At 35.1% G+C, this 464,079-nt stretch overlaps 3 protein-coding genes across 3 annotated transcripts in view; 2 read left to right on the forward strand and 1 right to left on the reverse strand.

Moving 5' to 3' along the window:
- Window positions 1-9,300: 9,300 nt before the first annotated feature.
- LOC148953274 (potassium voltage-gated channel subfamily KQT member 1-like) lies at window positions 9,301-280,609 on the forward strand. The gene is made up of 10 exons (XM_089087598.1): window positions 9,301-9,477; window positions 15,910-16,085; window positions 149,919-150,080; window positions 174,531-174,641; window positions 178,363-178,569; window positions 194,849-194,993; window positions 197,683-197,779; window positions 251,626-251,782; window positions 252,653-252,781; window positions 277,423-280,609. Exons 1-10 carry the CDS (start codon window positions 9,426-9,428, stop codon window positions 277,561-277,563), a joined length of 1,377 nt encoding a protein of 458 aa, XP_088943724.1. The 5' UTR covers window positions 9,301-9,425; the 3' UTR covers window positions 277,564-280,609.
- Window positions 280,610-289,579: 8,970 nt separating this feature from the next.
- On the reverse strand, window positions 289,580-404,649 carry LOC148953275 (histone lysine demethylase PHF8-like). Its single transcript, XM_089087599.1, has 8 exons — window positions 404,546-404,649; window positions 400,841-400,986; window positions 395,014-395,209; window positions 392,743-392,864; window positions 377,415-377,537; window positions 339,841-340,016; window positions 292,842-293,059; window positions 289,580-289,805 (listed from the first exon to the last, which is right to left on the reverse strand). Exons 1-8 carry the CDS (start codon window positions 404,579-404,581, stop codon window positions 289,680-289,682), a joined length of 1,143 nt encoding a protein of 380 aa, XP_088943725.1. The 5' UTR covers window positions 404,582-404,649; the 3' UTR covers window positions 289,580-289,679.
- Window positions 404,650-421,036: 16,387 nt separating this feature from the next.
- LOC148953276 (tyrosine-protein phosphatase Lar-like) overlaps window positions 421,037-464,079 on the forward strand; it is a 50,451-nt gene continuing 7,408 nt past the window's right edge. Inside the window, exons 1-5 of the mRNA XM_089087916.1 lie at window positions 421,037-421,043; window positions 423,086-423,391; window positions 431,877-432,149; window positions 454,306-454,593; window positions 460,906-460,929. Of these exons, the coding sequence (XP_088944042.1) occupies window positions 421,037-421,043; window positions 423,086-423,391; window positions 431,877-432,149; window positions 454,306-454,593; window positions 460,906-460,929 (898 nt within the window). The remainder of the gene's footprint in view (window positions 421,044-423,085; window positions 423,392-431,876; window positions 432,150-454,305; window positions 454,594-460,905; window positions 460,930-464,079) is intronic.

The following is a 464,079-nucleotide window of genomic DNA, read 5'->3' on the forward strand; positions in this document are numbered from 1 at the left end:
GAGGTAGGTGAACACCCGCCCAAACACATAAGCAGAGGAAGTGAGGGAGACAAAAACACATATAAATATAAGGATTCTGACATACAAACCAACAAAGACAGGCACTGAGATAAGCAAATACCCACCCAAACACATAGGCCCAGAGAGTGAGAGAGACAAAAACACATGCAAATATATAGATTCAGACATACAAATCAACAATGACAGGCATTGAGATAGGCAAACACCCGCCAAGACACATAAGCAAAGAAAGTGAGACAGTCAAAAACACATAAATATATAGATTCTGACATAAAAACCGACAAGGACAGGCACTGGGAGAAGCAAACATCCCCCCAGACACATAGGCAAAGAGAGTGGGAGGGATAAAAACACATGCAAATATATAGATTCAAACATACAAACCAACATTGACAGACATTGAGATACGACTATGCATCATTTCGTTGAATTTAGGTTAGATCAATTATAGATGGCAGCACACCCGCTAAGACACACAGTCATAGTGAGAGAGATAGCCAAAAAGTTGGGTTGATCTAGGTTCACTTAGAGTGGTGCGCCACTCTATCCTAGCATATTCACAGGGGATCCTTTGGGACTACACATACGTAGGGGATCTTTCGAGCCTGTGAACAATCTTACACCAGAATAGTTTACAACGATGGTCCTTCATCTAAAACCCTCAAACCTATGAGTCAATCCCACCACCAACTAGGGTGGTTACCTCTTAGCCTTTGCCAATAGTTTTATTTGGCCCATTAAAGCAAAAAAAATTTTTTGTAGTCATTGATGCAAGAAGCAATGTCAAAAGTTTAGCTGGAAAGTCCATCAGTGTAACATTAAAGCCCTTGTTTAGATTTCTAACTGAAATGATTTTACTTCATAAACTACCTTAATTTAATATTTCAGACACAATTAAAGAGCAAGAAACAACAAGAAAGACACGACTTAAGTTTTTTATTGTTTTTAGAAAATAAAGTTGTGAGACAGAGTCAAATTTTAGCGTAAAGAGCGAGGCGTTGAGGAGGGGACAGCCCATTTCATATACAGAATAATTTCTGTTCGTTTTAAGTTTTAATATCGTCCTTACTTTCAGTAAAAAAAAAAAATTATTTAATATCTGAAAGTTTTTGAATTAATGCAGGTTTTGATTTTTGCTCACCGTACAGGAATAATTAAAACAAAATTTTTATATAAATTTTACTTTTTTTTGGCTAAATGGCTTTCTCGAAAGTTGTTTAATTTTATTTAAGAACGTTCTTATTAGTAATAAATACACGTAACATACGAATTAACTTACATAACGAACTTCTATATCCGTATATTCTTATTACGTATATTATGGGGTTCGCCCCCTATTCAATACCTCGCTCTTTACACTAAAGTTCTAAGTTTTTTCCCCCATTCTTTAAGAATGACCACTTAATCACAAAGGCCGTTAATTATAATAAATAGCTCTTATAAAAGTACTAAGAAAACTTTAGCGTAAAGAGTGACGTAAGGGCTAGGGGTTGAACCCAATCATATATATAATAGCTTCTGTTCGTTTTAAGTTATGATGTTGAAAAGTATTCAGTTGAAAAGTTTTTCAGTTGAAAACTTTTCCGATCGTTTTTTTTTTAATAATGCTTTGAAATTCAGCGCCCCCTTTATAGCAACGTCCCGCTCCCATGAAAACTTCCTCCATGGAAAGATTCTCCCACGTATCCCCGGACCCACCCACCCCCACTACCAGAAAAAAACACCCGTGAAAACGTCTGTATACTTCCCAATAACCAATACTATATGCAAACATTGGGCAAAGTTTGTAACTTGCAGCTCTTCCTCGCGGGACTGTGGGGGATAAAGTCATCCTCAAAGACATAGTTATTATATTTTTTGACCATCCTGAACAAAATGGCTATCTAAAAATTTTGATCGGGAGACTTCGGGAAAAAATGAGCGTTAGTTTCCCTCCATATTTTTGATCAATTAAAAAGGCACTAGAACTTTTTCTTTCCATCCGAATGAGCCCTCCTGCGATATTGTAGGACAACTGGATCGATACGATAACCCCTGGAAAAACAAAAAAAAAAATAAACACGCATCCGTCATCTTTCTTCTGGCAAAAAATACAAAATTCCACATTTTTACAGATATGAGCTTTAAACCTCTACAGTAGGGTTCTCTGATACGCTGAATTTGATGGTGTGATTTTCATTAAGGTTCTATGACTTTTAGGGGGTGTTTCCCCCTTTTGTTGAAAATAAGGCAAATTTTCTCAGACACATAACTTTTGATGGGTGAAACTAAACTTGATAAAACGTGCATATTTGAAAAAAACATAAAAATTTAATTTTTTTTATGTCTCTATTGATATCAAAATTTCGTTTTTTAGAGTTTCGGTTAGTATTGAGCCGGGTCTTTCCTTATTTACAGTTCGTTACCACGAACTGTTTGACAAAGAGCAAGAAGACCGTTTCAAAATATATTTCCCTTCTTGTTCTTACACTGCATCATATAGAGTTTTCAATCAAGTGAAAGTCTCACTTCCACTTGAAAACCACAAAAAAGGGGGAATTGACTGCAAATCGAAAACGAATGAAAAAATCTAATGCTGTTTATTTAGTTCTTTTTATTGAACTATCAACAAGTTGCAAAAATGTTGCTGTAAATACAAACCACGCCATATCCTTTTTTATATGGGCTTCCGCGGATAAATGTTAGCAATTATTTATCCGTTTTTGTTTTTTGTTTTTTTTGTTCTTGCACGAGTTAAATTTCGAAAGATAGTTTCAAAATTTGCACACAGTACAGTTTTAAGTAAATAGTAATGCAAAAATATGGCTTCCGTTTTACACAAAAGAGAGAAAGTTGAAAAATGAACTCCAGATAGACCTACTAAAACTAGAACATGAAACGTGGAGTAGAGAAAAAAAAATGCAGAACGAAGTGATGATGCTAATAGCATCGTTAGGGGATATTTCTACTAACAAGGAGCTGTTGATTTATTTATATTTTATGAATATTTCTTTATATGAATTATAGCGAACATAACCTAAATTCTGTGGTGTAAAGCATATGTAAGCATTTTTCTTATCTTCTATCAGTAGATCCTCTAATGATTGCCCTGTCATGATCTTTTTTGCCTTGACAACATTTTGGAAGAACGTCTCCGAATTTCTATTTTTTGCATTGCACAGTATCGAGTGAAAATGACACTTTTCCCTTACAAAAAAGAAAGGAAATACTATATAAGAATGCAGACACCAAAAAATGCATTATGAAATACGAAATAAGGAGGAAGATCAATACAGGAGAATGATAATGCAAAAAAAACTAAATCCTTTATATATATTTCTTCTTTCGAGAGTATTATCTTATGTTCATGAATATCCTTTTGTTCAATTAAAATGAGAAAATTCGCAAACCCAGTGTTGCAAATGCGATGCACAAAATAAAAAATATTTCTTTGTTATTTTACATCCATCAATTCCCGAGTGCTTGTTCTGTCCTGTTTCATTTTATTTCCTAGCGAAGTTTCTAAGGGCTATTTCAAAATGTAGTTCTTTGTACATTGTTAAGTATCGGGTTTTCAGTAAAGCGAAAATGACACTTATCCTGTACAAAAAAAGAAAACATATGATAAATGAACCACAGATACCAAGCAAAATTTATGAAGTATGGAATAGGGATAAAAAAAAAACAGAAGGAAGTATTGATAAAGGCGATGAAAGCACATTAAGCAACATAAAAGCAAATAAATGAGAATTTGACGATACAAAAGGGCGAATAACAAAAGAGAAAAAAAGCACATGAAGATGATGATATCACAAAATCCTTCAGGCATATTTCTTCACTTGGGAAACAGGTAGTTTGTTCTGTCTTGTAGGAATATCTCTTTATTAAATTATAGTGAACAACGTTTCTTTCATAAAGATACATAGCAAACCTAATGTTTCTACTTTCCTGTTCTTTTCTCGCTAAAACATAGTTTCGAAAATCCATGTCAATATTATTTACCCTTTTCATATTGCACGGCATCGATTTTTTCAGTAAAGCGAAAGTGAAACTTTTACTTTGCAAGAAAAGAAGAAAGAATACGGTAAAAGAACTAGACCTCGTCGCCGCGCCGATGAGAGAAGACCGGCGGTGGCGGGGCCAAAAACAGCGCGCCACGCCGCGCCGCCGGTAAGATGTCGGTGACGCGCCGCCAGTATGATTTCGGCGGCGCGCCGCCGGCGCGAACAATGTTTACCGCAAAAAATAAATTTTTCATCAGTCTTTCTCAAATCACACCTTAAATTTACAACAGATTCGAGCCTATTCATGAGTTCAAAAAATTCACAAGTCCCTGGCTGGAAACTGGTCCTCTTCGTTATTCATCAAGAGAAGTAGAAATCTGGTAGAAACGAAATGGCTGTGGCGTTTCAGAACCCTTGCATAATACGAGTAGTTGAAGTATCTATTAGCTATGTATTCTTAACATAAATAATTATCAAAATTAGTAGTTTTTTTCATCGAGCGTTACTGTATACAAAACTTCAAATACCGTATCACAAAATTCGTCAGTTATATGGGTAAAAACTTTGAATATAACTTTGAACCTGGAAGCTTAATTTTGTCATAATGCCCTTTGCCTATATCTATTTCGTCACCTTTAAAACAGTTGAAATGGGCGACTTTGATATTGATTGTTTTGTTGTTTTTTTTTTGCTCTTTTGGATTCTTAAAAAGCATTCTTGTATTAAAAACTGGTTTTTAATAACCACTTAAAAAAAATATATTTAAAGTTTTATTTTGACTCCTTTATAAAATTAAATAAAAAAAACATGTTTTTTAAACTGAAAGTAAGAAGCGACATTAAAACTTAAAATGAACAGTAATGAGTCCGTATATGAAAGAGGCTTTCCCCACTTCAACACCTCGCTCTTAAAACTTAAATTTGACTGTCTCACAAATTTGCTTTTTGAAACAATAAAGACTTTAGCATAAAGAGCGAGGTGTTGAGGAGGGAACAGCCCCTTTCATATACGGAATAATTTCTGTTCATTTTAAGTTTTAATGTTGCTCCTTACTTTCAGTTTAAAAAAACTAGTTTTTTTTAATTTAATTTGTGAACACTTTGGAGTTAAAGCAGATTTTGATCACGGCTCATCATACGTAGACGATTAAAATAAAACATGTAAACTAAGATTACTTTTTTCCGTTAAAAAGTTTTCTGGATACTTCTTTAATTTTATTTATAATCTTTCTTGTTGATAGTAAATACAAATAACTTGTGAATTTACTTGCGTGATGATCTTCTGCACTTGTATATTTTTATTACATATATTAGGGGATTTTTCCCCTAGTCAATACCTTGCTCTTTAAGCTAAAGTTCGAATTTTGTTCCAATTCTTTAAAAATTACCCCTTAATCACAAAGGCCGTTAATTAGAATAAATAGCTCTTATGAAAGTACTAAAAAATCTTTGGCTTAAAGAGCGAGGCATTGACTACAAGTTGAACCCAATCATATAGCTAATATTATTTTGTTTGTTTTAAGTTTTGATGTTGCTCCTTACTTTCAGTTGAAAAACTGGTTTTTTTTATATTTAATCTCTGATTTTTCTTAAAATAATGATGGGAAATCCGGCGCCCCCTTCATAGCAATGTTCCTTCCCCCCATGAAAACTTCCTTCATGAAAAGATCCTCCCATATAACCCCCTACCCACCCCAACCCCCCAATACCAGAAAAAATTCCCCCTGAAAACCTCTGTATACTTCCCAATAACCAATATTATATATTAACATTGTGTAAAGTTCATATCTTTCAGCCCTCTCCCTGGGGGCTTCCAGGGATTAAATTATCCTAAAAGACATAATTACAATATTTTCGATCATGCTGAACAACATGGCTATCTCAAAATTTTGATCAAGTGACTTTAGGGAAAAAATGAGCGTGGGAGGGGGCCTAGTTGCCCTCCATTTTTTTTATCACTTAAAAAGGGCACTAGAACTTTTAATTTCCATTCCAATGAGCCCTCCCACGATATTTTAAGACCGCTGGGTCGATATGATCACCCCTGGGAAAAAGAAAAAAAAACAAATAACCCCGCATTCGTGATCGTTCTTCTGGCTAAAAATGGAAAATTCCACATTTTTGTAGATAGGAGCTTGAAACCTCTACAGTAGGGTTCTCTTATGCGCTGAATATAATGGTGTGATTTTCATTAAGGTTCTATAGCTTTTAGGGGGGTCTTTCCTCCTTTTTCTAAAATCAGTCAAATTTTTTTCAGGTCCGCAACTTTTGATAGGTAAGGCTAAACTTGATGAAATTTATATATTTGAAATCAAAATTAAAATCTGATTCTTTTGATGTATCTATTGGTATCAAAATTCCGTTTTTTAGAGTTTCGGTTACCATTGAGCCGGGTCGCTCCTTACTTACAGTTCGTTACCACGAACTGTTTGATATATGTCATGTAGGCTAAGGCTGAACTGCTGCTTTTTTATTGCTTTTGGCTGCTCTTTTGGATATTATTCATTTTTTTCTTTTGGGGATTCATTCCAAATTATAAACTGAAAAATACCTAATATCAGTCAAAATATAAACTGCATTTGAAAGGAATAAATTTATCAAATTGAAAAATACATGATGAACACTTCACATGAAAACACTTCAATTACAATGAAACAAAAAACACTTAATGGTTTATTCGGTATGAAGAAAATGAAATGCCAGCTATTTTCTTAGGTAAAAAATGAAAAGTTCATCCGTTTTAAATGTAATTAAATAAAATAATAAGCAGACTGAAGTAGCTCCAGGAAGATATTGAGATTTTCATCCTAGTTCGTCACTTTTAAGCCAAGCAAAATGTTAGGACACTTAGTATCAGTTATTGAGTTTAAGCTTTGATTTCCAAATGCTCACAAAAATTACCAAATTTAAGAAAGTCGCAACAATAAGTCACCTGTAGTCAAAATACCTAAAGACTCCTCTTTGATCCCCACCCAGGCTCAAAGCTTCTGCTATGGTCATTTTCATGGAAATCTCCAAAGAGTTTCTTTTTAAAATAGCTTTCAAGTGTAGTTAGGGGTATTTAGCCTTTTTAGCTTTTCTTCAAAGCTTTGTAAAAAGTGTTATAATATTCCAAATGTTATATTTGTTATATTTGTGCGTATTTTTGGTCATCATTTGTGACGTGATCGAATTTTTCAAACCACTATAGCCTAGATATGTAAGGACGTTGCAACATCTAGTACCCTGAGGTAATAAGACTGTCCAAGACTCCTCCCTGAACCTCCCAAATTGAAAGCTTTTATTATGACCTTGCCTTTTAATGTAACTTGGGCACTGGGCCAAGGGCACCATTGTCGCTCGAGCGCAACGTTAGGTGGGGATGTCAATATTGCTTTCGTCACACCAATTCCTTTTAGTGTGAATCTACCTGGTTCATATGAATGAATGCTTTAAAAGTAAACCCGTTTCATCAATAAGAAAAAAAACGGGTTGGACGCATATGTCCCTTTCCCTTTGGACAATAAAACCATGCAAGCGCTGTATCAAGTATAACTTACGAAAATCTTGTTAATTTTTGTCAACTTTTCAACTTTTTGGCATCCCTGCTTTATAAAAAAAAAATATATATAAAAAATCAAGGTATTATAATTTAAATATGATAGCTCGCTACCCCCCCCCCCTCCGGATACCACCTTGATAGGATGCCGTCCCTGCTTTAAATTAAAAAAAATAACATTTTGGGATCCCTGCTTTCAATAAAAAAAAAATTTCGAGATATTATCATTTAAATGTAATACCTCCCTACCCCCTCCCCCTTCTACATACCACCTTGATAGGATACCGTCTCAGCTTTCATTAGAAAAATAATTTACCAGGGAATTTGATATCATTTTCTTCTGTCTCCACTTTAAATGAAAAAAATAATTATTTTTTTTGCATCCCTGCTTTCAAAAACAAATGAGGTATTATCATTTGAAAATGATAGCCCCCTATCCCCCCTATAAGCAATAATTTAAAATTTATTTATGAATGATATTTGTGGGGTAACTTCCGGTTTGATTTTTAATTCCCTAACCTTGTAAATAGCTTATTCTATAGCTAAATTTTTTCTCAATAGAACGGTTGTTTTTTTTTGGGGGGGGGAAGAGAAAAAATGCTTCAAAAAGAAGATTTTATTTTCTATCAGGCGTTCAACAATTGAGTATTAAACATTAATAAAATCTTATCTAAAAACAGCAAAAATCTGCAAACTTACAATTCAGCTGTAGAAGCAATCTGTCGGCTGTCAATTTCAAAATCCAACTGAAGGCTGAAGCTATATAGTAGTGAATGCGTTCTATAATTCTATTCAACTTGAAATAGCGATTGGGAAACTCCATTCGAATGATTTAAACTCATTTCATAAAGACGATACTCTTTTTTTTGTCAACATATGAAGAACTGTGTATATTGTAATATTTGCAATTGCATATTGCATCTGTCTGGTTTTTATGCAAAGTAACAAAAGAGACGAAAACTAATGAACAAGAAAGTAGTGAAGAATTATGGTATGCAAAGTATTATTTGGCAGGGAAAGTCACTGATGATAAATCGCTAGGGGTGGCACCGTGATTGCGTGATTTTCGGGGATTTGGGGAACCAATTTTTTTTTCGGGGAAATACCCAAGCATTCGGGGATAGTGCAAGCCCTGCTTGATCTCTAATCAGAAAAATCGAAATACTAAACCACACGAGAAGTAAAAGCTCCGACTTTGCGGTTGACGCAATAAAGAATTGCCGCAAAATTAATTTAAAGTCGACCGAACGCCGCCACCTCTGTCGGAGGCGGCGTGCTTGCTACGCGCCGGCGGCGTTACGACGCTTCGGCGGCGTTCGACCGGGCCTCTCGTCGGCGGCGTTCGGTCAATCCGCCGGCGCGGCGCCGGGGTCTAAAAAGAACTATGGATACAAAAAAAAATATGGAATATGGGTTAGGGAGAAAAAATAGAAAAAGGGTTGATAAAAGCACACAAAAGCATATACAGCAGCGTTGAAGAATATAAAGGAAATTTGTAATTAAAATAAAGATACAAAAAACATGTAGCATTGGGAAAAGAGATAGGAAGAACAAAATGTCAATGTTACAACATTGTTCAGGCACATTTTTTCTTGTGTGGACCGGTAAACTTACTTTGTACTTTACGAACTTTTCTTTGTTTATTTACAATGAGCAAATCCCCGAATCCAGTACTGTTAAGCACATAAAAGCCTTTCTTCTTATCTTACATCTAGTAATTCTTTAGTGTTTGTCCTGTCATGTTTATTTTCTTGCGTGAGCAAAGTTTCGAAAGACTATTTCAAACTGTTTATCTTTCCCCCATTGCAGGAAATATCTTTAGTGCTTTTCTTCGGTGTTGAATATCTACTTCGTTTATGGTCTGCTGGTTGTCGGTCGAAGTATATGGGTTTCTGGGGAAGAGTGCGTTTTGCACGCAAACCAATATGCATTATAGGTAAGAGTCTTAGACATTCCAAATTATGTCAACGTGAGTTCTTCATCTTTAGCTTACAAACTTTTATAATTATATGATGAATGATTTCCAGCATGCTACTCGTAAATTTACGTTGCAGCTTACGGGAAACCATCAATAAAATTGCATGTGAAAGAAAGATCAAGAAATGTACAAGAAGTAGAAAAGTATACAAATCATGTATGTTGGAAGTATATAGGGTAGCAAATGTCAGATCTATAAATCAAACCTATCAGATATGAGAGGATTGGAATATAGCGCGATTGGCTGGTATTTTTCTCACCAAATTTCGCAAAAGAAATTATACTACTTGTATGATAAACCCACTACCGCACAAGTTGTTCATTCATTGATGCATTATAGAACCTTTTTTTCGTTAGTTTATTTCAGCTTAGCGTGAGACAAGACAAAGAGAAGTGACAGAATAAATGGAAGATATATAAGTTGGGCTATATATTTGCACATGGGGGGGAGGTTGAGCATTTGGACAGTGTGAAATTAGAAAGCAGTTCTTACTACATAACATGCAGAATAATTGTACCTAACACATAAGGCATGCAGACCTGCTATAATATACCCCCCCCCCCCCCTTCAATGTACAAAGATATATTTTTATCTTACTTTGGTATATTTCATTAGGATTGAGCGTCAGAGAAACATATTAGAAGAATATTAGGTATTGGGTATATCATACAAGTACCAAAATTATTTCTAACTGGCGAATTAACTGAAAAGTTAAAGCCACTGGAATAAAAAAGCCGTCTTCAGTAGAACAAGTCCTATAACGAGTAACAGATGGGTTTCCAAAATATTAGTTACTTAAATAAAGTGTTACTAATATTCTCAAAAATAGCCTCGCAAATAGTTAGGTTTCCAAAAATACCTATTACCTAATTCCTTTCACAAATAAAATTTTGGATTAATATTATGCAGCAAAACTGTATTTAAACTTTTGAGCTAAAAATACAAATGCCGTATACGCTCTTCAGGCTACATCCACGTTCAACTTTATATTACTCGTAATTACTGAATTCACGTTCATGCTACTTTTATGCTTGAGGATACTCTAGTAAATTAAATTCAACGTCAAACCTTATTTCTAGGGTCTTAATAATTTGTTCTTTATCTGATTAATTTTATGCCTGTCAGCTGACGGGAAGAAACGTTTAAGATTTTTTATTTATTTCCATTTTATGATTAAATAGATCCTGAAAAATTTAGGGTTACAGCTCTTAAATTTTGTTTTATTCAATGGAGTTGGGTTTTTTTCTGTCATTTTTTGATGCCAGTTTTACCAGGAATATCTTTTACGAATATAAAAGTTCAAATTCAATCAAATGCTAAAACTCAAAAATCTGAAAAAAATAAAAATAAAATAAAGAACGGATAAGTCGATTGAACCTGTGAAAGACTTTATTCGCGTCGACAGTGAAAAACTCATTACCAAGAATTTTACCAAAAAAATGGGATTCTACCTAAATAGTTGTGCGATCGATAAGATACCTATACAGTCGGAGGAACTTAGCTTGATCGGTTACAAATTAAGCATAATTCTAGCCACTTTTGGGGGGAAAATTTCAAATTCAACCCGATCTAAACAATAATTATTAGAGTAAAATTCTCAGTTTTGACAAAGAAACTAATTACCGGCCACAACAGAAAAAATTACCAAATGAAATGCATCGAAATCATGAACATGAAATGAAAACGATTACTACCCAAAACTGTAAGAAAAATAGTACTTAAGCTAAAGTCAAACAACATACTAAGGTCCAAGCAGTTGGGTTGTGTTTCGCAACAGAAAAAAAAATATCACAACCATTCAAAGCAGTTTTCCGCTTGCCTTTCAGAAAAAAATGTGTTGAGAATTTGAAATATTTTCCTAAATGTTTCAGATGTTTACATTTAACCTGAGAAAAATTTGGGGATGGGTGCACTGGCAAACAACGAGTTTTTCCTTACATATATTTGAATATGGCTACCCCATCATTTTCATTTTAATCTTATTTATTAAAGCATTCTTGTCTTTTCAAATCAAGATTTTCTAAGCATGGTGTTACATTATTATCTTTTTTTATCGGTTTCAAAAACATGAAAAGCTAAACGCACCCAATCTATTATTTTTTATTTATTTATAAGAAATTGAAAGAATATAAGATAATCACGTTCAGAGTTTTAGGAGTTTACTGGATTTTCTGTGGTCATATTAGGCATAGACACAGATATAATTGCCCGTAAGAAAAGCAGATAAGTTCGATAAATGATTTCCAGAAAGAATGAATTTTGACAAAGAGATAACGTGCCTAATGATTCAAAGAAGCATAGTTAAATCCTCCCGGCTAGATTCAAGCAGAAACAAAAATAAGACTTAGATTTTAATGGTCCACTGCTGCCACAACATTATCACTTGTGCTGCAATTATTACTGCAATGCCACTGCTGCAGCTAAAAGAACATGAAAATAACAGAGCTGTAATATCTGCCTCAACGCTTTTATATTATTTATTCTTTTTTAAGGTATCTAATATAGTTGGATTGAAATAAAGATATAACGCTCATATTGACTTTGGTTATATATGGGGCTTTTGTATCCGAAAGGATTTAGCGGTAGACAGTGCAGACAAGACTGATTGTAACACTGTCATTAATTATTCATTTCCATTACGTAAACAGTTCCTGAAATTCCAGCCTGTTCCTCTGTCTTTTGTACCCACCCCCTTGTACCGTACTTATTATGTACCCCTACTTATTATGCTTATGATCGTAGTCTGTCATGCCTAAATTTTTACTTATTTTCTGATACCTAATGACTCTGGTACCTAAACGTTTATAATCTGAGGAAAAAGATGAGTGGAAACAGTCTGTAGAACGCCAATATCTTTCTTGACAGTCATCATTATCGTCGACAATTGTCATTAAGTCAAAATTGAGTCTGCATAAAATGGGCCTAGGTTAATTTGAGAAAATCTTCATAGGTTACGTAGCATAATTCGCTTAAAAAAGTAGGCATATTGGACACAAAACTTAGTTTTCTTTACCTCTCCCTACATTTAAAAATACCTGAAAAGACAAGTATGCAACAGTTTAGTTAATGTTATACAAAATACGAATCCCCAAATGCTAGATGGCAGTTGTTATTTCACAAGTCGAGACTAGCACCGGTTGTTATTTCATAAGTTTCCCATACTCTTTGCTTCAGAATTCAAAATTCAAACAGTAGTTTTACCGTTACTTTTTCATCACCTTCGTTACTTAAATTTAATTAAAAAGTTGCGTCAGAGAAATAAGGTAAAATGTTATTTCGGAAACCACTCTATTATCTACTAGAGGGGCAGAATTCAATTCATTTGTGTTAATTTCCGAGGTGACGTAATTCACAACAGCAATCTTGATGTAATCTGAAATAGAATCTTCCATTAAATTGAGTTAGAAATTCTTCTTTAAAAGGAACCAGCCCCAACTCCAAGTAGAAGGATGATGAATATGTATTAACATTTCTTCCAGCCTTGCTGTAGTCAAAAGTCTGGTTGACTTCAAAAGATCCAGATTTACCAATAAAAATCCAAAATATGTAAAAAGGAAACACACTACTTGGAATTTACATAAGGCCAAACAGTATTTATGAAAGTCATAGTGAGTCAGTTATTTAGGCCACAATGTCAATTTTGGCCTTTGTCGTTTTGCAGACCACAGGGGCCAATTTGAGCTGAAGTATTGCCTTGCCTGGGTGGTAGCTCTTCCCTTTGGCACTCGTGAATGAGAGACTACTTTCTTACAGAGTGAATGACAGAAACGAATTGTTGTTAGTTTTTACCCTTGTTTTGAACTTGAAAATAAAACATTTCAGTCGTTATATACATATAACAAATAATGGATGCTAATACTTATAATGATGAGAACGGGATAAAAATGATCTTTTAATTATATAGTATTTAGGACAAAGATACAAGCAAATAATTGGTTACTATTAATTGGCCTCAGGAACACACCCATAGTTTCAAGGTAGCTTGTACACAGTTTCAGGTTTTTTGCTTGAAACAGATAAATGACGTTATTCTATGTACTCCAACATTTTTGGATAAGTGTATATTAATGATTAATAATTATAGTGTAAATATAGTGTAAATATAGTGTAAATATTATAGTGTAAATATAGTGTAAATAATTATAATTATCTGAAATGCTACGTATATAAATTATATTATATTCAATTATATCAAATAGTTCGTGGTAACGAGCTGTAAGTAAGGAGCGACCCGGCTCAATAGTAACCGAAACTCTAAAAAACGAGAGTTTGATACCAATAGATACATCAAAAGAATCAAGTTTTAATACTGATTTCAAATATATAAGTTTTATCAAGTTTAGTTCTACCCATGAAAAGTTACGCGCCTGAGAAAATTTGGCTGGTTTTTGAAAAAAGGGCGGAAGACCCCCTAAAAGCTATAGAACCTTAATGAAAATCACACCATCAGACTCACCGTGTCAGAGAACTCTACTGTAGTGGTTTCAAGCTCCTATCTGCACAAATGTGGAATTTTGTATTTTTTGTCAGAAGAAAGATCACGGATGCGTATTTATTTGTTTTTTTTCCCAGGGGTGATCGAATCGACTCCTAAAATATCGTGGGAGGGCTCATTCGAACGGAAATTAAAAGTTCTAGTGCCCTTTTTAAGTGACCAAAAAAATGGAGGCAACTGGGCCCCCTCCCACGCTCATTTTTTTCCCAGAGTCACCCGATCAAAATTTTGAGATAGCCATTTGCTTCAGCATGGTCGATAATATAATAAATATGTCTTTTAGGATGACTAAATTCCCCAAAGGCCCCGGGGGGTGATCTGAAAGTTATGAACTTTACCCAATGTTTATATATAGTATTGGTTATTGGGAAAACATATAAAAAGGAGAGCCTTGAAAAGTGCGTGAAAACCGAAAGAATTTGGCGGTTTCTAAACCTAGTGAGCCTGGTTATTATACCCTGGCAACTTTCCAATCCAATCTCCGCCTAATTATAGCTTTTTCCATATACAGACGTTTTAAGGGGGATTTTTTTCTGGTAGTAGGGGGGGCGGGGGGTCGAGGGTTATGTGGGAGGATAATTCCAGGGAGGAATTTTTCATGGGGGGAGGGAAATTTCTATGAAGGGGCGCCGGATTTCCCGGCACTAGTTAAAAAGATGATCAGAAATTAAATATAAAAATAAACAAGTTTTTCAATTGAAAGTAAGGAGCAACGTCAAAACTCAAGACGAACATAAATTATTAAGTATATGATCGGGTTTGCCCCCTAGTCAATACCTTGCTCTTTAAGCCAAATATTTTTTAGTACTTTCATAAGAGCTATTTATTCTAATTAACGGCATTTGTGATAAAGGGGTCATTTTTAAAGAATTGGAACAAAATTCAAACTTTACCGTAAAGGGCGAGGTATTGACTAGGGGGTGAACCCCCTAATATAATTATTAAAAATATATGGAAATAGAAGTTCGTTACGTAAGTTAATTCGTAAGTTACGTATATTTATTACTAATAAAAACCTTCGTAAATTAAATTAAACAACTTTCGAGAAAGCAATTTAACCAAATAAAAGTAAAATTAATATGCAATTATCCTTATGACTATTGATGTATGGTGAGCCAAAATCAAAATCTCCATTAATTCAAAAACGTTCAAAAATTAAATAAAAAGAAGCAAGTTTTTTTAACTGAAAGTAAGGAGCAACATTAAAACTTAAAACAAACATAAATTATTACATGTATGAATGGGGCTGTCCCCTTCTCAAAGCCTCGCTCTTTACGCTAAAGTTAGACTCTTTCTCACAACTCTATTTTTTAAAACAATTAACAAACTTTAGCGTAAAGACCGAGGCGTTGAGGAGGGGGCAACCCCTTTCATATACAGAATAATTTCTGGTCGTTTTAAGTTTTAATGTTGCTCCTTACTTTCAGTAAAAAAAACTGTTTTTTCTTATTTAATTAAATATTAAGAGCCGTCCTAGCCGAGTGGTTACCACGCTAGACATGAAATCCTTCTTCTATGAGGACAAGGAATCGAGTCCTTGTGTACTCAATCATTTGCCTTCGAACGGAGGTCAGTGGTGCGACTCTGTAAGCTCAGCCAGAGTCGACTCAGCTCTAAATGGGTACCTGGAGAAATATGGGTAAGCAGGAAGGGTGTTGGAAAGAAGAGGATGGCTGGCCCCCATACCTCCATTGCACTCCCTGGCTGAAGGACCATGAAACGAAGATCAGAACCGCCGGTAAGGACTGTAAAGTCAAGCGCCACACCCTTTACCTTGTAGTAAGTACTATAATTGTATATTATATGAATGTGAATAATTTTAATCATTATTTGTATATTTATTATCTGTAATGATTTATCAGATGTTGTACCCAATTTTCTATTTTTATTTTTAGATCTAATAGTGGTAGTAGCTTCACTTGTAGTTCTTACGGCTGGCTCAAACGGTCAAGTTTTTGCAACTTCAGCAATAAGAGGTATCCGCTTTTTACAAATTTTAAGAATGCTTCATGTAGATCGACAAGGTGGCACTTGGCGTCTTCTTGGGTCCGTCGTTTTTATCCACAGACAGGTGAGTGTTTGATATATTTTGAATCCTGGCTATATTTCTATTGCTAAGAATGGAAAAATCTGCTAATTAAAATAAAGAAAAGACTAATTTTGTGAAATTCATGGATATAGATAGGTCACCATTTCTTTTAACACAACTAGGGATGATCATTCTCTACTCAATTGGATATTGAAGTGGCTTGTGCCCTTTTTAATAGTCGGAAGTGATTGGAAGGTAACTAACACCCCTTCCACACCCACCATTTCCCAAAACACATCCAATCAAAAATTTGAGATAGCCATTTTGTTCAGTGTAGTTGGTTTCCATACAGAAATTATGTTTTTGAGGAAGAAAATCCCCCACAGCCCTCAGGGCAAGGATTGTCAGTTACACCCTGGGGGCATATAAGGTTTTTATAGAAAGCGTTGTCGTAGAAACTTCAAAAAAGGGCTCGTTCGATTGGAAAATCAAAGGGCTAGTGCCTTTTTTAATAGTCGAAAGTGATTGGAGGGAGCTAGACCCCTTCTCATGCCCACCTTTTCCCCAAACACATCCAATCTAAATTCTGAGATAGTCATGTTGTTCAACGTAGTTGAAAGTTCTGGAAATTAGGTATTTGAGGATGAAAACCCTCCCCCCCCCCCACAGCCCTCAGGGCAAGGGTTGTAAGTTATGCCCTGGGGGCATATAAGGTTTTTGATAGAAAGCGTTGTCGTAGAAACTTCAAAAATGGCTCATTTGATTGGAAACTGAAATGGCTAGTGCCCATTTTGATAGTCGAAAAAGATTAGAAGGCAACTAACACCCCTTTCACGCCCACCATGTATCCAAACACATTCAAACAAAATTTTGAAATAGCCATTTTATTCAAAGTAGTTGAAACGTCCAGAAATTACATGTTTGAGGATGATAAGCCCCCCACCGCAGTCAGGGTAAGGGTTGTAAGTTATGCCCTGGGGGCATAGAAAGTTTTCATTAAAAGCTTTGTTGTAAAAACTTGAAAAAGGGCTCATTCGATTGGAGATTCAAAGGGCTGGTGCCCTCTCACGCCCACCTTTTCCCCAAACGCATCCCCAAAAATTTCCCCAAAAACACAATCAACATTTTTTGATAGCCATTTAGAAATTAGGTCTTTCAGGATGATAACCGCCCTTAGAGCCCTCGGGGCAAGGGTTGTAAGTTATGCCCTGGGGGCATATAAGGTTCTTATAGATAGTGATGTTGTAGGAACTTCAAAAAGGGCTCATTTGATTGGAAATTAGAAGGGCTTGTGCCCTTTTTAATAGTTGAAAGTGATTGGAGGATAACTAACACCCCTCTCACACCCACTATTTCCCCAAACACATCCAACCAATCAAAAAAACCATAATCAAAATTATGGTTTTGAGGATGACACTTCCCCCATAGCCCCCAAGGCAAGGGTTGTAATTTATGCCCTTGGGGCATATAAGTTTTTTTTTGTTATAGAAAGCGTTGTAGTAGAAACTTCAAAAAGGAATGATTCGATTGAAAATTGAAACAGCTAGTGCCCTTTTTAATAGTCGAAAGTGATTGGATGGCCCCCCTCTCACACCCACCATTTTCCCAAACACATTCAATCAAACTTTTGAGATAGCCATTTTCCTCGTCGTAGTTGAAAGGTCCGGAAATTATGTCTTTGATGATGACAACCCTCTCACAGCCCTCAGGTCAAGGGTTGTAACTTATGCAATGGGGCATATGCCGTTTTTATAGAAAGCGCTGTCGTAGAAACTTCAAAAAGGGCTCATTCGATTGTAAATTGAAAAGGCTAGTGCCCTTTTTAGTAGTCGGGAGTGCTTGGAGGGCAGCTGACCCCCCTCTCACGCCCAACATTTCCCAAAAGACATCCAATCAAAATTTTGAGATAGCAATTTTCTTCAACGTAGTTGAAAGTTCTGGAAATTAGGTCTTTAAGGATGACACCCCCCCAGCCCTCAGGGCAAGGGTGTAAGTTATGCCCTGTGGGGCATATAAGGTTTTTATTGAAAGGGTTGTCGTAGAAACTTCAAAAGGGCTCTTTTCATTAAAAATTGAAAGGGCTAGTGCCTTTTTTAATAGTTGAAAGGAAATAGAGAGCGATTAACGCTCCTTTTATGCTCACTATCGTACCAAACACTTCAGATTACAATTTTGAAATAGCTATTATTTTTAACATAGAAGAAAGTTCTGGAAATTAGGTCTTAGAGGATGACAACCCCAGCCACAGCCCTCCCTTTGACAACACAGCCCTCAGGGCAAGGGTTGTAATTTATGCTTATAGAAAGGGTTGTCGTAGAAACTCAAAAGGGGCTCATTCGATTGGAAATTAAAAGGCCGAGTGTCCTTTTAATAGTCGAAATTTATTGGAAGTCTTGACATTTTTAGAGTAAACATTGATGTGAGTACAATAAATTACTATTGTTTTCTTTTTTTTTGTTTAGAACAGGGCACTTCGTATCGAATGAGTTGTCTTAGGAGCTACGAAAAGAGCTCATTCGATTGAAAATAGAAAGGGCTAAAAAAAAGAGCTAATAGTAAAAAGTGATTGGAGGGAAAATATTCCCCCTCCCACCTCCACCCTCCCATTTGCCTGTTATGTTTAAAAACTAAATGTTGCCCTGAGTTTAAATCAAAATGCACTGTGATAATGCTAATTCTCAATAAGGCATCTCAGTAATATTCCAAGATCGACTGAGGGTATTATGTTCAAACTTTCGGGGCTACTTCTGCTCTTAAATTTTGACTAAATCAAAATAGCGTAAGTGTATCCAAACTTTCAAAGAAAGTAAACAGATTTTTTTTTTTGAGAATGGTGTCAAGTTTTCCATTTCAGGTCAAGTAGAGGAGGTATGAAACTAAATTAAACACTACTATTTGTGTCCAAATTTTTAAAAGGGTGTGTGTTGCTAAAAATTGCTGAAATTTTTTATCCAGCATACAAATAGCAGGCCAAACTATAAAGTCTTAAAAAAACAAAAAGATTCAAAGAATTATTTTCTTTTTTCCTGAAAAGACTATGTCAATATAAAACGAACAGAAACTAATTAGAAAACTTTTCCCACAAAATAAGTTTTTCAAAGAAAATTAAAGAGCCCCATTAAACCAAAAATTAGCAAAAATTAAATCAAATAATCTACCAAGCATGAAACTACCACAAATCAACATCGATAAATAAATGAAACCCAAAACGAATAGATATTACAATAAATAACTGCATCAAACTCAAAACGAGCAAAAATTAACACGAGTAGGGCTCAAAACCCCTATGCCATCCCAAGGCAAGAACATAATTTGCACTTTACTGAAAAAAATACAAATGAATGTGCATTGTCAGTTTAATATACATATACAGATATTTAGTAATCAAAATGTTAGTATTATTTGATTTATTAAAGTTATAAAATTTAAAAACATTTAAATTTTTTCAGGTAAAAATTAAAAGCATCTGTATTTACACAGATATTATCACAAGGCCGTATACAGGGGGGGGGGGTTACCCGGTTTGAACCCCCCCCCTGAAATTTTTGACCGAGTCAAAAATTAGTCTAAAAAATACCTGGAAAGACAAAACCTTACCAAAAAAAAAATATGCTCCCACACTAAATCCTATTGCATTTTGTGGGTAAACGGTTCTGATCGGCTTACGCAATTAGGTAACCGTAGGTAACCCTATGTTTACCTGACCTTGCATAGTAAATTAGGGTTAATATGCGCTATTATCCTATTGCATTTTGTGGCAAACAAAAATCCTATCGCAATTTTGTGGGTAAACGGTTGTGATCAGCTTACGCAATTAGGTAACCCCATGTTCGCCTTATTATGCAAGGTCAGACCTTGCATAGTAAATTGGGATTAATGGGGGCTCGAGGTAAATGTTATATGAGAGTGCAAGATTGTCAGTTCAGTTCAGTTCAATTTCGGACTTGGATAAGAGAAGAGCGATTTTCAACATGAAGAGGAAGTGTGACATTACGTCGTTTTTCGCGCCCAAGCGGACCAGGGAGGTTTCTGACAGTGTCGCTAGCAGGACGTCTGCAGAGCATTCATCTAAACCTGTGGATTTGATGGGCACTGGAGCCATCGTTGAAGTTTCTGAATCACGCACACTGGAACCAACCACGACGAAACACGCACCTGCACCAACCCAGTCTCTGTCGTTGTTTTTAAATGACATCGGTCGTTTTGTCAACAAATCATCCAGTCTCGATGCAAATTTTAAACTTCGTTTGCTGAAGAGCCCTTGGACTCCAGATATCTCCTACATTTTTCCAGTATCTGAAAAATGGAGGCTGAAGTTTCAGTTAACTTGGCTCGCTCGTTTCAGTTGATTGTCCTACTCTCCGTCTGAGAACGCTACTTTTTGCAGATTTTGCGTTCTGTTCTCGTCAGAGACAGCTGGCAACGGCTGCCACCAGCACTTGGGGAATCTAGTCACCAAACCATTCAGGAACTGGAAGGATGCGATGGAGTGCTTCACAGCTCACTAACAAGCAGAGTTTCATAGAAACTGCATCGTATCGGCTGAAAACTTCATTTCTGTCTCGTAGAAAAGGCAGGACAATATCGTGCACCAACTGGACGTGGCGAGGAAAGCAAAGGTTCAAGAAAACCGCCAGAGGTTGTGACCAATTGTTGAGACGGTGATATTTTGTGGGTGGCAACAGCTTGTCCTTCGTGGTACCAACGATTCCGGTCCTATTTCGGTCTCGGATCCTTAACTATCTCACAATGATGGCAACTTCTGATCAATACTGCGGCTGAGGGCGAGACACGGTGACGATGTTCTGAAGAACCATCTTCTCTCTGTGGCCGGAAATGCCACATATCTTTCTCCCATCATCCAGAATGGTATTATCGCCGCATCCGGGGAGCTTCTTCAGTAGTCTATTGTGGAAAGAGTAAACGCAAGTCCATGCTTTTCAGTGCTTGCCGATAAAACGGCGGACGTTTCGAATACCGAGCAGCTGTCTGTTTGCGTCCGTTACACTTTCAAAGGGAACCTGCGTGAGGACTTCCTTGGTTTTACCCCAGTTTTTGATTTGACTGGGCAAGGTCTGGCTTCATCAATCCTGTTATTTCTCGAAAGCCTTGGTCTTAATCTGAACAAGATGGTTGGTCAGGGATATGAAGGTGCAGCAGCGATGAGTGGGCATCTTAGGGGTGTCCAGGCTGTTATACGTGAAAATTATCCGAAGGTGCTTTACGTTCATTGTAGTACGCACAGGCTCAACTTGGTCATCTCTTCTGTATGCTCTATTCTGGCGTTTAAGCATTTCTTCGGTATCTTGTCACAACTCTGCAGTTTTTACCATACTTCCCCACTCACGAGACAGAATTTAAAAGAGAAGATCAACGAAATACTACCGGATTCAAGGAAACATACTTTAACCGGACTCTGCAAAACGAGATGGGTGGAGCGCCATGATTCAGTTGTGTGTTTTCTTGAGCTGTACCGGCCAATCCTGCGATCCCTGGAAGCTCTTGAAGAGAACGGACATGCAGAAACTTCTGCAAAAGCGGCGCAGTTGCTGGACACGATGAACCAGTCGCAAATTGTTGTGTGTTTCCATGTGGTCAAAGAGCTTTTCTGCCTTACGCTTCCACTGTGCAAGACTCTTCAGTCAGTTGACTGTGATTTGGCAGCTGCCTGCAGGCACGTGGACACTGTCCTTTCAAAAACAAAGGAAATGCGAGGAAATGCTGCTACTGCTTTCACGTCTATTTTTGACGAAGCCTAGCGTTTTGCCAGCGACTTAGGACTGGAGATGACTCGTCCAAGGACGAGAGGTAGCGGGATTATGCATGCAGACGATCCAGACGTTCTCAACCACTATAGAACCTCACTCTTTATTCCTTTCCTGGACCACTTCACTTCCGAACTGAAACAACGATTTGTGCTTCACCAGAAACTGCTGTAAAATCTCAGCATCCTTTCTCCTGCCAAAATTGTTTCTTTCGATCTGAAGGCATTAAACCTGGAGTCATTGGTGGAATTGTACGGCGATATTCTTCCCAAGCCAGACTGTCTGAAGCAAGAAATTGAGCAATGGCACATCAAGTTGGAGAATGTTCCGGTATCAGAGAGGCCTACTTGTGCTGTGTCTTCGCTTCAGGCATGCGACACCCCCTTTTTTCCAAATGTTTTTCTTCTTCTGGCTGTTCCTGCGACGTTACCTGTTAGCACTGCGACTCCGGAAAGAAGTTTCTCAACCCTCAGAAGGCTCAAAACCTGGCTGAGAAATTCAACAGGAGAAGAATGATTGAGTGGCTTGGCCCTCCTTGCAGTCCATAGGGACGTTGACATCTGGCCTGGCAAGGTCATCGACATTTTTACACGGAAGAAAAACCGTCGCCTGGATTTCTTTTTATAGATATTTGCCCTTACTTTTAGCTAAAAAAATAAAAATAAAAAATATATAGACTACTTCTACTATTTGGCTTATTTTTGCGTTAGCTGTTTTTGCTGTTTCAAAAAAAAAAAAAAATAGTTTGTAGTATTTAACTGTATGTAAATACTTGTCTTGTTTTTGCGTTATCAAAAAAAAAAAAAAAAAAAAAAAAAAAAAAAAAAAAAAAAAAAAAAATGCCCCTTATAGATACGAAAGTAAGCCTATTGGACACGTCCTCGTTCACAAGGGATGGACTAACGGTCTCGAGCTAACGTAATGTTGCTCGAGCATGTTAGACAAAGTAAATGAGAAAAAATCGGGTAACCCCCCCCCCGAAAAAAAAAATCCTGGATACGGCCCTGTATTCTCAATTTGTTTTAATTTCATTGAATCTACCATCCTTAGCTATAAAAATTTCAAACGTCAAATAACAAAATAAAAAAAATGTCGTTTTGTACAAGACCGAAATAGAGATCTATTAAGCTGAACTTTAAGCTGAACCACAGTTCGTAGTAACGAATTGTAGGTAAGGAGTGACGCGGCGCAATAGTAACCAAAACTCTAAAAAACGGAATTTTGAAATCAATAGATATATTAACAGAATCGGCTTATTATACTGTTATTATAAAAAAAAATTCTAACTCTTCCCGAACCTTCAAATAGATATAGAATGCGATCTTTGGGGGGGGGGGGCGAGGTAGAAATCAATCTCCAATCTTTCTTCATTTATATCAATATCAATAGATTTTTCAAAAGAATCAAATTATTGTACTGATTCCAAATATATAAGATTTATTAAGTTTAGTGTAGCCCATCAAAGGTTAAGAACCTGACAAAATTTGCGTGATTTTTGAAAAAACAATGGAACACCCCCTAGAAGCCAAAAAATCCAAATGAAAATACCACCATCAGATTCAGCATATCAGAAAACCCTACTGTAGAGATTTCAAGCTCCTGTCTGCAAAAATGTGGAATTTTGTCTTTTCGCCATCAGAAATATCACGGATGCGTGTTAATTTTTTTTTTCAGGGGGGGTCGTATCGAGCCAATGGTCCTAGAATGGAAATAGGACTCATTGGAACGGAAATTAAAAGTTCTAGTGTCCTTTTTATGGGACCAAAAAGATTGGAGGGTAACTAGCCCTCCCCCCACGCCTCTTTTCCCCCAAAATTGTCTGGTCAACATTTTGAGATAGCCATTTTGTTCAACACAGTTGAAAGTTTCAAAAACTATGCCTTTGGAGATAACATGAACCCCCACAGTCCCTGAAGATAGGCCTTCAAATTATAAAATTTGCCCATTGTTTACATATAGTATTTGATATTGGGAAGTATACAGACATTTTTGAAGGAGGTTGTGCTTGGGGTGGGTTTCCACGAGAAGAATTTTCTGTGAAAGTTAAATTTCTGGGGTGAAATTTCCAGAGGAAATTTTATACTGGGGGGATTTGACAGAATTCCTACACGGAATTCTTTTTATTTGTCTCACATTTTCTTTGCAAACTCAATTTTGCACGTGGAGATGTTCTGGGGGAATTATCCAGGAGAAATATTCGGAGGGTTTGGATTTCAAGAAACAAAATTCCACGGAAGGGGAGATTTCCAGATTGATCGAAGAAACAATTAGAAATTAAAGTCTTTATCAAATTAAAGCATGCTAAGGAGAATTGTTTTGGCTGCCTTGTCCCAAGAAATTTTACGGAAGGGGGGGGGATTGTGAGCGAGGATAGAATTGCTAGGAGCGAATTTTACTGGGCGGGATGTATTTTGCGTGGGAGTAACTTTCCAACGATAAATTTTCCGTGACTGGAGGAAAGTTTTCATGGAGGGTGAGCCAGATTTAACAGCATTATTTGAAAAACTATCAGAAATTACCTAAAATAAACAAGTGTTTTCAACTGAAAGTATGGAGCAACATTAAAACTCAAGACGAACAGAAACTCAAGGAGGAACAGAAGGGTTGCCCCCGCCTCAATACCTTGCTCTTTATGCTAAAGCTTGACTATTTGTCCTATTTTTTTAAGAACGACTCCTGGAACACACGGGTCGTTTGATTAGAACAATAAGAAGCTTCTTTAAAAGTGCAAGGTATTGAGGAGGGGGCAACCCTCCTCATATACCTAATAATTTCTGTTCTTTTTAAGTTTTAATGTTGCTCCTTACTTTCAGTTGAATTTTATTTTAAACCATTGGAAAGAACCCTCTCGCAATGTTTTACAACCTGGTTTTATACGTGCATTTCTGAATAAAAAAGGAGATACATGTTCTACCCGTGAAAAATTGGTTATATTTTTGTTCAAGGAGGTGAGGGGGCACTATGAAGCAGGGATACGCTCGATTAAGTAAAAAATTGTAAAACTGCAATTAATTCATTCAAGTTTGCCTGATTTTCAAAAAAGGGAAAAAACACACCCAAGCTGTCAAGTGATCTTATTGAAAATCACGGCAATTGATTTAGAATATTTGAGAACTCTACTGTTGAGGTTTAATATCCTATCTAAAAAATCTTGAATTTTGTATTTTTGCCAGAAGAAAGATCACAGATGCGTGTTTATATATTGTTGTTGTTTTTTTGCTTGATTGTTTTCCCTAGGTGTCATCCTATCGAACCAATGGTCCTGGGAGATCAGGATAGGGATCATTTAAACAAAATTCAAAAGTTCTAGTGCCCTTTTTAATTGACCAAAAGGATTGGAGGGTAAATAACCCCCGTTCCGCGTCTCTTCTCCCCCAAAGATATCCGATTAAAATTTTTAATTAGCAATTCGATTCACCATAGTTAAAATATCCGATAACTATGGCTTTGGGGATGACAAGACCCCAAATAGCCCCTGGGAAAGGACTGTAAGTTACGCAATTTACCCATTGTTCATGTGTAGTATTTCTTATTGGGGAGTGTACGCAAATTTTTTGGGAGGGGATTTTCCATAGGAAGAAAAGTTTCAGGGGAGATGTTTGCACTGGGGGGATTGACGGGGTTTTCATGATATTATTGTAAAAACGGTCAGAACTTAAATTATGAAAAAAAAACAAGTTTTTTCTACTGAAAGAAAGGAGGAACATTAAAACTTAGAATGAAAATGAAGTTTAAAGGTGTCAAATATACTGGCTTTTGGCATTCAAAATTAAATTAAAAATATTGATTTAAATAATTTTTATTGGATTTTCTTTAACGCCGGACACCATCCCAACCACCAAGGACCCCAACCTCCAAGGCCTCAATACTTCCTCAAAGTTAAGGGTCAACCGGTGAGCCTATTCTTATAATCAAAAGTACAAACTGATCTATAAGTGCTTCAGACAAAAAAATACGAGAGGAAAGGGGCATTTAACCCCTCCTTGAATTACCTGTATTAGGGGAACTATCCCTTTCTCAACAATCGCTATCTACTCTAAAGTTTGACTTTTTGTCAAAATTATTTAAGAAAGACTGCTCAAACACAAGGACCCTTGAATTTTCATGAAGAGTGCTTTTAAAGAACTCTAAGACTTTAGCGTAAACAGTGAAGGTTGAGGAAGGGGTAGTTCCCCTCATACACGGATTAATTTGTGTTTGTCTTATGTTTTAATGTTCCTCCTTACTTTCAGTTGAAAACTTATTTTATACAATTTAATCTATGTAATGAGCTGCCCAGTTTCAGAGGCAGTAATGCTGCCCGGTGGTGCATTCTTTCCTAATTCTTACAAAACAAACGGTTAAAATCGACATTTATCTTAAAGCTTTATTTAACCAAGTCGATTCACTTGATGTTTAATAAAATTACGTAGTGATGTATAATTGTGTATCAGTCATAATGGAAAAGTGTTTGTGGGCCATTATTTCGGGGGGGGGGGGCTGATCCTTTGCCTGGTGTCTCATAAATCAGTTTTTGTACCCAAATTTTCCAATTCTTCGCGAACCTTCATATAAGTATAGGATACGTTCTGCGGTAGGAGGTAGAAATCATTCTCCAACCTTTTTATCGTTTTGACTAAGCCTGAATATGGGTGCTACATGGGGATAGCTTTCCTCTGATTGCATAAAAAGGAATTCTTTGTCAAACAGTTCGTGGTAACGAACTGTAAGTAAGGAGCGACCCGGCTCAATAGTAACCGAAACTCTAAAAAATGGCATTTTGATAGCAATAGATACATCAAAAGAATCAGATTTTTATGCTTATTTCAAATATGTAAGTTTCATCAAGTTTAATCTTACTCATCCAAAGTTACGTGCCTGAGATGCTTTGCCTTGTTATCGAAAAAAGGGGAAAACAACCCCTAAAAGTAATGGAACTTTAATGAAAAACACAAAATCAGATTCAGCCTTTCAGAAAACCCTACTCTAGAAGTTTCAAGCTCCTATCTGCAAAAATGTGGAAATTTGTATTTTTTGCCAGAAGAAAGATCACGGATGCGTGTTTATTTTATTTATTTATTTTTTTTATTTCCCCAGGGATGATTGTATTGATCCAGTAGTCCTAGAATATCGTGAGAGGGCTATTTCGAACGGAAATTAAAAGTTCTAGTGCCCTTTTTTTAGTGACCAAAAAAATCGGAGGGCAACTGGGCCCCCTCCCAAGCTCATTTTTTTCCCGAAGTCACCCAATCAAAATTTTGAGATAGCCATTTTGTTCGGCGTAGTCGAAAATATAATTAATATGTCTTTGAGGATGACTTAATCTCCCAGAGTTCCCAGGGGAAGGGCTGTAAGTTATAAACTTTGCCCACTGTTTACATACAGTATTGGTTATTGGGAAGTATAGGCTACAGGCGTTTCCAGGTGAATTTTTTTTCTGGGGGGGGGGTCGGAGTAGGGAGTAAGGGGGAGAATCGGTCCCTGCAGGATGTTTTCTTGGGAGAAGGGACATTTCTATGAAGGGGGCGCCGGTTTTTCCAGTATTATTTTAAAAACAATCAGAAATTAAATAAAAAACAAGTTTTTTCAAATGAACGTAAGGAGCAACATTAAAACTTAAAACGAACAGAAATTATTACGTATGTAGAGTGCTAATATGGAATTTTCGTACGGCCATAGGATTTACCATGCAATTTGCGTACGGCCATAGGAATTCCCATGCTATTTGCTTGAGGCCATAGGAACCACGTTCTATAGAGGTCCTAGGAGCCACTGAAATGTATCAAGTTGAATGAACTTTATCTAGGCCAACCCTTAGAGCACTTTTCACCTTTCAAAGAGATTTGCTTGAGGCCCTAGGAATTCCGATACTATTTGCTTGATGCTCTACACCTTTTCAAAGAGAGTCAGTACTCCCTCTCTTGCTATTCTATAGCGCTATGTTCCTTCCTATGTTATTCTATGGGACCTCTACACGTGATTAAACACGTTTTGAAACTACGTGCTATTTGCTTATGTCCCGTTGGTACCTTTCCAAACGAGCGGGGATTCCCCTCTGGTTCCTACACATTGCAAAAAAAGATAGCAGTATGAGCGGGGATTCTCAATCCCCATTCAGTGGGGATCCTTCTCAATTTGTTGTTTTTGGTAGCTCAGTTTCATTGTGGCAGTGAGAGTGTCAACACATGAAAACATTTTCCATACATGCCCACTATGTATGTGCACACTGGGCAGCTGGTCATCATGTGAGAATTGCACAATGATTGATGAGTATGATGAAAAGTGAAGATTATGCAACCCGTGTAAATTTCATAAGGGATATGCTGTACAAATTAAAGGTTGTAATTCCTGTCATGAAGAGGTGTGTGACTCTCATCCTAGAGGGCACCTATGCTCCGATTGCCACTATGATAAATGTAATCAGTGGGAGAATACATATCCCGGTATAATTGGAAAGAATCCTAAGCGTGATTTTAGTTTATTGCTACGAGATTGGTATCGTCATGGCTTTAGATTGTCCTGGAAGGAGGAACAAGTTCAGCGATTTAACTGTTGAAACAACAAAAGAATTTGGTTTCTACGTCATCGTTGTGAAGACAATGACTACTACGATTATAAGCCCACTGATTTGTGTTTGGCTTTGACGGTATGTTCATTCGCCACTTGAGGACACTATTTGTGACATTACTTCAAATAAGCAAATTGAAACATGTGAATTCTATAGAATGAATGAGAATAGTATCATTGACTATACAAAGAGATATGACAAGAGTGAAGTTACACTCTATTGTAGAAAATGTGACCCTGACATTGCACTACATCAGGATCAGTATACTGTGAATTCGGATAATTTACCTGCATTAAATGTTGTCGACAAATACCTAGTAGAAGATGAAATCTAAAGAGTAGAAAAGTCGTTTTTATCATGTACATAAATTTTTCATTTATTAATAAACAATCTCACAAACATTTTTAGAACATTTTATTAGTAGGGCACAAAAATAAATATTAAACACTCTTGTAAGTATATTTTCCACTAGAAAGTCGTTCAATCGAGGTAAGTCAACGTACATGTCAAGAAACTGCTTTTAGGTATAGCCACGACATTTGAACATGAAAAAGAGTAGTAAATGCAAGCCACTTGTCTTAGTCTTTCAATCCTGTACTCGTCTTTGAATTTGAAGAATAGTTTTCCCACTACTTTCAATAAAGTTGCTGATGTACGGAGTGTAGAATTTATACGATAGGCCAAGAGGATCAAGAAATTCAATATTCTTCGCTGTTTGAAAGATGCATAGCCAATAGCCTGTCTTTAAAGTCGATGGACTGCTATTAACAATGATTAGGGTATTGTTAAAACTTGGAATTTTTTCAACGAAGTCCGATGGTATGCAATAGGACTTGTACTGGGACATGTATGGATCCATACTAAATACGTTGATTATTTGGTTTGTGTTCATGGTGCTAGGTCTAGTAGAACACTGCCGTCGGGTGTGATTTCCCAATAGGTTTCAAATTTACTCAATGATATTAGCGTGATACTCTTGGTCAAAGCATCGGCAAATGTACACTCTAAACGTACATTCCCTGTTCGTACTATGCTCATATCCTGAGTCCCCGACAAGTCAAAAACAATTACACCATGATATTTTGAAAACATTGAATCGGTTATTCCATTTTCAAATAGTTGAGAGTCATGATCTAGGGATTGCATGGTCAACTCCTACAGAGTTCTATAGGATTTTCTGTCAAATGATAGAGTGTACAGTGGAATACCATTCACTTTGCACAGAAGGCTAGATAGACCAAAAAAATTAAAATCATGGGGCGATTCAGTCCAGGATCCAACGGCACTGCAACTCTCCACAAAGGACAAAGCCAATTTTGATGGGATTTCTCCATTGATAAATGATGAATCGGTATAGCTACGAGAGCTGGTGGCAATGTGACGTTGATTGGTGATCGTATGGGGGACAAGAAGTTTAATGTTGTTGCCATTGGCTCTTAGCTTTTCCACTGCCAATGCAACAGAGCTCATAACTTGTTGTTTTCGGACATGGAGAATTGCCGATGTGATAATGACGATTGCATCGGGTGCTGCAGGAAGTGTTTTTCTCAAAATGAAATTCGATGGGGCCAGTTGCAACTTTATGTCAATCTTGACATTTTGGGGTAACCATTGAGATATATTGAATATTTCATTATTTAATTTTCAAACCAGATGACACTCCTAGTTCACCGCAGTAGTCAACTAACTGTCAGTATAAAGACCTAATCAATATTCATTGCCCAATAAGTCTCCTCTCAACTCCATGTACGCCTTTAGTGTTATCATCTGAAATTGTATGTACCTTGCATAGTCTTATAAATTATTGCTAGTGCTCACCAAAGTACCATTAATGAATATATCAATTTGTTTGAATAGATTGCATAAAAAACAGTTCTCAAAGAAGAGACCGTTGACAGCAGTTGGAGTTGTATTATCTGAATTTTTCTTCAATGCAACATTTATATCCATAAATGTTTATGAAAAATCAATGAAATAGTCTTCATTGGAAAATATTTGAAAGTGTATATTTTCCGAGAGGGGTTTTTGGGGATGAAATTGTTCATAATAACCATACTTGACACTGACATCAACATTTTCAGCATTGAACATATTTAATGAGCAACTAATTGATGGAAGTGATTCCTTGTAGGGGAGGTGGGTCGTCTAAAGAGAAGAAATCCTTCTTTGTTCTAACACTCTTTTTCTTCTTTTTCTTCTTATTAGTCTTCCTTGTTTTATTCCTCAAAGTCCTTGTTGATGTCCTTCGCTTCCTGCCTGGGTAGAAACTGATGAGCGAATGACGTGCACGCATCCTTTTCAATCCCTCCCTATTTTGTCGAGATTTTAGTTGCTCACCAACGGCTCTTGCTGAAGATCTAATATTTTCCTTAACACTCTCTTTGAAATTCTTACCCGAGCCCAAGTCCTGTAGTGTTGAGGCAGCAAAATTTGATGCAGCAGGTAAAAGATATTTTCTTGCAAGGGGTAGTGCAGAACGAAATAGCCTAGCAAACCAGCTACCAAGACATTAGCCAGACATTGTAGTACGACCCTTGCAGTAGTCCAATCCATTGCCTATTTGACGTGGACTTAAAGCACCAGCAAAACAAGTGATATTAGGACAGACAAATGGAATTCTTCTATTTTTCATTTTAGGTGATTGTGCTGTCGCCGACAATGGGTTAAAAATGACATGTACTCACTGCTAAACCTTTAGTCATTGTTAGAGGATCGCCCAATTCCCTTCTTAGTGTTAACTGACAAATTTTCAAATATGAAGTGTTTACAGGAACATACTGAAGATGTTTTATATTATATTGATTAACAAGTTCATGAGTTGTTTTTCGTTAAAGAACACGTAGGAGTGGGACATTTGAATTGCCAACTCTCAAAGTTTCCACGAAGGATGCATAGAAAAATATGCAAGAGTCCGAGGCGAAACCAGGTGGATAATCAGCAAAAATGACTTGATCCATCCCGTAAACGGTGCCAGCATTTGTCCCATTGATCTTATTCTGTTTAAAGCCAAGAAGTTCTCTCAGATTATCATTGAGAATAATTATTTCAGTGTCAACAGGTGAGGTAATGTAAATCCTATCGGGTTCCAATGAATAATTAAAATGGAATGAACCATTCCTACGATATGATATTTTTCTATTGATTGTACGACACAAATCTCTTATATTATCATATTCAATATATTTCAAATTGGCATGTGGATATTCGCTAGATCTAAGTGCTTCAACCCATTTATAGTCGAAGAGTAGCGTCCAATAGAATGATATAACCTTGATACTACACACAATCCTTTCAAAAAATGCCATAGGTATTTTTCAAAATACACTTGAAAATAGCCACTTCTAACGCATTGTGAAATTTGATAGCAGGGTAAAGTTTCGTCCAAAAATTACTTGTCTTACTCAACTCATTGTAGAGAGGATCAGACACGTTGGACATAAAAGTTACATAGAAATCATTGGGCATTGTCAATATCTTCAACACTGATCCAAGAATCGAAATCAGAGTTGTATCCTAGCCACCGAACAAGTAACTGTTTCCACCCCTGTGAGTACGAGTCTTTAATATCTTTTCAATTTGATAGATTTCACTATTACCTTTAACTTTTTGTAGTTCATAGTCATAAAAGCCGCCGAGAATCTCTTCATCTTTGGTATCGCACAAACGATAAGTTATGGGTTTGGTGTCTAGGATTTTTGCCACTTTAAAAAGTTCAGTGTACCACAAGTATTTCCCCTTTTTAAAAACATTAGTTGTCCTATTAATTCGAACAGTATCATAAACATTGAATTTTTTCTTCTTGACAATCGTTTCATTGAAATATTGTTTAAGAAAAGTGTCAAATGTATCATGATCAGAATGATGAACTTCCGTTGGGGTTGAATTGGACAATGATCGATGAGGTCGTTGATTATAAATTAGCATGATTTTATGTAGATCATGAATAAAAGCAGATGTATTTTTCAATGTACAATATCTTGAAATTAAAAGTCAAATAATTCTTATCAATCGTTCGGCCAATGCAGCCTTTATAGGGCTATGACTATGATAGAGCAGTTTATTATATTTCGCTAGTACTTTTGCAACATTCGGATTAACAAATTCACTACCGCGATCCGTTTGAATTTTGTTATGTGAGTCCTGTTCGAGAATACGTTCGATAGCCTGAGCAACTTCAACATCCCTCTTCGAGGGCAAGGGAGTGACATATGCATGACGACTATAGATACCAATTACAGTCAAAATGTACTTGTACGGTGGATTGGGTCGTGGTTGAATCGCATCTAGAGTAAAGAGATCTTCTTGCATTATATGCAATGAGAAAAAGGCTTTAGTTTTTCGAGAATGCTTAGCACGAAGCCTATGATTTCTATGCAGGGTGTAACTTGATTCATTTTGTAGATAGTCTTGTACACTATTAGCGTGAACACCAATGACTTTGGAAAGAGTGATGGGGGAACTTAAACTTCCCACTTCAGCAATATTTGCAAAAACAAGCTTCAGAACTTCAACCATTTTGAATGTAAACGCGTAGTGTAACGTCCACTACTCTTTTGTATACTGATGGTTGGTGGTGGTGACGTTGACTTGATACGTCTTCGCTTTTGTCTAGCTATCAGTGGTGTGCTAGTATTTTCCAAAATTGATTTAAAATCTTCTTCTTCTTCATGTCCATATTTTAATGGTGTTGGTGCATGTTCATTAAATTTTTTTAGAATTTGCCTATTGCTAATAAGGCTTTTGGGAAAGTTTAATGTATTTAGAAAGTTGTATAGATGAGTGTCAAATGATAATAGTCCTTTACGATTTGTAACCATATTATAGATTAAATCGAGCAGATTATATCTCTTGCCCTGAATTATAATCTCTTTCCCATTGCCATCAACTTGAATATGATCTTGACCACTTTCCATGAGATAGGTTAGGAGTCGTTTTCATTTTTCACGATATGAGTGGGGCATTATATTTACAATTTTAAATACAATTTAATCCAATTCCTCCTTCTTTAATTGTATTCCAGCAGCAGAATCCTGAGGAGATGATTCGTTATTGTGATCAATGCCAGTGGCCTGCGCATGATAGGGCTTATGTTTGTCTACTCGTCGAAGTACATCTTAAAGTAAAAGTAGTTTTTTATCATCCTCAATATTCTCATTGTAAATGAATTTACTCAGATTGCCCTCAAGTGCTCCATTGGTGAGAGAGCGAGTTCTATTGGAGTCAATTTATAGGGTGTTGCCATCTATAGAAAACTGTTTACAGGTCCTGCAATTATCGGTAGTAAAAGTGTGAAAAAGCTACCGCCTGCCTGAAGAAGTCGTTTCCTTTTAAAATTATTTCCTTTGTTTTTAGAGGCCAATGTACGTACAATGGAACGATGTTGCTTTGCCTGTTGCTTAACTACTTCTGGCAGTTGAACATTGCCCTCAGTTAAATTTAAACTAAGTTCAGATATTATATTAATGAAATCGTTGTCAATGCCATGTTTGAGTATGGCTTTCCTAAGTGGGGGTTTTGAAGTGCTTAGAACTGAAAATAAATGTCTATTTTTATGTAGTTTTTTCAGTGTCATGATGGCAACTAATAGGTCTTTTTAGTGTTCACGGGGAGATATATTGTAATTTCATTGTCAAAAATATCTGTGACTAAACGTAAATCCTTGGGTGTATTTTGATTAAGATCCAATAGGATATAGCCGTAGGGTTTATTAGTTGCCTGATTGTACGCTGAGAGCAGAAATTTTGGGGCGCCTGGATATATTTGCTTATTGAGGGTTATTAGGGAGCTAGAATCACGAAAAACTCTGTAGATAATATAGTAGGTGCAGTTCAATGCAAGTGTTCACATACATTTGCTGTGATGAAAGAAATTCTGTAGAACCAGAGTAATGAAAATTTGTTCATGATGAGAGCGAACGGTGAACAATTGCAGCATTTCCTGGGACCATTGTTCAATAGATTCAGCCAGATCGTCAATAATCAGCCAATAGTTTGCTTCAATAATGTTGAAAACATCAAGTCTCTGTATGAATTATATCTGCACCAGTCCCGTCGTGGTAATTGCTTTTATATTATCGTAGGACTCCTGCTAAATACTGTAACAATAATAGATTTTTTCAGCTTTTCCACAAACATTTTATCACAATTTTTAATTATTTTAGTTAAGATTGTTGTTTAGCCCAACATTGTGGGCCCACACAGAAGCGATCTGAATGGTATTTTAAATTGATACTTGTTCCCTTCCATAGTTCACCTGGACAACTAACTGTAGACTATAGTTGTCTAATGACTAAATAATTTCCCCCTATTACTACTAGTCTGTTCAAGAACAAAATCAATAAGGAATCGTATTTCTTGTATTATAAACAGCACTTTACAGAAAACAAAGAAAAATACGCTTTTTAAATTTATTTATAAAAAAATGCACTAGAAAAAGCACTTAAAATAATTTCACTTTTTCTTTTTAATGCAACATGTATATTTACAAAAGCACAAAAAATCTGCTATAAGTAAAAAAAAGATAACTTTGGTAGTGGCGGTGCGCCCCCCACTGGCGACCGCCCCCCGGGCCGTGAGCCCCCTCCCCCCCTCCCAAGGCCGCGAGGCCCCCCCAAGGTTTTTGGTAAAATTTATTGGACTTTATTCAAACCGAGACTTTTCCTATGGTTAACACATTCGGCCCGGTCAGAAGTTAAATAATGCCCAAGGGGGGGGGGGGGGGGGTCACACCGTCTTGAAAAAAATAGACCTTGTCGGAAATGGTTCTCATGGCAATTTTTTCTACATTTACAGTAAAGTTCCCGTAGTTGTGGGAACGAATTGCCAGAAATTTGGCTCGTGGAATTGTATTTTGAACAATACAGTTCCTATAGATGTCCATGTCGAAATTCTTATCCACATAGTGCGTGGGTACTCCTTTGCAATGTTACTTGATTTCCTCGTCGTGTGTCTGTATAAAGTACACCTTCGGACTTACAAACATACACCAGGAAATCATATCGCATTCAGTTTCTGATATGAAAAATAGAAGGTGATTTGGCGCCCAATGTTCCACTAGCTTCGGGTAAGGCCCACTCTGATTGGTGTAGCCCATCCGCGAGTTGGTAATTTCACCCAATACCAAATCATCAAGTAGGTTTGAGGTTCTTACTTTTAGCCGTAGAGAATCTTTTTCCCCGTAACAGACCTCTACTTGCCCCTTCTCCGGCCACTATACCTTAGCCATATTGTAGTAGAATTCAAACATGAGCTTTTTAGAGATCTCCAAGATCGCACTGCCTCCAGCAATATTTTTATTCAGGACAATGCTTCTTTTTTTCTCTATTCAATAGTACCATGTCCGGGCCAATGATTATTAAGGAAGTGTAATTTGGATCGGCAATAATTCGAGCACATTGTTTGGGATCGGTCACGACGTCAAAACGATTCCTATTGTGAATACTCTCACACATTTTACCGACACCCGAATTCAAAACGAGCTTATAAATTTCTTTTCAGGCTTTCGTTTGCGCTTCAGAACGTTTCTTGACAAAAGTGTCAAAAACTGTTTTTAGATAGGGTTTTTGGCTAAACTGGAGCGCTCTATGAACCTTTGTGACGTTGAAACCGTTGTTGCACATCCATTTTGAAGCCACAAGATGTACAACAATATTTGTTTTCGGCAGAAGGTCAGCAATAAGTTTTTGTTTCGAAGGTGACCAATGCAATCCGTCCACCTTGACTAAAAGCCTATTGCGGGGGCTGAAAGAGTCCCTAGTCACAGGTCTATTGATGCACGGGAAAACAAAATCCTTTTACTGAATCGTGAAACTCAACTGGTATCTCCCCATCAATTTCAAAAAACCATCCAACCGGCCCATTCTCCTCAACACTGTCAATGCTGGGGGAATGGGGAGCTTGAGGGTCATTGAGCCATTTATAGTCATCGCAGGGTAGCGCATAATGGGACTTGGCCGAGGGGTAGAGAGAACTCATATCAAGGAAAACTGCATCCGATTTTGTCCCCGTCTTCTCTCCAGTTGGATCAGTTTCCAAGATACGATCCCAGTGAAAAACTTATCCACCCCTCATTGACCTCTTAATGAACAAGTGCTGATCGATGTCAGTGATTAGCCCAATTTTTTCCCCGCCCATTTTTAGGATGAGGTCCATCACCAGATGAGGAGATGAAAAATAATACCCCAAATCAAGATTAAATTCCCCATAAATTTTGTCCGTATTTTTACATATAATGTCTAACAAAGTTAACACATCACTCGACAAATACAGCTTGCAGAAGTCAAACCCATTTTCACACCCTCCCTCTGCCCAAACTTTTTTATCAAAACTGTATTCATCAGGGGTGCACCTACGATCATGTAGAATGTCGTAAAACGATTCGATCGGGGGAATAGTTTCCTCTTCGAATCTCGACGTGGAACAATAATAATCATAAGGATAGATGCCCTTGACCGTCAACAAATCGTATAAATCATTTGGAAATTGTTGCTTGAGAAGGGGGAAAGCGTGGCAGCCGTCATCGTTTTTCTGCACTTGAATTAATTCGCTCAATGATTTGGGGAAAAAACTGTAGGAATCTAAAAAGCGAATTTTATTCGTGTACTCAACGTCGTCTTCAACAAATCTCCACATAAATTGCAAAACAAGCAACTTTTCCGATGATTTAGGAATGATTTTGTAGGAAATACTGTCTATCACCCATGCATCATCCACTTCACCGTTTCTTTGAAGATGTGCCATTGCTGGTAGCACATACTTCAGATCGTAGTTAGAATTATGTATAAAAACCGGAAGAAAGAGTTGCTGTTTAATTTTTAAATTAGAAGAATTGTGAGCCCACCCCCGAAAGTTAATTTTTCCCGTTGAATCGGGGTCAATAAGATGATTGTGATCCTGGAATGCGTCTTTTGGGGCAGGAACACCCCTGCAAGCCCAACAAATTGTCCCCTTTTCTAGTGCCAGTTACTCCTTATCTGATAATGACATTAGGTAGTTGGTGTGACGCAATCGTGAAATTGTGGCGTTTGCTGTTTTTATAAAAGACACCAATAACTTTTCTATGCTACCCTCCTCATCCATAGCAAAAAAAAACTCTTTCAGCTGCATTTTATTTTTAGAATCGCGACGGGCATGCACATAGGAACATGCAACTAGTTTGTGATTCTTGACTATATTTGGTCTTGATGGGTCTGATATCTCCACCAGTCTTGATTCACAAAATAAAGATACTTTGTAAACCTGTAGCAGGAAATTTTGGAAGTTTTTAAATTGTAAAGTATCTTTGCCTTCTGCCGGCATTTCTATTCTTTGATTGCCATGAATTTTACAATATCTCATGTGATCTGAGAATGTTCGCTCAGATCTAAATGAGGAAAGGCACATGGGGCAATAGTGATATTCTCCTTTCTTCGTGCTTTGGGATAAGAGTCGACTTATTGCCGTAATGTGGAAAAAATGACCATAGGAATTTACATTTTTGTGGGGTTCATAAATAACCCAAACCCAATTTTTAACATTATCTACCGACGGTGTCCTACCTGAATATAAAATCCCTTTTTTATTTGGTTTCTTTCCCCCATTTACAAATTCTGTGTCATACTGGAGAACAACCACCTCTAACCCAAGATTTGCATTTGCTTATTCAAATATGGTTATTTCTTTTAAGGACACCGGATACTTCCCCTCTAAACAATCAAAATTTACTTTAGGGAAATTTTCACCACCGTTCCGTGCAAGTCCGTCGAGATTTTTTATTGTTAACTCATTATTTAATGTTTTATGGGCTGCTGCTAAAAATGTTTATTTAAAGCATTGCAGCCCCGTCTCAAATCTGAAACCCTGAACCATTCCAGTAGCCGACAAATCTGGGTGGCATTTTATTCGTCGACTACCTCTCCCCGCCCCCTTAAAATAAAGTTTTTTTTTAAATCTACTGAGATTCAGATCCATGTGTTCAATGCATAAAATTGTGGACCCGCTTCCCCTCTCGTTAAACGTGTCCAAAGTCGATATTAATTTATTAACCCAGTTTAAAAAGTTACCCTCAAATTCATTTAGACCAGGGTAAAAGGTTTAGTTACCAGTTGAAAAATGAAAATAAAAAATGTCCCCAGATATCCCCTTTTGTAAATAAACTTTTTGATTTACCGATGCTTTAATCCCCCTTGACCCCCCCATTTCTGTCTCTGACTCTCAATAAGTGCTCGAATTCGGTCGATATAGGTATGAAGAAAATTTACAGGGTCTGTTAAAATGACGCTCCCGTCAACCACGTTTTCCTCGGGAGGATTAAAATCTACCCTATGTGTTTGTAAGTAGCCTAGAGCAGATTCCAACAAATAAAATTCACGTAGTTCCGGGGACGTGACGCTATTTTCATGTCCTGCACCTATTTGCACAGGATCCAATTCACTAATTATAAAGTCATCGTCAAAAATATCCCCGGGAACATTAAGTCCAACAATTTGCATAAGGCTATCCATTTCTTCAGTTGTAAATTGAAAATCCAAGGGGATACTAAATGACACACCTTCACTACCATCATCCGGCGAGAGGGGACAATTGCCCATGATATTTTGAAGTCCCGGGCCAGGGAAGGCAGTTGTTTTCGTAGCTTCCCCCTGAAACTAGAAAATGAATGGATCAAGTTTTTTTTCTTTGACGAAAGTTTTATCACAATTATAGCACGCTATTTTTTTTTTCTTAGTTGGATTTATCAAACAATTTTTTTTTAGGAAAGTTTTATTACAATTCTAGTACACTATTTATTTCCTGGTCGGATTTATCAAACAATTTTTTTTTTAATTGGATTCTTATTTATAAAACAAATGCATAATAAATTACGAATTTTTGCTTATAGCATTATTTACAAAACGAATGCATAATAAATTACAAATTTTGTTAATAAAACTGCAAAATTCCACATTTTTGATGATAAAAGCTTGAAAGATTCTCTTTACTAATAGAACAGCACACTCATTTTTCAATTTAAAAATTTTAGGAGCAAATCCCTAAGACAATACAGCTAAAATTTAATTTAAAAGTTAGCTCACGTTTACGGAAAAAAAACTGGTAAAATTTTCCGCTGAAAACTTCACCCCTGGAAACCACCCTTTTTTACAGAAGAAAAAATTAGTCTGCACAAATAATCCCCTCCTCCCTCCCTCCCCCTTACTTTCCATGCGATGAAATAGTTTTTTTTCACATCGTAAAACTCTCTTAATCATAGAATACAATTGAAAATAGAATATCTTTCGTCTAAGTAGGCTAGAATGCAATTTCTCTCTTTGTAAAAACCCGTGTTGCTATTCCATAAAACATGTGGCATTAATCTATGCGATAATAGGTGCGTGCGAAATTTGGTCGCAAAACTAACCCTTCCTTGTAAACACAGAAGCCTCTATTTAAACAGATACAGAAAACACATTTTAATTAGAATGAATGAGGAAACTGACATTTTTGAAGGAAATAATTAAAACTACAGAATTAAGCTCGTAAACAGAGCAGTGGGGGAGGGTTTCTTATTTACATATTGGAAAAAAAGAGCTTACTTTGTGTTTTCTAGCGAGTATACTCATCATATTGTAGGATTTGTATTGATGGAGGGGAGGAGGGCTATGCCCCTGAATTTGAATTTACTAATAAAATGATTTTATTTGTAAATAAATTAAGAAATTTAGTAAACTGTACTCACATTGAAAATTTAAGTATCCATTGCTTTAAAGTTAATAATATATTAAATCGTAAGGTATGGCCATTATATACAAAATCTCAAAGACGAATAAAAAACCAGTCCTTTTATTTTTAACCAATCACCTCTCGAGTTATCGTATATTGAGCAAGCACCGATGTCTCTGATTGGCTCCTAAAAAAAACGGATGTTGGCTAAAAAACCAGACTGGTTGAAAAACATGGAGTTGAAACAAACTTTTGTGGGGAATCCCCCCTCATACTGTTATTTTTTTTGCCATGTGTAGGAACCGGTGGGGAATCCCCACTCGTTTGGAAAGGTATCAAAGGGACAAAAGCAAATTGCATGTAATTTCGTAGCGTGTTTAATCACGTGTAGAGTTCCCTTAGAATAACATAGGAAGGAACACAGTACTATAGAATAGAATGGGAGGGAGTACTGACTCTCTTTGAAAAGGTGTAGAGCATCAAGCAAATAGTATGGGAATTCCTAGGGTCTCAAGTAAATCTCTTTGAAAGGTGAAAAGTGCCCTAAGGGATGGCCTAGATAAAGATCATTCAACTTGATACATTTCAGTGGCTCCTAGGACCTCTATAGAACGTGGTTCCTATGGCCTCAAGCAAATAGCAGGGGAATTCCTATGGCTGTACGCAAATAGCATGGGAATTCCTAGGGCCGTAAGCAAATTCCATATTAGCACTCTACTTACGTATATGAGGGGGTTCACCCCCTAGTCAAGACCTCGCTCTTTACGCTACAGTTTGTTTATTACTTTCAAAAGAGCTATCTATTATAACTAACCGGCCTTTGTGATTCAAGGGCTTGTGATTCTAACAAAATTCGAACTTTAGCGTAAAGAGCGAGGTATTGACTAGGGGGTGAACTCCCTAACTTACATAATAAAAACATATGAATATAAAAATTCATTACAGAAGTTAATTCGTAAGTTACGTCAGAGTAAAATTTCGAGAAAGCCATTTAGCCAAAAAAAGCAAAATTAATATGCGAATTTTGTTTTAATTATTCATTTAGGCTACGGTGAGCCAAAATCAAAGCTGCATTAATTCAAAAACGTTCAGAAATTAAATAAAAAAAACAAGTTTTTTTAACTGAAAGGCCGTATATGAAAGGGACTTTCCCCCCCTCAACGCCTCGCTCTTTACGCTAAAGTTTGACTCTGTCTCACAACTTTTTTTTTTTATAAAAAACTTTAGCGTAAAGAGCGAGGCGTTGAGGAGGGGACAGTCCCTTTCACATACGGAATAATTTCTGTTCGTTTTAAGTTTTAATGTCGCTCCTTACTTTCAGTTAAAAAACTTGTTTTTTTTAAATTTAATAACATTCAAAATTACAGTTCTTTCCCATTACATAGACACCTCGGCTATAGACAGTCGAATGAATGCAGTGATGGAGACTCGTAAAGCGGGTAATTGTCAAACACTTCGAACTGTAACGAACTGTAAGTAAGGAACACAGTTTATATAATTATCCAGTATGATCATTCCCTATCTCACCCATTATAAGAACCCGGACCGGGGTGCGAGTGCTCCGGAGAACATTTTTGCAGATAGAAACATAAGCGGAATCAAATCTTTTCACGGGTAGACAAGTCAGACGCGAAACAATCGGAACAAGTGGAAACCCGCTATTACGAATAATGCAATTTGTAACCATTTCTCATTGATAGACGCAAACACACTGATCCATAACTGTACGAAGAAGTGGGAGGAGCTTTTTGTTCGCACCGAGAACGAAGACCAGAAATGATCTGCGATAAGCTTACTGGATAATTATATAAACTGTGGTAAGGAGCGACCCGGCTCAATGGTAACTGAAACTCTAAAAAACGAAATTTTGATATTAATAGATACATCAAAAGTATCAGATTTTAATACTGATTTCAAATATATAAGTTTCACCAAGTTTAGTCGTACTAATAAAAAGTTACGCGCCTGAGAAAATTTGGCTGATTTTCGAAAAAAGGGGAAAAGACCCCCTAAAAGTTATAGAACATTAATAAAAATCACACCATCATATTAAGCGTATAAGAGAACCCTACTGTAGAGGTTTCGAGCACCTATCTACAAAAATGTGGAATTTTGCATTTTTTGCCAGAAGAAAGATCCCGGATGCGTGTTTATTTGTTTGTTTGTTTTTTTGTTTTTTTCCCCAGGGGTGATCTTATCGACCCAGTGGTCCTAGAATATCGTGGGAGGGCTTATTGGAATGGAAATTAAAAGTTCTAGTGCCCTTTTTAAGTGACCAAAAAAATGGAGGCCACTAGGCCCCCTCCCACACTCAATTTTTCCCAAAGTCACCCGGTAAAAATTTTGAGATAGCCATTTTGTTCAGCATGGTCGAAAATATGATAAATATGTCTTTTAGGATGACTTAATCCACCGAAGTCCCCAGGGGGAGGGCTGAAAGTTATGAACTTTACCCATTGTTAACATATAGTATTGGTTACTGGTAAGTATACAGACGTTTTCAGGGGAGATTTTTTTCTGGTAGGTGGCGGGGGGGGGTTATATGGGATGATCTTTCCATCAAGGAAGTTTTCAAGGGGAAAGGGATATTGCTATGAAGGGGGCGCCGGATTTCCCATCGTTATTAAAGAAAAGGATCAGAAATTAAATAAAAAAAACGTATTTCAACTGAAAGTAAGGAGCGACATCAAAACTTAAAACGAACAGAAAATATTATGTATATGATTTGGTTCACCCTCTAGTCAATATCTCGCTCTTGAAGCCAAATATTTGTAAGTACTTTCATAAGATCTATTTATTCTCATTAACGATCTGTGTGATAAAGTGGGTCATTTTTAAATAATTTGAACAAATCTCGAACTTTAGCTTAAAGAGCAAGGTATTGACTAGGTGGAGAACCCTCTAATATACGCAATAAGAATAAATGAGTAAAGAAGATCGTTACGTATGTTAATTCGTAAATTACGTATATTTGTTACTACTAGAAACGTTCGTAAATAAAATTACACAAGTTTCGAGAAAGCCATTTAACCAAATAAAAGTAAAATTATTATGCAAATTTTGTTTTGATTATTCATGTACGGTGAGCCAAAATCAAAACCTGCATTAATTCAAAACGTTCAAAAATTAAATAAAAAAAAACAAGTTTTTTTAACTGAAAGTAAGTAACGACGTTAAAACTTAAAACGAACAGAAATTATTCCATATAAGAAAGGGGCTGTCCCCTCTTCACCGCCTTGCTCTTTACGCTATAGTTTGACTTTCTCACTCTTTTTTTTTAAACAATAAAAAACTTTAGCGTAAAGAGCGAGGCGTTGAGGAGGGGATAGTCGCTTTCATATATGGAATAATTTCTGTTCGTTTTAAGTTTTAACGTCGTTCTTTACTTTCAGTTAAAAAAAATTTGTTTTTTTTAATTTAATTATCTAAATTGATCGAAGAGTGTGGTTTCTCATTGAATTTACAATATTTAAACTGTTGTGTATTGGGGTTTAGGTCTAGGGGGAGAAAAAGTTACCTAGGTTAGGTTAAGTTAGGTTAGGTTACGTAATTAATATATGCAATGCTTTACTCCCCCGCCCCCTAAGGGATAAATATGTAACCCAAATTTGTTTGTAAACTACTATATATTCATCCTATTTTGTTTTACTTCATTAGCATTAACCAAACTTGACTTTTTATAGATGTCCACATAATGGGAATATCAAAATTACATTCATACGCTGGTCGGCACAAAATGTGGAGATATAGTAGGGGGGAGGGTATCATCAGCACCTTTAAGAATCACAATCATTTTTTACAAGGAAACAATATTCATAGTTACACCCGAGGCCAGGCTAAATGGCATTGTTTTTTGTTGTTGTTGTTTTTTTAGATGAAATAAGGAACAAATTAGTCGTTACTGGTTAAAAAAAAATGATAATAAAAGGTACAAAAGATTTCAAATGATGGTTTGTCTTGCATTGAGGTGGCACTATTCAAATTTTTTTACGATTTTTGGAACTGACTGGTGAAGATGGAGGGTGAACAACGTCTTCCGGAGGAAAAAATGGACTTTTGCGATAATTAGAAACGTCTATCACGAAGGTTTGGGACTTTTAGGATAGAAAGGGCATTCTGGCAAGTGGTATACTTTTGGTTCATTATAATTTTTGTCGCCTGTTTTGAATAATCTCCAGATGGTTATTCAGGTTGCCCATATAATGTGCTTATGGGTACCGCAAAGGGTATAACGTTTACTCAAGTATAGGATGTATATTCTTCATGTAAAAAATTCTCAACTGAGACTGGGAGAAACCCAGTCTTCCAAAACTAATAAGTGAGCGAACGGCGCGATTACCCTTTTCCCCCAAACTGGAAACATCGGCAGTAGACGAACAGTTACCAATAGAAATGACGCCCAGGATTACGGATAAAAAGAAATTTAGTACCATTGTTTAGGGCACTGGTCGTCTAGCTTTAGAGGATTGAGCCTCATCACTTTGGTTTTTTTTTTTTTTTAAGTTGAAAGCCACTGCTTCAACATTGTTAAAGAAAGGTTTCCCTGATTTCATTACTGAATTGAGGATGCACTTCTCATTTCTCTGCGATATATTCCAGAAGCAGGGAGATTTCATCCAGGTATTTGGATCCCTCTTTAATTCTAGAAGAACGTAGTTAATTACACCTAAGAATAAAAGGGCTACTAGCTTCGTACCTTGTGGTGCGCCATATATCAGCCAAGAATCAATGTCACCTGTGAAGAGAGAGAGATAGAAAGAGAGAGAGAGAGATAGAGAGAGAGAGAGAGAGAGAGAGAGAGAGAGAGAGAGAGAGAGAGAGAGAGAGAGTAAAATCTTGGGAAACGACTTTAAAGAAAACAAATGACCGACCCAAATGTGATTTCTAGCACCAATAATTTTTATGTTATTTTCTGCTGTATATTGAGGAATCAGATCGAAAGCTTTGCAATAGTTGACTAACTAAGTCCACGAGGGTACCTTTTCTATCCAATCAATCATTGTACTCAAATTTTTAGGATTTTAGTATTATTGCAATATTCTCAGTCAGGGAAATTCCCAGAAGTGGGTGGGCAATTGTTACCAGTAGCTCTGTTTAAATTGACTTTTAAATGGAAACATTGGGTTTTCTGTTTATTTTATGTACTTGCAGTTTATGGTTTCGAGCTGCAAACAAAGAGCAACTCTTCCTAATAGGAATCAAAACTTTAAGAAGTAGCTTTTATAGTAATAAATTTGTTATTTATAATTTATGGCTATAAGCTTAGTTTCACCCGCAAAAACTTACCAGCCTGAGAAAATTTGATCTGTTTTTGAAAAAAAAGGTGAAAACACCCCTTTAAGGCAAAACACTTTGATGCAAAATGTACCGTAAAAGTCAGCATATCAGAGAACCCTGCTCTAGATGTTCCAAGCTCGTATCTAAAAAAAAATATGAATTCTGTATTTTGTTTTTCAAAGAGTATGATAGCTGGTGCATTTTTTTGTTATTTTCCCTAGGATGATCGAACCAATGGTCTTAGAATATCAGGAGAGGCCTCATTAGAAAGTAAATTGAAAGATCCACTGATATTATTTAGTAACAAAGAATCTTAATCCACAGAAATGTGTTGTTCTCTGCCATTTTGAAGCACAAAACTACAAGTTTGGCCCAAGAGTACCAAAAAGCTATAAAATGAAAGTTCTGAGGCAGCCAATCGATTTCAAATCATTTAAAAACCATATATTGAGCTTTCTGGTTTTAAAAGCCGTAAGGCTTTTTCCTAACTCTGTATAAGCTTTCAGAAAATATGGAAGGAGCTTCGAGAGAAGGTGGAAATTAAACTCCAATCCCCCTTGATTCCCGAGAATATTTTTGGAATATGCTTGTAATTTTGGTGTTGAGGGTAACAGTGCCCCTCTTATTGCAAGCAGTCGTTTTCTATATAAATAAAATATTGCATTCACACTCCAACCGGCACAAATGTGGGGAGGTGAGGGCATTACAAGTACTGCAAAGAAGTTTTTTGGGGGAAGGGGTGTTTAAGTGCTACCAGAGCTTAGCTTTCACCGAGAAAAACGGGAATAATTCTTGTTTTTAAATATAATTCTCAGTGTCGTCTTGTTCCCTACGTTCCCCACTGGCTTCCAAGGGGAGTGCTCATATACAGAACATTGGTTTGAAGAATTCACCTCGAAACAATTAAAACTGAGACGAACAAAATCTATTATGCATGGTGATTGTGAATATGCAAAATGTATTGATGTTAAAATTGCTCATTAAACTATGAAACTATTAAAATATAAACTATTAAAACTACTTGCATATAAAAATTGTTATAATTCCTGAAATGGGAATAATCACCCCCTCCACAAGAAAAAGATGCAATCTTGCTTGAATTATGCAACGAAATTCAACATATATAGAATTCTGTGGGAGGTTATGCAAAGTTTAATTTTTGTCTCAAATCTTTAACAACGATTGCTCAAACACATGGGCCGTTGAATTGGAAAAAAGATTTGTTCTTAAGTAACCTAAACATGAAGAGTGAAGGTTGTGGAGGGGGCTTCCTTCGTATATACAATAATTTCTATTCGTTTTAATATGACTCTTCTCTTTCATAGAATAATAATAATAATAATTTATTTTTAACCTACTATGAACAACAAGACAAAAGTGGATTAATGAATTGCAAAAGAAAAAAAGAGACGAAAATAAAACAAAAAACAATCAACTAGAACAAAAACAAGGAATAAAACCATGGAATGGCTAAAACGTAGAAATAGTAGAATCAGAAAATTTCCTATGTAACAGGGCCAGTTTTGCCATTATATCTGGAGCATTAAAACACATGATTTAATGCCGCACAAGTTTTCTATTCTTACAATATGGTGGCGAATAAAGTAAAAATCACAAATACTGAAAATATGCTGAGCGGAGAGCTCGGATATCTTTGTTGGCGAAAATTTCTATCAAACCAGATAAATATATGACAAAGTATATGAAAAAGCTGTTTTTTAATTTAATTCGCATCCAGGTTCTATTTCCTATTGCGACTGGCTCTAAACAAAAGTTTCCGCTTTTATTATAATTTAATAATTTCCTATTATTTTTTCTTTCAAACATCAGTGAATACCATATTAATCAGTATAATATTCCTAACATAGACCATTAAACGTCAAGTTTCATTACTGATCTTTTTTCCTTTGAAGTGGGCGTTTAGTATCTCTGATATAGTCTATAATGAGTAATTATCTACATCTTTGCTAATACCATTATTATCTTGGGAAGCTTATTAATCTATTAATAGTAATAATCTTTTATGAGATAAGTTACTAGGGATAATCTTTAGCAAATAGAACAACTGCGCGATTACGCAATCAAGGTTCCACAAGCAATTAACTTTCGCATTTCGAATAGTAAAATAGAAATGCAATATAATGGGGTCATACAGTGTTGCCACCACCCCTGTTTATTTATCAATATTTCTAGTGATTTTTTATATTGAAAAGACAAAAAATCACTATATCAGTACATAAATCATTGGATTTGTGAAGAAATCACTAAAAAATTACAAAAAAAAAGAGATTTCCCCCCAACCCCGCTCTGACAAGTATTTAGTTTAAATAATTCTAGGAGGAATTGAGTTTTGAGGATGGGGTGAAAAAATGTAGAAAGCACTCTTTTGCGTCTTTCTGAACTTTCTTTGGGAGGGGGGAGGAGGCGAGTATTTAGTTTAAATAATTCTAGGAGGAATTGAGTTTTGAGGATGGGGTGAAAAAATGAACATGTTTTTTTTTTTTTTAACTCGATAAAATAATGGTTGTTTCACATAGAAAATAAAACCTTTTTTCTATAGGTTAATGAATTAGCCTTTTCGCCCTTTTTCACCACTGTAAAAGTCTATGTCAGAGATATTAAAATGTTAATCTCCTCTCCACCCCCCGACCATTGTTTTAAATTTCTCGACTCCCCTCAGAGATATCTGAATATAAAGTATTTTTTTTTATTAGCAAAGAAAGCACTCTTTTGCGTCTTTCTGAACTTTCTGTGGGAGGGGGGTGGATGAAATTATTTAGTTTATATAATTCTAGGAGGAATTGAGTTTTGAGGATGGGGTGAAAAAATGAACATGTTTTTTTTTTTTTATTTGATAAAATAATGGTTATTTCACATAGAAAATAAAACCTTTTTTCTATAGGTTAATGAATTAGCCTTTTCGACATTTTTCAACACCGTAAAAGTGTATGTCAGAGATATTAAAATGTTAATCTCCCCCCACCCCCGCTCTGACAAGTATTTAGTTTAAATAATTCTAGGAGGTTAAAGGAAAGCACTCCTTTGCGTCTTTCTGAACTTTCTGTGGGAGGGGGGTGGAGGCAAGTATTTAGTTTAAATAATTCTAGGAGGAATTGAGTTTTGAGGATGGGGTGAAAAATGAACATGTTTTTTTTTTAACTTTATAGAATAATGGTTATTTCACATAGAAAATAAAACCTTTTTTTATAGGTTAATGAATTGGTCTTTTCGACATTTTTCAACATCGTAAAAGTGTATGTCGGAGATGTGTGTGTGCGTGTGGGTGTGGGTGTGCGTGTGTGAGTGTGTGTGTCTGTGTAAGTGTGTACGCATGTGTGAGTGTTTGCGCATGTGTGTGTGTGTGTGTGTGTGTGTGTGTCTGCGAGCGGTGCATGCGCCACGTCTACTCGATAATTCATGAAATAATACTTATTTCACATAGAAAATAAAACCTTTTTTCTATAGATTAATTATATAGCACCACCACCATTGAGTGATGAGACATCAGCATTTACTGGACCAATTCTTTCACCACCAACGGAGTTCAGTGATGAACCTACATTAGTTCTAGAGAATATGGAATGGCATAGAAGTTTCCTTAAGAAGGTTTCTGGGAAGTGGCTAGCCTAGACAACTTAACCTGTGATATTGACATGCTTGATGATCTGGAGTGGGCAGATAGTGTTATGCGTGACCATTTATGAGATGTTACTAGTGCATCTGAACCGGGTCCTTATAGAAATTCCAGTGCTTGACAATACATTCTGCCTTGATCAATTGTCCCCAAACACCTTGGAGTTTGTACTATCAGGCTTAGGGGACCTCATGCTATATCCAAACATTGTTATTGAACAAATTGAGAGTGGTGGTTGTGTTGTTGACAATTCTGTGTCACCCCCCACCATTCCGACTAATGATATAGCTAGTAGTAATAGTAATACAACAACAACAACAACACAAATTCCCCCTCCTTCAGATTGTCTTCTATCCAACTGTGTCTTCCATCAAAGGTTGGTCTATAGTACCAAATTCAGTGACCCATTTAACTCTCTAGTGTTAGGAGGTATAATAACATATTCCTCGGTCATTACACATTAATTTACAGATTAGATTCGAGCCATTCTTGAACAAAAAATGGGGGTGTTGGGAGTGGGGGTCACTTTAAAAGCATCAATAGCATTAAAAATATTTTTTTTACTGAGAATGCGGGTGAGATGTATTCGAAATACTTGCACACAGAGATGTTGGCAATTCGCCCGCATTTGTCAAATTATGGGGAGGTTCTTCACAATTGGGTTAACAGTATTAACAGTAAGTGGTAGAGTTATAACGAGGGTGGTAGTGGATCTATGGTTCTATTTATTGAAAGATTAAATATTAATATATTTAGGTTTAAAAAGGATTTTATTGCAAGAGGTGGTGGGGAGAGGGCTATAGTTTTAAAATATCTTTCAGATTTAGAGGGATGTAGGGGGGTTAGAGTTCTAGTTTAGTTTAGTTTTAGTTAAGAGTTTAGAGTTTTAGCTTAGAATATTAGCTTAGAGTTTTTGTTAGAATTCTAGTTTACTTTAGTTTTAGTTAAAAGTTTAGAGTTTTAGCTTAGAGTCTTAGCATAGAGTTTTTGTTAGAGTTCTAGTTTTGTTTAGTTTTAGTTAAGAGTTTAGAATTTTAAGCTTAGAGTCTTAGCTTAGAGTTTTTTTTGAAGTTCTAGTTTAGTTTAGTTTTAGTTAAGAGTTTAAAGTTTTAGCTTAGAGTCTTAGCTTAGAGTTTTTGTTAGAGTTGAAGTTTAGTTTATGATATTTCTAAAGTCAATTAAGATGAAGAAATGTTGGAATGTAGGTTTGACATCACCAGGCACGTGCGAGGGAAATTTTTTGTTGGTGGGGGGCTTAAAAAAGGCAAAAATGGGTGAACTACATGAGTTTATAAGACGGTTCATGAAAATCCCAAGGTTTTTTCTGATTTTTGGACAATACCCATACTCCTATTGATGAGGACTGATGGCTCTAATTCAATATTTTTTTCATGAAAACAAACTATTTTTTTAACACATTTTTTTTTTTTTTGGACTTCGAAATTATTCAACTTTTTGTTAGAGTTCTAATTTAGTTTAGTTTTAGTTAAGAGTTTAGAGTTTTACCTTAGAGTCTTAGCATAGAGTTTTTGTTAGAGTTCTAGTTTAGTTTAGTTTTAGTTAAGAGTTTGATGTTTTACCTTTGAGTTTCAGTTAGAGTTCTAGTTTAGTTTAGTTTAGTTTTAGTTAAGAGTTTAGAGTTTTAGCTTAAAGTCTTAGCTTAGAGTTTTTGTTAGAGTTCTAGTTTAGTTTAGTTTTAGTTAAGAGTTTAGAGTTTTAGCTTAGAGTTTTAACTTTGAGTTTCAGTTAGAGTTCTAGTTTAGTTTAGTTTTAGTTAAGAGTTTGGTGTTTTACCTTAGAGTAAAAGCTTAGAGTTTGAGTTAGATTTATAGTTTTGTTTAGTTTTAGTTAAGGGTTTAGAGTTTTAGCTTAGAGTCTTAGCTTAGAGTTTTTGTTAGAGTTCTAGTTTAGTTTAGTTTTAGTTAAGAGTTTAGACTTTTAGCCTAGAGTCTTAGCTTAGAGATTTAGTTAGAGTTCTAGTTTAGTTTAATTTTAGTTAAGAGTTTAGAATTTTTAGCTTAGAGTCTTAGCTTAGAGTTTTTGTTGAAGTTCAAGTTTAGTTTAGTTTTAGTTAAGAGTTTAAAGTTTTAGCTTAGAGTCTTAGCTTAGATTTTTTGTTAGAGTTGAAGTTTAGTTATGATATTTCTAAAGTCAATTAAGATGAAGAAATGTCGGAGTGTAGGTTTGACATCACCCAGCACGTGCGAGGGAATTTTTTTGTTGGTGGGGGGCTTAAAAAGGCAAAAAAATTAGTCACCTGCATGAGTATATAAGACGTCTCGGGAAAAACCCAAGGTTTTTTGTGATTTTTTTGACAACAACCATACTCCTATTGATGAGGACTGATGGTTCTAATTCAATATTTTTTCATGAAAACAAACTATTTTTTTTTTAGTTAGAGTTCAAGTTTACTTTAGTTTTAGTTAAGAGTTTAGAGTTTTAGCTTAGAGTCTTAACCTGGAGTTTTTGTTAGAGTTCTAGTTCAGTTTAGTTTTAGTTAAGAGTTTACAGTTTTTAACTTAGATTCTTAGCTTAGAGTTTTTGTTGAAGTTCTAGTTTAGTTTAGTTTTAGTTAAGAGTTTAAAGTTTTAGCTTAGAGTCTTAGCTTAGAGTTTTTGTTAGAGTTGAAGTTAAGTTATGATATTTCTAAAGTCAATTAAGATGAAGAAATCTCGGAGAGTAGGTTTGACATCACCAGGCACGTGCGAGGGAAATTTTTTGTTGATAGGGGGCTTAAAAAGGCAAAAATGGGTGAACTACATGAGTTTATAAGACAGTTCGTGAAAATCCCAAGTTTTTTTCTGATTTTTTGGACAATACCCATACCTTTATTGATGAGGACTGATGGTTCTAATTCAAGATTTTTTTCATGAAAACAAACTATTTTTTTAACAAATTTTTTTTTTTTGGACTTCGAAATTATTCAACTTTTTGTTAGAGTTCTAGTTTAGTTTAGTTTTAGTTAAGAGTTTAGAATTTTTAGCTTAGAGTCTTAGGTTAGAGTTTTTGTTGAAGTTCTAGTTTAGTTTAGTTTTAGTTAAGAGTTTAAAAATTTAGCTTATAGTCTTAGCTTAGAGTTTTTGCTAGAGTTGGAGTATAATTTCTTGAATTAAATTTCTGTATTGTGCATCCAAATGGTGAATTCAAGAAAAAAATTTAGACGGGGTTATGTGCGCCCACGTAATTTTTGCAAAAAAATTTTTTTTTGGACTTCGAAATTATTCAACTTTTTGTTAGAGTTCTAGTTTAGTTTATTTTTAGTTTAGAGTTTAGAATTTTTACCTTAGAGTCTTAGCTTAGAGTTTTTGTTGAAGTTCTAGTTTAGTTTAGTTTTAGCTAAGAGTTTAAAAATTTAGCTTAGAGTCTTAGCTTAGAGTTTTTGCTAGAGTTGAAGTTTATTTTAGTAATAGTTAAGATTTTAGAGTTTTTATCTTAGAGCTTAGAGAAACTTAATGCGGGAAATTATGAAAAAAAAAAATTTAGACGGTGTTACGTGCGCGTACGCAACCCCGTCTAAATTTTTTTATCCAATTCACCATTTGTATGCACAATACAGAAATTTTTTATTCAAGAAATTATGAAAAAAATGTGAGTAAGTAAGTAACAAACTCTATGCTTTTTCTGCATCAACTGTCGGATATGTTGAATAAAATATGCAAAGTCGACATAGCTTTATTTCATTTTTTTAAGGTTAATTTAGACGAGGTTACGTGCGCGCACGTAACCTCGTCTAAATTAACCTTAAAAAATGAAATAAAGTTTAGTACAATGTAGTTATTTCATTATTTCAGTAAAATGTAGTTATTTCATTTTTTTAAGGTTAATTTAGACGAGGTTACGTGCGCGCACGTAACCTCGTCTAAATTAACCTTAAAAACTGAAATAAAGCTATGTCGACTTTGCATATTTTATTCAACATATCCGACAGTTGATGCAGAAAAAGCATAGAGTTTGTTACTTACTTACTCACATTTTTTTCATAATTTCTTGAATAAAAAATTTCTGTATTGTGCATCCAAATGGGGAATTCAAGAAAAAAATTTAGACGGGGTTGTGTGCGCGCACGTAACACCGTCTAAATTTTTTTTTTTTCATTTTTTCCTGAATTAAATTTCTCTAAGCTCTAAGCTAAAACTCTAAACTCTTAACTATTACTAAACTAAACTTCAACTCTAGCAAAAACTCTAAGCTAAGACTCTAAGCTAAATTTTTAAACTCTTAGCTAAAACTAAACTAAACTAGAACTTCAACAAAAACTCTAAGCTAAGACTCTAAGGTAAAAATTCTAAACTCTTAACTGAAACTAAACTAAACTAGAACTCTAACAAAAAGTTGAATAATTTCGAAGTCCAAAAAAAAATTGTTAAAAAAATTACGTGCGCCCAAATAACCCCGTCTAAATTTTTTTCTTGAATTCACCATTTGGATGCACAATACAGAAATTTAATTCAAGAAATTATACTTCAACTCTAGCAAAAACTCTAAGCTAAGACTCTAAGCTAAATTTTTCAACTCTTAACTAAAACTAAACTAAACTAGAACTTCAACAAAAACTCTAAGCTAAGACTCTAAGCTAAAAATTCTAAACTCTTAACTAAAACTAAACAAAACTAGAACTCTAAGAAAAAGTTGAGTAATTTCGAAGTCCAAAAAAAAAAAAATTTAAAAAATAGTTTGTTTTCATGAAAAAAATCTTGAATTAGAACCATCAGTCCTCATCAATAGGAGTATGGGTATTGTCCAAAAAATCAGAAAAAAATTTGGGATTTTCACGAACTGTCTTATAAACTCATGTAGTTCACCCATTTTTGCCGTTTTAAGCCCCCTATCAACAAAAAATTTCCCTCGCACGTGCCTGGTGATGTCAAACCTACTCTCCGAGATTTCATCATCTTAATTGACTTTAGAAATATCATAACTAAACTTCAATTCTAACAAAAACTCTAAGCTAAGACTCTAAGCTAAAACTTTAAACTCTTAACTAAAACTAAACTAAACTAGAACTTCAACAAAAACTCTAAGCTAAGACTCTAAGCTAAAAATTCTAAACTCTTAACTAAAACTAAACTAAATTAGAACTTCAACAAAAACTCTAAGCTAAGACTCTAAGCTAAAAATTCTAAACTCTTAACTAAAAATAAAATAAACTAGAAATCTTAAAAAAAATCTAATCTAAGATTCTAATATAAAAATATAAACTATTAACTAAAACTAAACTAAACTAGAACTCTAACAAAAACTCTAAGCTAAGACTCTAAGCTAAGACTCTAAACTCTTAACTAAAACTAAACTAAACTAGAACTCTAACCCCCCTACATCTCTCTAAATCTGAAAGATATTTTAAAACTATAGCCCTCTCCCCACCACCTCTTACAATAAAATCCTTTTTAAACCTACATATATTAACATTTAAACTTTCAATAAATAAAACCACAGATCCACTACCCCCCCTCGTTATAATTTTCCCACCTACTTTGAATCATATTATCCCAATTTATAAAAAACTCCCCATAATTTGATAAATGCGGGCGAATTGCCAACATCTCTGTGTGCAAATATTTCGAATACATCTCACCCGCATTTTCATTTAAAAAAAATATTTTTAATGCCATTTGTGCTTTTAAAGTGATTCCTACCCCCAACACTCTCGGCTTTTATTCAAGAATGGCTTAAATCTAATTTGTAAATGTATGTGTAATGGCCAAGGGATTTGTTATTTTACCTCCTAATACTAAACAGTGAAAGGGGTCACAGAATTTGGTACTGTAGATTATTCTTAGGTGGAAGGCCCAGTTGGACAGAAAAAAATCTAGAGGACGGGGTACTGGTGTTGTTGTTGTTGTTGTTGTTGTTGTATTACTACTATTACTAGCTATATCATTAGTTAGAATGGTGGGAGGTGACACAGAATTGTCAATAACACCACCCCCAGTTTGTTCAATAACATTGGTTGGAGATAGCATGAGGTCCCCTAAGCCTGATAGTACATAATCCAAGGTGTTTGGGGACAATTGATCAAGCCAGCATGTATTGTCCAGTCTTGGAATTTCGTTATGAGGACTCGGTTCAGATGCACTAGTAACATCTCGTAAATGGTCACGCATAAATCTATCTGCCCACCTCAAATCATCAATAATGTCAGTATCACAAGTTAAGTTGTCTCCGCTAGCCATGCTCCCGAAAACACCAATGAGGAAACTTCTATGCCAGTCCAAATTCTCTAGAACTAATTTAGGTCCATCACTGAACTCCTCTGGTGGTGATAGACAAGGCCCGTTAAATTCTGATCTCTCATCACTCAATGGTGGTGGTGCTATTTAATTAATCTGTAGAAAAAAGGTTTTATTTTCCATGTGAAATAAGCATTATTTCATGAATTATCGAGTAGACGCGGCGCATGCACCGCTCACAAACACACACACACATGCGCACATACTCACACATGCGCACACACTTACAGACACACACACACACACAAACGCACACACACACCCACACGCACACACACATCTCTGACATACACTTTTACGATGTTGAAAAATGTCGAAAAGACCAATTCATTAACCTATAGAAAAAAAAGTTTTATTTTCTATGTGAAATAACCATTATTCTATAAAGTTAAAAAAAAACATGTTCATTTTTCACCCCATCCTCAAAACTCAATTCCTCCTAGAATTATTTAAACTAAATACTTGCCTCCACCCCCCTCCCACAGAAAGTTCAGAAAAACGCAAAAGAGTGCTTGCTTTGACAAAAAAAAAAAATGCAATATATTCAGCTATCTCTGGGGGGAGTAGAGAAATTTAAAACTATAGTCGGGGGTGGGTGGAGATTAACATTTTAATATCTCTGACATACACTTTTACGGTGTTGAAAAATGTCGAAAAGGCTAATTCATTAACGTATAGAAAAAAGGTTTTATTTTCTATGTGAAATAACCATAATTTTATCAAGTTAAAAAAAAAAACATGTTCATTTTTTCACCCCATCCTCAAAACTCAATTCCTCCTAGAATTATTTAAACTAAACACTTGCCTCCACCCCCCTCCCACAGAAAGTTCAGAAAGACGCAAAAGAGTGCTTTCTACATTTTTTCACCCCATCCTCAAAACTCAATTCCTCCTAGAATTATTTAAACTAAATACTTGTCAGAGCGGGGGTGGGGGGAGATTAACATTTTAATATCTCTGACATACACTTTTAAGGTGTTGAAAAATGTTGAAAAGGCTAATGTATTAACCTATAGAAAAAAGGTTTTATTTTCTATGTGAAATAACCATTGTTTTATCAAGTTAAAAAAAAAACACATGTTCATTTTTTCACCCCATCCTCAAAACTCAATTCCTCCTAGAATTATTTAAACTAAATACTTGCCTCCACCCCCCTCCCACAGAAAGCTCAGAAAGACGCAAAATAGTGATTTCTTTGCTAATAAAAAAATGCAGTATATTCAGCTATCTCTGAGGGGAGCAGAGAAATTTAAAACAATGGTCGGGGGTGGGGGGGGGGATTAACATTTTAATATCTCTGACATACACTTTTACGATGTTGAAAAATGTCGAAAAGGCTAATTCATTAACCTATAGAAAAAAGGTTTTATTTTCTATGTGAAATAACCATTATTTTATCAAGTTAAAAAAACAACATGTTCGTTTTTTCACCCCATCCTCAAAACTCAATTCCTCCTAGAATTATTTAAACTAAATACTTGCCTCCACCCCCCTCCCACAGAAAGTTCAGAAAGACGCAAAGGAGTGATTTCTACATTATTTTCACACCATCCTCAAAACTCAATTCCTCCTAGAATTATTTAAACTAAATACTTGTCAGAGCGGGGGCGGGGGGAGATTAACATTTTAATATCTCTGACATACACTTTTACGGTTTTGAAAAATGGCGAAAAGAAAATACTTAAAAAAAAAGAAGTTGGATAGAAATAGGTAGAAGCTAGAAGTGAAAATACTCACATTTCCAAATTCAGACTGCTGTTGAGTGCCGTCCGTTTCTTGCATAGATGTGGTGGCGATGTCACTGGCTTGTACAGGTGAGCCAGTGGGGCTCCCCATCATGTGAGCAACTATCTAGTCTCTTTTCAGCTTTCTACCTGGCTGCATAGGAGTTGGCACTGGTGAGTTTTGAGCAGGCAGCGTCGGTCTGGAATGGATGTGAATGGCCCCCAATGGACCACCTATCTCCACTTTTTGTATTGGAGTGACGTTGTTAGCCTTAGCTCTCTTTTCCGGGGGACAGTAAATGTAGGAATCCTCTTCCTTAAAAAGGAAGGCAAAATTTAGCATGAAAAAAAAACAATTCCCTTTTTACAGAAGAAAAAATTTTTATTCTGGTGTTTGTAGCACTCTATGGCTTAGCACTTTAGAAATATTTAAAAAGAAAAGCTTTTAAAGTAAAATTTTGGAAAATTTTGAGTTTGGAGGGAAGAGGGATTTCAAAAACATCTCCATAATATAATTTGACCTATAAAGTCAATTCTGATGTTTGTAGTGCTATAACTATTAGCACTTTAGAAATATTTAAAAAGAAAAGCTTTTAAAGTAAAAATTTTGGACCATTTTGAGTTTGGAGGGAAGGGGGATTTCAAAAACATCCCCTTTTTACAAATCAATATTTTTCTGCTCAAATATTCCTTCGCGAATATAAACCCGTCATAATGAATAGCCTTTGGGTCCTAGTATGCTACCTAGACTGGAATATGCTTTAAACAATTAATAGCTTAATAAATACATCTTTCATAATTTCACTTTGAAGGATGAAGATCACAGAAACAGGTTTCAATTCATGACAATGAGCCAAGATATTACCTACTAAGCTTTGAAAAGTACTAAGAATTTTCTCCTAAAATAACATACCCCAAAATTACCGATGAATAAATTGTAGGTCCCATCTATATTCCCTCCTTAAGTTTAGACCTGAGGTCCGGTGGCTTTACTCACCTTTAATTTGACCCTAAAAAGAATCTATTTGTCAAGGAGACCCTTGCCGCTATCCTTCAACATATGGTATTAATAATTCCAGATAACGCATATAAAAGCCTGTTTGGAAATTGTCGTTCCTATTAAGAGGATTAGACACAGATACTTTTAGACCGGAAACTCTATTTTTGATAATGTGAAAAGCCACATTTTGAAGGAAAAAGAACTAAAACTACAGAATTATGCTCCTAACAGAGCAATGGAAAAGGGAGTTTTTTTGTTTTACATAATAGAAAAAAGCGTGCGTTGCCGTTTCTATTTAATATACTCATTATATTTTTCAAGTTTTGTATTGTTGGAGGGGAAGGGGGCTAAATCCCCCTTATATTTGAATTTACTAGTAGAACGATTTTTTTTTTTTTTGGAAATAAAGAATGAAAGTATACTCATATTGACAATTGACGAATCCAATGTTTTCACAGTTAATAATATGTAGTGTACTTTAATCAATGTGTCAGAACATAACGAAAATTGAATTGTAGTGTATGAACATTTTATACGGTTTTTCAAGGACAAATAAAAAAAAACGGACATTGAGTTACATAATTTCGTGTGTGCTCTCAAAACATGTCGGACTACTTTTTATCACACCAGTTTGTTTTTTTATTTTTGTAAGAATGTACACGTGAATTCATGACGTACATTCATTGTGCAATCGTCAACAAAAACAGAAAAAAAACCTGCTTTAAATTATATTATTACGATCAAACTTTCAAAACATGCTTGACTACATTATACGTTGCCAAGTTTAAAAAACCTCAACCTTAGTTTCATAGCACCCATTATAGTGTGCCAACTTTTAAAGTATTCACACGTGAGTTTCTCGCGCAATTCAATGTATTTTTTCATGTATTTTTGTAGGGTTGAATGTACGCTTGAAATTTATTACACTTTTGAGCAAATTCTTGTAGGGTTCTTGTGTAATTCCAGTGTACCGTTCATATTGTATACACTTTTGACCAAAGGTTTTTCTTGCGCAATTACAATGTATATTTTCATGTGTAATTGAAAACAATAGCAATTTCAATGTATATTTTAATGTGCTTTTTCAATCTATTATATGGATACTACTAGCAACATCTTTATGTAAGTAGAAGGGGGGGTACCAGCCCGGGACGAACCACGTGGTTTATGGTTTTTCTCACTGAGAATGAAAAAACAGGATTTTTCTCACTTGAAAAAACAGGATTTTTCTCACTTTTATGGATGTTCCCTAGGGAGAACCCCTGTGCTGCCAGTCGTGACATGACACCAAATATGGGCATAGAGTCCCTAGGGAGAACACCTGTGCTGTCAGTCCCGACCCCGCACCAAATATGGGCATAGCCTCCCTAGGGAGAACACGTTTCCGAGAAATGTCTCCGGGCAAAGTTTATTAATGTCTTTGATGTATTTCCAAGGAGAATTGTCTCTGAGGCGAAGTTTATTAATGTCTTTGGAGTTCTTCCAGGAGAATTGTTTCCGGGCGAATGTTTTGATCTTAGAGATGAAGAGATTAACGCGGGAAAGGGTTTCCATGTAATTTCAAATGTGACAGCGCAGGGATGCCAAAAACAGAAGGAACAGGCAGAAATTACGTTTAGGGATTATTTGGGCGAAAGTATTTTAGACATTATAGGGAATTATTTCGGCGAAACAGTTAGAGACATTTTAAAAGATGATTTTAGAAGATGTTTTAGAAGAGGATTTGAGAATGAAACTCTCTGGCCGTTATAATACACAAGTTCCATTTGAAAAGTGTCGTGAGGTCCCTACCCCAACCCCAAAGGGCTCAGATCCCCCTACCCCTACCCCAAAGGGCTCCGATCCCCCTACCCCAACCCCGAAGGAAGCCCCCGGTCCCCAAAGGTCCCCCGGGCTCCCAAAGGGCCCCTCCGTCCCAAAGGCCCCTGAGCCCCCATTTTTTAATACTTTTTTAAGGCTTGATTATATCTTTTCAGAAAAAGTTATTTTCTTAATGTCCGTCCTAAACCCATTTTACAAGTTGAAATGGGCGAAAGCGTTTTAGACATTTTAGGGAATTATTTCAACGAAACAGTTAGAGACATTTTAAAAGATGATTTTAAAAGATGTTTTAGAAGAGGATTTGAGGGTGAAACTCTGTGGTCGTTATAATACACAAGTTCCATTTGAACAGTGTCGTAAGGTCCCCTACCCCAACCCCAAAGGTCCCCGGTCCCTCTAATGCCCCTCAAGCCCCCCAAAGACCCCTGGGACCCCTCCTCCCATTTTTTTAAAATAATTTTTGAATTTTTTTAACATGGTATTTTTTTAAATTTTTTACGTATCTTAAAATGAAATGAAATATGCTTACGGCTCTACCAATCGTACTCTGTGCTTGTTCATAGACACGACGTGGCTTTCCCACTGGTACTCTATGGCAGGTTATCGACACTACCTAGTTTATTGCGTGCATTAAATCAGTATTTTTACGCAGTGGAAGGATTAACACAATTCATATCTGTAAAAAAGTGAAGATGAATTATTCGACGAAAGTGTGTGCACATGAAAAAATCATCGTCGTGTTGAATGCTGACATGGAGAAGTACCTGAACTATGAAACGAGTGCAAGTGGTAACACTATTGGAAATGTATGCATGTGTTGTAATGACAGAGAGAAGTTAGATTTCTTTGGAGTACCCAAGAATTTCAATCGTGTAAACGGTGGATATGCGAGGGTAACATTACCAGAGAAATTAGTGCTCAAAGAGAATGCAAACTTGAAAATAATTGTCGATGATCGGGGACAACTCCTTGCTACTGTTGCTGGTAACACATTACCTTTTGATAATCCTATCATCATCTTTCCGGTATTAGAATTTTAAAGAGAACAAGAAGAAGACAAGCATACTCCTGCAATAAAGTCATTAATCATATCTTATCAATATGCCAAAACTGCTATCTATGTAAAAACAATGTGACAATAGACAGTGAAATTGCAGGCAGAATAAAAAGGACATTAGCAGACAATATCATCAATGAATATAAAGATGAATTGACGGAAAGTGAAGCGCAAGTGTACAAATAATGTATAATAATGTATTTAGTGTATTTTTATATTAATATTCTACATGTCGTTATTTCATTAAAAATATCTTATGCATTATTTTTTTAAGTGTTCATTATTTTTAGGGTATGCTAGAACGTGAAACGTTCAGAATATCTATTAAAAAGGTCAGAGATGTTAGAAAAAGAATTTTTAGAGATAAAGATTCTACTAGCAGGCTCAATTTTTCATAGCAGATAGAAAAGTTCAAGATCTCTTCTGAATTTTACCAAAGAACATAATTCAATTCTAATTTCACCAGAGAAAATAAAAAGCTACCACTTCAGTTTTAAGTTCACCTAGACATAAAAAATTTAAAGTTCAGTTCTAAATTTTTCCGCAGAAAATAGGAAAAGTTATACTATGATTGTGATTATTTTCTATGAAGATAAAAAGTTTCACTTTAATTCTAAATTTTCTTAAATTCAGTTCCGACCTTTCTCAAAGAGTCAAATTTAAAGTTCTGTTCCAAATATTTTCCCGGAAGAAGAAAAGTTCAACTTCGATTCTGAATTTTCTCAATGAAAATGAAATAAGTTATTGATCAATTCTTTTTTCCCAAAATAATATAAAAATTTTCCACTTCAGTTCAGATTTTTCTCAAACAGATGAAAAAATTTAAAATACTGTTCCAAATTTTTCATAGAAGATAGAAGAGTTCAAGTTCTCTTCTGAATTTTACCAACGAACACATTTCAATTCTAATTTCTCTAGAGAAAATAAAAAGCTTCCACTTCAGTTTTAAGTTCACCAAGACATAAAAAATTTAAAGTTCTGTTCTAAATTTTTCCGTACAAGATAGGAAAAGTTATACTATGATTGTGATTATTTTCAATGAAGATAAAAATTTTGACTTTAGTTATAAATTTTCTTCAATTCATTTCCGACTTTTCTCAAAGAGGTGAAAAATTTTAAATTCTGTTCCAAATATTTTCCCGGAAGAAGAAAATTCCCATGACATAAAAAAATTTAAATTTCACTCCTAAATTTTTCCGTAGAAGATAGGAAAAGTTATACTATGATTGTGATTATTTTCCATGAAAATAAAAAGTTTCACTTTAATTCTAAATTTTCTTAAATCTTAAAATGACATGAAATATGCTTACGGCTCTACCAATCGTACTCTGTGCTTGTTCATAGACACGACGCGGCTTTCCCACTGGTACTCTATTGCAGGTTATCGACCCTACCTAGTTTATTGCATGCATTAAATCTGTATTTTTTACGCAGTGGAAGGATAAACACACAATTTATATCTGTAAAAAAGTGAAGATGAATTATTTGACGAAAGTATGTACACATGATAAAATAATCGTCCTATTGAATGCTGACATGGAGAAATACCTGAACTATGAAACGAGTGCAAGTGGTAACACTATTGGAAATGTATGCATGCGCTGTCATGACAGCGAGAAGTTAGATTTCTTTAGAGTACCCAAGAATTTCAGTCGTGTAAACGGTGGATATGGGAGAGTAACATTGCCAGAGAAATTAGTACTCAAAGAGAATGAAAACTTAAAAATAATAGTTGATGAAGAGGGACAACTTCTAGCTAATGATTCTGGTAGCATGTTAGCCGTTGATAGATCTTATCGCTATCTTTTCGGTGTTAGCATTCGAATGAAAGCAAAAGGAAAAAGAAGACATGCATACAGCTGCACCAACATCATAAATCATATCATGTAAATGTGCCAAAACTGATATCTATGTAAAAATAATGTGACAATAGACAGTGAAATCGCAGGCAGAATAAAAAGGACATTATCAGACAATATCATCAATGAATATAAAGATGAATTGACGGAAAGTGAAGCGCAAGTGTACTAATAATGTATAATAATGTATTTAACATATTTTTATATTAATATTCTACATGTTGTTATTTCATTAAAAATGTCTTATGCATTTTTTTGATAAGTGTTCATTATTTTTAGGGTATGCTAGAACGTCAAACGTTCAGAATATCTATTAAAAAGGTCAGAGATGTAAGAAAAAGAATTTTAAAGATAATGATACGACTAGCAGGCTCAATTTTTCATAGAAGATAGAAAAGTTCAAGTTCTCTTATGAGTTTTACCAAAGAACACTATTCAATTCTAATTTCTCCAGAGAAAATGAAAAGCTTCCACTTCCGTTTTAAGTTCACCAAGACATAAAAAATTTAAAGTTCACTTCTAAATTTTTCCGTAGAAGATAGGAAAAGTTATACTATGATTGTGATTATTTCCATGAAGATAAAAAGTTTCACTTTAATTCTAAATTTTCTTAAATTCAATTCCGACCTTTCTCAAAGAGTCAAATTTAAAGTTCTGTTCCAAATATTTTCCCGGAAGAAGAAAGGGCCCAAGACATAAAAAATTTAAAGTTCACTTCTAAATTTTTCCGTAGAAGATAGGAAAAGTTATACCATGATTGTGATTATTTTCTATGAAGATAAAAAGTTTCACTTTAATTCTAAATTTTCTTAAATTCAGTTCCGACTTTTCTCAAAGAGATAAAAAAATTTTAAGTTCTGTTCCAAATATTTTCTCGGAAGAAGAAAAGTCCCAAGACATAAAAAATTTAAAGTTCACTTCTAAATTTTTCCGTAGAAGATAGGAAAAGTTATACTATGATTGTGATTATTTTCCATGAAGATAAAAAGTTTCACTTTAATTCTAAATTTTCTTAAATCTTAAAATTACATGAAATATGCTTACGTCTCTACCAATCGTACTCTGTGCTTGTTCATAGACACGACGCGGCTTTCTCACTGGTACTCTATTGCAGGTTATCGACCCTACCTAGTTTATTGCATGCATTAAATCAGTATATTTTACGCAGTGGAAGGATAAACACACAATTCATATCTGTAAAAAAGTGAAGATGAATTATTTGACGAAAGTATGTATACATGATAAAATAATTGTCGTGTTGAATGCTGACATGGAGAAATGCCTGAACTATGAAATGAGTGCAAGTGGTAACACTATTGGAAATGTATGCATGCGCTGTCATGACAGCGAGAAGTTAGATTTCTTTAGAGTACCCAAGAATTTCAGTCGTGTAAACGGTGGATATGGGAGAGTAACATTGCCAGAGAAATTAGTACTCAAAGAGAATGAAAACTTAAAAATAATAGTTGATGAAGAGGGACAACTTCTAGCTAAGGATTCTGGTAGCATGTTAGCCGTTGATAGATCTTATCGCTATCTTTCCGGTGTTAGCATTCGAATGAAAGCAAAAAGAAAAAGAAGACATGCATACAGCTGCACCAACATCATAAATCATATCATGTAAATGTGCCAAAACTGTTATCTATGTAAAAATAATGTGACAATAGACAGTGAAATCGCAGGCAGAATAAAAAGGACATTATCAGACAATATCATCAATGAATATAAAGATGAATTGACGGAAAGTGAAGCGCAAGTGTACTAATAATGTATAATAATATATTTAACATATTTTTATATTAATATTCTACATGTCGTTATTTCATTAAAAATGTCTTATGCATTTTTTTTGTTAAGTGTTCATTATTTTTAGGGTATGCTAGAAAGTCAAACGTTCAGAATATCTATTAAAAAGGTCAGAGATGTAAGAAAAAGAATTTTAGAGATAATGATACGACTAGCAGGCTCAATTTTTCATAGAAGATAGAAAAGTTCAAGTTCTCTTATGAGTTTTACCAAAGAACACTATTCATTTCTAATTTCTCAAGAGAAAATAAAAAGCTTACACGTCCGTTTCAAGTTCAACAAGGCATGAAAAATATAATTTTCACTTCTAAATTGTTCCGTAGAAGATAGGAAAAGTTATAATATGATTGTGATTATTTTCTATGTAGATAAAAGATTTCATTTTAATTCTAAATTTTCTTAAATTCAATTCCAACCTTTCCCAAAGAGTCAAATTTAAAGTTCTGTCCCAAATATTTTCCCGGAAGAAGAAAATGCCCAAGACATAAAAAATTTAAAGTTCACTTCTAAATTTTTCCGTAGAAGATAGGAAAAGTTATACTATGATTGTGATTATTTTCCATGAAGATAAAAAGTTTCACTTTAATTCTAAATTTTCTTAAATCTTAAAATGACATGAAATATGCTTACGGCTCTACCAATCGTACTCTGTGCTTGTTCATAGACACGACGCGGCTTTCCCACTGGTACTCTATTGCAGGTTATCGACACTACCTAGTTTATTGCATGCATTAAATCAGAATTTTTTACGCAGTGGAAGGATAAACACACAATTCATATCTGTAAAAAGTGAAGATGAATTATTCGACGAAAGTATGTGCACATGATTAAATCATCGTCGTGTTGAATGCTGCCAAGGAGAAATACCTGAACTATGAAACGAGTGCAAGTGGTAACACTATTGGAAATGTATGCATGCGCTGTCATGACAGCGAGAAGTTAGATTTCTTTAGAGTACCCAAGAATTTCAGTCGTGTAAACGGTGGATATGGGAGAGTAACATTGCCAGAGAAATTAGTACTCAAAGAGAATGAAAACTTAAAAATAATAGTTGATGAAGAGGGACAACTTCTAGCTAATGATTCTGGTAGCATGTTAGCCGTTGATAGATCCTATCGCTATCTTTCCGGTGTTAGCATTCGAATGAAAGCAAAAGGAAAAAGAAGACATGCATACAGCTGCACCAACATCATAAATCATATCTTGTCAATGTGCCAAAACTGCTATCTATGTAAAAATAATGTGACAATAGACAGTGAAATCGCAGGCAGAATAAAAAGGACATTATCAGACAATATCATCAATGAATATAAAGATGAATTGACGGAAAGTGAAGCGCAAGTGTACTAATAATGTATAATAATGTATTTAACATATTTTTATATTAATATTCTACATGTCGTTATTTCATTAAAAATGTCTTATGCATTTTTTTGTTAAGTGTTCATTATTTTTAGGGTATGCTAAAACGTCAAACGTTCAGAATATCTATTAAAAAGGTCAGAGATGTAAGAAAAAGAATTTTAGAGATAATGATACGACTAGCAGGCTAAATTTTTCATAGAAGATAGAAAAGTTCAAGTTCTCTTATGAGTTTTACCAAAGAACACTATTCAATTCTAATTTCACAAGAGAAAATAAAAAGCTTCCACTTCAGTTTTAAGTTCACCAAGACATAAAAAATTTAAAGTTCACTTCTAAATTTTTCCGTAGAAGATAGGAAAAGTTATAATATGATTGTGATTATTTTCTATGAAGATAAAAAGTTTCACTTTAATTCTAAATTTTCTTAAATTCAGTTCTCTCCTTTCTCAAAGAGATGAAAAAATTTAAAATTCTGTTCCAAATATTTCCCCGGAAGAAGAAAAGTTCAACTTCGATTCTGAATTTTCTCAATGAAAATGAAATAAGTTATTGATCAATTCTATTTTCCCAAAATAATATAAAATCTTCCACTTTAATTCAGATTTTCCTCAAAGAGATGAAAAAATTTAAAATATTGTTCCAAATTTTTCTTAGAAGATAGAAAAGTTCAAGTTCTAATCTGAATTTTACCAAAGAACATAATTCAATTCTAATTTCTCCAGAGAAAATAAAAAGCTGCCACTTCAGTTTTAAGTTCACCAAGACATAAAAAATTTAAAGTTCAGTTCTAAATTTTTCCATAGAAGATAGGAAAAGTTTTACTGTGATTGTGATTATTTTCCATGAAGATAAAAAGTTTCACTTTAATTCTAATTTTTTTTAAATTCAGTTCCGACTTTTCACATAGAGATGAAAAAATTTAAAGTTCTGTTCCAAATTTTCCATAGAAGATAGGAAAAGTTATACTTTGATCACGAATATTCAAGTTCTCTTCTGAATTTTACCAAAGAACACAATTCAATTCTAATTTCACCAGAGAAAATAAAAAGCTTCCACTTCAGTTTTAAGTTCACCAAGATATAAAAAATTTAAAGTTCACTTCTAAATTTTTCCGTAGAAGATAGGAAAAGTTATACTATGATTGTGATTATTTTGTATAAAGATAAAAAGTTTCACTTTAATTCTAAATTTTCTTAAATTCAGTTCCGACTTTTCTCAAAGAGACGAAAAAATTTAAAGTTCCGTTCCAAATATTTTCCCGGAAAAAGAAAAGTCCAACTTCGATTCTGAATTTTCTCAATGAAAATGAAATAAGTTATTGATCAATTCTATTTCCCAAAAATAATATAAAAATTTTCCACTTCATTTCAGATTTTTCTCGAAGAGATGAAAAAATTTTATATACTGTTCTAAATTTCCTACAGAAGATAGAAAAGTTCAAGTTCTCTTCTGAATTTTACTAAAGAAAAAACTTCAATTCTAATTCCTACAGAGAAAATAGAAAGCTTCTACTTCAGTTTTAAGTTCACCAAGACATAAAAAATTTAAATTTCAGTTCTAAATTTTTCCTTAGAAGATAGGAAAAGTTATATTATGATTGTGATTATTTTCTATGAGAATACAAAGTTTCACTTTAATTCTAAATTTTCAAAATTTAAAGTTCAGTTCTAAATTTTTCCGTAGAAGATAGGAAAAGTTATACTATGATTGTGATTATTTTCTATGAAGATAAAAAGTTTCACTTTAAATCTAAATTTTCTTAAATTCAATTCCGACTTTTCTCAAAGAGATGAAAAAATTTAAAGTTCAGTTATAAATATTTTCCCGAAAGAATAAAAGTCCCAATAAATAAAAAATTTAAAGTTCACTTCTAAATTTTTCAGTAGAAGGTAGGAAAAGTTATATTATGATTATGATTATTTTTCATGAAGATAAAAAATTTCACTTTAATTCTAAATTTTCTTAAATCTTAAAATTACATGAAATATGCTTACGGCTCTACCAATCGTACTCTGTGCTTGTTCATAGACACGACGCGGCTTTCCCACTGGTACTCTATGGCAGGTTATCTACCCTACCTAGTTTATTGCATGCATTAAATCAGTATTTTTTACGCAGTGGAAGGATAAACACACAATTCATATCTTTAGAAAAGTGAAGATGAATTATTTAACAAAAGTATGTACACATGAAAAAATAATCGTTGTATTGAATGCTGACATGGAGAAATACCTGAACTATGAAACGAGTGCAAGTGGTAACACTATTGGAAATGTAAGCATGCGCTGTCATGACAGCGAGAAGTTAGATTTCTTTAGAGTACCCACGAATTTCAGTCGTGTAAACGGTGGATATGGGAGAGTAACATTGCCAGAGAAATTAGTACTCAAAGAGAATGAAAACTTAAAAATAATAGTTGATGAAGAGGGACAACTTCTAGCTAAGGATTCTGGTAGCATGTTAGCCGTTGATAGATCTTATCGCTATCTTTCCGGTGTTAGCATTCGAATGAAAGCAAAAAGAAAAAGAAGACATGCATACAGCTGCACCAACATCATAAATCATATCATGTAAATGTGCCAAAACTGCTATCTATGTAAAAATAATGTGACAATAGACAGTGAAATCGCAGGCAGAATAAAAAGGACATTATCAGACAATATCATCAATGAATATAAAGATGAATTGACGGAAAGTGAAGCGCAAGTGTACTAATAATGTATAATAATATATTTAACATATTTTTATATTAATATTCTACATGTCGTTATTTCATTAAAAATGTCTTATGCATTTTTTTGTTAAGTGTTCATTATTTTTAGGGTATGCTAGAAAGTCAAACGTTCAGAATATCTATTAAAAAGGTCAGAGATGTAAGAAAAAGAATTTTAGAGATAATGATACGACTAGCAGGCTCAATTTTTCATAGAAGATAGAAAAGTTCAAGTTCTCTTATGAGTTTTACCAAAGAACACTATTCAATTCTAATTTCACCAGAGAAAATAAAAAGCTTCCATTTCAGTTTTAAGTTCACCAAGACATGAAAAATATTAATTTCACTTCTAAATTTTTCCGTAGAAGATAGGAAAAGTTATACTATGATTGTGATTATTTTCTATGAAGATAAAAAGTTTCACTTTAATTCTAAATTTTCTTAAATTCCATTCCAATCTTTCTCAAAGAGTCAAATTTAAAGTTCTGTTCCAAATATTTTCCCAGAAGAAGAATAGTCCCAAGACATAAAAAATTTAATGTTCACTTCTAAATTTTTCCTTAGAAGATAGGAAAAGTTATACCATGATTGTAATTATTTTCTATGAAGATAAAAAGTTTCACTTTAATTCTACATTTTCTTAAATCTTAAAATGACATGAAATATGCTTACGGCTCTACCAATCGTACTCTGTGCTTGTTCATAGACACGACGCGGCTTTCCCACTGGTACTCTATTGCAGGTTATCGACACTACCTAGTTTATTGCATGCATTAAATCAGAATTTTTTACGCAGTGGAATGATAAACACACAATTCATATCTGTAAAAAGTGAAGATGAATTATTCAACGAAAGTATGTGCACATGATTAAATCATCGTCGTGTTGAATGCTGCCAAGGAGAAATACCTGAACTATGAAACGAGTGCAAGTGGTAACACTATTGGAAATGTATGCATGCGCTGTCATGACAGCGAGAAGTTAGATTTCTTTAGAGTACCCAAGAATTTCAGTCGTGTAAACGGTGGATATGGGAGAGTAACATTGCCAGAGAAATTAGTACTCAAAGAGAATGAAAACTTAAAAATAATAGTTGATGAAGAGGGACAACTTCTAGCTAATGATTCTGGTAGCATGTTAGCCGTTGATAGATCCTATCGCTATCTTTCCGGTGTTAGCATTCGAATGAAAGCAAAAGGAAAAAGAAGACATGCATACAGCTGCACAAACATCATAAATCATATCATGTAAATGTGCCAAAACTGCTATCTATGTAAAAATAATGTGACAATAGACAGTGAAATCGCAGGCAGAATAAAAAGGACATTATCAGACAATATCATCAATGAATATAAAGATGAATTGACGGAAAGTGAAGCGCAAGTGTACTAATAATGTATAATAATGTATTTAACATATTTTTATATTAATATTCTACATGTCGTTATTTCATTAAAAATGTCTTATGCATTTTTTTGTTAAGTGTTCATTATTTTTAGGGTATGCTAAAACGTCAAACGTTCAGAATATCTATTAAAAAGGTCAGAGATGTAAGAAAAAGAATTTTAGAGATAATGATACGACTAGCAGGCTCAATTTTTCATAGAAGATAGAAAAGTTCAAGTTCTCTTATGAGTTTTACCAAAGAACACTATTCAATTCTAATTTCACAAGAGAAAATAAAAAGCTTCCACTTCAGTTTTAAGTTCACCAAGACATAAAAAATTTAAAGTTCACTTCTAAATTTTTCCGTAGAAGATAGGAAAAGTTATAATATGATTGTGATTATTTTCTATGAAGATAAAAAGTTTCACTTTAATTCTAAATTTTCTTAAATTCAGTTCTCTCCTTTCTCAAAGAGATGAAAAAATTTAAAATTCTGTTCCAAATATTTCCCCGGAAGAAGAAAAGTTCAACTTCGATTCTGAATTTTCTCAATGAAAATGAAATAAGTTATTGATCAATTCTATTTTCCCAAAATAATATAAAATCTTCCACTTTAATTCAGATTTTCCTCAAAGAGATGAAAAAATTTAAAATATTTTTCCAAATTTTTCTTAGAAGATAGAAAAGTTCAAGTTCTAATCTGAATTTTACCAAAGAGCATAATTCAATTCTAATTTCTCCAGAGAAAATAAAAAGCTGCCACTTCAGTTTTAAATTCACCAAGACATAAAAAATTTAAAGTTCAGTTCTAAATTTTTCCATAGAAGATAGGAAAAGTTTTACTGTGATTGTGATTATTTTCCATGAAGATAAAAAGTTTCACTTTAATTCTAATTTTTTTTAAATTCAGTTCCGACTTTTCACATAGAGATGAAAAAATTTAAAGTTCTGTTCCAAATTTTTCATTGAAGATAGGAAAAGTTATACTTTGATCACGAATATTCAAGTTCTCTTCTGAATTTTACCAAAGAACATAATTAAATTCTAATTTCTCCAGAGAAAATAAAAAGCTTCCACTTCAGTTTTAAGTTCACCAAGATATAAAAAATTTAAAGTTCAGTTCTAAATTTTTCCGTAGAAGATAGGAAAAGTTATACTATGAATGTGATTATTTTGTATAAAGATAAAAAGTTTCACTTTAATTCTAAATTTTCTTAAATTCAGTTCCGACTTTTCTCAAAGAGACGAAAAAATTTAAAGTTCCGTTCCAAATATTTTCCCGGAAAAAGAAAAGTCCAACTTCGATTCTGAATTTTCTCAATGAAAATGAAATAAGTTATTGATCAATTCTATTTTCCCAAAATAATATAAAAATTTTTAACTTCATTTCAAATTTTTCTCGAATAGATGAAAAATTTTAAAATACTGTTCCAAATTTCTTACAGAAGATAGAAAAGTTCAAGTTCTCTTCTGAATTTTACTAACGAACTAAATTCAACTCTAAATTCTCCAGAGAAAATAGAAAGCTTCCACTTCAGTTTTAAGTTCACCAAGACATAAAAAATTTAAATTTCAGTTCTAAATTTTTCCTTAGAAGATAGGAAAAGTTATATTATGATTGTGATTATTTTCTATGAGAATACAAAGTTTCACTTTAATTCTAAATTTTCTTAAATTCAGTTCCGACCTTTCTCAAAGAGATGAAAAAATTTAAAGTTCTGTTCCATATATTTTCCCGGAAGAAGAAAAGTTCAACTTCGATTCTGAATTTTCTCAATGAAAATGAAATAAGTTATTGATCAATTCTATTTTCCCAAAATAATATAAAAATTTTCCACTTCAGTTCAGATTTTTCTCAAAGAGATAAAAATTTAAAATACTATTCCAAATTTTTCATAGAAGATAGAAAAGTTCAAGTTCTCTTCTGAATTTTACCAACAAACACAATTCACTTCTAATTTCTCCAGAGAAAATAAAAAGCTTCCACTTCAGTTTTAAGTTCACCAAGACATAAAAAATTTAATGTTCTGTTCTAAATTTTTCCGTAGAAGATAGGAAAAGTTATACTATGATTGTGATTATTTTCTATCAAGATAAAAAGTTTCACTTTAATTCTAAGTTTTCTTAAATTCAGTTCCGACCTTTCTCAGAGAGATGAAAAAATTTAAAGTTCTGTTCCAAATATTTTTCCGGAAGAAGAAAAGTTCAACTTCGATTCTGAATTTTCTCAATGAAAATGAAATAAGTTATTGATCAATTCTATTTCCCAAAATAATATAAAAAGTTTCCACTTCAGTTCAGGTTTTTCTCAAAGAGATGAAAAATTTTTAAATACTGTTCCAAATTTTTTATAGAAGATGGAAAAGTTCAAGTTCTCTTCTGAATTTTACCAAAGAACACAATTCAATTCTAATTTCTCCAGAGAAAATAAAAAGCTTCCACTTCAGTTTTAAGTTCACCAAGACATAAAAAATTTAAAGTTCAGTTCCTTAGAAGATAGGAAAAGTTATACTATGATTGTGATTATTTTCTATGAAGATAAAAAGTTTCACTTTAATTCTAAATTTTCTTAAATTCAGTTCCGACCTTTCTCAAAGAGATGAAAAAAATTAAAGTTCTGTTCCAAATATTTTCCAGGAAGAAGAAAAGTTCAACTTCGATTCTGAATTTTCTACGTACGCGCGCGTACGTAGGCTAACCTAACCTAACTTAATCTAGCCTAACCTAACCTAATATAATCTTTTTACCATGTTTAAGTTAGGTTAGCTTAGATTATCATGAGCGCTCATGATAAGTTAACCTAACCTAACCTAACTTAAACATGGAGAAATGTTTATAATTATTTATTAATATTTATTTATACCTAACCTAACCTAACCTATTGTTTTTGGTGGTTAGATGAATGAACTGAATTTAAGAAAAATTAGAAATAAAGTGAAACTTTTTATCTTCATGGTAAATAATCACAATCATAGTATAGCCATTCCTATCTTCTATGGAAAAATTTAGAATTGAACTTTAAATTTCTTATGTCTTTGAGAAATTAGGAACTGAAATGAAAGCTTTTTCATTTTCATTGGTAAATTTCAGAATTGAGCTAACTTTTTTTCTCTTCTCTAAGAAAATTCGGAAGAGAACTTGTACATTTTGCACTTCTTCGAGAAAACTCAGAATTAAAGTTAAGCTCCATATCTTCATGAAGAATATTCACAATCAAAGTATAACTTTTCCTATCTTCTATGAAAAATTTGGAACAATATTTGAAATTTTGTCATCTCTTTGAGAAAAATCTGAATTGAAGTGGAAAATTTTATATTATTTTAGGAAAATAGAATTGATCAATAACTTATTTCATTTTCATTGAGAAAATTCAGAATCGAAGTTGAACTTTTCTTTTTCCGGGAAAATATTTGGAACAGAACTTTAAATTTTTTCATCTCTTTGAGAAAGGTCGGAATTGAATTTAAGAAAATTTAGAATTAAAGTGAAACTTTTTATCTTCATGGAAAATAATCACAATCATAGTAGAACTTTTCCTATCTTCTATGGAAAAATTTGGAACTGAACTTTAAATTTTGTATGTCTTGGTGAACTTAAAACTGACGTGGAAGCTTTTTATTTTCTCTGGAGAAATTAGAATTGAATTGTGTTCTTTGGTGAAATTCAGAAGAGAACTTGAACTTTTCTATCTTCAATGAAAAATTTGGAAGAGAATTTTAAATTTTTTCATCTGTTTGAGAAAAATATGAACTGAAGTGGAAAATTTTTATATTATTTTGGGAAAATAGAAATGATCAATAACTTATTTCATTTTCATTGAGAAAATTCAGAATCGAAGTTGAACTTTTCTTCACTTCTTTGAGAAAATTTAAAATTGAAGTGAAACTTTTAATCTTCATAGAAAATAATCACAATCATAGTATAACTTTTCTTATCTTCTATGTAAAAATTTAGAATTGAACTTTAAATTTTTTTTGTCATGATGAACTTAAAACTGAAGTGGAAGCTTTTTATTTTCTCTGGAGAAATTAGAATTGAATTGTGTTCTTTGGTGTCAGAAGAGAACTTGAACTTTTCTATCTTCTATGAAAAATTTGGAACAGTATTTAAAATTTTTTCATCTGTTTGAGAAAAATCTGAACTGAAGTGGAATATTTTTATATTATTTTGGGAAAATAGAAATGATCAATAACTTATTTCATTTTCATTGAGAAAATTCAGAATCGAAGTTTAACTTTTCTTCACTTCTGTGAGAAAATTTAAAATTGAAGTGAAACTTTTAATCTTCATAGAAAATAATCACAATCATAGTATAACTTTTCCTATCTTCTATGTAAAAATTTAGAACTGAACTTTAAATTTTTTATGTCATGGTGAACTTAAAACTGAAGTGGAAGCTTTTTATTTTCTCTGGAGAAATTAGAATTGAATTGTGTTCTTTGGTGAAATTCAGAAGAGAACTTGAACTTTTCTATCTTCTATGAAAAATTTGGAATAGTATTTTAAATTTTTCATCTCTTTGAGAAAAATCTGAACTGAAGTGGAAAATTTTTATATTATTTTGGGAAAATAGAATTGATCAATAACTTATTACATTTTCATTGAGAAAATTCAGAATCGAAGTTGAACTTTTCTTCTTCCGGGAAAATATTTGGAACAGAACTTTAAATTTTTTCATCTCTTTGAGAAAGGTCGGAACTGAATTTAAGAAAATTTAGAATTAAAGTGAAACTTTTTATCTTCATGGAAAATAATCACAATCATTTTTCCTGAATAATTTTTCCTGAACTTTTCCTATCTTCTAAGGAAAAATTTAGAACTGAACTTTAAATTTTTTATGTGGTTGGTGAACTTAAAAGTGAAGTGGAAGCTTTTTATTTTCTCTGGAGAAATTAGAATTGAATTGTGTTCTTTGGTAAAATTCAGAAGAGAACTTGAGCTTTTCTATCTTCTATAAAAAATTTGGAACAGTATTTAAAATTTTTTCATCTCTTTGAGAAAAATCTGAACTGAACTGGAAACTTTTTATATTATTTTGGGGAAATAGAATTGATCAATAACTTATTTCATTTTCATTGAGAAAATTCAGAATTGAAGTTGAACTTTTCTTCTTCCGGGAAAATATTTGGAACGGAACTTTAAATTTTTTCATCTCTTTGAGAAAAGTCGGAACTGAATTTAAGAAAATTTAGAATTAAAGTGAAACTTTTTATCTTCATAGAAAATAATCACATTCATAGTATAACTTTTCCTATCTTCTGCGGAAAAATTTAGTACTGAACTTTAAATTTTTTATGTCTTGGTGAACTTAAAACTGAAGTGGAAGCTTTTTATTTTCTCTGGAGAAATTAGAATTGAATTAAGTTCTTTGGTAAAATTCAGAAGAGAACTTGAATATGCGCGATCAAAGTATAACTTTTCCTATCTTCTATGGAAAATTTGGAACAGAATTTTAAATTTTTTCATCTCTACGTGAAAAGTCGGAGCTGAATTTAAGAAAATTTAGAATTAAAGTGAAACTTTTTATCTTCATGGAAAATAATGACAATCATAGTATAACTTTTCCTATCTTCTATGGAAAAATTTAGAACTGAACTTTGAATTTTCTATGTCTTGGTGAACTTAAAACTCAAGTGGAAGCTTTTTATTTTCTCTGGAGAAATTAGAATTGAATTATGTTCTTTGGTAAAATTCAGATTAGAACTTGAACTTTTCTATCTTCTAAGAAAAATTTGGAATAATATTTTAAATTTTTTCATCTCTTTGAGAAAAATCTTAATTGAAGGGGAAAATTTTATATTATTTTGGGAAAATAGAATTGATCAATAACTTATTTCATTTTCATTGAGAAAATTCAGAATCGAAGTTGAAATTTTCTTCACTTCTTTGAGAAAATTTAAAATTGAAGTGAAACTTTTAATCTTCATAGAAAATAATCACAATCATAGTATAACTTTTCCTATCTTCTATGTAAAAATTTAGAACTGAACTTTAAATTTTTTATGTCATGGTGAACTTAAAACTGAAGTGGAATCTTTTTATTTTCTCTGGAGAAATTAGAATTGAATTGTGTTCTTTGGTGAAATTCAGAAGAGAACTTGAACTTTTCTATCTTCTATGAAAAATTTGGAACAGTATTTAAAATTTTTTCATCTGTTTGAGAAAAATCTGAACTGAAGTGGAATATTTTTATATTATTTTGGAAAAATAGAAATGATCAATAACTTATTTCATTTTCATTGAGAAAATTCAGAATCGAAGTTGAACTTTTCTTCACTTCTTTGAGAAAATTTAAAATTGAAGTGAAACTTTTAATCTTCATAGAAAATAATCACAATCAAAGTATAACTATTCCTATCTTCTATGTAAAAATTTAGAACTGAACTTTAAATTTTTTATGTCATGGTGAACTTAAAACTGATGTGGAAGCTTTTTATTTTCTCTGGAGAAATTAGAATTGAATTGTGTTCTTTGGTAAAATTCAGAAGAGAACTTGAGCTTTTCTATCTTCTATAAAAAATTTGGAACAGTATTTAAAATTTTTTCATCTCTTTGAGAAAAATCTGAACTGAACTGGAAACTTTTTATATTATTTTGGGGAAATAGAATTGATCAATAACTTATTTCATTTTCATTGAGAAAATTCAGAATTGAAGTTGAACTTTTCTTCTTCCGGGAAAATATTTGGAACGGAACTTTAAATTTTTTCATCTCTTTGAGAAAAGTCGGAACTGAATTTAAGAAAATTTAGAATTAAAGTGAAACTTTTTATCTTCATAGAAAATAATCACATTCATAGTATAACTTTTCCTATCTTCTGCGGAAAAATTTAGTACTGAACTTTAAATTTTTTATGTCTTGGTGAACTTAAAACTGAAGTGGAAGCTTTTTATTTTCTCTGGAGAAATTAGAATTGAATTAAGTTCTTTGGTAAAATTCAGAAGAGAACTTGAATATGCGCGATCAAAGTATAACTTTTCCTATCTTCTATGGAAAATTTGGAACAGAATTTTAAATTTTTTCATCTCTACGTGAAAAGTCGGAGCTGAATTTAAGAAAATTTAGAATTAAAGTGAAACTTTTTATCTTCATGGAAAATAATGACAATCATAGTATAACTTTTCCTATCTTCTATGGAAAAATTTAGAACTGAACTTTGAATTTTCTATGTCTTGGTGAACTTAAAACTTAAGTGGAAGCTTTTTATTTTCTCTGGAGAAATTAGAATTGAATTATGTTCTTTGGTAAAATTCAGATTAGAACTTGAACTTTTCTATCTTCTAAGAAAAATTTGGAATAATATTTTAAATTTTTTCATCTCTTTGAGAAAAATATTAATTGAAGGGGAAAATTTTATATTATTTTGGGAAAATAGAATTGATCAATAACTTATTTCATTTTCATTGAGAAAATTCAGAATCGAAGTTGAAATTTTCTTCACTTCTTTGAGAAAATTTAAAATTGAAGTGAAACTTTTAATCTTCATAGAAAATAATCACAATCATAGTATAACTTTTCCTATCTTCTATGTAAAAATTTAGAACTGAACTTTAAATTTTTTATGTCATGGTGAACTTAAAACTGAAGTGGAATCTTTTTATTTTCTCTGGAGAAATTAGAATTGAATTGTGTTCTTTGGTGAAATTCAGAAGAGAACTTGAACTTTTCTATCTTCTATGAAAAATTTGGAACAGTATTTAAAATTTTTTCATCTGTTTGAGAAAAATCTGAACTGAAGTGGAATATTTTTATATTATTTTGGGAAAATAGAAATGATCAATAACTTATTTCATTTCCATTGAGAAAATTCAGAATCGAAGTAGAACTCTTCTTCACTTCTTTGAGAAAATTTAAAATTGAAGTGAAACTTTTAATCTTCATAGAAAATAATCACAATCATAGTATAACTTTTCCTATCTTCTATGTAAAAATTTAGAACTGAACTTTAAATTTTTTATGTCATGGTGAACTTAAAACTGATGTGGAAGCTTTTTATTTTCTCTGGAGAAATTAGAATTGAATTATGTTCTTTGGTAAAATTCAGAAGAGAACTTGAACTTTTCTATCTTCTATGAAAAATTTGGAATAGTATTTTAAATTTTTCATCTCTTTGAGAAAAATCTGAACTGAAGTTGAAAATTTTTATATTATTTTGGGAAAAGAGAATTGATCAATAACTTATTTCAATTTCATTGAGAAAATTCAGAATCAAAGTTGAACTTCTCTTCTTCCGGGAAAATATTTGGAACAGAACTTAAAATTTTTCATCTCTTTGAGAAAGGTCGGAACTGAATTTAAGAAAATTTAGAATTAAAGTGAAAGTTTTTATCTTCATGGAAAATAATCACAATCATAGTATAACTTTTCCTATCTTCTAAGGAAAAATTTAGAACTGAACTTTAAATTTTTTATGGGGTTGGTGAACTTAAAAGTGAAGTGGAAGCTTTTTAATTTCTCTGGAGAAATTAGAATTGAATTGTGTTCTTTGGTAAAATTCAGAAGAGAACTTGAGCTTTTCTAACTTCTATAAATAATTTGGAACAGTATTTAAAATTTTTTCATCTCTTTGAGAAAAATCTGAACTGAACTGGAAACTTTTTATATTAGTTTGGGGAAATAGAATTGATCAATAACTTATTTCATTTTCATTGAGAAAATTCAGAATTGAAGTTGAACTTTTCTTCTTCCGGGAAAATATTTGGAACGGAACTTTAAATTTTTTCATCTCTTTGAGAAAAGTCGGAACTGAATTTAAGAAAATTTAGAATTAAAGTGAAACTTTTTATCTTCATATAAAATAATCACAATCGTAGTATAACTTTTCCTATCTTCTTCTGTGAAATTCAGAACTTAACATTGAATTTGTTATGTAGTGGTGAACTTAAAACTGACGTGGAAACTTTTTATTTTCTCTGGAGAAATTAGAATTTAATTATGTTCTTTGACTAACTGAAGATGAGAACTTGAATATTCGAGATCAAAGTATAACTTTTCCTATCTTCTATGGAAAATTTGGAGCGGAATTTTAAATTTTTTCATCTCTATGTGAAAAGTCGGAACTGAATTTAAGAAAATTAAGAATTAAAGTGAAACTTTTTATCTTCATGGAAAATAATCACAAACAAAGTATAGCTTTTCCTGTCTTCTATGGAAAAATTTAGAGATGAACTTTATTTTTTTTTATGTCTTGGTGAACTTAAAACTGAATTGGAAGCTTTTTATTTTCTCTGAAGAAATTAGAAATGAATTGTGTTCTTTGGTAAAATTCAGAATAGAACTTGAATATTCACGATCAAAGTATAACTTTTCCTATCTTCTATGAAAAATTTGGAACAGAACTTTAAATTTTTTCATCTGTTTGAGAAAGGTTGGAATTGAATTTAAAAAAATTTAAAATTAAAGTGAAACTTTTTATCTTCATGGAAAATAATCACAATCATAGTATAACTTTTCCTATCTTCTATGGAAAAATTTAGAAGTGAACTTTAAATTTTTTATGTATTGGGACTTTTCTTCTTCCGGGATAGTATTTGGAACAGAACTTTAAATTCTTTGACTCTTTGAGAAAGGTCGGAACTGAATTTAAGAAAATTTAGAATTAAAGTGAAACTTTTTATCTTCATAGAAAATAATCACAATCATAGTATAACTTTTCCTATCTTCTGCGGAAAAATTTAGAAGTGAACTTTAAATTTTATATATCTTGGGCCTTCCGGGAAAAAATTTGGAACAGAACTTTAAATTTGACTCTTTGAGAAAGGTCGGAATTGAATTTAAGAAAATTTAGAATTAAAGTGAAACTTTTTATCTTCATGGAAAATAATCACAAACAAAGTATAACTTTTCCTGTCTTTTATGGAAAAATTTAGAGATGAACTTAAATTTTTTTTTATGTCTTGGTGAACTTAAAACTGAAGTGGAAGCTTTTTATTTTCTCTGAAGAAATTAGAATTGAATTGTGTTCTTTGGTAAAATTCAGAATATAACTTGAATATTCCCAATCAAAGTATAACTTTTACTATCTTCTATGAAAAATTTGGAACAGAACTTTAAATTTTTTCATCTGTTTGAGAAAGGTCGGAATTGAATTTAAGAAAATTTAAAATTAAAGTGAAACTTTTTATCTTCATGGAAAATAATCAAAATCATAGTATAACTGTTCCTATCTTCTATGGAAAAATTTAGAAGTGAACTTTAAATTTTTTATGTATTGGGACTTTTCTTCTTCCGGGATAGTATTTCGAACAGAACTTAAAATTTTTTCATCTCTTTGAGAAAGGTCGGAACTAAATTTAAGAAAATTTAGAATTAAACTGAAACTTTTTATCTTCATAGAAAATAATCACAATCATAGTATAACTTTTGCTATCTTCTACGGAAAAATTTAGAAGTGAACTTTAAATTTTTTATGTCTATGGCCTTTTCTTCTTCCGGGAAAAAATTTGGAACACAACTTTAAATTTGACTCTTTGAGAAAGGTCGGAATTGAATTTAAGAAAATTTAGAATTAAAGTGAAACTTTTTATCTTCATGGAAAATAATCACAATCATAGTATAACTTTTCCTATCTTCTACGGAAAAAATTAGAAGTGAACTTTAAATTTTTTCTGTCTTGGTAAACTTAAAACTGAAGTGGAAGCTTTTTATTTTCTCTGGTGAAATTAGAATTGAATTGTGTTCTTTGGTAAAATTCAGAAGAGAACTTGAACTTTTCTATCTTCTATGAAAAATTTGGAACAGCATTTTAAATTTTTTCATCTGTTTGAGAAAAATCTGAACCGAAGTGGAAAATTTTTACATTATTTTGGGAAAATAGAAATGATCAATAACTTATTATATTTTCATTGAGAAAATTCAGAATCGAAGTTGAACTTTTCTTCACTTCTTTGAGAAAATTTAAAATTGAAGTGAAACTTTTAATCTTCATAGAAAATAATCACAATCATAGTATAACTTTTCCTATCTTCTATGTAAAATTTAGAACTGAACTTTAAATTTTTTATTTCATTGTGAACTTAAAACTGAAGTGGAAGCTTTTTATTTTCTCTGGAGAAATTAGAATTGAATTATGTTCTTTGGTGAAATTCAGAAGAGAACTTGAATATTCACGATCAAAGTATAACTTTTCCAATCTTCTATGAAAAATTTGGAACAGAACTTTAAATTTTTTTCATCTCTATGTGAAAAGTCGGAACTGAATTTAAGAAAATTTAGAATTAAAGTGAAAATTTTTATCTTCATGGAAAATAATCACAATCATAGTATAACTTTTCCTATCTTCTATGGAAAAATTTAGAACAGAAATTTAAATTTTTTATGTCTTGGTGAACTTAAAACTGAAGTGGAAGCTTTTTATTTTCTCTTGAGAAATTAGAATTGAATTGTGTTTGTTTGTAAAATTCAGAAGAGAACTTGAACTTTTATATCTTCTATGTAAAATATGGAATAGTATTTTAAATATTTTCATCTCTGAGAAAAATCTGAACTGAAGTGTAAAATTTTTATATTATTTTGGTAAAATAGAATTGATCAATAATTTATTTCATTTTCATTGAGAAAATTCAGAATCGAAGTTGAACTTTTCTTCTTCCGGGAAAATATTTGGAACAGAACCTTAAATTTTTTCATCTCTTTGAGAAAGGTCGGAACTGAATTTAAAAAAATTTAGAATTAAAGTGAAACTTTTTATCTTCATAGAAAATAATCACAATCATAGTATAACTTTTCCTATCTTCTAAGGAAAAACTTAGAACTGAACTTTAAATTTTTTATGTCTTGGTGAACTTAAAACTGAAGTGGAAGCTTTTTATTTTCTCTGGAGAAATTAGAATTGAATTGTGTTCTTTGGTAAAATTCAGAAGAGAACTTGAAGTTTTCTATCTTCTATAAGAAATTTGGAACAATATTTAAAATTTTTTCATCTCTTTGAGAAAAATCTGAACTGAAGTGGAAACTTTTTATATTATTTTGGGGAAATAGAATTTATCAATAACTTATTTCATTTTCATTGCGAAAATTCAGAATCGAAGTTGAACTTTTCTTCTTTCGGGAAAATATTTGGAACAGAACTTTAAATTTTTTCATCTCTTTGAGAAAAGTCGGAACTGAATTTAATAAAATTTAGAATTAAAGTGAAACTTTTTATCTTCATGGAAAATAATCACAAACAAAGTATAACTTTTCCTGTCTTCTATGGAAAAATTTAGAGATGAACTTTATTTTTTTTTATGTCTTGGTGAACTTAAAACTGAAGTGGAAGCTTTTTGTTTTCCCTGGAGAAATTAGAAATGAATTGTGTTCTTTGGTAAAATTCAGAATAGAACTTGAATATTCACGATCAAAGTATAACTTTTCCTATCTTCTATGAAAAATTTGGAACAGAACTTTAAATTGTTTCATCTCTATGAGAAAGGTCGGAATTGAATTTAAGAAAATTTAAAATTAAAGTGAAACTTTTTGTCTTCATGGAAAATAATCACAATCATAGTATAACTTTTCCTATCTTCTATGGAAAAATTTAGAAGTGAACTTTAAATTTTTTATGTATTGGGACTTTTCTTCTTCCGGGATAGTATTTAAACAGAACTTTAAATTCTTTCATCTCTTTGAGAAAGGTCGGAACTGAATTTAAGAAAATTTAGAATTAAAGTGAAACTTTTTATATTCATAGAAAATAATCACAATCATAGTATAACTTTTCCTATCTTCTACGGAAAAATTTAGAAGTGAACTTTAAATTTTTTATGTCTTGGGCCTATTCTTCTTCCGGGAAAATATTTGGAACAGAACTTTAAATTTGACTCTTTGAGAAAGGTCGGAATTGAATTTAAGAAAATTTAGAATTAAAGTGAAACTTTTTATCTTCATGGAAAATAATCACAAATAAAGTATAACTTTTCCTGTCTTTTATGAAAAAATTTAGAGATGAACTTAAATTTTTTTTATGTCTTGGTGAACTTAAAACTGAAGTGAAAGCTTTTTATTTTCTCTGGAGAAATTAGAAATGAATTGTGTTCTTTGGTAAAATTCAGAATAGAACTTGAATATTCACGATCAAAGTATAACTTTTCCTATCTTCTATGAAAAATTTGGAACAGAACTTTAAATTTTTTCATCTGTTTGAGAAAGGTCGGAATTGAATTTAAGAAAATTTAAAATTAAAGTGAAACTTTTTATCTTCATGGAAAATAATCACAATCATAGTATAACTTTTCCTATCTTATATGGAAAAATTTAGAAGTGAACTTTAAATTTTTTATGTATTGGGACTTTTCTTCTTCCGGGATAGTATTTCGAACAGAACTTTAAATTTTTTCATCTCTTTGAGAAAGGTCGGAACTAAATTTAAGAAAATTTAGAATTAAAGTGAAACTTTTTATCTTCATAGAAAATAATCACAATCATAGTATAACTTTTCCTATCTTCTACGGAAAAATTTAGAAGTGAACTTTAAATTTTTTATGTCTATGGCCTTTTCTTCTTCCGGGAAAAAATTTGGAACAGAACTTTAAATTTGACTCTTTGAGAGAGGTCGGAATTGAATTTAAGAAAATTTAGAATTAAAGTGAAACTTTTTATCTTCACGGAAAATAATCACAATCATAGTATAACTTTTCCTATCTTCTACGGAAAAAATTAGAAGTGAACTTTAAATTTTTTCTGTCTTGGTAAACTTAAAACTGAAGTGGAAGCTTTTTATTTTCTCTGGTGAAATTAGAATTGAATTGTGTTCTTTGGTAAAATTCAGAAGAGAACTTGAACTTTTCTATCTTCTATGAAAAATTTGGAACAGCATTTTAAATTTTTTCATCTGTTTGAGAAAAATCTGAACTGAAGTGGAAAATTTTTATATTATTTTGGGAAAATAGAAATGATCAATAACTTATTTTATTTTCATTGAGAAAATTCAGAATCGAAGTTGAACTTTTTTTCACTTCTTTGAGAAATTTAAAATTGAAGTGAAACTTTTAATCTTCATAGAAAATAATCACAATCATAGTATAACTTTTCCTATCTTCTATGTAGAATTTAGAACTGAACTTTAAATTTTTTATGTCATTATGAACTTAAAACTGAAGTGGAAGCTTTTTATTTTCTCTGGAGAAATTAGAATTGAATTATGTTCTTTGGTGAAATTCAGAAGAGAACTTGAATATTCACGATCAAAGTATAACTTTTCCAATCTTCTATGAAAAATTTGGAACAGAACTTTAAATTTTTTTCATCTCTATGTGAAAAGTCGTAACTGAATTTAAGAAAATTTATAATTAAAGTGAAAATTTTTATCTTCATGGAAAATAATCACTATCATAGTATAACTTTTCCTATCTTCTACTAAAAAATTTAGAACAGAACTTTAAATTTTTTTTGTCTTGTTGAACTTAAAACTGAAGTGGAAGCTTTTTATTTTCTCTGGAGAAATTAGAATTGAATTGTTTGTTTGTAAAATTCAGAAGAGAACTTGAACCTTTCTATCTTCTATGAAAAATTTGTAATAGTTTTTTAAATTTTTCATCTCTTTGAGAAAAATCTGAACTGAAGTGGAAAATTTTTATATTATTTTGGGAAAATAGAATTGATCAATAACTTATTTCCTTTTCATTGAGAAAATTCAGAATCGAAGTTGAACTTTTCTTCTTGCGGGAAAATATTTGGAACAGAACCTTAAATTTTTTCATCTCTTTGAGAACTTTTTGGGACTTATTGGGACTTTTCATCTTCCGGGATAGTATTTGGAACAGAACTTTAAATTCTTTCATCTCTTTGAGAAAGGTCGGAACTGAATTTAAAAAAATTTAGAATTAAAGTGAAACTTTTTATCTTCATAGAAAATAATCACAATCATAGTATAACTTTTCCTATCTTCTAAGGAAAAACTTACAACTGAACTTTAAATTTTTTATGTCTTGGTGAACTGAAAACTGAAGTGGAAGCTTTTTATTTTCTCTGGAGAAATTAGAATTGAATTGTGTTCTTTGGTAAAATTCAGAAGAGAACTTGAAGTTTTCTATCTTCTATAAAAAATTTGGAACAGTATTTAAAATTTTTTCATCTCTTTGAGAAAAATCTGAACTGAAGTGGAAACTTTTTATATTATTTTGGGAAAATAGAATTGATCAATAACTTATTTCATTTTCATTGAGAAAATTCAGAATCGAAGTTGAACTTTTCCTCTTCCGGTAAAATATTTGGAACGGAACTTTAAATTTTTTCATCTCTTTGAGAAAAGTCGGAACTGAATTTAAGAAAATTTAGAATTAAAGTGAAACTTTTTATCTTCATACAAAATAATCACACTCATAGTATAACTTTTCCTATCTTCTACGGAAAAATTTAGAACTGAACTTTAAATTTTTTATGTCTTGGTGAACTTAAAACTGAAGTAGAAGCTTTTTATTTTCTCTGGAGAAATTAGAATTGAATTATGTTCTTTGGTAAAATTAAGGCGAGAACTTGAATATTCGCGATCAAAGTATAACTTTTCCTATCTTCATGGAAAATTTGGAACAGAACTTTAAATTTTTTCATCTCTATGTGAAAAGTCGGAACTGAATTTAAGAAAATTTAGAATTAAAGTGAAACTTTTTATCTTCATGGAAAATAATCACAATCATAGTAAAACTTTTCCTATCTTCTATGGAAAAATTTAGAACTGAACTTTAAATTTTTTATGTCTTGGTGAACTTAAAACTGAAGTGGAAGCTTTTTATTTTCTCTGGAGAAATTAGAACTGAATTATGCTCTTTGGTAAAATTCAGATTAGAACTTGAACTTTTCTATCTTCTAAGAAAAATTTGGAACAATATTTTAAATTTTTTCATCTCTTTGAGAAAAATCTGAATTGAAGTGGAAGATTTTATATTATTTTGGGAAAATAGAATTGATCAATAACTTATTTCATTTTCATTGAGAAAATTCAGAATCGAAGTTGAACTTTTCTTCTTCCGGGGAAATATTTGGAATAGAACTTTAAATTTTTTCATCTCTTTGAGAAAGGTCGGAACTGAATTTAAGAAAATTTAGAATTAAAGTGAAACTTTTTATCTTCATAGAAAATAGTCACATTCATGGTATAACTTTTCCTATCTTCTACGGAAAAATTTAGAAGTGAACTTTAAATTTTTTATGTCTTGGGCCTTTTCTTCTTCCGGGAAAATATTTGGAACAGATCTTTAAATTTAATTCTTTGAGAAAGGTCGGAATTGAATTTAAAAAAATTTAGAATTAAAGTGGACCTTTTTATCTTCATGGAAATTAATCACAATCATAGTATAACTTTTCCTATCTTATACGGAAAAATTTAGAAGTGAACTTTAAATTTTTAATGTCTTGGTGAACTTAAAACTGAAGTGGAAGCTTTTTATTTTCTCTGGTGAAATTAGAATTGAATAGTGTTCTTTGGTAAAATTCATAAGAGAACTTGAACTTTTCTATCTTCTATGAAAAATTGAGCCTGCTAGTAGTATCATTATCTCTAAAATTCTTTTTCTTACATATCTGACCTTTTTAATAGATATTCTGAACGTTTGACGTTCTAGCATACCCTAAAAGTAATGAAAACTTAACAAAATAATGCATAAGATGTTTTTAAGGAAATAACGATATATAGAATATCAGTATAACAACATTTTAAATACATTATTATAAATTATTAGTACACTTGTGCTTCACTTTCCGACAATTCTTCTTTATATTGATTGATGATATTTTCTGCTCATGTTCTTTTTATTCTGCGTGCGATTTCACTGTCTATTGTCACATTATTTTTACATAGATAGCAGTTTTGGCACATTGACATGATATGATTTATGATGTTGGTGCAGCTGTATGCATGTCTTCTTTTTCCTTTTGCTTTCATTCGAATGCTAACACCGGAAAGATAGCGATAAGATCTATCAACGGCTAACATGCTACCAGAACCATTAGCTAGAAGTTGTCCCTCTTCATCAACTATTATTTTTAAGTTTGCATTCTCTTTGAGTACTAATTTCTCTGGTAATGTTACTCTCGCATATCCACCGTTTACACGATTGAAATTCTTGGGTACTCCAAAAAAATCTAACTTCTCGCTGTCGTGACAACGCATGCATACATTTCCAATAGTGTTACCACTTGTACTAGTTTCATAGTTCAGGTATTTCTCCTTGGCAGCATTCAACGGGACAATGATTTTATCATGTGCACATACTTTAGTCGAATAATTTATTTTCACTTTTTAAAGATATGAATTGTGTGTTTATCCTTCCACTGCGTAAAAAATACTGATTTAATGCATGCAATAAACTAGGTAGTTTCGATAACCTGCCATAGAGTACCAGTGGGAAAGCCGCGTCGTGTCTATGAACAAGCACAGAGTACGATTGGTAGAGCCGTAAGCATATTTCATATCATTTTAAGATTTAAGAAAATTTAGAATTAAAGTGAAACTTTTTATCTTCATGGAAAATAATCACAATCATAGTATAACTTTTCCCATCTTCTACAGAAAAATTTAGAAGTGAACTTTAAATTTTTTATGTCTTGGGAATTTTCTTCTTCCGGGAAAATATTTGGAACAGAACTTTAAATTTTTTCATCTCTTTGAGAAAAGTCGGAACTGAATTTAAGAAAATTTAGAATTAAAGTGAAACTTTTCATCTTCATAGAAAATAATCACAATCATAGTGTAACTTTTACTATCTTCTACGGAAAAATTTAGAACAGATCTTTAAATTTTTTATGTCTTGGTGAACTTAAAACTGAAGTGGAAGCTTTTTATTTTCTCTGGAGAAATTAGAATTGAATTGTGTTCGTTGGTAAAATTCAGAAGAGAACTTGAACTTTTCTATCTTCTAAGAAAAATTTGGAACAATATTTTAATATTTTTTCATCTGTTTGAGAAAAATCTGAACTGAAGTGGAAAATTTTATAATATTTTGAGAAAATAGAATTGATCAATAACTTATTTCATTTTCATCGAGAAAATTCAGAATCGAAGTTGAACTTTTCTTCTTCCGGGAAAATATTTGGAACAGAACTTTAAATTTGACTCTTTGAGAAAGGTCGGAATTGAATTTAAGAAAATTTAGAATTAAAGTGAAACTTTTTATCTTCATGGAAAATAATCACAATCATAAAATAACTTTTCCTATCTTCTACGGAAAAATTTAGAAGTGAACTTTAAATTTTGTATGTCTTGGTAAACTTAAAACTGAAGTGGAAGCTTTTTATTTTCTCTGGAGAAATTAGAATTGAATTGAGTTCTTTGGTAAAATTCAGAAGAGATCTTGAACTTTTCCATCTTCTATGAAAAATTGAGCCTGCTAGTAGTATCTTTATCTCTAAAAATTCTTTTTCTTACATCTCTGACCTTTTTAATAGATATTCTGAACGTTTGACGTGCTAGCATAACCTAAAAATAATGAACACTTAACAAAATAATGCATAAGATATTTTTAATAAAATAACGACATGTAGAATATTAATATAAAAATACGTTAAATACATTATTATACATTGTTAGTACACTTGCGCTTCACTTTCCGTCAATTCGTCTTTATATTCATTGATTATATTGTCAGCTAATGTCCTTTTTATTCCGCCTGCAATTTCACTGTCTATTATCACATTATTTTTACTTAGATAGTAGTTTTGGCATATTGACAAGATATGATTAATGACTTTAGTGCAGGAGTATGCTTGTCTTCTTCTTGTTCTCTTTAAAATGCTAATACCGGAAAGATGATGATAGGATGTATCAACAGGTAATGTGTTACCAGCAAAAGTAGCAAGGAGTTGTCCCCGATCATCGACAATTATTTTTAAGTTTGCATTCTCTTTGAGCACTAATTTCTCTGGTAATGTTACTCTCGCATATCCACCGTTTACACGATTGAAATTCTTGGGTACTCCAAAGAAATATAACTTCTCGCTGTCATGACAACGCATGCATACATTTCCAATAGTGTTACCACTTGCACTCGTTTCATAGTTCAGGTATTTCTCCTTGTCAGCATTCAACACGACGATGATTTTTTCATGTGCACATACTTTCGTCGAATAATTCAACTTCACGTTTTTACAGATATGAATTGTGTGTTTATCCTTCCACTGCGTAAAAAATACTGATTTAATGCACGCAATAAACTAGGTAGTGTAGATAACCTGCCATAGAGTACCAGTGGGAAAGCCACTTCGTGTCTATGAACAAGCACAGAGTACGATTGGTAGACCCGTAAGCATATTTCATGTCATTTTAAGAGACGTAAAAAAGTTAAAAAAATACCATGTTAAAAAAATTCAAAAATTATTTTAAAAAAATGGGGGGAGGGGTCCCGGTGGTCTTTGGGGGCTCGAGGGGCATTAGGGGGACCGGGGGCCTTTGGAGTTGGGGTAGGGGACCTCACAACACTGTTCAAATGGAACTTTTGTATTATAACGACCACAGAGTTTCACCCTCAAATCCTCTTCTAAAACATCTTCTAAAATCATCTTTTAAAATGTCTCTAACTGTTTCGCCAAATTAATTCCCTAAAATGTCTAAAACGGTTTTGCCCATTTCAACTTGTAAAATGGGTTTAGGATGGACATTAAGAAAATAACTTGTTCTGAAAATATATAATAAAGCCTTAAAAAAGTATTAAAAAATGGGGGCTCCGGGGCCTTTGGGACGGGGGGGGCCGTTGGGGAGCCGGGGGTAAGTTTGGGGACGGGGGGGTGCGTTGGGGGTGGGGGTTGGGGGATCGGAGCCCTTTGGGGTTGGGGTAGGGGGATATGAGCCCTTTGGGGTTGGGGTAGGGACCTAACGACACTGTTCAAATGGAACTTGTGTATTATAACGACCAAAGAGTTTCACCCTCAAATCTTCTTCTAAAACATCTTCTAAATCATCTTTTAAAATGTCTCTAACTGTTTCGCCGAAATAATTCCCTAAAATGTCTAAAACGCTTTCGCCCAAATAACCCCTAAACGTAATTTCTGCGTGTTCCTTTTGTTTTTGGCATCCCTGTGCTGTCACATTTGAAATTACTTGGAAACCCTTTCCCGCGTTAATCTCTTCATCTCTAAGATCAAAACATTCGCCCGGAAACAATTCTTCTGGAAGAACTCCAAAAACATTAATAAACTTCGCCCTGGAGACAATTCTCCTTGGTAATACATCAAAGACATTAATAAACTTTGCCCGGATACATTTCTCAGAAACGTGTTCTCCCTAGGGAGGATATGCCCATATTTGGTGTGGGGTCGGGACTGACAGCACAGGTGTTCTCCCTAGGGACTCTATGTCCATATTTGGTTTCATGTCACGACTGGCAGCACAGGTGTTCTCCCTAGGGAACATCCATAAAAGTGAGAAAAATTCTGTTTTTTCAAGTGAGAAAAATCCTGTTTTTTCATTCTCAGTGAGAAAAACCATAAACCACGTGGTTCGTCCCGGGCTTATGTAAACCAGTTCGACAATCCTGCTTGGCCACAGGGTTACCAACGGGACACAATTTGCAACCGGTGACATAAGGACACTAAGGGGGGATGGCACATTTCGTGATGCTTGACGCATTTTACATTTTATATCACTATGAACAGATATTTCTGATCAAAAGGAGTATTTTTAGTATTCTAAATTGGTCAGTAAGTTCATCCCCAAAACCTTTTAAATTTAATTGAGTTACATCTAATACGAGGATGCTGCTCTTTAAGATTTTCTCCAAGATCTTGGGATGTCTGTCCTGAGGTTGGGATCTGAAGAAAAATATAAATGTTAAGCAACACCTTCAAAAATTGTTTTAAATATATAGATTATTATTATTGTTTAATATTTCTTGGCATTTTTTCCAGCGTTGGGATTTCCTCAAGTAAATCTTGTGCTATTCTTAAATTTTCAGTAGCAGCCCTGTTCCAAACATATTTCCCTTGTAAAACATAAAAGATTACTATTTGTTTTGAATTACCGGTACTGGTGCATTATAACGACACTTCTGAAGAAGTCAACTTTGACTAATGCTAATGAAATAAAATAAAATATGATGTATATATAATAGTTTAGAAACAAATTTGGGCTATATATTTGCACATTAGAGGGGGGGCTGGGGGGTAAAGGATAGCATATATTGAATACGTAACCTAACCTAACCGAGGTACCTTGCCCCCCCTAAACCCCAAAAAACAATTGTTTAAATATTGTAAACGCAATGAAAACTACGCTTTGCATTCCGTTTCTCAATAGCGGTCTCTTGAAAATAACCCGTCTGGCGGGTTTCGTCTCTCATTAGTATATAGAAGTGTCATTATTATGCACCAGTACCGAATTGCCTACTTCCTGTCACTGCCGTTATATGTAATAAAAAAAAAATATTGACTGCAATTGAGTGAAAAAAAGACATCAATTCTACACAGCTCAAATAATGAATTGCTTGAAAACCCTAAATTTCACATTTTCTTAAGAAGGATGGTCACAAATACGTGTTTGTCTTTTTCCCAGGAATGATCGTAACAATCCAGTGATAAGAGAATACTGGAATAGTGCCGATTTTAACTATTTTACAGCCAATTTTAAGTAACTAAAGAAATTTCTCGATACCAAATACCGATTTCAGCCGTTTTTGATGCAATACTACAATATTGAAGATATTATCAAGAATTTTTTTTAGATAGCCAATAGGTATATAGCCACTGTTTTAGACATCAACTGTCGAAAAACCCCACTTTTTGTCCTTCCAGCTATGTCACCTCCCAGCTCCCAGTTTCTTTAGCGCCGGACATATTTTGAAGGTCTCCTATGATATTTCAGTAGTATAGACCCTAGTACTCCGGGACGAGATCCAGGACGAGATCTATAAAGCGAATAGAACCGGTTATATACAGACCATAATGATATGCAATACGGGACTTACAGACTGAGGGAGTAGAATGTATCAATAGATACTGATTAAACATAATTTATTCATGACTACTTGGATGATACCATAGCTATAAGGCAATAGCCACCAATCCATAGCAACCAGACTCAATATCAGGACGGACTTTCAATGTAATTCATATTAGTAAGAGAATAGAATACAGAGAAAGAACAATTTGTTTATACACACTTATTTGACAAGATATATGTTAGCAAAAATGAGTGCTATGTTTACACTATTAGAAGTTGATGGTGGAGCTGGTAGCAGCAATGATACAAAGACGAAATTACAAATGTAGCAGTAGAAATTACAAGAGGATCTCGACTAAGCCTTGAATGGGATGATATGCATGCAAGATATGTGGTATCATTGAGCAAATTGAAACTGGAGGAGCAGTTATGCTTTGCAGCGAAACTTGTTATAGTGCATATAAATAGACTTCAAGCTGCTTTAAATACAGTAGTGAAATATATTGAGGAGAATAAGTTGTATCAGTAATTGAGTGATTGTTATTATTGTAATTATATAGATCAAAGTGTTAGATATTCTATAGTAGGTTACTGAATGTTCTTGAATTAGAAAAAATCCTAGTTAGTTGGTGTGAAGTCATTCGTGAGAGTGTTATGATTGAAAAAATGGATGGATTTGAAAAGCCAAAAATTATACGGAATCTTGTTATTATGGAAAAATGTTTGATTCTAGATGGGGATTTTCTGGAGTTATTGTTTCAAAGGAAAAAATTTTCTCAAAATATATTTAATCAAATAATGAAAAATGATTCTCCGTCTTTTGACTATTGTATGAAACTTTTATGTCGTAGTCCAAACGCATTTATGCAATTTAATTACATATTAATTGAAACAAAACAAAATGGCTGTGGATTTCCTTTTGAATACATTACCTTGGAAATTCAAGACCATATCCGAATGATTTTACACGAGAATAGTAAAGGGAGATTTTAGAAGATCATCTTCAAACATATTTTATGATATCATTCGATTACTCCTCTCTCTCCTCTAAATTTATCAATCGTATGTTAGTTTCATTTTGGCGGTGAGAGTGTCAACACAGGAAAAAAATGTTCTATACTTGTCCACTATGCATGGGCAGTTTGTCTTCATGTAAGAATTGTACAATGATTGACGAGTATAATAAAAACTGTATGTTATGCAACCCGTGTAAATTGCATAGAGGATATGCAGTACAAATTAAAGGCCGTAATTCCTGTCTTGAAGAGATTTGTGAATCTCACCATACAGAACACCTATGCTCCAATTGTCACTATGATAAATGTGGTTATTAGGAGAACACCTATCCTGGTATGATTGTAAATAATCCTATACGAGATTTTAGTTTATTTCTAAAAGACTGGTTTCGTCCTGCTTCTAAATTGTTTTGGGAGAAAAATCTGGTCTACGATTCAACTGTTGGAGTAACAAAAGAATTTTGTTTTTATGTCATCGTTGTGAAGACAATCGCTACTATGATTATAAACCTACTGATTTTGTTTAGCTGTTACAGAATTTGATTCAATATTTAAAAACACTGTATGTGATATTGCTTCAAATAAGCAAATTGAAACACGTGAATTTTACAATGTGAATGAAAATAGTATTGTTGACTATACAAAGAGATAAAATGAGAATGAAGTTACATTTTACTGTAGAAAATTTGACCCTGACTTTGCGGCACATCAAAATAAATATACAGTGAATTCAAATGATCTACCACTATTAGTTGTTCTCGACAAGCACCTACACGTAGAAGAAGAATTCTAAAGAGGAGAAAGAAGTTATTTTAAATGAATATACATCATTTTTATTAATAAACAATTTTATGCACATTTTTTATAACATATTAGTCGTAGGGCAATGATTTCAATATTATACAGGTGTGTAAGTATATTTACCACTATGAAGTCATTCAGACGAGGATTGTCAACGTAAATGTTGAAAAACTGTTTGTAGCCACGACAACTGAAAATGAAATATAGTAATGCATGAAGGCCACAACTTTTAGTCGTTAAATCCTGCACTTTCTTCGGGTTCTGAATAATAGTTTTCCCGCTACTTTTAATAAAGTTATTGATTTGTTGGGCGTAGAATGTATTTGGTAGGCCAAGAGGAAAAAAAAATTCTATATTCTTCTATGTTTCAAAGATGCTTAGCCAATGACCAGTCCTTACGCTCGATGGACTGCTATTAACAATGATAAAGGTATTGTTAACACATTGAATTTTTTCAAGGACGTCCGATGGTATACATTTGGATTTGTATTTGGACATAGATCCATGTTAAATACGATGATTTTTTGATTTGTGTTCATTGAATCAATAAGATTCAATTTGATTCAGTGATATTAACGTAATACTTTCAGTCAAAGCGTCAGTGAATGTGCACTCTAAACGTAAATTCCCCGCTCGTACAATACTCATATCTTGAGTGCCAGACAAGTCCAAAACAATTATACCATGATTTTTTGAAAACATAGGATTGGTTATTCCATTTCAAAATAATTGTGAATCATGATCTAGGGATTGCACAGTCAATTCATACAGATTTCTGTAAGGCTCCTTATCAAATTATAAAGTGTACAACAGAATTCCATTCACCTTGCACACAAGATTGGAATACCCAATAAAATTAAAATCGGGGGGGATGCGGTCCAGGATCCAACGGCACCAACACTCTTCACAAATGCCAAAATGAGTTTTGAGGGGATTTCTCCATTGATAAATGACGAATCAGTATAACTACGAGAACCAGTGGCAATGTGGCGTTGATTGGTGACTGTATGGAGAACAAGATGCTTGATATTGTTACCACTGGCTCTCCGTTTTCCCCTTGCCAATGCAACAGAACTCATAACTTGTTGTTTTCGAACATGAATAATTGCTTAAGTGAGAATGACATTTGCATCAGATGCCGAAACAATTGTTTTTCTCAAAATGAAACTGGATGGAGCTAGTTGTAATTTTATGTCAATCTTAACGTTGGTAGGTAACCATTGAGATGTATTAAATATCTCGTGATTAAATTTTCCAACTAAATGATAGTTTTGGGTCACTACAGCATTTAATTCACCGTCAGTATCAACATTCGATCTATGCTTGTCCTCTCAACTATTTGTATGACTTTGGAGTCATCTATATAAATTGTATGTAGCTTGCATAGTTTGATAAATTATTGCTAGTGCTTACCAATGTTCCATTAATGAATACATTGTTTTGTTAGAACAAATTGTGTAGGATACAGTTTTCATATGATAATCCGTCAGCAGTGGCTGGAGATTGTCAGACTTCTCCTTCACCAACACGTCGATATAAATAAACGTGGATAATAAATCGATGAAATAATCTTCATTAGAAAATATTTGAAAGTGTATATTTTCTGACAGGGGATGTTGAGGATGATGCCTTACTTCATTTTTCATAGTAGCCATACTTCACACGGACATAAACACCTTCAGCATTGAATAGATTCAATGACGAGGTGGTTGATGGATGTGAGTCTTTGTGGGGGAGATAGGTCATCTTAAGAGAAGAAATCCTTCTTTGATCCAACGTTTTTTTTCTTCTAATTGCTCTTCTTTTTTTTCTTCAAAATCGTTGGTGATGTCCTTCGCTTCCCACCTGGGTAGAGACTGATGAGTGAATGATGACCACGCACCCTTTTTAATCCCTTCCAATTTGCTGAGATTCTAATTGCTCGCCAACAGTTCTTGATAAAGATCTAATATTTTTCATAAGACCATCGTTGAAAATAATACTTGAGTCCTAGTCTTGTAGTAATGAGGCAGCAAAATTTGTTGCAGCCGGCGCAATATATTTTCTCGCAAGGGGTAGTGCAGAACGAAACAGCCTAGAAAAGCAACTACCAAGACCATAGATAGACATTGTAATACTACTGCTACTACTGCTAACAACTCACCACAGCCCCAAGCAACCTGAGTCCAACACAGCTACGCACGCTCCTCCTCCTTCCCAACCTATTAAAGCCTCCCTTTCAACATCCTCCCACGAAGTTCCCATTTCCTTTAAATTTTTTATAATGTCCTCTCAACCCAGACAAGGACAAACTGCTTTCCGTTTAGCCCTGGACAGTTGACCAAAAAGAACGATCTTCAGCACTCTTTCATCCTTCATCCGCACAACCTGCCAGAACCACCTCAACCTTTCTTTCATTATAGCCCTAGAGAGCGGTATTGAACCACATTTTTCGTACAGCTTATTGTTTTGAATACGGTCAGTCAGCCGGGTACCCAGACCAATCCTTAAGCAATTTCTCTGGAAATCATCTAGCAAACCTTCATCCACTTTTCGGAGCGCCCATGCTTCAGAGCCATATTTGATCACTGTCATCACTGTAGGTTCTAATATTCTGATCTTGGTTTACAAATTCTATCTTCCAATTCTTCCAAACTTTTTTTAACTGTAAAAAACACCCTGAGCCTTGGCTATTTTACTTTTAACATCTTCACTTCTCCCACCCGCTTTACAAATAATACTACCAAAGTACGTGAAGCTGCCAACTTGATCAATCTTTTCATTACCCAACATCACCTTTTTATCATCACTTATTCCTAGCCTTGGTGACTTAGTCTTCTTAACATTATCTTCCAAACTTATTCTAGCACCCTGAATTCGCCAAACCTCTAAAAGTTAATTCATCTTGTTCATGCTTTCATCTAGAATGCTTAAATCATCAGCATTTCTAAGTCCATGAGACTTTTTCCTCCCCATTTGATTCCGTGGTCTCCCATTGCCTTTCCTGTGGTCCTTAAGACAAAGTCCATCAAAATATACCATATAAAGGGGGATAGAACACAACCCTGCTTAACTTCTGATTCAATACAAAACGAGCTGCTAATCTCATTTCCTACCTTAACCGCAGCAGTGTTATTCTCCTACATAGCACTGATCACTTTAATGTATTTGTCTGGTATACCATACAAGGATAAAACCTTTACTAAAGATCTTCTATCAACAGAATCGAACGCTTACTCATGATATATAAAACTGAGGACCAAAGGTATTTGATAACTCAGGCACTTCTCTATTATTGACCTAAGAGTAAAAATTTGGTCGACACATCCTCTACCTTTTCTAAAACCGCACTGTTCTTCTCTTAAAACTTTGTCTACGGCATCTCTCAGTCAAAAAAGTATCATATTGCTAAGTAATTTGCTACCTAAAGAGACCAGCCTAATGCCTCGATAATTACCACACTCACTCTTATCACCTTTCTTATAAAGTGGCTTAATTAAGGATTTCCTAAGATCGTTAGGTACTTCCCTTTTTTCAAAAATCATATTCATAATCTTCAGTAATTTATTTCTAATCTCAGATCCACCATATTTAAGAAACTCATTTACCACCCTTGCAGTACCTGGAGACTTATTATTGTTTAATGCTTTTAGTACTGTCGCCAATTCTTCCTCACAAAACAAATCGTCCTTCACATCCAAGGTATCACAAAGTTTTCATTTTCCTCTATACTTTTTCCTGCAAGTGTTCGATTCTGTTGATAGAAGAGCTTTAGTAAAGATTTTATCCTTGTAAGGTATACCAGACAAACACATTAAAGTGATTACTGCTATGTATGAGAATAACACTGCTGCGGTTAAGGTAGGAAATGAGGTTAGCAGCTGGTTTTGTATTAAATCAGGAGTTAAGCAGGGTTTTGTTCTATCCCCCTTAATCCTGGATTTAGATTATGCTGATGATTTAAGCATCCTAGATGAAAGTTTGAGCAAATTGAATTAAGTTTTAGAGGTTTTGCAAGTTCAAGGTGCTAGAATAGGTTTGAAAATTAATGTTAAGAAGACTAAGTCACTAAGGATAGGAACAAGGGAAGATGCAAAAGATTGATCAGGTGGGCAGCTTCATTTACCTTGGTAGTATTATTAGTAATGACGGTGAGAGCAGTGAAGATGTTACAAGTAGAATAGTCAAGGCTCAGGGTGTTTTTTCATAGTTGAAAAAAGTCTGGATGAATAGGAAGATAAGTCTGCAAACCAAGATTAGAATATTAGAAGCTACAGTGATGACAGTGGTCACATAGGGCTCTGAAGCATGGACGCTCCGAAAAGCGGATGAAGATTTGCTAGATGTTTTCCAGAGAAATTGCTTAAGGATTGTTCTGGATACCCGGCTGACTGACCGTATTTCAAACAATAGACCATACAAAATATGTAGTTCAATACCGCTCTCTAGGGCTATAATGAAAGAAAGGTTGAGGTTGCTAGAGCACGGTGTGGGAATGAAGGATAACAGATTGACGAAGATTGTTCTTTTCGGCCAACCGTCTAGGTCTAAACGGAAAGCAGATCGTCCTCGTCTGGGGTGGGAGGACGTCATAAAGAAAGATTTAAAGGAAATGGGAACTTCGTGGGCGGGTGTAAAAATGGAGGCTTTGAATAGATTGGGGTGGAGGCGGCTTGGTGCTGCGGTGAGTTGGTGCTGCGGTGAGTGATATATATATATATATATATATATATATATATATATATATATATATATATATATATATATATATATATATATTTGCACATCGCAGAGGGTCAAATTTGAAAACTGTCATATTATAATATATCTTAGCATACAGACTTTTAACCCGACTCATACATAGCTTGAATAGGATAAAAACAGGCCATAGTAAAAAAAAGTCATGAATTTTACGACCTACTTTCGTAACCCCTATTTTATGAGTGCCTAACGGTAGCTATATGCATTATGTGAGTTCATCATAGGTTGGCGAAAAACATGCTAATGAAAAGTTATCTAGTGCAATGAAAAAATGGATTTATATAACATTTAAATGGATTCTTTTTAATACTTAAAGGATATAAAAAAAAATACTCACATTTTTCGTTTTGTAGTCCATCCTTGAATATAGTACTCATACTGAATAAGTCCGTATAATCAAGCAATATTTATTTTGGAAAAAAAGAACCAGTATGAAAGTATATTCTCCAGCTCGTATATCTTTAACCTCTAGGTCACCACTATAGCCTACAAATACAGGTTTTTGAATTTTGGAACATTAGCCGGATCGTGTTCTGATTGCTTTATACGATTTCATTTGTGTATGATAGCCTACACATTAATCTTCGATGAAAGAAATTACTTCAATGATTGAAACAAAAATCATGCTCTTGTTAATTTACTTTACACCAGTCAATCCAACTTATTTTTTAATGGAGATACAAATAACTTAATATGTCTTCTTACTATCAATAATATAAGTTTACTCTCTAATTTTATTGTCTTAGTCTACTTCTTATTTTCTTGTGAGGTCCATAACGTTTTCAATAGATTGAGTTATTACTAAAAAAAAGTCAACGAAAGCACAGGATCAAGTCTTAATTCAGCTAGACTTTTGAACTGAGCTAATTTTTTTACATTGCGATATAAAATAATATCAAATGTACCCTTATATTTAGTCAGTTCGGTGGGATTTTCCTTTTCCATTTAATAGCTATGTTTAGTGGATACTTAAATTTTCCCTTAAGAAATTTTTACTTCAAAAGATGGCGGGTAGAAATTAAGCTGGAAAAAACAAAATTCTAGAAGCGTTACAGATTTTGTATTGTTAGCAAAAAGGGGATTTTAATACTGAAAAAGAAAACAAATCTGCTGTCTGTCCCTCGAAGAATAAATGACTCTTTGGCACGTATTAGGATATGGTTATAGAAGATGGAGTATCAAAAACAAGTGCTTGACTTGACAATCCAATTTGCTCCGGTGGTGGAATTTATATCAATATGGGTAAAATAATTTATAATTTTATCAGGTAATAATTTTATGTTAGGGTAAACTATCATTTTTCGAACAAATCTACATAGAGCAGAAAACCAATTTCCGGAAATATTATAATTGATATCGGTGAAAAAGAACCTTTTTCTGGGTGAATAAAGTTCCACCAAGTTTCAGGATTTAATATCTGAGTTTATTCCCAAGAGTTTCATTTACATTGCTCACCTAATTTCTTAGGAATATTGAAGAAAGTTGGACTCTAAAGTTAGTATTTACCAAGACTATGTCAATTGCCTGTCAAACCTTTTTTACGGTTTTAGAATACGTAACATTTAAAAAAAGTGGCCTTATTAAAAAAAATTTCGATGGTAATTACTGTAATTTAGGGTAAATGATTACTTCCCCTCCAAAAATTACCTTATATTCCAACGAAAAAACCCGAGCTATGTCAGTGAAACTTTAAGAATCAACTCCTAAAACTCTCTGAAAAGATTGGAAACTTCATATCGGCGGCGGTTCTGGCCTCTCTTGCGTTTAGGGTAAAATATTGATTAGTAGCCCCCTCCCTGTCTCCCAAAATTTTTCAGGTCAAGTTTAACCAAATATCACAAAGAAATTAAATTAATTGAATCGGGTCTACTTACTTCTGTTATCAAGGAATGGTGATGAAGATATGGGGGGGGGGGAAATCTCAGATTCAATTTGGCTGTACTTACTGCCAACTGCGTCCTCTACTATAATATAATAAAATAATTTCAAAAATTAAAAAAATAATAACCGTTAGACTGTTTATTTGAAGTTTTTCACCCCTAAAATCTCCACGCCCGAGGCAAGAACAGGTTTGTTCTTAAATACTAAAAAAATTTCGTCCACAAGGTCACAGTCCGTTCTACGTAGTATTATTCAAAATGTGATTGTTTACCATATTAGGAAATCACCTATTAACATTTTGAATTAACTTTCCCACACTGATAATAATAGGACCTCTAGAACAGTTCAGCTAGAACAGGACCTCTAGAACAGGACCTCTAGAACAAATCCAGCTCTTCCTTCTAGATATTCATTCCATCTTCTGCTTACCTGTTGCTATGTTTGCCTATTAATAGAACTAGATGTTCCTACAAAAAACACATTCTAGAAAAAAGCTACACTTCCGTTAACAATAAGGAGATTAAAAAGTATAAGAACTGGCGGAGAAAGGTAAAAAAAATTGTTTTTACTTATCCAAAAAATCAGAATTCCATGGTATTCCAGGTTTGAGTTTCAGATGCGCCGGTCCAGTTTCAGAAAGTGGTGGAACCAGGGACTTTTTTTTCTAGGCTTGTGATTCAAAACGATAAAACAAATAGTGTATTATGTGAATAAGACTAGTGGACATATTCCTTTAATATCTTAACCTTATATTAAGTTCAAATCACGGGAAAAACTTGACGCGGAGAAACATTGCTTTTGACACCATTTTCATTACAAAAAGTCAAGCTAGCAACTTAAATGTCCTATTTACATTCACGTAAAGTAATAGTGATTTTTACAGCACAAAATGCAAGTATCTCTATAAGAAATGTAATTCTAATTTTAAATATTCCATCACGTGAACACTACAGTGTCTTTCCTTAACAACTTTTACATATTGAGAAACTGCTTTGCAAACGCTTCTAAACTTACCTGTTAAAAATTAAGATTATAGCTAAGAGCGTGACTAATAATTTCTCTTGCATTTTATTATGATATCCTAGGTCACACAAAAATTCCATTTTCTCTTAGTTGTACTCATTATTCCAGCCCCTGCTAGCTCCCTTTTGGGATTTAGAAAGCCTTCTAAGCTCAGTAGCCCTAATTTAAGAGAGAATGATTTTCCAGTTGAATTCTCCCAAGAGGAGAAAAAGCATTATCGCTCTAGCAATATTCCCTCTCAGCAGCAACAGGTGGTAGGAATAAAAGAGTTCCCAGGAGGTTCTTTATTGTAAAAAAGAAACCGAATTTTAAAAGCTTTATTTAGGATTCTCTTCTATGAACATTCTTAAATGCAAGTTTTCTAACTTTTTTTAGTGTTAAGTATTTAATTTATTTCTATTGGATCCTCTGCATGTAGCCATGCAGAAATTATCCAATAATAATTGCGTGGATTGTCCTTTTTTTGGAAGGGGAGGGGTGGGGTCTACATCTTGAAGGGAATAGGGAAAAATTAGTAAAAAGAATCCAGACTCAACAACTTTTTATTTTATTGACAAGTTTGGCCCTACTCACTCCGAAATTTCGATCCTCTCTCCCTCTCCCGATATGAGGTTCTCCCTGTGTCTGGATAAACACTCGTTGTCCAAATAGGTCCAGTTGATTCACTGAAAGTAAATAAAATTCTCGAAACTAGAAAAAACTGAAAATAAAAAGCTATCATTTTTTTTCAGGCACGTACATGAGAATTTACTTGAGAAGGGAAGAGGCATAATATGGGAAGGATTCGAAAAAAAAACACAGAAAATATGCAAACTACAATATTATAGATAAAAATAATACAATATTATAGGTAAAATATACTAAATAAAACGGCTGTAATCATTAAAAGTACGACATAAGCCATTTTTGTAACTTTTCAGAAGAGCCAAAAAACGGAAAAAAAAAGTCTGTCAGCTGTGGTCACTCTGAAGGATGAGGCTAATGGGTATAAAGGGAACATATTTTAAACCAACTTTTTGTGCTCTTTTCAGTGGTATAAATTCAGTTCAAATATTACGAGCGAATTCAAAATTATTCCATTTTATGGCTTACGTCTCCTTTTTGCTTGGCAAAAAAAGGAGACAAATGCCAATTCCCCATGTTATAGCTTCAAAAGATAATTTGCTTCTGACATTCTGAATCGCAACAAGACCTGATAAAAAAAACACACACCTCACTTAGAGGCTTATGTCTCTTTTTTTATCTTCGTAACGGTACAAGATAGGACCATTCGATTCCTCGTGCTTAGTACCCATGACGATTACCCAATTTAGTTTACCCAATTTGATTATATATACATAGTTTATTCACAAACAACAAAAGTACGAAGAACAAAAGGGAAATCTTTTTGTAAGACAGTGGAGATAATTCAAATGAGAATAAATTTTTGTATCGTAATCTGTCGTATCCATGACAACCAGAGAATTGCTTTGATCTGCTTTAGTTATAATATTTGATTAATCTTAACGGAGATTAGATAGTATTTTTAGTTTATACACATTTTCTATTTTTTTATTGGAGGGAAAATTAATCTTTATTTGGTTATTGTAAAGTGTATCTATAAGACTAGACCTAACTTCATCTGGGTTGGGTCTAGATGTATAAAATTTGTGTACCGAGGATTCTAGAGAAGAAATTAAATCTGCCACAGGGACATGTCGGGGAAGAAAAGAGAATTTTGGAGCTTTTTCGAGAACTTGAATTTCCTTTCGTTCAGGCGTTATAGAGGATAGATTAACAACAGCCAGTCCAGGAGTAAAACTTGGAGTGTAAGTAGGGCTATTCCTCGAAAATTCATATCTGAGGTTTTCCAATTTCTTAATGAGTCGTTCCCTTGATAAGCGGAAATCATGGCTAAACAAATTTCTTTCCAACCTAGCAACCTGGCTAAAATCAACAGAGGACAACTTTTCAAATAAAAATTTTTCTAAGGATTTCCTTTAAGAGGAAATAGTATATCTTTTTTGTTTTTGGTCTTTAATGATATGTTTTAATGTTTTAAAGTGTAGTGTGCGAGCAAATCGCTCTTCTTTCAGGGTATTTAAGTGTAATCTGAATATGAAAGACTTGAGACTGAGATTTTAAATTCTAATAGATTCCTAGAATTTCTGCTGGTTAATGATATTAGCATGTTTTTTGCCTAAATTAATAAAGTAAAAGATATCATTGGTCAATTGCTCCCCATAAGCAAGACGAAAATAGCGACGAAGACCACACTGCCTTTCCATTCGTCGCTATAGTTTATTCAATTTTCTGGTACAAAATACATAATTCCACCTGTTTCCATTCTTCGTCGCTATAGTTTATTCAATTTTCTGGTACAAAATACATAATTCCACCTGTTTGCAGGTAAGAGCCTGAAATCTCTACAGCAGAGTTCTCCGGTACGCCAAATCTGACGATGCAATTTTTATTAAGATTCCTTTACTTTTTGGGGCTTTTTCTCCCCTTTTTCGAGAATTAGGCAAATTTCCAGCTACTTCAATGGCTCGGTCACGTACAACGGATGAGTCAGTCCCGTCTCCCGAAAATCAAATTCGAAGGCCAAATTCACGGTTCTCGTCCTCGTGGTCGTCCCCCAAAAAGGTGGAAGGAAAACTTCGCACCTCACTGCGTCTCAGACCTTCTTCGCCTAGCAGAAGACCGTGAAACATACAAAAGACACATCCATGTCATTACGAAGAAAGCGGCCCCAAGACAACATTCAAGGACGGACGTTACTTAAGTCAAAAATCATCATTTTTGCAATGTTTAACTCAATGTTGAAAGCTATCCCTTAGCATTTTCTAAGCTCTATGACCATTAACTTCTTTACTCAGTTAAAGATTTGTGAATAATTAGTTATAAGCAAATACACTAATTGCTACTAATTTTAGATAGAATGTATAGTAATGGATGCTTGTTATTCTTCAAAGAAATAACGCATTGAAGTCAGAATTTTAAAGACATAACTAAAGACATATCAGAAGTTGATACTCATTATACTAATTACTTCATGTATGAACATTTCTTCTTGTTACTGACTAAATGGGGTAAAAAAAAAACTCTGCTCTACAAATTGGATATATATATATATATATATATATATATATATATATATATATATATATATATATATATATATATATATATATATATATATATATATATATATATATATATATATATATATATATATATATATATATATATATATATATATATATATATATATATATATATATATATATATATATATATATATATATATATTGATATATATTTATATATTTATATGCCCAATCTTTAGAGCAAATATTTTTTTCACCCCATTTAGTCAATATAAAGAAGAAACATTCATACATGAAGTAATTAGTAAAATGAGTGTCAATTGCTGATATGTCTGTAGTTAAGTCTTAAAAATTCCGACTTAAATGCGTTACTTCTTTGAAGAATAACTAGCATCCATTACTATACATTCTAAAGAAAACCAGTAGCAATTAGTGTATTTGCTTATAACTAATTATTCTCAAATCCTCTAACTGAGTAAAGAAAATTAAAGCCATGCAGCTTAGATAATGCTGAGGGATAGCTTTAAACAAGGAGTTAAATATTGCAAAAATGATAGCAGTTTTCAAAAGACAATTTGTCTTAAAATTTGTCTAATTTTCGAAAAAGGGGAGAAACAGCCTCAAAAAGTCAAGGAATCTTAATAAAAATTGCATCGTCAGATTTGGCGTACCAGAGAACTCTACTACAGAGATTTCAAGCTCTTACCTGCAAACAGGTGGAATTATGTATTTTATACCAGAAGAAAGGTCACGAATGCGTGATTATTATTATTAATTTGTCCCCCAGGGGTCATCGTATCGAACCAGTGTCCCTAGAAGACTGGATTTGGGCTCATTCGAACAGAAATTAAAACTTGTAGCGTCCTTTTTAAGTGATTAAAAAGATTGGAGGGCACCTAGCCCCTCTCCAACCCCCTTTTTCTCAAAGTCATCTGATAAAAATTTTGATATCTCCAGAATAGTTGAACGGTCCAGTAACTATATCTCTGGAGATGACATAAACCCCCACAGCCCCTGGGGAAAGGGCGGTAAGTTATCAAATTTGACCCGTGTTTACGCGACAAGGTAAACTACAACAAAATACTACTGAAATATTCCAACTCTTGCATTTCAATGAAAGAAATTCAAAAGGAACTTTGAAAAATCAAGAGAATGTAACTTTGACACTTTAAACCACAACAAAACACTACTGAAATATTACAACTCTTGAATTTCAATGAAAGAAATCCACAATGAACTTTTAAAATCAAGACAATGTAACTGAGACAAGGTAAACCACATCAAAACACTACTGAAATATTCCAACTCTTGCATTTCAATGAAAGAAATTCACAATGAACTTTGAAAAATCAAGAGAATGTAACTGTGACATGTTAAACGACAACAAAACACTACTGAAATATTCCAACTCATGCATTTCAACGAAAGAAATTCAAAATGAACTTTGAAAAATCAAGAGAACATAACTGTGACAGGGTAAATCATTACAAAACACTACTGAAATAATCAAACTCTTGCATTTCAATGAAAGAAATTCAAAATGAACTTTAAAAAATCAAGAGAATGATTGTGTGACAAGGTAAACCACAACAAAACATTACTGAAATATTCCAACTCTTGCATTTCAATGAAAGAAATCCAAAATGAACTGAAAAATCAAGAGAATGTAACTGTGACAAGGTAAACCATGACAAAACAGTACTGAAATAATCCAACTCTTGCATTTCAATGAAAGAAATTCAAAATGAACTTTGAAAAACCAATAAAATGTAACTGTTACAATGTTAACCATAACATAAAATTACTGAAATATTCCAACTCATGCATTTCAAAGAAAGAAATTCGAAATTAACTTTGAAAAATAGCGAGAATGTAACTGTGACAAGATAAACAAGAACAAGAAACTACTGAAATATTCCAACTCATGCATTTCAATGAAAGAAATTCAAAATGAACTTTGAAAAATAAGAGAATGTAACTGTGACAAGGTAAACCACAACAAAACCCTACTGAAATGTTCCAACTCATGCATTTCAATTAAAGAAATCCAAAATGAACTTTGAAAACTTAAGAGAATGTAACTGTGACAAGGTAAACCACATCAAAACACTACTGAAATATTCCAACTCTTGCATTTCAAGGAAATAAATCCAAAATGAACTTTGAAAAATAAAGAGAATGTGACTGTGAAATGGTAAACCACGACAAATCAGTACTGAAATAATCCAACTCTTGCATTCCAATGAGAGAAATTCAAAATGAACTTTGCAAAATCAAGAGAATGTAACTGTGACAAGGTAAACCATGACAAAACACTACTGAAAAGTTCCAACTCTTGCATTTCAAGGAAAGAAATTCAAAATGAACTTCGAAAAATCAAGAGAATGTAACTGTGACACGGTAAACCATGACAAAACACTACTGGAATATTCAAACCCTTGCATTTCAACGAAAGAAATCGAAACTGAACTTTGAAAAATCAAGAGAATGTAATTGTGATATGGTAAACCACAACAAAACACTACTGAAATATTCCAACTGTCCTTGTCAATTACGTCATTATATGCCCATATATGGACTCCCGTCAGGACCTCCTGATAGGGTTCTACCGATTATGTAATCAATTTCTCAGAAATCCAATTGTCTTAGTCGATTACGTCATTCTATGCCCATATATGGACCCCCGGCATGGCCTTCTGATAGGGTTCTACCGATTATGTAATCAATTTCTCAGAAATCCAACTGTCCTAGACGATTACGTCATTCTATGCCCATATATGGACCCCCGTCATGACTTTCTGATAGGGTTCTTACATTCACCTCGAGCGTGCACTTGGCCAAAACAACAACAACAACAAATAAATCGACCTTGGAAAAAGAGGTCATTGACCCACTTTGATTAACCACGTGTTCTCCCTAGGGACTCTATGCCCATATATGGTGTAGGGTCACGAGTCGGACCCCCCTTTCTACTTATCTATTCTAACTAAACGGCCTTTGTGATTCAGGGGTTTGTGAATTAAATTTGTTTTTAACTTTTAACGTAAAAAGCGAGGTATTGACTAAGGGGGGAACCCCCTCATATACGTAATAACATATACGTAATAAATAAAACAATAAAAAAACACGCTATACGGCTCAATAGTGATCGAAACTTTTAAAAACGGAATTTTGATGTCAATAAATGTAACAAAAGAATGGGTTTATAATGCTGATTCTAAATATATAAATTTTATTAAGTTTAGTATTACTCATCAAAGGCTACGAGCCTGAGAAAATTTACCCGATTTTTTTAAAGAGGGGGGAAACATCCCCTACAAGTGAAAGAATTTTAATGAAAATCACACCGTTAGATTCAGCATATCAGAAAACCCTATTCCATAGGTTTCAAACTCATATCTGCAAAAATCTGCAACTTTGTATTTTTTGCTAGAAGAAAAATATACGAATATAGAAGTTAGTTACGTAAGTTAATTTGTAAATTACGTCATAACCAAATTTAGAGACATCCATTTAGCAAAAGAAAATTGAAATTTTTATGCAAATTTTTGTTTACTTATTCAATGACGGTGAGCCAAAATAAAAGCTGCATTAACTAAAAAACGACCAGAAATTAAATATAAAAAAAACAAGTTTTTTAAACTGAAAGTAAGGAGCGACATTAAAACTTAAAACGAACAGAAATTATTCCGTACATGAAAGGGGATGTCCCCTCCTCAACACCTCGCTGTTTACGCTAAAGTTTGACGTTGTCTCATAACTTTATTTTTTAAAACAATAAAAAACTTTAGCGTAAAGAGCGAAGCGTTGAGGAGGGGACAGCCCCTTTCATATACGGAATAATTTCTGTACGTTTTAAGTTTTAATGTCGCTCCTTACTTTCAGTTTAAAAAACTTGTTTTTTTTATTTAATCACTCCAAGCGATGGCTTATAGTACGAGATTAAATATAAAAAAAACAACTTATTTTAACTGAAAGTAATGAGCGACATTAAAACTTATAACGAACAGAAAATATTCCGTATATGAAAGGGGCTGTCCCCTTCTCAACGCCTCGCTCTTTGCGCTGAAGTTTGACTCTTTCTCACAACGCTATTTTTTAAAACAATAAAAACTTTAACGTAAAGAGCGAAGCGTTGAGGAGGGGAAAGCCCCTTTCACATGCGGAATAATTTCTGTTCGTTTCAAGTTTTAATGTCGCTCCTTACTTTCAGTTTAAAAAGCTTGTGTTTTTGTATTGAATTTCTGAACGTTTTGGGATTAATGCAGCTTTGATTTTGGCTCACCGTACATGAATAATTAAAACTAAATTCGCATATTAATTTTCCTTTTTTTGGCTAAATGGCTTTCTTGAAATTTTGTTCTGACGTAATTTACGAATTAACTTACGTAACGAATTTCTATATTCGTATGTTTTTATTACGCATATTTGGGAGTTCGCCCCCTAGTCAATACCTTGCTTTTTACGCTAAATTTCGAATCACAAACCCCTGAATCACAAAGGCCGTTTGATTAGAATAGATAGCTATTTTGAAAGTAACAAACAAACTTTAGCGTAAAGACCGAGGTATTGACTTGGGAACGAACCCCCTAAAAAACGTAATAATACGTTTTAATTTCTGTTCTTAAACGAATTTCTATATTCATATATCTTTTTACGTATAATAGGAAGTTCGCTCCCTAGTCAATACCTCGCTCTTTACGCTAAAGTTTGAATTTTGCTCGAATCACAAACCCCTGAATAACAAAGGCCAGTTAATTAGAATAGATAGCTCTTTTGAAAGTAGGGCTACTAAAAAAACTTTAGCGTAAAGAGCGAGGTGTTGACTAGGTTGGCAAACTCCCTCAATTACGTAATCATTTCTGTTCGTTTTAAGTTTTAATGTTGCTCCTTACTTTCAGTTGAAAAAAAAAAATTTCTGATAGTTTTTCAAATAGTGCCGGGAAACTAGCCTTCCCCTCCAGAAAAATTCCCACGCCCGCGAAAAATACCTCCAAGGGTATTTCTACCGCTTAGTCCCCCGGGAAATTAACCTAAAAAAATTTCATCCTCGCTGCCAATTCCCCCCCCCTGAAAATCTCTTGCAGATGATTCCTTCCGCCAGAAAAATTCTCCTTAGCATATTGTTATTTGAAAAAAATACTTGTTTACAATTTGTTTTCCGATCGTTTTTATATTCTTACCGTAGCCCTCCCCCCTGTATGTTGATAGTTTTTCCGAACCCCCACCCCACCCTCCAATAGAAAGTTTCTTTAATTCCCAATAACAAATACTATACATTAGCAATGGGCAAATTTCATGACTTGCAACCCTTTCCCCGGAGGCTGTGGGATAACGTCATCCCCAAAGACAATAAATAAGATTGGACTTTTCAATCATGCTGAACAAAATGGCTATCTCAAAATTCTGATCAGCCTACTTTGGGGAATAAGGGTGTGGGAGAGGGGTTAGTTACCCTCCCATCTTTTTGATCAATGAAAAAGGTGGGCTAGACCTTTTAATTTCCTTTCAAATGAGTCCTCTCCCGATTTTCTAGGACCCCTGGTTCGATAGGATCACCCCTGGGAAGAACGGAAAACAAACAGAAAAAAAAACAAATAAACACGCATCCATGATGCTTCTTCTAACAAAGAAAATACAAAATTCCACATATTTTTCAGATAGGAGCTTGGAGCCTCTACAATACGGTTTTCTGATACACTGAGTCTCAAAGTGTGATTTTCAATAAGATTTCATTTCATTGGGGGATGTTTCCTCCTTTTTCGAAAACAAGGCAAACTTTCTCAGGCTCGTAAATTTCGATGGGTAATATTAAACCTAACAAATCTTACATATTTAGAATCAGTATAAAAAACTATTTTCCTAATGTATCTATTGTTATAAAAATTCCGTTTTTAAGAGTTTCGGTTACTATTTGGACAAGTCACTCCTCTCTTACAGTTTGATTAATGCTTTTTTTTTCTTTTTTAATCATTCATGTTATTGTTTCTTTAAAGCCAACTAATTGGAATATCTGCTCTTTGAGTAACGAAAATACTTAAAAAAAAGATATTTGTAAGGTTCACTGATATTGATTACATTTGATAGACCATTGTTCTTCGGTTTTTATTGTTTATATTATAATGGGTTAAACTTTAGGCATGTCTTTAAATGTTCACACAAATACAAAAATAAAACTAAGACGAATGATGAAGCATGTGTCAATCATTAACAAATGAGATAATTAGGCTCCAAAAGAGATAATTAGGCTCGATTAAATGTTTAAAACAAAGCTTTCATGAAACAACTAACTTTATATTTGTGACACTAGTGTGTCAGGCAGGGTTGCCACCGCTGGTGACTTATCACCATTTCTGGTGATTTTTCACCCTCTTGGTAATTTTTCTGGTGATTTTCTTTAATCTGGTAATTTTTGGTAATTTGCATTACATTTGGTGATTTTCTACAAAAGTTTGATATTCAAGGCATGATTGGTTTTCAATGTCTTACTGAGGTGAAATAATTAATGACTTTCATATTTTGTCCGTCATTAGTCAACCCAAAAATCTCGATCATCCCTAGAGGTCTATGACCGTCTACCTTAGTTTTGCAGTAAGATGGATTGATGGATGATAGAATATCTATCAACAAGTAAAAATGACATCATTTTGTATACATTCTTGAAAAAGGCTTATGCCAGTTGTGTCTCTTACTCAGGCTATCTGTTTTGGTTTTTTATCCCGTTAGCCATTTATTGATGGAAACTTGATTTTAATTCAAAAATCGCTGCAGGAGGGTTTTTTTCCGGAGGGGAATTTATCGGCAAATTATATCGGTATCGTATCGGTACGGTACTGACATATCGGTATCGGTATTGGGCCCTAAAAATCCATATCGGTCAGGCCCTACTTTTTACAATTAGATGCAATAGAAAAATTCCTTGTCATGTCAGTGTTTTGGCTAGCTAGACTTTATATAGTTTCTTGGGACAGACATTTGGTGTAAAAATTTCAGTAAAAAAGTATACCAACCTATACCTAGTTTTAACCCTATATCTGAAATAATGACACATTTAATTGATTATTTCAAATTATTTGATTTGAATTCAAGATTTTGATTTGATATTATTTGAAAATTGACAGATTTGATTTCCTTGTGTATTATTTATGCTATCATTTAGGGCTAGTACCTAATAAATATAAGGTTTTGGCTAAAATGTAGTAGAAAGGTTAAACAAAGAAAATAATTTCTGCCTATTATGGAACTAATGAGTAATAGTAAACGGTGCTCTGTACTTCAAATAGTTTGTCTTCGTCTCAAGTTGTCCTTCTCACTTGTAATTTGAGGAAAGGACTCACGGATAACTATTTAGATGCTATAAGTATTCACAGTTCTTTCTGTTCTTTTTTTAGTCTGCTCTTCTTATCTAATTTGTTAAAGTAAAGATAAACTGTAGCATTAGACCTAAAATTCTTGAAAATTCAAAGTAGGTCTCAGGAATTCATTCCGAGGTCACGAGCTGACGCATTAATTAACGGAGCTAGCAACAACACATTTAGCATATGAGGAGGGGCAGCCCTTTCAGGTACATTTTGTAATGCTGTGGGTTTGCAAAATGACTGCCGTTAAAAAGTTAATGATGCAATCTGCTTCTGCCGGCTGGTAGAATTGCGTGCTCTCTGGCCCTTGCGTTTTTACCAAAATATTTCTTTTGTATGATGCCTCCAAATCACAGCATTTAGACACTTGACCAGAGCAGTATCTTGTCAAACAAAATCAGGGGAATAAGATTTATCACCGTTTATCTCATATTGCAGCATAGGCTTGACTCATGACAATTCTTAAGAAGGAAAACAAATATATAAGAAATCGACAATATTTGAGTTGTTTTTTTCAAAGCTAAAGTTTACCATTAAGGATGCATACTGTGGCACAGGGATTAAAAACGCTCATAAGCAAATGAAATTCGATTTTAGGACGAAAGAAGAGTATTGTGGTTACTCGTTTCAACGGAAACCAAGACAAATGCAAAAACACAAGGTTTTGGAAAGTAAAGAGAGAAAAAGGTAAAATAGTAGTTAAATAAACAAAAAGGCCCTTTTAATGTATAGAAATAGCATTTTAGATCACAATATCAGTTTTTGGTTGGAATTCCGTTGTTTGTTAAAAATCTCTTCCTTCTTGAAATAGTTGAAGGCCTTTGAAAGATATAATTTCTTACACCAGGGTGCCGAACGTGCTTTATGATGTAAAGTCTGTCATTATTGACCACTGATGTTTTGGTGATTTTGTTGGTGATTTTGGTAAAATGCTTGTGATTTATGGTGATTTTCTTGATAAAAAGCTGGTGATTTTTATTTGGTTATGGTGGCAAACCTGGTATCAGGTTACTACTGGTGTCGGATGAAAGTTGTTATCACCTCCTCTCTGAATGAGCCAATTATTCTTCCTAGCTCGGTTTTAATAAAATGTTTAAATTCGTGTTTGTAAATTTGCTCGGTCCTTACTAATTCAATTTTTCGCTGATATGGCCCGCAATGTTCCTAGTTGATATCTATACTAATATGCTTATTATTTAGCTCGTAGTCTTTTTCGTAGTTCTTTTTCTTTTCTATATCTTGTTAGGTTTATTTCGCATTTCTTTTAGTGTCTATTTGCATATTTTTTTTTATAGCTGTAGATGTGAAATACAAGGTGTCGTGTTCAGTCACCAATGAAGTAACTATCTATCTATGGTGTTGGGACATCTTTTTCAACGTAACATTTCTACAAATGTTCCTATATTTTCTTACCTAAATATACTTGCAATTTATTGAGAAAACCCTTTTTATGCGTGTTTTCACGTGATCTTTAAATACATATACAAGCCATGACATACCTTATAAATAATTTTACTCAGCTTCCTAAGGTACTAGATTTAGTAAGTTTTATCCCAATTTTAGGTACCTTAGGGTATCATAAGTAATGGAATTAAACACTGGATACCGTGAGTTCTAGGTCCCGCAGAGTACCGTGACCATAGAAGGATCAATTTTAATGAGATCCAAGGAGTCGATGAGTAATTACCCCATAGCCAAGCGAACAAACACTCTATAGCCATAATTCATTAGTAAACTAACCAAAGCAGTTGAAACTTGATCTGACAGGAATTTCCCAGATGGAAATGAGAAAAGCGTGGACAGTGTCTCAAATTACCTTAGTTTTAACCGATAAGAATCTCTATATAATCGTCAAATCTCTTGTGAAACCTTGGTTACTCAATACTAGTAGATGTAGCCTAAGCTTAGTGAACAGAAATATAGTAAGCACACTGATGTAACCAAGGAGACTTAGAGTGATATAAGTCCTCTTTAGGATAAATTGACCTTTTAACTATTTCAAGTGAGTTCCAGAAATCAGCTGAAGAAGAAACATAATTCCCACAAATCATTCTTTCAGAAAGTTCCACAGCGTTGGGGATCCCATTCCCTTCTTGAAGATATTATTTACGAAAAGTCACCGTGCTCTTCTCAGATGGATATTGCATCAAACATTTCATGGTAATGAATTCTACGATAAGTAAAAAGCTGCCTTTATACATATTGGTCAATGTAAATAATTGTGCATAATTTGTTATGTCCAGGCAATTTAAAAAGTACCCGATGGAATATGACAAAGCGATAAATTACATTAAAAATACTGTATGACCGGGCATTAGGATAATGCTGGAAATCGATTGGGCAATTTGCAAGTTTTTTTTTTAATGTGTCTCTACGCTAATGTTTCTCTAAATACTACATAGCTCGTGATTGTCTGTTGATTAAATCAACTTGACACTTTCAATTCATGTCTTCAAATAGTATCAGTTTAAAAACTAAACCATTTTTTGTTATACTGTTTTTGTTTTTTGCATTTCGAACATAAATTTAGGTTGGTTACAGTTAATTTCCTTGTGATGCTTTTATGCATAGAAAGTAGTATTGCATTAACACGTATTACCGGGGCCCTTATCGTTTTTGTCCATTGGTTTCCGAGAATTTTGCGAATTTCAAGAATGATACCTTATCTGATATTGGGTAATCATTCGTGTTCTCGATGAAACAATACAGTGAAAACAAGCGGTCCCATAGGGCATTAGTTTAAGCGGACCAATATCCTATTGCTCCGAGCGGAACCATATCCCAATGTTCTTTTGTAGTTGCTAGTCTCTCTATGAGACCTAAAATTTTTCTGGAAACCATATATTTTCAACGAAATCATTCAATTGATACGCAGGAATCGAACGAGAGACCCATGATTTCCTATGATAGATGAACGAAACGCTAGATAACTGAGCCAATAAGTCATTGAAGATATTATGTCCTTAGAAATACATTCTATACAGTCAATATATTGTTCTGGAACGCTGGCTAACTGAAAAAGCGTCACAATATAATAACAAGTTATTTGTGGAATAGATTTCTCAATTGGAGTTTTGGTATGTATTATCAGTGATCTGTTTCCAGGCACCATTTTTGGCATCATTTGGAGAATATGCATGCTACGATGATTTGAGATGCATTCTGGAAAGAAATATTGTTTTGATGGTTAATGAAACATGTTTTGATCCCCAAAATTGTAACGACTACAACCGGGCAGGTATCATTTTTGTAATGTAATGGTCCTAACCACATTGGTTTTCCATTGCCGGACTTGAGCATGAGTATGGGGTCTAGATTCCCATCCAGGGCCCCGAAACCCCATCCAGTGCCCAATGCCCACACTCAAGGGCTCGAGTACCTCACCAGGGCCCCATGCCCCTCATAGTTTTACTCTCCCCCTATTTTTCATGTCTTAAGATCACATCAAATATACTTATAGCGAAAAATCACCAGTGACACTTTAAAAGTAAAAAATGAAGATGATATAAATATGTCTGTCGTTATGTTTTCTATTAGAAAAATAATGTTTGTAGTGACGTTTTGTTTACTTAGTTTTTTTGGAAAAGAAATTTTGTCAATTTTTTTATGTCTTAAAATGACATTATAAGACATGAAATACTAAATATTGTATACTAGAGTCTGAAATAGAGGATATAGGATTTACAAAACTCTAAAAGAGATAAATCGAATTCTTTTTAGAGCTATAGACATATGAAGTGGAAATTTATCAGGATTCAGTCAAACACAGACACTACTTTCAGCTCACGAGTGGTATACTAGAGTCTGAAATAGATCAATTAGGTTTTAAAAAAAGTCTTGGAGAGATGAAATGGATTTCTTAATACAGTTAGACACATATGCAGTGGGATTTATCAAGATTCAGTTAAACACAGACTCTACTATTAGTCACAAGTGGTATTTTAGTTTGAAATAGGTAAATTAGGTTTTTACCATACGATGAAAGAGAGAGAGAGATGAATTGAATTCTTTTTAGAGTTAGATTCATTTGAAGTGGGAAGTTATCAAGATTCAGTCAAACACAGACATTACTATCAGCTTACAACTGGGATACTAGAGTCCGAAATAGATAAATTAGATTTTTACCGAAATCTGAGAGAGTAGAATCGAATTACATTTCTAGTTAGAGACATATGAAATAGGAATTTATCAAGATTCAGTCAGACACACACTACTATCAGCTTACAGTGATATACTAGAGTCTGAAATATATGAATTAGGTTTTACCAGATTCTGAGAGAGATGAATAGGATTCTTTTTAGAGTTAGAGAAATATGAAGTTGAAATTTATCAAAATTCAGTCAAACACAGACACTACTATCAGCTCACAAGGGGTATACTAGAGTCTGAAATAGGTTAATTAGGTTAGAAACATGTGACGTGGGAATGTATCAATATTCAGTCACACACAAATACTACTAACAAATCACAAGTGGTATACTAGAGTATAAAATAGGTGAATTAGGTTTTTACCAAAGTCTGAGAAAGATGAAATCGAATTTTTTGTTGGAGTTAGAGACATATGAAGTGAGAATTTATTAAGATTCAGTCAAACACAGATACTACTATCAGCTAAAAAGTGATATACTACAGTCTGAAATATATGAATTAGGTATTTACCACAGTCTGGGAGATATGAATCGTATTCTATTAAGAGTTAGAGACATATGACGTGGGAATTTATCAAGATTAAATCATAAACAATATAAACACTACTATCAGTTCACAAATGGCACACTAGAGTCTGAAGAAGGTGAATTAGGTTTTCAACAAAGTCTGAGAGGGATGAATCGAATTCTTTTTAGAGTTTGAGACATACGAAGTGGGAATTTGTCAAGATTCAGTTAAACGCAAACACTGCTATCTGAGCACAAGTGCTATACTAGAGTCTTAAATAGATGAATTAGATTTTTACCAAAGTCCGAGAGAAATGAATCGGATCCTTTTTAGAGTTAGAGACATATGAAGTGGGAATTTATCAAGATTCAATCAAACAAAGACGCTATTATCGGATCAAAAGTGGTATACTAGAGTCTGAAGTAGATGAATTAAGTTTTTACCAGAGTCTGAGAGAGATGAATCGGATTCTTTTTAGAGTTAGAGACATATGAAGTGAGAATTTATCAAGATTCAGTCAGACACAGACACTACTATCAGCTCAAAAGTGCTATACTAGAGTCTGAAATAGGTGAATTGGGTTTTTCACAAAGTCTGAGAGAGATGAAATCGAAATCCTTCTAGAGTTAGAAACATGAAATAGGAATTAATTAAAATTCAGTCAAACAAAGACACTACTATCAGCCCACAAGTAGTATACTAGAGTCTGAAATACATGAGTTAAGTTTGTACCATAGTATGAGAGAGATGAATCAGATTCTCCTTAGAGTTAGAACAATATGAAGTATCTCCAAGGCCCACTATCTTGCCAGCAGTTCAAAAAAAGTTAGAACAGTTAGAAAAGTCGTTCTTAAATTTGGAAGAAATTTTTGATAGAGTAATTAGTAATGAAAATGATTTTTCTTTTTTTAGTGAAAATAAATTTCCTCGAAGTAAATATATTCAGTTAATGAGTATGCCCCAGGAATGCTCTGAATCTCAGCTCAGTATAGTTCAGCTCAACTGCCAAGGATTATGTTCGTCACTGACAGATGTGATGATCATGTGCTGACAAATACGACCTGACGTTCTTGGACTGTGTGAAACATTCCTGTCGAGGCAGACTGACATCCTGGTAGATATCCCCGGGTATACATCGAATTTTGTAAACAGACAAGAGTCAGCACGAGGAGGATTGGCAATCTACACAAAAAGCGAATACCCAGTCTGTGTTAATGGCAAACTGACTCAAAATATAGAAGGTATTTTTGAGTCACTTTTTCTTGATATGTCCCTTCCTTCACAACAGAAGGTAGGCTAATCGTTGGAGAAATTTACCGATCACCGTCAGGTTCTGTTTCTTTGCTTATGTAATATTTATTGGAAACACTCCAAATGTTTGAATAACAGAATCATGATGTGGTCATCATGGGTGATTTCAACATCAACCTAGCCTATCCCCAAACTAATACCGCTAATGATCTACTCACTCTTATGTCTGGATCTAATCTTTACCCGTCGACAACTATCCCAACGAGAGTAACTGAGAGTACTCATTCACTAATAGACAATTTTTTTTCTACTCTACCTCCACTCTCGGCTTCAGTAATCCTCAGTGACATGTCGGACCACTTCCCCTTATGTACCGTTTTCGAAACATCAAACGCAACAAGGTAATTTTCAAAAACTAGAGATGATATTCCGGTTGTAGATCTGGGTGAAGAAAACTTACGTTTACTTAACGATGAATTAGAAAAAACGACCTGGGATAGCGTTATGGAGAAAAAAGATCTAATGAAGGATTTGAAAATTTTCACAGTACATTTACAACACTATATAAGGCATGTTGTTTTAAAGAAAAAATAAAGAAATGCGGAAGAAAAAAACACACCAATTTGGTGTGTTACAGAACCAAATTGTTCTGTAACACACCAAATTGCCCGTGGGTTACAGAAATTTTACTCAGGTGCATCAATAAAAAGAATAATCTTTGGGCGGAATACCGTAATCTACCAAATGTAGCTAGCCTGCGGAGTTATGAAATTTATAAGAAATGCCTACGGTCAGTTCTCAGAAAACCTAAATGGGATTACTTTAATCAAAGGCTAGCCGAAAGTGGGAAGGATGGAAGGAAAGTATGGAAGACAGTCAATTCAGTGTTACGACCGAATAACCAACAGCCTGAACTACCATCCAAAATTACGGTTGATGGAGAAACCTTGACTGAACCAGCACAAGTTGCAAAAGCTCTTTGTACCTTCTTCGCCAAAATTGGATAAAAAAAAAGGCTAACACAGCGCTACCCCCCAGAAAGTCCTACAGGGACTTTTTGGGCCCAGCGTGTGTCAAGTCGATGGCACTCATTCCTGTAACTTCGACGGATGTTTCTATTATTGTCAAAGGCTTGAGGGGAGCATCTGCCTCTGGATTCGACCGCGTCCATACTAAAGTATTGAAAGCAGTATTGCCGTCCGTAGTACAACCTTTAACACATTTGGTAAACCTCTCCTTGGAGACGGGCGTGTTTCCATCACTTCTCAAGAAGGCAAGAATAGTTCCCTTCCACAAATGTGGCCCTCAGGACGACCCGTCTAACTTCTGACCCATCTCTATTCTTTCGGTGTTTTCCAAAGTGTTTGAAAAACCTATGAAGAACCAATTTTACTCTTTTCTGGCAGCTAAGGGATTTCTTAACCAACGTCAATTTGGATTCCGACCCGGACATTCGACGGAAGATGCTCTGACATCACTAAGGCTCTTCATTAATAAAGCACTTGACCTGGGACTTGGGCCAGCTTCTATTTTGCTTGACATAAAAAAACCGTTCGACAGTATGGATCATGGGATTCTATTAGGTAAAATAGAGCACATTGGGGTTAGAGGAGAGGCTCTACGATGGTTCCGGTCTTACCTTAGTAGTCGACGTGTTTATATAGGAGAAGATCCGCTGAATGACACCGTTGTCAACTTCGGTGTGCCGCAAGGCTCAATCTTAGGCTCACTGTTATTCCTGGTTTATGTGAATGACCTAAGTCGCGTTCTTAACCCTAGCTCCAGGACTTCACGCTGCTGCAAGTTATGTTGCGACCCAGAAATTTCGAGCAACGATGATGAATCGGATGAACTTGTGGCGTTCGCGGATGACACTACAATGGTCTCCTGTGACACCGACATGTCAGCGCTCAAGAGTAAACTTGAGGTCATCTTAAAAGAAACTTACATTTGGATGGATGCCAATCGATTTGTAATAAATGTTGACAAATCTTGCGCTCTCTTCTTCTCAAGGATTGGACCTCTTCGCCCAGAGGTATCGGGAATAACGACTTCTCGAGGAACGATCAGACGACCGAAAACTGGCTATGCCAGGTACCTAGGTGTACTCCTTGACGAAAAGTTATCCTTTGTACATCACATCCACGCTGTGGAGCTGAAGCTGTCCCGTAATCTTGGGATAATCAGGAAACTGAAACACACATTCCCTCAAAAAAACCTTCGTCTACTTTATAATGGACTTATCAAGCCTCATCTACAGTATTGTACGTCAATTTGGCAGTCAACATTTATATCCCACCTGAAAAGGCTTGATTCAATCCACAAACATGCCCTGATAATAATCGGAAATATGGACGATTTTCTTTCCCGTGAATCACTTTATCATTTATCGTGCTCAGTTATCGTTTTCAAATTTTTATCCGGATTACTTCTATCAGCATTCCCCAGTCTATTCCAGTTGGTATCGGAACAGCATCCTAGGAACACGAGATCTGCCTCAAACGTTCTGGTGAGACGAACACCTACAGTACGGTCGGATTTTGCACCGGATTTGGCGTTCGAGAAAGTGTGGAACATGCTTCCACAAGAGCTGAGATGTAGGAGCTCCCTTGGGTCTCTTAAAAATAACTTGAAAAAATATCTTATTGAATATTCAATAAATAGTTTATTAATAATTGAGATTTTTTTAATTATTATCATTATTATCTCGGTTTGTTTTTTTTGTTTTATTTATTGATTATTTTTTGTAAGGTTAAGGTAGCTGTGCTTTTGGGGAGTAAGGGGGGGGAATCTCTTAGATAGTGAATTTTATGGTTGAGAGATGTGGTTGTGCTGAGGAGTAAGGTGAAAGTCGTAAAGCGAGACTAGGAAGAACTGTTATTTTTTTAAGGTACGCAAAGTGCGTTTTTTTGCATAGATAGGTGTATTTATGTTTATTCATTTACAATTTTTTTAATTAAACCAGAACTAATGTGAAATCTGAATCTGAATTTATCAAGATTCAGACAAAAACAGACACTACTATCGGCCCACAAGTGGCATACTAGAGTCTGCAATAGATGAATTAGGTTTTTACGAAAGGCTGAGAGAGATGAAACGGATTCCTTTTAGGGTTAGAGACATTTGTAGCGGGAATTTATCAAGATTCACTCAAACACAGACACTACTATCAGGCCGCAAGGGGTATACTCGAGTTTGAAATAGGTGAATTAGGTTTTTACCTAAGTCTGAAAGAGATGAATCGAATTCTTTTTAGAGTTAGAAACATATAAAGCGGGAATTTATCAAAATTCATCAAACACAGACGCTACTATCAGCTCAAAAGTGGTACGCTACACAGAAACCAACACTCACAGTCAAACACAGACACTACTATCAGTTCACAAGGGGTATACTAGAGTAGGAAATAGATGAATTAGGTTTTTACAAAAGTCAGAGAGAGATGAATTGAATTTTTTTGGAGTTGTAGACATATGAAGTGAGAATTTATCAAGATTCAGTCATACACAGACACGGCTATCAGATCACAAGTGGTAAACTAGAGTCTAAAATAGACGAATTAGGTTTTTACCAGAGTCTGAGATAGATAAATTAGGTTTTTACCAGAGTCTGAGAGATATGAATCGAATTCTTTTTTAGAGTTAGTGATAAATGAAGTGGGAATTTATCAATATTCGTCAAACACAAATACTACAATCAGATCACAAGTGGTTTACTGGAGTCCAAAATATGTGAATTAGGTTTCTACCAAAGTCTGAGAAAGATGAATCGAATTCTTATTAGAGCTCGAGACATTTGAAGTGGGAATTATCAATATTCAATCAAACACAAACTCTACTATCAGATCACAAGTGTCATACTAGAGTACGCAATATGCGAATTAGATTTTTACCAAACTTCGAGAGGGATTCATCGTTTTTTTAGAGTTACGGACATATAAATTGAGAATTTATAAAGATTCAGTCAAACACAGAAGCTACTATCAGCTCTCAACTGGTATACTAGCGTCTGAAGTACGTGAGCTATGTCTTTACCTTGGTCTGAGAGATGAACTGAATTCTTTATAGAATAAGAGACATATAAAGTGGGAATTTATACAGATTCAGTCAAACACAGACACTACTATCAGCTCACTTAGCGTGGCGTGCTGCGCTAAGTGAATCCAAATAAACTTAAATTGAATGAAGTTATTTGAAAAAAAGGTTCAGTTGTATGTAGGCTGTAGGCATCCGCGGTGCAGGTAAAAATCAATGGTGCTGCAATCAGTTGAGGTTTTCTCACTTCATATGTCTCTAACTCTAAACAGAATTTGAATCATCTCTTATAGATTATAGTAAAATCTAATTCACCGATTTCAGACTCTAGTATACAACTTGTGAGCTGATAGTAGTGTCTGTGTTTGATTGAATTTTGATAAATTCCCACTTCATATGTCTCTACCTCCAAAAATAGTTCGATTCATCTCTCTCAGACTTTAGTAAAACCTAATTAACCTATTTCAGACTCTAGTATACAACTTGTGAGCTGATTGTAGTGTCTTTGTTTGACTGAATCTTGACAAATTCCCACTTCATATGTCTCTAACTCTAAACAGAATTCGATTCATCTCTCTCAGACTTTGAAAAAAAAACTAATTCATCCATTTCAGACTCTAGTGTACCGCTCGTGAACTGATAATAGTGTCTTTGTTTGACTGAATTTTCTGAAATTCCCACTTAATATGTCTCTAACTCTAAAAAGACTTCGAATCATCTCTTACAGAATTTAGTAATACCTAATTCACCTTTTTTAGACTCTAGAATACGACTTGTGAGCTGATAGTACTGTCTGTGTTTGATTGAATTTTGATAATTTTCTACTTCATACGTCTCTACCTCTAAAACAAATTCAATTCATCTCTCTCAGACTTTGGTAAAACCTAATCTACCTATTTCAGACTCTAGTATACAACTTGTGAGATGATAGTAGTGTCTGTGTTTGACTAAATCTTGATAAATTCCCACTCTAAAAGGATTTCAGTTTCATCTTTCTTAGACTTCGGTAAAAACCTAAGTCCCCTATTTTAGATTCTAGTATACAACTTTTGAGCTGATACTAGTGTCTGTGTTTAAAAGAAAATTGATAAATTCCCACTTCATATGCTTCCCACTCTAAAAAGAGGTCGATTCATCTCTCTCAGACTTCGGTAAAAACCTAGCTCATCTATTTCAGACTCTAGTATACAATTTTTGAGCTGATAGTATTGTCTGTGTTTGTCTGAATATTGATAAATTCTCACTTCATATGTATTTAACTCTAAAAAAGAATCTGATTCATGTCTCTCATACTATTGTAAAATCCTAATTCATCTATTTCAGGCTTTAGTATATCACTTGTGAGCTGATACTAGTGTCTGTGTTTGACAGAAGTTTAATAAATTCTCACTTCATATGTCTCTAACTCTAAAAATTATCTGATTCATGTCTATAAGACTATGGTGAAAACCTAACTCACCTATTTAACACTCTGGTGTACCACTTGTGATCTGATAGTAGTGTCTGTCTTTGACTGACTTTTGATAAATTCCCGCTTCATTTGTCTTTAACTCCTAAAAGAAATCGATTCATCTCTTTCAAACTTTGGTAAGTACCTAATTCATCTATTCCAGACTCTAGTTTACAAATTTTGATCTGTTAGTAGTATTTGTGTGTGGTTTAATCTTTATAAATTCCCACTTCATATGTCTTTAACTCTAAACAGAATTCAATTCATATTTCTCAGACTCTGCTAAAATCCTAATTCATCTATTTCAGACTCTAGTATACCACGTGTGATCTGATAGTAGTGTCTGTGTTTGACTAAATCGTGATAAATTCCCACTTCATATGTCTCTAACTCTAAACAGAATTCGATTCATCTCTCTCAGACTTTAGCAGAAACCTGATACATCTATTTCAGACCCTTTTATACCACTTGTGGTCTGATAGTAATGTTTGTGTATGATTGAATCTTGATACATTCCCATGTCATATGTCTCTAACTCTAAAAGGAATTCGATTCATCTCTCCTCGACTATGGTAAAAACCTAATTCATCTATTTCAGACTGTAACATACCACTTGTGAGCTGATAGTAGTGTCTGTGTTCGATTGAATCCTGATAAATTCCCAGTACAATGTCTCTAACTCTAAAAGGAATTTAATTTCATCTCTCTTAGTCTTTGGTAAAAGCCTAATTCACCTATTTCATATTCTAGTATACCCCTTGCGATCTGATATAGTGTCTGTGTTTGATGAATCTTGATAAATTCGCACTTCATATGTCTCTATCTCTAAAAAGAATTCAATTCATCTCTTTCAGACTTTGCTAAGAATATAATTCCCCTATTACAGACTCTAGTATACCACTTGTGGGCTGATAGTAGTGTCCGTGTTTGACTGAATCTTGATAAATCCTCACTTCAAATGTCTCTAACTCTATAAAAAATTCAATTCATCTCTCTTTATCTCATCCAATGGTAAAAACCAAATTCACCTATTTCAGACTATACTATACCACTTGTGAGTTGATAGTAGCGTCTATGTTTGACTGAATCTTGATAAATTTACACTTCATATTTTTCTAACTCTAAAAAAAATCGGTTTCACCTCTCCCAGACTTTTGTAAAAGCCTAGTTCATCTATTTCAGACTCCAGTTTACCAATCGTGAGCTTATAGTAGCGGTTGTGTTTGACTGAATCTTTATAAATTCCCACTTTATATGTCTGTAACTCTAAAAAGAATCCGATTCGTCTCTCTTAGACTTTTGTCGAGTAACTTGTCGTTCATTTACCATAGAAAATCACGGGTCTTACGTTCGATTCCTAAATCAAACATATATATCATAAAAGTCAATGGAAAACTGCTTATAAGGTAAAAACAAATTCATTTAATGACCTCTTGTATTCGTGCCGATGTTTCAGAAAGAATATCTAGCATGTATATCCAAGAATTTTCTCTGATAGATAAAGCTCACTTCATCTAATGAAAATAACCTGAACGGGCATTCTTTTATATACAAAACATTTGGCTGAAATGAAACAATGGGCCCGCCTGTATTCATGGCGATATTACAGAAAGAATATCTGGCAATTCCAAAAATTTTCTTTATCAAGCGGAAGTTCGATAACGCCATATGTATAGGGCTCTTGTTGTATTAATTGAATGAATTCGTTGACAATATATTGTTTCCGGAAAAAATTTTAGGTCTCATTGAGGGACTAGGAACTCCAATAGCACATTGGTTTGTGGGCCCACTTGGAGTAATAGGATATGAGACTACTTAAAGTAACTCCCTATGAGCCCACTTGTATTCACTGTATTGTTTCACCGAGAATATGAATGATTACGCAATATCAGATAAGGTATTATTCTTGAAATTCACGAAATTCTCGGAAATCGATATGCAAAAAGGATAGGGCCCCGGTAATACGTATTAATACAATACTACTGTTGAATATGTGCTTTTCCAGTAAAGATCAAGTAGAGCGACTTCTTGCTATCTTGGAAAATAGGTGGGTTTGGTAAATTCTTGGTTTTACTTAGTATCAGTTTAAAAATTAAACCATTTTTTGAGGCACTGTTTTTGTTTTTTGCATTTGGAATATAAAGACAGCAAAGGCTATACTTGCTATGGTTGTTTTCAGCAATAACTTGCATGCCCATCAATTCAAGGATATGATACAATTTCCCGGGTATATGCTATCTCTGAGTCACTTACAATAAAGAAAATCCAGATGGAAGACAGAAATGTTAAGTTTGTTCATATTCACCTAAATCCAGCCTTTTCCTAAGACAAACTTACACAGGATGGAGAAGTAGCAATGATGTGTTTTAATAAGCTGCTTGGTCTTCTATCGACGACAGGATAACCAGGAAATGTAAATTTTTTGAAAAGGTTAACACGCGTTTAATACTTCTTTAGTCACATTCTTACCAAAAACTTGGAATCTTGGAATGTCCATTAAGTACGAGTTATCCTACAATTCCAGTTGTAGAGGGACCTGAATACTGTAATTCATCGCGCAAAGTTCGTTCGAAGACAACACGAGGGAAAGGACCAGCCAATAAATGACGAATAGCCGACAAAGCTTACATCTCTTCTAGTAACTGCAGGGCAAGATGCTTGAACCTTTAATGTTCGTGAAAGGAAAAAGGACTAAAATATACCTTTTTATACGACATATGCAAAGGCATGAGCTTCATAAGCAGGCTTGCCACCAGCTTGAGAAACAATCCAGGGCAAGCAACCGTATTGTCAAAGGGAACGAAAATTTGCCACTTGCGACGCTTCGCTCTCGGTGTTTTCTTTTGACGTATATATCCTCGTTATGTACAATACTTTTGTGACCGAAACGATGATTATTTTCCCTCCCCAATGATGCAAGATATTGTGTCCTGTGAGATGCCAAATGCTTGGAATAATTCAGCGGATTTAGCGTCGTCATCGTTATGGAATTTCACTCTTTTAACAAATTAGTGTCCCTCTCTAGAGGGACAAATTTAGTGTCCCTCTCTAGAGGGACACTAAAAGTGTCCTTTTTTGGCTGATTTAGACACTTTTGTCCCTAAAAGTTTTGGCAACCCTGGCTCAGGCACAAACCCAAACACAGAGACCGCACACACACAGAGAGGGTCATTGGGATGGAATCAAAGTAATTGTTACTATACTTCAAGCACAGTTTATATAATTATCCAGTAAGTTTACCGCAGATGATTTATGGCTCTTCATTCTCGGTGCGAACAAAAAGCTCCTCCCACTTATTTGTGCACTTATTGTCCACTTATTGGTGAGCAGGCTAAGTGGTTTTGTCAGTACTTGTTCCGTAGGTGATTATTCTTTGTCTACCCGTGAAAAGATCTAATGCCGCTTAGGTTTATACGTTCTCTGGAGCACTCGCACCTACTACTACTACTACTAACAACTCATCGCAGCACCAAGCCGCCTGAGGCCAACACAGCTACGCACGCTCCTCCTCCACCCCAATCTATTCAAAGCCTCCCTTTTTACACCCGCCCACGAAGTTTGTCCGGGTTTTTATAATGGGTGAGATATGGAAAGATCATACTGCTAATTATATAAACTGTGACTTCAAGAAAGGAAAAGCTTATTAATGTGCGTTTGCTTTAAGCAATACAACCTTAGTTCAAATATCTTAAAAGGCAATCGGTAAACAAACACTTACAGTTATCCATTAGCAGCATTTGAAGCACCCATAAATGCTTTCTGTATAGAACTATAAAACTTTAGCGTAAATACCAGAGGGTTTCGAAAGTTGGAAGAAAGAAGTTACGAAAGGTTTGTTTTAATTCTTAGTCTCGCTCTTAACTTTCATTAAAATAATAAAAAATTACTTAATAGCATCACAGAACCAACTAACAATAATATAACAAAGAGGATTGAAAAGAAATAAATTTTCTGTTGAGAATTAACCTCATTGGACTTATCGACCCTTTACGGCATCCTTTTCCGGTGCCGTTAAAGGTAAAACACTTATCGACATCTAGTTGATCTACTCAGTAGGTTTATACATCTAATATAATCCCTATGCGATTTGCATGACTGAAGCACCATTTCTGACTAGTATTTTGACAGATATTGAGTATGTTAATTTTTAAAAATAGATTCCTAGACCCTATCATATTTAGAGTACCTGTATCTTTATAAATTGTCACATATGCAAAAACACATTTTTTTTTGTTTCTATGGCTACCCTAACTAGTTTGTAAAGCCTTCATCATTAATTGTTGCTTCCTTGAACAATACGCTACAAAATACCCAGAGGGTATAAATAAATAATCTTCCAAAGTAGAATGCTATACACCCCACTTCCACTATTGCCACAAGTATTATCTTTCTCAGAATTTAGAAAGCTACCTATGTTGTGAAGTGTATTTTATGGTATTTGGGTGATGTTGTTGTAGATGCCTTTATTTCTCCCTTTATAGGGGAGGTAAACTCTGGCCCTAAGGTAATTAAACTTTGGTAGCGTGCCTTAGGCTATGGCCGATCTAATGAGGCGGACCGACTGGGTATGTTCGAGGGGCTAAAGGTAGATCGTAGAGAGGTTGTCTAAAATACAATAATTTTATTCAATTAACATATAATAATTCCAGATATAGATATTCTACTGGGATTGGCTGTCCCAATTAGACCACAACTCTCAGAAACTACAATAATATATAATAAGATACTTAGACACTTACAATGATAAGACAAGATTCCAAGGTATTTCTAAAAACAACGGACCAGAGGTCAGTCCGGCATAAAGTTAGTATCAATTTAAATTTAGTTATTAACAGTCCGCTCCTTCCCCTAAAATGTATCTTTTATATATTCGCATCAACCACATCTTCCTTTAACCAACCGACGCAAATAGCTAGGAAGTGGTATTTCTCAATTTCCCGTTAAGCAGAAACTTGGCAGGATATATTCCTTATCTTAATAAAAAGTGGTATTTCTAAACTTTGTATTTGCGTCTTATATATTGTTACTAAATTAATAATTAACTAAATTAGAAAGCTTCACCACAATACTACCCATTTAAAGAAGAATTGTCCCAATTCTCAATATTTTACTTTTAAAGCAACTTAATTTTATTTTCAGCTGTTTGGTTACCATTTCTGGGTAATTACGTGAATCTACCCTCAATGTGATTCCTTAGGGTCTTGCTTCTGGTCCAATATAGGCCAAGTTCTTTTTTTGTCAAAGAATTTCAATTTGAAATTCATCCTTGTATCTCGTTTTTTCTGTCTCTAGGACTGATAAATACTCTTTTACCCTTCTTCTTTTGCATCTTCTGTTTTAACTTTACCCCAAGCGGCCTTAGCTTTACATTAGTGGTTTTACCTAAATAAGTTTTAAAGTTATATTAGAAAAGTTTATGAATTTTTTGAGTTTAAATTTAATTCCCATTAATAATTTAATTTATCTGTGTGATGTGGTTGATATACCGTTTATTTTTCGTTTTAGAAATGCCTTGGGTAAATTACACATAACATTTTTGATTTTTTTAAATTTTCACATATTTTTCCACACAAAGCATTTTCACATATTTAAATAATATAAGCCATTTGAGCTATGTAGCACATTCTCTAGGCCTAAATTAAATTCTGATTTTATCTCACTTTCTGATGAACGTGTAGTAAAGTCTGTAATACTGATACAGTTTCCAAAATATCAGTTGATCAAGTATGGTTTGGTTTCTGATGGTATGAGATGATAGTATCAGGATACATTTGAAGTGGCTTCAAAATTTTGTACTTTCTCCCAAAATGTGTCAAAATATGATTGAAAAAAATGGATCCGAAAGAATGTTACGAAAAATTTGATTTCAAAAAAAAAAATAAGGCTATATCTAAAATAAATATTCACATTAGTATACACATAAAGCATAATTTGTTACCTATATATAGTAAAAATAAACACTAAAAATTTATATATTTCACTGCATTCTTCTTTTTTTTAAACGAAAATTAATTACTTTTAATTACTTTCTCCTCTGTTTACTCTTAATATAGAACTATTAATCACTTAACAGATTGTTTCACAATAAAATATTTATACGTTGACTCGAAGTCCAACATTTACATATAACATTAAATCACTAGTTAAAACTTAAAGTTAATAAAAACATAATATATATATAAGCATTGTGTAATAACGTACACTAGTATGTTAAGTAACAAATAACTTTTACCTAAAAATATATTTGGTTAAAGTTTTAGAAGTTACTTTAAAGCATTAAGCATTTTTTTTTTAAGTTGATTTTTCGCAAAGCAACACTAAAAAGTGGTAGAACTCTTTTTTTTCATCAGGAAACACTCGATTTGCTAATTTATTTACAGTAACAAGTATTATTGCTGACACAGTAATAAAATCGCCTCATTATCAATCATAGATTTCTCTTTTACTTTCATATTTATAAAATCATAGTGCCAACCGAATTGTCTGCGGTTTTAGATAACCATTATTTTTTTTTGGTAAAAAAGGTCTTTTTTAAGCCTATATTTATATGTTTTATTCAATAACTTTTACAAGTTTTTATTCTAATGGCCCTTCTATGGTCAAATTTATTATCTCATTATTTTTGAGAGGTTTTGGGGAGGGGGGGTGTCTAATTTTGCAACCAGGATTTTCTTTTTGACATTATGCCATTTTTTCTGTCCAAAAGTTTTAGAAAAGTACTGTATTTTTTTCCATATGATTTTTATAACATTTTTAATCATTATTTAACCCCCATTTGCTAGTTTTAATTTATTCCTAAGAACGTACGTTTTTACGATATTCAGGTTTCCGCAAAATTGTGTGGTTTTCATCGCACGCACATATTCCTTATCTGTGGTATTTCACCAAAAATTAGTGCCTATTTAATGCCAAAAATTGTTTAGAGATAGGGGTTATGTGGTTTCCCTATAATATTTTATATTATTCGTGTCTGGTATTATCCTCAGTTTAATTTGCGCCTTATTTTTATACAGTCACTGAGTGCAATTTATCCCTTTCGTGATATTTTTACTATTATCCTGTTCTACAAGTTTATGGGTTTAGTGCCAGTGTAAAATCTTTCCTCTTGCTATTTATTTTAGCAAGAAGGATTTTACACGAACACTCAGCCCAAACCTTCTCCAGTTTGACCGATATTTCTAATATCAATTTGATTAGCTTGTTGGATCCCCAAAATGACAAGAAGTTTAGCAGTTTCGTTTTTAAATGCAAATTATCCTGTCATTGGTGTCTTTCACCTGCAATATCCTCGCCCTGGTTATTTCTGATAATGGTGCCTCGTGAATTTATTTAATATGTGAAATTTATTTTTCCCGATAAAACTTTGTTTTACACTGTGCTATACTTTTTAAATTGTGACCCATTTTATCTACGGCTTCTTGTTTATATATATTGTCCTTTTTGGTAAGTTTTTAATTTATTATATCTTCTACTATTTATAGCAAGATTACAGCTAGTTTGTGCATTTAGTGGTCAACTAATGTAAACTCTTGCTGCCTTTGCCATTATAATTATTTTTAAATTTCTTAAAAACATTTTTTTCAAATTCGACTGATAGTGTCACCTCAGAGATTGAAAGGTCAATACATGCTTTGCATGTATTTAAAAACGAGAGACCAGCAGTGATTGAGCTCACTCCAGATTTGCTAGCTTCCAATGACCCTATTTCAGTAAACTAACCTCCTTCGTTTTTTTTTTTAATTATCCTCCCAAAATATATTTTTTTTCAATATACATATCAAAAGAATTGCCTTTTAATGCTGATTCTAAATATGTATAATCTAATTAGTTTCATAGCACCTATTTATAAGTTACGTGGCCTTACTTAATTTCTTTTATGGAACGTAGCCTAAATCGTTTTGACAAGTCTTGTCATTACACCGTTCGCGAAGTTTTATCTCGTATTGGAAACAAAATTTTTGCAGGAAGCTATGATGTCACTTTAGATCGTAGCTAATTTCTTTTCTACGTGACGGTAATAATTTTTACTGGCGATATATATTTGAATGAAAACTTTGATGTTATTTACATACCGATTAAAAAGAAAATATAGATATTTCTTTAAAGGCTTATTACTCGTTTTATTTTTATTTATAATTTTTTTTCCGTTACAATTGTTTTATTCAAATATAAATCTGCTGGGGGCTACGCTTGTTCTGCCTTTCTCCGTTTCCTGGTCCGAGTTTTGGATCCCAAATTTTGATTTTCTTCTCTATAATATTTGCAAGTTTTTCCGTGGTCTCTATAGTGTGGTTTACAAGGCTCTGAACTCGAGTGCGATTTTGTTGCCTTGTCAAATATCTTTAATCTTTGTTTCTCCTGATGTTTGGCCTTTTTCATAAGTGATTTAGCTACTTGTGCTGCTGACGAAGGAATATGTTGCTGTCCCTCTGGTTTTTTAACTTTTCTCCATAATTTCTCTCTTAAAGAGGGTTTTCTTGAAGATGGCCCAGGTTTATTGATATCGGTTTCTGTAGAAGAATTATCAGTCTCACGTTCTGTTAGCTCGCGTCTGGTAGATGGCGTTTGTTCCAAAAGCCATTTTTGCGTTAAGACTTTAGGTGAGTCTAATGTATAAAGATCAGATAATTCATTGTTTCCTTCCAATTTGTCTTCCTCTGTGGATTTTACCCTTTTTTTATCACATTTTAAACCCTTATGTTGTGTTTGGTTTTCTTCCTCGCTAGTATCCGATGAGCATCGAATAATTCCCTTTTTCTCTTGTTTGTTGTGTAGAGTTTGTAGCCAAGACTGGGCTAAATACTCTTTCCACTCCTCCCAACTGTTGTGGTCATTAAAAGGGTCATAAAATTCATATGGTCTTCTGATATGTACTGGTGAAATCGTGTCCTCTATCTCTTCGTCTGAAAGAATTGGTTCTGTTTTCCACGGTTTTGAAAAATATCCCTTTTTCATTCTATTATGGTGTACTACTTCTTCCTTTTCCTTATACTGATGCTTTAGAACATATGTTAAGTTATTTGGTAAAATTTTTATAATAAAATTTTTGTACACATAAACCAAGTCTCCTAAACAGTAACTTGTTTTATTTTTGCTTGTTCGGTCATATTTTTCTTTTTGATCTATTTTCGTATCTTCCAGATTGTCTTTAATTTGTTCCATAGTTTTTTTCATTCGCATCACCATTTCTTGCTTATATTGGTCTAGGTTGTAATATATTCTATTATTTTGTATTTCATCTAAACAAATTCTGGGATCTCTTATATGTTGCACAAAAATGGTGTTTCTTTTAAAGAACGTGAAAAAGCCGTATTTATTGCAAAGACTACAAATGGTAAATGTTCATCCCAATTTTCATTTTCCTCTCTTGCATATATTCCCAGCATGTAAGCTAATTCCCTATGCTTACGTTCAACCTTCCCATTAGCTGCGGCCATATAAGACGAGGTAAACCATCGTTTAACATCCAGATATTATGTAATTTCGTCTAATATTTGGCTCTAAGACATGGCCCATTGTCGCTAAGTAAAACTCTAGGAAAGATTCCGTGTTCCAGAAATAGGAGATTGACCAAAACTTTCGCAATGGTTTTTGTCTTTTCATCTTTAATTGGAAAAGCGTATAAGTATGAGTTGAAATGGTCAACTACGGTTAGTACACACCTGTTTCCTTTCCTGGAAACTGGTAAACTTCCTCTTGTTCCCAAAATGTCTATTGAAATTAATTCTCCTACCCCTGAAGGGGTGGGGAATACACCTAAGTCGGCCCTAGGGGTCCTTGGTGGCGACTTTTGTTTGGCACACTCTTGGCAGCTTTGTATGAAAGCTTTTACTTTTGAGTACATTTTTGGAAAATAAAAATTTCCTTTTAGCCTCCCCATAGTTTTTGCTTCTCCTATGTGACAGCCAATCTTTGCATGTGCCATCTGTAAAATTTCTCCTTCCAAATATTTTGCAATTACTGGCATAATTTTTAACTCAATTTTTCTATATTCTTGCGATGGTCTATGATATCTTACCAAAAGATTTTTACTTTCGTCCAGATCAAAATTATCTAAGTCCTTTAAAAATTGTTAAAATTGCTCTGGCAGTTCCGTTCCTTTTGATAGAAAGGATTTCATCGCTAAACAAAAATCATCTTTATCTTGATGATTCGAAATATTTTCATTAGACATTATTTCTAGCCCTCCCAGTTCGTTCTGGATGGTTGTTATCAAATTTCCTTCCGATCTGGATTTCGTGGCAAATAGTCTGGTAAAATGTTTGTACAGCCCTTTATATATATTGGGGTATATGAATATGCTTGTACACGCAGTATCCACCGTTTCAGCCGGGCTGAAGTATTTTGCATCGTATGTAGCCAAATAAATGATTTTTGGTCTACGCGTAAAATGAATTTTTTTTCAAGTAAAAATTGCCGAAAATATTCTGTAAAAACTACAACTTCCAAACATTCCCTTTCAACTGTCAAATATTTTCTTTCTGCCTCCGACAGTGACCTGCTGGCGTATTGGACTATTGATTCTTCTCCTTCAAAATTTATGTTCAATAATATGGCTCCTATACCGTAATCCTAAGCATCTGTTAGCAAACAGAAGTCTTGCGACAAACCTGGTAATTAAAGTATTGGTGCCAGTAATAATTGCCTTTTTATTTCATGTAGCGCTTGTTTTGCGTCCGCTGGACATTCGAATTTACCTGATTTTTTCAAAAGGTTTGTCAAAGGTTGCGCTATTGTTGCGTAATTTTTAATGTATCGTCTGAAATAGCCTAACAAACCAAAAACTGATCTGCAGCTTTTTTTATCTTTAGGAGGCTGTAAATTTTCTATGACTGTAAATTTCTCTGGATTTGGTGAAAGAGTACCTTGGTTTATCAGGTGTCCAAGAAAAACTAATTTTGGTACTACTATTTTGAACTTTTCTGGTGTTAATTTTAAGCCTGCTTTTTCAAACTTTTCCAGTATTTTTATAAGTCCGACCAAGTGGTTTTCCAGGTTTTCATTAAACAAACTTACTAGATTTAAATGAGTCAAGGTGTTTTTTTTCCTTCCTGATTTGTTTTATTTTAACAGTAAATTCAATAATTAGCTAAAGAATATTGGAATAAATGGTAGGACAAAGGGCAAACGTTCAAATGTGTACTTTCTTCTATTATCTACGATTACTGTTGATTTATGCTTTGTCTTTGCATCTAAAGCGATTTGCCAATATCCTGCTATTGAGTCAAAACTAGTGTAATATTTTGTACCTCCCAGCGAATCTAAAATTGTATCAATACTTGGTAACTTCATTACGTCCTTAACCGTGACGGCATTTAGTGCTCTAAAATCTATACATAATCTCCAGGTGTTATCTTTTTTCCTGACTATTATTTGTGGAAAACACGATTCGCTAACACTTTCATTAATTATTCCCTGATCTTCCATTTCTTTTATTTTGCTTTCTAGCTATGGTTTCAAATGATAAGGTGTTTTATACGGTGACTTTTTGATTGGAGGGCCCTCTGTTGATATCTTGTGCGTGATTAAGTGAGTTAATCCGTAATCCGCTTTTTGTATTGCAAAAGTCCATTTAAAATCCCAAAGAATATTTTCCACCCTAATTTTTACGTTTTCCGGTAAGTGTTTTAAATCAAATTGTTGCAAAAAATCCGTTTTCGACATTCCATACTTTTCTTGTGGTTGCAGTTTTAATGAGGATAAATGTTCGTGGCTAGTGAAGTTTACGCTTAATTCTGGACTGTTTATATATTTTATTTCCGAATTTGAAATCTTTTCTACTGATCCAAGTTATATCTGGTTCAGTTTTACTTTATTATTACTTAGATTTGATAGTTTTAAGTATGTTATACCATTTTCTATTTTTATAACTTGATTTTCTATGAAAATCATGGAGTATTCTTTAATAGTTTATCCTCTTATCAGTATGTTCATGGTTTTAACCTTTCCTTCTTTCATGTTTAATGTCGCTAGAACTTGAGCTGTCGTTCCCCCTTCTATGGTGATTTTTCCGCTTATTTTTAGGTTATAATTCGAATCGTCACTTTTGTTATCTGTTGTTACCCAAATTTGCCTATTATTTTCTTTTGTCTGGTTTATGGTTATGGTATCAGATATGGGTTCCCATACGATCCCATATTTTCTGATGGCATCTACTCCTAGAAAACAAGGAAATGGTAGCTGCTTGCATATTATTGCTGTTACTATTATTTCTTTATCCCCTGTGTTAAATTTCAATGGACATTCTCCCAAAATTGTCAGCCTGTGCCCTGTCACTGATGTCAGGATATTCTGGCATCTGCATACGCGATTTTTGACACTAGGAGGAAACCTGTTAAAAAATTCCTCTTGAATTAATGATTTAGATGCACCTGTATCTAGTAAACATGGTAAATTTCGAAAACAGTCAATTTTAAAACAAAGCAGAATCGGTAGACTATTATTATTTGCATTTGTATCACAACATTCTAAACTACGAGTATATTGGGGTCTTTGTAAGGAAACCGCTCTGTCGACCCTTACAGGCTGGTTTCTCCGTTTAAATGCCCACTGTTTGGCCAATAGTTTCTGGGATTATCCCAGTTTTCTTCAGCGTTGCTACTTTGACCCTGGGTATTGTTAACCGTTTGCCTCCTAGGCCTAAATTCAGGAATATTATTAGGTGTTTGCCAAGTATTATTTGTTCCCTGCCTTCCTAAATTTCTGCCCCCTGCGTTCTGAACTGGTGTTTTGTCTTGTACCTCTGGCCTTCTTTGGGTATTTTCTGCCAGCAATCTGCCGCATAGTGATTTGGTCTGCCACAATAATAGCAATTGAATCTTTTCCTGTATTGCTTGGTAATTTTCCCTTCCTCATGGGGTCTATACCTATTTCTATATATTCTTGACCTGCAACGATTTGCTCAATAATTTTCCTCGGGAGGAGGACGTGGGTGTCCATAATACTTCGTAGTCCAAGTCGTTAAGGATCTAATATCGTAGGATTGGTCGTCAAATGGGGAGGGGTCAGTCCATGGTGGGAAGGTTTGGCCTTCCTCACGCCTTTTTGGTTCACGATTTGGCTCCTCAAAGTTCATCCTCTTCTGTCCCCTTTCATATTTTTTACTTTCTTGGGCTCATGTGTTATTTATTGACATCTGATCAAACCTTTTCATAGCCTCGTCAATTTTTACCTCTGTTTCGACTAGTATTATAGCCTGCTCTAAATTTTCAGGTTTCCGTAATAATATTAGTCTTAATAACTTTTTTGGTAACCCTTGGGTAAAAGTATGTAGTTGTACTTTCTGTACTGTCTCGCAATTTCCGCCTTTCCCTAACTGTAAGCACACAGATCTACAAATTGTTTTTGCATAGTTCCTGATGCTAGTTCAGATATTGAACATGACTACCTCTGTTCTTAGCCTCTCGGAGATGCTTGTCTCTATGAATCTTGTTTTAAAAGATTCAATTAGAGTACTGATGTCCTTGGGCTCTTTTCCCTTAATTGCCTTAAAATATTTAAGGGCGCTTCCCCTTAATCTTGCTGCAACGCATTGCTCTTTGACCTTATCCTCAAACGATTCAGTTAGTTCATCGAAAATTTTTAATTTTTTGATAAACTCATCTAAATCTGAATTTCCCGCGTATTCTGGTATAATTTTTGCAATTTCAAGTACTGTTGATAGGGAAGTCATTTTTTCCTCTGGTAAAGCTATTTTATTTCAATCTACTATTTTTATCTAGCCCTCTCGACCCATTTTTTCCAACGGCCACCAGTTGTTGTAAAGTGTATATTTATGGTATTTGGGTCGTGTTGTTGTAGATGCATTTATTCTACCTTTACAGAGGAGATAAACTCTGGCCCGAAGGTAATTTAACTTTGGTAGCGTGCCTTAGGCTATGACTGGACTAATGAGGCGTACTGATTGGGTATGTTCGAGGGGCTAAAGGTAGATCGTAGAGAGGTTGTCTAAAATACAATACTTTTATGTCATTAACATATATTAATTCCAGATATAGATACTCTACTGGGACTGGCTGTCCCAAGTAGAGCACAAGTCTCAGAAACTACAATAATATATCATAAGATACTTAGACACTTACAATGATAAGACAAGACTCCAAGGTATTTCTAAAAACAACGGACCAGAGGTCAGTCCGGCATAAAGTTAGTATCAGATCTAAATTTAGTTATTAACAGTCCGCCCCTTCCCATAAGATGTATCTTTTATACATTTTTATCAACCACACCTTCCTTTAACCAACCGACGCAAATAGCTAGGAAGTGGTATTTCTCAATTTCCTGTTAAGCAGAAAATTGGCAGGATAAATTCCTTATCTTAATAAAAAGTTGTATTTCTAAACTTCGTATTTGCGTCTTATATATTTTTACTAAATTAATAATTAACTAAATTAGAAAGCTTTACCACACCTACATTTCTGAATTCAAAGACAAATTTCAAGATAACATTTAAACAAAGTCCCTTCAAGTTTTTCATCAAGGCCTGAGTAGTTTGAATCTTTTGTATTACAGGGGCTCTATACCCCTTTAATAGAGAGTAAGTAACCACGCGCTTATCAAGGTCATCCGCTGAGGCACTTGCGAGAGCAATGAACCCTTGCACAATCAATTTGGCAGGTCAAAAGTGTTAGTTGTACAATGATTTAACCTTAAGGCACTTATAAGATCAATAAACTTCGAGTAGGAGCTATAGCTAAGTTGCGTCACAATTTCAACGATTCATTTGAATGCAATAAGTACTGAGAGTCTTATGACTCCTTCCCGCAATGAATTCCACTGGTTTTATGACCCCTCCCCGCAAGGAATGCAGACGGTTTTACGACTCTTGCCCCAAGCCATAGGAAAAAGCTCGTCTATATAAGTATTGGAATCAATGAACTGTTACTTGCACGATTGCGTAAAAATTTCTCTGGCCTCGAGTATTATTGTATGTGATTGTATATCATATATAGTCTTTAGTGTATAATCCACCCCTCCCTACTAGCCATTCTTGAACTTTTGAATTCAATCCAAGGATTTTGAAGGTTCTTCAACGGAAGGTACAGAGCAATATCAAAATTAAAAAGAGCATTTACCGAATTGTATGTGTTTGTATATCATATATCATCATAGGTTAAAAAACCTTACCTATTAGCCATTCTTGAATTTTTAATTCAATCCATATATTATTTTTGAATCTGGACCTTGAGGGGATGGTAAAGAGTAATATCTAAACTAAAAAGAGCATAAACACTGCGTTCGGTGGTTTACGAGCTTTTTTAAATGACATTAGACATACTTTTAACAAATGAGAAATTTGGTTAAGGTATTTCCGGAATACAGAACAGAAATGCTATAAATGCATTTTCATGATCTGTTTTTTAATCATTTTTCTCTCATTAAATTTGCTCTAAATAGACATTAAGGGAACATAAATGAATTAAAAATTTGTTTTATTTGTTAGTAGCATCTGACTACTACTAATAATGATAATGGTATGGTTATCACTTTGAATTTCCAAACTTAATTTTTTTGAACCGATCTTGATATTTTTGGAGAATGAAATGAAAAGGGTTTTCTTTGATTACATTGTTTTTTCCTTTATTTGTTACAGGCACACGTTTTTTAGATAAAGGAGCGTATATTTTTCTTAGCACAATAAGCAAGCGCGCACGCTTATTCAACCCAAAGGAACCTAGCTTAAAATATGTTAAAATAATGCAACCTAGGTAAAAATTCTATTTTGCTGCCATTTATAACTGTGAGGGAATAGATGGCAGCACTTGGGGTAGTAAAAAATATCGTCATCTATTAGCGTAAATGAATGGATGGCAGCAATAGAGGCGTGACCTAACGAAAGGACAGAAGTTGAAACATCTCTCTTCTTTGGGAAAATTCAATACTGATATGTGACTTTTTTCTCATATTTGGAAAAATTCAGAACAGAAGATGAAATTGTTTCTCTTCTTTGGAAAAGTTCGGCACAAAATTAGATTTTTTTTTCTCTTCTGTCGGAAAAATCAGGACAGAAGTGTTACTTTTTCTCTTCCTTGGGAAAATTCAGGACATAAGTGTATCTTGTTTCTCTTCGTTGGGATACTTCAGGACATAAGTTGACATTATTTGTGTCTTCTCTGGATAAATTCAAAACTGAAGTTGAACTTCATTTCTCTTCTTTAGAAAAATTAAGAAGAGAAGTTGATCTTTTTTGCTTCATTGGGAAAATTCAGAAGTGAAGTTTAACTTCTTTTTCTTTTCTTTGGTAAAATTCAGATCCGAAGGGTAACTTTTTTCTCTTCTTTTGAAAAACTCGGAACTGAAGTTGAATTTTTTTTCTTCTTTGGAAAAATTCAGAATATTTGTTAAACTTTTTTCTCTTCATTGGGGAAATTCTGAAATGAATTTTAACGTTTTTTCTCTTCTTTCGGAGGAAACTCGGGACCGAAGGGTAACTTTTTTGTCTTCTTTGGAAAAATTCAGAGCTGAAGGGTAACTTTTTTCTCTCCGTTAGGAAACTTCAGAAGAGAAGTATAACTTTTTTCTCTTCCTTGGGAAAAATGAGGACAAAAGTCAAGCTGTTTTCTCTTCTTTGGAAGAAAAATCCAAAATAAGAAGTATAACTTTATTCTCATCTCTTGGAAAATTCAGAATGGAAGTATAATTTTTTTTCTTCTGTGGAAAATTTAAAAACTGAAAAGTAATATTTTCTGTTCAATGGAAAAATTCAGAACAGAAGCTGAACTTTTTTCTCATCTTTGGGGAAAATTCAGAACTGAAGTTTATCTTTTTTCTCCTCTTTCGAAAAATTCAGAACCAAAGTGTAGCTTTTGTCTCTTCTTTTGGAAAATTTAGAACTGATGAGGAACTTCTTTTCTCTTCTTTGGGAAAACTCAGGACAGAAGTTGAACGTTTTTTCAATTCAAAAATTCAGAGGAGAAGTCAAACTTCGTCTTCACTGTTTAGAGGGAAATCAGAACAGAAATGTTACACTTTCTCTTCTTTGGAAAAATTTAGAACCGAATTTGAACTTTTTTCTCTTCTAGTGAAAAATTCAGAACTGAAGTTGAATTTTATTCTATACTTCAAATCTATAACTATTGCGGGTAATTTAAATCTATAACTATTGCGTAGTAGATGGCAGCATTCTAGGTAGTCAAAACGTGTCATAATCTATGAATGAAAATGAATAGATGGCATCAGTGGGTATATGACCGAATGAAATATTTAAAAATCCTGCAATTCACACTCATTTGTCACTGAGTTTAAAAAATTCAAAAAAAAATCCAAAGCAGCAAGGATTTTTTATTTTTCCACTTTCTTAATTGTAAAGTGACTCTCACACTGCTGATCACAAACGAACTAGCACATAGAAATATTCTGTTCACTTTTAACAAAAAAATACAATATAATAATGACCAGCATACATATAAGTGCCTCTAACAAATAAAGGAGACTACAACCTAATGCAAAGGAACATTCTTTAATGCAATAATGACAAATAAAATATTAAACCTTATTAATATCTTTGAATAAATTTGAATATTGAAAATTTATTCCATAAAAATATTCATCGTTTTCTCTTTTGACAGGGGGGGGGGGATATCCTTTTCAATTACCTCAAAAGGTGTATCTATTGGTATATGATCAATGGCATTAATAGTGTTCACCGGTGATTCGTTTTCGTCGATTTGTCTTTATATTCGTTAGTGATTTTATCTGCCAATTCCCTTTTTATTTTACATACGATTCAATTGCATTGCCCATTACTACATTATTTTTAAATAAGTAGCAGTTCCAACATGTAGATAAAATATAGCTCCTGACATTGCTACTGCAGTATACTTGTCTCAACTATTCAACTATTAGTCTTATGCTTGCATTAACTTTAAGCACTATCATCATAAGCAGCGCGCTACCACTGCCTAAGTAAAGAACGATGTGGGCACAATGTGTTGTTTTTTGGTTCTTTATACCCGGGCACTTCTTATCGAAAGAGTTGTCATAGAAACTTCGAAAAGGCCTCATTCGATTGGAAATTAGAGTGGCTAGTGCCCTTTTTAATAGTCAAAAGTGATTGGAGAGCAACTAGGCCCCCCCACGCCCATCATTCCCAAAAAACACACCCAATCAAAATTTTGAAATATCCATTTTGTTCAGAATAGTTGATTTCCAGATAGAAAATACGTTTTTGAGGAGGACACTCCCCCACAACCCTCAGGGCAAGGGCTTTAAATTATGCCCTGGGGCATATAAGGTTTTTATAGAAGGCGTTGTCGTAGAAAGTTGAATACAGGCTCTTTCGATTGGAAATTCAAAGGCCTAATACCCTTTTTAATAGTCGAAAGTGATTGGAGGGCAACTAGCCCCCCCCCCCCACGCCCATCATTCCCCCAAACACATCCAATCAAAATTTTGAGATGGCCATTTTGCTCAACGTAGTTGATTTCCAGATAGGAAATATGTTTTTGAGGAGGACACTCCCCCACAGCCCTCAGGGCAAGGTTTTTAAGCTATGCCCTAGGGGCATATAAGGTTTTTAAAGAACGCATTGTCGTAGAAATTTCAAAAAAAGCTCATTCGATTGGAATTCAAAGGGGTAGTGCCCTTTTAACAGTCAACTGGAGTGATTGGTGATTGGAGTGATCGAAAGTGATTGGAGGGCAACTAGCCCCCCCCCCCCACACCCATCATTCCCCCAAACACATCTAATAAAAATTTTGAGATAGCCATTTTGTTCAGTGTAGTTGATTTCCAGATAAAAAACATACTTTTGAGGAGGACACTCCCCCATAACCCTCAGGGCAAGGATTATAAGTTATGCCCTGGGGGCATACAAGGTTTTTATTGAAATCTTTGTCGTAGAAACATGAAAAAGGGCTCATTCGATTTGAAATTCAAAGGGCTAGTACCCTTTTTAATAGTCTAATGTGATTTGAGGGTAACTAACCCCCTTCTCACGCCCCCTTTTCCCCAAACACATCCAATCAAAATTTTTAGATAGCCATTTTATTCATCGTAGTTGAAAGTTTTGGAAATTAGGTCTTTAAGGAAGAAAACCCCTCCCCCCACAGTCCTCAGGGCAAGGGTTGTAAGTAATGCTTTTGGGCATATAAAGTTTTTATTGAAATCGTTGTCATGGAAACTTCATAAGGGCTAACTCAATTGGAAGTTGAAAGGGCTAGTGCCTTTTTTAATAGTCGAAAGTGATTGGATAGCGACTACCGCCCCTCTCACGCCCATCATTTTCTCAAACACAGTGAATTAAAATTTTGAGATATCCATTTTGTTCAACGTAGTTGAAAGTTCTGGAAATTAGTTCTTTTAGAATGATAACCCCCTCAGAGCCCTCAGTGCAAGGGTTGTAAGTTATGCCCTGCGGCATATAAAGTTTTTATTGAAAGCGCTGTCATAGAAACTTTAAAAGAGCTCATTCAGTTGGAAATTGAAAGTGGCAGTGCCTTTTTTAATAGTTGTAAGTGATTGGATAATGACTAACTCCCCTCTCACGCCCATCATTTTCCAAAACACATCAAATCAAAATTTTGAAATGTCTATTTTGTTCAACATAGTTGAACGTTCTGGAAATTAGTTCTTTTAGGATGATAACCCCCTCAGAGCCCTCAGTGCAAGGGTTGTAAGTTATGCCCTGCGGGCATATAAGGTTTATATAGAAAGTTGTTGCATAAATCATAGGCAGCACGATCACGCTGCCTAAGTAAAGAACAGGGACACTCGAGAACGAGACAAGAAACGGGGACTAAGTCAAGAGGAGAGCACTCCCCCACAGTCCTTAGAGTAAGGGTTTTAAGTTATATCATGGGGGAATATAAAAACGATGTTGGCACAATGTATTATTTATTAATTTTTTCCTTTAGAGCATGGCACTTCGTATCGAAGACGTTGTCGTAGAAACTTCGAAAAACGCTCATTCAATTGGAAATTGTAGTCACTTGTGCCCTTTTTAATAGTCAAAAGTGATTGGAAGTTGACTAACACCCCTTCCACGCTCACCATTTCCCGAAACACATCCAATCAAAATTTTGAGATAGCCATTTTGTTCAGCGTAGTTGATATCCAAATAGAAGTTATGTTTTTGAGGACTGTCCCGCTTAGGGCAAGCCCTTAGGGCAAGGGTTGTAAGTTTTGCCCTGGGGGCATATAAGCTTTTTTTATAGAAGGCGTTGTCGCAGAAACTTTAAAAAAGGCTCATTTGATTGAAAATTCAAAGGGCTAGTGTCCTTTTTTAATAGTTGAAAGTGATTAGAGGGCAACTAACCCTCCTCTCACGCGCACCTTTTCCCAAAACACATCGAATCAAAATTTTGAGATAACCATTTCATTCAAAGTAGTTTTAAGTTCTGGAAATTAGGTCTTTAAGGATGATAACCCCCCACAGTCCTCAGGGCAAGGGTTGTAAATAATGCCCAGGGGGCATATAAGGTTTTTATATAACGCGTTGTCGTAGAAACTTCAAAAAGGGCTCATTCAATTGGAAATTGAAATGGCTAGTGCCTTTTTTAATAGTCGAAAGTGATTGGAAAGCAACTAACACTCCTTCCAAGCCCACCATTTCCCCAAACACATCTAATAAAGATTTCGAGATTTTGTTCCACGCAGTTCAAAGTTCACTAAATTATACCTTTGAGCAGGACTCTCCCCCCACAGTCGTCAGGGCAAGGGTTATAAGTTATGCCCTGGGGGCATATAAGGTTTGTATTGAAATCTTTGTCGTAGAAACTTAAAAAAAGGCTCATTCGATTGGAAATTCAAAGGACTAGTGCCCTTTTTAATAGTCAAAAGTGATTTGAGGGCAACAAACCCCCCTCTCACGCCCATGTTTTCTCCTAACACATCCAATAAATATTTTAGATAGCCATTTTGTTCAGCGTAGTTGATTTCCAGATAGAAAATATGTTTTTGAGGAGGACACTCCCCCACAACCCTTAGGGCACGGGTTTTAAGTAATGCCCTGGGGGTATATAAGGTTTTTATAGAAGGTCTTGTCGTAGAAACTTCAAAACAGGCTCATTCGATTGGAAATTCAAAGGGCTAGTGACCTTTTTAATATTCGAATGTGATTTGAAGGCAACTAACCCCCCTCTCACGCCCATATTTTCTTCAAACACATCCAATCAATATATAAAAAAACGTGTTTTTTTTCTGCATACCCGGGCACTTCGTATCGAAGCAGTTGTCGTAGAAACTTCGAAAAGGGCTCATTCGGATGGAAATTTGCGTGGCTAGTGCCTTTTTTAATAGTCGAAAGCGATTGGAGGACAACTAGCCCCCCCCATCATTCCCCCAAACACATCCAATCAAAATTTTGAGATAGCAATTTTGTCTAGCGTAGTTGATTTCCAGATAGAAAATATATTTTTGAGGAGGACATTCCCCCACAACCCTCAGGGCAAGGGTTTTAAGTTATGCCCTGGGGGCGTATAAGGTTTTTATAGAAAGAGTTGTCGTAGAAACTTCAAAACAGGCTCATTCGATTGGAAATTCAAACGGCTAGTACCAGTTTTAATATTCGAAAGTGATTGGAGGGCAACTAGCCCCCCCCCCCACCCATCATTATCCTAAACAGATCCAATCAAAATTTTGAGATAGCCATTTTGTTCAGCGTAGTTGATTTCCAGATAGAAAATATGTTTTTGAGGAGGAAACTCCTCCACAGCCCTCAGGGCAAGTGTTTTAAGTTATGCCCCAGGGGCATATAAGGTTTTGATAGAAGGCGTTGTAGTAGAAACTTCAAAAGAGGCTCATTCGATTGGAAATTCAAAGGGCTAGTGCGCTTTTTAATATTCGAAAGTGAGGGGAGGACAACTAGCCCCCCCTGCCCATCATTCACCCAAATACATCCAATCGAAATTTTTAGATAGCTATTTTATTCAACGTAGTTAAAAACTTTGGAAATTAGGTCCATAAGGATGATTAATTAAACAAACTTTCTCCACAAAATAAGTTTTTCAAAGAAAAGTAAAGAAGTCTATTAAACAAAAATGAGCAAAAATAAAATCAAATAATCTACCAAGCATAAAACTACCACAAATCAGCATCAATAAATAAATGAAACCTAAAACGAACAGAAATTACAATAAATAACCGAGTCATACTGGAAACGAGCAGAAATTAACATAAGTTGGGCGCAAAACTCCTATGGCTTCCAAGGCTAGAACAATATTTGCACTTTACTGAAAAAAATATAAATGTTTTTACTTTTGTAACTTTAATAAATCAAATAATTTTAACATTTTTATTACTAAATATCAGTATATGTATATTAAACTGGCAATGCACATTCATTTGTATTTTTCAGTAAAGTGCAAATTTTTCTGGCCTTGGGAAGCCATAGGGATTTTGCGCCCAACTTATGTTAATTTCTGCTCGTGTTTAGTTTGACTCGGTTATTTATTGTAATTTCTGTTCGTTTTGGGTTTGATTTATTTATTAATGCTGGTTTGTGGTAGTTTCACGCTTAGTAGATTATTTGATTTATTTTTGCTCATTTTTTGTTTAAAGAAGTTCTTTACTTTTCTTTGAAAAACTCATTTTGGGGAAAAAGTTTTTTTTAATTAATCTCTGAAAATGTTACTCTGTCATGTCCTCTGTCAGTAGATTTGAATTTTTCCGGTAGTCCAAATATCCCCCTATATTTGTACTAAATCTCTTTTTCCTATTATTTTGTTTTAAGTTGTGTCTTAGACTTTGGATGTCCTGGGCCATGATTACTCATGGAATATTTAGTGCCATTGAATAGAAAATAGAGCAGACTACAGAATGTCACTGGCTAAGAACTTATATAGGACATAGAAGTAGAGAGAAAAGAACAAATAAAAATTTTGCTAACGAAGAAAAAACAGTTCCGTCGTAAAAAAAAGATCTAAAATAAAAGAATCATAACATCGTAATGGATAGACTTTTTTTTAATTTAATAGTGCCACACAGAATATAATATCTTATTATTATCATTTACACATGAAAAAAATCCATAAAATCTTTTCTTATCTCCATTGCACAATATAACTAATATCACATCCATCGACTAGGATCCCAACTAATATTGTTATTTCTGTAATTTCTAATGGATGACTTTCCATCAATTTCCATCGTGTTACTCATCATCCATTCCGAAAAAAATCTGACTTCATTCACTGGATTATGTATTATATGAGGATGCTTTGGGCACTTGAATTCTGTCAAATTTTAAAGATGGATATCCTCCTTACACTTCTTCAACAGTAACTTTTCATATAATACTCTAAAAAAGTTCACAAAATTCAAAGTAATAACCATACCATTATCATTGTTAGTAGTAATAAGTCGGACAAAAACAATTATTTTGGTATTCATTCATTTTCCCTCACTGTGTATTTAGAGGAAGGAAAATGGAAGAAGAATGATTGAAAAAACAGATGAGAAAATTTATTTATAGCATTTCTATTTCGTATTCCGAAAATATCATAACCAAATTTCTTTTATTAATTATGTTTAATGTCATTTGAACACATGAAAAAAAATTGAAAAAAATTCCAAGTTAAAAAGAAACAAAAAAAGATGGAAGAATTTCCAAGTAAAAAAAAACAATTAAAACATTTCTAAGTTCAGAAAAAAGAAATTTTATTTTTCTATAAGAAAAATCGCTACTAAAATTTGTATATCATCCTCATTTCATATTTCGAATATATCATAGGTGAATTTCTTTTGTTATAAGTTTATTTAATGTCATTTAAAGAAAGACTGAAAAAGTTTTCTAAGTTAAAAAAAAAATTATAAATTCAAAAAAATTTTCTAAGTTCAAAAAATGTTAAGAATCAAAATTAAATAAGATTTATCTCAAGGGCTAAGCTCGTAAGCCACCTGAAGGCAGTGTTTATGGTCTTTTTAGTTTGATTTTGCTGTTTACAATCCCCTCAAGGTTCAGGACAAAAATAATATATGGATTGAATTAAAAAGTTCAAGAAAGGCTAGCAGAAAGGTTTTTTAAAACAAATGTTGATATATGATATAAAAACATATACAAATCGGTAAATGCTCTTTTTAGTTTTGATATTGCTCTTTACCTTCTTCTGAAGGTCCAGATTCTATCCATGGATAGAATTCAGAAGTTTAAAAATGGCTAGTAGGGAGGGGTGTTTTTTTTAAATAAACATGATATATTATGTACAATCACATACAATTCAATGGCATAACTTTAGTAGAAAAATATCGCCATCAATGACTTTTGTTAGCTAGATGGCAGCACTGGGGGAAATGCCATTAAACCATCTTCGTGATTTTAATCCACTAGAGAAGAAAATAGTAGTGCCTATGGGGGTGGTCAGACGATTAAAAGGATACTACGTATTTAATTGTTAATTTATATTGTGATATGTGAAGGTTTTTATCAGTTTTTTTCATATTTTATACCCACACTCAAGGCCAGAGAAATCGGTTGCGCATTGAAAATGGTAAGCAAAAAAAGACCACACCCAATCGGAAGCAATTATAGTTACCTAACAAGATAATCTACATGAAATTGTTACACAATAGCTCAAGTAACAATTCATTAACTCAAATAGTCACGCAATATGGTTTTTCCTATACCCGTCCAATAATTCATTGCGCAACTAACACTCAAGGACAGAGAAATCTGTTACGCTGTCGCGCAAGTAACTGTTCGTTGAGTCCAATAGTTACACAGCCATTTTATTCCCATGGCTAGGGAGAGGAGTCTTAAAACCATCTGAATTCAGTGTGGGGAGGGATCATAAGACCGGTAGATTTCATTGCCGGGAGGAGTCATAAGACTCTCAGTATCTATTGCATGCAAACTAATCGTGGAAATTGTTACGCATGTTAGCTCTAACCATACTCGAAGTTCATTGATCTTCCAGTTGCCTTAGGGCTAACCCATTGTGCAACTAACAGTCAAAGCCAGAGAAATCGATTGTGCAAGAGTTCATTGACCCTCAAGATACCTTAGGGTTAAATCATTGCGCAACTAACATTCAAGGCCAGACAAATCGATTGTGTAAGAGTTATATGCTCTTTCAACTCCTTTAGGGGATGGCCTTGACAAGCGAGGGCTCACTTTCTATTAAAGGAACATAGGGTCCCTGTAATCCAGACGACGCACACTACTGGCCTGATGCATAATGTAAAGAATCGTGGCTAATTGAAATTTAAAATCCAAAAGTGAGGATCTTCATTTTTTCCTCCTTGCTTTGTCTCTTCTTTATTATACTATCTATTAGCTAAATTTGATAGCTATTGCTAATTAAAACGCCCCTCAAATATTCCGTGATCAAGATACTCTGGGGAACGACTTCTAAGAAACATATCAACTAATAAAATAACTGTTTCTTTTATCTTATAATGGGGGCATGAGGGTGAGTTTTGACATTGTTTATTTTAAATTGATCTTATATATATTGATAAAAACAATCGAATTTATCTTTTATTAACAGACTATTCGAAAAAGATAGCTTTTTCTCCTCCTCCAATAGTGAGTTTTTATTTGTTATTATACTTTTTTGAATGATCAAAGGACTCACAGGAGCACAAAAGGAAGATAAAAAATAATATGTATTTATTAAATTGACTTCTAAAACCAAAAATATAAGGAGTAAATAAACCACCAAAGCATACTAAAATATACCGAAAATATACCACCAGAATTACCGATTTCACTGTGACATCAATATCTGTACTTGCTAAAGTTTTATCCTTTAGTAAATCAAATGCTTTTATTTTTGTTTTATTTAAGTATCTATTTCCTTTTTTTACATCACAAATTGTGAACACAAAACAGAACATTGAAGCTACAGAGAATTAAATTCTGCTCTAAGCGATGATTTTTTAAATTTCTTAATAAGAAATGGATTTTTTAATTTTTAATCGGATTTTTTAATTTTCACTTTTGATTCCAGTTTAAAATTTTAATTTTTAAACTGAATTTTCTAACAAGAATCATACGTTCCTAAAAGTAGCAGAAATCCAGTCACTAGCCATTATACCGATTTTAAAAAAACTCGCAAATTATTACCTGACAGAAAAGGGCAAAGGTTGTTATTAGTTATATGGATTTTGGAAAAACATAGATTTTTTATCCGAACAACCTTTCGGTTAAAACTTTTGTAAAACTAAGGTCTTATATGTAAGTTCTTTTGGAAAATTAGAGAATAAGTTCAATGGTCCTGAACAGCATCATGGCCAAAACCGATTTTAAAACTGGGGGAAACGTGAAAACTATTTTTGAGGATTTCAAATTCATTTTGGGTATCTTTCATCTATCTTTCAGTGGAACCAAAATCCAAAGGGTTGTCCACTTTATGCCACCTCTTTTACATCTCGGAGCAATACAAGCGCCTCACAGATCTGCTACTCATGGCACAGTCCGTGCAACGCTTGGCACAGTTTCACCACACCTGGAAAACTTTTGTTGCGATTTTACGCGCCACCTGTTCTAACTTATTTCTCAGATTTGGCGATCCCTCGTCAAAATCTAGTTTTGTAAATGGTTTCATATGAAATACGTGCCTTTAATTTTTAGTGTATAATGATTACTGTCCATTATGAAAATAGTATTATCCCTATCGGGTTTTCGGAAAATTTGTTCTTTATTCTATTTTAGTTATAAAATAATTTTTGTGTGATTTCTTGAGTTTTTTTTCAAGTTTGCTCTTGTCAACAATGTTACACTGTCCCCGCTCAAGTTCTTGTGAAACTTTTCTTATAATAAATCTTATTAATTTTTTACCTATCTCGTAAGGCCGAAATTAAAAAATTTTTCTTCTGAAGTGTTCTGGTTTTTACACGGCAGACCAAAATATTTTTGTTTATAGGCGTGTGTCATATTCATTTATCAGACGTCATTTTCTTACGGAAGAATTCAACTGATCTCTTATTTATTCTAGGAGCTAATAACAACACTGTACATTGGATTTCTTGGTTTGATTTTTTCTTCGTACTTTGTTTATTTAGCAGAAAAAGATGCACAAGTGGAGGATAAGTGCCATCCCAACGTTACAGAAAAAAGTGGGTTCAATAGCTATGCAGATGCCTTATGGTGGGGAGTGGTGAGTTGATAGTCCTTTTTTTTCTTATTTTGGTTCTCAAATTAGTTCTACACCGCACATTGAATTTGAAAGGTGATACAAAAAGGTCGTTAATTAGAATAAATAGCTCTTATGAAAGTACTAAAAAAAATCTTTGGCTTAAAGAGCGAGGTATTGACCAAGGGGCAAACCCAATTATATGCGTTATAATTTCTGTTCGTTTTAAGTTTTGACATTGGTCCTTGCTTTCAGTTGAAAAACTTTCTTTTTATTTAATTTCTAATCGTTTTTTAAATAATGCTGGGAAATCCGGTGCCCCCTTCATAGCAATGTCCCTTCACCCATGGAAAGATCCTCCCACATAACCCCCGACCTCAGAAAATACTTTTTAGAGGCTCTTAGCAAAAGCTCAATTTCGAAAAGTTAATATAAGAAAACATGTTAATCGCCTAACTTTGAAGTACCAAGAAAATCAAAATAAACGCATTTTTCAGCACGAACGATTGATCGGATCGATACACAAATTTTGATTAACGTTTCTTGGATGCCCGAACATTTCTTTTACGAACAGTTAGTTTTTTATTTCAGCTGAGAAGCACAATACAGTTTCTCGAATTTGTCGACTCTTCTGTAAATACCTGTATGGATAACACAACACATTTTGAATCAGTCGGGCAGGGCTAATCTTTTGACAGAATGAACTTTAAGTAAACATTTTCTACGAAACGAGTTTTTCAGAGAAAAGTAAAGAGTCATATTGAAACCTAAGACGATCAGGAATGAAGACATATAATAGTCCGAACTAAAATTACCATGCCCAAACCGTACAAAATTTCCAACCGAAATTTCATGTTAAAAATGAAAAAACAAGTTTTTGAAAAGAAAGTGTAGAGCTAGATTGAAGCTCAAAGCGAAGCGAAATTATCCTATACATGAGAGGGTTAACCTTCTCTTAACTATGTTAATTAAAATTCACAGAAATTAATGTAAAAATGTGTTTTCAAAAAAGTTTTTCAAAGGAAAAGTAAAAAGGTTTATTGAACCTAAGCTTAACGGAAATAATCATAAAAAAATTCAAACCTAAAACGAAAAGAATAGCTATGAAGAACAAACGAAACCCAAAATGAACAGAAATCCAAATTAATAATCATTATTTCAATTGAAAACGAACATCAACTAATTTTAAAATATGTTTTAAAAACGGTTTTTCAAAGAAAAGCAAAGAACTATACTAAAACCTATCAGAGGCAACGCTGTAGCGTTGCCTATAGTAAAGGCCATACGGCTCCAATGTTTTATTATTATTTATTATTAATTTTTTCCCAGAGGCACTTTATATGGAAGGGGTCGTCGTAGAAGCTTCAAAGGGGGCTCATTCAATTGGAAATTGAGAATTCTAGTGCCCTTTTTAATAGTCGAAAGTGATTGGAGGGCAACTAGCCCCCCCACGCCCATCATTCCCCCGAACACATCCAATTTAAATTTTGAGGTACCCATTTTGTTCGGCGTAGTTGATTTCCAGATAGAAAATATGTTTTTGAGAAGGACATTCCCCCACAATCCTCAGGGCAAGGGTTTTAAGTTATGCCCTGGGGGCATATAAGGTTTTTATAGAAGGTGTTGCCGTAGAAACTTCAAAGCAGGCTCATTCGATTGGATATTAAAGAGCTAGTGCCCTTTTTAATAGTCGAAAGCGATTGGAGTGTAACTATCCCCCCGCCCCCCCCGCCCATGATTTCCCCAAACACATCCAATCAAAATTTTCAGATAGCCATTTTGTTCAGCGTAGTTGATTTCCAGATAGAAAATATATTTTGAGGAGGATACTCCCCCACAACCCTCAGGGCAAGGGTTTTAAGATAGAACATGTATTTTTGAGGAGGACCCTCCCACACAACCCTCAGAGCTAGGGTTTTAAGTTATGCCCTGGGGGCATATAAGGTTTTTATAGAAGGTGTTGTTGTAGAAACTTCAAAACAGTCTCATTCGATTGGAAATTAAAGGGCTAGTGCCCTTTTTAATAGTAAAAATGATTGGAGGGCAACTAGCCCCCCCCCACGCCCATCATTCCCCCAAACACAGCCAATAAAAATTTTCAGATGGCCATTTTTTTTAGCGTAGTTGATTTCCAGATAGAAAATATATTTTTGAAGAGGATACTCCCCCACAACCCTCAGGGTAAGGGTTTTAAGTTATGCCCTGGGGGCATATAAGGTTTTTATAGAAGGCGTTGTCGTAAAAACTTCAAAACAGGCTCATTCGATTGGAAATTATAGTGCTAGTGCCCTTTCTAATGGTCAAAATTGATTGGAGTGTAACTAGCCTCCCTCCCCCCCCCACGCCCATCATTTCCCCAAACACATCTAATCAAAATTTCATATAGCCATTTTGTTCAGCGTAGTTGATTTCCAAATAGAAAATATATTTTTGAGGAGGACATTGCCCCACAACCCTCAGGGCAAGGGTTTTAAGTTATGCCCTGGGAGCATATAAGGTTTTATGGAAAGTGTTGCCGTAGAAACTTCAAAACAGGCTTATTCGATTGGAAATTAAAGGGCTAGTACTCTTTTTAATAGTCAAAAATGATTGGAGGGCAACTAGCCCCCCCCACGCCCATCCGCCCCCCAAATACATCGAATCAAAATTTTAAGACAGCGAGTTTGTTCAGCGTAGTTGATTCCTAGATCGAAAATATATTTTGAGGAGGATACTCCCCCACAACCCTCAGGGCAAGGGTTTTAAGTTATGCCCTGGGAGCATGTAAGGCTCTTATAGAAGGTGTTGTCGTAGAAACTTCAAAACAGGCTCATTCAATTGGAAATTAAAGGGCTAGTGCCCTTATTAATAGTCGAAAGTGATTGGAGTGTAACTAGCCCCCTCCCCCCCCACCCCCATCATTTCCCCCAACACATCCAATCAAAATTTTGAGATAGCCCTTTTGTTCATCGTAGTTGATTTCCAGATAGAAAATTTATTTTTGAGGAGGACACTCCCCCACAACCCTCAGGGCAAGGGTTTTAAGATATGCCCTGGGGGCATATAAGGTTTTTATAGAAGGCGTTGTCGTAGAAACTTCAAAACAGGCTCATTCGATTGGAAATTAAAGAGCTATTGGAGTGTAACTAACCCCCCCCCCCCCCGCCCATCATTTCCCCAAACACAGCCATTTTGTTCAGCGTAGTTGATTTCCAAATAGAAAATATGTTTTTGAGGAGGACACTCCCCCACAACCTTCAGGGCAAGGGTTTTAAGATATGACCTGGGGGCATATAAGGTTTTTATAGAAGGCGTTGTCGTAGAAACTTCAAAAAAGGATCATTCGATTGGAAATTCAAAGGGATAGTGCCCTTTTTAATATTCGAAAATGATTGGAGGGCCAGTAGCCCCCCCCACACCCATCATTCCCACAATCACATCCAATCAAAATTTTGAAATAGCCATTTCGTTCAGCATAGTTGATTTCCGGATAGAAAATATATTTTTGAAGAGGACAATCCCCCACAATCCTCAGGGCAAGGGTTTTAATTTATGCCTTGGGGGCATATAAGGTTATTATAGAAGGCAGTGTCGTAGAAACTTCAAAAAAGGACCATTCAATTGGAAATTCAAAGGGCTACTGCCATTTTTAATAGTAGAAAATGTTTTGAGGCCAACTAACCCCCCTCTAACGCCCACCTTTTTTCCAAACACATCTACTCAAAATTTTGAAACAGCCAGTTTATTAAGCGTCGTTTTAAGTCCTGAAAATAAGGTCTTCGAGGATGACAACTCCCCCACAGCCCTCAGGGCAAGAGTTGTAATTTAAGGATTCTCCAAATCCTTCCCATTATTTCTTATGGAAGGGATGCTTGTATAAACTTTGGAGAGGTCTCATTTGACTGAAAATTGAAATTTCTTGTTCACTTTATAAGAGTCAAAAGAGATTGGAGGGTGACTAGCCCCACCCCCTCCTCCACGCCCTAAATGCATCAGGTAAAAATTTTGAGATAGACATTTTGTTAAAATAGTTCAAAGTTCTGATAACAAAAAACTCCGGTGTCGACACAGCCCACCAGGGCCCGAGGGTAGGCGTTGTAAGTTATGCCCTGGGGCATAACTTATTAAAGGGGGTTTTGTATGAGAAGAACACATAGGAAATCTATTATAATTATCCAATTATAAGGTTAAAATACATACTCTGAGATAGATGTAAAATTGATTTGGCACACAAAATTCTATTAAGGTCAATTCCAAACAGTCGTGATCCTTTTGTGTCAGCAAGTGTAATGGTCTAAACCCCCTTATTGGAGCTATTTCTTCAATCCATTCATTGTTGTCAATCGCTGTCCATAAGTTATGCAAGCTGTCTGTTGTTCATATATAAGGTTTTTATCAAAGAGGTAATCGTATAGACTTTGAAAAAAGCCTCATTCGATTTAAATTGAAAGTTCTAGATCCATTTTTTAAAGTCAAGAATAATCGGACAGTAAGCACCCATGCCATAAAAACTTGAAACTTTTTGCGATCAAAAACGAAAAAAAATTAATTAGAAAAAACTGTCCGAAAAATAAGTTTTTCAAAGAAAAGTAAAGGCCATTTTAAACTTAAGCTCAGGATGTAAAAATACCTTTTAAAATTCAAACTTAAAACGACCATAAATTACTATTAAAGAGTAAATGAAACCCAAAACGAACAGAAATTAAATAAACAATAATAGCAAAAAACATACAACAAGTAATAATATAAATGAATAAATAGATCTTAAAGCGAGTAATGTTTAGATTAGATATGAAAATAAAGCTTAAAACTAAAACAAATATTTTGCTATTAAATTATAAATGAAACTTAAAACGAACAGAAATTAAATAACAATAAATGCGAACAAACATACAATATATATTAATGTAAATGAATTAATAAATCTTAAAACAAGTGAGACTTAAATTGAATATGCAAATCAAGGTTGAACTGAATAAAAATAACTACACACAAGAGTTTGGGTATCGCCTCACTGCAGAAGCCTAAAACCTACTGCGTCATTGGCGCTTTACTGAAAACGAATTATATTACAAATTTTTTCTTTTGTACTTAATATTGAAAATAAATATTAAAATTACAGTAATTTTTTGGACTGATGAGCTTTCAGCAATTATTATCATTATGAATCAAATATTCAGTTGAATTTATTAGTTCTTTTCAAGATTAGTCAAGACAAATATAGTTTCACTACAAACAAATTTTGGATACTGCCCCCTTCTTTAACTGCAAAAACCCAAAACCTTCTGCGTAATTAGTGCTTCACTGGAAACGAATAACTAGTATATTAAAAATTTATTCTTTTCCAGTTCTTAAATCACTTAAAATGAAAACAAAAATACAGTGAAAATAATATCTTGAGCTGTTGGATCTGTGAACGACCAATATAGTTATGTATAAAATATTAAAGTTGAGTTAGTGTTTATTTTCAAAGTCTGTTCAAGACTCATATAGTTTTGCCATTTTTTTAACTCTGTGATTTTTTCTAACTAATCGTGTAGGTTTGTTATGAAAACATTCTATGGCTTCTAGGCATTTCTATTTGAGTGGAAAACTGCACCTCAAACTTTGTGGAACATGCATTTTCTTGTATGAAACACCAAAATATATAATAAAATGTCAAGTTTCGGAGTGTTCCGCTACTCGCAAGCAAGTGCCATTGGTATTTTTGAATCCGCATGGTCAATTTAGGGGGTGGAGGGTAGGCTAACTCTCTTAGCAGCCCCATTCCGTCGTGGCATGATTCACACTTTCAACACCTGGCGTCCGGACTATCATATAATCTACCAAGCATACAAATATCCCAAATCAGTATCAATAAATAAATGAAACCCGAAACGAACCAAAATTAAAGTAAATTTTAAAGTAAGGAGCAGAAATTAATAAGAGTAGCCTTCTAAACCCCTATTTTTTCTAAAAGCCAGAACATAATGTGTACTTTACTGACAAAAATTCAAATGAGTTCACTGAAAAAAGTATGGATTGTCAATTTAGTATACATATGCTGATATTTATTCCCTAAAATCTTAATTAATCAAAGAATTGTTTTCAGTAAAGCGCCAATGACGCAGTAGGTTTTAGGCTTCTGCAGTGAGGCGATACCCAAACTCTTGTTTGTAGTTATTTTTATTCGGTTCAAACTTGATTTGCATATTCAATTTAAGTCTAACTTGTTTGAAGGTTTATTTATTCATTTAAATTAATATATATTGTATGTTTGTTCGCATTGATTGTTATTTAATTTCTGTGTGTTTTAAGTTTCATTTATACTTTAATAGCAAAATATTTGTTTTCGTTTTAAGCTTGATTTTCATATTCAATCTAAACATAACCCGCTTTAAGATCTATTTATTCATTTATATTATTACTTGTTGTATGTTTTTTGCTATGATTGTTTATTTCATTTCTGTTCGTTTTGGATTTCATTTATTCTTTAATAGTAATTTCTGGTCGTTTTGAGTTTGAATTTCAACAGGTATTTGTATCTCCTGAGCTTAAGTTTAAAATGGCCTTTACTTCTCTTTGAAAAACTTATTTTTCGGACAGTTTTTTTTAATTAATAACGAGTAGAAATGAAGTCGAATAATAATTCAAACTTAAAAACAAACAGAAATTACTATGAATAATATATGAAACTAGAATGAATAGAAATTAGAATGAATAATCACATCAAACATAAAGATCGCAGATAATGCTATAGATGAACAAATGAATCCTAAAACGAACAGAAAGAAAACTGAATGATCAAGTCAACGTAAAAGGAATAGAATCTAAACTGTTCGTCTGACGAAACGAAAAATGACGAAAAAACATATTTAGCCCATTCCCCAATTGAAAATTTAGCCTCAACTTCAACCCCCGACCCGTTTCTGAGATATTCTATGCAAGGTATTTTGATAACCTAAATAAAAAAAAGTGTCATTTGACTCAGCTCTACGCTCCCCACGACCATAATTCAATGTTCACTTGCCCCTCCCTCAATATTTTCTTTAATTTTCAACCTGATACCTCCACCCCTTCTGAAAATGTTTGCAGAGACATTGTTTTGATACCCTGGCAACTCATAATGTCTCTCAGTTTTCCTAACCCCCCTCCCTAAGCCTAGTTTGAGGTTAAAAACATGGTTACTTCGGTTTTGATCAAATGCCCTGAATCGTTACGGGTGGGGGGTGATTAGCATAAGAGAACAAGCAAGGGAGTTTGTTGCCCTAGAATCCCTTTTGACTTGAGCACTCAAACATTAAATTTCCAATCGAATGAGCTCCCTCCCAAGTCTCTACGGTCGCCCCTTACACCCGTGGCAGGAAAAAAAAGTAATACATTGGACGACACGCAATTGTTTTAACAAAGGTAAAACAACGTTCAAAGTGTATTAGAGATTTCAAAGTTTTGGCAGAACATAACAAATTTCAATCAGGGATAAATAATTAAAGACGATTAAACATATATAAGGGAAAGACGTGTCTTCAGGTCGGAGTTTCCTAAGACTTGTTTAATTTTTGCCATTTTCTCAATTTACATGGAAGATACCTTCTAATACGTTGCTTTTAAATAGTTTAGACCAATTCAACCCCCCTTCCTCTGTTTCGCATATAAAAGAGTCTCACCTACTCACTATAATAATTTAAAATAAAAAGGAAATTTGATCATTCATTTTTTTTAAAGCTATTTGTTTTATTTATTTTAGACTCTGAGGCAAGCATGTTCAAGATTTAATTTTATATGCCGTTTTTTCATCCTTTTATCATTTAAAATTACCAGAGTAGTTAACCCGCTGCATTGTAATATTTTGCCGTCGGTATCGTAGCCTACTGTAATTGTTCCATTTCTGGAAATGAAGAGCATCGAGATAATTTCGGTCATTTCCAATATAATACCAAATATTTCGTAATTAAATACAAGTTCAAATCCTGTATGGACTTCCCTTTTACAAATGAGGAGAACCTAAGAAATATTACTGTTTACTGAAGATAATATTTGTCTGCTATGACGCACATGAATAATGGCAGTGTTTAAAATGATGGGATATTGGTCGATAATATAGAAGAAAGGCGATTGTTTTCACAGAAAGAAATTAGTCTTCCTTTAGCCTTTCTTGGGTGGTTAAATATATTAAGATAGCTAAATTGGCTTGGACCTTTCCAAGCCAATTGGTCAGTGGCGTGACTCTGTAAGCCCAGCCAGAGTTGAGCTTGGTACTCATTTAACCTGAGTGCTCATTTAACACTAAATTTAAACCAAGAATGAGCTAGCGTGTATGTCTTGGTTGGACCGGGGGTTAAGCAATAGTTGGTACTCAAAGTACGTGATGTATTCCTAAATTTATCTGTTTGAAAATCCTAAATCTGAAAATCCATAATAATTGATGCAAAATTTGGCAAAATATCAAGTAGTCAGCGGTAACGCAAAGTAATTTAGAGTTGATTAGAAGAACTGTCGAAAACGTGCCATTTTAGGACGAAAAAGTACTCCCTTCACGAAATATTGCTTGTAAAGTACTACTTGAACGAAATTTGTTAAAAATCTACTACTTAGATAAAATAGCGAGGCCGTATCCAGGGGGGGGGGTACCCGGTTTGAACCCCTCCCCCGAAATTTTTGACCGAGTCGAAAATAAGTCGAAAATTAGTAAAACCTAGGTAAAAATCAGTAAAATTAGTCGAAAACTGAGTCAAAAATTAGTAACCCCCCGAAAAAAAACCTGGATCCGCCCTTGTAAAATAGTACTAGAAGTTGTACTTTGGTACTACCCCTTGGAAACCCTCTGCTAGACTAGTCATGCAAAATTTGGTAGTGAATTGTTAAGATGAGCAATGGAGAGATTACGCTACAGTAGCAACTATTTCTGCACTAGCGAAGCTAGCAGTAACGAAAGCAGGTGTTGAACCTCCAAAATTTTCCACTACAATGTCCATGATTCCAACTATTTGAGAATACTATCGTATAAAATACCGAACAGTTTGTGCTAACGAACTATAAGTATGGAGCAACTCGGCCCAATAGTAACCGAAATTAGAAAAAAAAATCATAACAATAGATCTATCAAAAGAATTGGCTTTTTATGATGAGTGCAAATATATGAAATTCATTAAATTTAATGTTACCCATCAAAGATTACGAGCCTCGGAAAAGTTTGCCTGATTTTTGAAGAAGGGGGAAACACCTCCAAAAACTCAAGGGATCTTAATGAAAATCAAACAATCAGATTACACATATAAGAGAACCCTGCTGCAGAGGTTTCCAGCTCCTCTATACAAAACGGATACGTTTTTTATTCGTTTCTTTTTGTTTGTTCGTTTTTACTGGGGTAACCGTTTCGAACAAATTATCCTAGAAGATCGGAAGAGGGCTCATTCGAAAGGAAATCAAAAGTTCTAGTCCCCTTTTCAAGTGGCCACGGGAAGAATTTTTCGTGGAGAGGAAACTTTCTGGGGATAATTTTCTAGGGAAAATTTTACATGGGGGAGGGGCTTTCCTGACATGATTTGAAAAATAGTTAGAAATTAAATTAAAAAAAACGAGTTTTTCTTGTCTTATAGCTAATCGTATAACGTATAATAGTTCTTTTTTAGTTTTTTTTTCATTTAAAGGAAAAAAAATTCTTTTAAACGTTTTCATTTTTATAACTTTAAGAAATCAAAAATTAATTAAGATTTTAAGGAATAAATACCAGCATGTGTATATTAAACTGACAATGCCCATTTTTTTCAGTTAGTTCATTTTAATTTTTTTTCAGTAAAGTACAAATTATATTATGTATTTTAGAAAGCATAGGGGTTTTGAACCCTACTCATATTAATTTCTACTCGTTTTGAGCTTGACTCTGCTATTTATTTTAATTTCTGTTTGTTTTGGGTCTCATTTATTTGTTGATACTGATTTGTGGTAGTGGTATGATTGGTAGATATTTGATTCTATTTTTGTTCATTTTTGTTCTAATGGAGTTCTTTACTTTTTTTTGAAAAACTTATTTTATGGAAAAAGTGTTTTTAATCAATCTGAAAAAATAAGGAGTTAATGTGGAAATTAAATTCGACAAAGGTTCAGAAGCATACATTATACCAACTCAGATCCTTAATAAAATGTTTTCAAGGCCAAAAGTAATACCAACAGAAGATATACTCACAAGTTATACTGTTGAGAAATAGAAAATTACGTGCACATGTCACTTAGATGTTCAGTACAAGGACAGGGAACCACAACCACACGACTTCTATGTAGTTGACACGGACAAGAAGGACATACTTAGTAGACAAACCAGTGTATTGATGAATTTAATCAAGTTTATATACAACATAGAGCAGACAACAATAGCCAATACCACAGATGAAATCTTTGCACAATACAAGGATGTGTTTGAAGGCATTGGAAAAATGCCTGGAAAATGTAAGAATTCATCGGAAGCCAGGAGTATTACCGTCAGTACAGCAACAAATAAGAGTACCTATATCACTTCAAGATAAACTAAAGAACGAATTAGAACGACTAATCTGCTGTGAAGTAATTGAAAATTTGACTGAGCCAACAGAGTGGGTCAACTCAATTGTCGTTGTGCAGAAGGTCAATGGCGAGATCCGCATTTGCATAGATCCTGCTGGACTGAATAAATGGATACAAAAGTCGCGTTATCCAATACCAACGTTTGACGAGATTGCCAACAAGTATCATGGGGCCAAAACCTATTCACGTTGGATGCTACAAATGGGTAGTGGTCGATGGTTCTTGATGATGGTTCTCCTCATCAGAGATTTCAAACATTCAATACAATTTCTAAAAGATTCAAATGGAGAAGATACCCGTTTGGAATAATTTCAGCTCAGGATAAATATCAACGTCGAATGGAGGAGGCCTTGGCAGGATTACTTACTTGTACTTGTACTTGTAGCAGGACTCAAGCATCTCCAATCTCCCTGGCGTCCATTAGCTTCGTCATTGTAGTAAGCCAAGAGTCTCGGTCGTTTGCGAGTGGTTCAATCAAATCGAGCCAGGACTTTTCCCATCTTTTTCCATACGTCTTGAAGCCACCAATTGGGTCTAGGTCAGCCTTAATACAGGCGAGCCATGTTTTCTTTTGTTCCCCATGTCGCTTTTTCCATCCCGAAAGAGGTGTACATCTGAAGGCTTTATTGACAAAGGTGTGGTGTGGGCGGCGAAGTGTATGGCCGAACCATCGGAGTCTTCTTTGTTTAATTATAGTGTTCAAATCAAAACGCTTATAGCAGATTTTGCAGAGTTCGACATTGCTGACACGATCACGGAGTTTAATGCCAATGATTCTCCTTAAACATGAATTGTCAAATGCGAGGGCTTGAATGTCGAATGCTTTCATAGTCCATGTCTCACAGCCGTATAGTAAGACAGACCGAACAAGGGCCTGGCAAATCCTTATTCTTGTCTTCAGACGAACATTTTTCTGGTTTCATAGAGAGTGATTTAGCTGGGTGAAGACTACAGTTGCTGAAGCAATTCCTGACTATATTTCTTATGTGCATCCTCCTATTGGGTCTACCAGAGATCCTAGGTACTTGAATTCATGTATCTCATCTATGGGCGACTGTTCTAGTAAAATTGGGGGTCTTGACATGACATACCAGACGCCATGACTTTTGTCTTCGAGGAGCTTATTTTGCAGGATTAGGTTTGGGTGTAATAGTAGATGACATAGCAGGTGTAGAAAAAAGCAAAGAAAATCATGTCATGCAATTGAGAGCAGTTCTCCAGAGAACATGCGAGAAGGGAGTCAAGTTCAACAGAGACAAATGGATATTCAATGCAAAAGTTATACCATACTTTGGACATCTGCTTAACATCGAGGGTGTAAAACCAGATCCCAATAAACCCGAGAAATTGCTGAAATGCCTGAGCCGGAAAACAAAGAGGACTCCAGACATTGCTTGGGATGTTTTATTATCTTTCCAGATACATACCAAACTTATCCATTCTGAACCAGCCTCTGCGAGATTTTGGAAAAACGACGGAATTTGCCTGAAAGACGGTACACAGTGATGCCTGTCATACAATTCCCAAATTCTTGTACGGATAACTTTCATATTTCGATACAAATTACCCTGAATTTGAGATCATTGTTGATGCATCACAACATGGCCTAGCCAGCTACTGGTAAAATATGAAACGGTAGCTTCTGGTCCGCGATCCTTAAGCGACATGGAACAAAGATGCTCTCAAATAGAGAAAGAATTACTAGGTATAGTATTTGCATGCAAATGTTTTCACGAGTATATATTTAGAAGAAACATTTCGGTGATTCCAGCCCTTGGAAAATGTTTTGAGGAAACGAATGAGTCGGGCACTACCTAGACTGCAATGAATGATGCTTGCCATCCAGCCTTACGACATGGTATTTACATACAGACTTGGACCAGGAATCCCTGCGGCTGACGCCCTCTCACGTTTGTATATAGCAGACACAGACCCAGAAGAAGAACTTCAGGCATAAATGCTTATGCATAATATTTTAAAAGGCATCCCCATACAGATGGTGCACAGCATAGCAAATAGTTCAAAATATGATAAAGAGATGCAAATTATAGCCGAAATAATCAAAAACTGATGGCCAGAACACAAAAAGCAATGCCCAACTGAGATTCAAGAGTATCAGAACTATAGGAGTAAGCAAGCAACCTACCACGGCATTCTCTTAAAGGGAGATCGAATCATAAAACCTAAATGCATGCGCCAAGAAATCATGACCCGTCTTCACACGGCTCACCTAGGCATTGTCAAAACAAAACAACGTACACACTCATGCGTTTTTGTCCGAACACCACTCCTGAAATCACTAAGTACATGTCGGGATGAGAGATATGTCAAAAGTTTAGTGCATACCAGTAAAAGGAACCCCTCCAGACATTCTTGAGTACCCATGGGAACATGTGGGTACTGAATTACTGTTCTGGGGAGGAAGGAGTTATTTGGTAACTACCGACTACTACAGCCGATACATCGAAGCTGATAAACTAGACGGTACCAGCTCAGGGAGCATTATTACTAAACTGAATTGCTAATTTGTACGACATGGGATCCCAAGAATACTTACACCCGGCAACGGCTCCCAGTATGCAGCAGAAGAATTCAGAAGATTTACGGGAACAATGGATAATTCCACACCGCACATCCAGCCCCAAATACCCTCAGAGCAACGGCCTCACTGAAAAGGCAGTCCAAACAGCCAAGAGGCTCATGTCTAAAGCGTTAGCTGTCACACCAGGTCCATGCCTTGCTCTACTAGAATATCGTAACATTCCCTATAGACGACTTAGCATCCCCAGCACAACTTCTGATGAGCAGACAGCTAAGATAGGTAATGCCCTTAATAGAAACTAGATTTATGCCCAAAGCCGTTCCTATACAGCCTCTACGAGGCAGCCAGACAAAAGCAGCGAAAAGCTAAGAAACTTTCATATGACAGGGGTTCAATATGGCCCAATAAAAAATGACAATCAAATAAAAGATGGATCAAGGCCACAGTAACCAGTATATACGATGAGTCGAGCAACCGTTCAGTGACTGTAGCGACAGAAGATGGAGTGGTATACCGACGCAATAGAAAGTTTATACGCTTGGAATACAGTACTAATGAGTGCACTTACCAGTCAATCTACATACCCTCTTGACGAACTTGGAGGGGTCAAATATATTTGATCTTTCCGAAGGGTTGCCAGAAAAGGCCAGCTCATCCATCGATATCAATCGAAATCGCAGCCTGCTGGAAGAATTTTTTGAGACACCAATAGCAAATCAAAAACCAAGTGATCAAGATATTCAGAACACGCCGTCTTGCTCCAAAGTCAAAACTACAGTGCTCCCACCACAAACATCCGTAAAGACAACTAGATGAGGAAGGATCTTAAAGGTACCGGCTAGATTAAATCTATAGCCTGGACCATCCCTTAAGATTATTTGAAAACAAGACGGTCAAAAGAAGGAAGGTGTAGAGTTCAATATTTTTAAGATAATGTTCTTTATTTATTATGTTGTTTATATTATATTTATGTTGTGGGTGTTTGGGTCAAAATAGATGCTTAACGCATGATGTTTGATGCTTATCTTTTCTGATGCTTGCTTGTTTAATACTTAGCACTTAATGCTTGATAGAATACTCTATAAGAACCAAGAAAACTGTGAGGAACCAAGGGTCAGACACAAGGGAGGTTCGCTTGGAGCAAATTCACTTTTCCAGTTCACTTTTGCAAATACACTTCGCTTGTTCTGAATCATGAAAAATCCTCATACGGACCCCAATAAGTTTGTCCAGCGAAAGATATACGTAAATCTCTTGTTTTCTATATCACCAGCATTCTAAAAAAAATATCCTTCTCCCGTCTTTGTACTGATTTCAATTTGCTTTTTATCCATTAGCTCTAACTTTAGTCATTTGATATGTAAAGTTTATTTCATTCAATACTGATACCATTTTTGTACATTTTATCTCGCTTATTTTAATGTGTATTAATATTTCTTGATTTTGACGTAGCTTTGTCAATGTCTTAAATATTCTAGACAATGTATATAATAAAATGTCTATAAATATAAAAACACATTTTTATGCTCTATTGTCGATCAATGAAGTACTTATTTTTTCTTTTTTTTAAGATTGTTATAGCATTTTTGAAGTAAACGCTTGTATTATTTAGCTAAAGGCTAAGGGATATTTTATTAATATTCAATAAAACTTCCTTTCTGAAAACATATTGCCAGGAAACTGGAAATGGTGTTCCAAATAGCATCTGTGTTTACAATAAAAGACTTTGGCATCATTACTGTTTACTCATTTTGGATTTGTTTCCAATAATTGGAAATGTGAGTAATTAAACTGACCTAATAAGGAATTGGACCTGTTTGTTTTTTGCAAACAAGATTAACCTTCGGAGTCCTAATGTCAGTTATGAGATTTCCATAGAATTCCATCCCAGACAACCACAGCCTAATGTTAGTTCTATATTTCCTATTTTCCCGAGAAAGATTCCAATGACTGTTTTTTTGTTTTCGAGGGGATCGAAAGGGTTCTCGTTTCGATCAGTTGTCGTAGAATATCGGGAGAGAACTCATTAGAGCAGAAGTTTTATGCTCTAGTGCCGTTTTTTTTTGAGAGAGAGAAGTTTATTAAAACCACAAAAGCACTAAACACAAAACAACTGAAAAAAAAATACATAACAGATACAACATATTTTAAGTCACAAATCTGTCACTAGAGACCTCGATGAGGTCTGTTTTAGGATTAGTTATCATTATAGTTTTACTTTGAAATTTTAAGTATGCATAGACCTACTAACGAAAATTAATAATAATTAACCACTTAAATACAAATACATACTCATTTTCACTTTGGCCATCTATAAAATTTAAATGGAGAGTAATCCCTTTACCCATACAAACTAAAACAAACTCCTTTAATTGGATACACAAACTCAGATACTTAATATTTTTGATATCTTCGGGCATATCTAACCAACATTTAGGTTCAACTTGCCTGAAAGAAAAGGTGTATCGCATAGACGGAGCAAAATATGTTTGGACATTGTGAGATTGTAAAGTTGAATAATTACGGACCTGGTTTCCTAGCTGAAACACAAAATTAAAAACAAGGTCCTTGATTGCTATCCATTATCTGATACATTAATTTAACGTTACTGTAAAAGAATAAACCAAACACTGGTACCACTCTAACATTCTGATAGATTCCTCTGACTGAAAAACGGCTGTGTACACTACTTAAAATCCGCAGAGCTAAATTTCGCAGAAACGTATTCATAAGATAGAAATAAATCATACGAATAATAATAACTTAAAACATATTTTGCAACTTCCGCAATATTCCAAGATTACGGGAAATCATAGCACTATTTGTATACACTCCTTAGTACTTAAACTCAGCATTCCTGGGAACAATAACCTCTAAATGAAAGATAAACCCTGAATCCACGGATAATAATTCATGGAAAAACCATAAACAACAGGCCTTCTCTCAGTGTCGATATTAGCTGATTCTCAGTATTTGCTGCAACTGTAAATTGCGTGTCAGCACCAAACATAGCTAGAACTTTCCTAACTGAAATTTAATTTCCAATCTCTCGACATGGCAGTTCAACATCTAGACCCTCAACAGCATCACTTAAATCATTAATATATACAAGGAAAAATAATGGGCCGAGGGAAGATCCTTGTGCCACTTTATGTTTCACTTCCGTAAGCCCTGACATTTCACCATTAATCGCCACACACGGCATTCTACCAATGAGAAATTATTGAATGATTCCCAAAGCCTTGCCGCGAACACCAGCATCGACCATCTTCCGAAGCAGTGTGGTTAACACAATCAAATGCATTCACAATATCCAGAAACAGAGAAGCAACTTTCATATTAAAATCTAATGAATTATTTATTGTTGTTGTGAGAAACAGAAGTGCCTGCTCTCTTGACTTATTTTGACGGAATTTGGTATTCATAGAGAAGATTTTGAGCCTCCAAAAAACTTGACAGTCTCCTACAGAAAACTTTTTCATTAATCCTAGAAAATGCTAAAAATAATGAAATTGGCTTGTAATTACGAGGATTGTAGCAATAAAAAGCAATAGCGACAGTGCAACAGCAAAGCGGCAGTCGAAGATATTCTCTGCCTTTAAACTGCAATTTTTGGCCAAATAAGGCAAACATTATGACTAGTGGAACTTTGGGGATACCCATTCAGTTTAAAACTAATAGAACCACTTTTGTACCATGCCGGTCTCAGAGGCCCTACTGTAGTTTGGTGGTGTATTTGCCCCTAAACATATCCCTAGTCAATAGAAAATTCACGCTTATCATATACCATTTCAAACAGTTCGTGGTAACGAACTGTAAGTAAGGAGCGACCCGGCTCAATGGTAACCGAAACTCTAAAAAAAGGAATTTTGATACCAATAGATACATCAAATGAATTATATTTTAATTCTGATTTCAAATATATAAGTTTCATCAAGTTTAATCTTACCTATCAAAAGTAACGCGCCTGAGAAAATTTGGCTGATTTTCGAAAAAAGGGGGAAAGACCCCCTAAATATTATATAACCTTAATGAAAATCACACCATCATATTCAGCGTATCAGAGAACCCTACTGTAGAGGTTTCAAGCTCCTATCTACAAAAATGTGGAATTTTCCATTTTTGCCAGAAGAAAAATCACGGATGCGTGTTTATTTGTTTTTTTGTTTTTTTTCTTCTTTTTCCCAGGGGTTATCTTATCAACTCATTAGTCCTAGAATATCGTGAGAGGGCTCATTAGAACGGAAATTAAAAGTTCTAGTGCTCATCTTAAGTGACCAAAAAAATGGAGGGCAAATAGGCCCCATCCCATACTCATATTTTCCCAAAGTCATCCGATCAAAATTTTAAGATTGCCATTTTGTTCAGAATGGTCGAAAATATTATAACTATGTCTTTTAGGATGACTTAATCCCTCGAAGCCCCCAGGAGAAGGGCTGAAAGGTTGAAATATAGTATTGGTTATTGGGACCCGGCTCAATGGTAACCGAATTTCTAGAAAACGGTATTTTGATACAAACAGATACATCAAAAGAATCATATTTTAATGCTGATTTCAAATATATAAGTTTCATCAAGTTTAATCCTGCGTATCATCAAGTTTAATCATGCGTATCATCATATTCAGCGTATCAGAGAACCCTACTGTAGAGGTTTCAAGCTCCTATCTATAAAAATGTGGAATTTTGCATTTTTTGCCAGACGAAAGATCAAGGGTGCGTATTTATTTTTTTTCCCCCAGGGGTGATCGTATTGACCCAGTGGTCCTAGAATATCGTGGGAGGGCTTATTGGAATGGAAATTAAAAGTTCTAGTGCCCTTTTTAAGTGGCCAAAAAAATTGAGGGCAACGAGGCCCCCTCCCACGCTCATTGTTTTTCCAAAGTCACCTGATCAAAATTTTGAGATAGCCATGTTCGCATGGCTATCTCAGCATGTTCGAAAATATTATAAGTATGTCTTTTAGGATGACTTAATCCCCCGAAGTTCCCAGGAGGAGGGCTGAAAGTTATGAACTTTACCCAATGTTAACATATAGTATTGGTTATTGGGAAGTATACAGTACAGACGTTTTTAGGGGAGATTTTTCCTGGTAGTAGAGGGGAGGGGTCGGGCAGCGACGTACTCAGGGGGTGGCCTCCGGGCCCGGCCCCCCCCCCCCCCGAAATCTCACGATTTTTTTCATTTTCCCATAATTTTCTGATTTTTCTAACAGGATAATGGGTTTGAAGGATTTGCCCCCCCACCCTGAAACAAATTGGGCCCCCCCCCACGAAACAAATTCCTGCGTACGTGCCTGGGGTCGGGGGTTATGTAGGAGGATCTTTCCATGAAGGAAGTTTTCATGGGGGAAGGGACATTGCTATGAAGGGGACGCCGGACATCCCACCATTATTTAAGAAAAGATCAGAAATTAAATATAAAAAAACAAGTTTTTCAACTGCAATAGCAGCAGCATCAACTCTTTAAACGAACAGAAAATATTATATATATGATTGGGTTCACCCCCTTGTCAATATCTCACACATTAAGCCAGATATCTTTTAGTACTTTTATAAGAGCTATCTATTCTAATTAACCTTTGTTATTAAGCGGCCATTTTTAAAGAATTGGAACAAAATTTGAACTTTCGCTTAAAGAGCAAGGTATTGACTAGGGGGCGAACCCCCTAATATAGGTATTAAAAATATATGAATATAGAAGTTCGTTACGTAAGTTAATTTGTAAGTTACGTATATTTATTACTAATAAAAACGTTCGTAAATAAAATGAAACAAGTTTCGAGAAAGCCATTTAACCAAATAAAACTAAATTAATATTAAAATTTTGTTTTAATTATTCATGTCCTGTGATCCAAGATCAAAACCTGTATTTATTAAAAAACGTTAAAAAATTAAATAAAAAAAACAAGTTTTTTTTTTAACTGAAAGAAAGGAGCGACATTAAAACTTAAAACGAACAGAAATTATTCCGTATATGATAGGGGCTGTCTCCTCCTCAACGCCTCGCTTTTTATGCTAAAATTAGACTTTCTCACAACTCTATTTTTTTTAAACAATAAAAAACTTTAGCGTACAAAGCAAGGCGTTGAGGAGGGGACAGCCCCTTTCATATACGGAATAATTTCTGTTCGTTTTAAGTTTTAATGTCGCTTTTTACTTTCAGTTAAAAAAAACTTGTTTTTTTATTTAATATCTATTAGAGCTAGGCGGTAAAAATTGTTGGACATAGTTTCGCACAATATATTAAGGTAGGAGTAAGAAAATAGATTTATTAGTAGTTACCTATAACCGCTGAAAAAGTAAATATTTGTTTTGGTGGGAGATTTAACCCCTTACTAAACTAAATTTTGAAGATTATATTTGGATCAAGGGTGCAATATGGGTGCTGAGGTGGTGACCTCACATCAGCCAGAATCGACCCAGCTCTAAACGGGTACCTGGAGAAATCTGGGGAAGGTAAACAGGAAAGTCGTGCGAAAGCACAGAATGGCTGGCCCCTATATTGTACCTCTTGGCTGAAGGGCCTTGAGACGGAGATCAGCATCGCCGGTTCAAAATTTAACGGTCTAGTGCCGCATCCTTTAACTAATTCTCTTGCCTAAATATTTTTATATCTAGGTCTTCGGTTTTTCCTCATGTTTCCCTGGTCAATCTTGAACTATCTGAAGTTCATCTGTCAAAAGGTTTTTTTTAGTAGATCAGAAGATGGGAATGTCCGTTTTTTAGCTACCCTTCTTGATGAAAATTTATTTTTTAAACACCATATTGATTTGATTAGAATAAAAAGCCCAAACATATATTACCTTTACTAATTCAGAGATTCCTATTCACACTTTAATTCAGTCGTGTGTTTCTTATTGCCCAGTTGGTATTTGTATGATATAGCTCCTACCACTCAAGTTGTTCATTTATTGTCGAATACAGAACCGGTTTTGTTTGTTAGTTTCTTTCAGCTTAGCGCGAGACAAGATAAAGCGAAGTAGTGAAAGAATAGATGGAAAATATATAATTTGGGATATATATTTGAATATTAGGGAGGAGTGGGGGTAAAGTATTTGGACAGTTTGAAGTTAGAAAACAATTCTTATTTCATAATTTACAGAATAATTATACCTAACACATTAGGCATGCAGACCCGTTATACTTTGCCCCTTCCAATGTGCAAATATATAGCCCTAATTTGTTTCTAAAGTATTATATTTTTATCATGCTTAGGTATATTTCATTGGGATGGAGCGTCAGAAAAACATATTAGAAGAATATTAGGTAGGGCTATGTCATAAAAATACCACCCGGTAATTATTTGTCTACTTTTTTTTCTTTTCTTAGACCCGCTTTCTAACACTTACAATAAGGCCATAGGAAACAAATCGTTCAGCAACTAAACCATTGTGGATGTTGAAAAGCCTTATAATCTTTCTGTTCATCCTTCACTTTTCTTCAGCTCCACTTTGCTCTTCCCAGGTTCCTAAGATTTACTTCATCCTTTGTATCTAATTGGACGAATTACCAGTTCATTAGCTCTCAGATTAGACAGATAGATAGATTAGTTTATTTCAAAAGCCCAAAGCCCATATAAGCAAAAACGATAAATGCATAAGAAGGAAATCGCCAGCAAACAAATTACGAAGCATACAAAAACAAAATACAAAGTGAAAAAGTAGCTACAAAATAACTTAATCGTATAAACTTTCCTTCTTTCTAAAAATTTATCTATATTCACACCAAATCGAGTGGTTAATGTTGGGTCACTACATTGAAGAATGTCAGGAAGCTGCAAATCAATCCCATGTAAATATTTACCCATGAAATCAGAAAGCACTGAGCGCTCCCGGTGAAAATGGCCTATATCTTCATCCTTATCCTTACAGAGCGGACAAGGATAACCCCTTTTGGAAACCATACTCTTTCTATGGTATACCTTTTGCCTGCTTTGAATTGGAAAGTACATCACCCTTGGTTGTTTTCATTGACAAAAACATTTCCCTGTAAATTTAAATTAAAATAAACTTCCTCTCCAAAACTAGATTTAACCAGATTATAATGTTTCAATGTTGTTGAATCGCTAATCAGCCCCTGCCAATGCTGATTTCCTTGGCCCTCTAAAGTAAAACATATTTGACTTTCTAAATCTGTTGGTAAATCGAGGGGACCAAGAGACTTCCAAACTCGAGGGGACCAAAGCATTCCCATTCTTTCTAGTAATTATTTAATCTGGTATAGACACAAAGTTTTCAAACCATTCTTTAACATCTCTTGATATGAAGTTCTAACATTTTTGTAATTGTTTAGCTTTATTAACTTCAACCAAAATCAAAGCATCAGAATAGACCAACAGAGCTTTAAAGAAAACAGGCCCGTATGGCCCTTCAGAATTTGCGAGTGGGTTTTCGGACGTGGCCCAAACAATATTTTATAATACCGGAGCTGGGGGTACTCCAAGTGCCGAGCATCCCAAATAGCTGCTCCGTGTTCAATCGATGCTATTTTTTTAATTAATATTATTTTATCCAATTTTAGGTTTTAAATCTCCATAATTGTCGAACTTTTAAAAATTGCAGGCATGGCCACTTTACCTCTATTAATTATCTCGCTAAAATGACTCTTTAATTTTCAATTATTTGACAAAGCAAATCCCAAATATTTTATTCCATTGCTTACTTTCAGTTCCTCACTATTAAATTTAAATTTATGATTTCCTTTTCCGTTTCCCTTCCATTTTTAAAGATAAAAACTTCACTCTTTTCATCTTTCAGCTTTGATTTATTTCTTCTTCAAAAATTCCGCTATCAAATTCAGGAGTGTCTGCAAATCTTGTGGTGTGCTAGCGGTCAAGACGATACCATCCGCAAATAATAATAAGGATGATATTTTGGTCACTAGACTAATTGTAGGAACCTATCTTTTCTGTAAAAAATCAACAACATTATTTTTTAAAAATTTGAACAACTAAGGAAATAGAGTGATGCCCTGTTGAACTCCCATCTTAGTCCCAAACAGACTATAAACAATACTAACAGCTTGTACTATACCACTTGCGCAAAAATAAATCATCACTATCAGTCTAAAAAAATAGTGAGGCCTGTTCTAAAGAGGAAATCTAGCAATAACTGTTTATTTGCTCTATAGAACGCCTTATGAATATCTAGGAATCCTACATAAAGACAATTTTTTCCTTTCCTGTATTTATCTATTAAATCCTTCAAGGCAAATGGTCTATCTGACCCCCATATTCAGTCCTGATACCTTCTTGTTCTTCCTATATAATTTTATTTTTATTTGGCCTGCCTATTAGATTGTGATTTAACGTTTTAGACAGAGGGTATCTGGTCATCCCAAACGCTCCCACTAACAGAACCAATCGTGCAGTTTAGATGATCAGAAAGGGTGTCGATTTTAACCTTATTAAACTGAAAAAACAAGTTTTTTCAGCTCAAAGTAAGGAGCAACATTAAAACTTAAAACAAAAGGAAATTCTTATGTATATGAGGGGGTTTTTCCCCTCCTCAACACCTCGCTCTTCACGCTTAACTTTTTCGGCCCTTTTAAAAAAGCTACTTCTTGTTGTAATTAAACGACCCTTGTCTTTCAGGAGTCGTTTTTAAAGAATTTGGACAAAATTTAAACTTCAGCGTAAAAAGCATGGCGTTGAGGAGGGGAAAAAATCCCGCACGTAAGAATTTCTGTTTTTTTTAAGTTTTAATGTTGCTCCTTACTTTGAGCTGAAAAACTTGTTTTTTTTTATTTAGTTTCTGATCGTTTTTTTAACGAAGCCAGGAAATCTGGTCAAAAAACCCTTTCCCAATGGAAATACCCTCTGGAAAGTTGAATCCTTGTGAAAATATACCATGGACAATCACCCTTAACATGTCCACGCGTAAAATTGAGTCGGTAAAGAGAAAGCAAAACATATAAAGAAATTTCGTACAACAATTCTGGCGAATACACCCGTGTAAAATTTCCCCTGAAAAGTTATCCCCGTGGAAAGTTCCAACCCCTTAGTAAATTCTCCCTGTGCAAAATCTCCCCAGCAGATAATTAGTCCTCTCCTCCCCACCTGAAAATTGCATGCATACTTCCCAATAACAAATAGTATACGTAAACTATGGGCAAATTTCTAACTTAGACATTTCTCCAGGGGCCGTGGGGGGGCATGTTATCTCCAAAGACAAAATTATTGGGTCTCTCACATATGCTGAACAATATAGCGATCCCAAATTTTGATCGGATGATTTTGGGAAAAAAGTAGAGCGGGGGCCTAGTTGCCCTCCAATTCTTTTGGTTACTTAAAAAGGGTACTATAATTTTTAATTTCCATTAGAATGAGCCATCTCCCGATCTTCTATGCCCACTGAGTCGATATGATCACCCCTGGGAAAAACAAATAAAAAAACAAAAAAACAAATAAACACGCATCCGTGATCTTTCTTCTGGTAAAAAATACAAAATTCCATATTTTTGGAGATAGGAGTTTGAAGCCTCTGCGGTAAGGTTTTCTGATACGCTGAATCTGATGGTGTAATTTTCATTCAGATTCTATGACTTTTAGGGGGTATTTACCCCTTTTTCGAAAATCAGGCAAATATTATCAGGCTCGTAACCTTTGATGGGTAAGACAAAACTTAATGAAACTTATATATTTCAAATCAGCATAAAAATCTAATTCTTTTGATATAATTATTGGTGTCAAAAATCAGTTTTTTTTATAGTTTCTGTTACTATTGAGCCGGGTCTTACTTACAGTTCGCTACCACGAACTACTTGATATAATTTGAATTCATCTTAATGTCTAGTTAAATTGTACTCATTCATCAAATAGACACTTTTCAGTAAAAAGTATTATCCCAGCCAACGGAACGTTTTCACTGTTCAACTCTGGGCAGTTGTACAACTTCAAGGTGTAGTCTCTAGGCGCTAGAGTTTGAATATTATCCCTAATAGTTCTGGGAAAGGTAAACAAGAAGTGGAGGACAGCTGGCCCCCAAACCCCCATTACACTTCCTGGCTGAAGGGGCATGAAACAGAGATCAGCACCACCGGTAGGGACTAAAGTTCAATGCCGTATTCTTTACCTTCTTTACCTTATATATATGCAGTATATAACAACGCACAATATATGGTAATATACTATACCATACATAGTACTTGACTATTTACATATTTATTTATTCCTTCCCCCTTAAAAAAAAAAAAAAAAAACACAATGAGGCACATATGCCAACAAAATAAAGAAAAACAGAAAATAACGTCAAAATCAATGCTTAACAACAAGGACATGTCTCCTTCAATATTTTGAGAAGACCCAACCTACAAGTTAATACTTTTTTTTATTGGTAGACATCGAAAACCCCATTTTAATATGTTAATTTTAACTTCTTGTCTCTAAAAGTTTCATTTTTCTTTTTTCCCATAGATAACAGTCACGACAATCGGGTATGGCGACGTTATTCCAAAAACTTGGATAGGAAAAATAATTGCTTCCGGTTTTTCCGTCTTTGCAATATCATTTTTTGCATTGCCAGCAGTAAGTTTCAAATTTTGATTATGATTTTTACGTAGTATTTTTAATTAGTTTAGTACGCAGAAATCGATGTTTTATAACGACTAGAAAGGCTTAGTATTTTTTTGTTGCTTAAATATGAAACAGAATAAACTTATATCATTCAAGCTAACAATAATTTTATTATTGCATATTTTTTTGGGTCTAGGAGTGGTCGTTATACGTCAAAAGTGTACCCATGGGATCAGACAGTGTAGAAAGAATCTATTCTCTATAAACCATTAAAAAAAAAAAAAAAAAAAAAAAAAAAAAAAAAAAAAAAAAAAAAAAACAATGAATGTGCAATAAAAAAACAGCTTTTGAAAATTTGAATCCATATTGGGCAAAGTTTAGTTGTTTCGCATAAAGTTAAGTTAGCTGTTTTTATAAATAAGCTATACTGGCTGCTTCTAGAGTTAACTATGCACTTTCCTCAACAGGGTGAGGGACATAATACTCAACTTTTATTGAGCGAGGATAAATCATGATTATAAACATGCTTTAATAGTATGCAGAAATCAAATCTGTCAAACTGCCAAATTTTATTTTGACTACTCGCCGAGCACCGGCAGAATCAACACATACTTTTGTTAATCCACACGTTTGAAGACCAGGAGAAAACGCCACAAGAAGGAGAGACAATGAAAAGAGACAAAGAAACGCCAATATTAAGGAACGCCATCTGATGAACTTCGAAGTGAATCAAAAATAATAGATAACATGAACAAGAGGTCAGTTAGCATATTTTGTGGGTTGGGACCAACGATGTCACCTTGGATAGTGATTGGAGATAGGCGACAAATAAGACCTTCATTTTATGTAGCCTACATGATTTTGCCTTCAATTGATGAAATTAATGATGAAATTAATATCGGCAACTGTCTTACTTTTACTGAGATTTCAGTCAGCCGCATCCAATTACTAACACCTCTTCGCAGCATCTATAAGCTTCTACCAAAGAAAATTGTTCAGAGGCCCTACGACCTCTGGAACGCCCGATGCTTCTACGTGACTACCGGCACTACATATTTTCTGTTGGGATAACTTTTAATGCTACCTGTTTTGAGCCTGTCAATTATTAATTGAAGCTGGGTCATTGGTCTTTGTGGCATATACACTAAATAGCCAAAAGACAAAAAGGACTATGAAAGTGTATGCTCACATACCTGGAACAAAAATGATTGACTGTTTGACAAAATTGCTGTATGGATCTTATCATTTTGGTCTTCAAAGTACAGTAGCTATTGCGTCCTAAACTGTTTAAAATTTCTACTGCGAAAGAAACGAAAAAAATTAAAAGAATAATTGGCGCATACAGGCTTTCTCCTCCAAAAACGACTTATATTACGGGCAAATAAGCCAGATTATTACTCTTAGGTTAAAATTGTGATGAAGTCCTTTCCTGATAACGGTGCCCTCAAAGACTTATTGGCACTTTGACTATTTTTGATTTGAGGTGAAACTATACAGTTAGGTTAGCTTTTTTTGTTTCTATATGAAAATATTGTATAAGAGATATGAATATTCTACTACTTAATAAGGGTAAATTCCCGCAAGTCAAATGAAATCAAAACAAAAGATAAAAAACAGACAGTTGAGCCAAAATAAATACAAGTTCAAACTATTTGCATTACTTCAGTAATGCCAATAGTCTGTAGACATTGCTGCAGATAAAAATAAAAAATCACTATTTAAAACAAATGCATAAATCATGGGCTAGAATTTCTAAATAAAATAAAATGCTTGTACCTGTTTAAATTTTGATTATTCTTCCCTGCTTTGATCGCTCCATTTTTCTTTTTTTTTCGCTTACTATAATCCTCAAGAACCATTCTATAGCTTCATCAGATTTAGTATTTCGTGCTTTTTCACTTCTTAAGACTGTTTTGACATAAATTTTTGTAATAAATATTTTATAAGTAAGATTTTGCAACATTCTTTTTAGCAAAATCTATTTCATAATGCGGAACTGAGAGAGTTGAATCTCCTTCTTAACTTTTTTTACGTTTCTTGCATAGAATGAACTTCTTCAAAAGGGCTCTTTATGATAAATAGAGTGCCACAAATAAACACTGATGAGAGACAGTGTTCTAGCGTTACCTCTAATAAAAAAAAGTGTTCTTTTCATGACTACTTTATTTTAAAAGAGTTGTCTTAAAAACTTCATAGGGGGGTTCGTTTGATCCGAAATTCAGAATTCTAGGATTTGTTCAATATTTTAAGTGATTGGAGGTCAACAAACCTCTTTCTAGCGCAATTTTTATGTAATTCCCGTGGTATCAGGTCAAAAGCTTTACAATTACCATTTTGTCCAAAATTATCAAAAGGTCCAATAGATATGGCTTTGGAGGGACCTGAGCCCTACCACCTGGGTCAAGGGCCACAATTACGCAAATTGCCAGTTGTTTGCAGATTGGTTTATAGTGGTAAAAGGAGAGAATTTTGATCTTGGGTGTCTGATTTGATCAATACTTCCAAGGACCGTTCCCAGGGGCCAGGAGAAACACTTTTTTGTGTGATGGGAAGGTCATGGGGCTCCTTCAAGGAGCGAATAAGCTTTTTATTTCTTTTTAGTTTATCACTTTGAGTGGTATTGCCTTTGGACAAGGGGAACCTAATGTACGAAAACAAAAATATATTTTAAACAGTTTCTCTTTTACAATCAAGATATTGAAAAATAAAAATATGTTTAGAGTCCCAGGAATTAGCATATTTATGTTTGAAATAATCTTAAATGCTGTCATTATTTTGCTTCTTTGTTTTTTATCGATGTTTTGGCAAGTGGAAATTACACTGTCCAGGATCCATACCGTATCTTTTTTATTTAGAAAAAAAACTAATGATATTCAAGAGATAGGCTTTTGAGAGAGGGGGTAGCACTGATCTTGGTTATGACATTTCAAATATTCAAACCTTGATTAGCCATATGGCATCATTTTGGTTTTGCGGTGTTGTTGATGTTTTGGCAAATAAAAATGACATTGCTCCAAATACAAGTCGTTTTCAGCAACTTGCCAACGACACTCTGGCCTTTGAAAAGTTTAACGAGCGCTAATTATGCTCTAATTCATTGTGATTTCTGTTTGTTTTAAGTCTACCTGATTACTCAACTTTATTTTTGTTCATTCGAGGATTCATGCATTTATCTGCTATAGTATATGTTATCTTTGTGTTTGATCTAATTATTATTTTTATTTTCTGTTCGTTTTGTATGGTAATATTTATTCCTTTTATGCTTGAATTATTATATGAGTTTAATTCTGCTTATTTTAGGTTTTATTCTGTCCCTTTACATTTCTTTGAAAAACTGTTTTTTCGGAATTTTTTTTTTAATATTATTAAATATATAAAACGGATATCATAAATGATATCTTTTATTTCAAAGAAAGGGTCAACGATGTAGGTTATTTTTGGACTTCCAGAAAATGACAAATTCAAAAACAGGTGTTTTTTTATATAAAACTTTAGCAGAATTTCTGATTCAGTACAATGCCGAGCAAATAGAAAATAATCTTTTTAATAATCAGATAAACACATCTAGCAGCTGCAAATTTCGTTACATATAAACACAAAGATTATTTGTTGTTCACTTTATAAGAAATATATAAGAATCTCCTTTTTTGTAAGAGCCCCGTCTCAACAAGCGAGCTGGACCTGTTACAAATAATTTTTGACTTGCTCCTTAAATCATCCTTTTTTTTCCCAGGGCATTTTGGGATCCGGGTTTGCCTTGAAGGTACAACAGAAACAGCGACAGAAACATTTTAATAGGCAAATTCCCGCTGCCGCCCAGCTGATACAATCACTTTGGCGGTGCTTTGCAGCTGACAATTCGTTTAATTCTACTGCAACTTGGAAGATACATGAGGTTGAATCTTCTTCAGATGACCAAGGGCCGCCACTCAGTGCAAAGGTAGAATTTTCAGATCTCAATTCTTAAAATCAAGGTTTAAGTTTAAAATTGGACAAAAATTCTTTTCAGTGCTTTTAAATTTGTGGCTAATCAAACACCACACTTTAAAAAGGGTTTCTAAACGTTTTTGGGCTAAAAAGAAGGGGAAGTCTAGCTCTATGCCCTGTTCTCATGTTTGTGATAAAAATATCTGTGGTTAAGGCAGGAAGTGAGGTTAGCAGCTGGTTTCGTATTAATTCAGGAGTTAAGCAGGATTGTGTTCTATCTTCCTTTATGTGTATCATTCCGATGGACTTTGTCTTAAGGATCACAGGGATGGCAATGGTAGACCACGAAATCAAATGAGGAGGAAAAACTCTCCTGGACCTAGATTATGCTGATGATATAAGCATCTTAGATGAAAGTTTGAGCAAAATAAATGATCTTTTAGAGGTTGTGCGAGTTCAGGGTGCTAAAATAGGTTTGAAAATTAATGTTAAGAAGACTAAGTAATTAAGACTAGGAATAAGTGAAGATGAAAAGGTGACATTGGGTAACGAACAGAATGATCAGGTGGTATTATTAGTACAGACGGTGGGAGTAGTGAAGATGTTGAGAGTAAAATAACCAAGGCTCAAGGTTTTTTTTAACTGTTAAGAAAAGTTTGAAGTAATAGAAAGATAAGTCTCCAAGCCAACATTAGAATATTGGAAGCTACAGTGATGACGGTGTTCAAATATGGCCCTGAAACATGGGTGCTCTGAAAAGCTGATGAAGATTTTCTAGATATTTTCCAGAGAAATTACCTACGGATTTTTCTGGGGACCCGGCTGACTGACCGTATTTCCAACAGTAGGCTGTATGAAAAGTGTGGTTCAATCCCGCTTAATAGGACTATAATAACAGAAAGGATGAGATGGTTAGGGCACGTTCTAAGGATCAAGGATGACAGATTGCCAAAGATCATCCTTTTCGGCCAACCGTCTAGGGCTAAACGGAAAGCAGGTTGTCCGCGGTTAGGATGGGAGGATTTCGCAAAGAAAGATTTGAAGAGAATTGGAAATCCTGAGAGGGTGTAAAGAGGGAGGCTTTGAACAGACTGGGATGGAGGAGGAGCGTGTGTAGCTGCGTTGGCGTCAGGCGGCTTGGTACTGCGGTGAGTTTTTAGTTTCAGTAGTAGTAGATATATTTGTTGACTGTCATTTAGAAAATCTTTATGGTAAATAATTGTTTATGATCCTTTTTTCAATCTTCTACCCTAAAATCTTCCTCCTAAAGACTCTTGTCTATATGCTGTAAAAGCTGCAATATTTTGCTTATACGCTGGGTAATCTTTCGAGAAAAACGTTAAATCTACCATTTGCTACACTTGATGTTTTAACTATGACTGTTTTCATACTCAAATAGGAGTGGATGAAACAAAATCGAGGAGACAGGTCCGTAAAACCTATATTAGCTCTTGTGGGGGTGGTTTAGGTTGCGTTCCGAGAACTTATGTCCTCCCTTTTCTCCTTCAAAAAATTCATGATTATTAAAATTTTTCAGTATTTCCCTTTAATTCTCTGTTTCTATTTTTTTTTTTTTAGGATTTTCTGTCCTAGTTCTCTTATAGTCTTATTTCTTTATTTTCATATTTAACATAGAAACAATTCCTATTTCTTTGGCAATATAACTGAAAAGAATCGAATCCCCATGGGAAATTTTAAAAGTAGAAATTGTGAAAAAAAAAAAAATAAATAGTTTCCGAATTACTCATCAGGCAATTGATAATCCAGTCAATGGACCAATAGATCCTTTCTTATAAATTTGTTGTTTTTTTTGTGTCAAGAAAAGGAACGCATTAAGAGATTCTCTTCTTAACAGAACATTTAAAAAAAAAGTTTTCAACAATCTATACTTCACAAAGAAAATAGACTGACCATTTCCTCAAGCGTCATGTATTTCTAATAAGTTAATAATAAAACTATTAGAAAATCAAAGATCAAGACTTTTACTTTCCTCATAATTAAGAACATTATTTCGGTGTGAAAATCAAAAGACGGTAAGTACGCAGCAGAAATTTTGTAAAAACGCGGACAGGAAATATATACCTCTGGATTTCTGACTAATTATAGGAACAGTCCATTGCAAAAAGAAGACTCAGTTCATAGTTTTGACCTTGGGAAGCCATAGAGGTTTTGAGCCCTGCTAAAGTTAATTTCTGCTCTCTTTGAGTTTGACTGGGCTATTTATTGTAATTTCTGTTCGTGTAGAATTTCATTTATTTATCGATGCTGATTTGTGGTAGTTTTACGCGTGATAGATTATTTTGTTTTATTTTGTTCATTTTTGGTTTAATGTAGTTCTTTGCTTTTCTTTGAAAAAACTTATTTTGTGGATAAAGTTTTTTTTAATTAATTTCCTGACTTGGGCATTCTTTAAATTTCAATCGGGGATTTTGCGATTGGCCAATCAGAATAAAGATTTTAAGGCTTACTTTTGTTGGTTAACTAGAAAAGATAGAATCTTAGAATAAAAGTTTGATTATCTGTGTGATGAATTTGACAAAATCTACCACAGCTTAATATTAGTAGATAATACATGAGAACAAATTAATGTTAATACAGACCTTCAAAACAAGATCTTGCCATATCAATTATCAGAGGCGTAGCTCCAGTATTTTTATTTTGGGGGCAAAAGGGGTCCACATCCAGAGAGTCAAGGGCATGGGCTATATCATATTTTTCTCTAAATTATTGGAGGGGCAGCTGCCCTTCTTGCCCCTCCCAAACAACGCCACTGTAAATTATGGTCACCTGAAAATCCCATTCATGATGTCCCTGTAGTTTTTTCTTGATGCGATAAGGCGTTTCATAAATATTTCTGACATACCCGTATCAGCAATCTGCATACGCATAGTATGTTTCAATTTAGTCCAGCTTTCCCCTCAATGTTGCCTCAGATATTTTTTCCATATCCTCAAGCTTAGGAGTTCTCGCTACAGAAGCAGTAGTTTCAGTGATAGTAGGGGTAGTAGTAATAGTACTTGTGGCAGTAGAAGGACCAGCAGTAGTTGTAGTAGTAGGAGCGTGCAAATATTGCCTTTTTGGTCAATTGATCATCTCCTTTTATCATTTCCTGAAAATTCCAAATTAATATACTCAGTCATTTCTGAGTTACACCCTTTTGACCACCCATATACACATAACATGTTATGATTTAATTCAATACTTCCCTCAACATTTTTTTAAAGACTCATCTTAATGCCCTTTGTTTTTTTGTTTTGTTTTTTGAAAGCAGAAATCAAACATGCATACCTTTTGGCATATACTATACGTAAACAATGAACACACTGCATAAATTGCAGCCCTTGCCCTGAGGCTTTGGGGGTGAGATCCCCAAACCTATAGTTACTGAACCTTTCAACAATTCTAACAAAAAGGATGTCTCAAAACTTTGTTTGGATGTTTGTTATGGGAAATGATGGGCGTGTGGGGGGGGGGGTCTCTCAAATCACTTTGACTCTTAAAAAGGGCACTATAACAACCAATTTAAAATTAAATAAGATCCATCTGAATTTGATACGACCACCCATCTCATAAAAACATTATATACCCCCATGGCATAACTTAAAGTCCATCCCCTGAGCTCTGGTGGGTTGTGCCAACCCTGGAGGAATTGTTGTATGTTCTTTGGACTATTTTAAACAAAATTGCCATTACACAATTTAAATCAGATACATTTGGTGACAATAGGGGTAGTTGGAGGGGGAACTACTTGACCTCCATCACTTTTGACTCTTAAAGGGGAACTAAAACTTCCAGCTTTCAACCTAATGAGCCACTTCTAGAGTTTGTACAACCATCCCTTCCATAAAAACCTTAAATGCCCTAGGGGCATAGCTCAGAACTCTCGCCCTCAGGCTTTGGTGGTTTATGTCAACCTTATAAGCCTTGTTATATGATCTTTGGACTATTTCGAATAAAAGAGCTGTCTCAAAATATCTATTGGATGCATTTCGGGAAAACACGACTTGTTTGTGTGTGTGTTGGGGGGAGGAGTAGCTGCGCTCTCAGCACTTTGACTCTTAAAAAGGGCACTAGACCTTCTGATTACCAATCCCCTCCAAAGCATATACGACCACCCTTTCTATAAGGACCTTATATGCCCCCCGGACATAACTTAAACCCCTTGCCCTGAGAGCTATAGTGGGGAGGGGGTTGTATTCCTCACAAACATAATTTTCGAAACCTTCAACTACGATGAGCAAAATTTTCATCTGCAAATTTTGATTGGAGGTATAAGGGAAATGATGAGCGTGGAGGGGGAGGGGCTGGTTGCTCTCAGATCACTTTGACTCTTAAAAAGAGCACTATAACTTCCAATTTTAAATCAAGTAAGCCCCATCTGAAGTTTATACGACCGTCAATTTTATAAAAATCTTATATCTTCTTATGGTATAACTTACAACCCTATCCCCAGGGTGCTGGGGGGTTGTGTCAATCCTAGAGGCATTATTATATGTTCTTTGGACTATTTTGAACAAAATCACTATCTCATAATTTCAATCAGATGCGTTTGGTGAAAAGAGGGGTTCTCAAGGGGGCTACATGCCCTCCATACCTCTCGACGCTTAAGAAGGAACTAGAACTTCCAATTTTCAACCAAATAAGTCTCTTCTAAAGTTAAACAACCATCCCATCCATAATAACCTTAAATGCCCAGTGGCATAACTTACAACCCTCGGCCCTATACTCTGGTGGTTTGTATGAATCCCAAAGTCATTTTTTCATGATCTTTGGACTATTTTGAAAAAAATGACTATCCCCAAATTTTTTATTCGATGTATTTCGGGAAAATACGATCTGTGGGGGAGGGGGGGGGAGAGGTAGCTGCCTCCTGATCACTTTGACTCTTAAAAAGAGCCCTAGAAATTTAGATTACCAATCCAATGAGTCTCCTCCGAAGTACATACAACCACCCTTTCTATAAAAACATTATATGCCCCCGGGGCATAACTTACAACCTTGCCCTGAAAGCTGTGAGGGCGGGGGTGTCTGCCTCAAAGACATAATTTCCAGACTCTTCAACTACAATGAACAAAGTTGCTATCTCCAAATTTTGATTGGATGTCCTAAGGCAAATGATGAGCGTGGGGGGGGGGTAATTGTTGCTCTCAAATCACTTTTGACTCTTAAAAAGGGCACTATAACTTTCAATTTTGAATCAAATGAGCCCATCTGGAGTTTATGCGACCATCCATTCCATGAAAACCTTATATGACCCCAAGGCATGACTTACAACCCTATCCCCAGGACACTGGGGGGTTATGTCAACCCTAGAGGCATTGTTACATGTTCTTTGGACTGTTTCAAGTAAAATCACCATCTCACAATTTTAATCAGATCCGTCTGGTGAAGAGGGTTATTCGGGGGGGGAGGGGGTCTCGCTGCCGTCTATCACTTTTGACTCTTAAAAGAAAATTCTAACTTCTAATTTTTAACCAGATGAGCCTCCTCTAAAGTTTATACAACCATCCCTTCCATAAAAACCTTAAATACCCCCTGGGCATAGCTTACAACCCTTGCCTCCAGGCTCTGGGGGCACCTTCGACTAATAAGAAGGGCACTAATCCTGTCAATTTCCAATGGAATGAGCCCTTTTTGAAGCTTCTACGACAACGCTTTCAATAAAAACCTTATATGCCCCAAGGGCATAACTTACAACCCTTGCCCTGAGAGCTGGGAAGATTTGTTATCCTCAAAGACATAATTTCTGGACCTTTCAAATACGTTGAACAAAATGGCTAGATCAAAATGTTGATCGGAACTGTTTGGATAATGATGGGCCTGGGGGGAGGGGAGGGACATTCACCCTCCGATCACTTTCGACCATTAAAAAGGACAATAGCCCTCTCAATTTCCAATCGAATTAGCCCTTTTTGAAGTTTCTACGACAACACTTTCTATAAAACCTTATATGCCCCAAGGGCGTAACTTAAAACATTTGCCCTGAGGGCTATGGGGGGGGGGCTCTGTGTATCCTCAAATACATAATTTTTGGACCTTTCAACTAGGTTGATCAAAATGGCTATATCAAATTATTGATCTGAAGTGTTTGGGGGAAAGATGGGCGTGGGGAGAGCACTCGCCCTCCAATCACTTTCGACTATTAATGCGGGCACTAGCCCTCTCAATTTCCATCCTTTGTAAATTTTCTACGACAACACTTTCTGTAGAAACCTTATAGAATAGAATAGAATTTATTGACACAAAAGCCCAAAGGGCCCTGGTCACAAAAACAAAGACACTTTCATACAAACATAGATTGACACAAAAGTATAATCTAGGCTAGTGAAATATTACCCTCACTTCTAATCTTCAAAGAACTTTTCTCTATGCTCTATACCCATTGTCAGGAACCTTCCAAATCTCTTTATACCTCCAATATCTTTGCTTGCTAGTAAATTTATTATCTCTCTCCCATACCTCAACCCTAAACAATTCTTTCCTTAAATCTATTAATTCCCTACACTTCCCCACAAAATGAACCAGATCTTCCTCTTTCCAGCACATGGGACAGAAGTAAGGATCAGAAGCTTGCCTAACCCCTCCTAGATACTTCCTTCCCTCACCTAGTGGTAACCCATCTGAGCTAACACAAATAATCAAATTTTGTTGCCTCTTTTGAAGCCCCGCCTTAAAATACAACTCTTCTCTCCACTGCTCCTTAGCCTTTGCATATAACTCCAGTGACCGGGTCTCATTCACTCGTGCATGCCACATCTGGATTTCATGGTCCCTTAACCTTTCCCTGACCCTACTTGCAACTGCCTCTTCCTTTAATCCAATCCCTCGCCCACCATTCCATAGCTCTGAAAATCCACAATCATCCAATATCTTATTTATTTGAGATGGCCACGTATCACTCTTTGGGATCCTCAGAGCTTCTAAATATGCTGCTTTTGTTATCCTTACTCTGGGCATACTCAGGATTTTCTCCCATAATCTTATCATCCCTTTTAGCGAATCACTTCTAAAAGAAAACAAACCTAGATCTCCTCTCAATACTAAACTATTCGTTGAAAAATGTTGACCTAAAACTCTCTTAAAATACTGTAGCTGAATATACTCCATCGTCTCACCACCTATGTATCCCCAAACTTCAGATCCATAATGCATAGCCGATTCAATCTTTACCTGAAATATCTGCTGATGTATCTTCAGGTTCTGTATGTTTGCCAGTTGGCTAGCAGTCACAGCATAGGCGCAGGACTTTCCTTTAGCAATACTTAGCTTCAGCTGCTTTCCAAACTTACCATTTGATGAATACTTACGTCCTAAATACGTAATCTCATCCCTACATTCTAAATCTAGTCCCTCCCATTTTACTCTTTCCCTACTAGTAATCTTACCCCCTTTTCTAAAAACCATAAGTACCGATTTCTTTGCATTAAGGCTTAGTTGTTTCCTATCTATATAATCCTTAGTTCTATCCAACAAGAACTGTAAATCCTCTCTAGACTTTGCCACTAGTGCCAGGTCATCTGCGAACATCAGCATGCATAGTTCACAGACATCTAATGACACCATTAGAAATCCGGCAAAATCATTGCTTCCTAAGAAAATCCGGCAAATCATTAATAAACATCGAAAATAGCCGCGGAGACAGGGGGCATCCTTGTTTAACACCCTTTCTAGAACAAATTACATCTGAAAATTTCTGCTACCCTAATAACAAACTTTGTAGCTTCATACATACTTATTAAGATTCTTACAAATGGGTATGGCAGGCCAATATTTATACAATCCTTCATTAACAGTTCCCTCTTTACATTATCAAATGCCCCTTTTAAATCCAAAAAAGCTACATACAATTTACCTCCCTTCTTATTTATAAACTTATCAACTAAAAACTTTAATGCAAAAATCTGATCAATTGTACTATGTCCCTCTCTGAATCCTGACTGCTCCGCGGCTAGCCTTTCAGTTTTGTGGAGCCAATTTCTAAGTCTGTTATCTAATACCTTCGCTATTAGCTTTCCTAGTGCGTTACCCAAATGTAAACATCTATAATTTTCATGTAGTTTCCTATTCCCTTTCTTAAAAATCGGCACTCCTACTGCCAGGCTCCACTCACTAGGCCAAATTCCAGATCGAAGAACTGCTGTAAATATCAAAGTAATAATATACAATGTTACGCTTCTACTATACTTCCATAGAACTGCTGGAATACCGTCAGGACCAGGTGCTGAACATTCCTTCATCTCTTTTAAGCTTTTCCATGTTTCTTCTACCCTAACTGGCTCGATCAAAGCATCATCTTCTTCCTTCATAGGGCCATAAACTTGATCTTTGATACTCTTCTTCCAATTATCTTCAATTACACACTCATTTTCCGTTGTCTCCTGCCTCTTTAATTCACTCGACCAGGTGTCTGCGGGGGGGGGGAGGAGGGATATCTTTGCTTTTCTCCCTTCTGGTAGAACTTGAAACCTTCTTCCAAAAAACTTTGCTATCCTTATCCTTTAATGCCTGCTCTATCTCCTTAATATCTTCTTCTTCTGTCATCTTCTTACACTTTCTTACTACTTTCTTATACCCTCTCCTAATTCTTCGGTATGCCAATAAATTATGGTTTCTGGAACAGGAACCATAATATAAGGTTTCTGGAACCTGACTACATCTAACGCTTCTTGTGGCCTAGCTTTTAACTTTTTACGTTCCATATCCAATTCCCTCTCCTCTGAATTCCTAACCTCAATTTTATCACTTTCTCCTGCTCCTACGCAAATATCATACACTACCTTGTTCAGTCGCTTTAGACTCTCTTCCAGCTTACCAATTTTACAAAATTCCTCACACTCTTCTATTAGCTCCTGAGTACTACCTCTTATTATCCCTTGGTTGACCATCTCTTCTGTCTCTTTAACTATTTTTATCGATTTTCTAATACAAAGGTCATTCTTTGTAAATCTACTTATCTCCCCTTCTCTTTGCAAACTCCGAACCTTTATCTCGCATATAGACCTCTGGGGCCCAGGAAGAGTTAGATTAATAGCAATTGGGAAGTGGTCCGACACTACGCAACCCATCACTCTAACATTGTAACACATTGGCCACAGATTCAACCCAACCAAAAAATAATCTACCACACTTGGTGACCCAGATAAACAAGTAAAATTCCCCACTTCTTCATCTTCTCCCAGTCTACCATTTACAATTACCATTTTTTCTTTCACACAAAAATCTAAAAGGTTCGATCACCATGTATTCCTTGTATGGTTCTGGTCCTTACTCTGTTGCTTACTAATTTTTAAATCAGCATAATACCAAGGGGATTCAGCAAGACCCTGTGATACATTGCTCCTCCAGTTATCTCCAACTTCCTCAAATTCACCATCTGAAATCCCAGTATACACGTTAAAGTCACCTGTAAGAATCAATAGCTATCACCATACAATTCAACATATTTTCTCATCTCTTTTGATACTATTATAAAATATACATATTATCTCATCATATTACACATATTATACATATTTTCTCATCTCCGAACTATTCTGTGGTGGTATATAAACAGCTCCTATAACTAGATTTAATTCATTCATTTTTACCTTTAACCACACAATATTCTCAGACTCACTTTTTCATCTCAAAACCGAGTGAAAACGACTTTCTCTGCATAAAACAGCAACTCCTCCAAACACTCTGCCATTCCTCAATGGTTTTCCACAAGTGCACTCACATATAAACCCTTGAATGCAAATACAAGAACTTCTCCATGTCTCACCTATAATATCCCACTCATATGACCTACATAAATCACTTAGTTTCTGATCACTAAATCCCTGAATATTCCAGAAAAATATTTTCAAAATCATTGCACTATGGCCCTCAAAATCCTATTCCGTAATTACCGGATCAAGAATAAACCTACTAGGTTCGTTTCCTCTCGGCAAGCCTCTGCTTCTCGTCCGTCCTTCTCAGACTCTTCTTCCCAATCCACTCATACTCCCTCTTCCCACTCTAGTGCTGGGTTGACGATTTGTATCTTCCGGTTTTCTCTCTGCCAGTCTTTTTTGAACCCGTAACGGTCTAACTTCCGAATCCCCTAACCCTTGAGACATTCTAACCGGCGTCTCTGTCGCATTGCTGTCTATGACCGTAGTATCGGATACATCACTCATAACCGATTCTGTGTCAACATCTGTAATCCTATCACTTTCCTCATCGGCCACCTTAATTCTTGTCGCGTTGAAATTTCAGGCAGTTTCGATCCCTCCCTGAGATTCATGTTCGAAGGAAAATGTTTGGTCTCCAATTTGTAATTTCATCCCCCGTAGGAATGCATCGGATCTACCTTCAGTTTTAGAGTGTTATAGAGTCGATCTCAACTTGTTTCTCGCTTTCCTTTCAGCCGTGGTATGATCAGAGGCCACTTTTAGCCCGTATTCTCTCAGATGTTGATATATCCGTAGGAGTGAGTCGAGAATATCTTTAGTTGTGGATCTAATTAGGACTGGTGAGACTTCTCTGCAACGAGTTTTCATTCTAAATTTCTCTTTAATGTCACTCCAGCGAATGTGTAAACTGGGCATAACCCTACCAAAAGACTGTAATAAGTCATACTTTAGCGAACGACCCCTTACTCCTGGGTTGAATTCGTATAACACCAAGTTATTTTTCTTAGATTCAAATTCAAACTTTTTCAACATGAACGAGAGTTCCTGAACTATAGTTTCCAAAGCACTGACTTTTTTATCTTGTTTCTTCTCGAACGTAGCCCATTCCCTCCGTACAGATTCAGCGCTGGCAACGGCATTTTCAATTCGCTGCAACTTCTCCGTTACCTCACCTCTCATCTTTTGCATTTCGGCTAGTAGTTCTTCCATTTTCAGCATTATTATTATTAGGTTCTACTTAAAATAAAAATATCACGTACCTTACATAGCCTTTAATATATATCCACGCAAAGGCTAATCGTGCATTCCGCTTTTGCCGTTTACTTCGGGGCACGGCTAACACCCACGGATGGCTTTACAATTAGTGGCCTGGAATGCTTTCTTTACCACTTACTGAACTTCTGGCTATAGTTGGCAGCAAATATCTTCTTAATGGAATTTGATCGACACTGCTGGATTTCTGGCTTCCCAGAGGAATCGTTTTGGGCTCAAAATAAACTGTTCTATTTGTATTTCGAAACAGAGTCACTTTTGCACTGGCTAGTCGACTCTTACCACCTCAATTACTAATTGTTTTCACTACAATCTAATCTGGTACAACAATAATGCCCCCAAGGCATAATTTACAACCTTTATCCTGAGAGATGTAGGGGGGGGGGGATTGTCATCCTCGACGACCTAAGTTCCGGACCTTTTAACTACGTTGAACAAAATGGCTATCTCAAAATATTGATTGGATATGTCTGGGAAAATGGTGGCTATGGGAGGGGGGTTAGTAGCCCCTAAATCACTTTCGACAATTGAAAAGTGCCCAAGTCCTGTCAAATTCCAATCGAATGAGCTATTTTTTAAGTTTCTAATACAACTCCTTCGATACGAAGTGAGTCTAAAACAAAAACAAACAAAAAATACATTGTGCCAACATCGTTATTTACTTAGGCAGCGCTATTGCGCTGCCTATGATCACGCTCCAAAAATTGTGTTTGATCTCACGCGCTTCACAAATTTTGTTTGATAGCTTCTATAGTTGGAATTGAACAGTATCTGATCTAACTTTTTACAAATGTGACTTTAATATCAAACAGTTCGTAGTAGTGAACTGTAAGTAAGGAGCGATACGGCTCAATAGTAACCGAAACTCTAAAAAAGACAATTTTGATACAAATAGATACATCTAAAGAATCGAATTTTTATGCTGATTTTAAATATATAAGTTTAATAAAGTCAATATCAACCCATTAAAAATTACGAGCCTTTCATGGAGGAAGAGAATTTCCATGAAGGGGGTGCTGAATTTCCCAAAATTATTTAAAACACAATCAGAAATTAAATAAAAAACAAGTTTTTTCACCTGAAAGTAAGGAGCAACATTAAAAATCGAAATGAACAGAAACTATGGCGCGCGTGAAAGAGTACTTCCCTTCTTCAATACCCTACTCTTTATTCTAAAGTATTTTTAGTAATTTCAAAAGAGCTATTTATTCTAATTAAACGGCCTTTGTGATTTGAACTTTAGTGTAAAGAGCCAAGTATTGACGAGGAAGCGTACCCGCTCATATTGCGTATATGAGGAAGTTCGCCCCCTCGTCAATACTTGTTTTTTTTTTCTTCCCAGGGGTGATCATATGGACCCAGTCGTCGTAAAATATTGCGAGAGGGCTTATTCGAATGGAAATCAAAAGCTCTAGTGCCCTTTCTAAGTGACCAAAAAAACTGGAGGGCAACTAGGTCCCCTTCCACGCTCATTTTTTCCCCGAAGTAACCCAATCAAAATTTTGAGATAAGCATTGTGTTCAGCGTAGTCGAAAATTTAATAAATATGTCTTTGAGGTTGACTTAATCCCCCATAATTTCTGGGGAAAAGCTGCAAGTTATGAACTTTGCCCATTGTTTACATATAGTATTGGTTATTGGGAAGTATACAGACGTTTTCAGTAGGGACTTTTTCTGGTGGCGGGGGGGGGGGGGGTTTCGGAGAAGGGAGTTAAATGGGAGGATCTTTCTATGGAGGATGCTTCCATGGGGTAAGGGACATTTCTATGAAGGGGCGCCGGATTTCCCAGCAGTATTTAAAAAACGATCAGAAGTTAAATTTTAAAAAATCTTTAAAGTTTTTTAAAGTGAAAGTAAGGAGCAACATTAAAACTTAAAACGAACCAAAATTATTACATATATGAGGGGGTTCTCCCCCTATTCAATACCTCGCTCTTTACACTTAAGTTTTTTTTAGTACTTTCAAAAGAGCTATCTATTCTAATTAAACGACCTTTGTGATTCAGGAGTTTGTGATTGGAACAAAACTCAAACTTTAGCGTAAAGAGCGAGGCATTGACTAGGGGGCGAACCCCCTCATGTACGTAATGAATTCTGTCTGTTATAAGTTTTAATGTTGCTCCTTACATTTAGTTGAAAAAACTTGTTTTTTCTATTTAATTACGTATAAGAGATGGGTACCCTCTCCTCAATAGCTCGCTCTTACGCTAAAGTTTCTTTTTTAACTTTTAAAAGAGGTTATTATTCTAATTAAACAGCCTTTGCTATTCAGCAGTCATTCTTACACAACTGGAAGAAAAATCAAATTTAGGTTATTATAAGGTTATTATTAGTTAAGAAAAAGTAAAATTAATATGGAAATTTTGTTTTAATTATTCTTTTACGGTGAACCAAATTCAGAACTTGCACTATTTCAAAAACGTTCAGAAACTAAATAAAAAAAAAAACAAGTTTTTTAACGGAAAGTAAGGAGCGACATTAAAACTTAAAACGAACAGAAATTATTCCGTATATGAAAGGGGCTGTCCCCTCCTCAAACCCAACTCTTTACGCAAAAGTTTTTTATTGTTTTCTAAGCAGAGTTGTGAGAAAGAGTCAAATTTTAGCGTAAAGAGCGGGGCGTTTAGGAAGGGACAGCCCCTTTCATATACGGAATAATTTCTGTTCGTTTTAATTTTTAATGTTGCTCCTTACTTTCAGTTAAAAAAAACTGTTTTTTTTATTTAATTCCAAAATCAAAGCCTGAAATAACAAGATACTGAGTACATATTTCACAAATAGTGAATTCCACATATCAAGTAGTTGATTTCCACATATGCCTGTATGGTGTTTAACGCTTTCTGAACTTTCCAATTATAATACAAAGCCATCATTGAAATACATAAGTAAAACTAAACAGAAGTTAAGAAAATCTATAACAAAATAATCTTTGGCTTCACCCAGAGTTGGTGGTTAAGACTTACGGAGCTAGCTGATTACAAAACTGAGGTTGTTTTTGCAATATAGAAGTTTGCAATCAAAGGAAGTCACGAATAAGTTTTACGAAATAATGGTGTTTCATTTTCTTCAAAATTGGTATTTGAGAGTTTCTAAGTTGGCCTATTACGATTTTGATGCTAGCATTTTAATTTGGACGTCCAGGAATCCAAACCCGTTAAGCACATGTGTCCTATATTGCGTCTGACATCAATAGCAGTTTATATCGTACAGTTTTGAGCTTGTGTGTTATAAATCTGACATCTCAGATTTGACATCTGACATTTGATTGATTTTGCAGCATAGAGGTCAAATTCAAAATAAGTTAAGTTTATATTTGTTTTAAGAATTGACGGGAAAAAAAATACGGGAGTGTTTCGCATATTGAAATCAGAGTCTTCAGGAAAACTGATGGGAGCGTTACCCCTTGTTGAAATCAGAGTGTGGAGCAAGAATATTCTGTCTGTTTGATTGTAAAAGCAAAAGGAGTGGTATTTGCCCCCCCCTAAAAATGAAATGCACTATACCTCTTCAAACTCACGAGCATTCGGTGATGTACTTAAGTAATTATTGGTTAGTCGTTATTAAGTTGAAAAAAATGGTTGAAAAATTTTTTTTTTCAAAAGGCGATATTAAAACACGATACTAGTAAAGACAAAGTCGAATAATAAGTCGAATTTCAAATTAACAAATATTTATATCAAATAATAAATGGAATTCAAAACAAAATTAAAACAAATCAAATCAAAACGAAAAAACATTCAGGTTTGAATTGAAAAGTAATATCACAAATAATAGTCGAGCTGCCAATCCCTTCAAAGCTCCACAGAGGCTGTAGTGTGATTTCTAATTTACAAAAAACTATACGCCTATACTTTGAAATGTTTTTTTTTTGAAATTATTTTTTCGCACTTTATTGAAGGAAAAAGGTTTTGAACAGGGCTTTTATTTAATAAAACTAAATAAAATCAAGAAATTAGTCAATTTTCCAGGGAAAAAATCGATGTAATAGAATAAAAAGAAATTCTTACCATCACTTTAGATTAATTTTTTTAAAGGACACTTTCTCTTTTATAGTGCGACATTTTCTCATTTATTATTATAATATTGAAAAATAAAAATAGCTGAGACTTAAAATAAGTTTATATCATCATATATTAAACCAACACTTTACTTTAATTAGTTCTTTCAAGTAATCTCGTTTATTCTACTAATTTTCTTTATTTTGTCGATGTTTTCACAAATCAAAAGCCCACAGCTGGAAATATATATCGTTTATAATAAAACATAAATGTTAGGCAACTCAAGCCGTTTAGAATGATTGAGAGGCATGGGGAGTAGCCCCACCGTTATTTGTTTACCTTGATTTGACTTGTTGTATTATCACAATTGTTTGTATACCTTGATTTGACTTGTTGTATTATTTTTTATTGTTGTTATTCATATTATGGCAAATAAAACACATTGCCAAACACAAATCGTTTTCAGTTTAGTAGAAGCAACACCCTGGTCTTTAGATCACTTATTAAGGGGTAGCCCTACACCTATTTGGGGTAATTTCTGCTCGTCTTATATTTGACTTAATTATTCATTTTAATTTTTGTTCGTTTTAGGATTTATTTATTCATCTATACTAGCATATGTTATATTTATATTTGATGTGATTATTTACTTTAATTTCGTTCGTTTTAGATTTCATTTATTTATCAATAATAATTTATGTTCATTTTATGTTTATTTATTACAGGGATTTATTTCTGCTCGTCTTAGGTGTTAATATTGCTCTTTACTTTTTTTCCAAAACTTATTTTTCGGAAAGATTTTTAAGTAAATTTTTGGGCATTTTGACTTAGCATAGTTTAATTATTGGTTGATATCAGGAATGTATGTAAAGATTTTCAACCTTTATGCTTTAAAATAGAAATTTTGGATTGTTTTTTGTATGTTGGACAAACTTTTAATATTCCAACAAAGTTCTCTATGAACTGCGGTTTTGCGCAATAAATTTTTAGGAATAAATTTTCTACAGAATTCTTGGTTGATGGAGAAGGAGATTATTATTCTGATGAATTGAAAATCCGTGTAAGTTTTGGTCTTTGATGGGGGTTGTGTATGGTCTTCTTGTTTTGCAATCAAATGAGTCTCATACTAACTAATTTGTTGAGATAGTTTAAATACTAGCTAAAGTTACTTCTAAAGGACTAAAATGGCTTCGGTGTCTAGAGTTCCCCGAAGAATCTATGAGAAGGGTTCTTACGTTTTGAATTTAATGTTAATGGGAGTATTTTCTACATTTTACGTTCAATTTTGGTCTTTAAACTACCCTTTTAAACTTACATACTACGTTCCACAATGGCTTCTATTAATTAACAAATCTTATTCCTTCAGAGCTCCAAGCGAGGAAGCGTTATTAGAAGACGGAAATCTAGGAGTAGATTTGACTTTGCTTCATTTTATCCTCAAGACTGTTCAAACTTGGCCAGAAGAGTTTCAGTTAGTGAGCATTGTTATTTTGATGGCGAGTCTAAACACCGTAAGTTTTTTAATATATTTATTTTTTGAGAATGTTTTTTTCCTTATATATGATGCTCTTTATTTTAATTGATCTTACTTCTTTTATTTTTCGTTAGCAGCTACATTTTGATAGATAAGAAGTCAGATGGTTGAGCATATGCTTTATAATTATAAATTAAGAACAGTTTTTAATGAAGTAAGGTCTGCTTAGTTGACTAATATGAACTGCCACGTATAGTTATCGCCACTTACCCTGCGAAGTCTTAACTAGCACGAAGAAGAAAGAAGTCGATGGAATAGCGTTGAAATAGCAAAGAGCAATATGTCACTGCTTAACTGCTCCTGCGTACAAGAACACGTAAGCACAAATTTCACAAGTTATGTACTTTGCACATTTATTATCAGAATGATCCGTATATTTTGACTCACCTGCAACAGAAAAACCCGGCAACACAGACGTCACGTTTCTGCAACCTGAGTGGGAAGATTAACTGGCGCCAGCAGGATTCTATCAACACTGGAGACTCCTTGCCAATGTAACAGTTGCTTCTGTTGGCAGAGAAGGATCTAAGCACTAAGGTAATGACCGGAGGGCCCGATGTGATCTGCCGCTCATACTCGATCTAACACACCTTCCCTGTCTCCAGTATATCATGATTCCGTACCTCTTTTGGTTCAATATCATTCATCAGGTATTCAGGGAATGCATCTGAACTATTAAAGGTTACTTATAAAGAGGTAGGATAACCTAAATGAAAGTCCTAAAGGATGGCTTCAGTCCTAAATTAAGATACTGTTTACACATTTTTGTAACGGAACTTTAATTACACCAAAGTTGGTATTGAGGGACTTCTTAGGTTATTGATTATAGACCTAAAGTCCTATGTTTATTATAGTTTCTTAGGCGAAGTCGGCCGAGCGAAAACAGGTTTTTGTTCACGTGATCTGACTTAAAAAATAAAAAACACCTCCAATGTGCCATATTTGCCTTTTAAGCCCTAAAAGGCAACAATGGACACTTGATTTGCCAGAAAAGCCAAAGAGCAGAGGCAGCTACGCTTGAGAAGCCATAATGAAGACAAGGGTTAAGACTAATAATATTACACTTTATTAAAATTCTTAGCCCACTAGTGCTAACTTCGCACGCATTAACACGTTGTACTCCTTTCAACTTGTGGTTATTTAAGGTTTATTTAGTGAATGTTAATCGTTATATAAATAAAACAAATTGGATCACAATATAGCTATCCTAAAATATAACACACAAGTACATATTTCGCAAATGGTTGTTGATGTCCACCAAAGATTGTATTTAAGTATCTCAGATCTTTCTGGTTTTAAATACGAGGCTAATATTGCAACATATGTATCCACATTCAACACAAATTCGTAAAACAATTCATAAATTGTTGGATGTTACATCTTGCTTAAAGCAGATTTGCAAAGGTTTTCAATAATGTATGACTGAAGAACCCAAAGAGGGACTCTCAGGTCCGCATCCTATCCAACACCATGTCCCATCCCAAACTTTATAGATGTAAATTAGGTATCCTTCTCTATTTACTAGGATGCTTCCTATATGATCGAGTCATACATGATTATATGCTAATCATTTACAATCATCAACATCATAGTATAATGGTTTTGAATCAGATCTAGCTGCAATGTGTATTCCACAAACGGTGTTTGATTTCCACCAAAATTGGTATTTAAGAGCTTTGCTTTTGTTGATTACAAGTATGAGGCCAACAGTGCAGTGTAGATTTCCAAAATAAAATGTATTTTGAACAATGTTTAAAAATGGATTAGCCTCACCAAAACTGGTATTTAAGGATTGCTAGAGTTGTTAGTTACAAATTTGAAGCTAATATTGAAACATTGAACACATATAGGATACAGAATATATAATTGGATACAAATTTATCACAAAACTTTACAAACATTACATTTATTCTAGGATCAATTTTCTTTTATTATCTCAGAATGAAAGTTTTTTTTTTCTTTGAGTTCTATTTTATGAAAAGTATGAGAAACTCATTGATAAATCAAAAAAATGTTAAACAAAAGACTGATAATTTCAAGAATAATCCATTTAGTTTTGAACCGAGTGTCAACTACACTCAATTCTATATGGGGATTTGTGAGGGGCTTAAGCATACTTCTTGCTTGTGGTAACTTCTGATCATTGTCGTCTAGACTTTATTCTTCATTTTGAATTCTGTTTATTGCTTTATCATTTATTCATTAATAATATTTTCAATTGTTTTATGTTTGATTTGCTTTTGGATTTTATTACCAATTGTTCCGAACTTTATTATTGGTCTACATTTTCGTTTGCAAAACTAATTAATAATTGAGAAACTTTTAACGTATTTATCATCTAAAAATCAGAGCATTTTCTGTATTCTTATTTCTGTAACATTATTTTTTTCACAATGTACTTTAGGCATATTTTAGTGCACCTTGTGTTACAATAAAAATGTATATTTCGTATTATGCATTTACTGTAGCAGATATATGAAACGAAGAAACGGTTAAAGAAAGCAATTGATAGTAAAAGTTTCATTTTTGATTAAAAAAAAGCAAAATTTCACAGATTAAAAGCTTTGTTCAGCACAATTATGCTCTTTCTTTTCGCCGGTTTTGAATACAAGATCAAATGTAAGTCCCAACTCTGAAATTTTAAGACACTATTTTTCTCACTTCAGATCCAGACGAGTTTCCAATGGCCAGCCATGCTTCAAGCCTAAACGAAGGTGCTTCCGATGACATGGATTTGGATATGGAAGAACCAAGAGTTAAAGTGTAAGTGTTTGCCAAGCTCTCAAATAAGATATTGCATTTTACCTTAGTATACGCATTAGCTGAGAGTTGGTGGACAGTGACGCCTCCCCCAAGTACCATCGTCTCTTGTATACTCCCTCTCCCAGTTTCCTTAATAATTTTCATAAATCATCTGCTGACTAGCAGAACTAGTAGGCAACTGAAACATTGTAAAGATATCTAATGGCCCAATCCAAAGCTCTTTATCAAATCAACGTGATATTGTTATAGATCTACATTTCAAAAGAGCATAAGAAAGGCACATCGAGTGTTATGTTCTATCTTATTGTTATAAATTTCTAATACGTCATAAACAGGTAATATAAAGAAGAAAAAACGATCAAAAATGGGATTCTTACGGCCAAATGAAACTACTGCAAAAACAAACAAAGCCAGTATTTCGAAAGGAAAACCGCCTCTCTTTTTCAGTGCGAAAAAAAAAATATTTCCTTAAATATATATCTAAGGAAAATTCCAAAAAAAACAAAGAAAAAACCGAAACCAAACGTGGAAAGTCAATGTGAAAAAAACAAAACCAATAAAACCCAATGAAAAAAAAAAATTATAAGTTGGATAAAATTCAATAAAAGCCAAAATTAAAAGAATTAAAACCAAATACCTAACAACCGTAAAGTGAGTCATTCGCCAATATCAGCGATTTGCACAAAATCCAAAAAAAATCTGAATTGCCATCGACGGATACTAGCGAAAAAATGGCAAATAAAAGAAAAAATTCATTCACTCACAACAAACGAACCAGCAATTAAATAAGTTGGAGAATTATGTCATTTGATTTTGGATTTTAATAATTGCATTCCTTGCCGATAAACTTTGATATCCTTGTGGTTGATGATGCGTTTGATTATGTGAATGTGAAGGTGGTTCAAGGTTTATTTCAGGGATTACTAAGGTATTGGCTTCTCTTTTGAGCAAACTGAAAAATGAGTCATTTATTTTTAAATTACCGGTATCTCTGTTCAAAGATAGACCTAAATGTTGGTAGTTATAAATCTCAACAGCCTCTCTGTAGTGCTGAACAATACCTTTGTCGTACGAAATTAAGCTAGATTGGTTATATAAAATAGTATGGCCCGGGTGATCATAAATGTGTTCTGCAAGGGGAGAGTCAAATTTTTTTTTTCACTTTATAAAGGTATTATCAATTGAAGTAGAGTGCTGAGTTAATTTATCCGTAAGTCGTTTATCAGTCCTTCCGATGTACTAAAGACCACAAGAGCATGAAACTCTGTAAACACCGGAGTTTTCGCCTTTCGGGTTAGGGTCTTTAGCTTGATAAATTTGGTAACTGATGGTTTTACTGGGTCTATAATAAGTGCAAATGTTATTTTTCCTTAGATTTTTGGAAATATGGTCTAAAACACAAATCAAAACGAAAATTTTTATTGTGTTTACTGTGCCACCATTTGATAGCTTTTTAATCCGTTTTTCAATCACAAAATCTACTAAACTAATTGGATAACAATTCCCAAATACATCTCTAAGGTGGTCGAGCTCTGAATCCAGGGAACGTTGTGAAGAATCCTGCAACGGCCTATCAACTAGGGAAGTGACCACTCCTCTTTTCGCCTCAGGAGAATGATTAAAGGAATAATTTAAGTAACGGTCGCTATGTTTAGGTTTTCTATAGATCCCAAACTCAAAACATGTGTCATTATGGTGCACCAGGACTTCCAAGAAAGGAAGACGCATATCTACCTCTGATTCTTGAGTAAATTTGAGTTTTGGATCCAAGAACCTAAGCAAGTGAAGGAAACACCCCAGGGATTCCTCACCGTCCTCCTACGAATAAAAAGTATCATCTTTAAAACGAACGCAAAATTTCAGTTTTATGAACACTATGTAAAATAGCCCTTTCTTCAAGATTAACTATGAAGATGTTAGCTTCTATTGGTGAAAGGGGGCGCCCATTGGAAGCCCTTATTTCTGTCTATTAAAAATGCCTCTATAATGGATATAAAAAGAAGTTATCTTGCCAAGGGTTGTAAGTGAAAGAATTGTCTGATTTGATAGTTTAGATTTTTCTGATATAGATGGGCTAGAATTAAGTTTATGCTCAAAAATGAGTTGAGCCTTTTGGGGATCACAATTGGTATACATTGAATCCGTATCAAAACTGACAATTCTTGTATTTGGTTTAAATGAAACTTGCTTTACTTTAGAAACTAAGTCAGGGGAAATTTTAATATAGGATTTTTTAGCCTGAATTAGTGGGTGAAATACAACTGACAAGAATTTCCCTACCTTTGCTGTAGGAGAATTAAATGAGGAAACATTTGGTCGAAGTGGAATAGGAGCATATGAACTTTAGGAATACCATAAAAACGAGAAAACGTGCACCCACGTGGATAAAACCTTTTTTACAATTAATCTGTGATCTCACCTTTTCTTTTTAGATCAGAAAGCTCGACAAATTGTCCTGTGGGATTGGTAGCTAATTGTTCATGTGTGTTAGAATCATGTAACATTTCCCTGACTTGTTTGTCATAATCATCTGGATCCAATACAACAACAGTATTGCCTTTATCTGCTTGTGTGTTTTTTTGCAGTATTTTCGTTTGGCCTAAAAACCCCGTTTTTGGTCTTCGTTTCTTCATTTTATTATGGCAGGCCTATGTAGTTATGAAATTAATTAACAAGTGATTGGGAAAAGCTTAAATTATAAAAAAAAACATTGTCGAACAGTTCGTGGTTGTCTAATGATTAAAAGCTTATGTTTTTCCCGCTGGTTACACATGTTTGATTCCTCTTTATGGGAATTTGTTTTAAAATAGGTGTACATTTTCTAGTCCCCTGCCAGCAGCGAAGAGAGAGAGAGAAAAAAAAATAATACAATTCTATGCTTCCCGTGCAAAAAAGCAATTTTCCTTGTTGTTCAAGGTGGGAGACTGTAGTTATGCTGTATAGCTTTTTCGGCCATAGTAACTCCAATGATGAAATTTTCATTTCAACTCCAAGCAGCAAAAATTATTAAAGTATACTTACTTAAGAAAAGTCAAAATTGTTTGCAGCATAGTGGCACAAAAAATGCAATAATAACACAACAAATTTCCGTATATAATATTAACTACACGCTTTAAATACCTATAATATCCTACAGTTTACTAAAATTTGCATTAGGGCAATATCTCATAAATAATTGAATTTTTTATCTACAATTCCTCCAAGATACAAAAAATAATATACCCCTTGGACTCTTTGTGTGACAAAATAACAAATTTCTGAAGGGAAAGTTAAAAAAAGATGCGAAGTAAAACCTACACTTAATGCCTTATCATAGGCAGCGCAATAGCGCTGCCTAAGTAAAGAACGATGTTGGCACAATGAATTGTTTTTGTTTTTTTTTCTGTAGACCAGGGCACTTTGTATCGAAGGAGTTGTCGTAGAAACTTCGAAAAGGGCTCATTCGATTGGAAATTGAAGTGGCTTTTGCCCTTTTTAATAGTCGAAAGTGATTTGAAGGCAACTAACACCCCTTCCACGCCCACCATTTCCCAAACACATCCAATCAAAATTTTGAGATAGTCATTTTGTTCAGCGTAGTTGATTTTCCAGATAGAAATTATGTTTTTGAGGAGGACACACCCCCACAGCCCTCAGGGCAAGGGTTTTAAGTTGTGCCCTGGGGGCATATAAGATTTTTATAGAAAGCATTGTCGCAGAAACTTAAAAAAAGGCTCATTCGATTGGAAATTTAAAGGGCTAGTACCCTTTTAACAGTCGAAAGTGATTAGAGGGAAACTAACCCCCCGCTCAAGCCCACTTTTTCTCCAAACACATCGAATCAAAATTTTGAGATAACACTTTTGTTCACGTAGTTGAAAGTTCTGGAAATTAGGTCTTTGAGGATGACAACATCCCCTCCCCAACCCTTAGGGCGAGGGTTGTAAGTTATGCCCTGAGGGAATATAAGGTTTTTATAGAAAGTTTTGTCGGAGAAACTTCAAAAAGGGCTCATTCGATTGGAAATTGAAATGGCTAGTGTCCTTTTCAATAGTGGAAAGCGATTGGAGGGCAACTAACACCCCTTCCACGCCCACTATTTTCCCAAAAACATCCAGTCAAAATTTTGAGATAGCCATTATGTTCAACGCAGTTGAAAGGTCTGAAAATTATATCTTTGAGCTGGACAATCCCTCCACAGTCTTCAAGGCAAGGGTTGTAAGTTATGCCCTTGGGCCACATAAAGTTTTTATAAAAAGTGTTGTCGTAAAAACTTGAAAAAGGGCTCATTCGACTGCAAATTCAAAAAGCTAGTGCCCTTTTTAATATTTGAATGTAATTGGAAGGCAACTAACCCCCCTCGCACTCCCACCATCCCCCCAGACACTTTTGGGGTTTTTGTATAGAGTTATTTTTTCCCATACCAGGACACTTCGTATCAAAGGAGTTGTCGTAGAAACTTCAAAAAGGGCTCATTCGATTAAAAATTAGAATAGCTATTGCCCTTTTTAATAGTCGAAAGTGATTGGAAGGCAAGTAACACCCCTTCCACGACCACTATTTCCCAAACATATCCAATCGAAATTTTGAGATAGCCATTAGTTTCAACGTAGTTTAAAGTTCTGGAAAATATATTTTTAGCATATTTTTGAGAGGATGACACCCCCCCCATAGCCCTCAGATCAAGGGTTGTAGGTTGTGCCCTGGAGGCATATAAGGTTTGTATAGAAAGCGTTGTCGTAGAAACTTCAAAAAGGGCTCATTTCATTAGAAATTGAAATGGCTAATGCCCTTTTTAACAGTCGAAAGTGATTTGAAAGCAACTAACACCCATTCCACGCCCACTATTTATCCAGACACATCAAATCAAAATTTGGGATATCCATTTTGTTCAAAGTAGTTGAAAGGTCTGGAAATTATATCTTTGAGGATGACACTCCCCCACAACCCTCAGGGTAAGGGTTGTAAATCATGAGCTGGGGGCATATAAGGTTTTTACAGAGGGCGATGTAGTAAAAACTTCAAAAAGGGCTCGTTCGATTGAAATTAGAAGGGCTTGTGCCCTTTTTAATAGTCGAAAGTGATTGGTGGGCAAGTAACCCCCTCTCACGCCCACCATTTCCCCAAACACATCCAATCAAAATTTTTAGATAGACATTTTGTTCAACGTAGTTAAAAGTTCTGGAAATTAGGTTTTTGAGGATGACAGCTCCTCTCACAGCCCTCAGGGCAAGGGTTGTAAGTTATGCCCTAGGGGCATATAAGGTTTTTACAGAAAGCGTTGTCCCAGAAACTTCAAAAATGGCTCATTCGACTGGAAATTGAAAGGACTAGTGCCCTTTTTAATAGTCAGAAGTGATTGATAGGGCAACTAACCCGCCTCTCATGCCCACCATTTCGCCAAACACATCCAATCAAAATTTTGAGATAGTAATTTTGCTCAACGTAGTTGAAAGTTCTGGAAATTAGGTCTTTGAGGATGACAACCCCCCCCATCCCTCAGGGCAAGGGTTGTAAATTATGCCCTGGGAGCATATAAGGTTTTTATAGAAAGCGTCGTCGTAGAAACTTCAAAAGGGCTCATTCGATTGGAAATTGAAAGGGCTAGTGCCTTTTTTAATAATCGAAAGTGATTGGAGAGCAATTAACGCCCTTGTCACGCCGACTATTTCCCCAAACACATCAAATCCAAATTTTGCGATGGCCATTATGATCCACGTAGTTGAAATTTCTGTAAATTAGGTCTTTGAGGATGACAACCCCCTCACAGCCCTCAGGGCAATGGTTGTAATTTATACCCTGGGGGAATATAAGGTGTTTATAGAAAGCGTTGACGTAGAAACTAAAAAATGGCTCATTAGATCAGAATTTGAAAGGGCTAATGCCCTTTTAATAGTCGAAAGTCATTGGAATGCTTGACATTTTTATAGTAAAGAGCGAAATGGGAACAATGTCCTTTTTTTAGACCAGGGCACTTCGTATCGAAGGAGTTGTAGAAACTTCGGAAAGGGCTCATTTAATTGAAAATAGAAAGGGGTAGTGCCCCTTTTAATAGCTGAAAGGGATTGGAGGGCAACTAATCCCCCTCCCACGCCGACCCTCCCATTTTCCCATTATATTTAAAAACTAAAATTGCCTTAAGATTAAATCAAAAGGCACTCTGTTAATGCTAATTCTTAATAAGGCATCTCAGCAGCAAAGTATAATCACCTACGGAACAAGTACTGACAAAATCTATCCTCTCCACACAAAAAAGTCACCCTTTGTATACCTATGCGAACCTGGCAACTAAAAACCGTAGTTACACAATTCATCCCGGTCACTCGTCGCCTGAATCACGCTCTAGCATAATTATTGGCCGGAGCAAAGTACTTTGGCTCGGAGCGATTAAGCAGTACAACATTTTGCATCTAGAGGCGCTGAGGTACGTGGGGTCACTTTTGGAGAGTTTAGTCAGTACTTGTTCCGTAGGTGATTATACTTTGCTGAGCAGTATCGCAAGAACGACTGAGGGTATTATGTTCAAAATTTTCTGGGCTACTTCTGCTCTAAAAATTTAACCAAATGAAAATAGCGTAAGTGTATCCAAGCTATCAAAGAAAGTAAACAGAATTTTTTTGCGTATAGTATCAAGTTTTCTATTTCAGGTGAACTAGAGGAGGTATGAAACTAAATCAAACACTACTATTTGTGTCTAGATTTTTAAGAGGGTGTATGTTGTTAAAAATTGCGGAAAAATTTTCTCCAGCATACAAATAGCAGGCAAAACTAATAAAGTCCTAAAAAAACGAAAAGATTTAAACTATTATTTTCTTTTTCCCTGAAAAGACTATGTCAATATAAAACGAACCGAAATTAATTAAAAAAAAATTATCACAGCATACGCTTTTCAAAGAAAAGTAAAGAACTCCAATAAACCAAAAATGAGCAAAAATAAAATCAAATAATCTACCAAGCGTGAAACTACCACAAATCAGCATCGATAAATAAATGAAACTAAAAAAAAAAAAACAGAAATTACCATAAATAACAGAATCAAACTCAAAATGAGCAGAGATTAACATGAGTAGGGTCAAAACCCCTATGCCCTCCCAAGGCCAGAACATAATTTACACTTTACTGAAAAAAATACAAATGAAAGTGCATTGTCAGTTTATTATGCATATAAGTAGGGAGCTATCTATAACTATGAACGGGGCACCATATATGGGCATAGAATACTGGACGAACACATATGCTGCCATCTACAATTGAGTCTAATGCTGACAGGCTATAATTTATTCAAGGATTATTGATCCACGAAGGGGGACAGATTTCTGAGAAATTGATTGCATAATCGAGGGGAAGTAGATTTCTGAGTAACGGATTTACATAATTGGTGGGGAATGTATTGATCGAAACTAACGGAATTAGAAATGACATCATTTGTTTCCTAAAAATTATACGGGACTCTAAAGAGATAGAAATTCTATTTTTAAATATGGCTTCTCTGATCTTTAGTGACAGAGGTAAATGGATATTCTATTTTAAAATATGGCTTCTCTGATCTTTAGGTCAGAGAGATAAATTGATATTCTATCAATGCCATAATAGTGTATCTAGGAACACCTTCGAGATGAAGACAGATTTAATATATTTAACGCGGGAAAAAGGAACACGCAGAAATTACTTTTAGGGGATATTTGGGCGAAACCGTTTGAGACATTTTAGAAGATGATTTAGGCGAAGCAGTCTGAGACATTTTAGAAGATGATTTGGGGTGAAACTCTGTGGTCGTTATAATACACAAGTTCCATTCGAACAGTGTTGTGAGGTCCCCTATCCCAACCCCAAAGGGCCCCATCCCCCCAAAAGGCCCCCAAAGGTCCCCCGGGCCCCCAAATGCCCCCGGGCCCCCAAAGACCGGCGGGCCTCCAAAGACCCGCTGGGGCCCCAAAGGCCCCCCCAGGCCCCCACATTTTTTAAATACTTTTTTGAATCAATTTGTTTGTATATCTTGGTTATTGTTAGTAAGTCGAAGGGCTTGCGTTAGTTAGTTTGTATATACAAAGTGCCCGTCTTTCTCTGTTTACATATCTGAATCTATTTGTTTGTATGTCTGGGTTGATGTTTGTAAGTCCAAGACTTTGTCTTTGTTGGGTTGAATGTATAAAGTGCCTGTCATTTTCTGTTTGTATGTCTGAATCTATTTGTTTGCATGTCTGAGTTGGTATTTGCCAGTCCAAGAATTTGTCTTTGTTGGTTTGAATGTCTAAAGTGTCTGTCTTTCTTTGTTTGTGTGTCTGATTCTATTTGTTTGCATGTCTGGGCTGGTGTTTGCAAGTCCAAGAATTTGTCTTTGTTGGTTTGAATGTCTAAAGTGTTTGTCTTTCTCTGTTTGTGTGTTTGATTCTATTTGTTTGCATGTCTGGGTTTGTGTTTGCAAGTCCAAGAATTTGTCTTTGTTGGTTTGAATGTCTAAAGTGTCTGTCTATTTCTGTTTATGTGTCTGATTCTATTTGTTTGCATGTCTGGGTTGGTGTTTGCAAGTCTAAGTATTTGTTTTGTTGATTTGAATGTCTAGAGTGTCTGTCTTTCTCTGTTTGTGTGTCTGATTCTATTTTTTGTATGTCTGGGTTGGTTTTTGCAAGTACATGAATTTTTCTTTGTTGGTTTGAATATCTAAAGTGTCTGTCTTTCTCTGTTTGTGTGTCTGATTCTATTTGTTTATACGTCTGGGTTGATGTTTGCAAGTCCAAGTATTTGTCTTTGTTGTTTTGAATGTCTAAAGTCTCTGTCTTTCTCTGTTTGTGTGTCTGATTCTATTTGTTTGCATGTCTGGGTTGGTGTTTGTAAGAATTGGTCTTTGTTGGTTTGAATGTCTAAAGTGTCTGTCTTTCTCTGTTTGTGTGTCTGATTCTATTTGTTTGCATGTCTGGGTTGGTATTTGCAAGTCCAAGAATTTGTCTTTGTTGGTTTGAATGTCTAAAGTGTCCGTCTTTCTCTTTTTGTGTGTCTGATTCTATTTGTTTACATGTTTGGGTTCATGTTTGCAAGTTCAAGTATTTGTTTTTGTTGGTTTGAATGTCTAAAGTGTCTATCTTTATCTGTTTGTATGTCTGATTATATTTGTTTGCATGTCTGGGTTGATGTTTGCAAGTCCAAGAATTTGTCTTTGTTGGTTTGAATGTCTAAAGTGTCTGTCATTCTCTTTTTGTGTGTCTGATTCTATTTTTTTGCATGTCTGGGTTGGTGTTTGCAAATCCAAGTATTTGTCTTTGTTGGTTTGAATGTCTAAAGGGTCTGTCTTTCTCTGTTTCTGTGTCTGATTCTATTTGTTTGCATGTCTGGGTTGGTGTTTACAAGTCCAAGTATTTGTCTTTTTTGGGTTGAAGGTCTAAAGTCTCAGTCTTTCTCTGTTTGTGTGTCTGATTCTATTTGTTTGCATGTCTGGGTTGGTGTTTGCAAGTCCAAGAATTTGTCTTTGTTGGTTTGAATGTCTAAAGTCTCTGTCTTTCTCTGTTTGTGTATCTGATTCTATTTGTTTTCATGTCTGGGTCGGTGTTTGCAAGTCCAAGAATTTATCTTTGGTGGTTTGAATATCTGAAGTGTCTATCTTTCTCTGTTTGTGTGTCTGATTCTATTTGTTTGCATGTCTGGGTTGATGTTTGCAAGTCCAAGTATTTGTCTTTGTTGGTTTGAATGTCTAAAGTGTCAGTCTTTCTCTTTTTGTGTGTCTGATTCTATTTGTTTGCATGTCTGGGTTGGTGTTTGCAAGTCCAAGTATTTGTCTTTGTTGGTTTGAATGTCTAAAGTGTCTGTCTTTCTCTGTTTGTGTGTCTGATTCTATTGGTTTGCACGTCTGGGCTGGTGTTTACAAGTCAAAGAATTTGTCATTGTTGGTTTGAAGGTCTAAAGTTTCTGTCATTCTCTGTTTGTGTGTCTGATTTTACTTGTTTGTATGTCTGGGTTGGTGTTTGCAAGTCCAAGTATGTGTCTTTGTTGGTTTGAATGTCTAAAGTATCTGTCTTTCTCTGTTTGTGTGTCTGATTCTATTCGTTTGTATGTCTGGGTTGGTGTTTGCAAGTCCAAGTATTTGTTTTTGTTGGTTTGAATGTCTAAAGTGTCTGTCTTTCTCTGTTTGTGTGTCTGATTCTATTTGTTTGCATGTCTTGGTTTGTATTTGCAAGTCCAAGAGTTTGTCATTGTTGGTTTGAATTTCTAAATTGTCTGTCTTTTTCTGTTTGTGTGTCTGATTCTATTTGTTTGCATGTCTGGGTTGGTGTTTGTAAGTCCAAGAATTTGTCTATGTTGGTTTGAATGTCTAAAGTGTCTGTCTTTCTCTGTTTGTGTGTCTGATTCTATTTGTTTGCATGCCTGGGTTGGTGTTTGTAAGTCCAAGAATTTGTCTTTGTTGGTTTGAATGTCTAAAGTTTCTGTCTTTCTCTGTTTGTGTGTCTGATTCTACTTGTTTATAAGCCAGAGTCGATGTTTGCATGTTCAAGAATTTGTCTTTGTTGGTTTGAATGTCTAAAATGTCTATCTTTCTCTGTGTGTGGGTCTGATTCTATTTGTTTGCATGTCTGGGTTGGTGTTTGCAAGTCCAAGAGTTTTTCTTTGTTGGTTTGAATGTCTAAAGTGTCTGTCTTTCTCTGTTTGTGTTTCTGATTATATGTGTTTGCATGTCTGGGCTGATGTTTGCAAGTCAAAGTATTTGTCTTTGTTGGTTTGAATGTCTAAAGTGTCTGCCTTTCTCTGTTTGTCTTACTGATTTTATTTGTTTGCATGTCTGGGCTGGTGTTTGCAAGTCCAAGAATTTGTCTTTCTTGGTTTGAATATCAAAAGTATCTGTCTTTCTCTGTTTGTGTGTCTGATTCTATTTGTTTACATGTCTGGGTTGGTGTTTGTAAGTACAAGAATCTGTCTTTGTTGGTTTGAATGTCTAAAAGTTCTGTCTTTCTCTGTTTGTGTGTCTGATTCTATTTGTTTGCATGTCTGGGTTGGTGTTTGCAAGTCCAAGTATTCGTCTTTGTTGGTTTGAATCTCTAAAGTGTCTGTCTTTCTCTGTTTGTGTGTCTGATTTTATTTGTTTGTATGTCTGGGTTGGTGTTTGCAAGTCCAAGAGTTTGTCTTTGTTGGTTTGAATGTCTAAAGTGTCTGTCTTTCTCTGTTTGTGTGTCTGATTCTATTGGTTTGTATGTCTGGGCGGGTGTTTTCACGTTAAAGTATTTATCTTTTGTGGTTTGTATTTCTATAGTTTCAGTATATATATTTTTGTATGTCTGTTTCTATTTGTTTGCATGACGGGGTTTGTATTTGCGTGTCAAAGTTTTTTTCTTTGTTTATTTGAATGTCTAAAGTGTCTGTCTTTCTCTGTTTGTGTGTCTGATTCTATTTGTTTGCATGTCTGGGTTGGTGTTTGCAAGTCCATGAATTTGTCTTTGTTGGTTTGAATGTATAAATTGTCTGTCTTTCTATGTTTGTGTGTCTGATTCTATTTGTTTGCATGTCTGGGTTGGTGTTTGCAAGTCTAAGTATTTGTTTTGTTGGTTTGACTGTCTAAAGTGTCTGTCTTTCTCTGTTTGTGTCTGATTCTATTTGTTTGCATGTCTGGGTTGGTGTTTGCAAGTCCAAGTATTTGTCTTTGTTGGTTTGAATGTCTAAAGTGTCTGTCTGTCTCTGTTTGTGTGTCTGATTCTATTTGTTTGCATGTCTGGGTTGGTGTTTGTAAGTCCAAGAATTTGTCTTTGTTGGTTTGAATGTCTAAAGTTTCTGTCTTTCTCTGTTTGTGTGTCTGATTCTATTCGTGTGCATGTCTGGGTTGGCGTTTGCAAGTCCAAGTATTTGTCTTTGTTGGTTTTAATGTCTAGAGCATCTGTCTTTCTCTGTTTGTATGTCTGAATCTATTTGTTTGCATGTGTGGGTTTGTGTTTGCAAGTCCAAGAATTTGTCTTTGTTGGTTTGAATGTCTAAAGTGTCTGTCTTTCTTTGTTTGTGTGTCTGAATCTATTTTTATGCATGTCTGGGTTGGTGTTTGCAAGTCAAAGAATTTGTCTTTGTTGGTTTGAATGTCTAAAGTGTCTGTCTTTCTCTGTTTGTGGGTCTGATTCTATTTGTTTGCATGTCTGGGTTTGTGTTTGTAAGTCCAAGAATTTGTATTTGTTGGTTTGAATGTCTAAAGTGTCTGGCGTTCTTTTTGTATGTGTTTGAGTCTATTTTGTTGAGTGTCTGTGTTGGTTTTTGCAAGTCAAAGATTGTGTCTTTTTTGGGTGTGAATGTCTAAATTGGGTGTAAATCTGTACTTGTGTTGGTGATTCAATATGTTTTCATGTCTGGCTTGCTGTTTGCAAGTCAAAGTGTTTTTCTTTGTTGGTTTGAATGTCTAAAGTGTCTGTCTTTCTCTGTTTGTGTTTCTGATTCTATTTGTTTGCATGTCTGGGATGGTGTTTGCAAGTCCAAGTTTTTGTCTTTGTTGGTTTGAATGTCTAAAGTCTCTGCCTTTCTCTGTTTGTGTGTATGATACTATTTGTTTTAATGTCTGGGTTGGTGTTTGCAAGTCTAAGTATTTGTCTTTGTTGGTTTGAATGTCTAAAGTGTCTGTGTTACTCTGTTTGTGTGTATAATTCTATTTGTATGCATGTTGGGGGTGGTGTCTGCATGTCAAAGTATCTGTATTTGTTGGTGTGAATGTCTAAAGTGTCTGTTTTTCTCTGTTGTTGTGTCTGATTCTATTTGTTTTCATGTCTGGGTTGGTGTTTACAAGTCCAAGTATTTGTCTTTGTTGGTTTTAATGTTTAAAGTGTATGTCTTTATCTATTTGTGTGTCTGATTCTATTTGTTTGCATATCTGGGGTTGATGTTTTCATGCCAAAAAATTTGTATTTGTTGTTTTGAATTTCTAAAGTGTCTGTATTTCCCTGTTTACTTGTCTGATTCTATTTGTTTGCATGTCTGGGTTGGTGTTTGCAAGTCCAAGTATTTGTTTTGTTGGTTTGAATGTCTAAAGTGTGTCTCTTTCTCTATTTGTGTGTGTGTTTCTATTTTTTTGCATGTCTGGGTTGGTGTTTGCAAGTCCAATTATTTGTATTTGTTTGTTTGAATGTCTAAAGTCTCTGTCTTTCTCTGTTTGTGTGTCTGATTCTATTTGTTTGCATGTCTGGGTTGGTGTTTGTAAGTCCAAGAATTTGTCTTTGTTGGTTTGAATGTCTAAAATTTCTGTCTTTCTCTGTTTGTGTGTCTGATTCTATTTGTTTGCATGTCTGGGTTGGTGTTTGCAAGTCCAAGTATTCGTCTTTGTTGGTTTGAATGTCTAAAGTGTCCGTCTTTCTCTGTTTGTGTGTCTGATTCTATTTGTTTGCATGTCTGGGTTGGTGTATGCAAGTAAAAGTATTTGTCTTTGTTGGTTTGAATGTGTAAAGTGTCTGTCTTTCTCTGTTTGTGTGTATGATTCTATCTGTTGGCATTTCTGGGTTGGTGTTTTTAAGGCAAAGTTTTTGACATTTTGTAAGTTTATATCTAAAGTGTCTGTCGTTCGCTGCAGTATGGGTTGGTTAAATGTGTAGTCATTTCTAGGTTTATATTTTCAAGTCCAATTTTCTTTCTGTGTTTGTTTGATTGTCTTAATTTAATGTATGTCTATTTTTGTATGTATGAATCTATTTTTTTCCATGTTTGGGTTGGTGTTTGCAAGTCCAAGAATTTGTCTTTGTTTATTTGAATGTCTAAGTGTCTGTCTTTCTCTGTTTGTATGGCTGATTCTATTTGTTTATATGTCTGGGTTGGTGTTTACAAGTCCAAGAATTTGTCTTTGTTTGTTTGCATGTCTAAAGTGTCTGTCTTTCTCTGTTTGTGTGTCTGGTTCTATTTGTTTGCATGTCTGGGTTGGTGTTTGCGAGTCCCAGAATTTGTCTTTGTTGGTTTGAATGTCTAAAGTGTCTGTCTTTCTCTTTTTGTGTGTCTGATTCTATTTGTTTGCATGTCGGGGTTGGTCTTTGCAAGTCCAAGTATTTGTCTTTGTTGGTTTGAATGTCTAAAGGGTCTGTCTTTCTCTGTTTCTGTGTCTGATTCTATTTGTTTGCATGTCTGGGTTGGTGTTTACAAGTCCAAGAATTTGTCTTTGTTTTTTTGAATGTTTAAAGTGTTTGTCTTTCTCTGTTTGTTTGTCTGATTCTATTTGTTTGCATGTCTGGGTTGGTGTTTGCAAGTCTAAGTATTTGTTTTGTTGGTTTGAATGTCTAAAGTGTCTGTCTTTCTCTGTTTGTGTCTGATTCTATTTGTTTGCATGTCTGGGTTGGTGTTTTAAAGAACAAGTATTTGTCATTATGTGTGTTAATGTCTATAGTGTCTGTCTGTCTCTGTTTTTGTGTTTGATTCTATTTGTTTGCATGTCTGGGTTGGTGTTTTAAAGTCCAAGTATTTTTCTTTGTTGGTTTGAATGTCTAAAGTCTCTGTCTTTCTCTGTTTGTGTGTCTGATTCTATTTGTGTGCATGTCTGGGTTGGTGTTTGTAAGTCCAAGAATTTGTCTTTGTTGGTTTGAATGTCTAAAGTTTCTGTCTTTCTCTGTTTGTGTGTCTGATTCTATTTGTTTGCATGTCTGGGTTGGCGTTTGCAAGTCCAAGTATTTGTGTTTGTTGGTTTGAATGTCTAAAGAGTCTGTCTTTCTCTGTTTGTATGTCTGAATCTACTTGTTTGCATGTGTGGGTTTGTGTTTGCAAGTCCAAGAATTTGTCTTTGTTGGTTTGAATGTCTAAAGTTTCAGTCTTTTCTTTGTTTTTGTGTATGTATATATGTATTTGAATGTCTGGGTTGGTTTTTACTATGCCAAGAATTTGTACTTGTTGGTTTGAATGTATAAAGTGTGAATGTTTCTCTGTTTGTGTGTCTGATTTTATGTGTTCACGTGTCTGGGTTGGTATTTGCAAGTCCAAGAATTTGTCTTTGTTGGTTTAAATGTCTAAAGTGTCTGTCTTTCTCTATTTGTGTTTCTGATTCTATGTGTTTGCATGTCTGGGCTGGTGTTTGCAAGTCAAAGTATTTGTCTTTGTTGGTTTGAATGTCTAAAGTGTCTGTCTTTCTCTGTTTGTCTTACTGATTATATTTGTTTGCATGTCTGGGTTGGTGTTTGCAAGTCCAAGAATTTGTCTTTGTTGGTTTGAATGTCTAAAGTGTCTGTCTTTCTCTGTTTTTGTTTCTGATTCTATTTGTTTGCATGTCTGGGTTGGTGTTTGCAAGTCCAAGTATCTGTCTTTGTTGGTTTGAATGTCTAAAGTGTCTGTCTTTCTCTGTTTGTGTGTCTGATTCTATTTGTTTACATGTCTGGATTTGTGTTTTCAAGTCCAAGTATTTGTCTTTGTTGGTTTGAATGTTTAAAGTGTCTGTCTTTCTCTATTTGTGTGTCTGATTCTATTTGTTTGCATGTCTGGGGTTGATGTTTGCATGTCCAAAAATTTGTCTTTGTTGGTTTGAATGTCTAAAGTGTCTGTATTTCCCTGTTTACATGTCTGATTCTATTTGTTTGCATGTCTGGGTTGGTGTTTGCAAGTCCAAGTATTTGTTTTGTTGGTTGTAATGTCTAAAGTGTCTCTCTTTCTCTATTTGTGTGTCTGATTCTATTTGTTCGCATGTCTGGGTTGGTGTTTTCAAGTCCAATTATTTGTCTTTGTGGGTTTGCATGTCTAAAGTCTCTGTCTTTCCCTGTTTGTGTGTCTGATCCTATTTGTTTGCATGTCTGGGTTGGTGTTTGCAAGTACAAGTTTTTGTCTTTGTTGGTTTGAATGTCTAAATTTTCTGTCTTTCTCTGTTTGTGTGTCTGATTCTATTTGTTTGCATGTCTGGGTTGGTGTTTGCAAGTCCAAGTCTTCGTCTTTGTTGGTTTGAATGTCTAAAGTGTCCGTCTTTCTCTGTTTGTGTGTCTGATTCTATTTGTTTGCATGTCTGGGTTAGTGTTTGCAAGTCAAAGTATTTGTCTTTGTTGGTTTGAATGTCTAAAGTGCCTGTCTTTCTCTGTTTGTTTGTATGATTCTATTTGTTTGCATGTCTGAGTTGGTGTCTTCAAGTCGAAAATTTTGTCTTTGTTGAATTAAATGTCTCAAGTGTATTTCTTTCTCTGTTTTATTGTATGATTCTGTTTGTTTGAATTTATGGGTTAATGTTTGCAAGTCCAAGTATTTGTCTTTGTTTGTTTGAATGTCTGAAGTATCTGTCTTTCGCTGTTTGTGTGTCTGATTCTATTTGTTTGCATGTTTGGGTTGGTGTTTGCAAGTCCAAGAATTTGTCTTTGTTTATTTGAATGTCTAAGTGTCTGTCTTTCTCTGTTTGTATGGCTGATTCTATTTGTTTATATGTCTGGGTTGGTGTTTACAAGTCCAAGTGTGTGTCTGTGTGGATGTTTATGCCTATAGCGTCGGTCTTTCTCTATTTATATATCCTATTTAATTTCAGAACATGTCTGAGATGGTTTTTGCGAGTCCAGGAATGTACCACTGTTGGTTGGAGTGAACGTAAAGCCTGTCTTCCTCTGTTAGTTTGTCATATTTAGGACGTAGGCATTTCTGGGTTGGTGTTTGCAAGTCCAAGTATTTGTCTTTGTTGGTTTGAATGTCTAAAGTGTCTGTCTTTCTCTGTTTCTGTGTCTGATTCTATTTGTTTGCATGTCTGGGTTGGTGTTTACAAGTCCAAGAATTTGTCTTTGTTTGTTTGAATGTTTAAAGTGTCTGTCTATCTCTGTTTGTGTGTCTGATTCTATTTGTTTTCATGTCTGGGTTGGTGTTTGCAAGTCTAAGTATTTGTTTTGTTGGTTTGAATTTCTAAATTGTCTGTCTTTCTCTGTTTGTGTCTGATTCTATTTGTTTGCATGTCTGGGCTGGTGTTTGCAAGTCCAAGAATTTGTCTTTGTTGGTTTGAATGTCTAAAGTATCTGTCTTTCTCTGTTTTTGTGTTTGATTCTATTTTTTTACATGTCTGGGTTTGTGTTTGCAATTCCAAGCATGTGTCTTTGTTTGTTTGAATGTCTAAAGTCTCTGTATTTCTCTGTTTGTGTGTATGATTCTATTTGTTTGCATGTCTTGGTAGGTGTTTGTAAGTCCAAGAATTTGTCTTTGTTGGTTTGAATGTCTAAAGTGTCTGTCTTTCTCTGTTTGTGTGTCTGATTCTATTTGTTTGCATGTCTGGGTTGGCGTTTGCAAGTCCAAGTATTTGTTTTTGTTGGTTTGAATGTCTAAAGAGTCTGTCTTTCTCTGTTTGTGTGTCTGATTCTATTTGTTTGCATCTCGGGGTTGGTCTTTGTAAGTCCAAGAATTTGTTTTTGTTGGTTTGAATGTCTAAAGTGTCTGTCTTTCTCTGTTTGTGTGTCTGATTCTTTTTTTTTGCATGTCTGGGTTGGTGTTTGCAAGTCAAAGTATTTGTCTTTGTTGGTTTGAATGTCTAAAGTCTCTGTCTTTATCTGTTTGTGTGTCTGATTATATTTGTTTGCATGTCTGGGTTGGTGTTTGAAAGTCCAAGAATTTGTCTATGTTGGTTTGAATGTCTAAAGTGTCTGTCTTTCTCTTTTTGTGTGTCTGATTCTATTTGTTTGCATGTCGGGGTTGGTCTTTGCAAGTCCAAGTATTTGTCTTTGTTGGTTTGAATGTCTAAAGTGTCTGTCTTTCTCTGTTTGTGTGTCTGATTCTATTTGTTTGCATGTCTGGGTTGGTGTTTACAAGTCCAAGAATTTGTCTTTGTTGGTTTGAATGTTTAAAGTGTCTGTCTTTCTCTTTTTGTTTGTCTGATTCTATTTTTGTTAATGTCTGGGTTGGTGTTTTCAAGTCAAAGTATTTGTTTTGTTGGTTTGACTTTCTAAATTGTCTGTCTTTCTCTGTCTGTGTCTGATTCTATTTGTTTGAATGTCTGGGTTGGTGTTTGAAATTCCAAGTATTTGTCTTTGTTGGTTTGAATGTCTAAAGTGTCTGTCTTTCTCTGTTTTTGTGTCTGACTCTATTTTTTGGCATGTGTGGGTTGGTGTTGGCAAGTCCAAGCATTTGTCTTTGTTGGTTTGAATGTCTAAAGTCTCTGTCTTTCTCTGTTTGTGTGTCTGATTCTATTTGTTTGCATGTCTGGGTTGGTGTTTGAAAGTCCAAGAATTTGTGTTTGTTGGTTTGTATGTCTAAAGTGTCTGTCTGTCTCTGTTTGTGTGTCTGATTCTATTCGTTTGCATGTCTGGGTTGGCGTTTGCAAGTCCAAGTATTTGTTTTTGTTGGTTTGAATGTCTAAAGCGTCTGTCTTTCTCTGTTTGTGTGTCTGATTCTATTTGTTTGCATGTCTGGGTTTGTCTTTCCAAGTCCAAAAGTTTGTCTTTATTGGTTTGTATGTCTAAAGTGTCTGTCTTTCTGTGTTTGTGTGTCTGATTCTATTTGTTTGCATGTCTGATTCTATTTGTTTGCATGTCTGGGTTTGTGTTTGCAAGTCCAATTATATTTCTTTGTTTGTTTGAGTGCCTAAAGTGTCTATCTTTCTTTGTTTATGTGTCTGATTCTATTTGTTTGCATGTCTGGGTTGGTGTTTGTAAGTCCAAGAATTTGTCTTTGTTGTTTTGAATGTCTAAAGTTTCTGTCTTTCTATGTTTGTGTGTCTGATTCTATTTGTTTGCATGTCTGGTCTGGTGTTTGCATGTCCAAGTATTTGTCTTTTTTTGTTAGAATGTCTAAATTGTCTGTCTTTCTCTGTTTGTGTGTCTGATTCTATTTGTTTGCATGTCTGGGTTGGTGTTTGCAAGTCCAAGAATTTTTCTTTGTTGGTTTGAATGTCTAAAGTGTCTGTCTTTCTCTGTTTGTGTTTCTGATTCTATGTGTTTGCATGTCTGGGCTGATGTTTGCAAGTCAAAGTATTTGTCTTTGTTGGTTTGAATGTCTAAAGTGTCTGCCTTTCTCTGTTTGTCTTACTGATTTTATTTGTTTGCATGTCTGGGTTGGTGTTTGCAATTCTAAGTATTTGCCTTTGTAGGTTTGAATATCTAAAGTGTCTGTGTTTCTCTGTTTACGTGTCTGATTCTATTTGTATGCATGTCTGGGGTTGTGTTTTCAAGTCCAAGTATCTGTCTTTGTTGGTTAGAATTTATAAAGTGTCTGTCTTTCTCTATTTGTGTCTCTGATTATATTTGTTTACATGTCTGGGTTGGTGTTTACAAGTCCAAGTATTTGTCTTTGTTGGTTTGAATGTTTAAAGTGTCTGTCTTTCTCTATTTGTGTGTCTGATTCTATTTGTTTGCATGTCTGGGGTTGATGTTTGCATGTCCAAAAATTTGTCTTTGTTGGTTTGAATGTCTAAAGTGTCTGTATTTCCCTGTTTACATGTCTGATTCTATTTGTTTGCATGTCTGGGTTGGTGTTTGCAAGTCCAAGTATTGGTTTTGTTTGTTTGAATGTCTAAAGTGTCTCTCTTTCTCTATTTGTGTGTCTGATTCTATTTTTTTGCATGTCTGGGTTGGTGTTTGCAAGTCCAAGAATTAGTCTTTGTTTGTTTGAATGTCTAAATTCTCTGTCTTTCCCTGTTTGTGTGTCTGATCCTATTTGTTTGCATGTCTGTGTTGGTGTTTGTAAGTCCAAGAATTTTTATTTGTTGGTTTGAATGTCTAAATTTTCTGTCTTTCTCTGTTTGTGTGTCTGATTCTATTTGTTTGCATGTCTGGGTTGGTGTTTGCAAGTCCAAGTATTTGTCTTTGTTGGTTTGAATGTCTAAAGTGTCTGTCTTTCTCTGTTTGTGCGTCTGATTCTATTTGTTTGCATGTCTGAGTTGGAGTTTGCAAGTCAAAGTATTTGTCTTTGTTGGTTTGAATGTCTAAAGTGTCTGTCTTTCTCTGTTTGTGTGTCTGATTCTATTTGTTTGCATGTCTGGGTTGGTGTTTGCAAGTCCAAGAATTTGTCTTTGTTGGTTTGAATGTTTAAAGTGTCTGTCTTTCTCTGTTTGTGTGTCTGATTCTATTTGTTTGCATGTCTGGGTTGGTATTTTCAAGTCCAAGTATCTGTCTTTGTTGGTTTGAATGTCTAAAGTGTCTGTCTTTCTCTGTTTGTGTGTCTGATTCTATTTGTTTGCATGTTTGGGTTGGTGTTTGCAAGTCCAAGAATTTGTCTTTGTTTATTTGAATGTCTAAGTGTCTGTATTTCTCTGTTTGTATGGCTGATTCTATTTGTTTATATGTCTGGGTTGGTGTTTACAAGTCCAAGTATTTGTTTTTGTTGGTTTGAATGCTTAAAGTGTCTGTCTTTATCTGTTTGTGTGACTGATTTTATTTGTTGGCATGTCTGGGTTGATGTTTGCAAGTCCAAGAATTTGTCTTTGTTGGTTTGAATGTCTAAAGTGTCTGTCTTTCTCTTTTTGTGTGTCTCATTCTATTTGTTTGCATGTCTGGGTTGGTGTTTGCAAGTCCAAGTATTTGTCTTTGTTGGTTTGAATGTCTAAAGTGTCTGTTTTTCTCTGTTTGTGTGTCTGATTCTATTTGTTTACATGTCTGGGTTGGTGTTTACAAGTCCAAGTATTTGTCTTTGTTGGTTTGAATGTTTAAAGTGTCTGTCTTTCTCTATTTGTGTGTCTGATTCTATTTGTTTGCATGTCTGGGGTTGATGTTTGCATGTCCAAAAATTTGTCTTTGTTGGTTTGAATGTCTAAAGTGTCTGTATTTCCCTGTTTACATGTCTGATTCTATTTGTTTGCATGTCTGGGTTGGTGTTTGAAAGTCCAAGTATTTGTTTTTTTGGTTTGAATGTCTAAACTGTCTCTCTTTCTCTATTTGTGGGTCTGATTCTATTTTTTTGCATGTCTGGGTTGGTGTTTGCAAGTCCAAGTATTTGTCTTTGTTGGTTTGAATGTCTAAAGTGTCTGTCTGTCTCTGTTTGTGTGTCTGATTCTATTTGTTTGCATGTCTGGGTTGGTGTTTTTAATTCCAAGTATTTGTGTTTGTTGGTTTGAATGTCTAAAGTTTCTTTATATGTCTGTTTTTGTGTCTGATTCTATTTGTTTGCATGTCTGGGTTGGCGTTTGCAAGTCCAAGTATTCGTCTTTGTTGGTTTGAATGTCTAAAGTGTCCGTCTTTCTCTGTTTGTGTGTCTGATTCTATTTGTTTGCATGTCTGGGTTGGTGTTTGCAAGTAAAAGTATTTGTCTTTGTTGGTTTGAATGTCTAAAGTGTCTGTCTTTCTCTGTTTGTGTGTCTGATTTTATTTGTTTGCAAGTCTGGGTTGGTGTTTGCAAGTCCAAGAATTTGTCTTTGTTGGTTTGAATGTCTGAATTGTCTGTCTTTCTCTGTTTGTGTGTCTGATTCTATTTGTTTGTACGTCTGGGTTAATTTTTGCAGGTCCAAGGATCTTTCTTTGTTGGTTTGAATGTCTAAAGTTTCTGTCTTTCTCTGTTTGTGTGTCTGATTCTCTTTGTTTGCATGTATGGGTTGGTGTTTGCTAGTCCAAGTATTTGTCTTTGTTTATTTGAATGTCTAAGTGTCTGTCTTTATCTGTTTGTATGTCTGATTCTATTTGTTTAGATGTCTGGGTTGGTGTTTACAAGTCCAAGTATTTGTTTTTGTTGGTTTGAATGATTAAAGTGTCTGTCTTTCTCTGTTTGTGTGTCTCATTCTATTTGTTTACATGTCTGGGCTGATGTTTGCAAGTCCAAGTATTTGTCTTTGTTGGTTTGAATGTCTAAAGTGTCTGACTTTCTCCTTTTTTGTTTCTGATTCTATTTGTTTGCAAGTCTTGGCTTGTGTTTGCAATTCCAAGTATTTGTATTTGTTTGTTTGAATGTCTATAGTGTCTGTCTTTCTCTGTTTGTTTGTCTGATTCTATTTGTTTGCATGTCTGGGCTGGTGTTTGCAAGTCAAAGAATTTGTCTTTGTTGGTTTGAATGTCTAAAGTGTCTGTCTTTCTCTGTTTGTGTGTCTGATTCTATTTGTTTACATGTCTGGGTTGGTGTTTACAAGTCCAAGTATTTGTCTTTGTTGGTTTGAATGTTTAAAGTGTCTGTTTTTCGCTATTTGTGTGTCTGATTCTATTTGTTTGCATGTCTGGGGTTGATGTTTGCAAGTCCAAAAATTTGTCTTTGTTGGTTTGAATGTCTAAAGTGTCTGTATTTCCCTGTTTACATGTCTGATTTTATTTGTTTGCATGTATGGGTTGGTGTTTGCAAGTCAAAGTATTTGTTTTGTTTGTTGGAATGTCTAAAGTGTCTCTCTTTATCTATTTTTGTGTCTGATTCTATTTTTGTGCATTTTTTGTTTTGTTTTTTCAATTCAATGTATGCGTATTTGTTGGTTTGAATGTCTAAAGTATCATTTTTTCTATTGTTGTGTTTCTGATCCTGTTTTTTTGAATTTCTGGTTTGGTGTTTTCAATTCCAAGTATTTTTCTATGTTGGTTTGAATGTCTAAAGGTTCTGTCTTTCTCTGTTTGTGTGTCTGATTCTATTTGTTTGCATGTCTGGGTTGGTGTTTGCAAGTCCAAGTATTCGTCTTTGTTGGTTTGAATGTCTAAAGTGTCCGTCTTTCTCTGTTTGTGTGTCTGATTCTATTTATGTCTGGGTTGGTGTTTTCAAGTAAAAGTATTTGTCTTTGTTGGTTTGAATGTCTAAAGTTTATGTCTTTCTCTGTTTGTGTGTCTGATTTTATTTGTTTGCATGTCTGGGTTGGTGTTTGCAAGTCCAAGAATTTGTCTTTGTTGGTTTGAATGTCTAGACCGTCTATCTTTCTCTGTAAGTGACTTTGATTCTATTTGTTTGCATTTCTGGGTTGATATTTGAATGTACAAGAAATTTTTTTGTTTTTTTTGAATGTCTAAAAAATATGTATTTAACTGTTTTTGTTTATGAATAAGTTTTTTTGAATGTCTGGATTGATGTTTGCAAGTCCAAGAATTTGTCTTTGTTTATTTGAATGTCTAAGTGTCTGTCTTTCTCTGTTTGTATGGCTGATTCTATTTGTTTATATGTCTGGGTTGGTGTTTTCAAGTCCAAGTATCTGTCTTTGTTGGTTTGAATGTATAAAGTGTTTGTCTCTCTGTTTTTTTGTGTCTGATTCTATTTATTTGCATGTCTAGGTTGATGTTTTCAAGACCAATTATTTGTGGTTTTTGGTTTGAATGTCTAAAATGTCCATCTGTCTCTTTTTTTATGTCTCTATCTATTTTTTTGCATGTGTGGATTGGAGATTGAAAGTCAAAGAATTTGTCTTTGTAGGTTTAAATGTCTAAAGTGTCTGTCTTTCTCTCTTTGTGTGTCTGATTCTATTTGTTTGCATCTCTGGGTTGGTGTTTACAAGTCCAAGAATTTGTCTTTGTTGGTTGGAATGTCTAAAGTGTCTGTTTTACTCTGTTTGTGTGTCTGATTCTATTTGTTTGCATGTCTGGGTTGGTGTTTGCAAGCCTAAGTATTTGTTTTGTTGGTTTGAATGTCTAAAGTGTCTGTCTTTCTCTGTCTGTGTCTGATTCTATTTGTTTGCATGTCTGGGTTGGTGTTTTAAAGTCCAAGAATTTGTCTTTGTTGGTTTGAATGTCTAAAGTGTCTGTCTGTCTCTGTTTGTGTGTCTGATTCTATTTGTTTGCATGTCTGGGTTGGTGTGTGTAAGTCCAAGAATTTGTCTTTGTTGGTTTGAATGTCTAAAGTTTCTGTCTTTCTCTGTTTGTGTGTCTGATTCTATTTGTTTGCATGTCTGGGTTGGTGTTTGCAAGTCCAAGTATTTGTTTTTGTTGGTTTGAATGTCTAAAGCATCTGTCATTCTATGTTTGTATTTCTTATTCTATTTGTTTTCATGTCTGTGTTGCTGTTTTCAAGTCCTAGTTTTTGTATTTTTTAGTTTTATTGTCTAAAGTATCTGTCTTTCTCTGTTTGTGTGTTTGATTTTATTTGTTTACATGTCTGTGTTGGTGTTTGTAAGTCCAAGAATTTGTCTATGTTGGTTTGAATGTCTAAAGTGTATGTCTTTCTCTCTTTATGTGTCTGATTCTATTTGTTTGCATGTTCGGGTTGGTGTTTTCAAGTCCAAGTATTTGTCTTTGTTGGTTTAAATGTCTAAAGTGTCTGTCTTTCCCTGTTTGTGTGTCTGGATCTATTTTTTTTCATGTCTGGGCTGGTGTTTGCAAGTCCAAGAATTTGTCTTTGTTGGTTTGAGTGTCTAAAGTGTCTGTCTTTCTCTGTTTGTGTTTCTGATTCTATGTGTTTGCATGTCTGGGCTGATGTTTGCAAGTCAAAGTATTTGTCTTTGTTGGTTTGAATGTCTAAAGTCTCTGTCTTTCTCTGTTTGTCTTACTGATTTTATTTGTTTGCATGTCTGGGCTGGTTTTTGCAAGTCCAAGAATTTGTCTTTTTTGGTTTGAATGTCTAAAGTATCTGTCATTCTCTGTTTATGTGTCTGATTCTATTTGTTTGCATGTCGGAGTTGGTGGTTGCAAGTCCAAGAATTTGTCTTTGTTGGTTTGAATGTCTAAAGTGTCTGTCTTTCTCTGTTTGTGTGTCTGATTCTATTTGTTTACATGTCTGGGTTGGTGTTTACAAGTCCAAGTATTTGCCTTTGCTGGTTAGAATGTTTAAATTGTCTGTCTTTCTCTGTTTGTGTGTCTGATTCTATTTGTTTGAATGTCTGGGGTTGATGTTTGCATGTCCAAAAATTTGTCTTTGTTGGTTTGAATGTCTAAAGTGTCTGTATTTCCCTGTTTACATGTCTGATTCTATTTGTTTGCATGTCTGGGTTGGTGTTTGCAAGTCCAAGTATTTGTTTTGTTGGTTTGAATGTCTAAAGTGTCTCTCTTTCTCTATTTGTGGGTCTGATTCTATTTGTTTGCATGTCTGGGTTGGTGTTTGCAAGTCCAAGTATTTGTCTTTGTTTGTTTGAATGTCTAAAGTCTCTGTCTTTCCCTGTTTGTGTGTCTGATACTATTTGTTTACATGTCTGGGTTGGTGTTTGTAAGTCCAAGAATTTTTCGTTGTTGGTTTGAATGTCTAAATGTTCTGTATTTCTCTGTTTGTGTGTCTGATTCTATTTGTTTTCATGTCTGGGTTGATGTTTGCAAGTCCAAGTATTCGTCTTTGTTTGTTTGAATGTCTAAAGTGTCTGTCTTTCTCTGTTTGTGTGTCTGATTCTATTTGTTTGCATGTCTGGGTTGGTGTTTGAATGTCAAAGTATTTGTCTTTGTTGGTTTGAATGTCTAAAGTGTCTGTCTTTCTCTGTTTGTGTGTCTGATTCTATTTGTTTGCTTGTCTTTGTTGGTATTTGCAAGTACAAATATATGTAATTGGTTGTTTGAATGTCTGATGTTTCTGTCTTTCTTTGTTTTTGTCTATTATTCTATTTTTTTGAATGAATGGGTTGGCATCTTCAATTCAAAGAATTTTTCTTTGAATGTTAAAATGACTAAACTTTCTCTCTTTCTATGTTTGTGTGTCTGATTCTATTTGTTTGAATGCCTGGGTTTGTACTTGAAAGACCAAGTATCTGTCTTTGTTTATTTAAATTTATAATTGTATGTATTTCTCTGTTTGTATGTCTGATTCTATTTGTTTATATGTCTGGGTTGGTGTTTACAAGTCCAAGTATTTGTGTTTGTTGGTTTGAATGCTTAAAGTGTCTGTCTTTCTCTGTTTGTGTGACTCATTCTATTTGTTTGCATGTCTGGGATGATGTTTGCAGGTCCAAGAATTTGTCATGGTTCGCTTGAAGGTCTGTCTTTCTCTCTTTGTATGTCTGATTCTATTTGTTTGCATGTCTCGGTTGGTGTTTGCATGTCCAAGTATCTGTCTTTGTTGGTTTGAATGTCTAAAGTGTCTGTTTTTCTCTTTTTGTGTGTCTGATTCTATTTGTTTTCACGTCTGGATGGTGTTTGCAAGTCACAAAATTTGTCTCTGTTGGTTTAAATGTCTAAAGTGTATGTCTTTCTCTGTTTGTGTGTCTGATTCTATTTGTTTGCATGTTTGGGTTGGTGTTTGCAAGTCCAAGAATTTGTCTTTGTTGGTTGGAATGTCTAAAGTGTCTGTCTTTCTCTGTTTGTTTCTATGATTCTATTTGTTTGCATGTTTGGGTTGGTGTTTGCAAGTCCAAGAATTTGTCTTTGTTGGTTTGAATGTCTAAAGTGTCTGTCTTTATCTGTTTGTGTGTCTGATTCTATTTGTATTCATTTATGGGTTGTTGTTTTCAAGTCAAAGTATTTGTCTTTATAGGTTTGAATGTCTAAAGTGTCTGTCTTTCTCTGTTTCTGTGTCTGATTCTATTTGTTTGCATGTCTGGGTTTGTGTTTGCAAGTCCAAGAATTTGTCATTATTGGTTTTAATGTCTAAAGTGTCTATCTTTCTCTGTTTGTGTGTCTGATTCTATTTGTTTGCATGTCTGGGTTGGTGTTTGCAACTCCAAGTATTTGTCTTTATCGGTTTGAATGTCTAAAGTGTCTTATGTGCGCGCACACACGGAAACATCAAAACCATGGGGTTCTCCGACATGCTGAATGTGAAATTGTAATTTTCAAGGACATTCTTTAACCCTTTAGACTTAACTTACCCTTTTAGGGTTGACCTTTTAGGGTTCTCCGACATACTGAGCCTGAAAGTGTGTTCTCCGAAATCCTGACTCTGAAAGTGTAATTTTCATGGAGATTATTTGACCTTTTGGGGTTAATTTACAGTAGGTTATATGCATTGGTTATTTTTTTTTCCTAAGGCAAGTGCTACCATCTATTTCAATTAAGGTATAGATGGCAGCACAACTGATTTTTCCTTCACTCGGACACCTGCAGCCAACCTACAATAGCACCCTTTTTTCAAGTAACTGCATTCACTTTAGGTTCATTTAGGCTCACTTAGCGTGGCGCGCCACGCTAAAAACGCCAAAAAACGAAAAAAAAACGACGTAAAAAATGAACCAATGCACGTAACCTAGTGTAAATTAACCCCAAAAGGTCAAATAATATCTATCAAAATTAAACTTTCAGAGTTAGTATGTCTGAAAACACGCTTTTGTGCTCTGTATGTCAGCGAACCCTAAAAGGTCAACCCTAAAAGGGTAAGTTAACTCTAAAAGGTTAAAGAATCTCCTTGAAAACTACAATTTCAGATTCAGCATGTCGGAGAACCCCATGGTTTTGATGTTTCCATGTTTGCGCGCACGTTAGACACTTTAGACATTCAAACCGATAAAGACAAATATTTGGAGTTGAAAACATCAACCCAAACATGCAAACAAATAGAATCAGACACACAAACAGAGAAAGACAGACACTTTAGACATTCAAACCAACAAAGACAAATTCTTGGACTTGCAAACACCAAACAAGACATGCAAACAAATAGATTCAGACATACAAACAGAAAAAGACAGACACTTTAGATATTCAAACCAACAAAGACAAATACTTGGACTTGCAAACATCAACCCAGACATGCAAACAAATAGAATGAGACACACAAACAGAGAAAGACAGACAATTTAGACATTCAAACCAACAAAGACAAATCCTTAGACTTGCAAACACAAACCCAGACATGCAAACAAATAGAATCAGACACAGAAACAGAGAAAGACAGATACTAAATACATTAAAACATACAAAAACAAATTCTTGGACTTTCAAACACTAACCCAGACATTTAAAAAAATATAATCAGACACTCAAACAGAGACAGACCGACACTTTAGACATTCAAACAAACAAAGACAAATACATGGGCATGAAAACACCAACCCAGACATGCAAACAAATAAAATCATAGACACAAACAGAGAAAGACAGACACTTTCGACATTCAAACCAACAAAGACAAATTCTTGGACTTGTAAACACCAACCCAAACATGCAAACAAATAGAATCAGACACACAAACAGAGAAAGACATACACTTTAGACATTTAAACCAACAGAAACAAATTTTTGGACTTACAAACACCATCCAGACATGCAAACAAATAGAATCAGACTCACAAACAGAGAAAGACAGACACTTTAGACTTTCAAACCAACAAAGACAAATTCTGGGACTTGCAAACACCAGCCCAGACATGCAAACAAATAGAATCAGACAAACAAACAGAGAAAGACAGACACTTTAGACATTCAAACTAACAAAGACAAATACTTGGACTTGCAAACACCAACCCAGACATGCCAACAAATAGAATGAGACACACAAAAAGAGAAAGACAGACACTTTAGACATTCAAACCAACAAAGACAAATTCTTGGACTTGCAAACATCAACCCAGACATGCAAACAAATAGAATGAGACACACAAACAGAGAAAAACAGACACTTTAAACATTTAAGCCAACAAAGACAAATACTTGGACTTGTAAACACCAACCCAGACAAGTAAACAAATAGAATCAGCCACACAAACAGAGAAAGACAGACACTTTAGACATTCAAACCAACAAAGACAGATACTTGGACTTGCAAACACCAACCCAGACATGCAAACAAATAGAATAAGAAACACAAACAGAGAAAGACAGACACTTCAGACATTCAAACCACCAAAGACAAATTCTTGGACCTGCAAACAACAACCCAGACATGCAAACAAATAGAATCAGACACACAAACAGAGAAAGACAGACACTTTAGACATTCAAACCAACAATGACAAATTCTTTGACTTGCAAACACCAACCCAGACATGCAAACAAATAGAATCAGACACACAAACAGAAAAAGACAAACACTTTAGACATTCAAACCAACAAAGACAAATACTTGGACATGCAAACACCAACCCAGACATGCAAACAAATAGAATCAGACATACAAACAGAGAAAGACAGACACTTTAGACATTCAAACGAACAAAGACAAATTCTTGGACTTGCAAACATCAGCCCAGATATGCAAACAAATAGAATCAGACACACAAACAGAGAAAGACAGACACTTTAGACATTCAAACTAACAAAGACAAATACTTGGACTTGCCAACACCAACCCAGACATGCAAACAAATAGAATGAGAAACACAAACAGAGAAAGACAGACACTTTAGACATTCAAACCAACAAAGACAAATACTTGGACTTGCAAACTCCAACCCGGACATGCAAACAAATAGAATGAGACACAAAAACAGAGAAAGGCATACACTTTAGACATTCAAACCAACAAAGACAAATTCTAGGACTTGCAAACACCAACCCAGACATGTAAACAAATAGAATCAGACACACAAACAGAGAAAGACAGACACTTTAGACATTCAAACCAACAAAGACAGATACTTGGACTTGCAAACACCAACCCAGACATGCAAACAAATAGAATCTGAAACAAAAACAGAGAAAGACAGACACTTTAGACATTAAAACCAACAAAGACAAATTCTTGGACTTGCAAACACCAACTCAGACATGCAAACCAGTAGAATCAGAAACACAAACAGAGAAAGACAAACACTTTAGACATTCAAACCAACAAAGACAAATACTTGGACTTATAAACACCAACCCAGACATGCAAACAAATAGAATCAGACACACAAAAAGAGAAAGACAGACACTTTAGACTTTCAAACCAACAAAGACAAATCCTTGGACTTGAAAACATCAACCCATACATGCAAACAAATAGAATCAGACACAAAAACAGAGAAAGACAGAAACTTTATACATTCAAACCAACAAAGACAAATTTTGAACTTGCAAACACCAACCCAGACATGCAAAAAAATAGAATCAGACAAACAAACAGAGAAAAACAGACACTTTAGACATTCAAACCAACAAAGACAAATACTTGGACTTGCAAACACCAACCCAGACATGCAAACAAATAGAATAAGTAACACAAACAGAGAAAGACAGACACTTTAGACATTCAAAACAACAAAGACAAATTCTTGGACTTGCAAACACCAACCCAGACATGCAAACAAATAGAATCAGACAAACAAACAGAGAAAGACAGACACTTTAGACATTCAAACCAACAATGACAAATTCTTGGAATTGCAAAAACCAACCAAGACATGCAAACAAATAGAATCATACACACAAACAGAGAAATACAAACACTTTAGACATTCAAACCAACAAAGACAAATACTTGGACTTGCAAACACCAAACCAGACATGCAAACAAATAGAATCAGACACACAAACAGAGAAAGACAGACACTTTAGACATTCAAACGAACAAAAACAAATTCTTTGACTTGCAAACACAAGCCCAGACATGCAAACAAATAGGATCAGACAAACAAACAGAGAAAGACAGACACTTTAGACATTCAAACTAACAAAGACAAATACTTGGACTTGCAAACACCAACCCAGACATGCAAACATATAGAAAGAGACACACAAAAAGAGTAAGACAGACACTTTAGACAATCAAACCAACAAAGACAAATTCTTGGACTTGCAAACATCAACCCAGACAAGCAAACAAATAGAATGAGGCACACAAAAAGAGAAAGACAGACTCTTTAAACATTCAAACCAACAAAGACAAATACTTGGACTTGTAAACACCAACCCAGACATGTAAACAAATAGAATCAGCCACACAAACAGAGAAAGACAGACACTTTAGATATTCAAACCAACAAAGACAAATACTTGGACTTGCAAACACCAACCTAGACATGCAAACAAATATAATCAGACACACAAACAGAGAAACACAGACTCTTTAGACATTCAATCCTACAAAGACAAATACTTGGACTTGAAAACACCAACCCAGACATGCAAACAAATATAATCAGACACACAAACAGAGAAGGACAGACATTTTAGACATTCAAACCAACAAAGACAAATTCTTGGACTTGCAAACTTCAACCCAGACATGCAAACAAATAGAATCAGACACACAAACAGAGAAAGACGGGCACTTTAGATATTCAAACCAACAAAGACAAATACTTGGACTTGCAAACACCAACCCAGACATGCAAACAAATAGAATCAGACACACAAACAGAGAAAGACAGACACTTTAGACATTCTAATCAATAAAGAAAAATTCTTAGACTTATACAGACCAACCCAGACATGCAAACAAATATAATCAGACAAAAAAACAGAGAAAGACAGAAACTTTAGACATTCAAACCATCAAAGACAAATTTTGAACTTGCAAACACCAACCCAGACATGCAAAAAAATAGAATCAGACAAACAAACAGAGAAACACAGACACTTTAGACATTCAAACCAACAAAGACAAATACTTGGACTTGCAAACACCAACCCAGACATGCAAACAAATAGAATAAGGAACACAAACAGAGAAAGACAGACACTTTAGACATTCAAACCAACAAAGACAAATTCTTGGACTTGCAAAAACCAACCCAGACATGCAAACAAATAGAATCAGACACACAAACAGAGAAGGACAGACACTTTAGGCATTCAAAACAACAAAGACAAATTCTTGGACTTGCAAAAACCAGCCCAGACATGCAAACAAATAGAATCAGACACACAAACAGATAAAGACAAAAACTTTAGACATTCAAACCAACAAAGACAAATACTTGGACATGCAAACACCAACCCAGACATGCAAACAAATAGAATCAGACAAACAAACAGAGAAAGCCAGACACTTTAGACATTCAAACGAACAAAGACAAATTCTTTGACTTGCAAACACCAACCCAGACATGCAAACAAATAGAATCAGACAAACAAACAGAGAAAGACAGACACTTTAGACATTCAAACTAACAAAGACAAATACTTGGACTTGCAAACACCAACCCAGACATGCAAACAAATAGAAAGAGACACACAAAAAGAGTAAGACAGACACTTTAGACAATCAAACCAACAAAGACAAATTCTTGGACTTGCAAACATCAACCCAGACAAGCAAACAAATAGAATGAGGCACACAAAAAGAGAAAGACAGACGCTTTAAACATTCAAACAAACAAAGACAAATACTTGGACTTGTAAACACCAACCCAGACATGTAAACAAATAAAATCAGCCACACAAACAGAGAAAGACAGACACTTTAGACATTCAAACCAACAAAGATAAATACTTGGACTTGCAAACACCAACCCAGACATGCAAACAAATAGAATCAGACACAAAAACAGAGAAAGACAGACGCTTTAGACATTCAAAACAACACAGACAAATTCTTGGACTTGCAAACACCACCCCAGACATGCAAACAAATAGAATCAGACACACAAACAGAGAAAGACAGACACTTTAGACATTCGAACCAACAAAGACAAATTCTTGGACTTGCAAACATCAACCCAGACATGCAAAAAAATAGAATGAGACACACAAACAGAGAAAGACAGACACTTTATGCATTCAAACCAACAAAGACAGATACTTAGGACTTGCAAACACCAACTCAGACATGCAAACAAATAAAATCAGACACACAAACAGAGAAAGACAGACACTATAGACATTCGAACCACAAAAGACAAATTCTTGGACTTACAAACACCAACCCAGACATGTAAACAAATTGAATCAGACAAAAAAACAGAGAAAGACAGCAACTTTAGACATTCAAACCATCAAATACAAATACTTGGACTTGCAAACACCAACCCAGACATGCAAACAAATAGAATCAGACAAACAAAAAGAGAAAGACATACAATTTAGACATTCAAATCAACAAAAACAAATACTTGGACTTGCAAACACCAACCCAGACATGCAAACAAATAGAATCAGACACTCAAACAGAGAAAGACAGACACTTTAGACATTCAAACCAACAAAGACAAATTCTTGGACTTGTAAACACCAGCCCAGACATGCAAACAAATAGAACCAGACACACAAACAGAGAAAGACAGACACTTTAGACATTCAAACCAACAAAGACAAAAATACTTGGACTTGCAAACACCAACACAGACATGCAAACAAATAAAATCAGACACACAAATAGAGAAAGACAGACAATTTAGAGATTTAAACCAACAAATACAAATTCTTGGACTTGCAAACACCAACCCAGACATGCAAACAAATAGAATCAGACACACAAACAGAGAAAGACAGACACTTTAGACATTCAAACTAACAAAGACAAATACTTGGACTTGCAAACACCAACCCAGACATGCAAACATATAGAATGAGACACACAAAAAGAGTAAGACAGACACTTTAGACAATCAAACCAACAAAGACAAATTCTTGGACTTGCAAACATAAACCCAGACATGCAAACATATAGAATGAGACACACAAACAGAGAAAGACAGACGCTTTAAACATTCAAACCAACAAAGACAAATACTTAGACTTATAAACACCAACCCAGACATGTAAACAAATAGAATCAGCCACACAAACAGAGAAAGACAGACACTTTAGACATTCAAACCAACAAAGACAAATACTTGGACTTGCAAACACCAACCCAGACATGCAAACAAATAGAATCAGACACAAAAATAGAGAAAGACAGACACTTTAGGCATTCAAAATAGCACAGACAAATTTTTGGACTTGCAACCACCAGCTCATACATGAAAACAAATAGAATAATACACACAAACAGAGAAAGACAGACACTTTAGACATTCAAATCAACAAAGACAAATTCTTGGACTTGCAAACACCAACCCTGACATGCAAACAAATAGAATGATACACACAAACAGAGAAAAACATACACTTTAAACATTCAAACCGAAAAAGACAAATACTTAGAATCGCAAACACCAACACAGGCATGCAAAGAAATAGAATCAGACACATAAACAGAGAAAGACAGACACTTTAGACATTCAAACCAACAAAGACAAATTCATGGACTTGCAAACATCAACCCAGAAATGAAACAAATAGAATCAGACACATAAACAGAGAAAGACAGACACTTTAGACATTAAAACCAACAAAGACAAATACTTGGACTTGCAAAGACCAACCCAGAAATGCAAACAAATAGAATCAGACACAAAAACAGAGAAAGACAGCAACTTTAGACATTCCAACTAACAAAGACAAATACTTGGACTTGCAAACACCAACCCAGACATGCAAACATATAGAATGAGACACACAAAAAGAGTAAGACAGACACTTTAGACAATCAAACCAACAAAGACAAATTCTTGGACTTGCAAACATCAACCCAGACATGCAAACATATAGAATGAGACACACAAAAAGAGTAAGACAGACACTTTAGACATTCAAACCAACAAAGACAAATACTTGGACTTGCAAACACCAACCCAGACGTGCAAACAAATAGAATCAGACACAAAAACAGAGAAAGACAGACGCTTTAGACATTCAAACCAACAAAGACAAATTCTTGGACTTGCAAACACCAGCTCATACATGCAAACAAATAGAATAAGACACACAAAGAGACAGAGACAGGCAGTTTAGACATTCAAACCAACTAAGACAAATTCTTGGAGTTGCAAACATCAACCCAGACATGCAAACAAATAGAATGAGACACACAAACAGAGAAAGACAGACACTTTAGACATTCAAACCAACAAAGACAAATACTTGAACTTGCAAACACCATCCCAGACATGCAATCAAATAGAATCAGACACACAAACAGAGAGAAAGACAGACACTTTAGACGTTAAACCCAATGAAGCCAAATACTTGTACTTGCAAACACCAACCCAGACACGCAAACAAACAGAATCATACACACAAACAGAGAACAACAGACACTTTAAACATTCAAACCAACAAAGACAAATAGTTGGGACTTGCAAACACCAACCCAGAAATGAAAACAAATAGAATCAGACACATAAAAAGAGAAAGACAGACACTTTAGACATTCAAACCAACAAAGACAAATACTTGGACTTGCAAACACCAACCCAGACATGCAAACAAATAGAATCAGACAAACAAAAAGAGAAAGACATACACTTTAGACATTCAAACCAACAAAAACAAATACTTGGACTTGCAAACACCAACCCAGACATGAAAACAAATAGAATCAGACACGCAAACAGAGAAAGACAGACACATTAGACATTCAAACCAATAAAGACAAATTCTTGGACATGTAAACACCAGCCCAGACATGCAAACAAATAGAACCAGACACACAAACAGAGAAAGACAGACACTTTAGACATTCAAACCAACAAAGACAAAAATACTTGGACTTGCAAACACCAACACAGACATGCAAACAAATAAAATCAGACACACAAATAGAGAAAGACAGACACTTTAGACATTCAAAATAACCAAGACAAATACTTGGACTTGCAGACACCAACCCTGATATGCAAACAAATAGAATCAAACAAAAACAGAGAAAGACAGACACTTTAGACATTCAAACCAACAAAGACAAATTCTTGGACTTGCAAACACCAACCCAGACCTTCAAAAAAATAGAATCAAACACAAACAGAGAAAGACAGACACTTTAGACACTCAAACCAACAAAGACAGATTCTTGGACTTGCAAACACCAACCCAGACATGCAAACAAGAATCAGACACACAAACAGAGAAAGACAGGCACATTAGGCATTCAAACTAACAAAGACAAATTCTTTGACTTGAAAACAACATCACAGACATTAAAACAAATAGAATCAGACCATAAAACTGAGAAAGACTGACAGTTTAGACAATCAAAGCAACAAAAACAGGTTCTTTGACTTGAAAACACCAATCCCAGATATGCAAGTAAGTAGAATCAGACACACAAACAGAGAAAGACAGACACCTTAGACATTCAAACCAACAAAGACAGATTCTTGGACTTGCAAACACCAACCCAGACATGCAAACAAATAGATTCAGACATGTAAACAGAGAAAGACAGGCACTTTAGACATACAAACCAACAAAGACAAATTCTTGATCTTGGAAACATCAACTCAGACATGCAAACAAATAGATTCAGACATACAAACAGAGAATGACAGGCACTTTAGACATTCAACCCAACAAAGACAAAGTCTTGGACTTTCAAACATCAACCCAGACATACAAACAAATAGATTCAGAAATTTAAACAGAGAAAGACGGGCACTTTAGACATACAAAGCAACAAAGGCATATACTTGGACTTGCAAACACCAACCCAGACATACATACAAATAGAATGAGACACACAAACAGAGAAAGACAGACACTTTAAACATTCAAACCAACAAAGACAAATACTTGGACTTGCAAACACCAACCCAGACATGCAAACAAATAGAATCAGACACATAAACAGAGAAAGACATACACTTTAGACATTCAAACCAACAAAGACAAATTCTTGGATTTGCAAACATCAACCCAGACACGCAAACAAATAGAATCAGACACACAAACAGAGAAAGACAGACACTTTAGACATTCGAACCAACAAAGACAAATACTTGGGACTTGCAAACACCAACCCAGACATGAAAACAAATATAATCAGACACAAAAACAGAGAAAGACAGACACTTTAGACATTCAAACCAACAAAGACAAAGTCTTGGACTTGCAAACATCAACCCAGACATGCAAACAAATAGAATCAGACACACAAACAGAGAAAGACAGACACTTTAAACATTCAAACCAACAAAGACAAATACTTGGACTTGAAAACACCAACCCAGACATGAAAACCAATAGAATCAGACAAAAAAACAGAGAAAGAAAGACACTTTAGACATTCAAAACAACAAAGACAAATTCTTGGACTTGCAAACATCAACCCAGACATGCAAACAAATAGAATCAGACACACAAACAGAGAAAGACAGACACTTTAAACATTCTAACCAACAAAGACAAATTCTTGGGACTTGCAAACACCAACCCAGACATGAAAACAAATAGAATCAGACACATAAACAGACAAAGACAGACACTTTAGACATTCGAACCAACAAAGACAAATTCTTGGGACTTGCAAACACCAACCCAGACATGAAAACAAATAGAATCAGACACATAAACAGAGAAAGACAGACACTTTAGACATTCAAACCAACAAAGACAAATACTTGGACTTGCAAACACCAACCCAGACATGCAAACAAAAAGAATCAGACACAAAAACAGAAAAAGACAGAAACTTTAGACATTCAAACCAACAAAGACAAATACATGGACTTGCAAACACCAACCCAGACATGCAAACAAATAGAATCAGACACATAAACAGACAAAGACAGACACTTTAGACATTCAAAACCAACAAAGATAAATTCTTGGACTTGAAAACCCCAACCCAGACATGCCAACAAATAGAATCAGACAAACAAACAGAGAAAGACAGACACTTTAGACATTCAAACCAACAAAAACAAATACTTAGACTTGCAAACAAAACCCAGACATGCAAAGAAATAGAATTAGACAAGCAAACAGATAAAGACAGACACTTTAGACATTCAAACAAGCAAAGACAAATTCTTGGACTTACAAGCACCAACCAAGAGATGAATACAAGTAGTACCAGCCACACAAACAGAGAAAGACAGACACTTTAGACATTCAAACCAACAAAGAAAAATTCTTGGACATGCAAACACTAACCAAGACATGAAAACAAATAGAATCAGACACACAACTAGAGAAAGACAGACACTTTAGACATTTAAACCAACAAAGACAAATTCTTGGACTTGCAAACACCAACCCAGACATGCAAACAAATAGAATCAGACACACAAACAGAGAAAGACAGACACTTTAGACATTCAAACTAACCAAGACAGATACTTGGACTTGCAGACACCAACCCAGACATGCAGACAAATAGAATAAAAAACAAACAGAGAAAGACAGACACTTTAGACATTCAAACCAACAAAAACAAATTCTTGGACTTGCAAACACCAACGCAGACATGCAAACAAATAGAATCAGACACACAAACAGAAAAAGAAAGACACTTTAGACATTCAAACCAACAGGGATAAATACTTGGGCTTGCAAACACCAACCCAGACATGCAAACAAATAGAATCAGACACACAAACAGAGAAAGACAGACACTTTAGACATTCAAATCAACAAAGACAAATTCTTCGACTTGCAAACACCAACCCAGACATGCAAACAAATAGAATCAGACATACAAACAGAGAAAGACAAACACTTTAGACATTCAAACCAACAAAGAAAAATACTTGGACTTGCAAACACCAACCCAGACATGTAAACAAATAGAATCAGACACACAAACAGAGAAAGACAGACACTTTAGATATTCAAACCAACAAAGACAAATACTTGGAGTAGTAAACACCAACCCGGACATGCAAACAAATAGAATCAGACACACAAACAGAGAAAGACAAACACTTTAGACATTTAAACCAACAGAGACAAATTCTTGGACTTGCAAACACCAACCCAGACATGCAAACAAATAGAATCAGACACACAAACAAAGAAAGACAGACACTTTAGACATTCAAACCAACAAAGACAAATTCTTGGACTTGCAAACACCAACCCAGACCTGCAAACAAATAGAATCAAACACAAACAGAGAAAGACTGACACTTTAGACACTCAAACCAACAAAGACAAATTCTTGGACTTGCAAACACCAACCCAGACATGCAAACTAGAATCAGACACACAAACAGAGAAAGACAGGCACATTAGGCATTCAAACAAACAAAGACAAATTCTTTGACTTGCAAACACCAACCCAGACATGCAAACAAATAGAATCAGAAACCAAAACAGAGAAATACATTGACTTTTGACCTTAAAACCCAAAAAGAAAGAATATTGTGCATGTAAAACACTACAAAGACATGCCAACAATTAGAATAAGACACCCAAAAAGAGAAAGACAGACACTTTAGACATTCAAACCAACAAAGACAGATTCTTGGACTTGCAAACACCAACCCAGACATGCAAACAAATAGATTCAGACATGTAAACAGAGAAAGACAGGCACTTTAGACATACATACCAACAAAGACAAATTCTTGATCTTGGAAACATTAACCCAGACATGCAAACAAATAGATTCAGCCATACAAACAGAAAATGACAGGCACTTTATACATTCAACCCAACAAAGACAAATTCTTGGACTTGCAAACACCAACCCAGACATACAAACAAATAGATTCAGACATTTAAACAGAGAAAGACGGGCACTTTAGACATACAAACCAACAAAGGCATACACTTGGACTTGCAAACACCAACCCACACATACAAACAAATAGAATGAGACACACAAATAGAGAAAGACAGACACATCAAACATTCAAACCAGCAAAGACAAATTCTTGGACTTGCAAACAACAACCCAGACATACAAACAAATAGAATCAAACACACAAACAGAGGCAGACAAAAACTTTAGACATTCAAAACCACCAAAGAAAAATTCTTGGACTTGCAAACATCAACGCACACACGCAAAACTTAGACACAGAGACAAAAACAGAGAAAGGCAGACACTTTAGACATTCGAACCAACAAAGACAAATACTTGGACTTGCAAACACCAACCCAGACATGCAAACAAATATAATCAGACACAAAAACTGAGAAAGACAGACACTTTAGACATTCGAACCAACAAAGACAAATTCTTGGGACTTGCAAACACCAACCCAGACATGAAAACAAATAGAATCAGACACATAAACAGAGAAAGACAGACACTTTAGACATTCAAACCAAAAAAGACAAATAGTTTAACTTGCAAACACCAACCCTTAAATGAAAACAAATAGAATCAGACACAAAAACAGAGAAAGACAGAAACTTTAGACATTCAAACCAACAAAGACAAATACTTGGACTTGCAAACACCAACCCAGACATGCAAACAAATAGAATCAGACACATAAACAGACAAAGGCAGACACTTTAGACATTCAAAACCAACAAAGATAAATTCTTGGACTTGAAAACCCCAACCCAGACATGCCAACAAATAGAATCAGACAAACAAACAGAGAAAGACAGACACTTTAGACATTCAAACCAACAAAAACAAATACCTGGACTTGCAAACACCAACCCAAACATGCAAACAAATTGAATCAGACACGCAAGCAGAGAAAGACAGACACTTTAGACATTCAAACCATCAAAGGCAAATTCTTGGACTTGAAAATACCAGCCCAGACATGCCAACAAATAGAAACAGACACACAAACCGAGAATGATAGACACTTTAGACATTCAAACCAACAAAGACAAATACTTGGACTGGCAAACACCAACCCAGACATGCAGAAAAATAGAATCAGACACACGAATAGAGAAAGACAGACACTTTAGACATTAAAACCAACAAAGACAAATTCTTTGACTTGCAAACACCAACCCAGACATGCAAACAAATAGAATCAGACACACAAACAGAGAAAGACAGACACTTTAGACATTCAAACTAACAAAGACAAATTCTTGGACTTGCAGACACCAACCCAGACATGCAAACAAATAGAATCAGACACAAACAGAGAAAGACAGACACCTTAGACATTCAAACCAACAAAGACAAATTCTTGAACTTGCAAACACCACCCCAGACATTCAAACAAATAGAATCAGACATACAAACAGATAAAGACAAACACTTTAGACATTCAAACCAACAATGACAAATTCTTGGACTTGCAAACACCAACCCAGACATGCAAACAAATAGAATCAGACACACAAACAGAGAAAGACAGACACTTTAAACATTCAAATCAACAAAGACAAATTCTTCGACTTGCAAACACCAACTCAGACATGCAAACAAATAGAATCAGACACACAAACAGAGAAAGACAGACACTTTAGACATTCAAACCAACAAAGACAAATACTTGGACTTGCAAACACCAACCCAGACATGTAAACAAATAGAATAAGACACACAAACAGAGAAAGACAGACACTTTAGATACTCAAACCAACAAAGACAAATTCTTGGACTTGCAAACACCAACCCGGACATGGAAACAAATAGAATCAGACACACAAACAGAGAAAGACACACACTTTAGACATTTAAAACAACATAGACAAATTTTTGGACTTGCAAACACCAACCCAGACATTCAAACAAATAGAATCAGACACACAAACAAAGAAAGACAGACACTTTAGGCATTCAAACAAACACAGACAAATTCTTTGAATTGAAAACACCAACTCAGACGTTCAAACAAATATAATCAAACACAAACAGAGAAAGACTGACACTTTAGACAATCAAACCAACAAAGACAAATTCTTGGACTTGCAAACACCAACCCAGACATGCAAACTAGAATCAGACACACAAACAGAGAAAGACAGGCACATTAGGCATTCAAACCAACAAAGACAAATTCTTGGACTTGCAAACACCAACCCAGACAGGCAAACAAATAGAATCAGACACACATACAGAGAAAGAGAGACACTTTTGACATTCAAACCAACAAAGACAAATACTTGGACTTGCAAACACCAACCCAGACATGCAAAAAAATAGCATCGGACACACAAACAGAGAAAGACAGACACTTTAGACATTCAAACCAACAAATAAAGATTCTTTGACTTGTAAACATCAGGCGAGATATGCAAGCAAATAGATTCAGACATGTAAACAGAGAAAGACAGGCACTTTAGACATACATACCAACAAAGACAAATTCTTGAACTTGGAAACATCAACTCAGACATGCAAACAAATAGATTCAGACATACAAACAGAGAATGACAGGCAGTTTAGACATTCAACCCAACAAAGACAAAGTCTTGAACTTGCAAACATCAACCCAGACATACAAACAAATAGATTCAGAAATTTAAATAGAGAAAGACGGGCACTTTAGACATACAAACAAACAAAGGCATACGCATGGACTTGCAAACACCAACCCAGACATACAAACAAATTGATTCAAAAAAGTGTTAAAAAAAATGGGGGGGCCGGGGGTCTTGGGGGGTTCGAGGGCCTTGGGGGGCCGGGGGGGCCCTTCGGGGGCTCTTTGAGGGGATGGGGCCCTTTGGGGTTGGGGTAGGGGACCTCACAATACTGTTCAAATGGAACTTGTTCATTATAACGACCACAGAGTTCCACCCCAAATCATCTTCTAAAATGTCTCAAATTGTTTCGCCTAAATCATCTTCTAAAATTTCTCAAACAGTTTCGTTCAAATAATCCCCTAAAAGTAATTTCTGCGTGTTCCTTTTTCCCGCGTAAAATATATTCATTCTGGCTTCATATCGAAGGTTTTCCTAAGTACACTATTATGTCTTTTATAGAATATCAATTTATCTCTCTAACCTAAAGATCAGAGAATCTATATTTAAAAATAGAATATCAATTTATAGCTATCCCTAAATATTAGAGAGGCCATATTTAGAAATAGAATTTCTATCTCTTTAGAGTCCCCTATAATTCCTAGGAAACAAGTGATGTCATTTCTAATTCCGTTAGACTCGATCAATACATTCCCCACCGATTATGTAAATCAATTTCTCAGAAATATACTTTCCCTTGATTATGCAAACAATTTCTCAGAAATCTGTCCCCCTTCGTGGATCAATAATCCTTGAATAAATTATAGCCTGTCAGCATTAGACTCAATTGTAGATGGCAGCACATGTGTTCGTCCAGTATTCTATACCCATATATGGTGCCCCGTTCAATGTTATAGATAGCTCCCTACTCATATACTGATATTTATCAATCAAAATATTAATGTTATTTGACTTATTAACGTTATAAAAGTAAAAACATTTGTATTTTTTCAGTAAAGTGGAAATTATGTTCTGGCCTTGCGAAGGCATAGGGGTTTTGAGCCCTAATCATGATAATTTCTGCTGGTTTGGAGTTTGATTCGGTTATTTATTGCAATTTCTTTTCGTTTTTGGTTTCATTTATTTATTGATGTTGATTTGTGGTAGTTTCACGCCTGGTAGATTATTTGATTCTATTTTTGCTCATTTTTGGTTTAATCAAGTTCTTTACTTTTCTTTGAAAAACTTATTTTGTGGAAAAAGTTTTTTTAATTAATTTTACCAAAGACTCATCTTGACCTCTATAGTTTTTTCGGCTAAGTTCGAGATAGCCAAGGGATTGTTCTGGATACTCGCCTGACTGACCGATTTTTACATAGTAGGCTGTCCGAAAAGTGTGGTTCAATCACACTTTCCCACAGTTTTCCCCTAAAGTATTGATCCTCACTTCCAAAAGACTTACCCCTCTTCTGTCAAGCCTTCAATATGATATGGTGTACAGTGACGCTACCACTCTTAATGTTGGGAGTCGAAAGTACTTGGTATCCCCTTCTGGTCAACCTACTGCTAGGCAAACTGATCTTGAGCCTACCGGTAGTAACCCCATCCCTGCTAAATCTGACGAACACCTGCCACCCCCAGAAATTGTCCATAGACCTCCTCACCCTCAAACTCCGTTTTCAAGTCTTTTTTCAGATAATACGGGTGTTTCTGGTACTCATAGTAGTAAACATAAGAATAATAAATTACGTTACCATTTCCCTAGGTTGTTATTAATTAATGCAGAAAACCTTAATTTTGACAAACTTATTGAGCTTGAAATTACGGCGAATAAGCTAGCATCAGATTTAATTTGTATAACCGAGGTTCAGTCCCAAAGCATGGATACTCTAAAGATGGCTTATTTCAATGAGTTTTTTAAACTTCGCCCACATGATCAGTACCTTGGTAAAAAGGGTGGACTTTTGTCGTAATAATTTGTCAAAGAGAAAAGTAAATGTTCCAGGAATAAATGAGTACGATCAAATAATTTGGATTAAAGTTCAGCTGAAAGTTCTATCACGCCAATTAACTATTATCTGTGTTGGTTGTTTTTATTTTTCACCCGGCCAAAGATGGGAGGGGCATAAAGATTTCTTGGAAAAACTCCATGCATCACTTGATTACCTCCAATCTAAACATCCAAATGCTGGGATCCTACTTACCGGTGATAGGCTATTTTTAATAGCCTAACGACAAAAGGTAATACTTCCCTTGACATTATTTTTACAATCATGCATGAATTCTATCAAAAATCCAATTCCCTCCCCCCACTTGGTGGCAGTTACCACTTCACACTTTCGCTAGACCCGATACAAATTCGTATCTACAAATATAGATTTGATCAAGTTAGGTATCGACCACTTACAGATAGTGGTCTGCTCAATATTGGAACATGACCTTCAGAAGAGCAATGAGAAGATATATATCGTTGCTGACGAATCGAAAAAGAAAGCCAAACTTTTCCAAGAAAAGATTATCAGTCATTATTTACTCCATTTTCCAGAAGTAAAAAAGAAAAGATGTTTAATGATAAGCCATACATAAATGATGCAATAAAAAGCTTAATCCGACAAAAATTAAGAATGTTTTGCCAAGTAAAAACCTGCTTAGGAAATTTATAAAAAAGGAGATTCGGAAAGCTTCAGCCCAGTATTACCGTAATAGAATAATAGAACTTTTTATAACACGACCGAATCAGTGGTATAATAAAGTCAAGAAAATCAGTGGTAAAACAGTCAAAAATGTTGACTTTAATCTTGATGTTCCCCCTGAAGTTACTGCTAATTCACTAAATAAACACCTTGCCGCTATTGTACAAACCCTCCCTCCTCTCTCATGTAATATCCCCCCCCTCCGCACCTGAACAAGAAAACCCCCCCTCCACATCCCTGTAGTACAGACGTTGATGTTGAGGCGAAAATACGTAAACTACAGAGAACTTCAATATGCCCCCTTGATATTCCAATTGATTTAGTAAAAGTGTTTCCTGATAAGTTATCAAAACCTTTATCAAATATTTTTAATACAACAACTAGAAGTGGCTCTTTCCCTAAGTGCTGGAAAAAAAGGATACATTGCACACATACAGAAGAAAGGTGTTAATTTCGATTTTTATGGAGCCCGACTAATGACCTTAGCACCAATATTCTCTAAACTGTATGAAAATTTCGCAGCAGAGTGCCTTAAAAAGACGACTCTTGAAGTAAATGATGAACAACAATTCGGAAACATAAAAGATTTATCAACGACACATTACCTGGTCAGTCTCCTCGATACTCTCTACAAACTACTTGAGGAGCCAGTTACCTATCTCAATCTCCTTTTGATTGACCTACAAAAGGCTTTTGATCTGGTTAGTCATAATGTTTTAGTCGAAAAATTGCTGAATGAATTTAATGTATCTCATTCTCTAATCAATATTATTGCATCTTTTCTGTCAAATAGGAGTCAGGTTGATAAGTACAAAAATGTTAATTCTAGAGGGACGATCCCCGCAAGCCGTGGATTACGGAGGTAATAATAGACATTATAAAAAAAAGTAACTTGTTATATGAGCAATATCTTAATAGTCAGGATGACGCAGATTTTGCAGAGTTCAAGCGAGTGAGAAATAAGGCGAACAGTATGAGAAGGCAAGCAACGAAGAAGTATTTTGAAGAAAAGTTTTCTGATAGTAAGGGAAATACCAAAGCCACATGGCAGGCTATTAATGAGTTTATGGGAAATCAGAAAAGTAGTCAGTCGCCTTGCATTGATATAAACGGAAGTTATGTGGGGGATAAAAATGTAGTCGCGAATCATTTTGGCCAGTTTTATTCTCAGGTTGGCTCGTCTGTGCAAGAGAGTGTAAGGTGTGACAGGGAAAATTTTCTTAGCGAGGAATTCGTGGACTCTCGTGGAGATACTGTTGAGTTCCAGTTTGAAAAGTGTACAAGTGATGAAGTGATTAAAATAGTGAAAAATATAAAATCAAATTCTGCTGGGATAGATGGCGTGAATCTGAGAACTTTTAAAGCTGTGTTAATGTATATACTACCATGTATTCTCCATATTATTAATTTATCTATGGAAACGGGGACCTTTCCAGAAGCGATGAAGCATGCTAAAGTTATCCCGCTTTACAAAGGGGGTGCCAGGTCAGATGCCGGTAACTGGAGACCAATATCGATACTGCCTTTATTGTCAAAAATTTTGGAAAAAGTGATTCATCGCCGTCTATATGATCATCTCACGAAACATAGCCTACTCAATGATACCCAATTCGGGTTTCGAAGAAGTTAATTCCACTAGTCATGCTGCCATTCATCTTGTTGATTTTGTAAATAATTGTTTAGTAAAAGGTGAAATCCCCCTAACAGTATTTTTTGATTTTAGGAAAGCATTTGACACGGTAGATTTTAAAATTTTATTGCAAAGATTAGAATGCTTAGGTGTTAAAGGAATTAGTTTGATGTGGTTTGAAAGTTATTTGTGTGGGAGGTCTATTAAAGTGATGATTGATGATGCTTTTTCTTAACCTTATCAAGTGCCGTGTGGTGTGCCACAGGGATCGGTCCTTGGTCCGCTTCTGTATCTGGTTTATGTGGATAGCATGAGGTTTTATCTTCCAGATTGTTGCTTAACGTCATTCGCTGATGACACTGCAGTTACGTTTTCTAGTCGTTGTTTGGATAGTCTTGTGTTGAAAGTGAATTGTGTTCTGAGAAATTTCAATGTTTTTACTAGTTTGAGTTTGTTATTAGTTAATGTTACTAAGACTAATTTTATTGTATATTCTAGAGTAGGCAAGCCCAGTGATATTGATGGTAGAATTCTGTTTAATAATAAGCCTGTAGTTCAAGTTCAAGAAATCCGGTACTTAGGTTTTTTCATTGATCGTATATTTTCGGGGAAACGCCACAGTGATGTTGTTGCCACAAAGGTTGCACGTGGCCTTGGAGCGATTCGTCGTTTTAAAAATTTCTTACCTCAGAGAGTTTTATTGCTTTTATACCATGCTTTGATCCACCCATATGCTTCGTAGGGCTGTATGTTATGGGCAAGTAATTTTTATGTGAATTTTAAACGTGTTCAGATTCTTCAAAATAGAGCGATGCGTCTTATTGGTGGGTATGTTGAAGGTGTAAATAACACTTCAGCTTGCTTCAACAAGTTGCAAGTGTTGAATGTAGGACAGCTACGAGACTACCAAATGGGAATTTTTGCTTATCAATGCTGGAATGATGTTAGTTCAGAGGTTTTTCGTGATTATTTTAATCACAATAGGTCTTTGCACCATTATGAAACTCTTCATGCTAGTGATTTCATTGTTCCGAATAGAAGTGGAACCAGGGCCGGCTTCCATACTAGATTTTCAGGACTTAATGTGTGGAACTCTATTCCGGAGAGCATTCGGGCGGCTGAGCACCTGGGGTTATTTAAAAATAAATTGAAAAAATATTTGTTAGGTCAAGGTTCATAGTTTTTTTATCTTTATTATTATTATTATTATTATTAAATGAATTGATGAGAGATTGATTTTTTTTTGTTTTTTAGTGTTTTTTGTTTTTTTATTATTATTATTATTAAGTTTTTTTTTTTTTTTTTTTTTATAGTTAATCATTAATTAGTAAATGAGTTGTATATACCCACCCAGTCGCAAGTACTTTTTGGTATCTTTCTTGGGGCGGGTATTGGCATATTTGTTAAATATATTTTGATGTTAAATAAAATGAACTGAACTGAACTAAACTCACTCCCTATTTCTTGTGGTGTTCCGCAGGTAACGGTTTTAGGTCCTTTACTATTTTTGGTAATGATTAACAATCTTGCTAATGAGTCATCCGCTTGATCGAAGTTTGTAGTTGACATGTTATTGCTCGAAAAGTGCGGAAGAAATAGTAAGAACAGTGCAACTGAAATTCTCGAAGGACGTTGCAAGTGAAGCAGCACAGTCAAAAATGAAAGTGAATTCCCACAAACCTCATATTATGACCTTTAGTTTTCTTAAATCAAAGCCATAATTTAAAACCCAATGCACAATGAAATAATTACAATACAAACTAGACTTTTAGGAGTCACACTGACAAGCGACTTTAAATGGGAGTCTCACATTTGTTCTATTGTTAAACAGGCTAGTGCATCTCTGTCTCTCCTTAAGCTATCATAGACAACGCTATAGCGTTGCCTATAGTAAAGGCCATACGGCTCCAATGTTTTATTATTATTATTTATTTATTTTTTTCCCAGAGGCACTTCATATGGAAGGGGTCGTCGTAGAAACATCAAAGAGGGCTCATTCGAATGAAAATCGAGAGTTCTAGTGCTATTGTTAAGGATCAAAAGTGATTGAAGGGCAACTAGCCCCCCCACGCCCATCATTCCCCCAAACACATCCAATCAAAATTTTGAGATAGCCATTTTATTCAGCGTAGTTGATTTCCAAATAGAAAATATGTTTTTGAGGAGGACAACCCTCAGAGCAAGGGTTTTAAGTTATGCCCTGGGGCCATATAAAAACGATGTTGGCACAATTATTTTTTTTCCTTTAGAGCAGGGCACTTCATATGGAAAAAGTTGTCGTAGAAACTTCGAAAAGGGCACATTCAATTGGAAATTGGAGTGCCTTGTGCCCTATTTAATAGTCGAAAGTGATTGGAAGGCAAATAACACCCCTTCCACTCCCACCATTTCCCGAAACACATCCAATCAAAATTTTGAGATAGCTATTTTGTTCAGCGTAGTTTTTTTTTCATATATAAATTATGTTTTTGAGGAGGACAATCTCCCACAGCCTTCAGGGCAAGGGTTGTAAGTTATGCCCTGGGGGCTAAAAGGTTCTTATAGAAGGTGTTGTCGTAGAAACTTCAAAAAAGGCTCATTCGATTGGAACTTCAAAGAGAGGGGGTAACTATCCCCCCTCTCAAGCCCACCATTTCCCCAAACATATCCAATCAAAATTTTGATAGCCATTATATTCAACGTAGTTTTAGGTTCTCGAAATTAGGTCTTTGAGGATGACAACCCCCCCCAAAGCCCTCAGGGCAAGGGTTGTAAGTTATGCCCTGGGGGCATATAAGGTTTTGTATGGACAGCGTTGTCGTAGAAACTTCAGAAAGGGCTCATTCGATTGGAAATTTAAATGGCTAGTTCCTTTTTTAATAGTCAAGAGTGATTCTAAGGCAACTGACACTCCTTCCACGCCGACCATTTCCCCAAACATATCCAATCAAAACTTTGATATAGCCATTTTGTTCAACGTAGTTGAAAATTCTGGAAATTAAATGTTTGAGCAGAACACTCCCCCCACAGTCTTCAGGGACAAGGGTTATAAGTTATGCCCTGGAGACATATATGGTTCTAGTGGAAGGAATTCTCATATAAACTTCAGAGAGGGCTCATTTGATTGGAAATTGAAAGTTCTAGCTCACTTTTTAAGCGTCAAAATATATTTCACGGTAGCCAGCTCCCCCCCCCCCCTAAACCTTTTTCTCACATGCATTCAATAAAAATTTTAAGATAGCTATTGTGTTAAAAATAGTTCAAAGATCATATAACAAAAATTCCAGTGTCAACACAACCCCCCAGGGCCCGGGGGCAGGTGTTGTAAGTTATGCCGGGGGGCATATATGGGTCTTATGGAAGGAATGCTCGTATTAACTTCAAAGAGGGCTCATTTGATTGGAAATTGAAAGTTCTAGTTCCCTTTTTAAGAGTCAAAAGAGATTGGAGGGCACCTAGCCCCTCTCTCTACGCCTTTTTTTCCTCAAACCCATCTGATAAGAGCTTTGAGATAGCTTTTTTTTAAATAGTTCAAAGACCATATAACAAAAACTCCGGTGTCGACACAGCCACCCCCCCCTAGGGCCCGAGGGCAGGTGTTGCAAGTTATGCCTTAGGGGAATATATGGTTCTTGTTAAAAGGATGCTTGTTTGAACTCCATAGATGGCTTATCTAATCGGAAGTTTAAAGCTCTAGCTAAATTTTCCATTGTCACAAGAGATTGGTGAGCACCTAGCCCCCCCCCACGCTCCTTTTTTCCACTAGTATCTAATAAAATTTTTGAGATAGCCATTAAGTTAAAAACAGCTCAAAATTCAAATAACAAAAACTCAGGTGACGTCACAACCCCCCTGGGCCTAGGGGCAGGCGTTGCAAGTTATGCCCTGGGGCATATATGAATCGTATGAAAGGGATGCTCGTATAAACTTCAGAGAGGGCTCATTTGATTGTCAATTGAAAGTTCGAGCTCACTTTTTAATAGTCGAAAGAGATACGAGGGCAGCTAGCCCCCCCCCACGCCTTTTTTCCAAACCTATCTGATGAAAATTTTGAGATAGAAATTTTGTTAAAAATAGTTCAAAGGTTAGATAGGAAAAACTCCGGTGTCAATACAACCCCCCAGGAGAAGGCGTTTTAATTTATGCCCTAAGGGCATGTATGGTTCCTGTGAAAGGAATGTTCGTATAAACTTTATAGATGGCCTATTTTATTGGAAATTGATAGTTCTAGATGACTTTTTAAGAATGAAAAGTTTTAAGGGCACCTAGCCCCCCCCCCATGTTTTTCCTACATACCCATCCGCTAGTAACTTTAAGATAGCCAGTTTTTTGGTAACTATCCTTAAATTAGTTAACAAAAGCTCCCCCCCGGGGCCAGGGGATAGGCATTGTAAGTGTTGTCCTGGGGGCGTATATGGTTTTTATAAAAGGGATGCTCGTATGAAGTTCAAAGAGGGCTAATTTGATTGGAAATTGAAGGCTCTAGTTCAATTTTGAACAGTCAAAAGATATCCAAGGGCAACTAGCCCCCCCCCCCCCACACACACCCCTTTTTTCCCAAGCCCATCCAATAAAATTCTTATAATAGCCATTTCATTAAAAATAGTTCAAAGGTCAGATAGGAAAAATTACTGCGTCGATGGAACCCGCCAGAGCCCGGAGGCAGGCGTTTTGAGTAATGCTCTAGGAGCATATATAGTTCTTATGGAAGGGATGCTCGTATAAACTTCGGAGAAGGCTCATTTGATTGGAAATTGAAAGTTCTTATTTACTTTTCAAGAGTCAGAAGAGATCAGAGGCCAGCTAGCACCCCCCCCCCCCTCCTCCACGCCCTAAATGCATCAGATAAAAATCTTGAGATAGACATTTTGTTAAAAATAGTTCGAAGTTCTGATAACAATAAACTCCGGTGTCGACACAGCCCCCCAGGGCCCGGGGGTAGGCCTTATAAGTTATGCCCTGGGGGCATGTATGGTTGTTATTGAAGGGATGCTCGTATAAACTTCCTAGAGGGCTCATTTGATTGAAAATTGAAAGTTTTAATTCACTTTAGAGTCAAAAGTGATTGGAGGGCAGCTATTCTCCCCCCACACTCCATTTATTTTTTTCCCGGAGGCACTTCATATAGAAGGGTCGTCGTATAAACTTCAGAGGGGGCTCATTCGATTGGAAATCGAGAATTCTAGTGCCCTTTTTAAGAGTCAAAAAGAATTGGAAGGCAACTAGCCCCCCAAGACCTTTTTTCCGAAATACATCTGATAAGAAATTTGAGGTAGCCATTTTGTTAAAAATAGTTCAAAGATCATATAACGAAAACTTCTTTACGTATGGCCATTTGGTTAAAAATAGTTCAAAGGTCAGATAAGAAAAACTCCTGTGTTGACACAGCCTCCCCCCCCGGGCCCGGGGAAGAAGTTGTAAGTATTGATCTGGGGGCATATATGGTTCTTATGGAAGGTATGCTCGTATAAACATCGGAGGGCTCTTATGATTGGAAATTGAAAGTTCTCGTTCACTTTTTAAGAGTCGAGAGAGATCAGAGGGAAACTATCCCCCCTCTCCACACCCTATTTTCCTCAAACCCATCCGATAACAACTTTGAGAGAGCCATTTTTTCAAAATAGTTCGAAGGTCAGACATCCTTCCAGGGCCCGGGGGGAGGCACTGTAAGTTATGTCCTGGGGCTGTATATGGTTCTTATGAAAGGGATGCTCGTACAAACTTTAAAAAGGGTTCATTTGAATGGAAATTAAAAGTTGTAGTTCATTTTCTCAGATCTAAAAAAGATCGGATGGCAATTAGCCCCTCCCGCCCGCCACGATTTTGGGTGTATCGGATGGATAAACCCATCCGACAAAAAATTAACCTGACCATTTTGATAAAATAATTCAACCATCAGATATTAAAACTCCAGGATCGAAACAACCCCCAGGGCCCAGGGACAGGCGTTGTAAGTTATACTCTGGGGATATATATGGTTCTTATAGAAGGGATACTCGTATAAACTTCAGAGAGGGCTCATTTGATTGAAAACAGAATGTTTTAGTTCACTTTTATAGAGTCAAAAGAGACCGAAGCTTCATTAGTACCCACACGCCCTTTTTCCCCAGACCCATCCGATAAAAATTCTGAGATAGCAATTTCGTTAAAAATAGTTCGAACATCAGATAATAAAAACTCTGAGGTTGACACAAACCCATTTTTTCACTTTGATATTGTTACTTTGATACCAGTTTTGATACTTTGATGAATATTTGATGATTTTTTTTTAAAGTTTGATTTTTAAAGGAGGAATTTTTAAACCCCTGAAATTTTTTGGTACAGAAAATGAACAAAAATTAATTAAAAAAAACTTTATGAAAAATCAGTGTACCAAAGAGAAGTAATGATCGTGTAAAACTAGAGCTCTACAGGTACAAATACATTTTAAAACTCAACTTCAAAACCGCCAGAAATTACTATTAAAGAATAAATGAAATCCAAAACGAACAGAAATTACTTTACTGAACCTATATAGAGAAAAGAACTTTACTGAAAACTATATGCGTCTTGAACAGTCTTGGAAAGTATAAACAAAATCAAATTGAATATTTGATGTACAAGGATACTAATTGTTGAAAGATCGATCAGTTCAATAATTTATTTCACTTTAATTATATTTTTGTTTTCATTGCTGTAATAAGTTTAAAAGAAAATATTTTTAACATAATCCGTTTTCAGGTAAGCGCCAATGACGCAGTAGGTTTTATGCTCTTTAAGTGAGATATGAAGGTGATACCCAAACTCTTGTTTGTAGTGATTTTTGTTCGTTTCAAGCTTGATTTGCATATTCAATTTAAGTTTCACTCGTTTTAAGATTTACTTATTAATTTACATTAATATCTACTGTATGTTTGTTTGCATTGATTGTTTATTTAATTTCTGTTCGTTTTAAGTTTCATTTATGCTTCAATAGGAAAATATTTTTTTCGTTTTAAGCTTGATTTTCATACTTAATCTAAAAATATACAGAGTAGGCTAGCTGACAGAAAGCAGCAAGTTCGGCAGTTTTTATGTTGTGAGAGTTTGCTTGTTAATAAAGTACTACTATCTATCTGTAACTTTCTAGGGCTATAATGAGATAAAGGTTGAGATGGCTAAGGCACGTTCTGCGGATGAAGGATAACAGATTGCCGATGATTTTCCTTTTCGGCCAACTGTTTAGGACTAAACAGAAGTCAGGTTGTCTGCAGTTAGGGTGAGAGGATTTCATAAAGTAAGATTTAAGAGAAATGGGAACTTTCTGGGTAGGTGTAAAGTGTGAGGCTTTGAATAGATTGGGATGGAGGAACAGCATGCGCAGATGTGTTGGCTTCAGGCGGCTTGGTGCTGCGATGAGTTTTTAGTAGTAGTAGTAGTAGTAGTCGTAATTAGTAGACCAACCGTTATTGGTAACTATATTTCTAAATATTTTGCTATTTTCGCCTGCAAGCTAAATATTTGATCCGACTCCGCTAATTTGGTGAAACCACTGTGTCAGAATTCGATTTGCGAAAGAAGTTATTCCTGTACAATTTAAAAGCATTGATTTGCCACCTGTTTTATAGAAGTACACTATCTTTCTTTTGAAAATCTTAAGGAGCTAATTCCTCATCATAACCTTATCCATTATGTCTATCGGAAAAACCTCAAATTGTAAAATATTATTGATATCATCTATATAGGATATGGCAAAACGATATTTTTGAAGCACAAAAATCATACTTTATGGAATATTGAAGCTAGAACTTATTGCCTCTAGATAAGAGACTGTTGGTTTAAAACTGGAACTTACTACTTAGTTTTGAATTTCTTCAATATACGTTGGGATTCTTCTTATTTGCTACCTGTCCGAAGAATTAACTTCTCCTCATGTTAACTTCCCTCATTATTCATATGCAAAATAAAGTGAGAATTATTTTACAGGTTAACTAACGTTCACAAGATTGCTATCAGGGCAATAAGAAAATTGAAGTATATGGTGGCAAGAAGAAAATTTCAACAAGCACGAAAACCCTATGATGTGAGGGACGTAATAGAGCAATACAGTCAAGGACACTTAAATATGATGGTTCGGATAAAGGTATATAGAAATATTTAATAATTCCCCAGAAGGCTTAGGTTAAACATTTGACATTTAAGATAAATACATTTCCATTTGAGTTAAATTAATAGAATCTTGCAGATATTTTGATCATGAGTATTTATGGGTTTTCAAAACACATTTCGGGAAACGACTTAAACTTGTTCAAAATGACTAATTTCAAATGGAAAAGTTTATCAGGGAATTGCACAATAAAGATGAAACAGTTCTTGGATTAAAAGAGCCTTTTTTCACTGCAAATGAACAAGTCGCGCAATTGTTTCGAAGTTCCATTTTTCCCATGACTTCTTTAATTTTAGTATGAGTTCCTATGTGTGCTTTCAATTGTGTGTCATCGCTATGAATCAGTGGTTACGAAAATCAAGATATGATATAATAATCCCCCCAAAAGTAGCTACCATAAAGCTAAACCACTCTGCGCAGGGCAGAAACAATATATTAGTTGTCACTTTTTTATTTCGCTAGGAGCTAAATTTAAGATCAATTTTTACTTTGGGTCAATTTTTTCTCCATTCTATTACTTTTAGCAGATAATATACGTTATGTCAATCTTTATTAAGTCTACTTTTTCATTAAATGTATCAATACAGCTTTTTTCCAAATGCAGTAAATCACATAATATTTAGTAATAATTTTTACCCTCCCGTCCTTGGGAGATGCGCATCTTGTCAGTCTTCAAACATTGATCAGAAAGGAATAAGGTTCCCTATGAAGATATGAGAAATAGCAGCCCTGATCCCTTAAAAAAGTACCAGGCTTCTCCACCCTATCCATTGAATCTGAATTAAAATGGTATCTCTTGTCGCAAAGAATTCAAAGCTACAACTACAGCTTAAGCTTTTTTTCTAGGAGTTGCAAAGACGATTAGATCAAACGTTGGGTAAACCAGGAAGCTGGCTAATTTCAATCGATAAAGGGCAGCACAACGTTGTCAAACCATTAACAATTGGTGTGCGTCTCTACCGAGTTGAACAAGAAGTAGGTTTCATTCATTTTTTTTTGCTTGTATCGTTAAGTAAAAAACTACAAAAAAACGTAGTAAATGAATTTCATTGCATTGATTTATTAGCTTTCAGGTTCCCGCGTTCCGTTCATTAATCTTCCTTCTATAAATAAGAAATTCCACAAGCGGAAATTGGATCTAAATTGCAATTTTTAAAGACGCAATTCACTGTCTTCAAACTTGAAATATTTATTTTTGGTTTGAGAAGGGTTAATGCAAAAAATAAACCTTCTACTTCATTACTACCACTACAGTCATAGGAAAAAGTAAGGCTCGAGTGAAATGGGTTTATAAGACAGCATCCATAAAAGCAAAAATAATTGTAAATGCTATGCATTCAGTAGGCCAGATAACTTGCAATTTGACTGTTCATACTGGAAATACTTTGTCATGGAGACAGCTCCTTATAGGCACAACAGCTCCTTACAGGCACAACTTGCCCTGAACTAAAAAGGGCGCCTTAGTTTATTTCTGTTTTTTTTCGTGTATTTTCCCAATAATTATTGTCTTCTTATATTGTCATAGTCAGTGTTGTTGCTTTTTTCCTTTGTGATGAAGTCTGAGCTTTAGTTTTTTTTTTTTTTATTTCAAATCCAAGTTATACTTCTTAATTTAGTTTCTTCACCCAAGCCTTCTTTTCTTATCAATTTTTTCTTCAATGATGTTTGCTTGTGTTGTGCTTAGGATTTGTTTTTACTTTAACATGTTGTAACTTAAAACACAAATTTGGCTATTTTTTTAGATTATGATAGTCATTGCCATTAATCAATGAAGTATTACCTTATCTTATAATCGTATGTAACAAATCAGAACCGATTGTAAACTGAAGTGCTGGTTGGATGTAGAAATGGGGACGCACACAGACACACACGCGCCCTCCCCTGATGAGAGATTAAGGAATCGATGTATAAAAATACATTTTCAGTGGATTTTGTCTTTTCCTGCAGAATATACCTCTGATACCCTTTCAACTACCACTGGTCCTTTTTAATCACCATCATTACCACCAAAGTATAATCATCCTAACACTACACGCTGTAAGTTTTCAAAGCCTCCTTCAACACTTCGGGTCAATCCGTAACAAGAAGTTTTCGCATGACAAGTTTTCTTCTAGCAAGTGGTCCTGTAACAGGCTGTCACGTTACCAAGAGTCTCCTAGAACGAACAGGTAAAAGTGAGTAAAGGTAAAGGTAAAGAATACGGCATTAGACTTTACGTCCCTACCGCCGTTGCTGATCTCTGTTTCTTGGCCCTTCAGCCAGGAAGCACATTGGGGGGCTGGGGGCCAACCATCCTGTGCTTTCGCACACCGTTCCTGTTTACCTTCCCCATATTTTCCCAGGTACCCATTTAGAGCTGGGTTGACTATGGCTGAGCTTACAGAGTCACGCCAAAAATCCCCGTCCCAAACCAAATAATTGGGTAAAAGTGAGTACCATCCAAAAATACATCGTTCACTGTGTAATAAGTGATGAAGAAAGAGTTACCACTAAAATTGCTACTACTAAAAATAACTCATCGAAGCACCAACCGGTCTGCGGCCAAAAGAGCTGCGTACGCTTTTCCTACATATCAATCAATTCAAAGATTCACTCGTAACCCCTCCGTAAAGTTCCGACCACCTTGAAATTTATCCTTAAGACCTCTTCCCAGTCCAGTCGGCAACAACCTGCTTTCTTTTTAACCCAGGATGGATGACCAGAAGGCACAATCTCTAGCAATATATCCTTCTTCACTCATCAAACGTGGCCTAGACTCTTTGGCCTTTCATTTACTATAGCCTTAAAATCCAAACCGCATTTTTGCAAAGATTTTTTTTTATGAGTAGCGAGACAAACGACTGCCTAAGACTATCATTAGAAAATTCATCAGGAAAACATTTAATATATCTTCCTGTGCCCTTTTAAGCACTCACGCCACAGAGCTATGCTTGACCACTGTCACCGTTCTGGATTCCAAAATGCTAATCTTAACTTGTAGAACTATCTTGCTATCCCTCTAAATTGTTTTCAACCACGAAAAAGCACACCCTGTGTTTTAGCTATTCTACTTTTTACATCTTTGTTTCATTCACCATTTTCATAGGCAGCGCAACAGCGCTGCCTAAGTAAAGAACGATCTGGGCACAATGTATTATTATTTATTGGTTTTTAGGTCTTAGATCAGGGCACTTCGTATCGAAGGAGTTGTCGCAGAAACTTCAAAAGGAGCTCATTCGATTGGAAATTGGAGTGGATTTTGCCCTTTTTAATAGTCGAAAGTGATTGGAAGGCAACTAACACCCCATTAGCCCACCATTTCCCCAAACACATCCAATCAAAATTTTGAGATAGCCATTTTCTTCAGCGTAGTTGATCCCAAGATAGAGATTATGTTTTTGAGGAGGAAACTCTCCCACACCCCTCAGGGCAAGGGTTGTAAGTTATGTCCTAGGGCCATGTAAGGTTCTCATATAAAGTATTGTCGTAGAAACTTCAAAATAGGCTCGTTCGATTGGAAATTCAAAGGGCTAGTGCCCTTTTTCATAGTCGAAAGTGGATGGACGGCAACTAACCCCCCTCTGACGCTAAATTTTTCCCCAAACATACCCAATCGAACTTTTGAGATAGCAATTTTCTTAAAAGCAATTGAAGGTTTCGGAAATTAGGTATTGGAGGATGACACCCTTCCCCCAGTTCTCAGGGTAAGGATCGTAAGTTATATTCTGGGGCATATAAGGTTTTTATTGAAGGCAATTTTGTTTAAACTTTAAATAGGGCTCATTTGATTGGAAATTGAAATGGCTAGTGCCATTTTTAATAGTTGAAAGTAATTGGGAGGCCACTAACAGCCCTTCCACACCCACCACTTATCCAAACACATCCAATCAAAATTTTGAGATAGCTATTTTGTTCAAAGCAGTCGAAAGGTCCCAAAATTATATCTAAGAGGATGACACTCCCCAAAGAGCCCTCAGGGTAAGGGTTGTAAGCTTTGCCCTGGGGACACATAAGGTTTTTATTGAAATCTTAGTCGTAGAAACTTGAACATGGGCTCATTCGATTGGAAATTCAAAGGGCTAGTGCCCTTTTTAATATTCGAAAGTGATTGGAGGGCAACTAATCTCCCTCTTACGCCCACCTTTTCCCCAAACACATCCAATAAAAATTTTCAGTTAGCCATTTCGTTCAACGTAGTTAAAAGTTTTAGAAATTAGGTCTTTGAGGATGATAACTCGCTCAGAGCGCTCGGGGTAAGGGTTGTAAGTTATGCCTTGGAGGCATATAAGGTTTTTATAAATAGTGATGTTGTAAAAACTCCAAAAAAGGCTCATTCGATTGAAAATTAGAAAGGCTTGTGCCCTTTTTAATAGTTGAAAGTGATTGGAGGATAACTAACATCCCTCTCACACCCACCATTTCCCCAAATGAATCCAATAAAAATTTTAAGATGGCCATTTGGTTCAACGTAGTTGAAATGTCCGGAAGTTATGTTTTGAGGATGACACTCCCCCACAGCCCTCAGGGCAAGGGTTGGAAGTTACGCCCTGGGGTGTATAAGTTTTTTTTATAGAAAGACTGTCGTTGAAACTTCAAAAAGGAATCATTCGATAGGATATTGAAATGGCTAGTGCCCTTTTTAATAGTCGAAAGTGATTGGAGGGTAACTAACCCCCCTCTCACGTTAACCATTCCCCCAAATACATCTTATCAAAATTTTGAGACAACCATGTTATCCAACTTTCTCAAGACGCCTGGAAATTATGTATTTGAGGATGACGACCCCCTCACAGCCCTCAGGTCAAGGGTTGTAAGTTATACCCTGGGGCATATAAGGCTTTTACAGAAAGCGATGTCGTAGAAACTTCAGAAATGGCTCATTCGATTGGAAATTCAAAGGGCTAGTGCCCTTTTTAATAGTCGAAAGTGATTGGAAGGCTCGACATTTTTATAGTAGAGATCGATGTGGGTGCAACGTATTATTTTTTTCTTTTTTTTTTTAGACCAGGGCACTTCGTATCGAAGGAGTTCTCTTAGGAACTTCGAAAAGGACACATTCGATTGAAAATAGAAAGGGCTAATGCCCTTTTTAATAGTCAAACGTTATTTGAGGGCAATTAGTCCCCCTCCGTCGCCCACCTTCCTACTTACCCATTATGTTTAAAAACTAAATGTTGCCTAAAGATTAAATCAAAATGCACTATGTTAATGCTAATTCCCAATATGGCATCTCAGTAATATCCCAAGAAAGACTGAGGGCATTTTATTCAAACTTCCGAGGCTACGTTTGCTCTTAAAATTTAACCAAATCAAAACAGCGTAAATGTATCTAAGCTATCAAAGAAAGTAAACAGATTTTTTTTGCGAATGGTATCAAGTTTTCTACTTCAGGTCAACTAGAGGAGGTATGAAACTAAATTAAACACTACTATTTGTGTCCAGATTTTTAAAAGGGTGTATGTTGTTAAAATTTGCTGAAAATTTTTCTCCAGTATACAAATAGCAGGCCAAACTATAAAGTCTTACAAAAACGAAAAGATTTAAAGAATTATTTTCTTTTTCTCTGAAAAACTATGTCAATATAAAACAATCAGAAATTAATTTAAAAAATTTTTTTCCACAAAATCAGTTTTTCAAAGAAAAGTAAAGAACTCCATTAAACGAAAAATGAGCAAAAATGAAATCAAATAATAAACCAAGCGTGAAATTACCACAAATAAGCATCGATAAATAAATGAAACTCAAAACGAACAGAAATTACAATACATAACCGAGTCAAACTCAAAACGAGCAGAAATTAGCATGAGTAGGGCTCAAAACCCCTATGCCTTCCCAAAGCCAAAACATAATTTGCACTTTACTGAAAAAAAAAACAGATGAGTGTGCATTGTCAGTTTAATATTACATATACTGATATTTAGTAATCAAAATGTTAATATTATTTGATTTATTAAAGTTATAAAAGTAAAAACATTTATATTTTTTCAGTAAATTGCAAATTATGTTCTGGCCTTGGGAAGGCATAGGGATTTTGAGCCCTACTCATGTTAATTTCTGCTTGTTTTGATTTTGACTCAAAACGAGCAGATGAGATCCTCAGATGGGACCCTTTTGCGTGCACTTTCGCACCTAAGGCATTTTTATCCTTTCCCCCACAAGAACAAGCTTATAAACAAAAATTAACCATTGTTTTGATTTGAACTGCGGGAACTTGTCATTTCATTGTTAGAACCTGTTAGTCCAAGGCAATTCCCAGCCTGTGACACTCAATGGCTAACACACGGCACCCTCTGGCGTGCATTATAACACTTGAGATTTTTTCAGGCATTTGTCGGCAAAAATATTCGTTTACACTAGAATCGTTAACACTGGACAGATACCAGCCCCACTCCCACCCATCAAGCTTCTGGCCCCCGTTACAGAAGTTCCAGATCCGATTCTACTGTTTCCCATCCCGATTCAAGTTCCACTCCTGGGTATACTAATTCTAATTCAAGTCCCACCAGTCCCGATTCCAATCCCGGTTCCGGTCCCTCCACTTCTGTCCCCCAGATTCTACACTTCGGATTCCACCAATTCTGTTGCAAGTTCTGCCGGTTCCAGGATTTCTTATCTGGCTGCCCCATAGTGATCTATGGCTGGTCATTGACAGTAGCTAGTTTAGTGTTTGTTTCCGATCAGTATTATTGGTACATTGGAAGGATAAACACTTACATCTTATTTTAAAATGTAAAGATCAAATTTTTCAAGAAAGTGTGTGTTCATGATAAATCATTGTAGTATCAAATAATGACAAATAAAAATATTTGAATTGTGAAACAAGCATTACTGGGGATCTTATTGGAAAAGTATGCATGTGTTTTCCAGACAGTGAGAGATTAAACTTATTTGGAGTATCTAGAAAATTCAACACTACTTGTAAAACACTTGTAACTTATGCTACTTGTAAAACATTACCCGTTGATAGATCCTATCATTATCTTTCTGGCATTAGTATTCAAAAGAAGACAGGAAGAAGACAAGCCTACTACAACACCAACGTCATAATGCTTACAATGGGTTTCTGTGATTGTTTTGTAGTTAGGGAGGGGAAAAGATCCCATAAAGGGTGGATTTTAATACCCCAAGTATCCCAACTCTTATTGAGCCTTCAGATAAATTCAAAATTAGTTCTAAGGGAGAAAGGAGGGGAAAGTTAGGTAGAAACTGATATGTAATCTCCAGGGCCATATCTAGGATATTTGTTTGAGGGGTTTTTTAGGGGGGAGGGGTACAAAAAATTAAAAACCATCAAAAATGTGAAACTTTTTATTTAATCCCTCTTGATTTCTGGGAATATTTATGGTGTAGGCTGTTATTATGAAAGAAAGAATAAACTTAAACCCCATAATAAGCACAATTTATTCCTTATAGGAAAGGCACTTCCTGTTCCTTATTCCCAGCTCTACCACATGGTCGCAGAAACTTCTGAGGGGGCTCATTCAATCAAAATTGAGAGTTTTAGTCCTTTTTTTATAAGTCAAAAGTGATTGGAGACCAAACAGCCACGGGGGAGGAGGTATTTTCCTCGGAAGGGGGTATTTTAGGGGGGATATTTTCCGTGAAGGGGTATTTTACGAGAAGGAGGTATTTTCTGGGGGCTAAACGCCGGCTCCCAAATATCTTATGCCTTGGATACTACTAATTGTGTTTTTTTACGGGCTTATTTTTGGACTATGGAACTTGGAAAAATTTTTGGATTCTGATTCTCGGATAGGTGTTAGTTTGTTGCATTGGCTAAGTTAGCTTACAAGCAACCAGCATTGAGCTTTTTTCAATAGCAAATTTAGAGCAAGATCGACCAAGAGTTAGTAGCGAAAGTTGCTTCCAAGTTTTTCAGTAAGAAAGTTCTTAGAACAGTGTTGGAATATTGTAAAAACGTGCTTAAGGCAGACATTCGTGAGAAGCTTAGGGGCACGTTGCCGGTGGCTACATTTATGGGTGATATTTTTGATATATTATAAGAAATAGTAGGTAATAAACTGCAAATAATCCGTTTCATTGTGTTTGATCCTTTGGATGTAGCGACGCTACCAAACGAGCCCAATGTCTTCGAATTTTGAATGATCATGTTATATGCTAATCCACTTAGTTGAAAATGTTCAATGCTTTTTGCAAGTGATACAAGGCCAAATTTTTGACCCACTCCTGCGCAGCCGAAGCCAGTAGGCTACTCAGTTGTATATTCTAACTCACCAGCTAGCCTAAAGTCTACCAATCCCTTAAAGCGGTGTGGATTTCTTGGAAGTATCAGCCAAATTAAGAAGGTGGACACATTGAACGTAGTAGAAATAACTTAGTTTTTCACATGAAGGATAAAATATTGGCCTGAATTATCATAGCCATGGTTCCCGAGGAACTCAACATTCGTTTGAGATTAGCCAAGAAAGAGTTCCTGGAGCTCATATATATAATCCCCATAAAAATTTTAATAAACCCCATCGATAGAGATTTCGATACATCGAACATCGTGAATGCAGTCAAAAGTGTTGCTGATGAAAAGTGCTTTGGCCATTTATTGGTTATGCAGCCAAGCTTTGGCTCGCAAGAGAAGTTGGAAGCGGCCCTTAAATACGCTATAAAGGTTGAATATTGCCTTATCAAGTTTCTAAGCCCTACAAAAGAGCAAAAAAGTGCTTCAAGTGCCAAGGTTTTGACCGTTTAGCTTGTAGCTGCACTAACCAATAACAAATGTGAAGTGAATATAATAGCAGACACGAGAATCCTTGCTCTGAAATAAGTATTAAGTGAGACTGCATTGGTATCCATATGAGGTTAAGCTCCTAGTGCAGAGAGCCAATAAAAAGACTAGCATCAGGAGATCATAGTGATACGCCAATACAGGTAAGGCGCTAATAACCGAAGTTTTTGTTTGGGCTAACGTTTGTTCCCTGAATGCTAATGGAGCAAGAGAAAAGTTAGATAATCTACATTAAGTTTGTGTTATTAAGCATCTTCTAAATTCGGATAATTCAAGAAAGTTGCAACTATCGTCCGATCTTGAGTTTTTTATTCGCCCGTTTGTATCTACTCTAGGTCAGGCCCCTGGCGGCATTTTGGTAGCAGTTCATAAAAAGCATCAATATAAGTAACAATGGTTTTATTTAAAAAAAAAAAAAATATATATACATCATCGATTCCCTGAAGCAATGCTTGTGCGGGAGAAAACCCACCTAATAAATCAAAAAACCAAGAAACCAAAAAAGAAAAAAAAAAGAAAAAAGAAAAAAAAAGAAATAGAAAAAAAAAAAAAAAAATAATAATTAGAGCTCAACTTACCGGACCCGAAAACCAACGAACCTCCAAACAACACCCAACAAAATTATAATAATTATAATCATATTCAGCTGCAACTAAACCCTCCTCAAAAACAAAACTTAACTTAAGTGGCGTGGAATAATCCATTCAAAATATACACATCAAAACAATGGTTCTTTAGCGACTTACGAAAATCCTGCAAACCCCCAACATTCCTCAAATCCTCTGGCAAACTCTCCCAAACTAACGGAACAACATGGCGAATTGAAAACCTAGACCTAGACGTGACCATAGCTGGTCTTCGCACCAACTGAGAAGATCGTGTCAAAATGATCGTGAGTAGTAGACGCAAGACTAAACATTCCTGAAAAACATGATGGTAACTCCGATGCTAAATATTTAAACATAAACAGAGCATTATAGAATACACATAGTCCTGCCAACGGTAGAATTTTATACTCGCGGTAAAGATGCCTCACCGATGCAGATAGGTCAATTTGATTACCATAAAGAACTCTAATTGCCATATTCTGTGTTACGCAGAGCGGATGGAGGTGGGTTACAAATGTTTTTGACCAAACCATACAACAGTAGATGAGATATGGGTGAACCATAGAAAAATACAACATTCTCAGAATTTCACACGGAAAAAGATACCTAAGTTTACGCATAATACCAATATTACGAGACAATTTGCTGTTAACAGATGCAATATGGTCTTTAAAACTAAGGCTTTCATCAATTATAACACCAAGGTATCTAGTACTAGTAGATCTTACAATAGTATGGTGCCCTACTTCTATATTATTAATCCATGGATAATGTCCAGTAATTCTACCATAAATCAAAAAATTCGACTTATTATGATTCAGTTTCAATTTATTTACTCGCATCCACTTTTCAATCGAAGAAATACCTTGTTTCAATATAGTCATCAACTCATTTTCAGTTCTAGCAGCTACGGTGAAATGGGCATCATCAGCAAAACATGGTAGAATTCCTTTTGTACCGTAAGTATCAAGGTCTAAAGAACAAGACACATTACTTGAAGCTCTACAAAGGTCATTAATATAAACCAAAAACAACAAAGGGCCCAAAACGGAACCCTGGGGTACTCCAATCGAAATATATTCAATTTTAGATGTAACTCCATCCATCGCGACACACTGAGTCCTTTCACTAAGAAAACTAACTATCACATTTAAAAAATCACCACGTATACCACTACTATATAGCTTTTGAACTAGTATATCATGATCAACAGAGTCAAATGCTTTAGTAATATTCAAAAATATCGAAGCTATCTTCAGACCCTTGTCTAAAGCATCATTAATAAAAGTTGTTAAAAACAAAACTCCATGCTCTGTAGAATGATGACTCCTAAACCCAAACTGACTATAACTAAAAAATTGTCTTTTTTTGAAAAAACTTACCATCCTACTATGAATCAACTTTTCAAACACTCTAGAAATAAATGGCAGTAAAGAAATCGGTCTATAATAACTAAAACAATTCTTATCCCCTCCTTTAAATATCGGGATAACATTCGCGCACTTTAGACAATCAGGAAATATTCCAGCTTTTAAACAATTATTTATCAGCCCTAAAAAATGACTAGATATAACAGGTAATATCGACTTCAAAACCTTCAACGAAATAAAATAAAATCGCCTCCTGATGCTCCATTTTTCATATTATTTATAACATCAAATAATTCATCAATAGTTACAGATTTAAGGTACGCAGACACATCACAATCTTCAGGTAGGAACTGACGAAAATCTCCATCTTGATCAAATACTGGCACCAATGATGACACACGCTGTCCAATAGTAGCGAAGTGATTACACATCTCATCTGCAACATTATTATTCATTCCCATATTATCTGGACGGATCAAGACGCTACCAGGGCAAGTCACCGACATAATCAATTTCCAAGTCTTACTCGGGTTACCCTCAACTTTTTTTAATTTAACCTTATAATATTCTACCTTAGCCAGTCGGAGTGCAGCATTTAACCTACTATTATAAACTCTATATATTACTTTATCATGAGGATCATTGCTCCTTGTTGACAACTTATATAAAAAACGTCTTTTATTAACTGACTGTAACAAACTCTTTGTAATCCAAGGTTTATTCGGAGACACCCTTCTCTTCTGTATTCCTGACACTTCACAACATTCCAAAAACGTATCCTTAATCTTACCATACCAAAGCTCAAACTTCAAATTTAAATCTAATTCTTCTTGTAAAAATTTAAAGTCTAACTGTTCTATCCTAAGCTTAAATCTTGAAATAGTATTTGAATCAACTATTAATTTCTTAGGCTTAGGGCGAGCATCACAATTAATATTAATATTCATAAATATACCCGGAACTAATATAGCCAAACCAAAGTGATCCGAAACATCATTTAACACAACACTCGACGAATCATGGGGAACATTCAAAAATACATTATCAATTAGAGATGAAGATGAATCCGTCGCTCTAGTACAAATATTTACAGCAGGATGCATCCCATAACCTAACATTAAATTCAAAAAATTCCGGGCTTTTAAGTTAGATGCTAACACATTCAAATCAATGTTAAAATCTCCACACACACACCACAGTATGTTCTTATGAGTTAGAATGTCCATTTGTTGCTCTAATAATTTTAAAAAACAATCTACACTTGCTGAAGGGGGGTGGTGACAAACAGCAATATAAAATGGGTCTCCATTCTTATCAACCTCCGTAACAAAACAATCAAAAACCATCTCTTTATTAACAGACAAATCATCCCTAACCTTCACATTCAAAGCAGTTCTAATATACAGGGCAAGTCCTCCATGCTGATGGTGAGTACGGTTCTTAACATACATATTATAATCTAAAATATCCAATAGTCCAGAATTATTATTCATTAACCATGTTTCAGTAAGTGCAAGAATATGAAAATCAGATAGCATACACAGCTCCGACAAATAATCCAATGTACTATTTAACCCCTGACAATTCAAATGAAAAATGCCAAGTTTATCCGGTGCCAGTCTAGTATGTAAATCAACTGGGCACTTATAATTAACCTTCGGAAAAACATCATCTACCCCCATATCAAAATCCCTGTGAAGTACCCCTAATCCTAAATCTGAAACACTCAATGGATTATTCTCAAGCCAATCCAAACGATCATTACGAACAATTACCATTTTTTATAAATATATATATATATAAAAAAGAAAAGGAGGGTAGTTGCAACCAAACCTAACCAACTGAATAACTTACTATAACTCGGAGGGTCGGTGGTCCCGTTTCCAACGTAATCGAAGCTCCAGAAAAAACACAATATAACCTAAATATAATAAGAAACATATTAACAAAATAGTATAAATAAACAAACGAATACAAAAAAAGTGAAAAAATTGACACTAACACTAACCTGTCACAATACAGGCTTACTGTTTCCATTACTGAATTCCAGAAAATTATAATTGAAGAAAACACAATGCTCTACCTGTGTCTACCACTTACCCATTATAAATTCTAACAAAAACTAAATAAATGAGGAAAAAAGAACAACTTTTAATTTTTTTTCCATAAACACAAATAAAAAAAAAAAAAAAAAAAAAAAATAAAAAAAAAAAAAAAAAATAAAAAAATATTAATTAACCATTAATTATATAACCAACAATTGGTCAAAAAAATCAGGGATAGGGACAACGTAACCAAATTTTTCCGCCACACCACCACGATCGATCTGTATATATGGTGGAACTGTATTGGAAACCCATGATGAAACTCCTATAGCATTTAATCTAGATTTCTTTACATACAACTTCCTTCGAGCTTCGCAAACTGATATTGGTGCATCATCGCTAACAGATACATTTCTATGGTGTCCAATAACTTTTCCTTTTAATTTCTTTCCTTTCTTAAGCACACTGACCTTCGCATCTCGAGAACCAACATCAACTTTAAAATACGGTTGCTCCTTACTGACACCACCAACAACTCGAAACCTCGGGACCATGGACAGACCTAGACCCTCCAAACACAACTGGTCAAAAAACGTTTCGGCTTGGGTAGTATTTTCGCAGAGAGCATTCCAAACGATAATATTCTTCTCTGTATGTCGATATTCAGATGCCATAAGCCGACGAGACAGATCTGCATTCCCGGTTTCATACTTTTTCGTTGCACTAGCGATAATTGACATTTGATTTCTTAAGTTTAGAACATCAGATTCAAGCTGTGTAACACGCGAATTCGTAGTATTAACTTCTGATTTTAGCTCAGACTGTGTATTTTCCACTGATACCAAACGATTTTCTAACATTTTTATACTATCGTTTATAGAGTCTAGTTTTTTACCATTTTCAGTAAGTATTGTTAGCATCTTAGCAAAATCATCCGCCAGGGTCTTCAGTGAAGCGACATCGTTATTCCCTTCAGATGAAACGGTCGAATTCAACAAACTGTTCTCAACAGACTGGGATCCTACTTGGACAGTTTTAGCAATCTTCCTTTTTCGCCCCATGGCAAGTGCAAATAAAATAAAATATGTAATCTCTCTTACCTATTTTGGCGCCTATAATTTATCCACGTCGATGCGGACGTGCAGTTCGCTAAGCCACCGTTAATTTGGGCACCGCTAACACCCCTATCTCCTGCACCGACGACTTCCAACAGCGTTTGAATACCGACTCTACTTCAGGAATCACAACCAACTTTCAGGAATACTCTGTAGCGTTTGCAAAATTCAACTAATCAAATATTTGCATTTCATTCCATTCCTCAGGGCAAGCGGTAAAGACACCTGAACTACTACTCAATCAGAGCATGATTCATTGACTTTGGCCTATTTTCTTTTTTTGTCATAATTAAATGACGTAATCCAAGGTGTATAATCCCAAGCCAATTCAATGTTTCGCAATATCTTCACTGTCTAACAAATACACTTTTTACAAACCAATTAAATTCAAAGTAAATCCAATTTGCGTCCTCACAGTTCAAAGGCTCATTCAGTACTACAGTACTATAAGCTTCTTTATATTAATATTTTGTTTTTGTTGCAGCTGATTTTAGTAACAAGTACTTAGGCCTATATGCATGGATATACCAAAAGGTTACGGTGATGAGAATTCGTCTCAGAAATGTACCATGGCTTATGCATCGCTAGTTAAGATTAACCACCAAGTATGATGCTCTGGCAAAAAGTCGACAATTTGTGGCGATTTAATACTGATCTTTCAAAGCCTACGTAATCCTTCTCGAAGAGATTTAGAAGTTCTTTGCCAACGCATATGTCTGTTCTTTGTGAAGATAAAGATGTCACTTCTATCTGCAATTCTGGGTCTACTCTAGTTTAGACTTTGGGGTCACCAACTCACGTCAACTAGAGAGTTGACTGGTATCTGCTTCGGAGGTTTTTTTTCTCAGTGATCATTCCCACCTTGAATTTTCCTTACTGATCTCGGCAAAGAAAAATAGACCCTGGACAAATAACCCTTTCAGAGAATTTACTGGAATAATGTAGATGCTTTGTTATACCATTTTGTTCTAGATTCTCACCTTTTGAAGATTAATGTTCCGTATCGCAGGCTATCTTCTGTATGTAAAGGTAATTCTACCGGTATAGATTCGTATCTTACTTAAATTTGAGTGCAACAATGACAATTTTGTTATAATTGTCAGAACTTTGAACCAATTATTCCCCTATTCCTTCCTGGCAATGTCATAAATAAGAAATCCAGTGTACATGGAAAAGATGATTTTGTTCCTAAACTAGCAAAAAAACATGATTTTATTAAAATAATAATGTTACGGCCTATAAAGCTTCTTGGTGTTTGGTTCGATGACTATCTAAAGTTTAAATCTCTTTTGGTGATAATTTTTATCAAGCTTATATTTTTTACATAAAATTTGCGCCAACTTTTGTCTTCTATAAACCTAGTTCGATCCTATTCTACATTTACAACCGTAAGTTTTTTTTGTATTCTTATGACCAACCTTCTCTCGAATAAGCTGATTCTATTTACAATATCTGTCTAACCAAAGGGAGCATGTAGGATACTATAAGTACGCATAAGAAAACAGAAAAAAAATATACTGAAAATCATTCTAAGGCCAGCTTTTCTAAATTAGAAGGAAGGTTTGGTTCTCTTCTTTATCTCTTCATCAAAATCGATTATTCATCAAAAATACCAAATAGCTTGCCAACGAGTTTGGGAGTAAAAGCTATAGTATATAGCTTTCATCACCGCCTCATTCCTCCATTAAAAGAATACTTACTTACCAATTACGACACAAGACTGAGTAGCTACAAGAAATTAGCCAGAGGTACCCGACAAGTGGCTTTTCTGGGTCCTTCTGCAAGATTATCACCAACAAATGTGGACCGGAAAATGGACATCAAGCACTTACTTGCCAATTACGAAAAAAAGCTTACCCTTCATACTTAAACTGAGAAATATCCTCAGTCAATAATAGATCATAACAGTAACTCCGTGATTCCCAACGCCACTTATTAGTCACTCTTCGTTATTTTAAATTAATATCGTCACCATGCACAATACTAGCCTTAAAGTTATTTTGGGTAGCCAAAAGACCGCTTCGTTGGCTATTTATCGTCCTCGTCCGCTTGATTTGGTTGTCGCTCGGATCATCATCCTCGGAAAGTTTGCGTATGACCACCTTCTATTTTGCTCGGTTCTATGAAATTCGACTGAAGTATAAGATTGCGACGTCATCTCCTGGTTGGGTTTTCAGGAATTTTCTTTTTCAGAAAAGTTTCCCTTTAATTTCACATTTACCTTCTCATGGTTCTAAGGTTGTTTCGCAAAATTCCAAGTTTCTAGCTCGAACAGTTTAAATTTATTTTATTTTTTCAGTGCACAGCTTATATATTTCAGTTTTTTTCTTTGGTTTATATATTTGGAATAAAAGCTTTATTATTTTGTATTATAATTAAATTTGAACAATGATCTACGTCACATATTAGTTTATTCCCTATATTTATTCAGCCTGCTAATTTTATTTTGTACTAGCTGGACTTCTTAACAATAGTCGAACTGATTACTTAGTGACAAAAACAAACTGAAAGCCTTCCTCTATGTTGATTTTAAATAAAGAAACTATACAGGATGAAAAGCTCCGACGAAAAAAAAAACTTCTTCGGAAACTGACTCTTTCAATGCTATCTATGACGCTAAAGCTGACTGATCCGTAAAATCCTCTTTGCAAGGGCCTATTCTTTTCTCATTTTCTCTGGAGGCTCCCTTAGGAAGCATCTGGGATCGAATTGAAGATTGGCTCGGAAGCTGTCAAGTGTGATTGAGGTTTTTGTATACTCTGTTTAAAATTGACTATTTATCTCAGTTCGGATGGAATGCAAATTTTAACCTTGCAGACATCAGTCTATATAATGTTAGACAACGTTTGGTAGAAGTTATTAGAAAAGGATAATGTATGGGTCTGAGGTGAAATATACTTGACCTAGCTATGTTTCTTCTAACGAAGGGTTAAGTCATTTCTCTTTTTCGACGCAACAAGCTTAATTTGACAAGTTTTAATTTCTATTTATTTATTTTAATAAGGAGTAATAATGAGCTACTTCGACACACAATAAGTTCTACTTTATCTAAATAAATAGATACTTTTACGAGACTAATTAATAGGTTAAACCGTTTGTGACTAAATAAGTGAAACTTGAATTTTTTAACTCAGGGTCAGGAGCGTAGCTCTAGCAATTTGGGAGGGCAAGAGGGGTCTATATATGGGGATGCAAGAGCCATGGGATATCCTTCAAGGGAAACAGTGGCGGTTTTGCCCTCTCTTGCGCCCGGGGAAAAATTCTGATAAGGCCAAATTTTGACGAAACTATCATTCATTATTTTTTTATTTATTTAAATCTGACTGTTCTTACATTATACGGGAAAATAAATGAGAAAAATAAAAATTTCGACTAAGTTTCCTTATAAATATTAAATAAAAAAAACAAGTTTTTTTTAACTGAAAGTAAGAAACGACGTTAAAACTTAAGACGAACAGAAATTATTCCATATATGAAAGGGGCTGTCCCCTCCTCAACGCCTTGCTCTTTACGCTAAAGTTTTTATTGTTTAAAAAAATAAGAGTTGTGAGAAAGTAAAACTTTAGCGTAAAGAGCGAGGCGTTGAGGAGGGGACACCCCCTTTTATATATGGAATAATTTCTGTTCGTTTTAAGTTTTACCGTCGCTCCTTACTTTCAGTTAAAAAACTTGTTTTTTTTTTATTTAATTTTTGGATGTTTTTGGTACGACGAAGGTTTTGATACCGGCTCATTGTACAGGAATAATTAAAACAAGACTTGCAAATTAATTTTACTTTATTTTAAGTAAAGTGCACTCTTGAAACTTGTTGGATTAAATATACGAACGTTTTTATTAGTAATAAATATACGTAACTTACGAATTAACTTACGTAACGAACTTCTATATTCATATATTTTTATTAAGTATATTAGGGGGCTCGCCCCCTAGTCAATACCTCGTTCTTTAAGCTAAATTTCGAATTTTGTTCAAATTCTTTAAAAAATAACCCCTTAATCACAAAGGCCGTTATTTAGAATAAATAGCTCTTATGAAAGTACTACAAAATCTTTGGCTTAAAGAGCGAGGTATTGACTAGAGGGTAAACCCAATCATACACGTAATATTTTCTGTTCGTTTTAAGTTTTGATGTTACTCCTTATTTTCAGTTGGAAAACTTGTTTTTTTTATATTTAATTTCTGATCTTTTTTTTAAATAATGCTGGGAAATCCAACGCCCCCTTCATAGCAAGGTCCCTTCCCACCTGAAAACTTCCTTCATGGAAAGATCTTCCCAAATAACCCCCGACCCATCCACCTCCCTCCTACCAGAAAAAATCCCCCCTGAAAACGTCTGTATACTTCCTAATAACCAATACTATATGTTAATATTGGGTAAATTTTATTACTTTCAGCCCTCCCCCTGGGGACTTCGGGGGATTAAGTCATCCTAAAGGACATACTTCTAATACTTTCAACCATGCTGAACAAAATGGCAAAACTTTGATCAGGTGACTTTGGGAAAAAATGAGCGTGGGAGGGGGCCTAGTTGCCCTCCATTTTTTTGTAACTTAAGAAAGGCACTAGAACTTTTAATTTCCTTTCGAATGAGCCTTCTCGCGATATTCTAGGACCACTGGGTTGATACGATCCCTGTGAAAAAAAACAAAAAACAAATAAACACGCATCCGTGATCTTTCTTCTGGCAAAAAATGTAAAATTCCACTTTTTTTGTAGATAGGAGCTTGAAACCTCTACAGTTTGGTTCTCTGATACGCTGAATATGATGGTGTGATTTTCATTTAGATTCTATAACTTTTAGGGCATCTTTCCCCCTTTTTTCGAAAATCAGCCAAATTTTCTCAGGCGCGTAACTTTTGATGGGTAGGACTAAACTTAATGAAAAATACATTTTTGAATTCAGCATTGAAATCTAATTCTTTTAATGTATCTATTGGTATCAAAAACCTGTTTTCTAGAGTTTCGGTTACCATTGAGCCGGCTCGCTCCTTACTTACAGTTCGTTACCACGAACTGTTTGACTGCCAACTACGCCCTCTACTTTTTTTAACAGTAGTAGTGTTGTATTAGTAATAGTATCAACAGTAGTAACAATAATAATAATATTTGTAGTATCATGCAACATGTTGCCTTTTAGACAGTTGAACTCCCCCTCATGATGTCCAGGAGGTTTCAACTGGATGCGATAAGCCTCCCCAAATATATTGCTGATGTGCCCTTTTGACACAACTTCAAAGATAATTAAATACAGAAAAAGCCATTGGCGTTTATATTATGTTTTCAGAAGATAAGTGTGTTGTATCATCATGCATATATTGATTTACTTGAATGTTTCAGTTACTGTGGGCTAGAGTTTGTTCTATACTGTAAATTTATTATAATTATATAGAACTATAAACAGATCCCTTTATTCAAATCCTTATTACAAACAGGAAAAAGCATATAGATTTTTCTTCTTTGGAATAGTAAGAGACGAACCTCAAAGAATCAGGCAGCTAGCTAAGTCTAACATATGCAATGGTTTGTTCGAGTAGTAATCGTCTTTTAATATCAAATACTACCACAAAAGATAATATTATTTTAAATGTTTTTTATTAATTAGAAAAGCTCGTAGATTTGACAGTATCCTGATGTAAAACATAAGCTACTGCAGTGTTATAGGAAAATGCAGTTTCTTGTAAGAAATTTTATAATTTTGTTTTATTAACAAAAGTTTTTGACCACATCAATTTCCTTTAAAATGAGCCATTGAACAACTCTCCACGATGTTCTAGTGCCAAGCTATCTGAGGAGGAAAAAAAAGATGCCGTATATGCAGAATATCATGGTTGAAGCCACTTTTCTTGATTTTCAAGCCAATAAAATTCCCTTATTGTTCAAGCCAAGGGACGGTAAAATTCCTAAATAGGGGTTTGAGACAAGGCGGTTCTAATAGTACATTTTTTGTTTTGATTTAACACTTGTTTCAGGAGCTAAGGGCTATTGTATTTTTTAGTATTGGACATGATCATCTCTTAGTAAGTTGCTAGCTACTGCTGCAACCCGGATGATTACAAAGCACGGAGATATAGCAATTTTCTTCAAAATAAGCAGAGTTCTAAGATATTACAGTGCCCCCCCCCCCCTAGCCGCGGAGAAGGAAAAAACAGAGAAAAAAGATGCTTTCGATACAGATTATCGTGGTTTCTGCCACCTTCCTTGTTTTTCAAGCCAGTGGAATGTTCATGTTGTTCTAACCAAGGAAATGTAAGTTTCCTCTATAGGGGTTTCGTCCAAGGCAGGTCTGATTGTGCACTTTGTGTTTCAATCTAACATCATTTAGGGGTTTTGGGCTAAATTTTTTTCGCTATGGGATGTATTCTTCTCTTACTAGATTGCAGCTACCGCCACAATTGTGAAAACGTAATTACATCCAGAAAAAAGCCTATGCTTTTTTCTTATTGGAATAGTAGATGACGAACCACAGCGAATCACGCAGCAAAGTCACTCAAATATGGCACCTAACCCCTGGGGTGCAACTTTTGAAAAGTTATTTGTTCATTATAGTCTTAAGATGAGTGTGTTGCATCATCATGCATGTAATAAATTTCTTTAATTCTGCAGTTACTTTCGGTATGTTTCGGTCTTTAATATAAAAAAATTCTTACCAAAAAGTTTTGCTCATTCACAAAACATTACGACTCCTTCATGTTATTGTAAGTTTACATACCCTAGAAATGTTTACGGCTACTTATATTAATTAATATTTTACTTACTATGAGTTAGCGTTCGTTTCTTACTCAAATACTACTAAGTCGATTCTTTATGTAACAAACAGAAAAAAGCCTACGTTTTTTCTTCTTTGGAATAGTAAGAGACGTACCTCAAAGAATCAGCCAGCTAACTAAGTCCAATCTATGCAATGGTTTGTTCTTTTAAAGATCGTTTTTTATTGTAATCTTGTTTTTCAAGCCAAATATTTTCTTTGTTGTTCAAGCCAAGAGACTGTAAGTTTCCTATGTAAGAGTTTCTGACATGGCGGTTTAATAGTCTACTTTGTCTTCCGATCCATCATTATTTTTGGGAGTTATGGGCTATTGTATTCCTCAGCATGGAACGTGATCATCTCTTACTAGGTTGCTAGCTACCACTGCAAACCGGATTTTTTTTTTCTTAAAGTAGATGTTTGGATTACTTGACTCTGATACTTTCCTCTTTCATACTTTCTTTTCTTTCGCTCACTTGAGACCATATCTTGTTAATTTTTAAAATCATTTCCATAAGTCACGTGTCGAGGAGTCGGAACCTAGCAAAAAAAATAATTAAAAAATTTTTAAAAAATAAAATTATTGCTAAAACACCATAAATATTTTTGAAGTTTACATAATAACCTTAGCGATCCTGAACTGAGAACTAAAATAAAAAAAAAACTATCCTAAAGAAAGATAAATGTGCATAAATATTGCATTCACTTATTGCGTCATATAATGGTTACAACCTACAATTATGACGTCATCACTCATCAAGCTTGTACATGAAAATGTAGTGATTCTATTTTGAAAACTCTTTGTTTTTTATTTACAAAAGGCACTAGATGTATTAATTTCTTTTAAAATGAGCCATTAAACAACTCTCTACAATATTCCAGTGCCAAGCTAGCTGCGGAACAAAGAAAAAAAAAGAAAAAAGATGCCATAATATGGCATTAATATGGCCCCTCTTCTTGTTGTTCAACTTTCCGTTGTTCTTTTTGTTTATGTTTTTTTACAGTTGGTTGTGAGCCAAAGAAAGAAAGTAAGGAGCTCTGCTCTTCTTTGGTTTTATTAGCCTGTTATAACCAAATAAAATGGATACAAATTATATTTTTGATAATGTTATAAAACATATCAAAGTTGTGCTGGTTTTTACGGAGATGGGTTAAGGAACCAAAAGTTTGGCCATCTCACATTGCTGATCTTACGGACGTGCTTATTTTGAATTAATAATATATAGCAGTCCAACTGTCCTGATCCTGGAACCCCATGGGCATGCGCTCTTCCACCTGATGAGGGGGGGGGGGCATAAAACGATTAAAAATAGAGATAGCCTGTTCTTTCATTATGTCGTCAATAGGACATTTTTCTTCAAGCTATAACGAAGATAAGTTACTATATAGCAAAGAATTTACTCAGTTAATTTCAAAAACATTCCACAGTACTTGAATAAACAATGCACACACTTCAAACAAACATAAAAATTAAGTAGTGGACTCGGCTTTTACTAAAGGTGTCAGCAATGAGTTGCTGCAGACAACAGTAGTGTACTGTAAAGAAGCTTTCGGGTGGGTGATGGTGAATTTGACATAAACTCGGCTTTTTTTCTAGCTTTACCGTTGATACAAAAGTGCCTATGCCCTTCCACTTCCTTCAACTCCAGTGCTCTTCAAAGTAGACTAAATATCGCAGTTGAACTACGCACTATTCCAACACTATTCCTTGCATCGTGTTATTCAGTTTCATGTGATTTGAAAATGGTGCCTTAGCAAATCAAAAAGTACACCCTTTAAATCGTCATTGTCGAAACCTTCTGCTGCAAAATTACAATCCTGCTCCTTGAACAATAAGAAAAATCACTTTTTGCATGGGCAGCGGTGATATGTCCTTTTATCTTTTTCATCTTCGCTATCGAGGCACAGGAACATCATAGAGATAAATGTCTCACAAAATAATAAGGTTCCAGGTGCTGATAGTCTGGTAAATGAGTTTCTTAAATTTGGTGGCTCTGAGATTAGAAATAAGTTACTGAAGATTATGAGTATGTTTTTGAAAAAGGGGAAGTACCTATCGATTATAGGAAAACCTTAATTAAACCAATGTATAAGAAAGGTGACAAGAGTGAGAGTGGTAATTATCAAGGCACTAGTCAGGTATCTGTAGGTAGCAAATTACTTAGTAATACCTTGTATGATACTTATTAGACTGGGAGATGCTGTAGACAAAGTTTTAAGAGAAGAACAGTGCAGTTTTAGAAAAGGTAGAGGATGTGTCAACAAAATTTTCATTCTTAGGCTAATAATTGAGAAGTGCCTGAGCTACCAAACATCTTTGGTCCTCAGTTTTATAGATTATGAGCAAGCGTTCGATTCTGTTGATAGAAGAGCTTTAGGTAATGTCTTATCCTTGTATGGTATACAAGACAAATACATTGAAGTGATTAGTGTATGTACAAGAATAACACTGCTGCGGTTAAGGTAGGAAATGAGGTTAGCCTCTGGTTTCCTATTAAATCAGAAGTTAAGCAGGGTTGTGTTCTATCCCCCTTTCTTTGGATCGGTTTGATAGAGTTTGTCTTAAGGAGCACATGAAAGGCAATGGGAGACCACGGAATCAAATGAGGAGGAAAAACTCTCCTGGACTTAGATTATGCTGATAATTTAAGCACCCTAGATGAAAGTGTGAGCAAAATGAATGAACTTTTAGAGGTTTTGCGAGTTCAAGGTACTAGAATAGGTTTGAAAATTAGTGTTAAGAAGAGTAAGTCACTAAGGCTAGGAATAAGTGAAGATGAAAAGGTGACGTATTATTAGTAAAGACGTTGGGACCAGTGAAGATATTAAAAGTAGAATAGCTAAGGCTAAGGGTGTTTTTTTTCACAGTTAAAAAAAAGTTTGGAAGGATAGGAAGATAAGTCTGCAAACCAAGATTAGAACATTAGAAGCTACAGTAATGACAGTGGTCAAATATGTCTTTGAAACATGGGCGTTCGGAAAAGCGGATGAATTTTGCTAGATAATTACCAGAGAAACTGCCCACGGGTTTTTCTGGGGACCCGGCTGACTGACCGTATTTCAAACAGTAGGCGGTACAAAAAGTGTGGTTCAATCCCGCTTTCTAGGGTTATAATGAGAAAAAGGTTGAGATGGCTAGGGAATGTTTTGCGGATGAAGGATGAAAGATTGCCGAAGATTGTGCTGTTCGGCCAACGGTCTAGGGCTAAGGGGAAAGTAGGTCGTCCACGGCTGGGGCGGGAAGATGTCATAAAGAAAGATTTAAAGGAAATAGGAACTTCCTGGGAGGTGTAAAGAGGCTTTGAACAGATTGGGATGGAGGAGGAGCGTGTGAAGCTGTGTTGACCACAGGCGGCTTGGTGCTGCGGTGAGTTGTTAACAGTAGTAGTATTTAAATTCAAAACGTAAGAAATAGGACGCTATAAGGTATTATTAAGCATATCAATCACAAATAAGAGCTATATTGGAATTGGAGCTATATTGGAGTTTTGATTTAAATATTGGAAGTGAAAATTAAAGCAATTAAATGACTCCTGGAGCAGATCCCTTCCCCAACTAACAACTTCCATTACCAAGCTACAACTGATTTTACCTTTTTAGCTATAGTACGAATTTTATTATAACAAGCACTAAGTACAATTTTCTTTTTCGAAGATTTCGCTTTCATTCAGGAAATTATATTCACTGTATAAAAAAATTATATTCACCTTTCAAATTTTTCAACAATTCCATTTTTCTCGCATTTACAGATGTAGAGAATGTATTCTTAACCATTTTTGAAAGTTTTAAAACAAGAAAATCAAATCTTGAACTGATAGAACCTTAAATATCCGGGAAACAAATTTAACCTAAAAAAACGTGGTGAAACAGGAATTATAGTACATTTTCGCAATTTTTACGGTTAACTACGCTCACCTATTTACTTGATGATAAGGTTTCAAAGGCGGTATATTTGCATTAATATTAATATGGAACATATTAAGAAGTGTAATGGACCCCTGTTTTTCGTTTTTTTAAATATTAAAAACGAACATTGATTAATTAAAAAAAAATTACTAAACATAACTAAAAATTAACTCAAATCAACTAAAAAATAGTAATTAACTAAATATTATCTGCTCAAAGTAGAGATGATACTTAGTTTTAATTATCAAAGTTGGTACTTAAAAACGAACAGCAATTGTAAAGTTACTTAATAAATTATAATTTTTTCCAAATTATAGGGGGGAGGGCAACTACCCCCCCCCCCCCCCCCCAACGACGCCACTGCACAGAGTATTATGAAAACGATACATTTTTGGTAATCATTTACGTTTAAATTATTTATAAGGGGCAGTAGCGGAATTTCCATGAGGCAGGGGGGGGGGGGGAACTGTCCCCTAAGAAACCAGGTTGCCCCTTCCACTAGCTGAAATATAACGTCTTCAAAAATCTTGTCAACACTAAGATGGGCTTACATAAATGAAGCATCCACAGAAACAGATCACTTTTTTTGTATACCTTTCTCTTTATGGTTCTTTATGGCTCATTCTTCACTGTCATTTTCACTTGATTTGTGAAAATTGGCACCAAATTTGTCACCACCCCCCTCAGGATATTTATGAAATTGCCACTGATAAAGGGTTGAAATAATTTAAGCTACCGTTACTATTATAAAATCGATTAAATTTATGAGTTTTCTTTTCAGAGAAAAAAAACCCTTAGAGAAAGTAAAATATCTTTAACACTACTACCTGAGACTGTAGACGATAGAAGTACAGACTTAAGTTAAAAAGCATAGATATCTATATAATTCTGTAAAATAGCATTAGATGCCGTTAAGTTTGCCTCGAATTCCAACATGAATTTTGCGTCGATTCTGGTCATCGATTAGGTTATAATATCACTGACCAGAGTAAATATAGAAGAAAAAGATTGATGAGTTTAAATACAGTTACAAAGTATTATAAATTTTATACAAATTTACGAAGATATGCAGCTTTATATTCAACTCATTGTTTTTCTTAATTTTCAGCTTGCAAATCTAGACCGCAAAATTGATCATTTGACTTCGCTTGTGCTCAAACTGGCAGGTGATCAATCTGATGAAGAGGAGTCTCTACATAGACCTGATGAAATTCGGAAGAGAGCAAAATACTCAACAAGGAATAGATAGTCCTAATTAACCGACGGCAGGCCCGTTGAAATTTTCTCGATTTTCAACAGCAATCCCACCATGATGTCATCAAATTTTGCATTGAATCGTACTTAAATGATAGACATTTGTATGATTGTCAACCTAACCATAATCTTCATGTTATAACCTCGACAAATTCTTAATCCTGAAATTTAAGTAATATCTAAAATGTTAATTATTCTGTCTTGTATATTTTACACCTTTTACTGTACTTTTTCTAGTCGATTCAAATATTTTTTGCACTTAATACTGTAATTATGAATCAAGGAAAGGGAAAACAGCAATAACAGCTAATTTTCTGCCACCAAGAATTGTTACAGTGCCGTTAAAGGTATAATGTAACTGGTCGCAGAGTTGGTTAGATAAAAGCAATAAAAGTGTATACTATCTCTTAGTTAGATGTATTTTTACAGAATATGAGATTACAAGCACATGACTATCAAATCCTAAATTTTAAGTGTGGAATATTTCAGACGACAAAACTGAACGATTTTGGTACCCGCGTCGAGCCTCTCTGGATCTAAGGCACGGGCAGCAGCTTGCTTATCTTGATATCCAAGAAGTTTAAAGGCAATTAGCAACCTGGATGCTGATTGGCAATTTCGTCAGGGAAATCAATAGTGAAATAGGGATTATTTAGTGGTACCACGATCTGGAGAGTGTGCCAATAGGATTCTTACTCATTTAAACCTTTACACTAAAAAAATATAAGTCAATATTATATATAGAAGAAAATAGGAGATGAATATTTGTTCGTGTATTCATGAAAATTTATTTTTGAGAAAAATCAAATGCAATCTATGTCATTTATTGATTTTCAAAGGGTGCCGGGCTTAGGAAAATGACATTACGAATCTAGATGCCTTTGGGCCCTGACATTAGCCCCGATCTTAGAACGAAAGGAGCACCAGCTCGGGTATCGAAGGCCTGATTTTACTGAGAATATATGTTAGGGAGATATTTTCTTGCCAAAAATCAAGGGACTTATTTGATATTTTCATAATTTTAAAAGAGAGAGAAATTTAACTTCGACAAGTTTTCCACGGGGAAATTTCTTTTTTCCCAAAATTAACATCATTATAAGAACCATAGCCTATATTCAGCTAAAAATGCCACTTTATTTGTTTTTATTCCATGAAAGCATTGTATATAGTGCACAATAACTATGTTAGGTAAACTTTCAGATTGAGGCACATTTTCTCCGTGTTAATGCTGGCCTTTCCTACTGCTTCTCAACAATTACTCATTTGACACATTTTCAATTGGTAAAGACCCTCAAGTCATTTCTAGCATTCACTTAGAAAAATACTTCAGATATGCCCTTTGATATTTTGGCTGGAAACATATATGCCCACCAATTTTAGGTACAAATTTTTCCCTGAAGACAGATTAAGTTCCCTAAGTATAGAATCACACTTCTTTAATTAGTTAAATAGTGTACTACGAAATATATTGTATCCCTCAAAAAGTTCTTTGATTCTGAATAAAATCTCAAAGTAAAAAGCAGATTACTTTCTTGCATGTCATCCTTGTGTTTTTTGTTCTGTAAAAATTAGAAATACGAAAACTAGAAACACGGGTAAATATCTCCCAGAAATATTTTTCTTTTATCAAGGAACCGGAATTCCTGCGTTTAAAAGTGTTTTGAACTCTTTTTTTTTTACTTGAGCTGGCCTCAAACATTATTCACCTTTTTCGTTTGATCTTTTTTCAGTTTCTCAGAACAACTGAAGTTTTGAGAAAAATGGACAAAAGAATGAACTTTGCGAAGTTAGGTCACGTGCTAGAACTCGGCGACTGACTGATTTATATCTTTTCTTGGATCTTGCTCATATCTCTTTATATCCACTACACAACAAAACAAAAAGTGTAACCCTCCTTTTCTTTTCAATAAGTGTTTTTAATATCCTTACGAATACTTAGTGCAGAAACACTTTACTTGTTGTAATAAGTGTTTACACTTCTTAGTGTTTACGCTAAGTTGAAGAATCAAGCCTATTTAGACGCTATTAAGGGACTAGCTCTAAAATATTATTGAGCCTAAACAAATCTATGTATCTAACACTTCTTCCAAAAACGAGTTACTCTACCAGTGATTCTTCTTCTTATTTTAGGCAATAAGTGCACTTTCAAACGCACACTTACTTAAAAAAAATGTATGAGGGGCGACAGAAAACGTCGTTTCTCATTTGCTCCAAAATGAAGCCCATTTGTTTAGCTAATTTTGCGAACTTCTAAATTCTAGAAAAAAGTTCCAAGAAAAATTTCCCCGTCTTGTTTTACTTTCCTTTCAAAATTATTAAAGTCGATGCGCACACATGATTTTGAACAACACGGCATTTAAAATTAAAAATTCAAACCCTATTTTGAATAAAACTCGCCTCAAGTTATATTATTGCTACCCAAAAGGGAGAAGGGCAGCGGCATTGTCCTGGGGAAGAGGAGAAATCAATACCTTGTTAAAACAAAATATTTTTTCCATGAAAAAAAAAACCTTTGTCCTAAAGAAAATATCCTGAGTAGGTGGCATTGGGGAGGGGGCAGACCAGAAAATACTCTCTCACCAATAGCAAGACCTAAAATATAAATGAATGGCACAATCATTTATTTTTTGGAAGAAATGGGGTATGACACTTTCAAAGTCAAACAGGTTTTCCTTAACATTCGCCCAGCCCCCGAGTATTTACCATAGCTTGTTCTATCAGAGAAAACTTCTACAAGCGTCAGTGTGTCAAGTACTTCCCACTTCCAACTTAGCAAGTATAAGTTGAAATCTCTTAGAAAATTTACATTCCTTGGCAAGAGGTAAACTGCTAACCAGAAGTGCTAAAAAATTCTCATAAGAACCAATCAGTTAGTTAAAAATGCGTTATATTACACAACAAAAATTTTACAGGGAAAAGAAAACTATTTTATTTATTTATTTTAACGAAGAATTGTTTGCACAAAGAAGATTTTTCCAGAGCTTCAAGACACAGAAAAATATCTTTAAGCCAAATTTTTCTAAGTCTCAAGTAGCTCTAAAAAGGAAAAAGGGAATATAACGCGTTTAGGAAAATTCAAAGTTCAAGATATTTTGAAGCAAATAAGACTGGGGAAATGGATTGCACCACTTAATAAGACTCGTCTAGCTAAAAAAAAATAAGTAAAAAAAAAATTAGGTAGCCCATATTGAATGGCAACAGCGGCAATGTCCACGTTTTTTTTTTTTTTTTTTTTTTTTTTTTTTTTTTTTTATATAAAAGCTTATCTGACTTAATCTTATGCAATATATAAGGGAGAATAATGTTCTCTGCAATAGTAAATACATCAAAAATAACTTTTTTATATAACCCTTCCATAAATTGTAAATCTCTTGAAAATGTCAGAATTATTGTAGCCGGATTCTCTCTAAAAAGCTCATCCTTGTATCTAAATAATAGCTTACATTATATGAAATTCAATAAACCCATGATACACACCAATAGTGTCATATTTTGGATCAATTTAACGAAATCCAAATTTTTACTGCATAAATCAGAACAAGCTTCAATTAAAGAAACCCAAACCAAGGAATAAAAGCACAAGGAATAAATTAATTTCATAAATAAAGCTGAACATGGCTAAACTAATAGGTTTTCTTCCATTTTATCTCAAACGTTTCTGTTCAGAGACACTACTGAAATCATTCTTACGGAATGTTTTATATTTTTTACCTCATTAATTATATGCTACATTCATCAACTTCATGGCTTCAGAAGCAGAGGAGGGATTGTCAAAGCATCTCTCGACCCGAACTATGCTCCGGTGATAGCAATTTATAAATTTTTAAGTTTAAACTTCTTGTAATGCACAGATATACAATTGAATGATGAAAAAAATAGGATGAACTAGTTTGCACCGACTTTAGTTAATATGATAGCTTATATAAACTTAATAAACTTAGCTAATGTGTTTTTGACTTGATTCGTAGGTGCAGTCATTGTCGAATGACTAAATCTTCTTTGTAATAGTGAATTTCAAATTATTTATCGATGCATACGAAACAAAACAAGTAAAAAAAAAAGATATCATAGATACACCCTCTAATATTTATGGTCAAAAAAATATCCATCAATATAGAAATTTGCTTTTATGCACTGTGAAGGTCTAAACGTGAGTTAAAAACTATATGTTTGCTTAAGAAAAGATGAAGCAGTGAGGCAGAAATTAGACTCTACTGGTTATCATTTGTGCATTTTAATATATTATTGAGTAGAACAAACTAGGTCAAAAAATATTATCCAGAGTTAACTCTTAACATAAAAAGCTATATATTAGACAGCAATATTAAGAAGAATGACCAGGCAATGCGTTTACACGAAAATACCCAAAATACTTTCATTATGGTTGTAATTTGACACATTTCAAAAGGAATATTTCGCACAAGAACACGTTTGTATCCTATGTACGCATATCATTTAAAAAACACAACTCTATTTTTACAATTTCACTTTTTGGTCTTTCAATGTTGGAAACTATCAACCTGTTCTTTAGATTCTTGTATTATTTTCTATGCAAGTTTTCTTTTTCTTTTAATAAACCCGATTATCAAGAAATGGATTTTAAGTACACTTATTTTATGCTAGTTGTTCTGTTGGATTTATTTGTGAGGCTCTTTAGACAAACTCATGCTGCTATTTTATTGTTTGGGACAAAAAAGGAGTTCTGAAAAAAATATATACATGAAAAGAATTGAGTTTTTATTATGATTCCAAATATATAAAATTCATCAGACTTAAAATTACCCATCAAACACTACAAGGAGGAGACAATTCACCTAGTTTTTAAAAACGGAAAAAAAGGCAAGTGATCTTGATGAATATTGCATTTTCATTTTTTAAATTTCAGAGAACTGTTTCGCTATTTTAAGCTTCCTTCTAGAAAACGTGGAATTTTGCATTTTTTTTTTGAAAAGGAAGATAATCGATATATGTTTTTTTTGTAGATAAAAATGTTTTTCCCCTGGAGGTATCGTATTTAACTAATAGTCCTAGAAAATTAAGAGAACGCTCCTATGAGAGGAAATTCAAATTTCTAGTGCTCTTTTACTGCAGCAAAAAAAAAAAAAAAAAAAAAAAAAAAAAAAATACAGTATGTAAGTAGCCTTTTCTGTCTTTTTGTGATACGAAGCTATTATTTGACCCCGAAGATGGCCAATTGGTTGAAAATTCTGATATAGCTTACCAAATTAAAATTATCGAAAAACTAAAGGCCTATATCAAGCTTTCGAGCTACAGAGGCAGTAATGCCGCGCTTTGGTCCATTCGTTCCGAAAGAGTCATGTAGTCCTTGCAAACTAAACAGTTAATAGACATTTATTTTAAAATTCATTTAGCTAAGTTGATTCATTTGATGTGTGATAAAATTGTGTACAGTGAAGTATATAGTGAAGTATGAGCATCAGCTAATTTAAAGATGGGCCACAGAGACATTGTTTAGGGGGAGGGGGGGGGACCTGATAGCTCAAAAAGTCCATGTTTATACCCAAACGTTTTAACATCCCAAGAGCCTTCCGATAAAAGGAGAAAAGGGTCTGAGGGAGCTGGGCTGACGAAGAAATTAATCTTTAATCGTTCTTCTTTTTTACTTTGCCTCAAAATGGGTTCTGCGGGGGGACAGCTACCTCCCCTCTCATTGCAAAAAGAAACTATTTTCTGTGTTGCAGAAAAAATTACAATCATGTACCTTACCGGCACAAAAGGTAGAGAAGTGGGGGAGGAGGGAAGAGGCAAGTGTTGCCAGAAAATTTGTTTTTATTGACATTGAAATGGAAATAGTGGGTATTACGTTTGTTTTTTATATATTAAACCGTTCATGGTAACAAAGTGTAAGGATGGAGTGACTCATGCTAATATATATATATATATAAACCTTGTTATTATATGATAAGGTTTATGGAATGTCTTACACAGTCAGGGAAAACAGTAGTCCCTAGTGGTCTACTTAATTCTTGGAAAACTGTTTAGTCGCACGAAAAGCCTCTCTTTAATCTCCAAAACATTTATGAGAAACATAAGACCGTCGGGTCTTACAGAGTTGTTCGGAAAATGGTCAGGAGCCGCCGAAGTGCCTCACTTTAATCAACTTTTTAAAATATTTTTTTTTATATATTCAGTTTAATAATATTAAACTGAATGTTTGTTATATAATGAGATTAATTGCTGAAAGCTCATCAGTTCAAGGTTTAATTTCATTATAAATCTCATTTTATTTTCAATGTTATAATACGTACAAAAAATTATGATTTATGAGTCTACTGCTAAGTACGCCCCCCCCCCCGGCCACTCAGTGGGTCCCAGGTGGCGATATAGGAGCACCATAGAGATATGTAGGGTACCTCCATAGGATGCACAGATCAAGGGGGCACCTTGTCCCAAGGGGTCGATAACAGAAACTGGGTCACCCTCGTTCGGGGTCATAAATACAGGTGAAGGAGGAAGAAGGCCCCTCCAATGTACATTCAGCAGGGCCCAACGGTGTGTGCACACGTTCCATGAGTTAAAAACCTTCTTCCAGTAATAGGTTAATTGTATGGCGACGCAGAACACCATCGAGGGAGGATCCTCTATCGGAGGACAACTGCGGCAGGGCGTAAGATCCGCATCTATGGATAAAGGCCTCTGCAAAAAACTGCCTCGACCCTTTAGGGGTACCTTGCAGTAAACTCTATTTCCACATGGGGAGTGGCGCCCCTCGAGGAAATTATAAGTAGTTATGCATCTAAATATTCTAAGACAGGTTGTATAAAACGACCAATCCCTCTATATTATGGACCTATAAAGTGACCAAGCATGTTATATTTCGGTCCTATAATGTGACCAAGCAATCAGACAGGTCTGTTAGGTTCAATAGCCAAAACTAGAGATCTTCATATTTCGTATTCAAACGTGGTCTCTTTGTAAAAATACTAGTTTTGGCCCGGAGATCATATAATCGTGTTTTTTCTTAGTATAGTAATCGGATCCAAATATAAGGAGTGATTTTCAACATATTCAAAGGTTTATTGGACTTTTCTGTAAAATGGTTAACAGGCAAGCTTTCGGCTATTAGCACTCGACGGAATGTTTAATTTTAGCATATGGTATTAGACATCAAAAAGTTGTATCATTTTGCGTAAAAGCTAACACAATTCGCGAAAAAAGCTATAGCATTTGCATAACTCTGCAATGAATGATCTTAATTGGTGATTGAATAATAGAGACGAAACAGAGCTCGGTAACATTTTTAATTAGATTGTATGAAGGTGGTAAAAAGGGTTTAACTGCTTTTCGCCCAGTGTCGTTTACATTATTAGCGGTATCTAATAATGATAAAAAGTTGCATCATTGCGTAAACTAACCCAAATTGCAAAAAAAAGGTATTCTATTTGCATAACTCTGATATAAATGATCTTAATTGGTGATTGAATAATGGGTGAAACAGAGCTCGGTAACATTTTTTATTGGATTGTATGAAGGTGGTTAAAAAGATTTAACTGCTTTTCGTCCAGTGTCGTTTAAAATATTAGCGGTATATAAAAATTATAAAAAGTTGTACCAATGCGTAAACTAACAACAATTGCGAACAATGTATTCCATTGGCAAAACTCTGCTATGAATGATCTTAACTGGTGATTTAATAACAGGGGTGCAACAGAGCTCGGTAACATTTTGAATTGGATTGTATGAAGGTGGTAGCACACGGCACCCGGTAGGCTTGCATATATTGATTCTCGTTGTTAGTAGCAACCTCCAATTGCATCACCTTTGTTTGCTACTCTTTTCTCTGGAAATCAGAGGGCTCCACAGGAAATATATATAACGCTGAAGTGTATCAATAACTTGTCACTTTCATTTTTGACACGTTCTGATTCTTGCTATTGCTTGTAATTCTCGCTGCCGCGTATCTTCTAATCGCATATTTCTTTGTTCTCGCAGTGGCAAATCTTTTATCCGTATATTTCTTTGTTCTTCACTTTCATTTTTAATTCGTTCCGCTCCTCGTTGTCGCATCTCTTGTAACCGCATGTTTCTTTGTTCATAAATTTTATTTTGACTCATTATAATTGTCGTTGATACAAGTATTCTAACTGTGTATTTCTTTGTTCATCATTTTTGTTTATCATTACTCCAAACATTTTTTCAATACCTTTTACCTTAGCTCTCGGATTGGTCTCGTCACGGTTGTTCATTTATTTATTTCATTTGGTATAGGTTGTTCATTTGTCCTAAGGGTATTATGAAACTGCTTAAAACACCTTTTGTAAATAGGTTCATTAAAATTGGTATTTATACTTAGCTATGTTCCTTTTGTGATGTAGCATGCGTCTTAGATATAAAACCGATACCATCACTCGCGGGAGAAAACAATGTAATTAATTCTCTTGAAATGTGCTTAAAAATAAGATGTCACTCAAATGAACTCTTTCCAAAGTTAAAGCTCTAAACCACATATTTCTCTATTCTCACTGTGACATGTATTTTTTCTTCACTTTCATTTTTAATTCGTTCTGCTGCTATTGGCGTATGTTTTGTAACCGCGTATTTTTTTTTTCTTCATTTTTGTTTTTGACTAGTTTTTATTCTCGCTGTCGCTTGTCTCCTAACCGAATGTTTCTTTGTTCTTCACTTTTGATTTTGACTCGTTGTACCTGTCGTTGTTGCAAGTATTCCAACAGTATATTTTGTGCTCTTCATTTTCGTTTATTATTACTTCAGCATTTTTTCAATACCCTTCACCTTAGCTGCTGGGATTGGTTTTGCCACGTTTAGTGATCTAGGTTGTTCCTTTGTCCTTTGGGCATTACTAAACTGCTTAAAAAGCCTTTTGTAAATAGACTCATTACACTTGGTATTTATGCTTAGCTTTGTTCCTTTCTTGGTGTTGCATGCGTCATTGACACTAAAAACGATACGATCACCCCTGGGGAGGGGGGAGTGATGCGAGTTATTTCTTTGAAATGTGCTCATAAATATGACGTCACTCACCGGATTTTTTCTCTCCAACATTAAGGCTCTTAACGAATTTTCTCAAACTTGTGACCTATATACATCGTTCTGCTAGGCCAAAAATCCCAGGATGCAAATTCTCCAAAAAATAAATACACAATTATCGCTCGTTTAAAGAGATAAGATATATATAAGTATATCTTATCTCTTTAGACGAGCAATAATTGTGTATTTATGTATTTATTCTCAAAATCGGTTGCATATTTGTTTTTGGAAAATTAACATCTTGAAATTTTCTGGTCGGAAAGAACGATATAGGTAGGTCACAAGTTTGAGTAAATTCGTTAAGAGCCTTAATTTTGGAAACAAACTTTTTCATTTAAATGGCGTTACATTTTTCATCAGTTTGCAATGACGCCATGACCTAATACAAGTCAACATACATGTAACTACCATAAAAAAATGCCATATTAAAACTCATTCACGTAGTTCTGATCTGTTTCAGTGATGTCATTCACAGCATAAAAACTAGCTACATAAAGAAAGATTTATTAATCTATATTTTTCAAAAGCTAGTAGTTATACAATTATAAAAAATATAGCCAGAGGAAGACCCAAAAAACTAAAAGTTACAATTGTTTTAAATGATGATTCGTTAGAACCAAAATAAATTTTTGTTCAAGTACCTGAACTATAAAACACGATGAGCCCAAAGGACAACCAGAGCAACGTAAATTATGGCGAGGGGCCATATAGCACCAATCTTGGTTGTTGATGCAAGGACCAAGGCTTATAAGCCTTAATGTTCCATTCCAGGTTGTCCATTAAGTTATTCCAAAGTAAATACATTATGAATTAACTTTTTAGCCAGAAAGAATGAAGAAAATGATGCACCGAATCCACATCAAGCTTTAAGTGAAAAAAAAACCACGTATAGAAATAAGGAAAAAACCGTTAAAAATTATAAAATCACGTCCTACTTTGAGTATTTACTGTCAGCCTAAATGAGCCTTTATTTTCTAGACAGAGTTGTGCAAAATCTCAATTTTAGCGAAAAGAGCAGGGCAGAAGGTACGAAGAGGGGAGTTTGGCAGCTCCCCTCTTGTTCAAGCTAGATCAAAATGATACAATTTGATTTAAAAAATAAAGTTTAAAACAAACATAGATTATACCGAAAATCTATTTACATGTAAGTTGCTACAGCCCCTCTCGCTCTAAGCCACGGAGTGAGTGGTCAAACAGAAGAGAAAAATAATAATTTTTTTATTTGCTGTGTGGCCTTTCGTTTCAACAATATAATTTACAGTTAAAATATTATGAGAGACAATCAATAAATAAAACATTTGCAGTTCCAAATATTTCTTACTTTTACATTACTTAAATGTTTCTTACTTACTTTATATTTACAATTCTAATATTTCTTTTTTACGTTCTAAAATATATTTAAGAGAGTACTAATCAAATTTAGCGAAAAGAGCCTGGTGCTAAGAAAGCTAGCAGCCTCCCCCCATACTATAAACGATAATTTATGGTCGTTTTTGAGTTTTATTATGACCCTACTTTCATTTGCAAATTTATTTACTTAATTTGATTTAATAGCATTGTTGGTTTAATTTAATCTAACAACACTGGCAGAGTTACTAACCTGGGGCATAAGGAAGAAGCATTCAAGGCTCGGTGAGAGCAAAATCAAAGTAATGAAACAGTTCGTGGTAACGAACTGTAAGTAAGGAGCGACCCGGCTCAATAGTAACCGAAACTCTAAAAACAGAATTTTGATACCAATAGAAATATCAAAAGAATTGAATTTTTATGCTGATTTCAAATATATAAGTTTCATCAAGTTTAGTCTTACCCATAAAAAGTTGCAGCCTGAGAACATTTGCCTTACTTTCAAAAAAGAGGGAGACACCCCCTAAAAGTCTTAGAATCTTAATAAAAATCACAACATCAGATTTAACGTATCATAGAAACCTACTGTAGTGGTTTCCAGCTCCTATCTGCAAAAACGTGAAATTTTTTATTTTTTGCCAGAAGAAAGATCACGGATCCGTGTTTATTTGATCTCTTTTTTTCGCAAGGGTCAACCCAGCTGATTTCTTTTTTATCGACCCAGCGATCCTAGAATATCACGAGAGGGCTCATTTGAACGGAAAATAAAAATTCTAGTGCACTTTTTAAGTGACCAAGCAAATTGGAGGCCAACTAGGCCCCCTTCCACACTTATTTTTTTCCAAAGCCACCCGATGAAAATTTGAGAACAGTTAAGAACATTTTGTTAAGACCAGTAGAAAAATCTAATAACTAAGTCTTTGAGGATAACTTAATCCCCTATAGACCCCAGGGGAAGGACTGCAAGTTATGAACTTTACTCATTGTTTACAAATAGTATTGGTTATTGGGAAGTATACGGACGTTTTCATGGGGATTTTTTTATGGCGGGGGGGAGGGGGTGGGGGGGTACGTGGGAGGATCTTTCCATGGAGGAAGTTTTCATGGGGGAAGAGACATTTCAATGAAAGGGACGCCGGATTTCCCACATTATTTAAAAAACGATCAGAAATAAAAAAAAAAAACAGTTTTTTCAACTGAAAGTAAGGAGCAACAGTAAAACTGAAAACGAACAGAAAATATTACGTATATGAGGGGGTTCGCTTTCTAGTCAATACCTCGCTCTTTACACTAAATTTTTTTTTTAGTACTTTCAAAAGAGCTAATTATTCCAATTAAACAGCCTTTGGGATTCAGGGGTCATTCTTAAAGAATTGAACAAAATTCGAACTTTAGCGTAAAGAGCAAGGTACTAACTAGGGGGCAAACCCCCTCATATCCGTAATAAATTCTGTTCTTTTCAAGTTTTAATATTGCTCCTTACTTTCAGTAGAATTTTTTTTTATTTAATCTTACTATTAATAATGAGCTGTGCTGCCCTTAAAAAAAAAAAAAAAAATGAAAACAAATTGATATTCTATAACATAAACACAAATTACTCGAAATGTCGTAAACCTCTAAGAAACGAAAAGGAGATTATTTTAATAAATAAAAAAGTATTTTTATTTAATATTGTATTCCAACTAGGATATTGTTTCTCATAAAAAACGAAAAAAGGGGGCTCACTACGGATCAAGTTATAAACACATCAATTGACTATCGAAACATCCTATTCAATTTCAGGATTTTCCCTAGCCTCTGCTTTGGTGTAGCAAGGCCTTTTTTTGTTTTCTTCTGCCATTCCTGAGAGCTAGATGGTTCTGTAGAGGCTTCCATAGGTCTCTGGAAAAGATTAAAAACTAATAAAATAATGTTTTCTACCAAAAAGGTCTTCTACTTGTTAATAACAGTTTTCTACCAACAATAACAGTTTTCTACTTTTCCTACAAAGACCTTATTAAAGTAGACTCAGTAAATTACAATTTCAGTAAAGTACATCGAGAAGTCTGAGGTTTTACTATACGGCACGGGCAGGCTACTAGTCCAGCTGTTGAAAATGCAGACTATCGTCACGGCTATTAGAAGAACTCCAGTGAAAAGAAATATAAAGGTGACACCCTAAAACATTTTTTTTTTGTTCTTCAAAATTTTCTGAGCAAGGAAGAATAAAACCACATATTACTTTGCCTTCAAAAGATACCTAGGATATCGGTTGCTTCTGTTATTTGTATACAGAGTGAAACATCAACAAAATGGACAACAGTTTAAAGAATAAAAGTAAAATGCTAACAGTTTAAAGAATAAAAGTAAAATGCAACATCACAAAAGATCGCTCAGGTCAAATTTACTTTCTTGAGCAATAAAGGAAGTGATTTGATCAATAACTATTTTTGAAAATATGTAGGTATCACAGTTTTATAATATATAGACAAATTAAGTTATCTCAAGGAACAGCGGCTTAGGTTTTCCGGTAGAATATGCTTCATACTATAGCCAATATGTGCATTATGCGGGGCTTCCACGGCATCAATAAAGTTAATAGAGACTTTATTGCTGTCACCCAAAAGTTGAACTTTTTTTTTTAACTTTTTCAAGAAAGTCCACAAAGTTCCGCCAATAACAGAAGACTTGTAAAAAATTTCAAATAAACCATAAACAAATAAACGTTACATATATAATAGTCTATACTTATTTAAATATTTTGCTGTGTAAAAGAATAAGGGTTACACAAAAAAAATATTTTCATCTAAGCCTTACTTATTAAAAGGAAAAACAAAATGCTTAATTAGATGGTTTTCTCAGCTCCTCGTCTGATTAATTCAATTATTAGTTACAAAAATTGCTGTAAAGTCAAAAAGATGAAATTTTTGTGTGAGCGGGACAAACTATATGGTGCATAATTTCATGAAAAACTATTAACTTTATTGACGAAGTGGGAGCCGCGCAATAGAGGGAATACGATTCAAGGTCATTCGTAGTAGTTATTCATTCCAAAATTCTCACCGACTCGCAAGTCTGAAATAAGGAAAGTACAGAGTCTTAACAGACTAATGTAGATAGAAGCGTTCTTAAAAATATACATTTCAAGCAGGTGCATACATTTGGTAGTTCCTCAGTTAGGCAGAATACAGATGGCAGAATACATTTCCCGAACTTCGGCTATATGCTGCAACAGCATCTAAGTAGTAGATTATTTACTATTTAACTAAGTAATATAGATGGCACTGGCGGGTCCACCATAAGCATGTATTGTGTTAACATTAAGATTCTTTATGATAAGCTTCTTGTGCCATATGCCTGATTCCAAAAAAAATATATACACAGTTCAAAATAACATTCCTGGAAAAAATGACACCCAGCAGGGTCTTTTGTAGGTACCATCGATATAGAAGGGTCTTTGCAGGAGGTCCTCTTTGGGGATTCCACTTCACAAAGACCCTCGTTTACTACTACTACTACTACAGTAGAACCAAGCCGCATGATGCCAACACAGTTACGTACGCTCCTTCTCCATTCCAACACCTTTGTTTATGTTAGGTAGAATACGCTCTAAGCGAGGACAGGCACTTCTATTTTTAAAGTGATTACACTGATAAATTATAGTGAGAATTTAAAGTATTCAAAAAATTCTTTCATTATTACTATCAGTATGGGTAATTCTTTGAAAAAAAAGACTAAACACAATCATCAAATATGTTTTTTTTCTTTGGCTAGAGCCATTAATTGTATACCAACCATTCAATTCAGGCAGCTCTGTTCAACTGATATTCGCAAGACACAAAAACGCGCAATATGCACAGTGACTTCAAACGCAAACGCAGTGTCTTTAAAAAATTCTTTTCAGTTTAATCTTTAAAAAATAGGCAGACTGTCAAGGAGATATAACAATATATACAAAATGTTTTTGGTTGAGTTGCTTTGCATTTAGAAACCATTCAACCAACATTCATCATTAGGATTTTGAGAACTTTTCAAAGAGATAGACTATTCATTTTGTAGTTAAAATTATCTTAAATCGGTACATATTGAAAGAGCATGTTAATGAGTTTACAGGAATTTATGGACACAGAAGAGAAGATTTCTTGGGGAGCGGGCATTCCTGGATGGCTCGTCTACTAGATTCACTTCTAGTTCTGCTTATAAACTTCTTCCCTCAACAAGCCAGCCATAAAAGTACCATTTCAACCCTTCGTGGCAACAAAAGGTAAGTAAAAAGGAGGAGCCTGGAGGGGTTATGGCCCCACTTTAAGCCTCCAATAATACTGCAAAAATCCCTGCATGGTTCTGGGTCGAAGACTACTTTTATATCTAAAAGTTGGTGATGAAAGGGAAGGGGGAAGGGTATTTGAGAGATAAGGGGCCTACTTTTATCCTTAAATAATACATATTGAAAATGATAGCATGATTTTAAACCAGAGAAGTGGCAGCCTACCAGCCTTTGTACTAAAAACTTGGCAGTTGGACGAGTTTGTTGGAGAGGCCACAGGTCCACTCAGACCCCCCAATCATATAGATTTAAAATTCTTGTCTGGTTTAGGTTCAAATACTGTTCTTCCCGTTTACTTACCTTGTCAAAAGACACTAAAACTAAGAAATGGAATCTCGGTTAAAATCACTGCTAATCAATACAGCACGGACAGTAATATTTTAAAATATGAGGTAAAGGGACAATTTTGATAAAAGCTTCAAAAAGAACTTTAAATATACTTCAGAAATTAGTAAAAGAAACTTTCTCAATAGTTAGATAAATACGCATTAATAGATAGGATCAAGCTAGCACGCATTTGTTTTCACGTCATAATAAGAAATATCATCCGATCACATTAGAAAGAAAGTCTACAGCAAAGCAACCTTTCCACATTCACAAAGATGACAAACCTCAGATTCTCTGGATTCTTCAAGCACTTTTTCGACAGCTAAGACTTTGGCTCCGGGTCTTGCTGGTCTTTTTTCTTTAGGCAAGACGCCTCGGACGCTTTTGTTGGGACTCCACGCTTCATCCACATAAGAATTACCACGCCCCTTCTTACCCTTCCGTTTCCTCGGCCGTTTTTTGGGCTCAACGTCATTATCATCTAATTCCAGCGACGGATATACTACAAAAATAACTTTGACTAAACTGGTTTTATAATATACAGAGGATATATTCTATTGACGTTAAGACGTAGATAATTTCGGAGACCACACTGCCTTTCCAAGACGAAAAATAAAAGTTCAAATAGGGATAAAATCCTTTTAATAGACAGTGATGATAACAGTGATAGAAATTCGCAAAAATACCAGATATTTCGGTCACATATGCAGTGAGCGTCATCAGTAGTAAAACTAAACTAAACAATTTAAAACAACAGTTTATATACAAAATCAAATTAAACTACATATTGTTTAATTCTCTAATTCTTTTCAAAGCGAAGGCGGAAGCTAGCCTCCTTGACCTTCCTGGATTCGGTTCATTAGTGTTCAATGATATAACACTTGGACAGAGGTCAACTACATTGGGTGAATTGAATTTTACTCTGTCAGATTTTAATAAATTATCATAAATAGAATTCAGCCGAAATTCACCTGTGTCCCGATTCAAAGCAATATTCTTGAATAATTTTCTTTATTTCAAGAGTTTCACGAAAATTTTGCTTTAAACCCCGGTCTCTAGAAATCAAAGAGACATTATCGAACAAAATAAAATGGTCTGGAAAATTGAAAATATGTTCTGAAAGGGCTGAAGTAAAATCTTCAGACTTCGAATCTTGCTTTAAAGCCGAAGAGATAGAACCTTGATGTTGTAACAATCTCATTTCCAAATTCTGGTTAGTACGTCCCACATATGAGCTTCCGCTAGTACATTGGAACTGAAAGACCCCACTGTGTTGCCCCAATGAAGTTGGATCCTTCCCAGATTTTAGAAAACTACCCAAAGTATTATTACTCTTTTAAGCTACCTTTAGACCATTACTCGGTAAAATTTTTTTAAGTTTTTCACTTAGCCCGGGTACATATGGTAAGAAACATAATACATCCTTCTCCGAAGTAAGATTTTACTTCAGCCCTTTCAGAACATATTTTCAATTTTCCAGACCATTTTATTTTGTTCGATAACGTCTCTTTGATTTCTAGGGATCGGGGTTTAAAGCAAAGTTTTCGTGAAACTCTTGAAATAAAGAAAATCTTATTCAAGAATATTGCTTTGAATCGTGACACAGGTGAATTTGGGCTAAATTCTATCTACGATAATTTATTAAAATCTGACAGAGTAAAGTTCAATTCACCCAATGTAGTTGACCTCTGTCCAAGTGTTATATAATTGAACACTAATGAACCGAATCCAGGAAGGTCAAAGAGGCTAGCTTCCGCCTTTGCTTTGAAAAGAATTAGAGAATTAAACAATATGTAGTTTTATTTGCTTTTGTATATAAACTATTGTTTTAGTTTAGTTTTACTACTCATGACGGTCACTCCGTATGTGACCGAAATGTCTGGTATTTTTGTGAATTTTTATCACTGTTATCATCATCACTGTCTATTAAAAGGATTTTATCCCTACTTGAACTTTTATTTGACGTTAAGACTAAACGATATAAGATAGTTAAAGCATAAGATATGTTTATATACATAGAATATGTTCTATTGACGTTATGACTACACGATATAAAATAGTTAAAGCATAGGATATGTTTATATACATAGGATATGTTCTATAGTATATGTACACATAAGATATGTTGTATACAACATATACATAGGATATGTTCTATTAACGTTAACGACTACACGATATAAAACAGTTAAAGCTGGTTTCCAAACTCAAGTCTCAGCTTACAGACAGAAAAAAAGTTAAAAAACTTCTATCGAACAAAAAAGACAAAACAGGACAAAACAAACAATTTTTTAAGCAGCAAAATATATCTTCAAAACACACAATACCCCCCTGCCACACCACTTCCAAAAAAATTCTCATTTTCAAACCAAATTAAATAGATTTTATTATATTAATTCCCTGCCTTGACTAGCTAACATGCCGAGTAACAGAATTGTGTAAAGATTGTTGCTAGGCTTACGCAAGTTAGATATAAGTGTATTTCTCGTATTTAGTGTTTTATTACGTTAAGGGTATATTTTTGGTATTTAGTGCATTTTCCACTTCAAGGGTATAGTTGGGTATGTGTTGTTTATGTACTTGTTTCTGCCTTCTTTTCTATTCAAGGTAGTGGATCACAAGACCAAAAACCTGCCAGCCAATGAGAGGCTACTTTGGGGGTCATGGAACCAGAATTGTATGCTTGGGCCTTGGAAGATAAGAAGGGGAAAAAGACAACTTGTGGACAGTTCAGCTTTGAGAACCAACAGTGACAAGTGGTTAGAGGAACACCTCTGATGGAGTTCGAGCAACCTCCACCTTTCTATAAAATACGGTGCGCTGGGAGAGTTTAACAATAACCTCCACATCACTGCCGTCGGAGAGTTCCAGTAACCTCCACTAGCCAACTATAGACGGTGAGCTTGGAAAGTGCAGCAGCCACCTCCAAATCAACTGGGCTAGTCGGTGCAAGTTCATATAGCTCAAATTTTCCATGGCTTTAACAAGACTGTTCACGAGTGTAATCCAGTATTAGAGGTTACGTACTAGTCCATGAAAGTAGTTTTAGCAACATTTTGAGTATATACGGATCCCGCCGACCACGCTACCCAAGGTCTTGTCCTCGTGTAGGCTTGATCAACCCCCACTGGGGACCAATAAGACGGTATCTCTTTAGAGAAATACACCATACTTCACATTAGTGGCAGCTACTCACGGTGTTGTTGACTATTCTTTAGAAACTCCTTTCTAATAATTCATTAAGCTGTCTTAATTTCCTAGCCTTAAATTTAAAACCATGCCAACCGACTTAGGGGCCCATATTTAAGACCTTGAAGCTAGACTAGCAGATGCATAGACTCGTCTGACTTTACAGAGAGTTAGTTCTGATATTTACCAACCAACTCATCCTATGCCTGTTAATTTTTATATGGAACTATGTCCGCCAATTTCTATACTTTCGAATCTCGTCGATATTTATTCATGGATTTTAACGCTAAAACAAATAAAAAAGAGTCAGTCCAAGGGGGACACCTTAGTGTTGTGTCAGCCCATTTGCTACATCAGGGGGGATACTCAGAGATCTATCCATAATTTTTATCCGAAAAATGTAAAGAGTCTTTTAGACCTTGAAAGAACCCTTAAAATAGCCTTTTGCCCAAAAAAAAGTGTAAGACAAAAACTAGAAGCATTGTTTAGAGAAAAACAGAAGGAGGACTAATTAGTCTCTAAATTTTATTCTATAATAGCTGGTAAGGCGAAAGATTATTGCAAGCCAGCCAACAAAAATGACGCCAGTAGTCGCATCTCAAACATTTTTAAAAGTGGCTTAAAAACTAATATCGCGCGCCGAGTAATGGAACCAGCATCACCAGATTGCGATAATGATGAACTACTAGAATTAGCTAGGAAATTTGAAACAATAGAATTAACATTTTGAAGTCCTAATGAATTTTTAACTGCAGCAGTCAGCGGTCAAAACATTAACCATGACATGTAACAAAGCCGAACTCCCTCTATGTCAAGATCAACTAGAGGTAATTATTTCAGGAATGATTTTAGTGGTAGAAATAGTGCTCGCATAAGATGTTGGAATTTAGGGGTCCACATAGACAATCTGTATGTAAGGAACCTATAACGTGTATCCACTGTGGTGAAATAGGGCACAAGTCAAAATTTTTCTTAGCCCCAGTGGCTATAAATCTACCACAAGGAAACCAAAAAAACTAAATAATTCGACTTTACCGGAGGCCGAGTCGAACCTTATGCGAAGTCCTCTAATAAATAATATTTCTTCTGTGAACCGTTCTGATTCACAAATTTGTTATTTGAGTATACCAGAATCAACCAACTGTGTCTCATTTCCATTTATGTATGAAGTAATATTGTGCGAATCTATTAAAATCTTAGCATTTATTGACACCGGTTGTCAAAGGTCACTATTATCGGAAAATTTATTCTACAGCCTTCCGGAGCAAATATAAAAGGAAATTAAAACAGTAGAGATGCCTCAGGAGGTCCTGTAACGCACCCCTGCTGCCACCTAAAACTTTTTTTGCACCCCAAATAAGGGCATAGCCTCCCTAGGGAGAATGATTACGTAATGGGGTCAATGACCTCTTTTTCCAATGTCGATTTATTTGATGTTTTTATGTGTAATAACTCCGGAACGAAGGTTGCACATGTGCAGTGAATTCAACCGGGGACAATCTTATTGATCTGGTACTCGAGGGGGAAGTGGATTTACGAGAAATTGATTGCGTAATCGAAGAGGGAGTGAATTTCCGAGAAATTGATTGTATCATAGAGTGGGACTTGTATTGATCCGATAACGGGAAATAGGATCACGTATATCCTAACGAATCAGGGTCAGTCTAGAGTCAGCAGTCAGAGTGAAAGGATTAAAAAATTAATAAATTTGAGAAAGAGAGAATTAGATCAAATCTAGTGTTTATGGAAAAAAATTTGATTTTGGATGACGATTTTCTTAAGTTATCTCTTCAACGCAGGATATTCTCTCGGTCAGGGAACACTTGACAATATAATAAGGAGTTATTCTTCCCAATTGGACTATTGTATGAAACTTTTAAAATGTGATTCAAATGCTTATAGCCAATTTATTGATATATTAATGGAACAAAACAGAATCATATTGTGGATATACGTTTGACAACATTGCCAATGGATTCAATGTAGATGGCTCATCCTTCAAAAGAGGTAACGTAACAGAGCTACTCCTCTCTCCTCCATTTGCCACTTGTTGAATTTATCGAATGGAGAGGATCAATGTTGTTTTATCTGTGAGAGAGTTGACATTGGAAACCGAAAAATGTTATATATATGTATAGTGTGCATGTACACCCGTGGCAGTTGGAATCAATGTGAGAATTGTACAATCATTTATGAATATAGTGAAAAGTGTAAATTATGTAATCCTTGCAAATTACATAGAGGATATGCTGTACAAATTAAAGGATGTAATTCATGTCTTGAGGAGGTGTGTGACTCTCATCCTAGAGGGCACCTGTGCTCCAATTGTCACTATGATAAATGTGATCAGTGGGAGAATACATATCCCGGTATGATTGGAAAGAATCCCAAACGTGATTTCAGTTTATTTCTACGAGATTGGTATCGTTGCGGATTTAAATGATTCTGGGAAGAGGAATCTGGTCTACGATTCAACTGTTGGGGTAACAAGACAATCTGGTTTCTACGTCATCGCTGTGATGACACTGCCTACTGTGACTATAAACCAAGTGATTTTTATTTGGCAGTTACCGAATGTGATTCACCATTTGAAAACATTGTATGTGATATTGCTTTAAATAAACAGATTGAAACACGTGAATTTCATAATATGAATGCAAATAGTATTATTGACTATACAAAGAGATGTGACAAGAGTGAAGTTACATTGTACTGCAGAAAATGTGACCCTGACTTTGCAGTCAATCAAGATCAATATACAGTGAATCCAAATGATTTACCAGCATTAGTGGTTCACGATAGTTGCCTATACATCGAAGATGAAGAAATCTAAAGTGAAGATTTAAAGACATTGTTGTATATATACATTTTATTAATAAACAAATTCACAAACATTTTTTAAGCACTTTACTCTTAGGGCACTGAAATCAACACTATATAGGTCTGAGAGGATATTTTCCACTAGAAAGTCGTTCAGACGGGGATTGTCACTATAAATTTGGAGAAACTGCTTGTAAGTATAGCCGCGACATCGGAACACAAAATATAGTAGTGCATGGAACCACAGCTTTTAGTCGTTAGATCCTGCACCCTCTTTCGATTTTGAATAATAGTTTTCCCACTGCTCTCATTATAGTTGTTGATGTGGGTGTGTAGAATGTATAGGGTAGACCAAGAGGATCAAAAAATTCAATCGTCTTCATTGTTTGAAAGATGCACAGCCAATAACCCGTCAGCACAGTCGACGGACTGCTATTAACAATAATCAAGGTATTGTTGACACTTTGAATTTTTCCAAGATAGTCCGAGGGCAGACAATAGGATTTGTACTGAGACATATAGGGGTCCATATTAAATACACTGATTATTTAACTGGTGTTCATGGCGCCAAGTCTAGTAGAACACTGCCTTCGGGAGTGATTTCCCAATAGGTTTCATATTGATTTAGTGAGATTAGGGCAATACTCTCAGCCAATGGGTCGGTAAATGTACACTCTAAACGCACACTCCCCGTACATACTATACTCATATCCTGTGTACCCGACAAATCCAGTACAATGATACCATGTGTTTTAGCAAACATATCTTCGGTTATACCCTTTTCAAATAGTTGAGAGTCATGATCTAGGGTTTGCATGGTCAACTCGTACAATGTTCTATAGGATTTATCAAAAGATAGATTGTAGAGTGGGATGCAGTTTACTTTGCACACAAGAGATGAAAGTCTAAACATCTCGAATTTATGTGGACATTCAGTCCATGATCCTATTGCACTGGCGCTTTTTACAAATGCCAAAGCCAATTTTGATGGAATTTCGCCATTGATAAAGGATGAATCGGTGAAGGTGCGTGAGCCCATGGCAATATGACGTTGATTGGTGATTGTATGAGGAACAAGTAGTTTAATATTGTTGCCATTGGCTCTCAGTTTTTCCACGGCCAAAGCAACAGAACTCATGACCTGCTGTTTGCGTACATGTAGTATTGCCGAGGTGAGGGAGAGACTTACATCGGGATTACCAGCAAGTTCTTTTCTCAATATGAAATTGGAGGGTGCAAGCGTCAGTTTTATATCCACTTTAACATTGGGTGGCAGCCATTGGGGTATATTAAATATTTCATGATATATTTTTCCAACTAGATGTAATTCACTAGTTTTAGCATTTTTAAGTGCATCTGTACTATCAGTATTAGTAATATATTCATATCCATTGGAGGTGCCTCAGAATTCCTTGTATGACTCGGGTGTCATCAACATGAGTTGCATATAGCTTTTATAATTTGAGAGATTGTTGCTTGTGCTCACCAGTGTGCCATTGATGTACACACTGATTTGACGAAATAAATTATGTAGTATACAATTTTCATAGGATATTCCATCACTACGAATCGGCATTCTATTGTCGGATATCCGGACTTTCCTTTGTAAATCTATAAATGCTGAAGACATGTCCATAAAGTAGTCTTCATTGGAGTAAATTTGAAAGTGTATATTATCGGAGAGTGGTTGTTGTGGATAAAATTGTTCATAGTATCCATGCTTGACACTCACATCGACATTTTCAGCATTGAATAGATTCAATGAGGCGGGGGTTGAAGGTTGAGAATCCTTATGCGGTAGGTAGGACATTTTAGGAGAAGTAATCTAGTCTCGTTCGAGCAATTTTCTTCCTTGGGCTTCTGTTTACACTACGTGTCGGCTTTTTCCTTCTTTTCTTTGACAAAAGGGGTGTCTTACGTTTCCGACCTGAGTAGAGACTGATGAGGGATGCGCTGTTTCGTTACCTTTTTAAGCCATTACCATTTTGTTTTAATCTATCGCCAAGGGTTTGCGCACTGGACCTAAGATTTTCCGAAGTACTTTTTTTTAAATCCTTGCCAGAGCCCCAATCGTATAGTGTAGAGGATGCAAAATCTGTCGCAGCCGGTCCAAGATATTTTCTAGCCAGTGGTAACGAAGAGAGAAACAGCTTAGCAAACCAGCTGCCAAGACCGTAGCCAGACATTGGCGAGTGACTATTATAGTAGTCCAGTCCATTGCCCTGTTGTCTTGGGCCAAGAGTATTAACATAGCAGTCAATATCAGGACAAGAGAATACCACTTTTTTATTAGACATCTTGTTGTTGAACGATGGGTCGAAAATGGCATGTAATCACAGCCAAACCTTTTGAAATTGCTATTGGATCACCCAATTCGGTTCTTAGTGTTAACTGACAGAGTTCCAAATAGTAAGTGTTTACGGGAATATACTGAAGATGCTTTATATTATAGTGATGAATATTTTATCGATTGGTTTTTCGTTCAAGAACTCGTAGTAGGGGAACATTTGAGTTACCAACCCGAGATGTTTCCACAAATGAAGCATAGAGAAATATACAAGTGTCTGTGGAGAAGGCAGGCGGGTAGTCAGCGAAAATGAAATTAGTGTTCCCGGCACTTTTACCATTGATTATATTGAGCTTAAAGCCAAGAACATCCTTTAGATTATCATTGAGAATAATCTTTTCGTTGGCAATAGGTGAACTAATGTAGATCCTGCCCTCCTCCTTTGAATAGTTGAAATGAAAAGCACCTTTTTTACGAGCGGAAATTCTTTCATTGATAGTACGATATAAATCATTCATACAGGTGAGCTCCTGATAGGCTAATTCAATGTATGGATAATCCAACCAATTGATTTTTTGAATTTTTTCTTGATCACCTGGTGGCGGCGGCCAATCATATGGTGTGATTTTTATTTTTTATTTACGATCCTTTCTCAGGATGTCATAGGTATTTTTGAGGATACAATCGACAAGAGCCACTTCATACTTTCCATCGAAATTGATGGTGGGGGAGAGTTTTGTCCAAAAATAACTTTTTCTATTCAGATCATTGTCGAGAGGATCAGAAACATTGGACATGAAAGTCACATAGAAATCATTGGGCATTGTTAATATCTTCAGCACTGATCCAAGAATCAAAATCCGAGTTGTATCCAAGCCAGCGAACAAGCAACTGTTTCATACCATGGCGTGTACGACTCTTTAATATCTTTTCAATTTGATACCTTTAACTAGTGTTTCTAACTTTTTGCAGTTCATATTCATAAAAACCGCCGAGAATCTCATCATCTTTGGTGTCTCGCAGTCGATAATTTATGGGTATGGTGTCTATGATTTTGGACACTTTAAAAATTTAGGTGCTCAATAAATAATTCCCCATTTCAAAAATATTGGTGGTTCTATTAATTCGAACAGTATCACCAACATTGAATTTCTTCTTCTTTTTCTCTTTTTCACCCTTGGAGTATTGCTTTAGAAAAGCATCAAATGTATTTTCACTATAATGAACATCCGTTGGTGTAGAGTTGGACAGAGATCGATGGGGTCGATGGTTGTATATCTGCATGATTTTATCTAAATCATGAATAAAAGCCGATGTATTTTTCAATGTGCAATATCTTGAAATTAATAGACGAATTGTTCTTATTAATCGTTCAGCCAATGCAGCCTTTATTGGACTGTGACTATGATATAGTGTTGTATTTTACTTCAAAAGAACCCTTTCCACATGGGGATTAATAAATTCACTGCCACTATCCGATTGAGTTTGTCTACACGAATCCTGTTCTAGAATACTTTCAATGCCCCGAGCAACTTCAAAACCTCTCTGTGGTCATAGTGGAATGTTATATGCGTAGCGACTAAAGATACTGATTGCCACTAGAATATATTTGTAGGGGGCATTGTGACGTTGTTGAAGTGCGTATAGAGTTAAAAGATCCGTTTGCATTATATGCAAAGGGGAAAAGGCTTTAGTTTGTCAATATTGTTTACTGCGAAGTCTGTGATTTAGATGTAGTGTGTAACTCGATTCATTTTCTAGATACTATTTTGCATTTTTCAATGTGGTGGTGCCGGAGACAGCCTTGGAAAGCGTTTCGGGGTAACTTAAACTTCCCACCTCACCAATATTTTCATAGACACTTTTCAAAACTTCATCCATGTTGTACGTAGACACGTAGTGTAATGTCCACTCCCCTTTTGCACACTGGTGGGCGAATCAATTCGTCTTCGCTTTTGACTAGCAGCCACAGGTGTTGTAAAATCAGCGGTGCTGATAGTATCTTCAAATATTGAATCTTCTTCTTTTTTAAATGGTGTTGTTGGAGGACTATATTCTCTAAGTTTCTCTAGAATTTGCTTATTGCCAATAAGACTTTTGGGAAAGTTTGATACACAGAGAAAGGTGTATAGATTATCGTCAAAGGATAAAAATCCTTTACGATTCGTCACTATATCGCAAATTAAATCAACTAGATTATAACTTTTTCCTTGAATTATAATTCGTTTCCATGTGCTCTCGACTTGAACTTAATCGCCAGTTTCAAACATAAGATAAGATAATACTCTTTTACTCTGTTAACGATAGGTCAGTGGCAATAGGTTTCCAATTTTCAATACAATTGAATTCAATTCCTTCTCTTTTGATGCTGCTGCAGAATCTTGAGGAGATGTTTCCTGTTTAGAGGGATCTGCGATGGGTCTCTCATGATATGGTTTTTGTTTGTCCCCACGTCGCAATGCATCTTGAAGTAAAAGCAGTTTTTTGTCGTCGGCAATATTCTCGTCGTTAATGAATTTGCTTAGATTGTCTTCATAATGTTCGATGGGCGAGAGGCCAAGTTGAATTGGTGTCAATTTATAGGGATTTGCCAGTCTCTCACTAGAGAAAACTGTGTAAAATTACTGCACTTATTTGTAGTACAAGTGTGAAAAAGATACAGCCTGCTTGAAGGAGCCGTGGTCTTTTAAATTTTTTTCCCTTTTTTTTAAAATCCCAGGCGCGGACCTTGGAACGAGGTTTGTTTTTCTGTTTCATAAAACCACCTTGCAGTTTAAAATTGCCCGCCGTTAAATTTAAGAAAAGTTCAGATATTATATTAATGAAATAATTGTCAACCCCATGTTTGATTATAGACTTACTAAGCAATGGTTTTGAAGTGATTAAAACGGAAAACAGATGCCGTTGTTCGTGTAGTTTCTTCAGTGTCATAATGGCGACTAATAGTATTTTCTACTGTTCACCGGAAGATATAATGTAATTTCATTGTTGAAAATGTCGGTGACTACAAGTAGATCCTCGGGCGTGCTCTGATTAAGATCCAACAAAATGTAACCGTAGGGGTTGCTAGTCGCCTGGGTGTACGCTGACAACAGACCTTTAGGGGCGCGGGGTTATATGTGCTTATTGAGAGTTAGGAGCGAGCTAGAATCACGAACGACTCGATAGATAATATAGACTGTGCAATTCAAAGCAAGGGTTTGCATACATGTGATCTGATGAAACAGATTGTGTAGAACCAGAGTAATGAAAATGTGTTCATGATGGGATCGAATAGCGAAAAATTTTAGCGTTTCCTGTGAGAACTGTTCAATGGATTCAGCCAAATCATCAATAATCAACCACGAGTTCGATTCAATACTATTGAAAACATCAAGTCCTCGTATGAATTGTATTGGTATGGTTGTGGTAACAGCTTTGATTTTATCATAGGCCTCCTGCCAAATACTATATCAATAGTTGATTTTTTTCCGATTTTACAAAAATATTTTATCGCAATTTTGAATTATTCTAGTAAAAAGTGTTGTTTTCACCGACATTGAGGGCCCACATAGAAACAATCTGAAGGATGTTTTAAATTAATAAATGCAGCTGTTGGGGACAACAGTCGGACTACAACTAACTGTAAATCAAATGTGCTCAATGAATAAGTAGTAATTTCCCCCATGGATCTATCTATTCAAGAACAACAAAAACAATATTTCATGGCAGCATTTATTTCGACACTGCATGAAAACAAATATTTGCGGTCAACATGATCAATGATAAAAATAATAACATTTGCTCAACAAGAACAGTTGAAAAAATTTCATGGTCAAAATGAAAACTCTATTTGCTCAACATGAACTGCAATGATAACACTATATAAATAAGCACTTTTTGTCTTTAAACACTTTTCTGTACAACACTTTATGTACAATATGAAACACTTTTTGTCCATCATCAACACTTTTCTGTACAACACTTTTCTATACAACACTTTTTGTACAACAAAATACACACACGGGAACTAGCACAGTTGAACATTATGAATTTAAAGGTAGGATCCCCCTCCCCCCGGGTGCCGCGGGGCCGAAGGCCGGCCGGCCGCGGGCGGGGACGCCCCACCCCCCGGGGCGGGCGCGGGAAGGGACCCACCCCCTGGGCGGCCGCGGACGGGACCCCCCCCACCCCCTGGGCGGCCGCGGGAAGGGACCCCCCCCCTTCCCCCGGGAACCGCGGTGGAAAAAGAAAAGTTTTCGTCACTGCAGGTTAGTTGAGGTTGGGTTAGTGGTGATGGTTAGTGCTTGGGCTAGATGAGGTTAATTTATGAACAGGTTGGGGTGGAGGTTAGTCAGATTAGGTTAATTTATCCAGACCAAGTTGATTGCGATAGTCTATGCATTCAGCTCGGTCTGAAATACGGTAGTGGCCGTGGGGTAGGACAGTCACACCATTCTCGAGCACATAGACTTTGTCGGATATACATGACATTGCATTCTTTTCCACTATCACAGTATAATTTCTAGACTGTAGAGTGTAAATTGCAACCACTTGTGCTCTCGGCACTAGGCTACTTTCTAAACAGTCTCTGTACACACTCATGTTGAAATTGCTCTTTAAAAAATGTTTAGGCATCCCTTTACACGCCTTCTGTTCATCCCCACTATGTGTTTCCACGCAATAGACTTTGGGCCCCGGGAACACCCCCCGGGATATCAAATCACTCCCCGTCTCTGATTTTAATTTTAATAGTTGGTTGGGGGCTTGACGTTTCACCAGCTCGGGGTAGAGCGATGGATTCCAGTTGGTGAAATCCATTCGCGAGCTGATGTGTTCCCCCTTTTGCAAATCACCCAATAAATCCAATTCAGTCCCATTTACCTTTAACAGCAGAGAATCTGTATCACCATAGTAAACTTGAACCTCCCCCTCCCGTGGCCATTGCACCTTGCACACATTGTAAAAGAACGACAACATGAGCTTTTTGGAAATTTCTAGTACTGAACTGCCGCCTGCTATATTCTTGTTCAGTACTACATTTCGCTTTCGCCTGTGTAGAAGAACCATGCCGGCCTCTTTGCTCGTGAACGATGTAAAATTGGGGTCGGCAATAATTCGTGCACACTCTAGAGGGTCAGTCACGACGTCGCAGCGAGATCTATAACGAACGCTTTCACACATTTTGCCAAACGCTGAATTTAGGATGAGCTTATACATTTCCTTCTCCACCTTTGAATTTGCCTTAGAGCGTTTATCGACAAAGGTGTCGATAAACGTTTTCAAGTAGGGTCGCTGATTGAACTGCAGGACCCTGTGTATTTTGGTGATCTTGAAACCGTTGCTCACCATCCAGTGCAAAAGCACATGGTGAACAACGATATTCTCCTTAGGGTCCAAATCAGCAATCAGTTTCTGCTTAGAGGGAGTCCAGTGCATCCCCATATCCTCAACCAATGAACGATTGTAGGGGCTCAGAGAGTCCCTGCTCACGGGCCGATTGATACAGGGAAAGACAAAATCTTTGACTGAGTCATGAAGCGCCAGCGGAATGTGACCATCAACTTCAAAGAGCCATCCTTGTGGCCCATTGTCCTCGACGGTGGTAATGTCGGGGAACTCACAAGGCTTCTCAAGCCATTGATAGTTCCCACACGGCAAAGAGTAGTGTGACATTGCCGAGGGGTACAACGAGTTCATGTCCAAAAACACTGCATTTGACTTTGCACCGGTGCTTTGTCCGCTCGGATCGGTTGATAAGACGCGGTCCCCATGAAAAACGTACCCACCCCGCATTGAACGCTCAACAATCAGGTGCTGATCTAGATTGGTGATTAGACCTAGGTGCTCGCTACTTTATATTTAAACTAAATCACTTACTAACTGGGTTATAGAAAAATAATATCCACCATATAGTACGAGCTCTGACTGGATTTGGTCTGTATTCTAACAGAGTATATTCAAAAGAGTTAAAACGCCACTGCCCAAGTAATGTCTAAAATAAACCAACCCACTTTTAAAATTCCCCTAGGACCACAACTTCTTGGCAAACTCATACTCCGCGGCTGTGCATTCACTGTTGGTCAGTGAATTGTAAAAAGCTTCAATTGGAGGTAGTTTCTCCTCACTTAAGCGTGCGCCAGAACAGTAATAATCGTATGCATATATACCTTTGCAGGTCAACAGGTCACATTTCACCGTCTGGAAAGTGCTGTTTAAGCAAGGGAAAGCTATAAAAATTGTATCTTTTTTCAACTTGAATCAATTGACTGAATGCCTTGGGGAAAAAACTAAAAGAATCTAAAAACCAAATTTTATTCAAGTTTGAACATCAATTATCCGTTACCTGACATTTAAGTTTGAGAAACACCAACTTCTCAGCTGATTTGTGAATTATGTTGTAGGTAAATGAACTATTTACACACGGACACTCTACTCCCCTCCCTCAATATACAGACGGGCCCGGGCTGGTCCAATAAATTTTAAGTCATCATTGGAGTTATGCATAAAAAAAGGGATAAAAAACTGCTGGCTAACATTTAAATTACACGATTGATACGCAACCCCCTTAAAATTACTACCCCCCGAGGATATTTCCTGCCAAAAATGGTCATGATCTCTAACTTTCCCCCGCCCCCCACGTTTCTCGTTAGCCACCTTATCCACCTCTACGAACTCTCTCTTACAAACCCAACAGATTTTTTTATTTTTAATCTCGAGACGATCCTCTGTAGACAACACCAATGGAAAATGTGTATTTCTCAAACGAGAAATAGCACCATTAGCGATGCCAATTAGTTTAGTCAATGCCTTGTCCATGCACTCAGGTCACTCATCCAATGTTTCTACTATTTCTAACAACTGCATGGTGTTAGAATTATCTCTTTGCGTGTAGGCGTAGGAGACTGCAATGGCCTGATGTTCTTTGATACGGTTGGGAAATTGGGGGTCATTCACCTCCACCAGCTTAGCCTCACAATCCAAAGATATTTTGTTGCACTGGAGAAGGGTATTTTGAAAATTTTTGAAACGTAGAATGGCCCTATCCCCTGAAACCGTTTCCACTGTCTGATAGCCGTGGCGGCTACAATGCCTCATGTGATTTCGCAACTTTAGTTCACTCCGAAATCTATAGAGGCATGTTGGACAGTAGAAACGTCTCTCCTTTTCATAACGTCCCCCATAACTCTAATAGTGTCAGTGATCGGATTAAAATGGCCAATTGTATTTGTTTCACTAGGCGGCGCGTATAATAACCAAACCCAGTGTTTAACCAAATCAACTGACGGACCCCTTACGGGGAATACCAACCCCTTCTTTTTGGAGCGAGTCCCATCTTCAAATTCAGTCTCGTATTGTACCACAGTAACGCCGATATTTAAATGGGGATTAGCCCTTTCAAAAATGTCAATAGATCGTAGCGTTACTGAGTATTACCCCTCTAAGCAAGAAAAATCTACGACTGGAAAACTGGACCCCTCCTTCCCATGTACAGCCCAGTGATCTAAATTCTTCTTGGTAGCGTCCCGAGCTAGAGGCTCGTATGCTGAGATGAGGAAAGCATATCGGAAACACTTTTGATCTGTTTCAAAACAGATCTTCTGGACACCTTTACAACCCTCTAGATCAGGATTATAATTTAAAACTCTATCCCTTTCAGCTCCACCAGTCCCCCCTCTTAAAATAAAATCTTTCTTAAATTTACAAATATTTACGCTTAAATTTTCAATAAATAAAACTACTGAGCCACTCCCATTTTCGTTATAGTTCTCAAGATGCGCTATAATTTGTCCTACCCACTCACAAAAAACACCCTCAAAATTTTCTAAATTTGGATAAACCAACCGCATCTCGGAATGTACAAAATTATAGTAAACTTCGCTTTTTCCCTCATTTAAATAAAAAATTTTTAGAACAATGGAAACCTTAATTGAATCCCTCCCCCCCCACACCTGAATTTGATTCTCCAGAAGTGCACGAATTTTATCTACATAGTTGTGCACAATTTCTACAGGGTCATAAACAAATTTTCCCGCCATTAGTGTATTAAAGGGATCACCAAACGTTGCAGTGAAAACAACTCGATTATTTAAAATTCTGTTGGACATCTGAAAGTCTGGGAGAGTTGTATCCCCCTCCCCCTCGTGTTGATTACCCCTACCTCCCAGTTGGTATACAATATCTGGCGAATGCTCCACTTCTGTTGTTTGAAGTGGAGTCGTTATGGGTTCGGAGGTTGGGGGGTTACCAGTTAAATACCGGGGAAAAAAATCAAAAAATTGCAAAGTGTTTGGTCTCAATTCTACCAGCACAACTGCGCTATAATCAACATTTAAAAAATCACCTAAGCACTCGTCAATAGTATCTGGAGTTTGATGTAAATCATCCAATAGTGAATTGTTTGGGAACTCCATGTGTGTTTTCTCTTCTTCTCCTTCTTCACTGGACGGCGAATATGGGAGCAACCCAATCTATAAGTGAAAAAAATAGCTTATTTTCAAAGTGTTCAAAAAAATTTTTTTTTTCGGCGCTCCCCCAGCGCCCCCCCCCCTAACCTTGCCCCACAGCGCTTCCCGGACCAGCCGTGGCGCTTTTCGGAGCCACAGCGTACCCCTGTGGCACATCCCGGACCCGTGGCACATCCCCCGGCGCTTCCCTCCCTGTGCCCCCACATCGCTTCCCGGACCATCCGTGGCGCTTTTCGGTGCCACAGCGCATCCCTGTGGCACTTCCCTGACCCGTGGCGCATCCCCCCTGACGCTTCCCTAACCTTGCCCCCACAGCACTCCCCGGACCCCTCGGCGCATTCCGGGCCCCGGTTATTTACATAATGTCCCAAAAAAGTTGAAATATTTCTAATTCCATACAGGTTCGGTGAACTCCTCATTAGCTCACAATTATTGTAGGCCACCGCGCGAGTGGTTGAAATGAAAAGCCTGAACTTCAGACGAGAAAACAGTACAATTAAATGCTGTAAACCGTTAACTCAGTATATCGTCAACAATGTTTCCCCATCACTAAAATATTGGCAAGGGTTGTAAGATTGAAGGCTATTTTAAAATATCCTTGCGCAAATTACGGGATCCATATGTGACAAATAGATAAATGTGAATAATCTCTCTCTCAGTTCCTTCTCTTGAAACTTTGTGATAATCAATTGTGAAAAATAGGGGATTTTGAATTTCAAATGGTGAGCATTAATTGAAATTACACATGAAAAAAATTCACTGATGAGATAACGACGAATAGATAGGGGGAATGCATAGAAAATATCAAATATTGGAAAAAATAGTATTTTGAGTTTCAAAAGTGGTTATTATTAATTTAAATTATATAAAAATAGTCATTTATTAGACATCGAAGCGATATCACAGATTATAAAACGGTGGTTTATATGCCAAAAATGATCTGTAGAGATCTCCAAGTGGGGGTATTAAGAAACATTATATTTGCCATGGTAAAAAATTACATGAAGAGCTACCAGCGAGAGATAAATTTAAAAGAATGGTTGAGGGTGAGGGGTTAATATCTCATCGAGATATGTTTATCTTGGGATTGAAAAGTACTGAAATATGAATAAATAGAAAGGTAGGAAAAAAAGCCTACATTTTTATATCCCGGCTGCACTTGGGTGCCAGATGGCCCGGGTAGTGCGTGTTGGAGGGTGGACGGGGCGGCGTCGCTATGTTCTTGCGCGACTGGGCTGGCTATTTCACGATCTTGCATAGCTTCGGCAGGGTTCACCATATTATACGAAGCAGCCCACTCTCTCTTTAACTTTCTGCCGGGCTGCATTGGGGCTGGCACTGATGGGGCTGCCTCGTCATCTCTGGATTTCTTGGAAGGAGGGGGCACGCATTCTTCATAATTTGCCTTAAAAAGAAGAGAAAAAATTAGTTTCAAAATAATATGCCCCTTTTTATAGAAAGAAAGTTAGTATCATCATCCATATAATTTTTTCTAGAAATGCATTTATCACTAAGAAGCCCCCTCCCCTAAACCCAAAAGCACAGCAATAGGTAAAATTTGCAAGAAATGCCCCTATTTTTACCATGCTGAGAAATTTTTTTAAATGTTTCCCGTCTATAGGTCTTTAAAATAGAAAAAAGATTGTTAGCCTAGCAGCTTCTAGGCCTAAATTACAATCTCGGATGTAAATGCACAAATAATAAAGCTATCTTTTTTTCTTAGAAACCCTCAGTTCTCTTACTGCCCAAACGCGAAGAAACCGTTTTGTTTTTCATTTTCAAATGATGGCGATAGAATTGAGGCATGGTCCCCTCCCCCTTTCGCCAATGTACTAAATATATTGTTAGATCTTAATTTGAAAATAACGAGATTTCACCGGTTCTCCAAAAAGAGATTGTATATGCCTGCGCTTAATAAATTGCAATTGTCTGCATGAAACCGTTTTAATTTGATAGGAGAAAAACATCCCATTTTGATCTGAGAAACCTTTTACAGGAAGTGCTTTAATAAGGGTGACAGCTAATTTTAGCCACGCACTGGAGTCTTGTGTCAAAACAGAACGGCATTTTCACTAAAAATTGACAGAAGTCAGCGGTCACTTTAGCTGGAAATATAGAAGGAAGGATAATTATTTCTTTTTGCGATAATTTGATTGTAAAACAATGGTGGGAGGGGGGGGATATTGTTAGACCCTAATTCGAAAATAACTTGTTTCTCTACTTCCATACAGGTTGTGTAGGTCTTAGCTTAATTATTGCATCATTGTGTTTTAATTTGACGGAAGAATAGTTCCGTTGACCACGTTTGTAAGCCGGAAAGGGTGATAGCTAATTATATGCCTCACATTGGAGTCTTGTGTCAAAACCAGAGCAAGCTAATAACAACAGTGACGAAAGTCAGTATACACTTTAAATCACAATAGAGAAAGGCTATAATTTAACGAATAGAGAATTATTTCTTTTTGCGAGAATTTGGGATTGTAAAACAATGGTGGGGGGGTTAGGTTTCGAGGGTAAAAGAATATATTTTATGTTTTCCATTGATTATAATGATGTTTGTATGGTTTGGGGGGATTTGGGGTAAAGGAATATATTTACGTTTTAGCTGAATATACTGGAGGATGTCCAAGGAAAATTAGTTTGAAAATAAAAAATGTACTTACATTGCAAATTGAAGTTGACATGGCTTCTAATTCATCAAATTTATCCATTGTTGTTTACACAGCGTCAAAATACTTTCTGATAATTGAATCACATTGCATGTCCGTTATATACAAATTCTCAAGGGCGAATTGTTATGTAACGGGGAAATCATATGTAACAAGCCCTCTGAGTGGCTGAGATGGGGTGTGTAACCAACTCGCTGATTGGCTGAGAAGGAAACACGTGATCTATCTATTTCCGGGAAACTCATAACATTTGGGTGAGAGCAATAACAACAAATACTATTTCTGGACACCATGACATTCACGAACGATTACGCAATCAATTTCTCGGAAATTCACTTCCCCTCGAGTCCTAGATCAATAACATTGTTCCCGTTAGAATTCAATGCGCATGTGCAACCTTCGTTCCGGAGTTATTACACATAGAAACATCAAATAAATCGACCTTGGAAAAAAGAGGTTATTGACCCCATTACGTAATCATTCTCCCTAGGGAGGCTATGCCCTTATTTGGGGTGCAAAAAAAGTTGTAGGTGGCAGCAGGGGTGCGTGACAGGACCTCCTGAGGCATCTCTACTTAAAACGTCATTTTCAGCTGTAAAATCCCTGAGTGGAAATATTTTACCTGTTTTGGGGAAAATCAAAATTCTTGTTGCTATATCTGACGGAGTGAAACAAAGAAAAATTCATTGGGAATTTCTCGTTATTAGTGAACTTAAGTTTCCTCTAATAGTAGGCTATGATTTCTTAAATTGCTTGGAAATTTCTCTTGATACCCGTCGAAACCAAATCAGTTTAGGCTCCAATAATCTATATCAAGAAAATTTTATGGCATTTTTTGCCGAAAACACTGGCAACGGTTGTACATGAAATGTATATGTAGCTGAACAGATAACCATTTCACAAAACTCTTTTAGAATAATAAAAGTGAAACCGCAATCTAGTAACCAAAGTACTGTAGCTCATGGGGTTTGTCTGATGTTCAAACCTTCACCAGCGTGGCAAATCTGTATTTCAGGGTCAATCAGTGAAGTGTCTAATTACTCATTTCCCTTAGTATTTTTTAACCCCACGCAATATCAAGTAACCTTATTAAGAGGTAAATTAATGGGACATTTTCAGCTTCTCCCAGACGACTTAGCCTCAAGCTCTGGTTCAATTGCAGTCTGTACTGAAAATGAATTTTCTCAAAGCCATAAAACTCAGTTAGAATAAAAAACTAAATGACCTAATGATAAATCTTTAAAACATATCAATAATAGTAAATTAACCGATAAAAATAGTGAAAAATTTTATACTTTCATTCGTAAATTTAAAGATGTATTCGCTTGCACTGCTTATGATATTGGGGGTAATGATTTAGATGGGTTTGTCGTTCCAATTGATGAAACAGTTCCAATTAAAAGCAAAAAACAATTTCCATTACCATTTTTAATGCAGGAGGTAATAATGAAACACGTTAAGGAAATGCTTCGAGCTAAGATTATTGAAGTGGGTCGATCACCATTCAACTCACCTGTTTCTATCATTGGTGAACCTAATAAAGTGGGCAAAATCTTACCCAAACATCTTTGGAATGAAGAAAACAGTAGGTTCTTAATTGATCTTAGAGAAGTCAATAAAGGTATTAAAGATAGTCAATGGGAAATTCGCAGGATTGAAGAAGTTATAACTGATATGGCAGGGAAAAAACAATTTTCTACATTAGACATCAAACACTCCTTTTATGCATGCAATTTATCCGAAGAAAGTCGCCAATTATTTTCTTTCAATGTTAAAGGTATGTCATACCGATTTTTGAAAGCACCAATGGGAGCTAAAGGCAGTCCTAGACAATTTTTAGAATTTTTGGGAATAATTTTTCGGGACGTCCCTAGTAAAACAAAGGACGAAATAAATTTCTCTGATTTTTTGAGTTGGTGCGTAGATGACCTAACAATACATACGGAAAGCAAAAATTTTGAAGATCATTTGAAACATTGACAAATTGTTTTTGAAAGGTTAAGAGAATTCAGCATTAAAATCAATTTATCAAAGTGCTGTTTTTTTGCAAATTCAGTCAATCTGATAGGATTCAAAGTCTCACCCGAAGAGATCTGTCCCCAGGAATAAAAGATTAAAGTGATTGGGGCGATGACACCACATAAGGACGTTTCGGACGTTCGTTGTTTCCTAGGCTTGACTTCATTTCTACGAAGTTTTTACCTTAACTACGCAGAAATTTCATATCCTTTGGTTCGCCTAACTCGCAAAAATGTCCCATTTGTTTTTGAACCCACCGAGATGGAGGTATTTGAAAAACTAAAATCCAAACTTACTAATCCACACACAATTCTACTCCGTTTTTCATCGAAATCAGAGGATTTTCATTTTCTCACAGATGCTAGCATGAAAGCAATTAGCGCTCTACTTTGTGTAAAATGCAAAACCACAGATAGCTTTCAAATAGTTGCAAGCTATTCTAAAATTCTCAGCGGACCCGCATCTAGATATGACAATCATAATAGAGAATTATTCGCACATTATTCCGGGATTAAACATTTTCAAAAAACCTTTGTATGGTCCGCTCATACACATTGCTATACAGATTGCAGGGCCATATCTTATTTAAAGAGAGCTAAAGACGTAAATAGGAAGTTATACCGTATTGCTATTTTAATAGACAGTGAGCAATTTACCTTCCATTACATTCCTGGAGTTAAAAATCCTAGTAACTATCAGAGCCGCCCTAGTTCTGAATTTGTTGAAAAATACAGAAAAATACATCTTGATGAATTGGAACAGGAATTTGACTGCCTTCAAGGTGAATATGTTGATTTTATTGGACTAGGAGAGAAGGAACTCAGACAGGCTCAAAAGCACGATAAAGAAATAAAAGCAGGGTACAAATTTTTGGAAACTGTACCCGGAAAACGATTTGATTTTCGGGAAATGGAGTCTCAGGACTCGGACCCAAATTCTGTAATTTTTAATAGTCGGTCGACCGTAAGGGGTAGGCCTATGGTGCCTATTGGTCACGAGCAAGTCATGACAAGGGGTCATGTAATCCAGAGGGAAGCCACTGAGGCCCCTCTAAGGGATGCAAAAAAGGGTTGCATCCATAGGGATGCAGAAAAGGGTGGCATTCCGGCGCGCAAAGGTGGCACAAGCTTTTGCTCACAGGGAAATCATGTACATGAATCTGGTATAGTCTCCCAGGCTAAAAACTGAGGCAAATGAAGCAAACGTATTACCAAAGTGGCTTCTAGAATAGGGACTGTTAATTCATAATGGGATAGTATCTACAGTTGATAGTACCGGATATAACATACGTGTAAATAAATATTCAATGTTTCCACCAAAAGAACTTATATCTACAACCATTGCCTTAATGCATAACAAATTATTGTTAGGTGCCCATCAAGGGTATATAAAAAACGCTAGAACGAGTACGCGAATTTACAGTTTTCGAAAACTTGCCGGTGCTCGTACAAAATTATGTAAAAAATTGTGATTCATGTCTTCGTCGAAATATAACGGGTCCTATGCTGAACCCAAGTTTGGCTGAAAATATTCCTCCGTCGCACTTATTTCATGCATTTTCTATAGATATTAAATTCGCTCATAGTAAAATTCTTTTCAATGCTACAAAACTTAATTTTGATTTCGAATCATTAGACTTCAAAAAATTCATAGCTTTCTTGAGAGAGAGATGTATTCTGAAAAAGACATAAACAGCCTAAAATCTATTTTGAGCAAAACAAAATTACACAGAAAAATTGAATCAGCACAGTCCATGAGTATTGGGATCATGACTGGCGGCACGTTAATTTTTCTAATCCTTATCGGAATTTTCACGGTGATTCTCCTCAAATTAAGGAAATTATGGATTGATTATAGAGAAATGAAAAAAAATGGTTTTAGAATAGTCAAACAAGGGGACAATGAATAATAACAAATGTGAGTAGGAAAGGAATAAAAATTAATTTAAAACGTATGAAAAAAAAGTAATAAAAATGGTTTTTTTTTCAATAAAAGAGGGGGGGGGAGAAATGTAAATATTGTTGCTGGGGTTCCGGAAGTTAGATATAAGTGTATATATTGTATTTATTGTTTTATTAAATTAAGGGTATATTGTTGGTATTTAGTGCATGTTCCAATTCTAGGGTATATTTGGGTGTGTGTTGTTTATGTACTTGTTTCTGCCTTCTTTTCTATTCAAGGTAGTGGATCACAAGACCAAAAACCTGCCGGCCAATGAGAGGCTACTTTGGGGGTCATGGAACCAGAATTCTATGCTTGGGCCTTGGAAAATAAGAAGGGGGAAAAGACAACTTGTGGACAGTTCAGCTTTGAGAACCAACAGTGACAAGTGGTTAGAGGAACACCGCTGGGAGAGTTCGAGCAACCTCCACCTTTCTATAAAATACGGTGCGCTGGGAGAGTTTAACAATAACCTCCACATCAACTGCCGTCGGATAGTTCCAGTAACCTCCACTAGCCAACTATAGACGGTGAGCTTGGAAAGTGAAGCAGCCACTTCCAAATCAACGGTGCCAGCCGGTGCAAGTTCACTATAGCTCGGATTCTCTACGGCTTCAAGAAGACTGTTCACGAGTGTACTCTAGTAATGTAATTTGTCTATTAGTTTATGAAAGTAGTTTTAGCAACATCTTGAGTAGATACGAATCCTGCCTACCACGCTACCCAAGGTCTTGTCCTCGTGGAGGCTTGATCAACCCCCACTGGGGACCAATAAGACGGTATCTCTTTAGAGAAATACACCATACTTCACAATTGCCCTCGGAATTACAGAATTTACTCATAATGTGAGTCCTCTTTAAGGGTTATTTAAACAAAAATACCACAAGCATCGGCATGGTTTAACTTGAAGCGGTACATCATGCCTTCGGTCAATTTTACTTCGTTGGAACAGAATCACGCCATATTTTAGGAAGTTTGGTATAAATTCAAAAAATACATCGGACGTTTCTAGGGTTACACACAGACAAAGAGCAATGGTACAAAAAAACTAGTACCAGAACAAACATTAGCGTCTAACAAACTTTTAAAATCTCATTAAAAAAAAAATAGAACAACTAAATAACGTTCTTTACCAAATTGTAAAATTTACCCTTTGAATTGAAGTTATCAAGTATTTTGCAGTAGATTGTATCAAGACATGGCTAATTGTAGAAAGAGACAAGCCAAGACAGATAGTCCAAGTAATTGAGAGGCAAATGTTCAAATGGCTGCAGCACGGGTAAACGGCGTGAGTAAGTCAATTGACTTTCCTGAAATCCCCAAAATGTAAGAAAATTGGATGTTAAAAATTGATTATTCGAAGCTGAAATTACACAACACACAGACTTTTCCTTGTTTCCTTGAAATTGCAGATTAAATTTTTCAGCAGTCGAATACTCGAGACAAGGACGTACCCAGGATTTTTTTCGGAAGGGGAAGGTACACGAAAAAACTTAAAAAGACACACCAAAAATTCATTTACATATACTTCCGCTACGTTTTTACGAGTCGGACATATTTCTTGGGGGGGGGGGGGGGGTCAAGCCCCAAAACCCCCTTCCTGGATACAGCTTTGACGCTATGATCTCCTTTTGTTTCTGAGGTTGTAATCTAAATCTAAGTCCGTTTGGAATTCGTAATAAATCTAGAAACTGATCTTCTAAAAAACAATAGCAGAAATTTCAAATATCCAAGGATGTTTTCGTCATTCGACGAGCCTTTTCTGACTAAATACCATAAATTATGAAGATACATTACTGATAACAGCAGACTGACTGGTGACATTGGAAACATTTTTGGCCCTAAATTAGAGTATTTGATTCGCGAAAAGTTGAATTCTAAAAATGTTGCTAAAAAAAGAAAACAAGCTTAAATAAGATACCTTAAACTAGAAGGTGAATAGAAAATTACACAAATCTATGGTATTAATCCGGTTTGCAGGAAATGACACCATCTGATGACTTTTTTTTACTTGATCAACATAGCTAATGTGTTCGCCATTCGACAAGCCTTTTCTGACTGAAGACAAAATATTCTCAAGATGCATTATTGATAGCTACTGAGCGGTGTCATTAGAATTATTTTTCATCCTAAATTTAAGTATTTGATTCGTGGCAAAATAAATTCTAAATGTGGTGCCAAAGGAAAAGAAAAAAAGAGAAAATAGTATTATATTTCTTTCTCAATTCTTTAGTATAGGAAAATATGTCTTATTCGCCTTTGTTTTTATTTTCAAAATTTAAAACTCCGGCCTCTGAGACGAACAATTCAGGAAGCTCATTTAGCGTCGCCATTTCTGTTTTACTAACAAAAATGGACGATAAAAATCGACCATTCCTTGGCTAACTGAAGAAATTATCTTACTATGTATTGAGATGCACAAACACACTAATAAGTCAAACAGAGAGCCGGAACAGGTATAAGCGGTTGAAGCTTGCTTTAGAAAAAGCCACCCGTAGAGCCCATCATACTTACATAAAAGACAGATACGAACAGTATGAACATGATTTCAAGAGCGGTGACTCAAACTTTATGTAAAAGAGAGTTCGCGGGCTAGCAAGCGAAAAAAGTCTCAATTCCTACACACTGCTAGATCAAAACGGCGTCCAGATACAAAACACAAACGGTATCTCCTAAAGATGGATGGAAGACTTTAAAGAAAATATTAATCCTAATATCTTTCGAAACCCTGCCGTCCTTGACCTCTTAATGTCTCTGACCCCAGCTCACCTCCTTTCTGCTCTGAAGTTGTAGACGCCATCCGTGCGCTAAGGACAAATAAGATCCCTGGACCAGACGGAATACTAGCATAACTGCTGAAAGACCAGTGGGAACCGCTTAAAGATCTTTTCCACAAGATCATATCCGCCGCCTGGCAAGAGGAAAATCTTCCGACGTCTTGGTGCGAGGCCATAATTATTCCACTAAATAAGAAGGATTCAAAAGGCAATATTTGATAATTATGGTCCTATTAACTTAACCAGTGAAAATGCCAAAATTCTCACCAGTATTATACTTCAACGGATCAGAGCCGTGTCTTCCTCAGTCATTCAAGAATACCAAGCCAGTTTCCTTCCCGGGAGATCGACCGTTGAGCAAATTTTCACTGTGGGTCAGATTTTAGAAAAAAAATCCGGAATACCAACGCAATTTATATCAGCTCTTCATTGACTTTAAATAAGCGTTTGACCTTATTTGGAGAAAAGGCTTTTGGCATATCCTCCTCCATTACGGAATTACATAAAACCTAGGTGACCTTATCAAAGATATATACTCTCAATTTAGGAGTCACGTCATGACTAGCGAAGGTCTCACTGACAGCTTCCAAACGCTCGCAGGAGTCCTTAAAGGATGAATCTTGTCCCCAGAACTGTTTAAATCCTTCCACACAGCAGTCTTATCCCTGGTGGAAACAACTTACACCACGCACATAGGGGGCATCCTGACAGACAAGCTAGCTTATGCGAACAGCATCGCCGAAATTGCTGAAACGCCTGAGGACCTACAAGCTGCTGCTAAAGGAGTCCTCGAAGCGACTAGCTCTTTTGGAATGATCATAAATGCATTCAAAACCAAGGCTATGTGCTGCAAACGAAAGCCACAGCATACAATAAAGCCAGACCTGAAATTTAACGGAGAGAGAATTATCTCTCCGACTTAAGACATAACCTTTTGACACTGTTATTATCACCATCACAATCTACTCAAGTGAAACATGGACATTAAAGGTAGATGACCAGTGACCAGCGACTCAGAGTGCTTGAAACTAAATGCTTCCGCCGTATTGCTGGGATTATATACCTTGATCGAATTAAATAAAAAAAAAAATTTCAACTGAAAGCAAGGAACAACATTAAAACTAAAACGAACCGAAATTATTACGTGTTTGAAGGGGTCGCCCCCTCCTCAGTACCTAGGTCTTTAATCAAAAGTTTTTTCTAGAAATTTTAAATAAGCTTATTAAACTAATTAAAGGTCCCTTGTGTTTCAAGAGTCATTGTTAAATAATTGGAACAAAAAGTCACATTTTAGCGTAAAGAGTAAGGTATTGAGGAGGGGGCAACAGTAGAATAGGTCTTTTGAATTTGCGCAGCCCCCCGTACAAAACAGGTTTTTCTAGTAGTTGCAGGTCAACGCACTATTTTCCAAGAGGAATTTTTATAACTAGATTTGTAAGTAGTATTTTAATATAAGGAATGGTTTTCACTACGATTCATATTAGTAAGAGAATTGGATTCAAAGAGAATAGTTTTTTTTTTTTTATTTGAGAGGATATTAGTGGAGAGAAAAAAATTAGTTGTGCATTTACATTATTGGAGATTAATGATGGAACCGACAGCAGCAGTAGCAACGATATCCGAGTACCTAATGTGGCTGTGTAAATAACTGCTGGTTGTAAACTATGTATTGTATTGGACATTGTGTATGAGAGATACGCGATATCATTAATCAAATTCAAGCAAGAGGAGCAGTTGAGTTTTGCTGTAAGAGTAAATATTCTACATATAAACAAACTTCGGTCAGAATTAGATGCTCTATCGAAATATATTGATCAGAACAAAATGCATCAGTGAATATTATTATTATTGTAATTATGTTCAATAAAACTGTTTCTAAATCAATGGTATTTTTTCTTTTTTTTTCTATAGTAGACTAGCGTATATTTTGAGTACAAAAAAAAGATTCTGATTAGTCTGAAGTTGGTTGTGAGAGAGTTAGGACTCTAAAAAATGGATAGATTCGAGAAAGATCGAATCATGAGGAATCTAATTCTTATGGACAAACGTTTGATTCTAGATGACGATTTTCTAGAGCTGTCTATTCAACTGAAGATATTTTCTCGGGGAATGCTTGTAGATATAATGAAAACTGATTCTTCATCATTAGACTATTGTATGAAGCTTCTACATCTTGGTCCAAATGCATTTACACAATTTATTGATATATTGATCACGACACGGCAAAATGATATTGTGGATATGCTTTTAAACATTAGTTTTGAGTAATTTAGGACTTTTTTTCATGAGAAAGATGGTGCTCAAGGATGATTTACTCCTCTCTCTCTCTCTATCTCAGACAATTTTTTGATGTTGCTAGCTCAGTTTCATTGTGGCAGTGAGAGCGTCAACACATGACAAAATGTTTCATACATGCCCACTTTGTATGTACTCACAGGGCAGTTGGTCATCATATGAGAATTGCACAATGATTGATGAGTGGGATGAATAGTGTAGATTATGCAACCCGTGTAAATTGCATAGAGGATATGCTGTACAAATTAAAGGTTGTAATTCCTGTCTTGAAGAGGTGTGTGAGTCTCATCCTAGAGGCCACCTATGCTCCAATTGTCATTATGATAAATGTAAGCAGTGGGAGAATACATACCCCGGTGTGATTGGAAAGAATCCCATGGTGAATTTTTGTTTATTACTACGAGATTGGTGTTGGCACGGTGTTATATTGTTCTGGGAGGAGGAACCAGGTCAGCAATTCAACTCTTGGAACAACACGAGACCACGGTTTCTACGCAAGTATTTTGATGACAATGGGTGTTATGATTATAAGCCCACTGATTTTTATTTGGCTGTGACAGAATGTGATTCGACACTTGAGGACACTGTTTGTGAAATTGCTTCAAATACGCAAATTGAAACATGTGAATTCTATAGAATGAATGCGAATAGTATCATTGACTATACAAAGAGATATGACAAGAGTGAAGTCACACTCTACTGTAGAAAATGTGACCCTGACATTGCAGTACATCAGGATCAGTACACCGTGAATTCAAATAATCTACCTGCACTAGTTGTTGTCGACAAATACCTAGTAGTGGATGAAATCTAAAAGAGTAGAAAAGTCGTTTTATCATGTATATAATTTTTTTTTTTATTAATAAACAATTTAACATACATATTTAGAACATTTTATTCTTAGGGCACTAAAATCAATATTAAATACACTTGTAAGTATATTCTCCACTAGAAAGTCGTTCAATTGAGGTAAGTCAACGTAGATGTTGAGAAACTGTTTGTAGGTGTAACCACGACATCTGAACATGAAAAAGAGTAGTGCATGAAAGCCACATGTCTTAGTCGCTAAATCCTGTACTCTTCGTTGATTTTGAATAATGGTTTTCCCACTGCTTTCAATAAAGTTGCTGATGTATGGAACATAGAATTTATATGATAGGCCAAGAGGATCAAAAAATTCAATATTCTTCGCTGTTTGAAAGATGCATAGCCAATGACCAGCCTTCAAAGTCGATGGACTGCTATTAACAATGATTAGGGTATTGTTAACACTTGGAATTTTTTCAATGAAGTCCGAAGGTATGCAATAGGACTTGTACTGGGACATGTATGGATCCATACTAAATACATTGATTATTTGATTTGTGTTCATGGTGCAAGGTCTAGTAGAACACTGCCGTCGGGTGTGATTTCCCAATAGGTTTCAAATTGACTCAGTGATATTAGCGTGATACTCTCAGTCAGAGCATCGGCAAATGTACACTCTAAACGTACATTCCCAGTACGCACTATGCTCATATCCTGTGTGCCTGACAAGTCCAAAACAATAACCCCATGATTTTTTGAAAACATTGATTCGGTTATTCCATTTTCAAATAGTTGAGAATCATGATCTAGGTATTGCATGGTCAACTCGTACAGAGTTCTATAGGATTTTTTATCGAATGATAGAGTGTACAGTGGAATACCATTCACTTTGCACACAAGGCTAAATAAACCGAAAAAATTAAAATCATGGGGGGATTCAGTCCAGGATCCAACGGCACTGCCACTCTTCACAATGGCCAAAGCCAATTTTGAAGGGATTTCTCCATTGATAAACGATGAATCGCTATAGCTACGAGAACCGGTGGCAATGTGAAGTTGATTGGTGATTGTATGGGGGACAAGAAGTTTAATATTGTTACCATTGGCTCTTAGCTTTTCCACTGCCAATGCAACAGAGCTCATAATTTGTTGTTTTCGGACGTGGAGAATTGCCGATGTGATAATAACATTTGAATCGGGTGCTGCAGGAAGTGTTTTTCTAAGAATGAAATTCGATGGGGACATCTGTAACTTTATGTCAATCTTGACATTGGGGGGTAGCCATTGGGATATATTGAATATCTCATGATTTAATTTTCCAACTAGATGATACTCCTGGGTCACTGCAGTAGTCAACTCACCGTCAGTATCAACACCTGTTCAATATTCATAGCCCAATGATTGTCCTCTCAACTCCTTGTACACCTTTGGTGTCATCATCATAAATTGTATGTAGCTTGCATAGTTGGATAAATTATTGCTAGTGCTCACCAATTCTCCATTAATAAATACATTAATTTGTTTGAATAGATTGTGTAGAATACACTTTTCATAGGAGAGACCATCACCAGCATTTGAAGTTGGATTATCTTTCTTTTTCCTCACCATGACATTTAGATCAATAAATGTTGACGAAAAATCAGTGAAATAGTCTTCATGGGAAAATATTTGAAAGTGTATAGTGTCCGATAGGGGTTGTTGGGGATGAAATTGTTCGTAGTAGCCATACTTGACACTGACATCAACATTTTCAGCATTGAACAGATTCAATGAGGAGGTGATTGATGGATATGATTCCTTGTCGGGGAGATAGATCATCTTGAGAGAAGAAATCCTTCTTTGATCTAACAATCTTTTTCTTCTTCTGCTGCTTATTGGCCTTCGTTGTTTTATTTCTCAAAGTCCTTGTTGATGTCCTTTGCTTCCTGCCTGGCTGGAGATTGATGAGTGAATGACGTGAACGCATCCTTTTCAATCCCTCCCCATTTTGTCGAGATTTTAATTGTTCGCCAACGGCTCTTGCTGAAGATCTAATATTTTCTTTAACACTCTCCTTGAAATTCTTGCCCGACCCCCAGTCCTGTAGTTTTGAGGCAGCAAAATTTGATGCAGCAGGTGCAAGATATTTTCTAGCAAAGGGGTAGTGCAGAAAGAAATAGCCTAGCAAACCAGCTACCAAGACCGGAGCCAGACATTGTAGTACTCCCCTTGTAGTAGTCCAATCAATTGCCTATTTGACGTGGACTCAAAGCACCGAGATAACAATCGATATCTGGACAGACAAATGGAATTCTTTTATTGTTCATTTTTTAGGTGATTGTACCGTTGTCGTTGACAATGGGTCGAAAATGACATGTAATCAATGCTAGGCCTTTTTTTATTTCTAGAGGATAACCCAATTCACTTCTTAGTGTTAACTGACAGAGTTCCAAATATGAAGTGTTTACAGGAACATACTGAAGATGCTTTATATTATAGGGATGAACAAGTTCATGAGTTGTTTTTAGTTCAAGAACACGTAGGAGGGGTACATTTGAATTACCGACTCTCGACGTTTCCACAAAGGATGCATAGAGAAATATACAAGAGTCCGAGGCAAAACCAGGTGGATAATCAGCAAAAATAACTTGATCCATCCCGTAAACGGTACCAGCATTTTTCCCATGGATCAGATTCTGTTTAAAGCCAAGAACATCTCTCAAATTGTCATTGAGAATAATTGTTTCAGTGTCAACAGGTGAGCTAATGTAAATCCTATCATGTTCCAATGAATAATTAAAATGGAATGTACCATTCAGACTATATGAGATTTTTCTATTGATTGTACGACACAAATCCCCCATATTATCATATTCAATATATTTCAATCCGACATGTGGATAGTCACTAGATTTAAGTGCTTCAACCCATTCATAGTCGGCATAGCCCAACCCATTCACAGTCCAATCGAATGGTAAAACTTTTATATCAGACACTCGCTCCTTTCTCAGGATGTCGGAGGTATTTTTGAGGATACAGTCGACAAGGGTCACTTCATATGCACAGTCAAATTTGACGGCTGGTGAGAGTTTTGTCAAAAAATCACTTGTCGTATTCAAGTCATTGTAGAGAGGATCTGAAACGTTGGACATGAAAGTTACATAGAAATCATTGGGCATTGTCAATATATTCAACACCAATCCAAGAATCAAAATCGGAGTTGTATCCTAGCCAGCGAACAAGTAACTGTTTCTTACCCCCCCGAGTACGTGTCTTTAATATCTTTTCAATTTGATAGATTTCCCTAGCATTTTTAACTTTTTGAAGTTCATAGTCATAAAAGCCACCGAGATTCTCTTCATCTTTGGTATCACGCAGGCGATAACTTATGGGTTTAGTGTCTAGGATTTTTGCCACTTTAAAAAGTTAGGTGGAACACAAGTAAGTCTCCTTTTCAAAAACATGAGTTGTTCTATTAATTCGAACCGTATCACCAACATTGACTTTATTTTTCTTCTTCTTCTTGACCATTGATTCATTGGAATATTGTTTAATAAAGATGTCAATTGTATTATGATCCGAATGATGAACTTCCGTTGGTGTAGAGTTGGACAATGAGCGATGAGGTCGTTGATTATAAATCAACATGATTTTATCTAGATCATGAATAAAAGCCGGCGTATTTTTCAATGTACAATATCTTGAAATTAATAGTCGATTAGTTCTTATCAATCGTTCGGCCACTGCAGCCTTTATAGGACTATGACTATGATAGAGCAGCGTACTATATTTCTCTAGTACTTTTGCAACATGAGGACTAACAAATTCACTACCGCGATCCGTTTGAATTTTTTTATATGAATCCTTTTCGAGAATACTTTCAATGGCCTGAGCAACTTCAACACCTCTCTTTGATCGCAATGGAATTGCATATGCATAGCGACTAAAAACACTGATTGCAAGTAGAATGTACTTGTACGGTGTATTGTGACGTCTTTGAAGCTCATCTAGAGTCAAGAGATCTGCGTGCATTATATGTAATGGGTAAAAGGATTTAGTTTTTCGATATTGATTGGCACTAAGTCTGTGATTTCTATGCAGAGTGTAACTTGGCTCACTTTGTAGATAGTCCTGTACACTTTTAGGGCGAACACCTGTGACTTTGGAAAGAGTTGTGTGGGAACTTAAACTCCCCGACTCGCCAATATTTTCATAAACACCTTTCAGAACTTCAGCCATTTTGAACGTAAACACGTTGTGTAACGTCCGCTACCCTTTTGTATACTGGCTGCTGCTGCTGGTGGCGGAGACGTTGACTTGATACGTCTTTGCTTTTGTCTAGCTATCAGTGGTGTGCTAGTATTTTCCAAAATTGATTTAAAATCTTCTTCTGCTTCAAGTTCATCTTTTAATGTTGATGATGATGATGCACGTTCATTTAATTTTTTTAGAATTTTTCTATTGCCAATAAGACTTTTGGGGAATTTTAATGTATTTAGAAAGTTGTATAGATGAGTGTCAAATGATAATAGTCCTTTACGATTTGTAACCATGTCATACATTAAATAAAGTAGATTATAGCTATTGCCTTGAATTATAATCCTTTCTCCGTTGCTCTCAACTTGAATTTGACCACTTTCCAAGAGATAGATTAGGAGTCGTGTTCTTTTTTGAACCGATTATTGGGGCCATATATTTACAAATTTAAATAAAATTTAATACAAGTCCTCCTTCTTTAATTGTGTTCCAGCAGCAGGAGACTCTTGAGGAGATGATTCTTTTTTAGGGATCAGCAACAGCAATGGGCTTTGATCGAGAGTGTTTGCACACTCAATTAAGTTTATCTTGAAGCAACATCATTTTATTATCATTATCAAGAGCGTCATTTTGAAGGAATTGAATTGTATTGTTCTCACAGCGCTTCGCAAATGTTAAGGTGTCTCCTTTCGGAATCACTTTCAATGGTCTAGCCTTCCTTACTAGAATGATCTGTTTAAAAGTTCTGAAATTCGCGTCAGTGATATTGTGAAATTGCTACCATCTGTCTGAAGAAGTCATTTCTTTTTAAAATTATTCCCTTTGTTTTTAGAGGCCAATGTACGTACAATGGAACGATGTTGCTTTGCCTGTTGCTTAACTACTTCTGACAGTTGAACATTACCCTCGGTCAAATTTAAACAAAGTTCAGATATTAGAATAATGAAATTGTTGTCAATACCATGTTTGAGTATTGCTTTTCTAAGCTGAGGTTTTGAAGTGCTTAGAACTGAAAACAAATGTCTATTTTCATGTAGTTTTTTGAGTGTCATGATAGCGACTAATAGGTCTTTTTAGTGTTCACCGGGAGATATACTGTAATTTCATTGTCGAAAATATCTGTGACTACACGCAGATCCTTGGTTGTACTTTGATTAAGATCCAGCAGAATATAACCGTGAGGTTTATTAGTTGCCTGATTGTATGCTGAGAGCAGGAATTTAGGGGCACCTGTATAGATTTGTTTATTGAGGATTATTAGCGAGCGAGAATCACGAACAACTCTGTAGATGATATAGTAGGTACAGCTCAAAGCAAGTGTTTGCATACATTTGCTCTGATGAAAGAGCTTGTGTAGAACTAGAGTAACGGATATCTGTTCATGATGAGAGCGAACAGTAAACAATTGTAGCATTTCCTGAGAACATTGTTCAACGGATTCAGCCAGATCGTTAATGATCAGCCAAGAGTTTGGTTCAATAATGTTGAAAACATCAAGTCCCTGTATGAACTGTATCTGCATCAATCCCATAACAGCAGCAATTGCTTTTATTTTATTGTACGACTCCTGCCAAATGCTATAGCAATAGTATATTTTTTTTGGCTTTTCCGCAAACATTTTATCACAATTTTTAATTATTTTAGTTAAGAGTGTTGTTTTGCCCGACATTGAGGGCCCACACAGAAACGATCTGAATGGTGTTTTAAATTGATACATGTTCCTTTCAAAAGTTCACCTGGACAACTAACTGTAGACCCTAATTGTCTAATGACTAAATAATTTTTTTTCCCCTACTACTCTGTTATTCAAGAAGACAAAGACAAAGACAAAGAATCATATTTTTTTTTATTTTATTATATGCACATAAAAAAAAGTAACAATACACTGAAAAAAAACACTTTTTTTTTAAATTTATTCATAATAAAAAATACAACAACAACAACATTTAAATAGGTAAACACAGATAAAAAAACACTTTGTTTATAGAGAAAAAAAAAAAATTAAATTATATAGATATAAATTGCAAAAATAAATTTTTTTTTTTTAAATTTATTTATAATAAAAAAAAAATACAACAACAACATTTACATGCACACAGAGAGAAAAAACTTTTTTTTTTTTTTTTTTTTTTTTTTTTTTTTTTTTACAGAGAAAATAAAACATTAAATTAGAGATGGCACTTGAAAAAAAAAAAAAAAAATCTGCTCTAAGACCAAAAAAAAAGATAACTTTGGTGACGGTGCGCCTCCCGCGCTGGCGGCAGTCGCCCCCCCCCCGGGCCGCGAGGCCCCCCCCCCCCCCCCCCGGGCCGCGAGGCCCCCCCCCCCAAAGGTTTTTAGGAAATTATTTACAGGACTTTATTTAAACCGAGACTTTCCCGGTGGGCAATACATTCGATCCGGTCTGAAGTTAAATAGTGTCCAAGGGGGAGGGTGGTCACACCATCTTGACAAACATAGACCTTGTCGGAAATGGTACTCATGGCTATTTTCTCTACATTTACAGTATAGTTCTTCTACTTCAACGAACGAATTGCCAACAATTTGGCTCGTGGAATTATATTTTGAACAATACAATTACTATAAATGTCCATATTGAAATTCTTGTCCAAATAGTTCGTGGGTACTCCTTTGCAACGTTTCTTGATTTCCTCGTCGTGTGTCTGTATAAAGTACACCTTCGGACATACAAACATAACACGGGAAATCAAGTCGATACCCGTTTCATATTTTAAAAATAAAAGTTGATTGGGAGCCCGACGTTTTACGATCTCAGGGTAAGGACCAACACTCCAAATGGGTTAGTCCATCCATGAACTGATAATTTCACCGTGCGCCAAATCATCAATTAGATTTGATGTTTTTACTTTGAGCAGTAGAGAATTTGTGTCACCGTAGCAGACCTCTACTTGCCTCTTTTCCGGCCACCGTACCCTAGCCACATTGTAGTAGAATTCCAACATGAGCTTTTTTGAGATCTCCAAGATAGCACTGCCTGCAGCAATATTTTTATTTAGGACAATGTATCTTTTTTTCCTATTCAAATGTACCATGTCCGGGCCAATGATTGTAAAGGAAGTGTAATTGGGATCGGCAATAATTCGAGCACATTGTTCTGGATCGGTCACAACGTCGCAACGCTTCCTATTGCGGACACTCTCACACATTTTGCCGAAAGCCGAATTTAAAATGAGTTTATAAATTTCTTTTTCAGCCTTTGTCTTTGCTGCAGAACGTTTGCTGACAAAAGTGTCAACAAACGTTTTAAAATAAGGCTTTTGACTAAACTCGAGGGCTTGGTAAACCCTTGTGACGTTGAAACCATTGATGAACATACATTTTAACTCTACATTATGTACAACTATGTTTTTTTTCGCCAGAAGGTCAGCAATAAGTTTTTTGTTTTGAAGGCACCCAAAGCAATCAGTTCACCTCGACTAAACGCCTATTGCGAGGACTCAAAGAGTCCTTATTCACAGGTCTATTGATGCATAGTAAAACAAAATCCTTTACTGAATCATGAAGCTCGACTGGTATCTCTCCATCAATTTCAAAAAACCATCCACCCGGTCCATTTTCCTCAACACCATTGTCAATGTTAGGGAAATGGGGAGCTTGAGGGTCATTGAGCCATTTATAGTTGCCGCAAGGTAGTGCATAATGGGACATGGCCGAGGGGTAGAGAGTATTCATATCGAGGACAACTGCATTTGATTTTGTCCCCGTCTTCTCCCCCGTTGGATCAGTTTCCAAGATACGGTCCCCGTGAAAAACAAACCCCCCTCATTTACCTCTCGATGAACAGGTGCTGATCACTTTCAGTGTTCACCCCAAGTACGTCCCCTCTACTTTTCGAATTAATGTCCATCACTAGATGAGGTGAAGAAAAATAATAACACAAATCAAGATTAAATCCCTCATCTATTTTATCCGTATTTTTAAACATAATATCTCACAAAGTTAACAAGTCACTCGACAAATACAGCTTGAAGTAGTCAAATCCATTTTTACACACTCCCTCTGCCCAAACTTTTTTAGCTAAACTGTAGTCCTCGGTGTTGCAATTAAGATCGTGAAGACTATCGTAAAACTATTCAATTGTAGTACGAGTCTCCTCGGCGAATCTCAACATTGTTCAATACAATTCATAAGGATATATGCCCTTGACCGTTAACAAATCATATAAATCATTTGGAAATCGTTGCTTGAGAAGGGGGAAAGCATTGCAACCGTCATCGTTTTTCTTCACTTGAATTAATTCACTCAATGTTTTGGGGAAAAAACTGTAAGACTCTAAAAAGCAAATTTTATTCGTGTACTCAACACCGGCTTCAACAAATTTCCACATAAATTCCAAAACAAGAGACTTTTCTACAGATTTAGATATGATTTTGTACGTAAAGCTGTCTATCACCCATGCATCATCATCATCCACTGTTCCATTTCTTTGAAGATGTGCCAATGCAGGTAGCACAAACTTCAGATCATAGTTAGAGTTATGTATAAAAACCGGTAGAAAAAGTTGTTGTTTAATTTTTAAATTACACGAATTGTGAGCCCACCCCCGAAAGTTACTTTGTGCCGTTGAATTGGAGTCAATAAGGTGATCGTGGTCCTGCACCGCGTCTTTTGGGGCAAGGGCACCCCTACACACCCAGCAAATTGTTCCCTTTTCCAACGCCAATTGCTCTTTATCCGACAATGTCATCGGATAATTAGTATGACGTAATCGTGAAATTGCCCTGTTTGCAGTTTTTATTAAGTAAACCAAGCAATTGTCCATACTACCCTCCTCGTCCATAGTAAAAAAAAAACCCTTCCAATTGAAATTTATTGTTGGCATAACGACGGGCGTGTGCGTAGGACAACTAGGTTGTGTCCCTTGACGATATTTGGTCTTGATGGGTCTGATACCTCAATCAGTCTTGTTTTACAGTCCAAAGACAATTTATCAGATTGCAGAAGAGAATTTTGAAAATTTTTAAAGTGTAAAATGTCTTTGCCTTCTATTGGCAGTTCATTTCTCTGATTTTCGTGAATTTTGCAATGCCCTATGTGATCTAAAAACGTTTGCTCAGATCTAAATGGGGAAAGGCACATGGGATACTAGAAACATTCACCTAATTTTTTGCCTCCAGATAGGAGTCGACTTATCGCAGTAACGGGGAAAAAATGGGCATAAGAATTTACATCTTTAGGGGGTTCGTAAATAACCTATACCAAATTTATAACGTTTTCCACCATCGGTGTCCTCACTGAATACAAAACTCCCTTGTTATTCGTTTTTTTCCCCCCATCTCCAAATTCAGTGTCATACAGGAGAACAACCACCCCCACCCCCAGATTTTCATTTGCTTTTTTGATTATGCCTATTTCTTTAAAGGACACCGGATATTTTCCCTCTAAACAATCAAAATTTACTTTAGTGAAATTTTTCCCACCGTTACGTGCAAGTTTGTCAAGATTTTTCATTGTTGATTCTCTATATAATGTCCTATGGGCCGCTGCTAAAAATGCATATTTGAAGCATTGAAGTCCAGTGTCAAATGTGAAACCCTGAACTCCTCCTGTAGTCGACAAATCTGGGTGGCATTTTATTCCTTTACCCCTCCCACCCCTTAAAATAAAGTTTTTTTTAAATCTACTGAGATTCAGATCCATTCGTTCAATGTATAAAATGGTGGACCCACTCCCTCTCTCGCTAAATGTATCCAAAGTTGAAATTAGTTTATTTACCCAGTTGAAAAAGTTGTCTTCAAAATCGTTTAGACCCGGGTAAAAAGTCTGGTTCCCCGTCGAAAAATGAAAATAAAAAATGTCCCCAGATGTCCCCTTTTGTAAATAAACTTTTTGGTTGACTGATGCTTTAATTCCCCCCTGACCCCCCCAGTTCTGGATCTGAATATCAATAAGTGCTCGAATTCTGTCGCTATAGCTATGGAGATTTTTCACAGGGTCAGTTAAAATAATGCCAGCGTTTTCCTCGGGGAGGCTAAAATCTACCCTGTACGTTTTCAAATGGCTTAGAGCAGATTCTAACAGATAAAAATCAGGCAATTCCGGGGATGTAGTACTGTTTTGATGTCCTGACCCTGTTTGTTCAATCACATTGGAGGGTTGTGACATGAGGTCCCCTAGCACATATTCCAAGGTGTTTGGGGACAATTGGTCAAGCCAGCCTGTATTGTCCTCTGATGGAATTTCGTTATGAGGACCCAGTTCAGATTTACATGTAGCATCATCATCTAAATATTCGCGCATGAAACTATCTTCCCACTCTGGGTCCTCAAGCATGTCAATATCACAAGTTAAGTCCTCCAGGCTGGCCATTTCCCAAAAAACATCATTAAGGAACCACTCATGCCACTCCATATTATCTAGAACCAGTATAGGTTCATCCTTGAACTCTGCTGGTGGTGACAGAATTGGCTCTGTACATATAGTTGCATCATCACTCACTGGTGCCGCTGGGGGTGCTATATTTTTAATCTGTAGAAAAAAAAAAGTTTTTTATTTTTATGTAAAATAATCATTATTTTTTTTTATAGTTAATAAAATTTTGTCAATTTCTCATAGTCATTGTCCCACCACCTTAACAATTAAAAGAAGAAAAAAGTTACATTGCCTTATGTATTTAATAATTTAAACTTAAAATTTTAAAAAAAAAAAAAATATTTTTTTGTCGGGAAAATTTATTCCTATTCTTATTAGAAGGGTAAGTTCGAACAAGATAATGATAGAAAAAATTAATGGTTTTATTCCAAATTTTTTTTTTTTTTAAAATAAAAACGCAAAATATGAGTCCAATTCGATTCTTTGAGCTTCTTCATTATAACTGTTAATGAAATTGGACCATTGCTCGACTGATGCAGTATGTTGTACGAGTAGTTGCTCCTCGGCTTCAGTTAAAGGAAACGAACTCCATATGTCGGAGCTTGGTGGTGTTGTTGTTACTTTCTCAATAATCCGTTTTCTCCTCTGTATTTTACCATCGTTTTTTTGGTACCGGGGATAAATAAATAATGTTATTATATAATAAATTTTTAATCCCTAAAGAAACCCAATTAAAATTTGGTATGGCCCCCCCCCCCCCAAACCCCACCCCCGGACACACCTGTGGCACCGGGGGGGCTTACGTCGAGCGAGGAGGATCTAAAACCTTTACGAGGGGGAGGGGGAGCGGATTTAACAAAACTGTTAAAAAATAATATTCTCAAATTCTTTTCTTGAAAAACACCTAAGTGTTTCAATGAAATGGCCAAAAACAGCTTCATCCAAATAATGTTTCTTAAAATTGCTGCGAAGACATATTTGGAAATTATCAAAAAACCTTTGTCCCTGTGTAAATTGCTTATTGAAGATAAACATCTTGCTATTTAAAGACCACTTTGCATGCGACTCTACTTAGAATTCAAATCAGCTTAAAAGGCGGTGGTAGATCTGATAAGTATAGCGGATGTATTCAAATACATTAGGGGCGAAAATACCAGTCTAAAAGTGTGCTTTAACTGTATTTTTAGTTTTTTTTGTATAAATTTAATATTGTATTATAATGCATATTTGTTATAATTTACGAGGTAAGGTTTTTTTTTTTGTTATATAAATGCATTATAATAATTCCTTTATATATATCGCTAATTTGTTTAATGAAAGAAAATGAAATAAATTAAAAAAAAATTTTAAGTTTTTAAAAAGCTATGCACCTGAGAAAATTTTGTCTTATTTTTTGAAAATAGGGATAGAAAAAAAATTATGTATATACTTACAAATTCTGATTGGACTTCTATATCTGAACTCCTTTGTAATACTTGAGGGGGGTTTGCCATGGAGCCAACGCGGGAGTCAGAGGGTTCTGTCGCTATAAGTTGAGTGCTTGATGCATGATCCAAATCATGTGTAACTTTTCTAGCGAATTTTATAACAGACGCTCTTGTGGGCTGTATTAATGAAGTTTAGCCATATCTAGCTTTTTTCCCAGAAGGAGGATTATTGCACGTCTCTTCTTCCTTTAAAAAAAAAAAAAAAAATTTAGCCTTTAGCAAAATTGCATTTTGAGTTTTTGGAAAAAATTTCATTTTTTTTTAGAAAAATTTTTTTAAAAATATTTGGTTTTTTGTGTGGGATTTAGGGAATTTTTTAACATGCTCCTCCCCCCCCCTCTCCTCCTATTTACATGTTTAACAGACTGTATGTTTAAAATAAAAAATAAACATCGGTATTTTCGTTAATTTTTAAAAAAAATTGTGAATAATTTAAAATTAAAGTCAAGTAAAAACATCAGATTTAAATCAAATGTAGACATAAATAGAAATTTAAGAATTGGAAAAGTTAATTAGCACGGCTCAGTCAATCCCTCTTATGAGATAAGTATGTCCTTTAAATAAAAAGGATAGCTAACAATTTTATTTATTAAATAGGGTTATAAGGTAACAAATTTAATTTTTGAGGAAATGGGGGGTGAGGGTTTTGAACGCATTAAATTTCAGGAAGAGATTCTTCAATGCAGACTGGTCATTAAATATTTTCAAAAAAACATCCCTAAAAAACCACTGATCGTTATAAAAAAAAAATCACACTGTAATAAAATGTAAGCTTTTGTAACAATTAATACATTAAAAGAATAAACATTTTATTATAATACCAATTTATCGATCGAAAGATAAGCAATTTTAAAAAAAAAAACTTAAAAAAGGCAGATTATATTTATAAAAAATAAACAAAAATAGGACGCCGGCCCTTTATTTTTTTAAAAAACATTCCCTAAAAAAAAAAACACGTATATTTATAAAAAAAAAAAGCCAATTAAATTTAAAAAAAATTATTCTTTTTTAAAAATTAAAACATTAAAAAATAATAATTTTATAATAATTCACAAATTACCGATCGAAAGCTAAGCACTTTTTTAAAAAAAAAATCTAAAAGACCAATTGATCCCTATAAAAAAAAATCACACCTTAAATGCAGACTGGCCTGGAATTATTTTAAAAAACATTCCTACAAAAAAAAAACCACTGATCTTTATAAAAAAGGAAACTTTTGTAAAAATTAATAAATTAAAAAATCAACATTTTATTATAATCCCAAATTACCGATCGAAAATCTAAGCACTTTTTTTCAAAAAAACATCTAAAAGACCCATTGATCCCGATAAAAAAAAAATCACACCGTAAATGTCAACCTATAAGAGAATTAGAGGTTTTTTCAGCTCCTAAAAACAACAGTATTCTAAGTGTATAAGTATCCCCTAGTTCTAGTTTAAGGAAAGAATTTCTTCCTTAACTTAATGACAATTTCTTTTTAATAATGAGAATATTTTTTACTCACCAAAAAAAGCATAGAATTATCCATTTTTCTATGTAATTACAAAAAATGCTATCTCGAGTATAAACGATTCGAAACTGATGGAGAATCAAATATGGAACCTGATTATATACAAAAATAATTGCATAACAATGAAACAAGACGTGCTGGTATTTTTGGGCTTATCACCAAAAAGGCAGTGAACTTTGAAATCGCGTCATTCCCCTGGCAAAGAGTGTGTTGACCTGTAACTACTAGAAAAACCTGTTTGTACGGGGGCCTGCGCAAATTCAAAAGACCTATTCTACTGGCAACCTCCTCATATACGTAACAATTCTTGTTCGTTTTAAGTTTTAATGTTGCTCCTTACTTTCACTTGAAAAAACTAGTTTTTTAAATTTAATTTCCGATTGTTTTTTTTAAACAATACCGGGAAATATAGCTCCCCCTCCATGGAAAATCCCTTCCCCCCGAAATATTCCTCCGTGGAAAGATCCTCCCACGTAACCCCCCCCCCCCGAAATCCCCTCCGAAAAGTATCTATATAGTTCCCAATAGCAAATATTATCAGAGGCAACGCTATAGCGTTGCCTATACTAAAGGCCATGCGGCTCGAATGTTTTATTATTATTATTTTTTTTTCCAGAGGCACTTCACATGGAAGGGGTCGTCGTAGAAACTTCAAAGGGGCTCATTCGATTGGAAATCGAGAGTTCTAGAGCCCTTTTTAAGGGTCAAAAGTGATTGGAAGGCAAATAACACCCCTTCCACGCTCACCAGTTCCCCAGACACATCCAGTCGAAATTTTGAGATAGCCATTTTGTTCAGCGTAGTTGATTTCCAGATAGAAATTATGTTTTTAATGAGGAGACTCCCCAACAGCCCTCAGGACAAGGGTTGTAAGTTATGCCCTGGGGGCATATAAGGTTTTTTATAGAAAGTTGGGGTTTTTATAGAAAAGATTTCTTGGGGTTTTCATTAAAAAAGATATCGAACGGTAACCATCCCCCCCCCAAACCCTTTTTTCCTAAATGCATCCGATAAAAATTTTGAGATAGTTATTTTGTTAAAAATAGTTCAAAGATCATATAACGAAAATTCCGGTGTCGAAACAAACCCCCCAGGGCCCGGGGGAAGGCGTTGTGAGTTATGTCCTGGGGGCATATATGGGTCTTATGGAAGGGATGCTCTTACTAACTTCAAAGAAGAATCATTTGATTGGAAATTGAAAGTTCTAGTTCACTTTTTAAGAGTCGAAAGAGATTGGCCTAGCCTTCCCCACATCCAGGCCCTTTTTTCCTCAAATCCATCTGATAAGAACTTTCAGATAGCCACTTTTTTTTATAAAATAGTTCAAAGACCATATAACGAAAACCCTGGGGAAGACACTACCCCCAGGGCCCAAGGGCAGGCATTGTAAGCTATGCCCTGGGGGAATATATGGTTCTTATTGAAGGGATGCTCATAAGAACTTCAGAGTGCTCATTTGATTGAAAATTAAAAGTTCTAGCTCAGTTTTTTAGAGTCAAAAGAGATTGGAGGGCAACTAGTCCCCCTTCATGCTCTTTTTTCCTCAAATAAATCCAACAAAAATTTTGAGATAGTCATTAAGTTAAAAATTGCTCAGGTCAGATAACAAAAACTCAGGTGTCGTCACAACCCCCCAGGGCCCGGGGGCAGGCGTTGTAAGTTATGCCCTGGAGCAAATAGGGTTCTTTTGAAAGGGATACTCGTATAAACTTCAGAGAAAAGGTAAAGGTAAAGGATGCGGCACTAGACCCTTAAGGTCCAAACCGGCGGTGCTGATCTCCGTTTCGTGGCCCTTCAGCCAGGAAGTGCAATGGGGGGCTGGGGGCCAGCCAACCTATGCTTTCGCAAACCCTTCCTGTTTACCTTCCCCAGATTTCTTCAGGTACCCATTTAGAGCTGGGTTCAGAGAGGGCTCATTTGATTGGAAATTGAAAGCTCGAGCTCTCTTCTTAATAGTCAAAAGGGATGCTCGTATAAACTTCAGAGAGGTTTCATTTGAATGGAAATTGAAAGTTCTCGCTCATTTTTAAGATTCAAAAGAGATTGGAGAACAGCTAGCCCCCGTCCCTCCAAGCCCTAAATGCATGAGATGAAGATTTTGAGATAGACATTTTGCTAAAAATGCAGCTTTGATTTAGGCTCACCGTACATGAATAATTAAAATGAAATTTGCATATTAATTTTCTTTTTTTTGGCTAAATGGCTTTCTCGAAATTTTGTTCTGACGTAACTTACAAATTAACTTACGTAACGAACTTCTATATTAGTATGTTTTTATTATGTATATTAGGGAGTTCGCCCCCTAGTAAATACCTCGCTCTTTACGCTAAAGTTCAAATCACAAACCCCTGAATCACAGAGACCGTCTGATTAGAATAGATAGCTATTTTGAAAGCAACAAAAAAACTAGCGTAAAGACCAAGGCATGGACTAGGGGGCGAGCCCCCTAAAAAAAAGTAATAATAAGTTTTAATTTCTGTTCGTTTTAAGTTTTAATGTTGCTCCTTACTTTTAGCTGAAAAAACTTGTTTTTTTATATTTAATTTCTGATCGTTTTTTAAATAATGCTGGGATATTCAGTGCCCCCTTCATATAAAAGCCCCTTCCCCCAAGGAAACATCTTCTATGAAAAGAACCTCCCACGTAATCAACGCATCCGTGACACGCATGCGTGATCTTTCTCCTGGCAAAAAAAATACAAAATTTCACATTTTTGCAGATAGGAGCTTGAAACTTCTAAAGTAGGGTTCTCTGATGCGCTGAATCTGATGGTATGATTTTCATTAAAGTTCTATGACTTTTAGGGTTTGTTTCCCCTTTTTTCGCAAATAAGGCACATTTTCTCACGTAGCTTTTGATGGGTAAGACTAAACTTGATAAAACTTATATATGTGAAATCAGCATAAAAATCTGATTCTTTTGATGCATCTATTGGTATCAAAAGTCCGTTTTTTAAAGTTTCGGTTACTATTGAGCCGGGTCGCTCCTTACTTACAGTTCGTTACCACGAACTGTTTGATGAATTGTTACCAAGAGTTTATGTTTTAGACTTTCGGTTACTATTGAGCCGCATCGGTCCTTACGAACAGTTCATTACCACGGACTGATTGATCTCAAACGTGTAACTCCTTGTGCGTCTTAAAATCCAAAGAACAATCCTCACCAAGATTACATTCCAGCAGCTTCGGTGGCTTGGTCACGTCAAATGGATGTGTCAGTTCCTCTCGCGAAAATCATCTTCCAGGGCCAAATTAACGGTTCTCGTTCTCGTGGTCGTCCCCCTAAGACGTGGAAAAAGATTTTGCGCTTCAGCGCCTTTCCAAACTTCTTCGCCTAGCAGAAGACCGTGAGGCATACAGAAGGCACATCCACGCCAATACGAAGAAAGAGGCCCCAATTCGACATTCAAGGACGGACAGGTCTTAAGTCAAGTCATTTTGCCATACCTGATTTCCGTGTACAGTCAGGGAGGAACATTCGTATCAAATTTATTGAACTTATTCATGGATTATTCAAGAAGTTTAAAAGTAAAAAAAAATGTTCTACCTGTCCTTGGGCACCTGAAATACTGTCATATTTTCCTGTCTGTTGGGTTTTGTCGTTTCATCATATTAAGACCCTTAAAATTTAAAAGGGACTAGTCAATCAAAAGTAAAAAGTCATCAACGTTTGCCAACTGCAGACACGTCGTTCAAAATTACCAAAATAAAAGATTAAATGCAATAAAATAAAAATCCAAAAATGAAGTTATTTGCAATTTGGTGTCATTTCAGTACTAAATTTGCACAAGAGAAAGCAATAAAATAACTGCAAATAATGGGTTTTCACCAACCTATAGATACTTTATCTTCCAAAAATAAGCTCTGGCAAATATTTGTACTTAAATTTTGCTGTTCAAGCACGTATTAGATATCACTGTTGTGAAACATAAGATCCCGATTGGCAGGCTCAAACACGATGTAAAAAAAAATAAAAAAAAATATAAAGTCACAGCAGGACTGAAGGATACTCTATTTTTCTATTTTTATCAGATTGCAGTAAAATTGATGTAAATTAATTCTTACCTGCAATTAACAGGACTGGTAGCATTAACAAGTTTACATCAGTACAGTACAACACATTCTTTTAAAATTATTGTTATTACAACAAATGAAACTGGCATGTCTTCTATTTATCAGTGGAAAAAAAATCTTGTTTTACATTCTCCGTTTCCTATTAAAAAACCAAATTAATTCTGATCTATTATTGAATTGAATAATTCTTACAACAAAGCTGTTTTTATGTGACAACATCAGTAAGATAAATCTGATCCCTGGGTCACTGGTCTTTTTTTTTTCTTTAGTTTTCTTTTTTCATCTCACGGAATAAGCAGCCGTGAACCTTATTATACACCTCTACCTCTGGTTATACAGTACTTTTAGAGAAGAACGGTGAAAAGTTGTACAACAAATAAAAACAAAATTTACTGAAATCATCATCCTGATGAGCATGTTTAAAGATATCTTCATCATCACCGCTATATATTCTCTTTTTTCTTGGTAATCTTCTATTTCTTTGTGATCGGCCAAGTGTTTCTTCGCCAGTATCAGGGTTGTACTTGGCAAAAATCATATCACTCACTGCTTCTTGGAATGGAGAACCTCTTAAAAAAGAGAGAACAAAAATAAAGTTGCTTAGCTTCATCGTAAATTTCCAACATAATCATCTATACCTAGGGAGATGAAACAAGGGACAGCGCATCCTACGGCGGAATTGAAGCATTTCAATTCGAAATTGAAAAGAAATGACAAAATTGACCCTCTATATTTTGAAAAAAAAACAGTTGCACCCTTAAAAAAATTTGTGAATTGACGCCACTGAGCTGAAGTAATAATCTCAAGGAATATAAAATCTCACCGTCTATTTACTTGTAAAAGTGAAAAGGAAAAAAGGGATTTCATCACTTATAAACCATACAAAAGGAGTCACTGCGTAAATTTGGCCCAATCGAGAACTTGAGGCAAGAGATGTTAAACGACATGAATTTTACGGCACGGAGGATAACCAGATAGATAAACATAAGATTTTTCACCTGTTATCGACGACCAGTGGTTATAAGTAGGTTGTGAATCAAATAAGATGCAGTAAAATAGATTGAATCAACCGTTTCAGTGTGTCAATTTCGAGGAGATGGTGCAGTTTAACGGAAATGTTACACAGCGTCTTTTGAATAACCACAGCCGATCATTGGGAAAACCTTCTGACAGTCTCCATGGAACAAGACAGCATGTAAATGTGTTTACGCAGATTATATTACACAAGAATCTAAGAGGGCGGCGTTTCCTTTTTTATAGGTGTATTTACTTCATCTTATACCAGTACGGATTTTTGTTCTTTTCTTGTTAGACTTAGGTCTATTTAGACATAGACTCTAGCACAAGGCTAATTTTCGTAGTATTTAAAAAAATAAAACAATATAAACTAGTTAAATCTTTACGTCTTGTTATTAACTTTCAAGAAATAGGGAACGAAAGAGGTTCGGTACCAATTTATCTTAAATTTAACGGGTTTAATTTCAGCTATGACATGATTGGGCAAAATAAACGATGGTTTATTTTCACGTCTAAGCCGATATGGAAACGGAACGAAATGGAAGGGGACACACTCGGCATTTTTTTTTACTACTTATGAATGAAAGTGGTTTGCAGAGGGTATATAAAAAAAAATAGAAATAAACTAAATTTAGTATTCACTGTAGCATCTTTCGGTAAGAAGTGGTGGTGCTGGGGTGAGGCCCAGCACCACCACATGTTTTTTTCAAAAGACATTATTGACATTATTTTTCAAAAGCCATGTTTTTTCCAAAGACATTATTGAGTGGTCATAATCTACTACTCTTCCTCCAGTTACATACCGCTCTTCCTCCAGTACTACTCTACTCTTCTACTCTTCTACCCAGTACTCTCTACTCTACTACTACTCTTCTTCCAGTTACATATCGCTCTTCCTCCAGTACTACTCTACTCTTCTACCCAGTACTCTCTACTCTACTACTACTCTTTCTCCAGTTACATACCGCTCTTCCTCCAGTACTACTTTACTCTTCTACTCTTCTAACCAGAACTTTCTACTCAACTATTACTCTTCCTCCAGTTACATACCGCTCTTCCTCCAGTACTACTCTACTCTTCTACCCAGCACTCTACTCTACTACTACTCTTCCTCCAGTTACATACCACACTTCCGCCAATACTACTCTACTCTTCTACCCAGTACACTCTACTCGACTACTACTCTTCCTCCAGTTAAATACTGCTCTTCCTCCAGTACTACTCTACTCTTCTACCCAGTACTCTCTACTCTATTACTACTCTTCCTCCAGTTATATATCATTCTTCCTCCAGTACTACGCTACTCTTCTACCCAGTACTCTCTACTCTACTACTACTCTTCCTCCAGTTACATACCGCTCTTCCTCCAGTACTACTCTACTCTTCTACCCAGTACTTTCTACTCTACTACTACTCTTCCTCCAGTTACAGTAGAAAGGGGGGTACCAGCGCGACGAGTACCACGTGGTTTATGGTTTTCTCAGTGAGAATGAAAAAACAGGAATTTTCTCACTTAAAAAAACATGAATTTTCTCACATTTATGGTTGTTTTCTTGGATGGTTATGTGTGTTGGTCAATTTATTTGATGTTTTTCATTGATATCAACAGCAATTCATGTCTGTTTTATGGTTTTTGTCAGTGAGAATGAAAAAACAGAAACTTTCTCACATTTATGGATGTTAACAGCAATTTATGTTTGTTTTATGGTTTTTGTCAGTGAGAATGAAAAAACATGAATTTTCTCACATTTATGGATGTCAACAGCAATTTATGTTCCTGTTTTATGGTTTTAGGCGAACCTAACCTGAAAAATTGATTTACATAATCGGCGGGGGAATTATTGATTCACGAAGGGGAATTAAGAAACAAACATGGCTTCTTTGATCTTTAGGCTAACCTAACCTGAGAAATTGATCAACATACATCGTTGATGTATGTTGTCTGAAACCTATGATTTGGGGTGTATGGGTTGCTATTTTTGACTTTTCTGAGTTGGATTTCTTAGTCTTTCATAGGTATGTGTTGTCTGAAACCTATGATTTGGGATGGCTGGTTTGCTATTTTGACTTTTCTGAGCTGAATTTCATAGCCTTCCATACGTGTGTGTTGTCAGAAAATTATGATTTGGGATGTGTAGTTTGCTATTTGGACTTTTCAGAGCTAGGATTCTTAGTCTCTCATAGGTGTTTGTTGTCTGAAACTTCTAGTTTGGGATGAGTAGTTTGCTATTTCAGACTTTTATGAGCTAGCCTTTCCTAGTATATCGTAGGTGAATGTTGTCAGAAAATTATGATTTGGGATATGTAAATTACTATTTCGGGCTTTTCTGAGCTAGATTTCTTAGTCCCTCATAGGTGTTTGTTGTCTAAAACATATAGTTTGGGATGAGTAGTTTGCTATTTCATACTTTTATGAGCTAGGCTTTCATAGTATATCGTAGGTGAATGTTGTCAGAAAATTATGATTTGGGATATGTAAATTACTATTTCGGGCTTTTCTGAGCTAGATTTCTTAGTCCCTCATAGGTGTTTGTTGTCTGAAACCTATAGTTTGGGATGAGTAGTTTGCTATTTTTGCCTTTTCTGAGCTAGGTTTCTTAGCCTTTCATAGGTGTGTGTTGTCAGAAACTTATGATTTGGGATATGTAAATTACTATTTTTGACTTTTCTGAGCTAGATTTCTTAGCCTTTCATAGGTGTTTGTTGCCTGAAACGTATAGGTTGGGATGAATAGTTTGCTTTTTGACTTTTCAGAGCTGGATTTCTTAGCCTTTCGTGGGTGTGTGTTGACTGAAACTTATGATTTGGGATATGAAAATTACTATTTCGGGCTTTTCTAAGCTAGATTTCTTAGTCTTTCGTTGGTGTGTGTTGTCTGAAACCTATGATTTGAGATTTTTACTTTTGCTTTTTGGACCTTTCAGATCTAGGATTATTAGACACTCATAATTGTTCGTTGTCTGAAACCTATAGTTTGGGATCAGTAGTTTGCTATTTCAGGCTTTTCTTAGCTAAGGTTTCATAGTATTTCATAGGTTTGCGTTGTCTGAAACTTATGACTTGAGGTGTCTAATTTGCTATTTCAGGCCTTTCTGAGCTAAGGTTTCATAGTATTTAGTAGGTGAATGTTGTCTGAAACTTATAATTTGGGATATGTAAATTACTATGTCGGGCTTTTCTAAGTTAGATTTCTTAGTCTTTTGTTGGTGTGTGTTGACTGAAACCTATGATTTGGGATATAAGTTTCTTAGTCTTTCCTTGGTGTGTGTTGTCTGAAACCTATGATTTGGGATTTGTAGTTTGCTTTTTGGACTTTTCAGATCTAGGATTCATAGTCCCTCATAGGTGTTTGTTGTCTGAAACCTATAGTTTGGGATGAGTAGTTTGCTATTTCAGGCTTTTCTAAGCTAAGGTTTCCTAGTATTTCGTAGGTGTGTGTTGTCTGAAACTTATGATTTGAGGTGTGTAATTTGCTATTTCAGGATTTTCTGAGCTAAGGTTTTATAGTATTTCGTAGGTGAATGTTGTCTGAAACTAATGATTTGGGATATTTAAATTACTATCTCGGGGTTTTCTAAACTAGATTTCATAGTCTTTTGTTGATGTTTGTGTCTGAAACAAATGATTTTGGATGAGTGGATTGCTATTTTTAACCTTTCTGTACTGGATTTCTTAGCCTTTCATAGGTAGGTGTTGTCTGAAACCTATGATTTGGGATGGTTAATTTGCTATTTTTGACTTTTCTGAGCTAGGTTTCTTAGCCTTTCATAGGTGTGTGCTGTCAGAAAATTATGATTTGGGATTTGTAGTATGCTTTTTAGACTTTTCAGAGCTAGGATTCTTAGTCCCTCATAGGTGTTTGTTGTCTGAAACCTATAGTTTGGGATGAATAGTTTGCTATTTCAAGCTTTTCTGAGCTATGGTTTCTTAGTATTTCATAGGTGTGTGTTGGCTGAAACTTATGATTTGAGGTATGCAATTTGCTATTTCCGACTTTTTATAACCAGATTTCTTAGTCTTTCGTTGGTATGTGGTGTCTGAAACCTATGATTTGGGATGTGTGGGTTTTTATTTTTTTACCTTTCTGAGCTGGATTTCATAGTCTTTCGTAGGTGTGTGTTGACTGAAACCTATGATTTGGGAGTGAGTTGTTTGCTATTTTTGACTTTTCTAAGCTAGATCCCTTAGCATTTCATAGGTGTGTGCTTTCAGAAAATTATGATTTGGGAGGAGTAGTTTGCTTTTTGGACTTTTCAGAGCTAGGATTCTTAATCCCTCATAGGTGTTTGTTGTCTGAAACTTCTAGTTTGGGAAGAGTAGTTGGATATTTCAGGCTTTTCTGAGCTAAGGTTTCTTAGTATTTCGTAGGTGAAGCTTCCACGTCAGTTTTGAGTTCACCAAGACATAGAAAATTTAAATTTAAGTTCTAATTTTTCCACAGAAGATAGGAAAAGTTATACTATGATTGTGATTATTTTATATGAAGATAGAAAGTTTCACTTTAATTCTAAATTTTCTTAAATTCATTTCCGACTTTTCTCAAAGAGATGAAAAAATTTAAAGTTCAATTTAAAATTTTCACAACGAAGTCAAGGAAAGTTCAAGTTCTCTTCTGAATTTTCTCAATGAAAAAGAAATTAGTCATTGATCATTTCTGTTTCCAAATAATATAAAAATTTTCCACTTTAATTCAGATCTTTCTCGAAGAGATGAAAAATTTAAAATACTGTTCCAAATTTTTCAAAGCAGATAAAAAGTTCAAGTTCTCTTCAGAATTTTACCAAAGGACACAATTGAATTCTAATTTCTCCAGAGACAACAAAAATATTCCACTTCAGTTCTTTATTTCACAAAGATATAAAGAAATTTAGAGTTAAATTCTAAATTTTTCAGTGGAAGATAGAAAAAGTAATACCATACTTGTGAATATTTTCACGGAAGATAAAAAGTTCTAGTTCAATTTTAAATTTTCTCAACGAAGTGAAGAAAAGTTCAAGTTCCCTACTGAATTTTACCAAAGAACACAATTCAATTCTAATTTATCCAGAGAAAATAAAAATCTTCCACTTAAGTTCTTTATTTCACAAAGACATAAAGATATTTAAAGTTCAATTCTAAATTTTTCAGTGGAAGATAGAAAAAGTAATACCATACTTGTGAATATTTTCCCGGAAGATAAAAAGTTCTAGTTCAATTTAAAATTTTCTCAACGATGTGAAGAAGAATTCAAGTTCTCTTCGGAATTTTACCAAAGAACACAATTCAATTCTAATTTCAACACAGCAAATAAAAATCATCCACTTCAGTTCTTTATTTCACAAAGACATAAAGAAATTTAAAGTTCATTTCTAAATTTTTCGGTGGAAGATAGAAAAAGTAACAATATACGTGTTAATATTTTCAAAGAAAATAAAAAGTTCTAGTTCATTTTAAAATTTTCTCAACGAAGTAAAGAAAAGTTCAAGTGCCCTACTGAATTTTACCAAAGAACACAATTCAATTCTAATTTCTCCAGAGAAAACAAAAATCTTCCACTTAAGTTCTTTATTTTACAAAGACATAAAGAAATTTAGAGTTCAATTCTAAATTTTTCGATTTAAGATAGGAAAATTAATACCATACTTGTGAATATTTTCCCGGAAGATAAAAAGTTCTAGTTCAATTCAAAATTTTCTCAACGAAGTGAAGAAGAATTCAAGTTCTCTTCTGAATTTTACCACAGAACACAATTCAATTCTAATTTTACCAGAGAAAATAAAAATCATCCACTTAAGTTCTTTATTTCACAAAGACATAAAGAAATTTAAAGTTCAATTCTAAATTTTTCGGTGGAAGATAGAAAAAGTAATACCACACTTGTGAATATTTTCTCGAAGAGATGAAAAATTTAAAATACTGTTCCAAATTTTTCACAGAAGATAAAAAAGTTCAAGTTCTCTTCGGAATTTTACCAAAGAATATAATTCAATTCTAATTTCTCCAGAGAAAACAAAAATCTTCCACTTCAGTTCTTTATTTCACAAAGACATAAAGAAATTTAGAGTTCAATTCTATATTTTTCGGTGGAAGATCGAAAAAGTAATACCATACTTGTGAATATTTTCCCGGAAGATAAAAAGTTCTAGTTCAATTTAAAATTTTCTCAACGAAGTGAAGAAAAATTCAAGTTCTCTTCTGAATTTTACCAAAGAACACAATTCAATTCTAATTTCACCAGAGAAAATCAAAATCTACCACTTAAGTTCTTTATTTCACAAAGACAAAGAAATTTAAAGTTCAATTCTAAATTTTTCGGTGGAAACAAGAAAAAGTAATACCATACTTGTGAATATTTTCCCGGAAGATAAAAAGTTCTAGTTCAATTTAAAATTTTCTCAACGAAGTGAAGAAAAATTCAAGTTCTCTTCTGAATTTTACGAGAGAACACAATTCAATTCTAATTTCACCAGAGAAAATAAAAATCTTCCACTTCAGTTCTATATTTCACAAAGACATAAAGAAATTTTGTAGAAATTTTGTAGACATAAAGAAAACATGTAGAAATGTTTCTATTTATTTATTAATATTTATTTATACCTAACCTAACCTATTGTTTTGGAGGTTAGATGAACGAGTTTGAACGATTGTCTTTAATAATAGAACGAGTCACTCATTTTCAAATTTAAAAATTTGAGGGGTAAATCCATAAGACAAAGGAGCTAAAATTTAATTTAAAATTAGAATAGAACTTTAAATTTTTCATTTCTTTGAGAAAAAAACAGAACTGAAGTGTAACCTTTTTATTTTCTTGTAAAAATTAGAAGATAACTTTGAATTTTTTATGTATTTGAGAAATTCTGAACTGAAGTGGTAGCTTTTTTCATTTTCATTGTAAAAATTCATAAATAAGTCAATTTATTTATCTTCTATAAGAAAATTTAGAAGAAAACTTGAACATTTTGCACTTCTTCGAGAAAACTCAGAATTAAAGTGATGCACCTTATCTACATGACGAAGATTCAAAATCAATGTATATCTTTTTCTATCTTCTATGAAAAATTTGGAACAGAACTTTAAATTTTTCATCTCTTTGCAAAAAATCGGAACCGAATTTAAGAAAATTAGAATTAAAGTGAAACTTTTCACCTTCACTGGAAAATAATCACAATCATAGTATAACTTTTCATATCTTCTACAGAAAAATTTAGAACTGAACTTGAAATTTTTTATGTCATTGAGAAATTCTGAACAGAAGTGGAAGGTTTTTTCATTTTCATTGGTAAAATTCAGAATTGAGCTAACTTTTTTCTCTTCTTTAAGAAAATTCAGAAGAGAACTGGAACATATTGCACTTCTTCGAGAAAGCTCTGAATTAAAGTGGAGTTCCTTATCTTCATGTTGAATATTCACAATCAATGTATAACTTTTTCTATCTTCTATGAAAAATTTGGAACAGAACTTTAAATTTTTCATCTCTTTGAGAAAAATCAGAGCTGAATTTAAGAAAATTATAAATAAAGTGAAACTTTTGATCTTCATGGAAAATAATCACAATCATAGTATTACTTTTTCTATCTTTCATCTAAAAATTTAGAATAGAACTTTAAATTTCTATATTTCATTGTGGAAATTAAAACTGAAGTGGAAGATTTTTATTTTCTCTGGAGAAATTAGAATTGAAGTGTGTTCTTTGGTAAATTTCAGAAGAGAACTTGAACTCTTGTTCACTTCGTTGTGAAAATTTTAAATTGAACTAGAACTTTTTTCTTCCGGGAAAATATTCACAAGTATGTTATTACTTTTTCTATCTTCCACCGAAAAATTAGAATTGAACTTTAAATTTCTTTATGTCCTTGTGAAATAAAGAACTGAAGTGGAAGATTTTTATTTTCTCTGCTGAAATTAGAATTGAATTGTGTTCTTTAGTAAAATTCAGAAGAGAACTTGAACTTTTCTTCACTTCGTTGAGAAAATTGTAAATTGAACTAAAACTTTTTATCTTCCGAGAAAATATTCACAAGTATAGTATTACTTTTTCTATCTTCCACAGAAAAATTTAGAATTGAACTTTAAATTTCTTTATGTCTTTGTGAAATAAAGAACTTAAGTGGAAGATTTTTATTTTCTCTGGAGAAATTAGAATTGAATTGTGTTCTTTGGTAAAATTCAGAAGAGAACTTGAATTTTTTTATCTTCTGTGAAAAATTTGGAACAGTATTTTAAATTTTTCATCTCTTCGAGAAAATATTCATAGGTATGGTATTACTTTTTCTATCTTCCACCGAAAAATTTAGAATTGAACTTTAAATTTTTTTATGTCTTTGTGAAATATAGAACTGAAGTGGAAGATTTTTATTTTCTCTGGTGAAATTAGAATTGAATTGTATTTTCTGGTAAAATTCAGAAGAGAACATGAATTTTTCTTAACTTCGTTGAGAAAATTTTAAATTGAACTAGAACTTTTTATCTTCCGGGAAAATTTTCACAAGTATGGTATTACTTTTTCTTGTTTCCACCGAAAAATTTAGAATTGAACTTTAAATTTCTTTATGTCTTTGTGAAATATAGTACGTAAGTGGTAGATTTTTATTTTCTCTGGTGAAATTAGAATTGAATTGTGTTCTTTGGTAAAATTCAGAAGAGAACTTGAATTTTTCTTCACTTCGTTGAGAAAATTTTAAATTGTAATACAACTTTTTATCTCACGGGAAAATATTCACAAGTGTGGTATTACCTTTTCTATCTTCCACCGAAAAATTTAGAATTGAACTTTAAATTTCCTTATGTCTTTGTGAAATAAAGAACTTAAGTGTAAGATTTTTGTTTTCTCTGGAGAAATTAGAATTGAATTATGTTCTTTGGTAAAATTCCGAAGAGAACTTGAACTTTTTTATCTTTTATGAAAAATTTGGAACAGTATTTTAAATTTTTCATCTCTTCGAGAAAATATTCACAAGTATGGTATTACTTTTTCTATCTTCCACCGAAAATTTTAGTATTGAACTTTAAATTTCTTTATGTCTTTGTGAAATAAAGAACTTAAGTGGAAGATTTTTATTTTCTCTGGTGAAATTAGAATTGGATTGTGTTCTTTGGTAAAATTCAGACGAGAACTTGAATTCTTCTTCACTTCGTTGAGAAAATTTTGAATTGAACTAGAACTTTTCATCTTCTGGGAAAATATTCACAAGTATGGTATTACTTTTTCTATCTTCCACCGAAAAATTTAGAATTGAACTTTAAATTTCTTTGTCTTTGTGAAATATAGAACTTAAGTGGAAGATTTTTGTTTTCTCTGGAGAAATTAGAATTGAATTGTGTTCTTTGGTAAAATTCAGTAGAGAACTTGAACTTTCCTTTACTTCGTTAAGAAAATTTAAAATTGAACTAGAACTTTTTATCTTCCGTGAAAATATTCACAAGTATGGTATTACTTTTTCTATCTTCCACCGAAAAATTTAGAATTGAACTTTAAATTTCTCAATGTCTTTGTGAAATAAAGAACTGAAGTGGAAGATTTTTATTTTCTCTGGTGAAATTAGAATTGAATTGTGTTCTTTGGTAAAATTCAGAAGAGAACTTGAATTCTTCTTCACTTCGTTGAGAAAATTTTAAATTGACCTAGAACTTTTTATCTTCCGGAAAAATATTCACAAGTATGATATTACTTTTTCTATCTTCCACCGAAAAATTTAGAATTGAACTTTAAATTTCTTTATGTCTTAGTGAAATAAAGAACTGAAGTGGAAGATTTTTATTTTCTCTGGATAAATTAGAATTGAATTGTGTTCTTTGGTAAAATTCAGTAGGGAACTTGAACTTTTCTTCACTTCGTTGATAAAATTTAAAATTGAACTAGACCTTTTTATCTTCCGTGAAAATATTCACAAGTATGGTATTACTTTTTCTATCTTCCACCGAGAAATTTAGAATTGAACTCTAAATTTCTTTATGTCTTTGTGAAATAAAGAACTGAAGTGGAAGATTTTTGTTTTCTCTGGAGAAATTAGAATTGAATTGTTTTCTTTGGTAAAATTCCGAAGAGAACTTGAACTTTTTTATCTTCTGTGAAAAATTTGGAACAGTATTTTAAATTTTTAATCTCTTCAAGACATATCTGAATTACAGTTAAAAAGTTTTACATTATTTGGCACAAAAGAAATAATCCATGACTATTTTCTTTTTAATTGAGAAAATTCAGTTAAGAACTTTAACTTTCCTTGACTACTTTTTGAATATTTTAACTCGAAGTTAAATTTCTTTCATCTCTTTGAAAAAAGTCGGAACTGAATTTAAGAAAATTTAGAATTAAAGTGAAACTTTCTATCTTCATAGAAAATAATCACAATCATAGTATAACTTTTCCTATCTTCTATGGAAAAATTAGAACTGAACTTTAAATTTTTTATGTCTTGGTGAACTTAAAAGTGACGTGGAAGCTTCACCTACGAAATACTAAGAAACCTTAGCTCAGAAAAGCCTGAAATATCCAACTACTCATCCCAAACTAGAAGTTTCAGACAACAAACACCTATGAGGGACTAAGAATCCTAGCTCTGAAAAGTCCAAAAAGCAGACTACACCTCCCAAATCATAATTTTCTGAAAGCACACACCTGTGAAATACTAAGAAATCTTGCTCAGAAAAGTCAAAAATAGCATACCACTCATTCCCAAATCATAGGTTTCAGTCAACACACACCTACGAAAGGCTATGAAATCCAGCTCAGAAAAGTCAAAAAATAGCAACCCACACATCCCAAATCATAGGTTTCAGACACCAAATACCTACAAAAGACTAAGAAATTTGGTTATGAAAAGTGAGAAATAGCAAATTGCATACCTCAAATCATAAGTTTCAGCCAACACACACCTATGAAATACTAAAAAACCATAGCTCAGAAAACTTGAAATAGTAAACTATTCATCCCAAACTATAGATTTCAGACAACAAACACCTATGAGGGACTAAGAATCCTAGCTCTGAAAAGTCTAAAAAGGAAACTACAAATCCCAAATCATAATTTTCTGAGAGCACACACCTATGAAAGGCTAGAAAACCTAGCTCAGAATAGTCAAAATTAGCAAATTAACCATCCCATATCATAGGTTTCAGACAGCAAATACCTATGAAAGGCTAAGAAATCCAGTTCAGACAATTCAAAAATAGCAGCCCACCCATCCCTAATCATTGGTTTCAGACAACACACATCAACAAAGGACTATGAAATCTAGCTTAGAAAAGCCCGAAATAGTAATTTACATATCCCAAATCATAAGTTTCAGACAACACACACCTACGAAATACTAGGAAACCTTAGCTCAGAAAAGCCTGAAATAGCAAACTACTCATCTCAAACTATAGGTTTCAGACAACAAACACCTATGAGGGACTATGAATCCTAGCTCAGAAAAGTCCAAAAAGCAAGCTACAAATCCCAAATCATAGGTTTCAGACAACACACACCAAGGAAAGACTAAGAACCTTATATCCCAAATCATAGGTTTCAGTCAACACACACCAACAAAAGACTAAGAAATCTAACTCAGAAAAGCCCGAGATAGTAATTTACATATCCCAAATCATAAGTTTCAGACAACATTCGCCTACGAAATACTATAAAACCTTAGCTCAGAAAGGTCAGAAATAGAAAATTAGACACCTCACGTCATAAGTTTCAGACAACACACACCTATGAAATACTAAGAAACCTTAGCTAAGAAAAGCCTGAAATAGCAAACTACTCATCCCAAACTATAGGTTTCAGACAACAAACACCTATCAGGGACTAAAAATCCTAGCTCTGAAAAGTCCAAAAAGCAAAACTACAAATCCCAAATCATAGGTTTCAGACAACACACACCAACGAAAGACTAAGAAATCTAGCTTAGAAAAGCCCGAAATAGTAATTTACATATCCCAAATCATAAGTTTCAGTCAACACACACCCACGAAAGGCTAAGAAATCCAGCTCTGAAAAGTCCAAAAGCAAACTATTCATCCCAACCTATAGGTTTCAGACAACAAACACCTATGAAAGGCTAAAAAATCTAGCTCAGAAAAGTCAAAAATAGTAATTTACATATCCCAAATCATAAGTTTCTGACAACACACACCTATCAAAGGCTAAAAAACCTAGCTCAGAAAAGTCAAAAATAGCAAACTACTCATCCCAAACTATAGCTTTGAGACAACAAACACCTATGAGTGAGTAAGAAATCTAGCTCATAAAATCACTAAATAGTAATTTACATATCCAAAATCATTATTTTATGACAACATTCACATACTATATACTATTAAAGCCTAGCTCATAAAAGTCTTAAATAGCAAACTACTCATCCCAAACTAGAAGTTTCAGACAACAAACACCTATGAGAGACTAAGAAATCTAGCTCAGAAAAGAACGAAATAGTAATTTAAATATCCCAAATCATAATTTTATGACAACAGTCACCTACGATACAATAGGAAAGCCTAGCTCATAAAAGTCTGAAATAGCAAACTACTCATCCAAAACTAGAAGTTTCAGACAACAAACACCTATGAGAAACTAAGAATCCTAGCTCTGAAAAGTCCGAATAGCAAACTACACATCCCAAATCATAATTTTCTGACAACACACACCTATGAAAGGCTATGAAATCCCGCTCAGAAAAGTCAAAATAGCAAACCACCTATCCCAAATCATAGGTTTCAGACAACACATACCTATGAAAGACTAAGAAATCCAACTCAGAAAAGTCAAAAATCGCAACCCAGACACCCCAAATCAAAGGTTACAGACAACATACATAACCCAACGCGGGGGCCGTAGGAGAGCCTTGGGGGTGCTGGGGGGCGGAAGGGGAGCCGGGGTAATATTGGGAGACGGGGGGGCTCGTTTTGGAGTGGGTTTGCGGTATTAGAACGCTTGGGATCGGGGTAGAGCGATCGGGGCCCTTGGGGTTTTGGGTAGAGGACCTCACGACACTGTTCAAATAGAACTTGTTTACTATAACGACCACACTCAAAACCTCTTCTAAAACCTTTTCTAAAATCATCTTTTAAAATGTCTCTAACTGTTTCGCCGAAATAATTCCCTAAAATGTCTAAAACCGTTTCAGCCAAATAATCCCCTAAAAGTAATCTCAGCGTGTTCCTTTTGTTTTTGGCATCTCTGTGCATTCACATTTCAAATTTCTAGGAAATCTTTTCCTAAGTTAATCTCTTCATCTCATAAATTTTCCTAGCTACACTATTAAGGTTTCGTTAGAATATTAATTTATCTCTCCGACTTAAAGCTCAGTGAAGCCGTATTTAAAAATAGAATTTCTATCTCTTTAGCTTCCCGCATAATTCCAAGATAACAAGTGATGTCATTTCTAACTCCTGACACTAAAGATCAATGAAGCCCTATTTAAAAATATAATATTAATTTTTCTCTCTGACCTAAAGAAAGTTTATCCCTCAGACCTAAGATTAAATAAAGCCATAATGTTTCTTAATTCCCCCTTCGTGAATCAATATATTCCCCTAGCGAATATTTAAATCAAATTCTTAGGTTAGGTTAGCCTAAAGATCAAAGACGCCATGTTCGTTTATTAAGCTCTCTTCGTGAATCAATAAGTCCCCCGCCGATTATATAAATCAATTTTTCCGGTTAGGTTCGCCTAAAACCATTTAACAGGAACATTAATTGCTGTTGACATCCATAAGTGTGAGAAAATTCCTGTTTTTTCATTCTCACTGACAAAAACCATAAAAAAAACATAAATTACTGTTAACATCCATAAATGTGAGAAAGTTTCTGTTTTTGTCATTCTCACTGACAAAATCCATAAAACAGACATGAATTGCTGTTGACATCAATGAAAAACATCAAATAAATTGACCAACACACATAACCATCCAAGAAAACATCCATAAAAGTGAGAAAATTCATGTTTTTTTAAGTGAGAAAATTCCTGTTTTTTCATTCTCACTGAGAAAACCATAAACCACGTGGTACTCGTCGCGCTGGTACCCCCCTTTCTACTAGTTACATATCGCTCTTCCTCCAGTACTACTCTACTCTTCTACCCAGTACTCTCTACTCTACTACTACTCTTCCTCCAGTTACATATCGCTCTTCCTCCAGTACTACTCTACTCTTCTACTCAGTACTCTCTACTCTACTACTACTCTTCCTCCACTTACATACCGCTCTTCTTCTAGTACTACTCTACTCTTCGACCCAGTACTCTCGACTGTACTACTACTCTTCCTCCAGTTACATACCGCTCTCTCGTCGTCATACTTGTAGCATGCCATTAAAGAAAAGGTGCACATACGCGATACTTACAGACTGATTTAGAGATAAATACATGCCGATAGAAGAGAACAGAGAGGAGGGGGGGGGGGAATCACAGCTACGCAGCAATTAAAAGAAAATGAAAAAAAAATCATTTAGGAATATTTTTGAAAAAAAAAAATTCACCAGGCCAGCTTATCTTTGTTACTAAGCTGTATAACAAAGTCATTTGATTTGTTACAAAGCAGCAGAGCAACAAGCCCACCTACCAGAGCTGAAAACATTAAATTAGGTGATACTTAATTTATTCATTCTGCGATAGGAGGGACGGGATATAAAGGCACGGAGCAGGTATCATGGTAAATAAGGAAGCTTCTAAATGCTTTCTTAGTTTGAAAAGGTATTAATAATAGAATTCTAATTGCGCTTTATGACCAAAAAGTACAAAATATCAGTCATGGTGGCATATGTCCCAGTAGAGCTGACTTACACAGACAGTAGTGACTGGGACAAAATTTACGTGAAGTTACAGGGATAGATATACACGATCCCAGGCAGAAATATCAAACTTTGATTAGGGGAACTTTAATGCCGAGTTTGTACGAAAAGATAGTGTCCTAGCTTAAAATAAAATTTGGTGTAGGAAAGGAAAACAGCAACAGTGTTAGACTGCTACAATTTTGTAAGCACAATAATTTAGCTATAAGAAAATGGTCTTTGGTTACAAAAGGGCCCATGAGTTATAGAGCCAATTTAAAGTTGAAATTTAGGAAGGATAAATAGCTTCTAGGTAGTTATAACATTAAAAGAATTCAGGATGAGAATTTGAGAGAACTTTCCAGGAAAAGTTGAATGTGAAACTAAAGAGTTTAGAATTTAATAAAGGATAGGATACATGGAATAATTGTAGGAAAGTTTCCGAAGCGTCAGGAGATGTCTTAGGGAGGAAGTTGGAAAATCAGCTGGGAATACTGGTGAAAGCGCTTTAAGGTGATGTGCGCGTAACTCTACCCTAGTCAACCCGATCAACTCAATACGTTTTTAAATCAACCAATTTACCTCTGCCGATTAGAAGCTCAAAATTTGCTTTTCACTCTGCTCGCAGTTTCCCCCTTATATTGCATTGCCTTAAATTCAAGACAAAAAGTAAATAAAACTTTTAATAAATAAATTGTAAATAAAAAGTAAATAAAACTTACAGTTAAAAAGTATTAACTTGGCAATTGAAATTATCAAAACGCGGTAAATTTATTACAAATATCTATTTTTTCCTTAAAAAAAAAAAAAAAAAAAAATTATTTATGAGTGGATAATATAAAAACATTTTACATGTTCAAACTACAGCGCAATAGCACTGCCTAAGTAAAGTACGATGTCGACACAATGTCTTAATTATTTATTTTTTTATTGTCGTAGAAACTTCGGAAAGGGCTCATTCGATGGGAAATTGGAGTGACTTGTCCCCTTTTTTAATAGTCGAAAGTGATTGGAAGGCAACTAACACCCCTTCCACGCCCACCATTTCCCCAGACACATCCAATCAAAATTTTGAGATAGCCATTTTGTTTAGCGTGGTTGATATCCAGATAGAAAAGATGTTTTTGAGGAGGACAATCCCCCACAACCCTCAGGGCAAGGGTTCGAAGTTATGCCCTGGGGGCATATATGAACGATGGAGGCACAATGTATTATCTATTATTTTTTTTCCTTTAGATCAGGACACTTCGTATCGGAGAAGTTGTCGTAGCAACTTCGAAAAGGGCTCATTCCATTGGAAATTGGAGTGGCTTGTGCCCTTTTTAATAGTCGAAAGTGATTTGAAGACATTGTGAAAGTGATTTGAAGAAAGTGATTTGACCCCTTCCACACCCACCATTCCCGAAAAAATCCAAGCAAAATTTTGAGATAACCATTTTGTTCAGCGTAGTTGATATCAAGATAGCAATTATATTTTTGAGGAGGACACTCCCCAACATCCCTCAGGGCAAGGGTTGTAAGTTATGCACTAGGGGCATATAAGGTTTTTATGAAAAGCGTTGTCGTAAAAACTTCAACAAATTCGATAATAGTCAATTCGATTGAAAATTCAAAGAGCTAGTGCCCTTTTTAATAATCGAAAGTGATTGGAGGGCAACTAACACCCCTCTCACGCCCACCATTTCCCCACACACATCCAATCAAAATTTTGAGATAGCCATTTTGTTCAACGTAGTTTTAAGTCCTGGAGTTAGGTCTTTGAGGATGACAACCCCCCCCCCCCAATCCCGCAGGGCAAGGGTTGTAAGTTATGCCCTGGGGTCATATAAGGTTTTTATAGAACGCGTTGTCGTAGAAACTTCAAAAAGGGCTCATTCGATTGGAAATTGAAATGGCTAGTGCCCTTTTTAATAGTCCAAAGCGATTGGAGGGCAACTAACACCGCTCTCACGCCTACTTTTTCCCCAAACACATCCAATCAAAATTTTGAGATAGCCATTTTATTCAAAGTAGTTTTAAGTTATTGAAATTAGGTCTTTGAGGATGACAGCCCCCCCCCCAGCCCTCAAGGCAAGGGTTGTAAGTTATGCCCTGGGGGTATATAAGGTTTTTATAGAACGCGTTGTCGTAAAAACTTCAAAATGGTTCATTCGATTGGAAATTGAAATGGCTAGTGCCCTTTGTCAAAAGTGATTGGAAGGCAACTAACATCCCTTCCACGCCCACCATTTCCCCAAACACATCCAATCAAAATTTTGCAATGGCCATTTTATTTAACGCAGTTTAAAGTTCAGGAAATTATACCTTTGAGAAGGGCACTCCCCCACAGTCTTCAGGGCAAGGGTTATAAGTTATACCCTGGGGGTATTTAAGGTTTTTATTGAAATCTTTGTCGTAGAAACTTGAAAAGGGGCTCATTCGATTATAAATTCAAAGGCCTAGTGCCCTTTTTAATAGTCAAAAGTGAATTGAGGGCAACTAACCCCCCCTCTTATGCCCACCTTTTCCCAAAACACATCCAATGAAAAATTTTAGATAACCATTTTATTCAACGTAGTTGAAAGTTTTGGAAATTAGATCTTTCAGGGCGACAACCCCTCCCCCCAGAGCCCTCAGGGAAAGGGTTGTAAGTTATGTCCTGTGGACATATAAGATTTTTTATAGAAAGCGATGTTGTAGAAACTTCAAAAAGGGCTCATCCACTTGGAAATTGAAAGGGCTAGTGCTCTTTTAATAGTCAAAAGTGATTGAAGGGTAACTAACCCCCCTCTCACGCCCACCATTTTTCCATACACATCCATTCAAAACTTTTAGATCCATTTTGTTCAACGTAGTTGAAAGTTCTGGAAATTAGGTCTTATATGAGTAGAAAGGCCTCAATTGATCCCACAATGACCACGTGGTTTATGGTTTTCTCAGTGAGAATGAAAAAACAGGAATTTTCTCACTTGAAAAAACATGAATTTTCTCACTTTGATGGATGTTTTCTTGGATGGTTATGTGTGTTGGTCAATTTATTTGATGTTTTTCATGGATGTCAACAGCAATTCATGTCTGTTTTCATGGTTTTTGTCAGTGAGAATGAAAAAACAGGAACTATCTCACATTTATGGATGTCAACAGCAATTTGTGTTCCTGTTTTATGGTTCGTTGTCAGTGAGAATGAAAAAACAGGAACTTTCTCACATTTATGGTTGTTTTCTTGGATGGTTATGTGTGTTGGTCAATTTATTTGATGTTTTTCATGGATGTCAACAGCAATTCATGTTCCTGTTTTATGGTTCGTTGTCAGTGAGAATGAAAAAACAGGAACTTTCTCACATTTATGGATGTCAACAGCAATTTATGTTCCTGTTTTATGGTTTTTGTCAGTGAGAATGGAAAAACAGGAACTTTCTCACATTTATGGATGTCAACAGCAATTTATGTCTGTTTTTTGATTCTTTGTCAGTGAGACTGGACATGATCGACGCGAATGTTAAGAGTTTCCCGGAAACAGTTAGATCACATGTTTCCTTTTCAGCCAATCAGCGAGTCGGTTACATCCCCCATCTCAGCCAATCAGAGGGCTGGTTACATATTAGCGGCGGAGTGAATATAAGGAAAGGATTTTTGCTAGAGTTTTATTAGTCGGTGAATAGAATTCAAAGGAGTGAGAAGAAGAACAGTTTGACTTTACTCATTTGGATATATATTTGTGTTGATAGCGATGAGTGGAATGTTTACCCTATTAGAAGTTGATAGTGGAGTTGACGATGATAATACATGAGCACGAAACCTTGCGGTGGAAATCACGAAAGGATCACGTCTTTGTCTGGAATGGGATGCAGTATACGCAAAATATGTGATATCCTTGAGCAAATTTAAAATAGGACATCAATTGTGTTTCGCCACAAAAGTTGAAACATCACAGGTGAATAGACTTCAATGTGCTTTAAGTGCATGGGTAAAACATTTGGGAGGGAATAAACGGTATTGCGGATTCTAGTTGTTCTATATTATTGATAATGTTTTAATGATTCACTTAAATTGATTTGAAATCGAAATTTTTCTCCTTCTTTTCTGGTTAGGTTAGGCTATGGAGCTATTGAATCAGGGTCAGTCTAGAGTCAGCAGTTGGAGTGGAAGGATTAAAAAATAAATAAATTTGAGAAAAAGAGAATTAGATCAAATCTAGTGTCTATTGAAAAACATTTGATTTTGGATGATGATTTTCTCGAGTTATCTCTTAAACGCAGGATATTACCTTGTCAGGGAACACTTGACAATATAATGAGGAGTGGTTCTCCCCCATTGGACTATTGTATGAAACTTTTAAAATGTGACTCAAATGCTTATAGTCAATTTATTGATACATTAATTGGAACAAAGCAGAATCATACTTTTGAAAACATTGCCAATGGATTCAATGTATATGGCTCCCCCGTCATTTGAAAGAAGTAACGTCACAGAGCTACTCCTCTCCTCATTTCCCCTCAGTGAATTTATCGAGCGAGGACGATCAGTTCTGTTTTAGCTGTGAGTGAGTCAAGTGACATTGGAAACCAAAAAAAAAATGTTCTATATATGCCCATTGTGCATGTACACTCTTGGCAGTTGGACTCAATGTGAGAATTGTACAATTATTGAAGACTATAGTGAAAAGTGCAAATTATGTAATCCATGTAAATTACATAGAGGCTATGCAGTACAAAATAAAGGATGTAATTCATGTTTTGAGGAGGTGTGTGACTCTCACCCTAGAGGGCACCTGTGCTCCAATTGTCACTATGATAAATTTGATCAGTGGGAGAATATTTACCCCGCTATGATTGGAAAGAATCCCAAACGTGATTTTAGTTTATTTCTACGAGATTGGTATCGTTGTGGATTTAAATTATTCTGGGAAGAGGAATCTGGTCTACGATTCAACTGTTGGGCTAACAAGACAATTTGGTTTCTACGTCATCGTTGTGATGACACTGCCTACTATGACTATAAACCAAGTGGTTTTTATTTAGCAGTTACCGAATTTGATTCACCTTTCGAAAACACTGTATGTGATAATGCTTCAAATATACCGATTGAAGCTAGGGAATTTCATAATATGAATGCAAATAGTATCATTGACTATACAAAGAGATATGACAAGAGTGAAGTTACATTATACTGTAGAAAATGTGACCCTGACTTTTCAGTCAAACAAGATCAATATACAGTGAATCCAAATGATTTACCAGCATTAGTGATTCACGACAGCTGCCTATACATCGATGAAGAAATCTAAAGTGAAGATTTAAAGACATTGTTGCATATATATGCATTTTATTAATACACAAATTCACAAAATTTTTTTAAGCACTTTACTCTTAGGGCACTGAAATCAATACTGTATAGGTCTGAGAGGATATTTTCCACTAGAAAGTCGTTCAGACGTGGATTGTCACTATAAATGAGGAGAAACTGCTTCTAAGTATAATTTCGGCATCGGAACACAAAATATAGTAGTCCATGGAAGCCAAAGCTTTTAGTCGTTAGATCCTGCACTCTCTTCCGATTTTGAATAAGAGTTTTTCCACTGCTCTCATGATAGTTATTGATGTGGGGTGTATAGAATGTAAAGGGTATACGAAGAGGGTCAAAAAATTCAATCGTTTTTATTGTTAGAAAGATGCACAGTAAATGACTCGTCAGCACAGTTGCTGGACTGCTATTAACAATAATTAATGTGTTGTTGACACTTTGAATTTTTCCAAGATAGTCCGAGGGCAGACAATAGAATTTGTACTGAGACATGTAGGGGTCCATATTAAATACATTGATTATTTGTCTGGTGTTCATGGCACCAAGTCTAGTAGAACGCTGCCTTCGGGAGTGATTTCCCAATAGGTTTCATATTGATTTAGTGAGATTACGATCCTTTCTCAGGATGTCATAAGTATTTTTGAGAATACAGTCGACAAGAGCCACTTCATATTTTCCGGCGAATTTGATGGTGGGGGAGAGTTCCGTCCAAAAATCCCTTGTTCTATTCAAGTCATTGTAGAGAGGATCAGAAACATTGGACATGAAAGTCACATAGAAATCATTGGGCATTGTCAATGTCTTCAGCACTGACCCAAAAATCAAAATCTGATTTGTATCCTAGCCAGCGAACAAACAACTGTTTCTTGTCCCTACGAGTACGACTCTTTAATATCTTTTCAATTTGATAAATTTCGCTAGTGTTTCTAACCTTTTGCAGTTCACATTCATGAAAACCACCGAGAATCTCATCATCTTTGGTGTCTCGCAGTCGATAATTCGTGGACTCGGTGTACAGGATTTTGGACACTTTGAAAAGTTCGGTGCTCCATAAATAATTTCCCTTTTCAAATATATTGGTGGTACTGTTAATTCAAACACTATCACAACCATTGAATTTCTTCTTTTTCTTCTCGTTGCAATTGGAATATTGCTTTAGAAAAGCATCAAGTGTATTTTCATTGCAATGAGCATCCCGAGGACTTGAGTTAGACAGAGATCAATGAGTTTGATGGTTGTATATCCGCACGATTTTACCTAAATCGTGAATAGAAGCTGATGTATATTTCAGGGTACAATATCTTGAAATTAATAGACCAACCGTTTTTATTAATCGTTCAGCCAATGCAGCCTTTATCGGGCTGTGACTATGATAAAGTGTTATATTATATTTCAAAAGAACCTTTTGCACATGGGGATTAACAAATTCACTGCCACGATCCGATTGAATTTTTCTATACGAATCTTGTTCAAGAATATTTTCAATGGCCCGAGCAACTTCAACATCTCTCTTTGATCGCAGTGGAATGGCATAGGCATAGCAACTAAAGACACTGATTGCCACCAGAATATATTTGTAGGGTGCAGTGTGACGCTGGTGAACTGCGTCCAAAGTTAAAAGATCCATTTGCATTATATGCATAGGGAAAATGACTTTAGTTTTACGATATCGTTTGCTGCGCAGCCTGTGACTCCAGTGTAGTGTAAAACTTGGTTCATTTTCTAGATACTCTTTTGCTTTTTTCAATGTGGTGGTGCCGGAGACAGCTTTAGAAAGCGTTTTGGGAGAACTTAAACTTCCCGTTTCACCAATATTTTCATAGACACCTTTCAGAACTTCATCCATTTTGAACGTAAACACGTAGTGTAATGACCACTCCCCTTTTGCACACTGGAGGGTGAATCAATTTGTCTTCGCTTTTGACTAGCACCCACAGGTGTTGTAAAATCAGTGGCGCTGATAGTATTTTCAAATATTGAATCTTGTTCTTCTTTTTTAAATGATGTTGGTGTTGGAGGAGGACTATATTCTCTTACTTTCTTTAGAATTTGTTTATTGCCAATAAGACTTTTGGGAAAGTTTGATACACTTAGAAAGGTGTATAGATTATTGTCAAAGGATAAAAGTCCTTTAAAATTCGTCACCATATCACAAATTAAATCAACTAGATTATAACCTTTTTCCTGAATTATAATTCATTTCCCTGCGCCATCGACTTGAACTTGATGTTAATCAGCAGTTTCTAGCATGAGATAAGATAATACTCTTTTACTCTGTTCTCGATAGGTCACTGATAATAGGTTTCCAGTTTTTGATACACTTGAATTCAAGTCTTTCTCCTGTGATTGCGGTGCTGCAGAATCTTGAGGAGATGTTTCCTGTTTAGAGGGATCAGTGGCGACAGCGACGGTGGGTCTCTCACGATGAAGTTTAGGTTTTTCTACACGTTACAATGCACATTGAAGTAAAAGCAGCTTTTTGTCATCGGCAATATTTTGGTCATTAATGAATTTACTTAGATTGTCTTCAAAATGTTCGACGGGCGAGAGGACAAGTTCAAATGGTGTCAATTTATAGGGTTTTGCCATTCTCTAGAGAAAACTGTTTACAAGTCCTGCAATTATTGGCAGTAAAAGTGTGAAAAAGCTACCGCCTGCTTGAAGGAGCCGTGTTTTTTTTAATTTTTTTGCCTTGTTTTTAAAAACCAAGGCGCGTACAGTGGAACGATGTTGCTTTGTCCGTTGTCTAACACCTTCTGACAGTTGAACATTGCCCTCAGTTAAATTTAAACAAAGTTCAGATATTAGATTAATGAAATCATTGTCAACCCCATTTTTGAGTATGGCCTTCCTAAGCAAGGGTTTTGAAGTGCTTAACGGAAAATACATTTCGCTGTTCGTGTACTTTCTTCAGTGTCATAATGGCAACTAATAGTCTTTCCTACTGCTCACCGGAAGATATACTGTAATATCATTTTTAAAAATGTTGATGACTACACGTAGATCCTCGGGCGTACTCTGATTAAGATCCAGCAAAATGTAACAGTAGGGCTTGCTAGTCTACTGAGTGTACGCTGACAATAGAAATTTTGGAGCGCGGGGTTATATCTGTTTTTTGAGATTTTTGCGCGAGATATAATCACACACGACTCGATAGAAAATATAGACGGTGCAATTCAAAGCAAGGGTTCGCATACATTTGCTCTGATGAAACAGATTGTGTAGAACCAGAGTAATGGAAATGTGTTCATGATGGGAGCGAACGGTGAACAGTTGTAGCATTTCCTGTGAGAACTCTTCAATGGATTCAGCCAAATCATCAATAATCAGCCACGAGTTCGGTTCAATACTATTGAAAACATCAAGTCCCCGTATGAATTGTATTGGTATGGATGTGGCAATAGCTTTTATTTTATCATAGGACTCCTGCCAAATACTATAGCAATAGTAAATTTTTTTTGGTTTTGCTAAAAACATTTTATCATAATTTTGAATTATCTTTGTTAGGAGTGTTGTTTTCCTCGATATTGAGGGCCCACAGAGAAACAATTTAGAGGGTGTTTTAAATTGATACTTGCTGTTGAAAACAGTCGGACTATAACTAACTATAAATTATACGTGTCCAATTAATAAGTAGCAATAATTTTCCCATTGATCTATCTATTCAAGAACAACAACAAAAAAAAAATATTTCATGGATGCATTTATTTTGGCAATATGAAAACAAATATTTGTTCAACGTGAACTGCAACGATAAAAATAACACTTGTTCAACAAGAACAGTTGACAAAATTTCATGGTCAACATGAAAACTCTATTTGTTCAACATGAACTGTAATGATAACATTCTATGTACAAAAAAAACACTTTTGTCCATGAAGAGCAAAACTTATTGTCTTAAAAAAAAAACACTTTTCTGTACAACACTTTTGTCCATCAGCAGCACTATTGTCTTGAAACACATTTCTGTACAAAAAAACACTTTTCTATACAACAACAAAAACACACTTGAAAATCACGGGATAGCACAGTTGAACATTATAGTGAATTTAAAGGTGGGATTCCCCCCCAGGGCCACGGGGCCGAAGGCCGGCCGGCCGTGGGCAGGACCCCCCCCCCTGGGCGGCCGCGGGAAGGGCCCCACCCCCACCCCCGGGGCCGGCCGCGGGAAGGACCCCCCACCCCCCAGGAGCCACGATGGAAAATGGAATGTATACAATAGTTGTCCGGTCACTGCTGCTGCTACAGGTTAGGTTGGGTTAGTTGGGGTCAGAGGTGGTTAGTTGAGGTTAGGTTAATTTATGAACGGGTTCAAAGTGGTTAGTTAATTTATGAACGGGTTGATGGTGTTGGTTAGTTCAGGTTAGGTTAATTTATCAAGACCAATATGTGTACGAGATTATGTGCATTTAATTCGACCTAAAATATGATAGTGGCCATGAAGTAGGACGCGTCTACCCATTTCGAGCCATTACATGTTGTTATGAATACGTGACATTGCATTCTTTTCCCCTCACACAACCTAATTTCTATACGGTAGCGAGCGAATTGCAAGCACTTGTGCTGTTGGCACTAGGCTACCTCCTACAAAGTCTCTGTACACGCTCATGTTGAAATTGCTCTTTACAAAGTGTTTAGGCACCCCTTTACACGCCTTCTTTTCATCCCCTCTATGAGTTTCAACGCAATAAACTTTGGGGCCCGGGAACACCCCCCCTGGATATCAAATCACTCCCCGTCTCTGATTTTAACATTAATAGTTGGTTGGGGGCTTGACGTGTCACCCCCTCGGGGTAGAGCGATGGATTTCAGTTGATGAAATCCATCCGCAAGCTGATGTGTCCCCCCTTTTCTAAATTACCCAATAAATAATCAGTCCTATTTACGTTTAGCAGCAGAGAATCTGTATCCCCAGAGTAAAGTTGAACCGCCCCCTCCTGTGGCCATTGCACTTTGCACAAAATGTAAAAGAACGACAACATGAGCTTTTTTGAAATTTCCAGTACTGAACTACCGCCTGCTATATTATTGTTCAGTACCAAATGTTGCTTTTACCTGTATAGAAGAACCATACCAGCCTCTATGCTTGTGAATAAGATAAAATTAGGATCGGCAAGAATTCATGCACAGTCTAGAGGGTCAGTCACGACGTCGCAGTGAGATCTATTACGTACACTTTCACACATTTTGCCAAACGCTGAATTTAGAATGAGCTTGTACATTTCCTTCTCCACCTTTGAATTTGCCCTAGAGTGTTTATCGACAAAAGTATCGATAAACGTTTTTAAATATGGTCGCTGATTGAACTGTAGGACCCTGTGTATTTTGGTGATTTTGAAACCATTGCTCACCATCCAGTGCAAAAGCACATGGTGAACAACGATATTCTCCTTAGGGTCCAAATCAGCAATCAGTTTCTGTTTGGAGGGAGTCCAGTGCATCCCCATATCCTCAACCAATGATCGATTGTAGGGGCTCAGCGAGCCCCTGCTCACGGGCCGATTAATACAGGGAAAGACAAAATCTTTGACTGAGTCGTGAAGCGCCAGCGGAATGTGACCGTCAATTTCAAAGAACCATCCTTGTGGCCCATTGTCCTCGACGGTGGTAATATCGGGGAACTCACAAGGATTCTCAAGCCATTGATAGTTCCCACACGGCAAAGAGTAGTGAGACATCGCCGAGGGGTACAATGAGTTCATGTCCAAGAACACTGCATTTGACTTTACACCGGTGCTTTGTCCGCTCGGATTGGTTGACAAGACGCGATCCCCATGAAAAACATACCCTCCCCTCATTGAATACTCTGCAATAAGGTGTTGATCTACATTTGTGATTATGCCTATTTCGTCCCAGCTAAATTTTAAAAGCAACTCCAACACTAAATGAGTTGTTGAAAAATAATAGCCTATATCTAACCTGAACTCTGAATAGATTTGGTCTGTGTTCTTACAGACTATATCCAACAGAGTTAGAACGTCACTGGCCAAGTACAGTCTACAATAATCCCACCCATTTTTGCAATCCCCCTTGGACCACACCTTCTTGGCAAACTCATACTCCTCGTCTGTGCATTTACTGCTGGTCAGTGAATTGTGAAAAGCTTCAATTGGAGGTAGTTTCACCTCACTTAAGCGAGCGCCAGAGCAGTAATAATCGTATGCGTATATACCTTTGCAGGTCAACAGATCATACATTTCACTGTCTGGAAAGTGCTGTTTAAGCAAGGGAAAGCTATCAAAATTGTCGCTTTTCTGCACTTAAATCAATTGACTCAATGCCTTGGGAAAAAAAATAAAGGATTCTAAAAACCTGATTTTATTCCAGCACGTATGCCCATTATCCACTGCCTGCAATTTCAGCTCGAGAAGCAACAACTTCTCGGCCAATTTGGGAATAATATAATAGGTAAATGAACTATTTGCCCATGGAATTTCAACTCCTCCTCCATCCTTATGCATACGTGCCCGTGCCGGTCAAATAAATTTTAGGTCCTACTTAGAATTGTGACTAAAATCAGGGATAAAAAACTGTTGGCTCACATTTAAGGTAAACGATTGATGCGCAACCCCTCTAAAATTACTACCCCCCGAGGATATTTCCTGCCACAAGTGATTATGATCTCTGACTTTCCCCCTCTCCCCTCTTTTCCCTTTAGTCCCCTTATCCTCCTTTTCAAACTCCCCCTTACAAACCCAACATATTTTTTGATTTTTAATCGCGAGACGATCCTCTGCAGACAGCACCATTGGATAATGAGTATTTCTCAAACGAGAAATAGCGCCATTAGCCGTGCCAATTAGTTTATTCAGTGCCTTGACCATGCAGTCCCCCTCATCCAACGTTTCTACTATTTCTAACAACCGCGTGGTATTAGAACTATCTCTTTGCGTGTGAGCATAGGACACTGCAATAGACTGATGTTCTTTGACTCGGTTTGGAAATTGGGGATCATTCAACTCCACCAGCTTAGCTTCACAGTCTAAAGATATTTTGTTGCACTGGAGAAGGCTGTTCTGGAAATTTTTGAAGCGTAAAGTGGCCCTATCTCCTGAAACCGTCTCCACTGTCTGGTAGCCATGCCGGCTACAATGCCTCATGTGATTTTGCAACTTTAATTCAGTGCAAACTCAAGAGAGGCATGTTGGACAGTAGAAACGTGAACTCTGTTTCTTACCCTCCCCCAGAACTCTACTAATATCTGTGATTGGGTTAAAATGGCATCTTGTATTGGTAGGTTCATTAGGTGGTGTATATAACAACCAAACCCAATGTCTGACCATATCAACTGACGGTCTCCTTACGGGGAAGACCAGCCCGTTCTTTTGAGAGTAAACTCCCTCCACAAATTCAGTTTCATACTGAACCAGGGTAACACCAATATTTAAATGGCATTAGCCATTAGCCTTAAAAGGCATTAGCCTATTGAGAAATATCAATAGTTTGTAGCGTTACGGAGTATTTACACTCTAAACAAAAAAATCTACAATAGGGAAATCGGACCCATCCTTCCCATGTACAGCCCATTTGTGTAAATTCGTCTTGGTAGCGTCATCTGCTAGAGGCTGAAATACTGATATGAGGAAAGCATATCTGAAACACTTTTGACCTGTTTCAAAACAGATCCGCTGGACACCGCGACAACCTACTAGATCTGGATTATAATTTAAAACTACTGCCCTTTCCCCGCCTGCCCCCCCTCTTAAAATAAAATCTTTCTTAAATTTACAAATATTTACACTTAAATTTTCAACAAAAAGAACTAGAGATCCACTACCATTTTCGTTAAAGTTCTCAAGATGTGTTATAATTCTACCCAGACAATCCGCTAAAGCACTTTCAAAATTTTACAAATTTTAATAAACCAAACTCCTCTCGTAGTATATAAAGCTGCAATTGACTTCGCCTTTCCCCTCAATTACAGAAAAACATTTTAGAACAATATTGGCTTTAAGTTATTCCCTCCCCCCCAATTGAATTTTGTTCTCCAGTCGAGCCCGAATTTTATACATAGTCGTGCAAAGTTCTTACAGGGTCAAACATAAATTTCCCCCCCATTAGTGTCTTAAAGTGGTCACCAAACGTCACAGTGTAAACAACTATTGCATTTAAAATTGTGTTGGTCAATTGAAAGTCTGGGCAAGTTGTACCCCCCTCCCCCGCTGGTATTTTCTCACCACCCCCAAACGTTTCAACAATAGTTGGGGTTTGTTCCACTGCATTTTTTTGAAGTGGTCTCGGGAGGGCCAAAGTGGCTGGAGGAGGAGAAGGGGTCCCCGTTCATTCGGTTTTAAACTTCTCCCAACGCTGCAGGGTATTTTGGTTCCAGTGCCCCCTCTCAACTCTGCTGTTATCTACATTTAAAAAATCATTTAAATACTCATCACTATTATCAGGTATTTGCACATTAGCGATATCACTCCATGGCGAAATGTTGTTGGAGAGCTCCTCTCCTTCTCCAACTGATGAGGGGGAAGACAAAGAATAAGGAACCAATGGTCGTCCAACCTATAAATGAAAAATAGCTTATTTTCAAAGTGTTCAAATCACCCCCTACTGTTTTTTTAAAATTTGGATTATTATTTAAAGTCAGCGCTTAGTAGTAGTAGTAGTATGCGCATAGTAGCATTTGGTTAATTCAACTTAAAGAAAATCCAACTTAATATAAGATATTTACAATCTAAAACGCCGCTTTACATAGAAGGCGGCAATTTTATTTTGTTCAAAAAAAAAATAGCTTATTTCAAAGTGTTCAAATCAGCCCTACTGTTTTTTTTTGTTTTTTTCCGCGGCGCTTTCCCGCAGCGCTTCTCGCAGCGCTTCCCGCGGCACTTCTCAGCCCCGCATCGCTTCCCGCGGCGCTTCTCGGCCCCACAGCGCTTCCCGCGACGCTTCCCCGGCCCGCGGCGCTTCTCGGTCCCATAGCATATCTTATATTAGTATAAGATATTTACAGTCTAAAACATCGCATGACATAGAAGGCGGCAATTTTATATTGTTCAAGAAATCCCTCCAAATAAAATTTCATATTAATACTCTTTATCTGCTCTGGGAAAAAAAAAACAACAAAAACATGATTTGAAATGGATAGCCATCTCCTCTCATGATACACAACTCATTCCAATATAAAGTTGTTTTTTTTTATTGTAGAGGCAATGTGAACCATTCGCTAATAAAGCAATTTATAATTCAATGGATTTTGCTACTTATTATGAGCGGGATATAGAGCATTTTTTTTTTGGCTTCACTAATCTAATTTGGCAAAGAGTGAATGCATGCACTTGACATGATTCAAAAGGGGAGAACATTATATTTCCTTTGGGGAGAAAAATCTTTCAATATCCCGCTGAGATATACTTTTACAGTGTTCGAAAATGGTGCATGTAGAAAAGGCCTAAAAAAGTTGGAAGAAATTGGTAGATATTTCTATATGATAGGTAGGAAAAAATACTTACATTTGCAAAATCCGTCTGGGCTGGGTGTCGGATGGATCTGACATAGCATGCTGGTGGGTAACCTCCTGACCTAGCGTTGATGGGGCAGCTATTATAGGTCCAAGGAGAGCGGATGTGCAAGCGATGTCACATTCCAGCATGGCTTGGGCAGGCATCACTTGTTTAGGAGGCTTCGGCCAGCGACCATATTGTATGACAGTAGCCTTCACAGGGGCCGCATTATTAGCCCTTGCTCTCTTACTGGGTGGTGGTGACGGGCATTCTTCACAATTTGCCTTAAAGAAGAGAAAAAAGTTAGTATTGAAATAATTTCCCCCCCCCCTTTTTTGCACAATTTCTACGGGGTCAAAAACAAATTTTCCCCCCATAAGTGAATTAAAAGGGTCTCCAAAAGACGCAGTGTAAACAACTATTGCATTTAAAATTGTGTTGGTCAATTGAAAATCGGGAAAAGTTGTACCCCCTCCCCCGCGTGTATTTGATACCCTCCCTCAAGGTTTTCAACAAAATTTGGGGTATACTCCACTTCAGTTTCTTGTAGGGGATTAGGTAGGGTATCAATGGCTGGAGGAGGAGGAGGGTTCCCCGTTAATTAGTTTGTGAAATCCTCCAAAAGCTGTAGTGTATTTGGGCTCAAGTCCCCCCTCTGCTCAACTCTGCTATTATCTAAATTTAAAAAATAATTTAAATACTCATCAATATTATCAGGTATTTGCACATTAGCTATGTCACTCAATGGCGAAATGTTGTTGGAGAGCTCCTCTCCTTCTCCAACTGATGAGGGGGACGACAAAGAATAAGGAGCCAATGGTCGTCCGACCTATAAATAAAAAATAGCTTATTTTCAAAGTGTTCAAATCACCCCTACTGTTTTTTTAAAATTTGGATTATTATTTAAAGTCAGCGCTTAGTAGTAGTAGTAGTATGCGCATAGTAGCATTTGTTTAATTCAACTTAAATAAAATCCAACTTAATATAAGATATTTACAATCTAAATCGCCGCTTTACATAGAAGGCTGCAATTTGATTTTGTAAAAAAAAAAAAAGCTTATTTTCAAAATGTTCAAATCAGCCCTACTGTTTTTTTCTTTCTTTTTTTTTTCGCGGCGCTTTCTCGCAGCGCTTCCCCTGGCGCTTCTCGGGCCCGCGTCGCTTCCCGTGGCGCTTCTCGGGCCCGCAGCGCGTCCAGCGACGCTTCCCCGGCCCGCGGCGCTTCTCGGACCCATATCATATCTTATATTACTATAAGATATTTACAGTCTAAAACGTCGCATGACATAGAAGACGGCAATTTGATATTGTTCAAGTAATCCCTCCAAATAAAATTTCATATTAATACTCTTTATCTGCTCTGGGGAAAAAAAAAAAAAACATGATTTGAAATGGATAGCCATCTCCTCTCATGATACACAACTCATTCCGATAGAAAGTTTTTTTTTTTTTTTATTGTAGAGGCAATGTGAACCATTTGCTAATAAAGCAATTTATAATGCAATGGATTTTGGTACTTATTATGAGCGGGATATTGTGCATTTTTTTGGCCTCACTAATCTAATTTGACAAAGGGGTGAATGCATGCACTTGACATGATTCAAAAAGGGAGAACATTATATTTCCTTTGGGGAGAAAAATCTTTCAATATCCCGCTGAGATACAATTTTACACTGTGCTCGAAAATGGTGCATGTAGAAAAGGCCTAAAAAAGTTGGAAGGAATTGGTAGATATTTCTATATGATAGGTAGGAAAAAATGGTTACATTTGCAAAATCCGTCTGGGCTTGGGTATCGGATGGATCTGACATAGCATGCTGGAGGGTAACCTCCTGACCTAGCGTTGATGGGGCAGATATTAGAGGTCCAAGGTGAGCTGATGTGCAAGCGATGCCACATTCCAGCACGGCTTGGGCAGGCATCACTTGTTTAGGAGGCTTCGGCCAGCGACCATATTGTATGACAGTAGCCTTCGCAGGGGCCGCATTATTAGCCCTTGCTCTCTTACTGGGTGGTGGTGACAGGCATTCTTCACAATTTGTCTTAAAGAAGAGAAAAATGTTAGTATTGAAATAATTTCCCCCCCCCTTTTTTTAAAAGAAGTAAAATTAGTATCACCGTCCACACGAACAATAATTTTGTCTAGAAAATCATTTAACACTAAGAAAGTCCCCCCCCTCTGCTCCAGTATTTCCAGTAAAGAAAAAAATTAAAATATAATAAAATCAGAAATAAAATTCTATTTCAATTAATTAAAAAAAAAAGGCTTATTACTCTGAATCCAAACCGACCCTTACTGTACATTCACACACTTTTTTTTAAATTTACAAAAATGGTTATATAATTGAGCGATGTCAAACCCCCCCCCCCTTTCACAAATGTCCTAAATATAATTTTGGTAATTATTTTTGGAAATAGTCCCGTTTCATAAGTTCCCCAGCAAATACAGGTTACAAATCCACAAGCTTAATAAACAGTAATCTCTTTTTGCTTAAAACCGTTTTAACTTGAGAAAGAGAAAAACAAATCCTTTTTATCGTTGAAACCTTTTGGTTAAGTCACTAACGTTAACGATTAACAAGCATGAAGTGCAATTGTGGGGTGTCAGCTGTTTAAATCATTGCGGAAAAATGTTTTTGAGTCAAGTATGTAGCGATGGTGGCTTAAATGGAAACAGTTTATTAATAGCTATGGGAATAGACAGAAGTTGAATGTCACTTTTTGATAGGCTTACAGAAAGAATAAATTTATCGAAAAAAAGAGAAATATTTCTATTAGCAAGAATTATACATGTAATAACAGAGTGGGGGTGGGGGGGGGGTGTTAGGTTTAGGTAATAAAAAGAACATATTTTATGTTTCCTAGTGAGTATAAAGATTGCAAGGTGGTTTGGTTTGTGGGGGGGGGGAGGAGGTACTTACCTAAATATAGTAGAGGGTGCCCAAGGAAAATAATTTTATTTCGAAAATAAAAAATGAAAATGTACTCACATTGCTAATTGTGGCTGCCAAGGCTTCAAGTTCATCAATAACATTCATTGTTGTTTCAATTGTGTCACAATACTTTCTGATAATTTAATCACAATGCATGCCCGTTAGATACGAAATCACAAGGGCGAATTGTTATGTAACTGGGAGAAAACCATATGTAACCAGCTCTCTGATAGGCTGAGAAGGAAGATGTATCCGACTCGCTGATTGACTGAAAAGGATACATTCACTTCCGGTTTCCTATTCCAGGACACCATGACAGTCATCCCTAGCATGCAATTGTCCAAAACAATAATAACAAATAACTCCCTCGGTCCTAAAGATTAAAGAAACCATAATGTTCTTTAATTCCCCCTTCATGAATCAATACAGTGCACTACCGATTATTTAAATCAATTTCACTGGCTAGGTTCGCATCTAGATCAAATAAACCATGTTTGTTTCTTAATTCCCCTTTCGTGAATCAATAATTTCCCCGTCGATTATGTAAATCAAGTTCTCAGGTTAGGTTAGCCTAAAGATCATAGAAACCAAGATTGTTTCTTAATTCCCCTTTCGTGGACCAGTAATTTCCCCACCGATTATGTAAATCAATTTCTCAAGTTAGGTTAGCCAAACAATCTCATAACATTCGCATCAAGCATGTACATTCTCACTGACAACGAATCATAAAACAGACATGAATTGCTGTTGACAGCCATAAATGTGAGAAAGTTCCTGTTTTTTCATTCTCACTGACAACGAACCATAAAACAGGAACATAAATTGCTGTTGACATCCATAAATGTGAGAAAGTTCCTGTTTTTTCATTCTCACTGACAAAAACCAGGAAAAAAGACATGAATTGCTGTTGACATCCATGAAAAACATCAAATAAATTGACAAACACCTATAACCGTCCAATAAAACAACCATCAATGTGATAAAATTCATGTTTTTTAAAGTGAGAAAATTCCTGTTTTTTCATTCTCACTGAGAAAACCATAAACCACGTGGTAATTTTGGGATCAATTGAGGCCTTTCTACTTATATGCCCCCAGGACATATAAGGTTTCTATAGAAAGTTGTTGTAGAAATTTCAAAAAGGGCTCATTTGATTGGAAATTGAAATGGCCCTTTAATAGTCGAAAATGAGTGGAGAATAATTAACCCCCCTCTCAAGCTCACCATTTCTTCAAGAAAATTCAATCAAAGATTATAGACAGCCATTTTGTTCAACGTAATTGAAAGGTCTGGAAATTGCGTATTTAAGGATGACAATCCCACTAGAGCTCCCAGGGCAAAGGTTGTTAATTATGCCCTGGGGGCATATAAGGTTTTTATCGATAGAGTTGTCGTAAAAACTTCAAAAGGGGCTCATCCAATTGGAAATTGAGAGGGCTAGATCCCTTTTTAATAGCCGAAAGTGATTGGAGGGTAACTAACCCCCCTCTCATGCCCACCATTTCCCCAAAAACATCCAATCAAAATTTTCAGATAGCCATTTTGTTCAACGTAGTAGAAAGTACTGGAAATTAGGTCTTTGAGGATGACAGCCAGCCCTCAGGGCACGGGGGGTAAGTTATACCCTGGGGGCATATAAGGTTTTTATTGAAAGCGGTGTCTTAGAAACTTCAAAAGGGCTTATTAGATTGGAAATTGAAAGGTTGAGTGATTGGAGAGCGACTAACGCCCCTCTCACGCGCACCATTTCCCCAAACACATCCAATCAAAATTTTGAGATAGCTATTTTGTTTAAAGTAGTTAAAAGTTCTGGAAATTAGGTCTTAGAGGATGACAACCACCCAACAAGCCCTTAGGGTAAGGGTTGTAATTTATAACCTGGGGGCATATAAGGTGTTTTTAAAAGCGTTGTCGTAGAAAATCAAAAAGGGCTCATTCGATTGGAAATCAAAAGGCCCAGTGCCCTTTTTAATATTCGAAAGTGATTGGAAGGCTTGACATTTTTATCTTAAAGATCGATTTGGGTATAATGTATTATTATTTTTTTTTTTTTTTTTTTTTTTTAAACCAGGGCAATTTGTATCGAAGGAGTTGTCGTAGGAACTTCTGAAAGGGCTCATTCGACTGAAAATAGAAAGGGCTAATGCCATTTTTAATAGTCAAAATTGATTGGAGGGCAACTAGTCCCCCTCCCACGCCCTCCCTCCCATTTCCCTATTATGTTTAAAAACTAAATGTTGCCTTAAGATTAAATCAAAATGCACTGTAATAATTATAATTCCCAATAAGGCATCTCAGCAGTACCCCAAGAACGACTGAGGGTATTCTGTTCGAACTTTTGGGAATTCTTCTGCTCTCAAAATTTAACCAAATCAAAATAGCGTAAGTGTATCCAAGCTATCAAAGAAAGTAAACAGATTTTTTTGCGAATGGTATTAAGTTTTCCATTTCAGGTCAACTAGACGAGGTATGAAACTAAGTTAAACACTTCTATTTGTGTCCAGCTTTTTAAAAGGGTGTATGTTGTTAAAAATTTCTGAAAATTTTTCTCCAGCATACAAATAGCAGGCCAAACTATAAAGTCTTATAAAACGAAAAGATTTAAAGTATTACTTTCTGTTTCCTTAAAAAGACTATGTCAATATAAAACAAACAAAAATTAATAAAAAAAACTTTTTCCACAGAAAAAGTCTTTCAAAGAAGAGTACAGAACTCCATTAAACAAAAATGAGCAAAAATAAAATAAAATCATCTACCAAGCGTGAAACTACCACAAATCAGCATCGATAAATAATTGAAAAACAAAACAAAAAGAAATTACAATAAATAACCGAGTCAAACTCAAAACGAGCAGAAATTAACATAAGTTGGGCTCGAAACCCCTATGCCTTCCCAAGGCTAGAACATAATTTGCACTTTACTGAAAAAATACAAATGAGTGTGCATTGTCAGTTTAATATACATATACTGATATTTACTAATCAAAATGTCAATATTATTTGATTTATTAAAGTTATAAAAGTAAAAACATTTATACTTTTTTCATTAAAGTGCAAATTTTGTTCTGGCCTTGGGAAGGCATAGGGGTTTTGAGCCCAACTTCTGTTAATTTCTGCTCGTTTTGAGTTTGACTTGATTATTTATTGTAATTTCTGTTTGTTTTGGGTTTCATTTATTTATCGGTGCTGATTTGTGGTAGTTTCACGCTTGGTAGATTATTTGATTTGATTTTTGCTCATTTTTTGTTTAATGAAGTTCTTTACTTTTCTTTGAAAAACTTATTTTGTGGAGTTTTTTTAATTAATCAAAATAAAATAATCATTACCGCTTAGTTACGTCTAAGCTCCCCTGATGACTGAATGTATTCCTAGGCTCTATATATAACACGGCTGATATATTTTTTTAATTGGCAGTGTTTGGTATCATGAGCTAAATTTTGATGAAAAATAAGCACACACAATTCTATAAATAAACAAAGTCAGCAAAGTTTTGCATATAGCCTAAGACAGTCATTAAGGGGAGGGGGGCTGTGAAACCATTGCATCAGATTTTACCATCCGGTTAAAGGTTTTCGACCTTGGATATTTCAATGGTAGACCGCTTATGGTTCCCAGGATAAACATTTCAGAAATAACACTAAAAATCCCATTTCTAGTGTCATCTGGCATTTTATAATGGAATAGGGACATTTTGGGGTAAATTTTCAAAATTTCAACTAACTCACTAGGTGGAAATAAAAATAGACCTTTCGTTCGATTTACCATCCAGAGCACATTCAAAATAAAAAAATCGTTACCACGTAGTTACGTCCTAGCTCTCCTAATGACCGGATGTATTTCTAGGCTCTAGACTCTATACAAAACGCGGCTTTGTATTTAATCTTACATTTTTTATGACTGCCAGTCCTAAATATTCTTGATAAAGTACTGTTGATTTATGCAAGGCAAAAACAACAAGGAATAGACACATCCGTAGTTTGTTTCGACTAAAGGTGTAAAAAAGATATCTGAATAATGCGGAAAATATAAAAGATAATAGGAAAAATCTAAATATTTTGTGAGAAAGAGGGGATTAAAACAGGCTTTAAACAGGAGAAGACGGAGGAGGGTTCGTTTGTAACATCAAATTGTAAAATTACTATAAACATTTTTCATTTTCAAATTACTATTAACGTTCAGTCAGACTCGTTTGACAGACCATTTACCAAAAAAAAACTGTTCGAAAAATGTGGTTCAATCCCCGTTTCTTGGGCTATATTGATAAAAAGATTAAAAGGGAATTCGAACTTCACGGAAGGAGTTAAAGAGTGAAGGTATTATTAGAATGGGTCGTAAGAGGAGGTTGCTCAGCTGTCTTAGCTTCAGTCATCTTGGTGTTGCAATGCGCTGTCAGTAGTAGTAGTATTAGACAGGTGCGTCACCAGACCTCCTCAAAAATAATTGTTTCAAGGGAAGAAGACGAAAATACACAAAGAAAGAATCAACAAGAATCAGAGCAAAATAAAGAAGTGAAAAAAGCCCCCCCCCCCCCCATAAACAAGAACAAATAAACAGTACATACCCACGTGAATTATCTGAATCTGTTGTTTCAGCGAGCTCAGAAGCAAGTAACAGTTCGTCTATACCAGTCATTGACTTCATTGGTGGCTTCACAATCTCATCAAAGCCTACAGGCTTCATGCACCTTAAGAAAAGAAGAATTAACCAAAAAAATCAACAACAAAAATAAACTTAACCAACTTAAAAAATAGAATTGACATGAGCAATTCTAACTTGTTCTTATACAGAATTTTAATTTATTATTTGCAGTTGTTTATTTCCGCATATTAAAATTTATGATAAGTTTGTTTTTGTGGTAAAGCCTTCTAATTAAGTCAATTTGGAATTTAGTAAAAATATGTTAAGACACAAATTCAAAGTTTCAAAATACCACTTTTTATTAAGATAAAGATACACATCCTGGAATGTGTAAGCTTGGAGGGAACTTGCTCAAAAACCAATTTCCTGGCTAAATATGTCAATGAACCGGATGGACGTGGTTGGTTTTTCATATATATACTCAGATTTTTTAGACTGAGAACAAACTCTTTGACTTGCAGGGCGAACCTCTGCCCGTTTATTATCTTATTAGAAATACCTTGGAACAGTGTCGGATTAGTGCAAGTGTGTAAATATCTTATTATATATTATTGTAGTTTTCTGAGACTTGTGGTCTACTTGGGACAACCAGTCCCAGTAGAATATATATATATATATATATATATATATATATATATATATATATATATATATATATATATTATCAAACCTTGTATCAACACATGTCAACTGAATAAAAGTATTGTATTATAGCCAACCTCTCTACAATCTACCTTTAATCCCTCGAACATACCCAGATGGTTTGCCTAATTAGTTTGGTCACAGCCTAGGACAAATTACCAAAGTTTAAATACCTTAGGGTAAGAGTTTGCCACTCTTACAAAGGGAGAATAAAAGTATCTAGCCCAATACCACTTAAATGCTACAAAAACCACGTTACTACAACTGCTGGCAGTTGAAAAAACTGGGTCGAGAGGGCTAGATAAAAATAGTTGATTGAAATAAAATGGATCTACCAGAGGAAAAAATGACTTCCCTATCAACGGTACTTGAAATTGCAAAAAGTATACTCGAATAAGCGAGAATTTCAGATGTAGATGAGTTTATCGAAAAATTGAAAATTTTCGACGAACTAACTGAATGGTTTGAGGATAAGGTCAAAGAGCAATGCGTTGCAGCCAGATTAAAGGGAAGCGCCCTTAAACATTTTGAGGCAATTAAGGAAAAAGAACCCAAGGACATCAGTACTCTAATTGAATCTTTTAAAACAAGGTTTATAGAGACAAGCATCTCCGAGAGGCTAAGAACAGAGGTAGTGACATTCAATACCTCAACTAGTATCAGGGAATTTGCCGACAAAATTTGTGGATCTGTATGCTTACAATTAGAGAAAGGAGGAAATGACGAGACAGTAAAGAAAGTACAGCTACATACTTTTACCCAAGGGTTACGAAAAAAGCTATTAAGCCTAATATTATCACGGAAACCTGAAAATTTAGAGCAGGCTTTAATCCTAGTCGAAACAGAAGTAAAAAATGACGAGGCTATGTAAAAGTTTGATCAGATGTCAATAAATAACATAGGAGCACAAGAAAGTAAAAAATATGAAAGGGGATAGAAACAGGTGAACTTTGAAGAGCCAAATCGTGAACCAAAAAGGCGCGACGGAGGCCGAGGGTCGCCGTTTAAGAAAATAGCTGACAGATTCCATGATCTTGAGATATTAGCAGCTAATATTCATGGAAAATATGAGCAGCCAGCCCCACCAAAAACAGATAGTTGGGGAACCAACAATGACGGATCAAGAGTATTTAGAAGTAACCAGGAAACCAACAAACAATTTAAGAAAAAATTTCATTACTATTATTGTAGCAAAACAAACCACTATGCAGCGGATTTCCGGCATAGAATACGCAAAGAAGGTGAGACGTACAAGACATGACACCAGGTCATAACGCAGGGGGACAGAAATTTAGGAAGGCAGGGAACAAATAATACTTGGCAAACACCTAATAATATTCCTGAATTTAGGCCTAGGAGGCAAACGGTTAACAATACCCAGGGTCAAAATAGCAACGCTGAAGAAAACTGGGATAACCCCAGAAACTTTTGGTCAAACAGTAGGCATTTAAACGGAGAAACCAGCCTGTAAGGGTCGACAGAGCTGTTTCCTTACAAAGACCCCTATATACTCGTAGTTTAGAATGTTGTGATACAAATGCAAATAATAATAGTCTAACGAATTTGCGTTGTTTTAAAATTTACCATGTTTACTAGATACAGGAGCATCTAAATCATTAATTCGAGAGGAAGTTTTTAAGAGGTTTCCTCTTAGTGTCAAAAATCGCGTAAGCAGATGCCAGAATACCCTTACATCAGTAACAGGGCAAAAGCTGACAATTTTGGGGGAATATCCATTAAAATTTAGCACAGGGGATAAAGAAATAACAGTAACGGTGATAATATGCAAGCAGCTACCATTTCCTTGTATTCTAGGAGTAGATTCTATCAGGAAATATGGGATCGTATGGGAACCCATATCTGATACAATAACCATAAGCCAGGCAAATGAAACTAATAGGCAAATTTCCGTAACAACAGATAAGGAAAGTGACGATTCGAATTATAACCTAAAAATAAGCGGAAAAAGTCACAATACAAGAGGGAACAACAACTCGAGTTCTACCGACATTATATACAAAAGAAGGAAGGTTAAAACAATGAATGTAATAATAGGAGGATAGAACTTAAGAGAATACCCCACAGTCTTTGTGGAAAATTAACTTATTGTATCTAAAGTGGTAGCACATATATTAAACTATCAAATCTAAGTAATAATAAAGTAAAGCTGAACCGAATAGAACTTGAGTCAGTGGAAAAGATTTGAAATTCAGAAATAAAATCTCTAAACAGTCCAGAATTAGGCATAGATTTCACTAGCCACGAACAAATATCCTCATTAAAACCGCAACTACAAGAAAAGTATGGAATGTCGAAAACTGATTTTTTGCATTAATTTGATTTAAAACATTTACCAGATAACGTGAAAACCCGGGTTGAAAATATTCTTTGGGATTTTAGATGGACTTTTGCAAGACACAAAGTAGATTACGGATTAAGTTACTTATCCAAGCACAAAATATCAACACAAAGTCCTCCATTGAAAAAGTCATCGTATAAAACACCTTATCATTTAAAACCATGGCTAGAAGACCAAATAAAGGAAATCGAACAACAGGGTATGATTAAAGAAAGTGTTAGCGATTGGTGTTTTCCACTAGTAATAGTCAGAATAAAAGAAAACACCTGGAGGTTATGTATAGATTTTAGAGTGCTAAATGCCGTCACGGTAAAAGACGTGATGAAGTTGCCAAGAATTGATACGATTTTATATTCGCTAGGAGGTACAAAATACTACACTAGTTTTGACTTAATAGCAGGATATTGGCAAATAGCTTTAGATCAAGAAACAAAGCATAAAGCAACAGTAATCTTAGACGATGGAAAAACGTTCACATTTGAACGTATGCCTTTTGGCTTATTATTTAGTCCAAATTGTTTCAGTCGACTAATGAATTTGGTGTTAAAATATAACGAACCAGGAAGGAAAAAAGATACTTTGCCTTATTTAGATGATGTAATTTTGTTTAATGAAAACCTGGAAGACCATTTGGTCGGACTTAGAAAAATACTTGAAAAATTTTAAAAAGCAGGCTTAAAATAAAAACCAGAAAAGTTAAAAATAGTAGTGCCAAAACTAGTTTTCCTAAACACCTGATAAATCAAGGTACTATTTCACCAAACCCAGATAAGTTTACCGTCAAAAAAAATTTACAGCAACCTAATGATAAAAAAAGCTGCAGATCCATTTGTGGTTTGTCAAGTTATTTCAGACGATATATTAAAAATTATGCAACAATAACGCAACCTTTGACAAACCTTTTGAAAAAATCAGGTAGATTCGAATGTCCAGCGGACGCAAAACAAGCGCAGGATGAAATAAAAAGGCAATTATTACAGGTATCAATACTTAAACTACCAGATTTGTCACAAGACTTCTGTTTACAAACAGATGCGTCGGGGTACGGAATTGGAGCCACATTATTAAACATAAATTCGGAAGGAGTAAAATCAATAGTCCAATACGCTAGCAGGTCACTGACTTAGGCAGAATGAAAATATTCTACGGTTGAAAGAGAATGCCTAGCAGTTGTAGTTTTTACAGAATATTTTCGTCAATTTTTACTTGGGAAGAAATTCATTTTACGCGTAGACCAAAAATCATTAATTTGGCTACATACGATGCAAAATACTTCAGCACGGCTGACACGATGAATAATACGTCTGAAAGTATATTCATGTACCCCAATATATAAAAAGGACCTTACAAACATTTTACCAGGCTGTTTGTCACGGAGTCCTGATACGGAAGGAAATTTGAACACAGCCAACCAAAATGAACTGGAAGAGGTGGAAAAACTATCAAATAGAAATATTTCGAATCATCAAGATAAAGATGATTTTTGTTTAGTGATGAAATCGTTTTTATCCAAAGGAACGGAACTGCCAGAGCACTTTAGACATTTTTTGAAGGACTTAGATAATTTTGATCTGGATGAAAGTAAAAATCCTTCAGTAAGATATTACAGACCATCGCAAGAATATATAAAAAATGACTTAAAAATTATTCCAGTAATTCCAAAATCACTGGAAGGAGAAATTTTACAGATGGCACACGCAACTTTTGGCTGTCACATGGGAGAAGCAAAAACTATTGGGAGGCTAAAAGTAAATCTTTATTTTCCAAAAATGTACTCAAAAGTAAAAGCTTTTATACAAAGCTGCCAAGACTGTACCAAACAAAAGTCACCACCAAAGACCCCTAGGGCCAGATTAGGTCTATACCCCACCTCTTCAGGGGTAGGAGAATTAATGTTAATGGACATTTTGGGAACAGGAGGAAGTTTACCAGTTTCCAGGAAAGGAAACAGGTGTGTACTAACCATAGTTGACCATTTCAACTCATATTTATACGCTTTTCCAATTAAAGACGAAAAGACAAAAAATATTGCGAAAGTTTTAGTCAACCGCCTGTTTTTGGAACACGGAATTTTTCCAAGAGTTTTACTTAGTGACAATGGGCCATGTTTTAGAGCCAAATTATTAGACAAAATTACGGAATACCTGGGGGTAAAACGATGGTTTACCTCGTCTTACATGGCCTCCGCTAATGGAAAAGTTGAACGCAAACATAGGGAATTAGCTTACATACTAGGGATACATGCAAGAGAGGAAAATGAGAATTGGGACGAAAATTTACCATTCGTAGTCTTTGCAGTAAATATGACTTTTTCGCGTTCTTTAAAAGGAACGCCATTTTTTACAACATATAATATTTCCACCAAGTTGTTTATATGAAATACAAAATGAAGAATATATTACAACCTAGACTAATATAAGTAGGAAATTGTAATTCGAATGAAAAAAGCAATGGAACAAGTTAAAGATATTTTAGAAGGTGGGAAAGCAGAACAAAAAGAAAAATATGACCGTACACGCAAAAATAAGACAAATTATTTTTTAGGAGAATTGGTCTATGTATACAAAACCAACTTGGAAGGGACAAAAAAAGTTAAAACCGAAATGGGATGGGCCATACAGGATTGTAAAAATTCTACCAAACAACTTAACTTATGTTCTAAAACATCAGTCTAATGAAAAGGAAGAAGTAGTACACCATAATAGAATGCAGAAAGGATTTTTTTCAAAACCGTGGAAATCAGAGCCTATTCCTTCAGACGAAGAAATAGAGGAAACAATTTCACCAGTATACATCAGAAGACCATATGAATTTTATGACCTTTTTAACGACCGCAACAGTTGGGAGGAGTGGATGGAGTATTTAGCCCAGTCTTGGCTACAAACTCTCCACAACAAACCAGAAAAAAAGGGAAATATTCTAAGCTCATCGGATACTAGTGGTGAAAGCGGTAAAGAAGAGCCTCAAACACAACCTAATGGTTTAAAATGTGATAAACGAAAGGTTAAATCCAAAGAGGAAGAAAAATTGGAAGGAACCAATGAATTATCTGATTTTCATACATTAGACTCACCTACAGGCTTAACATAAAAATGGCTTTTGGAACAAACACCATCTACCAGACGCAAGCTAACAGAATGTGACACCGATAATTCTTCTACGGAAACAGATATAACTGAACCTGGGCCATCGTTAAGAAAAACCTCCTTAAGAGAGAAATTATGGAGTAAAGAAACCAGAAGGACAGCAACACGTTCTAAGCTAAATCACAGCTAAATCACTTATGAAAAAGGCCAAACGTCATGAGAAACAAAGATTAAAGATATTTGACGAGGCAACAAAACCGCGCTAAAATTCAGAACCTTGTGAACCACACTATAGAAACCACGGAAAAAATTGCAAATATTATAAAGAAGAGAAACAAAAATTTGGAGTCCATACTTCGGACGAGAAAACGGAGAAATGCAGAACAAGTGTAGCCCCCAACCGAATAATATTTGAATAAAATAATGTTAACGGAAAAAAAAATAATAAATAAAATAAAACATGCAAGAGCCTCTAAAGAAATATCTATATTTTAATACTGTCAAAATTTCCTTCACAATATATCAAATAAATACGGTCTGATAGTGGAAATAAAATAGAGTGAAGCAAATATTCCCTTTTATCCCAATTATTATACGAATAGATTGTGCATAGGAAGCCAACAGGAACCTTATCACGGGAACAATTACAAAGGGCATTAATAGTTGACTCGTAACTTTTAATAGGTTTAGTGAAACTAATTGAATTAGACATATTTAGAATCAGCATTAAAATACGATTCTTTTGATATGCATATTTGAAAAAAAAATATTTTGGGGGGTCATTTAAAAAAAAGGAAAAAGAAGGAGGGTAGTCTACTGAAATAGGGTCATTGGAAGCTAACGAATTCGGAGTTGAGCTCAATCACTGCTGGTCTCTCGTTGTTAAGTAAATGCGAAGCATCTACTGACCTTTGACTCTCTGAGGCGGCACTTCCAGTCGAGTTTGAAAAAACAATTATTTTTGAAGAATAAAAAAAAAATAATAATAGGAAACTACAGCGAGAGTTTACATGAATCCGGACATGTATAAGCTAACTGTAATCTTATTATACATAGTTATAGTATAATATGATAATTTTTTTTATTAGTTACACAAGGTGAAAAGGAATAAAAAATTTAAAGACAATAATTAAGCGCGATAAAAATTTAAGCGAAACTTAGAATAATCTTAGAAAGCAAAAAAGTGCTAGGTAAAAGAAACGAAAAGCAATATAAAATAAATTATAACCTAAAAAACTTACCAGGGGTTAAAGCCAACGACAAAATCAATTAAAAATAAGCCAAAAATAAATGTCATCATCAGAAGCAAACCACAGTAGTTCAAGGTAATAATTTTAACTCTAGCGATGTATTGGATCTGAGAAAACAAATTGGCACAGGATATCCCTAGTTTAAACAACTGGTTGTCACCTGTGCCAACCAAAACACCCAAATCCCAATCCGTTGAACCTAACACAAACTAAACGTATCCACTTTTTCTTTGAAAATAAAATATAACATCACACAGCGAAAAAACTTGCAGTAATGAACCGAAATTCATTCTTATAATTCTCCCAGACTCAAGCGTATCAATAAACCATAGATCATGAGCACCGAATTCAAAGTTATTTAGCCTTGCAAGGGAATTATTGTCTCTCTTTTTTTGGCAAATAAAATAGTAACTAAAGCTGGGATAAAATTGGCAACCAGTATATCGTAAAAATTGCATTTTTATGAAAAAACGAGAACTAGCAAATGCGGGGAAAAACTTAATTAAAAGTGTTCTAAAAATTAGCTGAAAAAATGCAGTACTTTTCTAACACGAACACTTTCGGACTAAGAAATTTAAGTAATTTAAAAAAAAATACAGGTTGCAATAATAGACAACCCCCCACCTCTAAAAAATAAAAAAATAATGAATTTGACCATAGAAGGGCAATCAGCATAAAAAATTGTAAAAGTTATTGAAAAAAACATGAAACATATAAATATAGGCTTAAAAAAAAAAAACTATTTTACTGAAAAAGCGGAAAAGGACTTAGGCTTCCTTGAAATAAATAATCAAAAAAAGGGAAGGGTTCAAGTTGAAAATATAGCCAAACGAAATTAAAGGAAAAGAAATTCAACGGAGTCAGTTAAACTCTGTTATACGCGCATATTGAACTGACCGAACGAGACTAGTGCGAAAATTGTTCTAAATAAGTACAAAATAAGTAGCATTAATACTACGGAGCCACCGTTACAGTGGTTATCTCGGGCCGAGATTAATAGAAATATGGGAGAAATGCTCAAAGTAGACAGGAAAAATTTTGCTCTCTTATGTGGGAGTCGTTTTCGGAAAAATTACTAACATGGCATGCGAAATTAAAAGAAGGCAAATAAGATCCAAAAGGCCCTAAGTTGAAGTTGAAACTACAGACAGGACCGCAAAAAGTTGGGAAGTTTAAGTGAAAATAGTCATTGTAAGTGTATATTGGATACTAAAATACTGTTTGTCGTGAAGGCCGGGTATATTCTGCAGAAGGGCCACTTTGTTTGAGAACAGAATAGCCAAAGAGAAAACTGTGGCCACAAATAACAAAAAGTGTGGCAATAATATACGATATAATTAATTATTGTGTGTACAGGTTCATAATAGTCCTTTTAGCTGTAGCTGATGACAAGCGAACTTAAAAACGTTATAGGAGCTTCCGGGTGACAAAACCTTCAGGGTGAAGGCACGAGTCAATTGATAGTGCCAAAACAGGTAAAAAGACGAATAGCTAAATTTTTAGGTTATCAGATCTAAGCTGTAAATGGAGCCTTATCCCAAAAGGACATTAAAGCTGAAAAGAGGTATTACAGACAAAACATTGTTAAAGAGTCTGAAGTGCCTAAAAATTCGAAAAGAGTTAAAAAGCACGAAAGTATGAATAAAAAAACAGGATCATTGTTAGCAATCGACAGTTAATGTCACAGCTGGTTTGGAATAAATCTAAAGTTGTAAAACAAAGATAAGAAAATAAATATAGTCGTATATGGAAAAGTTATATAATGGTAACAGATGTTGTTGAGAAAATATATACAGTTATAAAGATATTTTGAAAACCCTTTCTAAATATGGATTTGTTATCATAAAAAAAAATTGTAAATATATAAATTTTAATGGCAAAATCATGTTATATGAAATATTGCCAAGCCCTTATATAGAGGCTGATCACAGTTTCCAATTATAGTGTATAAATCTAATAGTTAGGCTTGATTTTTTTTTCTTGTATTTTTTAATTGCAGTTAAATCATAAAAGTATATCAGATAAAAGTCTTGATGGACTTATTTAAAAGTTGTACTAAGAACAAATATTGCAGTGACTAAATAAATTGTTAGGTTGCATAATTATTATTTGTTTTTAACAATTAAGTTATGTATCAACATAACTTCTGTTAATATATATATATATATATATATATATATATATATATATATATATATATATATATATATATATATATATATATATATATATATATATATATATATATATATATATATATATATATATATATATATATATATATATATATATATATATATATATACATATATATATATATATATATATATATATATATATATATATATATATATATATATATATATATATATATATATATATATATATATATATATATATATATATATATATATATATATATATATATATATAACCTAAACTATCCATGTAAATATAGTGAATTAATATGTTGAGTATTTGTGTTTTTTATTTTTATATCATTCAAGAAGTATTCTACATTAATGCATTATAAGCAATTAACAAACCACTAATTGGAATTAATTCCAATGCTAGTCTATACCGTGTTTTATTTTTTTTTAATACTTTAAGTTTCAACCAGTATTTAAATATCCTATCTAGTTTTGCGACTTAAAAAAAAATATTTTTGTAAGTTATTACACAATGCTTGTATATATATATATACTATGTTTTTATTTTTTTTAAGTTTTAAGTAGTAATTTAATGTTATATATAAATGTTTGACTTCGAGCCAACTTATAAATATTTTTATTGTGAAGCAATCTGTTGAGTGATTAATAATTATATATTACGAGTTAAAAGGGGAGAAAGTAATTAAAATGTAATTAACTTTCGTAAAAAAAAAAAAAAATGCAGTGATATATACAAATTTTGAGTGTTTCTTTTTACTATATATAGGTAACAAATTATGCTTTATGTGTATTCTAATGTGAATATTTATTTTAGATACAGCCTTATTTTTTTTTTGGAAATCAAATTTTTCGTAACATCCTTTCGGATCCATTAAGTTCCAATCATTTGTTGACACATTTTGGAAAGTAACAAATTTTGAAGCCACTTCAAATGTATCCTGATAGTAACACCTCATACCATCACAAACCATACCTGATCCACTGATATTTTGGAAATTGCATGCATCATTACTAACTTTGCTAACAATTCATCGTGAAGTGAGATAAAAATCAGAACTTAATTTAAGCCTATGGATTGTGCTACATAGCCTCAAAGGCTTTATATTACTGAAATTCGTGAAAATACTTTGTGCTGGGAAAATATATGATAGTTTAAAAACAAAAACTGTTATATGTAATTCATCCAAGGCATTTCTAAAATAAAAGGTATATCAACCACATCACACAAATAAATTAAATTATTAATGGGAATTAAATTTAAACTCAAATAATTCATAAACGTTTCTAATATAAATTGAAATCTAAATAGGCAAAACCACTAATATAATGCTTAAGCCGCTATTAGTCAAGCTAAAACAGAAGATACATATGAAAAGGGTATAAAGAGTATTTTCCAGTCCTAGAGACAAAGAAAAAGAGAAACAAGGATGAACTTCAAAATTGAAATCCATCGACAAAAAAAAAGAACATGGCCTATATTTGATCATAAACATGACCCTAAGGAAAGCCATTGAGGGTATATGCACATAATGACCAATAGATGGCAGCATAATAGCTGTAAACAAAATTAAGTTGTTTTAACAGTAAATATTGAGAGTTGGGACAACTCTTCTTTAAATGGGGGAGTATTGTGGTAAACCCTTCTAATTAAGTCAATTTGGAATTTAGTAAAAATATATTAAGACACAAATACAAAGTTTCGAAATACCACTTTTTATTAAGATAAAGATACACATCCTGGAATGTGTAAGCTTGGAGGGAACTTCCTCAATTACCAATTTCCTGGCTAAATGCGTCAATGAACCGGATGGACAGGGTTGGTTTTTCATATATATACTCAGATTTTTGAGACTGAGAACACTCTTTCACTTAAAGGGCGAACCTCTTCCCGTTTATTATCTTATTAGAAATACCTTGGAACAGTGTCAGATTAGTGTAAGTGTCTAAATTTCTTATTATATATTATTGTAGTTTTCTGAGACTTGTGGTCTACTTGGGACAACCAGTCCCAGTAGAATATATATATATTATCAAACCTTGTATCAGTATATATCAACTGAATAAAATTATTGTATTATAGCCAACCTCTCTACAATCTACCTTTAGTCCCTCGAATATTCCCAATTGGTTAACTTCATTAGTTCGATCGTAGCCTAGGACCAGTTACCTAAGCTTAAATACCTAAGGGCCATAATTCCTCATCCCTACAAAGGGATAAGAAAGTCATTTACCACTATAGCACTTAAATGAAATAAAAACAACATTACCACATTTTGCTTACATTTGAGTCGGGAGGGGGGGGGGCACCGTAATTAATTTTCCCCCGAGTGGCACCAACCCTAGAAACACACCCCCCATAACAAACCAAATAAAAATATTTGCAAAGTGGCTGCCAAGAACTTGGCCAACTTTTGTTTTCATTTTATTTTTGCGTGATATATTTGTAAGCTAGAATACCAATGGCTTCTTTTCTGACCCATCCTTCAAAAATAATTACAACAGCAGAACACTTAAAATTACTCAAGCTAGAGAGATGAGAGGTTCCCCTGCATCAAATACTATGTCTTTTAGGACCAATTTTTTATACCAATCTTATCTTTTTCAATAAAATGTGACCTTTTACACCCAATACTTCTTTTTACTTGAATTATTTTGACTGTCGCAATGCCTGCAGCCAACACCAAGACATTAGACAGCCTTCTGAACCTTCTAGGATAAAGCAAAATCGTTTTTATTCGATACCAACTTTATATACGATAAAAAAAGTTGAACTCCTGTAAAAACAGCACAAGTCTGCGTGAAGGAAAAATGAAGATTAATAAATTTTCTTGCCAAATGCTTAAAAACAATACCACTTTAGACCCAAACGCTCTTATTTACAGACATAGTATCGAGATTTTCCAGGATTTCAGAAACAAATGTTGGGGGAAACCTCTGGCGACTTCTGTTCAGGCACGACTTTTTAATCCTTATATCTAGGTTCGTAATTGCCTTTTTAACAAAATATTATCAACCAATTATTAGTTTAAGCTCTACTTTTGTCTACGATAAAACACTTGGCCTTATATAATAGACCCAAGCATAGTTTAGTATAGGCTCAAGTATAGTTTATAGACTTTTCGATAATGCAAATACAATATTGCGATCAATTGTTATTGATACACAAACCTGGAAGGTGCAACTTCGTTTGAACCACTTCACCTCTCTATTTCCCTCCCCCCCCCCCATTCTGTTCTTATATAAATCCCCCATCTAGGTCGTCTGTAATCAAATACATTCACTACAAAAACAAAATATACTTCAGGGATTGTAATTGATTTTGGATTTAAAATATGTCATGCAAACTACCTTTTAAAGCCGCATTTGTAAATGAGAGAGGAGGGGTCCTCATCTTCTTCCCCTAGGGTCGATTCAAAAGACCCACTCTTCTAGAAAATTAAAAATAATGAATTAAAAATGCACTTTCATCTTATTCTGACTCACTCCACCCAAGGAAAATGCTCTGATACCCCATTAGAATTATGTCTGTGAGTGGCTATATTACAAATTAATTAAAAAAACTTTTTCCACAAAATAAGTTTTTCAAAGAAAAGTAAAGAACTCCATCAAACAAAAAAATTGAAAAAATAAAATCAAATAATCTACCAAGCGTAAAACTACCACAAATCAGCATCGATAAATAAATGAAACCCAAAACGAACAGAAATTACAATAATTAACCGAGTCAAACTCAAAACGAGCAGAAATTTACATAAGTTGGGCGCAAAACCCCTATGCCTTCCCAAAACCACATCGAACCACATTTTTCGAACAGTTTATTTTTTGGTAAACGGTCAGTCAAACGAGTCTGACAGAACGTTAATAGTAATTTGAAAATGAAAAATGTTGATAGTAATTTTACAATTTGATGTTACAAACGAACCCTCCTCCGTCTTCTCCTGTTTAAAGCCTGTTTTAATCCCCTCTTTCTCACAAAATATTTAGATTTTTCCTATTATCTTTTATATTTTCCGCATTATTCAGATATCTGTTTTACACCTTCAGTCGAAACAAACTACGGATGTGGCTATTCCTTATTGTCTTTGCCTTGCATAGATCAACAGTACTTTATCAGGAATATTTAGGACTGGCAGTCATAAAAACGTAAGACTAAATACAAAGCCGCGTTTTGAAAAGAGTCTAGAGCCTAGAAATACATCCGGTCATTAGGAGAGCTAGGACGTAACTACGCGGTAACGATTTTTTTATTTTGAATGTGCTCTGGGGGGTAAATCAAACGTCCTCCTCAAAAACAAATTTTCTATCTGGAAATCAACTACGCTGAACAAAATGGCTATCGCAAAATTTTGATTGGATGTGTTTGGGGGAATGATGGGGGTGGGGCGGGGGCGGCGGGCTAGTTGCCCTCTAATCACTTTCAACTATTTAAAAGGGTACTAGCCCTTTGAATTTCCAATCGAATGAGCCTTTTTTGAAGTTTCTACTACAACACCTTCTATAAGAACCTTATATACCCCAGGACATAACTTAAAACCCTTGCCCTGAGGGTTGTGGGGAGGTGTCCTTCTCAAAAACACATTTTCTATCTGGAAATCAACTATGCTGAACAAAATAGCTATCTCAAAATTTTGATTGGAGGTGTTTGGGGGAATGACGGGCGTGGGGGGGGGGCTAGTTGCCCTCCAATCACTTTCGACTATTAAAAAGGGTACTAGCCCGTTGAATTTGCAATCGAATGAGCCTGTTTTGAAGTTTCTAGGACAACGCCTTCTATAAAAACCTTATATGCCCCCATGGCATAACTTCAAACCTTTGCCCTGAGGGTTGTGGGGGAGTGTCCTCCGCAAAAACACATTTTATATTTGGAAATCAACTTCGCTGAAAAATATGGCTATCTCGAAATTTTGATTGGATGTGTTTGGGGGAGTGATGGGCGTGGGGGGGGGGGGGGGCTAGTTGTCCTCCAATCACGTTCGACTATTAGAGAGGGCCAGAGGGCTCTTGATTTACAATCGAAGGAGCCCCTTTTAAAGTCTCTATGATAATCCCTTTCATATAAATTACCCGGATCTAAAGGGAAAAAATAAAAAAGGATATATTGTGCCAACATTAATTCTTATATGCCCTCAGGGCATAACTTAAAACCATTGCCCCAAGGATTGTGGGGGAGAAAAAAAAACACATTGTGCGAGGGTTGTGGTAAATCAAACGTCCTCCTCAAAAACAAATTTTCTATCTGGAAATCAACTACGCTGAACAAAATGGCTTTCTCAAAATTTTGATTGGATATGTTTGGGGGAATGATGGGCGTGGGGGGGGGCTAGTTACCCTCAAATCACTTTCGAATATTAAAAAGCGCACTAGCCACTCCAATTTCCAATCGAATGAGCCCTTTTCGAAGTTTCTACGACAACTCCTTCGATAAGATGTGCCCGAGTGAAAAAAAAACAAAAAAACATTGTGGCCACATCGTTCTTTACTTAGGCAGCGCTAGCCCGCTGCCAATGATTGGGAAAAAAAGAAGCAACAATGCCCATTAGTCACTACCTCAATGTAATAAAAATACAATCGTTAACAATTTGAGGAAAAATAATCCAAAGAAAATTCGAAAGAATTATCTTCAGAACAAGAACAATTAAATAGGTAAGACAACAGCAGAAAAAAAAAGCTTATTGCTCCATTATCGTGATTAAACTAGAATACTGTTACATGAACATACCATACAAAATATTTAAACCAATACCTTGATGAATCAATATTGGCAGCTCTGATCAATGACTCCATTCTATCTAGTCCATCAGTCAGATCAGGCATAAAACGGCTTAAAGATAAGTGTGTTGGATAAGGTTCTTTTCTTATATTGCCCTACAAAAATAGAAGTTTAATTTTTTAATGGAAATCAAGTTCACATACAAAAATAAATTACAAAAGCTATTTGAGACAGAGTAATGATAATAATTGAGCCTATTACCCACAAACCCAGATGGCTGAGCTTGTAGTCACAGCACTGACCCCCGTCCCAACCCAGCATTTAGGTCTTGACAACACCAGGATTTAAACCTGCATCCCGAAAGACACAGGATTGCAAGCTAAGTGTACCATTCGCTAAGCTAGGGTGGCTAAAGCAATACTTTACACACGCACGCTTACTGAGTATACTGAAAATTAAACTTTGATGCCAAAGCTACAGTGAGATCCAAGGAGCCTGAAAATTAAAAAGTGCTTGTAATTACAGTTGAACACCTTCCTCCCGAATTTTCAACGCTTGTGAAAGGTATCTGAGATAACCCGAAAGAAAACAGTAACTTTCGACAATACAAAGAAAATATGATAAAGAAAGGCAATTGGTTTTCTTAAAACATTGACAAAATAAAATAAATAAAAAAAAAAGAAGCTGCAGATATTTCGCTCGAACTGTCAATAATGGTTACCAGCGGGGAAACAATCTGGTGGGGGAGGGGGAATGAAAAATAATGATACTTTCAAGGTTCAAAACAACATTTGGCCAATTTTTTTTTATACAGCAATTATTTTTATTTCAATAAAATAATGAAAAGACTCACTGGCCACGAAAAAGTTGTAGCAACTTGGGAATAAACATTGAATGGGCTGTTATTCGTCTCAACTAAAGCTTTTGGAGCAATTCTGTACTACTTATTCTTTTAACAGTGCTAATATTCATATGACCTAAACCATTTGCTACCAATTTTTTTACGGCTTCTTGTTTGTTTCCGACAGTGCTATAAAAAAAACAGAATGATTAATGAGTCTTGTTCAGTTATGGTGCAAACATTGACTTTGCTGAGCTCCCTTTTGCGAACAGTACCACCATTTCACAGGCCTTATGAAAAGAAACTGTTCAGCTCCATTTTCTACTGAATGTTGTTTACCTTTCTTTTTTACTTTACTCCATTTAAATTAAACAAATTCCCAGTCAATTTGCTAGATGTCAATATTAATGGACAGAACGTAACTGATGAGGATTAAATTTACATTTATTTTCCTCACAACAATTGTTGTTTAAAAATGTTGATTTGAGGGGCTGAGGTTTCTGTTCATAATTTTAGGTAGAAAAAAGTGGGGTTTTACAAACCCAATCGCGATCTATATTCAAGGCCAGTCTTACAAAAAATATGGTTTTCAAGCCATCGCTGAGCTATGTCCTTAAGCCATAAGCCCTAATCCCTAACAAGTGCTCAGACAATTTCATCCTTTAGATTATACTCTAAGGAGCCTAATCTAGGTTCCACTAGGCTAAAAACAAAGAGGATGCCGTCAGGCTGGGATTACTGCGTTTGATTACACTTAAAAAAATGTTGAAAATTATTTTAATTGTTCAACTCTAAAATGTTTATTTATTTTTTTTACTCTTGACTTTCCTTTACATTTGGCTTCAACTTTACTTTTCTCTTTGCTCAGTATATATGTTTTATTTTTTCACTCTGCGCGATATTTACCTCATACTTTTACCACAGCCAAAATCTATACGCTGATATTTGCAATCATTTAAACTTGCCAAATAGCCAAGATTACTTACCCGCAAAAAACGAAATTGCTTTTCCCTGACGTTTCAGAAACAAAATTTACGTCAAACATAAGAAGGGTTGCTACCCTGAATCACCAAGTGCAAGGATTATTTTTACTAGGTGATTTCACAAAGAGCAGGATAAGCATTAATACCCAGAGTTCCATAGTTTCTGTTCAAGTCTACTGTATTCAGTGGCACTATGGTTATTCTTTGTCATCCGAACAATTTCAACTTTCATGCTGCTATAAAAGTATCTTATATTATCTAAAAAATATTACATCCAGAGAAGTTGAGCTTAACCGGATGAAAAAAAAACTTGTGACGCAGAAGCACACTTTTTAACCTTTCATGGCGTTTAGCTTATGTATCCTTATAATTTTTTTATTATTATTAAGTTCAAAATAAAATGCAGTCGTATAAAAATGAAGTTTCAACAGTATAACATAACTAGAACGAATAACCTTTTAATATATATTTCTTACTTACTTCTCTATCTTGTGCCCATCGGATTAAATTTTTGAACAAACATTTGACATTAATCAGGTACAAAGCAGTCATATTATCAAGAAGCCCTTCATTTAAATCTTCCAGAAGCTCAGTTCCAGCATACCAGTTCATTGCTTCAAATCGAGGAAACTGAAACTTTTTCGGAGCCTTTGCTCGCTTTTCAATCTCATACACACTATAAGAAGAAACAAACTTTAGATATCGAAGGGGGAGGCGGGGGGGGTTGACAGAGACGTGAACCAACAATTACATTCTCAAACTTTATATGTACAGCAATAAAAATATATACCGATGAATTAATCACTCACCAAAATCAATAACTTGAATAAATTCTCGTTCATTATAAGAAAGCCGGAGGCAGTCAACTATTACCACTACTACTAGCAACTCACTGCAGCACCAAGTCACCTGAGGCCAACACAGCTACGCACGCTCCTCCTCCATCGAAATCTATTCAAAGCCTCCCTTTTACACCCTCCCAGGAAGTTCCCATTTCCTTTAAATCTTTCTTTATGACGTCCTCCCACCCCAAACGAGGACGACCTGCTTTCTGTTCAGCCCTAGACGTTTGGCTGAAAAGGGCAATCTGTCATCCTTCATCAGCACAACGTGCCCTAGCCACCTCAACCTTTCTTTCATTATAGCCCTAGAAAGCGGGATTGAACCACATTTTTCGTACAGCTACTTTTTGAAATACGGTTAGTCAGCCGGGTACCCATAACAATCTGCAGGCAATTTCTCTGGAAAACATCTAGCAAATCTTCATCCGCTTTTCGGAGCGCCCATGCTTCAGAGCCATATTTGATCACTGTCATCACTGTAGCTTCTAATATTCTAATTTTGGTTTGTAGAATTATCTTCCTATTCTTCCAAAATTTTTTTAACTGTGAAAAAACACCCTGAGCCTTGGCTGTTCTACTTTTAACATCTTCACTGCTCCCATCGTCTTGACTAATAATACTACCAAGGTAAGTGAAGCTGCCGACCTCATCAATCTTTTCATTACCCAGCGTCACCTTTTCATCATCGCTTATTCCTAGCCTTAGTGACTTAGTCTTCTTAACCCATTTATTTTCAAACCTATTCTAGCACCATGAACTCGCAAAACTTCTAAAAGTTCATTAATTTTGCTCACACTTTCATCTAGGATTAAGTCCAGGAGACTTTTCCCTTCCCATTTGATTCTGTGGTCTCCCATTGCCTTTCCTGTGCTCCTTAAGATAAAGTTCATCGAAATTGTAAAGGTTATCATTGCAGAATCTTTGTCAAATTCAATCAGGCTAATAATTTAAAAGCAAAAAGAATGCACTATCTTTTGAGTACAAAATCTACTTTGCTTGAAAAGTTATCAGATACGTTATAACAACTTTAACCCAGAAAGCTATTCCAACGTTCAGATGGTGCCAAGTAAGTAAAACACTAATTTATATTAAAAAAAAAAACTTTGTACAGTGGGCTACACACATTCCTGCCTAAAAATTCAACAAAAAGTTCCTTAGAGCAAAATTTTTTTTCGGCTTTTTTTGACCAGATGTTTCAAATTACAGCCATCCTGGGGACTGCAACACAAAATTTATGCGGGAATACTTCACAAAATTTTAACATAAAAACCATCCTCCTAAAAAGTGATCTGTACATCTTACATCATCATACTAATCTTAATCATGATTCACAGTAGGTATCTCGGTTAGTGAGTTTTTCTGCCATTGTACAGTTTGATATAACGAAAATTTCTTGGCTCAAAACAATTGGAGGTAATATTTACCAAAAAAAGATGGTACGAACAGGTTAATTTTTATCTTTGAATAAAAAATACATTATACGAGGTCTGGCATTGTCTATCTACGACGGACCATCAGGAACAAATTGCCGTGAAGTCTCGCGATGCCAGAAAAGCACCCTTCAGTTATTACTTTCAACTATTAAAAAGGCGCAAAAACATTCAAATTTTATTGAATGATCCCACTCTTACGTTTCTATGGCCATCCTTTCCTTATAAACAAAATAACATACTTTGAGCATATGGCATTTTTATTTCCACAGTGAAGAATATCGTAGGCTCGAATGTTTTTTGTTCTTACACCAATGGAGCAATTTTCACAATTCACTTAGAAAAAGCTAATCTGAAGCACATTTCAAAAAAATCAAAACTGAATATATACAGGAACAAATTAGACAACCTTTGTTACCGTAGAGTGGTCTGAAATCATATCCCTCATTATGGAAAGAGAGTCCTATGACGACTGTACTATGATGGCTGTCTGTTAATAAGACAGTATCAGCCACAATGTGATTAAAGAGGTGGATACTATTAATCAAGGTATTTCTGATAGTAAATAAGTCCTGAAAATATTATTTCTCATAGTCTTAGTGTTTAACCTTACTCAAACCGCTCTATAAAAGAATTTTTTTTTTACAGTCAAAGATAGTAATATTCGATTTGTTGAAATATTATTTCATTATTTGTTGATCGTTTGATTATATATACTGTTTTCAAAAATTCAAATATGACTTAATAAATTTTCGGATGCTGGCATCACACCCTTGTTGAAACTTGGCCAAGATTAGATTAACTAATTAAAAAGTTGGACAAAAGCTTCTAAAAACAAATGTTTGGAAAAAACAGAAACATGAAGAGAATCCAGGAATTCATTAAAATGAATGGATCACTAGCGGAAATTTTTCAACAGCCTGGATAGTTGTGTTTTAAATAACTTGAAAATTTTGATTTGAAATTGCTTGATAGCCAATTACCAATTATTATTTCCCAAGAAATTAATTCCAAAGATATCCTGGCTTACGACTATTTTATTGGACTATAGATAGATAGATAGATCGTGTATTTCCAAAGCCCAAGAGCCATATACACAATGATGAGCCCATGTTCAGAATGTCTCAGAAAAAATATTAAAAAACGGAAGTTTGAAAAGACCAATTATAGTACGGGATTTAAAAAAGGATTGTCCCTTTATGCTGATGGCTAAAAGTGTCTTTCTCAGGATGCTGAAAATTGTTTCATGTTTAAGTTTTCGTTGTCTTTCAGCTTACTAAACATTTCATTAAGCATGGATTAGCTAAGCAGCACGTCTCAGAAGGAAAAAACATCCCCCGTCACTTAAGAATGTTAAATTCTTTAGTATTGGTCTGGTTTTCTTACATCTTCTTCTTCCTGTTTGAAAAACCATTTTCTCTCTTTCAGAAAGTGTTTTCTCGCAAAACTTGCTGGTTTGTAAAATTTCCCAAAATTTGTCAACTAAGGAGTCATTGCACTCTAGTCAGTGCTATTGCACTGCCTAAGTGAAGACCAAAGAGGGTTCTATGAATGATGTTTATAGATAGTATTTATTATCAAGAAAATAGGACATGTTTGATCCTTGGTAGCCAAGAAGGCTAAGGGTATTAAGATAAAGCTTTCGTTGGAATCTAGTAAAGAACAAACCAAAGGGAGTCAGGCAGCGGAATCATTCAAATATGACATCATACCCCAGAAAACTGATTTTCAAAAGATACCTGTGTTATATCATCTTGTATTTGAATATGCAGTTTTTTGTAAAAAATTGCACTATATTTTAGATATTATGTTCCATTCATTACAAAAGGCACTAGATAAAGCAATTTCCATTCACATGTGTTCTTAAGCAGCTCTCTATGATGTTCCAGTGCCCTGCTAGCTGTGAAGAAGAAAAGAAAAAGAGAAAAAATGAAGACGCAGGAATGTTGCTACATACGATAAATTTAAAGTACTGAAATTGCAGTATACTCAAGTGATTTTCATTACAACAGCACACCAGAGCACAGACATGACCAAAAGAGATTCCCCTGTGCAAGCTATTTTTTCACCCTGTCTCATCACATTGAAAAGAAGATGGTGAAAGCTAAAGGGTGACTTATAACCCCGTGAATTCTGAGATCCAGTATGATTTTTAGTGAGAGAATCAATCAGAGATGCCCCAAATTCACTTTATGTACCATTTGGGTCTCATGGCCTCTCACGGACAATATGATACGTGAGGCCCAAGAGGCAAGGGAGCTTAATTGTTCCAATCAGCCTCTTTCAAAACAAAGGTTTAGAGTTACCCATTGTTGAAATCAGAATCAAGAAATAATTTTTAGTCTGTGCAATTGCAGGGACCAAAGTTGGTATTTAAGCCTTTTAAAGCAACTAATTACGGACATAAAACTAAAATTACAATTTATCTGCACAATTAAATAAAACAGAGCTTGTATTTAAAAATTTTCATAAATAGCTTCCGAGTTGACTACATCTTTATCTAAGGATTTGTTAACTTGTTGATTATACATTTAAGCCTAATATTGCAGCACATAATTCTAAAAGGATAACACAGCGATTAGATATTCCACATGAGGTTGATTTATTATAAATATAGTACTTGAGGGCTTTTGAAGTCACTAATTCCAAATGTACAAAATGTGTGATGGAGCTATCATATCTCTGGAAAGTCACTTGCTGCCTGTACGCAACAGGCATAGCAGTAGATCTGAAGATTCTAGCACCATAAGATTAAAAGCCTAGAAATTTAGAACGACCTCGGGCGGACCAGCCTTATTGAAATTTTCAAAAAATCACTCAAGAGGCCTTACTTAACAGACCACCAGGGATATGCGGGGAAGAAATGTGGTAGGGAGTTGGGTAAGTGGGCTAAGTAGCATTGCTGAGTAAAACTTACATATTTAGGTAAATGCATTTTCATATAATCTACTTGATAAATTTTTGAGCAAAATTACAGGAAAATAAGGACGGTTATTTCTATGGTCACCAGCTCAGACGAGTTAGGCATGTCATCCAGATTCACCAATGTACCAATAAAAAAAATATTACAGAAAATACAGTAAACAAATAAATAAAGAAAATTCAGAAGAATAAGGAAGAAAAGGAAAAAAGAAAATAAAAATGAACAAATAAAGAAAGTGAGGAAAAAACAAATATGAACCAAAATCACATAACGCTTTCGAAAATAAAGAAACGTCATATTTTCTTTCAAAAGCTTTCTTGAGTTATCAACACAACTTTATTTTGACCTCATACACCTTAAGGCATTATTTTTGAAGTCCACTTCTACTAATAGGACTGGTTCCAGGCATTCAGCAATTTATGCGAAGAGATGACAGATGTATAGCATAATGAATAATAAAAAATTGGACTACTGCAAGCGATGACACTAATAGACGCATCAGATCTGTAGAAATCAATAGCAATTTTTATAAGTGAGACCAGCAAAAAGCGATTTGCTCTTCTTTTATTAATTTTTTAATTATTTTTTCTCTACATGACAAAATTTGAACCAAAAAAAAAATTCTACGCAAGTCGAATAATCCAAGACGCGATGATAAGTGAGGTAATGCCCGGGTAAAGACTAATGGTAACCTGCTATAAAAATTATAAATAAATGGTTTACAGAGTTGTCTCTGACTTTTTCCCATTATTATTTGTTTTGTAAGTAAAGAAGCAAAAAAAATATCAGGTGATTCTAGAAGTGTATAGGGCATTAAAATTCAGCTTCATACGGCAGTTGTATTTAATTCATTGATTTAAAGAAAACCCTTGTTGTTGCAGTTAAATTGCATGTTTAAACACGCTTTGAACTCTGGAACTTCTTAACGTTATTTTTTCCCTTCTTCAAGATTCTGGACAAGTGGCCAAAATTTGTCTACACACAACAAAGGGTGTACGCCTTAAAATATTTCAGCTAAAATTATACAGATCCATAGACTATTCTTATAAATAGAGTTAACGTTAGCTAAAAATAAGCAAAGATTTAAGTGAATGCACAAACACTCGACTTACCGAAATTGCATCTCAATGGTAAGACTACATAAAAAGTTCCCACCAAATACTACGGTATCCTTGGTTGTCAAAACTGCATGAATCCAACCACTTGGTAAAAACAATGTTTGTCCAGTCTTTACAGTTAATGAGTAACATTTAGGTACCTAAAAAAACAAACAAACAAAATAACAACCACATAAAGACATCTTGTATAGAATAAAAGGGGGTTAGGAACAACAATTCAAGACAACACTCGTACTCAAAAATTCCCTTTTTTGGCGGGGAGGAGGGTATACGGTATATAAAAATTATTCAAAATTTGAAAGCAGGTTAACTAAGAAAAAATTACAGAGAATCATGGGGCAACGTCTAAATCAATAGCTTTTGCAGGGACATGTCCCCAAGACACTCTCCTGTATACAAACCTGAACACTTTTACGAAATTAAACCTGTTTTTACAGCTTTTCTATAGTGTCAAGCTCTCTATGTTCCATTTTTACCAACTGTATCTCTAAGAAAAAAACTCCTAACATCTTTAGAATTCAGTTGCATTTTCAAGATCTTGCGACTTGGAATAAATTATGTGTTCCCCAAGGTAGGGCTCTGCTTTTCCCTAAGGTATGCTAAGAACCATACGCCTGTGCTCGAATACACGAGCACAGGCGTATGGTTTTTAGCATTGAGATTTTGAAGGCCTTTGGAGTCATTTTATAATACAACTTTTACTGCCACGCTAACCGTGAAGTTTGTTGACCAAAAAGCTTTGTCGATCTTTCGCAAGGTTTGATGGTGACAGGTTAGGTTGTAAATCTCAGAAATGGGTTAGAAATTAGGTTAGAATCTCAGAAACATAAATCTCAGAAATGCTCAACATTCACCATTAGTGCATGGTGAATGTCAACAGACACATAGTCGCTTGGTGTATGTCAAATATTTGTTAAATATTCTTGTTTCGGACTTTCACCGTTGAATGTCAACATTCATCAGATTTCAGTCTTTTGCCATAGCATATCAAACAGTTCGTGGTAACGAACTGTAACTAAGGAGCGAACCGGCTCAATAGTAACCGAAACTCTTAAAAAACTTAATTTTGACACCAATAGATACATAAAAAGAATTGTATTTTTATGCTGAATTTAAATGTGTATGTTTCATCAAGTTTATTCTTACCATCAAAAGTTACGAGCCTGAGAAAATTTACCTTATTTTCGGCAAAAGAAGGAAAAAGCCCCTAAAAGTCAAAAGATCTTATTGAAAATTACACCACCAGATTCAGCGTATCAGATAACCCTACTGTAAAGGTTTCGAGCTCCTATCTGCAAAAATGTGGAATTTTGTATTATTTTTTTTTTGCCAGAAAACAGATCACGGATACTTGTTTATTCGTTTTTTTTGTGTTTTTTTCCAGGGGTGATCGTATCGATCCAGTGGTCCTAAAAAGTCATGAGAGGGCTCATTCAAACGGAAATTAAACGGAAATCGGGGGCCCGAGGGAGGGATTTACGTGGGGGGGATCTTTCCATGGAAGAATTTTTCATGGGGGAAGAGAATTTACATGAGGAAGGCGCTGGATTTCCCAGTATTATTAAAAAAAAAAAAAACAATCAGAAATTATATTTAAAAAATAAGTTTTTCAACTGAAACTCAGGGAGCAACTTTAAAACTTAAAATGAACAGAAAATTTTAGGTATATAAGGGGAGTTGCCTCTCCTCAATAGCTCGCTCTTACGATAATGATGTTTTTAACTTTTAAAAGAGGTTATTATTCTAATTAAACAGCCTCTGTGATTCAGGAGTCATTTCTAAATAAATGGAACAAAAATTAAACTTAGGTTAATATAAGGTTATTATTTGTTAAAAAAAAAAAAACTAATACACAAATTTCTTTTTAATTATTCATATACGGTGAGCCAAATTCAAAACCTGCATTAATTCAAAAACGTTCAGAAATTAAATAAAGAAACAAGTTTTTTTTTAAACTGAAAGTAAGGAGCGACATTAAAACTTAAAAAACAGAAATTATTCCGTATATGAAAGGGGCTGTTCCCTCCTCAACGCCCCGCTCTTTACGCTGAAGTTTGACTTTTTCTCACAACTCTACTTTTTACATAAAAAAAACTTTAGCATTAAGAGCGGGGCGTTGAGGAGGGGTCAGTCCCTTTCATATACAGAATAATTTCTGTTCGTTTTAAGTTTTAATGTCGCTCCTTACTTTCAGTTTAAAAAACTTTTTTTTTATTTTTATTTAATGTATTAAGATTCCGATCGCCCATTGACAGGATTTACTTTCGTGTATCTCTTAGGCTCAATGTTTCAATTCAAGCAGAGCTCTACCTTGGGTAAAAAGGAATCAATTCTAAATCTTAAGATGAAAGCTTGATTCTAAAGAATAAATTCTTGATGTCTAAAGAAGTTAGAGAAGTTAGATTTTTAGAGATACAATTCTTTATGGAAAACAGAATTTCAAATATAGAGGAAAGAGAATTTGACAGACACGCAATAAGTCGTATTATGCAATGATACATACAGTATCTAAAATAAAGCTAGAAATCAATGGTATATTTAGTCAACATGTAATAATGAACTTTTTGGTATAGGTATACTATAAGACTTTTATCTAATCCGAAGGCAAAACAGAGCACATATTTTAGTCAAACCTAAAATCTAAATATATCCCCAAATATACCTTCTTAATAAATCTAAAGTATATCCCTTACAAGGAAAGGTAAAGAAGATTGCATAGTCTCTAAGTTTGGCAATGACTGCGAGAAAATGAATGATATTCATCGCAATAACAAGAGCAATATGCTTGAAACATATCCTAAGATCGCTAAGAAATTTCCCAGAAGGATGGGGTCACATATAAAGAGTCCTTTTTATTCAAAAGAAGGTCAATAGGGAAGACAGGGCAATGGAACTGATAGGCTTGCTTTTCTCTTCTACTGTTGCGAAAGAAAAGTGAGATCTAATCAAGAGTCAGCCTCTTGTGTAAAAAATGTTAGGAATACACAAGAAAGAATACAAAGACTGTGAGAAGAAATCTAAAAATAATTTGACGTCCCTCTCTATCCTACACTTCGTTTGCATTGATTTACTACTGTAAATTGAAGGATAAACAAATTGAAAGATCAGCTGAGACTCAAATCAAACTTTCCCTCTGATGCCTATTCTATGCTGTTTAGCCTAAATTTATTCCACTGAAAATGAAACCTAACATTTAATGGTCAGAAAAATTTAGTTGTAACATTGTTGGAAAACGCTGCTGTGATTGTGCAACCGTAAAAGTATTTCCTGTTGGAAATTATACCTTGGACCAAAAAGAGCGATAATTTTATTGTTGTTTTATTGGTAGTAGACATTTTTATCTACTAGTCAATTACCAACTATATATTGAAGAGATTTTGATGATTTTACATAAGAAACTTATATTCACAATATGCAAATATTCAAAACAAGACCGTATCCAGGGGGGGTTAGGGGGTTTGAATTCACCCCGAAATGCTTGTCCGGCTCATAAAAACATAACAAATATGGCACATAACCAAATTTTTGATGCGTTTTTTGAAGTCTTTTTTGTAAGCCCACCGGACACAAATCTATTTGTACCCCCCCCCCCCCAAAAAAAAAATCTGGATACGGCCCTGGTTAAAAACTAGCAGAATTAGAAATGCGAATATTATATATCAAAAATGAAAAAGCACTAGAAAAACAATCAAAACTTACAAGGTTTCCAAAAAAGGTTTCATGATGGCTGGGCATCTTACTCCAAGTTTCGTATGATTCTAAATTTTCTGATGTTGGTGGAATAAGGTAAAACGTCTTCTCACCCTGTAAGTAGGAGAGAGCTTCGTTTTTAAAATAATTCAAAAGCCGTGTATTCACATTTAGTCTGTAATACACTGACAGGCAGCCATAATTAGAGCATTAAAGCTTAATTCTGAGAGAGCGCAAATATTGCTTTGCCTAGCGAAAATTGCTTCGCCGAACCACAAAACGGACTCCTGAAACGAAAAAAATCGCTTCGCCACGCTTCAACTTGAAGTTCAGAACATCGTGTAGTGAGGCGATATTAAAAAAAAAACAAATGGATGTTGAAAAATTAATGTCAAGCATTAGATCAGTTTCTGTATAGTATGATATACGCTGAAAATAATAAAAAAACAGGAATCAAAGGAAATGCATGAAAGGAGGTGACAAAAACACTCGATGAATCAGGCAAAATGTGTTTGGTATTTGTTCAACATTTGAACTGAGCAGCCTAGCTCTAAATAAATAAAGGAAAAAGATATCCAAAGCTGTTTGCTGAAAATTCCCTGCTCCCTCTGTCTATATTAGTATTTGTTGTAGGCTTGCATCTGGTCAATATAATGTACTTAATTTAATACAGCTCCTTCTATTAAAACTGAACTAATTGATACATAATGCTGATTTTTATAAAAAAATCACCTTTAGTGCCAATTGCCAAGCAATTTTTGCTTCGATACGCGAACCTTTTAGAGTTTCGGCTACTGCTAACACGAGTCACTCCTTACTTACATTTCGTTACGACCAACTGTTTAACAAATCGTCCGTACACAACAAACAGTTGTCCCAGACGATTAATCTGAAGCTTCAGTTGACGGAGTTGATTGATTTAAGGCTTCAGTAATTTATTTAAAGCACCGTATAGTTGAAAGCCAGTAGGAAGGAAAGGCGGTGAATCTTCCTGTGGGTAGGGCAAGGGGTGCCAAGGCCTTAAAAAAGCCCTTTCATGACTAAGTTTTAAATTTGCAGGCGAGAAAGTCTTCAGATAAATATAAAAGGAACGGGGGGTGATGGAAAGAAGGGTTTTAAAAAAATTCTCGAATAACTCCTGCTGAAAGTGTGAAATAATGACTCTAAAATGTCTTTGACAATTAAGATCCCTTTCTTTCCTCAAGAATTATTTTCTAATAGACGTGCTTTTTCATAGATGATTATCATTCTCTGAAGATTATTACACATAAATTTAAATAAATCGTATACAGCGGCGGTTGAGGAGGGTCAGTCCCCTGAAAACTTAAGAGGGCGCCAGATAAAATAATTCCTGGCAACATATTAATTATACTATATTCATTATAAAACTCGAAGAAACCAAATTTCGCGACCTTTGTCAGTAGAAACAACTGTAAAAGGGATCAACTGTATATAAAAGAATTTAATTACATTACATCTATTAAAATACTATTTTTACGTTGATAGGAAATTTACACAACTTTAAAAAAAGGGTTTAACACCAATAGAATGGACTACAACCTTGACACAAATTTTGCAATGAAATCTAACATGTCTAAAAGTCCTGATCAAACAGTTCGTGGTAACAAACTGTAAGTAAGGAGCGACCCGGTTCAATGGTAACCGAAACTCTAGAAAACGATATTTTGATACAAATAGATACATTAAAAGAATCAGATTTTAATTCTGATTTCAAATAAATAAGTTTCATCAAATTTAATCTTACCCATCAAAAGCTACGCGCCTGAGAAAATTTGGTTGATTTTAGAAAAAAGGGAGAAAGACCCCCTAAAAGTTATAGAACCTTAAAGAAAATCACACCATCATATTCAGCGTATCAGAGAACCCTACTGTCGAGGTTTCAAGCTCCTATCTACAAAAAAGTGGAATTTTGCATTTTTTGCCAGAAGAAAGATCACGGATGCGTGTTTATTTGTTGTTGTTTTTTTGTTTGTTTTTTTTCCCCAGGGGTGATCGTATCGACCCATTGGTCCTAGAATATCGTGGGAGGACTCATTTGAACGGAAATTAAAAGTTCTAATGCTCTTTTTAAGTGACAAAAAAAAAATGGAGGGCAACTAGGCCCCCTCCCAAACTCATTTTTTTCCCAAAGTCACCTGATCAAAATTTTGAGATAGCCATTTTGTTCAGCATGTTCGAAAACATTATACGTATGTCTTTTAATCCCCCGAAGTTCCCGGAGGGAGGGCTGAAAGTTATGAACTTTACCCAATGTTAACATATAGTATTGGTTATTGGGAAGTATACAGACGTTTTCAGGGGAGATTTTTCCTGGTAGTGGCGGGGGGGGGTCGGGGGTTATTTGAGAGGATATTTCCATGAAGGATGTTTTCAAGGGGGAAGGGACATTGCTATGAAGGGGACGCCGGACTTCCCAGCATTATTTAAAAAAAGATCAGAAATTAAATATATAAAAAACAAGTTTTTAAACTGCAACAGCATCAACATCGAAACTTTAAACGAACAGAAAATATTACATATGTGTTTGGGTTCACCCCCTAGTCAACACCTGGCTCTTTAAGCCAAATATTTTTTAGTACTTTCATAAGAGCTATTTATTCCAATTAACGGCCTTTGTGATTAAGCGGTCATTTTTAAACAATTAGAACAAAATTCGAACTTTCACTTAAAGAGCAAGGTATTAACTAGGGGGCGAACCCTCTAATATACGTGTTAAAAATTTATGAATATAGAAGTTCGTTACGTAAGTTAATTCGTAAGTTACGTATATTTATTACAAATAAAAGCGTTCATAAATAAAATTAAATAAGTTCCAAGCAAGCTATTTAACCAATTAAAAGTAAACTTATATGAAAATTTTGTTTTAATTATTCATGTACGGTGAGCCAAGATCAAAACCAGCATTTATTCAAAAACGTTCAAAAATTAAATAAAAAAACAAGTTTTTTTAACTGAAAGTAAGGAGCGACATTAAAACTTAAAACGAACAGAAATTATTCCGTATACGAAAGGGGCTGTCCCCTCCTCAACGCCTCGCTGTTGACGCTAAAGTTTGACTTTCTCAAAACTCTATTTTTTTTTTAACAATGAAAAACTTTAGCGTAAAGAGCGAAGTATATACCATCTTATGAATTCAGGGCCTTTATGTTCCTTCTGGTTTTTTTGGTAGGTAAACAGGTCATTAAACTCGGTCATTACACTCTTTGTCAAGAGGATTTGCGTAATTTCAAAAGTTCAGCAATACCGGGTCCTAGAGTGATTGATTTTTTGGACAATTGCCTTTAGTCAAGACTAGTTTTTTGGGAATGTGTCGTTGCTAAAGCTAACTCTCATTGGAAAAAGGGGTATAAAGCTTTTTGTTTTTGATAAGAATTGCACAATGAATGTATCGTTTGACGTGGGCATTTCTTATGAGCCAATCAGAGGTTGTTCAATATATGATAACTTGATTTGTCGTTGGGATTTGAATAAAAGAAATAGTTATGTTATTTGCTTGCATGTATAGGAATTCCCAAGTTATTTGCTTGCGTGTATAGGAATTCCCATGTTATTTGCTTGCTTGTATAGGAACTCCCATGTTATTTGCTTGCTTGTATATGAATTAACAAGTTATTTTGATTGATTGCATAGGAATTCCCATGTTATTTGATTGCATGTATAGGAATTCCCTTGTTATTTGCTTGCGTGTATAGGAATACCCATGTTATTTGCTTGCGTGTATAGGAATTCCCATGTTATTTGCTTGCATGTATAGAAATTCCCTTGTTATTTGCTTGCATGTATAGGAATGCCCATGTTATGTGCGTGCTTGTATAGGAATGCCCATGTTATTTGCTTTCTTGTATAGGAATTCCCATTTTATTTGCTTGCTTGTATAGGAATTCCCATGTTATTTGCTTTCATGTAGAGGAATTCCCTTGTTATTTGCTTGCGTGTATAAGAATTCCCATCTTATTTGCTTCCATGTATAGGAATTCCAATGTTATTTGCATGCGTGTATAGGAATTCCCATGTTATTTGCTTGCGTGTATAGGAATTCCCATGTTATTCGCTTGCATGTATAGGAATTCCCATGTTATTTGCTTGCGTGTATAGGAATTCCCCTGGTATTGGCTTGCGTGTATAGGAATTCCCCTGGTATTTGCTTGCATGTATAGGAACTCCCATGTTATTTGCTTGCATGTATAGGAATTCCCACGTTATTTTGCTTGCGTGTATAGGAATTCCCGTGTTATTTGCTTGCATGTATAGGAATTCCCATGTTATTTGCTTGCGTGTATAGGAATTCCCATGCTATTTTAAGGGCTTATGTCCCCCCCCCCATGCTATTATAAGAGTTTATGTCCCCTTCCTATGCTATTCCAGGAGCTTATGTTCCTTCCTATGCTATTATAAGGGGCTTTTCCGTGTGGTTTTTCTTTACTTGGTACCCATTAAAAACAAAATTTTTGTGTTAAATAAGTAGTTCTTATATATTTTAAAAGAGCTTTACGGGGTTTGAGACACTCTGTTGACTGATTCCGTTTGATTTTTCTTTACTTAGTGCTCATTAAAAACGAAATTTTTGTGTTAAATAAGTAGTTCTTGTATCTTTTAAAAGAGCTTTACGGGGTTCGAGAGACTCGGTTGTCTGATTCCGTGTGATTTTTCTTTACTTGGTGCCCATTAAAAAAGTTGCTAGCCAAAACCCCGTGTGGATGAGTTGAAATAAAAAATTTTAACAAGAAATGGCTGAAAAGTGTTTTGGGGGAGATGATTTGATTGGCAGAAGGATATATTAGCGAATTTAAAGTGGAGGACGAGTTGCTAGCGAAAAATCTAAGCTAATAGGGGTTTTTGACCGTAAACTCTAGTTTTTTGTAAGAAAATTATGGAAAATACAATTCGTTGGTTCATAGGTGAAACTTAAGTCCAGGTATGGATCGAAAAATAAACTATTTCTGTAGAATCTGAGCTAATAAGGGTTTTTGACCATAAACTCTAGTTTCCTGTAAGAAAATTATGCAAAATACAATTCTCTCATTCAAATGTGAAACTTAGGTCCATTCTCTGGTTCAAATGTGGAAAAACCCGTGTGAATGAGTTAAAATAGAAATTTTTTAACAAGAAATGACTGAAAAGTGTTTTGGAGGAGATGGGTTAATTGGCAGAATGATGTATTAGCGTAGTTATAGTGGAGGCCGAGTTTCTAGCGAAAAACCCGTGTGGATGAGTTAAAATAAAAATTTTTAACAATAAATGTCTGAAAAGTGTTTTGGGGAAGATGGGTTGATTGGCAGAAGGATGTATTAGCGAATTTATAGTGGAGGGCAAGTTGCTAGTGAAAAATCTAAGCTAATAAGGGTTTTTGACCGTAAACTCTAGTTTTTTGTAAGAAAATTATTAAAAATACAATTTGTTGGTTCATAGGTGTCACTTAAGTCCAGGTATGGATTGAAAAATAAACTATTTCTGTAGAATCTGAGCTAATAAGGGTTTTTGACCATAAACTCTAGTTTCCTGTAAGAAAATTATGGAAAATACAATTCTCTCGTTCAAATGTGAAACTTAGGTCAATTCTCTGATTCAAATGTGAAACTTAAGTCCAGTTTAGGATACTCATAATAATGAGGACTGATGGTTCTAATTCAATATTTTTTTTTCATAAAAGCAAACTATTTTTTTAAACTTCGAAATTATTCAACTTTTTTTTGTACGTATATTAAAATTAAAAAATATGATTACGGCTCTAACAATTTTAATCTGTGATTGGTCAGAGACACAAAATGGCTTTCCCACTGATATTCTATGTCCGAATATTGACACTACCTAGTCTATTGCATGTATTAAATCAGTATTTTTTACGCAGTAGTAAGATAAACCCATAAGTCATATCTTTAAAAAAAGTGAAGATGGAGCATTTTAATAAAGTGTGTTCACATGTCAATGTTATTGTAGCATTGAATGCGGACAAGGAGAAGTATTTAAACTATGAAACAAGTAAAAATGGTAGCACTATTGGAAATGTATGTGTGCATTGTCATGACAGTAAGGAATTTAATTTCTTTGGAGTGCCAAAAAATTCAACTCTTTTTATGGTGGATATGCAAGAGTGAGATATCCAGAGATGTTAGTACTCAAAGAAAATGCCAACATAAAAATAATAGTTGATGAAGAGGGACATCTTCTTGCCAGTGCTTGTGGTAACATGCTGTGGTAACATGTGGTAACGTGCGCGCACGTAACCCCGTCTAAATGAACCTTAAAAAAATGAAATAAAGCTATGTCGACTTTGCATATCTCTCCTGATTGGTCCCTAAAAAACCAGTCTGGTTGAAAACGTGGAGTTTTCGTACTGCTCACTTTTTTTGCAATGTGTAGGAACAAGTGGGGAATCCCCGCTCTTTTGGAAAGGTGCCAAGGAAAGGCATCCAAATAGCATGTAGTTTCAAAACGTGTTTAATCACGTTTTTCTTGAATTAAGTATCTGTACTGTATATTCAAGAGGTGAAATCAATAGAGAGCTTGTTACTTACTTACAAATATTTTTTTTATAATTTCTTGAATGAAATTTCCGTCTTGTGTGTGTCATCTCTGTGGGTGTGTTGTTTAAAAAAACAGTCCGGTTGAAAACGTGGAGTTTTCGTACTGCTCACTTTTTACACTGTGTAGGAAGCAGTGGGGAATCCCCGCTGATTTGAAAAGGTGCCAAGCACTGGTATGCAAATAGCACGTAGTTTCAAAACGTGTTTAATCACGTTTATTGAATGAAGTATCTGTACTGTATATTCAAGAGAAGAAATCAATAAAGAGACTGTTACTTACTTACAAATACTTTCATAATTTCTTGAATTTAATTTCCGTTTTGTTTATCTAAGAGTTGACAGAGAGAAAAAAAAAATGTTACTTACTAACTTGCGATTTTTTTCATAATTTCTTGAATGAAGTATCTGTACTGTATATCCAAGAGGTGGAATCAATAAAGAGTTTGTTACTTACTTACAAATATTTTCATAATTTCTTGAATGAAATTTACGTACTGTGTATCCAAGAGTTGACTTCAAGACAGAAATGGTTACTTCTTGAGAATTTTTTCATAATTTCTTGAAATTAATTTCTACATCGTTTGTCTAACTCGTTAAAACAAAAGATCTTATTACTTACTTAGAATTGTGTTTTAATTTTTTGAATGAAATGTCTTTTTTTTTATAAGACAGTAAAATTCAAGAAATAATTCAATTCTTAGTTTCAATTTTTTCATAAGTTCTTTAATTTAATTACAACATATTAAATCTAACTCGTGAAAACAATAAAGAGTTTGTTACTTAATTGGAATTTTTTCATAATTTATTGAATGAAATGTCTTTTTGTTTATTCAACAAGTGAATTCAAGAAAGAATTTGCTACTTAGTTACAATTTTTTCATAATTTCTTGAATGAAATTTCCGTATTGTGTATCTAAGAGTTGACTTCAAGAAAGAAATTGTTACTTACTGAGAATTTTTTCATAATAGAAATTGTTACTTGCTGAGAATTTTTTCATAATTTCTTGAATTTTAAAAAATGAAATAAAGCTATGTCGACTTTGCATGTCTCTCGTGTTGTCTAAAAAACCAAAAAACCAGTCTGGTTGAAAACGTGGAGTTTTCGTACTGCTCACTTTTTGCAATGTGTAGGAAGCAGTGGGGAATCCCCACTCATATGGAAAGGTGCCAAGGACAGGCATGCAAATAGCATGTAGTTTCAAAACACGTGTTTAATCACGTTTCTTGAATTAAGTATCTGTACTGTATATTCAATATGTGAAATAAATAAAGAGATTGTTACTTACCTACAAATACTTTCATAATTTCTTGAATGAAATTTCCGTATTGTGTATCTAAGAGTTGACTTCAAGAAAGAAATTGTTACTTACTGAGAATTTTTTCATAATTTCTTGAATTAAATTTCTACATCATGGAGCTAAGTGAAAATTGTTTGTGATAAAGAGAAAAAAAGTTACTTACTTGCGATTTTTTTCATAATTTCTTTAATGAAGTATCTGTACTGTATATCCAAGAGGTGGAATCAATAAAGCGTTTGATATGAGAGGTGACTTTAGGAAAGGGTTTGTTACTTGCTTACAATTTTTTGTTACTTGCTTACAATTTTTTCATAATTTCTTAAATGAAATATCTGCATTATGTATCCATAAGGTGAATTCAAGAAAGAGTTTGTTACTTACTTACTTACTTACTTCCTTACTTACTTACTTACTTACTTACTTACTTACCTACAATTTTTTATTCTGATACCTAGATTTCGACAATGTTATCCCATGTGTTTTGACAATAGATGTACGCAAATTCCTTTTCTTACATCGTCGATGTTTTAATAGACATTCTAAACGCTTGATGTGCTAGCTTACTCTAAAAAAAATTGAACACATAACAATGTAATGTTTTTAATGAAATAGTGTTATGTAGAATATTAATACAAAAATATATTATTATACATTATTAATATTAATGATTAACTTTGTACATTTTGAATCTGTTCCATAAAATTGTTCACCATGTTCTCTATTGATATTGTAGTTATTGTCTTCTCTTAGTTCATAATCAGTGGAATAATCATTATTACATTTTGAATCATACACAATTTTTAGTGGTGTCTCATGAACAGATTCAATATGATTTTCGTCTTTGGTATTATTTGATTCATTGAGTGTTTGATCAATGCCAGTAACGTTTGCTGGTGCTTTGTTTTTCATCGTTTCATCTTTATATTCCATTGTGATATTTTCTGACAATATCCATTTTATTTTTCTGGCAATTTCACTGTCTATTATCACATTATTTTTACACAGGTAACAGTTTAGGCACGTAGACAAGATATGGTTTATGATATTAGTAGCAGAGTAGGCCTTTCTTTTCCTCTTTGCTTTCATTTGAATGCTAATACCGAAAAGCCGATGAAAGGTTCTATCAATAGGTAGCATGTTACCTATAGCACTAGCATGAAGATACCCCTCTTCATCAACTATTATTTTTATGTTGGCATTATCTTTGAGTACTAACATCTCTGGAAATGATACTTTCCCATATTCACCATTTGTATAATTGAATTTTTTTGGTACTCTAAAGAAATTTAATTCCATAGTTTCATGACAACGCACGCATACGTTTCCGATTGTGCTACCACTTTTACTTGTTTCATAGTTCAAATAATTCTCCTTGTCAGCATTCAATGCTAAAATAACACTATCATGTGAACACATTTCTCATGGGGGGTTATCCACATGTTCAATATGCACGTCATCTTTGCTATTATTTGGTTCATTAATTGTTTGATTAATGGTAGTGAAGTTTGCTGGTACTTTTTTTTTTCATCGATTCATCTTTATATTCCTTAGTGATATTTTCTGCCAATGCCCTTTTTATTTTTCCGGCAATTTCACTGTCTATTACAACATTATTTCTACATAGGTTACAGTTTTGGCACGTCGACTAGATATGGTTTATGATATTAGTAGAAGAGTATGCATGTCTTCTTTTGATCTTCCGTTGAATGCTAATACCCGAAAGTTGACGATGGGGTGTAACAATAGGTAGCATGTTACTACAAGCACTGGCAAGAAGATGTCCCTCTTCATCAACTATTATTTTTATGTTGGCATTTTCTTTGAGTGCTATCATCTCTGGATATCTCACTCTTGCATATCCACCATAAAAAGAGTTGAATTTTTTGGTAATCCAAAGAAATTAAATTCCTTACTGTCATGACAATGCACACATACATTTCCAAGAGTGCTACCATTTTTACTTGTTTCATAGTTTAAATACTTCTCCTTTTCAGCATTCAATGCTACAATAACATTGACATCTGAACACACTTTATTAAAATGACCCATCTTAACTTTTTAAAAAGATATGACTTATGTGTTTATCGTACTACTGCGTAAAAAATATTGATTTAATACATGCAATAGACTAGGTAGTGTCGATATCCGGACATAGAATATCAGTAGGAAAGCCATTTTGTGTCTGTGACCAATCACAGAGTACAATTGTTAGAGCCGCAATCATATTTTATAATTTTAGTATAAGTACAAAAAAAAAAAAGTTGAATAATTTCGAAGTTAAAAAAAATAGTTTGTTTTTATTAAAAAAAAAAATATTGAATTATAAAAATCAGTCATCATTATTATTAGTATCCGAAACTGGACTTAAGTTTCAAATCTGAACAAGAGAATATACCTAAGTTTCACATTTGAACGTGAAAATTGTATTTTCCATAATTTTCTTACAGGAAACTAGAGTTTATGGTCAAAAGCCCTTATTAGCTCAGATTCTACAGAAATAGTTTATTTTTCAATCCATATCTGGACTTAAGTTTCACCTATGAACCAACAAATTGTATTTTACATAATTTTCTTACAAAAAACTAGAGTTTACGGTCAAAATCCCTTATTAGCTTAGATTTTTCACTAGCAACTTCCCTCCACTATAACTTCGCTAATACATCCTTCTGCCAATAAATCCATCTTCCCCAAAACACTTTTCAGACATTTATTGTCAAAAAAATTTATTTCAACTAATCCACACGGCTTTTTCGCTAGCAACTCGGCCTCCACTATAACTAAGCTAATACATCCTTCTGCCAATTAACCCATCTCCTCCAAAACCCTTTTCAGTCATTTCTTGATAAAAAATTTCTATTGTAACTCATTCACATGGGTTTTTCCACATTTGAAGCAGGGAATGGAACTAACTTTAGTATTTGAATGAGAGTCTTATATTTTGCATAATTCTCTTAGAGGAAACTAGAGTTTATGGTAAAAAACCCTTATAAGCTCAGATTCTATAGAAGAAGTTTATTTTTTAATCCATACCTGGACTTAAATTTCATCTATGAACCAACAAATAGTATTTTCCATAATTTTCTTACAAAAAACGACAGTTTACGGCCAAAAACCCTTATTAGCTTAGAGTGTTCGTTAGCAACTCGTCTTCCACTTGAAATTCACTAATATATCCTGCTACCAAGCAGACCATTTCCTCCACAACACTTTTCAGTTCTTTCTTGTTAAAATTTTTTATTTCAACTCATCCACCCGGGGTTTTCGCTAGCAACTTTTTTAATGGGCACCAATTAAAGAAAAACGACACTGAATCAGTCACCCGAGTCTCTCAAAACCCGTAAAGCTCTTTTAAAAGATACAAGAACTACTTATTTAACTCAAAAATTTTGTTTTTAATGAGCACTAAGTAAAGAAAAATCAAACGGACTCAGGCAAAAGAGTGTCTCAAACCCCTTAAAGCTCTTTTAAAAGATATAACAACTAATTATTTAACACAAAAATTTGTTTTTTAATTTGTCCCAAGTAAAAAAAAACACCACGGAAAAATGCCTGATGCGCCCAGAGGAAGTAACAACCTCTCCTAGAATAGCATAGGACGGGCACAAACCATCTTATACGCGCATGGGGGGGGGGACATAATCTCTTAAAATAGCATGGGACTTCCTATACAAACAAGCAAATAACACGGGAATTCCTATACATGCAAGCAAATAGCAAAGGAATTCTTATACAAGCAAGCAAAAAAAATTGGTAATACCAATACATGCAAGCAAATAACAGGGGGGTGCCTATATAGTCAAGCACATAACAGCGGACTTCCTATTCAAGCAAGCAAATAACATGGGACTTCCTATACAAGCAATCACATAACATGGGAATTCCTATACATGCAAGCACATAACAAGGGAATTCCTATACACGCAATCAAATAACATGGGAATTCCTATACAATCAAGCAAATAACATATGAATTCCTATACATGCAAGCAAATAAGCTTGGAATTCCTATACGCGCAAGCGTATAACAAGGGAATTCCTCTACATGCAAGCAAATAACATGGGAATTCCTATAGAAGAAAGCAAATAACATGGGAATTCCTATACATGCAAGCAAATAACATGGGAAGTCCTATACAAGCAAGCAAATAACCGGGGAATTCCTATACATGCAAGCCAATAACAAGGGAATTACTATACATGCAAGCAAATAACATGGGAATTCCTATACAATCAATCAAATAACATTGGGATTCCTATACACGCAAGCAAATAACAAGGGAATTACTATACATGCAAGCAAATAACATTGGAATTCCTATAAACTCAATCAAAATAACGTGGGAATTCCTATACAAGCAAGCAAATAACATGGGAGTTCCTATACATGCAAGCAAATAACATGGGAATTCCTATACACGCAAGCAAATAACTTGGGAATTCCTATACATGCAAGCAAATAACATAACCATTTCTTTTATTCAAATCCCAACCACAAATCAAGTTATCATATATTGAACAACCTCTGATTGGCTCATAAGAAATGCCCACGTCAAACGATACATTCATTGTGCAATTCTTATGAAAAACAAAAAGCTTTATACCCCTTTTTCCAATGAGAGTTAGCTTTAGCAACGACACATTCCCAAAAAACTAGTCTTGACTAAAGGCAATTGTCCAAAAAATCAATCACGCTAGGACCCGGTATTGCGTACTCGTTCCTCTTTGAAAGATGTATTGTACTCATTCCTCTTGACAAAGAGTGTCATGACCGAGTGTAATGACCTGTTTACCTACCAGAAAAACCGGAAGGAACGTAAAGGGGGCGAATTCAAAAGAAGGTATATACTTACGCCATAAGCCGTTGAAATATTGAAGAATTTTCTTCAAAGTGCGGTTGGCTAAGATAGGCTTATATTATCCAAGTTGTTAAGATATGAACATCCTTGCCTAATGGGATGGAATCCCTGTCTTTTATATCTAAAAATTGTTGCTCAGAACCAAGTAGTGCTTATGTAGTTTAAAATCTAAGTTATCATTGGACTTGGCTGGTCATAACGCAGACATTTTAAGCAAATTTTAAAAGCTAGCCTCACCTAATTTAAAAGTTATTACAGTCTCTTAAATCTGCAAACAACCTACAAACGTTACTCCCATTTGAGCTGTGTTCCAGACCGCTCAAGTGATAGCTTTCCTGAGATATCTTGAGATAAACTAGCTACAATTGTAGCTTTGTCTATTACATTCGAAGGGTGTTTCTTACCTCAAAATTGCAATTGTTAGGTTATAAAGCTTCAAATTATAACAATGGAAGTTACGCACTGTAACACTTGAAGCTACAAATTGAAGCATTTGAAGACTCTGTGTGGGGTAGTTGCATTATCCGTCTCCGATTTTGCCACAAAGATTCCGTGCGGTTTTCCCAGAAAATACCCTGAATTTTGGAGATTTGGCTCTGAATTTAAAAAATTCAAAGGGAGAGTACTTCTTGTAATATACCATCCGATGCAACAAGGCAGCCGAAATTTGACCTTTGTATAAATTAATTAAAATAACTTTTTCCGCAAAATAAGTTTTTCAAAGAAAAGTAAAGAACTCCATTAAACCAAAAATGAGCAAAAATAATCTACCAAGCGTGAAACTACCACACATCAGCGTCGATAAATAAATGAAACCCAAAACGAACAGAAATTACAATAAATAACCGAGTCAAACTCAAAACGAGCAGAAATTAACATAAGTTGGGCTCAAAACCCATATGCCTTCCCAAGGCCAGAACAAAACTTGCACTTTACTGAAAAAATATAAATGTTTTTACTTTTTTAACTTTAATAAATCAAATAATATTAACATTTTGATTACTAAATATCAGTATATGTATATTAAACTGACAATGCACATTCATTTGTATTTTTTCCAGTAAAGTGCAAATTTTGTTCTGGCCTTGGGAAGGCATAGGGGTTTTGAGTCCAATCGACTATTGAAAAAGGCAATAGCCCTTTGAATTTCCAATCGAATGAGCCTTTTTTGAAGTTTCTACGGCAACGCCTTCTATAAAAACCCCCAGGGCTTAACTTACAACCCTTACCCTGATTGCTGTGGGGGATTGTCCTCCTCAAAAATATAATTTCTATCTGGAAATCAACCACTCTGAACAAAATGGCTATCTCAAAATTTTGATTGGATGTGTTTGAGGAAATGGTGGGCATGGCAGGGGTGTTAGTTGCCTTCCAATCACTTTCGGCTATTAAAAGGGCACAGGCCACTCCAATTTCCAATTGAATAAGCCCTTTTCGAAATTTCTACGACAACTTCTTCGATACGAAGTGCCCTGCTCTAAAGGGAAAAAAAATAATAAATAGTATATTGTGCCAACATCGTTCTTATATGCCCCCAGGGCGTAACTTAAAACCCTTGCTCTGGGGGTTTTGGGGGAGTGTCCTCCTCAAAAACATATTTTCTATCTGTAAATCAACTACGCTGGACAAAATGGCTATATCAAAATTTTGATTGGATGTGTTTGGGAGAATGATAGGCATGGCTAACCATTGGAGGCTACTTGCCCTCCAATCACTTTCGACTATTAAAAAGCGCACTAACCACTCCAATTTTCTCTCGAATGAGCCCTTTTCGAAGTTTCTACGACAACTCCTTCTATACGAAGTGCCCTGGTATGAAAAAAAAAAATAATGATACATTGTGCCAACATCGCTCTTTACTTAGGTTGCGCGATTGCGCTGCCTATGATTTACCCTTGGTGATTTTCGAAAACACTAATCCAGTTTCCAAAAAGATGCGAGATGTGCTTTCTGGCCTTGGGCACGCTCTGTACACTTAGCAAGACCGTATCCAGGAATTTAAGCTGGCGATGGGTGGGGGGAGGATAAGGGCTTGTGTTTGCAATTTTAAGATGAATTTATGATTCAGATGAATAATTTTTAGTTTTTTTTTTAGAAATAGCCTTCCTAACTGCATTTTAAGCCCAATTCACGAGTCAGAGATTTTTTTGGGGGGGGGGGGTTGGCTTCAAACCCAGTGCCCCCCTCCCCTTTGATGCGCTCTGATTCTTTGATGACATAATATTTTATTGAGCTTTTTCTTACTTGGGCCCTCTCCGAAGTGAATTCCTACATATCTTTCTTTTGAGTGGTAATGTCTAAATGTCGCCGAACGTATTCAATGAAGTTCGAAATGTTTCGAGCAAAATTCCTCTTTAAATTTCCATGAAGTTTGGCCTTATCATTATAAAACACTTTCCTTCAATTAGGCAACTACTTCCGTCAAAATTTGGTTCAGAAGATGAGGACAATTTAATCTCTTTACCTAACTCCTTTCTCTGCTGATTAGTTTCCCTGTCGACCTTTGTTATTCCATTTGGAATGCTTAGTTAACCCTAATGATGGAAAATATTGACTTGGTAACGTTCTTGTATTTTCATCTTCTATCTTGCTAACCTCTTTGCAAAGTTTATCATGTAGATTTTCAAGGGACCGTCTCGTAGCTATGGTGTGTGATGTTCCAACATATTTAACAAAGCTCAGCAGCAACTTTTTAAACGAAAACCCATACTATAGAGTGGTCCAAAATAGAAAGGTATGAGGTCTGTAACCCCTCTCCCCACTACTACTACTGCACTCTTTTAATTTTTTTGGAACTGGATTTTTTTCTTGTGTATCTCAGAGTTCTGTTGGCCAAGATAATTTTTGACAAGTAGCGTTAAATTCTACGAGAAAAAAGACAAAAAGAACATAAAATGGTATTATATTTTTCCCTAAACGGACTCAGGTGAATTTCTAGATATTAGTTTGATCATACATTACAAAACTCCTTATATGCATATAATTCTTGTTTTTATTGTTATTTTATTGAATGACGTTAAAAATAGAGGAAAACCTAACAAAAATAATTTCATAATGTTTCTTAAATTGTCTTATTTTTAAATACACATGGAGGGGTGGAGAGAACTTCTTTCTGTATTTGTTTTATATTAATTTTAGGCAAACTGGAAAAACATTAATATTAGTCTTGTTTTATTTTCAGTCGCAATTAAAGATCCTATTTTGATTCCAAATATTGCAGTACACGAGGATTGAGTTGTACTGTGAATACTAAATAGTTTTATCGGGATTATTTGGAAAAGCTGAAAGATCTTTTAGACAGTGTGTTTTGAGTTACTAAAAATTTGAAATGGCTAAGACACGTTCTGTGGATGAAGGATGCCAAATTGCCAAAGATTGTCCTTTTTGGCCAACCATCTTTGCCTAAACGAAAAGTAGGTCGTCCCCGAATAGGGTAGAAAGAGGTTGTAAGCAAGGACTTATTATATATAGGAACTTCATTAGAGTGTTTAAAGAGGGAGGCTTTGAATATAATGGGATGGAGGAGGAGCTTGCGTAGCTGTGTTGGCCTCAGTTGGCTTGTCGCTCCAGTAAGTTGTTAGTGGTTGTAGTGTTTCAGTTAGAACACCTTCCTTTCTCTCTTTCCTCTTCCTTCCTTCAGCCCTTTCTTAACATCCTCTACTCAGAGCTGGCACTCCTTGGGGTTCTTTCACAAGATTGTAGTATTTAGGCCCTAAGCTTGGGATCTCAGGAAGGGTTTCTATATTAAATATTGCTCCAAAAAGTATATCAAATATATGAAAAAAGTAGGTTTGATGAGAGATGGCTGGTGAGTAAAATGATCCATTAATGTTTTTTAATGGTTGTAAGATTTAGACGATTTCCCAGTTTAGCACTGAAGCACAAAGATATACCTCTTGTAATTTGTGCCATCTATATTAACCTTGGCAGCAGTTTTAGTTTTATTCATTCATTAGAGCTTTATTTATTTTTGTTTCTTAGTTGAAAATCAACCTCGCTAAATAAGTAGTTGGACGGATTCTGTAAAGAGAATTATAACATTATATTTTTTATAACATTATAAAACAAAAAGAGTACTACAAGTAGATTCCTTATTTTAGGCTCTTTCCAAATATTATAGTTATTTTTCGGACAATCCCTCCCCCTTGTGATCCCAGATATGGTTTAAGATTATATACAAAACTATAAGAAAGCACTAAAACAGTGACATTATTGTTTTGTAATATTCAACCAATTTCTTTCAATCAGATTATGATATTTTTTTTTCAATGTTATCCACAAGTTAAATCATTTCAAATAATATTTTTATCCAATTTCGAAATCAATCACTCAGGCTGAAATTGATAACAAAGAAGATGACGTATCACGACGTTAAAAATAACGGAGAAATACACTATTAGGCCTATATATGGGACCACCAGAGGGAGGGGGGCTTATTGTCAGGGTAGTGACTATTATATTAAAGAAACACATAATAAGAAATCTAATGGTACTGCTCCTTTTGTTTTGTAATATTTCCTTTAACAGAGCCGTTCAACTTCACATTTAGCTTAAGTTCTGCACCTTTATCTCATTTGCACATCCTCCTTTAAATGTGGAATTATTTGCAAAGACTTAACTGTTTTCACATTATGTATGGAATTTTCTATGCAAAGTAGTTAAGTTTCGTTATGTTAAGTATAATCTTTTGCTCTTGAACAAGTCTTTTCACATCTAGACAATTCAGTCCCGGAGAAACTTAACCCCTGACAATTATCCTTAACGTATCCACACGTAAAATTGAGTTGCTAAAAATAAAGTAAGACAAATTAAAATAATTTCTTGTAGGAATTCTGGCAAATTCCCCAGTGTAAAATTTCCCCAGAAACATAAATTCCACCCCCCCCCCCCGAAAATTCCCTCCCCATGGAAAATGTTCCCCGTAAAAATCCCCCTAGCAAAAATTCACTCTCCCCCCACCCGAAAAATTTATGCACACTTCCCAATAACAAACACTGTACATGCACACACTTTTATCACATTAATCGTAAGTGATAGGATTCAATCGTGAAAGACTTCAACAGTCTTGTCTGACAGTATCCATAAAACTATCATAATCATCGTCTAAAATCATTACAATCATCTTAAGCCAACTATTCAAAAATGTGGAATGGAGATGGCTATTCAAGCTCTTCTCAAACGTAAAAGGCTCTCTGGAAAAAGTTTATTAACTTATTTTTAAGATTTATTAATTGCTCATATAGAAATTCTAATTTATTGCTACTATATAGCTATTTTCTATAACGTAACAAAATTTCGCGTGGCGTGAAATTCTTTGACATTGCCTACGGTACGGACAAAATTTCTTCCCTACACTTACTTACCCCGACGTCACGTCTTAAGTTGTGCTAGTGTGTAAGGTTCTATGGCACAGCGTGAAAGAATCACTCTGGTCTCTGCATGGGTTCAATCGCGATTGATTTAAGTAGATAAGGGATTGTGAGCAATATCAAGCATACTGGAAAACTGAGGAAGGAAGAACAGGAAGAACATTAGTGTTGACCAGTTTTTCATTCCTGGTCTTTCAATTACATTCCTGTTACATTCTTTTAAATAATTCATTAATGGGTAATATTTTTTGTTACAGCTGCTGTTTTTATTACGAGTTTTCTGTCCTTGTAGCACGAAGGCTGCACCGTTTAGAAACTGAAAATATGTCAGTTTCCACTGTTTTCACTGTTTTCCAATGTTTTCAGTGTTTTCAGTTCAGTTTGCCAGTGTTTCTGTACTTATCAACTTCTTGGTATCTGCCTTTGTCTATATGGACTTTGACGGCATCTACATGTTATATATACATATACTTTTCTTTAGAAAACAAAGTTCCGCATGGCTTTCCGTGTATCACAAGAAATCCGGTACCAACACCTCAAGTTGAAAAGGGTCGTAATACAACTTTGATATGTGAAGTCGAAGGCAACCCTCCACCAGTTGTGACGTGGATCCGTGACTCCCACCCCCTGAATTTGAGCAACTCTCGGTACCGCGTCAGCATGAATGACAACGTTGGACGTTTTGATGTTTTTGAAAGTGATGAAAGTGACCAAGGTCGATATGATTGTGTCGCTGAAAATAAAATTGGAACAGTTGTTTCGCCTCAGTTTACTCTTCAAGTTCGATGTAAGTCTTTTTGATTTGATTTTACATTGATTACTACTTTGTCCGGTTTCCACCCCCGTGTTGGCTTTATATCCGTTGTTGGGCGTCCTGACCAGAAGTAGGGAATCAACAGGGGCGTATCCAGGATTTTGTTTCGGGGGGGGCGCGTCAGTCTACCTTTTTATTGCAGTCATGTGAGCAAGAAAATTATCTATCATAGTGCAAGATTTCAGGCGGGGGGGGGGGGGTAGCTAGGTAAAGAAATTAAAAGTACACACCTGTCATGAGTATTTCTAGTTGTAGACTTTTTTGTTTGAGAATGGATTACAATATTTTTCCAATAGTAAGAATTAAAAAAAAGTTAGAAGCAGTGAGAGTTTCTATTTTGGGCGAGTAGTTGTTTTGGAACTGCCACGAAGCATCAGAATTTAGAAAATATAAAATAAAGAAATTCATTATTCCTTGTATTTGCCTATGAGACCCGTGTTTTAGAGAACCAAATAAATAAAAAATAATATTATATCAAAGACAATTGCCCAGAATTTGGTTTCGGAGGGGTGGGTCCTCAGTCTACCTATTATAACAGCCATGAAAGCAAGAAATGTATTGATATTAACATTGTTTACAGAGGATAAAGTACAATTAAAATTTAAAAAACAGAATCAACTGCACTTGAGAAACGAGCAACGAAAGACTGTCTAACCTCTCACAGTAATAGCCGCCGGTCTTTTTTGGCTGCAAATGGATCAAAACCTTGGTCAGCATCGACCTGGATATCCTGGTTCAGGGTCATGTTAGCTAGTCCGTTCAGACGCTCCTCGCCCGTGGAGCTCTGCGGATAGGTTTTTAATCGCTTAAGACAGCTAAAGCTCCTCTCAGCAGAAGCGGTAGTCACTGGTAATGTCTGAAAAATCGTCAAAAGCCTTTGAATGCATGGGAAAAAATCTTGCATCGCATGACGCAAGAGTCGAAGCAACAGTTGATGGTTTCTCAGACTTTCCAAGCCACTTCTGTTTCCAAAGGACTTACTCACATTCGAGCGCACGTCTACCCCTGTGAAATCCCTCGTAAACAGCAACAGCGTTCAAAAATTCATTAATATTTAATGACTCAATGTTAGCTGGCAAAAGCCTTCCGATTTTGAAAGATGCCTCCTGGTGGCGCAAAAATCTTTGATCAAGTTCTTCAATAAGTGAAGCAAAGTACGGATCGAACAATGACTCGCGATAAAAAACCTTGATGGACTCATTATCGTTGATGGACGTTCGGCGGATAGACCTGGGAACAGCCGGAGCCACATTTACCTCTTGTGCCAGCTCATAGGCTTTCTGAAAAACTGTTTCAAAATCATTTTGTTTTGACTGCAGTAAAGTATCAGAACATAGCTTAATATGCTGACAGCACCCAACTAAGTCTAAATCTTCAACTCGCAGTGCCTTAGAGACAGAGAGCATTATGACCCTAATAAAGTCTAGTATAGCCATGATGAACATAAAACTAAATTTGGTTGCTGTTGAAACCAATGCATTTGCTTTTGAAATAACTTTCGTGTTGCACAGTATGCTACCAACTATTTCCTCAAGTACGGAAATAATCAAACAATAAAAAGACATAAAAACTAAAATGCAATCATGACGCTCCACCCATCTCTTTTCGCACAACTTCACAAGCTTTCTCACAGTACTATCGGGAAAAACGACAGCGACCGCTTCTACAAACATATTCGTTCTTTTTGGTGAGGATGATAAAAATGATACAATCTGCTGTATAGTAGCAAAGGTTGATCTAACAAGTCCTACCCGACTAATTTTACATAAAGCCAAATTTAATCTGTGCGACGCACAGTGGGTGTAGATCACATGCGGATATTTTTTCCCAATTTCTGCCTGTGCACCAGAATAGCAGCCTGACATGTTGCTGGCCCCATCAAAACCAACCCCCACAAATTTCTCCATTTTTAAGCCGAACGCAATGCATTGGCTGATGATTTGTTCCGCTACTGCAGAGCCAGTGAGATTTCCACAAACAGAAAAACCCGAGAAACCGCTCTTCAAGTAAAGCACGAGTTTCATTGTAGTATCTGACTACAATAACTAACTGTTCCTTATTGGAAATGTCTGTAGTCTTATCGGCAAGGATTCAAAATGCTACTGAACTATTTACATCACTCACAATGCTTGGCACAATAATGGACGCGGCACAATCGATCAGTTCGTTTTGAATGATTGGAGATATATACTGCGCAGTTTTTGCGCCATTTTTGAAGTGTTCTTTTAGACATTTCTCTCCACTCTCTACCATTAAACGCATAACACCATGAAAAATGCCTTCATTTACGTTAGTTCTGTCGCATAGTTTACTCTCCTCTTTGTTTCCTTGCAGAGGTAATTCATTCCCCCCGCAAAAAAGGACCGCGCGCAGACTTGGTGTTAGACTTTAGTGATTTTCTGTTTTATTTCAGCCTCTGCACTCGATATAGCAGACACAATGCTCCTAGTTCGTTTTTCATAAACGGAGACAATGCTTTCGGCGCTAATCATTGAATCAAGATGGTAACGAGAGTTCTGATGCGCCCGCATGTCTGAAAGGAAATGCTTGAGTTCTGTGTATGGTTTCGAGACTAGAGAGCCTTGAACCTGATGGCTACCCTTCCCAGCAGCTTGACAAGCGAATAAAACGCATTTTGCACAAAAGACCCATGCACGATGGACTGAAGACCAACCATTCTGGGAAAGTTTGTAACCAGGAGTACTGAAAGGATCGAACTTTTGTTTTTCCCTTTTCGATAAATGCTTTCGAATGAGATGGAAAATTCTGGTTCGGCTTGAAGTGACTTGTTAAAAGATTGCATTTTTCTTTGTCTGAAAGGTTTTTGAGTTGATCTGGTTTTCCGGCATACAAGCCGATATCATGTTGGAGAGTTTGAAAAGACGTTCGAGCCCAACCCGTTTGAATCGACGAATGAGAAGCACTAGGGAATGCATATTTATCTCTAGGCAATGGTAAAGGTTTGTGGTAATAAAATTCTCGTTCAAACCATAATGTCCACTTTTTAGGACCCATGATCTCCAATGTCGAACGCAGTAAATAACACGACCAAGTAAAGATAACCTCTCAAGAGGAGAAAGCTTGCCGTCGTAAAACATGCGCCGTACGCTTTCCATAAGCCAAAGATAAAACTGTGTTCCTTCGCTTCCAGTAGCACGCTGTTTCGGGTGTGCCGGAGGCACGAAGGAAGGGACATCTGCGACGGTCAGTTATTAGCCCCTCGGTTGGAGCATCATGTAGTGTGACCTTAACAGTAAAGTACCAAGAAAATGCTCTCTACCCGACTGTCCCAAGGCTTCAAAGCTTGCCCTTGAATCGTTAAATTACTCATTTTATTACTTATCTCGCTGTTCCTGGACAAACATTAATTTTGGCAATTAAATCATAATCGGAACATTTTTTCTCCCAATTTTACTAATGGTCGCAAAAACTCGTTTTCTTCGTAAAACTCGTAAAAACTGAAAACAATTAACTTTTGTTAATTAAATTTTTTGCGTACATGACTTGTTTGGTAGGTCACAGTTTGGCCCCCCCCCCCCGCAAAAGTATTGAATTTTAGAGACACGGCTAAAAATTCTGGAATGGCTCTAAATGATCAATTCACACGGTAAAAGTACCGTTTTTGAGGGATTATACTTTTTGTTTCTGGAAATATGGGAATATGTAGGTATTCCAGCATTAACCATGCTCATAGTTACACAAGAAATAGAATATAAAATGAATGAATTATTAATAATCCGATTTTGGGCTCTAGAAAAAGATTAATTTTCGAAAAAGTTTGATCCCACCCAAATAATGATCATTTTTACTGTTTCCTTTAATTGGTCATAGCTAAGAAAAATTCTTACGAGAAGATTTCCAAATTTAGGAAAGACTTGATGATAAAGGTTCTCCCCTTGGATAATATAAGAACTAGGATCATTATACATATTTTAAAGTAAGAATTGTTTTCTTAACATGTCTCCTTATGAGGTGTACCAAGGCTAAACAATTACAAAACAATAAAGGCAAGAGAACTCTCCCCATAACAATTTGTTTCATCTTAGCTTCATAGCCCCTCCCCACTAGAGTTAATTTATGGATACACCCACTTCTTTTTACTGGCTTAATGCGGCACAAAGGTGATAAGTAAAATAAACGAGGCCTGATGAGGATGACTCCACTAAATACGGAGCAAGACCATACATATTTACACTATATTTACGACCAGTTTACATCAAAGTGTTCTAAAATGAAATAACCAGTCACCTTGTACCGGCGTAGTGGAACAAACCAAGACTTTGTATCCAAGAGTTCTCTGGTTCAATCCCGCGAGGTGCAAGGAATTGTATATCCAGTATAGATTAAGGTAATTTTTTTCTTATGCTGGGCAGAATACGTATTTTATGCTTTCCCTATTCACAGATAAGACGTAGTCCATATCATCTTTATTTCAGAGTAAGTCGGTAATGGAGTTCTCTGATTCGCTGAATCAGAGCATAATGAAATTCATATCAATGGAACTAATATAGTCAATTCTTTTGATTCATTGAATAAAAAAAAACATTCTCTTAACATAAAGTAAGGAGCAACACCTAAACCCAAAACGAACAGAAACCATTCTGCATATGAAGGGGCTGCCCTCCTTCCCGAACACCCCACTTCCCATACAAAATTAACGCTTTAGAAATATTCAAAAAGCCTCTAAAATAGAATTTTGGAAAATTTTGAGTTTGGGGGGAACGGGGATTTCAAAAACATCTTCCCGTGACATAACTTGTCCTCTAAAGTCGATTCTTATGTTTGTAGCGCTCTATGTCTTAGCGCTGTAGAAATATATATATATATATATATATATATATATATATATATATATATATATATATATATATATATATATATATATATATATATATATATATATATATATATATATATATATATATATATATATATATATATATATATATATATATGTATATGTATATATATATATATATATATATATATATATATATATATATATATATATATATATATATATATATATATATAAATTAAAATAAATTTCATTAATTTTCTGTTTCAAACTACCATCAAAAATAAAAAAAGTAATAATAAAAAAACATAAGTAACTCGTCTTTCCAGGCTCCTCAACTCTACAGTATAACAAAATTTCCAAAGTGTATTACCTTTTTGGCATGTTTTTTTGACATGTTTGGCGGGGGACCAACTCCTGCCAAACATGTCATACAAAAAGGCGTACAGATGTATGTACAAGCACATACACATACTCACACTAACATACACATACACATATGTACACATACACACACCTATTAACCAATTACATCTTCATTGGCATTCCTTAATTTTATTTTTTAGTGTTGATAGGGGAAGAGATAGATTACAATTTTTACCAAACTTATTCCATACTGTAATTAAACTATTTCTAAGTGAAAAACTATTTCTATCTCTCGCATTTAATTGGTGGCTGACGGACCATCCACTGCCTCCTGGACTGTCGACATTAATCCACCTCATCCAATGTAACAGCTCAGATTGATCAAAATTCGTAGGCAATGCTTTCTTACGATACTGAACAACAAAAAGAACTGACTGAAACATTACAAACTGTTTAACTGGAAGGATATTCAATACAACAACACTGAGTACTTGATTTGTTTCGTATTAAAGCAGGAGATGGAACATATTCTTTTAGCACTCACAGTCCTTTATTCCGTTGTCTCTGGAGTGGCAGTAAGTTGCTCCTAAATCTATTCTAATAACCAAGGATCCCAATGTATCCCAATAAACAAGTGGACAATAATTAAGGTAAGAATGTACTAAGCTGAAATAAACGGACCTCAATACACTATAAGGTAAAATAAACTTCAGGTGACGCATGATTCCAGCATTTCTGCTTAATTTCGACTGAAGATGGCTAATATGGTGTTTGAATGACAGGTGTTCATCAATGATAGTTCCTAAGTAGCGTACAGAGCTAACACGCTCAATACGCACGTTGTTTGAGGCCACAACTGACTGGAGTCCAGGACAAGAAGTTGAAGTCTGAGAGTAAATAATAAATTTTCTCTTCTCAGAATTTGCTGTCAGACGCTTAGACTTAAACCACAACATAATTTTATCAATTGACTGACATATATTTTCCCGAAGTATCAGATCATTGGGTACAGAGACACTACATCCCGTATTATCGGCAAACAGCACTGTAAGTCCGGGATCCTTTTAAGACTCACTCAAGTCATTGATATAAATTGAGAAAAGCAATGGGCCAAGACACTGCACATTTCCCCCCTGATGGACCCCTTTAGAGTCCTAGTAATATATCTGTTTGATGTTGTTTCCATTCTTTGTTCCGTCATAAACCAGTTATGCTGTGTAGACTCGAAGATATCCAGTTTTGCCTGAGTGATTGTATTGTATATTGGATAAAAATACCATTTTAAATGAGTTGAAATGTGACTAATAATGGAATGAAACATGAAAATCTGATCAATATAAATATGCTGCATAGTATGAAGTAAGAGTTTCGTTTTAGTGTTTCTTTCAGTTTTATAGTTTATATATATAGACCATTTGGGGGGGGATGAGGTTTGAGAATAAATTATCTCAAAGGCGAATAAAAGCATAAGAAGCATAAAATTAGCAATCTATAAACACCTCTTTTTTTTTAACGTGTCTGCTTCTGGAGACCCGCTACTCTTTATGTTTAAGATGAAAATACAATCTCTGAAATCTTTGGTTTTTGACTAGGCTCTGTAAAAGAAGCCTTCATGAATACTTTTCGGCAAAAGCTTAGAATATAAATCCGAAAGAAGGCCAAGCATATTTTTCACCCTGCTGATAACAGAGTGAAGGAAATTTTGTCGGGTATTGCAGCTAGCGGTGGAACATCTCCGCCAGTAGGTGAGTAACTTAGGGCACCAGCGCTTTGAAAAGTCTTTGTTTTCTCTTGTTTCGCAGTATTTATACTTTGACAAAAACATGGAATCGTGACCAAATTAATCTAAATCGTCCATATCTCCTTGAAATTGGGAATATCTGTGTAGGCCCATTAGCTCAATTTCTTATAACCATTATACCTTACCTTAGACCTTAGTTCCTCCTCTGCCACCAGAGGCATCCAGGGCATCCAGGAAGAGCCGCCAATCATCCCTCATATGTGCTGCTGCCCATATATCTTCCCACTGGGGCTGGACCGTCGTATTGATGTGTTTGAGGTCCCGCTGGTAGGTGCGACGAAGTGTATTTTTTCGGCCGTCCTCTTCTATGGGATCCCTGCGGCTGCCATTCCAGTGCAGTTTTAGGCAGTTTTAGGAAGTCTATCCTCTGTCATACGGATAACATGCCCCAAGTATTGCATGTTTTCAATTGTTGTTGCTCGCAATAACAGTTTTGTGTTCCGCGAAGAATGCATACCACAGTTATCGTGTGTAGGCTGTATTCCGATAGAATTTTAGCTTGTATTCTAGGAAAAATCAATTTCTTGTTGCTTTCCGTTGTTAGACGGATCATTTTCATAGCCTTGGTACTTTATGCAACCCCCTTGAAAGCCGTTACTTTAAACTAAGAAAATGTAAATATTGTTATCCCGCGTAATGAACAGATTGGCGACCAGTTACAAGTGCATTTCAATAGCCCTGTGGTCGGGGACTTATTTTTTTCACGTGACTCAAATCATCCAATCAAATAAAGGCTTGGGATCCGCCATTGATGTTACCGTAGGAACATCATAAAAATAAAAATATGTAACATAAAAAAACTTCATAAAAATGTGTAACAAAGCAATAACATCAGCTTAAATACGTTAGTTATAAACGGTTATTATAAAAAAATTAGTTGATTCATAATTAATACGACACAATATGTGCAAAAATTCTGAGAATGAACGTTTTTGTGATATTTTTAGATAAAACAATGTTTTTTTTGTGTTGAACCATTCAAATTGACTTAGTAAGCGAGATGGTGTCAGAAATCACGTACACCCTATGTGGCGCGTGTCAAGCGTTGCAAAAGTGTGCCAAGCGTGGCAAAACTTTGCCAAGCGTTGCGGTGACTGTGCCAAGCATGGTGGAGTTCAGCCTAGCGTTATGGGGACTGTGCCAATCTTGGTGGAACTCTGCCACTCGTGGTGGAACGGTGTGGCACAAGTGGCGCTCCTAGAATTACACCAGGTGGCTGAAAGTGGGTAACCCATAGTTGATAAGCTGCATAAGGGAAATCCCTTGATTAAAATTTTAAATAGTAATTATATATAACTTTGATACGAGAAATACACGCAGTAATCTGTTTTCAACCCTTTCTAGTAAGTTCCAGTAGGATGTCTCATAGCTATGGTTTACAATATGAGTATATTGTTTAAAATATTTTGTTTGTACACGCTCGTAAACTTGACACTAGAAACCAAATCTGTCTATTTCTTCCATAAATTAGCTTATATTTTATTTTTTGGCAGTTCGCCGGGTTCCCCCGAACTTTGTTCAACAAATCTTCCCTATCCACGAAGTAAAGGCCGGAAAAGACTTAAATATTACCTGCAAAGCCAGTGGATCTCCTCTTCCCTATGTTCGATGGCGTAGAGGTCCCGAAGAGTTAACACCTGAAGATCAAGCACCCCTTGGGGGCAATATTTTGTTCCTTAGTACTGTACATGAGTCAGCTAATTACAGGTGTCTTGCTACGAGCAAACTGGGTAAAGTAGAAGCAACGACCCTAGTCAAAGTTGAATGTAAGTATTTTTTTTTTTTTTTGAGTAGCGATGGGGGATTAAACAGAATTGAAAATAGAAAAAATCTGAGATTTTAGAAAAATTGGACTCGAATTTGTATAATTATTCGACTTTTTAGAAGGGTACCACTATCATTTTTTTTTTTTTATTTATTTATTTATTTATAGCAGAAAATGTTGTATTTCAACTTTCACTTTCTTATTCGAATTTACCCGTTAATTAACTTTTAACTTTATTTATAACTATCGTAACTTTAATCGTTAGCTGTGGCATCAACTGGGTGGGAGGGTAAGGGGGTATATTCCCCCTAATTTTTCTTCCGCCCCCTAGATTTGAAAAATACCTTTTTTAGAGTAATTTCATTAAAGAAGCATTTTTTTGGTGAATTTATATGAAAAAGCAATAATATTACCTCTCCTCCCATAGTTATTGAAAATACACCCCCCTACCCCTCCCCCCCCCTAAAAAAAGAACTCATGTCACTCTTGTATTTTCGTTTTCCTGATGCTAGAGGACAATTTAGGTCACATGTAAGATACTTGAATTGTTCAGAAGACAATCAGACCGAGTCTGTAAAACAAACAGGATTGGATTTTTTTGGATTGATCATGTTATGTTTTGGCTTATAGGGTTAAATATAAAGATTATTTTTAAGGGTGTCTTAATATGCACTCTGAGAAATTGCCATTTTTCGAAAGTTAAGGTTAATCCTTATTTTTAGAGAATATTCTTATGAATTTAAAAGGTTATAAGAGTCATTCCGTTGCTTTGAAAGCGAAACCTTAAAAATTTTCTAGTGGCTTCATCTATAACTTTCTAATACCAAAAAATGTTGTTATCACAAGTTGGTTTGTTTTCTTTTTATGGGTTTTTCTTTTCTTATGACCAAATTGTCGTTATCAGAATAGAACATACATGGGAGGATATATATATATATATATATATATATATATATATATATATATATATATATATATATATATATATATATATATATATATATATATATATATATATATATATATATATATATATATATATATATATATATATATATATATAAGAAATACATAAAAAGAGTTTATTTTTTAATAATCAAAGAAAATTTTGAAAAAGGGAAAGAGTCTTTCCCTGCATAATTCACATGTAATGAATTCTTTGGCTTTCACGGTCTTAGATTTCATCCAATTAATATGATTTGAAATTCAGGAGATGGCTAGAAACTTTTTTTTTTCTTTTCAAATTCAGGTCCAAACCGGATCCTCGGCTCCATACTCCCACGTGGGATTTTTGAAAAATGATATGATTTGTCCATCTGTGTAAGAGTATCAGGAAATGATTATTTTCTAGGGGGAAAATGATGACAAACGGGCTCGCACGCCCCTCCCTTTGAATCTTAAGATTATTTCGATTTTCTCTTTAGTTTCTATATTTTTCTATATGTAGCTGCTTTGGGCAGTTCTTGCGTTGCGTTTGCGTTTCTCTGTTCTCTGTGGCTGCCGCAATCTGCTATTGATTCAGGAAAAAGCTACATGGCTCAGATGTATTTCAATTGACCTCTGGTTTTGTCCTGACAACCTTTCACTTGAGATAATAAATAAAACGTGATTGAAGATACTTTGGACTGACGGTTCCATTCACTGAAACTCCCAATATGCTACTTGATTTAAGAAAAGTAGAAAGCATTGCTTTCCCTTTCAGTTATAGTTCCCTGTTGAGATTTCAGCTTTGATGTGCTGACTGTTAAGTTTTTGGAGAAGGATGTCTAACTTTCTCATGGGATTTGGAAAATGGCTTTAAATATGTTTCAAAAATAAAACACGGAAAGGTGCTAACCGACCTGGTAGAAGATTTCATGAATACAAGCCTAGCATTGCAGGGAGAATTTCCCTTCCCCCCTAAAGAGTTGTTTAAAATTGAAAATTTCCTGTGGATGTTTCGCCTTTGATGTGCCAACTTTTAAGGTTTATTGGCGATGACATGCACGGTTCTGAGTCTGGCGAAAATTTTCAATGTTCAAAAAGTAAAGAGAAACATTGTATCGTAGAAGAAAGACGACTGGTCTGATTTTAGGTTGATTACAAATTAGACTAGGCTTCCAACTGCTTTGGAGAGTTTTTGAAAGCACCCCTCCAACTGTGCAATAGCAAAAGTATTACGTTGAGATTTCAGCATTGGTTATGGGTACTTTCAGCTATTGTTTTTCTGTAACTATTAAAAACGTATTCAATCTGGCCTTTAATAACTGAGTGTGCAACTTACCCTGTATATACAATTCTGTTAACTTATCCTTTGAATATTATTATCTCATCAAGTTCAAATCGAAAAAATATCCTGCGCGAGTATTTTTACCCTTGGGATTCCCCCCCCCCCTCATTTTTTCTTCACAGACATCTGCTAGATTATATCTACTAGTCCAGAAAAACCCTCTGATTTATTAGGTCTCTAGCGGATTTTTTCCAAAGCAGACTTACCGAGAGCAAAGAATCTATGTGTTTTTCCATCTTTGGCTACATCGAAATATTTTTTTTTATGCTTATTTTCCTAAAAGGTAGTGGAAAATTATATGCTATAATTTATTTACTCTCGTATATATGTAGAATATGAATGTTCTGATTGATATGGTAGTTATTCCAGTCAAAGTTCCAAGTTAAGATTTCAGCTTTGATGTCCCGAAAGTTTTGGTCGGATGTATCTCTAGGCTCCCGTGGGATCTTTAATAGTTTGTGTATTAATCAGAGTCGATTTTGTGTAATCTCCAAATTTGAGGGGTCAACAAGAACTCCTGTGAAGCCCTGAGAAATAGACCAACTTAGTGAAGTTTAGATATATTCGGAAATTAAGAGATTTCTAGTTGTATTTCATTTGATGGTGGTCTCTTAAGATTTTGATACTTCACGTTGAATTACGTTTTCAGTGTGAAAAATGGAGTTTTTGTATTCCAAATTGATAAAGTCCACATTTACGTTTAGTCTTCCTTTTAGTCGTTCATCACGTTTAGTCTTCCCCATCAAAAGTTGCTGGAGAAAAGCGCTGGAGAAAATTGCCTTATTTTCGAAAAAAGAGGGAAACACCCTCTAAAAGTCGTAGAACCTTAATGAAAATCACATTATCAGATTCAGCGTATCAGAGAACCTTACTGTAGAGGTTTCAAGCTCCTATCTGCAAAAATGTGGAGTTTTGTATTTTTTGCCAGAAGAAAGATCATGGATGCGTTTTTTTTTTGTTTTTTTTTTCAGGGGTGATCGTATCGACCCAGTGGTCCTAGAATATCGTGGGAGGGCTCATTCAAATGGAAATTAAAATTTATAGTGCCTATTTTAATTGACCAAAACAAGGAGAGCAACTATGGCCCCTCTCACGCTCATTTTTTCCCAAAGTCACCCGATCAAAATTTTGAGATAGAAATTTTGTTCAGCATGGTCGGAAAATATAATAACTATGTCTTTGAGGATGACTTGATCCCCCCAGTCCCTGGGGGAGGACTGCAAGTTATGAACTTTGCCCAATGTTTACATATAGTATTGGTTATTGGGAAGTATACAGACGTTTTCAAGGGAAATTATTTCTGGTAGGGGGGGGGGTTACGTGGGAGGATCTTCCCATCGAGGAAGTTTTCTTGGAGGAAGGGACATTGCTATGAAGGGGGCGCCGAGTTTCCCAGCATTATTTAAAAAAACGAACAGAAATTAAATAAAAAAAACAAGTTTTCAACTGAAAAACTTTCCCACTAAAAATTTTCAACATCAAAACTTAAAACGAACAGAAACTGTTACGTATATCATTGGGTTCGCCCCCTAGTCAACACCTCGCTATTTACGCTAAAGTTTTTTATAGTACTTTCATAAGAGCTATTTATTCTAATTAATGGCCTTTGTAATTAAGGGGGTCTTCTTAAAGAATTAACGAGGGGGGTGAACCCCCCTAATATACGTAATAAAAATATACTAATATAGAAGTTCGTTACGTAGCTTAATTCGTAAGTTACGTATAATTATTAATAATTAAAACGTTTGTAAATAAAATTAAACAACTTTCGAGAAAGCCATTTAGCCAAAAAAAAGTAAAATTAATTTGCACATTTCGTTTTAATTATTCATGTACGGTGAGCCAAAGTCAAAACCTGTATTAATTTAAATACGTTCAGAAATTAAATAAACAAAACAAGTTTTTTTAACTGAAAGTAAGGAGTGACAGTAAAACTTAAAAGGAAAAGGCATTATTCCGTATATGAAAGGGGCTGTCACCTCCTCACCGCCTCGCTCTTTAAGCTCAAGTTTGACTTTATAACTACTCTTATTTTTTTTATAAAATAAAAAACTTTAGCGTAAATAGCGAGGCGTTGAGGAGGGGACATCCCCTTTCATATACGGAATAATTTCTGTTCATTTTAAGTTTTAACGTCGTTTCTTACTTTCAGTAAAAAAAAAACTAGTTTTTTTTTAAACTTAAAACGAACAGAAATTATTCCGTATATGAAAGGGGCTGTCGCCTCCTCAACGTGTTGCTCTTTATGCTAATGTTTGAATCTTTCTCACAGCTCTATTTTTTAGAACAATAAAAACTTTAGCGTAAAGAACGATGCGTTGAGGAGGGGATAGCCCCTTTCATATACGGAATAATTTCTGTACGTGATAAGTTTTAATGTCGCTCCTTACTTTCAGTAAAAAAAATTGTTTTGTTATTTAACTTCATAAGAGAATGTGTTTTAGTACGTTTTTCATATCCGAGCACAAAATACGAGCAAGAAAAAAAAGCTTGGGTATTTTTCAACCAGATGATTGGTGGATTGAGACAAAAACCAGTAAATTCTTTCTTTCGTTTATTTAAAAGAAAAGAAGTACTTCTATGCGCTTCAAATATTAATAATAGTTATAATTTAGTAACAATATTAAAATAAGAATGTATTTTAACTTCTGAAATTCGTGTTTTATTTCGAAATTTCATAGAGCCATGTATCTTAAGATAATATAATCCAGAGAAACATGGTCAGACACGGGCTCTCCGTATGTAAAGCATATTCATATTGAGAGTTTAGTAATAGCGAGATTCAGCTAACACTAGCTTGGAGAATCAGCTAATTTTAATCGCATTCATAATGATCCATATCTAATACCAAATACCCATCCATATCTAGTACCCAGAACTGAATCTACAAAATCCCAAGTTGTATTTACTAGAATTTTGTTGTGGCTCTTTGTATGGCAACTGAGAATGTAAACCTAAACAAATTTGTCGGAACAATTTTCTGTCTAACATATCTTTGAGGAGGTCCCCCCCCCCTTCAAAGTACTCAGGGCAAGGGCTACAAGTTATACTAGTTGCTTACTATTAACTTATATGGGTTTTATCGAAATGTTGTTCTTATAGACATTGGAGGGGGTACTTTCAATTTGGAAATCCGAAGTTCTAGTGCCCTTTTTAAGAGTCAAAAGTGAGGCAGGGCAATCACGCCAATTCTAGACGGACCGCGTTTTCAGGGAGTTGTTCTAATTTTAAGTTTGCTCAGGGCAAATTAATTTGCTTTAAAGCTTCCTTTACGTGAACAGGAATTTACTCTCTTAAAGGTTTAGGGTAGTCAAGGGGGTCCTATTATCTGAACGATATAAACTAGGTTTAACAATCTTCTAAATTTTTGTGGAACTGTATTACTGTTTGGTTTTACTTTCAACTTGTTAGACTTTCAACAATACTTCAATTTTGCCAACTTCGGAAATTAGAATTCATTCCTAAAGTTGGTATTCTAGTCTTGCTTCCTTCCTATTAATTAGTGTAATTAAGGCCTTACGAACCTCACCCATGTATATTATATGCTTTTTTTAGTGGCAGGGGGGAGGAGGGGTTTTAAGAGTAAAAACTCGGAAAGTAGTATGAAAATAATTTGGCATGCAGCTTAGCATCTTTTGATACTATAAAGTAGTTTTCAATTTTTAATACTGAAATATCAAATCTTTTTTAAACCTCATTTATTATTCTTTTAGTTCTTTAACTTTGCCATTTCATTGAATTGCTTTTAAATCTTCCATCGTTTTTTGGTGCTTCGCTGATTTTGATTGGTTCTTCTATTATTATCTTTTTTTTGCCATCCTTCAACTCAATTAATTTTGCTTTAATGACAGAATTTGTTGTGCCAGGATGATGGTGCCGATGATGCACCGCTAGTAAACCATTCACCTAGGTTTATTCCCTTGAACTGTGTCTTGAATTTTCTGATTATAATACTATATTTGGAAAGAATATTTAGAAACAGCATTAACTTTCGGAAAACTCTATATTTGGAAAGAACATCAAATCATTTATTTTTGAAGTAAACCCCGCTCCAAAAATACAGGCTAGGCCTAATAATTTTCTCTATTCCGACATAGAGCTGCGTATAGAGTGCTATCCAGCACTGCGTAGACTAGCAAATTTATCGAGCTTATTGGAGATTAGAAAGTCTTATTGTCATAAAATACAACTATCCTACATAGTTAATGAGCTAAAAAATATTTGAGCCGATTGACCTACACAGCTTATTGAGGACTATAAAGTTGTATCGTTATAAAATGTAACTAGATTGCATATTTATTGAGCCTGTTGAACTGCAAAGTTATTCAGCTAATTGGGGATTAGAAAATTTTATAGTTATAAAATATAACTATTTTGCATAATCATTGAGCTACAAAGATATTGAGCTTATTAAAGAATATAAATTTTTATAATTATAAAATAGAACTAGCCTACATAGTTATTAAGCTTATTGAGCTACAAAGATATTGAGCTTATTGGAGAATATAAAGTTTTATAGTTAAAAATTGTAATTAGCCTGCATAGTTATTGAGCTTTTTGACCTACAAAGTTGTTAAACTTATTGGAGATTAGGAAGTTTTGTAGTACAAATTTAACTAGCTTGTATAATTATTTAGCTTATTGAGCTACAAATTTATTGAGCTTATTGGGGATTAGGAAGTTTTTTTTTATTATAAAATTAACTAGCCTGCATAGTCATTGAGCTTATTTATTTTTTTATTTTTTATTTTTTATTTTTTTTATTACTTATTTATTTTTTGAATATATATAATCCCTTGAAATTAAATTAATAGTTACTTTTAAGGACTAAAATCGTGTATCTTTAGACTCTTGCTACAAAATAGCAGTTTAACAAAAAGAATTAAATATTCCTTTTTGAATTCCTAAAATTAATTTAAAGCAATATGTTAAACAAAAAAGAGAAGCAATACTTCCCGTTTTATTCATATAATGTTCAGTATTAATTATTGTTGAGAATTGCTGTATTGCTGAAAAAATTTTCTCTTAATATTACTTATTCTTGAAAAAAAAATCAAATAAAATGGAATTTTATAATTTTAAATACCCTACATTGCCTAGGAAGACTTCATAAAAGCAATGGAAGTGTGATGTTTTCTGTTAACAAAGAACTCTGTCGTTGTTCAAATATATTTTTTGATAATGCATCTTTTAATCTTCTTCCGTAGCCAGGATACAGACATATACTTGTATGTTTTAAATGATAACTATAACCGTTTTCGATCATATAATACGGCAGCCGTTTCTTAAAAAAAAAAAATATAATAACAGTAAAAGAAGAAGAACCCTGCATATAGAAAATTAAGGGAAAAAAACATTTTTTCTTTAAATTTTAGACATAATTAGATTGTACTTGAAAATAGAAAAAGTACGTCCCTATGAAGCCTCTTGGAAACTCAGCTCAGTAGAGGAGTCTTCGGGGGCAATATTAGGGGGGGGGCTCCTTTTTGCATGTATGAATCTAGGACAGGCCAAACAAAATAAAAAATTGCTCTGTAAAACCGTCAAATTGTATAAGAATTGTAAAAACACTGGTGTAAACTGAAACTTTTTTAAAGTTTTTTTTTCATTTTTAAACATAATTGAATTGTGCTTGAAAACGAATGGAAACAAATAAACACATCTGTGATCTTTCTTCTGGCAAAAATTCAAATTTCTCAGTTTTGTAGATAGGAGCTTGAAACCTGTACAGTATGGTTCTGTGATATGGTGGAACTGTGATTTTAACTAAGATCACTTGACTTTTAGGATTGTTCGCCCCCCTTCCTTTTCGAAAATAAGGCAAATTTTCTCAGACTCGTAGCTTTCGATGAGTAATATTAAACTTAATGAATTTTATATATTTGAAATCAGCATACAAATTCAATCTTTTGATATATTAATTGTCATCAAAATTCCTTTTTCAGTATTTTAGTTATTATGGAGCCGATTCGCTTCTTACAGTTTGTTACCACGAACTTTTTGATGTTATAACTAATTCTGTTTAATACAAAATATAGCTGATGTGTTGCCATATGCAGCTTTTAGAAGTTTAAAACACACACGTAGAAAAAGAGAATCTCTAGGATAATTGTTCATTAAAATTAGTAAATATTTTGAAAATTTCCTAATTTCTCCTGTTAAGGGAAGAGGTCTACTAGATTGATCAGAAGGGAGACGGTAGTTCTTCATAGAAATGATTTTTCTTCAGTCTTATTTTCAAAACCCTTCTGGTTAAATTACATTGTCCCAGTTTCCGGGAATATAGGCTATATTTTCAGCATAGATGGCCGCATACTTCAGAAGTGACGATTAATAAAAGTTCAAATAGGGATAAAATCCTTTTAATAGACAGTGTTTTTTATAACAGTGATAGAAATTCACAAAAATACTAGATATTTCGGTCACATATACAGTGACCGTCATCAGTAGTAAAACTAAAATAAAACAATTTAAAACAAAAGTTTATATACTAAATCAAATAACACTACATATTATTTGAATCTCTAATTCGTTTCAAAGAAAAGGCGGAAGCTATTTTCTTTGACCTTCTTGGATTCGGTTCATTAGCGTTCAATGCTATAACATTTGGACAAAGGTCAACTACATTGGGTGAATTGAACTTTACTCTGTCAGAATTTAATAAATTATCATAGATAGAGTTCAGCCCATATTCACCTGTATCCCGATTCAAAGCAATATTCTTGAATAAGATTTTCTTTATTTCAAGAGTTTCACGAAAATTTTGCTTTAAACCCCGATCCCTAGAAATCAAAGAGACATTCTCGAACAAAATAAAATGGTCTGGAAAATTAAAAATATGTTCTGAAAGGGCTGAAGTGAAATCTTCAGACTTAGAATCTTGCTTTAAAGCCGAAGAAATAGAATCTTTGTGTTGTAATAATCTCATTATACTCTGGTACTAACCAGAGTTTGGAAATCAATGTTTAGATCAGTGTTTTCTAATTAGCATATACCAACCTACTAGTGCTTCTTAGAGGGGACTGAGTTTGTTACATCTATGGCGTAACTCTCTTCATCATTATCATCACCAATGATCTTTAACGTGTTTTTGTGGAATGAGATTTGGAATGTATATTAACTAATTTTATCTTTTACCTCATCCGTTTCCCGAAAAAGTGTAGCGCTACGTTTTTTCTGTACCTTCCTTAGAAACGATCTAAAATTACTAACAGCATAAGCCGTATCTTTGGGATTGGGATAGATGGCTTCGGGATTAGGGTGGCAAATTAAATTGAAGAGGTAATGGATCGATCTAATTAGAAATTAGTTAGAAATTGATTGTCAAGATTAGACCAAAAAAGAAGATATTAATAGTGGAAAGGAGATAAAAATAATAACAAAATTAGACAAAGAACTCTTTCCTTTATTAAAACACTTTAATTAGAGTTTACCCTGGGGCTATGTGATGTCAATCATTAAGGAAAAACAACCAGAAACCAACGCTATTCACTAAACAGCCAAGGGCGGACCAGGTTGCGATTAATGTCCGCGATTTAAAGTACAAGTATCATATTTTTTTTCTTTACGGGCTATCTACTTCCATACTTCATACAATCTCCATATTATGTAACTTCCAACCAAACATTACCCTTCAGCTCTAAAAAAAATAATTGTGTGACGACATACAACGATTACTTAAGGCCTTAATCCAAGCCACCACTTGTCAATGAACAGATTTCGTTAAAAGGTACTACGCATATTCCACCACGGGAATACCCCCGGAAAACTTCCCCTGGTGGAAAATCCAATCCCTGCGAAAAGTTTTCCCCATATGGAAGACAGAACGGCCAAAAAGAAAGTACGACAAGTAAAAATAATAAAGGAAAGGAGGACTTTTGGTATAACTACCTATAATACTACTGCTGCTAACAACCCACTGCAGCACCAAGCCGCCTGAGGCCAACACAGCTACGCATGCTACGTGTGTTTAGAAAACCTGAACAGAATATATGGTGTAGAATATCCTGTAGCATTTATTTTTACAATTTGTTTGTTTTAATTCTCTTCTCGTATTTTTTTTTTTGGGGGGGTTGAGTTATCATAACATGGTAAGATAAAGGTTAAAGAAAATATTTTGAAAACGTCAAATGAATGGCAAACTTCCCGTGGACTTGGTCTGTTACCGACCAGAGACGTCACTAGTTGAAACGTTTAGGGAGAGGCAATGGATCTCACAGACTAGTCGGTGATTATTACCGACCAATTGGGTGATATTGTTATTAAAATTATTTCCTAAAAAAGCAACAAATAAACACGTATCCTTGATCCTTCTTCTCGGAAAAAAGAGCAAAATACCACATTTTTCTAAATAGGAGCTTAGAACCTCATCAGTTGGGTTCTCCAATATGCTGGTTCTAATGGTGTTATTCTCATCGTGATAACTTGCCTTTTTTGGATATGTATTCCCAAGGCCATATCTAGGATACATGTTTGTGGAGGTTTTTTTCGGGGGATTTGGGGGGTACAGAAAAACTTTAAAGAAACATCGAACTTTTGTTTTTATGCATTTGTTTTTATACATTTTTATCAGTCGGACAAAGAATTCGGGGGAGGGGGTTTGAACCCCCCCCCCCTCTGGATCCGGCCTGGTGTTTTCCCCATTTTCCGAAAATAAGGGCAAATTTCCGCAAGCTTGTTGGGGTTGATATGTAATAATAAACATAACGTACTTTATGTATTCATAATATACAAAAAAAACTGATTACTTTTTATGCATTAATTGTTATCAAAATTCTTTTTTTAGATTTTTGTTACTGTTGGCCCAATCGGATCTTACTTACAGTTCTCGAACTGTTTGATTTTACACTATATATTCTATATGTATCTTGGAATATAGGTACAATTTCCGTAATTCCATCTTATTCATTCTTTTTATTTGTCTTAATTTCTCTTGGCTGCTCTATTTTAAATTTCTTGAGAATTTGTCGTGTGGGAAAATTTTCTGAGGGGAATACAACGGACCTCAATTAAAATGACGACGGATTTTATCTGTAGTTCTCGTAAGTCTACTCAGATTTATCTTACGGCTGGGGGATCCGAGTTGAAACTTTTAGGAAAGTAATTTTTGGGGGAGGTGAGATATAAGGAAATTTCGAATTTTGTGTTGGGAGAAGGGGGCAAACTATTTTTTGTTTGCTGTCCTCACGATAAAGCATATGCTTTATATAGTTTTAATCTTCTTCTTTTGTACGCTAGTAGTCCTACAGGATTTTTGAGTAGTTTTGTGTTAAACAGTCAAGCTTTTATTACAGAAAGATAAAGGTCGCTTTATGCCCTAAAATGAAAAGAAGAGAAAATCCCATACACTTTTAACGGGTCCGATTCTATTAACTTTGAATTTTGTCCCGTTGGAAAGAATCATAAAGCTTATTCTTGTCATAATCCTATGTTTAACTGTTAACCTTTTCGTCAAATTTTGAAATTTTATTCTTGTCCATCTGTCGCATGTCCTAACACTGCACGCTAACGGGCCATATAATTATTCATTTCAGAAAATACAAGATTACAGTAAATAAGCTTATATAAGTGCTGAAACGAATATCCTGCTTTTATCGTGAGACAAGAAGAATCAAAACTGGCATTTGTCCACTAGAAATTTATCGTAATGGCAAGTCATTAAATTAATTTCTATTACTAAAAAAGGACTATAACGACTTAAAGTGTTGACTTAGTAAACATCTACGACATAATCCTATTCAAATTTGAAATGAATTTGGATGTGGCTAGCCACGAAGGGTAGAAAACCTCGTTCCAAGGTTGGTCAGAAATATCCCCATAGCCGAATCTGGGGTTTTCAATTCAATATTTAGGTTTTTAAGAAAAGAAAGATCAGATCAGAATGAGTCTTAAACCAGCAAACTCCAGCTATACTCCTGGTGTTATGTTGCCCGGTGCTATGAAGTATTGCAGCAATTGTGACCCGTGGGCCACAATTTTGGAGCAATATGTTAGACTGTCTAATAGAGAGATACTTGTGTAGTCCGTTTCCAGGTAATCAATTATTTTCTAATTATAAAACTCCAGGAATTAATGTTTTATATGTATGAAGTAACGATAAAGCGGATATGGAGATAACAGCTTTTTAAGGTATATATATATATATCAAAAGTCTAGTTTTTTGACAAACCCACCTCTCGACTCTGAACGGTTTCCTTTGGTTTTAGCCCGCGTTCATAACAGTCGGTCAACGGATTTAAAAACATACCCCACTCCAAAATTCAAACTAAACCTGGAAGCTTAAATGGTACTTGCTTTAGCAGCAAATGCTCTATAAACCTTTGGACCCCCCCCCTGAAGATGATCCACCTCCCCGTACTACTAATCCGTTCAACGGTTAACTGTGATCGTATCATCTATTTCGTTTTGGGCGAATGGGAAAAATATAGCCCTTACCTCAGATAGGTTGAATGTAGCACGGACGACCGAAGCCAAAGTTTAGTTTTTTGCTGGTTTGGTTGATCTCCGCCAGTTTAGCCTGTAATTAGGCTGACAACAAGGAATTTCAGAGCATCCAACCCCTCCCTACCACAGAGGTTAGGTCATAGAAAAAAATACCCCCCAACGACCTTAACTATTACCTTTGTTAAATTGATAAATAAATAAAAAAAACTCCGTAAACATTCCTAGAAGCATCCTAGACTAATTAAAATAATAATAAAAATAAATAATAATAATAAAAGACAATCACCCTCGATGGATTTCGGCCTGTATTTAAATTCTCCGTTATCTATATGTGCCTTGCTGATGACAAAAGTTTAGAGACCTCTTCCGCTCTTTTTCCTTCCTTGGCAGTGGTTGAATCACTCTTAGACTCCAAAGAAGTGTAACAAGGACGTAAACTGTTACTTCAGATTAATTTTGGTTGAGATCAGACAACCCCTTTCCATAATGACTCTACTTCACCTTCATAGATCAAATTTGTCCCGTAGCTTTGAAAGGCATAACTAGGACACTTGTTGTTACGTCTCATCAATCTTGATAATCCAATGCAATGGCAATCTAATAATCGTTTCTAGTAGATTTTTTTATAACGAAAATTTAGGTGACTTTTTTCTCCTAAAAATTTGATTTTTTACTGTACAACCGAAGGGCCTGGGATGTTACTGTTACTTTTTGATAGATGGTGTAATGAACATTACCTTCACACCTCCCCTCCCTCCCTCACAGAGGTTGGATAAGTTTCAACCCATTAAAAGGCTCTACTTGGAAATCAGGGATCAACTTCTGCTTTCTGTCAAGTTTTTTTGTTCTTAGTTTTGATTACAGGTTCAGTCCCCTCCTGCTCAATTTTCCTCAGAATTCGGAACAGCCCTGAATCACAGAAGTTCACCTGAGATACACTAGTTTTTCCTTTCCCGCAATTTTTAGTTTATATCCAACATGTCTTTCTGTTTTTGGTATTGTTTTGGGTGGTAGGGAGGGGGAAGCAGGGGGGGGGGCCGCTGCCCCCCAGACCTTCAAAATTAAAATATATATTTCTGTAAAAGTATATTGTTTGAAAAAAAGTTGATAAAAGGCCCTCCAACACACTATTCACTGCCCCTCCCCCCTAGACCGGATGCTGCCTACGCCCATGGTCTTGATGGCTGAAGTTGTTGGAATATCTCCTCCCGTGGCGTCTGGATTCTTTTTTTGAGGCACTCAAATAGCATGATTAGAATGCCAGTTCTTTTCTCCTTGAAACTTTGCTGAGATATAACAGTTCTTTCTGGTAGATATCTTGATTTTTCAAACTGAATTTCCTTATTTCACCAGTATCTGGGATACTGGGGGCTGCTAGAGCAGCTTACAGTCTTCGAAATTCATAACTAGGATATTAGTTCATACATCACATAGAGTTCGGTTCAGATCCAACCAAAAGAAAAGATAAAGTCCTTGCGCGTATTTCTTGTTAGATTTTCAATTTAACCTCAATTCATTTAAAGTGCCTGGCTTTAGATAGCTCTCTTTATTGGAGGTGTCAAAATAAAATTCAAACTTAGGAAACCTCAGGGGAAAATCAATTTATGTTTTTAATTACCTGATAGGACTTTCTACTCACTCTTAATTTCCTTTGTTTCCACCTTAATCTCTAGCACTTTCTCCCCAATATAAATCACACTTGAATACGTTTTCAATAATCCTCTTCCCCCTGCTCATTGTCATAGTTTTCCTTGTCAGTTTTCTCTTAGCTTATAAAATATGATATTTAGAAGGAAGATTTTGCATTGATTTCAACTTTGAACCATTCTTCTTTTTCTAGGCCTTTCAAATTAGTCTTTATAATTGAATTTATATGACCTGCGATAGGAACATGTTTCCCAAGTACAAACAAGGAGTGCCACCCAGAAACAAGTCCAAGGTCAACATGCATAAATTAGGAAGTGTCATTAAGTGCCTCCTAGTGAAAATCAAATTAGGCCGGAAGCAAGATTATATCAACACTGTTGAGTCAAAGGGGGATAATAAAACGAACACCTTGATAACCAAGAGTAAAACGTGTTGTAGTCCCAGCTGCCCAGATTCACATACCTTTTTACATATTTTCCAACAAATTTTCGGGACTTACTGAGCTCGTTGTGGGGGTGTACTGAACTAATAAAAAGATAATATCTGAATGATAGTACTACTACAACTGCCACTACTACTACTGCTGCGGCTACTACTACTAAAATATCGGTATTAATGTGAAAATTTCAGAGAATGTTGAGAGGATGTTGAACTAAATCAAAACACACTAGGTGCAAGTACATTGTCAAAAGGGTCTATCAGTAATAACTGACACGCCCTATTTATGGGTATGTTGAACTAAATCAAAATACAATATGTGCATTCAGGTCACCAAAAGGGTGTATGAGTAATGTCTCAGGAACGGCTTAGCGTGTTAAGTTGAAAGTTTCAGGGTGTTTTGAAGGGATGTTGAACTAATCAAAAGGTACTCGGTGCATGCTGCTACTCCTGTTACTTCTGCTACTATTACTGCTACTACGACTACTACTTAGGATAAGGGTATTAAGATGAAAGTTTCAGGGAATGTTTTTTGGGGGTGTTGAACTAAATCAAAACACTATGTTCATGCAGGTTGCCAAAAGGGCGTATCGACAATATCCCAGAAATGTTCTAGAATAGTAAGTTGAAACTTTCAGGGCATGTTAAGGTGGATATGGAACTAACCGAAAGGCCCTGTGTGCATACTACTATTACTACAGCTGGTACTGCTACTATGGCTGCAACTGCTACTACTAATAGTAGTACTACAACAGCTATTGCTACGATTACTAGTAGTACTACTATTAAAGCAAAGGTATTAAGGTGAAAATCTCAGGGAATGTTGAGGGGGATGATGAACTCATCTGAAATACACTGTTGATGCCGGTTATCAGCAGGACGTCACAGCTGTGTCCTAACAAAAAGGTACTTTATCTATAGCACAATGTCTTAGGAACAGAATAGGGTATTAAGTTTATAACAGAAGCATTGGAATCATCAATAATATTAGCCCAGAAAGCTACAACTGAATTATTAAGTTTATACTGAATCAATGGGGTTTAAGTACATCTAGGTTGTCGAAATAGCATAGGCACAATGTCCTAGGAACAGAATAGGGTCTTAAGTTTATAACCGAATCATTGGAATCATAAATAATATTATCACATAAATATACAACTGAAGAATATCAGCAGTAATTTATATATTTCTTATACGTTCTTTAATTAACCGTTGCTTCAGGTAATCATCAGGAATTAACCGATGTGTCCTAACAAAAAGGTACTATATCTATGTTACTACTACTACTTTTACTGCTATTAAAAATACTGCTGCTACTATTACTGCTATTATTGAGCTAAATCAGAATAGTCTAAGTACATCCAGGTTGTCAAAATGGCATAGGTGGGATATCTTAGTACTGAAATAGGGTGTGACGTAGAAACTTTCTGGGAAAGTCCATGTTGCTTTCACACTAAATCAAAAGGCACTATGTGCATGCTGGTTATCAATAGAACGTCTCAGCAATATCTAAAGGACGGCTGAGAGTATTCAGTTGTAGCTTTCTGGGCTAATATTATTGATGATTCCAATGCTACTGTTATACTGAATCAATGGGGTTTAAGTGCATCTAGGTTGTCGAAATAGCATAGGCACAATGTCTTAGGAACAGAATAGGGTATTAAGTTTATTTTTCAGGGATAGTCAAAATGATCTAAAATTAAATCAGAAGATACAATGTCTACCAGATTGTTAAAAGGGCGTATATGCAATATCCTAGTAACAGCTAGGATGTTGCATTCGAACTTTCAGAGTATGTTATTAGAAATGCTGAACTGAATCAAAATGCGCTATAGACGTGCAAGTTTGTCATAAGGATGTATTTTGTCATAAGGAACGGATAAAGGTTGCCATATCTTGGTTGAAGCTTTCAGGGCACGTTAAGGGGGGTGTTTAATTAAACATGGATCTTAAAAGGACGTATCTGCAAAATATCTGGAAAGGCTAAGGCTATTAATGTGAAGCTTTCAGGGGATTTTGGGATGTATGTTGAACAAAATGAAAACGCACTATGCGTTTGTGACCCCCTTGGAACTGCAATTGCGTCTGTATGCAACTGCTACTATTGCCACTACTACTACTATTGCTGCTACTACTATTGTTAAAATATATTTTTCTTAACCAGTGAAAAGAACCATGTCAATTAAAAACGAACGGAAATTATTTTTAAGAAACTATTTCCACGAAAAAAGTTTTCCAAAGAAAATTGAAGAACTGCATTAAACCAAAGTTGAATAGAAATGAAGTCAAATAATTTTTCAAACGTAAGTCTACCTTGAATTCAATACAAAAAATAAATGAAATCTGAAATGAATAGAGATTAAAGTAAATTGCAATAATAATTATTTTCAATAAAGTGCAAATTATGTTCTGGTCTTTAGAAGGGACGGGGGTGTCAACCTCCTTCTTTTAGTTCCTGCTCGTTTTGAGTTTGAGTTGTGTATTTATTGCAATTTCTGTTCGTTTTGTTGTTATTTATTTATTGTAGCAGAGGTTTCATTTATTTATTATAGATAGTTTTGCGCTTGACAAATTATTTGACTTTATTTCTGCTTATCTTTGATTTAATTTAACTCTTTACTTTTTTCATGATAATTTCTTTGTTAGAAAAACTTTTTTTTAATTAATATTGAATTAAGAATTTTTTTTTCTTTATTACAATATAGAGCTCTTCTTCCTTAAGACCACTTTTAGTAATTTTCTGCTATTTGTTTTCTGTTTGCTTCCTAGTCTTTTCTCTTCAACTCGTTTCGTTTTGTCTTTTTAGCTACCTACTTGTTTAATCTCTTCCTCGTGTATGGACTTAGTACCAGGGGACAGAACTTCGCTCGGTGAAAAGAAAGACAGTTATCTTTAATCTCTTTCGCAAAAACAAATTTAATTTAATTTTATTTTCGTAGAATCGCAGTAGGAAGTAAAACCATTAGGGTGTTAAATGTCGGGTTATTTATAATGTCATTAATGTGAAAAATGTCTTCAAATTAATAAAGGCCCTAAACGAATTTTCAAAATTCCCGTTTTATTTAGATTGTTCTTTCCAACTAGAAAACGAACAACTGTTTTATTACTAGTAATGTCATTAAACCAACAATAATCACCGAGTGAAGCTCGGTCCCACGGTATACAATTATTTTTGTAATTTTTACTGCCGCAATGCATAGTATTTAACGCGGATCAATTAAGAATCTGAGACTCGTTTCACAGCTATCAAGCGGGAATTTATTACTCTAAAAGCTTGGAATCAACTAATCTATCAATAAACAAATTGGGATTAAATTTATGAAAAATATTAAAGAACTGGGAATGGGAAAGAATTTTCTCTAGATAGTTTATATATATACTAGATAGTTACATATACTATATATATACTTAGATAGTTTATATATATTACTAGATAGTATATATATATATATATATATATATATATATATATATATATATATATATATATATATATATGTATATAACCTCCTCTCCTCTCAGTGACGACAAATTTTGAATTCAAAATACATCTAATTTTAACTTTAGACGTCACCTACTCTTTTTTTTTATTAAATATGAGTGTGTATATGTATATATATACAATTATTGCTCGTTTAATAAAATAGATGTTGACTATCTTGTTTGCAAAAATGTAACATCTCCTGGGTATTTAAGCTCCTCCATCCATCTATATCGAATCTAAACTTTCCATCTTGAGCCAGGCATTTGGTTTTCTTTAAGTATTTTAGAGAGTCTTTTCTTGGGAGGCAAAAATGTCAGTTAATTCTTTGTTATTTTTCTTTCTCTGATTTAAACTAGACTTAAATTGTCGTGTATTGTACTGACAATACGTAAATCCATATAAGGGTGCTACTGCTTTGACCCCTCCCTTTCTTGGCACGTTTCTTATGTTTATGGCAAACAAGTTAACCATAAGGCTTTTATGCATCAAAAAAAAGTTTTTAAGTAAACTGGAGTGATTAAAACGCAAAATAAGCAGATGTTACTCTCAAAAATTGTATAATGTTATGAGTTTAGGATTAGAATCTTTGAAGGAACATATATAATCCAAAGATTTTATAAAATGACAAAGTTTAAGAGGGTGAGGCAAGCAGCAGAATCCTCTTACCCTTGTACTTATGTGCAAGACGACAATTGTTCGGATCCATCCATCAAGGCTCCTAAATAGAGATGGAAAATACACTAGATGTGCCACGCCTGACGTTCTGTTGTAGGGCATCCCAAATGGGGGGGGGAGAATGAGCTGACGTTTTATAAATGTGATCATAATATGAATTACTATTAAGATAGGCTGAATATTTTTTTCAAAGAAGAGGGCTAGAATACAATTTGGCCTACTACCTCACTGCTGGTTTACTTGGTCCCTGGGAAAGGCTTTATCGAAAACTATTATATTGAAAAAATGGTAATCGTAAAACTAATTGTGTAAAATGGATATTCATCTCTCATATATAGGTCACTTCCTAGGGGTAATTTTATTATAATTTGTTAATATGAAAAGAAAACATCTTCAGATTTAGATTAGAAAAGAAAAAAGGAAGAAAGCTGATCTTGTCTGTTGCACTTGTAATATCGGCTTTCTTAATGAGACCGGTTTAACAATTGACTCTTCTGCTTTCATGCCGTAAGTGCTCTTTAAGGACTTTCTTGTTTTTGATGATCAGAAAATTATTAGGGCAACTTAGAATGGGTTATCACATTTATTCCCTTGCGAAGTGGGAGGGGATAGATAATAAAAATAAAAGTAAATCTTATTTGGACGAGGCTATTAAATTAGAGTTGCGTTTTTATTTTAAAGTATAGATTTATAGAAAACTTGTCAGGTACGTACATAGTACTATATTGGGGGAGGGGATTTAAAAAAACCGACTTGTACGGAAGCTCTAAGGAATTTAGGATTTTTGATGTTTTTATTTTTTTTCAGGAGGGTTGGGGGAAGAATGAAAGACCCCGCCCCCTAAAGCCGTGCCTGTATTTATGTCAATATTATGATCGCTGAAATTTCTTTCCACCTTTTTTTATTTATTTTTATAGTTTATTAATTAAAAAGTTCAAAATTCCAATACCTTAAAAGAATTTTATGGAACATGCTATAATTCAGTATTTCTTCCACTATGACAAAATTATACACCAGTTTTTCACACCGTTCAAAGTGTGAGATTTTTGTTTGTTCCAAGAAAATTACTATAGCTTCAAAAGTCTGTTGGAAAATTAATATTTTCTGTATTTCGGAACCTGAGAGCAAAATTGTTCTCCTCGAAAATTCAGTTTAGGAAAAGTGTTCAAAGGCCGGATAGCCTTTTGTTTTTATGCACATTTATTTTTATTTATTTTGTCGCGCATCTATCGACTATACAAGACTAGTTACTCTTATGGGACCAATGGTAAAGCTTCAACTAAACACCAAAAAAACAAAAAAAAAAAAAAAACAAAAAACATCTGTATTTATTTTCATGTGGTTGTAGATGTCACTAAAAACATCTGAAATGAATAAGGAAATGTTAATTTCCAATTTTCATCGAATGGAAACCACGTTAATTTCTAAATGTGCCTTAACTTGTGAAATATGCATTTTTCCCGAATTGAATTTCCTCGGGACAATTCCAAGGACGCCAATTGCGGGGGGGGGGATGCATTTGAAAGAAAAAATGTCTCTCCCCCTCGATTTTTAGAAAATCACTTTTTTATCATCAGTAAAAAACAGGAAATCCTTATACTTAACTGGATTGGCGACCCCGAGTACGACAATTTTGCTCCGATTTCTAAGCACACTATCTGAAAATATTATCCAAACTCAAGGGTCTATTTTCTAGTCAGTTTCCTGGACATAATCGAGCCTGATATTGGGTGTATTGCTAAGTAACATTTTACAAGTAACTTAGGGATAATTAATTTTTTTAGGCGATGTAAAATTCCATATATCGAAGACTTATTCAATTTCTCTCAAATTAAAAACTACGCTGCTGGATTTTTGTTGAAGAAGGGTTTACATGGTATAAAAAAACGGACATTGACATAGGTTGTGACACATTTTTATTTCTTTTTTTTATATTGTTTATTGCGATTTTGATTTATTTGATACAGAAGCTGTAGGGGAGCTCACTGTTAAAAAACAATACCATCGAAACATCTGAATTTTCCATGCCAGGTGAGGTGCTCTGCTAAAAGTATAGGTAAAGTACAAGCAGAGTTTGGGAAATTGCGGTTTATTTAATATTTGCAAAGCTTAGTTAGTCATATAATGACTGAATAGAATTACTTTTGAGCCCAAATAATTTGTTTTGATAAAATTGACGTTTCAGTTATTCATTAATATCAAATGCAAAACACAGATCCATAAGGAACCTTCCAAAATCTTTTGAAATTCATGTAGTTTTTTTTTGCAACAAAATTGTTTAATTTTTTCTAAATAGTATTAACATATTTACACTTTTTATATATTCTTTACAGTGAGGAGTGTTGGAGATATACATATCTAAGCTATCTACAGCCCTCCACCCCTAGAAGTGTTAGTATTTCTTCTAAATATGTCTTTAAATGTTTACACCCTGGAAAAAAGAACAAAAGAAGAATAACTGATTGCAATATTTTTTGTTAAGCTTTCATTGGTAGCTACAACAGCCAGTCAAGTAACAGCTATAAAACGTGTTTTCTTTGGTTTTGATTTCATTGCAGATTTGCATGGGTGCCGACATAGAGGGGTGAGGGAGGTGATGCCCCCTCTCTCACCCTTGGGAAACAAGAAAATGTTTGAAAATACATCCAAAGAATGAAAGTGAAAGATACTCCCCTTCAAATCTTTGCAAAAACATGGCTTCCTGTTGTGCGCCTTTCCCTTCTTTGAGAATTTTCTGGTGGGTTTTTGCGTACTAACTGAGCTCTCAAAAATAGCAGGTGGCATTAGGAGCAAGCTAATCAACAAATTTATGTATAGGACTTTCCAGAAGAAGAATTTTGTGCTTACATAGCAGAAAACGCTCTCGGGAAAGTATTACTAGTCCGTAATCTCAGGCAAAAGAATAGATAAAAGAAAAAACGAATATACAACTAGAAAGAGAGAAAATAGAATGTAATAAATATCGATTGAGTGGACCGGCAAGTCGTGAAAATAAAAAAGTTGCAAGTTAGGCCATGAGTTTGAATGTGCTCTTGAAGTTTATATATATATATATATATATATATATATATATATATATATATATATATATATATATATATATATATATGCATACCTACCTTTATAATTACTTTCAGCTGTCAGTTGGATTTTCTTTAATGTGTATTTTGTAAATGAAGATTTTTAAAAATTCTTTTTCAGCCCTCCCCTATTCACCCACTAACCTCCGAATTTCTGATGTTACGCCCACGAGTGTTTACCTTAGTTGGATATACGACGGACCAATAGAAGACCTTCGTTATTTTGTTATCCAATATAAAGCTAAAGACTCGAACTCAAACTACGAAGAAATCAGCGGGGTCTCGACTCACTTTTATACAGTTACGAAGTTGAACCCCTATACCGAATACGAATTCTACGTTTTAGCAGAAAATCATGCCGGAAGAGGACCCCCTAGTGTACCAGCATTCATGACAACCGGAGAAACAGGTGATTTTTTAAGATTTTGTTTCCTTCCTTTTTTCTTTCTTCGGAGACCATGACTTAAATTGTTTTTCAATATAGTCTGTTAAGTGATTTCATTTGTAATTTTATATTTTTAGATCTGACCGTTTTGTTTTTCATGGCTCTTTACACACAAAATGAATAGTTTTTTTTTCTTTTGCGTTCGCTTAATCATTTAGCGCTTCAAACCGTCTGATTGGAATATATGCATTCAGTTTATACTATTTTTGTTCCTCTTAGTCCTGCTTATGTTAATTTAAGTAATTTCCAATTTTAGTTCCTTGCTTTTTCAATATTGTTAAGTCAGGTTTCTTACTACCAGACAAAAGTGCTGCCATTTCTTGGGGTTTTCCCAAGATCTTGAAATTTCAGTCCTGAGCTTGGGATTTTGAGATAAGTATATATATTAAACGTTACATTCAAAAAGTATATAAAGCATATATGTTATTATTATTTATTACCTTTTGATTTTTTTTAAGCCTCGGGGATTGCTCTCAGGGAATCCGGGGATATTGTTTAATTTTCAGTGGCAGCCTTACTAGACAGGTTGTCATACCCCTTCTTAACTATACTTCTGACATCCAGCCCTGTTTTCTTTAAGCTTGGGAATATTTTCACCGTAGTTCTTAAATACATCTAATAAAAGGGCGAAGAGGGAGAGGAAACGGTGTTTTTCTAGCTCGTTCAGTTTTTTCCATTTCAAGCATCCAGGGAGGCTTCATTAGTGAATATGTCCCCTTCATCTCAAAATAAATTTAAATTTAGATATTTCTTCTCAGCCGCACCCGACGACCCACGAGGGTGATTTGAAAAAAAAGAAGAAAAACATAAAAAGATAAAAAAAAGAAAAAGAAAAAGATACTAAAAAATTTAGGAAAAGAAAAAAAAGTGTCTTGATCAATAGAAAAAAAAGACAAGACAACGATCACGACGGAGGTCCTTGTTGAACTTCCTGGAAATAATGATGCTAGGGCTGTTTTGAAAATTTAAAAGCCTTTTTTCAGTTTTAATGATCGAATTTTAATGTGAGTTTCTTTTATATTGTTTTTTTTTTCGTTTGCTTTGCTGAGGATGGACCTTGGATATAGGGTCGAAATATTCATTTAAAGTTGCGTTACACTGTCTTGTATAAAAATTTCCCTGTTGATCTTCTTCTTGTTTATAACGACAGATATTTCGCCTGTATAAAGCTTCCGCCTAATTTTTTTTTCTAATTTCAGAATTTATTCCTTTTCTCTTTTAAAATGTTGTATTCTAAATTATTTCTGTTTTTAACGCTGATTACGCTTAGTCATATACTGGCGAAATATATGCCTTGATTTTTCTCTTTTCTTTTTTTTTTACTGGCCATGGACCCGTTTTTGTTGTTGGGTTTTTTCGAGATTGTTCTCAAGTTATCTTGAAGTAGACATAAACACGATTTGAAGTATAGAATGTGTCATATGAAACTAAGACTCGGCAACTTGTGAATAATATAATCGAGTAATTTAAGACTACTGATCAGCTAAACTGCTCCATTAACTCTGCCACTCTGCCTTTACTCAGCCACCTAAAGGGATTGGGCGACAGGATAAGATGGAAAAATTAGGAAACAGCAGGCACTTCGAAATCGAATGTCTTAAAATACCTTAAATGCAAAAACGAAAAAAAGTAATAACGAAAATTTCAGCAGGGTTCTAGAAACCACATCAAAAGGACAATTTAAATTTATATTGCCAAGGATTCCTCCTTAAATAATGACAAAAAAAAAACACACTTTGATCTGAAGTTGTTGACAACTCTGTTGCAATACCGTATTTGTTTTTATGAGAGTTGCTGTATCGTGACATTTTTAGTGTTTAATTCCTTTCTGTCACAATGTTTATTTTTAAATACTCCTCCCACCATCCCTATTTGCAGGTATAATATTTTTTATTTCATCCAAATTTTTTCGAATTAGCGAATTGCTTTTATTGTACAAATACACATCTAAAAAATGAAAAGAGAACGAAACCACGTTTCCTAGCTCTTCATTCCTTTTTCCAGTTCAAGTGTCTAGAGAGGCTTCATTTTTGTAAGAATTCTAACTCTTGTTTGAAGATGTTTTATGCACTGTTATGATATTGTTTTTCTAAATATGTTGAAAAGAGAGGACTTGACTTCTTCGTTTCGTTTGGAATGTTTTTGTTTGATTTCATGGTCTTGAGATAATAGTGTGAAAAAGCAGATGCATTAGGACTTTATGCTACGTTAAAACATGAAGCGTGATATGACTAGAAGTGTGCGTAGAAGTTTCTTAGAAATTGGATCTTTTTAAGCATATAAATTTAATAGCAAAATTATAAATAGTTCTCGCTAAGTATGTGATTTCAAGGCCAATTATACCGTCGATGCTAAGGCCCCGTGAAATGTTACAGTAACTCTCTATTTATACAACAACTTTGCAATATAATTAAACCGCATTTAATTTTGGTTCAAAAGGTCAGTCATGTGAATCTACGTTAAGAGAAGGGCAAGGGCACTCAGTGCCATAATTGTAGCTCTTGACCTGGTTTATTTTATGGATTCCAAGTAATTATCTATAAATTATTTCTTCTAGTAAGTTTGCTTCTGACAGGAATTTACCCTCCCCCTTTTATCCTCCTTCACAGTAGGTCGAGTCGATCCTGGGCTCTAAAAAACTCTAGCTAGGAGTACTAAGTTTGTTTGAAATCCAAAAACCTTTTTTTGGTTCATACCTTTGTAACAATAGATTGTGTATCCTCACGTAACCCCCCATCCACCTTCATAGAGGTTATATTTGTCCTGGATCTCTGAGAAGATAGCCTTTAGTATTCCATGGTACCTCTCATTAAATTTGGATAAGACTCAACAACCTTTTCTTGTGGATGACTTGATAACAGGAATTTAGGGACCTTCTTTCTCTACAGAGGTTGGATAATATTCGAACTCCAAAAAGATACACGTGGAAATTAGCTGCTACGTTCCTGCCAATTTTATGGCCATCTGACAACCTGTTCTGTAGCAGATACAAGAATCCCCCCTCCTGCCCTCAGCTATTATTTAGAGATCTAAGATTGACTTTAGATTTTTAAAAAGCTCAATTAGAAATCAGCTCTTACTTCACATCATTTGTTTTTGTACCTGCCATCCTGTTTTTGTAATGCCTGGAAATAAAAGGATGACAAATATGGAGCCCCCTCCCCTCCACTATATCTTGCTTCCTGCTAAGTTTTGTCAAGATCTTACATTCCCATTTAGCAAAATATCCAAAAGACAAGAATATAGGGATCCCTCCATCCACATAGATAGGATTGGTTACGAGTGCCAAAAAAAAAACTTACACAATACTGATACTTCTCATGAATTCTAGTTGAGATCAGATAGCATATTCTGGTAAAAGACAACAAGAATTTAGGGACTCCCTACGCACGCAAAGTTCTGAATGTTTAAGGACGTCTAAAGACACAGTTACAAAAGTTAATTTTACTTATGATTGAGTTTGATAGAAATCGGATAACCTCTTCCTGTAGAGTTCTTGATGGCCATGATTCAGGTATCCATTGACGTCTCTTTTCCCTCCCTTATGAAGGTTGCATAAGGTTCAGATCCCAAAAAAGGTCAAAACAGGACACTAGCTCCTACTCCCCACAGTGTTTGGTTGAGATCTGACGTGTCTTTTTGGCAAGGGGTCTAATGCCATATTTTAGGACATCCCCTTGCCGGTAGAGGAGGGTTTGTGACTGGACGCCTCAAAAGGTGTAACTAGGACACTTACTCTTATTTCCCTGAAAGTTCGATTGAGATGTCGTAGCCCCTTCTGCTAGTTTTTCTGACGACAAGAATTTAATGAGGGCCCTGTACGATTTCCTGTTGCTTTGGACCCTTCTTAAAATTATCAGTTTAAGAATTTGAAGGCACAACTTAACCCAAAGATAAAGCATGACCTAACAACTCATATGCCACTTCATTCTAGAAGCAAATGCTCTGTGATTTAATTAATTTTTTGGGACCTACCCCAGCCCCCTAGAGACCTAACTAAATCCCTGACTGCTAATCTCTGAGGCCCGAAACACGCTTGGTGTTTTTTTATCGATAGCTTTTTTTATTGGTGAATATGATGATATTGCGTAGTACATATAGGGCGGTAAAAAAGAAATCGATCGGTTTAATTAACGCCAATGATAGCAATACAGCTCACTGTCACTACAATAAGCGATCGGTAGAATAAAAGACTGTCTTTTTTTACCGCCTCCGCCGAGCTGGTGGCCTATGCAACTAATGCACGCTTTCACCAGGGTTACCATCCCTAGTGGTTTATCACTATTTCTAGTGATTTTTCATACTGTTTAAAGATAAAATAACTAAATTTGCACATGAATCACTAGATTATTAGAGAAAATCACTAAATCCAGCAGAAAATCTAGTTATTTTTTGTCACCGAGTGGCAACCTTGGCTTACACACTCGTCGTTCAGTCTGCTCACCACCGCTGTTGTGTTTGGATTGAGATAGTGTGTTAATAGAGAATTTATCATGAAAAAAACTAAAATGGAAGTCGTAATGAATTTCTTTTCCTTGGAAGGAAGGGGACAAAAAGATCTAGATAATTTGATTAGGAAGTACCTAGGAATTCAACAAAGTTTGAATTGTTAGAGGGTTGAGCCCAAATTAGCCGCTGCCTTCAATCCTAAGCAAATCAAAGCTTATTTATCATAAATAAAAACTTAGTGCTAATCTAATTTATATGTCCTAAACAAAATTTAAATTCGTTTATATTAAACAATTTCTACATATTGGTTTTTAGAATAGCTGCTGGTTTAAGGGCCCCCTCCCCATGCCTGGACGTGTAGTCAATTCACACACAAATAGGGGGGGGGGGGCACATAATATATTTTTAATGTGCAGGGGGGATCTGTCCTTTTGTCAATTATTTTTCATGAAAATATAAAAAGGCTTTGTTCAATGAACGAATACGGAAGGATTATTCCTAAACTTGCAACTGCTTTGAAAATTCAAATTACCTCAAGAATTATATCAATGAAAAAGCAAAGCCGGTTTTTGCTACGCGGAGGTAGCGAAGTGATTCCAGCTTGCTTCAGACGCCTCCTGTTTCATTAGATAAATGCCTTGTCTCCATTTAAATTATAAAATAAATCAATAGCAAAGAAGTTTAAGAACTATTAAATTAGACTTATCTTTTATATCCCATCCATAATATAAGGATTTTTCTTCAATCATTGATTAAAATTAATTAACATTAATTGTTAATTACAATTAATTGTTTAGTCAGATCTGTGATTGACTCTGACTGGTGTGGTATTGGTAGAATGTTTAAAGTTCCGTGTGTAAACGCTACTTTATTTAGAGGAGCAGCGGTAAAAAAAATACGATCGGTCAAAAAATCCGATTCGTAAAAACACCAAGCCCGCTTCGGGCCAAACGCATTTTACTGATGTCTAACGAATGCGAATGATAATAATATTTATCCTTCTTCATCGAGGTCTAGTCAAGCATGGACACGTAAACCACGACAGTAGGTGTTTTTCAGGTTTGGTTGATAGCAAGGCCGTACCCAGGATATTTTTCGGAGGGAGTTTTACTCAATTTTTTTTTTTTTGGGGGGGGGGGGCGGTTTACAAAAAAACTCCAAAAACGCATACAAAATATGTTTATATCCATTTTTGTTACGTTTTTAAGAGTCAGACAAACATTTCGGGGGGGGGGGGTCAAATCTCCCTACCCCCCCCCCCCTCTCTGTACGGCCTTTAGTTGATAAAATTCCACCAACCCACCCAGGAATTCATAGTAGAATATAAATAAAATATAATTACAGCGTTAGCTAATTGTATTTTCCAATAATGTAATATTTCGTCACAAGGCAGGAAATATTCATTAATATGTGTAAATGATAATATAATATAGCAATTTTATTTCAAAAACCTACAGATGAAGAAGTGTCTGTAGAATGCAAGTCTTTTTTGTTACTAAAATCAAGGAAAGAACTTATATCCTGGGTATCTTTTTAAATATTATTTATGGTCTTCTCTCCCTTTGTTTCAATTGGGGAAGTATTATTAAATACCCCAAAGGTGGATTATTCATATTTTCTGTGTTCTCTTAATTATACATGTTCATTTTGTTTAAAATCGTGCTTATTTAATACTTTTTTATATACAAAACTTTATATACTATACCATACCTATACTTAATATACTATACTTGATATACATTATTATTATATGCTTAAAACATATATACTATTTATATACCAAACTTAATACTTTATCAAAAATAATATTTTACTTTACTTTATTAGCTGAGCCAAGCTTTGGAGGACCAAGTAAGTATTTATTATGCTTAATTTGGCAATATGTGATGTTTCCACTTAAAGGTACCGCTGAAATTACAGGATTGGGGGAGGGATACATTTTTGGAAACAGTATTTTTGCTTGAAAAGTGTATTTTATTTGACGACTAAAACATTATGTACTTGACATTTATTTTAAATCTCCTGGGTTTTCTTCCCCGACTATGATATCCCCAGTCATGCTTTCGATTCCACTCTTATAATAATTGAAAGCATAAATGAACGTAACTAAGCATGCTATATTGATTCGATCTTCAGTGTGTCGTTCGCAGCCGGAGCTAGTGATAATAAAAAGTTTAGCCTTGCCCGGATTGCCAAGCATAGCTTTGCTACTGTTGCTCTAATGGCGTTTTAAGACAGTTCGTGTCAAACTGAGATTTGTAACAATCTCCAATTAAGCTTAGTAAGTTATTTCGATTAACCCAATTTGTTTTAATATATCTTGTTTGGTTCTTGAAGTACCTACAGGTTTCTGCTTCTTCTTTTTTAACATACTCTTCATGCTTTTTTTTTCACTCACAGTAGAAAACATAGTTTTTTTTTTTTATCTACATTCCTTGTCTGCCCTTGGTTCCACTTGAGTTATATCTCAAAATAGAAGCTAGCGTGTAACTAAGCTTACACTAAGATCTATTTTTTGTCTGTTGTTTGCTGCCTAGGCTAAGAGTAATAGAAAGTCTAACCTTGCTCGTGTTAACAAGGATACCTTGGCTGCTGTTAGTTAAAAGGTATTTTGTGAAATTCTTTCAACTGAGATTTATACCCTATCTTCTTGCACTATATTCTTTCAACAGACCTAATCCATTTTCTTATGCCTTAATTGGTTCTCAAGATGCTTGGAAGTTTTTTTCCTCCTAGAATAATTTACCTCTTCACTCACAAAAATGGCCGGAAAACGGATTTTTTCTTATAAATACTTTTTGCCGTTTAAGATTGTTTGTGCTGTTTCTTTCGTGCCTAAAGAAAAAAAAAGAGAGAAAAAACCTACCGTTGACAACAATTGACCGCCGATAACAGATACATCAATAGCTATTTAAATGGATATTTGAGGCTTTAAAGCCACAAAGACTACAAAAAGCCACATGGCTACAAAAAGGAAACAACCAAAAAAGAAAACAACTCACAGATAGAAATTATTTCCAGCATTCACGTCACAGCTTTATCTATGTCTATTTGATTCAATTCAACCTAGTCTTAGTTGATTTATACCTCGGAGATAAGATTTCTTGTTCTTGGAATAGGAATTCTTATTCTTATTCTTGTCGTGGTCATTAGCAGCGACTAGGTACTACAGGAGAATTTTTCCCTGGTATATTTGCATGCTTTATACTATTTAAAATTGGGGTACTTATAATTTACATTGAAAAAAAGAAGAAAACTTAGTGACCCATAGAGTAGAAGTGACCCTATTGACCCCACCCCTCACCCCTGCTGCCAACTATAACTTTTTTTAACATCATATATTGGCATAGAGCCACGTGGTTTAGGGTTTTCTCAGTGAGAATGAAAAACAGGAATTTTCTCACTTGAAAAACCAGGAATTTTGTCTGTTTTATGGATTTTGTCAGTGAGAATGAAAAAACAGGAACTTTCTCACTTTCATGGATGTCAACAGCAATTTATGTATGTTTCATGGTTTTGTCAGTGAGAATGGAAAAACAGTATTTTTCTCACTTTGCTGTCAGTCATTAATCAAATTGTTTCCGGGCAAAGTTTAGTAATGTTATGGTTTTCTCACTGAGAATGAAAAAACAGGAATTTTCTTACTTGGAAAAACAGGAACTTTCTCACTTGGAAAACCATAAACCACGTGGTCCTGTCACGAGTAACACCTGTGAACTTGATTTACATAAGGTTTGCTGAGAGTGTACACTTACAACAACAACAACATCAACCTTGGAACACCTGTGCTGTCGACCTCAATTCACCTATCGTGAATCAATAATTCCCCTTAGAAACAACAAATTAATTTCCAATTTCTTGACATATGAATCAATCAATGACATCTTCTGTTAGACTTTTAAAATTTTTGCCTAGAAACATTTCTCCAGGAATAGATTCAAATCATTAATGTTTCTGCCTCGGGAACAGTTCTACTGGTACTGCTCCAGGAATAGATCAAAGTCTTTAATGTCTTTGCCTCGGGAACAGTTCTACTGGTCGAACTCCATAGGATATTAATAACCACAGGCCATGGAAACAATTAGGTAAGAAACATCTTAGCGATGAATTGTTTTAGCGCGTGAAAAGGTTTCCTATTAATTTGAAATGCGTTAGCACAGAGATGCCAATAACAAAGGAACACGCTGAATTTGCGTTTAGGGATTATTTGGGCGAAACCGTTTTAGACAGGTTATGGAACTATTTCGGCGAAACAGATCGAGACATTTTAAAAGAAGATTTTTGAAGAGATTTTAGAAGAGAATTTAATGGTGAAACTCTGTGGTCGTTATAATAAAAAAGTTTAATTTGAACTGTGTTGTTAGGTCCTCTAACCCAACCCCAAAGGGTTCCGATCCTCCTACCCCAACCCCAAAGGAAGCCCCCGGTCCTCAAAGGCCCCCCAAGCTCCCAAAGGCCCTCCACCGGTCCCCAAATGTCCCCCAGGCCCCCAACTGTCCCCCCGGACACTCAAAGGTCCCCCAAGCGCCCAAAGGGCCCCCCGCCCCCCCCAACGCCCCCCCCAGACCCACAACGGCCATCCCCCGGCCCCCCAAAGGCCCATCGAGCTCCCAAAGGACCAGCAGGGTCCCATAGGCCCTCCACCGGCCCCCAACTGTCCCCCAGGCTCCCAACTGGCCCTCCCGGACCCCAAAGGCCCTCCACCGGTCCCCAAAGGTCCACCAGGCTCCCAACTGTCCACCCGGACCCTCAAGTGCCCCCAGAGCCCCCAAAGAGCCATCCCGGCGCCCCCAAAGGCCCTCACCCTGTACCCCAAAGGCCATCCTCCGGCCCCCAAAGGCCCATCGAGCTCCCAAAGGACCAACGGGGTCCCAAAGACCCTCCACCGGTCCCCAACTGCCTCTCCGGACCCCCAAACGCCCTCCTCAGACCCTCAAAGACCCTACCCTGGTCCTCAAAGGACCCCGGACTCCCAAAGGACCACCCGACCCTCAAGGGTCC

Source organism: Artemia sp. Qi Xiang Cuo, chromosome 4, assembly GCF_049724085.1.
Source record: "Artemia sp. Qi Xiang Cuo chromosome 4, ASM4972408v1, whole genome shotgun sequence".
In the NCBI taxonomy this organism is placed as follows: domain Eukaryota; kingdom Metazoa; phylum Arthropoda; class Branchiopoda; order Anostraca; family Artemiidae; genus Artemia; species Artemia sp. Qi Xiang Cuo.

What these genes read in the sequence shown, in the direction of transcription:
- LOC148953275 (XM_089087599.1), bottom strand. Translation starts at nt 404,581, where the DNA reads ATGCCCAGCCATCATGAAACCTTTTTTGGAAACCTT. An exon ending in AAACCTTTTTTGGAAACCTT is followed by an intron (nt 400,987 to 404,545) that starts GTAAGTTTTGAT and finishes TTGTTTTTTTAG; the next exon opens with GTACCTAAATGTTACTCATT. An exon ending in TCATCAGGATGATGATTTCA is followed by an intron (nt 293,060 to 339,840) that starts GTAAATTTTGTT and finishes TTATTTTTGTAG; the next exon opens with TATATCCGTCGCTGGAATTA.
- LOC148953274 (XM_089087598.1), top strand. Translation starts at nt 9,426, where the DNA reads ATGGGTTTCTGGGGAAGAGTGCGTTTTGCACGCAAACCAATATGCATT. An exon ending in TCGTTTTTATCCACAGACAG is followed by an intron (nt 16,086 to 149,918) that starts GTGAGTGTTTGA and finishes TATTTATTCTAG; the next exon opens with GAGCTAATAACAACACTGTA. An exon ending in TCTACCGAGTTGAACAAGAA is followed by an intron (nt 252,782 to 277,422) that starts GTAGGTTTCATT and finishes CTTAATTTTCAG; the next exon opens with CTTGCAAATCTAGACCGCAA.